Genomic DNA, 576716 nt, shown 5'->3' on the forward strand with positions numbered 1-576716 from the left:
CCCTTATGTATTATACATGGAGATCATATCCCCCCTTATGTATTATACATGGAGATCATATCCCCCCTTATGTATTATACATGGAGATCATATCCCCCCTTATGTATTATACATGGAGATCATATCCCCCCCTTATGTATTATACATGGAGATCATATCCCCCCTTATGTATTATACATGGAGATCATATCCCCCCTTATGTATTATACATGGAGATCATATCCCCCCTTATGTATTATACATGGTGATAATATCCCCCCTTATGTATTATACATGGAGATCATATCCCCCCTTATGTATTATACATGGAGATCATATCCCCCTTATGTATTATACATGGAGATCATATCCCCCCCTTATGTATTATACATGGAGATCATATCCCCCCTTATGTATTATACATGGAGATCATATCCCCCTTATGTATTATACATGGAGATCATATCCCCCCTTATGTATTATACATGGAGATCATATCCCCCTTATGTATTATACATGGAGATCATATCCCCCCTTATGTATTATACATGGTGATAATATCCCCCCTTATGTATTATACATGGTGATAATATCCCCCCTTATGTATTATACATGGAGATCATACCCCCCCTTATGTAATATACATGGAGATCATATCCCCCCCCTTATGTAATATACATGGAGATCATATCCCCCCCCCTTATGTAATATACATGGAGATCATATCCCCCCCCCTTATGTATTATACATGGAGATCATATCCCCCCCCCCCTTATGCATTATACATGGAGATCATATCCCCCTTATGTATTATACATGGAGATCATATCCCCCCTTATGTATTCTACATGAAGATCATATCCCCCCCTTATGTATTATACATGGAGATCATATCCCCCCTTATGTATTATACATGGTGATCATATCCCCCCCTTATGTATTATACATGGTGATCATATCCCCCCTTATGTATTATACATGGAGATCATATCCCCCCCTTATGTATTATACATGGAGATCATATCCCCCCTTATGTATTATACATGGAGATCATATCCCCCCTTATGTATTATACATGGAGATCATATCCCCCCTTATGTATTATACATGGTGATCATATCCCCCCTTATGTATTATACATGGAGATCATATCCCCCCTTATGTATTATACATGGAGATCATATCCCCCTTATGTATTATACATGGAGATCATATCCCCCCCCTTATGTAATATACATGGAGATCATATCCCCCCCCCTTATGTAATATACATGGAGATCATATCCCCCCCCCCTATGTAATATACATGGAGATCATATCCCCCCTTATGTATTATACATGGAGATCATATCCCCCTTAATCTCCTCTTCTCAGTAGAGAATACATTCAGTTCCTCTAATCTCTCCTCATAGCTGATCTCCTCCATGCCTCGTATCAGTTTGGTTGCCCTTCTCTGTACTTCTCCAGTTCCCCAATGTTCTTTTTGTGAATTGGAGCCCAAAACTGAACTGCATATTCCAGATGAGGTCTTACTAATGATTTTTACCGGGGGGGGGGAGGGGGGGTGTTATCTCTCTCTCTGGAGTCTATACCTCTCCTAATACAAGAGAGGATTTTGCTTGCTTTAGAACCCACAACTTTGCATTGCTGCCATTATTAAGCTTGTGATCTACTAGAACCCCCAGATCCTTCTCCACCTTTTACCTCCCCAGATCTTTCTCCCCCATTGACCCCCCAGATCCTTTTCAACCATTGACCCCTCCAGATCATTCTCCACCATTGACCCCTCCAGATCATTCTCCACCATTGACCCACCCAAATCTTTCTCTACCATTGACCCCCCCTGATCCTTCTCCACCATTGTCCTTCCAAATCCTTCTCCACCATTGTCCTTCAGATCCTTCTCCACAATTTTCCCACAGATCCTTCTTCACCATTGCCCCTAGATCCTTCACCATTGACCCCCCCAGATCCTTCTCTGCCATTGACCCCCCCCCAGATCCTTCACCATTGACCCCCCTTTTGTACCCCCCTAGTATGTATGATGCATGCATATTCTTAGCCCCCCCAAGTGCAGAACCTTACATTTATCACCATTAGCCCTCATTGGCCCCATAGCCCCCCAATTACACAGAGCATTGAGGTCGGCTTGTAAGTTGGAGACATCCTGTAAGGACGTTATTCCCCGGCACAGCTTGGTGTCATCTGCAAAGACTGGAATGGGATTTATAATCTCACACCCCATATTGTTTATATATATATTAATAAGTAAGGGGCCCAACACTGAACCCTGGGGTACCCCACTAATCACATTGAACCTTGGGGTACCCCACTAATAACACTGAACCTTGGGGTACCCCACTAATAACTCTGAACCTTGGGGTACCCCACTAATAACACTGAACCTTGGGGTACACCACTAATAATACTGAACCTTGGGGTACCCCACTAATAACACTGAACCTTGGGGTACCCCACTAATAACACTGAACCCTGGGGTACCCCACTAATAACACTGAACCCTGGGGTACCCCACTAATAACACTGAACCCTGGGGAACCCCACTAATCACACTGAACCCTGGGGTACCCCACTAATAACACTGAACCCTGGGGTACCCCACTAATAACACTGAACTTTGGGGTACCCCACTAATAACACTGAACCTTGGGGTACCCCACTAATAACACTGAACCCTGGGGTATCCCACTAATATCACTGAACCTTGGGGTACCCCACTAATAACACTGAACCCTGGGGTACCCCACTAATAACACTGAACCTTGGGGTACCCCACTAATAACACTGAACCCTGGGGTACCCCACTAATAAGACTGAACCTTGGGGTACACCACTGACACCCCCAGACCATTCAGAGTATGAATCATTAACCTCTACTCTCTGAATATGATCTTTTAGCCAGTTTTCTATCCATTTACATTCAGATTTTTCCAGCCCATAGACTTTACCTTACACATTAGCCGTGTGTAGGGAACTGTGTCCAAGTATACCACGTCCACCGCCACCCCTCTGTCCAAGTATACCACGTCCACCGCCACCCCTCTGTCTGAGTATACCACGTCCACCGCCACCCCTCTGTCCAAGTATACCACGTCCACCGCCACCCCTCTGTCCAAGTATACCACATCCACCGCCACCCCTCTGTCCAAGTATACCACATCCACCGCCACCCCTCTGTCCAAGTATACCACATCCACCACCACCCCTCTGTCCAAGTATGCCACGTCCACTGCCACCCACCTGCCGGGAGCCGGTGATGGACACCCACTGCCATGATCGGCGGGTAGGGTAGGGCGGGGACATGCGCGCCCCCTACCTGTTTTGCACAGCGACATTAAAAGACGGCATTGTGCGTACAGGTGCCGCCCTGCTGCAGTAAAAACACTGCGGCGGGTCGGCAAGCAGTTAAACCACAAATGTCCCATATTGTAGCTTACCAATCATTGGATGTGGTGGCTGCATTCCTTTTCTTTGGCTTTTTTCCCTGTTTTCACCTGGTGATCTGGCCAGTAACACACCTTCTGCATTAGAGCGCCCCCACTGTGGAGACAGCAGCATGGTCAGTCTGGGGGGAGGGGAGTGTTAGATGTACTAGCAGATTTAAAAACAGAAACTAATTGAAGCCAAACTCCAGCTCACACTTCATAATCAGTTTCATCAAACAGGTTTTTCTTTTTGGGATAAACATTTTACATGAATAAATAAAAGCTGATCATTGTAAGCCCCCTGTCAGTGGTAAATGGTCTTTATAAAACAACAGATTTACTGGCTAGATCACCAGATGAATATAGAAGAAAACTAATACTGTATAGTCCTAACTTTTGTATCCTTTATGATAAGTTGGACATTACATAGGTCTTAATTATTTTACACCATTTCCTCCCAGCTGGACATTTTATATCGGATGATGTGATTGGAGCACAGACTTTTACATGGTGATAATAATGTGATAACATCCTCCAACTTTGGACCCTTAAACAGAAAGTGATAATGAGGGAGGAGTCAATACCCCAATGATGGTGGTCTTCAGGATCAGTCCAGTCTTCATCTTGGTTGTTCTCCCCCCATCCTCACTCTCTGACCTCTGGTGGGGCTCAGCCCCGCTGTTCTTCATGACTAAATCATGGACTAAATAAGGAAGTGCAGTACTTCTTGTGTTGGGAAGATGGTGATGAGTGATAGAGGGGGTGGGGACCCTCGTCCTATAATCCCCTCATCACTGTCCCTCCTATAAAAGGCAGTTCTGGTTGTTTCCTCACTCTCTGACTAAGGTCCATGAATAAAGAAATGACCTGGTAGGAGATCAGAGGAGCCATTTCCTAGTTCCCTTGAGGGTGGAATTGTAAGTTCCTCAGAGACCAAGCTGCCTGATGTGGGCGGAGTCCTGGTTTGGGGGAACCAATCAGCTCCTGTCTAGTAATCCTCTTTGTCTTTGTGTTTTAGTCCATGGCCGGGAGATGAGGAAAACCTTCGAGGATTGTCCTGAGGAACCTCAGACTGTGCGGGACCAGGCCGGCCTTCCAACAGGGAAGAGCTTCTGCTGTCCTGAGTGTGGGAAAGGTTTCTGTTCTAAATACAAACTTAATGTGCATAAAAGATCTCACACGGGGGAGAAGCCGTATTCCTGTCCTGAGTGCGGGAAATGTTTTTCACAGAAGTCCGGTCTTTACACACATCAGAGATCTCACACGGGGGAGAAGCCGTATTCATGTCCTGAGTGCGGAAAATGTTTTTCACAGAAGTCCCATCTTTACACACATCAGATATCTCACACAGGAGAGAAACCGTATTCCTGTCCGAAGTGTGGAAAATGTTTTTCACGGAAGTCTGATCTTTACAGACATCAGAGATCTCACACAGGGGAGATGCCATATTTCTGTCCTGAGTGTGGGAAATGTTTTTCATGGAAGTCCACTCTTTCCAAACATCAGAGATGTCACACAGGAGAGAAGCCATATTGTCTAGAGTGTGGAAAATGTTTTTCAGACAAGTTCAGTCTTCACAAACATCAGAGATCTCACACAGGGGAGAAGCCGTATTCCTGTCCAGAGTGCGGAAAATGTTTTTCAAATAAGTCAATTCTTTACACACATCAAAGATCTCACACAGGTGAGAAGCCATATTCCTGTCCAGAGTGTGGGAAATATTTTTCACACAATTCCAGTCTTCACACACATCAGAGATCTCACACAGGGGAGAAGCCGTATTCCTGTCCAGAGTGTGGGAAATGTTTTTCAGACAAGTCCAATCTTCACACACATCAGAGATCTCACACGGGGGAGAAGCCTTATGTCTGTCCTGAGTGCGGGAAATGTTTTTCACAGAAGCCCCATCTTTCCAAACATCAGAGATCTCATGCAGGAGTGAAGCCACTTTCCTGTCCTGAGTGAGGGAAATGTTCCTCACTGAAGTCCTGTCTTCCTGTACATCAGGGATCCCACACAACCCTGGAGGTGTATTAGTGCCTTGAGTGCGGGAAATGTCTTCTAGATGAATGTTGCTGGACATCCCAGCTCTCATGTGGGGAAGAAGCACCCCCTGATATACACCTCAGATATACTCCATGGCTGATCTTCATCATGGAAGAAACAGTTCATAAGGAGATGAGAGGTCCCCAGAGATATGGATGAAGTGTGGGACCGGGTTGGCCATTGATAGCAGGAGAAGAATACAACTGGAGTCCTGCCCCGTGATTGGCTGAGTACATTTTGTGGTGGGAGATTTCACAAACACTTGGAGGTCTTGTCACACTTCTCTCTAACACAGGTGGTCAGACACTATATCTGGCTTCTGTGGTCCTTACCTATAGCAGCCCCTTTCCCATAAGGCAGGCAGGCCTACTGGTACTCGGTGCCCCCAGGACTGATACACAATGCTATAGTGCCTGGCTACCACACCAGGGCAGGTGCAAACTGAGCACAGCAACAGGTACTTGTGGTTGGCAGACAGGCAGAATGGTTCAATGACAGTCCAGGTACAAGGCGAGTTCATCTCCAGAAATGTCAGTTTCCCAACCGGGCAGTATTTGGGACAGGACCCCATTGTCTGGGACTGAAGATCTGGCTCTATGTCTGTTTTTATGGTCGGCCTGTGAGATTCCATTTGCGATCTTTTAATAAATTTGGTATTACGGTAATGCACCCTCTTGTGTGTTGTCTTTGTCAGTTCCCAGATTCCCCCATCTGTGGAGGGCTGCACCTCATCAAGTGACAGATACCATGTGGAATTGTGAAGCACCAAGATTTGAGCGCTGTTGTGTTTGGCAACATTTGATTGACAAGGCAGGCAATATTCAGAATAATCAGGGTCCAATCCCTGGTCCAAAGACAGGCAGAGTTCAGAGAGTAATTGATATCTGATCCAAGGTCATAAATAGAGGAATCCAAACAGCAGAGCAGGACAGACAGACAGGGAGCTTGAACACGTATTATACACGCTATCACAAGCATGAGACTGCAGGTTTGGCTGGCTTAAATCAGGTTTGGTCTGCACCCAGAGACTGGCTGAATCATAGCTAACACCAGGATGCTGTAATGAGACCATCAGTTGTGATGGATTGGGGGCACTAGATGTTCCTGACATTAACCTTCATCTGAAGAGGGGCCAATAGTCCCTTAAAGGCATGTTGGGCATCCAGCACAGGACCATCAGGCTGGGCATCCAACAAAGGACCAGCATGCTGAGCAATGGGCAGGGGTGGACTGACCATTTGGAAACTTGGGCACTGCCCAAGGGCCTGGGGTCAGTAGGGGGCCCCATGAGATGCCCCTGGTACCTTTTTCATAGGCTTTTTTGAGTATGAGCAAGGACACAGGGGCCCCATGATCCCCTATTGTCTGGGGTCCCATGAGTTGTCAGTCCACCCCTGGTCAGGGGATCAGCAAAGTCAGGTTGGTTAGCAGGCAGAGAGTTTATGGAGCCAAACTGGACAGCAGAGAACCTGTAACATCAGGTTGGATAGAAGGTGACATGGTACTGAAGTCAAGCTGAATGCAGGCTGCATGCAGAGTGGCCTGAAGACAAAGTTGTGGCCCCAAATGGCTGAATGAGGCAGTTTATCCAAAGGCTGGATGGAACTTCTTAGACAGGTTTGAGCAGATGCAGTTGCAGTAGGGTGAGGCCCGGTTACTGAAAGTCCCAAAAATGAAAAAAGGCTCAATTGGCCTGGGCTGAATCAGAACAACTGGTGCGGAGGCAGACTGGACCACATTGGCAGGTGTAGAGACAGACTAGACCACATCATCAGGTGTAGAGACAGACTAGACCGCATTGGCAGGTGTAGAGAAAGACTAGACGGCATCAGCAGGTGTAGAGACAGACTAGATGACATCAGCAGGTGTAAAGACAGACTAGATGACATCAGCAGATGTAGAGACAGACTAGACCACCTCAGCAGGTGTAGAGACAGACTAGACCGCATCAGCAGGTGTAAAGACAGACTAGACCACATCAGCAGGTGTAGAGACAGACTAGACCGCATTGGCAGGTGTAGAGAAAGACTAGACCGCATCGGCAGGTGTAGAGAAAGACTAGACCGCATCAGCAGGTGTAGAGACAGACTAGACCACATCAGCAGGTGTAGAGACAGACTAGACCGCATCAGCAGGTGTAGAGACAGACTAGACCGCATCAGCAGGTGTAAAGACAGACTAGATGACATCAGCAGGTGTAGAGACAGACTAGACTGCATCAGCAGGTGTAGAGACAGACTAGACCGCATCAGCAGGTGTAGAGACAGACTAGACCGCATCAGCAGGTGTAGAGACAGACTAGACCGCATCAGCAGGTGCAGAGACAGACTAGACCGCATCAGCAGAGACAGACTAGACCGCATCAGCAGGTGTAGAGACAGACCAGACCGCATCAGCAGGTGTAGAGACAGACCAGACCGCATCAGCAGGTGTAGAGACAGACCAGACCACATCAACAGGTGTAGAGACAGACTAGACCGCATCAGCAGGTGTAGAGACAGACTAGACCACATCAGCAGGTGTAGAGACAGACTAGACCACATCAGCAGGTGTAGAGACAGACTAGACCACATCAGCAGGTGCAGAGACAGACTAGACCGCATCAGCAGGTGCAGAGACAGACTAGACCACATCAGCAGGTGTAGAGACAGACTAGACCACATCAGCAGGTGTAGAGACAGACTAGACCGCATCAGCAGGTGTAGAGACAGACTAGACCACATCAGCAGGTGTAGAGACAGACTAGACCACATCAGCAGGTGTAGAGACAGACTAGACCACATCAGCAGGTGTAGAGACAGACTAGACCACATCAGCAGGTGTAGAGACAGACTAGACCACATCAGCAGGTGTAGAGACAGACTAGACCACATCAGCAGGTGTAAAGGCAGCAGACCTTGAGGACAAGTCAGCCTGGACATGCATCCAAGGGTGTTTATGGACAGGCAAAGGAAGGGGTAATCCAGAGTGTTGGACTTTTGAGGACCTATAGTGAGCACAGATTCTGCAAGCTCTTACACAGAAACAGGAGTCCTTATGGAGAGAGGCCACTAAAGCCCACGAGAAACCAAAGAAAAGGTTTTAGTACTCCCTGGGAGCTCGGCCGTCTTAGCTGGATATGATTCTGAAAGCACTGTAAGCCTAAGGTGGAGGGGAACAAACAGCTTTCCAGGGGGTAGAATAAGCAGAGCACTAGACGGGCCCTAAAAATAGAGTTTAAAAGTTCAGGGGAAGGGCCCTTTTCTTGGCTTATTGGAGCAGCTGGTGACAAAGTGGTCATGGTCCTCACAGTATAAGCAGAGTCCCTGAGATCTTCTAGCCTTTTCTCCAGAGGATAAAGGATAGGCCTAACCTGAACCGGCTTCTTGGATCTGGGTCCTTCCACCCCGAGTCAGGTGACCAGTGGTGGAAATCAGAACAGTATTGTTCAGCGATGAATTTATCCTGATGTAATGGCCTAGGGTTAGTTTCTGCAGAGTGGGCACGGTCAGATTTATCATTGATTAAACCCAACTGACCTTCAGGCTGGGTCATCTGTGAGGAGACTAAAAGCCCAAGACTGAGGGCCCCTGCAACCATGTAACAACAAGGTTAACCCGTGTCCTTCAGAACCAGAAGAGTGTGGTCTGAGCTTGAAGCATAGTAAACAACAGTTTTTAAAGTTGGAAAACATGTCGGGTCACCAGAAACATGATCAGGCGGGTTAACCCTGGGCTCTGATTCCTGCATTCCTGCTGGATGTGCGTTTACATGCACAGACAGTTCCTGGACTTGGAGTGTCAGTTTGCATATCTCCTCAGCAAATGCACGAGGCTGTGTAGAGTCCATCTTCACAGAAACATGTTCTTGTTAAAGACTTGTGATAATGTCACACTCACCCCTAACACAGGTGGTCACACACTACAGATGGCTTCTGTGTTCTTTACCTAAAGCCGCTCCCTTTCCCATAAGGCAAGCTCCGTTACTCTCAGGACTTATACACAATGCTATAGTGCCTGGCTACCATGCTGGGGCAGGTGTGAACTGAGCACAGAAAAAAGGGACTTGAGGTTGGCAGACAGACAGATTGGTTCAATGACAGTCCAGGTACAAGGCAGGCAAGGTTCAGGGTACTCGGGGTCAGATCCATAGTCAAAAGACAGACAGAGTTCAGAGAATAGTAGATATCTGATCCGAGGTTGTCAATGAGGGAATCCAAACTGGCAGACAAACAGGGAGATTGGAACATGTGTTAAAAACACAATAACACAAGCATGGGACTGCAGGCTTGGCTGGCTTAAATCAAGTTTGGTCTCCACCCAGAAACTGGCAACATCCATCAACTTTCAGCTGGACAGACAGACAGGGAGAATGTATCACATCCAAAACCAGGATGCTGGAATGAGACCAGCAGCAGTGATGGAGCAATAGTGCTAGATGCTCCTGACAATTGTCCAAATGTGACCATTGGCCATATTTAGTCAGTGATGTCACTGCTATCCCACCCCCTTCCTTACATGGCAGGGATTCCCAATGACATCACTGATTCCTGGGGATTTGCAGTTACAAGTATCCGTTGCTTCCTTAGGCCCCAGTGCAGGAAGCTGTTATATATAAATGTACATTTGGTTTCAATTCGTTTTTTTGTATGAAAATGTCATTTTCAGAGATTGAGATGTACAGCAATATTCTGGAAAAACCACCAACTTTATCAAATCCACCCGAACCAACGAATATACAAAACAAATGCTGGAAATACAAAACAAATCCTGAAGATGAATTGGGCCAACATAACGAAGGGGAGTAAATGAAATTCTTCAATGAACGAATGTATCCAAACTAAATGGAAATCTCCAGTATGGACACGCCTAGTTATATATAGAAGTGGTAGAAATGTCTCTTCTATATGTGATGATCGGCTCCTGCAAAACACGGGACCGGAACAGGCAAAGTTTGGTTTGTACTGTCGTCTCATCCATACTCTCCGACAACTAAACCCAGAGATCATCCCAAGTGGTCATTGTATTTGTCCCTTACATTGGTGACCAATGGGAGAAGGACCCCCTTATATCAGTGGTCAGTGTAGTGGTCCCTTACATTGGTGACCAATGGGAGAAGGACCCCTTATATCAGTGGTCAGTGTAGTGGTCCCTTACATTGGTGACCAATGGGAGAAGGACCCCTTATATCAGTGGTCAGTGTAGTGATCCCTTACATTGGTGACCAATGGGAGAAGGACCCCCTTATATCAGTGGTCAGTGTAGTGGTCCCTTACATTGGTGACCAATGGGAGAAGGACCCCCTTATATCAGTGGTCAGTGTAGTGGTCCCTTACATTGGTGACCAATGGGAGAAGGACCCCCTTATATCAGTGGTCATTGTATTTGTCCCTTACATTGGTGACCAATGGGAGAAGGACCCCTTATATCAGTGGTCAGTGTAGTGGTCCCTTACATTGGTGACCAATGGGAGAAGGACCCCTTATATCAGTGGTCAGTGTAGTGGTCCCTTACATTGGTGACCAATGGGAGAAGGACCCCTTATATCAGTGGTCAGTGTAGTGATCCCTTACATTGGTGACCAATGGGAGAAGGACCCCCTTATATCAGTGGTCAGTGTAGTGGTCCCTTACATTGGTGACCAATGGGAGAAGGACCCCCTTATATCAGTGGTCATTGTATTTGTCCCTTACATTGGTGACCAATGGGAGAAGGACCCCTTATATCAGTGGTCATTGTATTTGTCCCTTACATTGGTGACCAATGGGAGAAGGACCCCTTATATCAGTGGTCAGTGTAGTGGTCCCTTACATTGGTGACCAATGGGAGAAGGACCCCCTTATATCAGTGGTCAGTGTAGTGGTCCTTTACATTGGTGACCAATGGGAGAAGGATCCCCTTATATCAGTGGTCAGTGTAGTGGTCCTTTACATTGGTGACCAATGGGAGAAGGACCCCCTTATATCAGTGGTCAGTGTAGTGGTCCTTTACATTGGTGACCAATGGGAGAAGGACCCCTTATATCAGTGGTCAGTGTAGTGGTCCCTTACATTGGTGACCAATGGGAGAAGGACCCCTTATATCAGTGGTCAGTGTAGTGATCCCTTACATTGGTGACCAATGGGAGAAGGACCCCCTTATATCAGTGGTCAGTGTAGTGGTCCCTTACATTGGTGACCAATGGGAGAAGGACCCCCTTATATCAGTGGTCAGTGTAGTGGTCCCTTACATTGGTGACCAATGGGAGAAGGACCCCCTTATATCAGTGGTCATTGTATTTGTCCCTTACATTGGTGACCAATGGGAGAAGGACCCCTTATATCAGTGGTCAGTGTAGTGGTCCCTTACATTGGTGACCAATGGGAGAAGGACCCCTTATATCAGTGGTCAGTGTAGTGGTCCCTTACATTGGTGACCAATGGGAGAAGGACCCCTTATATCAGTGGTCAGTGTAGTGATCCCTTACATTGGTGACCAATGGGAGAAGGACCCCCTTATATCAGTGGTCAGTGTAGTGGTCCCTTACATTGGTGACCAATGGGAGAAGGACCCCCTTATATCAGTGGTCATTGTATTTGTCCCTTACATTGGTGACCAATGGGAGAAGGACCCCTTATATCAGTGGTCATTGTATTTGTCCCTTACATTGGTGACTAGAGATGAGCGAAGAAATGAAAAATTCGATTCGGCTGATTCGGCGAATTCCAGTGTGAAATTCGATTCGATGCGAATTTCTCCGCTACGAAGATGACTTATTTAAAGGGTTTCTAGGCTTCAGAGAGCCTTTAAATTAGTGCAGAACACTGTACCTTTAATTTAAATGCCCTTGGAGATGAGGAAGGAGAAGGAGAAGGAGAAGGATGAGAAGAAGGAGAAGGAGAAGGATGAGAAGAAGGAGAAGGAGAAGGGTGAGAAGAAGGAGAAGGATGAGAAGAAGGAGAAGGATGAGAAGAAGGAGAAGGAGAAGGATGAGAAGAAGGAGAAGGAGAAGGATGAGAAGAAGGAGAAGGAGAAGGATGAGAAGAAGGAGAAGGATGAGAAGAAGGAGAAGGATGAGAAGGAGAAGGATGAGAAGGAGAAGGATGAGAAGAAGAAGGCTGAGAATAAGGAGAAGGATGAGAAGAAGGAGAAGGAGAAGGATGAGAAGAAGGAGAAGGATGAGAAGAAGGAGAAGGAGAAGGATGAGAAGAAAGAGAAGGATGAGAAGGAGAAGGATGAGAAGAAGAAGGATGAGAAGAAGAAGGATGAGAAGAAGGAAAAGGATGAGAAGAAGAAGGATGAGAAGAAGGAGAAGGATGAGAAGAAGGAGAATGATGAGAAGAAGGAGAAGGATGATAAGAAGGACAAGGAAGAGAAGAAGGAGAAGGAGAAGGATGAGAAGAAGGAGAAGGATGAGAAGAAGGAGAAGGATGAGAAGAAGGAGAAGGATGAGAAGAAGGAGAAGGATGAGAAGAAGGAGAAGGAGAAGGATGAGAAGAAGGAGAAGGATGAGAAGAAGAAGGATGAGAAGAAGGATGAGAAGAAGGAGGAGAAGGATGAGAAGAAGAAGGATGAGAAGAAGGAGAAGGATGAGAAGAAGGAGAAGGAAGAGAAGAAGGAGAAGGAGAAGGATGAGAAGGAGAAGGATGAGAAGAAGGAGAAGGATGAGAAGAAGGAGAAGGAGAAGGATGAGAAGAAGGAGAAGGATGAGAAGAAGAAGGATGAGAAGAAGGATGAGAAGGATGAGAAGAAGGAGAAGGATGAGAAGAAGGAGAATGATGAGAAGAAGGAGAAGAAGGAGAAGGATGAGAAGAAGGAGAAGGATGAGAAGAAGGAGAAGGATGAGAAGAAGGAGAAGGATGAGAAGAAGGAGAAGGAGAAGGATGAGAAGAAAAAGGATGAGGAGAAGGAGAAGGATGAGAAGAAGGAGAAGGAGAAGGATGAGAAGAAGGAGAAGGATGAGAAGAAGGAGAAGGATGAGAAGAAGGAGAAGGAGAAGGATGAGAAGAAGGAGAAGGAGAAGGATGAGAAGAAGGAGAAGGAGAAGGATGAGAAGAAGGAGAAGGATGAGAAGAAGGAGAAGGATGAGAAGGAGAAGGATGAGAAGGAGAAGGATGAGAAGAAGAAGGCTGAGAATAAGGAGAAGGATGAGAAGAAGGAGAAGGATGAGAAGAAGGAGAAGGATGAGAAGAAGGAGAAGGAGAAGGATGAGAAGAAAGAGAAGGATGAGAAGGAGAAGGATGAGAAGAAGAAGGATGAGAAGAAGAAGGATGAGAAGAAGGAAAAGGATGAGAAGAAGAAGGATGAGAAGAAGAAGAAGGATGAGAAGAAGGAGAATGATGAGAAGAAGGAGAAGGATGATAAGAAGGAGAAGGAAGAGAAGAAGGAGAAGGAGAAGGATGAGAAGAAGGAGAAGGATGAGAAGAAGGAGAAGGATGAGAAGAAGGAGAAGGATGAGAAGAAGGAGAAGGAGAAGGATGAGAAGAAAAAGGATGAGGAGAAGGAGAAGGATGAGAAGAAGGAGAAGGAGAAGGATGAGAAGAAGGAGAAGGATGAGAAGAAGGAGAAGGATGAGAAGAAGGAGAAGGAGAAGGATGAGAAGAAGGAGAAGGAGAAGGATGAGAAGAAGGAGAAGGAGAAGGATGAGAAGAAGGAGAAGGATGAGAAGAAGGAGAAGGATGAGAAGGAGAAGGATGAGAAGGAGAAGGATGAGAAGAAGAAGGCTGAGAATAAGGAGAAGGATGAGAAGAAGGAGAAGGAGAAGGATGAGAAGAAGGAGAAGGATGAGAAGAAGGAGAAGGAGAAGGATGAGAAGAAAGAGAAGGATGAGAAGGAGAAGGATGAGAAGAAGAAGGATGAGAAGAAGAAGGATGAGAAGAAGGAAAAGGATGAGAAGAAGAAGGATGAGAAGAAGGAGAAGGATGAGAAGAAGGAGAATGATGAGAAGAAGGAGAAGGATGATAAGAAGGAGAAGGAAGAGAAGAAGGAGAAGGAGAAGGATGAGAAGAAGGAGAAGGATGAGAAGAAGGAGAAGGATGAGAAGAAGGAGAAGGATGAGAAGAAGGAGAAGGATGAGAAGAAGGAGAAGGAGAAGGATGAGAAGAAGGAGAAGGATGAGAAGAAGAAGGATGAGAAGAAGGATGAGAAGAAGGAGGAGAAGGATGAGAAGAAGAAGGATGAGAAGAAGGAGAAGGATGAGAAGAAGGAGAAGGAAGAGAAGAAGGAGAAGGAGAAGGATGAGAAGGAGAAGGATGAGAAGAAGGAGAAGGATGAGAAGAAGGAGAAGGATGAGAAGAAGGAGAAGGAGAAGGATGAGAAGAAGGAGAAGGATGAGAAGAAGAAGGATGAGAAGAAGGATGAGAAGGATGAGAAGAAGGAGAAGGATGAGAAGAAGGAGAATGATGAGAAGAAGGAGAAGAAGGAGAAGGATGAGAAGAAGGAGAAGGATGAGAAGAAGGAGAAGGATGAGAAGAAGGAGAAGGATGAGAAGAAGGAGAAGGAGAAGGATGAGAAGAAAAAGGATGAGGAGAAGGAGAAGGATGAGAAGAAGGAGAAGGATGAGAAGGAGAAGGAGAAGGATGAGAAGAAGGAGAAGGAGAAGGATGAGAAGAAGAAGAAGGATGAGAAGAAGGAGAAGGATGAGAAGGAGAAGGAGAAGGATGAGAAGGAGAAGGATGAGAAGAAGGAGAAGGAGAAGGATGAGAAGAAGGAGAAGGAGAAGGATGAGAAGAAGGAGAAGGATGAGAAGAAGGATGAGCAGAAGGAGAAGGATGAGAAGAAGGAGAAGGATGAGAAGAAGGAGAAGGATGAGAAGAAGGATGAGAAGAAGGATGAGAAGAAGGAGAAGGATGAGAAGAAGGACAGTTCTGTGACAGTTTCTGTCTATTTCTGACAGTTCTGGGACATTCACTCCATACAGCGGTTTCAACCGCTGTATGGAGGGAATGTCATAGAACTGTCAGAAATAGACTATTAATGACAGTTCTGGGACTGTCCTTCCATGCAGCGGTTGAAACATTGTATGTATTTGTTTCCATAAATGGATCCATTTATGGAAACAAATACATACAATGTTTCAACCGCTGCATGGAAGGACAGTCCCAGAACTGTCATTAATAGTCTATTTCTGACAGTTCCATGACATTCCCTCCATACAGCGGTTAAAACAGCTGTATGCAGTGAATGTCCCAGAACTGTCATAAATAGTCTATTTCTGATAGATCTGGGACATTCACTCCATACAGCTGTTTTAACCGCTGTATGGAGGGAATGTCATGGAACTGTCAGAAATAGACTATTAATGACAGTTCTGGGACTGTCCTTCCATGCAGCGGTTGAAACATTGTATGTATTTGTTTCCATAAATGGATCCATTTATGGAAACAAATACATACAATGTTTCAACCGCTGCATTGAAGGACAGTCCCAGAACTGTCATTAATAGTCTATTTCTGACAGTTCCATGACATTCCCTCCATACAGCGGTTAAAACAGCTGTATGCAGTGAATGTCCCAGAACTGTCATAAATAGTCTATTTCTGATAGATCTGGGACATTCACTCCATACAGCTGTTTTAACCGCTGTATGGAGGGAATGTCATGGAACTGTCAGAAATAGACTATTAATGACAGTTCTGGGACTGTCCTTCCATGCAGCGGTTGAAACATTGTATGTATTTGTTTCCATAAATGGATCCATTAGGAGAAGAGAAGGATGAGACTGAATGATGAAGAAGACTGAAGAGAAGGAGAAGAAGAAGGATGAGAAGAAGAGAAAGGAATTGAAGAAGGAAGGGATGAGAAGAGAGGAGGGAAAAAGAAGGAGAGAGGGATGAGAAGAAGGAGAAGGATGAGAAGAAAGAGGAAGGGAAGAAGAAGGATGAGAAGAAGGATGAGAAGAAGGAGGAGAAGGATGAGAAGAAGAAGGATGAGAGAAGGAGAAGGATGAGGAAGAAGGAAGAAGGAAGAGAAGAAGGAGAAGAGAGAAGGATGAGAAGGAGAAGGAGGAGAAGAAGGAGAAGGATGAGAAGAAGGAGAAGGATGAGAAGAAGGAAGGAGAGGAGAGAAGAAGGAGAAGGAGAGAAGAAGAAGGATAAGGAGAAGGATGAGAAGAAGAGAGAAAAGGATGAGAAGAAGGAGAAGGATGGAAGAAGGAAGAAGGATGAGAAGAAGGAGAAGGATGAGAAGAAGGAGAAGGAGGATGAGAAGAAAAAGGTGAGGAGAAGGAGAAGGATGGAGAAGGAGAAGGAGAGAAGGAGAAGGAGAAGGATGAGAAGAAGGAGAAGGAGAAGGATGAGAAGAAGAAGAAGGATGAGAAGAAGAAGGTGAGAAGGAGAAGGAGAAGGATGAGAAGGAGAAGGATGAGAAGAAGGAGAAGGAGAAGGATGAGAAGAAGGAGAAGGAGAGGGGAAGGATGGAAGGATGAGCAGAAAGAGGAGAAGGATAGGAAGGAAAAGATATGAGAAGAAGGAGAGGATGAGAAGAAGACAGTTCTGTGACAGTTTCTGTCTATTCTGATAGATCTGGGACATTCACTCCATACAGCTGTTTTAACCGCTGTATGGAGGGAATGTCATGGAACTGTCAGAAATAGACTATTAATGACAGTTCTGGGACTGTCCTTCCATGCAGCGGTTGAAACATTGTATGTATTTGTTTCCATAAATGGATCCATTTATGGAAACAAATACATACAATGTTTCAACCGCTGCATTGAAGGACAGTCCCAGAACTGTCATTAATAGTCTATTTCTGACAGTTCCATGACATTCCCTCCATACAGCGGTTAAAACAGCTGTATGCAGTGAATGTCCCAGAACTGTCATAAATAGTCTATTTCTGATAGATCTGGGACATTCACTCCATACAGCTGTTTTAACCGCTGTATGGAGGGAATGTCATGGAACTGTCAGAAATAGACTATTAATGACAGTTCTGGGACTGTCCTTCCATGCAGCGGTTGAAACATTGTATGTATTTGTTTCCATAAATGGATCCATTTATGGAAACAAATACATACAATGTTTCAAACCGCTGCATTGAAGGACAGTCCCAGAACTGTCATTAATAGTCTATTTCTGACAGTTCCATGACATTCCCTCCATACAGCGGTTAAAACAGCTGTATGGAGTGAATGTCCCAGATCTATCAGAAATAGACTATTTATGACAGTTCTGGGACATTCACTGCATACAGCTGTTTAACCGCTGTATGGAGGGAATGTCATGGAACTCTCAGAAATAGACTATTAATGACAGTTCTGGGACTGTCCCTTCAATGCAGCGGTTGAAACATTGTATGTATTTGTTTCCATAAATGGATCCATTTATGGAAACAAATACATACAATGTTTCAACCGCTGCATTGAAGGACAGTCCCAGAACTGTCATTAATAGTCTATTTCTGACAGTTCCATGACATTCCCTCCATACAGCGGTTAAAACAGCTGTATGCAGTGAATGTCCCAGAACTGTCATAAATAGTCTATTCTGATAGATCTGGGACATTCACTCCATACAGCTGTTTTAACCGCTGTATGGAGGGAATGTCATGGACTGTCAGAAATAGACTATTAATGACAGTTCTGGGACTGTCCTTCCATGCAGCGGTTGAAACATTGTATGTATTTGTTTCCATAAATGGATCCATTTATGGAAACAAATACATACAATGTTTCAACCGCTGCATTGAAGGACAGTCCCAGAACTGTCATTAATAGTCTATTTCTGACAGTTCCATGACATTCCCTCCATACAGCGGTTAAAACAGCTGTATGGAGTGAATGTCCCAGATCTATCAGAAATAGACTATTTATGACAGTTCTGGGACATTCACTGCATACAGCTGTTTTAACCGCTGTATGGAGGGAATGTCATGGAACTGTCAGAAATAGACTATTAATGACAGTTCTGGGACTGTCCTTCAATGCAGCGGTTGAAACATTGTATGTATTTGTTTCCATAAATGGATCCATTTATGGAAACAAATACATACAATGTTTCAACCGCTGCATTGAAGGACAGTCCCAGAACTGTCATTAATAGTCTATTTCTGACAGTTCCATGACATTCCCTCCATACAGCGGTTAAAACAGCTGTATGCAGTGAATGTCCCAGAACTGTCATAAATAGTCTATTTCTGATAGATCTGGGACATTCACTCCATACAGCTGTTTTAACCGCTGTATGGAGGGAATGTCATGGAACTGTCAGAAATAGACTATTAATGACAGTTGTGGGACTGTCCTTCCATACAGCGGTTGAAACATTGTATGTATTTGTTTCCATAAATGGATCCATTTATGGAAACAAATACATACAATGTTTCAACCGCTGCATGGAAGGACAGTCCCAGAACTGTCATTAATAGTCTATTTCTGACAGTTCCATGACATTCCCTCCATACAGCGGTTAAAACAGCTGTATGCAGTGAATGTCCCAGAACTGTCATAAATAGTCTATTTCTGATAGATCTGGGACATTCACTCCATACAGCTGTTTTAACCGCTGTATGGAGGGAATGTCATGGAACTGTCAGAAATAGACTATTAATGACAGTTCTGGGACTGTCCTTCCATGCAGCGGTTGAAACATTGTATGTATTTGTTTCCATAAATGGATCCATTTATGGAAACAAATACATACAATGTTTCAACCGCTGCATGGAAGGACAGTCCCAGAACTGTCATTAATAGTCTATTTCTGACAGTTCCATGACATTCCCTCCATACAGCGGTTAAAACAGCTGTATGCAGTGAATGTCCCAGAACTGTCATAAATAGTCTATTTCTGATAGATCTGGGACATTCACTCCATACAGCTGTTTTAACCGCTGTATGGAGGGAATGTCATGGAACTGTCAGAAATAGACTATTAATGACAGTTCTGGGACTGTCCTTCCATGCAGCGGTTGAAACATTGTATGTATTTGTTTCCATAAATGGATCCATTTATGGAAACAAATACATACAATGTTTCAACCGCTGCATTGAAGGACAGTCCCAGAACTGTCATTAATAGTCTATTTCTGACAGTTCCATGACATTCCCTCCATACAGCGGTTAAAACAGCTGTATGCAGTGAATGTCCCAGAACTGTCATAAATAGTCTATTTCTGACAGTTCTGGGACATTCACTCCATACAGCGGTTTCCGGCAAAAAGTGTATGTGCAGAGTTCCTCTATTCTGCAGATACACTTAGAGGAGCTCTGCAGATACACTTAGAGGAGCTCTGCACATACACTTTTTTCCGGTTTGGAATTATTCTTATTTTCATCCTACTTCTTCTTCTTCTTCTTCATCCTCATCCTCATCCTCTTCTTCTTCTGAGGATGAGGATGAAGAAGAAGAAGAAGAAGAAGAAGAAGTAGGATGAAAATAAGATTAATTCCAAGCCGGCAAAAAGTGTATGTGCAGAGCTCCTCTAAGTGTATCTGCAGAGCTCCTCTAAGTGTATCTGCAGAATAGAGGAACTCTGCACATACACTTTTTGCCGGCTTGGAATTATTCTTCTTTTCATCCTACTTCTTCTTCTTCTTCTTCTTCATCCTCATCCTCAGAAGAAGAGGATGAGGATGAGGATGAGGATGAGGAAGAAGAAGAAGAATGAAAAGAAGAATAATTCCAAGCCGGCAAAAAGTGTATGTGCAGAGTTCCTCTATTTCTGACAGTTCTCTCACAGCTTCTTCACATGTACAGCGGTTGAAATATCTGTATCCTAAATGGAAACTAATAGATACAAATTGTATCTATTAGTTTCCATTTAGGATACAGATGTTTCAACCGCTGTACATGTGAAGAAGCTGTGAGAGAACTGTCAGAAATAGAGGAACTCTGCACATACACTTTTTGGCGGCTTGGAATTATTCTTCTTTTCATCCTACTTCTTCTTCTTCTTCTTCTTCTTCTTCTTCTTCTTCATCCTCATCCTCATCCTCTTCTTCTGAGGATGAAGAAGAAGAAGAAGTAGGATGAAAAGAAGAATAATTCCAAGCCGGCAAAAAGTGTATGTGCAGAGTTCCTCTATTTCTGACAGTTCTCTCACAACTTCTTCACATGTACAGTGGTTGAAACATCTGTATCCTAAATGTAAACTAATAGATACAATGTTTCAACCGCTAAACATGTGTTCCTTCTGTCAGAGAACTGTCAGAAATAGCGGAGCTCACTGCAGGGACACTTTTGCCGGCTGATCGGGAAATGTTCGATTCGCGCACCCGAAGTAGGCAAAATTTCGGTTTCGACACGAATCGAATATTTCCTGAAATTCGACTCGAATTCCGGTTCGCCTAGTTCGATTCGCTCATCTCTATTGGTGACCAATGGGAGAAGGACCCCTTATATCAGTGGTCAGTGTAGTGGTCCCTTACATTGGTGACCAATGGGAGAAGGACCCCCTTATATCAGTGGTCAGTGTAGTGGTCCTTTACATTGGTGACCAATGGGAGAAGGATCCCCTTATATCAGTGGTCAGTGTAGTGGTCCCTTACATTGGTGACCAATGGGAGAAGGACCCCCTTATATCAGTGGTCAGTGTAGTGGTCCCTTACATTGGTGACCAATGGGAGAAGGACCCCCTTATATCAGTGGTCAGTGTAGTGGTCCTTTACATTGGTGACCAATGGGAGAAGGACCCCCTTATATCAGTGGTCAGTGTAGTGGTCCCCTACTTTGGTGACCAATGGGAGAAGGATCCCCCTTAAACAAGTGGTCAGTGTAGTGGTCCCTTACATTGGTGACCAATGGGAGAAGGACCCCTTATATCAGTGGTCAGTGTAGTGGTCCCTTACATTGGTGCCCAATGAGAGAAGGACCCCCTTATATCAGTGGTCAGTGTAGTGGTCCCTTACATTGGTGACCAATGGGAGAAGGACCCCCTTATATCAGTGGTCAGTGTAGTGGTCCCTTACATTGGTGAACAATGGGAGAAGGACCCCCTTATATCAGTGGTCAGTGTAGTGGCCCCTTACATTGGTGACCAATGGGAGAAGGACCCCCTTATATCAGTGGTCAGTGTAGTGGTCCTTTACATTGGTGACCAATGGGAGAAGGATCCCCTTATATCAGTGGTCAGTGTAGTGGTCCCTTACATTGGTGACCAATGGGAGAAGGACCCCCTTATATCAGTGGTCAGTGTAAGCCTACCCAAACGAATGCTATCCCCACTCCAGTCGATCCTAAACTCAGCGGCTAGACTCATCCACCTCACCAAGTGCTCCACATCTGCCTCCCCCCTCTGCCAATCCCTTCATTGGCTCCCGATTGCCCAACACATCAAATTCAAACTGCTAACTCTGACCTACAAAGCCATTCACAATGCCGCCCCAAACTACATAACTGACCTGATACCCAAATACTACCCTACCCGTGCCCTCCGCTCCTCACAGGACCTCCTGCTCTCTAGCTCCCTGGTCTCCTCCTCCCACGCCCGATTGCAGGACTTCTCCAGGCCTTCCCCCATCCTCTGGAACTCTCCACCCCAATCCATCAGACTGTCGCCTACCCTCCTCACCTTCAGGCGCACCCTGAAAACCCTCCTCTTCAGGGAAGCCTACCCCAACCTCACCTAACACCCGACCTCACCTAACATCCGACCTCACCTAACAACTAACCTCCTCCACTCCATCCCCCACAGCCATCTCCTCCTGTACCACCTTCCCCTCCCTCCTAGATTGTAAGCTCCAAGGATCAGTGTCCTCGAACCCCTCGTGTAGTGTATTGTCACTGTCCTGTCTCATGTTCTGTCCCCCCCGCTACTGTACAGCGCTGAGCATACCCTTTGGTGCTATATAAATACTGTATAATAATAATAATCCTAACAGGAATTCTGTCATTTTTCAGGATGTCAGTAAAACATGTCCTCCGTCAGTAAATGTTCATGTTGTGTCAGTAATAAAAGTCACGGAGGGTTGGGAACCCTGCAAGGGGGGCAGAGATATGTGACTGCCTAGTCCAGCCTTTCTCAGCCAGGGTTCCTCCAAAGGGTTCTAGGGCTTCCTTGTCACTTCATTGGGCTGTATATGGAAGTGTCACCGACCAGCCGTTTCTGGATACACAGCTTTGTCATCATTGCACACACACAGGATTTTGTTTTCATTCAATACATTTTTATTAGAATTTCACTTTCAACAAGATTGCAGAAAAAAAAAACCTCAGGAAACAGTAAAGGAAGGAATCCGATTGGTCAGGAAAATCCCTTGTCTGGAATGTGGGGGCGGAGTCATTATTATTGGTGTACAATACAATACACAACGTGTTCCATTATTATAACAAAGTATTGTAGAAAAGATCCCAACATAGAAAATGGGGGAAAGGAGGAAATAAAGGCGGATATGAAGGGGAATCTGTGTACGGGGAACACCTTAACAATCACCACCATTTTATTCTCCAGGGCCTCTGATGTCACAGAATAGATGTTTGGGGGTTTATCTCATCTTCAGGACCAAAATCTGCATTTTCCCATGTGTGCAAAATCATGCAGAAACAGCTCTGGCAGTGAGAGGGTTAATGTGGGCTAGATGGGATCACTCTGCTGGGGTGACATTAGAGCTCCCCCTAGCTGCAGCCTGGTAATAACATTGCCCTCCATCTATTGGACATAATGGGGGATTTTTCCTGAAATACAGCAATCAATAACAGCAGCACAATATCACATTATGGCCACTAGATGGAGCCAAAGGAATCAGAGTATGAAATAAAGTATGCCCAATATTCGTCAGGGCCGGGCGAATGTCACTCACATTCTTCAAACTTTTTTTTTTTTTCTTTTACTAAACCTCTAAGTGTTTGTGAAAGCTTCCACCATAAATATACTCAGCCAATGAAAGGTGATGACTCCATATTTATTACAGGTACTTCTATAGCACTGTCCATTTATACATAAATTGTTCATTCCCATCAGTCCCCACCCCCGAGGAGCATACAATCTAAGGTCCCTAACTCACATTCATACATACACATACTAGGGGACAATATAGACAGGAGCCAATAAACCTATCAGCATGTCTTTGGCATGTGGGAAGAAACCAGAGTACCTGGAGGAGACCCACGCAGGCACAGGGAGAACATGCAAACTCCAGGCAGGTGTTGCCATGGTTGGGATTCAAACCAATGACCCGAGTACTGCCAGGCAGAAGGGCTAACCACTGAGCTGCTATCAATAGCCAACCCCGTCCCACACTTCATCCGTGTCTTTGGGGACCTCTGATCTCCTTATGAACTGTTTCTTCCATGATGAAGATCAGCCATGGAGTATATCTGAGGTGTATATCAGGGTGTGCTTCTTCCCCACATGAGAGCTGGGATGTCCAGCAACATTCATCTAGAAGACATTTCCCGCACTCAGGGCACTAATACACCTCCAGGGTTGTGTGGGATCCCTGATGTACAGGAAGACAGGACTTCAGAGAAGAACATTTCCCTCACTCAGGACTGGAAAGTGGCTTCACACCTGTGTGAGATCTTTGATGTTTGTAAAGATTGGACTTCTGCGAAAAACATTTCCCGCACTCAGGACAGGAAAGTGGCTTCTCCCCCGTGTGAAATCTCTGATGTCTGTCAAGGTGGTACTTTTGCGAAAAGCATTTTCCGCACTCAAGACAGGAATATGGCCTCTCCCCCGTATGAGATCTCTGATGTTTGTAAAGATTGGACTTCACTGAAAAACATTTCCCACACTCACAACAGGAATATGGCTTCTCCCCCGTGTGAGATCTCTGATGTGTGTAAAGATAGGATTTCTGTGAAAAACATTTCCCACACTCAGGACAGGAATATGGCTTCTCCCCTGTGTGAGATCTCTGATGAATACAAAGACTGGACTTATCAGAAAAACATTTCCCGCACTCAGAACAGGAAAGTGGCTTCTTCCCTGTGTGAGATCTCTGATGCCTGTAAACATGGAACCTCATTGAAAAACATTTCCCGCACTCAGGACAGGCATATGGCTTCTCCCCCGTGTGAAATCTCTGATGTCTGTAAAGACTGTACTTGTCTGAAAAACATTTCCCACACTCTGCACAGAAATATGGCTTTTCCCCTGTGTGAGATCTCTGATGTCTGTAAAGATCAGACTTCTCTGAGAAACATTTTCTACACTTAGGACAGATATAAGATCTTTTCACTGTGTGAGATCTTTGATGCTTAACAAGATCTGATTTTGCTACAAAACATTTCCCACACTCAGAACAAGAAAATGTCTTCTCCCCCTTGTGAGATCTCTGATGTCTGGAAAGATTGTACTTCTGTGAAAAACATTTCCCGCACTCAGGACAGGAATGTGGCTTCTCTCCTGTGTGAGATATTTTATGCTCATTAAGACGACATTTAAAACGGAAACATTTCCCGCACTGAGGACAGGAATACGGCTTCTCCCCTGTGTGAGATCTTTTATGCACCTTAAGCTTGTATTCAGAGTGGAAACCCTTCCCGCACTCAGTACAGGAGAAGCTCTTCCCTGTTGGAAGGCCGGCCCGGTCCTGCACAGTCTGAGGTTCCTCAGGATACGAGGAATCCGATGGTCCATCTACACTGGGTGGTGCCGGATGGACATTGGAGGGAGCGGGGTTTTCTCCTGGACTATACTGTGTGATGTCCTCAGCTTCTACTTTCCAGTCTGGAGACAAAGTGAGACAATCCTCGGAGGTTTTCCTCATCTCCCGGCCATGGACTAAAATACAAAGACAAAGAGGATTACTAGACAGGAGCTGATTGGTTCCCCCAAACCAGGACTCCGCCCACATCAGGCAGCTTGGTCTCTGAGGAGCTTACAATTCCACCCTCAAGGGAACTAGGAAATGGCTCCTCTGATCTCCTACCAGGTCATTTCTTTATTCATGGACCTTAGTCAGAGAGTGAGGAAACAACCAGAACTGTCTTTTATAGGAGGGACAGTGATGAGGGGATTATAGGACGAGGGTCCCCACCCCCTCTATCACTCATCGCCATCTTCCCAACACAAGAAGTACTGCACTTCCTTATTTAGTCCATGATTTAGTCATGAAGAACAGCGGGGCTGAGCCCCACCAGAGGTCAGAGAGTGAGGATGGGGGGAGAACAACCAAGATGAAGACTGGACTGATCCTGAAGACCACCATCATTGGGGTATTGACTCCTCCCTCATTATCACTTTCTGTTTAAGGGTCCAAAGTTGGAGGATGTTATCACATTATTATCACCATGTAAAAGTCTGTGCTCCAATCACATCATCCAATATAAAATGTCCAGCTGGGAGGAAATGGGTGGAAAATAATTAAGGCCTAAAGTGAAGGAAATGCGTATTTGCTCCCCTGCTGATGCTGAATGTTCGCCCCTCACACAGAAATGATCGGTCTAACAATGGAATGTTCGTCCCTCACACAGAAATGATCGGTCTAACAATGGAATGTTCGGCGTAACACTGAGAGACAGAATACAACAACAAATTCAGCAGAAATGCGTCTAACAAATGATGACTGATCTGCATGTTCATGAGGGAAAGAAGGATTTGATCCCCTTCACAAAACATGACTCAGTACTTGGTGGCCAATCTCTTGTTGGCAATCACAGAGGTCAGACGTTTCCTGGAGTTGGCCTCCAGGTTTGCACACATCTCAGGAGGGATTTTGGCCCACTCCTCTTGGCAGATCCTCTCCAAGTCATTAAGGTTGGGTGGCTGACGTTTGACAACTCGAACTTTCAGCTCCCTCCACAGATTTTCAATCAGATTAAGGTCTGGAGATTGGCTAGGCCACTCCAGGACCTTAATGTGCTTCTTCTTGAGCCGCTCCTTTGTTGCCTTGGCCGTGTGTTTCGGGTCATTGTCATGCTGGAACACCCATCCACCACCCATTTTCAATGCCCTGGCTGAGGGAAGAAGGTTCTCACCTAAAATATGATGGTACATTGCCCCATCCATCATCCCTTTGATACGGTGCAGTTGTCCTGTCCCCTTAGCAGAAAAACACCCCCAAAGCAGAATGTTTCCACCACCATGTTTCACAGTTGGGATGGTGTTCTTGGGGTCATAGGCAGCATTCCTCCTCCTCCTCCTCCAAACACGGCAAGTTGAGTTGATGCCAAAGAGCTGGATTTTGGTCTCCTCTGACCACAACACTTTCCACCAGTCCTCCTCTGCATCATTCAGATGTTCAGTGGCAGACTTCAGACGGGCCTGGACATGTGCTTTCTTGAGCAGAGGGACCGTGCGGGCACTGTAGGATTTCAGTCCTTGTCGGCGTAGTGTGTTACCAATTGTTTTCTTGGTGACTGTGGTCCCAGCTGCCTGGAGATCATTGACAAGATCCTCACGTGTAGTTCTGGGATGATTCCTCACTGTTCTCATGATCATTGACACTCCACGAGGTGAGATCTTGCATGGTGCACCAGACCTAGGGAGACTGACACTTGTTTTGTGTTTCTTCCATTTGTGAATGATTGCACCAACTGTTGTCACCTTCTCACCAAGCTGCTTGGCCATAGTTTGGTAGCCCAGTCCAGCCTTGTGTAGGTCTACCATCTTGTCCCTGACATCCTTGGACAGCTCTTTGGTCTTTGCCAAGGTGGAGAGTTTGGAATCTGATGGTTTGATTGCTCCTGTGGACAGGTGTCTTTTATACAGGTAACACAATGAGATTAGCAGCACTCCCTTTAAGAGACTGCTTCTAATCTCAGCTTGTTACCTGTATGAAAGACACCTGGGAGCCAGAAATCCTGCTGAATGATAGGGGATCAAATCCTTCTTTCCCTCATGAACATGCAGATTAGTCATCATTTGTTAGACGCATTTCTGCTGAATTTGTTGTTGTATTCTGTCTCTCAGTGTTACACCGAACATTCCATTGTTAGACCGATCATTTCTGTGTGAGGGGCGAACATTCAGCATCAGCAGGGGAGAAAATACACATTTCCTTCACTGTACGTAATGTACAACTTACCATACGGGATACAAAAGTTAGGACTAAACAGTATTTGTTTTCTTCTATATTCATCTGGTGATCTAGTCAGTAAATCTGTTTTATAAAACTCTGCAGCAGAATGTATCAGTTCCAGGGATGAGGCAGACCATTTACCACTGACAGGGGGCTTACAATGAGCAGCTTTTATTTATTCATATAAAACTTTTATCCCAAAAGAAAAAACTGATGTAACTGATTATGAAGTGTGATCTGGAGTTTGGCTTCAATTAGTTACTGTTTTTAAATCTGCTAATACATCTAACACTCCCCTCCCCCCAGACTGACCATGCTGCTGTCTCCACAGTGGGGGCGCTCTAATACAGAAGGCATGTTACTGGCCAGATCACCAGGTGAAAATGGAAAAAGTCAAAGAAAAGGAATGCAGCCGCCACCTCATACTATGTCCAGTGATAGCAGTGACATCTACTGGCCACAGTGAGACATCACAAGACAACCTGAACTCAGGGAGAAACCAAGTGAAGAACTATACAATCAGCCTGAGCCAAGTACAGCCCAGCCACAAACTAAACCCATATAGTACCTCTATTCAGGACAAGGGGGCCACACTAATAAATAGTGTAAGGATCACATCAAATTGGTGTTTAGTAATCAGAGATCACTTACAGGGGTTGTAACCCTCAGACATGGAATATGAACAAACATATCCCTCTACAGTGTGTACTTGTCTCACTCCAGAGCAATAAGAGCCATTTCTGTCTGCTATCTCCTTCCTCTGCGATCGGCATGAATCACTTCTGACAAGTCTTCCTGACACCAGGAGAAGAAATGTGAAAGGGGAGAAGCTCCAGCACACAGCCTGTGATTGACAGCCTCAGCTCTGTTCCTGTGTGCTGTGTGAAAGGGAAGTGTACCTTCCCTCCAATCATCTTTCAGAGCTCACCTCACTGAGCTCTGCAGAATGTGACTTTAGCTCTCTGTCTCTTTTTTTCTGACTTCTCATACAAGCTGTATACATTCTGGGCTTTGAACAGTTGTAGAGAAGAGAGTACTGCAGATAAAAAGGTGCAACATATGTAGGATTTGTTTTATCTCTGTGTATCACCTGAGGCCAGTCACTGCACTGGGTATATGGAGGGTTTACAACCACTTTAAATGTCGACTGTAGACAAGTTGCAGAGATCCCACACCGCTGCCTCCCATCTCCTGAGACTGCACTCAGTGACTTGGGTCTGAGACACTACAGACATATCCCTCCACCCGGCACAGCCAGCAGATAAAGTAAGAAACCTTGTCAGAATTCCTCTCAGAAATCTTATTAGACCCGGGTATGGGGCAGAAGATCAAAAGAACACACCCCAGGGGCCTAGGTCTAGTAACAATTATGGTGAAAGTGAACATTATGCTGCCAGCTGAACCCCAGAACCTCCATAAATCCAGTCTAGATACATAAATTGTGTCTGCAGCACAGAGAAGGAAGATTATCCGAGAGAAATCCAGGAATACAGGACGGGGAACACAGCTCAGGAAAGTGACCAGGGGATTACAGGCTGATATCACCCAGTCCCCGCCCTACTCTGGACCAATCAGTGAGCAGTATGGGTGGAGGAATGGATTTAGTGTTCATGACCCACCTGTGCTGATCTCTGTAGGAGTGTCCTCCTCTATAAATGTCCCCGTTATTCCATCCTCCTCCATAGACTGCTGATCATCCCTCACATACGCCTCTTCTTCTTCTGCTTTCACCTCAAATTCTATATCGATTGGATCTCCACTCTAAATCAAGGAAATGAGAGAAAATATCATCTGTAAAATATAAGGTCACATAAAAAATCCACACATTGTCTCTATGAATCCATGTTCTAGATACTCCGTCCCACTGACCTTGCAATGGGGAGGGATGGTGTGATCTTCCTGTGTGGAATCCCGGGAATACTGAGGACGGGGACATCTCTCTGGTGTGTTCATGGTATTAGGTGGCTCCATCATATCCTTATGTCCTTCTGAAAACTCCTCCATCACTCCATACTCCTCATCCTCCTCTTTATACTCTTCTTTAACATCAATATTATCATCCCCGAGGATTCCACTCTGAAAGATATAATAAAACATTCATTGTAACAAACATGCTGTGTATAAATCACAACTACCAATAATTGTCATCATCTACCTGATGATGGTGAGGGATGGTGTGACCTTCCTGTGTGGAATCCCGGGAATACAGAGGACGGGGACATCTCTCTGGTGGGTTCCCATGACTGGATCCATCTGTAGGAAACACACACACTGACTGAATCCATTGTTTCTATGTGTTTATCAGATGATGGGGGATCTAGGTGGATCCTCCGTACTGCTCTCTCCTTTACAATAAAGTCTCCTCTTACCCGGTGATGTGAGGGGCGGCTGATTGTCCATCATGACGTCCTTGTAGAGATCCTTGTGTCCTTCTAAATATTGATGTGTGTCATCATCTGCTGGAGATAAAAGACATCACAGTGACTATGGAGGAAGAGGACGGACATGATGGAGGTTACTGGGTGTAAATAGAACATAACATCTTATTACCTCCTCTGCTGCTACTTCCAGTAATGTCTCCGATCTCCTTCACAACACAAGGCACAGCCTGTTTATATTCCATATGACTTCCTGTCTGTACCTGACATCACTTCCTGTCTGTACCTGACATCACTTCCTGTTCATATTCCATCCAGAAGTCCTGTCTGGGTACTAGAAATGAGATCACCATCTTGTGGAGTTCAGAGGAACTGCAGCCCCGAGAAATGTTCCCTAATAACCATTCCTGCATTGTATCTACCTTACAGAGATACCAGGGAAGTGCCAAAATAACAAAAAAAAGTAAGAAATAATAAACCTAACTCTTATGCAACCAACTGTTTAAAAAATGTATTTGACTACAGATAGAAAAGTCTTAAAGACACAGAACACAAGATAATAAAAACAAAGGAATACATAATAAAACAGAGACCTCCAAATTCAGATACACTACCCAGAATGTCCCGTCCTTCATATCTGAGAGAGACAGACTACCCAGAATTTCCCATCCTTCATATCAGACAGAGACAGACTACCCAGAATTTCCCATCCTTCATATCAGAGAGAGACAGACTACCCAGAATTTCCCGTCCTTCATATCAGAGAGAGACAGACTACCCAGAATGTCCCGTCCTTCATATCAGAGAGAGAGACAGACTACCCAGAATTTCCCATCCTTCATATCAGAGAGAGACAGACTACCCAGAATTTCCCATCCTTCTTATCAGAGAGAGACAGACTACCCAGAATGTCCCGTCCTTCTTATCAGAGAGAGACAGACTACCCAGAATGTCCCGTCCTTCTTATCAGAGAGAGACAGACTACCCAGAATGTCCCATCCTTCTTATCAGAGAGAGACAGACTACCCAGAATGTCCCATCCTTCATATCAGAGAGAGACAGACTACCCAGAATGTCCCATCCTTCATATCAGAGAGAGACAGACTACCCAGAATTTCCCATCCTTCATATCAGAGAGAGACAGACTACCCAGAATGTCCCATCCTTTATTCAGAGACCAAGGCTGACTACCCAGAATCTCCCATCCTTACTATCAGAGAGAGACAGACTACCCAGAATGTCCCGTCCTTCATATCAGAGAGAGACAGACTCCCCAGAATGTCCCGTCCTTCATATCAGAGAGAGACAGACTCCCCAGAATGTCCCGTCCTTCATATCAGAGAGAGACAGACTACCCAGAATGTCCCGTCCTTCATATCAGAGAGAGACAGACTACCCAGAATGTCCCGTCCTTCATATCAGAGAGAGACAGACTACCCAGAATGTCCCGTCCTTCATATCAGAGAGAGACAGACTACCCAGAATGTCCCGTCCTTCATATCAGAGAGAGACAGACTACCCAGAATGTCCCGTCCTTCATATCAGAGAGAGACAGACTACCCAGAATTTCCCGTCCTTAATATCAGAGAGAGACAGACTACCCAGAATTTCCCATCCTTCATATCAGACAGCCAGCCAGCTCTTGAAGGCTGGTAGGAAAGAACTCTAAGAGTACCTAAGGGCTTGACTAGAAGAGGAAAAAGTGCCAAGACACCTCCACAGGGGTAAGCAGAGAGAAGAAATATGGCGCAACCCATATGGTGCACAAAACACCAGCAGGTCATAAGGATGCACAGGGACCCATGTGCCTAAACACCCATCGCTGCCTCTAAGCAAAACTGCCGACATCTAATCATGGAGCATGGTCCAACAAAGCATCCTCAGCTGAGGAGAGGGGAAGGGGGAAAGGATCCTAGATTGTCTACCTGATTAGGAACAGGAGCAAGGGAAGGGGTCTGGAGGAACTGCACATCGGTCATCAAATGAGAACTTACCCTCCAGTGACCAGGTCCACAAAAGTCTCCAGGCAGACTCCCTACCTGCTGGGTGAATTAGCAGCAGGACCCAAGCATGATCTTCTTGCTGACAATGTGGAGAGCACAGGGCCATCCAGCAATTAAATCTTCCTGCCAGGTGGGAAATCAACAGCTTTCAGGTACTGAATCAGAAGAGAAGCAGACAGCAAATTCTTATCTCCAAGGAGGACAGCATAGTGAAACGTAACACTCTCAGTGCAGTACAGCATAGGGACTAGGCCACTAGACCTGCCACAGGGAAAACTCCCAGACCTTTCCATAGGGCGGGTGTCGGCAACCCGCGGCTCCGGAGCCGCATGCGGCTCTTTTTCACCTTTCCTGCGGCTCCGGAGCACACTGCCCACCAGGTGACAGGCAATAGGGTCGGCAAGCCGCGGCTCTTTTAATACAGATCTTCTGTGTGCCGGGCGCCCGCTGGCAAACATTGGCTGTCAGGATGTAGGCGGGGCAGCCCGGATGTAGGCGAGGCAGCGTGACGAACTCCTCTCCTCTCACAGTCCGCCCTGAAGACCAGAACGGCGCGGGAACCCAGCGAGAGGAACGCGCGGAGCAAAGGTAAGTGAATTCACACAATATGGGGAATGAATTACTATGGGGGATGAATTACTATAGGGGGGATGAATTACTATAGGGGGGATGAATTACTATGGGGGATGAATTACTATATGGGGGATGAATTACTATATGGGGGATGAATTACTATATGGGGGATGAATTACTATATGGGGGATGAATTACTATATGGGGGATGAATTACTATGGGGGATGAATTACTATAGGGGGGATGAATTACTATGGGGGATGAATTACTATATGGGGGATGAATTACTATATGGGGGATGAATTACTATGGGGGATGAATTACTATGGGGGATGAATTACTATGGGGGATGAATTACTATAGGGGGGATGAATTACTATAGGGGGGATGAATTACTATGGGGGATGAATTACTATAGGGGGGATGAATTACTATAGGGGGGATGAATTACTATGGGGGATGAATTACTATGGGGGATGAATTACTATATGGGGGATGAATTACTATATGGGGGATGAATTACTATGGGGGATGAATTACTATGGGGGATGAATTACTATATGAGGGATGAATTACTCTATGGGGGATGAATTACTATATGGGGGATGTATTTTCAGTTTTAAAAATGTTTCTCTCAAAATAAATTTCAATTGTGGTTTTGGCGAGATTTGGCTCAGTCGAAAAAAAAGGTTGCCCACCACTGACCTAAGGCTATGATTGTGGTTATGACGATACACTGTGGCCCTGATTAACCCTTTGCTTACTGGGCCCTTAAACCCCCTTCATGACCAGAGCGTTTTTTGCAATATATGCAGTGTCGGATTTGTTTTAAATGTTGCAATGGTTTTGCGGCTCCCAGTCTTTTTTTCCCTCTCGGAAACGGGTCCAAGTGGCTCTTTATGTCTTAAAGGTTGCAGACCCCTGCCATAGGGGAAGACTCTTCAACACGTGAGGGATTTCCAGTGGAGCTCAGGTCAGAGTACCAAGTCATGGAGGGGATGCTTGATGAGAGGGGAACTGTTCTCAGGAAACAGATTGGAGCCCCAGACATGGGGACACCCCTGCAAGTGAAGACTTTCATGGTGAAGGGAATAAACTGCCCCTTTCAGACAGAAAAGCAGACAGGTATTATCTGGAAGTACTTGGTCTAGAGAGACCATTTGGATGTTTCACCCCAAGTTCAGGCTCCCAGGCATGAGGGGTTGATGACAAGGACTGAGTTACAATTGAAAAAGGGATACTAAATTATGAGTGTAATCCCTTGGCACCCTACACACCCTGAAAGATGAGGGAGGGAGAATGATCCTGACTTACAAGGGGAGGAATTAAAACCCTAAAGCACAGGTGTCAAACTGGTGACCCTCCAACTGTTGCCAAACATCAAGTCCCATGAGGCATTGCAAGATTGACAGTTACAAGCATGACTCTCAAAGGCAGAGGCATGATGGGACTTGTAGTTTTGTAACAGCTGGAGGGCCGCCAGTTTGACACCCCTGCCCTTAAGGAAATGAGCAACCCTGCCCAACAGTGACCTTTAAAAAGCCCAAGGCCTGGAACAAGAGGCTGATTCTCCAGATGACGGGTAGTACATCTATAAGGTTTGAAACAACCCCAGTATATCTGTGTCCACTTCAGGAGACCTGCACTGACCCCAACCAGAGGTTGACTGTTGGAATTCTCAGAGACAGTGACAAGGTCAACATGGCCAGCATGAATAGAAGTTTTAGGCCAATCACAGACATAATATGCAGGGGACCATTTAGAGCCTTTGAGGGCAGAGTGCACCAATATCTGAGCACAAACAGCCAGAAAGCTCAAAGTGAAGACTGAGGTCCCTGCGGACATGGGGGATACCTTGGCCACACACGAGAGAGCTTTGGTAGACTGCAATAAAGATGATCCAGTGACAATAGGGGTCCAAGGTTCTGAATTACAGGTGTCAATTCCTTCTGGGAAGGAAGCACTCTAGGACTATAAGCCGTGTTCATCCTTGGCAGTGGGATAGTTCTGGCTGTCTTAGTGAAGACATGTTGTGTTTGCACAGTGGTAATTCAACTAGGCCCAATGTGAGGCAATGTTTTAAGTCTCATAAACCCAGGCAGCTCGGGCTGAGGGTTCCAGGTGGCCGGGGGTGACCAAGTAAGTGTAGGCATGGAGATCCATGCGATGCTTAAAAGAGCAACGGCAGAATGATACTTCCTCCAAGTTGAATAGAGAGAAAGAGAAGTCAGAGCTCTACCCAGTGAATGCCATCAGCACTCAATTCCTCAGCCTTAACTCTTACCCTGTTAAAAAGTGGCGGAAAATGTAAAATGGTGGCCATCAATGAGTTAGCTCCCAATGCTTCATCACAACTGGCTCTGCTCACTAAGTGAGTCTTCAAAGACAGGGTCACACCTGTGACCACAGGACAGCTCTGGACCCGAATGTACTCCTCAGCTAACACAGTACACCCTGGCCTGGAGAGCACCACAATGAAAAGCCCAGTGCCCAAAGGTTACATTCCAGGCTAGTCTTGCATGTACAGTCCAGGAGGATCCGGCTTCAAAAGCTGAGAAACACTGATCAGGATAGCTGATTGAGATCATCTGAGTTCACCAAAGAACCTTGATAGATTGATATCGCCAAGAAACCTTGATTTATTGATGTCACCAAGAAACCTTGATTGATTGATGTCACCAAGGAACCTTTATTGAGGTCACCAAGAAAACCTTGATTGATGTTACCAAGGAGCCTAGAGTGAGGTCACCAAGGAACCTTGATTGGTGTCACCAAGAAAACGTGATTGATGTCACCAAGGAACCTTGACTGGTGTTACCAAGAAAACTTGATTGATTGATGTCACCAAGGAACTTTGATTAAGGTCAGCAAGAAATCTTAATTGAGGCCACCAAGGAACCTTGATTGATTGATGTCACCAAGGAACCTTGATTGATGTCACCAAAGAATCTTGATTGGTTGAAGTCACCAAGGAACCTTGAGTGACTGATGTCACCAAGGAACCTTGATTGATGTAACCAAGAAACTTTGATTGATTGATGTCACCAAGGAACCTTGATTGAGGTCACCAAGGAACCTTGATTGATGTCACCAAGAAACCTTGATTGATGTCACCAAGGAACCTTGATTGGTGTCACCAAGAAAACTTGATTGATTGATGGCACCAAGGATCCTTGATTGCTGTCACCAAGAAAGAAAACCTTATTAGTGTAGCATCATTGATGTAACCAAGAAGAAAATTACACAAAGTTAGAAAGCTAGCAAAAAAAATAAGTAGACTTTTTTTCTTCAGAGCTGAAGCATGCAACCACTTAAGATAATAGCAAAAAACAGAAGCTTGCTGGGAGCAGAAGGGGTTACACAGAGACTGGCTTATAGGTTTTCTGTTTGCTCGTGTCCAATGCTATTGTAACTCAGTTCCCAGGCATTTTGGTGCAAGTTCTGCAGCCCATTGAAGACACTGGGACTTTTGGAGACATCAAGCCATGAACAACATCATGGACTCTTGCCTCATAGAGGTATGCCTGGGCAGCCACACTACTATAGTTATAGCTAGGGGAAAGATGTTGTTCATATTGAACTGTACACTGCAACCCATTCAGTGAAAGATCCTGGTCTGAAGGTATTCAAAGGGGTGAATAATGTTGGTTCTGGTGCATCTAAAGAACACGGGTGTGTATCGCACTGTGGGTTATAAAGTAACATTGTTATAAAAGGGTTAACTTGGCAAGACCAGGAGAGGAGTGTAGTTGCTATGGGTAACCAAGTGAAGGAACAAGCTACAAGCAACCAATTGTTAGGTGTGGTACCTGGTGAGGTGACATGTCCTCTGGTAGCGAGGGGGTCACTGTCTGGCTCCCTCTCTAGCGGTCAGCATCCAATGGAAAGAAGATCCAAACCCACATTACAGAGATCTATGGCCTGGTCATGAGGTACGAGAAGGAAGGAGCATGCATGAGGTCCATGCTAGGTGCATGGTGGGACTCCATTCTGTTACTAGGAGTGAGGTAACAGGTACACTAGACTGGTGGAGTGGGCACAGGCTCAGCACGTCCCTCCTAATACAACATACAAGATACAGCATGTAGTGGCATGAGACAAGTCACTTTTCAGAGGAACTCTGTGCTTTAATTACCGCACTCAGTGAAGGTTCATCTCCAAGTCGGGGAACTGCCTTAGTGTTTGACTTTTCACATGACTGCAATCTCCACCTGGTCTCCGGACATCAATGAGCATGCTCCACCCTAAAGCGAGCAGGGAAAAGATGACCCTGCCCATAGGCGGTAGTATAACCTGCCTCCTGTGTCCCACAATAGACAAGAAAGGAAAATACATTAGTAGCTTAGAAGAAAGCTAGAGCCCCTGTCAGACTTTTATCCCTATCTGCTCCTTCTTGTAGGGTTCCCCTGACTTCCTGATTGGTAAATTGTTGTCAGGAGGACAGGAAGTGTAGGAAAATTTCTCAAAGGAGCCCCAGATAGTAAAAACCTGACAGGAGTTCTAATCCTTCACCACTCCATCCAAAATTAATGTTTTGGGCTCAACTTGTAAATTAAATCTGCTTGGCCCAGCCTACCTCTATGGTTACACCCTGAGTAGTAACCTGGCCACATCCCTGGACACCCCCCCCCCCCCCACACACACACACATTCACCAGGATACAAATCATTGTCATGTATTGTGTGCTAGAAGGAACAGACACCTTTGACTGTGGACAGAAGTCTGTTCTGACCCCATTTAATAAACACAACACAACTGACTCCATGTAACTCATCTGTTCAGTCAATATCATTGATATATCTTGTCTTATATAATAAAGATTGTTTATTTTTGCTGGTGACTTTGTGCTGGGATAGCCTTGGTACTGTTGAAAAGCTAAGTGGTTTTATAATGGGGATAGCTGGATCTGTGAGGTGCATTCATAGGCTTGCCGAGCAGATGTTTATACAAGATGGCTGCCGGGCCCCTCATCCAGGAAGATGTCCCTGTGGTGGGTAAATATTTTCTTATCTTCCAGGATTGTCCTCAGACACTCACTCATTACTCTTCTGGCCCCAGATAATATTAACAACAGAAAAATTCACCATAGAGAGCTTTCGCCTTTCTTATTGTACAAAACAAATCAACAGGTTGAGTAGTTTGAGTCCCCCTAGAAGTCCACTTCCCCCTCGTACAGGCTCATCAGAATGGGACAACTTTCCGGTCACAAGGACAATGCAGACGGTGTCACCTGCACTCAGCTGTAGAAAAATATTGAAGACCCCAAGTGAGCTGGTGGTGTTCTTGTTTTCTATGAGGGGCTCCTTCTCCAGGCCTTCTGGTTGGTAGCCCTCAGAGTCCACCCTGGCAATGCCCAAGTTGGATTTGGAGAGCACAGCTTCAATCTTTTCATCTTTATAGCCAGTCAAGATGGCACTAAAGAAGTACCTGCCTTCTATTGGGGCAGTGAAGATACCTGGGAAGAAAACGAACATGGCTAGTTTGAGATGGGAGACCTAAAACATTTGTTAGAGACAGGTGACCTGAGACCTAAAACCTTTGTGAGAGACAGGAGACCTAAGACCTATAACCTGTGTTGGAGACAGGTGACCTGAGACCTAAAACCTTTGTTAGAGACAGGAGACCTGAGACCTAAAACCTTTGTGAGAGATGGGAGACCTGAGACCTAAAACTTTTGTTAGAGATGGGAGACCTATAACCTATAACCTTTGTTAGAGACATGAGACCTGAGGCCTAAAACCTTTATTAGAGACAGGAGACCTAAGACCTAAAACCTTTGTTAGACAGGAGACCTGAGCACCTGCATTTAGCCCCTACACTTACCCCCCCTTCTCCTCCAGCAAGTGCAGTGTCAGTAGGTCACTATCACTTGATACATTGCACACAAAACCACAGTGTTCGCAGAATCAGGCCTGATCTCTGTTAGCACTTGCTGGTAAATTTTGATGACTCTCATATACAGCAGAGTGCCAGTACTAGTGCCACGCTAACTTTTGGTGAACTGGCGAGCACTAGTGGCCTAGTACATCCTGGTATTTCACATACCTCTTAGATTGTAAGCTCCCAGGATCAGGCCCTCCTAACCCTCTTGTATTGAACTGTATTGTTGCTGTATTGTCTCCCGTTATATTGTAAAGTGCTGAGCAAACTGTCAGCGCTATCTAAATCCTGTATAATAATAATAATACCGGCACTGCAGTATGACTTGGTGACATGGCGAGTCCCATAAGTCCAGTACAAGCCGGTGGCGCGCACAAGTATTGTCCCGCTGCCACCAAGAATTCGCACACAGGCCTGTAGAGCACCTAGTATCCTGGATGTGCTTGCAAATCCTGATTGGCAGTCCACAAATTCTGCAGCACCCGTACTTCCCCCATTCACTGCCCAACCTGGAATTCAGGTGGAAACCCATTTACATTTTTTTGGGGCCTAACCCTCAACATGAGCATTACTAAAAGAAATGAATTGCAGTTGTATTGGTCCGCAGACCTGATTCATCATATGCGGTGTTCTCTGCTGCCATGGCCAGGCATAGATATGAGAGTATAATGTATTTTAAGCTTTTCAATGACAATACACTCTGTCATCCTCGGGGTGACCCTGAATTTGACCGGCTCCACAAAATTCAGCCCCTCGCAAATCACCTTAACCAAAAATGTGCAGATGTCTATACTCCCCAGCAAAAAATTTGCGTTGATGAGTCCCTCATTCATTTTTCTGGCCGCCTTGCATTCAAACAATTCTCCCCAGCAAGCGTGCCAGATATGGGGTCAAGATGAAGAAGACCTGTGACAGCAGGCTATACTTATAAGTTTTGTAAATTGGGAAAGCATCTGACCACCGATGTTGGTTTGATTAGATAATGTAAGGGCAGAGGAGATATCCAGAGTCTGATAGACCCCAGATTTCTCAAAAAAGAATCTATGACAATGCCCATTGAAGTTATCGGGGATATTTGTATTCCCTGTTATAGCATTAAAAGTGATAAAAAAAATTAAAGGGACAGTGTAAAAATAATTGAAAAAATCAAAATAACAAAATAATAAATAAAAACCTTGCCCCTCCCTCGCACGTGCACACCTGTGTGTACGAGTGTTGACCCTGTGCTAGTATGTAAACAGCGGTTGCACCATGCATGTGAGGTATCACCACGAACGTCATATCAAGGGCAGTAATTCTAACACCAGACCTCCTCTGTAAATCTAAAATGGTAGCTTGTAAAGTCCATTAAAATGTTGCCTATGGATATTAAAAACGTATGCAGTTTGTTGCCATTGCACGGGGCATGTGCAGTTTTAAATCATGTCATATTTGGTATCTATTTACTCGGCATACCATCATCTTTTATATTTTACCAAATAATTGGCCAACATATTGTGTTTTTGTGCATTAAAAGTAAAAAAAGTGTATTTTTTTTATTTACATTTGAAAAATCATTGTGCAAATATTATGTGACATAAAAAATTGCAGCACCCACCATTTTATTCACTAGGGTGTTTGCTTTAAACAAATATATAATGTTTGGGGGTTTAAATTAATTTCCTAGAAAAAAATATTGATTTTTTTTCATGTGAACAAAAAGTGTCAGAAAAGGCTTAATCTTCAGGTGGTTAGAAGAGTGAATGATGTGTGGCATAAACTTCTAATGCTGGGCATAAAATGCCCCCACCTCCCAAAATGACCTCTTTTTGGAACGTAGACACCCCAAACTATTTGCTGAGAGGCATGTTGAATCAATAGATGAAATTATTTTTTTACCACAAGTTTTTGGAAAATTCCAAAATTTTTTTTTTTTTTTTTTTTTTACACAAAATTGTCACTTAAATGATTTACTGCTCACACATGCCATGGGTATATGTGGAATTACTCCCCAAACTACATTTTGCTATTTCTCCTGAGTATGGGGGTACCACATGTGAGAGACGTTTTGGCAATCTAGCCAAGTACAGGACCCCAAAATCCAATAAGCACCTTCAGGCTTTTAAAGGGCTTTATTTCCTCATTACACTTCCTGACTCCCTATCACAGTTTTGGAGGCCCTGAAATGCCAGGATAGCACCTAACCCCCCAAATGACCCCTTTTTGGAAAGTAGACACCCCAAGGAATTTGATAAAAAGCATGGTAAGTATTTTGCAGATCTCATTTGTTGCCACAGGTTTTTGGAAAATGAAGAAAAAAAACAAAAACATATTTTTTCTATTCTTTTTTATATTTAAAAACCTTGTGAGAAAAAATGAGATCTGCAAAATACTCAACATGCCTCTTTGTAAATTCCTTGGGGTGTCTACTTTCCAGAAAGTGGTCATTTTGGGGGGTTTGGTGCTACCCTGGCATGTCAGGGCCTTCAAAACTGTGATAGGTAGTAAAGAAGTGAAATGAGGAAGTTACGCACCTTCAGGCTTCCAAAGTGGTCATTGGATTTCAGGCTCCTGTATGTGGCTAGGCTCACAAAAAGTCTCACACATGTGGTATCCCCATGCTTGTTAGAAGTAGCAGAATGTATTTTGGGGTGTAATTCCACATATACTCATGGGTTGTGCGAGAAATAAATCATTTAAATGACAACTTTGTGTAAAAAAAAAAAAAATGTTTTTGTCATTTTCCAGAAACTTGTGGAAAAAAATAAATCTTCCATGGACTCAATATGCCTCTCAGCAGATAGCTTAGGGTGTCTACTTTCCTAAAAAGGGGTCATTTGAGGATGTTTGTACTATCCTGGTATTTTAGCACATCAAGAAATGTGATGGGCAGTCAGAGAGTAAAAGCTGTGTAAATTCCATCATCTCTCCCATAGTTTGTAGACGCTATAACTTTCACACAAAGCAATCAATATACACTTATTGGGATTTTTTTAACCAAAAACATGTAGCAGAATACATTTTGGCCTAAATTTATGACAAAATTTTAGTTTACTGTATATTTTTTATGACAGAAATGAGAAAAAATTGTTTTTTGGCAAAAATGTTTTTTTTCTCAAAAATATTTTGTTTATAGCGACAAAAATAAAAAGCACACAGGTGATCAAATACCACCAAAAGAAAGCTCTATTTGTGTTAAAAAATGACATAAACTTAATTTATGTACCGTATTACATGACAGCGCAATTGTCAGTTAAACTAGCGCAGAGCTGTATAGCAAAAAAAATGGCGTAAATTGCAGTATCTATACCATAGTTTGTAGACGCTATAACTTTCACACAAAGCAATCAATATACACTTATTGGGATTTTTTTTACCAAAAACATGGAGCAAAATACATTTTGGTCTAAATTTATAACTAACTTTGAGTTTACTATATATTTTTTATAGTCAAAAGTAAAAAAAATTGTTTTTCTTCAAAATTTTTTGTCTTTTTTTGTTTATAGCGTGAAAAATAAAAAGCACACAGATGATCAAATACCACCGAAAGAAAGCTCTATTTGTGTGAAATAAAGGACGTAAATTTTGTTTAGGTGCAGAATTGCACGACCGCGCAATTGTCAGTTGAATTAGTGCAGCGCTGAGTAATAAAAAGAGGCGTGGTCATTAAGGGGGGTAAATCCTCTGGAGTGCGAGGGGTTAATCAGTCCATCAAAGGATCATCTTATCTATTGTTTGTAGAATGTAATGCTTTCAGGACCCGTGTACGGGCAAATACATAGAAATCTTTAACTGCTTCAAAGCACGAACCTTTCATAACAGAGGAATCCTCAAACACTTAGAAAGAAGAAGAATCTGAGCAGCAGAGAGGGTCACTTTGGAAAGGTTAATGATGTAAAAGTCACTTTCATCTATTGTTTGTCCATCCTGTGTGTATCTTCTTCTATCCCCTGTCTCTTGGGGTCTCCCTGTCCACTCTGTGCTGTGTGGTTACCCCCAATTGTGGAAAACCTCCCTCCCCCTCCCTTCCCTTCCTATTCCCCCTCCTTGACTAAGATCCCTTCCTTTACCCCCCTCTCCTCCTCAATACTCCCATTTTTTGCTAGTGATCCTAAAACACCAACTTGGTCCTTATGTGCAAAAAATAAATGATGTGACTGGAATGAAGCTCCTTTAACCATTTGCTGACAAGTGGCATATGTGTACATCACTTGACTTCAAGCGGTTGGATGGAGCCACAAGGGATTCCTTGCCACGTGTGGCAGAAAAGAGCTGTTCTTTAAAATGATTATATTGCAGTTTGGCAATTACGTCCCAAAGGGGACCATTGAATTGATGAGGTGTGAGGGCCCTGTGGACCCTGTCCATTTCCAGATGATCGGTTGCGATGGAGGGTGCCAGATCTTGAAAAGGAGCAGCTACTTTGGTCTGTACATCTGTGATGGTCATTAGTATGAGGAGGAGGTTAGAGTACTGGGCCCTAATCTTGAAGTCCTCCCGGCAAGACTGTAGGATGAGATTTTCCTCCCTGAGGGCCTCAAGCTCATCTGTATGGTTGTGAACAAGGGTGTCCAGATCATCAACCCGTATCTGGAGTTCAGCTGTGCCCTGTCCTAGCTCTCTGATTTCCCAGGATAGCCAGTCTGTAATTTGTTCTGAGGTTGGCTTCAGAGCCTTTATGAGCATCTGCTCAAGTTGCTTAAGCAAGTCAGGGTGAGTGGGATCTGATTGAAAAGCCAGGGGAGAGGTTCCCAGATCAGTATCAGACTCTTGGAATAGATCTTTGTGAGAACCTCCCAGATGGATTTCAGCTTGGGTTTCTGTGTGAAGGTGGCATACACCATCCTGGATTGTCTGACACCAGCTCTGGGGTGTCAGGAGGCCGCCGGTGAGTGTGATCACTGAGTGGTGCGGAGCCTCATGTAGACATGACTAGTCCAGAGGGCCTTGTGCATGCGCCTCCGGATAGATAGATATTTTTATGCTTTAGGATTTATTTTTGTGTTTTCGTCACCAAAAAGGTCAATTTGAGGGGTTATCTATTCTATTATGAACTAAATACCTTTGTTTGTAACTTGTATTCTGTGTCTTTAAGACTTTTCTATATGTAATAAAATATCTTTGTTAAATAGTTGGTTGCATAAGAGCTAGATTTATTTTTTCTCAGTTATTTTTTAGTTATTTTTGATCTTTCATGGAAGCCACAGGAATGGTTATTTTAATGTTTCTCAGGGATGCCGTTCCACTGAACTCCACAAGGTGGTGATCTCAATTCTACTCAGACAAGAAGTTATTATGGAACACAGACAGGAAGTGATGTCAGGTACAGACAGGAAGGGTTGTCAGGTACAGACAGGAAGAGATGTCAGGTACAGACAGGAAGTTACATACCATAGTAAGCTGTGAATAGACATTGGTGGAAGTGGCAGCAGAGGAGGTAATAAGATGTTATTTCCTATTTACACCCAGTAACCCCCCATCATGTCCATCCTCTTCCTCCATAGTCACGTCCGTCCTCTTCCTCCATGGTCATGTCCGTCCTCTTCCCCCATAGTCATTGTGACATCTTTTATCTCCAGCAGATGATGATACACACATATATAGTGTGGGAACCCAGATGAACCCCTTCAGGGGCAGAACATTCCCCCACTTCTGGGGCCGGAACATTCTCCTCATTGTGGAGATAAATTCTAGTAATATGGTCCTCTAAACAAACAGCACTGACAATAAATAGACAAGACAAGGACCATCCTGACCATACATGGCCTACAAAGGGCAATGATGACACTACACAGGCAGCCAATGGGCAATCATTACACTATGCAGCCAACACAATGATGGAGTGCCGGGGTCAGGAGTATGGAGCATAGAGCCCCTTACATTGCTGCTCAGGAGGAAGAAAACATTCCCCAGCCGGCCATGAAGAATATGTTCCATCATTGGTGTCAGAGGGAGGAAAATACTGAGGGGTCTGAGGGAAGTAGAGGAGCTGAGGGGTCTCTCATAGGTTACTTAGGATGAGAGACTTTGGGGCTCCTGAGGGGGTAGTGGAAATCAGCTTTTAGGGGGTAGAGGAAGTGGGGAGCAGAGCTCTGAAGAAAGAAAAGTTTGTCAGGCTCAGGGGGACAATAAGGTAGGGAGGGGGGCTCTTGGTCTGTGATTGTCCTCTTACCTGCACTTACTTTCCAGACCTCCTTACAGAACTCCTACCAGGAAAGGAAGACAACCTTCACCTTCTTACCATCTCACTGGTCAAATAATATATTCAAAGATACCAAGTGGAATGAAGAAGGACAATCCTTCACCCCTTGGTGGACACTTATTCTTAGAGGAGGTCTGTTGGTGCATTATCGACTAAAAGGTAGTCAGGGGTCAGTGCTGAACATCTTCAGGAGACACTCCAATACCTCCCATGACACAGGCCCTGGCAGTGCCCGGTGCTGGAATTCAGAGCCCCAGGAACCCACCACCACTCTGTACAATGTCCTGGATACTACAGTATACTTGGTAACCAAACTCCTCCCCCTGCTCTCCTCCTTCTACCCACACTAGGCTGTCATTGGAGGGAAGAGAACAGACTCCTCCCCACTGCTCTCCACTCCACCAGCATTCTCCTGCTATCTAATCCAATATCTTCTCTTACTGCATAGAGTGACAGTGACATCACTCCTGTCAGTCAGCAAGGAGATTTCTGATATGGTGGGTCAAGAGGGTCTCGGGTCCTCCTAAATGTAAGAAATATTAAACAGTTCAGACTAAATGTGTTCCCATGGGAGCAGTATTTCTTCAATGTCCAGCAACCCTCCAATTCCCCCCTCACATCCACATCCTATTATTGTGTGACCAATACCATCCAAATCATTCTTACTTTCATTTCCCAAAGTTATCCGTCTACAAGGAGACCTGTATAGATCACATGATGGCACCAATGAGGATGGAGGAGGACCGGAGTCACATGACTGAGAAGATACTAAACCTCACCCTGGAGATCATCTACCTGCTGACCGGAGAGGTGAGGAGGATTCTGGGAGGTCACATGACATCACCCTTATCTCTATTAATAAAACACAGACCTCACCGGAGAGGTGAGGAGGATTCTGGGAGGTCACATGACATCACTCTTATCTCTATTAATAAAACACAGACCTGAGCGGAGAGGTGAGGAGGATTCTGGGAGGTCAAATGACATCACTCTCATCTCTATTAATAAAGCACAGACCTGACCGGAGAGGTGAGGAGGATTCTGGGAGATCACATGACATCACTCTCATCTCTATTAATAAACCACAGACCTGACTGGAGAGGTGAGGAGGATTCTGGGAGGTCACATGACATCACTCTTATCTCTATGAATAAAACACAGACCTGACTGGAGAGGTGAGGAGGATTCTGGGGTATCACATGACATCACTTATGATGGGAGTGACTTTGGGTGGGGGGCCTATGAAACATAGCCCCCTTTGGAGAAGTGGGGAGACCTCTGTCTCAGCTCCCCATATTCCTATTATGTGTAAGTCACCCTGTGCCTGTTAGGGGTACAGGGTGATCTGTCCTGATATTGTGTAGACATCTATAGGTGGGGTGTGGGGGTTGTTCATTGTTGACTGCCATGTGGTCCCATTGTTTTATTGTGTGTCCTGCTTGGGAACAAACTATTATGGGATGTATGGGTTCGTGTATTGTCTACTGCCAAGTGGTGCATCCCATTGTTCTATTTTGTTTCTTGCTTGGGAGCAAAGGATTATGGGATATATGTGATTGTACTGGCTTGGTGAGGGGTTTTTCTGGCAGCCCTTCCCCCTGATAGGATGGCCTGCTGATGTGTTTCCTGTTACTGGGTGTATTTCCCCGCCCTGTGTATATATCTTGTATCTATGTTAAAATAAAGCAGTCCACTTCCTGTTTTAAGGCGAGTCTGGTGCTGTTTCGTCTTGTATGGCCAGTGGTGGTGTCCGTGGATCTGTGTTCAGACAGGGAAGTGGGAGTCTAACGGAAATAACCTAGTGCAGTCTGGGTCCGGTTCCGTTACATCACTCTTATCTCTATTAATAAAACACAGACCTGACCGGAGAGGTGAGGAGGATTCTGGGAGGTCACATGACATCACAAAGACCTGACCGGAGAGGTGAGGAGGATTCTGGGATTCTAACATGATATTCCTATTGGTTCCTCAATACAGAGATTTCCTCCTCTGAAGTTAGGTGATCATATGACCATCACAGTGCCTCCATGTGACTCCCTAAACCCTGAGAGACACAACATGCAGAAGATTCTAGAAGTCACCAGAGAGATCACTGAGCTGCTGACAGGAGAGGTGAGCGGTGCCGGGAATTCTGGGACATTCTCCAGTAACAGACAAGGGATGTGTCTGGATGGTGACTGTATCATTGTGTGTGTCAGGTTCCTATAAGGTGTCAGGGTGTCCCTGTCTATTTCTCCATGGAGGAGTGGGAGTATTTAGAAAGACACAAGGACCTCTACAAGGACGTCATGATGGACAATCAGCAGACTTTGGGTTTTGTGAAGATTGTAAGGAAGGAATTTCCCCGGAATGAGACGATATTGAAGCTCACCCTGGAGATCCTCAGCCTGCTGACTGGAGAGGTGAGTGTAATGAAGGGGTTAAATCTGACTGGGCTGTACACTGGGGGGTATTCAGAGTCACTTGAAGTCTTCTGATGTTCTGTAATCAATAACGACATCCACACAAGTACTATGAATACATAAAGTGTCCGGACTCTATGAGATTTGGTTATAGCACAAGATGGCGGCATTGGTTATAGAAGAGAACAATCTCAGCTTTAGTCCAATCACAGAGACCCATGATCACCAACATGCCACGCCCACTGACCACTAAATCCATTGGTGACATTTCCTGGTGGGTCAGTGAGCCTTACTAGTAAACCATTAGTGACTCTATTATATGACTTCTAGAAGGAGCTATAAATCTGACCCCATTGTCATCATATCATTGGATGGAGATGTCTGTCCTTTGCTAAGTCGGCACATTGTGGCCAATCCCTGGAGAATAAATCTAGAGCTGACCATAGAAGTGAGGGATTATGGGAGAGCAGGGCACTGCCCAGGGGCCCCTTGATAATCTTGCATTACATGATACCAATTTTCTGGGATAGTCAGTCAAGCTTTTTACCAAGCTGTCCCAGGATGGCCGTGTCCTGGGCAGTGTCCCAGAATCTGGGCTGCGGGTACTTCAGCAGCCTGTCACTAGGCTCCATCTACACTCAGAATGACATCTCCTCTCTCTTCCACTTTGCAGGAGTTAAGGAGCCCTGAAACGGAGCATCTTGCTGCTGCTGCTGCTACTTGTGTGGGTGGGATATGTACAGCTCCAGTCCCCATTGCCCTCCCCTCCTATTCATCCCATGTGATCGGAGCAGTACATATCCTGCCTACACATGCAGCAGCAGTAGTAAGATGCTCCACCTCTTCCTTAACCCCTACAAAGTGCTGGAACTGTGGGAGGAAGGTACATTTGGGGAGACGTTATTCTGATTGTAAATTTAAAGCAGAACTCAAATCAAACCGTTCAATCTCTTTGGTTTCCTGTTTTTAAGACCGATGGCTGCTCCGCCTCCTTTACTCTCAGTCACTGGTCTTGGCACATCCCTTCTGTAGTTCTTTCTGCAGGAAGCAGGGATGTCATTAAGCCCCACTTGCAGTGGTGGGCGGACCGAGACTCTCAGACACATTCAACACATACAGGCCTAGTGTAGCCACCCACATTCACCTGTAATTGATGGGAACTGTAGTTTCCTTTTACTGCAGAGAGAGAGGAGCGCATATGATGTCATCCCGGCTGTTACACCTCCTCCTTGGCACAGCAGATGATGTTATCTCTTGGGTTACAGAGATGAGGTCATAAAAATTCAATTAGACTTTTCTCCACAATGGGAGGGATTTTCAACATTTTATGAACTGTTTAGTGATTTGTGTAGGGGGGTGTACTATTGGGGGGTTTATTGCCTATCCCAGAGTTCTTTAACCCAGTGACAGGCTGTCAGAACAGGCAAGATCTGTGACAGCAGCTTCCCTGTGTTGCTGTGCTTGAGACCATCTCTTCTATATTATACATTACTGCACCTTGTAATGTACCTTGTAACCCCTCTGTACTGTACTCAGCCCTCCATCTATGGTTTCCTGCCCCCCTGTACTGTACCCTCCTGCCCCCCCTGTACTGCGACCTCCTGCTCCCTGTACTGTGACCTCCTGCTCCCTGTACTGTGACCTCCTGCTCCCTGTACTGTGACCTGCTACCTGTACTGTGACCTCCTGCTCCCTGTACTGTGATCTCCTGCCCCCCTGTACTGTACCCTCCTGCTCCCCTTGTATTGTACTGTGCCCTCCTGCTCCCTGTATTGTGACCTCCTGGTCCTTTATACTGTGCACTCCTGGCCCCCATGTACTGTGCACTACTGCCCCCCTTGTACTGTACTGTGCCCTCCTGCCCCCTGTAGGGATATACTACAGCTCCCTGTACTGTGTGCTACTTAACTACATGCCGCCCAGCCACTGTACATATACGGCAGCAGGGCGGCACTCGCAGGCAAAACCACGTTTTAAAATGTGTGTTTTGTAAACAAATAGGGGGCGCGCTCGAGGCGCGCCGCTGCCCTATCTGTCCCACGGATCACCGCCACAGATGTCAGTCGCCGGGTCACAGCCGTTCCTTAGCGGCTATGTCCCGGCGATCGGCGGCAAACAGTGACAGAGAGCACAGATGCAGTAGCTGTGCTGTCTGTCACTTCCCTCTCAGCTCAAGGATGAGCTGATCGAGAAAGAACAGTTTCTCTCTCGATCAGCCTTGTCCCACCCAGTACACACCCCGCCCCCTAGTAAAACACTCCCCTCACTCCTATAACCCTTCCCTGCTAAATAAAGTTAACCCCTTCCTCCCCAGTGCCATTAGTACAGTGTCAGTGTTTTTTTTTTTTGCACTGATCACTGTATTAGTGTTTTTGGGGATGTCAGTGACCCCAAGTCAGTACCCCCCAATGTCAGAATGTCCGCCGCAGTCCCGCAGTCCAGCCATTAGTCCCTGATCACCGCCATAAATCACTGATCGCCGCCATAATTAGTATAAAAAAAAACCTAAAAATCCCCGTATCTTTCCAGCCATTTGTAAACGCTATAACTTTCACGTAAACCAATTAATTTACACGTATTGTTTTTTTTTTTAGCAAAATGTCGCAGAATGCATTTTGGCAGAAATTTATGACTAAATTTGATTTTTGCATTTTTTTTAATGGACATGTTTTATAGCAAAAAGTCCAAAATATTGTTTTTTTTTCCTCAAAATTGTCAGCCTTTTTTTTTTATAGACCAAAAAATATAAACCGCACAGGCGATCAAATACCACCGAAAGAAAGCTCAATTTGTGGGGAAAAAAAGGATGTAAATTTAATTTATGTACCGTATTGCATGACCGCGCAATTGTCTGTTAAACTAGCACAGCGCTGCATAGCAAAAGAATGACGTAAATTGCAATATCTATCCCATAGTTTGTAGACGCTATAACTTCCACAAAAAGCAATCAATATACACTTATTGGGATTTTTTTACCAAAAACATGGAGCAGGATACATTTTGGCCTAAATTTATAACCAACTTTGAGTTTACTATATATTTTTTATAGCTGAAAGTAAAAAATATTGTTTTTCTTCAAAATTTTTTTTTTGTTTATAGCGTGAAAAATAAAAAGTGCACAGGTGATAAAATACCACCAAAAGAAAGCTCTATTTGTGTGAAAAAAAGGACGTAAATTTCATTTGGGTGCAGCATTGCATGACCGCGCAATTATCAGTTGAATTAGTGCAGCACCAAGTAGCAAAAAGAGGCGTGGTCATTAAGGGGGGTAAATCCTCTGGAGGTCAAGTGGTTAAGTAAGGGGGTGCTCTTGTACTGTACTGTGCCCTCCACCCCCCCATATGGTGCACTCCTGCTCCCTCTACTGTGCCCTCCACCCCCCATACTGTGCGCTCCTGCTCCCTGTACTATGTCCTCCTGCCCCCATGTACTTTGCACTACTTCACCCCCTTCTACTCCACCCCCCTCCTGTGCACTCCTGCCTCCCTGTACTGTGCCCTCCTTCCCCACCTTGTACTGTGCCCTCCATCCACCTGATACTGATCCCTGCACTCCTGCCCCACATATACTTTTCCCTCCTGGCCATCTCCTCTGTACTGTGCCCTCAATCCCCTCTGTACTGTGCCCTCCTGCCCCCCTGTACTGTGCCCACTTGACTCCACCTGTACTGTGCCCTCCTGCCCCCTCTGTACTGTGCCCTCCTGCCCCCCTGTACTGTGCCCACTTGACTCCACCTGTACTGTGCCCTCCTGCCCCCTCTGTACTGTGCCCTCCTGCCCCCCTGTACTGTGCCCACTTGACTCCACCTGTACTGTGCCCTCCACCCCCCTGTACTGTGTCCTCCTGCCCCCACTTCCCCTGTACTGTGTCCTCCTGCCCCCACTTCCCCTGTACTGTGCCCTCCTGCCCCCCCCTTCCCCTGTACTGTGCCCTCCTGCCCCCCCTTCCCCTGTACTGTGCCCTCCTGCCCCCCTGTACTGTGCCCTCCTGCTCCCCCTTCCCCTGTACTGTGCCCTCCTGCCCCCCCTGTACTGTGCCCTCCTGCTCCCCCTTCCCCTGTACTGTGCCCTCCTGCCCCCCCGTACTGTGCCCTCCTGCCCCCCCTGTACTGTGCCCTCCTGCCCCCCCGTACTGTGCCCTCCTGCCCCCCCATACTGTGCCCTCCTGCCCCCCCATACTGTGCCCTCCTGCCCCGCCTGTACTGTGCCCTCCTGCCCCCCCGAGCTGTGCCCTCCTGCCCCCCCCGAGCTGTGCCCTCCTGCCCCCCGTCCCCTGTACTGTGCCCTCCTGCCCCCCCTGTACTGTGCCCTCCTGCTCCCCCTTCCCCTGTACTGTGCCCTCCTGCCCCCCCTGTACTGTGCCCTCCTGCTCCCCCTTCCCCTGTACTGTGCCCTCCTGCCCCCCCGTACTGTGCCCTCCTGCCCCCCCTGTACTGTGCCCTCCTGCTCCCCCTTCCCCTGTACTGTGCCCTCCTGCCCCCCCGTACTGTGCCCTCCTGCCCCCCCTGTACTGTGCCCTCCTGCCCCCCCCGAGCTGTGCCCTCCTGCCCCCCGTACTGTGCCCTCCTGCTCCCCCTTCCCCTGTACTGTGCCCTCCTGCTCCCCCTTCCCCCGTACTGTGCCCTCCTGCTCCCCCTTCCCCCGTACTGTGCCCTCCTGCTCCCCCTTCCCCCGTACTGTGCCCTCCTGCTCCCCCTTCCCCCGTACTGTGCCCTCCTGCTCCCCCTTCCCCTGTACTCTGCCCCCCCCCCCCGTACTGTGCCCTCCTGCTCCCCCTTCCCCCGTACTGTGCCCTCCTGCTCCCCCTTCCCCTGTACTCTGCCCCCCCCCCCCGTACTGTGCCCTGTGTTTATTTAGTTTTTGGTTTATGCCATGTTTTCTTCTTGTTTAATATTGATTATATTGAAAGTCCTAATAAATATACAGTATGTTTCATTCTATCAATTATTTATACTTTAATTTTTAGAGTGTGTAAGTTTGGGCAGGTTATTAGGGGCCCCATTGAATGACTTCCTCCAGGGGCCCATGATGTTACATTCCTGTGGGAGAGTGAGATTTCTCTTTGTATCACACAGAACTGTACAGGAGTCATGAAGAAATCTACCGACAATGACACCAGAAGGAGATCTCATCGTATGACCACAAGATCCTCGAGAATCCAGAATCCCATCACCATCCCCCCACCTCCATCCCTGATCCCTACAAGACAGAAGACACAGAAGATTCTAGAAGTCACCAAGAAGATGATGGAGCTGCTGACAGGAGAGGTGAGCGGTGCCGGGAATTCTGGGACATTCTCCAGTAACAGACAAGGGATGTGTCTGGATGGTGACTGTATCATTGTGTGTGTCAGGTTCCTATAAGGTGTCAGGGTGTCACTGTCTATTTCTCCATGGAGGAGTGGGAGTATTTAGAAGGACACAAGGATCTCTACAAGGACGTCATGATGGACAATCAGCCGCCCCTCACATCACCGGGTAAGAGGAGACTTTATTGTAAAGGAGAGAGCAGTACGGAGGATCCACCTAGATCCCCCATCATCTGATAAACACATAGAAACAATGGATTCAGTCTCAGGAGATGGGAGGCAGTGATGTGGGACTAAAAAGGGGGGATGTACGAGCGCTGGATAGGAACCTGGGAGCAGCTAGCATGAAAGGTGAAACCTCAAAAACCTCCATAATATGTATATAGATGAAAACATGCAGCACTAATAAAAACTATTGGTACAAGAAATCAAAAACATACAACGCCAAACAACAAGCATGTGAAGATGAGGTTCCCTGCAGGAAGGGATGAACGGTAGTATGACAGTAAGATGGCGGGACCCAAAATCACGCTCAATAGGGAGGTAATCAGCACAAGCGTCCAGACTAAGGGTAATGAAGTGCACTATATTAATTCTCAAGGTGAAATGATGAATATATGGTGACTTCTGTAAGTGTGTTCCTGATAACGTGATGAGTAAAGATTGCACTAACCGGAAAGCACAATTTAAAGCGCATATGAATGGTCAATAGCCAAACTCCTGGTCATCCACATCCAGGAATTGGATCACAATGGGGGTCATCTGGCCAGCTAGGCAGGTGCTGTAACCTCAGGATCTCCAGGTTCCAGGAGAAGGAGCAATCTCACCAGCAGGCGGAGCCAGTCTCACCACTAGTCAGGCTGTCACCAGGACCTCACAGTATGCCTTAAAGGGGGGGGGCTCAGAAGTAACGAGTCAGAACACAAAGATACTATATAGTGTACTACTTTATTTAACACAGCGGGGGTGCAAGATACAAATTAGCACTCACATGTTGCAGCCTGGAAGCTGGCAGGGGAAATCCAAGATGGCCACCGGCCGACAGCATGGGCCATGCAGAGTGACGTCACAGGGTATAGGGCACCTCCCTAACGCGTTTCGTGCCCATGCACGTTGTCAAAGGGAGTGTGCCGCCTGTTCTGACATCTCTTAAATACCGTACTGCACGCATGTGCAGTAGCGCCGCATCACGTCATTGCGGACGGTTCGCGCATGCGCAGTGCACGCGGGCGGTGGCCATTTTACTGGAGAACAGTGTGATATACCACACTTCAAGGACATGCAAGCAAGCAGGTAAAGTTAAGCCCTATTAATGGCAGATGACGATATCATTCTAAACTAAATAGATAAAAGTCGAATGTTGAAAAGGAATTAGAAGCCATTGTGCAAAAAAACATATTTATCTGGGGGCAGATAATGTCCCACCTTCTAATGTTTTTGCAGAGAAAACTTTGTGGAACTACAAGAGCCAGATTGTGGGTCAAATTGCATGTGCTTGCAAATATCATAATAAAATCATGCAACATAAACATATAAATAAATAAATGACATATAAATAAATACATACATCGTATTATAAATAATACATATGATCCTGTGAGTGCAAACATGAAATACGAGTAAAATTATCTGAGTTTGGAATAAAATATATAAAAACATATAGACCATATAAAAAATATATATAAAAAATATACAACCACCTGTATGGGTGAAAAGATACATAACCCTGGGATGTGGGATGTGGTAATAGAGAAGAATATATAATATAAATAATGCATTAACATGAATTGGAAAAACAAACGTCACATGTAGACGTACCACCAGATGTGAAGTCTGGTACCATAAAAATTGGATAAGGTAAAAAACTAATTAAATCGACCAAAAATAATGGGATATGATCTGAGTTAGAAATGGATATAGTCATCCCTGAATTGGAAATCAGATTAATCATGTGGCCTTGGGTAAATGTTAAAGGTCTAAAATCATGGAAATACAGCGGATCAGCAGTAACGGTAGTAAACGAGTGATGTATGAATAGGCCAACAGGAATTAGTAATAGAAATAGACTTACAGTCAGTGTAAAGAACAACTAGCTGGGATCAATAAAGCAATTAATGTCTACATCAATGTTGAGGCCCTCTGGTTTAAGCGTTCTCAATAAAAGAATCCATTTTGTCTCTAACATGGAGACTGCCCGACGTTTGAACACCCCTCTCCATTGTCTCTTAACTACCTGCCGATCGCAGATAGCCAAATGACGGCTGCACTGCAGCTGGCCAGTTCTGGGTGGACGTCATATGACGTCCTCCCAGAACGCGCTCTCCTGCGCGCCCCAGGGGGCGTGCACCCGGCGATCTCCGTGATCGCTGTGTCCTATGGACACAGCTGATCACGTGATGTGGTAAAAGGCCAATCACAGCGGCCTTTTACCACCTGATCAGCGGTGTCCAATGACACGCTAATCACAGGGAAATGCAAGTGCCGGTTCTCGGCTTCACTTTCCTCACGGTGTCAGATCGTGAGGAAAGTACTGCAGAGAACCGGCAGTTGTCAGAGCGGGGATCGGCACTGATGATCAGTGCCCTGATGATCGGTGCCCAGCAGTGACACCCGCAACTTCCGCCCAGCAGTGCGCCCACTAGCTCCGCCCACCCGTGCCCAGCAGTGCACCCACCTGTGCCCAGCAGTGCCCCCACCTGTGCCCAGCAGTGCCCCGACCTGTGCCCAGCAGTGCACCCACCTGTGCCACTCTGCAGTGCCACCTACCTGTGCCCAGAAGTGCCACCTACATGTGCCCAGCAGTGCCACCCACCTGTGCCCACCCACCTGTGCCCACCAGTGCCACCCACCTGTGCCCACCCACCAGTGCTGCCCACCAGTGCCACCCACCAGTGCAGCCCAGCAGTGCTGCCAGACAGTGCCACCAGTCAGTGCCCAGGGGTTGTGCCAGTCAGTGCCGCCAGTCAGTGCCCAGCAGTGATGCCAGTCAGTGCCGTCTATCAGTACCCATAATCAGTGTCACCTATCAGTGCTGCATATCAGTGCCGCCTATCCGTGACCCCTAATTAGTGCTGTCTATCAGTGCCGCCTATCCGTGCCACCTCATTAGTACTGCCTATCAGTGCCCTTTAGTGCTGCCTATCAGTGCCCATCAGTGCCGCCTATCAGTGCCCATCAGTGCTGCCTCATCAACGCACATCAGTGAAGGAGAAAAAATACCTGTTTGAAAAATTTTATAAAAGAAACAAATAAACTTTTTTTTTTTTTCAAATTTTTTTATTTATAGCGCAAAAAGTAAAGTGCCCAGTGGCGATTAAATACCACCAAAAGAAAGCTCTATTTGTGAGAAAAAAATGACCAAAATTTCATATGGGTACAATGTTGCATGACCGCGCAATTGTCAATCAAAGTGCGGCAGCGCTGAAAGCTGAAAATTGGCCTGGTAAATAAGGGGGTATAAGTGCCTGGTAGGCGAGGGGTTAATCATGTCTATACCGACAAATTGTAGGCAATGTGGGTTTCTATTTTGTTTTTTTCCAAAAATGCATGGATACCGAATGTTCTTTAACCCTTTCTTGATATTACACAGGTGTTCCCTTAATCTGTCCCTTAATCTCCTAGTTGTTCTTCCTATATATTGTTTGCCGCATGAGCATTCAAGAAGATACACTACATGCGTACTATTACAAGTAATGACCGACTGTATGTCGTAAAATCTTCCTATCTGGTTAGAGCAAATAGATGTCACCTTTTTTGTGAATGCCATTATTGACGCAATCATGCATCTATTGCACGGAAAAACCTTTACGACTGAAGAAAAAGGATAACTGCTTGGGTGGGTCCACTACATTCGGAGCTAATGAGTTCCTCAGCGGGAGTGCTTTACGATAAATGATTTCGGGAGCATCCGGTACGGCCTCTCCTAAGATGGGGTCATTTTTACCTATAGCCCAATTGTTTTTTATCATTTTCGCAATTTGTTTAAATTGGACAGAAAAACCAGTAACAAACGGACAAACCCTGTCTTTCTTAATTAGGTTTTTGTCCTTGGTTGTCAGGAGATTACTTCCATCCAGATTACCCACTTCCTTGATTTTATCATCTAAAATCACGGGGTCATTACCTTTCTCCACGAATCTCTTTTTAAGAATATTGGTGTGGGACCTCTGCAGCTTGTCTCATGAGGACATCTAGGCCACCACTGATTGCTGATTACCAATATTATGAGTCCTGACCCTTACACTGTATAATTTATATTGTACATTACATACTCCTGACCCCTGCACTATATACTCTATGTTGTACATTACATCCTCCTGACCCCTGCACTATATACTCTGTGTTGTGCATTACATACTCCTGACCCCTGCACTATATACTCTATGTTGTACATTACATACTCCTGACCCTTGCACTATATACTCTATGTTGTACCTTACATACTCCTGACCCTTGCACTATATACTTTGTTGCACATTACATACTCCTGACTCATGCACTATATACTCTATGTTGTACATTACATCCTCCTGACCCCTGCACTATATACTCTATGTTGTACATTACATACTCCTGACCCCTGCACTATATACTCTATGTTGTACCTTACATACTCCTGACCCCTGCACTATATACTTTGTTGTACATTACATCCTCCTGACCCCTGCACTATATACTCTATGTTATACATTACATACTCCTGACCCCTGAACTATATACTCTGTTATACATTACATACTCCTGACCCCTGCACTATATACTCTATGTTATACATTACATACTCCTGACCCCTGCACTATATACTCTATGTTGTACATTACATACTCCTGACCCCTGCACTATATACTCTATGTTATACATTACATCCTCCTGACCCCTGCACTATATACTCTATGTTATACATTACATACTCCTGACACCTGCACTATATATTCTGTTGTACATTCCATACTCCTGACCCCTGCACTATATACTCTATGTTGTACATTACATCCTCCTGACCCCTGCACTATACACTCTGTTGTACATTACATACTCCTGACCCCTGCACTATATACTCCATGTTGTACATTACATACTCCTGACCCCTTCACTATATACTCTATGTTGTACATTACATCCTCCTGACCCCTGCACTATATACTCTATGTTGTACATTACATACTCCTGACCCCTGCACTATATACTCTATGTTGTACATTACATACTTCTGACCCCTGCACTATATACTCTATGTTGTACATTACATACTCCTGACCCCTGCACTATATACTCTATGTTGTACATTACATACTCCTGACCCCTGCACTATATACTCTATGTTGTACATTACATACTCCTGACCCCTGCACTATATACTCCATGTTGTACATTACATACTCCTGACCCCTGCACTATATACTCTGTGTTGTACATTCCATAGTCCTGACTTCTGCTCTCCCCCTCCCCCCCACTGCTATATATACACATAATATGGATTCTCTTTTGTTACACCCATTTCCTCTCAGCTGGACATTTTATATCGGATGATGTGATTGGAGCACAGACTTTTACATGGTGATAATAATGTGATAACATCCTCCAACTTTGGACCCTTAAACAGAAAGTGATAATGAGGGAGGAGTCAATACCCCAATGATGGTGGTCTTCAGGATCAATCCAGTCTTCATCTTGGTTGTTCTCCCCCCATCCTCACTCTCTGACCTCTGGTGGGGCTCAGCCCCGCTGTTCTTCATGACTAAATCATGGACTAAATAAGGAAGTGCAGTACTTCTTGTGTTGGGAAGATGGCGATGAGTGATAGAGGGGGTGGGGACCCTCGTCCTATAATCCCCTCATCACTGTCCCTCCTATAAAAGACAGTTCTGGTTGTTTCCTCACTCTCTGACTAAGGTCCATGAATACAGAAATGACCTGGTAGGAGATCAGAGGAGCCATTTCCTAGTTCCCTTGAGGGTGGAATTGTAAGCTCCTCAGAGACCAAGCTGCCTGATGTGGGCGGAGTCCTGGTTTGGGGGAACCAATCAGCTCCTGTCTAGTAATCCTCTTTGTCTTTGTATTTTAGTCCATGGCCGGGAGATGAGGAAAACCTCTGAGGATTGTCTCACTTTGTCTCCAGACTGGAAAGTAGAAGATGAGGACATCACACAGTATAGTCCAGGAGAAAACCCGGCTCCCTCCAATGTCCATCCGGCACCACCCAGTGTAGATGGACCATCGGATTCCTCGTATCCTGAGGAACCTCAGACTGTGCGGGACCGGGCCGGTCTTCCAACAGAGAAGAGCTTCTCCTGTACTGAGTGCGGGAAGGGTTTCCGTTATAAATCCCGTCTTAATAGGCATAAAAGATCTCACACGGGGGAGAAGCCGTATTCCTGTCCTGAGTGCGGGAAATGTTTTTCAGAGAAGTCCAGTCTTTACATACATCAGAGATCTCACACGGGGGAGAAGCCGTATTCCTGTCCTGAGTGCAAGAAATGTTTTTCAGTGAAGTCCCATCTTTACACACATCAAATATCTCACACGGGGGAGAAGCCGTATTCCTGTCCTGAGTGTGGGAAATGTTTTTCAGTGAAATCCCATCTTTCCAGTCATCAGAGATCTCACACGGGAGAGATGCCACATTCCTGTCCTGAGTGTGGGAAATGTTTTTCAATGAAGTCCAGTCTTTACACACATCAAAGATCTCACACGGGGGAGAAGCCGTATTCCTGTCCTGAGTGCGGCAAATGTTTTTCACAGAAGTCCAATCTTTACATACATCAGGTATCTCACACGGGGGAGAAGCCGTATTCTTGTCCTGAGTGCGGGAAATGTTTTTCAGTGAAGTCCAGTTTTTACACACATAAGAGATCTCACACGGGGGAGAAGCCGTATTCTTGTCTTGAGTGTGGGAAATGTTTTTCAGTGAAGTCCAGTCTTTACACACATCAAAGATCTCACACAGGGGAGAAGCCATATTCCTGTCTTGAGTGCGGGAAATGTTTTTCAGTTAAGTCCAATCTTTACATACAGTTGCAAGAAAAAGTATGTGAACCCCTTGGGATTAATTGGAGTTTTCCATGAATTGAGCATAAAATGTGCTCTGAACGTCATCTATGTCACAACAATAGAAGAACACAGTCTGCTGAACATAATACTACACAAACATTAGATGTTGCCATGGTTTAATTGCACATAACATGTAAACATTCACAGTGCAGGGAGGAAAAAGTATGTGAACCTTTGGACTTAATGACTGATGGACCCTCCTTTGGCAGCAATAACCTCAACCAAATGTTTCCTGTAGTTGCAGATCAGACCTGCACAATGATCTGGAGTAATTTTGGACCACTCCTCTTCACAAAACTGTTTCAGTGTAGCAATATTCTTGGGATGTCTGGTGTGAATCGCTCTCTTAAGGTCATGCCACAGCATTTCAATCGGGTTGAGGTCAGGACTCTGACTGGGCCACTCCAGAAGGCGTATTCTGTGCTGTTGCAGCCATTATTTTGTTGAATGACTTGTATGCTTTGGGTCATTGTCCTGTTGCATCACCCATCCTCTGCGGAGCTTCAGTTGGCGGACAGATGGTCGTACGTTTTCCTGCAAAATGTCTTGATAAACTCTGGAATTCATTTTCCCATCAATGACAACAATCCGTCCAGGCCCTGAGGCAGCAAAGCAGCCCCAAACCATGATGCTCCCTCCGACATGTTTTACAGTGGGGATGAGGTTTTGATGTTGGTGTGCTGGGCCTTTTTTTCTCCACACATAGTGTTGTGTGTTCTTCCCAAACAACTCAATCTTGGTTTCATCTGTCCACAGTATATATTGCCAGTAGTGCTGTGGAACATCCAGGTGCTCTTTTGCAAACTCCAAACGTGCTGCAATATTCTTTTTGGACAGCAATGGCTTCCTCCGTGGTGTCCTCCCATGTACTCCATTCTTGTTTAATGTTTTCCTTATTGTAGATGTGTCAACAAAAATGTTAGCATGTGCCAGAGATTTCTGTAGGTCTTTAGCTGACACTCTGGGATTCTTCTTTACCTCATGCAGCATTCTGCTCTGTGCTCTTGCAGTCATTTTTACAGGACGACCACACCTAGGGAGAGTAGCAACAGTGCTAAACTTTCTCCATTTGTAGACAGCCTGTCTTACCGTGGACACATGAACATCAAGGCTTTTGGAGATACTTTTGTAACCCTTTCCAGCTTCATGCAAGTCAACAATTCTTGATCGTAGGTCTTCTGAGAGCTCTTTTCTGCGAGGCATGGTTCACATCAGACAGTGCTTCTTGAAACCAGTAAACCCAAAACAGGTGTGTGTTTTTTAAGGGCAAGACAGCTGTCAGCAACACATCCAATATCATCACACTGATTGGAGTCAAGGTTGGCTCACTCCTGGCTCCAGTTAGCTCTTGGAGAAGTCATTAAGCTAGGGCCTCACATACTTTTTCCTCCCTGCACTGTGAATGTTTACATGTTATGTGCAATTAAACCATGCCAACATCTAATGTTTGTGTAGTATTATGTTCAGCAGATTGTGTTCTTCTATTGTTGTGACTTAGATGACGTTCAGAACACATTTTATGCCCAATTCATGCAAAACTCCACGTAATCCCAAGGGGTTCACATACTTTTTCTTGCAACTGTACATCAGAGATCTCACACAAGGGAGAAGCCATATTCCTGTCTTGAGTGCAGGAAATGTTTTTCAGTTAAGTCCAGTCTTCACAGACATGAGAGCTCACACATGAGGGAGAAGCCGTATTCCTGTCCTGAGTGTGGAAAATGTTATTCAGATAAGTCCCATCTTCACAGACATGAGAGATCACACACAAGGGAGAAGCCGCATTCCTGTCCTGAGTGTGGAAAATGTTTTTCAGATAAGTCCCATCTTCACAGGCATGAGAGATCACACACGAGGGAGAAGCCGTATTCCTGTCCTGAGTGCGGGAAATGTTTTTCACAGAAGTCCAGTCTTCACAGACATAAGAGATCACACACGAGGGAGAAGCCACTTTCCTGTCCTGAGTGAGGGAAATGTTCCTCACTGAAGTCCTGTCTTCCTGTACATCAGGGGTCACACACAACCCTGGAGGTGTATTAGTACCTTGAGTGCGAGAAATGTCTTCTAGATGAATGTTGCTGGACATCCCAGCTCTCATGTGGGGAAGAAGCACACCCTGATATACACCTCAGATATACTCCATGGCTGATATTCATCATGGAAGAAACAGTTCAAAAGGAGATCAGAGGTCCTCAAAGACATGGATGAAGTGTGGGGCCTGGTTGACCATTGATATCAGGAGAAGAATAAAAATGGAGTCCTGCCCTAGATCACTGGGTTGGCTTTTATATATTATATACTAGAGATGGTTTGCGCCTACATGGAAGGGGGTCTGCTGTGCTGGGGGAGGGGTTTATGGGAAGGCTGGAGGAGTATATAAACTAGGATGGAGGGGGAGGGAGAATTCAATTATAACGGGGTAGACAGGTCAGTACTTATTGGGGGGTGGAATGGGGAAAGATGGGGGGAGGGCTATGGCAGATGATAAGAAGGTTCCCATGTTACAAACAACCAGTGGAAATTTATGTCGCTTTTTTCACACAAATAGAGCTTTCTTTTAGTGATATTTGATCAACTGTGCGCTTTTTAATTTTGGCGTTTGAAAAAAAATATTTTCTCGTTTCTGTCATAAACAATATCTAAAAAAACTAAAATTGAATCATAAATTTAGGCCTAAATGTATTCTGCTCCATGTTTTTGGTTAATAAAATCCAAGTAAGTGAATATTGATTGCTTTGTGATAGTTATAGTGTCTATAAACTATGGGAGAGATAATGGAATTTACACAGCTTTTACTTTCTGACCGCCCATCACATTTCCTGAGGTGCTAAAATACCAGGATAGTACAAACACCCCCAAATGGCCCCTTTTCGGAAAGTAGACACCCTAAGCCAGGGGTGTCCAAACTTTTTTGGAAGAGTGCCAGATTTGATGTAGTGAACATGCGCGAGGGCCGACCATTTTGCCCGACATTCTGATGAACCATTAAAATTAAATGCAAATGAACTATTTTATGCAAAAGTTTATTGAAAACGGCATACTTTTCATTTTGTGACTTGGATGACAAATCTAAACAGGTGTTAAATCACTCTGCCTTTAATCTCTGTTTTTTTTACTTCTTTTAATATTCTGCCTTAATGGTGGCCCTTGTGGCTTTGTGTGGAGGCTCAGCACTCTCTTGCCGTTGGACTTGACGTCATCAGCCAGCACAGGGAGAAGGAAAGCCCAAATCTCGCGAGATCTCGGAGGTCGCGAGATTTGGGCTTTGTTTCTCCTTGCACTGTCTGATGACGTCAAGCGATCCTGAGCACCAATCCATTATAGCCCAAATTGATAAATGGTAGCCCCAGTAGTAATTCCCTGCGCACCACCTGGGATCCCTCGGCCCACGTTCCGGACCCCACAGATGAGCTGCCCAATATATAACTTACAGCCCTCCACTAGTGATTCTGCGAACGCCACTGAGGACTCCAGGGATCTGTCGAGCAGGAATTGATGTCATCAGCCGGCACACAGAGAAGGAAAGCCCAAATCTCACGAGATCTCGGACGTCGCGAGATTTGGGCTCTCCTTCCTGCGCCAGCTGATGATGTCAAGTGCCGCAGCTAGAGATCGCTGGAGTCCTCAGTAGCTTTCAGGGAATCACTACTATCACTATATTTGGGTAGCTCACCTGTGGGGCCGTTTCAGTCCGGAACGCGGGCCGCAATTGGTCCGCGGGCCGGACTTTGGACATGCCTGCCCTAAGCTATCTAATGATAGGCATATTGAGTCCAAGGAAGATTTTTTTTTATTTTTTACACAAAGTTGTCATTTAAAGTATATATTTCTCACACAAGCCATGGGTATATGTGGAATTACACCCCAAAATACATTCTGCTACTTCTACCGAGTATGGGGATACCACATGTTTGAGACTTTTTGGGAGCCTAGCCACATAAAGGAGCCTGAAATCCAATGACCACTTTGAAAGCCTGAAGGTGCGTAACTTCCTCATTACACTTCCTCACTACCTATCACAGTTTCGGAGGCCCTGACATGCCAGGATAGCACCAAACCCCCCCAATGACCCCTTTTTGGAAAGTAGACACCCCAAGGAATTTAAAAAGAGGCATGGGGAGTATTTTTCAGATCTCATTTTTTCTCACAAGGTTTTGAAATCGAAAAAAAAAACAAAAACATTTTTTCTTTTTTTTATATTTTCAAAAACTTGCGGCAACAAATGAGATCTACACTATCGGACGCTTCTCGGGGCTGCAGTTCCTCTGAGTTCCACAAGGTGGTGATCTCATTTCTACCCAGTCAGGAAGTCTCTATGGAAGACAGATAGGAAGTGATGTCAGGTACAGACAGGAAGTGATGTCAGGTACACACAGGAAGTGATGTCAGGTACAGACAGAAAGTGACCTGGAATAAAGACAAAGTTCCATGTGGCACAAAGAAAAAGAGACATCGGTGGAAGTGGCAGCAGAGGAGGTAATAAAATGTTATTTACTATTTACACCCAGTAACCCCCCGTCATGTCTGTCCTCTTCCTCCATAGTCATCTCCATCCTCTTCCTCCATAGTCACGTCCATCCTCTTCCTCCATAGTCACGTCCGTCATCTTCCTCCATAGTCATTTCCGTCCTCTTCCTCCATAGTCACATCTGTCCTCTTCCTCCATAGTCATGTCCGTCCTCTTCCTCCATAGTCACTGTGACATCTTTTATCTCCAGCAGATGATGATACAAACATATATAGTGTGGGGACCCAGATGAACCCCTTCAGGGGGAGGAGTTGATGATAATATATTTGCTCCCAAAGCTGGCCTACATGGTTCAGTTTTATCGTTCAGCCAGCGGGATGAGAGAAAAAAATATTATTATTATACAGGATTTATGGCGCCAACAGTTTGCTCAGCGCTACAATATAATGGGAGACAATACAGCAACAATACAGATTAATACAAGAAGTTAGGAGGGCCTGATCCTGGGAGCTTACAATCTAGGAGGGAGGGGCTAGTGGTACAAAAGGTAGTAACTGTGGGGGATGGACTGGTAGGAGGAGTAGAATATTCCATTATTAGCTGAGGGCAGGATAGGCTTCCCTGAAGAGAGAGGATATCAGAGATCGCCTAAAAGTGAGCAGAGTAGGCGATAGTATGATAAATTGGGGTAGAGAGTTCCAGAGGATGGGAGAAGTCCTGGAGATTAGCATGAGAGGAGACAAGGGAGCTAGAGAGCTAGAGGTCTTGTAGGGAGCGGAGAGGACGGTTTGGGTGATATTTAGAGATAAGATCGGTGATGTAATTTGGGGCGGAGTTATAAATGGCTTTATATGTTATTGTTAATGTTTTGAATTTTATCTGTTGGGCAATGGGAAGCCTGTGGAGGGATTGGCAGGGAGGGGTGGAGTACACTGAGTGGAATTGGGGAGAGAGGGGTGGAGGACACTGAATGGATGCCAGTGGAGGGATTGGCAGAGAGGTTTGGAGAAGACTGAGTGGAGGCCAGTGGAGTGATTGGCAGAGAGGGGTGGAGGACACTGAGTGGAGGCCAGTGGAGGGATTGGCAGAGAGGGGTGGAGAACACTGAGAGGAGGCCAGTGGAGGGATTGGCAGAGAGGGGTGAAGGACACTGAATGAAGGCCAGTGGAGGAATTGGCAGAGAGGGGTGGAGGAAACTGAATGGAGGCCAGTGGAGGGATTGGCAGAGAGGGGTGGAGGACGCTGAGTGGAGGCCAGTGGAGGGATTGGCAGAGAGGAATGGCAGATACAGAACGGTTAGTAAGGTGGATGAGTCTGGCAGCAGCATTCATGTTAGACTGAAGAGGGGATAGCCTGCGATGAGGTCGGCCAATGAGGAGGGAGTTACAATAGTCAAGGTGAGATATAACAAGGGAGGGAATAAGTTGCTTAGTGGTTTCCGAGGTTAGGAACGGGCGTATCTTGGAGATATTGCGGAGGTGAAGTCTACAAGATTTGGACAGTGATTGGATTTGGGGCTGAAAGGACAGATGGGAGTCTAGGATTACACCTAGTACCCTGGAATGAGGGGAGGGACTGATGGTTGTATTATTGATCTTGATGGAGAAGTCAGGGGAGGGGGCACGGGCTGGAGGGAATACTAAGAGCTCAGTTTTGGAAAGATTGAGTTTGAGGAAGTGGAGTTACATCCATGCCGATATGTCACTTAGTAGGTTAGTAATGTGAGAGGAGACTGAAGGGGCGAGGTAAGGGGTAGAAAGATAGATTTGTGTGTCATCAGCATAGAGATGGTACTTAAAGCCGTGGGAGTTTATCAAGTGACCAAGGGAGGAGGTGTAGATGGAGAAGAGAAGGGGTCCAAGGAAAGAACCTTGAGGGACCCCTACAGAAAGAGGGAGTGAAGAGGAGGAGGCAGCATTATAGATAACACTGAAGGAACGCTGCGATAGGTAGGAGAACCAGGAGAGAACAGAGTTTCAGAGGCCAAGAGAGTGGAGTTTTTTGAGAAGGAGGGGATGGTCAACAGTATCAAAAGCCGCAGAGAGGACAAGTAGTAAGAATATGGAGTAGTGGCCATTGGTTGGGATGAGTACGGAGTCGTGGCCATTGGTTGGGATGAGTACGGAGTAGTGGCCATTGGTTGGGATGAGTACGGTGTAGTGGCCATTGGTTGGGATGAGTATGGAGTAGTGGCCATTGGTTGGGATGAGTGCAGAGTAGTGGCCATTGGTTGGGATGAGTACGGAGTAGTGGTCATTGGTTGGGATGAGTACGGAGTAGTGGCCATTGGTTGGGATGAGTACGGAGTAGTGGCCATTGGTTGGGATGAGTACGGAGTAGTGGCCATTGGTTGGGATGAGTACGGAGTAATGGCCATTGGTTGGGATGAGTACGCAGTAGAGGCCATTGGTTGGGATGAGTACGGAGTAGTGGCCATTGGTTGGGATTAGTACGGAGTAGTGGCCATTGGTTGGGATGAGTACGGAGTAGTGGCCATTGGTTGGGATGAGTACGGAGTAGTGGCCATTGGTTGGGATGAGTACGGAGTAGTGGCCATTGGTTGGGATGAGTACGGAGTAGTGGCCATTGGTTGGGATGAGTACGGAGTAGTGGCCATTGGTTGGGATGAGTACGGAGTAATGGCCATTGGTTGGGATGAGTACGCAGTAGAGGCCATTGGTTGGGATGAGTACGGAGTAGTGGCCATTGGTTGGGATTAGTATGGAGTAGTGGCCATTGGTTGGGATGAGTACGGAGTAGTGGCCATTGGTTGGGATAAGTACGGAGTAGTGGCCATTGGTTGGGATGAGTACGGAGTAGTGGCCATTGGTTGGGATGAGTACGGAGTAGTGGCCATTGGTTGGGATGAGTACGGAGTAGTGGCCATTGGTTTTAGCAGTTAGTAGATCATTAGTGAGGTTTAGTAGGGCAGTTTCAGTGGAGTGTAGTGAGCGAAAGCCAGACTGTAAAGGGTGAAGAAGGTTGTTGTCGGTGAGGTGGGAGCTCAGGCGATTGTAGACTAAGCGTTCTAGGAGTTTAGAGGTAAATGGCAGCAGGGAGATGGGTCTTAAGTTGTTCAGGTTGGTGGGGTCCAGGGAGGGCTTGTTAAGTATGGGAGTGATGTGCGCATGCTTTAGAGGGGAGGGGAAGGCACCAGTAGAGAGGGAAAGATTGAAGATGTGAGTGAGGGAGCATAGGATGGAAGAAGAGGGTGACCGTAGTAGTTGTGAGGGGACAGGATCCAGGGGGCAGGTAGTGAGACGGGCTTCTAAGAAACCTTAGTGACCTCTTCGGCAGTAGCGAGGTCAGAAGAGGAAAGTGTTGAGGGAGGTTTAGTATACGGTATGCTAAGTGGGATGGATGTCTGTGCAGTGGTGATGCCCCTACGAATTGCATCAATCTTGTTTTTGAAATGATTTGCAATCTCATGAGCAGTGAGTGAGGTACTGGGTGGAGGTAGAGAAAGTAGAGAGTTAAAAGTAGAGAAGAGATGACGAGGAGTGGAAGGTATTAATAAGAGTGACTAAGTCTGCTTGTTTGGCAGCATGGAGGGAGGAATTGTATGTGAAAAAAACAGATTTATATCGGGTGAATGCTTGTTGAGCTTGTTCAGTCTGCCAAGGTTGTAACGGTTAGGGCCTGATGCTTCGTGTTGTTAGAGGAGCAAGTGAGTCTAATGTGGATGATAGTGAACTCTTCTAGACAGCAGTGGCCAGGTCAGGGCAGGACAGGGGAGAGATTCTGTCATAGAGTTGGTCAGTTGCAGAGTGGAAAGGAGCCGGGTTCAAGTTGTGAAGGTTTCTGCGGGTAATTGTTTGCTGCTTGGAGGGATAGGTGTTTGAAGACGAGGAGACTGTGAAGGTGATGAGATTGTGATCAGAGAGAGGAAAGGGGGTGTTTGTGAGGTTGTAGGGAGTGCAAAGATGGAAGAAAACAAGGTCTAATGTATTCCCATCAGAGTGGAGGACTGTATACATTGTGCTAATGCCCTCCCTGGACCCCAATGACCCGAACAACCTTAGACCCATCTCCCTGTTCCCATTTACATCTAAACTCCTCGAGCGCCTCGTCTACACCCGCCTATGCTCTCACCTCAATGACAACCACCTCCTCGATCCCCTACAGTCTGGCTTCCGTCCCCTACACTCCACCGAAACCGCCTTACTCAAACTCTCCAACGATCTTCTAACCGCCAAAGCTAATGGCCACTATTCAGTGCTCCAACTCTTTGACCTCTCTGCGAATTTCGACACAGTCGACCACCCCCTCCTCCTCAAAAAACTACACTCCCTCGGCCTCAGAGATTCTGCTCTCTCCTGGCTCTCATCCTACCTGTCACAATGCTTTTTCAGCGTACCTATAATGCTACCACCTCCCCCTCACTCCCCCTCTCTGTTGGGGTCCCTCAAGGCTCTGTCCTCGGGCCCCTTCTCTTCTCCATCTACACCTCCTCCCTTGGCCAACTCATACACTCTCACGGCTTCAACTACCACCTCTATGCCGACGACACACAAATCTCTCTCTCAACCCCCCACCTCACCCCCTCGGTCTCCGCCCGAATAACACACCTACTGAGCGACATATCAGATTGGATGTCGCTCCACTTCCTTAAACTGAACCTCTCCAAAACTGAGTTTCTTGTCTTCCCCCCAACCCGGACCCCACCCCCCATTGACTTCTCCATCACATCCAACAACGCCAATATCAAACCCGCCCTGCAGGCCAGAGTACTTGGTGTCATTCTGGACTCCAACCTATCCTTCCAGCCCCAAGTCCAATCTTTAACAAACTCGTGCAGACTCCACCTCCTCAACATGCAGACTCCACCTCCGCAACATGCAGACTCCACCTCCGCAACATCGCCAAAATCCGCACGTTCCTAACCCCAGAAACCACTAAACAGCTCATCCACTCCCTCATCATATCACAACTCGACTACTGCAACTCCCTCCTCACTGGCCTGCCTCGCCGCTGGCTATCCCCGCTTCAGTCCATCCTGAATACGGCTGCCAGACTCATTCACCTTTCCAACCACTCCATCTCAGCCACCCCCCTCTGCCAATCCCTCCACTGGCCTCCACTCAGTGTCCTCCACCCCCCTCTGCCAATCCCTCCACTGGCCTCCACTCAGTGTCCTCCACCCCCCTCTGCCAATCCCTCCACTGGCCTCCACCCCCCTCTGCCAATCCCTCCACTGGTTTCCGATTGCGCAACGGATCAAATTCAAAATCCTAACACTGACGTACAAAGCCATCCACCATACTGCCCCGAACTGCATCACTGACCTAATATCCAAGTACCACCCAGCACGCACACTCCGCTCCTCACAAGACCTCCTTCTCTCTAGTTCCCTGGTCTCCTCCCATGCCCGCCTCCAGGACTTCTCCAGGGTGTCACCCATCCTCTGGAACTCCCTGCCCCAACCCATTAGATTATCACCTACTCTCCTCTCCTTTAGGCGCACCCTGAAAACCCATCTCTTCAGGGAAGCCTACCCCACCCCCTGCTAACTTGCCGACCTCCTCCACTCTTCCTACCACTCCATCCCCCACAGCTATCTCCACCTGTGCCACCATCCCCTCCCACCTAGATTGTAAGCTCCAAAGAGCAGGGCCCTCAATAACCTCATGTTTTGCATTGTATTGTTATTGTTCTGTCACATGTTCTGTCCCCCTTTGTAATGTACAGCGCTGAGCGAACCATTGGCGCTTTATAAATACTGTATAATAATAATAATAATAATAATAATCATGCAAAAGATGAGGTTATGTTGAAGAGTTGGGATGTAGCCGGGTTGTTGACATTAATAGGGATGGTAAAATCTCTGAGAATGATAGCGGGTAGTTCAGAGGAGAGAAAGTAGGGTAGCCAGGCGGAGAAATCATCAAGAAAGCGGGACACGGGTCCAGGAGGCCGAGAGATCACTGCAATCCTCAGAGAAATGGGAGAAAACAGCCGGATGCAGTGAGTCTGGGAAGAAGAGAAGGATAGAGAGGGAGGGTTAGGGGGGACTTGAAAGGTGCTCAGTGGGGATAGAAGCAAACCAACCCCACCACCTTTCTGACCACTGGGTCTGGGTGAGTGGGTCCAGAGGAGGCCTCCATAGGGAAGTGCTGCGGGGGAAGCAGAATCTGCTGCTTGGAGTCAGGTTTCTGTAATTGCTAGTAGGTTAAGGGAGCCGGAGACAAAAAGGTCATGGAAGGAAATAGAAGTGATTCCCCATCCACACATTGGAGGTGGATGGGGGAATCCTCCCCGCTGCACTCTTGTATTCTGACAATGGGGGGACTCCTCCGCTCTCAGAATACACAGATCAGCACTGAAGCTATTGGCTGCAGCCGCTGGGGGAGTGGCTTTTATCCGGCAGTGGCCACACATGGATGGAAATGTGAGCGATCCCTGCTGAACCTGCTGAATTTCCATGGATCTATGGTCACCTTCAGTGACTTCCTCCCCTCCCCCTCATCTCCTTCATGATGGAAGTCATGCTGAGATCATCTCCCATTGGCTGAGCAATATTCTCATTTGTCTCTCAGCTCCTTCTTGCTATTCCTCGTCCTGCCTGTTGTTTCCTTGGATTGATTTTCTGTGTAGTGACCCCGGCTTGGTCTCTTGGATGCGCTCGTCTGTTGCTTGCCCTGACCTTTCTCCTGATTCCTGGATCTCCTCCTCATCTCTCCTCCATATCCTCTTACACAGCTTTTCTCCACACCTGCAGTGACCCTGGGGGGAGGAAACTTGGCACCAGCACGCCGCCAAATCCATCCCCACCATTAGGGGCTCTGGAGACAATTGTCTGCTATTTACACTCCGTTCCTCCGCACGTCACCTGATCACATGACAGCTTACTTCCACAGATTCCGGACAGATTTCTGGATGGTAAAGGTCAAAGTTCACTCTTCAGTTTAGGAGAGGTAGGACGCACCCAGGAACAAGGATTTGGTTTGTATGGAAGCCTAATATAGAGGACCCCTCAAATCTCCCCATCCCTGATAGAAGAGAGAAAGAAGAAGAAGATTCTAGAAGTCACCAGAGAGATCACTGAGCTGCTGACAGGAGAGGTGAGCGGTGCCGGGAATTCTGGGACATTCTCCAGTAACAGACAAGGGATGTGTCTGGATGGTGACTGTATCATTGTGTGTGTCAGGTTCCTATAAGGTGTCAGGGTGTCACTGTCTATTTCTCCATGGAGGAGTGGGAGTATTTAGAAGGACACAAGGATCTCTACAAGGACGTCATGATGGACAATCAGCCGCCCCTCACATCACCGGGTAAGAGGAGACTTTATTGTAAAGGAGAGAGCAGTACGGAGGATCCACCTAGATCCCCCATCATCTGATAAACACATAGAAACAATGGATTCAGTCAGTGTGTGTGTTTCCTACAGATGGATCCAGTCATGGGAACCCACCAGAGAGATGTCCCCGTCCTCTGTATTCCCGGGATTCCACACAGGAAGGTCACACCATCCCTCACCATCATCAGGTAGATGAGGAACAATCACTGATAGTATCATTAGGATCTGTACATTATCTGCATTGTTACCATTGATGTCATTTTTATTATATATTCAGAGTGGAAACCTGAGAGATCCTAAAGTTTATGTTAAAGAAGAGATAAAAGAGGAGGAGGATGAGGATGGGGGGATGGAGGAGTCAGAGCTTCTAAAAGAACACAAAGATCTGTACCAGGACACCATGGTGGAGTCATCCAGCTACAGGAACCCCCCAGAGAGATGTCCCCGTCCTCTGTATTCCTGGGATTCCACACAGGAAGGTCACACCATCCCTCACTGTTACAAGGTTGGTGGGATGGAGTATCTAGAACATGGACTTGTGGAGACAATGTGTGGATGTTGTGTGTGATGTCACAATCATAAATCTTACATTTTACAGATGATATTTTCTCTCATTTCCTTGATTTAGAGTGGAGATCCAATCGATATAGAATTTGAGGTGAAAGCAGAAGAAGAAGAGGCGTATGTGAGGGATGATCAGCAGTCTATGGAGGAGGATGGAATAACGGGGACATTTATAGAGGAGGACACTCCTACAGAGATCAGCACAGGTGGGTCATGAACACTAAATCCATTCCTCCACCCATACTGCTCACTGATTGGTCCAGAGTAGGGCGGGGACTGGGTGATATCAGCCTGTAATCCCCTGGTCACTTTCCTGAGCTGTGTTCCCCGTCCTGTATTCCTGGATTTCTCTCGGATAATCTTCCTTCTCTGTGCTGCAGACACAATTTATGTATCTAGACTGGATTTATGGAGGTTCTGGGGTTCAGCTGGCAGCAAAATGTGGATTTTTCCTATAAGCATTGCATAATGTAGGCACCCAGGACATGTGACTGGGGTCTCCTGCCTTGTGCCTGACTCTTCCAGGGGACCTTCTCTGTTATCTGCTGGCTGTGCCGGGTGGAGGGATATGTCTGTAGTGTCTCAGACCCAAGTCACTGAGTGCAGTCTCAGGAGATGGGAGACAAGCAACCCTTTAAGAACCTTTAATTACTGAATACCAATATTATGAGTCCTGACCATTATACTATACAGGTGAAACTCGAAAAATGAGAATATGGTGCAAAAGTTCATTTATTTCAGTGCAGCAACTTAAAAGGTGACACTAATATATGAGACTCATTACATGCAAAGCAAGATAGTTCAAGCCGTGATTTGTCATCATTGTGATGATTATGGCTTACAGCTCATGAAAACCCCAAATCCACAATCTCAGAAAATGAGAATATTCCATGCAATCAATAAAACACGGATTGTACATAGAACAATATCGGACCTCTGAAAAGTAGAAGCTGCATATGTACTCAGGACTTGGTTTGGGCCCCTTTTGCAGCAATTACTGCCTCAATGCGGCGTGGCATGGAAGCTATCAGCCTGTGGCACTGCTGAGGTGTTATGGAAGACCAGGATGCTTCAATAGCGGCCTTCAGCTCTTCTGCATTGTTCGGTCTCATGTCTCTCATCTTTCTCTTGGCAATGCCCCATAGATTCTCTATGGGATTCAGGTCAGGCGAGTTTGCTGGCCAATCAAGCACAGTAATCCCACGGTCATTGAACCAGGTTTTGGTGCTTTTGGCAGTGTGGGAGGTGCCAAGTCCTGCTGGAAAATGAAGTCAGCATCCCCATGAAGCTCGTCTGCGGAAGGAAGCATGAAGTGCTCCAAAATCTCCTGGTAGACGGCTGCGGTGACCCTGGACTTAATGAAGCACAGAGGATCAACACCAGCAGATGACATGGCTCCCCAAATCAACACAGACTGTGGAAACTTCACACTGGACTTCAGTGTGTGCCTCTCCATTCTTCCTCCATACTCGGGGTCCTTGGGCCTCTCCATTCTTCCTCCATACTCGGGGTCCTTGGGCTTCTCCATTCTTCCTCCATACTCGGGGTCCTTGGGCCTCTCCATTCTTCCTCCATACTCAGGGTCCTTGGGCCACTCCATTCTTCCTCCATACTTGGGCTCCTTGTGCCTCTCCATTCTTCCTCCATACTCCGTGTCCTTGGGCCTCTCCATTCTTCCTCCATACTCTGGGTCCTTTGGCCTCTCCATTCTTCCTCCATACTCGGGGTCCTTGGGCCTCTCCATTTTTCCTCCATACTCGGGGTCCTTGGGCCTCTCCATTCTTCCTCCTTACTTGGGGTCCTTGGGCCTCTCCATTCTTCCTCCATACTCTGGGTCCTTGGGCCTCTCCATTCTTCCTCCTTACTCTGGGTCCTTGGGCCTCTCCATTCTTCCTCCATACTCCGGGTCCTTGGGCCTCTCCATTCTTCCTCCATACTCCGGGTCCTTGGGCCTCTCCATTCTTCCTCCATACTCGGAGTCCTTGGGCCTCTCAATTCTTCCTCCATACTCGGGGTCCTTGGGCCTCTCCATTCCTCCTCCTCCATACTCAGGGTCCTTGGGCCTCTCCATTCTTCCTCCACACTCCGGGTCCTTGGGCCTCTCCATTCTTCCTCCATACTCGGGGTCCTTGGGCCTCCCCATTCTTCCTCCATACTCGGGGTCCTTGGGCCTCTCCATTCTTCCTCCATACTCGGGGTCCTTGGGCCTCTCCATTCTTCCTCCATACTCGGTGTCCTTGGGCCTCTCCATTCTTCCTCCATACTCGGGGTCCTTGTGCCTCCATTCTTCCTCCATACTCTGGGTCCTTGGTTTCCAAATGAGATGCAAAAGTTGCTCTCATCAGAAAAGAGGACTTTGGACCACTGAGCAACAGACCAATGTACACTCTGTTGTACATGACATCCTCCTGACCCCTGCACTATATACTGTACAGTGGATATAAAACATCTACACACCCCTGTTAAAATGTCAGGTTTCTGTGATGTAAAAAAATGAGACAAAGATAAATGATTTCAGAACTTTTCCACCTTTAATGTGACCTATAAACTGTACAACTCAATTGAAATACAAATTGAAATCTTTTAGGGGGGAAGTAAACAAAAAATACTAAAATAATGTGGTTGCATAAGTGTGCAATTAAGCAATCACAACCACAATCATGGTAAATAGGAGTCAGTACACACCCGCCATCATTTAAAGTGCCTCTGATTAACCCCAAATAAAGGCCATCTGTTCTAGTCAGTCTTTCCTGACATTTTCTTAGTCGCATCCTACAGCAAAAGCCATGGTATGCAGAGAGATTCCAAAGCATCAGAGGGATCTCCTTGTTAAAAGGTATCAGTCAGGAGAAGGATACAAAAGAATTCCCAAGGCATTAGATGTACAATGGAACACAGTGAAGACAGTCATCATCATGTGGAGAGAATATGCCATAACAGTGACACCACCAACAGTGACATCACCAACAGTGACATCACCAAGAACTGGACGTCCCTCCAAAATGGATGAAAAGACGAGAAGAAAACTGGTCTGGGAGGCGGCCAAGAGGCCTACAGCAACATGAAAGGAGCTGCAGGAATATGTGGCAAGTCCTGGCTGTGTGGTCCATGTGACAACAATCTCCGTGTTCTTCATATGTCTGGTCTATGGGGTAGAGTGGAAGACGGAAGTCCTTTCTTAGGAAGAAAACCATCCAAGCCCGGCTACATTCTGCAAAAACACATCTGAAGTCTCCCAGAAGCATGTGGGGAGATGTGTTCTGGTCTGATGAAACCAAGGTTGGACTTTTTGGCCATAATTCCAAAAGATATGTTTGGCACAAAAACAACACTGCACACCACCAGAAGAACAGAATACCCACTGTGAAGCATGGTGGTGGCAGCATCATGCTTTGGGGCTGTTTTTCTTCAGCTGGAACTGGGGCCTTAGTCAAGGTAGAGGGAATTATGAACAGTTCCAAATACCAGTCAATATCGGCACAAAACCTTCCGGCTTCTGCTAGAAAGCTGAACAAAGAGGAGCTTCACCTTTCAGCATTGCGACCACCCAAAGCATCCATCCAAATCCACAAAGGAATGGCTTCACCAGAAGAAGATGGAAGATTTGGAATGGCCCAGCCAGAGCCCAGACCTGAATCCGATGGACAATCTGTGAGGTGATCTGAGGAGGGCTGTGCGCAGGAGATGACACGCAATCTGACAGATTTGGAGTGTTTTTTCAAGGAAGAGCGGGCAAATATTGCCAATTCAGGATGTGCCGTGCTGATAGACTCCTCCCCAAAAAGACTGAGTGCTGGAATCACATCAAAAGGGGCTTCAACAAAGGATTAGTGTAAGGGTGTGTACACTTATGCAACCAGATTATTTTAGTTTTTTATTTTTACTTCCCCCAACTAAGTGATTTCAGTTTGTTGTTTAACTGAGTTGTACAGTTTATAGGTCACATTAAAGGTGGAAAAGGTTCTTAAATTATTTATCTTTGTCTCATTTTTTTTTACATCACAGAAACCTGACATTTTAACAGGGGTGTGCAGACTTTTTATATCCACTGTATGTTGTACATTACATACTCCTGACCCCTGCACTATATACTCTATGTTGTACATTACATACTCCTGACCCCTGCACTATATATTCTGTTGTACATTTCATACTCCTGACCCCTGCACTATATACTCTGTTATATATTACATCCTCCTGACCCCTGCACTATATACTCTATATTGTACATTACATACTCCTGACCCCTGCACTATATACTCTATGTTGTACATTACATACTCCTGACCCCTGCACTATATACTCTATGTTGTACATTACATACTCCTGACCCCTGCACTATATACTCTATGTTGTACATTACATACTCCTGACCCCTGCACTATATACTCTATGTTGTACATTACATCCTCCTGACCCCTGCACTATATACTCTATGTTGTACATTACATACTCCTGACCCCTGCACTATATACTCTATGTTGTACATTACATCCTCCTGACCCCTGCACTATATACTCTGTTGTACATTTCATACTCCTGACCCCTGCACTATATACTCTGTTGTACATTACATACTCCTGACCCCTGCACTATATACTCTATGTTGTACATTCCACAGTCCTGACTTCTGCTCTCCCCCCTCCCCCCACTGCTATATATACACATAATATGGATTCTCCTTTGTTACCCCCATTTCCTCCCAGCTGGACATTTTATATCGGATGATGTGATTGGAGCACAGATTTTTACATGGTGATAATAATGTGATAACATCCTCCAACTTTGGACCCTTAAACAGAAAGTGATAATGAGGGAGGAGTCAATAACCCAATGATGGTGGTCTTCAGGATCAGTCAAGTCTTCATCTTGGTTGTTCTCCCCCCATCCTCACTCTCTGACCTCTGGTGGGGCTCAGCCCCGCTGTTCTTCATGACTAAATCATGGAGTAAATAAGGAAGTGCAGTACTTCTTGTGTTGGGAAGATGGCGATGAGTGATAGAGGGGGTGGGGACCCTCGTCCTATAATCCCCTCATCACTGTCCCTCCTATAAAAGACAGTTCTGGTTGTTTCCTCACTCTCTGACTAAGGTCCATGAATAAAGAAATGACCTGGTAGGAGATCAGAGGAGCCATTTCCTAGTTTCCTTGAGGGTGGAATTGTAAACTCCTCAGAGACCAAGCTGCCTGATGTGGGTGGAGTCCTGGTTTGGGGGAACCAATCAGCTCCTGTCTAGTAATCCTCTTTGTCTTTGTATTTTAGTCCATGGCCGGGAGATGAGGAAAACCTCCGAGGATTGTCTCACTTTGTCTCCAGACTGGAAAGTAGAAGATGAGGACATCACACAGTATAGTCCAGGAAAAAACCCGGCTCCCTCCAATGTCCATCCGGCACCACCCAGTGTAGATGGACCATTGGATTCCTCGTATCCTGAGGAACCTCAGACTGTGCGGGACCGGGCCGACCTTCCAACAGGGAAGAGCTTCTCCTGTCCTGAGTGCGGGAAATGTTTCCATTATAAATACAATCTTAATAGGCATAAAAGATCTCACACAGGGGAGAAGCCATATTCCTGTACTGAGTGCGGGAAATGTTTCCAATCTAAATCTAGTCTTAATGTGCATAAAAGATCTCACACGGGTGAAAAGCCCTATTCCTGTTCTGAGTGTTTGAAATGTTTTTCAAAAGTGTCACATCTTTACACACATCAGAGATCTCACACAGGGGAGAAGCCTTATTCATGTCCTGAGTGCGGGAAATTTTTTTCAGTGAAGTCCAGTCTTTACAGACATCAGTTATCTCACACGGGGGAGAAGTCATATTTTTGTCCTGAGTGCGGGAAATGTTTTTCACAAAAGTCCCATCTTTACACACATCAGAAATCTCACACAGGTGAGAAGCTGTATTCTCGCCCTGAGTGTGGGAAGGGTTTCCAGCATAAATCAGAGCTTAATGTGCATGAAAGATCTCACACTGGGGAGAAGCCGTATTCCTGTCCTGAGTGCGGGAAATGTTTTTCAGTGAAGTCCAGTCTTTACAGACATCAGAGATCTCACACGGGGGAAAAGCTGTTTTTTTGTTCTGAGTGTGGAAAATGTTTTTCAGAGAAGTCCAAACTTCATAGTCATCAGAGATCTCACACGGGGGAGAAGCCGTATTGTTGTCCTGAGTGCGGGAAATGTTTTTCAGACAAGTCCCATCTTTGCAGACATCAGAGATCTCACACAGGGTTGAAACCATATTCCTGTCTTGAGTGCGGAAAATGTTTTTCACAGAACTCCAATCTTCATGAACATCAGATATCTCACACGGGAGACAAGCCGTATTCCTGTGCTGAGTGTGGGAAATGTTTTTCACAGAACTCCAATCTTTACAGACATCGGAGATCTCACACGGGGGAGAAGCCACTTTCCTGTCCTGAGTGAGGGAAATGTTCCTCACTGAAGTCCTGTCTTCCTGTACATCAGGGGTCCCCACACAACCCAGGAGGTGTATTACTACCTTGAGTGCGGGAAATGTCTTCTAGATGAATGTTGCTGGACATCCCAGCTCTCATGTGGGGAAGAAGCACACCCTGATATACACCTCAGATATACTCCATGGCTGATCTTCATCATGGAAGAAACAGTCCATAAGGAGATCAGAGGTCCCCAAAGACATGGATGAAGTGTGGGACCGGGTCGGCCATTGATGGCAGGAGAAGTTTTCAATGTATTTTCCATCAATGGAAGACATTCCAGCAGCTCAGATGTGATCCTAATAACATTGGTTCCCCCATTCACACAGGAGGAATGGACATGAACTCTCACTGAGGGAATTGCTATACAAACATTCTATGAATAGACCCCCAAATGTCAGGAGACGTTTCTATAAAGACAGGAAGTATGGAGCAGAGAAATGAATAGACCTCCCAGCAATGTTATTACCAGGCTGCAGCTAGGGGGAGCTCTAATGTCACCCCAGCAGAGGGATCCCATCTAGCCCACATTAACCCTCTCACTGCCAGAGCTGTTTCTGCATGATTTTGCACACATGGGAAAATGCAGATTTTGGTCCTGAAGATGAGATAAACCCCCAAACATCTATTCTGTGACATCAGAGGCCCTGGAGAATAAAATGGTGGTGATTGTTAAGGTGTTCCCCGTACACAGATTCCCCTTCATATCCGCCTTTATTTCCTCCTTTCCCCCATTTTCTATGTTGGGATCTTTTCTACAATACTTTGTTATAATAATGGAACACGTTGTGTATTGTATTGTACACCAATAATAATGACTCCGCCCCCACATTCCAGACAAGGGATCTTCCTGACCAATCGGATTCCTTCCTTTACTGTTTCCTGATTTTTATGCTTCAATCTTGTTAAATGTAAAATTATAATAAAACATTTATTGAACAAAAACTATTGTGTGTGTCGGTGCAATGACGGCAAACTTCAATATAGAACATTGCTCCTCGGTGACACCTCACACCCTTCAATAACGGCGCAGAGTGCGGGGGTCAGCAGTATATCATATACAGCCCACCATACAGAGTGCAGAGGGGGGCTGTAGTGTGCCCCCCTCCTGATCCATACCAGACCACATGTACACAACATGGGGGGCACCTTACCAGGAGGATTCCCCCAGGCATAGCACCCTGGCTGGTGGCTGTGGGGATCTGTGGGTGGGGGTCATATTGGATTCTGGAAACCCCCTTTAATAACAAGGGACCCCCATATAGTGTCCCCCCATGTGAATGAGTATGGGGTATATAGTACCCGACAATAGCACCAGCCCAATGACAGCTCCCTAAACTGTCATCTACATAAGTGAAGGGACAGGGATGGTGGGACCTTATTGCCCAAATGTGACCAGTGACCATATTTGGTCAGTGATGTCACTGCTATCCCCGCCCCCTTCCTTACATGGCAGGGATTCCCAATGACATCACTGATTCCTGGGGGTGTGGCCACTGTACCCATCCATGTCTTCCTCAGGCACCAGTGACAGCGGGAAGCTGTTATATATAGAAGTGGTAGAAATGTCTCTTCTATATGTGATGATCGGCTCCTGCAAAACACGGGACCGGAACAGGCAAAGTTTGGTTTGTACTGTCGTCTCATCCCTACTCTCCGACAACTAAACCCAGAGCTCATCCCAAGTGGTCATTGTATTTGTCCCTTACATTGGTGACCAATGGGAGAAGGACCCCCTTATATCAGTGGTCAGTGTAGTGGTCCCATACATTGGTGACCAATGGGAGAAGGATCCCCTTATATCAGTGGTCAGTGTAGCGGTCCCTTACATTGGTGACCAATGGGAGAAGGACCCCCTTATATCAGTGGTCCGTGTAGCGGTCCCTTACATTGGTGACCAATGGGAGAAGGACCCCCTTATATCAGTGGTCAGTGTAATGGTCCCTTACATTGGTGACCAATGGGAGAAGGACCCCCTTATATCAGTGGTCAGTGTAGTGGTCCCTTAAATTTTGTGACCAATTGGAAGATTCCCTTTTATCCGTGGTCAATGTAGTGGCCCCTTAAATTTTGTGACCAATTGGAGAAGGATTCCCCTTTTATCCGTGGTCAGAGTAGTGGTCCTTTACATTTTGTGACCAATTGGAGAATTCCCTTTTATCACTGGTCAGTGTATTGGTCCCTTACATTTTGTTACCAATTGGAGAAGGATTCCCTTTTATCAGTGGTCAGTGTAGTGGACCCTTACATTGGTGACCAATGGGAGAAGGACCCCCCTATATCAGTGGTCAGTGTATTGGTCCCTTACAAAAGACTAGAAGGTCTAAAAAAAACTAAATTTGAATGAATCACCGGGACTAGATGGCTTGCACCTGAGAGTCCTCAAAGAATGTAGCCAGGTCATTGATAGACAGTCATTCCTCATCTTTAGGAAAGCTTACTGACCGGAATGGTGGCAGCAGATTGGTGAAAATCTAACGTGGTTCCAGTATTCCAGAAAGGGCCGAGATACATATCTGGAAGCTCCAAGCCAGTCAGCCTAACATCAGTAGTTTGTAAACTATTGGAGGGATGATAAGGGACCATACCCAAGAATTTGCTGATGAACATAGTATCATTAGTAGTACCCAGCATGGATTTATGGGAAAAGATCGTTCTTGTCAGACCAACCTATTAACAATCTATGAGGAGGTGAGCTGTGATCTGGATAAAGGAACCCCCGTGGATGTAGAAGCAACGAGGATTGTGTCACTTCCAGAGTCACTCAGATGTAAACAAGCCATTTCCAGCTTGTGAAAGCATCAGAATGAACTGATCTTGGTTTGATCGGATGTTTTTATGGTCAGATTGGGATCTGGGGTCCAATCGACTGCAGATGTCTCAGTAAAGAAAACCTGTCTGATAGCAATAAAAGTAATAAATAAATTGGGACAGTGCAAAAATAGAAAAAAAGTTAAATAAAAAATGAAAGCACCCCCCCCCCCCCCCGTGTTTGCACACAAAGGCTAACACATACCGAAGTCCACCACGCATTGTAAACGATGTTCTCACCACACGTGTCTCCACACAGGTATGGCTGGAAATGTCAGAGTGAGAGCGATAATTCCGGCATCAGACCTCCTGTGTAACTCTACACTGGTAACCTGAGTGACACCTATGGGGGGTATTTAGGCCCCGTAGTTTGGCGCTGTTCCACTGGCATTTGTAATTGTAAAGCGTGACATGTTAGGTATCTATTTACTCGGCATAACATCATCTATTAACCCAAAATGGTATTATATTGTGTTTGCTGCACTAACATGAGGTAAAGTTTCTTTTCTAAAAAATGTGCATTAAAAAAAATCTGCAGAAATACGGAGCAACAAATATTGTCCATGTTCCTCTCCAGGGTCTCTGCTTATATATAATATTTGGGGGCTCTCAGTCATTTCCCAGCAAATAATGACTTTTACATGTCGGAATGTCAGAATTGGCCGGGTAGGGAAGTATTAATAATAAATACAATAAATAATCGTCTCCTGACATTTAGGAGTCTATTAATAAATGGAACAACAACTCCCCCAGGTAGAAGTGCCGGTACAGTCCATTCCTTCTGTGTGAATGGGGTGGGGGGACCAATGGTAGGAGGATCTTTGCTGAGCTGCTTGAAGGGTTTCCATCCATTTCACATGGAAAATACCACATTTGTCTATTGGATGGTGAGAATTCCTAGGATACTTAGCGCCATCTAAAGGCCAAATGCAGAATTTACCATTTTAAATCAATGGCTGGTGTCATAGTGTTGGTTTAACCCCCTGATGCCGAGCGCACACAAATTAGTGACCTCTCAGACCTGGGATTTGTTCCGTGGGGCCACTAATTTGTGTACCTGTCTTTGTGCTGGGAGCACACCGCACGGCGCATTCCCAGCACAAAGACCGGGGTGACACTGAGAGCCCCGAGTCCTGGAACTCTCAATTCCGGGTCACATGATCGCTGTGATAGCCTCTGATTGGCTATCACAGTAATCAGTCACTATAAAACCCACCCCCTTGTTTACTCTCTCTGAATGAAGGAGAGAGATACATTTCATCATTATATACATTATATTACACATTGTATCGTTATATACATTCTATTATACATTGTATCATTATATAAATCCTATTATACATTGTATTATTATATACATTCTATTACACATTGTATCATTATTACATTCTATTATACATTGTATCATTATATACATTATATTATACATTGTATCATTATATACATTCAATTACACATTGCATCATTATATACATCCTATTATACATTGTATCATTTTATATATTATACATTGTATTATGATATACATTATATTATACATTGTATTACATTGTAATATTATTATTATTATTATTATTATTATTATATACATTATATTACACATTGTCTCATTATATACATTTTATTATCCATTGTATTATTATATACATTCCATTATATGTTGTATCATTATATTATACATTGTATCATTATATACATTCTATTATACATTGTATTATTATTATTATTATTATTTACATTATATTACACATTGTCTCATTATATACATTATATTACACATTGTATCATTATATACATCATATTATACATTGTATCATTATATACATTCTATTACACATTGTATCATTATATACATTATATTAAACATTGTATCTGTCAGGGCTCCCAGGTATGACCAGAGATGTGTGACTGATGCAGGGAAACGCAGACTTCAGAAATGTGATAAACAATATAATTTATTAACACTAACCATACAAACATAAACGCAGGGCAATACTAAACATAATACAGTGCAAACAAACCAAACCAACCACCCACAGATAACAGTACATACAAGCAAGCGTCGTCAGGCAGGCCGGGTCAATATCAATTGGGCAGGTAGGTACGGGGGGAGCAAGCAGAGAATGGTCGGGGTCACAGGCCAGGTTCAGCAGGTAGCAAGCAGCGAGGTACAGAGGGTCAGACAGAGGGGTGGTCAGGGTCACAAGCCAGGATCAGAGCAGGAGAAGTCAGCAGCAGTTCAGATCAGGGTCAGCGAAGGAACAGAAACAGGATGCAGGACAGATACAGGGCCCAGGACAAACACAACACCAAGGCAGAGTCTGCAAGTCTGGCCATCCCTTAAATACCCCAGTATCATCAGTTCCAGGTGTTAGCTGGCTGAAAGGTTGAGTCTTTGATTGCTGGGAGCACCCGCTGGCCAGCCCTGGTACTGCAGATCAAAAGGCAGGTGAGTCCCACCATTGCTGGCCAGTCCATTCCTAACAGTATCATTATATACATTCTATTACACATTGTATCATTATATTAAACATTGTATCATTATATAAATTTTATTACACATTGTATCATTATATACATTATATTACACATTGTATCATTATATACATCCTATTATACAATGTATCATTATATACATTCTGTTACGCATTGTATCATTGTATACATCCTATTATACATTGTATCATTATATACATTCTATTATACATTGTATCATTATATACATTATATTATACATTGTATCATTATATACATTCAATTACACATTGCATCATTATATACATCCTATTATACATTGTATCATTATATACATTCCATTATACATTGTATCATTATATACATTATATTATACATTGCATCATTATATACATTCTATAATACATTGCATCATTATATACATTCTATTATACATTGTATCATTCTATACATCCTATTATACATTGTATCATTCTATACATCTTATTATACATTGTATCACTCTATACATCCTATTACACATTGTATCATTATATACATCCTATTATACATTGTATCATTATATACATTCTATTACACATTGTATCATTATATACATTCTATTATACATTGTATCATTATATACAATCCATTATACATTATATCATTATATACATTCTATTATACATTGTCTCATTTTATACATTATATTATACATTGTATCTCTCTCTGTTCTTTCTGAGAGAAAAAAAAGTGTGTGTTAAAAATGTATATAAATAAATATATTATCCGCTTTCCCACCACCATATAGCAGAAATAATCCTACAGGGCAGCAGGGGTGTGTATAATCATGTATATATATACCTTACTTTGCAATTCAGGGTAGGGGGCGCACGTGAGCTACATGTGCATGCCCTACCAGTGCTGCCATTGGTGGCATCAGCTGTCAATCACTGGGTCACAGATAGTGATTCCCTGCCAGCACCTGGCGATTGCTGTGTATCACTGATGGGGGAGAGATCTGTGTATAAACAATACAGATCTCTCTCATCAGCTCCTGCGCACTGCTTTGTATGGCTCTGCATAGCAGTGTGCGCACAGTGAAGCACACACACAGCCCCCATAGTGAAACAGCACACAGTTAACCCTTTGATTGCCCCAGATGTAAACCCCTTCCTGCCCAGTGCTTAGTACAGTGTCAGTGCTTTTTATTAGTACTGATCACTGTATTGGTGTCACTGGAGATGTCAGTGACACCAAGTCAGTTCCCTCCAGTGTCAGAATGCCGACTGCAGTCCCACTATAAGTCACTGACCATTACTAGTATAAAAAAAATCCCAGTATCTACACCGCCATTTGTAGACGCTATAACTTTCATGTAAACCAATTAATTTACAATTATTGGGATTATTTTTACCAAAGACATGGAGCAGAATACATATTGGTTGAAATTTAGGATGAAATTTGATTTTGTTTTAGGGAGGTAAATTTCATTAGGGTGCAGCGTTGCATGACCGCGCAATTGTCAGTTAAAGTGCAAGAAAATCTTAATGCTGACAAGTCAGAATTGCTATCTAATATTAATGACTTGTGGTCTAGTACTGGTAAACGCATGTCTGCCCCTCCCCCAACAATCTCATGAGTCATTACAACTAGAGGGCGCTATCCAGCAATTGAATGTTGCCTCTGAGAATTATAAAAGACTGTGTTACATATATTGGTCTGTTACAGCCGTACAACACTCAGGAGTCATTGGAGGATTAAGGGGTTCAGGAGATCAATCCTGAAGAGACAATTTAGTGGTGAGAACAAAGACAGAGGCAGAAGTGAGGATAACATCTCCATGAATCCAGATCTGATCGCTCTGCGTCTGCTAGACACTCCTCAACATCTTCCCAATCCATACAATCAAGGTTCTCTGCACTCAGTCAGCAACTAATAAAAGCCGTGCTGATGGTGAAGATTCTAAAATTCAGGCAGCTTTCACCCAGAAGAAAGCAGAAATGGAGGCTCAGGCCGCAGAAATGGTGGCTCAGGCCGCAGAAATGGAGGCTCAGGCCGCAGAAATGGAGGCTCAGGCCGCAGAAATGGTGGCTCAGGCCGCACATACAAAAGCAGAAATGGAGGCTCAGGCCGCAGAAATGGAGGCTCAGGCCGCAGAAATGGAGGTTCAGGCTGCAGAAATGGAGGCTCAGGCTGCAGAAATGGAGGCTCAGGCCGCACATAAGAAAGCAGGAATGGAGGCTCAGGCCGCAGAAATGGAAGCTCAGGCTGCAGAAATGGAGGCTCAGGCCGCACAAAACAAAGCAGAAATGGAAGCTTAGGCCGCACAAAAGAAAGTAGAAATGGAAGCTCAGACCTCACAAATGGAGGCTCAGGCCGCACATAAGAAAGCAGAAATGGAAGCTCAGGCCGCAGAAATGGAGGCTCAGGCCGCACATACGAAAGCAGAAATGGAAGCTCAGGCCGTAGAAATGGAGGCTCAGGCCGCACAAATGGAGGCTTAGGCCACAGAAATGGAGGCTCAGGCAGCACATACAAAAGCAGAAATGGAAGCTCAGGCCGCAGAAATGGAGGCTCAGGCCGCAGAAATGGAGGTTCAGGCTGCAGAAATGGAGGCTCAGGCTGCAGAAATGGAGGCTCAGGCCGCACATAAGAAAGCAGGAATGGAGGCTCAGGCCGCAGAAATGGAGGCTCAGGCCACAGAAATGGAAGCTCAGGCTGCAGAAATGGAGGCTCAGGCCGCACAAAAGAAAGCAGAAATGGAAGCTCAGGCCGCACAAAAGAAAGTAGAAATGGAAGCTCAGACCTCACAAATGGAGGCTCAGGCCGCACATAAGAAAGCAGAAATGGAAGCTCAGGCCGCAGAAATGGAGGCTCAGGCCGCACATACGAAAGCAGAAATGGAAGCTCAGGCTGCAGAAATGGAGGCTCAGGCCGCAGAAATGGAGGCTCAGGCCGCACATACGAAAGCAGGAATGGAGGCTCAAGCCGCAGAGAAAGAAACTAAAGCCACCCACCAAAAGGCAGAAATTGAAGTTTTGGAAAAACAATGTGAGCATGCCACAGCCATGGCAAGGTTCTGGGTCTTAGAACAAGCCGCTAGTAATAACAATGTGAGCAGCCACAGCCATGGCAAGGTTCTGGGTCTTAGAACAAGCCGCTAGTAAAAACAAGAGACAACAGTTCCAGACACTCAGTTGTATCTTATGTCTCAGATTCTTCACACATCTCTCCAGAACGTCAACTTCCTGTCACAGCAGCCAAAGTACTCCATCAAAGTGTCTTCTCTGCACCTCCTGTACCTCAGGATGATTTCCCTTATACAGTATCCTCCAATACATCAGACTGCAGCATCTCAGCCAGCCGCAGACACTGGGGTGTATTTAACAGACCGTCCATCATACTTTGACCTCCCAGCAAACGCACCACTCTACAAACTAACATGCCAATGGACTCTAAGCCAGCTGTGGCATTGAATGCCTTAGCAGCAACATATGTTCCCAAGTCACTTCACGTAAGTCCACCAACCATCACAACCAACTCTGTTCCACCTGCAGTCATGCACCCAAAATCTGAAAACACGGACATGTCACAGCTTGCTACATACATGCTCTGCAGAGGGCTTGTTAAGACCGGCCTCACCAAGTTTAATGACAAGCCTGATGTAAAATATCGTATTGTCTCGATATTTTATTAACTTGTATTGATGAGAAATGTTTAGATAGAAAGTCCTTCCACTGCTTGTATAAAACTCAAAAAGATGATTTAATAATAACGTTGCATAAAATTAGAAATAAAATATTGGCATACAGAATGTTTAAATAATGTCCAAAAAATATAGTTAAGTTCTTGATAATAAGATTGTATATATGTATATGTGTGTGTATGTGTGTGTGTATGTCTGTCGCATCAAGGCTGCTATCTAGTGAGAGAGACTCAAACCTTTGTTCTGCTACCAAAAGAGCAATCCAGCCCCCACCAACCTAAAAGTGGGTTGGTATTCTCTTGTAGTCCTACTAAGATAATTGCTTCTCTCAAAGTCTGAGTGTAACTTTATCTCTTACATAGATGGGGGAGGATGGGGGAAGGTATAGCTAATTGCTCTCATATGTGGCTTGAATGTAAAGGAAAAACCCAAAGTATATGTTCACAGACTCTGAAGTCTAATTACTCACTTTTCCCAATCTAGAACAAATATAAATATAATAACTCAATTATTCTATTAAGATCCAACTCATTCATACTTATGTTAGTACTGTTAATAAGAAGATATTAGATATTAGGTTATGGTAAGCTTCTAACATTTCCCTCTCAAAATGATCGATTTTATCGAATCTTAATCATTTTCCTTATCTTAATCCATTTATACATATTCTCGTCACTTTCGTATCCATTCATGCGTTTTTGGATCTTAAGATAATTGATCTGCACATATCTTTAATTTGATTCTATAATGGGAAAACAAATTCTTTGATAAACCTTTTGTTATGTATCACATAAAAATATTTTTACCCTTATTATTTTCCTTTCCTTTCACCAAATAATTCATCCCCTTAATAAATGTATAACTGTCACATTATAGTACAATACTTTAAAGTATGTAGGTCACTTAAAAAATAGATGTTTCATATTTTCCCTCCAAAATGTGTGTAGCACACAGTTCTATAATCCATACATTTTTCAAATTACCTTATTAACATTTAACCATAACATATGTTTCCTAGCTTCAATCCATACATGTATATCAAATGATTTTTTTTTTTTTTTAAAACATACATATAACAATGTAAAGCTTGACTAAGTTTTTCTATATGTACCTTAGAAAAACTTATCTCTAGCTTAATTAACAACAGATGTTCTGACTAATTAGCGTGACTCTGTTGTAACAAAAGTTTAACCCTTTCATTTCTGAAAATACATAGTGTGTGATTGCAAATGTTCATGTGAAAACTGATCTCATCTTAATATGATAAACATATCATGTCAAAAATAAAATGTACACACAAAAAAACCCAATATATCTGATGAATGAATTATTTCATCAGTAGTCAGAAGTCAATTGTTTTATAAGTTCTTCCTCTATGAGATGCCTTGAGATGTCTTGTCTTCTTCTAGCGCTCTGTAAAGTTAAAATAACTTTATTGAACATAAAAAGAACAGCAAAAACAATGATGAATGAAATTCTTGTTGCAAAGCTTCTTCCAGAATAAATTTCCTTCTTGGAAAATGTATTATCATCTGAAAGGTTTGTAAATATTTGAATTTTCTTCCTTTAACAGTTACTCTTAGGTCATTTCCTGTAACAGAAATGCAGTATCATTATTTTGGCATAGATAATTTTACATTGATTAATCCTCTTACATTTATCTGTTAACATTACATATCATAATCACAATCATTTCTAGTCATGACATGGAAGACATATTTTGATTACAACACTTCTTATTGACTTGTAGTGTTCTATTTTAGAATGCAGCACTTCTGCCTAACAATACTAGGGTTGCTGATGCAAATCCCAACCATGGCATCACCTGCCTGGAGTTCACATGTTCTCCCTGTGCTTGTGTGGGTTTCCTTCGGGTACTCCGGTTTCCTTCCACACTCCAAAGTCATGTTGGTAGGAGAATTGGCTCCTATCTAAATTGGCCCTAGTATGTGTATGTATGACTGTGAGTTAGGAACCTCAGATTATACACCTCCTGAGGGTTAGGGACTTATGTGAATGTACTATATATGTAAAAAGCACTACATAAATTCACAACGCTATATAAGTACCTGAAATAAACAAAAATAAATATAACAGGACGCTACATCTCCATTATTGGTCATGATTCAAAACCTTGGTTTCAAAACCAAAGAAAGGTTTTGTATCAACCCAGAGATGACAAAGGATCATGCCTTTGATCTTATCTCTATAAAATTGGAAATATGCGTAGCTGTTTTTTGTGTTGACTTACTTCTTGTAGTGTAAGACTGATCTGCAGTAATACATACTGGTTTCAAACTTTTCTCAGTTCCTATGTTGAAAACGTGAGGTACAAACTTCTCACTTACAGCTGTACAAACATGTGTTGGTATGTTTTCCTGAAAAGGTCTTTTTGTTACTTCTATCTGTATGTGTTTGGAAGACAGTGTTTTGTACCATATAGGATAATTTTCACGATAATTGTCTGTTGAACCATCTTCCTCTAGGAGTTTCAGTGATGAATCAGGTGTCTGTAATATGATCTTACTTGATCTCACAATGTATTCAGTTATTTTGACTGCAAAGAAAACACTTAACAATTTTTTCATATGTGCATCAAAGTTTTTCTCCATATTTGTCAAAGTTCTTGAGAAGAAACCTATTATTTTCTGATTACCTTCTTTTAATTGTGACAAAGTTGCTGAGATTGCATTATTGGAAACATTGGTTTCTAAAACAAAAGGAATTTTACTACAAAACTCAACAGTATTTAATGTAGTAGCATTCTGCAAATCCCATTTCAATAGTTCAAAAGCTTCTTTCTCAGTTTGATCCCATTGTTCCAATACACCATCTTTTTGTCTCAAACGATCAAATAATGATCTAGACTTCTCTGCAAAATTGGGTATAAAATCTTTACAATGATTTACTTCGCTCAAAAACTGATGCAAAGCCTTGCGATTTGTTGGAATTGGATAAGCAGAAATAGTTCTAACTTTTTCTTGCAACAACTGTCTCTGTCCATGACTAATTTGCATATAAAGGAATTCCACCTGTCTTTTCATCAACTGAACTTTCTCTGTATTCAATTTCAATCCTGCTGTTTGTAACAACGTAAATATTTCAGACAAAAGAGTGATATGTTCAGTTATATTTTGTGTAGACAAGAGAAGCTTGTCTACATGCTGGACAATACATTCTGGCCTAGAGAATTTAGATAATATTTTTCCCAAATACTCATGAACAATGCCATCACTTAAATCTAAGCCTGGGGCTAATCTTATGAATGTATATGTTTCTTTGTTGAAGCTAAAGGCAAGTTTATATTGACAACTCTTAGCTAAGGGTACTGACAAATGGCTATTGGCAATTTCAAGTACTGAGAATATTTTGGCCTTGGCATCCAGATGTGACATTATGTTACAATCAGGAACAATAGATCTGTTATTTGTGATGCATTTGTTCAATGTCCTGAAGTCAACTGATAAAGAATATGAATTATCAGCTTTGATAGGCCAAATACAATTATTCACCACTGATTGTACTTTCTTTAAAATTCCTTGCTGTAAAAACTCATCTATAATGGAAGAAATTGGATGAAGTGATTCTAATGGCAATTTGTATTGAGGTTGAGGCTTAGGGTCTCTACCTTCAATGTCAACTTCAAAATTTGTAAACAAACCTGCATCATTTTTGCTTTGACTCCAAAGTTCCGTATGTGATCTAACCAATTGTTCCAATTCAAGATTGGTTCCTGTATGTGGCCATTTATGATCTGAAGACATGTCAGCAGTTGCTGTACAAATACTTCCAACATTACAGTACATGGAAGAATCAATTGATGTTGATTTGGGCCTTCCACTTTCATCCAATAAATGTGGAGCAACATATTCCAATGGTAAAGAAGAATCTCGATTTGATCCTGATCCTAATTTCGGCAATGGCAGTAAACCATTCCTGTTAATGACAACAGCACTGTTTACCATATTGTTTAAGCTGTTGTTAACTCTCAGTGAACTGATCTTTTTAACTTCTGAGGCATAAGGCAACTCAGACAGACTATTGTTGGAACATGGAGGAGTAGATTGTTCAGAAATTATATTTTGGTCTTCTAATTCCAAAGCTTTTCTTTGTAAATCTAATTTATAATGAATACAATCTCTTTTCAAATGACCAAATCGTTTACAATAGAAACAAATAGTATTTCCTGTCTGCTCTGAGACTCTCGTCCTCCCTGTGACGTATTCATCATCATAACTGGGTGTGGCTAAGCACATGGTCTCTCTCTGTTCTCCATTTTGAACAATTAAACTTTCCTTCTTCTGATTGTTTAATTTAAGCCTTCTAAATGTATCTATAACTTTGGCTGCGTGATCTAAATCATTTTTTCCAGTAGCAATAATAACAGATGCTGGATCAAGATACTTGAATTTTTTAACAAAAGCATTTACCATAGAAGGAGTCTCATTGTCTAAATTAAATATCATTTTGTATACTTTAGAAAATCTATTTTTAAATTCAAAAGGATCATCATTAATCGTAGCTCTTAAGGAGTCTAAGATTTCCAAAGAAGGAATTTCCTGTCCAGTAGTAAATATCAATAATTGACGTAGTCGGTCTGATGCATTGCTATGCATTTCCTCATCATCCTCAATATATGGCGTTTTGATTAACCTACATGCCATAACGCTGGGGAGCCATAAACAGAATAGAAAATTTCTTTGCTCCTGATTTAAACAAAAATTATTACAAAAATTTTCATAAACCTCAATGTTATAGAAAGCATCGGCATCCATATCATAGGCTGGCATATCCTTCAAAATTTTCATGAGCTGATCAAGGATTTTAAGATTAAGTTTTGCAGCTTTATCCCTTAATTTTCTCTTACACATTTCTTCCTGATCTATAGGGTCTTCTTCTATAGACTGGATCTCTGGTACAAAAGATTTTTGTTTCTCTGCCTTAGTATTCACACAAATTCTTTTTACATCATTCTGCAGGTCAGATAACTGAATGTCTTTTGTTTGAATTGCACTTTGCAGATCATCTATTTGCTCAGTCAAAATCTGGCAATTAGCACATACACTGCTCTGATCTTGCTTCATTACACAATCAGCAGTCTTAGGAACATCAAAAATCATGGCGTTAAAAACATTAACTAACTTCATTACATTTCTAACTTGTTTGCTCAGTTTCTTAAAGGAAAACTTAGATTTTTCTATCTTAATATTAGCCTGTAAGCACTCATTATACATGTACCGCCAAAGTTCATTATCTTTAACAAATGTAGACAGATTCTTGAATTCTAACTTACTCTCTCTAGATAATTCATCAATAAAATCCATTACTTACCGATTAAGAAGGTCTTTCTTTACATAACGCGTCTTTTCTCTCTTGGCGGGAAATGACATCACCAAGGAACAGCTTTTCTTGCAATTGCGCAAAATTCTCACCAATTCTGCTTTTAGGTTCTCGATTATGCCGACGATTCATCTGTTGCAGACTTTACTTCTCCTGAAAGCTTGATTTCATATTTTGCTGAATTTGCAAACAACTTCCCTCTCATCAAGATGAAAGAGAAAAAAGTCAAAAATAAGCGATTGCGGAAACTAATCGAACTGGAGGCTCGCCACTGTAAAATATCGTATTGTCTCGATATTTTATTAACTTGTATTGATGAGAAATGTTTAGATAGAAAGTCCTTCCACTGCTTGTATAAAACTCAAAAAGATGATTTAATAATAACGTTGCATAAAATTAGAAATAAAATATTGGCATACAGAATGTTTAAATAATGTCCAAAAAATATAGTTAAGTTCTTGATAATAAGATTGTATATATGTATATGTGTGTGTATGTGTGTGTGTATGTCTGTCGCATCAAGGCTGCTATCTAGTGAGAGAGACTCAAACCTTTGTTCTGCTACCAAAAGAGCAATCCAGCCCCCACCAACCTAAAAGTGGGTTGGTATTCTCTTGTAGTCCTACTAAGATAATTGCTTCTCTCAAAGTCTGAGTGTAACTTTATCTCTTACATAGATGGGGGAGGATGGGGGAAGGTATAGCTAATTGCTCTCATATGTGGCTTGAATGTAAAGGAAAAACCCAAAATATATGTTCACAGACTCTGAAGTCTAATTACTCACTTTTCCCAATCTAGAACAAATATAAATATAATAACTCAATTATTCTATTAAGATCCAACTCATTCATACTTATGTTAGTACTGTTAATAAGAAGATATTAGATATTAGGTTATGGTAAGCTTCTAACACCTGAGAATTACAGAGGCTGGAAATCCACTTTTAAGGCCACAATGAGTGACCTAGACATCAATGCCACAGAGGAATTAGATCTACTCATCAGATGGCTAGGTCCCCAGTCCACTGAATGCATCAAGAGACTCAAAGCAGTTCATACTGACAACCCTGCTGCAGGCCTTAATGCTGCTTGGGGCAGACTTGAACATACCTTTGGCAGCCCAGAGCCCATTGAAGATGCTTTATTCAAAAGGTTGCAAAGCTTTCCAAGGATTGCTGCTAACGACAATCTAAAGTTTCAAGAAATCAGCGATGTTCTATTAGAGCTTCAACTTGTTAAGGCTGACATCAACTTACCTGGGGTCAGTTACCTTGACACCTCTCATGGCATCAAATCTATTGTTCGAAAGCTACCATATGGACTAATGTTCTACCTGCACCTGCTACAGTTCTTGAAAAGACTGATCAAAGCAAGAGAATTGAGGACCCAAATCGCCAATGTCCAATACATAACAAACCACATCCACTTAAGAAATGTATTGGCTTCAGAGAGAAAACTCTCCAAGAATGTAAGGAACTTTTGAAGAAATTTGGGTTTTGCTACAAATGCTGTGCCTCCACAGAACACTGCAAAGGACTGTAAAGCGATCATCAAATGTATAGAGTGTGTATGACAGCGATGACCATGTGCAAGATCTTCATCAATATTCGCACAACTCTACTACGCTCACAAACAATCTTCCTGAGGCAAGGCAAGGCGGGGAGCGCCCAGATCAAGCAGCACCTTCCATCCCAGTGTTCTCTACATGTACAGAGGTCTGCAGAGAAGGATTCTGTGACAACTCCTGTGCAAAGATATGCTTGGTCCGTGTATACCCTAAAGGTCAACCTGAAAAGGCCATAAGACTGTGTACTATTCTGGAGGATCAGAGTAACAGATCTCTTACAAGAACACAGTTTTTTGAACTGTTGAACATAACTGGAGATGCTCTGCCTTGTACTCTAAGCACATGTTCCGGCACTACAGAAGTCTTAGGTAGGAGAGCCAGTGGTCTTGTAGTTGCTCCTCATCATCACTAAGAAGACTACCCAGGACGGGGAGGATCGTGTGTGGAGTGATTCATAAGGCTCATTGGTCCTGTAGGGCCTGGGCAGGAAGGTGAGGGGGCACCCCAACCTGTGAGGATTGGCACTATACCAGCACAAGCACAAGAATTCCACCTGCATGTGTATGTGAAGTGATGCCATTCATGTGGACTATTTATACTACAGCATCCACATCTTCTATAGGGATGGTGTGTAGTAGTCCAGTAAAGTTTTGCATGGTTCACTGTGTCACTTGATCCCGAAGGGGATTCACACACTGTTTCTTGCACTCACATATGATCCCTCAGCTGAGGATCATGGAGGGGGAGTGTGTCCTTAGTAGCACGTACCTATTGTTTAGTGTGTGTTATTAATACTATCATTATATGTGTGACCTGTTCTCACCATTATATAGGTTTATATAGCGCCGCACTAGCTTGGTGTATATTGCAATTGCTGTTATGGCTGACATTCAGCAGATGTTCCATTGTTTCATTGTCCGTGAAGACTACAGAAACTTCCTCAGGTTCCGATGGTACCGCAATAATGATGTCAACGATGAAGTCATAGACTATCGAATGAAGGTACTATCAAGGTCCTACCTTTCCTCAGGGCTTGTGCTGCTCCATGTGCTGGCATCCATCTTAGGTCTGCAAAGCATTGTGGGATCCTTTATGCTTTCAACCCTCTGCGGCTCCTCCCAGGAGGTGGCGGCTTATCACATTTAAGTCTGCTGTTTGTAGCTGTCCATTGCATTCGTGTCCTGTCTGTTGCACAGCAGTAAGCTTCTGTTCAGTTAACTCTTTGCTCTCCTGGATACCGACTCGGCTTTGGCTAAGACTCCTCCTGGCTTCTGACCCCGGCTCTGGTGACCATTCTTCCTGGCTTCTGACCCCAGCTCTGGCGACCATTCTTCCTGGCTTCTGACCCTGGCTTTGGCTACGATTCCCGCTGGTTCTCGACTTGATTATCCTGGAAGACGACCTCGGCAGGAGAACTTCTGTCCTACCAAGTCATCCGCTGTTGCTGTTGGACTTGCATAGACTCTTGCCTTGTTTCTGTGTAAATAAACCTACCTTTAATTGCACCTCCTTGTGTGTCTGGCTCCTCGCTGCCTGACAGGTACATGTTTTTCGTAACAGTCCTTCTCCTGCAGTAGCAATTTATGGACTGAGGAAAACAGCTCAAGAGGGTGAGAAAGAATTTGGATCTCATGCAAGACAGTTAATTGAAAGGAATTTCTATGTAGAAGATGGACTCAAATCTCTGCCCAATGAAGAAGAAGCTTTTGACCTTCTTACCAGAACCTAGAACATGCTTGCCACTGCAAACCTCAGACTTCACAAAATCATCTCTAACAGCGACAAGGTCATGTTGACTTTTCCTTCTGATGACCATGTTGTCAGTGTGAAAAAATTCCAACTAGGATCTTACCTTTCTGTACAACATACATGTACAGTTATACTGTACAGTTCAATATGAACATCTTTCCCCTAGCTCTAACTATAGTAGTGTGGCTGCCCAGGCATACCTCTGTGCGGCAAGAGTCCATGGTGTTGTTCATGACTTGATGTCTCCAAAAGTCCCAGTGTCTTCAATGGGCTGCAGGGCTTGCACCAAATACCCAGGAACAGAGTTGCAATAGGATTGGACACGATCAAACAGAAAACCAGTCCCTGTGTAACCCCCTCTGCTCCCAGCAAGCTTCTGTTTTTTGCTATTAACTTAGGTGGTTGGATGCTTCAGCTCTGAAGAAAAAAGTCTATTTTTTTTTTTTGCTAGCTTTTTAACTTTGTGAAATTTTCTTTTTGGTGATGTCAGTGAAGATTTTTGCTACACTGATGGAGTTTTTTCTTGGTGACAGCAATCAAGGTTCCTTGGTGAGCTCAACCAAGGTTCCTTGGTGACATCAATCAATCAAAGTTTCTTGGTGACATCAATCAAGGTTCCTTGGTGACATCAATCAATCAAGATTCTTTGGTGACATCAATCAAGGTTCCTTGGTGACCTCAATCTATCAAGTTTTGTTGGTGACACCAATCAAGGTTCTATGGTGACCTCAATCAAGGTTCCTTGGTGACATCAATCAATCAAGGTTTCTTGGTGACCTCAATTAAGAATTCTTGCTGACCTTAATCAAGTTTCCCTGGTGACTTCAATCAATCAAGTTTTCTTGGTGACACCAATCAAGGTTCCTTGGTGACCTCACTCTAGGTTCCTTGGTAACATCAATCAAGGTTTCTTGGAGACATCAATCAAGGTTTTCTTTGCAACCTCAATCAAGGTTACTTGGTGACATCAATCAATCAAGGTTCCTTGGTGACCTCAATTAAGATTTCTTGCTCACCTTAATCAAGATTCCTTAGTGACTTCAATTAATGAGGTTTTCTTGGTGACACCAATCAAGGTTCCTTGGTGACCTCACTCTAGGTTCCTTGGTAACATCAATCAAGGTTTCTTGGTGACATCAATCAAGGATTTCTTTGTGAACTCAATCGAGGTTTCTTGGTTACTTCAATCAATCAAGGTTTCTTGGTGACATCAATCAATCTATCAAGGTTCTTTGGTGAACTCAGATGATCTTGATCAGCTATCCTGATCAGTGTTTTCTCAGCACTAGCTTTTGAGGCCGAACCCTCCTGGACTGTACATGTGAGACTAGCCTGGAATGTAACCTTTGGGCACTGGGCTTTTCATTGTGGTGCTCTCCAGGCCAGGGTGTACTGTGTTAGTTAGCTGAGGAGTGCTTTCAGGTCCAGAGTTGTGCTGCGGTCACAGGTGTGACCCTGTCTTTGAAGACTCACTTAGTGAGCAGAGCCAGTTGTAATGAAGCACTGGGAGCTACCTCATTGATGGCCACCATTTTAAATTTCCCGCCACTTTTTAACAGTGTGAGAGTTAAGGCCGAGGAATCGAGTGCTGATGGCATTCACTGGGTGGAGCTTTGACTTCTCTTTCTCTGTATTCAGCTTGGAGGAAGCATCATTCTGCCATTGATCTTTAGGCATCATGTGGATCTCCCTTCCTACACTGACTTGGTCACCCTCGGCCACCTAAAACCCTGAGCCGGAGTTGCCTGAGTTTATGAGACTTAAAACCTTGCCTCACATTGGGCCTAGTTGAATTACCACTGTGCAAACACACCATGTCTTCACTAAGACAGCCAGGACTGTCCCACTGCCAAGGATGAACACGGCTTATAGTCCTAAAGTGCTTCTGTGCGCATTTACCTTAGTTTTATCAGAAGGAATTGACACCTGTAATTCAGAACCTTGGACCCCTATTGTTATTGGATCATCTTTATTGAAGTCTACCAAAGCTCTCTCGTGTGTGGCCAAGGTATCCCCCATGTCCACAGGGACCTCAATCTATACTTTGGACTTTCTGGCTGTTTTTGCTCAGATATCGGGACACTCTACCGTCAAAGGCTCCACATGGTCCCCTGCAGATTATGTCTGTGATTGGCCTAAAACTTCTATTCATGCTGGCCATGTTGACCTTGTCACTGTCTCTGAGAGTTCCAACAATCTACCTCTGGTTGGGGTCATTACAGTCTCCTGAAGTGGACACAGATTTACCGGGGTTGTTTCAAACCTTATAGATGTACTACCCATCATCTGTAGAATCAGCCTTTTGTTCCAGGCCTTGGGGTTTTTAAGTCCCATCATGCCTCTGCCTTTGGGAGTCATGCTTGTAACTGTCAATCTTGCAATGCCTCATGGGACTTGAAGTTTGGCAACAGTTGGAGGGTCATCAGTTTGACACCTGTGCTTTAGGGTTTTAATTCCTCCCCTTATAAGTCAGGATCATTCTCCCTCCCTCATCTTTCAGGGTGTGTAGGGTGCCAAGGGATTACTCTCATAATTTAGACTCCCTTTTTCAATTGTAACTCAGTGCTTGTCATCAATCCCTCATGCCTGGGAGCCTGAACGTGGGGTGAAACATCCAAATGGTCTCTCTAGACCAAGTACTTCCAGATATTACCTGTCTGCCTTTTTGTCTGAAAGGGGCATTTTCTTCCCTTCACCATGAAGTCTTGGGGCTCCAATCTGTTTCCTGAGAACAGTTCCTGTCTCATCAAGCATCCCCTCCATGACTTGGTACTCTGACCTGAGCTCCACTGGAAATCCCTCACGTGTTGAAGAGTCTTCCCCTATGGAATGGTCTGGGAGTTTTCCTTGTGGCAGGTCTAGTGGCCTAGTCCCTATGCTGTACTACACTGAGAGTGTTACGTTTCACTATGCTGTCCTCCTTGGAGATAAGAATTTACCGTCTGGTTCTCTTCTGATTCAGTACCTGAAAGCTGTTGATTTCCCACCTGGCAGGAAGATTTAATTGCTGGATGGCCCTGTGCTCTCCACATTGTCAGCAAGAAGATCATGCTTGGGTCCTGCTGCTAGCCCCCTCAGCAGGTAGGGGGTCTGCCTGGAGACCTTTGTGGGACCTGGTCACTGGAGCTTAAGTTCTCATTTGATGACCGATGTGCAGTTCCTCCAGACTCCTTCCCTTGCTCTTGTTCCTAATCAGGTAGACAATCTAGGATCCATTCCCCCTTCCCCTCTCCTCAGCTGAGGATGCTTTGTTGGACCATGCTCCATGATTAGATGACGGCAGTTTTGCTTAGAGGCAGCGGTGGGTGTTTAGGCACATAGGTCCCTGTGCATCCTTATGACCTGCTGGTGTTTTGTGCACCATATGGGTTGCACCATATTTCTTCTCACTGCTTACCCCTGTGGAGGTGTCTTGGCACTTTTTCCACTTCTAGTCAAGCCCTTAGGTACTCTTAGGGTTCTTTCCTACCAGCTTTCAAGAGCTGGCTGGCTGTCTGATATGAAGGATGGGACATTCTGGGTAGTCTGTCTCTCTCTGATATGAAGGACGGGACATTCTGGGTAGTCTGTCTCTCTCTCTGATATGAAGGATGGGACATTATGGGTAGTCTGTCTCGGTCTCTGATATGAAGGATGGGACATTCTGGGTAGTCTGACTCTCTCTGACAGGAAGGATGGAAGATTCTGTGTAGTCTGTCTATTTCTCTGATATGAAGGACGGGACATTCTGGGTAGTCTGTCTCTCTCTGATAGGAAGGATGGGACATTCTGGGTAGTCTGTCTCTCTCTGATAGGAAGGATGGGACATTCTGGGTAGTCTGTCTCGGTCTCTGATATGAAGAACAGGACATTCTGGGTAGTCTGTCTATCTCTGATATGAAAGACGGGACATTCTGGGTAGTCTGTCTAAGTCTCTGATATGAAGGATGGGGCATTCTGGGTAGTCTGTCTTTTTCTGATATGAAGGACAGGACATGCTGGGTAGTTTGTCTCTGTCTCTGATATGAAGGGCGGGACATGCTGGGTAGTGTGTCTCGGTCTCTGATATGAAGGGTGGGACATTCTGGGTAGTCTGTCTCTCTCTGATACGAAGAACGGGACATTCTGGGTAGTCTGTCTCTCTGTCTCTTATATGAAGGATGGGACATTTTGTGTAATCTGTCTCTCTCTGATATGAAGGCCAGCACATTCTGGGTAGTCTGTCTCTCTCTGATATGAAGGACGGGACATTCTGGGTAGTCTGTCTTGGTCTTTCATATGAAGGACGGGTCATTCTGGGTAGTCTGTCTCTCTCTGATATGAAGGACGGGTCATTCTGGGTAGTCTGTCTCTCTCTGATATGAAGGACGGGACATTCTGGGTAGTCTGTCTCTCTCTGATATGAAGGACGGGATATTCTGGGTAGTATGTCTCGGTCTCTGATATGAAGGATGGGACATTCTGGGTAGTCTGTCTCGGTCTTTGATATGAAGGACGGGAAGTTCTGGGTAGTCTTTCTCTCTGTCATGAAGGACGGGACATTCTGGGTAGCCTGTCTCTCTCTGATATGAAGAACAGGATATTCTGGGTAGTCTGTCTCTCTCTGATAGGAAGCAAGGGAGATTCTTGGTAGTCTGTCTCAGTCTCTGATTTGAAGGACGGGACATTCTGGGTAGTCTGTCTCTGTGTCTGATATGACGGAGGGGACACTCTGGGTAGTCCGTCTCATTCTCTGATATGAAGGATGGGACATTCTGGGTAGTCTGTCTCTCTCTGATATGAAGGACGGGACACTCTGGGTAGTCTGTAACTCTCTGATAGGAAGGACGGGACATTCTGGGTAGTCTGTCTCTCTCTGATATGAAGGACGGGACACTCTGGGTAGTCTGTAACTCTCTGATATGAAGGACGGGACATTCTGGGTAGTCTGTATCGTTCTCTGATATGAAGGACGGGACATTCTGGGAAGTCTGTCTCTCTCTGATATGAAGGATGGGACATTCTGGGTAGTCTGTCTCTCTCTGATATGAAGGATGGGACATTCTAAGTAGTATATCTCTCTCTGATATGAAGGATGGGATATTCTGGGTAGTCTGCTCGGTCTCTGATATGAAGGATGGGATATTCTGGGTAGTCTGTCTCGGTCTCTGATATGAAGGATGGGACATTCTGGGTAGTCTGTCTCTCTCTGATAGGAAGGATGGGAGATTCTGGGTAGTCTGTCTCTCTCTGATAGGAAGGATGGGACATTCTGGGTAGTCTGTCTCTCTCTGATATGAAGGATGGGACATTCTGGGTAGTCTGTCTCGGTCTCTGATATGAAGGACAGGACATTCTGGGTAGTCTGTCTCTCTCTGATATGAAGGATGGGACATTCTGGGTAGTCTGTCTTGGTCTCTGATATAAAGGATGGGACATTCCGGGTAGTGTGTCTATCTCTGATATGAAAGACGGGACATTCTGGGTAGTCTGTCTAAGTCTCTGATATGAAGGACGGGACATTCTGGGTAGTCTGTCTTTTTCTGATATGAAGGACGGGACATGCTGGGTAGTGTGTCTCGGTCTCTGATATGAAGGGTGGGACATGCTGGGTAGTTTGTCTCTGTCTCTGATATGAAGGGCGGGACATGCTGGGTAGTGTGTCTCGGTCTCTGATATGAAGGGTGGGACATTCTGGGTAGTCTGTCTCTCTCTGATACGAAGAACGGGACATTCTGGGTAGTCTGTCTCTCTGTCTCTTATATGAAGGATGGGACATTTTGTGTAATCTGTCTCTCTCTGATATGAAGGCCAGCACATTCTGGGTAGTCTGTCTCTCTCTGATATGAAGGACGGGACATTCTGGGTAGTCTGTCTTGGTCTTTCATATGAAGGACGGGTCATTCTGGGTAGTCTGTCTCTCTCTGATATGAAGGACGGGACATTCTGGGTAGTCTGTCTCTCTCTGATATGAAGGACGGGACATTCTGGGTAGTCTGTCTCTCTGATATGAAGGACGGGATATTCTGGGTAGTCTGTCTCGGTCTCTGATATGAAGGACGGAACATTCTGGGTAGTCTGTCTCATTCTCTGATATGAAGGATGGGACATTCTGGGTAGTCTGTCTCGGTCTCTGATATGAAGGACGGAACATTCTGGGTAGTCTGTCTCTCTCTGATATGAAGGATGGGACATTCTGGGTAGTCTGTCTCTCTCTGATTATGAAGGACGGGACATTCTGGGTAGTCTGTCTCTCTCTGATATGAAGGATGGGACATTCTGGGTAGTCTGTCTTTCTCTCTGATATGAAGGACGGGACATTCTGGGTAGTCTATCTCTCTCTGATATGAAGGACGGGACATTCTGAGTAGTCTGTCTTGGTCTTTCATATGAAGGACGGGTCATTCTGGGTAGTCTGTCTCTCTCTGATATGAAGGACGGGACATTCTGGGTAGTCTGTCTCTCTCTGATATGAAGGACGGGATATTCTGGGTAGTCTGTCTTGGTCTCTGATATGAAGGACGGAACATTCTGGGTAGTCTGTCTCATTCTCTGATATGAAGGATGGGACATTCTGGGTAGTCTGTCTCGGTCTCTGATATGAAGGACGGGACATTCTGGGTAGTCTGTCTCTCTCTGATATGAAGGAAGGGACATTCTGGGTAGTCTGTCTCGGTCTCTGATATGAAGAACAGGACATTCTGGGTAGTCTGTCTCTCTGCCTCTGATATGAAGGACAGGACATTCTGGGTAGTCTGCCTCTCTGCCTCTGATATGAAGGACGGGACATTCTGGGTAGTCTCTCTCTCTCTGATATGAAGGACGGGACATTCTGGGTAGTCTGTCTCTCTCTGATATGAAGGATGGGACATTCTGGGTAGTCTGTCTCTCTCTAATATGAAGGACGGGACATTCTAAGTAGTATATCTCTCTATGATATGAAGGACGGGATATTCTGGGTAGTCTGTCTCGGTCTCTCATATGAAGGATGGGACATTCTGGGTAGTCTGTCTTGGTCTTTGATATGAAGAACAGGACATTCTGGGTAGTCTGTCTCAGTCTCTGATTTGAAGGACGGGACATTCTGGGAAGTACAGTCATGGCCGAAATTGTTGGCACCCTTGATATTTCTCCAGGAAATCATGTATTTCTCACGAAACGTATTGCATTAACACATGTTTTGCTATACACATGTTTATTCCCTTTGTGTGTATTGGGACAAAACAAAAAAAGGGAGGAAAGAAAGCAAATTCGACATAATGTCACACAAACCTCCAAAAATGGGCTGGACAAAAGTATTGGCACCCTTTCACAACTGCGGATAAATAAGAATGTTACAAGCATGTGATGCTCCTGTAAACTCACCTGGGGCAAGTAACAGGTGTGGGCAATATAGAAATCACACCTGAAAGCAGATAAAAAGGAGAGACGTTCACTTAACCTTTGCATTGTGTGTCTGTCTGTGCCACACTAAGCATGGACAACAGAAAGAGGAGACGAGAACTGTCTGAGGACCTGAGAACCAAAATTGTGGCAAAATATCAACAATCTCAAGGTTACAAGTCCATCTCCAGAGAACTAAATTTGCCTTTGTCCACAGTGCGCAACATTATCAAGAAGTTTGCAACCCATGGCACTGTAGCTAATCTCCCTGGTCGTGGACGGATGAGGAAAATTGATGAAAGATTGCAACGCAGAATAGTCCGGATGGTGGATAAGCAGCCCCAAACATGTTCCAAAGACATTCAAGCTGTCCTGCAGGCTCAGGGAGCATCAGTGTCAGCGCGAACTATCCGTCGACATTTAAATGAAATGAAACGCTATGGCAGGAGACCCAGGAGGACCCCACTGCTGACACAGAGACATAAAAAAGCAAGACTACAGTTTGCCAAAATGTACTTGAGTAAGCCAAAAGCCTTCTGGGAAAACGTCTTGTGGACAGATGAGACCAAGATAGAGCTTTTCGGTAAAGCACATCATTCTACTGTTTACCGAAAACGGAATGAGGCCTACAAAGAACAAAACACAGTACCTACGGTAAAATATGGTGGAGGTTCAATGATGTTTTGGGGTTGTTTTGCTGCCTCTGGCACTGGGTGCCTTGACTGTGTGCAAGGCATCATGAAATCTGAGGATTACCAAAGGATTTTGGGTCGCACTGTAGGGCCCAGTGTCAGAAAGCTGGGTTTGCGTCCAAGATCCTGGGTCTTCCAGCAGGACAATGACCCCAAACATACGTCAAAAAGCACTCAGAAATGGATGGCAAAGAAGCGCTGGAGAGTTCTGAAGTGGCCAGCAATGAGCCCAGATCTAAATCCCATTGAACACCTGTGGAGAGATCTTAAAATTGCTGTTGGGAAAAGGTGTCCTTCCAATAAGAGAGACCTGGAGCTGTTTGCAAAGGAAGAGTGGTCCAAAATTCCGGGTGAGAGGTGTCAGAAGCTTATTGATGGTTATAGGAAGCGACTGATTTCAGTTATGTTTTCCAAAGGGTGTGCAACCAAATATTAAGTTAAGGGTGCCAATACTTTTGTCCAGCCCATTTTTGGGGTTTTGTGTGACATTATGTCATATTTGCTTTTCTGCCTCTGTTTTATATTTGTTCCAATACATACAAAGGGAATAAACATGTGTATAGCAAAACATGTGTTAATGCAATACCTTTTTTGTGTGAAATACTTGATTTTCAGGAAAAATATCAAGGGTGCCAACAATTTCGGCCATGACTGTATGTCTCGGTCTCTGATATGAAGGACAGGACATTCTGGGTAGTATGTCTCGGTCTCTGATATGAAGGACAGGACATTCTGGGTAGTCTGTCTCGGTCTCTCATATGAAGGACGGAACATTCTGGGTAGTCTGTCTCATTCTCTGATATGAAGGATGGGACATTCTGGGTAGTCTGTCTCGGTCTCTGATATGAAGGACGGAACATTCTGGGTAGTCTGTCTCTCTCTGATATGAAAGATGGGACATTCTGGGTAGTCTGTCTCTCTCTGATATGAAGGACGGGACATTCTGGGTAGTCTGTCTCTCTGCCTCTGATATGAAGGACGGGACATTCTGGGTAGTCTGTCTCTCTGTCTCAGATATGAAGGACGGGACATTCTGGGTAGTCTGTCTCTCTGTCTCTGATATGAAGGACGGGACATTCTGGGTAGTCTGTCTCTCTCTAATATGAAGGACGGGACATTCTGGGTAGTCTGTCTCGGTCTCTCATATGAAGGACGGGACATTCTGGGTAGTCTGTCTCTCTCTCTGATATGAAGGACGGGACATTCTGGGTAGTCTGTCTCAGTCTCTGATTTGAAGGACGGGACATTCTGGGAAGTCTGTCTCTCTCTGATATGAAGGATAGGACATTCTGGGTAGCCTGTCTCGTTCTCTGATATGAAGGACAGGACATTCAGGATAGTTTGTCTCTCTCTGATAAGAAGGACGGGACATTCTGGGTAGTCTGTCTCTCTCTGATATGAAGGATGGGACATTCAGGGTAGTCTGTCTCTCTCTGATATGAAGGAAGGGACATTCTGCGTAGTCTGTCTCGGTCTCTGATATGAAGAACAGGACATTCTGGGTAGTCTGTCTCTGTGTCTGATATGACGGAGGGGACACTCTGGGTAGTCCGTCTCATTCTCTGATATGAAGGATGGGACAATCTGGGTAGTCTGTCTTGGTCTCTGATATGAAGGACGGGACATTCTGGGTAGTCTGTCTCTCTCTGATATGAAGGATGGGACATTCTGGGTAGTCTGTCTCTCTCTGATATGAAGGATGGGACATTCTAAGTAGTATATCTCTCTCTGATATGAAGGATGGGATATTCTGGGTAGTCTGTCTCGGTCTCTGATATGAAGGATGGGATATTCTGGGTAGTCTGTCTCGGTCTCTGATATGAAGGATGGGACATTCTGGGTAGTCTGTCTCTCTCTGATAGGAAGGATGGGAGATTCTGGGTTTTCTGTCTCTCTCTGATAGGAAGGATGGGACATTCTGGGTAGTCTGTCTCTCTCTGATATGAAGGATGGGACATTCTGGGTAGTCTGTTTCTCTCTGATATGAAGGACGGGACATTCTGGGTAGTCCGTCTCGGTCTCTGATATGAAGAATAGGACATTCTGGGTAGTCTGTCTCTCTCTGATATGAAGGAAGGGACATTCTGCGTAGTCTGTCTCGGTCTCTGATATGAAGAACAGGACATTCCGGGTAGTGTGTCTATCTCTGATATGAAAGACGGGACATTCTGGGTAGTCTGTCTAAGTCTCTGATATGAAGGATGGGGCATTCTGGGTAGTCTGTCTTTTTCTGATATGAAGGACGGGACATGCTGGGTAGTTTGTCTCTGTCTCTGATATGAAGGGCGGGACATGCTGGGTAGTGTGTCTCGTTCTCTGATATGAAGGGTGGGACATTCTGGGTAGTCTGTCTCTCTCTGATACGAAGAACGGGACATTCTGGGTAGTCTGTCTCTCTGTCTCTTATATGAAGGATGGGACATTTTGTGTAATCTGTCTCTATCTGATATGAAGGCCAGCACATTCTGGGTAGTCTGTCTCTCTCTGATATGAAGGACGGGACATTCTGGGTAGTCTGTCTTTGTCTTTCATATGAAGGACCGGTCATTCTGGGTAGTCTGTCTCTCTCTGATATGAAGGATGGGACATTCTGGGTAGTCTGTCTCTCTCTGATATGAAGGATGGGATATTCTGGGTAGTCTGTCTCGGTCTCTGATATGAAGGACGGAACATTCTGGGTAGTCTGTCTCATTCTCTGATATGAAGGACGGGACATTCTGGGTAGTCTGTCTCGGTCTCTGATATGAAAGACGGAACATTCTGGGTAGTCTGTCTCTCTCTCTGATATGAAGGACGGGACATTCTGGGTAGTCTGTCTCTCTCTCTGATATGAAGGACGGGACATTCCGGGTAGTCTGTCTCTCTCTGATATGAAGGACGGGACATTCCGGGTAGTCTGTCTCTCTCTGATATGAAGGATGGGACATTCTGGGTAGTCTGTCTCTCTCTGATATGAAGGACGGGACATTCTTGGTAGTCTGTCTCTCTGCCTCTGATATGAAGGATGGGACATTCTGGGTAGTCTGTCTCTCTGCCTCTGATATGAAGGACGGGACATTCTGGGTAGTCTGTCTCTCTCTGATATGAAGGACGGGACATTCTGGGTAGTCTGTCTCTCTCTAATATGAAGGACGGGACATTCTAAGTAGTATATCTCTCTCTGATATGAAGGATGGGATATTCTGGGTAGTTTGTCTCGGTCTCTCATATGAAGGATGGGACATTCTGGGTAGTCTGTCTCGGTCTTTGATATGAAGGACAGGATGTTTTGGGTAGTCTGTCTTGGTCTTTGATATGAAGAACAGGACATTCTGGGTAGTCTGTCTCAGTCTCTGATTTGAAGGACGGGACATTCTGGGAAGTATGTCTCAGTCTCTGATATGAAGGACAGGACATTCTGGGTAGTATGTCTCGGTCTCTGATATGAAGGATGGGACAATCTGGGTAGTCTGTCTCGTTCTATGATATGAAGGACAGGACATTCTGGGTAGTCTGTCTCGGTCTCTCATATGAAGGACGGAACATTCTGGGTAGTCTGTCTCATTCTCTGATATGAAGGATGGGACATTCTGGGTAGTCTGTCTCGGTCTCTGATATGAAGGACGGAACATTCTGGGTAGTCTGTCTCTCTCTGATATGAAAGATGGGACATTCTGGGTAGTCTGTCTCTCTCTGATATGAAGGACGGGACATTCTGGGTAGTCTGTCTCAGTCTCTGATTTGAAGGACGGGGCATTCTGGGAAGTCTGTCTTTCTCTTAGATGAAGGATAGGACATTCTGGGTAGCCTGTCTCGTTCTCTGATATGAAAGACGAGAAATTTTGGGTAGTCTGTCTCTGCCTCTGATATGAAGGACAGGACATTCAGGATAGTTTGTCTCTCTCTGATATGAAGGATGGGACATTCTGGGTAGTCTGTCTCTCTCTGATATGAAGGACGGGACATTCTGGGTAGTCTGTCTCTCTCTCTGATATGAAGGACGGGACATTCTGGGTAGTCTTTCTCGGTCTCTGATATGAAGAACAGGACATTCTGGGTAGTCTGTCTCTCTGCCTCTGATATGAAGGACGGGACATTCTGGGTAGTCTGTCTCTCTCTAATATGAAGGACGGGACATTCTAAGTAGTATATCTCTCTATGATATGAAGGACGGGATATTCTGGGTAGTCTGTCTCGGTCTCTCATATGAAGGATGGGACATTCTGGGTAGTCTGTCTCGGTCTTTGATATGAAGGACAGGATGTTCTGGGTAGTCTGTCTTGGTCTTTGATATGAAGAACTGGACATTCTGGGTAGTCTGTCTCAGTCTCTGATATGAAGGAAGGGACATTCTGGGTAGTCTGTCTCGGTCTCTGATATGAAGAACAGGACATTCTGGGTAGTCTGTCTCTCTGCCTCTGATATGAAGGACGGGACATTCTGGGTAGTCTGTCTCTCTCTAATATGAAGGACGGGACATTCTAAGTAGTATATCTCTCTATGATATGAAGGACGGGATATTCTGGGTAGTCTGTCTCGGTCTCTCATATGAAGGATGGGACATTCTGGGTAGTCTGTCTCGGTCTTTGATATGAAGGACAGGATGTTCTGGGTAGTCTGTCTTGGTCTTTGATATGAAGAACAGGACATTCTGGGTAGTCTGTCTCAGTCTCTGATTTGAAGGACGGGACATTCTGGGAAGTATGTCTCGGTCTCTGATATGAAGGACAGGACATTCTGGGTAGTATGTCTCGGTCTTTGATATGAAGGACAGGACATTCTGGGTAGTCTGTCTCGGTCTCTCATATGAAGGACGGAACATTCTGGGTAGTCTGTCTCATTCTCTGATATGAAGGATGGGACATTCTGGGTAGTCTGTCTCGGTCTCTGATATGAAGGACGGAACATTCTGGGTAGTCTGTCTCTCTCTGATATGAAAGATGGGACATTCTGGGTAGTCTGTCTCTCTCTGATATGAAGGACGGGACATTCTGGGTAGTCTGTCTCTCTGCCTTTGATATGAAGGACGGGACATTCTGGGTAGTCTGTCTCTCTGTCTCTGATATGAAGGATGGGACATTCTGGGTAGTCTGTCTCTCTCTAATATGAAGGACGGGACATTCTGGGTAGTCTGTCTCGGTCTCTCATATGAAGGACGGGACTTTCTGGGTAGTCTGTCTCTCTCTGATATGAAGGACGGGACATTCTGGGTAGTCTGTCTCAGTCTCTGATTTGAAGGACGGGACATTCTGGGAAGTCTGTCTCTCTCTGATATGAAGGATAGGACATTCTGGGTAGCCTGTCTCGTTCTCTGATATGAAGGACAGGACATTCAGGATAGTTTGTCTCTCTCTGATATGAAGGATGGGACATTCTGGGTAGTCTGTCTCTCTCTTATATGAAGGATGGGACATTCAGGGTAGTCTGTCTCTCTCTGATATGAAGGAAGGGACATTCTGCGTAGTCTGTCTCTGTCTCTGATATGAAGGGCGGGACATGCTGGGTAGTCTGTCTCTCTCTGATACGAAGAACGGGACATTCTGGGTTGTCTGTCTCTCTGTCTCTTATATGAAGGATGGGACATTTTGTGTAATCTGTCTCTCTCTGATATGAAGGCCAGCACATTCTGGGTAGTCTGTCTCTCTCTGATATGAAGGACGGGACATTCTGGGTAGTCTGTCTTGGCCTTTCATATGAAGGACGGGTCATTCTGGGTAGTCTGTCTCTCTCTGATATGAAGGACGGGACATTCTGGGTAGTCTGTCTTTCTCTGATATGAAGGACGGGACATTCTGGGTAGTCTGTCTCTCTCTGATATGAAGGACGGGATATTCTGGGTAGTCTGTCTCAGTCTCTGATATGAAGGATGGGACATTCTGGGTAGTCTGTCTCGGTCTTTGATATGAAGGACGGGAAGTTCTGGGTAGTCTTTCTCTCTGTCATGAAGGACGGGACATTCTGGGTAGCCTGTCTCTCTCTGATATGAAGAACAGGACATTCTGGGTAGTCTTTCTCTCTCTGATATGAAGCAAGGGAGATTCTTGGTAGCCTGTCTCTCTCTGATTTGAAGGACGGGACATTCTGGGTAGTCTGTCTCTGTGTCTGATATGACGGAGGGGACACTCTGGGTAGTCCGTCTCATTCTCTGATATGAAGGATGGGACATTCTGGGTAGTCTGTCTTGGTCTCTGATATGAAGGACGGGACATTCTGGGTAGTCTGTATCGTTCTCTGATATGAAGGACGGGACATTCTGGGAAGTCTGTCTCTCTCTGATATGAAGGATGGGACATTCTGGGTAGTCTGTCTTGGTCTTTCATATGAAGGACGGGTCATTCTGGGTAGTCTGTCTCTCTCTGATATGAAGGACGGGACATTCTGGGTAGTCTGTCTCTCTCTGATATGAAGGACGGGACATTCTGGGTAGTCTGTCTTGGTCTTTCATATGAAGGACGGGTCATTCTGGGTAGTCTGTCTCTCTCTGATATGAAGGACGGGACATTCTGGGTAGTCTGTCTCTCTCTGATCTTAAGGACGGGACATTCTGGGTAGTCTGTCTCTCTCTGATATGAAGGACGGGATATTCTGGGTAGTCTGTCTCGGTCTTTGATATAAAGGACGGGAAGTTCTGGGTAGTCTTTCTCTCTGTCATGAAGGACGGGACATTCTGGGTAGCCTGTCTCTCTCTGATATGAAGAACAGGAAATTCTGGGTAGTCTGTCTCTCTCTGATATGAAGCAAGGGAGATTCTTGGTAGCCTGTCTCTCTCTGATTTGAAGGACGGGACATTCTGGGTAGTCTTTCTCTGCGTCTGATATGACGGAGGGGATACTCTGGGTAGTCCGTCTCATTCTCTGATATGAAGGATGGGACATTCTGGGTAGTCTGTCTCTCTCTCTGATATGAAGGACGGGACATTCTGGGTAGTCTGTATCGTTCTCTGATATGAAGGACGGGACATTCTGGGAAGTCTGTCTCTCTCTGATATGAAGGATGGGACATTCTAAGTAGTATATCTCTCTCTGATATGAAGGATGGGACATTCTGGGTAGTCTGTCTTGGTCTTTGATATGAAGGATGGGACATTCAGGATAGTTTGTCTCTCTCTGATATGAAGGATGTTACATTCTGGGCAGTATGTCTCTCTGATAAGAAGGACGGGACATTCTGCGTAGTCTGTCTCTCTCTGATATGAAGGATGGGACATTCTGCGTAGTCTGTCTCTCTCTGATATGAAGGATGGGACATTCTGGGTAGTGTGTCTATCTCTGATATGAAGGACGGGACATTCTGGGTAGTGTGTCTCGGTCTCTGATATGAAGGACGGAACATTCTGGGTAGTCTGTCTCTCTCTGATATGAAAGATGGGACATTCTGGGTAGTCTGTCTCTCTGCCTCTGATATGAAGGACGGGACATTCTGGGTAGTCTGTCTCTCTGCCTCTGATATGAAGGACGGGACATTCTGGGTAGTCTGTCTCTCTGTCTCTGATATGAAGGACGGGACATTCTGGGTAGTCTGTCTCTCTGTCTCTGATATGAAGGACGGGACATTCTGGGTAGTCTGTCTCTCTGTCTCTGATATGAAGGACGGGACATTCTGGGTAGTCTGTCTCTCTGTCTCTGATATGAAGGACGGGACATTCTGGGTAGTCTGTCTCTCTGTCTCTGATATGAAGGACGGGACATTCTGGGTAGTCTGTCTCTCTGTCTCTGATATGAAGGACGGGACATTCTGGGTAGTCTGTCTCTCTGTCTCTGATATGAAGGATGGGACATTCTGGGTAGTCTGTCTCTCTCTGATATGAAGGACGGGACATTCTGGGTAGTCTGTCTCTCTGTCTCTGATATGAAGGACGGGACATTCTAAGTAGTATATCTCTCTCTGATATGAAGGACGGGATATTCTGGGTAGTCTGTCTCGGTCTCTCATATGAAGGATGGGACATTCTGGGTAGTCTGTCTCGGTCTTTGATATGAAGGACAGGATGTTCTGGGTAGTCTGTCTCGGTCTTTGATATGAAGAACTGGACATTCTGGGTAGTCTGTCTCAGTCTCTGATTTGAAGGACGGGACATTCTGGGAAGTCTGTCTCTCTCTGATATGAAGGATAGGACATTCTGGGTAGCCTGTCTCGTTCTCTGATATGAAGGACAGGACATTCAGGATAGTTTGTCTCTCTCTGATATGAAGGATGGGACATTCTGGGTAGTCTGTCTCTCTCTGATATGAAGGACGGGACATTCAGGGTAGTCTGTCCCCTCTGATATGAAGGACGGGACATTCTGGGTAGTCTGTCTCTCTCTGATATGAAGAACGGGACATTCTGGGTAGTCTGTCTCTCTCTGATATGAAGGAAGGGACATTCTGGGTAGTCTGTCTCTCTCTGATATGAAGAACAGGACATTCCGGGTAGTGTGTCTATCTCTGATATGAAAGACGGGACATTCTGGGTAGTCTGTCTAAGTCTCTGATATGAAGGATGGGGCATTCTGGGTAGTCTGTCTTTTTCTGATATGAAGGACGGGACATGCTGGGTAGTTTGTCTCTGTCTCTGATATGAAGGGCGGGACATGCTGGGTAGTGTGTCTCGGTCTCTGATACGAAGAACGGGACATTCTGGGTAGTCTGTCTCTCTGTCTCTTATATGAAGGATGGGACATTTTGTGTAATCTGTCTCTCTCTGATATGAAGGCCAGCACATTCTGGGTAGTCTGTCTCTCTCTGATATGAAGGACGGGACATTCTGGGTAGTCTGTCTTGGTCTTTCATATGAAGGACGGGTCATTTTGGGTAGTCTGTCTCTCTCTGATATGAAGAACGGGACCTTCTGGGTAGTCTGTCTCTCTCTGATATGAAGGACGGGACATTCTGGGTAGTCTGTCTCTCTCTGATATGAAGGACGGGATATTCTGGGTAGTCTGTCTCGGTCTCTGATATGAAGGATGGGACATTCTGGGTAGTCTGTCTCGGTCTTTGATATGAAGGACAGGAAGTTCTGGGTAGTCTTTCTCTCTGTCATGAAGGACGGGACATTCTGGGTAGCCTGTCTCTCTCTGATATGAAGCAAGGGAGATTCTTGGTAGCCTGTCTCTCTCTGATTTGAAGGACGGGACATTCTGGGTAGTCTGTGTCTGATATGATGGAGGGGACACTCTGGGTAGTCCGTCTCATTCTCTGATATGAAGGATGGGACATTCTGGGTAGTCTGTCTTGGTCTCTGATATGAAGGACGGGACATTCTGGGTAGTCTGTCTCTCTCTGATATGAAGGACGGGACATTCTGGGAAGTCTGTCTCTCTCTGATATGAAGGATGGGACATTCTGGGTAGTCTGTCTCTCTCTGATATGAAGGATGGGACATTCTAAGTAGTATATCTCTCTCTGATATGAAGGATGGGACATTCTGGGTAGTCTGTCTTGGTCTTTGATATGAAGGATGGGACGTTCTGGGTAGTCTGTCTCAGTCTTTGATATGAAGGATGGGACATTCAGGATAGTTTGTCTCTCTCTGATATGAAGGATGTTACATTCTGGGCAGTATGTCTCTCTGATAAGAAGGACGGGACATTCTGCGTAGTCTGTCTCTCTCTGATATGAAGGATGGGACATTCTGGGTAGTTTGTCTTGGTCTTTGATATGAAGGATGGGACGTTCTGGGTAGTCTGTCTCAGTCTTTGATATGAAGGATGGGACATTCAGGATAGTTTGTCTCTCTCTGATATGAAGGATGTTACATTCTGGGCAGTATGTCTCTCTGATAAGAAGGACGGGACATTCTGCGTAGTCTGTCTCTCTCTGATATGAAGGACGGGACATTCTGGGTAGTCTTTCTCTCTCTGATATGAAGGACGGGACATTCTGGGTAGTGTGTCTATCTCTGATATGAAGGACGGGACATTCTGGGTAATTTGTCTCTGTCTCTGATATGAAGGACTGGACATGCTGGGTAGTGTGTCTCGGTCTCTGATATGAAGGATGGGACATTCTGGGTAGTCTTTCTCTCTCTGATATGAAGAACGAGACATTCTGGGTAGTCTGTAGCTCTCTGATATGAAGGACAGGACATTCTGGGTAGTATGTCTCGGTCTCTGATATGAAGGATGGGACAATCTGGGTAGTCTGTCTCGTTCTATGATATGAAGGACAGGAAATTCTGGGTAGTCTGTCTCGGTCTCTCATATGAAGGACGGAACATTCTGGGTAGTCTGTCTCATTCTCTGATATGAAGGATGGGACATTCTGGGTAGTCTGTCTCGGTCTCTGATATGAAGGACGGAACATTCTGGGTAGTCTGTCTCTCTCTGATATGAAAGATGGGACATTCTGGGTAGTCTGTCTCTCTCTGATATGAAGGACGGGACATTCTGGGTAGTCTGTCTCTCTGCCTCTGATATGAAGGACGGGACATTCTGGGTAGTCTGTCTCTCTGCCTCTGATATGAAGGACGGGACATTCTGGGTAGTCTGTCTCTCTGCCTCTGATATGAAGGACGGGACATTCTGGGTAGTCTGTCTCTCTGCCTCTGATATGAAGGACGGGACATTCTGAGTAGTCTGTCTCTCTCTGATATGAAGGACGGGACATTCTGGGTAGTCTGTCTCTCTCTGATATGAAGGACGGGACATTCTGGGTAGTCTGTCTCTCTCTAATATGAAGGACGGGACATTCTAAGTAGTATATCTCTCTCTGATATGAAGGACGGGATATTCTGGGTAGTCTGTCTCGGTCTCTCATATGAAGGATGGGACATTCTGGGTAGTCTGTCTCGGTCTTTGATAAGAAGGACAGGATGTTCTGGGTAGTCTGTCTTGGTCTTTGATATGAAGAACAGGACATTCTGGGTAGTCTGTCTCAGTCTCTGATTTGAAGGACGGGACATTCTGGGTAGTCTGTCTCTCTCTCTGATATGAATGAGGGGACATTCTGGGTAGTCTGTCTCTCTCTGATATGAAGGATAGGACATTCTGGGTAGCCTGTCTCGTTCTCTGATATGAAAGACGAGAAATTTTGGGTAGTCTGTCTCTGCCTCTGATATGAAGGACAGGACATTCAGGATAGTTTGTCTCTCTCTGATATGAAGGTTGGGACATTCTGGGTAGTCTGTCTCTCTGATAGGAAGGATGGAAGATTCTGCGTAGTTTGTCTCTGTCTCTGATATGACGGAGGGGACATTCTGGGTAGTCTGTCTCATTCTCTGATATGAAGGATGGGACATTCTCAGTAGTCTGTCTCGTTCTCTGATATGAAGGACGGGACATTCTGGGTAGACTGTCTTGTTCTCTGATATGAAGGATGGGACTTTCTGGGTAGTCTGTCTCGTTCTCTGATATGAAGGACGGTACATTCTGGGTAGTCTGTCTCTCTCTGATATGAAGGACGGGACATTCTAGGTAGTCTGTCTCTCTCTGATATGAAGGATGGGACATTCTGGGTAGTCTGTCTCGGTCTCTGATATGAAGGACGGGACATTCTGGGTAGTCTCTCTCTCTCTTATATGAAGTATGGGACATTCTGGGTAGTCTGTCTCGGTCTCTGATATGAAGGATGGGACATTCTGGGTAGTCTGTCTCTCTCTGATATGAAGGACGGGACATTCTGGGTAGTCTGTCTCTCTCTGATATGAAGGACGGGACATTCTGGGTAGTCTCTCTCTCTCTTATATGAAGGACGGGACATTCTGGGTAGTCTCTTTCTCTCTTATATGAAGTATGGGACATTCTGGGTAGTCTGTCTCGGTCTCTGATATGAAGGATGGGACATTCTGGGTAGTCTGTCTCTCTCTGATATGAAGGATGGGACATTCTGGGTAGTCTGTCTCTCTCTGATATGAAGGACGGGACATTCTGGGTAGTCTGTCTCGTTCTCTGATATGAAGGATGGGACTTTCTGGGTAGTCTGTCTCGTTCTCTGATATGAAGGACGGTACATTCTGGGTAGTCTGTCTCTCTCTGATATGAAGGATGGGACATTCTGGGTAGTCTGTCTCGGTCTCTGATATGAAGGACGGGACATTCTGGGTAGTCTCTCTCTCTCTTATATGAAGTATGGGACATTCTGGGTAGTCTGTCTCGGTCTCTGATATGAAGGATGGGACATTCTGGGTAGTCTGTCTCTCTCTGATATGAAGGATGGGACATTCTGGGTAGTCTTTTTCTCTGTCATGAAGGAGGGACATTATGGGTAGTCTATCTCTCTCTGATATGAAGGCGGGACATTATGGGTAGTGTGTCAGATTTTAGAGGTCTCTGTTTTATTATGCATTTTGTTTTTATCTTGTGTTCTGTGTCCTTAAGACTATTCTATCTGTAGTAAAATATCTTTTTTAAACAGTTTGTTGCATAAGAGTTAGGTTTATTGTTTCTTACATTTTTTAGTTCTTTTTGAACTTCCCTGGTATCTCTGTAAGGTAGATACAATGCAGGAATGGTTATTAGGAGACATTTCTTGGGGCTGCAGTTCCTCTGAACTCCACAAGATGGTGATCTCATTTCTACTACCCAGACAGGACTTCTCTATGGAATACAGACAGGAAGTGATGTCAGGAACAGACAGGAAGTGATCTGGAATAAAGATAAGACGTTCCCTTTGGTCTGAAGGAGATCGGAGAGGTTGGTGGACGTGGCAGTAGAGGAGGTAATTATCATTATACAGGATTTATGGCACCAACAGTTTGCTCATTGCTTTACAATATAACGAGAGACAATACAGCAACAATACAGATCAATACAAGAGGGATAGGAGGGCCTGATCCTGGGAGCTTATAATTTAAGAGGGAGGGGCTAGTGGTACAAAAGGTAGTAACTGTGGGGGATGGACTGATTGGAAGAGTAGAAGATTCCAGTATTAGCTGAGGGCAGGATAGGCTTCCCTGAAGAGATAGGTTTTCAGAGATCACCTAAAAGTGAACAGAGTAGGCAATAGTCTGATAAATTGGAGTAGAGAGTTCCAGAGGATGGGGGAAGCTCTGGGGAAGTCCTGGAGATGAGCATGGGAGGAGGAGACAAGGGAGCTAGAGAGTAGGATGTCTTGCGAGGAGCGGAGAGTACGGTTTGAGTGATATTTAGAGACAAGATCAGTGATGTAATTTGGGGCAGAGTTATAAATGGCTTTATATGTTATTGTTAGTGTTTTGAATTTTATCCGTTGGGCAATGGGAAGCCAGTGGAGGGATTGGCAGAGAGGGGTGGAGGACACTGAATGGAGGCCAGTGGAGGGATTGGCATCGAGGGGTGGAGGACACTGAGTGGAGGCCAGTGGAGGGATTGGCAGAGAGGGGTGGAGGACACTGAGTGGAGGCCAGTGGAGGGATTGGCAGAGAGGGATGGAGGACACTGAATGGAGAGCAGTGGAGGGATTGGCAGAGAGGGGTGGAGGACACTGAATGGAGGCCAGTGGAGGGATTGGCAGAGAGGGATGGAGGACACTGAATGGAGAGCAGTGGAGGGATTGGCAGAGAGGGGTGGAGGACACTGAATTGAGGCCAGTGGAGGGATTGCCAGAAAGGGGTGGAGGACACTGAATGGAGGCCAGTGGAGGGATTGGCAGAGAGGGGTAGAGGACACTGAATGGAGGCCCGTGGAGGGATTGGCAGAGAGGGGTAGAGGACACTGAATTGAGGCCAGTGGAGGAATTGGCAGAAAGGGGTGGAGGACACTGAATGGAGGCCAGTGGATGGATTGACAGAGAGGGGTAGAGGACACTGAGTAGAGGCCAGTGGAGGGATTGGCAGAGAGGGGTGGCAGATACACAACGGTTAGTAAGGTGGATGAGTTTGGTAGCAGAATTCATGATAGACTGAAGAGGGGATAGCCTGCGATGAGGTCGGCCAATGAGGAGGGAGTTACAATAGTCAAGGCGAGATATAACAAGGGAGTGAAAAAGTTGCTTGATGGTTTCCGAGGTTAGGAACGGGCATATCTTGGAGATGTTGCGGAGGTAAAGTCTGAAAAATTTGGACAGTGATTGGATTTGGGGGTGAAAGGACAGATGGGAGTCTAGGATTACACCTAGTACCCTGGCATGAGGGGAGGGACTGATGATTGTGTTATTGATCTTGATGGAGAAGTCAGGGGAGGGGGCCCGGGCTGGAGGGAATACTAAGAGCTCAGTTTTGGAAAGATTGAGTTTGAGGAAGTGGAGTGACATCCATGCCGATATGTCACTTAGTAGGTTAGTAATGCGAGAGGAGACTGAAGGGGTGAGGTGAGGAGGAGACTGAAGGGGTGAGGTGAGGGGTAGAAAGATAGATTTGTGTGTAATCAGCATAGAGATGGTACTTAAAGCCATGGGAGTTTATCAAGTGACCAAGGGAGGAGGTGTAGATGGAGAAGAGAAGGGGTCCAAGGACAGAGCCTTGAGGGACCCCTACAGAGAGAGGGAGTGAAGAGGAGGAGGCAGAGTTATCGGTAACACTGAAGGAGCGCTGCGATAGGTAGGAGGAGAACCAGGAGAGAGCAGAGTCTTGGAGGCCAAGATAATGTTTTTTGAGGAGGAGGGGGTCAAGTAGTAAGAGTACGGAGTAGTGGCCATTAGCTGGGATGAGTACGAAGTAGTGGCCATTGGTTGGGATGAGTACGGAGTAGTGGCCATCGGTTGGGATGAGCACAGAGTAGTGGCCATCGGTTGGGATGAGCACAGAGTAGTGGCCATCGGTTGGGATGAGCACGGAGTAGTGGCCATCGGTTGGGATGAGCACGGAGTAGTGGCCATCGGCTGGGATGAGTACGGAGTAGTGGCCATCGGCTGGGATGAGTACGGAGTAGCGGCCATCGGTTGGGATGAGTACGGAGTAGCGGCCATCGGTTGGGATGAGTACGGAGTAGCGGCCATCGGTTGGGATGAGTACGGAGTAGCGGCCATCGGTTGGGATGAGTACGGAGTAGCGGCCATCGGTTGGGATGAGTACGGAGTAGCGGCCATCGGTTGGGATGAGTACGGAGTAGCGGCCATCGGTTGGGATGAGTGCGGAGTAGCGGCCATCGGCTGGGATGAGTGCGGAGTAGCGGCCATCGGCTGGGATGAGTGCGGAGTAGCGGCCATCGGCTGGGATGAGTGCGGAGTAGCGGCCATCGGCTGGGATGAGTGCGGAGTAGCGGCCATCGGCTGGGATGAGTGCGGAGTAGCGGCCATCGGCTGGGATGAGTGCGGAGTAGCGGCCATCGGCTGGGATGAGTGCGGAGTAGCGGCCATCGGCTGGGATGAGTGCGGAGTAGCGGCCATCGGCTGGGATGAGTGCGGAGTAGTGGCCATCGGCTGGGATGAGTGCGGAGTAGTGGCCATCGGCTGGGATGAGTGCGGAGTAGTGGCCATCGGCTGGGATGAGTGCGGAGTAGTGGCCATCGGCTGGGATGAGTGCGGAGTAGTGGCCATCGGCTGGGATGAGTACGGAGTAGTGGCCATTGGTTTTAGCAGACTGTAGATCATTAGTGAGGTTTAGTAGGGCGTTGTCAGTGGAGTGTAGTGAGTGAAAGCCAGACTGTAAAGGGTGAAGAAGGTTGTTGTCAGTGAGGTGGGAGCTCAGGTGATTGTAGACTAAGCGTTCTAGGAGTTTAGAGGTAAATGGCAGCAGGGAGATGGGTCTTAAGTTGTTCAGGTTGAAGGGGTCCAGGGAGGGCTTGTTAAGTATGGGAGTGATGTGCGCATGCTTTAGAGGGGAGGGGAAGGCACCAGTAGAGAGGGAAAGATTGAAGATGTGAGTGAGGGAGCATAGGATGGCAGAAGAGGGTGACTGTAGTAGTTGTGAGGGGACAGGATCCAGGGGGAAGGTGGTGAGACGGGCTTCTGAGAAAACCTTAGTGACCTCTTTGGTAGCGAGGTCAGAAGAGGAAAGTGTTGAGGGAGGTTTAGTATAAGGAATGCTAAGTGGGATGGATGTCTGTGCAGTGGTGATGCTGCTATGAATTGCATCAATCTTGTTTTTGAAATGATTTGCAATCTCATGAGCAGTGAGTGAGGTACTGGGTGGAGGTGGAGAAAGTAGAGAGTTAAAAGTAGAGAAGAGAAAACGAGGACTGGATGACAAGGTATTGATGAGAGTGACAAAGTCGTCTTGTTTGGCAGCATGGAGGGAGGAATTGTATGTGAAGAAAGCAGATTTATATCAGGTGAATGCTTGCTGAGATTTGGTTTTATGCCACAATCACTCCAACAATCATTTCTGGTGTGGTCAGTCTGCCACGGATGTAATGGTCGGGGCCTGATGCTTCATGTTGTTAGAGGAGCAAGTGTGTCCAGTGTGGATGATAGTGAACTGTTGTAGACAGCAGTGGCCAGGTCAGGGCAGGACAGGGGAGAGATTCTGTCATAGAGTTGGTCAGTTGCAGAGTGGAAAGGAGCCGGGTTCAAGTTGTGAAGGTTTCTGCGGGTAATTGTTTGCTGCTTGGAGGGATAGGTGTTTGAAGATGAGGAGACTGATGGTGATGAGATTGTAATCAGAGAGAGGAAAGGGGGTGTTTGTGAGGTTGTAGGGAGTGCAAAGATGGGAGAAAACAAGGTCTAATGTATTCCCATCAGAGTGAGTGGAGGACGGTATACATTGTGCTAATGCAAAAGATGAGGTTATGTAGAAGAGTTGGGATGTAGCCGGGTTGTTGACATTAATAGGAATGGTAAAATCTCCGAGAATGATAGTGGGTAGTTCAGAGGAGAGAAAGTAGGGTGTCCAGGCGGAGAAATCATCAAGAAAGCGGGACACGGGTCCAGGAGGCCGATAGATCACTGCAATCCTCAGAGAATGGGAGAAAACAGCCGGATGCAGTGAGTCTGGGAAGAAGAGAAGGATAGAGAGGGAGGGTTAGGGAGGACTTGAAAGGTGCTCAGTGGGGATAGAAGCAAACCAACCCCACCACCTTTCTGACCACTGGGTCTGGGTGAGTGGGTCCAGAGGAGGCCTCCATAGGGAAGTGCTGCGGTGGAAGCAGAATCTGCTGCTTGGAGTCAGGTTTCTGTAATTGCTAGTAGGTTAAGGGAGCCGGAGACAAAAAGGTCATGGAGAGAGGTGAGATTATTACAGACAGAGCGGGCATTCCAGAGCGCACATGAAAAAGGGAGGCTGGTTTTTGTGAGCACGGGGACTGATATTAAATTGAGGGGATTGCAGCTATTCCTGGATGAAAGAGGATGCCTGGTGTGGGGGTGAAATACTGGAGGACCAGGGTTTGGGGAGATATCCCCAGAGGTTAGGAGAAGAAGGAGGATGCCTGATGTGGGGGTGAAATACTGGAGGACCAGGGTTTGGGGAGATATCCCCAGAGGATAAGAGAAGAAGGAGGGTGCCTGGTGTGGGGGTGAGATAGTGGAGGACCAGAGTTTGGGGAGATATCCCCAGAGGTTAGGAGAAGGAGGGTGCAGAAAGTAAGATGGGAGCGGGATGTACATGAGCGCACATGCCTTCCAGTCCTGGTGTTTGGGTCAGCAGGAGAGTGAAGTATCAGCAGGAGGTGATGAGAGCAGTAGTAGGGAGATGGTAGCAGTGAGGGGGAGATGTACAAGTTCTGGGGTGGAGCAGAGGGGTGAGATTTTTGGAACACAGGAAAGTAATATGAAAAGGAGGAGTAGAGGGGACATATTAAAGGTACACGGAGTGGGACTCAGACTTGTAAGAGATGTTTCCCGGGGTGTTTGCTCCCAGTCTGTCCAGCATGCAGGAGAGTTTCTTATTGTATCTTCCTGCTGCTTGAGTTCAACTGCTTCTTAGCACTCCATCAACGCAGAACTCACTCAAAAGCAGCCCCCCATCAGTGATCTCCCCCCATCAGTGCCTGTGCCCCCCATCAGTGATCTCCCCCCATCAGTGCCTGTGCCCCCCATCAGTGATCTCCCCCCATCAGCTGATCTAAATTTATAGGGAGATGGCCAAATGAGCACTCATCTCCGCCCCAATTAGGAACTGATAAGGATCACATGAATGGGGGGGATGATTCTCAAACACAGACCAGACACAGGCCACAGTCATAAAACGGTAATAAGATGTTATGTTCTATTTACACCCAGTAACCCCCCGTCATGTACGTCCTCTTCCTCCGTAGTCCTGTCCGTCCTCTTCCTCCGTAGTCCTGTCCGTCCTCTTCCTCCGTAGTCATGTCCATCCTCTTCGTCCATAGTCATGTCCGTCCTCTTCCTCCGTAGTCATGTCCGTCCTCTTCCTCCATAGTCACTATGATGTCTTTTATCTCCAGCAGATGATGATACACATCAATATTTAGAAGGACACAAGGATCTCTACAAGGACGTCATGATGGACAATCAGCCGCCCCTCACATCACCGGGTAAGAGGAGACTTTATTGTAAAGGAGAGAGCAGTACGGAGGATCCACCTAGATCCCCCATCATCTGATAAACACATAGAAACAATGGATTCAGTCAGTGTGTGTGTTTCCTACAGATGGATCCAGTCATGGGAACCCACCAGAGAGATGTCCCCGTCCTCTGTATTCCCGGGATTCCACACAGGAAGGTCACACCATCCCTCACCATCATCAGGTAGATGAGGAACAATCACTGATAGTATCATTAGGATCTGTACATTATCTGCATTGTTACCATTGATGTCATTTTTATTATATATTCAGAGTGGAAACCTGAGAGATCCTAAAGTTGAGGTTAAAGAAGAGATAAAAGAGGAGGAGGATGAGGATGGGGGGATGGAGGAGTCAGAGCTTCTAAAGAAACACAAAGATCTGTACCAGGACACCATGGTGGAGTCATCCAGCTACAGGAACCCACCAGAGAGATGTCCCCGTCCTCTGTATTCCCGGGATTCCACACAGGAAGGTCACACCATCCCTCACCATCATCAGGTAGATGATGACAATTATTGGTAGTTGTGATTTATACACAGCATGTTTGTTACAATGAATGTTTTATTATATCTTTCAGAGTGGAATCCTCGGGGATGATAATATTGATGTTAAAGAAGAGTATAAAGAGGAGGATGAGGAGTATGGAGTGATGGAGGAGTTTTCAGAAGGACACAAGGATATGATGGAGCCACCTAATACCAGGAACCCACCAGAGAGATGTCCCCGTCCTCTGTATTCCCAGGATTCCACACAGGAAGGTCACACCATCCCTCACCATTACAAGGTTGGTGGGATGGAGAATCTAGAACATGGATTCATAGAGACAATGTGTGGATATTTTATGTGACCTTATATTTTACAGATGATATTTTCTCTCATTTCCTTGATTTAGAGTGGAGATCCAATCGATATAGAATTTGAGGTGAAAGCAGAAGAAGAAGAGGCGTATGTGAGGGATGATCAGCAGTCTATGGAGGAGGATGGAATAACGGGGACATTTATAGAGGAGGACACTCCTACAGAGATCAGCACAGGTGGGTCATGAACACTAAATCCATTCCTCCACCCATACTGCTCACTGATTGGTCCAGAGTAGGGCGGGGACTGGGTGATATCAGCCTGTAATCCCCTGGTCACTTTCCTGAGCTGTGTTCCCCGTCCTGTATTCCTGGATTTCTCTCGGATAATCTTCCTTCTCTGTGCTGCAGACACAATTTATGTATCTAGACTGGATTTATGGAGGTTCTGGGGTTCAGCTGGCAGCAAAATGTTGATGTTCACCATAGATGTCTATGAGTCCAGCAAGATCTCTGACAGAACATTTCTCCCAGGGTTCCTTGCTCTGTGGTCTGCTGGCTGTGCCGGGTGGAGGGATATGTCTGTAGTGTCTCAGACCCAAGTCACTGAGTGCAGTCTCAGGAGATGGGAGGCAGCGGTGTGGGATCTCTGCAACTTGTCTACAGTAAACATTTAAGCTTCCACTCATTACTGAATACCAATATTATGAGTCCTGACCCCTGCACTATATACTCTATGTTGTACATTACATACTCCTGACCCCTGCACTATATACTCTATGTTGTACATTACATACTCCTGACCCCTGCACTATATACTCTATGTTGTACATTACATACTCCTGACCCCTGCACTATATACTCCATGTTGTACATTCCATACTCCTGACCCCTGCACTATATCCTCTATGTTGTACATTACATACTCCTGACCCCTGCACTATATACTCTATGTTGTACATTACATACTCCTGACCTATATACTCTATGTTGTACATTACATACTCCTGACCCCTGCACTATATACACTCTATGTTGTACATTACATACTCCTGACCCCTGCACTATATACTCCATGTTGTACATTCCATACTCCTGACTTCTGCTCTCCCCCTCCCCCCACTGCTATATATACACATAATATGGATTCTCTTTTGTTACACCCATTTCCTCCCAGCTGGACATTTTATATCGGATGATGTGATTGGAGCACAGACATTTACATGGTGATAATAATGTGATAACATCCTCCAACTTTGGACCCTTAAACAGAAAGTGATAATGAGGGAGGAGTCAATACCCCAATGATGGGGGTCTTCAGGATCAGTCCAGTCTTCATCTTGGTTGTTCTCCCCCCATTCTCACTCTCTGACCTCTGGTGGGGCTCAGCCCCGCTGTTCTTCATGACTAAATCATGGACTAAATAAGGAAGTGCAGTACTTCTTGTGTTGGGAAGATGGTGATGAGTGATAGAGGGGGTGGGGACCCTCGTCCTATAATCCCCTCATCACTGTCCCTCCTATAAAAGACAGTTCTGGTTGTTTCCTCACTCTCTAACTAAGGTCCATGAATAAAGAAATGACCTGGTAGGAGATCAGAGGAGCCATTTCCTAGTTCCCTTGAGGGTGGAATTGTAAGCTCCTCAGAGACCAAGCTGCCTGATGTGGGCGGAGTCCTGGTTTGGGGGAACCAATCAGCTCCTGTCTAGTAATCCTCTTTGTCTTTGTATTTTAGTCCATGGCCGGGAGATGAGGAAAACCTCCGAGGATTGTCTCACTTTGTCTCCAGACTGGAAAGTAGAAGATGAGGACATCACACAGTATAGTCCAGGAGAAAACCCGGCTCCCTCCAATGTCTATCTGGCACCACCCAGTGTAGATGGACCATCGGATGCCTCATATCCTGAGGACCCTCAGACTGTGCGGGACCCGGCCGGCCTTCCAACAGGGAAGAGGTTCTCCTGTACTGAATGCGGGAAAGGTTTCCAGTCTAAATCTGGTCTGAAAGGGCATAAAAGATTTCATACAGGGGAGAAGCCATATTCCTGTCCTGAGTGCGGGAAATGTTTTTCAGAGAAGTCCAATCTTTCCACACATCAAAGAACTCACACAGGGGAGAAGCCATATTCCTGTCCTGAGTGCGGGAAATGTTTTTCAGAGAAGTCCAGTCTTTCCACACATCAGAGATCTCACACAGGGGAGAAGCCGTATTCCTGTCCTGAGTGTGGGAAATGTTTTTCAGTGAAGTACAATCTTTACACACATCAAAGATCTCACACAGGGGAGAAGCCGTATTCCTGTCCTGAGTGTGGGAAATGTTTTTCAGATAAGTCCAATCTTTACACACATCAGAGATCTCACATGGCAGAGAAGCCATATTCCTGTCCTGAGTGTGGGAAATGTTTTTCAGTGAAGTCCCATTTTAAAAGACATCAGAGATCTCACACAGAGGAAAAGCCGTATTCTTGTTCTGAGTGCGGGAAATGGTTTTCACTGAAGTCCAAACTTGATTATCATCAGAGATCTCACACAGGGGAGAAGCCACATTTCTGTCCTGAGTGTGGGAAATGTTTTTCATTGAAGTCCAGTCTTTACATACATCAAAGATCTCACACAGGAGAGAAGCCGTATTCCTGTCCTGAGTGTGGGAAATGTTTTTCAGTGAAGTCCAGTCTTTACACACATCAGAGATCTCACACGGGAGAGAAGCCGTATTCCTGTCCTGAGTGTGGGAAATGTTTTTCAGTTAAGTCCTATTTTAATACACATCAGAGATCTCACACTGGGGAGAAGCCATATTCTTGTCCTGAGTGTGGGAAATGTTTTTCAGTGAAGTCCAGTCTTTACACACATCAGAGATCTCACACGGGAGAGAAGCCGTATTCCTGTCCTATATGTGGGAAATGTTTTTCAGTTAAATCCCATATTAACAGACATCAGAGATCTCACACTGGGGAGAAGCCACTTTCCTGTCCTGAGGGAAATGTTCCTCACTGAAGTCCTGTTTTCCTGTACATCAGGTATTATAACGGGGTAGACAGATCAGATGGGTCAGTACTTATTGGGGGGTGGAATGGGGAAAGATGGGGGGAGGGCTATGGCAGATGATAAGAAGGTTCCCATGTTACAAACAACCAGTGCAATTGGTACCATTTGTATGCAAATAAAAAATTCATGTGAACAAGGTGTCAGCGAATGGACAAGGTGTCTGCGAATGAACAAGGTGTCAGTGAATGAAGTGTTTGTTCACCAATGCCAGAAGTCTGCCAGCACAATAGGTGAGTTGGAAGGTTTGGTGCATGAAGAGAACTAGGATTGAATTGGTATTGCTGAATCTTGGCTTCATTCCTCACATGACTGGGCCATTCATATTCCTGGCTAGGTTCTCTTTCGGAGAGACGGGGTAATAGGAAAGGTGGTGGTGTCTGTCTCTATGTGAGAAGTGATCTCAGAGCGAGTGTGAAAGAGGACCTAGTTGATGGAGAGTGTGATGAGGCTGAAGTATTATGGGTGGAACTGCACATGGGGGGCGGTACTACAAAGGTCATCATTGGAGTTTGTTATAGGCCTCCCAGTGTTAATGAGGAGGTGGAGACTCAGCTCCTCCCACAGATGGAAAGGGCTGGGACAGTGATAATAATGGGGGGATGGTAACTACCCGGAAATTGACTGGAGTAATGGTACTGCAGGAACAGTTAAAGGCCAAAAATGTATAAACCTACTACAGGACAATTTTATGGTCCAGTTCATAGAGGCCCCAACTAGGAATGATGCTCTGCTGGACCTGGTCATCTCCAACCATGCTGAGCTTATTACGAATGTCCATATAAAATAACATCTGGGTAGCAGTGACCATAACATGATTTCATTTATTGTTACCTGTAAACAGTAAGCACAGGAAAAATAAAAATGCTCAATTTTAAGAGAGCTAATTTTCCAAGGCTGAGAGCTGCTCTCCAAGACTTAGACTGGGAGGGAATATTGGCATCGATGAACACAACACAGAAATGGGAGTTCTTCAAAAAGACTGTATGTGACCACACTGCAAAATATATTCCCATGGGCAACAAGTATAAAAGGCTAAAAGTCCAACCTATGTGGCTTACAGCCAAAGTTACTAAAGCGATAGATAATAAGAAAAGAGCTTTTATTAAATATAACAATGAAGGAACGCGATCATCGTTTACACATTACAAAGAATAGAACAGAAGATGCAAAAAGGAAATAAAGGAGCAAAAACTGAAAACAAACGACAGAAAGATATCAGGACGACCCCAAAACATTCCTCCAATATATGAATAGTAGAAAGGTCCGGTCCCAGCATGTAGGCCCTTTACAGAACCATCTAGAGGGGGGGGGACAAAGAGAAGGACAATGTATGAAATCCCTTCTTCAGCTCTGTGTATACAAAGGAGCATGGGGGGGCTCTTGTCCATAATGGGGGGTGGTACTGACACCCCCCAGATGATCCACATTGGCTCACAATTGATATGATCCAGAAATATTTGTACAGAATAAAGGTGAATAAAGCCCCTGGACCGGATGGCAGACACCCACGGGGCCTTACAGAATTCAGCTCTGTCATCTCACAGCCATTGTTTCTCATTGTTAGGGACTCTTTAATGACTGGCATAGTACCACTGGATTGGTGTAAGGCCAATGTGGGGCCAATATTTATAAAGGGGACAAAATCTTTCCCAAGTAATTATAGAGCTGTTAGTGGAACTTCTATAGTTGGGAAGATACTGGAGAGTTTAACCCCTCCCCCTCCTGAGGATTTACCCCCCTTCCTGACCACGCCTCTTTTTGCTTTCAGCACTGCACTAGTTCAACTGATAATTGCGCGGTCATGCAATGCTGCACCCAAACAAAATTTATGTCCTTTTTTTCACACAAACAGAGATTTCTTTCAGAGGTATTTGATCACCTGTGCGCTTTTTATTTTTTGCGCTATAAACAAAAAAAGACCAAAAATTTTGAAAAAAAACAATATTTTTTACTTTTGGCTATAAAAAATATATAGTAAACTTAAAGTTAGTTATAAATTGAGGCCAAAATGTATTCTGCTCCATGTTTTTGGTAAAAAATCCCAATAAGTGTATATTGATTGGTTTGTGTGATAGTTATAGCGTCTACAAACGATGGGAGAGATAATGGAATTTACTCCATTGTTTTACTATACAGCACTGCGCTAGTGTTACTGACAATTGCGCGGTCATGCAATACGGTACATAAATGAACATGTAACTAAACTCCTCTTTAAACATAGATGAATCTATCCCAATATACAATAAAATAAAAAAATAAATTGTAAAATAAAATTAAAAATCCCAAAAAATGATATATCAAACTAAATGTCCCAAAAAATAAATGTCCAAAATGTCTCTGTAAAGATGTCTTTCCAAATTCCAAAGCAAACTCGTATCATCTTTAATCATCCAGTATGGAAATTCCACAATTCTTTGTGAACCTCAAAAAAATAAACTTCTGATAGTGTATTACCTTTATACTGAACATACATGTAAAATAGTGAAAGAACCGTGTATCATGCCAACTGCATACCGTGAGCTCACACGTGAAAAAACAATTCCTCTACCAATATATCAATCTCTGAATATGTAAATACACTCGTGACAAGAATCAGAAGAGTGACCATTCCAAGTCCAAACGATGAAACGTGATCACCTCCAAATAGTGAGGATGGAGAATAACCCAAATCTCTAATAGTGAGCTCTACAAACTCAGTAATAGTGAACAATAAAGTGCTCTCCTCCAACTGGTGCAACAATGGATCATTCCCCTCTGGAAATAAATCCCAGGCTTTCAGGGGATAGTCGCACTCTCCAGGCTTCCTAATGTTCCTGTTGGCACTCTTCCATATTCCTCATCAGGTGAGATAGGAGACAATCAGCGCTATATAGTAACAGAAGTCAATATTTATTGAATATCTTACATTACAATTGAAGAATATCAGCTTCCAGCATTCAGAACAGCTCAGGTGTAGTCCTATGTATAGAGAACCGCATGTTCCCACTTCCAAAATGGCCACCACCACACTTCCGGTTTTGCGTGAGTGCATCAGACGTCACGTGTCCCAACATGTTTCATCACTTCCTGGACTTTTTCACAAGGGATCAAGATGTCTGAGAGGTGGTTCCTTATATTCTGTCCCACATCAAGGGCAGGAAATCGAATCCGCCATCTTACTATATGGAAAAATGGTGGCATGTATATCTTTATTCCCATTCCCTATACGAGCACTGCAATCCCTATACGGGCACTGCAATCCCTATATGAGCACTGCAATCCCTGTACGAACACTGCAATCCCTATACGAACACTGCAATCCCTATACGAACACTGCAATCCCTATACGAGCACTGCAATCCCTATACGAACACTGCAATCCCTATACAAGCACTGCAATCCATGTACGAGCACTGCAGTCCCTGTACAAACACTGCAATCCCTATATGAACACTGCAATCCCTATACGAGCACTGCAATCCCTGTACGAACACTGCAATCCCTGTACGAGCACTACAATCCCTATACGAGCACTGCAATCCCTATACGAGCATTGCAATCCCTATACAAACACTGCAATCCCTGTATGAGCACTGCAATCCCTATACGAACACTGCAATCCCTATACGAACACTGCAATCCCTATACGAGCACTGCAATCCCTATACGAACACTGCAATCCCTATACAAGCACTGCAACCCCTATATGAGCACTGCAATCCCTATACGAACACTGCAATCCCTGTACGAGCACTGCAATCCCTATACAAGCACTGCAATCCCTATACAAACACTGCAATCCCTGTACGAGCACTACAATCCCTATACGAACACTGCAATCCCTATACAAACACTGCAATCCCTGTACGAGCATTACAATCCCTATACGAGCACTGCAATCCCTATACAAACACTGCAATCCCTATACGAACACTGCAATCCCTATACGAGCATTACAATCCCTATACAAACACTGCAATCCCTATACTAACACTGCAATCACTGTACGAGCACTGCAATCCCTATACAAACACCGCAATCGCTATACTGTGATGGATTTGGTAAAATGCCTATTCTGTTTCCTGTTTAAAATTTACATTTTATACATATTTACTTTTATACTTTTTTATATTTCTAAATATATGTGTTGTGTGTGTATATATATATATTTTGTCTGCTGGGCTTTGCAGTCCTCCTTAACTTGTTTTGCTCAGAGCGATGCTCTCAACCCCTCCCTTCGCACTGAGATGATTTCACTTAGACTTTGGGAATGTGAGGGGAGTGAAAAGATAACGGGATGAGAAGCAAGCATCAAGTTTCTACATTTCTCCTATATTTCAACCAAGCAAAATGTGCCTTTTAGAATGTGACTGTATATACGTAATAGTGACATGTACTCTATTGTTCTCTATGTATAAAAGGTTAAGCACCGCCCTGCAATAAACAGAGATGAGATGATGTGAAGGTGGTTGTACTGGACAGTTGTCCGTGTAATTATTTTCCGGCGTGCACGCAATCCATATCTCAAAATTAGGAACAGCAGCAGAAATCCTACCCTGAGCCCGATTGTGGTTCTCACAACCTTTTTAGCTGGCTGCCCAACGAGGGGCCCCAGGTTCTGATCGATGGAAGGCCGCGTGAGGGACTGAGTGGCTGGCCGAGACAAACCAAAAGGGATTTGCGCACCCCTGAGAGTACGGTAGGTACTTTTTATACTTACCACTGTATGATTTGTTTCTGTCCAGTCCTAGCAGCCAGTCTTGTCGGCTTCCGGAGGTCATCTAGAGGCAGGTAATTTTTATTCCTCGCCTGGGGCTGTTTAACGAACCTGCCATTGGATCTCTGCTGACTGTGTATTTGTTCAATGTCTGTCGTCCTGTGCGACTGTGATAACTCAGTAGACTGATAGATAAGTTGCAATGAGTGTCCTGACCAGGTGAGCTGTGGGCCCCTGGAAGACGGAACCTTGCAATATGTTGCAATTGGGTGTTCGGCCAGGTGAGCTGTGGGCCCCTGAAGAGACGGAAACTTGCAACAAGCGTCAACGGACGGTGACTCGGGGTTGACGGTGTGAGACCCCTGAGGGTTTAGTTCAGCTGCTGAAGCTTCACGGAGCGAGGGGCGGCAGGTGTAATGTCCTGTTCTGAGTGTATTTGTGAATCACTGTTTGTTCTGAGATAAGACAGAAAGCAGCGGAATATGGATATTAATCTAATAGTTGCCCACGCTGCCTCTGAAACCGTTAGCTGAGACTACGGTGAAAGAACAGAACAGAGTGAGAAGTTGGGTGACCCAGAGAGAGGGGGAAGATGGGTCAGAAGATAGTCAAGCCACAGAAAGGATTAGTATGTGATATTGTAAAGAGGAAAGAAAGAAGTGAAGCAGTTAAAAAGTTATCTAAAGTAGCGAAAGTTTGTAAGCTGAAGGTTAGGACTGGCATAAATCATTGTAGGAACAGAGAGGAATGTTATGTGATAAAGGTTTGCTGAACGTGACAGAAGTTTGGAACAGGACTGGAAAAGTGTTGCATAAAGAAGGATAGTTGGAAGAAATTCAAGAAAATGGCAATTGTATAATGTATTTGTATCACAAAATTGTAAATGGAAGTGTGCTAAAACCACCTCCCTATGTTGGAATGTGGGGTGGAGGAGGGGAAGGACAGCCCTGCCCTTCATCTAACGCCTACTTTATGCCCACCACCCCAGCCCTGCCCAGTACACTTCCTGCCAGCAGCCATCTTGCTATACCTGTGTTGTCACTTCCTGCCCTGCCCAGTACACTTCCTGCTAGCAGCCATCTTGCTACACCTGTGTTGTCACTTCCTGCCCAGCCTGGTGCACTTCCGTCCGGCAGCCATCTTGGTACACCTGGAAGGCCTAAACAAGGAGTTTATCCAGTTCTCCCTGTTCTAAACCAGGATGGTTCCTACCACACTCCCGTTTTCCCCAATATGGAAGCATCACCTTCACAAGCCGGATACATGAATGACAATGTATTCGAGCTGAATGATCAACAACCGCAAGCAGGAAGGATGCCGATAGGTATGACTCCCAAACCTATGCCAGATGTCCAATTGAATGACGATGCATCTGAATGGAGTGCTCAACAGCTGCAAGCGACAAGGGCGCCAATAGATTTGACTCCCAAACCCACGCACAGTGGAGTACAAACTAAACAGGAACAGTACACAAGACAGCCCCGACATTCAAGATTACCGGAAGGGGCACCGGTAATGTGTGTCACTTTTACCCCATCACAAGCAGCGGCCTTAGTGACGAGTCTGCCTGACCCAGAGAAACAGACAATGCCCTTTTATCGCAGGGTAGTGCAGATACAAGAAACTTACTCAGCTGCTTGGAAAGACCTGCTCAGTCTACGCCAAATTAAAGCAGGACATATTTTCTGGCCGGTTATGCAGATGGCCTTCAATGATGCCTGCCTGACAAGTGTTATTTCCTATTCTTCAGGCGTGGAGTTCTGTGCCCAGCTCCATGACTGGGCAAAGGAGAAATTGGCGGATCAGACTACCACAATTCAAGACATCACCCAAGATAAAGGGGAGTCTGTGGAGAAGTATTATGCCAGACTCATACAGGCCTTTGATGATCTGGGCTTCTCTCAATATGAAAAGGCACACACACATATGCTCTCAACTGCTTTTGTCTCAGGGCTCAAAGAGGATATCAGGAAAGGTCTGAGGGTGATGGTGGCCAGAGGTATAGAAAATCAAAAAGGAAAAAACCAGCGCCCCTCATGGTGGTCAATGACGAAGATCCCACCTAAACTCGTCCACCACCATTGCCCAATATCAGGGAAAGGATCACCTGTTATAACTGTGAAAAACGGGAACATTTTAGAAGAGAATGCAGAGCCCCAAGATATCCCAGGCAAGACAGAGACCCCCGGGAAGGGCAATGCGAATATCAACCACCACGCCCCAACTCTCGTTAGGAAATGGGCAAACCCGTGTCACCCCTTATGGGAGTATTTTCAAACAAGACTGGGGGACCGTGTAGCTGTAATCCAGGATATTCCCCAACCTAAAGCAGCTAAACAACTGCATGCCTTTCTTGGACTTATATCCTACTGCAGGGCATGGATCCCTGATGCATTGGTCCTTATGCAACCACTCTATGATGCTCTCAAGTCTGTGCCATTTACCTTGTCAAGCGAGGCCCGGGACAATTTTATTCTGCTGAAGCAAGCAATATCCACCGCTCCTGCCTTGAGACTTCCAGATTATGAGAAACCTTTCAAACTGTGTCAGAAAAGCAAGGTCAAGCCACGGGGGTCCTAGCTCAAGAACATGGAGGTCAAACCAGACCCATTGGGTACTATTCTTGCCATTTGGACCCCGTAGCTAGAGGTGGTCCTTCATGTTTAAGAGCTGTCTTCGCTGCTCAAGCACTGTTGGACAAAACTTCAGACCTCGTTTTAGCACACCCCCTACTTCTTCTGGCACCGCATGACATTGCCGCCATCCTGAATCAGGTACAACCCCGACACCTGTCCACAGCCAGACATCTACGGTTGCAAATCTCCCTCCTCATTCCTGACAATGTGACCCTCCAAAGGTGTCTTACCCTCAACCCAGCCACTCTTCTGCCATTTTTCGAGGGGGGAGAAGGTGAAGGTGAAGAAGGAGACCCCTGCACTACTCCACATGACTGCCTTGAAATGATGCGTATGGAAACACACATCTCCCTACAGTGAGTGAAATTCCTCTGGAAAACCCTGATTACACACTTTTTGTGGATGGCTCCAGATATGCAGATGAAAGAGGAAAGTACCACACAGGTTATGCTGTGACCTCGGAATTTGAAATTCTACAAGCAGGAGCATTACCACCAACTTTATCTGCCCAGGAAGCAGAGCTTCAAGCCCTCACTACAGCGTGTAAGATGGCAGAAGGTAAAAGAGCCAATATTTACACAGACTCAAGGTACGCCTTTGGAGTAGCTCATGACTTTGGTATGATCTGGAAAGCCAGAGGCTGGAACACCGGTAAAACACGGCCCAGCCATCAAGGACTTAATGGATGCACTGCTCCTGCCTGACCAAGTGGCTGTCTTGAAGGTTAAAGCACACGGTAAACTGAATTCTCAAGAGGCCAGAGGGAACCACTTGGCGGATATAGCTGCCAAAAGAAGCAGCGAAAAAACCAACAAAAAACGTCTGAGGTGGCTGAAGAGGAGAGTGAGACCTCAGTACAGATACTTTTGGCAGTACAGGTGAAATCTGACAAGCAATACCTGATCTCTATGCAAATAGCTGCTTATACAGAAGAAAGGCTGGAATGGATTGATAAAGGAGCAGACTATGATGGAGAATTGTATTCGATGAAAGGAAAAACTTGTTTACCAAAACATATGTATCCAGCAATTGTCCAATGGGCGCATGGACATGCACATCTCTCTAAGAACTTAATGAACTCGTTGATCAGCAAGTATTACTGGGCTCCAGGGATAACCACCTTAACCAGAAATTACTGCGCCTCGTGTGTAGTATGTGCAAAATGCAACCCGGGGAGGACGGAAAAGACACTGCAGAAACATCTGGCAAAACCCCTCTATCCATTACAGGGGATACAGATTGATCATATACAGATGCCAAAAAGTGGACGATATGAATATGCCCTAGTGGTGGTGGACATGTTCTCTGGTTGGCCAGAAGCCTATGCTGTTACAAACATGACAGCCAAGACCACGGCTAAGAAACTACTGAGTGAGGTAGTCTGTAGATTTGGGGTCCCAGAGGTGATAGAGAGTGTTCAGGGTCCAGCCTTCATAGCAACCCTTACAAAAGAGATTTGGACAGCACTGGGGGTTGAGTTGGCCCTACATACCCCATATCACCCTCAAAGCAGTGGGAAGGTAGAAAGGATGAATGGGACTCTAAAAAACAGGATGCTATAGATGGCCCAAGAGACTAACGTGACTTGGCCAGACAGTTTTCCCATTGCTCTGTTTAGTGTCAGACACACCCCCCGGGGGAAACATGCCCTGTCCCCTTATGAAATTTTGTTTAGCTCAGCCCCCCAGACTTGGCTGTTACTTTCCGCAACAGTTGCAATTACAATCTGATGTGTTAATTGATTATGTGACTGCATTATCACGTGAATTAACCCGTATCCATGTCCAAGTGTTTTCTCCATTCCAGATTCTGAGTCAGATACAGGAATTCACAGCCTATTACCCAGAGATTGGGTATTAGTAAAGACATTTATGAGGAAACATTCCCTTGAGCCAAGATATGATGGTCCATTCCAAGTTCTGCTGACCACAGCCACTTCTGACAAGGTGGCCGGGAAGAACACTTGGATACACGCCTCCCACTGCAAGAATGTCCCAAACCCTGAGGAAAAGGAGTCATCTACACCATGACAACTATGTTGTATATCCTTTTTCTTATAAGTCTGACAGAGGCTCAACAGGTGGATATCACCAAAATAGGTGACACCACTATATTTTGGTACAACTCATCCAACACTCATGTAGCTATTTTCACCTTTGATTTCTGTAGTATAGATCCCATGTGGTGCTATGACCATAACCTATATGATCTTGACATAATGAGCATGTTCCGATAGTAGTGACCAGGTATACATATGTGTCATGGATGATTACTGGGGACCAAAAGATTAGAACCAGATTGGAAGGGATTTGGACTGGTGAGTATGCTCTTGCAAAGGTCATTATGCCTCTCCATATCCTAACAGAAGATACCCCTGACACATACACTGACTCAGCATCTAGGCACAGGAGGAAGCGGACAGCTCCCTCCGGAAGTTTTGACCCACATGTGTATATAGATGCCATTGGAGTCCCAAGGGGGGGTGCCTAATAAATTCAAAGCCAGAGACCAAGTAAAAGCAGGCTTCGAATTTCTGATCCCCAAAATAACTGTTAATAAAAATGTAGATTGGATAGATTACATATACTACAACCAACAGAGGTTTGTGAATTACTCCAGGGATGTCCTCCAAGGAATCGTTGACCAGTTAGCCCCTACATCCTACATGACATTCCAGAATAGGATGGCTCTGGAAATGATTTTAGCGGAAAAAGGAGGTGTCTGTAAAATGATAGAAGGAACCGGAACATGTTGTACATATATTCCTGACAATACTGGCCCGAATGGTAAGGTTACTCTGGCTATAAAGAAATTAGAAGATCTGTCAGTGGAGCTGAAGAAGAACTCAGGTATCACAGACCCGGGGATCAATATTTTAGCTGGATGAGTGGGTGGCAAAAAGTGCTCGCCCAAATAGGGGTAACTGTACTAATAATTCTAGTTCTTTTAGCCCTGATTGTATGTTGTATTCTATCATTTGTAAAGAAGTTAATAAGCAAGGCTGTAGACAACAGCACACCTACATTTCTCCATCAAGAAGAGGAGGACCCCCTTGTGATGGAAGAGGATAAACCCTTCACTCCTCTACGGTCCCTCCCCCGCCAACAGCAATTTCACAATTTTGTAGGGATAGCATCTGACTTCCTTATGTACAAAGTCTGTGGCAAGGGGGGTGATGAAATAGTCATCACCTGTCTAACGTACAGCATAAAAGAGTTCCAAGGTACATAAGGACAGATGAGCGAGGTGTTATAGGGACAGAGTAAAACAGTCATTTTAAGGGGGGACTGTGATGGATTTGGTAAAATGCCTATTCTGTTTTCTGTTTAAAATATACATTTTATACATATTTACTTTTATACTTTTTTAGATTTCTAAATATATGTGTTGTGAGTATATATATATATATATATTTTGTCTGCTGGGCTTTGCAGTCCTCCTTAACTTGTTTTGCTCAGAGCGATGCTCTCAACCCCTCCCTTCGCACTGAGAGGATTTTACTTTGGGAATGTGAGGGGAGGGGTGAAAAGATAACAGGACGAGAAGCATCAAGTTTCTACATTTCTCCTATATTTCAACCAAGAAAAATGTGCCTTTTAGAACGTGACTGTATATACGTAATAGTGACGTATACTCTATTGTTTTCTATGTATAAAAGGTTAAGCACCGCCCTGCAATAAACGGAGATAAGATGATGTGAAAGTGGTTGTACTGGACAGTTGTCCGTGTAATTATTTTCCGGCACGCAATCCATATCTCAAAATTAGGAGCAGCAGCAGAAATCCTACCCTGAGCCCGATTGTGGTTCTCACAACCTTTTTAGTTACACATAGCGCGGGTTTTATCCATTAATAGTGATGACATCATTGCCCAAATCTGGGGGTCACCAGCCATTTCCACCCTTTACTCCCAGCTGGGGGGCTTTGTATCCATATACCAGATGTTCTACAGGACTAAATCTGCAATCAGTGTTACTGCAAAATCAAAGGGGCCAAAACCCCTCCCCCGAGCAGTCATATATTTCTGTCCCCATTGGTGGGAGTGGAGGTGACCCCTCTATAAGGATCTACAGTCCATACACACCCAGCACAAGGCCGGGGTCACACTACCAGATGCTTTTCAGGGCTGCAGTTCCTCTGAGCTCCACAAGGTGGGGATCTCACTTCTACCCAGACAGGAAGTCTCTATGGAAGATAGACAGGAAGTGATGTCAGGGACAGACAGGAAGTGATTTCAGGTACAGACAGGAAGTTCCATGTGGTACGAAGTACAATGGAGACATTGCTGGAAGTGGTAGCAGGGAAGGTAATAAGATGTTATTTCCTATTTATACACAGTAACCCCCATCATGTCCATCGTCTTCCTCCATAGTCATGTCCATCCTCTTCCTCCATAGTCACTGTGACGTCTTTTATCTCCAGCAGATGATGATACACACATATATAGTGTGGGAACCCAGATTAACCCCTTCATAGGGATGAGTTGATGATAATATATTTGCCCCCAAAGCTGGCCTACATGGTTCAGTTTTATCGTTCAGCCAGCGGGATGAGAGAAAAACTGAAGCGATTCCCCCATCCACACATTGGAGGTGGATGGGGGAATCCTCCCCGCTGCACTCTTGTATTCTGACAATGGGGGGACTCCTCCGCTCTCAGAATACACAGATCAGCACTGAAGCTATTGGCTGCAGCCGCTGGGGGAGTGGCTTTTATCCGGCAGTGGCCACACATGGATGGAAATGTGAGCGATCCCTGCTGAACCAGCTGAATTTCCATGGATCTATGGTCACCTTCAGTGACTTCCTCCCCTCCCCCTCATCTCCTTCATGATGGAAGTCATGCTGAGATCATCTCCCATTGGCTGAGCAATATTCTCATTTGTCTCTCAGCTCCTTCTTGCTATTCCTCGTCCTGCCTGTTGTTTCCTTGGATTGATTTTCTGTGTAGTGACCCCGGCTTGGTCTCTTGGATGCGCTCGTCTGTTGCTTGCCCTGACCTTTCTCCTGATTCCTGGATCTCCTCCTCATCTCTCCTCCATATCCTCTTACACAGCTTTTCTCCACACCTGCAGTGACCCTGGGGGGAGGAAACTTGGCACCAGCACGCCGCCAAATCCATCCCCACCATTAGGGGCTCTGGAGACAATTGTCTGCTATTTACACTCCGTTCCTCCGCACGTCACCTGATCACATGACAGCTTACTTCCACAGATTCCGGACAGATTTCTGGATGGTAAAGGTCAAAGTTCACTCTTCAGTTTAGGAGAGGCAGGACGCACATGTTGGTCATGCGTTGTATGTAATGACATCAGAATGCTGCAACAAGCCTATACCCTGCGTAGTGTGGGGGTCCTGTGGGGGGGAATTATACCTCAGCCTGAAGTGGGGCTTTAATAAAATGGAGACCTGAATGGAGAGGTGAGGAGGATTCTGGGAATATCATTTGATGTGACTATTTGTGTTCAGATGTAGAGTTTTCCTCCTGTGAAGTCTGGAGATCATATGACATCACATTGCCTCCACCTCCCTCCCTGATAGAAGAGAGAAAGAAGAAGAAGATTCTAGAAGTCACCAGAGAGATCACTGAGCTGCTGACAGGAGAGGTGAGCGGTGCCGGGAATTCTGGGACATTCTCCAGTAACAGACAAGGGATGTGTCTGGATGGTGACTGTATCATTGTGTGTGTCAGGTTCCTATAAGGTGTCAGGGTGTCACTGTCTATTTCTCCATGGAGGAGTGGGAGTATTTAGAAGGACACAAGGATCTCTACAAGGACGTCATGATGGACAATCAGCCGCCCCTCACATCACCGGGTAAGAGGAGACTTTATTGTAAAGGAGAGAGCAGTACGGAGGATCCACCTAGATCCCCCATCATCTGATAAACACATAGAAACAATGGATTCAGTCAGTGTGTGTGTTTCCTACAGATGGATCCAGTCATGGGAACCCACCAGAGAGATGTCCCCGTCCTCTGTATTCCCGGGATTCCACACAGGAAGGTCACACCATCCCTCACCATCATCAGGTAGATGAGTGACAATTATTGGTAGTTGTGATTTATACACAGCATGTTTGTTACAATGAATGTTTTATTATATCTTTCAGAGTGGAAACCTCGATGATTATATTATTGTTGTTAAAGAAGAGTATAAAGAGGAGGATGAGGAGTATGGAGTGATGGAGGAGTTTTCAGAAGGACACAAGGATATGATGGAGCCACCTAATACCAGGAACCCACCAGAGAGATGTCCCCGTCCTCTGTATTCCCGGGATTCCACACAGGAAGATCACACCATCCCTCACTATTACAAGGTTGGTGGGATGGAGCATCCAGAGCATGGACTTGTGGAGACAATGTGTGGATTTTGTATGTGATTTCACAATAATGAAACTCATATTTTACAGGTGACCTCTTCTGTCATTCTCTTGGTTTAGAGTGAAGATCTGATGTATATAAAAGTTGAGGTGAAAGCAGAAGAAGAAGAGGCGTATGTGAGGGATGATCAGCAGTCTATGGAGGAGGATGGAATAACGGGGACATTTATAGAGGAGGACACTCCTACAGAGATCAGCACAGGTGGGTCATGAACACTAAATCCATTCCTCCACCCATACTGCTCACTGATTGGTCCAGAGTAGGGCGGGGACTGGGTGATATCAGCCTGTAATCCCCTGGTCACTTTCCTGAGCTGTGTTCCCCGTCCTGTATTCCTGGATTTCTCTCGGATAATCTTCCTTCTCTGTGCTGCAGACACAATTTATGTCTCTAGACTGGATTTATGGAGGTTCTGGGGTTCAGCTGGCAGCAAAATGTTGATTTTCACCATAGACATTGCAAGGATTCATCCTATGTCTGTAGCCTTTAAATGTCTTCGGTAATTTCTAGCCTCTGAGCTCAGGAGGAATAAAGCTCCGGACACCGAAGTGTGCAAGCTGAATCTCTGAAAGTTTAATACGTGCGAGCAGGTTTTACAAATTCAGAATTACGAATGATATATTGTAATGACCAATGATATATTGCACTCTTATCAAGAGAGATAACAACCACAAATGATTGAAGACCACCACATAGGGCAGTTCCATTTCTACAGAATAGAAACTGAATTCATGAAGCAAAGAGTTGTTACAAGTGACATATAAACACGAAACTAACTTGCTCACACATCTACAATGGAGGCATTAAACACAATGGATGTCAGTTTATAAGACATGTTTCCTTACAGTTCCTCCTTTTGTCACGTAGTAACACATCAAATTTCACAGTTGTTGTTTCTAATATGCATCCTGATTGGCAAAAAACTTGTTAAAAATGCACATGCAAAATTTAGCAGCAACATAAAACATAACTATTAGAAAAAACATAATAAAATCAGCATGCCTACTTTCTTAAACCATCCAAAAAAATCTCCAAATCTTCCCAACCCTTTAAAAGGGTTCCAGACATCTTCAGCTATGGATGGAGCTGGGGCTTGTAAAGCATTTACCTGGTCTCTATGATTCTCAATGACTTCATAGTAGTCTGGGATCCCAGCAGACATGTTATGTATCCATGTACAACACTCATAGTCAGTAGTAGACTCACACAGCCCAGTCATCTTCAGCTATGGATGGAGCTGGGGCTTGTAAAGCATTTACCTGGTCTCTGTGATTCTCAATGACTTCATAGTAGTCTGGGATCCCAGCAGACGTGTTATGTATCCATGTACAACACTCATAGTCAGTAGTAGACTCACACAGCCCTGTCAATGCTGCTCCCATTTGTTCTATTCCCATTTCATTCATGAGTACCTGTTTTCTTCATGCCCGTAGTTCAACATTCACAAGACTTACTTCTAGTTGTGTTTCATTTATAATCTGATCCATAATGAGTGAATAATTATTTCACCTTCTCCTCAGTTCTATCCCCACCCAGTCCATGCAGGAACCATGGCCAGGCTTGGTCTTCTGTTTTATACAAGTCCCTCTCATGCCTACATTTCATAGGATATCAGGGATGACTACTAGCCAGTAAAGCATCACTGTGTGTCCCCCCATGACATCCATTACTGGTACCAAGGTGGCTAAGTAACACCATCCTTCCTGTCCTTGGGGGGTCCATGGATAACAATAATAACTGGGATAGCACCTGAGGACGGTGACTTTGTACAAGTAAACACTACTAAGAATGGATGGAAAATACATAGAAAACATTCCTAACAATGCATCCCACAGGAAATACTATGGAGTAGGGCGAGTTTTCATTAACCCAGATTTAGTTGGTTACCCTAACCCAAATGTAAGTCAAGTATGGAAAGATCAGTCAGTAGATTTTACCCACAACATACCTGGACTCCTTCAGTAAAATCTACTGATTGATCTTTCCATACTTGACTTACATTTGGGTTAGGGTAACCAACTAAATCTGGGTTAATGAAAACTCGCCCTACTCCATAGTATTTCCTGTGGGATGCATTGTTAGGAATGTTTTCTATGTATTTTCCATCCATTCTTAGTAGTGTTTACTTGTACAAAGTCACCGTCCTCAGGTGCTATCCCAGTGACATTAAGTTTAGACTGACTACAACATTCTTCTCCTTCATTTGATTTGCTGCCTAAATGAAAACACCATTTAGGTTCCATCATAACTCCCAACACTTCAGATTTCAGCCTTGTAGTAACATTTGTGAGGATAATACTCAGATTACCAATAAACATTGACGTCACATTTTTTGGTGCCGCATACAAAGGAATGTTCATAGTTTCGGGGTGGAGTATACTGCAAACCCAACAACTCTGGAATCCCGAGAGCTTGGCATACCTATACTTACATTTCAATAATGACATATTCTCGGTCAATGATCTTTTCTGCTGCTTTTTTATTAGTCCGCTGTCATTTACGGTCTTATTGTTGTGGCCACAGATTGGTGGCCATTCTTCTGGATGATAATAACAGTGACTAGCCCAGTATGCCACTGAAACACTTATCACTAAGAGACAACCAAAAGATAGTTCTTCCAGGCTGTCTCTGGATGAAGCAGCATTCTGGAGATTGAAGAACACTGGTAGGTCTGTCTCCTTTACCTGTTCCATCTGTTGCTCCTGGTTCCTTGGAGGTTCCTTGGAGGTTCCGGGATCCTCTTTACTCTAGAAGCATGTATCCAGACGTTGGAATCAGCAGTCAGAACTGTGGTTCTCATCACATGGTATGGTAGTTTCTTCGTATGGCGGATCTGTGGTCTTGTGTTTGTGAAGATCCTTAACCACTACCCTTCTCCTGGCTTGTACGGGTGGGTTGGATCATCTGTGGGAAGAGGGAATGAGAGAGAGACATCACCATATACATTTGAAACTCTAAAAATTAGAATATCGTGCAAAAGTTCATTTATTTCAGTGCAGCAACTTAAAAGGTGAAACTAATATATGAGATAGACTCATTCCATGCAAAGCAAGATAGTTCAAGCCGTGATTTGTCATCATTGTGATGATTATGGCTTACAGCTCATGAAAACCCCAAATCCACAATCTCAGAAAATGAGAATATTGTGAAAAGGTGGAATATTCTCAGATCAAAGTGTCCCACTCTAATCAGATAATTCAGCCATAACACCTGCAAAGGGTTCCTGAGCCTTTAAATGGTCTCTCAGTCTGGTTTAGTAGGAATCACAATCATGGGAAAGACTACTGACCTGACACCATCACTGACACCCTCCATAAGGAGGGAAAGCCTCAAAAGGTAATTGCAGAAGAAGTTGGATGTTCCCAAAGTGCTGTATCAAAGCACATTAATAGAAAGTTATGTGGAAGGGAAAAGTGTGGAAGAAAAAGGTGCACAAGCAGCAGGGATGACCGCAGCCTGGAGAGGATTGTCAGGAAAAGGCCATTCAAAAGTGTTGGGGACTTTCACAAGGAGTGGACTGAGGCTGGAGTCAGTGCATCAAGAGCCACCACACAGACAGATCCTGGACATGGGCTTCAAATGTCGTATTCCTCTTGTCAAGCCGCTCCTGAACAACAAACAACGTCAGAAACGTCTTACCTGGGCTAAAGAAAAACAGACCTGGCTGTTGCTCAGTGGTCCAAAGTCCTCTTTTCTGATGAGAACAACATCTCATTTGGAAACCAAGGACCCCGAGTATGGAGGAAGAATGGAGAGGCCCAAGGACCCCGAGTATGGAGGAAGAATGGAGAGGCACAAGGACCCCAAGTATGGAGGAAGAATGGAGAGGCCCAAGAATGGAGAGGCACAAGGACCCCGAGTATGGAGGAAGAATGGAGAGGCCCAAGGACCCCGAGTATGGAGGAAGAATGGAGAGGCACAAGGACCCCGAGTATGGAGGAAGAATGGAGAGGCCCAAGGACCCCAAGAATGGAGGAAGAATGGAGAGGCACAAGGACCCCGAGTATGGAGGAAGAATGGAGAGGCACACACTGCAAGATGTTTGAAGTCCAGTGTGAAGTTTCCACAGTCTGTGTTGATTTGGGGAGCCATGTCATCTGCTGGTGTTGGCCCATTGTGCTTCATTAAGTCCAGGGTCACCACAGCCATCTACCAGGAGATTTTGGAGCACTTCATGCTTCCTTCCGCAGGCCAGCTTTATGGGGAGGCGGACTTCATTTTCCAGCAGAACTTGGCACCGCCCACACTGCCAAAAGCACCAAAACCTGGTTCAATGACCGTGGGATTACTGTGCTTGATTGGCCAGCAAACTCGCCTGACCTGAACCCCATAGAGAATCTATGGGGCATTGCCAAGAGAAAGATGAGAGACATGAGACCGAACAATGCAGAAGAGCTGAAGGCCGCTATTGAAGCATCCTGGTCTTCCATAACACCTCAGCAGTGCCACAGGCTGATAGCTTCCATGCCACGCCGCATTGAGGCAGAAATTGCTGAAAAAGGGGCCCAAACCAAGTACTGAGTACATATGCAGCTTCTACTTTTCAGAGGTGCAATATTGTTCTATGTACAATCCGTGTTTTATTGATTGCATGAAATATTCTCATTTTCTGAGATTGTGGATTTGGGGTTTTTATGAGCTGTAAGCCATAATCATCACAATGATGACAAATCACGGCTTGAACTATCTTGCTTTGCATGGAATGAGTCTATCTCATATATTAGTTTCACCTTTTAAGTTGCTGCACTGAAATAAATGAATGAATGAATGCACCATATTCTCATTTTTCAAGTTTTACCTGTACACCATTCAGCACCCTAATCAATTCCTGGACATATCTTTCTTTAATTCTAAATCACCTGACATAACTACCAAAGGACCTCTTGTCCAGGGGGTGGGGAATGGCCTGCCCATAAGAATTTCAAAGGGGGAAAGCTTGGTGCCTTTATGTGGTGTCATCCTCATCTCAGCCAGAACAGCTGGCAAGAACGCTTCCCATCACTTCAATGTCCCCCCTGTTGCCTTCCTTAGTTTTTCCTTCAGGGTCCTATTTGCCCGTCCTACCTGACCAGAACTCTGTGTGGTAGAATATATGGAACATCCAGTCAATGCTCATCAGTTTGGCTACCTGTTGTGTAACCTTTGATGTAAATGCTGGTCCTTTGTCTGAGTCTATACTTACCAGACATCCCCATCGAGGGATGATTTCTTTGTAAAGGATTTTAGTAACGCTCCTTGCATCCTCTTTGTTACAAATGCTTCAGGCCAGCGACTAAAGCGATCCACTATCACCAGCAGAAACTCGCCTCGTCCACTATTAGGCATGTGTGTGAAATCAATTTGAAGTTCCTCAAATAGTCCACTAGGTGGCAATAGCTGATGATGTCTAACCTGATTGGGGTTTCCACCATTGTTTCTGATGCATGTAACACACGCCCTATTTGTTCTTGTGTCTGCTTAGTAAGATTTGGAACACAAAATCTTTTCTTTATTTCATCTTTCACTACCTGCCAACCCCGATGTCCTATGCCATGGAACTGCGCCATAATGAGAGGAGCGCTGTGACGTGGGAGTCCTAGGATACCTCCTTTTGACATTAGACAATTACATCTCATGTCAACTCCTTCTGTTGCCAGTATGCTACATCCTCTTCAGTTGCTGTATATTGCAGCTCCTTGAGAAGAGAATGTTCCGGTAACATAGGTGGATCTAAAATGGCCAATAGACATTTGTGAGTTTACAAGAGGTGTTGCTATAGGCGGCATTTTTAGCAGTGCAATCAGCAAATGCCTTGCCTTTAGCTACAAAATCAGAGGAAGATGTGTGTGCCTGACATCTAATTCCTGCAATGGACCTAGGTTTATGAATGGCTTCCAGAAGATTGTTTATTAGGTCCGCATGTGATACTCCTTTTCCATCTGCAGTGGAGAATCCCCTTCTCTGCCATATTTTACCAAAATCATGGACAACTCCAAAAGCATACCTAGAATCTGTGTAAACATTTACATCTTGATTCTCACAAAGTTCACAAGTCCTTGTTAGTGCAATCAATTCTGCAGCTTGGGCTGATTTGTGAGTGAGGGGTAATGCCTCCTGAACAATGTCAGGTAACTGGACCACTGCATACCCTGGTATAAAGGTATCATCAGAAGGTCTGGAACAAGAACCATCTACAAATATGTCCAGAGCTTCCGGAATGGGTGTTGTATGTCTATTCTGGGAGAGGTATCTTCATGTATGACCTGAACACAATCATGTTCCTCGGGTGGGTTGTCAGTTTCACCGTTTATCCATAGCAAACAATTTAGCATAGCTAGAGGACCTGAGTTTGAACCTGCATATTTCACTTCCAAATTTGTAGTTGATGTCAAAATCACTTGATAACCGCTTGCCCTTTGTGCTGTCATGTGCTGCGTAGTGAGGTTCTTAAGGACATGTAGTACATGATGTGTGGTGTATAGGATGGTTTTATGTCCCAGAGTGTAAGGGATTTCCGGCTAAAAGAATTGCGTTTGGGAATGTACGAAAGAGAAGATTGCTGCAGCACATGAATCTGCGCATGTGCAGGATCCCGACAAGGCATACAGGCAGGCAGGCACTAGGACCCAGGTGCACCTGTCACCAATGATTGCCATCTGATCTGTCTCTTTCCTCTCTTCCTCGGGTCTTCCATCTGATCTGTCTCCTTCCTCTCTTCCTCGGGACTGCCATCTGATCTGTCTCCTTCCTCGGGACTGCCATCTGATCTGTTTCCTTCCTCTCTTCCTCGGGACTGCCATCTGATCTGTCTCCTTCCTCTCTTCCTCGGGACTGCCATCTGATCTGTCTCCTTCCTCGGGACTGCCATCTGATCTGTTTCCTTCCTCGGGACTGCCATCTGATCTGTTTCCTTCCTCTCTTCCTCGGGACTGCCATCTGATCTGTCTCCTTCCTCTCTTCCTCGGGACTGCCATCTGATCTGTTTCCTTCCTCGGGACTGCCATCTGATCTGTTTCCTTCCTCTCTTCCTCGGGACTGCCATCTGATCTGTCTCCTTCTTCGGGACTGCCATCTGATCTGTTTCCTTCCTCGGGACTGCCATCTGATCTGTCTCCTTCCTCTTCCTCAGGACTGTCATCTGATCTGTCTCCTTCCTCTCTTCCTCAGGACTGCCATCTGATCTGTCTCCTTCCTCTTCCTCGGACTGCCATCTGATCTGTCTCCTTCCTCCCTTCCTCAGGACTGCCATCTGATCTGTCTCCTTCCTCTTCCTCGGGACTTCCATCTGATCTGTCTCCTTCCTCTCTTCCTCGGGACCGTCATCTGATCTGTCTTCTTCCTCTCTTCCTCGGGACTGCCATCTGATCTGTCTCCTTCCTCTCTTCCTCGGGACTGCCATCTGATCTGTCTCCTTCCTCTCTTCCTCGGGACTGCCATCTGATCTGTCTCCTTCCTCTCTTCCTCGGGACCGTCATCTGATCTGTCTCCTTCCTCTCTTCCTCGGGACCGCCATCTGATCTGTCTCCTTCCTCTCTTCCTCGGGACCGCCATCTGATCTGTCTCCTTCCTCTCTTCCTCGGGACCGCCATCTGATCTGTCTCCTTCCTCTCTTCCTCTGGACCGCCAACTGATCTATCTCCTTCCTCTCTTCCTCGGGACCGCCATCTGATCTGTCTCCTTCCTCTCTGCCTCGGGACTGCCATCTGATCTGTCTCCTTCCTCTCTTCCTCCTACAGCCCCTCCCTCCTCCTCCCATACTGTACTATCCGGACTCTGTATCTCCACTGCTTGTTCTACGGGAGGCTGTAGTGGTCTATCTATTCTCAAAGATTTGAGGAAATCATCATCCTCTGTCTTTGGTAATGCTGGATATATTTGTGTAGAAGTTGGCGGGGCAGATGCTGGGGGTTAAAGAGTGGAGATTAAAATTCCTTGGCTCCGGAGTGTAACCAGTCATTCTGAGCCAGTGAACACCCGCAGATTTCATGTATTTATAGTCCCAGCTCGGGCAAGTTGAAAGATGTCTTATCTCCTAAACACAGTCCCCTTATCATGTCCATATGAATCTTATCATTAGACCCATCTCTAGGAAAGGGACCACTGCTTTTCATATCCAGGGACCATTCTGCAATACTGTCTGTGAAAGGAACCACATAGTAATCATCCCATGGTGATACTCTGATCACATATTCTTTACAAGTTAGCCTAGACCATTCCGGATTCTCTTTCTTTTTCTCAGCAATATCACTTAACACTTTATGCGGAAGCCTTGGAATTTTTGGCAGAGATCCCTTACTTTGGATCTTTCCCATAGTGGAAGCAAAACAGCTGTTAGACAAAGCAATAAATGATTACAATATCAGTACTTATTCCCTGAAGCGGAGAGGTTGTCATGTCAGCAAAGCCTTCTCCACAGTTCAGGAGTTTAACACCTAAAAGTACAAATCCTTGTAATAAACCTGTTCTGAAGAAACACAAATACTACATAGCAGTTCCATAACACACAGCAAATAGGCACTTCTACTTCTAAAATGGCAGAAATAACCGAGGACTCCTGTGAATTCACAATACATCTGCCGAGGCAATTTTTCCCCAGAGGCTTCCAAAACCTCTGAATTTCCTTTGAGGACCCACCTCAAAGACTCTCCGTGAGATCCAACAATCTCACATGGAAACTTTGGCTGCTGTCCCGGGGTCTTTAAAGGGGATTTGATCCGGCAAAACTAAGACAAAATAGCTCAGCTTACCTGACCAGCCTCGCCTTTAATCCCGACTTCTGACACCAGATTGTAAGGATTCAACCTATGTCTGTAGCCCTTTAAATGTCTTCGGTAATTTCTGCCCTCTGATCTCAGGAGGAATAAAACTCCGGACACCAAAGTGTGCAAACTAAATGTCTGAATGTTTAATGCGTGCGAGCAGGTTTTACAAATGCAGAATGACCAACGAAGTATTGTAATGACCAATAATATATTGTAATGACCAATGATATATTGTAATGACCAATGAAATATTGTAATGACCAACGAAATATTGTAATGACCAACGAAATATTGTAATGACCAATGAAATATTGTAATGACCAATGAAATATTGTAATGACCAATAATATATTGTAATGACCGACGATGTATTGTAATGACCGACGATGTATTGTAATGACCGACGATGTATTGTAATGAACGATGATATATTGTAATGACCAACGATATATTGTAATGACCAACAAAATATTGTAATGACCAATGAAATATTGTAATGACCAACGATATATTGTAATGACCAACAAAATATTGTAATGACCAACGATACATTATAATGACCAACGATATATTGTAATGACCAATAAAATATTTTAATGACCAACGATACATTGTAATGACCAACGATACATTGTAATGACCAACGATACATTGTAATGACCAACGAAATATTGTAATGACCAACGAAATATTGTAATGACCAACGAAATATTGTAATGACCAATGAAATATTGTAATGACCAATAATATATTGTAATGACCGACGATGTATTGTAATGACCGACGATGTATTGTAATGAACGATGATATATTGTAATGACCAACAAAATATTGTAATGACCAACGATACATTATAATGACCAACGATATATTGTAATGACCAATAAAATATTTTAATGACCAACGATACATTGTAATGACCAACGATACATTGTAATGACCAACGAAATATTGTAATGACCAACGATATATTGTAATGACCAACGATATATTGTAATGACCAACGATATATTGTAATGACCAATGATATATTGCAATCTTATCAAGAAATATAACGACCACAAATGACTGAAGACCACCATATAAGGCAGTTCCATCTACAGAATGGGAACTGAATTCATGAAACAAACAGTTGTCACAAGTGACATATAAACACCAAACTAACTTGTTCCCACATCTACAATGGAGGCATTAAACACAATGGATGCCAGTTAATAAGACATTTTTCCTTACAGGGGTATTTGTACCATCCTGACATTTGGAGGGATCTGTCCTGTTCTGACATTTGGGGGATATCTGTACTGTCCTGACATTTGGGGGATATCTGTACTGTCCTGACATTTGGGGGTATTTGTACTGTCCTGACATTTGGGGGATATCTGTACTGTCCTGACATTTGGGGGTATTTGTACTGTCCTGACATTTGGGGGATATCTGTCCCGTCCTGACATTTGGGGTATTTGTACCGTCCTGACATTTGGAGGGATCTGTCCTGACATTTGGGGGTATTTGTACCGTCCTGACATTTGGGGGGATTTGAACCAATCAGCTCCTGTCTAGTAATCCTCTTTGTCTTTGTATTTTAGTCCATGGCCGGGAGATGAGGAAAACCTCCGAGGATTGTCTCACTTTGTCTCCAGACTGGAAAGTAGAAGATGAGGACATCACACAGTATAGTCCAGGAGAAAACCCGGCTCCCTCCAATGTCCATCCGGCACCACCCAGTGTAGATGGACCATCGGATTCCTCGTATCCTGAGGAACCTCAGACTGCGCGGGTCCAGGTCAGCGTTACAACAGGGAAAAAGTTCTCCTGTCTGGAGTGCGGGAAATGTTTCCATCATGAATACCGTCTTAATATGCATATAAGATCTCACACAGGAGAGAAGCCATATTCCTGTCCTGAGTGTGGGAAATGTTTTTCAGTGAAGTCCAGTCTTTACAGACATCAGAGATCTCACACAGGGGAGAAGCCATTTTCCTATTCTGAGTGCGGAAAATGTTTTCCAGAGAAGTCCAGTCTGCACAAACATCAGAAATCTCTCAAGGGGGAGAAGCCATTTTCCTGTCCTGAGTGCGGGAAATGTTTTTCAGTGAAGTCTCATCTTTCCAGGCATCAGACATGTCACACAGGGGAGAAGCCGTATTCTTGTCCTGAGTGTGGGAAATGTTTTTCACAAAAGTCCAGTCTGCACAAACATCAGAGATCTCACACAGGGGAGAAGCCGTATTCTTGTCCTGAGTGTGGGAAATGTTTTTCACAGAAGTCCAGTCTGCACAAACATCAGATGTCTCACACGGGGGAGAAGCCATTTTCCTGTCCTGAGTGCGGGAAATGTTTTTCACTGAAGTCCCATCTTTCGAGGCATCAGACATCTCACATGGGGGAGAAGCCGTATTCTTGTTCTGAGTGCGGGAAATGTTTTTCATTGAAGTCCTATCTTTACAGACACCAGAAATTTCACACAGGAGAGAAGCCGTATTCCTGTTCTGAGTGCGGGAAATGTTTTTCAGAGAAGTCCAGTCTGCACAAGCATCAGAGATCTCACACGGGGGAAAAACCATATTCTTGTCCTGATTGCGGGAAATGTTTTTCACAGAAGTCCAGTGTGCACAAACATCAGAGATCTCATACGGGGGAGAAGCCGTATTCTTGTCCTGAGTGTGGGAAATGTTTTTCACAGATGTCTCATCTTCACAAACATCAGAGATCTCACACAGGGGAGAAGCCGTATTCTTGTCCTGAGTGCAGGAAATTTTTTTCAGAGAAGTCAAGTCTTTACAGCCATCAGAGATCTCACACAGGGGAGAAGCCGTATTCCTGTCTTGAGTGCGGGAATTGTTTTTCACAAAAGTCCAGTCTTCACACACATCAGAGACTGCACACGGGGGAGAAGCCGTATTCCTGTCCTGAGTGCGGGAAATGTTTTTCACAGAAGTCCTATCTTTACACACATCAGAGATTGCACACAGGGAAAACGTCACTTTTCTGTTCTGAGTGCTGGAAATGTTTTGTAAATCAGGCAGATCTTGTCAAGCATCAAAGATCTCACAAAAGGGAAAAGCTGTATTCCCGTCCAGAGTGTGGGAAAAGTTTTTCAGAAAAGTCCAATCTTTACAAACATCAGAGATCTCACATGGGGGAGAAGCCACTTTCCTGTCCTGAGTGAGGGAAATGTTCCTCACTGAAGTCCTGTCTTCCTGTACATCAGGGGTCCCACACAACCATGGAGGTGTATTAGTGCCTTGATTGCGGGAAATGTCTTCTAGATGAATGTTGCTGGACATCCCAGCTCTCATGTGGGGAAGAAGCACACCCTGATATACACCTCAGATATACTCCATGGCTGATCTTCATCATGGAAGGAACAGTCCATAAGGAGATGAGAGGCCCCCAAAGACATGGATGAAGTGTGGGACCAGGTTGGCTATTGATATCAGCAGAAGAATAAAAATGGAGTCCTGCCCTGTGATTGGCTGAGTACATTTTGTGGTGGGAGATTTCACAAACACTTGGAGGTCTATGGAGAACAATGTTGGATGGATGTGACCGGCATTCTCCAGCAGGGAGGAGTTTTGGGTGTATTTTATTTCTTATGATCATTGGCTCCATCTAGTGGCCATAATATCATATTGGGCTAATTTTACTGATGGAGATATTTCAGAAAAATCACCTCATTGTGGCCACTAGATGGAGCTGGAGATCATAGGAAATCACTGTGTTACTTAACATACAGCAGGATGTTGTCACAGCTGGAGGAATGATTGTCTCATTGGTCCAATGAATGTTCTATAAATACAGCCCTTGGTTTCCTTCATCAGACACGCCCCCATACTAATCGCTGAGGTCACACTCCCGCACTCTGAGGTCACGCTCCCGCACCCTGAGGTCACGCTCCCGCACCCTGAGGTCACGCTCCCGCACCCTGAGGTCACACTCCCGCACCCTGAGGTCACACTCCCGCACCCTGAGGTCACACTCCCGCACTCTGATGTCATACTCCCACACCCTGAGGTCACACTCTGAGGTCATACTCCCGCACTCTGAGGTCATACTCCCGCACCCTGAGGTCATACTCCCGCACTCTGAGGTCATACTCCCGCACCCTGAGGTCACACTCTGAGGTCACACTCCCGCACCCTGAGGTCACACTCTGAGATCACACTCCCGTACCCTGAGGTCACACTCCCGTACCCTGAGGTCACACTCCCGCACTCTGAGACAGATAAAACTTTATTTTGGTGGTATTTATTCAACGCTGGAATTTTTATTTTTTGCTATATAAATTAAAATGTCCAAAAATTTGGAAAATAAAATGTTTTTCTTATAAAATTTTGCAAATAAATAATCTTTCTTCATAAATCGGCCAAAATGTATTCAGATATCTTTTTAGTAAAAAAAAAACAAATTAGTTTATAACCAAAAATTATAATTTTTCAAAAAAAATTTTTACATTTTTATTTTTTTTTTATATTATTATTTATGGGTTTTTTTACACCCATAAAGGCTGTAACAGCAATAATTTCACCTTCTCTCTGGCTGCATTCTTGCAGCCATTGAGAAATACTGTGAGAGCTGTGATTGGTCACAGCTTGTCACATGGTACAAGTCTGTTGGGAATAGCCCTGTACCATGTGACCTCGGTGATCATTCACAGATTTCACTAGTTGTAAACAATGATATCAGGAAGTGACATCTTGCTTACTATTGTTCATGTGATCACTTGTCTTCAGTTCACTGATCTTCCTAGTGAATGGCTGTGCAGGGAGGGGGATGTCAGGACAAGTCTGATGATTGGAGGAGAGCAGACTGAGCTCCCAGCAGTTAGAGAACTGACCACGCTGAGCTCTCATGCCTAGTGTGGTCAGTTTTAATAGGAAATCAGAGGGACTGTCAGGATCACCGGGGATCAAATATAAATAGGAGCTAATAGACGTCCCTGACTGTAAGCCCAGCACCCTATGATGATGTGCATTACACGAAACGTGTCAGAGGGGATATAGTTTCTGGACGTCTGACCACCAAGGGCTCTATTTATAGAACGTCTGACCATCACTCAGCTGGTCCAGTCTGGGGACAGATCACGCAGGCACAGGGAGAACATGCAAACTTCAGGCAGGTATGGCAGTGGTTGGGATTCAAACCAACAACGCCAGTTCTTCTAGGAGGAAGTGCTAACAATTTATATGTTTCTATAAAGGTGATCCCTCCAAGCCCACATTAACCCTCTCACTGCCAGAGCTGTTTCTGCATGATTTTGCACACATGGGAAATGCAGATTTTAGGCCTGAAGATGAGATAAACCCCCAAACATCTATTAGCAGAGGCCCTGGAAAATAAAGTTTTGGTAATTTTCGGGGAATTCCGGATCATCATATACTAAGCAGGATTTGGATCCCGATGGAGAACTTTCACCCCAAGAAAAAATGAGGGTGAGGTCAGCAGAGGAGCCCATAGTAAAGGAGGAAACTCTGAAATGTTTTCTTCAGAAGGTCGGAGTTTACTGGACAAGTGAATGTAAAATACACCATCAACGCGTTTCATGGCTTCAAAGTGTCACTTCATCAGGACAGGTGTAAGAAGACGATATAAAAATAGGGAATGAAGTAACAGTCCAGTATATGGTATTATAAAGACCCGAGTCACATACAATTCATGGACAGGACTGAGATTTATAGCATTCAGGATTTGTATGATGTTAGACAAGGTGAAGAGATATATGGAGAGGATGATCAATACATGGAGAAATCAATCTATTCTATCATAGAAGGGAATCAATAGATCAATCAATGACATCAACCAATCAATAAGATCCATTTCATGGGATAGATTTATCATTCTGTGCACTGGTTATGTTGGAGGATCAAACCGTGATCACTGGATATTGGAAACATTCCTATTGATCTGATGATTGCTGGCATGGATTCCTGATTGATTATTGCTGGGAATAAAGTCCAATAAACACGCAGATTTGATGGGATTATTGATAGAAAAATCTCTTCATATTCCATGGAAGAAATATGTGTAGAATAGTTTGGATTTGATGGAATAAATCTCTATAAAAAGACTTTGTGGGGTTTGTTGGTTCTTTTCTATTCCTCTCTAGGTCTGGATTTCAGGAAGAAGAAACAATTCCTCCAATTTCTATTGGATGGTGAGGAGGGGAGAGATTTGGGTGAGTTTTGTACATACAGGAGGTAATAGAGAGAATCCGGCTAGTAATTGATGAGAGGAGATTTCACCAGAGAGTTCCATTGGAGAGAATTCAGGGCTGGGGCACTGCTGGGGCCTGGAGGGTTCTGATTGGACCACCAGTACACGTGTTGTATTAATCCGGGGGTGTGCACTGCTGGGGCCTGGAGGGTTCTGATTGGACCATCAGTACATGTGTTATATTAATCTGGGGGTGTGCACTGCTGGGGCCTGGAGGGTTCTGATTGGACCACCAGTACACGTGTTGTAATAATCTGGGGTGTGCACTGCTGGGGCCTGGAGGGTTCTGATTGGACCACCAGTACATGTGTCGTATTAATCTGGGGGTGTGCACTGCTGGGGCCTGGAGGGTTCTGATTGGACCACCAGTAGACGTGTCATATAAATCTGGGGGTGTGCACTGCTGGGGTCTGCAGGGTTCTGATTGGCTGATTGGACCACCAGTACATGTGTCATATTAATCGGGGGTGTTTGTTTATCATTGTAATGATTCTGGAAAGATGCCCTCCAGATGTACACATGGGGGGTGTCCCGGGGGGGTTACAATGTAGAGGGCGGAGAGAGAATACTGTACAGTGTGTAATAATATATTTGGAAAGCTGCCCCTATATACAATGGTGTAAAATCTAGTTGCAGAGCGCCCCCTACATACAATGGTGTCATAGGGAGTCCTCTTTTCCTGATCCTGTTCTGGTGACACCCCAAATCTCAGGATTTTATATTACTTTTGGTAATAATTGTAAACAGGACAAATAGAGAGGCTGAATCTCCCTAAAGGAGGCCGAGGCAGCAATAAAAGCCAACAGGAGGTCTCATCCCTCTCCACTCTCCAGAAAATCAATGCCTTTAGTTCTTCTGTAAAACAACCCAGTGAAGGGATGGGGGGGGGAATATGTTTGTCTTTTCCAGAAGGTTGGATGCAGAATACTTTCATGTCCAGCATACTAAATGGGTCCAATACTGGGATCATCTGAGGAAATGTGTTCTGTATTCCTGGGAGGGAGGCACCTATGGGTTGGTGTTTGTAGAAAATGAACACAGTGAGGACAATGGCAAGTGCTGAATGGCAGAGGTGACTGCATGGAGTCTGTAGTGCCAGAAACCTACTCAAATGTATTCTGCTCCCATCCTCTCCATGGTCCTTCCCCACCCCATCCTTTCCCTCCCCAAACTCTCTAAGCTCAATTGCCTACAATTTCTCTAAGTTCCCTTCACTCTCCATCCTCTCTAGGCTTCTTCCCCTCCCCATCCTCTCTAGGCTCCTTCCCCTCCCCATCTTCTCTAGGCTCCTTCCCCTCCCCATCCTCTCTAGGCTTTTTCCCCTCCCCATCCTCTCTAGGCTTCTTCCCCTCCCCATCCTCTCTAGGCTCCTTCTCCTCCCCATCCTCTCTAGGCTTCTTCCCCTCCCCATCCTCTCTTGTCTCCTTCCCCTCCCCATCCTCTCTTGGCTCCTTCCCCTCCCCATCCTCTCTAGGTTTCTTCCACTCCTCATCCTCATTAGGCTCATTCCCCTCTCCATGCTGTCTAGGCTTCTTCCCCACTCCATCCTCTATAGGCTTCTCCTTCCCATCCTCTATAGGCTCCTCCTTCCCATCCTCTCTATGCTCCTTCTCACTATCCTCTTTAGGCTCCTTCCCATCCTCTCTAGGCTTCTTCCTTTCTAGGCTCCTTCCCCTACTGATCCTCTCTAGGCTCCGTCCTCTTTCCCATCCTCTCTAGGTTCCTTCCCCTCCCCATCCTCTCTAGGTTCCTTCCCCTCCCCATCCTCTCTAGGCTCCTTCCCCTCCCCATCCTCTCTAGGCTTCTTCTCCTCCTCATCCTCTCTAGGTTCCTTCCCCTCCCCATCCTCTCTAGGCTCCCATTCCCCCTAGGTTCCATTCCCTCCCAATCCTTTCTAGACTCCTTCCCCTCCCCATCTTCTATAGGCTCCTTCCCCTCCCCATTCTCTCTAGGCTCCATTCCCTCCCCATCCTCTCTAGGCTCTTTCCCCTCCCCATCCTCTCTAGGCTCCTTCCCCTCCCCATCCTCTCTAGGCTCCTTCCCCTCCCCATCCTCTCTAGGCTCCATTCCCTCCCAATCCTTTCTAGGTTCCTTCCTCTCCTCATCTTATCTAGACTCCTTCTCCTCCCCATCCTCTCTAACCTCCCTGGTGGTCTGATTATTTCAGATTTTTGGTGCTGAAAGCGGTACCATTATTTTGCATGGAAATATGTAGTTTTTTTATTGTAGAGGGTAATTTTTAGGAATAACTCACTGAAATCTGTCTGAACAAGAGTCTAGTAAACATCCCGGGGAGGATAAAACTTGAAACACGAAATCATAAATTATAATTTAATAAATACTCCTAAAAAATAATAATATAATAATAATAATAAATGTAATTCAATAATATAATCAAACCAAAAACACTGATATTGGAAATATAGCGCCAAGTTCGCACATCGCTGAGCAAAGTCGCAGAATCGTTTTCAGTGTCTGATGAGGAATTTCCCCCATGAATCATTATCACTCAATTCTGCAAGTGGTTCTGATTTACTATCGCTGTTCTCTAGCCGGTCTAAAGCCGCTTTTGACATAAAGGGACGCTTTTTGGACGCCATGGACGTTTCTGTTTCCAGGCAGAAAGAACAGTAAAAATGCAGGCAGGGCGCCGGACAAAGCACTCGGGACACAATGTATGTGAAATGGTTTGATACAGGAATGTTTTACTATGTAATATTTGTTTGCAAAAAAATGACATTTTTTTTAATTTGCCGCCGGTTCCGGCACCCGTACGTCCTGACGTCACAGTGACAGGAACACAGAAGCCGGCATCGGCAGGAGGAGATGGCCGGGGATGCTGAAGGGGACACATCGCGGGAGCGAAGGACAAGGTAAGCGCTGCAGCGACTCCCTGCAACACCACATGGTAAGCCGCAGTGTAGCTCAGGGTTACCTCTCTTGATACTGAAATTTTACCCCGAGCTACACTCAGGAATACCGCTGGGGAGGCTAGGCTTCTTTCACTCCTCATCCTCGTTAGGCTCCTTCCCCTTCCCATCCTTTCTAGGCTTCTTCCCCTCCCCATCCTTTCTATGCTTCTTCCCCATCCTCTATACTTTCCTTCCCTTCCTTTTCCACCCTTCTCTCCAATTCTCCTTAGGTTTCTACCCCCCTCCCATCCTCTCTAGGCTCCTTCTCCTCCCATCCTCTCTAGGCTCCTTCTCCCCCCCATTCTCTATAGGCTCCTTCTCCTCCCCATCCTCTCTAGGCTCCTTCTCCTCCCCATCCTCTCTAGGCTCCTTCCCCTCCCCATCCTCTCTTGGCTCCATCCCTTCCCCATCCTCTCTAGGCTCCATCCCCTCCCCATCCTCTCTAAGCTCCCTTCCCTCTCTAGGCTTCTTCACCTCTCCATCCTTTCTAGGCTTCTTCACCTCCCCTTCCTCTCTAGGTTCCTACTGCTCTCTATCTTCTCTTGGCTCCTTCTGCTTCCCATCCAAGTGCTGTTTACTAATACATTGTCTTCCCGCTGCATAGTGGAAGTGTAGAGGCACGCCGTGTAATCATCTGTGGATAATTAGGTCTGCAAAGAGGTCTAGTGTGTCCGGTGTGCTGTGGGCTGAAGATGCTCACATGACTCAGTGGATGAAACACGTTGACATCACAGCATCATGACGCCCGCATCCCCGGCATCCAGGCCTCTCCACACAGCCTCATCACCTGGCCGCATTGCTCTGGACACACTAGACCTCTTTGCAGATCTCCTCATCCACAGATGATTACACGGCATACCTCTACACTTCCACTATGCAGCGGGAGGACAATGCATTAGCAAACGGCACTTGGATGGGTGAGCGGACTCTGTTTTTTGGACTACGGCACTAATACACTGCGGGAGTCCCCATTCATGGAAATTGCTTGGCTGAGCTCCACCTGTCTGATGTCCTTGTTCCTATCGCTGGCACACAGGGCTCTATCAGTCTCATATTTCTGCTCACCCACTGCTTACTGCACTATCTATCCTGTCATTATAACCTGCCATCCATATACTGCCAACACTGCTATTACCACAATTATCCGTGGATGACTACGTGGATTACCCCCTATGGGATCTATATGGGTCTGCCATGTATGTATATGACCTCACTGAGGATTGAGGGACTCTCCTGTGCTGAAAGTGAATGGTGACCGCTGCCTCCTTTGACTCTACAAGTGCCCCGTTCCGTCATCTCTTTACATCCATCTACTGGCTGTCTTTGTGCCAAGTGTGAGATAGCAGCGTGTGGCTTTATCTGATATCTCAGTGACTATCATCTACATATGAGGATACCTGAGGATTGTCCTCCATGACACCACAAGGGTCTATTATACATGTATGTGACCCCCATGAGGACTGATCGGGTCTGCCTCTACTATCAAGGAGCTTGATTCTGCCTGTCCCTTCATCACCTTCCATTGACTACAATGTCCACATTATCTATCCATTCTATTCTATTTCATGTTTTGTCAGTAATAAAAGTCACGGAGGGTTGGGAACCCTGCAAGGGGGGCAGAGATATGTGACTGCCTAGTCCAGCCTTTCTCAGCCAGGGTTCCTCCAAAGGGTTCTAGGGCTTCCTTGTCACTTCATTGGGCTGTATATGGAAGTGTCACCGACCAGCCGTTTCTGGATACACAGCTTTGTCATCATTGCACACACACAGGATTTTGTTTTTCATTCAATACATTTTTATTATAATTTCACTTTCAACAGGATTGCAAAAAAAAAAAATCAGGAAATAGTAAAGGAAGAAATCCGATTGGTCAGGAAGATCCCTTGTCTGGAATGTGGGGGCGGAGTCATTATTATTGGTGTACATTACAATAACATTGCTGGGAGGTCTATTCATTTCTCTGCTCCATACTTCCCGTCTTTATAGAAACGTCTCCTGACATTTGGGGGTCTATTCATAAAGAATGTGTAGAACCATTCACCTGGTGAAAGTGCATGTCCATTCCTTAGCAGATCCGGAGAGGTAAGTGTGCATGGATGGGGTGTAGGTCAGTCCTTACCCTAGATGAAATCTCTCATACAGACACAATGGGACTCATGGGACTTTATAAAGAGGAACTCCAGAAAAACAGATCAATAAAGATCTTCCAATGTTTTCTTCCCAATCAGCGTAGAAATCATAAAACCCTCCCAGCAGGTGTACAAGGCCATGAAATCTCTCACAAAGTCCATCAATGGACAATTCCTGGACAACAATCACCGTGGGACAGAATTCTGAGCACCATAAGGAGGATCCAGCAGCGCCATCCATCTCTACGCGTTTCCTGGTGCAGCGCTCACTTCTTCAGGAGAAATGATTCCTGCTGATCAGAGTATACACCAATAATAAAACAAATGGCGGCAGGACCATCACTGGCTGGATGGAAAATGGAGCAGGAAAGTGGCCTCAGGTAAGTCTTCCCAGGAGTTCTGTGCTGGGCCAGCTCCCTTGTTTATGGCAGCTGGTGGACATGCTGGTGCTCGGGCCTAAGACACTTCCTGCCTACCATGGTAAGCCAGCCCCCCTCTGTGTTCTCACTGGATGCCCCTGGGTCTGCCCCTCCCCCCATGTGTACGCAGATTGCACAGAACACATTGGAAGATTTGATTGATGTGATTTTCTGGTGTTCCTCTTTATAAAGTCACATGACCATTCTGTCTGTATGAGAGATTTTATCTCCTGTCCATTCCTTCTCTGTGAATGGGGCTAAAACACCGATGTCATTAGGAGATTTGCTGAGCCGGGGGAATGTTTTCCATCATTACAGAGCATTTCACACTCCATTTATATTCTTCTCCTGATATCAATGGCCAGCCTGGTCCCACACTTCATCCATGTCTTTGGGGACCTCTGATCTCCTTATGAACTGTTTCTTCCATGATGAAGATCAGCCATGGAGTATATCTGAGGTGTATATCAGGGTGTGCTTCTTCCCCACATGAGAGCTGGGATGTCCAGCAACATTCATCTAGAAGACATTTCCCGCACTCAAGGCACTAATACACCTCCAGGGTTGTGTGGGACCCCTGATGTACAGGAAGACAGGACTTCAGTGAGGAACATTTCCCTCACTCAGGACAGGAAAGTTGCTTTTACCCCGTGTGAGATCTCTGATGGATGGAAAGATTGGACTTCTGTGAAAAACATTTTCCGCACGCAGGACAAGGATATGGTTTTTCCCCTGTGTGAGATCTCTGATGTATGTAAAGATTAGACATATGTGAAAAACATTTCCCGCACTCAAGACAGGAATACGGCTTCTCTCCCGTGTGAGATCTCTGATGTTTGTAAAGGTTGTACTTCACTGAAAAACATTTCCCGCACTCAGGACAGCAATATGGCTTCTTACCCGTGTGAGATCTCTGATGTATGCAAAGACTGGACTTCCATGAAAAACGCTTCCCACACTCATGACAAGAATATGGCTTCTCCCCCGTATGAGATCTCTGATGTGAAACAAGCTCTGATTTTTGAAAAAAACTTTTCCCACAATCAGAACAGGAAAATGGCTTCTCCCCTGTGTGCAGTCTTTGATGTGTGCTAAGGTGAACCTTCTGTGAAAATGTTTTCCCGCACTCAGGACAGGAATATGGTTTCTCAGCTGTGTGAAGCCTCTGATGTTTTTTAAGATTAAACTTTTTTGAAAAACATTTCCCACACTCAATACAGGAATACGGCTTCTCCCCCGTGTGAGATCTCTGATGTGTGTAAAGATTGGACTTCACTGAAAAACATTTCCCACACTCAGGACAGGAATACGGCTTCTCTCCTGTGTGAGATCTTTGATGCCTATTAAGATAGGATTTACAACGGAAACATTTCCCGCACTCAGTACAGGAGAAGCTCTTCCCTGTTGGAAGGCCGGCCCGGTCCCGCACAGTCTGAGGTTCCTCAGGATACGAGGAATCCGATGGTCCATCTACACTGGGTGGTGCCAGATGGACATTGGAGGGAGCCGGGTTTTCTCCTGGACTAGACTGTGTGATGTCCTCATCTTCTACTTTCCAGTCTGGAGACAAAGTGAGACAATCCTCGGAGGTTTTCCTCATCTCCTGGCCATGGACTAAAGTACAAAGACAAAGAGGATTACTAGACAGGAGCTGATTAGTTCCCCCAAACTAGGACTCCTCCCACATCAGGCAGCTTGGTCTCTGAGGAGCTTACAATATCCACCCTCAAGGGAACTAGGAAATGGCTCCTCTGATCTCCTACCAGGTCATTTCTTTATTCATGGACCTTAGTCAGAGAGTGAGGAAACAACCAGAACTGTCTTTTATAGGAGGGACAGTGATGAGGGGATTATAGGATGAGGGTCCCCACCCCCTCTATCACTCATCGCCATCTTCCCAACACAAGAAGTACTGCACTTCCTTATTTAGTCCATGATTTAGTCATGAAGAACAGCGGGGCTGAGCCCCACCAGAGGTCAGAGAGTGAGGATGGGGGGAGAACAACCAAGATGAAGACTGGACTGATCCTGTAGACCACCATCATTAGGGTATTGACTCCTCCCTCATTATCACTTTCTGTTTAAGGGTCCAAAGTTGGAGGATGTTATCACATTATTATCACCATGTAAAAGTCTGTGCTCCAATCACATCATCCGATATAAAACGTCCAGCTGGTAGGAAATGGGTGTAACAAAGGAGAATCCATATTATGTGTACATATAGCAGTGGGGAGAGAGCAGAAGTCAGGAGTATGTAATGTACAACATAGAGTATATAGTGCAGGGGTCAGGAGTATGTAATGTACAACATAGAGTATATAGTGCAGGGGTCAGGAGTATGTAATGTACAACATAGAGTATATAGTGCAGGGGTCAGGAGGATGTAATGTACAACATAGAGTATATAGTGCAGGGGTCAGGAGTATGTAATGTACAATATAAATTATACAGTGTAATGGTCAGGACTCATAATATTGGTATTCAGTAATCAGTGGAAGCTTAAATGTTTACTGTAGACAAGTTGCAGAGATCCCACACCGCTGCCTCCCATCTCCTGAGACTGCACTCAGTGACTTGGGTCTGAGACTATACAGACATATCCCTCCACCCGGCACAGCCAGCAGACCACAGAGCAAGGAACCCTGGGAGAAATATTCTGTCAGAGATATAACTAGATCTGGGCATGGGGAAGGACACCCAAGACACACACCCCAGGTGCCTAGTAGTATCGCTTGTGCTGAAAAACATTTTTCTGCCAGCTGAACCCCAGAACCTCCATAAATCCAGTCTAGATAAATAAATTGTGTCTGCAGCACAGAGAAGGAAGATTATCCGAGAGAAATCCAGGAATACAGGACGGGGAACACAGCTCAGGAAAGTGACCAGGGGATTACAGGCTGATATCACCCAGTCCCCACCCTACTCTGGTGTCAAGGTCCTACCTTTTCCCAGAGGTTATATTACTCCATGTGCTGGCATCCATCTTGGATTTCTGCAGAGCATGGTGGGAATCTTTTATGCCTTCAGGTCTCTGAGGTCGATCCCCCAGAGGGGTGTGGCTGAGCACATATAAGCCTGTGATCCGCACATGCTCTTTGCACTTGTGTCTTTTGTTTTTGTCTTGCTATAGCTCTGTGTATACTCTCGTGACTCTTCTGGTATCTGACTCGGCTTGTGACTAAGACCATTCTCTGTGTTTTCCTTCGATCTGACCTTCCGTTGCTGAACCCGGCCCGTGACCTGTGATTCTCTGTCTACTGTTCTGTACCGTTTTGTCCCGTTGCTGTCGACCCGGCCTGCCTGACTACGCTATTATCATTCTTACCAGCTACACGCCATTGGCGGCGGCCATTACTGCAGCCGGGGTGTCTCGGGGGCTGCAACCTGGTTCCTGGCTGCGTCAAATCCATCCCCACCATCAGGGGCCCTGGTGAAGGGCAGCCTGGGACTTAGACTCCGCGCCCTGAGGGACTTCGGTCTGTTGGTGGTGGTTGTCGTCAGCCAGTGCGTTACCCTGCCACTAGGCCTACCTGTCCGTTCCACAGCCCTGCCCTGACATCTGGACCAATCAGTGAGCAGTATGGGTGGAGGAATGGATTTAGTGTTCATGACCCACCTGTGCTGATCTCTGTAGGAGTGTCCTCCTCTATAAATGTCCCCGTTATTCCATCCTCCTCCATAGACTGCTGATCATCTCTCACATACGCCTCTTCTTCTGCTTTCACCTCAAATTCTATATCGATTGGATCTCCACTCTAAATCAAGGAAATGAGAGAAAATATCATCTGTAAAATTTAAGATTTATGATTGTGACATCACACACAAAATCTACACTTTGTCTCCACAAGCTCATGTTCTAGATGCTCCATCCCACCAACCTTGTAATAGTGAGGGATGGTGTGACCTTCCTGTGTGGAAATCCGGGAATACAGAGGACGGGGACATTTCTCTGGTGGGTTCCTGTAGGTGGATGACTCCACCATGATGTTCTGGTACAGATCTTTATGATCCTTTAGAAGTTCTGACTCCTCCATCCCCCCATCCTCATCATCTCCCTCTTTTATCTCTTCTTTAACCTCAACTTTAGGATCTCTCAGGTTTCCACTCTGAATATATAATAAAAATGCCATCAATGGTAACAATGCAGATAATGTACAGATCCTAATGATACTAGAAAGAAAATAATAACCACATATCTTTCTAATCAAACTAATAAGACATATAATATAGACAAATTCATCGGCTGTAATAGGAAATATGTAGTCTATCTATTAGAATGCCCCAAACAGTATGTGGGTCGTACCACGAGAAGGTTGAGGGACCGTCTCCGGAGCACATTTATAATATTAAAAAAGGATATAAGGAGCATTCCCTCTCCTTACATTATAGGTGATATCAGAAGAGAGATCCCTCCTCACTTATGTTCATAGGGATAGATACTATCATCCCGCACTGGAGAGGGACATATAAGACTCGGGCAGTATCCCAACTGGAGACCAAACAAATTTACGAGTTAGGTACCCTGCACCCGGCAGGACTCAATATTGAGTTAGATGTTAATTGTTTTATCGATAATAGTTAATTTCATTTGAACATTCTTTAATGTGTACTTTTAGCATAAATATTTTAATTCTTGTGTATTATTCTTACAATACGGTTATATTCATATCATATGTGATTTCAGTCTTAGTACATTCGTTAACACTCATCGGATCTTTTGCCAAATCCTTTTAAAGTCCATTTCTTGTTCTAAAAAATTTTTTTTTATATAATTATTTATAATTTTACTATAATGGACACCAGTATATATTTAAATTATTTTATTATTTGAATACAAAAGGTGTTTTAATGGTATCATTATTTGACTTTATTATTTTTTTATTATGATTTTGCTGATATTGTTATACAATTTTTTTTCTTCTTTTACTTATTAATTATTAATATCCTTTATCGATATTAATATACAACAGTTGATCAATAAAATTTAATGAACAGCAATCACTTCCAACACTCATATAAGTGCTATACCTTTGACATCTGAAATGGTTTATCTAATCATATAAAGCATTACCACACCTGCATCACCAATATATTTCAATATATTAGGAGTTTTTATTATATTCTACTCTTTTGACATTTAGAATTTAAGGTAATATACCGCATAAGCGAACAAATGTACATACTCTTTTTATCTATATAAAAAACCTCTAGTAAAATGGCGCATCAGCGTACGAGAGTAAGCAATCTGTTTAGGCTTCAGCAAAATGTCGCCGGCTTGATACGCATGCGCCATTCTGCCTATTTAAAGCCTTATGTCACGTCATGGCGCCAATGGTATCTTCCTCTGATGATGTGCGTGTGCACGTAACGTGTAAGGAGGAGCCAAGTCACGCCGTGATGTCACGCCATCAGAGCATCATGGAGCTCCGGTGGCCATCTTTATTCGGGGACGACACCCAGTACCAGTCCATTACCTCCAGAGAGGGAGCCTCCAGTTAACCCTTGTGAGCTGCACCCACCTATCCCTTAAGGGGAACTCTGGACACCCCTGGATCATCAACATTTAAAGTCCTGGGACCCATCCACCTTGAGATGAAGCCTTTTTCCACAACTGGCTCAGATGACTACCTTGATGACACCAGGATATGATATAACACGCACTAATATTGTGTGTCTGGTGAGTGCGCATTTCTTCTGTTTCCACGAGCACAAGCACCAATTGAAGCTTTTGGGACTATATGGGCTCTATCTAGTCACTGACACAAATTATTTGCCCCATATACTTATAGTTGTATATTTTCAGTCACTGATACGAACTATATGTCATATTTATTTATTTATATGATCTTTACGCATATTTAATTTTATCAATTGTGAGTACTGCACTTATATACTTTATGTTCATTTAAAGGTTTTATCTAGTTACCTTTGTGCTAATCTGATAACTAGTCTCCATTTGAATTTTTTAAGTGCGTTCACATATATTGTTTATTTACATAAAATTTTATTATTTATTGTTTATTTTTACCTCCCTTTCATCTGAATCATTATTTTAGCGCTGCACTATTTTATTTATTCTATTGTAAGGTTTATGTTGGTTACCTTCAGTGCTTAGCTGCTGACTGGATGGCACTCGCTTTGTACATTTTTTTATAATGTAAAGATCCTAATGATACTATCATTGATTGTTCCTCATCTACCTGATGATGGGGAGGGATGGTGTGACCTTCCTGTGTGGAATCCCGGGAATACAGAGGACGGGGACATCTCTCTGGTGGGTTCCTGGTATTAGGTGGCTCCATCATATCCTTGTGTCCTTCTGAAAACTCCTCCATCACTCCATACTCCTCATCCTCCTCTTTAAATTCTTCCTTAACAACAATATTATAATCCCCGAGGATTCCACTCTGAAAGATATAATAAAATGCCATCAATGGTAACAATGCAGATAATGTACAGATCCTAATGATACTATCAGTGATTGTTCCTCATCTACCTGATGATGGTGAGGGATGGTGTGACCTTCCTGTGTGGAATCCCGGGAATCCAGAGGACGGGGACATCTCTCTGGTGGGTTCCCATGACTGGATCCATCTGTAGGAAACACACACACTGACTGAATCCATTGTTTCTATGTGTTTATCAGATGATGGGGGATCTAGGTGGATCCTCCGTACTGCTCTCTCCTTTACAATAAAGTCTCCTCTTACCCGGTGATGTGAGGGGCGGCTGATTGTCCATCATGACGTCCTTGTAGAGATCCTTGTGTCCTTCTAAATATTGATGTGTATCCTCTGCTGGAGATAAAAGATGTCACAGTGACTATGGAGAAAGAGGACGGACATGACTATGGAGGAAGAGGACAGACATGACTATGGAGGAAGAGGACAGACATGACTATGGAGGAAAAGGACGGACAGGACTATGGAGGAAAAGGACGGACATGACTATAGAGGAAGAGGATGGACATGGCTATGGAGGAAGAGGACAGACATGACGGGGGGTTACTGGGTGTAAATAGAACATAACATCTTATTACCGGTTTATGACTATGGCCTGTGTCTGGTCTGTTTGAGAATAACCCCCCCCATTCATGTTATCTGTATCAGTTCCTAATTGGGGCGGAGATGAGTGCTCATTTGGCCATCTCCCTATAAATTTAGAACAGCTTATGGGGGGAGATCACTGATGGTGGGGCACAGTCACTGATGGGGGGCTGCATTTGAGTGAGTGCTGCGTTGATGAAGTGCTAAGAAGAAGTTGAACTAAAGTAGAAGGAAGATAAAACATCAAGAAACTCTCCTGCATGCTGGACAGACTGCAAGCAAACACCCCGGGAAACATCTCCTACAAGTCTGAGTGCCACTCCGTGTACCTTTCATATGTCCCCTCTACTCCTCCTTTTCATATTACTTTCCTGCGTTCTCAAAATCTCACTTCTTTACCCCTCTGCTCCACCCCAAAACTTGTACATCTCCCCCTCACTGCTACCATCTCCCTACTACTGCTCTCATCACCTCCTGCTGATACTTCACTCTCCTGCTGACCCAAATACCAGGACTGGAAGGCATGTGCGCTCGTGTACATCCTGCTCCCATCTTACTTTCTGCACCCTCCTTCTCCTAACCTCTGGGGATATCTCCCCAAACCCTGGTCCTCCACTATCTCACCCCCACACCAGGCACCCTCCTTCTCCTAACCTCTGGGGATATCTCCCCAAACCCTGGTCCTCCACTATCTCACCCCCACACCAGGCACCCTCCTTCTCCTAACCTCTGGGGATATCTCCCCAAACCCTGGTCCTCCACTATCTCACCCCCACACCGGGCACCCTCCTTCTCCTAACCTCTGGTGATATCTCCCCAAACCCTGGTCCTCCACTATCTCACCCCCACACCGGGCACCCTCCTTCTCCTAACCTCTGGGGATATCTCCCCAAACCCTGGTCCTCCACTATCTCACCCCCACACTGGGCACCCTCCTTCTCCTAACCTCTGGTGATATCTCCCCAAACCCTGGTCCTCCACTATCTCACCCCCACACCGGGCACCCTCCTTCTCCTAACCTCTGGGGATATCTCCCCAAACCCTGGACCTCCACTATCTCACAACCACACCGGGCACCCTCCTTCTCCTAACCTCTGGGGATATCTCCCCAAACCCTTGACCTCCACTATCTCACCCCCACACCGGGCACCCTCCTTCTCCTAACCTCTGGGGATATCTCCCCAAACCCTGGTCCTCCACTATCTCACCCCCACATCGGGCATCCTCCTTCTCTTAACCTCTGGTGATATCTCCCCAAACCCTGGTCCTCCACTATCTCACCCCCACACCAGGCACCATCCTTCTCCTAACCTCTGGGGATATCTCCCCAAACCCTGGTCCTCCACTATCTCACCCCCACACCAGGCATCCTCTTTCTTCCATGGAATAGCCACAATCCCCTCAATTTAATATCAGTCCCTGTGCTCCCAAAAACCAGGCTCCCTTTTTCATAAGCGCTCTGGAATGCCCGCTCGTCTGTAATAATCTCACCTCTGTCCATGACCTTTTTGACTCCCGCTCCCTTAACCTACTAGCAATTACAGAAACCTGGCTCCAAGCAGCAGATTCTGCTTCCCCCACAGCACTCTCCTATGGAGGCCTCCTCTGGACCCACTCACCCAGACCCAGTGGTCAGAAAGGTGGTTGGTTTGCTTCTATCACCACTGAGTACCTTTCAAGTCCTCCCTAACCCTCCCTCTCTATCCTTCTCTTCTTTCCAGACTCACAGCATCCGGCTGTTTTCTCCGATCTCTCTGAGGATTGCAGTGATCTATCGGCCTCCTGGACCCGTGTCCCGCTTTCTTGATGATTTCGCCGCCTGGCTACCATACTTTCTCTCCTCTGAACTACCCGCTATCATCCTCAGAGATTTTACCATCCCCATTAATGTCAACAACCCGGCTACATCCCAACTCTTCAACATAACCTCATCTTTTGCATTAGCACAATGTACACCGTCCTCCACTCACTCTGATGGGAATACATTAGACCTTGTTTTCTCCCATCTTTGCACTCCCTACAACCTCACAAACACCTCCTTTCCTCTCTCTGATCACAATCTCATCACCTTCACAGTCTCCTCGTCTTCAAACACCTATCCCTCCAAGCAGCCAACAATTACCTGCAGAAACCTTCACAACTTGAACCCGGCTCCTTTCCACTCTGCAACTGACCAACTCTATGACAGAATCTCTCCCCTGTCCTGCCCTGACCTGGCCACTGCTTTCTATAACAGTTCACTTTCATCCACATTAGACTGACTTGTTCCTCTAACAACATGAAGCATCTGGCCCCGACCGTTACAACCTTGGCAGACTGAAGACACCAGAAATCTTAAGTGACATAGTGGTGCGTTGGAGCGATTGTGGCGTAAAACCAAATCTCAGCAAGCATTCACCCGATATAAATCTGCTTTCTTCACATACAATTCCTCCCTCCATGCTGCCAAACAAGACGACTTTGTCCCTCTCATCAATACCTTCTCATTTAGTCCTCGTTGTCTCTTCTCTACCTTTAACTCTCTACTTTCTCCACCTCCACCCAGTACCTCACTCACTGCTCATGAGATTTCAAAACATTTCAAAAACAAGATTGATGCAATTCGTAGGGGCATCTCCACTGCACAGACATCCATCCCACTTAGCATTCCTTATACTAAACCTCCCTCAACACTTTCCTCTTCTGACCTCGCTACTACCGAAGAGGTCACTAAGGTTTTCTCAGAAGCCTGTCTCACCACCTGCCCCCTGGATCCTGTCCCCTCACAACTACTACAGTCACCCTCTTCTTCCATCCTATGCTCCCTCACTCACATCTTCAATCTTTCCCTCTCTCCTGGTGCCTTCCCCTCCCCTCTAAAGCATGTGCATATAACTCCCATGCTTAAAAAGCCCTCCCTGGACCCCATCAACCTGAACAACATAAGACCCATCTCCCTGCTGCCATTTACCTCTAAACTCCTAGAACGCTTAGTCTACAATCGCCTGAGCTCCCACCTCACTGACAACAACCTTCTCGACCCTTTACAGTCTGGCTGTCACTCACTACACTCCACTGAAACTGCCCTACTAAACCTCACTAATGATCTACTAACTGCTAAAACCAATGGTCACTACACCATACTCATCCCAACCAATGGCCACTACTCCATACTCATCCCAACCAATGGCCACTACTCCATACTCATCCCAACCAATGGCCACTACTCCATAATAATCCCAACCAATGGCCACTACTCCATACTAATCCAAACCGATGGCCACTAATCCGTACTCATCCAAACCGAGGGCCACTAATCCGTACTCATCCCAACCGAGGGCCACTAATCCGTACTCATCCCAACCGAGGGCCACTAATCCGTACTCATCCCAACCGAGGGCCACTAATCCGTACTCATCCCAACCGAGGGCCACTAATCCGTACTCATCCCAACCGAGGGCCACTAATCCGTACTCATCCCAACCGAGGGCCACTAATCCGTACTCATCCCAACCGAGGTCCACTAATCCGTACTCATCCCAATCGAGGGCCACTACTCCGTACTCATCCCAACCAAGGGCCACTAATCCGTACTCATCCCAACCGACGGCCACTAATCCGTACTCATCCCAACCGACGGCCACTACTCCGTACTCATCCCAACCGACGGCCACTACTCCGTACTCATCCCAACCGACGGCCACTACTCCGTACTCATCCCAACCGACGGCCACTACTCCGTACTCATCCCAACCGACGGCCACTACTCCGTACTCATCCCAACCGACGGCCACTACTCCGTACTCATCCCAACCGACGGCCACTACTCCGTACTCATCCCAACCGACGGCCACTACTCCGTACTCATCCCAACCGACGGCCACTACTCCGTACTCATCCCAACCGACGGCCACTACTCCGTACTAATCCCAACCGACGGCCACTACTCCGTACTCATCCCAACCGACGGCCACTACTCCGTACTCATCCCAACCGACGGCCACTACTCCGTACTCATCCCAACCGACGGCCACTACTCCGTACTCATCCCAACCGACGGCCACTACTCCGTACTCATCCCAACCGACGGCCACTACTCCGTACTAATCCCAACCGACGGCCACTACTCCGTACTCATCCCAACCGACGGCCACTACTCCGTACTCATCCCAACCGACGGCCACTACTCCGTACTCATCCCAACCGACGGCCACTACTCCGTACTCATCCCAACCGACGGCCACTACTCCGTACTCATCCCAACCGACGGCCACTACTCCGTACTCATCCCAACCGACGGCCACTATTCCGTACTCATCCCAACCGACGGCCACTACTCCGTACTCATCCCAGCCGACGGCCACTACTCCGTACTCATCCCAGCCGACGGCCACAACTCCGTACTCATCCCAGCCGATGGCCACTACTCCGTACTCATCCAAGCCGACGGCCACTACTCCGTACTCATCTCAGCCGACGGCCACTACTCCATACTCATCCCAACCGATGGCCACTACTCCGTACTCATCCCAATCTATGGCCACTACTCCGTACTCATCCCAACCGATGGCCACTACTCTGTACTCATCCCAACCTACGGCCACTACTCCGTACTTATCCCAACCAACGGCCACTACTCCGTACTCATCCTAACCAATGGCCACTACTCTGTACCCATCTCAACCAATGGCCACTACTCCGTACCCATCCCAACCAATGGCCACTACTCCATACTTATCCCAGCCACTGGCCACTACTCCATACTCCTCCCAACCAATGGCCACTACTCCATACTTATCCCAGCCACTGGCCACTACTCCATACTCCTCCCAACCAATGGCCACTACTCCATACTTATCCCAGCCACTGGCCACTACTCCATACTCCTCCCAACCAATGGCCACTACTCCATACTCTTACTACTTGACCTCTCTGCAGCTTTTGATATGGGTGACCATCCTCTCCTCCTCAAAAAACTCCACTCTCTGAGTCTCAGAGACTCTGCTCTCTCCTGGTTCTTCTCCTACCTATCACAGCGCTCCTTCAGCGTTACCTATAATGCTGCCTCCTCCTCTTCACTCCCTCTTTCTATAGGGGTGCCTAAAGAATCTGTCCTTGGACCACTTCTCTTCTACATCAACACCTCCTCCCTTGGTCACTTGATAAACTCCCATGGCTTAAAGTACTATCTCTATGATAATGATACACAAATCTATCTTTCTACTCCTCACCTCACCCCTTCAGTCTCCTCCTCACCTCACCCCTTCAGTCTCCTCTCACATTACTAACCTACTAAGCGACATATCGGCATGGATGTCACTCCACTTCCTCAAACTCAATCTTTCCAAAACTGAGTTTTTAGTATTCCCCCCAGCCCGTGCCCCCTCCCCTGACATCTCCATCAAGATCAATAACAAAATCATCAGTCCCTCCCCTCATGCCAGGGTACTAGGTGTAATCCTAGACTCCCATCTGTCCTTTCAACCCCAAATCCAATCACTGTCCAAATCTTGTAGACTTCACCAAGACAACATCTCCAAGATACGCCATTCCTAACCTCGGAAACCACTAAGCAACTTATTCACTCCCTTGTTATATCTTGCCTTGACTATTGTAACTCCCTCCTCATTGGCTGACCTCATCGCAGGCTATCCCATCTTTAGTCTATCATAAATGCTTCTGCCAGACTCATCCACCTTACTATCCATTCTGTATCTGCCACCCCTCTATGCCAATCCCTTCACTGGCCCCCACTCAGTGTCCTCCACCCCTCTCTGCCAATCCCTCCACTGGCCTCCATTCACTGTCCTCCACCCCTCTCTGCCAATCCCTCCACTGGCCTCCATTCAGTATCCTCCACCCCCCTCTGTATATCCCTCCACTGGCTTCCCGTTGCCCAATGGATATAATTCAAAACATTAACAATAACATGTAAAGCCATTTATAACTCTGCCCCAAATTACATCACCAATCTTGTCTCCAAATATCACCCAAACCGTCCTCTCCGCTCCTCACAAGACCTAATACACAATTTATCAGACTATCGCCTACTCTACTTTTAGGTGATCTCTGAAAACCGATCTCTTCAGGGAAGTCTATCCCGCCCTCAACTAATAATGGAATCTTCTACTCCTCCTACCAGTCCATCCCCCACAGTTACTACCTTTTGTACCCCTAGCCCCTCCCTTTTAGATTGTAAGCTCCCAAGATCAGGCCCTCCTATCCCTCTTGTATTGAACTGTATTGTTGCTGTATTGTCTCCCGTTATATTGTAAAGTGCTGAGAAAACTGTTGGCGCCATAAATCCTGTATAATAATTACCTCCTCTACTGCCAGGTCCACAAAGCTCTCCGATCTCCTTCAGACCACATAGAACTTTGTGTCTTTATTCCAGATCACTTCCTGTCTGTTCCTGACATCACTTCCTGTCTGTATTCCATAGAGGAGTCCTGTCTGGGTAGTAGAAATGAGATCACCATCTTGTGGAATTCAGAGGAACTGCAGCCCCAAGAAATGTCCCCTGATAACCATTCCTGCATTGTATTACCTTACAGGGATATCAGTAAAGTGACAAAATACCTAAAAAAAAGTAAGAAACAATAAACCTAACTCTTATGCAACCAACTGTTTAAAACAGTTACTTAATTACAGATAGAAAAGTCTTAAAGATACAGAACACAAGATAAAAACAAAGGTATACATAATAAAACAGAAACCTCCAAAATCAGACACACTACCCAGAATGTCTCGTCCTTCCTATCAGAGAAAGAGACAGACTACCCAGAATGCCCCATCCTTCCTATTAGAGAGAGACAGATTACCCAGAATGTACCGCCCTTCATATCAAAGAGAGACAGACTACCCAGAATGTCCGACCTTCATATCAGAGAGAGACAGACTACCCAGAATGTCCCATCCTTCATATCAGAGAGAAACAGACTACCCAGAATGTCCCATCCTTCCTATCAGAGAGAGACAGACTACCCAGAATGTCCCGTCCTTCATATCAGAGAGAAACAGACTACCCAGAATGTCCCATCCTTCCTATCAGAGAGAGACAGACTACCCAGAATGTCCCATCCTTCATATCAGAGACAGAAACAGACTACCCAGAATGTCCCGTCCTTCATATCAGAGAGAGAAAGACTACACAGAATGTACCGCCCTTCATATCAGAGACTGAGACAGACTAGCCAGAAAGTCTCATCCTTCCTATCAGAGAGAGACAGTCTACCCAGAATGTCCCGTCCTTCCTATCAGAGAGAGGCAGACTACCCAGAATGTCCCGTCCTTCATATCATAGAGACAGACTACCTAGAATGTCCTGTCCTTCCTATCAAAGAGAGAGACAGACTACCAAGAATGTCAAGTCCTTCCTATCAGAGAGACAGACTAACCAGAATGTCCCTTCCTTCCTATCAGAGAGAGAAAGACTACCCAGAATGTCCTGTCCTTCATATCATAGAGACAGACTACCCAGAATGTTCCGTCCTTCCTATCAGAGAGAGAGACAGACTACCCAGAATGTCCAATCTTTCATATCAGAGAGAGAGACAAATAACCCAGAATGTCCCGTCCTTCATATCCAAGAGAGACAGACTACCCAGAATGTCCCATCCTTCTTATCAGAGACCGAGACAGACTACCCAGAAAGTCCCGTCCTTCATATCAGAGAGAGACAGACTACCCAGAATGTCCCGTCCTTCATATCAGAGAGAGACAGACTACCCAGAATGTCCCGTCCTTCATATCAGAGACCGAGACAGACTACCCAGAATGTCCCATCCTTCATATCAGAGAGACAGACTACCCAGAATGTCCCATCCTTCATATCAGGGAGAGAGAAAGACTACCCTGAATGTCCTGTCCTTCCTATCAGAGAGAGACAGACTACCCAGAACGTCCCGTCCTTCCTATCAGAGAGAGACAGACTACCCAGAATGTCCCGACCTTCCTATCAGAGAGAGACAGACTACCCAGAATGTCCCCTCCTTCATAACAGAGAGAGAGAGACTATCCAGAATGTCCCGTCCTTCATATCAGAGAGAGAGACTACCCAGAATGTCCCGTCCTTCCAATCAGAGAGAGAGACAGACTACCCAGAATGTCTCGACCTTCATATCAGAGACAGACTACCCAGAATGTCCTGTCCTTCATATCAGAGACAGACTACCTAGAATGTCCCGTCCTTCAAATCAGAGAAAGACAGACTAACCAGAATGTCCCGTCCTTCATATCAGAGAGAGAGAGACAGACTACCCAGAATGTCTCATCGTTCATATCAGAGACTGAGACAGACTACCCTGAATGTCCCGTCCTTCCTATCAGAGACCGAGACAGACTACCAGAATGTCCCATCATTCATATCAGAGAGACAGACTATCCAGAATGCCCCGTCTTTCCTATCAGAGAGAGACAGACTCCCCAGAATGTCCCGTCCTTCATAACAGAGAGAGACAGACTACCTACAATATCCAATCCTCCATATCAGAGAGAGATAGACTACCCAGAATGTCTCATCCTTCCAATCAGAGAGAGACAGACTACCCAGAATGTCTCTTCCTTCATATCAGAGACAGACTACCCAGAATGTCCTGTCCTTCAAATCAGAGAGAGACAGACTAATCAAAATGTCTCATCCTTCATATCAGAGACTGAAACAGACTACCCTGAATGTCCCGTCCTTCCTATCAGACAGAGACAGACTCCCCAGAATGTCTCGACCTTCATATCAGAGACAGACTACCCAGAATGTCCTGTCCTTCATATCAGAGACAGACTACCTAGAATGTCCCGTCCTTCAAATCAGAGAAAGACAGACTAACCAGAATGTCCCGTCCTTCATATCAGAGAGAGAGAGACAGACTACCCAGAATGTCTCATCGTTCATATCAGAGACTGAGACAGACTACCCTGAATGTCCCGTCCTTCCTATCAGAGACCGAGACAGACTACCAGAATGTCCCATCATTCATATCAGAGAGACAGACTATCCAGAATGCCCCGTCCTTCCTATCAGAGAGAGACAGACTCCCCAGAATGTCCCGTCCTTCATAACAGAGAGAGACAGACTACCTACAATATCCAATCCTCCATATCAGAGAGAGATAGACTACCCAGAATGTCTCATCCTTCCAATCAGAGAGAGAGACAGACTACCCAGAATGTCTCTTCCTTCATATCAGAGACAGACTACCCAGAATGTCCTGTCCTTCAAATCAGAGAGAGACAGACTAATCAAAATGTCTCATCCTTCATATCAGAGACTGAAACAGACTACCCTGAATGTCCCGTCCTTCCTATCAGAGAGAGACAGACTACCCAGAATGTCCCATCCTTCATATCAGAGAGAGACAGACTACCCAGAATGTCCCGTTGTTAAATCTAAATTATGATTCGGCATTTATATTGATGGCAAGCTTGCAAAATATATTTGGTTTTTATGATTAGTCATAATTGATATTAATATATGTAAGTGGTCTGTGACAAATGGTAGTATTTATTATTCTTCAATTATAGCTGAGACCAAAAGATATACAAGTTAAGCTGAAATAGTATATACCAGTTGAAAGTTGAGTAGACTATATTTAGAGATAGTTGGTTAAAAGTATTTGGTAGTTATGTCAAGGTTATTAGAAGTGACTTACTATTACATTACGTATTTTCTGTGTATATTTAGTATACGTTTCTAACACTGATACATATATAGTTTAGTGATTATACATTCATATGTTCTTAAGCTATACTATCTTTTAAATATATAGCTAAGGGTTACATCATTGGTACATCAGCATACATACAGTATGTGTCTAAAAATCCAACATTTTGGCGAGCCAGCCACCGCCGAACGTTTTTTCTACGGTTTTTCCCATACCTTGTTAAGGGGGAAAAACGCACGATTCTGTGATTGTCAAGTTTTGGGAAAAACACGGTGAAAAGTACCTAGCAGAACAGGCGATTAAACAGACTTGGACGAGACTTCCAGTGATTGAGCCGGGTCAAACGAGAAAATCTTCTGATTACGGTGAGTAACAATTATGGAATTTATTGATGACTTAGTTAATGAAAGTAAGCTAGAATTTAAAGATGTTTCTTTATATCCTGAAGACAGTCAGCTATGGCATTATATGTATAACGAATGTTTACAGGCCAATATTCAGATAGATAAATCTAGATTTACTGTGCACAGACAGCGTAAAAAGATATCTAACATCTTAAATTTAGTAAGAATATTCAACAAAATGATTTTGAATGTTGATTTACCTGTTAAAAAAGCTTGTACCTTAAAACAGACAGAATGTAGCACTGTACAGCACGAAAATTTGTCTCAAGATGCTCCTAGTTGTCCAAATTGTGACATTTTCTGTAATTACGTAGAGAATCTTGAGGAACAAATTGCCTTAAAGACAAATCTTTTGTTAAGACTGCAGAATGACAGTAAACAGGTTGCCATGATTAACACAGATGACAAACAGAGTGATTCAAGATCAGAGCCACGTCTGTCCGATTTCTCTGAAAGTTCGGATATTGACTCTGATGACGAAACACAAATTAAACATAAAGAATTGTTATGTAAAACTGCAAAACTTAAGTTGCAAATACATAATCAATTAATGAAAGTTTTAAAAGACATTCCTGCTTATGATCCAGATAAAGATATCTATAGCAACATGGAAGTATATGAAATGCATGTCAAATGCCATCAGATTTCAGATCATGACATAAATTATTTATTTCCGATGTGGCTACCAATTAAATTTATGTCTCGAATTAAAAATTCTGTTGTTAACGATAAAGATCAGAAAAAACATAATGACGCGACAGACAGACTGCGACAATTGCTGTTATGTTCAACAGGTGAAGACGTACCTTCTGTAGAAATGCTCGACTTACTGCAGACTACTGCTGACGAAGACCCTTTTGAATTTAAAAGCAAGTTTTCCAAAGCATATAAAATTATATTTGGAGTAGAAAATGAGGAAGACTCAGCTATGATCAAAGCTTTTGTAAAGAAATTCACGTATTTAGACCCAGTAACCATTGTCATAGCCGAGGAAAAACAAAATTTGAATGATATAGTAAGTTTCATTGACAAAATTCGAAGAAAATTGAAAAATAGCAATATCAATTATGAGGTAGCTGCGCTTCAAAGTGACAAAAATAGTCAGATTACAGTTATGCCAGGAACTACAGGTCCCAGTAAGAATGACAACGACAGATGCAAGCAAGCGAGTCATAATGAGGATACCACATGTTTTCACTGTCATAAACAAGGTCATATCAGGCGCCATTGTTGGAAGTTTAAATTTGAAGCACAAATAAAGAATATGGAAATAAAAAGTGAAAATGCAGCTTTTGTACAACCTGCTGTGTTGTGTAATGATGAAAGTTTAACTGAATTGCCTTATGCCTCATCAGTTAAACAAATCCACACTTTGACTAGAAACAACTGTTCTGACAATAGGGTGAGAAGGGCTGTCACTGACAGAAATGGTTTATTACCAGTTCCAAAAATAGAATCACGTCCACATTCATCCCCGATATCGTTAGAATTTGTCGCTCCAATTGTATTGGATGACAATGGAAGGCCTTTTATAGACGGATTACTAAATGGTAAAAAGATCAAATTCCTAATTGACAGCGGATCTGAGATTAATCTGACCAGAGAAAACGTACCTGTGAAACCAAATTCACCCATGTGTAAAATAAAAGGTTTTAATAATACAGGTCATTCCACTGCTAGACAGGTGCCTAATGTAACATTTGAAATACCTGGGCTAGTGAAAACTAACATTGATATTTGGTATAGTAATGCCACCGAGAATATTCTTGGCATTGATTTTATCAATAAGCAAAAGTGGATTATTGATATTCCGACTAAAGTTATTTGGAGGAATCCATCTAGGCCCAAATCAATGTTAATGGATCCTTCTATATACAGTGATGTTGGTTCAACTCTAAAATGTCTACAGCACAAAAATGGCCTGATATTGATGGTAATTATGCTTTACAAGAATTGGTACAACGTTTTCCAAGTTTGTGGTCAAAATTTAAAAATGACATAGGAACTTTCAAAGATACAGAATTGAATATTGAGGGTAAAGATCCCATACCATTTACTCAATATGAATTACCACGAGAATCAATAGGACCACTTTCTGCCATTATTCAAGAGTTTGTACAACTTGGCATTTTAAAGAAAACACAATCAGTAGTAAATAACTGTATTTGGCCTATCAAAAATGCTGACAATTCATATTCTTTGTCAGTTGATTTCAGGACACTGAATAAACATATTACAAATAACAAAGCAGTTGTTCCTGATCATTCTAATATCAAGTTACATTTAAAGGCCGAATCCAAAGTGTTTTCTGTTTTGGAAATCGATAACAGTCATTTTTCGATCCCCATAGCTAAAAGTTGTCAATACAAGTTAGCTTTTAAGTTTCAGAAAGAGACCTATGCATTCACTCGATTAGTAGCTGGTTTAGACATCAGTGATGGTATAGTCCATGATTCCATAGCAAAAATTCTATCACAATTTTCAAGGCCAGAATGCATTTTTCAGCATGTAAATACAATTATGCTAAGTACGCAGAATGTTAACGAACATATTACTCTTTTGTCTGAGCTATTTATGTTGTTACAGGATGCAGGCCTAAAATTAAACCCGGAAAGAGTTCAGCTGATGAAAAGTCAGGTGAAATGCTTTCACATGCAGATTAGTCAAGGAAAGAGACAATTATTGCAGGAAACAGTCAGAGCTATCACTGCCTTTCCAGTTCCTACAACACATAAAGCATTGCAACAATTTTTGAAAAACATAAATCATTGTAAAGAGTTTATAGATGGTTTTGCAGAGAAAGTTAAGCCATTACATCATCTTTTGAAGAGTAAAAATAACTTAGTTGACCAATGGGGTCCAAATGAGAATAATGCTTTAAAAGTGTTGAAAAAGGATTTGCAGAATGCGCCAGCATTAGGTACTATGGAGGTTTGTTCCAATGCTCCTTTTGTTGTGAAAACTCATGTATCTGATAATGCAATTTCAGTAACTTTGTCTCAATTAAAAGAAGGTAATGAGAGACTAATTAGATACTTCTCCAGAAATTTATCACCATTGGAAAGAACTTTTACACCTGAGGTACTGCAACTGCTAAGTTTCTTTTATGCAATCAAAGCATCAGAAAGCACAGTGAAGTCACATAGTATCATATTACAGTCTCCTGACAGTTCACTAAGAAGAATTCTTGAGGAAGATACATTCAGAGAATGTGGTGAAAGGTATCCTCAGTGGATAAGAGCACTGTTAGCCAAACACATTGTGATAGGTACAGCTGTATCAGACAAGTCTCTACCTCACATTCACAGCAACACATGTATTACTGAAGAACACTCTAACACCAGAATAATGACATCAGCACAGAAAACAGCTACGCATATTTCTAATATTATAGGGATGAGAACAAAGGCATAATCCTGTCATCTCTGGGGTGATACAAAACCTTTCTTTGTTTAGTAAAACAGGGTTTTGAGGTCATGACCTATGATGAAATATTGCGTCCTGTCATACCTAAATATCACACTACTTTTGTATTCTAGTTTAGGTCATTTTAGACAGGATTAGGACAGTATTTTGATTGATATATAGAGGTTTTCTGTAAAAGGAAATAGGAAGTAATGTTACTTCACAATATGTGTTTCAAACTCATAAACTGATTGTTCCATAATCTTTCATATTTGTTGAAATAGGTGCAAGAATAATGTAATGTTTGTGCCAAAGTAATGATACTGCATTTCTTTACAGAAATGACATCTAAAATCAAACATGAAGCGTAACAATCTCCTACAAGCCAACGTGAAGGAATTTGGACGTTTAAGAAGAGATCTTCATATGGGCAGAAGATTGAACAAAAGCTTAATACTTCACACTTGTGACTGATTTATCGCGTTCAACAAAAATGTTTCTACTTTACAGAACTTAAAGAAGATATTGTATAGACATTGCATGAAGAAAAGATTCATCAAGAGGAAATCTATTTATTAATGATAAAACAATTTATTATTGAAAATATTGTTATAGGTCATATATACATTTTAATGATCCTTTTATTTCGATACTTACATCCATATTGGGATTGGTTAAAACTTCATAGAGTTATTCCAGTTATTAGAATATCTTTTGATAAAAGGTTAAGAAACATATTACTCTTATAGGAGCAATATAAACTTATGACACATTGTAGAATGGAAAGTATATTTCCGGAGCGTTAAAATATTATACAAATATGGAAATATACTACATTAATTATTATTACATCATTTAATTATTTTTATTATTATTATTATTACTATTATCATATATCATTTAAAATTATCATTATGATTAAGAATTTTTAGGAAGAGAAACTGAAAGATAAGGTATAGAGTTTTGAAGGAAAGTTATTTTTGATTGGTCCAGTTATGAGGAATATATACGATCATTTGGTATAAGACGGTGTGTATGGGACATGAATGAAGTGTGCATTGATTTGGCATTAATTTTGAACTAATCATAATAAGGGGGACATGTTAAATCTAAATTATGATTCGGCACTTATATTGATGGCAAGCTTGCAAAATATTTGGTTTTTATGATTAGTCATAATTAATATTAATATGTGTGAATGGTCTTTGACAAATGGTAGTATTTACTATTCTTCAATTATAGCTGAGACCAAAAGATATACAAGTTAAGCTGAAATAGTATATACCAGTTGAAGGTTGAGTATGAGTAGAGTGAGAGAGTGGACGTCCGGCGAGACGGACGTGTCTCGGCGAGCTCCTGCTCCCCCGGCCCCAATCCGCTGCCATCTGGGCGGCAGCGGACCCTGACGGGGGCCCCACGACCCTCCGGTCCCTGTTCGCCAGCCAGGGAAGGCCACTGGACCTTTCTCCCGGAGCTCCGGGACTTGCGGCCTACCCGGCACCTGAAGCCGCGGCCTCGATTTTTGGCGCGGCCGACCAGGATCGCCGGACATCAGCCCGGACTACTGCCGCTCCGCTCCTCGGTCCCCGCCGATCAGCCAGCCTCCCCAGGGCCCCCCTCACCGACTCTGGGTCCATCCCTGACCACCGGGTACCAGATCGCCCGGAGCAGCCACTGGATGGTCAGCTTAAGCACCCCTGCGCCCCTACCGCTGCCATCAGGGCCCATCCGGGCCCCTGTGCCTGCTGCCGAGAACCCCACCAACACCCACAGTCACTCCGTCCCTCCAGCGGAGCTCCGGCGGTTCGCAGCAGCTTGAGGCCTACCACGGCACCCGAAGCCGCGGTGTTTCCTGCCAGCCGTGGCTGGAATCGCGGCGGGACGCCTCCGCTCCTCCGGGAAGCTACCACCACCACCAACGGTCCTGCTAACCCAGGAGGGATCCACCTCCACCCCGACGCTCCAGGACACCAGGTACTTCACCAGGGGCGCCCATTACCCACCAGGGAGCCCAACCACCATCACACCGCCAGCCTCCAGGGACTCACTCAGGGATCCCACCATCCACCTGAAACCCCAAACCACCAGGGACCCTAAGCCACTATCCCTCCAGGGATCGCCACTACCCCACCAGGGATAGCACGGCCACCATCCCACTGGGGATCCCCTGCCCACCACCCCACCTGGGACTACCAGCCAGCCACCACACCAGGGACCGCTCGCCCAGCACCCTGCCTTCCGGCACGCTATTCCCTCTGGCGATGCCCCGGCGACTAATGGCCCACCTCGACCCTTGAAGCCGCGGTCTCTCCTGCCGGCCGCAACAGATCACGGTTGAGCACAAACCACGCAGGGCCAACGATCGCTACCGCAACGCCCCGCTCGACCCTGATGACGATCCTTCAACACCTTCAGCGCCTCACGACGCCGAGCCCTCAGCACCCGACGCCTGGCCTCAACAACCCCAGTCACCGAGCCGCCAGCATCACCAGTCGCCGTGCCTACCATCGCCCCCAGCCATCGCACCCTACGACCCCTCCACTAGCCGAACCACCGTACCCACTGAAGACATGCCACAGCACCCATGGTCGCCAGCTTACTGCACCCACAGACTGCTGCCAACCAGCTGCCGCCCTCCACCCTCACTCTACCCCTACAGAAGGACTCAAATGACTCTCCCACGGTAATACAGATTCCCCACACCACCTTGCCCTGACCTGTATCCCTTCACCTCCCCTGACCCAACTGTCACCCCACCCACCCCAACATGCCTCCTGCACTCCTCCTCCTCATTTTCCTCTCCACCATCCCAAAAATCACCTCCCTCTACCCGCCTACCCCCCCAAAACAGCTCTACATTGCCCCTTCACTTCTCCCCTCTCCCCACTACGGCACTCACCACCTCCTCCTGCTACTCCACTCCCCCGTCGACCCACGTGCCACCACTACCAGACCCACACGCTCCTACACTTCCCATCCCCATGCCACCTTCCTCACCCTTCTCCTTCTCCTATCTGCTGGGGACATCTCCCCGAACCCTGGCCCCTCGCCACCTCACCCCTCCTCTAGGGACCCCCCTGCTCCCGCCAGCTGCCGTAACCCCCTCAACCTCATATCTGTGCCCCTTCTCCCCGCATCCATCCCCCCTCTCTCGGTTGCACTCCTGAACGCCCGCTCGGTCTGCAACAAACTTACTGCCATCCATGACCTCTTCATCTCCCGCTCCCTTAACCTCCTAGCCATCACCGAAACCTGGGTACAGGCCACTGACTCCACCTCCCCTGCGGCACTCTCCTATGGAGGTCTCGTCTGGTCCCATTCACCAAGACTGAGCGGTCACAAACGTGGTGGGGTCGGCCTGCTCCTATCACCGCTGAGCACCTTCCAGGTCCTCCCTAATCCTCCCTCCCTAACCTTCTCCTCCTTCGAGGCTCACTGCATCCGGCTCTTCACCCCGACCCCCCTAAGGATCGCAGTGATCTACAGGCCGCCCGGATCCATACCCCGCTTCCTGGATGACTTCGCTGCCTGGCTTCCCTTCTTCCTCTCCTCTGAGCTACCAACCATCATCCTCGGGGACTTCAATATCCCCATCAACGACAACAGCCTGGCTACTTCCCAACTCCTCCACCTAACCTCCTCCTTCGCGCTCACACAGCACACGCACTCCTCCACCCACATCGGAGGGAACACCCTGGACCTCGTCTTCTCCCACCTCTGTACCCTCAACCAGTTCTCTAACACCCCCTTCCCTCTCTCCGACCACCACCTCCTCACGTTCTCCATCTCCCCTTCCCCTAACTCCCCCCCCCCAGAGCGCCAAACCATCACCAGCCGCAACCTCCGCAACCTGAACCCGGCCCCCCTCCACTCAGCTGCCGACCGCTTACACGACAGCATCCTTCCACTGTCATGTCCTGACCTAGCCACCACCGCGTACAACGACTCACTATCAGCTGCCCTAGACTCTCTGGCACCCCTAACCACACGCTACATCAAACCCAGACCGCTCCAACCATGGCAGAACGACCACACTAAATGCCTCAAACGTCGCAGTCGCGCGCTAGAGAGACTATGGCGCAAAACCAGGTCCCCCCGTTCATTCTCCCTCTACAAATCTGCCTTCCTCACTTACACCTCCTCCCTCCACGCCGCCAAGCAGGCTTACTTCGTAAACCTGATTAACACCCTCTCCTCCTGCCCTCGCCGACTCTTCTCCACCTTCAACTCCCTGCTCTCCCCCCCCCCTCCTCCACTCAGTACCTCACTCACCGCCCACGAAATTGCCACTCATTTCCATAACAAAATTGATGCAATCCGTCAGGACATAGTCAACTCGCAATCTACCTCCCCACCTAGCCTCCCCCCCCTATCTCCCCCTCATCTCTTCCCTCCTCTGACCTCGCAACCGCACTGCCCCCCTCCACACCCAAGACCCCGCTTACCGTAACCCCACCAGCTCTGCACTCCTTCAGCCCTACTACCACTGAGGAAGTCACCAGGGTCTTCTCAGAAGCCCGCCTCACTACCTGCCCCCTGGACCCTATCCCCTCTCGACTCCTCCAGTCACCCCCCTCTTCCCTCATCTGCTCCCTCACCCACATCTTCAATCTCTCCCTCTCTACCGGCGTATTCCCCTCCCCCCTAAAGCATGCGCACATCACCCCCATACTCAAAAAGCCCTCCCTGGACCCCTCTGACCCAAACAACCTCAGACCCATCTCCCTGCTGCCACTCACTTCCAAACTCCTGGAGCGCTTAGTCTACAACCGCCTAAGCGCCCACCTAACTGACAACAACCTCCTTGATCCACTACAGTCCGGCTTCCGTCCCCTACACTCCACTGAAACCGCCCTCCTCAAAATCACCAACGACCTACTAACCGCCAAAGCCAAAGGCGACTACTCTGTCCTCCTCCTCCTGGACCTCTCCGCGGCCTTCGACACAGTTGACCACCCCCTCCTCCTTAATAAACTACTCTCCCTTGGCATCAGAGACACCGCTCTCTCCTGGTTCTCCTCGTACCTATCCCGACGCTCCTTCAGTGTCACCTACAATGGTGCCACCTCCCCCTCACTCCCCCTCTCTGTTGGGGTCCCCCAGGGCTCTGTCCTTGGACCCCTTCTCTTCTCCATCTACACCTCCTCCCTTGGCAAACTCATACACTCCCACGGCTTCAACTACCATCTCTATGCTGATGACACTCAAATTTACCTCTCCACCCCTCACCTCACCTCCACTTTCTCCGCCCGCATCACTCACCTCCTAAACGACATCTCTGACTGGATGTCGCTCCATTTCCTCAAACTCAACCTCTCCAAAACCGAGCTTCTCGTTTTCCCTCCTGCCCGCGCCCCCCCCCCATCCTATCCATCACTACTAACATCACCACCATCAATCCCGCCCCGCAAGCCAAAGTCCTTGGAGTCATTCTGGACTCTAACCTCTCCTTCCAACCTCATGTCAAATCACTCACAAACACATGCAGGCTCCACCTCCGCAACATCGCCAAAATACGCTCCTTCCTTACCCCAGACACCACTAAACTACTTGTGCACTCCCTGATTATCTCACGCCTTGACTACTGCAACTCCCTCCTCACCGGCCTACCCCAGTGCAGGCTCTCCCCGCTTCAGACCATCCTCAACTCAGCGGCTAGACTCATCCACCTCACCACCCGCTCCACCTCTGCCACCCCCCTCTGCCTCTCCCTCCACTGGCTCCCTATCGCCCAACGCATCAAATTCAAACTACTCACTCTGACCTACAAAGCCATTCACAACACTGCCCCTAACTACCTCACCGACCTGATTCCCAAGTACCACCCTACCCGTACCCTTCGCTCTTCACAAGACCTCCTTCTATCTTGCTCCCTGGTCTCCTCCTCCCACGCACGACTGCAAGACTTCTCCAGGTCCTCCCCCATCCTCTGGAACTCACTACCCCAATCCATCAGACTGTCACCTTCCCTCCTCACCTTCAGGCGCTCCCTGAAAACCCACCTCTTTAGGGAAGCCTACCCCACCCTCACCTAACTGAACGTTCTCCTTCATTCCTCCTACCACTCCATCCCCCACAGCCACTTCCTCCTGTACCTCTACCCCCTCCCTCCTAGACTGTAAGCTCGAAAGAGTAGGGCCCTCTAACCCCTCGTGTGCTGTTTGTAGTTGCTGTAATGTTTCATGTATTGTCCCCCCTCTATTGTACAGCGCTGAGCAAACCCTTTGGCGCTATATAAACTCAATGTAATGTAATGTATGCTATATTTAGGCATAAAAGTATTTGGTAGTTATGTCAAGGTTATTAGAAGGGACTTACTATTACAGTACGTATTTTAATGGTATTTGTTTGTATTTAGTATACGTTTCTAACATTGATACATATATACATTGATATGTTCTTAAGCTATACTATACTTTAAATATAACTGAGGGTTACGTCATTAGCTTATAATATTGGTACATCAGCATACATATGTTCCTGTCCATCAAGCATCATATGTACAGTATAGCATCTTTTCCTTATATGAAATGGCTTTGCTAAGCAGTAATACTTTCCATAGAAGGTATTGAGATCACTAACTATGACGTACATTTGCCTCTTAAAAGTCCATGAGACGACGGACATGGAACATTCACTCACGCTCACACACTAATATTGACACTTTGACATACACGTACACACACGGATGAGATGCTGGAACAGGTGCTGCAAGACGAGATCATCATTAACGTCACGTCCGGCTCTTTCTTTCTCAGACTCTGAGTTGGAAAAGGACATAAGAATCGCACATGGCAAGGACAGCCATGACAGATAATGGTGACTTTGTTTTAAACCTTCGCTTGTCATTTTTACAGTAGTTGTATCTCCATGGAACTGTTCATAATACGCTTTACATTGTTTATTTGACACCATTGTGTGATAGAATAAAATCACACTTCATTTTTTTATTTCAATGGCTCTTTCATTCATAATCGCCTCAAGACACTAGAAGAAGTATTATATGTGTCTAAAAATCTAACAGCTTCTAATTGGTCATGTCCATACAAGGCAAACTTCCTTCAGGGCTCGTGGTGATCTCCTCTTAGGTGTTATCTTGGAAAGAAAATATTTTTGTTCTTCAAGTTCACTCGATGGGAGGGGTTGCCAAGCAGCCACTTTTTGAGCAAGGATTTCTTAAAGTACCACAAAGCCCAGCAGGAAAAAGATATACACACAACATATATATATTCATACAAAGCATTTAGAAAAATAAAAAGTATAAAAGTAGATATGTATAAAAAAATGTAAATATTCAACAGGAAACCAAATAGGCATTTTACCATATCCATCACAGGGGCATCCAAGCAGGCTCGAGAGCGAGCCACTGCTCTGTGTCCACAGAGTCCCCTCTCCCTCCTCCTTGGCTCACTGGATGTGATTGACAGCAGCAGGAGCCAATGGCCCCTGCTCCTGCCTCAGCCAATGAGAAGGGAGAGTCCCCAGACTGCTGAGGATCTTGAGCACATTGCTGGATCAGGATGGGGCTCAGGTGAGTATTGGGGGGGCTGCTGCACAGAGAAGGGTATTTACCTTCATATATAGAATGCATGGAGGTAACAAACCTCCTGACTTTACACCCCCTGTAATCACACTCCTCCTACTCCGTCTTATTCCACATTTCTTAGGCATAGCCCACCAATCTGGTCCTCCCGGCTGTCGCTGGATACCTGCATTCCTTACAAGGGTTTATATTCTTCACCAGTGTACTCTGTATACCGGGCTGTATACCCCAAAATCCTGACCATTGTACTATGCATGCTGGGCTGTATATGACATACTCCTGACCACTGCACTCTGTACACAAACCTAAGACATACTCCTGACCACTGCACAATATATACAGGGCAGTATATGACATGTTCCTGACCACTGCACAATATACACAGGGCAGTATATGACATGCTCCTGACCACTGCACTCTGTACAAAGGGCTGTATATGATATACTCCTGACCACTGCACTCTATACACAGGGCAGTTTATGACATGTTCCTGACCATTGCACTCTGTACACAGGGCTGTATATGACATGTTCCTGACCACTGCACTCTATACACAGGGCTGTATATGACATGTTCCTGACCACTGCACTCTGTACACAGGGCAGTTTATGACATGTTCCTGACCACTGCACTCTGTACACAGGCCTAAGATATAATCCTGACCACTGCACTCTGTACACAAGGCTGTATATGACATACTCCTGACCACTGCATTCTGTACACAGGGCTGTATAGGACATACTCCTGACCACTGCACTCTGTACACAGGGCTGTATATGACATACTCCTGACCACTGCATTCTGTACACAGGGCTGTATATGATATACTCCTGACCACTGCATTCTGTACACAGGGCTGTATATGATATACTCCTGACCACTGCACTCTGTACACAGGCCTAAGATATAACACTGACCACTGCAGTCTGTACACAGGGCTGTATATGATATACTCCTGACCACTGCACTCTACATAGGGCTGTATATGATATAGTCCTGACCACTGCACTCTGTACACAGGGCTGTATATGATATACTCCTGACCACTGCACTCTGTACACAGGGCTGTATATGATATACTCCTTACCACTGCACTCTATACACAGGGTTGTATATGACATACTCTTGACCACTGCACTCTGTACACAGAGCTGTATATGACATACTCCTGACCACTGCACTCTGTACACAGAGCTGTATATGATATACTCCTGACCACTGCACTCTGTACACAGGGCTGTATATGACATACTCCTGACCACTGCACTCTGCACAAAGGGCTGTACATGACATACTCCTGACCACTGCACTCTATACACAGGGCTGTACATGACAGGTTCCTGACCACTGCACTCTGTACACAGGGCTGCATATGATATACTTCTGACCACTGCACTCTATACACAGGGCTGTATATGACATACTCCTGACCACTGCACTCTGCACAAAGGGCTGTACATGACATACTCCTGACCACTGCACTCTATACACAGGGCTGTACATGACAGGTTCCTGGCCTCTACACTCTGTACACGGGCCTAAGATGTACTCCTGACCACTGCACTCTGTACACAGAGCTGTATATTATGTGCGCCTGACCACTGAACTCTGTATGATGGGCTGTACGTGACGTTCCTAACCACTACATTCTTTTTTTCTGAGCCGTGTATGACATGTTCCTGACCGATGACCACTTCTAAATGCTGGGCTGTATCCTCTCCCATCCTCTGGAACTCCCTACCACTGTATGTATGGTCAGCCCCTCACCCTCTCTGCCTTTAGGTGATCTTTGAAAACTCACTTATTCAGGGAAGCCTACCCCACCCCCACCTAAGAACTGTACTTGAATCACCTCCACCAGATCATCCCCCGCAGCCATCACCTTTTGTATCCCCTCCCCCTTCCTTCATATTGTAAGCTCCACGAGCCGGGCCGTCCTATTCCTTCTGTACTGAAATGTATTGTAATTGTACCGCCCCCCTTATATTGTACAGCGCTGTGCAAACTGTTGGTGCCATAAATCCTGTATAATAATAATAATAACCCCAGCTGGGAGTAAAGGGTGGAAATGGCTGTTGACCCCCAGATTTGGGCAATGATGTCATCACTATAAATGGATAAAACCTGCGCTATGTGTAACAACTCCAAACCTACAAAAACCTTCTAGCGGACTGCTGCTGTAACAAAGGGAAGGATTCCCTGTCATCTAGAAGAGCATTATGTGTCACAGCGCTGTCCTATTGTGTGTGCACAGAAATCATCACAAATACACTACAAATATGTGGAGACATTCAGAGATAAAGAGCTCGGGGCTCCAAATCCTATTCTCTGCACATCCACTGCTTTCACTTTACACCCACTTCATTGGTCTTATGGGGTTTATCAATAAATGAAGGAAACTGAACCGTGTGCAAATCCATCCACAACATAAAGTGCTTTGTGCTCAAGATGCTGCTCCCTGCACATCCACTGCTTCCACTTTACACCCACTTCATTCATCTCATCAGATTTGCTGCTATAGGAAATCATCTCAAATCCTGTGCAAATCCATGGAGACGGACAATATTGTGTGCTCAGTATAGTGTTCTCTGCAAGTCCACCGCTTCCACTTTGCATCTACTTCAATCCACTTATTTTACTCCAAATATCCACCAATCAGTGAAAAGTTGATAAGGTGTGAAAGTGCTCCGCCTTCCAAACTGTGTCAGCTGTAGTGTAGCCCCGCCTTCTTCCACCTCTTGTACACGGGATGGTGAGGGCGCCCCCTAGTAGTGCTTCCCCCTCACCACACCAATAGGACTCCCAGCTTTTCAGCTCCCAGAGTCACAAACATCCTTCACACTCTCCTCATCTCCGATGGTAAAGGAACCGGATCCTCCTCGCTCACTCCTGCAAGTCTGCTGCGGGTTCTGTCAGTGTCCCTCCTAGACTCCGCCTCCAACCGCCATTTCAGCAGGAGCTCCGCCTCTAAATACACACTCAGGGAGGAGAGAAAGGGGAACCCGACATCATGTGACACCTTTTATTACATGGAAATACGAAAATCAACGGGACTAATGCAATCACATTTACTGCAAAATCAGAGGGGCCAAAATCCCTCCCCCGAGCAGTCAGGCTGCAGGAGATCTGCTGAAACATAGAGAGGGAAATGGGAGCTAATAGGCTGCAGGAGATCTGCTGAGACGTAGAGAGGGAAATGGGTGCTAATAGGATGCAGGAGATCTGCTGAGACGTAGAGAGGGAAATGGGTGCTAATAGGCTGCAGGAGATCCACTGAGACATAGAAAGGGAAATGGGAGCTAATAGGCTGCAGGAGATCCACTGAGACGTAGAAAGGGAAATGGGAGCTAATAGGCTGCAGGAGATCCACTGAGACGTAGAAAGGGAAATGGGAGCTAATAGGCTGCAGGAGATCCACTGAGACGTAGAAAGGGAAATGGGAGCTAATAGGCTGCAGGAGATCCACTGAGACGTAGAAAGGGAAATGGGAGCTAATAGGCTGCAGGAGATCCACTGAGACGTAGAAAGGGAAATGGGAGCTAATAGGCTGCAGGAGATCCGCTGAGACGTAGAGAGGGAAATGGGTGCTAATAGGATGCAGGAGATCTGCTGAGACGTAGAGAGGGAAATGGGTGCTAATAGGCTGCAGGAGATCTGCTGAGACATAGAGAGGGAAATGGGAGCTAATAGGCTGCAGGAGATCTGCTGAGACAATGAAATGTGTATGAAATGGATGGATGTGCAGACACTCCCAGAAGATGATGTCATTATGAGTGGATTGATATATATTTTTGCATTGTCCCCCCCAGAAGGATCAGGTTTGGCGGGATCGCTCTCATTAGCTATACATTTGTATTTTGTGTTCTGTGTTTGTAAGACTTTTCTATATGTAATAAGAGATGTTTGTTGAACAGTTGGTTACATAAGAGTTACATTTATTTCTTCTTCCTTTATTCAGTAATGTTTCATCTCCCGTAGTATCCCTGTAAGGTACATATTATACAGGAAGGGGGATTATGGGATGGATCTCGGGGCTGCAGTTCCTCTGAACTCCACAAGGTGCTGATCTCACTTCTACCCAGACAGGAAGTCTCTATGGAATGCAGACAGGAAGTGATGTCAGGGACAGACAGGAAGTGATGTCAGGGACAGACAGGAAGCAGAGAGGAGACATTGGTGGACATGGCAGCAGAGGAGGTAATAAGATGTTATGTTTTATTTACACCCAGTAACCCCCCGTCATGTCAGTCTTCTTCCTCCATAGTCACGTCCGTCCTCTTCCTCCATAGTCATGTCCGTCCTCTTCCTCCACGTTTACGTCTGTCCTCTTCCTCCATAGTCACGTCCGTCCTCTTCCTCCATAGTCACGTCCATCCTCTTCCTCCATAGTCACGTCCGTCCTCTTCCTCCATAGTCACGTCCGTTCTCTTCCTCCATAGTCACGTCCGTCCTCTTCCTCCATAGTCACGTCCGTCCTCTTACTCCATAGTCACGTCCGTCCTCTTACTCCATAGTCACGTCCGTCCTCTTACTCCATAGTCACGTCCGTCCTCTTCCTCCATAGTCACGTCCGTCCTCTTCCTCCATAGTCACGTCCGTCCTCTTCCTCCATAGTCACGTCCGTCCTCTTCCTCCATAGTCACGTCCGTCCTCTTCCTCCATAGTCACGTCCGCCCTCTTCCTCCATAGTCACGTCCGCCGTCTTCCTCCATAGTCACGTCCGCCCTCTTCCTCCATAGTCACGTCCGTCCTCTTCCTCCATAGTCACGTCCGCCCTCTTCCTCCATAGTCACGTCCGTCCTCTTCCTCCATAGTCACGTCCGTCCTCTTCCTCCATAGTCACGTCCGTCCTCTTCCTCCATAGTCACGTCCGTCCTCTTCCTCCATAGTCACGTCCGTCCTCTTCCTCCATAGTCACGTCCGTCCTCTTCCTCCATAGTCACGTCCGTCCTCTTCCTCTATAGTCACGTCCGTCCTCTTCCTCCATAGTCACGTCCGTCCTCTTCCTCCATAGTCACGTCCGTCCTCTTCCTCCATAGTCATGTCCGTCCTCTTCCTCCATAGTCACTGTGACGTCTTTTATCTCCAGCAGATGATGATACACACATATATAGTGTGGGAACCCAGATGAACCCCTTCAGGGGCAGAACATTCCCCCACTTCCGGGGCCGGAACATTCTCCTCATTGTGGAGATAAATTCTAGTAATATGGTCCTCTAAACAAACAGCACTGACAATAAATAGACAAGACAAGGACCATCCTGACCATACATGGCCTACAAAGGGCAATGATGACACTACACAGGCAGCCAATGGGCAATCATTACACTATGCAGCCAACACAATGATGGAGTGCCGGGGTCAGGAGTATGGAGCATAGAGCCCCTTACATTGCTGCTCAGGAGGAAGGAAACATTCCTTTGTAACAGAAAATGTATATAAATCTGAGGCACTTTTAGGAATGTCCGGGGGTATCCAAAATGAAAGGGGCTTTATAGGGACTAAAACATTTCATATGTGTAACATTGTTCTGTTTATCTCCTCCTCCCCTCCCCCACCTGTCTCCAGCACCGCACCCGGGGACTAGCAGGGAGGGGAGAGACCTTGCAGTGTAATGAGAACCGATTGGCTGCTCCTCAGGAAAGGGGAGTGTCCTGCTTATCCTTTCTGCCTTTCACTCCCAGAGACGTTTTTGCATTTTTTGCACGTTTAAAAATCATTTTAGGCCTGAAGATGACACAAAACCCCCAATATATTGATTTTCTGAAAGTAGAGACTTTAGAGAATAAAATAGCAGCAGTTCTAATTTTTTATGTCACAAAATATTATCACAAAGTCTAGGAAATGCCAAATTTCATAAAAAAATACAGTTAAGCTGATTTCAGGGCACAAAAAGCAATAAATGACCCATTTATGTGTAATAATATAAAAGCCGAGGTTGCAGCGAGTAAATAGATATCCAACATGTCAAACCTTAAGTTGTGTGTGCTGAAATGGTGACAACCTTTAGTCCCGGTATTATCTATAGGGGACACATTTATAGCCCCTTCTAGGTCATCAGTATAGAGTACGGAGGAGGTCTGCTCCTAGAATTATCCTCTCATTCTGGTGTGACCGGCGATATGTAACGTGTATCACAATCAATGTTATCACGTGTAGGTGCTCCAGCGTGTGCTCTTACATTTGGGTGTGCATATATGTGGGGGTGGGGAGCCTCAAAAATTTTTAAGGGAAGAAGTTATGTACTTGGGTGTAACTTTCATTCTTTACAATTAAAAAAAAACACATTTTACTTAAGGGGACAAAGTCTTCTATGAGATGACTTTTGATGACAGGTTCTCTTTATTGAGACATCCAGGGTCTAAAAGACCCCCAATGTTCCCCTGTACTCCATTGGATGTAATGTAGAGCACATCGCACCGCATTACATTCTTTGCCGGCCTCGATGGTCGGGAAATCTGTCATAACGTCACTTCTGGGTCAGGACAAGAAGGGAGTGAACGTGTCCGCTCTCCTCCGTTGTCACTTACCTGGTGTGAGAGGCCAATGGAGAGAGGGCTTCCCTTGCAGCTAAGTTCCAGACTCCCCTGAGAGTGGGACAGCAGGAGTCAGGACCAGAGTGGCACAGGTCACCTGTAGGAGTGCTTGTTGGTGGTCCACTCAGGAGCACAGCTGATGCACTGAGATGCAGACAGGTGGCACCTGTGTGAGGTATGGAAGCCCTTCCGGGGAACAGAGGATTACTGGATAGCCGGTTCAAAGCCAAGGTTCCGTACCAGGTGGAGATCAGAACAGACATAGTCAGATGTGATAGCCAAGGTCATACACAGAGGAGCAAGAGAGAATATCCATTAGCCAAGCCGAGGTCAGGTCAGGGTTTAAGCAGAGAAGACAGGTCCAGGAGCAAGCCGAGTCAGTAACAGGAAATCACAGATCACAGTAGTACAGGAACAAGGTACTGGGGAGCCAGAGAGTAGTGCAGGGCTTCCTTATAAAGTCTATTTGCTGCCAAATTTGAGCCGATGTGAACTTCTGCGGCCATGCAAGGTACTGGCAGGGGTGTCAGGTCGCCTAACACCTCTGCCAAGGACAGAGCCCTGACAGTTCCCCCCCCCCATAAAGGGCAGCCTCTGGATGCCTACTTGAGCCATCTTGTCTGGATATTTGGAGTAGAACTCCTGGAGAAGTCTGGGGGCATGTACAGTGGGGATCGAAAGTTTGGGCACCCCAGCTAACAATTTGTATTAATGTGCATAAAGAAGCCAAGGAAAGATGGAAAAATCTCCAAAAGGCATCAAATTACAGATTAGACATTCTTATAATATGTCAACAAAAGTTAGATTTTATTTCCATCATTTACACTTTCAAAATAACAGAAGACAAAAAAATGGCGTCTGCAAAAGTTTGGGCCCCCTGCAGAGTTAATATCTTGTACTGCCCCCTTTGGCAAGTATCACAGCTTGTAAACACTTTTTGTAGCCAGCCAAGAGTCTTTCAGTTCTTGTTTGAGGTATCTTTGCCCATTCTTCCTTACAAAAGTCTTCCAGTTCTTTGAGATTTCTGGGCTGTCTGTCACGCACGGCTCTTTTAAGGTCTATCCATAGATTTTCAATGATGTTGAGGTCAGGAGATTGTGAAGGCCATGGCAAAACCTTCAGTTTACGCCTCTTGATGTAATCCCCCGTGGATTTCGAGGTGTGTTTAGGATCATTATCCATTTGTAGAAGCCATCCTCTCTTTAACTTCAGCTTTTTCACAGATGGCATCAAGTTACCATCCAAAATTTGCTGAAATTTTATTGAATCCATTTTTCCTTCTACTCATGAGATGTTCCCTGTGCCACTGGCTGCAACACAACCCCAAAGCATGATTGATCCAACCCCATGCTTCACAGTTGGACAGAGGTTCTTTTCATTCAATTCTGTGCCCCTTCTTCTCCAAACGTACCTTTGCTCATTCCGGCCAAAAAGTTCCATTTTAACCTCATCGTTCCACAGAACTTGTTTCCAAAATGCATCAGGCTTGTCTATATGTTCATTTGCAAAGTTCAAACGATGATGTTTGTGGTGAGGACGTAGAAGAGGTTTTCTTCTGATGACTCTTCCATGAAGACCATATTTGTACAAGTATCTCTTTATAGTGGAATAGTGTACCACAACTCCAGTGTCTGCCAGATCTTTCTGGAGGGATCGTGCAGTCAAACGTGGGTTTTGAATTGTTTTTCTCACAATCCTGCGAGCTGTTCTGTCTGATATTTTTCTTGGTCTTCCAGATCTTGCTTTAACTTCCACTGTTCCTGATGACTGCCATTTCTTAATTACATTCCGAACAGAGGATATTGACATCTGAAAATGCTTTGCTATCTTCTTATAGCCTTCTCCAGCTTTGTGAGTGTCAACTATTTTCAGTTTCAGTTTTCTAGACAACTGCTTAGAAGAACCCATGGTGCTGATTGTTGGGGCAAGGTCAGATGAGTCTGGGCATTTAAAACCTTTGAGATTGACATCACCTGGTCTTCCCAGACGATGATTGACAACAATCCATGACATTGGCAGGTATCAGCTTTGTAAAGGGGGCAGTGCATGCTATAAATTCTGCAGGGTGCCCAAACTTTTGCAGACGCCATTTTTTTGTTTTCTGTTATTTTGAAAGTGTAAATGATGGAAATAAAATCTAACTTTTTTTGACATATTATAAGAATGTCTAATCTGTAATTTGATGCCTTTTGGAGATTTTTCCATCTTTGCTTGGCTTCTTTATGCACATTAATAAAATTTTTTAGCTGGGGTGCCCAAACTTTCGATCCCCACTGTATGTTGTCTTTTGGTTCCCAGGAGCCTTCTTCAGGAGTTACCCCTTCCATTTGATCAAGTACTGGATCTGCCTTCCTCACTTCTTGCAGTCCAGGATTGATTCTATCTCATATTCTGCATCCTCCCCAACTGTTATTGGTGGCGGAGGAGGTTCCACTCTTCCCGGAAATGGATCATGAACTGCTGGCTTGAGCAGAAAAACATGGAAGACTGGGTGAATCCCATATGATTCGGAAAGAGATAGCTCATATGCCACTGGATTGATTACTTGTTTGATCCGAAAGGGCCCAATGTATCTTGGTCTTAACTTCCACGATGGGCAAGGAAGTTTTAGGTTGGCTGTTGATAACCAAGCCTGGTCTCCAACCTGCAGAGAAGGATTTCCCCTCCGTTTCTTGTCATAGTATCTTTTGTAGTCAGTTTGCAATCTTTGTACGGATTCCTGGAGAGCTCAATAGTTGTCCTGTATCCTGCTGATTCTGTCATGAACTGCAGGTACCGAGGTTTTGAGTATGGTATCCAGCAGGCAAGAAGGGTGGAATCCGTAATTGGCCCAAAATTGTGACTGATTCGTAGCGAAATGGACGGAATTATTGTATGCAAATTATGCTAATGGGAGTAGAGATGTCCAATCATCCTGGGAAAAGGCGGAGAAACATTGTAGATATTGTTCCAACGTTTGGTTAGTTTGTTCACTTTGTTTGCCCATTACTTTGAGGGTGGTAGGCCAATGATAGGCAGAGTTCAACTTTCAGAGTTTTACATAAGGCTCTCCAGAACCTGGAGGTAAATTGAACCCCTCGGTCAAACACGATATTGCTGGGCAGTTCGTGTAGCTTAACGATTTCCTTAATAAAGATATGTGCCGTCTCAGGCACCAAAGGAGTTCCTATCATTGGCAGAAAATGGGTCATCTTGGATAGCCAATATATCACTACTAGGATGGTAGCAAACCCCTCAGAAGATGGCAAGTCTACAATAAAGTCCATTGCGATCATTTCCCAGGGATGATTAGGAATGGATAGGGGCCTCAGCAACCCCCATGCCTTGGCTTTGTCTCCCTTGCTACGTAGACATACTGTGCAGGATTTTACATAGGTTCTGCAGTCCTGACTTAAGTTGGGCCACCAAAACGATTGCTGGATCAGATCCATTTTTTTTGGGCTCCAAAGTGACCAGCCAGTTGATGGTCATGGAATGTCTTGAAAACTTGGGATCTTACCTCATGGGGTGCAAAGATCTTATCCTGGTACCACAGAAAGCCATCCTGCCTTCTTAACAAGTTCTGCTCAGGTTCGGCGCACCATGCAGATGCCTGTTCAATCAAAAGCTTCAGACTGGGCTGGATCAACAAAAAATGTTGGGCCGACAGTATGGTATCAGGAGGCGGTAGGTGATGTGAAAATTGAACCTGGAGAAATATAGGGTCCATCTAGCTTGCCGTAATCTTAGGCGCTTGGCAGATCTTAAATATTCTAGATAATTATGATTTGTGAAGATCATGATTGGGTGACTAGCTCCTTCCAAAAGGTACCTCCATTCTTTGAATGCCATTTTGATCGCCAAACGTTCCCTGTTGCCTACGTTGTAGTGCCTTTCAGCTTGGCTTAGTTTATTAAAGCAAAAAGCTACCGGATGGAGCAGAGCTTTTGGGCCTTGGCTCCTGTAGCCACCTCTGATGCGTCAACCTCCAGGATGAAGGGAAGTGTTGGCTCTGGGTGTTGTAATACAGGAGCAGAAGTGAACTGCTTTTTTAGCTGCTCAAAGGCTGTCTGTGCTTCCTGGCTCCAGAGAAAACTTGCATGCTGGCGAGTGAGTTGGGAAATGGGGGCTATAATGGTTGAGAAGCCCTTGATGAACTTCCGATAAATGTTGGCAAAGCCCACAAATCTTTGGACCACTTTTTTGTCACTAGGTGCAGGCCAATCCAATATGGCTTAGATTTTCTGAGGATCCATAGAGATTCCTTCAGTAGAGATTATGAGCCCAAGGACCTGGATGGACTGCTTCTCGAATTCGCACTTTCCCGCCTTAGCATACAGACCATGCATCCTTAGTGTAGTCAGTACCCTTTTAACATGGTCTCAGTGGAGTTCCAATGAGTTGGAGAAAATCAGGATATCGTCCAGGTAGGCGATCAAGAAGAGATTGAAGTATTCCCTGAAGATATCATCCACAAAGTGTTGGAATGTTGCAAGGGTGTTGCACAATCCAAACGACATCCCTAGGTACTCAAAGTGCCCAAAGCGTGTTCTGAAACTGGTCTTCCACCCATCGCCCTCCCTAATCTGACTAAATTGTAGGCTCCTCATAAATCTAGCTTGGTGAACACTCGGGCTGTCCGAAACCTCTGAAATGACTCAGGAACAAGAGGGAGTGGGTACCAATTTTTAATGGTGGTCTTGTTGAGTTCCCTATAATCTGTACAGGGACAGAGAGACTAGTGCTTTTTTTCAATGAAAAAAATACCTGCCCTGGCAGGTGAGGAAGAGGGACGGATGAATCCTTTGGCAAGGTTCTCGTCAATATATTGCTGGAGAGCTTTCAGTTCTATTTTGGATAGTGGGAGGCTTTGCCCAAAGGGTATTTCTGCCCCTGGAAGCAGCTCAATAGGGCAATCATGGGATCGATGAGATGGTAAAGTGTCAGCTTTCCCTTTATCAAATACATCAAGGAAATGGTGGTAGGCAGGGGGAACAGATTGACTGGCATCTGATGTAGGCTGAACTGAGAGGTACACAGGGAAATTGGTGGGTGTGCAAGTGCCGCAGTGCTGAAGGCAGTAATTTGATGTGGAGGTGACTTCTTTCTTGAGCCAGTTGATTTAAGGATTGTGAGCTTGCAACCAAGGTATTCCTAGGATGGCTGGAAACATGGGAGATCTCAGGACGTTGAAGCAAATGAATTCCTGATGGACAGAGTCAGTTGTGGCTAGGATGGGAATGGTTTCTTGGGTAATGGGTCCTGAGCTAGGAGCGGTGCCATCTGCTAGGAGTACATCAAGCCTTTGTGTTTTAGGACAAAGAGGAATACCTAGGTTCTGGGCAAGGTGGATGTCCGAGAAACAACTACATGCTCCCGAATCAATGATTGCCCGCAACTTGACTTCCTTTCGAGCCACCTGTAATGACATGGGTAGAATGACATGGGTGGTTTAGGTTCTGGATAACTGGATATATGAAGGATGAGGCTGGCTGGACTTACTTGGTCGCACTGGGCAGTTGCATAAGAAATGGCCCATGGCCCTGTGACATAAATGTAAGATTTGAGTTGTTGAGATGTGATCAGTAGAAATATGTCATTGTAAATTTAGTTTCAGTCCATGTTATTAAAGATAAGTGTTCCGAATTCAGTCAGAGACATATGTTCACCAATTAGCATCTGAAAGGACAGAGCATGTCAAAAAAAACGTTGTCACCTATGTAGCCAGAGATTGCCACCTTCTTGAAATCTAAAAGAAGAGATCCAACCATTTCAGCTTCGGGAAGCAGCAGGAGAGCAGGAGAGGGCTCCACTTTGTCTGCTAGCTTTGATTTATATCCACAGATCAGAGGAATATATTTCTTCTCTCATAAAAGATACAATATTAGTTGCAGAGAGATGAAAATACTTCCTTCTGATTGGACACACTGTAAGCTACATCTGCATGTAAAACTGTATTTATAGCCTCTGTAGAATCCCAGAGAAATGCAGAAAACAGTTATATGGCACCTGATTGCAACAGCTGAACAGTGATTGGTACTGTCGCGATCAGATTGATGCGCTGGCGTCGGAAATTCTATCCCTGACTTGGTGATTAAAACTGTTCCTGGTCCAATCGACTTTGGGTACTTCAGTACCCAGAACGTCCTGTGGGCTGGTACAGGGTTGATTGGCCAAGGGCTAATGTCCAGCCTATGTCCATATTTCAATAAATTGAGGACCCTGAGATATGGACGGGGTGATTCGTACAGAGCCATTTCTATTTTACTGGCGAATCGCGGACTTTCTCTAACTTGCTCCAGTCACAGGATAACTCTTAGCAAAAGTTTTATTTCTGTTTTTATTCCCTTTTATTTTATAGTCAATAGCCAATTGTGTGTCTTTTTGTATTTTCTGTATTATTTGTAACTTTTTATACTTTGTACATATTCTATGCACAGCTCACTTTCAGGATATTAAATCATAAAGTTAATAAGTGATTTCTGAATACTTAAGCTCGGGCTCATATCTCCAGAGAGATTATTGTATTACAGTGTCTATATATGCTCGGTCTAAGTTCATTGCCAATCTGTATGCAATTGCACTGTGTGTTGGCAAATTGCATGCAGATTGTAAAGTAGCAGATCTGCCAGACAGAGATCTGTGTGTGTGGTGGCCCAGCAGACCAGTCTGCCGACAAACTGTTGGATGGTGGCAAGCTACCGTTTGTTGTGTGACTGGTGTGGGGGGGTGTGGACAGTGGAATCGTCATTCACTCCGGGGTTCTAGCTTGTAGGATAGCTGGAGGAATGCTAGAAGTGTTTGCCAATTGCTAGACTGCTCCCCAACCCTTAGATTGCACCAGATTGTGTATAAGATTTGTATCTGCCTGTGTGTGGTCAGCCAGCTGGATTGGAGTGGAGTCTCCCTCTAGTAGTGGCCAGATGCAGTGCAGGCTGTGAATGCGTATCATGGCCAGTCTTATATGCTCAAAGTAAGACCCCTCATTCCCTCTTTACCCCAAGTCATGGCCGGACGTCCACACCTCAGTTAGCTAGGCGCCGTGGGCATGTGTGTGCGGTGTGGATCCATGACAGCCCCGCAGTAAAGGCATAGGTTGCCTTGCCGTCTGCGTAATCTTTCCTCTGGAGATAAGGCAGGTCAGAGAAGGCCAATTAGCATGGGTTTTACTTCAGGAGTGCTGATAGGCGGAGAAATAGGGACAGAATCCACTGGTCTTGGAACCCTTGGCAAAACCCTTGGCAAAGGGTCTGGGTATGTTCAGAATGTCTCTCCTGTAGCCGTTGATCCAATTAGGTAGCGAGTTGAATTAGATTCTCCAAGGAGGAGGGAGACTCCACCCTAGCTAATTAGTCCTTGAGGGACTCAGACAGACCTAGATGGAACTGGTATTTTAGGGCTGCGTCATTCAACCCGGTATTGGCGGACCATTTGCGGAATTCCACAATGTAGTCCTCCACATGCCGTCGGCCTTGTTGTAGAGCATGAAGGGTGGATTCAGCAGTAGAGGTCCTCTGGGGGTCATCATAAAGAGCTGCCATGGCTTCAACGAATGTGATCACTGAGTTTAGCGCTGGTTCTTTTTGTTCCAGTAAGCTGTGTGCCCATGATTGAGGTTCGTCAGATATGACAGAAATGATGAACCCCACTGTAACTGCCTCAAGTGAGAAGGTCCTGGGTTGCAGTGCAAAATACAACTCACAAGCATTCTTGAAGGCTCGGAATTTACGTCGGTCCCCAGGAAGCGTTCCGGAATGGTAACCCTGAGTAGTACCACAGCGGGTGTAACAGTGGAAAGCGAACTGGCTGGTGCCACTGTAGGGATAGGACTAGGCAATGGATTCTGGTCTGCAGAAGTCACAGCAGTAGTGAGCGAATGAAGATGTCCCTCCAGCTGAAAATATTCCTCCTGCAGATCCTTGACCACTTGCGTAAGTGCCGTCATCTGTTGGCACAAGGCCTCTAATGCAGAAGCACCTCTCTCGGCCTCAGACATAATGGCTGATTGATACTGTCACGTACCTGGTGAGAGATGCCAATGGAGAGAGGGCTTCCCTTGCGGCTAAGTTCCAGACTCCCCTGAGAGTGGGACAGCAAGGAGTCAGGACCAAAGTGGCACAGGTCACCTGTAGGAGTGCTTATTGGTGGTCCCCCCAGGAGCACAGCTGATGCACTGAGATGAGGTCTGCAGACAGGTGGTGCCTGTGTGAGGTATGAAAGCCCTTCCGGGGAACAGGATTACTGGATAGCCGGTTGAAAGCCAAGATCTGGTACTGGGTGGAGATCAGAACAGACATAGTCAGATGGGATAGCCGAGATCATACACAGAGGAGCAGGAGAGAGAATATCCGTTAGCCAAGCCAAAGTCATACACAGAGGAGCAAGAGAGAATATCCGTTAGCCAGCAGAGGTCAAGTCAGGGTTTAAGCAGAGAAGACAGGTCCAGGAGCAAGCCGAGTCGGTAACAGGAAATCACAGTAGCACAGGAACAGGAAATAACAGTAGAACAGGAACAAGGTACTGGGGAGCCAAAGATCAACCAGCACTTGAGACTAGTGTAGGGCTTCCTTATAAAGGTAGTTTGCCACCAAATTTGAGCCAATGTGAACTTCTGCGGCCATGCAAGGTACTGGCAGGGTTGCCAGGTCTCCTAACACCTCTGCCAAGGACAGAGCCCTGACATCTGTCCCCTCTACCCTCTGGCACCCGCTGAACTGTGCCCACAGATGGGCAAGCAGAGCCAGAGAAGCATAGTAGGTACAGGGGAGGTTCACACAGATGGGGTGGCAGAGGCTGGCACCTGAAAGGAGAGCCCTGTGGCTTGCCCACAGCAGGAATAAAGAATAAAAACAATACTTGCCCGGCACCCAGAACTACATGTCCCGGGCGTCGGGTGATGTAAAGTGACCATCCCTGCATGATGAGCCGACATTGACCTCACAGCACTGCCTCAGAGCAAACTAGTCAAAGGAAGGATCAGATTTATCATTCCTTGTCTGCAGATCTAAAGCTCATCAAAACCAGTTCAGAGACCAAACAAACCCAACAGAGAAAAGGGGCCCCGGACCTCAAAATTGTAGTAAACACTAAACAGTCCAAACAAAATGTGTTCCCATGGGGGGAGTAGTTCTTCAATGTCCATCAACCCTCCTATTCCCCCCTCACATCCACATCCTATTATTGTGTGACCAATACCATCCAAATCATTCTTGCTTTCATTTCCCAAAGTTATCCGTCTACAAGGAGACCTGTATAGATCACATGATGGCACCAATGAGGATGGAGGAGGACCGGAGTCACATGACTGAGAAGATACTAAACCTCACCCTGGAGATCATCTACCTGCTGACCGGAGAGGTGAGGAGGATTCTGGGAGGTCACATGACATCTCTCTTATCTCTATTAATAATACACAGACCTGACCGGAGAGGTGAGGAGGATTCTGGGAGTCTAACATGATATTCCTATTGGTTCCTCAATACAGAGATTTCCTCTTCTGAAGTCAGGTGATCATATGACCATCACAGTGCCTCCATGTGACTCCCTAAACCCTGAGAGACACAACATGCAGAAGATTCTAGAAGTCACCAAGCAGATGATGGAGCTGCTGACAGGAGAGGTGAGCGGTGCTGGGAATTCTGGGATATTCTCCAATCACTGATCATTATCAGTATCATTAGGATCTGTACATTCTCTGCATTGTTACCATTGATGTCATTTTTATTATATATTCAGAGTGGAAACCTGAGAGATCCTAAAGTTGAGGTTAAAGAAGAGATAAAAGAGGAGGAGGATGAGGATGGGGGGATGGAGGAGTCAGAGCTTCTAAGAGAACACAAAGATCTGTACGAGGACACCATGGTGGAGTCATCCAGCTACAGGAACCCACCAGAGAGATGTCCCCATCCTCTGTATTCCCGGGATTCCACACAGGAAGGTCACACCATCCCTCACCATCATCAGGTAGATGAGGAACAATCACTGATAGTATCATTAGGATCTGTACATTATCTGCATTGTTACCATTGATGGGTTTTGTATTATGCATTTAGAGTGGAATCCTCGGGGATGATAATATTGATGTTAAAGAAGAGTATAAAGAGGAGGATGAGGAGTATGGAGTGATGGAGGAGTTTTCAGAAGGACACAAGGATATGATGGAGCCACCTAATACCAGGAACCCACCAGAGAGATGTCCCCGTCCTCTGTATTCCCAGGATTCCACACAGGAAGGTCACACCATCCCTCACTATTACAAGGTTGGTGGGATGGAGCATCTAGAACATGGACTTGTGGAGATAATATTTGGATTTTTCATGTTAGCTTATATTTATATATTATGTGAAATTTCTAATTTTCTTGGTTTAGGGTGAAGATCTGATAGATATAAAAGTTGAGATTAAAGCAGAAGAAGAAGAGGTGTATGTGAGGGATGATCAGCAGTCTATAGAGGAGGATGGAATAACGGGGACATTTATAGAGGAGGACACTCCTACAGAGATCAGCACAGGTGGGTCATGAACACTAAATACACTATATACTCCATGTTGTACATTACATACTCCTGACCCCTGCACTATATACTCTATGTTGTACATTACATACTCCTGACCCCTGCACTATATACTCTGTGTTGTACATTACATACTCCTGACCCCTGCACTATATACTCTATGTTGTACATTACATACTCCTGACCCCTGCACTATATACTCTATGTTGTACATTACATACTCCTGACCCCTGCACTATATACTCTGTGTTGTACATTACATACTCCTGACCCCTGCACTATATACTCTATGTTGTACATTACATACTCCTGACCCCTGCACTATATACTCCATGTTGTACATTACATACTCCTGACCCCTGCACTATATACTCTATGTTGTACATTCCATAGTCCTGACCCCTGCACTATATACTCTATGTAGTACATTACATACTCCTGACCCCTGCACTATATACTCCATGTTGTACATTCCATAGTCCAGACTCCTGCTTTCCCCCCTCCCCCCACTGCTATATATACACATAATATGGATTCTCTTTTGTTCCCCCCATTTCCTCCCAGCTGGACATTTTATATTGGATGATGTGATTGGAGCACAGACTTTTACATGGTGATAATAATGTGATAACATCCTCCAACTTTGGACCCTTAAACAGAAAGTGATAATGAGGGAGGAGTCAATACCCCAATGATGGTGGTCTTCAGGATCAGTCCAGTCTTCATCTTGGTTGTTCTCCCCCCATCCTCACTCTCTGACGTTTGGTGGGGCTCAGCCCCGCTGTTCTTCATGACTAAATCATGGACTAAATAAGGAAGTGCAGTACTTCTTGTGTTGGGAAGATGGCGATGAGTGATAGAGGGGGTGGGGACCCTCGTCCTATAAACCCCTCATCACTGTCCCTCCTATAAAAGACAGTTCTGATTGTTTCCTCACTCTCTGACTAAGGTCCATGAATAAAGAAATGACCTGGTAGGAGATCAGAGGAGCCATTTCCTAGTTCCCTTGAGGGTGGAATTGTAAGCTCCTCAGAGACCAAGCTGCCTGATGTGGGCGGAGTCCTGGTTTGGGGGAACCAATCAGCTCCTGTCTAGTAATCCTCTTTGTCTTTGTATTTTAGTCCATGGCCGGGAGATGAGGAAAACCTCCGAGGATTGTCTCACTTTGTCTCCAGACTGGAAAGTAGAAGATGAGGACATCACACAGTATAGTCCAGGAGAAAACCCGGCTCCCTCCAATGTCCATCCAGCACCACCCAGTGTAGATGGACCATCGGATTCCTCGTATCCTGAGGAACCTCAGACTGTGCGGGACCGGGCTGGCCTTCCAACAGGGAAGAGCTTCTCCTGTACTGAGTGCGGGAAATGTTTCCAATCTAAATCTGATCTTAATGTGCACAAAAGATCTCACACGGGGGAAAAGCCATATTCCTGTCCTGAGTGTGGGAAATGTTTTTCACGGAAGTCCAATCTTCACACACATCAGAGATCTCACACGGGGGAAAAGTCATATTCCTGTCCAGAGTGTTGGAAATGTTTTTCAGTGAAGTCCAATCTTTACACACATCAAAGATCTCACACGGGCGAGAAGCCGTATTCCTGTCCTGAGTGCGGGAAATGTTTTTCAGAGAAGTCTGGTCTTCATAAACATCAGAGATCTCACACGGGGGAGAAGCCATATTCCTGTCTTGAGTGCGGACAATGTTTTTCAGAGAAGTCCAGTCTTCATAAACATCAGAGATCTCACACGAGGGAGAAGCCGTATTTTTGTCCTGAGTGCGGGAAATGTTTTTCACAGAAGTCCAGTCTTCGTAAACATCAGAGATCTCACACGGGGGAGAAGCCATATTCCTGTCCTGAGTGTGGAAAATGTTTTTCAGATAAGTCCAATCTTCACAGACATGAGAGATTACACACGGGGGAGAAGCCATTTTCCTGTCCTGAGTGAGGGAAATGTTCCTCACTGAAGTCCTGTCTTCCTGTACATCAGGGGTCCCACAAAACCCTGGAGGTATATTAGTGCCTTGAGTGCGGGAAATGTCTTCTAGATGAATGTTGCTGGACATCCCAGCTCTCATGTGGGGAAGAAGCACACCCTGATATACACATCAGATATATTCCATTGCTGATCTTCATCATGGAAGAAACAGTTCATAAGGAGATCAGAGGCCCCAAAGACATGGATGAAGTGTGGGACCGTGTTGACCATTGATTGCAGGAGAAGAATAAAAATGTAGTCCTGACCTAGAGCACTGGGCTGACTTTTGGGGTGCAGCCTACAGTGAAGGAAATGTGTATTTTCTCCCCTGCTGATGTTGAATGTTTGCCCCTCACACAGAAATGATTGGTCTAACAATGGAATGTTCGCCCCTCACACAGAAATGATCGGTCTAACAATGGAATGTTCGGTGTAACACTGAGAGACAGAATACAACAACAAATTCAGCAGAAATGCGTCTAACAAATGATGACTGATCTGCATGTTCATGAGGGAAAGAAGGATTTGATCCCCTATCATTCAGCAGGATTTCTGGCTCCCAGGTGTCTTTCATACAGGTAACAAGCTGAGATTAGAAGCAGTCTTTTAAAGGGAGTTCTGCTAATCTCATTGTGTTACCTGTATAAAAGACACCTGTCCTCAGGAGCAATCAAACCATCAGATTCCAAACTCTCCACCATGGCAAAGACCAAAGAGCTGTCCAAGGATGTCAGGGACAAGATTGTAGACCTACACAAGGCTGGACTGGGCTACCAAACTATGTCCAAGCAGCTTGGTGAGAAGGTGACAACAGTTGGTGCAATCATTCACAAATGGAAGAAACACAAAACAAGTGTCAGTCTCCCTAGGTCTGGTGCACCATGCAAGATCTCACCTCGTGGAGTGTCAATGATAATGAGAACAGTGAGGAATCACCCCAGAACTACACGTGAGGATCTTGTCAATGATCTCCAGGCAGCTGGGACCGCAGTCACCAAGAAAACAATTGGTAACACACTACGCCGACAAGGACTGAAATCCTGCAGTGCCTGCAAGGTCCCTCTGCTCAAGAAAGCACATGTCCTGGCCCGTCTGAAGTCTGCCACTGAACATCTGAATGATGCAGAGGAGGACTGGTGGAAAGTGTTGTGGTCAGAGGAGACCAACATCCAGCTCTTTTGCATCAACTCAACTCGCCGTGTTTGGAGGAGGAGGAATGCTGCCTATGAGCCCAAGAACACCATCCCAACTGTGAAACATGGTGGTGGAAACATTCTGCTTTGGGGGTGTTTTTCTGCTAAGGGGACAGAACAACTGCACCGCATCAAAGGGACGATGGACGGGGCAATGTACCATCAAATCTTGGGTGAGAACCTTCTTCCCTCAGCCAAGGCATTGAAAATGGGTCGTGGATGGGTGTTCCAGCATGACAATGACCCAAAACACACGGCCAAGGCAACAAAGGAGCGGCTCAAGAAGAAGCACATTACGGTCCTGGAGTGGCCTAGCCAGTCCCCACACCTTCATCCGATTGAAAATCTGTGGAGGGAGCTGAAAGTTTGAGTTGCCAAACATCAGCCACCAAACCTTAATGACTTGGAGAGGATCTGCCAAGAGGAGTGGGCCAAAATCCCTTCTGAGATGTGTGCGAACCTGGGGGCCAACTCCAGGATACATCTGACCTGATTGCCAACAAGGGATTGGCCACCAAGTACTAAGTCATGTTTTGTGAAGGGGATCAAATCCTTCTTTCCCTCATGAACATGCAGATCAGTCATCATTTGTTAGACGCATTTCTGCTGAATTTGTTGTTGTATTCTGTCTCTCAGTGTTACACCGAACATTCCATTGTTAGACCGATCATTTCTGTGTGAGGGGCGAACATTCCATTGTTAGACCGATCATTTCTGTGTGAGGGGCGAACATTCAACATCAGCCGGGGAGCAAATACACATTTCCTTCACTGTATATGCTAGAGATGGTCTGCACATAAATGGAAGGGGGTCTGCTGTGCTGGGGGAGGGTTTTATGGGAAGGCTGGATGAGTATATAAACTAGGGTGGAGGGGGGAGGGAGAATTCAGTTTTAACGGGGTAGACAGATCAGACAGGGGTCAGTACTTGTTGGTGTTACAACCAGTGGAATTGGTACCATTTGTATGAAAATAAAAAATACACAAAATCCGTGTGAACAAGGTGTCAGTGAATGAACAAGGTGTCGGTGAATGGACAAGGTGGCAGTGAATGAAGAAGGTGTCGGTGAATGAACAAGGTGTCAGTGAATGAAAGTGTTTGTTCCCCAATGCCAGAAGTCTGCCCAGCACAATAGGTGAGTTGGAAGGTTTGGTGCATGAAGAGAACTAGGATTGAATTGGTATTGCTGAATCTTGGCTTCATTCCTCACATGACTGGGCCATTCATATTCCTGGCTAGGTTCTCTTTCGGAGAGACGGGGGAAATAGGAAAGGTGGTGGTGTCTGTCTCTATGTGAGAAGTGATCTCAGAGCGAGTGTGAAAGAGGACCTAGATGATGGAGAGTGTGATGAGGCTGAAGGATTATGGGTGGAACTGCACATGGGGGGCGGTACTACAAAGGTCATCATTGGAGTTTGTTATAGGCCTCCCAGTGTTAATGAGGAGGTGGAGACTCAGCTCCTCCCACAGATGGAAAGGGCTGGGACAGTGATAATAATGGGGGATGGTAACGTCCCGGAAAGTGACTGGAGTAATGGGACTGCGGGTGTAAACACAAAACAACCCCTCCTGCCCTCTATGGCCCAGAACAAGGGTGGATAGATGGACCCGGAACTTGAAGAAATTCCCCACCAAGGCATCAAAGGTTGTGCGGCTCTAAACAAGGCTGGGGAAGTCCCACCAATACTGGAAAGCGAAACAAAAAGCACACCAACCTTGTGCATTACCTCAGTAAAATGTGATTTTATTGGATGTGAAAATATCCTCACAAACAGAGAAGTATAACAAGCGTGTAAAGTCCTTAGTGAGACTTGACCAATCAGAGACCAGCGCGAGTCTAAACACGAGGGAAGGTTCTCAGAGTCAGGCTGACGCGTTTCGAAGGGAGTCCCTTCTTCATCAGAGCTGACTTGCAATGACAGCCCTCTTCAATATATACCCTGGGACAGAGGTTGGACCCTCCCACTTGGGTTGGGCAGTCCCAGGAATGGAGGCGGGACAAAGGTGACATCACAACATGCTCACACAAGCAACAATACATTACACATCAAGAAGTATAGTAAAAGACATTAGAAACATTCACCGGCATTAAAGCTGTAAGAAACGCAGGGCAGTGTAATATATACATGAGGAGGTCATATAGTCTGTGTATATATATATATCCCCATATAATAAATAATGACATATTGGGAATGCTGCATTGGGGTTCATGGGGATAATATTGTTGGATCAGCACAATGTATAAAAAGTAAAAATGAATGAACTGAATACATAATTCCTTTGGATAAAGCCTGCTGTTTCCTCAATTGTTGGCTTCTTTCCATGGAGATAAATGTGAACACAAAGTAGGTATACACATACATTTCAATGGCAGCCAGAATGTCCTTGCTTTGTGTGGGCTGTCAGTGGGGTCATTGGGCAGATCTTTGTCTTTAGATGTATGGAGTATTCATGAGTAGTGTTACTATACTGGCAGCAGAGGGAGATCAAGTGCTGCCATTGCCAAATATAGCTTCTGGAGGTGAATTGGAATGCACGCCAATAGGTGCGTGGCTGTGGGGGCGCATGTGCAATGAGGCGATGGCACGCTGGAGTAGTCATGGAGATGGGCCTCCAACAGGCTATCGCACATGCGCAGTGAGGCGACGGCACGCTGGAGTAGTCATGGAGATGGGCCTCTGATGGGCTATCGCACATGCGCAGTGAGGCGGTGGCACGCTGGAGTAGTCATGGAGATGGGCCTCCGACGGGCTATCGCACATGCGGAGTGAGGCGACGGCACGCTGGAGTAGTCATGGAGATGGGCCTCCAATGGGCTATCGTACATGTGCAGTGAGGTGACGGCACGCTGGAGTAGTCATGGAGATGGGCCTCCGATGGGCTATCGCACATGCGCAGTGAGGCGACGGCACGCTGGAGTAGTCATGGAGATGGGCCTCCGACGGGCTATCGCACATGCGCAGTAAGGCGACGGCACGCTGGAGTAGTCATGGAGATGGGCCTCCGACGGGCTATCGCACATGCACGCCAAAGTCAGCTTATCATTTACCTAGTGGAGTGCACTCCGGACATCCCGGAAGGACGGCTGTGAGATGTGTTCCAGTCGTGACTGTAAAGTTGGACCTCTACCTACAACTCTTGGGACAATTAGCCTGCATGTGACCTCGCTGTCTCCATCTACAGCATCAAGTCTGGGGTGCTCTTCCTTTATGTCTCCACCTGTTTTCCAAACCAAGAGGTCCTCCCCTAAACCTTGGGGTGTTGGTGGGATTGACCTGAGCCTTTACATAGTTAATAGGGTAGATCCGTGATGAATTTGCATCTTGCATCACGCCTGTCCCAGACTTGTGTTCTACTCCTAGCGCTCTGGGTCACACTCCTTAGAAACAGACTATTAAATTCTCACAGGTCATTCCCTTGGAGAATGTCAAAAGAAAGTCCTGCCATTACCCCAACAGAAGAAATTCCCTGTAGAATTCACCTCACAGGGATCAATGATGGTCAGGAAAGCACCTGTATCACAGAAACCAACGACTTTTTGTACATCTATGCAGAGCTCCTGTAACTGCTGCTGCCTTATCTTGGGGTAAGTGGCTGGACTCCATAAACTAGAAGGGCACCAGTTGTTGTTGGAAGCATCAATTCACTTTAAGATGGTGAAAGGCTCTTTCCTTCTGGCACCAGAAATACACTGGGATCAGGGCAGGTGTTTTGATTCTGGGGAGGGTGAAGTTCCTTGGGCATCTAGCCTGGAGATGCCTGGGTTATCCACATCTGTAGCATGGGTGGTCCAAGGGTGACCAGAGGGCTGGGGTTGGAGTGGAATTTCTTCAGAAGCTTGGTACATATCCACATAGTGCACCAGCTTGGGAGAGGTGGACCTGAGAGTCTTTTTCTAACAGGGCAGCTGGCCTGGCAGTGACCGGTTTGTCCGCAGCCAAAGCAGAGTCTCTCTGTAGAGATAATGTTAGTGGATCAAATTATCCTCCCAGCACTTCAAGTGTGTCCCTAAGCCAACCGCTTCCATACCCCAAAGTGATGTCCTGCTGGAACGAGCATTAATAACCATGTGGCCCTCAGATGAAAAGCCATCCCATGGATACTTTTGTAGTTTTGCTGCTGAACTGGGACATGTACCTTGCAGAGGCATGTTGAGGCCTCTTGCTGGTACATGTTTGGAAGGGGCAGGGGTTGTAGCGGAGGGAAGAAATATATATTTTTTTGTGTGTTGTTTGTTGAAGCACAGACAGCATTGTGTCCTGTAGCTGGATAAAGCCAGATGGGCCAGCAGCAGGTTTGGATGCTTAAGGCTTGGCTGAACTCAAAGGACAATATAATAACCCTATGCTGGCAGAAAGGGTCAGACGTTTCTGAGTTTACTTCTGTGATGGACACACAGGACTGAGGGCTGCATGTCTTCCTAGAAAGAGGTTACCTGGTGCACAGAATTGCTGAGACAGATAGCTTCCTGGACACTGGGACTCTGCTCTACTCTCTGATCTTCTGGCAGCGTCTGTCTGTGTGGCCCAGATGCTGGGGCAGGACACACAGCCTTCTGAGGACCCATGATGTGCATATGAAGAACCTCTGCCCACCAGACCTCCTGTTCCCTGCCAAGCTGCCTGGACTTCTGTTGACTGGTGAGTCCCTGAACCTATGTTGTGTCTATTGCTGCTCATCCCTCATAGTGCCTGGACTCTGGACTAAGTGGCTGCTGGATCCGATTGCTGCAGTTTGCCAGTCTATACCCTTGATGTGCCATACCATGCTGCCCTGGTCTCTGCCCTGTGCTTGAATCACCCCACTTTTCTGTCCAGTTCCCTATACTGTGCTGACTTAGCCCCTTGTCTGTCCAGATCCCTGTCCTGTGCTGGACTCAACCACATGTCTGCCCAGATCCCAGCCCTGTGCTGGACTAAACCACTTGTCTGCCCAGATCCCTGCCCTGTGCTGGACTAAACCACTTGTCTGCCCAGATCCCTGCCCTGTGCTGGACTCAACAACTTGCCTGCCCAGATCCCTGCCCTGTGCTGGACTCAACCACATGTCTGCCCAGATCCCTGCCCTGTGCTGGACTCAACCACTTGTCTGCCCAGATCCCTGCCCTGTGCTGGACTAAACCACTTGTCTGTCCAGATCCATGCCCTGTGCTGGACTCAACCACTTGTCTGCCCAGATCCCTGCCCTGTGCTGGACTCAACCACATGTCTGTCCAGATCCCTGCCCTGTGCTGGACTCAACCACTTGTCTGCCCAGATCCCTGCCCTGTGCTGGACTCAACCACATGTCTGCCCAGATCCCTGCCCTGTGCTGGACTCAACCACTTGTCTGCCCAGATCCCTGCCCTGTGCTGGACTCAACCACTTGTCTGCCCAGATCCCTGCCCTGTGCTGGACTAAACCACTTGTCTGCCCAGATCCCTGCCCTGTGCTGGACTCAACCACATGTCTGCCCAGATCCCTGCCCTGTGCTGGACTCAACCACTTGTCTGCCCAGATCCCTGCCCTGTGCTGGACTCAACCACTTGTCTGCCCAGATCCCTGCCCTGTGCTGGACTCAACCACATGTCTGCCCAGATCCCTGCCCTGTGCTGGACTCAACCACTTGTCTGCCCAGATCCCTGCCATGTGCTGGACTCAACCACTTGTCTGCCCAGATCCCTGCCCTGTGCTGGACTCAACCACTTGTTTGCCCAGATCCCTGCCTTGTGCTGGACTCAACCACTTGTCTGCCCGGATCCCTGCCCTGTGCTGGACTCAACCACTTGTCTGCCCGGATCCCTGCTGTATCAGCTGGATTTGACCCTTGCTACATCCTACCCTGGTCCGCCTAGATCCCTGCCTAGTGTGCTGGACTTAACCACTGCTACGCTGTATTCACCCTGTGGGCTGGGTACATTCCCCTTGCCATACCGTCTGGTGGCCTGGTGTACTGGTTCTCCATTTTGCTTGGCCATCCTACATGGACTATCTATGTGGTATTACATTGCTACCTGGTGGACTATTTTGTTGTGCTGTGTCTTGTTATCCATACTGTGCCCTCACATTCCCCAATATACCCCGTATGTTGGGTTTTGTGTGATCTGCTCTGTGTGCTCTCTCTCTGCACTTCTAGTGTATCACTAGTGATGGGCTGAACACCCTCCGGTTCAGTTCATGTTAGAACATTCGAACAGACCAAACGTTTGCCGCCAACATCGAACCTATGGGACTCAAACTTGAAAATTCAAAAGTGCCCATTTAGAAGGATTATATGCTAGGTGTCAGCAATAAAAGTGGTATGGGGACTCGGGTACTGCCCTGATGGACATGAATCAGTGGGAAATAAATTCTAATAGTACAGTTTTTAAAGGGGCAGTTATTTTTCATTGCTTAAAGCAGTGCTTCTCAATTATTTTCTGTCATGCCCCCCCTAGGAAGAAGAAAACATTTTGCGCCCCCCCGCGCGACTGTAAATAGTATCATTTGTCTATAAAATTGTTATAAGTAGGAATAGTGCCCCATCATTGGTGTCAGTGGGAGGAATAGTGCCCCATCATTAGTGTCAGTGGGAGGAATAGTGCCCCATCATTGGTGTCAGTGGGAGAAATAGTGCCCCATCATTAGTATCAGTGGGAGGAATAGTGCCCCATCATTGGTGTCAGTGGGAGGAATAATGCCCCATCATTGGTGTCAGTGGGAGGAATAGTGCCCCATCATTGGTGTCAGTGGGAGGAATAGTGCCCCATCATTGGTATCAGTGGGAGGAATAGTGCCCCATCATTGGTGTCAGTGGGAGGAATAGTGCCCCATCATTGGTGTCAGTGGGAGGAATAGTGCCCCATCATTGGTGTCAGTGGAATAGTGCCCCATCATTGGTGTCAGTGGGAGGAATAGTGCCCCATCATTGGTGTCAGTGGGAGGAATAGTGCCCCATCATTAGTATCAGTGGGAGGAATAGTGCCCCATCATTGGTGTCAGTGGGAGGAATAATGCCCCATCATTGGTGTCAGTGGGAGGAATAGTGCCCCATCATTGGTGTCAGTGGGAGGAATAGTGCCCCATCATTGGTATCAGTGGGAGGAATAGTGCCCCATCATTGGTGTCAGTGGGAGGAATAGTGCCCCATCATTGGTGTCAGTGGGAGGAATAGTGCCCCATCATTGGTGTCAGTGGAATAGTGCCCCATCATTGGTGTCAGTGGGAGGAATAGTGCCCCATCATTGGTGTCAGTGGGAGGAATAATGCCCCATCATTAGTATCAGTGGGAGGAATAGTGCCCCATCATTGGTATCAGTGGGAGGAATAGTGCCCCATCGTTGGTGTCAGTGGGAGGAATAATGCCCCATCATTAGTATCAGTGACACCAATGATGCGGCACTATTCCTCCCACTGACACCAATGACACTTGCTGACCCCTGTTGCAGTATGGTGCTGCTGCAGCCAGCATATGTGGTTGCAGCAGCACCTCTGCACTGCACACTTACCGGCTTTTCCCTCACTCGATTTTCGCGGGTCCGCTCAGCTCCGCCTCCTCGCCCATGATTGGCCGCCTGTGTACCTTTCCTGAGCTACAGTTCTGGCGGCCAATCACCGGTGAGGAGGCAGAGCCGAGCGGCAGGAGTGAGGGAGTGGCCGGAGTGACGGAAGGAGCAGCGCTTCCTGGATGGATCATCGTGGGAGCCAGGTAAGAGACAGCAGCCCTCTGCCCACCCCTGTACGCACCCCCCTTGATGGAGCCTCGGGGGGCGCGCCCCACTATTTGAGAAGCACTGGCTTAAAGTAAAAAAAAAAAAATATTCATTTAAATATCATGCCTGGGGGTCCCTTAAACTACCTGCAAAGTTGCACATCTGTACAATGTATAGAACCTGCTGCAGCAGGACTCACACTGTAACCCTTCAGAGTTATTCTTGACAAGTGCAGGATTGGACCCGGCTCTAAAAATTCTAATTATATGTAATGCACCTCTCATACAGGTATAGAAAAATGTGGCCTTCAGTGTTGATGGTACCTGAACACTGTGTCCCCTCACAGTTACTATTGCTGGGTGCAGTCATGGGCCCTGCAGTTGAGAACTGTTAAAAATTATAGAAAAATTATCCAGGATTGATTCATGTTGATAAATGTCAGTTGGTCAGCGGAGTCTGTGGACAGACGCACTCTTTTATCCATCACAAAACCTCCAGCAGCACTGAATGTCCGTTCGGAAAGCACGCTGGGTGCAGGACAGGCCAGTAGCTTGATGGCATATTGAGCAAGTTCTGGCCAGTGATCCATCCTCAAGACCCAGTAACCCAGTGGATGCTCAGTTGGAAAGGTCTCCAAGTCTGTTCTTGCCCCTAGATAATCCTGCACCATATGATGCAGACCCTGCCGATGGGTGCTTAAACCTAACAGCCCTGGGCGCTGAGGACTAAAGAACTGTTTAATCGGTCAGCTGGCCGCCTTCTCCACCGCTCTTCCTTTAACAGAATGAAGCCTCAGAAACACGTTGTCCAGGAAATGGTGACCTCCCAGTGTCTGGAAAGGTGTTACACAATTTCAAGGTGTCCTCAGGATGTTTCATCCTCTGCTCCCTCTGGGAAGACTGGATGAGCTCTGCACCTTGACCCTTGTAACGTGGATCAAGAAGGGTTGCCAACCAGTAAAGATCTCGCAGACACTTTGAGGAAATCTTGAAAATGAAAGATGTACACACAGTGCGCTGGTTATGCAGCAAAGTTGAGGCCTTGCGTGCTTTTCTGCAACACTGGAAGACAGTAGGGAGCCATTCTGAGCAGATATCATCTGAGGGATCATGTGAATCTGCTAAAGTTAAAGGCATCCTGAAAGACCTGAAACAGATGACGTTTGTGAAACTTTTACATTTCCTATTCGATTTTCTAGCAAGCTGAAACCTTTGTCAGAGGGTCTTCAGAACAAGGAACTTATGATCTGTCAGGTAAAAAACAAACTAGAACAAGCAGCTAAAACTCTTCAGAATCTTTCTGATGGGAAAGAAAAAAACGAACTTGAATTTCTTAGTAAGTTTACAGAAGATGGAAAACGACATGGGCTGCAGCTGACCAACCTTCAAGCTGCTGACAGAATTTCAGTCTATAGGCCAATCTGTATTGGCCAAAGCAGAAAGAGATTTCATTTTGAGGCTTTCCTCGTTCTCCTCAGATATTGTACAATCTGTCCATATATTGAACAGCGTGTCTTGGCCAGACAAAGCTCACATCCCCAACTTTGGATGGACTGAGTTGCACAGAATTGCAAAACATGTTTTTGATAATCAGTTTGAAGACAAAATTGAGCTGTTAGAAGCAGAGTGGGCTGACCTCAAACTCTCCATTCCAAATGGACTCTTTTAATGAGACTCTGAAAAGATTGAATCAGCAGAAAGAAAGATTCAGCAACATACTCCCTCTGGTCAATTTCTGTGCCGTACTTCCCCAACAACCGCCTCATGTGAACGTGGCTATAGCTACCAAATCAGAATAAAGACGGTCTATCGTTCATCACTGACACGGGAGACTTTGGATGATCTTCTGATGATTGCTGTTAATGGACCACCACTAAAAGATTACAATCCACACACAGCCATTGGAGTGGTATTTTGTATCAGAAAGGGGACGTTACACAAGTCTTGGTCCTGCTGTACAATGAAAACCATAGCAAATCTTGATGTGAAACTGGCTTCCTACTGCTTTTTGGCATCCAAAAAATCATTTTTTGGTGTTTTTTTTTTCTTAATTGAATAGATTGCAATCCACACACAGCCATTGAAGTGGTATTTTGCATCAGAAAAAGGGTATTACACAAGTCTTGGTCCTGCTGTACAACACAAACCATGGCTGCTCTATGTTACAATGGTTACTATTGTTATGCCATGTTTTTTGGCATCTAAATACGCACTTCTTTGTTTTTTCTTAATGCACTACTTCTCTAAGCTCTCTTTTAATAAGATGCTGGAGATAAAAAATGCAAAATGTTTACTATTGTTATTTATTTTATTTAATATTTTTTGGCCATCAATAGAGGCACTTTTTTCTTTTTTCTTAATGCCGCACTTCTCTAAGGTCTCTGCTGGAGATAAAAAATACAACATGTTTACAGTTATTATTCCATGTTTTTGGCATCAAAATAAGCACTTTTTCTTATGCTATACTTCTGTAAACTAAACTTACATCCTTTAAAAGAGACTTTACTGCAGTTACTAAAGATGCAGGAGATAAACAAAAGAAATACAAAATGTTCACTGCAGGTTTAAAGCTGTAAAACTTGATATTTTGATTGCACCCGATTGATATTAAGCTATTGCTGTGATGTTTAAATTGACATAATAAAGTTATAATTGCAGTTTTTTTATATTTTGGACTCTTTATTCTAAAGAAAAATGTAATTTCATAAGCTTTAAGGGGGTGTGGTTGGGGGCAGGGCTAGGGACAGGGTTGGGGGATGGGCTGGGGGTGGGGTTAGAGGTGGACCTGGGCAAGGTTGGGTGGGGCAACTGGTGAAGAGTAAGGATTGTGCCTGGCTAGTAGGTCTAGACTCAAAATGGTTTATCCGGATGTATACAGTATATATATGACAAGGCAGACTACTTCATGTAACATTACATCTTCATCTCAGATTGTAAGCGGATTGGATTGGCCTGTGTATGGGATTCCAGATCAAGTCATGGCAAGGTACACGTTGAGCGTTGAATATCTGGGTGTAGAGAGATCACGGGGGGATTTGTATATCTGTTGTCACATGTTGCTGAGTTACTGATTTCTTACACCACATTTCCAGACAGTTGGATGTAATTCATTAATATTTGGAAGTAATTGCTGGATTGTATTTCTCCCCATTATTGTGGATTAGATCATTGTACTGTTATCTTGTATTGTTTATTATTTATCATCACCTATTATATTTCATCCCCATTTTGTACTGATTTATATTATTAATAAATATATATTTTTGCACATTATTGTGTTTTATTTTGTCTTCCAATTATCACAAATACAGAACTGGGATGTCGGTTACTTTGTGAGAATTAGTAGGGAATCTCCTTCATTCCAGATCCCGCCTGTTTCCATGAATTGTAGACGGATTATTTCCTCACAGATAAAGTTCTGACAATTTGTACCGTTCTGGTGTTTTTGGTCCTCAGAAATGAGATCTGCCATCATCAGACATGATGGATTTTCAGACATCTATCCCATAGTTTGTAGACTCTATAACTCTCCTACACACTGAATCATAGACACTGATTGGGGTTATTGTACCCAAGAAATGGCGCAGAATACACCTTTGTCTACATTTATAAGGAAAGACCATTTATTTGTAAAAACAAGAAACAAGAAAAAATGGTAAAAAGTGGTGTTTAAATACCACCAAAATAAATATCTATTTGTGTGAAAAAATTACAAATATAATTTGGGTACAATGTTGCATGACTGTGTAATTGTCATTCAAAGTGTGAGAGTGCTGATAGTTACCAGTCGGCCTGGGCAGGAAGGGGGTGGAAGTGTCCGGTATACAGGAGGTAGAAATATTTATTTTTAAACAGACCTCTAAGTGTTTGTGAAATCTCCCACCACAAAATGTACTCAGCCAATCACAGGGCAGGACTCCATTTTTACTCTTCTCCTGCCATCAATGGCCAACCCGGTCCCACACTTCATCCATGTCTTTGGGGACCTCTGATCTCCTTATGAACTGTTTCTTCCATGATGAAGATCAGCCATGGAGTATATCTGAGGTGTATATCAGGGTGTGCTTCTTCCCCACATGAGAGCTGGGATGTCCAGCAACATTCATCTAGAAGACATTTCCCGCACTCAAGGCACTAATACACCTCCAGGGTTGTGTGGGACCCCTGATGTACAGGAAAACAGGACTTCAGTGAGAAACATTTCCCTCACTCAGGACAGGGAAGTGGCTTCTCCTCATGTGAGATCTCTGATGTCTTGAAAGATGGGACTTCACTGAAAAACATTGCCCACACTCAGGACAGGAATACGACTTCTCCCCTGTGTGAGATCTTTGATGTGTGTAAACACTGGACTTATGTAAAAAACATTTCCCACACTCAGGACAAAAATACGGCTTCTCTCCTGCGTGAGATCTCTGATGTCTGTAAAGATTGGACTTATGTGAAAAAGATTTTCCACACTCAGGACAGGAATATGGCCTCTCCCCTGTGTGAGATCTCTGATGTCTGTAAAGATTGGACTTATCTGAAAAACACTTTCCACACTCAGGACAGGAATACGGCTTCTCCCCCGTGTGAGATCTTTGATGTGTGTAAAGACTGGACTTATCTGAAAAACATTTGCCACACTCAGGACAGGAATGTGGCTTCTCCCCCGTGTGAGATCTCTGATGTGTGCAAAGACTGGACTTCTGTGAAAAACTTTTCCCACACTCAGGACAGGAATACGGCTTATCTCCCGTGTGAGATCTCTGATGTGTGTAAAGATTGGAATTCTGTGAAAAACTTTTCCCACACTCAGGACAGGAATACGGCTTATCTCCCGTGTGAGATCTCTGATGTGTGTAAAGATGGGTCTTCATTGAAAAACATTTCCCGCACTCAGGACAGGAATATGGCTTCTCGCCCGTATGAGATCTCTGATGTGTGTGAAGACTGAACTTCCTTGAAAAACATTTCCCACATTCAGGACAGGAATACGGCTTATCTCCCGTGTGAGATCTCTGATGTGTGTAAAGACTGGACTTCTGTGAAAAACTTTTCCCGCACTCAGGACAGGAATACAGCTTCTCCCCCATGTGAGATCTTTTATGCACATTAAGTTTGGATTTAGAACAGAAACCCTTCCCACACTCAGTATAGGAGAAGCTCTTCCCTGTTGGAAGGCCGGCCCGGTCCCGCACAATCTGAGGTCCCTCAGGATACGAGGAATCCGATGGTCCATCTACACTGGGTGGTGCCGGATGCACATTGGAGGGAGCCGGGTTTTCTCCTGGACTATACTGTGTGATATCCTCATCTTCTACTTTCCAGTCTGGAGACAAAGTGAGACATTCCTCGGAGGTTTTCCTCATCTCCCGGCCATGGACTAAAATACAAAGACAAAGAGGATTACTAGACAGGAGCTGATTGGTTCCCCCAATCCAGGACTCCGCCCACATCAGGCAGCTTGGTCTCTGAGGAGCTTACAATTCCACCCTCAAGGGAACTAGGAAATGGCTCCTCTGATCTCCTACCAGGTCATTTCTTTATTCATGGACCTTAGTCAGAGAGTGAGGAAACAACCAGAACTGTCTTTTATAGGAGGGACAGTGATGAGGGGATTATAGGACGAGGGTCCCCACCCCCTCTATCACTCATCATGACAGAGGCATGCCTGTGTTAGCAACATCACGGGAACATATGCCCAGCAATCATCTTTGCAGTCATGGATTTTCTCCTGTTGCCCCTTTACTACACTTTCCAGTTCGGAACATTTTTCTTGGTAGGCTATAGCGGCCTCCATGTTTGGGTCAGATTTTTCTGTGCTGGTCAGAGCTCAGGCTCAGAGACCAGTAGTTATAGCAGAAGACCAACCAACAGGATAGGTATACAGGCAGGTCACCCTGACAGATGACGTAGGCTCACCTGAGGTGCGGGGTCTAAGCACTAACCAGTATCACCAGAGCTCCAGATGGTGGGTATGGGTTTTACTGCGTGTTAGTACCAGGTCACAGTAGTAGTAGTCAATAAACAAGCCAAGGGTCAGTAACAAGTGGTTCCAGGTCAGTAGTGAAGGTACAGAAGGTAGCAGGAGAGACAAGGGCAAGATATTGGATGGAGAAGGAACAAATATCTGCCAACCAGGAAGTGCAGAGACATGGCTTAAATCAGGAAGTTCATGGGAGGAGCAAAGAGTTCAAGGCTCAGCAGAAAACAAAGCAATGGATTGAGCAAAGTGCCGTCCATTATATCAGGTAATTCAGTGAGAAGAGTTACTGCCAGACACAGTAGAGGTTCTGGGTTCAAGTCCAGGCTCTGACAGGTGTCTACGTTGAGCAGAGGCAATGAATTAATATTTAGCTTCCAGCTGAGCCCCAGAACCTCCATAAATCCAGTCTAGATACATAAATTGTGTCTGCAGCACAGAGAAGGAAGATTATCCGAGAGAAATCCAGGAATACAGGACGGGGAACACAGCTCAGGAAAGTGACCAGGGGATTACAGGCTGATATCACCCAGTCCCCGCCCTACTCTGGACCAATCAGTGAGCAGTATGGGTGGAGGAATGGATTTAGTGTTCATGACCCACCTGTGCTGATCTCTGTAGGAGTGTCCTCCTCTATAAATGTCCCCGTTATTCCATCCTCCTCCATAGACTGCTGATCATCCCTCACATACGCCTCTTCTTCTTCTGCTTTCACCTCAAATTCTATATCGATTGGATCTCCACTCTAAATCAAGGAAATGAGAGAAAATATCATCTGTAAAATGTAAGATTTATGATTGTGACATCACACACCAAATCCACACATTGTCTCCCTTCACAGAAGCAGATCACATGTGATATGTGGGTACATTTCCCCTAAATCCCGCATGCCATCCTGAAACTGTCCATTTCCTATCCCGTGTTGCGGTATTGACCACAAACACTGAACACGCTCAGTAAATACCGCATGAACAGGCGTTACATTCACAGAAGGGAATAAAGAATGAAATGCATGCGGTCATTAATTAGTGGTGGAGACATGCGGCATTCAGGAAATGTGTACTGCTTGGGAAAGAGTGGGCGGCCGCTGGCATCCTTAACAACCAGTAAATAACATGGTTGTTAGGGAGCGAGCGGCTGCCACATCCAAACCAACCGATAAAACTTGAAAAAAAGAATTACTGGCAATGAAATATTAAGAAAATGGTATGGGGTCCCCCCCTTTGGGGATCTAGTATGGATTTTGAGGGGGACCCCTTGACAAAATGAAAGAAATACATACCAGACCCCTATCTGAGCATGCAGCTCAGGAAAGGGGGGACAAGCAAGTGACCCCCCCTCCTGAAACATACCAGGCCATGTGCCCTTATCAAGTATCATGATTGGATCATCGATGGATCTACATCAGGGGGATATTTTTCTTTATTTTTGTTTTGTCAATAATTACTTCCAGTGTTTGTTTACACGATATGTTTTTTGGTGAATGAATAGGGGTACTATGTACTCTATACTCATTCACATTGTGGGGGGCCGGGATCTGGGGGCCTCCATGTTAAAGGTGGCTTCCAGATTCCAATAAGCCCCCCACCCAAAGACCCCACAACCACTGCCCAGGGTTGTGAAGAAGGGACCCTTGTCCCCATCGCCATGGGAACAAGGTGCTTTTGGGGGCGCAGAGTGCCCCTGTCCTGAAACACCCACCCAATGTTGAGGATATGTGGCCTGGTATGGTTCAGGAGGAAGGTGGGCACTCACTAAGGGGCTGGTATTGATTTTGGAGGGGAACCCACGCCTTTAATTTTATTTTTTTGGCATCGGGGTTCCCCTCAACATCCATACCAGACCTGTCACAGCTGTCAGCGGGGAAATTGGCGGCCGTCCGCTCCTTGTTTACTGGTTGTTGGGGACACTGGCGGCTGCCCTCTCCTTAACAACAAGCTATTTACAAGTGTTGCTATGGACACCAGTGGTAAATTCCCCGCAGGCTTCACTGCTAAAAAACAGAATGCAGCATCTTACTATATACTGGGATACGGGAATATACCGCTTTGTGATTGGAGCCCATAGTCTCTACAAGTCCATGTTCTAGATTCTCCATCCCACCAACCTTGTAATAGTGAGGGATGGTGTGACCTTCCTGTGTGGAATCCCGGGAATACAGAGGACGGGGACATCTCTCTGGGGGGTTCCTGGTATTAGGTGGCTCCATCATCTCCTTGTGTCCTTCTGAAAACTCCTCCATCACTCCATACTCCTCATCCTCCTCTTTATACTCTTCTTTAACATCAATATTATCATCCCCGAGGATTCCACTCTGAAAGATATAATAAAACATTCATTGTAACAAACATGCTGTGTATAAATCACAACTACCAATAATTGTCATCATCTACCTGATGATGGTGAGGGATGGTGTGACCTTCCTGTGTGGAATCCCGGGAATACAGAGGACGGGGACATCTCTCTGGTGGGTTCCTGTAGCTGGGTGACTCCACCATGGTGTCCTGGTACAGATCTTTGTGTTTTCTTAGAAGCTCTGACTCCTCCATCCCCCCATCCTCATCCTCCTCCTCTTTTATCTCTTTTTTAACCTCAACTTTAGGATCTCTCAGGTTTCCACTCTGAATATATAATAAAATGACATCAATGGTAACAATGCAGATAATGTACAGATCCTAATGATACTATCAGTGATTGTTCCTCATCTACCTGATGATGGTGAGGGATGGTGTGACCTTCCTGTGTGGAATCCCGGGAATACAGAGGACGGGGACATCTCTCTGGTGGGTTCCCATGACTGGATCCATCTGTAGGAAACACACACACTGACTGAATCCATTGTTTCTATGTGTTTATCAGATGATGGGGGATCTAGGTGGATCCTCCGTACTGCTCTCTCCTTTACAATAAAGTCTCCTCTTACCCGGTGATGTGAGGGGCGGCTGATTGTCCATCATGACGTCCTTGTAGAGATCCTTGTGTCCTTCTAAATACTCCCACTCCTCCATGGAGAAATAGACAGTGACACCCTGACACCTTATAGGAACCTGACACACACAATGATACAGTCACCATCCAGACACATCCCTTGTCTGTTACTGGAGAATTTCCCAGAATTCCCGGCACCGCTCACCTCTCCTGTCAGCAGCTCAGTGATCTCTCTGGTGACTTCTAGAATCTTCTTCTTCTTTCTCTCTTCTATCAGGGAGGGAGGTGGAGGCAATGTGATGTCATATGATCTCCAGACTTCACAGAAGGAAAACTCTACATCTGAACACAAATAGTCACATCAAATGATATTCCCAGAATCCTCCTCACCTCTCCATTCAGGTCTCCATTTTATTAAAGCCCCACTTCAGGCTGAGGTATAATTCCCCCCCACAGGACCCCCACACTACGCAGGGTATAGGCTTGTTGCAGCATTATGATGTCATCACATACAACACAGGACCAATAGAACAAAAGCCAGATGGAGGGACATTGGGAGGAGGAGCTGTGAGGTCAGTGTGATGTCATAGGATTCTCTGACTCTGAATGGAGGAACATTGGGAGGAGGAGCTGTGAGGTCAGTGTGATGTCATAGGATTCTCTGACTCTGGATGGAGGGACATTGGGAGGAGGAGCTGTGAGGTCAATGTGATGTCATAGGATTCTCTGACTGTGGATGGAGGGACATTGGGAGGAGGAGCTGTGAGGTCAGTGTGATGTCATAGGATTCTCTGAGTCTGGATGGAGGGACATTGGGAGGAGGGCCTGTGAGGTCAGTGTGATGTCATAGGACATATAGACTCTGGTTGGAGGGACATTTGGATGGGGAGATTTGAGGGGTCCTCTATATGAGGCTCCCATGCAAACCAAATCATTGTTCCTGGGTGTGTCCTACCTCTCCTAAACTGAAGAGTGACCTTTGACCTTTACCATCCAGAAATCTGTCCGGAATCTGTGGAAGTAAGCTGTCATGTGATCAGATGACGTGCGGAGGAACGGAGTGTAAATAGCAGACAATTGTCTCCAGAGCCCCTAATGGTGGGGATGGATTTGGCGGCGTGCTGGTGCCAAGTTTCCTCCCCCCAGGGTCACTGCAGGTGTGGAGAAAAGCTGTGTAAGAGGATATGGAGGAGAGATGAGGAGGAGATCCAGGAATCAGGAGAAAGGTCAGGGCAAGCAACAGACGAGCGCATCCAAGAGACCAAGCCGGGGTCACTACACAGAAAATCAATCCAAGGAAACAACAGGCAGGACGAGGAATAGCAAGAAGGAGCTGAGAGACCAATGAGAATATTGCTCAGCCAATGGGAGATGATCTCAGCATGACTTCCATCATGAAGGAGATGAGGGGGAGGGGAGGAAGTCACTGAAGGTGACCATAGATCCATGGAAATTCAGCTGGTTCAGCAGGGATCGCTCACATTTCCATCCATGTGTGGCCACTGCCGGATAAAAGCCACTCCCCCAGCGGCTGCAGCCAATAGCTTCAGTGCTGATCTGTGTATTCTGAGAGCGGAGGAGTCCCCCCATTGTCAGAATACAAGAGTGCAGCGGGGAGGATTCCCCCATCCACCTCCAATGTGTGGATGGGGGAATCACTTCAGTTTTTATGGTCATCCCGCTGGCTGAACGATAAAACTGAACCATGTAGGCCAGCTTTGGGAGCAAATATATTATCATCAACTCCTCCCCCTGAAGGGGTTCATCTGGGTTCCCACATTATATATGTGTGTATCATCATCTGCTGGAGATAAAAGACGTCACAGTGACTATGGAGGAAGAGGACGGACATGACTATGGAGGAAGAGGACGGACGTGACTATGGAGGAAGAGGATGGACATGACTATGGAGGAAGAGGATGGACATGACTATGGAGGAAGAGGACGGACATGACGGAGGGGTTACTGGGTGTAAATAGAACATAACATCTTATTACCTCCTGTGCTGCCACTTCCAGAAACGTCTCCTCTCAGCTTCACTTCCACACTGAAAGTCTTGTCTGTACCTGACATCACTTCCTGTCTGTACCTGACATCACCTCCTGTCTTTACCTGACATCACTTCCTGTCTGTACCTGACATCACTTCCTGTCTTCCATAGAGACTTCCTGTCTGGGTAGAAGTGAGATCCCCACCTTGTGGAGCTCAGAGGAACTGCAGCCCCGAGAAGCGTCTGGTAGTGTGACCCCGGCCTTGTGCTGGGTGTGTATGGACTGTAGATCCTTATAGAGGGGTCACCTCCACTCCCACCAAGGGGGACAGAAATATATGACTCCTCGGGGGAGGGGTTTTGGCCCCTTTGATTTTTCAGTAACATTGATTGCAGATTTAGTCCTGTAGAACATCTGGTATATGGATGCAAAGCCCCCCAGCTGGGAGTAAAGGGTGGAAATGGCTGGTGACCCCCAGATTTGGGCAATGATGTCATCACTATAAATGGATAAAACCCGCGCTATGTGTAACAACTCCAAACCTACAAAAACCTTCTAGCGGACTGCTGCTGTAACAAAGGGAAGGATTCCCTGTCATCTAGAAGAGCATTATGTGTCACAGCGCTGTCCTATTGTGTGTGCACAGAAATCATCACAAATACACTACAAATATGTGGAGACATTCAGAGATAAAGAGCTCGGGGCTCCAAATCCTATTCTCTGCACATCCACTGCTTCCACTTTACACCCACTTCATTGGTCTTATGGGGTTTATCAATAAATGAAGGAAACTGAACCGTGTGCAAATCCATCCACAACATAAAGTGCTTTGTGCTCAAGATGCTGCTCCCTGCACATCCACTGCTTCCACTCTACACCCACTTCATTCATCAGATTTGCTGCTATAGGAAATCATCTCAAATCCTGTGCAAATCCATGGAGACCGACAATATTGTGTGCTCAGTATAGTGTTCTCTGCAAGTCCACCGCTTCCACTTTGCATCTACTTCAATCCACTTATTATACTCCAAAAATCCACCTATCAGTGAAAAGTTGATAAGGTGTGAAAGTGCTCCGCCCACCAAACTGTGTCAGCTGTAGTGTAGCCACGCCTTCTTCCACCTCTTGTACACGGGATGGTGAGGGCGCCCCCTAGTAGTGCTTCCCCCTCACCACACCAATAGGACTCCCAGCTTTTCAGCTCCCAGAGTCACAAACATCCTTCACACTCTCCTCATCTCCGATGGTAAAGGAACCGGATCCTCCTCGCTCACTCCTGCAAGTCTGCTGCGGGTTCTGTCAGTCTCCCTCCTAGACTCCGCCTCCGACCGCCATTCCAGCAGGAGCTCCGCCTCTAAATATACACTCAGGGAGGAGAGAAAGGGGAACCCGACATCATGTGACACCTTTTATTACATGGAAATACGAAAATCAACGGGACTAATGCAACCACATTTACTGCAAAATCAGAGGAGCCAAAATGTGTCCCCCGAGCAGTCAGGCTGCAGGAGATCTGCTGAGACATAGAAAGGGAAATGGGAGCTAATAGGCTGCAGGAGATCCGCTGAGACATAGAGAGGGAAATGGGAGCTAATAGGCTGCAGGAGATCTGCTGAGACAATGAAATGTGTATGAAATGGATGGATGTGCAGACACTCCCAGAAGATGATGTCATTATGAGTGGATTGATATATATTTTTGCATTGTCCCCCCCAGAAGGATCAGGTTTGGCGGGATCGCTCTCATTAGCTATACATTTGTATTTTGTGTTCTGTGTTTGTAAGACTTTTCTATATGTAATAAGAGATGTTTGTTGAACAGTTGGTTACATAAGAGTTACATTTATTTCTTCTTCCTTTATTCAGTAATGTTTCATCTCCCGTAGTATCCCTGTAAGGTACATATTATACAGGAAGGGGGATTATGGGATGGATCTCGGGGCTGCAGTTCCTCTGAACTCCACAAGGTGGGGATCTCACCTATACTCACACAGGAAGTCTCTATGGAATACAGACAGGAAGTGATGTCAGACACAGACAGGAAGTGACGTTAGACACAGACAGGAAGTGATGTCAGGTACAGACAGGAAGCAGAGAGGAGACATTGGTGGAAGTGGCAGCAGAGGAGGTAATAAGATGTTATGTTTTATTTACACCCAGTAACCCCCGTCATGTCTCTCCTCTTCCTCCATAGTCACATCCGTCCTCTTCCTCCATAGTCACGTCCGTCCTCTTCCTCCTTAGTCACGTCCGTCCTCTTCCTCCATAGTCACGTCCGTCCTCTTCCTCCATAGTCAGGTCCGTCCTCTTCCTCCATAGTCACGTCCGTCCTCTTCCTCCATAGTCACGTCCGTCCTCTTCCTCCATAGTCACATCCGTCCTCTTCCTCCATAGTCACGTCCGTCCTCTTCCTCCATAGTCACATCCGTCCTCTTCCTCCATAGTCACGTCTGTCCTCTTCCTCCTTAGTCACGTCCGTCCTCTTCCCCCATAGTCACGTCTGTCCTCTTCCTCCATAGTCACGTCCGTCCTCTTCATAGTCACGTCCGTCCTCTTCCTCCATAGTCACATCTGTCCTCTTCCTCCATAGTCACGTCTGTCCTCTTCCTCCATAGTCACGTCCGTCCTCTTCCTCCATAGTCACGTCCGTCTTCTTTCTCCATTGTCACGTCCGTCCTCTTCCTCCATAGTCACGTCCGTCCTCTTCCTCCATAGTCACATCTGTCCTCTTCCTCCATAGTCACGTCCGTCCTCTTCCTCCATAGTCACGTCCGTCCTCTTCCTCCATAGTCACGTCCGTCCTCTTCCTCCATAGTCATGTCCGTCCTCTTCCTCCACAGTCACGTCCGGCCTCTTCCTCCATGGTCACGTCCGTCCTCTTCCTCCATAGTCACGTCTGCCCTCTTCCTCCACGGTCACGTCCGTTCTCTTCCTCCATAGTCATGTCCATCCTCCATAGTCACTGTGACGTCTTTTATCTCCAGCAGATGATGATACACACATATATAGTGTGGGAACCCAGATGAACCCCTTTAGGGCAGAACATTCCCCCACTTCCGGGGCCGGAACATTCTCCTCATTGTGGAGATAAATTCTAGTAATATGGTCCTCTAAACAAACAGCACTGACAATAAATAGAGAAGACAAGGACCATCCTGACCATACATGGCCTACAAAGGGCAATGATGACACTACACAGGCAGCCAATGGGCAATCATTACACTATGCAGCCAACACAATGATGGAGTGCCGGGGTCAGGAGTATGGAGCATAGAGCCCCTTACATTGCTGGGAAGGAGGAAGGAAACATTCCTTTTTAACAGAAAATGTATATAAATCTGAGACTCTTTTAGGAATGTCCGGGGGGGTTAAAGAATGAAAGGGGCTTTATAGCGACTAAAACATTTAATATGTGTAACATTGTTCTGTTTATCTCCTCCTCCCCTCCCCCGCCTGTCTCCAGCACCGCACCCGGGGACTAGCAGGGACGGGAGAGACCTTGCAGTGTAATGAGAACTGATTGGCTGCTCCTTGGGAAAGGGGAGTGTCCTGCTTATCCTTTCTCCCTTTCACTCCCAGAGCCATTTTTGCATTTTTTGCACATTTAAAAAATAATTTTAGCCCTAAAGATGACACAAAACCCCCAAAATATCGATTTTCTGAAAGTAGAGACTTTAGAGAATAAAATAGCGGTAGTTCTAATTTTTTATATCACAAAATATTATCACAAAGTCTAGGAAATGCCAAATTTCTGTAAAAAATACACTTAAGTTAATTTCAGGGCACAAAAAAAGCAATAAATGACCCATTTATGTGTAACAATATAAAAGCCGAGGTTGCAGCGAGTAAATAGATATCCAACATGTCAAACCTTAAGTTGTGTGTGCTGAAATGGTGACAACCTTTAGTCCCCGGTATTATCTATAGGGGACACATTTATAGCCCCTTCTAGGTCATCAGTATAGAGTACGGAGGAGGTCTGCTCCTAGAATTATCCTCTCATTCTGGTGTGACCGGCGATATGTAACGTGTATCACAATCAATGTTATCACGTGTAGGCGCTCCAGCGTGTGCTCTTACGTTTGGGCGTACATATATGTGGGGGTGGGAGGCCTTAAAATTTTTTAAAGGGAAGAGTTATATACTTGGGTGTAACTTTAATTGTTTACAATTAAAAAAAAAAACATTTTTACTTAAGGGGACAAAGTCCTCTATGTGATGACTTTTCATGACAGGTTCTCTTTATTGAGACATCCAGGGTCTAAAAGACCCCCAATGTCTCCCCTGTACTGCATTGGATGTAATGTAGAGCACATCGCACCGCATTACATTCTTACCGTCCTCGATGGTCGGGAAATCTGTCATAACGTCACTTCTGGGTCAGGACAAGAAGGGAGTGAACATGTCCGCTCTCCTCCATCCCCTCTACCCTCCGACACCCTCTGACCCGGGCCCACAGATGGGCAAGCAGAGCCGGGGAAGCATAGTAGGTACAGGAGAGGCTCACACACACGGGGTGGCAGAGGCTGGCACCTGAAAGGAGAGCCCTGTGGCTTGCCCTCAGCAGGGATAAAGATTAAACACAATACTTGCCCGGCCCCCAGAACTACATGTCCCGGGCGTCGGGTGATGTAAAGTGACCATCCCTGCATGATGAGCCGACATTGACCTCACAGCACTGCCTCAGAGCAAACTAGTCATAGGAAGGATCAGATTTATCATTCCTTGTCTGCAGATCTAATACTCATCAAAACCAGTTCAGAGACCAAACAAACCCAACAGAGAAAAGGGGCCCCGGACCCCAAAATTGTAGTAAACACTAAACAGTCCAAACAAAATATCTTCCCATGGGGGGAGTAGTTCTTCAATGTCCAGCAACCCTCCTATTCCCCCCTCACATCCACATCCTATTATTGTGTGACCAATACCATCCAAATCATTCTTACTTTCATTTCCCAAAGTTATCCGTCTACAAGGAGACCTGTATAGATCACATGATGGCACCAATGAGGATGGAGGAGGACCGGAGTCACATGACTGAGAAGATACTAAACCTCACCCTGGAGATCATCTACCTGCTGACCGGAGAGGTGAGGAGGATTCTGGGAGGTCACATGACATCACTCTTATCTCTATTAATAAAACACAGACCTGACCGGAGAGGTGAGGAGGATTCTGGGAGGTCACATGACATCACTCTCATCTCTATTAATAAAACACAGACCTGACCGGAGAGGTGAGGAGGATTCTGGGAGGTCACATGACATCACTCTTATCTCTATTAATAAAACACAGACCTGACCGGAGAGGTGAGGAGGATTCTGGGAGTCTAACATGATATTGCTATTGGTTTCTCAATACAGAGATTTCGTCTTCTGAAGTCAGCTGATCATATGACCATCACAGTGCCTCCATGTGACTCCCTAAACCCTGAGAGACACAACATGCAGAAGATTCTAGAAGTCACCAAGAAGATGATGGAGCTGCTGACAGGAGAGGTGAGCGGTGCCGGGAATTCTGGGATATTATCCAATCACTGATAGTATCATTAGGATCTGTACATTATCTGCATTGTTACCATTGATGTCATTTTTATTCTATATTCAGAGTGGAAACCTGAGAGATCCTAAAGTTGAGGTTAAAGAAGAGATAAAAGAGGAGGAGGATGAGGATGGGGGGATGGAGGAGTCAGAGCTTCTAAAAGAACACAAAGATCTGTACCAGGACACCATGGTGGAGTCATCCAGCTACAGGAACCCACCAGAGAGATGTCCCCGTCCTCTGTATTCCCGGGATTCCACACAGGAAGGTCACACCATCCCTCACTATTTCAAGGTTGGTGGGATGGAGCATCTAGAACATGGACTTGTGGAGATGATGTGTGGATTTTATATGTGATGTCACAATCATAAATCTTACATTTTACAGATGATATTTTCTCTCATTTTCTTGATTTAGAGTGGAGATCCAATCGATATAGAATTTGAGGTGAAAGCAGAAGAAGAAGAGGCGTATGTGAGGGATGATCAGCAGTCTATGGAGGAGGATGGAATAACGGGGACATTTATAGAGGAGGACACTCCTACAGAGATCAGCACAGGTGGGTCATGAACACTAAATCCATTCCTCCACCCATACTGCTCACTGATTGGTCCAGAGTAGGGCGGGGACTGGGTGATATCAGCCTGTAAGACACAATTTATGTAACTAGACTGGATTTTTGGAGATTCTGGGGTTCAGCTGGCTGCAAAATGTTAAGTTTTCACCATTAGCATTAACCTAGGCACCTGGGACATGTACTTTGGGTCTCCGGCCCCATATCTGGTTCTAGCAAGATCTCTGACAGAACATTTCTCCCAGGGTTCCTTGCTCTGTGGTCTGCTGGCTGTGCCGGGTGGAGGGATATGTCTGTAGTGTCTCAGACCCAAGTCACTGAGTGCAGTCTCAGGAGATGGGAGGCAGCGGTGTGGGATCTCTGCAACTTGTCTACAGTAAACATTTAATCTTCCAATGATTACTGAATACCAATATTATGAGTCCTGACCCTTACACTGTATAATTTATATTTTACATTACATACTCCTGACCCCTGCACTATATACTCTATGTTGTACATTACATACTCCTGACCCCTGCACTATATACTCTATGTTGTACATTACATACTCCTGACCTCTGCACTATATACTCTATCTTGTACATTACATACTCCTGACCCCTGCACTATATATACTATGTTGTACATTACATACTCCTGACCTCTGCACTATATACTCTATCTTGTACATTACATACTCCTGACCCCTGCACTATATACTCTATGTTGTACATTACATACTCCTGACCCCTGCACTATATACTCTATGTTGTACATTACATCCTCCTGACCCCTGCACTATATACTATATGTTGTACATTACATACTCCTGACCCCTGCACTATATACTCTATGTTGTACATTACATACTCCTGACCCCTGCACTATATACTCTGTTGTACATGACATACTCCTGACCCCTGCACTATGTACTCTATGTTGTACATTACATACTCCTGACCCCTGCACTATATACTCTATGTTGTACATTACATACTCCTGACCCCTGCACTATATACTCTATGTTGTACTTTACATACTCCTGACCCCTGCACTATATACTCTATGTTGTACATTACATACTCCTGACCCCTGCACTATATACTCTGTTGTACATTACATACTCCTGACCTCTGCACTATATACTCTATGTTGTACATTACATACTCCTGACCCCTGCACTATATACTCTATGTTGTACATTACATCCTCCTGACCCCTGCACTATATACTATATGTTGTACATTACATACTCCTGACCCCTGCACTATATACTCTATGTTGTACATTACATACTCCTGACCCCTGCACTATATACTCTGTTGTACATGACATACTCCTGACCCCTGCACTATGTACTCTATGTTGTGCATTACATACTCCTGACCCCTGCACTATATACTCTGTTGTACATTACATACTCCTGACCTCTGCACTATATACTCTGTTGTACATTACATACTCCTGACCCCTGCACTATATACTCTGTGTTGTACATTCCATAGTCCTGATTTCTGCTCCCCCCACTGCTATATATACACATAATATGGATTCTCATTGTTCCCCCCCATTTCCTACCAGCTGGACATTTTATATCGGATGATGTGATTGGAGCACAGACTTTTACATGGTGATAATAATGTGATAACATCCTCCAACTTTGGACCCTTAAACAGAAAGTGATAATGAGGGAGGAGTCAATACCCCAATGATGGTGGTCTTCAGGATCAGTCCAGTCTTCATCTTGGTTGTTCTCCCCCCATCCTCACTCTCTGACCTCTGGTGGGGCTCAGCCCCACTGTTCTTCATGACTAAATCATGGACTAAATAAGGAAGTGTAGTACTTCTTGTGTTGGGAAGATGGTGATGAGTGATAGAGGGGGTGGGGACCCTCGTCCTATAATCCCCTCATCACTGTCCCTCCTATAAAAGACAGTTCTGGTTGTTTCCTCTCTGACTAAGGTCTATGAATAAAGAAATGACCTGGTAGGAGATCAGAGGAGCCATTTCCTAGTTCCCTTGAGGGTGGAATTGTAAGCTCCTCAGAGACCAAGCTGCCTGATGTGGGCGGAGTCCTGGTTTGGGGGATCCAATCAGCTCCTGTCTAGTAATCCTCTTTGTCTTTGTATTTTAGTCCATGGCCGGGAGATGAGGAAAACCTCCGAGGATTGTCTCACTTTGTCTCCAGCCTGGAAAGTAGAAGATGAGGACATCACACAGTATAGTCCAGGAGAAAACCCGGCTCCCTCCAATGTCCATCCGGCACCACCCAGTGTAGATGGACCATCGGATTCCTCATATCCTGCGGAACCTCAGACTGTGCGGGACCGGGCCGGCCTTCCAACAGGGAATAGCTTCTCCTGCATTGAGTGTGGGAAGAGATTGCAATCTAAATCTGGTCTTAATGTGCATGAAAGATCTCACACGGGGGAGAAGCCTTATTCCTGTCCTGAGTGCGGGAAATGTTTTTCAGACAAGTCCAATCTTTACAAACATCAGAGATCTCATACGGGGGAAAAGCCATATTCCTGTTCTGAGTGTGGGAAATGTTTTTCAGTGAAGTCCAGTCTTTTCACACATCAGAGATCTCACACGGGGAACAAGCCGTATTCCTGTACTAAGTGTGGGAAATGTTTTTCAGTGAAGTCCAGTCTTTTCACACATCACAGATCTCACACAGGGGACAAGCCATATTCCTGTCTCGAGTGTGGGAAATGTTTTTCCCAGACGTCCCATCTTTACAGACATCAGAGATCTCACACGGGGGAGAAGCCGTATTCCTGTCCTGAGTGCGGGAAATGTTTTTCAGATAAGTATCATCTTTCCAGACATCAGAGGTCTCACACGGGGGAGATTCCATATCCCTGTCCTGGGTGCGGGAAATGTTTTTCACAGAAGTCTGAACTGTACATACATCAGAGATCTCACACGGGGGAGAAGTTGTATTCCTGTTCTGAGTGTGGGGAATTTTTTTCCACAGAAGTCACATCTTTACATACATCAGAGATCTCACACAGGGGAGAAGCCGTATTCCTGTCCTGAGTGCGGGAAATGTTTTTCAGTTAAGTCCCATCTTAACACACATCAGAGATCTCACACAGGGGACAAGCCACTTTCCTGTTCTGAGTGCGGGAAATGTTTTTCAGATAAGTCCAATCTTTACATACATCAGAGGTCTCACACGGGGAGAAGCCATATTCCTGCCCTGAATGTGGGAAATGTTTTTCGCAGAAGTCCCATCTTTCCAGACATCAGAGATTTTACACAGGGAGAAGCCACTTTCCTGTCCTGAGTGAGGGAAATGTACCTCACTGAAGTCCTATCTTCCTGTACATCAGAGGTCCCACACAACCCTGGAGGTGTATTAGTGCCTTGAGTGTGGGAAATGTTGCTGGACATCCCAGTTTTCATGTGGGGAAGAAGCACACCCTGATATACACCTCAGATATACTCCATGGCTGATCTTCATCATGGAAGGTACATTAGACCAGGAGATCAGAGGCCCCTAGAGATGTAGAAGAAGCAGGAGATCATAGGTCCCCAGAGAAATGGATGAAGTGGTGGAAGAAGCAGTAGACCAGAAGATCAGAGGCCCCCAGAAACATGGATAAAGTGGTGGAAGAAGCAGTAGACCAGGAGATCAAAGGTCCCCAGAGACATAGATGAAGTGGTGGAAGAAGCAGGAGATCATAGGTCTCCAGAGACATGGATGAAGTTGTGGAAGAAGCAGTAGACCAGGAGATCAGAGGCCCCCAGAGACATGGATGAAGTGGTGGAAGAAGCAGTAGACCAGGAGATCAGAGACATGGATGAAGTGGTGAAAGAAGCAGGAGATCAGAGGTCTCCAGAGACATGGATGAAGTGGTGAAAGAAGCAGGAGATCAGAGGCCTCCAGAGACATGGATGAAGTGGTGGAAGAAGCAGGAGATTAGAGGCCCCCAGAGACATGGATGAAGTGGTGGAAGAAGCAGTAGACCAGGAGATCAGAGGCCCCCAGAGACATGGATGAAGTGGTGGAAGAAGCAGTAGACCAGGAGATCAGAGGTCCCCAGAGACATGGATGAAGTGGTGAAAGAAGCAGGAGATCAGAGGCCCCCAGAGACATGGATGAAGTGGTGGAAGAAGCAGTAGACCAGGAGATCAGAGGCCCCCAGAGACATGGATGAAGTGGTGGAAGAAGCAGTAGACCAGGAGATCAGAGGCCCCCAGAGACATGGATGAAGTGGTCACAATACAATAGTACGATGGAAATCTATCAATCTCTTATGTTTCACCACAAATTGAAAAAATAAAGCAAGTGTGAAGCCAAAAACAATGAATTGTGTGGTTCTCTGATGAGGGAAATGACAGATGTGGATGCCACGACACTTCTTCATGATGAAGCACACAGCACATCAGGGTACAACACTGGGGGGCTTCCCAGAATCCTATGACCCCCAATTCAGAGGGATCACCCAGCACTTGTCTATCAATCCAAGATCTCCAGCTTTCCTCCAACCCCCATCTCAGACGATGGCAGTGCTTCGTCCCATCAGATCGCTGTGCAGATAGACTGTGATATAGTAGAAAAGACACTCTCCATGGTGTCATCAAACACCAATTAATACATTTTGACTGAAATTTATGATGAAATTTGTTTTTTTATTGTTTAATAGTAAAAAGTCCAAAATATTTTTTTTTCTCAATTGTCTCGTGACACTCAGGATCATTAATCAGGAATTAATAATTGGCCGGGGCCCCTATACCGTGATGGGGTAAATCCTCAGAAGGTGGAGGGGTTAATGTGGTAAATGGCTTGGTCAGGAAGGGGGGTACATCCTCAGAAGGGGGAGGGGTTAATATGGTAAATGACCTCGTCAGAAAAAAGGGGTACATCCTCAGAAGGGGGAGGGGTTAATATGGTAAATGGCCTGGTCAGGAAAGGGGGGTACATCCTCAGAAGGGGTTAATATGGTAAATGGCCTGGTCAGGAAAGGGGGGTACATCCTCAGAAGGGGGAGGGGTTAATATGGTAAATGGCATGGTCAGGAAGGGGGGTAAATCCTCTGGAAGGGGAGGGGTTGATGTGGTAAATGACCTGGTCAGGAAGGGGGGGGGTTAATCCTCTGGAGGGGTTAATGTGGTAAATGGCCTGGTCAGGAAGGGGGGGGGGGGTTAATCCTCTGGAGGGGTTAATGTGGTAAATGGCCTGGTCAGGAAGGGGGGGGGGTAAATCCTCTGGAGGGGGAGGGGTTAATGTGGTAAATGGACTTAAAATGAAAAGATGACAATCAAGCTATCATATAAACAACTCGCTTTCCAGAATCCAAGATGGCGGCAGTGGGATCACGTATGTGTAGGGTCATGTGTTCCATGTTTGCCCCGGAGAGGAAGAGTCGTAGTCTGTACACGGAGTCCTAGCGTGGTTTATTTCCTTCTCATGGATGAAGTGTGGGACCGGGTTGGAGTATATTTTGTGGTGGGAGATTTCACAAACACTTAGAGTTCTGTTCATAAAACAATGAGCTGAATGAATGTGAGCCGTGTTCACCCAGCTGGGACGCGTTTTGGCCATGTTTTATTTCACATCATCATTGGCTCCATCTAGTGGCCATATTATTGTATTGCACTATTTTTACATCAGGAGGTATTTCAGGGAAGATACAGCATTATGGCCACTAGATGGAGCTGACGATTATAGGAAATCACTTTAACCTCTTAAGGTGGAACTTCACTCTCCCAATCAGCATTGACTATTTCTAGTCCTTACACTGCTAGTATCGGTATATAGATAGGAAAGTAGATCATATTTACTTGTTTTGAATGTTTTTTTTACATATTGTTACTCACTTCCTGGTTTCCTGCCTAGGAAAATGATGTCATACACCCCAACAGTCTTCGGAAGGGGAGGGGGGGTTCTCCGCTCAGCCAATGCCTAAGCTAAGGGCTGATGGATTCCAGGAAGTAAATGCTACAGGAATCATCTGCCCTTACTCAAGATGGCTACTGACAAATGCTGGGGTGATGTTTTTCAAAATGATTTCTCAGCAAAGTAAATCCTGAAGACACGGATGGATGGATGGATGGGGGAGTTTGCTTTGAATATTACCAATGAATTAAATAGTATTTTTGGTTTGTAGTGTTCAGATGAAGTGCAGATCCACTTTAACCGCTTGCCAACCGCGCTATAACTGAATGACGGCTACAGCATGGTTGTCCAGTCCTGGGAGGGCAACATATGATGTGCTCACAGAGACGCACCCTTGGGGCGTGCACCCGGTGATCTCTGCATCCTACGGACACAGCTGATCATGTGATGTGGTAAAAAGCCAATCACAGCGGCCTTTTAGCACGTGATCAGCTGTGTCCAATGACAGCAGATCACCGGGAAATGCAGTTGCTGGTTATTGGCTGCACTTTCCTCACACTGTCACAGCATGAGGAAAGTACTGGCAATAACTGGCAATTGTCAGAGGAGGGATCAGCACCGATCATCAGTAGTGCCTACCAGCTGTGCCCAGCAGTGCCTAGTAGTGCCATCCACCTGTGCCCAGCAGAGCCACCCATCAGTGCTGCCCAGTAGTACCACCCATCAGTACCCATCAGTCAGTGCCGCCTATCAGTGCCCATCGTTGTTGCATATCAGTGCCGCCTATCAGTGCAGCCTCATCAACGCACATCAGTGGAGGAGAAAACTTACCTGTTTATAAAATTTTATAATAGAAACAAAGAAAACTTTTTTCAAATGTTTTGCTCTTTTTTTGTTTATATCGCAAAAAATAAAACACCCAGCAACAATTAAATACCACCAAAAGAAATCTCTATCTGTCTCAAAAAATGATAACAATGTCATATGGGTACAGTGTTGCATGACAGCGCAATTGTCATTCAAAGTGCAACAGCGCTGAAAGCTGAAAATTGGCCTGGGCAGGAAGGGGGTATAAGTGCCCAGTAGGGAGGCGTTATTTTTTGCTATTTGGCACTACGCTACTTGGTAATTGCTCAGTCATGCAACAATGTGTGCAAATGAAATATATATAGAATTTGTTTCACATAAATGGAGCTTTGTTTTGGTGTTATTTGATCCCCACTGAGGTTTTTATTTTTTATTATATAAATGAAAAAAATGAACATTTAAGAAACCCCCCAATATTTTCTGTTATAAAACATCCAAAAGGAAAAAAAATGTTTCCTTATAAATTTCAGCCAAAATGTATTCTGCTACGTCTTTGGTAAAAATAAATCCTAGTTTTTTTGAAGTTGGCAGTTTTGGTCACAATTTTTGGGAAAATAAAGAAATTAAATAAATATTTTTTCACTTTTTTTTCTACAAACTCACCAGCGCAGTACAGCGTCATCACATGACTGATGTGGTGGTGATCAGGGACCTGACTGGTGACAGTATGATAACAAACAGAACCAAAAAAACCAATAAAAACATTTTCAATTTTTTAAACTTTTTTTCTCTCAGAGTAGTGTCCATAACAGCACTGCACTACTCTAGGGGGGATCAGGGATTCTCTTTACAATGATGATCACCGTGTCAGCAATGCTTTATACAGAGTGTCATTCATGACAGCTGTGATTACTAGTGATCTGTGATTGGCTACCACTACATCAGATAGTAGAGGGTGCTATGACTGGCCCAGGTACCATGTGATAGCTGTGGGCCAATCACAGCTCACTAGTATCAGAATGAGATTCATTCATACCATGTTTGGTGACATTGTGATCCTGATATTAGCACAATGCTGTATCCAGGGTACTCTTCAGTACAGAATCATTATCATCGGATTATTATACAGGATCTATAGAGTGACAACAGTCTGCACAGCGCTTTACAACATGATGGAAGACAGTACAGCTACAATATAATTTGGTACAGGAGGAATCAGGGGGCCGGCTCATGAGAGCTTACAATCTAAGAGGGAGGGTGAAGTGATACAAAGGTCATAACTGGGCAATGGGCCGATGGAGGAACTAAAACACAGTGTATTTGTTAGAAGCAGGAGAGGCTTCTTTACAGAGAAGGATTTCAGGGATCCTCTAAAGGTGGATAAAGTAGGAGATAGTTGGACAGATTGGGGTAGGGAGTACCATAGGATGGAAGAGGCTCAGGGAAAGTCCTGGAGGTGAGCATGGGAGCCAGAGAGCAGGAGGTCTTGAGAGGACCGAAGAGACCGGTTTGGTTGGTATTTTAAGACCAGGTTGGTGATGTAGCTGGGGGCAGAGTTGTGGATGGTTTTGTAAGTTGTTAGTATTTTGAATTGGATTTATTGGGTGAGCAGAAGCCAGTGGAGATGACAATTCAGCAGAAGAGGCCATAGAGGAAGAGGAAGGGGAGGGGGTGGAGCAGACAGATGTGGCAGAATCACCACCAGGTTTTTGGAGGCATGGTGGTGGAACAAGCTCCAGAACTGAACCCTGTCCTGCATCCTTCCCAGCTGCTAGCAGAGTTACCCAGTGTGCCGTGACGGATATGTACCATCCCTGACTGTGCCTGCTGGACCACGTGTCAGTAATGTGGACCTTGCTGCTGACCGCCTTGTCCAACAAGGCCAAAACATGACCTTCCACATGATGGTACAGAGCTGGAATGGCCTTGCATGAAATGAATTGTCTTTTCGGAACCTGTCACTGTGATACAGCACATTCTGCAAATTCCCGGAAGGGGGAAGAGTCTATCAGATGGAAAGGCAGCAGTTGTAAGGCAGCAATTTGGCCAGGATAGAATGTGGATGGGTGGGACAGTCTTTTTTTCATGGTTCAGCAAATGGGGTAGTGAAATGTTCCTGCTGAAATGAACAGGTGGTGTCCTGCTGTCAGATGGGCCACCCACTGCTGTACCATCACTCCTCTCAGTGGAGGCTGTTGAGAAGACCTGACGTTTTACAGTAGAGATCCCAGATGAGGAGCAAGGAGAAGTCTGCACTTTTTCTGGGTCTTTCAGGTGCTGTTACCAGCGGGCTGCATGGCAGCTCATCATACGTCTTGTCAAGCATGTGGTGCCCAAGTGGCTGGTGTTTTGGCCACGCTTGGTCTGCTTCAGTCAAAGACTGCAAACAGCAATGCTGCACATGTGTTGAAGAAAGCCCACACCAGAGAACTTGTGGAAGTCTGCATGGAGTCAGCAGCGCCCCCCACCTGTGGAGCTCTGTCGTGTGATGCCATTGGTTGGCTGCCCTTATGCCTGTCCCTGGAGGACATCCTGCCTTGTTGGAGTTCTGCCTCCTCCTCACTGTCCTCCTCTGATCTCTCAGGCACCCAAGTATGGTCAGTGACCTCATCATCCCCATCCTCCTCATCAATGGAGCCAACTTGGCAGTGTGCTGCGGCTGGGGGAACAGGACTGACAATTTCTTTTCCCTCACTGGCGCCCCCTCTCTCTAGGCTCACGTCACTCCTTTCCTCATCCTGGGAACCAACATCACAGCATTCAGATTGCTGCACATCCTCCAGCAGCATGGAACTGACACTATGATCCAATCATTCTGGTGACTCCTCCATGCATGATGGTGGGGCTACGGAAGGAGCAGCTGTGGTGGACAAGGAGCCGGAGGAACAGGACACTTTGGCAGCTGTGGTGGAAGGCAAAATAGTATGAGCCTGGATGACAGAGGATGAGGATGACTGACTTATCCACTCCACCACCTCTTCTGCATGTTGTGGCTCAATAATACGGCCAGCACTTTGGCCAATCATGGCTCTCCCTGAGAACTCACCTGTTATTGGCCAAAGCTTTGCACCTGACCACAGGTCAGGTGCAATGTTTTGGCCAATCACAAAGCATGTTTTACATTGTTTGGGCACGCGGGCAAACTTCCTGCATAATGGTGAACACTCAAACAGTTAATGTTCGATTCAAACTTATGTTTGACTTGAACCGTCAGCCCATCCCAACTCAAAATATTATTCTCTGTGGATCTACTGCTTCCACTTTACACCTACTTCAATTGATCTTGTGTTGTTTGCCAGTAAATTAAGAATACTGAACAATATGCAAATCCATATACAACAAAGTGTTTTGTGCTCAAGATGCAGTTCCCTGCAGATCTACTGCTTCCACTTTACACCGACTTCATGTAGCACTACCTCAGAAGGAGCTGAATGTTGCCCCTGGTTCCCCTTTGCTTTGCCCCACAGCAAGGCAAACACACACACTTCTGCTCGTTGTCTCCAATGACCAGTCTAGGGGATGTTTTGTGTTTGGAGTTTATTGTAGAACTGGGGATAGGGATGGGGAATGTAGTCGGATCCTCCAGAATCAGAACTCTTCACACTGAGGACATCTAGCTGATCTCTTAGTAGAAGACTTGTGAAGTCTCGGCTGACAGGAGATAGCAGACTTCTCAGTAACAAATAGCAGCAAGTAGTTGTAGGAGAGCGAAGTCCCATTAGCAGTAGCAATACTTGGACAAGCTCTGCAGAACACTAGGCAGGGCTCCCTTTCTCAGACCCAGGCTGACTATCAAGCACCAGAGGGGTAACAAGCACACAGAGCCCCCCAGATCTCTCAGAGTTTGCACTCACAGGTCCAAGGACAGAATGGTTGCCTCCTTCCAATCTTCCAAGCCACTCTCTCCAGTGATACCAGACAGAGCTTTGGCAGACAGCTCCCCTCAGTCAGCTTACTGTAGAATCAGGGTCACTCTCTCTAACTTCAGGCCCTCAGGTCACCCACCCGAGGCCACATAACAGCAAGTGCCAGGCGAGGCAGCCTGCCTCCAGCCTGTCTGGTGCAATCCTCTCCGAGGAAAGACACTGAACCCATGTGCTCTCAGAGTATAAATACCACTCCCAGCATGCAATGGGGCCACCCTCCCCTGTAATTGGCCAGGACTGTATCCATATTCATGCTGGTCATTTGTCTAGCCAATTCCCATGTTCTGGAAGACTCTCATAGCTTCCTGAAGGCGGGCAGAACTCAGACAAACTCCAACAGAACCAGAGCAGCATGAGCAGACCTGACTAATCAATCACAGCTCTCTGTAACTCAGAATACCGACTGAATTTACCTGACAGCCTCTCTGGTGAGCAGAGAAACACAGCTATGCTTTACCTGACTCTACACATCCTAGACCTGACCAGGAGGGGGCGCTACATTCATTCATCTCATCAGATTTGCTGCTATAGGAAATCATCTCAAATCCTGTGCAAATCCATGGAGACAGACAATATTGTGTGCTCAGTATAGTGTTCTCTGCAAGTCCACCGCTTCCACTTTGCAGCTACTTCAATCCACTTATTTTACTCCAAAAATCCACCAATCAGTGAAAAGTTGATAAGGTGTGAAAGTGCTCCGCCCTCCAAACTGTGTTGGCTGTAGTGTAGCCACGCCTTCTTCCACCTCTTGTACACGGGATGGTGAGGGCGCCCCCTAGTAGTGCTTCCCCCTCACCACACCAATAGGACTCCCAGCTTTTCAGCTCCCAGAGTCAGAAACATCCTTCACACTCTCCTCATCTCCGATGGTAAAGGAACCGGATCCTCCTCGCTCACTCCTGCAAGTCTGCTGCGGGTTCTGTCAGTCTCCCTCCTAGACTCCGCCTCCAACTGCCATTCCAGCAGGAGCTCCGCCTCTAAATACACACTCAGGGAGGAGAGAAAGGGGAACCCGACATTGTGTGACACCTTTTATTACATGGAAATACGAAAATCAACGGGACTAATGCAATCACATTTACTGCAAAATCAATGGAGCCAAAATCCCTCCCCCGAGCAGTCATATATTTCTGTCCCCCTTGGTGGGAGTGGAGGTGACCCCTCTATAAGGATCTACAGTCCATACACACCCAGCACAAGGCCGGGGTCACACTAACAGACGCTTCTCGGGGCTGCAGTTCCTCTGAGCTCCACAAGGTGGGGATCTCACTTCTACCCAGACAGGAAGTCTCTATGGAAGACAGACAGGAAGTGATGTCAGGTACAGATAGGAAGTGATGTCAGACACAGACAGGAAGTGATGTTAGGTACAGGCAGGAGGGATAGAGGAGACCTTGGTGGAAGTAGCAGCAGAGGAGGTAATAAGATGTTATTTTCTATTTACACCCAGTAACCCCCGTCATGTCTGTCCTCTGACTTCTACCCAGACAGGAAGTTCCATGAATAAGGAAGCAGAAAGGAGACATTCCTGGATCTGGCAGCAGAGGAGGTAATACGTAGATGAACCCCTTCAGGGGGAGGAGTTGATGATAATATATTTGCTCCCAAAGCTGGCCTACGTGGTTCAGTTTTATCGTTCAGCCAGCGGGATGACCATAAAAACTGAAGTGATTCCCCCATCCACACATTGGAGGTGGATGGGGGAATCCTCCCCGCTGCACTCTTGTATTCTGACAATGGGGGACTCCTCCGCTCTCAGAATACACGGATCAGCACTGAAACTATTGGCTGCAGCCACTGGGGGAGTGGCTTTTATCCGGCAGGGGCCACACATGGATGGAAATGTGAGCGATCCCTGCTGAACCAGCTGAATTTCCATGGATCTATGGTCACCTTCAGTGACTTCCTCCCCTCCCCCTCATCTCCTTCATGATGGAGACTATTGTCTGCTATTTACACTCCGTTCCTCCGCACGTCACCTGATCACATGACAGCTTACTTCCACAGATTCCGGACAAGTTTCTGGATGGTAAAGGTCAAAGTTCACTCTTCAGTTTAGGAGAGGTAGGACACACCCAGGAACTAGGATTTGGTTTGTACAGGAGCCTCATATAGAGGACCCCTCAAATCTCCCCATCCAAATGTCCCTCCATCCAGAGTCTATATGTCCTATGACATCACACTGACCTCACAGCTCCTCCTCCCAATGTCCCTCCATCCAGAGTCAGAAAATCCTATGACATCACACTGACCTCACAGCTCCTCCTCCCAATGTCCCCCCATCCAGAGTCAGAGAATCCTATGACATCACACTGACCTCACAGCTCCTCCCCCAATGTCCCCCCATCCAGAGTCAGAGAATCCTATGACATCACACTGACCTCACAGCTCCTCCCCCAATGTCCCCCCATCCAGAGTCAGAGAATCCTATGACATCACACTGACCTCACAGCTCCTCCTCCCAATGTCCCTCCATCCGGAGTCAGAGAATCCTATGACATCACACTGACCTCACAGCTCCTCTCCCCAATGTCCCTCCATCTTGCTTTTTTCTGATTCTCTTAGGATGTGGGGTCGCTTGGTATCCTCACATGTAAAGTGGGACTGTTGGTCCTGCGTTGTATGTAATGACATCAGAATGCTGCAACAAGCCTATACCCTGCGTAGTGTGGGGGTCCTATGGGGGGGAATTATACCTCAGCCTGAAGTGGGGCTTTAATAAAATGGAGACCTGAATGGAGAGGTGAGGAGGATTCTGAGAATATCATTTGATGTGACTATTTGTGTTCAGATGTAGAGTTTTCCTCCTGTGAAGTCTGGAGATCATATGACATCACATTGCCTCCACCTCCCTCCCTGATAGAAGAGAGAAAGAAGAAGAAGATTCTAGAAGTCACCAGAGAGATCACTGAGCTGCTGACAGGAGAGGTGAGCGGTGCCGGGAATTCTGGGACATTCTCCAGTAACAGACAAGGGATGTGTCTGGATGGTGACTGTATCATTGTGTGTGTCAGGTTCCTATAAGGTGTCAGGGTGTCACTGTCTATTTCTCCATGGAGGAGTGGGAGTATTTAGAAGGACACAAGGATCTCTACAAGGACGTCATGATGGACAATCAGCCGCCCCTCACATCACCGGGTAAGAGGAGACTTTATTGTAAAGGAGAGAGCAGTACGGAGGATCCACCTAGATCCCCCATCATCTGATAAACACATAGAAACAATGGATTCAGTCAGTGTGTGTGTTTCCTACAGATGGATCCAGTCATGGGAACCCACCAGAGAGATGTCCCCGTCCTCTGTATTCCCGGGATTCCACACAGGAAGGTCACACCATCCCTCACCATCATCAGGTAGATGATGACAATTATTGGTAGTTGTGATTTATACACAGCATGTTTGTTACAATGAATGTTTTATTATATCTTTCAGAGTGGAATCCTCGGGGATGATAATATTGATGTTAAAGAAGAGTATAAAGAGGAGGATGAGGAGTATGGAGTGATGGAGGAGTTTTCAGAAGGACACAAGGATATGATGGAGCCACCTAATACCAGGAACCCAACAGAGAGATGTCCCCGTCCTCTGTATTCCCGGGATTCCACACAGGGAGATCACACCATCCCTCACTATTACAAGGTTGGTGGGATGGAGAATCTAGAACATGGACTTGTAGAGACTATGGGCTCCAATCACAAAGCGGTATCTTCCCGTATCCCAGTATGTAGTAAGATGCTGCATTCTGTTTTTTAGTAGTGAAGCCTGCGGGGAATTTACCACTGGTGTCCATAGCAACACTTGTAAATAGCTCGTTGTTAAGGAGAGGTCGCCAGTGTCCCCAACAACCAGTAAACAAGGAGCGGATGGCTGCCAGGTTCCACGCTGACAGCTGTGACAGGTCTGGTATGGATTTTGATGAGAATCCCCGATGCCAAAATAATAAAAAAAAAGGCGTGGGTTCCCCTTCAAAATCAAAACCAGATCCTTAGTGAGTGCCCACCTTCCTCCTGAACCATACCAGGCCACATATCCTCAACATGGGGTGGGTGCTCTGCCCCCCCAAAAGCACCTTATCCCCATGTTGATGGAGACAAGGGTCCCTTCCCCACAACCCTGGGCAGTGGTTGTGGGGGGCTGTGGGTGGAGGACTTATTGGAATCTGGAAGCCACCTTTAACAAGGAGGCCCCCACATCCCGGCCCCCCCACAATGTGAATGAGTATAGAGTACAGGTGAAACTCAAAAAATGAGAATATGGTGCAAAAGTTCATTTATTTCAGTGCAGCAACTTAAAAGGTGAAACTAATATATGAGACTCATTACATGCAAAGCAAGATAGTTCAAGCCGTGATTTGTCATCATTGTGATGATTATGGCTTACAGCTCATGAAAACCCCAAATCCACAATCTCAGAAAATGAGAATATTGTGAAAAGGTGGAATATTCTCGGCTCAAAGTGTCCCACTCTAATCAGCTCATTCAGCCATAACACCTGCAAAGGGTTCCTGAGCCTTTAAATGGTCTCTCAGTCTGGTTCAGTAGGAATCACAATCATAGGAAAGACTGCTGACCTGACACCATCACTGACACCCTCCATAAGGAGGGAAAGCCTCAAAAGGGAATTGCAGAAGAAGTTGGATGTTCTCAAAGTGCTGTATCAAAGCACATTAATAGAAAGTTATGTGGAAGGGAAAAGTGTGGAAGAAAAAGGTGCACAAGCAGCAGGGATGACCGCAGCCTGGAGAGGATTGTCAGGAAAATGCCATTCAAAAGTGTTGGGGGCTTTCACAAGGAGTGGACTGAGGCTGGAGTCAGTGCATCAAGAGCCACCACACACAGACAGATCCTGGACATGGGCTTCTAATGTCGTATTCCTCTTGTCAAGCCGCTCCTGAACAACAAACAACGTCAGAAGCGTGTTACCTGGGCTAAAGAAAAACAGACCTGGTCTGCTGCTCAGTGGTCCAAAGTCCTTTTTTTCTGGTGAGGCAACTTTTGCATCTCATTTGGAAACCAAGGACCCCGAGTATGGAGGAATAATAGAGAGGCCCAAGGACCCCGAGTATGGAGGAAGAATGGAGAGGCCCAAGGACCCCGAGTATGAAGGAAGAATGGAGATACTCAAGGACCCCGAGTATGGAGGAAGAATGGAGAGGCCCAAGGACCCCGAGTATGAAGGAAGAATGGAGATACCCAAGGACCCCGAGTATGGAGGAAGAATGGAGAGGCCCCAGGACCCCGAGTATGGAGGAAGAATGGAGAGGCCCAAGGACCCAGAGTATGGAGGAAGAATGGAGAGGCACAAGGACCCCGAGTATAGAGGAAGAATGGAGAGGCACAAGGACCCCGAGTATGGAAGAAGAATGGAGAGGCCCAAGGACCCCGAGTATGGAGGAAGAATGGAGAGGCACAAGGACCCAGAGTATGGAGGAAGAATGGAGGGGCCCAAGGACCCCGAGTATGGAGGAAGAATGGAGAGGCCCAAGGACCCCGAGTATGGAGGAAGAATGGAGAGGCCCAAGGACCCAGAGTATGGAGGAAGAATGGAGAGGCCCAAGGACCCCAAGTATGGAGGAAGAATGGAGAGGCTCAAGGAGCCCAAGTATGGAGGAAGTATGGGTAGGCACAAGGACCCCGAGTATGGAGGAAGAATGGAGAGGCCCAAGGAGCCCAAGTATGGAGGAAGAATGGAGAGGCACAAGGACCCCGAGTATGGAGGAAGAATGGAGAGGCCCAAGGACCCCGAGTATGGAGGAAGAATGGAGAGGCACAAGAAGCCTGAGTATATGACAACTAATAGAGGGTGGAGCCTGAACATGGCGGCATGGGAGAGGGTGTAGTAAGCACTCTCCGATAGCCTCCCCTCGTTTATCCTCCCTATGAATCCCTGATTGAATGGCCAGCAGCACTAATTGAGTGCAGAGACCCACCTGCAGGAGAGGATTCGTGGAAGCCCGAGGACGATCGGACCCAGGAGAGTGTCAGGAGAGAGACGGGAGGGGGATACCTCTGGGTTTTCCCCCGACGCCCAGCAGCTGTTATCGAGGAGGAGCAGGGTTGCCAGGGAGACGGTCGGGCAGCCTGGAACCTGGAGAGAGCTGAGAGAGGGAAACCTCGTGGTATCTTCTGGCGTCTCGCGGTGTCACGCGGTGGCTTCGGAGGAGCAGGGTTGCCAGGGAGACGGTCGGGCAGCCTAGAGCCAGCTGAGAGAGGGAAGCCTCGTGGTATCCTCCGGCGTCTTGCGGCGGCTTCGGAGGAGCGGGGTCGCCAGGGAGACGCTGGTGAGACGGGCAAGGTATTGGAGCGGCACCGACACGTGGGAAGCCGCGGAGGAGCTCTGGGAGCTCAGAGAAGGAGAGAGATTGCCCGATAGCAGTGCAGGTGGAGGAGAGCAAAAGACATATTGCCCCCACAATATACACCACGTATAAACATATACCTGTCTCCTCTACTTAACCTACCTCCACCCCATATCACCTCCTAACCATTCTCAACTTTACAGTCTTATAAACTTTATATCTTCATTTTCATAAAAGGGTTAAAAAGTATACCTCCTACACTACTCCTTTCTCTATTAAGTATTAACCTGTATATCAACTCCAACTTAAGAGGACTTGTGACCTAAAGATAAGCTACATGAGCTACGTGAGACCCCTAGGAATCCTTTCAAGAGGCTATAAGTGGACAAAAATACAGAGGAGATCTGCTTCTGGAGTGAGGTTCCAACGCGGTGGGTGAGTGATGACCGTGGGTTAGTCTTCAGCCTACAGGTCCCCTTTTTATACACCATTTACATTGGGTTCGTATATTAGACTTTTATATATATTGAGCTCCTGCACTACTTTCCCAAGTATCCAGAATAAGACAGTGTTTTAAAAATTCATCCTGAAAATAAAAGAATTAGGGGATTCCTAGGATAGGTCTGAAGATCGGGAGGAGTAAGAGAACCGAAGTTGCATGAAACAAGAGTAAATATTTCAATAACAACATGAAAGGTAAAAATATAAAAGGGAGCGGGCCTAAGAATACCCAAACTGGTACAATTAAGAAATATGTGTCACAAGGAAATGTTACCCCAGAAAGAACTCAGGGAATAAATGAAAAAAGTGAATTGGATATAAGTGTGGATAATAGTCCGAGACTTTCCCTGGGCCCAGTTTATAACAATCAAATGGAAGGTATTGAACCAAGAGAGTTGGAAAGAGATATGCAAATACCTAACAAAAAAGAAATGGTGGAGATGTTTAAAGGTTTGGAAAACTCAATAAAGCAAGAGATGGGGATGATCCGGGAAGATCTGGGACAACTGTTAACTAGGGTGGAGGAAGTGGAGGAGAAGGTACAAGCCCAGGCTCAGAATATCCTAAAATTAGAGAAATGGATAATTGAAGATAAAAAAGAATACAAGAGATTGCTTTATAGGATGGAAGAACAAGAAAATAGAGAAAGTAGAAATAATATCAGAGTAAGAGGAATCCCGGAACTGACAAAGGGGGAAGATTTAAAAGAATTATCTGGCAAAATCTTGAACTTCATAATGGACAACTCGGATGAGGAGATGTTCAAACTGGATGAAGTATACAGGATTGGGAAGTACCAACAAGGAAAAGGGGTAGAAAAACCGAGAGATATAATTGTTAAATTTCATAATTATGGAGATAGAGAAGAGATATGGAAAAAGATCAAAGGAAAAACAAATATTACATATGGAGGGAAAAATATCCAAATTTTTGCAGATCTGACAGCAGAGACTCTGAGAAGGAAGAGATCACTGAAACCCCTATTAGAAGAGATGAAAAAACAAAATGTGAAATACAGATGGGGTCGTGACTTAAGTTTAATTGGGTGGAGGGATGGAACTACAGCTATTTTAAAATTCCCGGAAGACATGGAGGAATTTTGTGACAAACTTGGACTGCAGAGACAAACGATACCTGGTTGGGAAGTGGAGGAGGGAGAGTTGGATTTTTGTGGGTCAGGAAAGTGGCAGCTGGTCAAAAGAGGAAATAGAGAATTAACAGATAAGGGGATATTGGGGAGGAGGGGGAGGTAAGCGGTCATGGGCAGAGTCAAACCCCCATAGAGGGATCAAAGGTGGAATATGATCCAAAGGCATGGGAAGCCTGGGGGGGGTGGGGAGGCGGGAGGGAGGGGGGGGGGGAGCTGGCAGGGGGGGAGGGTTAGGAAGGGTAGGGGTTGGGGAGAGTTGAGGGAGGGAGGGAGGGAAAAGAATAATAAAGGAAATACTCTGCAGGATAGAGAGAGGTATAAAAAGCAAGGGTAAAGAGGAGGATAGTTATGTGATCTCTAAAAAAAAAAAAAAAAAAAAAAAAAGATGGAAGATTTACAAGTTATCACTTATAATGTAAAGGGATTAAATTGTCCTGGGAAGAGATTTAGGTTATTTAAGGAATTACATCATCAAGCAGTTTCGGTGGTCTTTTTGCAGGAGACACATCTTGAGATAGAATCTAAGGTGAAGCTGAAATCTAGAGATTACCCATTATGGTATTTTGCAGATTCCCCAATTAAGAGAGCTAAAGGGGTGGCAATAGGGTTCAGAAAAAATATAAGATTTGAATTAAAGGACAGAAAAGTGGACCCAGAGGGGAGATATCTGTTTTTGAAGGGTAAAATACAAGGGGTGGAGTGCACAGTAGCTAATATATATTGTCCAAATAAAAAACCAGAGGAGTACTTGAAGGGTGTGTTAAAAAAGTTGATGGATTTTAAAGAGGGTTGTATAATAGTGGCGGGAGATTTTAATTTTTGTATGGATCCACAAATTGATACAAATTCTAAGGTACAAAGAGAGGGGAGTAGATCTCTGAGACTATTAAAGAAGGTGATCCATGGATGCCAATTGGTAGATTCATGGAGAATCTTGCATATGAAAGATAGAGACTACACATTTTTCTCAAATGCACATCAGATATACTCAAGGTTGGACTATATATTGGTAGAACATCACTTTATAGACTCAATGGTTAAAGCAGACATAGGAGTAATGACGCTCTCGGATCATGCCCCTGTTGTATTGAGGATGGGATGGGGGAGGAGAACAGAAGGGGTAGGTTGGAGGTTGAATGAAGCACTTCTCATGGACAAGGATAATGCACAGAGGATTGGGAAGGAAATTGAGAGATTCTTTAAAGAGAACGAGACAGAGGATGTGTCTAAAGCAACAGTATGGGAGGCTCATAAGGCATATATAAGAGGAGTTCTGATTGCAATTGGGGCAAGAAAAAAAAGAGAAAGAAGAGAAAAAATTAGTGGGTTCTTAAAAGATATATCGGAGTTAGAACAACTATATAAAAATAAAATGCTAATAGAAATTAAGCAGAAGATAATAAAAAAGAAAGAGGAACTGGAAACCCTGATGGAAGAGGAGAGAAGGAGAGTGTATAATAAAGTGTTAAGCGAAAACTATAAATGGGGAGATAGGCCAGGAAAATATTTAATGAGAACCTTAAGGAAAAAAAAAAATAGGAATTATATAGATAAAATAAAAAGCCCTAAGGGAGAAATGGTCCACTCAAATAAAGAAATTGCAAAGACGTTCGCGGACTATTACAGGAAGTTGTATAATATCACTCCATATGATGAAGTAAATAATATGGATAAGGAAAAAAAGAAAAAAAAAAGGAAGATTTATCTAAAAAATGCAGGATTACCAAAAATAAAAGAAGACCAACTAAACTCCCTTGAAGCAGAGATTACACAAGAAGAGATAAGGATAGTAGTAAAAAGTATGGAGATGGGGAAGAGCCCAGGCCCAGATGGCTATACAGTAGGGTATTATAAAAAATTTAGTGAAATATTAAACCCCAAATTGGAAAAATATATGAATGCCCTGGGAGGAGAGATGGACATGAGGGGAGAATCTTTGCAGGCTCATGTGGTACTGTTACATAAAGAAGGGAAAGACGTCTCGCAATGTTCAAGTTATAGGCCCATTTCACTGTTGAATTTGGACACCAAGATATATGCAAAGGTCCTAGCGAATAGGTTGAAGGAGTTTATGCCTACATGGATACATGGAGATCAGGTGGGCTTTGTCCCAGGAAGAGAGGGCAGGGACAATGGGTTGAGATCCCTGATGCTGATTCAGAGAAGTAAAAATGGGGAGGTACCAGCGGTGGCCCTTTCAATTGATGCAGAAAAGGCCTTCGATAGAGTAGACTGGGGCTTCATGATGGATACCTTAGAAGATCTAGGAATAGGAGGTAGAATGAGGGAATGGATTGGAAAACTGTATAGTAAACCCTCGGCAGTGGTAATAGTAAATGGGGAAAAAACAGAACCCATTGGGATGTCAAATGGAACGAGGCAGGGCTGCCCTTTGTCTCCCTTATTATATGTTTTGTCATTAGAGCCTCTTTTATCAACAATAAGGAAAAATGGAGACATAAAGGGAATTCAGATAGGAAGTGTAGAACATAAAGTGGCAGCTTTCGCTGATGATCTGCTGTTTTATGTGGGGAGCCCCAGGATCACACTCCCAAATCTAATGAAATTGTTGAAGGAATATGGAGAATTATCAAATTTAAAAATCAATCCAACAATAACTGAGATCTTAAACATAAATATCCCAAAAAGTGAACAGGAAAAAATACAAGAAGAGTTTCCCTTTATTTGGAAAGAAAGTGATATAAAGTACTTGGGTGTAAGGCTCAGCACGTCGTATAAAAACTTGTATAAGCTAAACTATATTTCACTATTGAATGAAGTAAAAGGGGAATTAAAAGCGTTAGAGAGAGGAACCCCATCGTGGTTAGGACGTATAAACTTGGTAAAAATGATAATCGTACCAAAAATTTTATACAGATTCCAAATGATACCAATTAAACTCCCGGAAGCTTTTTTTAAAGTGATAAAAAAAATGATAACGGGATATATCTGGAGGAAGAAAAAACCGAGGGTGTCCCATGAGGTATTAAGTAGAGATAAAGAGCAGGGTGGCCTGGGAGTTCCAGATATAAAGAGATATTATAAAGCAGTAATATTAGGAAGAATCTTTGATTGGACGTTCAATGTAGAGGGGAAAAGCTGGGTAAAAATTGAGAATACACTTAGTGGAACTAAACTGAATAGTATAATATGGTTACCGACACAATATAGAGGACTGAAGGAGGATTTAAGTTTGTACACTGTAAATGTATTAAGGGAATGGGATAAAATACACAAATATATGAAATGGGAATTTAACTCTATACTTATGCCACTAAGAAATACAGAATTTTTTCCACCAGGTAGAGAAGAAATAGCAGGTAGATGGTTTACAAAGGAGGACGTCCAACTCAGAGATATAATGGGGGATGGGAAATTGAAGACCTTTAAAGAGCTGGAAAAGGAAAAGGGAAATATTTTCACTAGGCTGGATGAGTGGCGATACTATCAATTAAAACGTTTTTGGGGAAATCTAAAAAAACCCCTGAGAATGAAAGAGGATTGGAATTTGTTTGAAAGGTTGCTGGACACACGGGGTGATGGGAAACATGGAATAGCCAAAGTATATAGAATCCTCACAGATTTAGGCACAAATATTAAACCACTGCACATAGTGAATTGGGAAAGAGACATGGGGGTGGTACTAGATGAAGGAAAACAGAAGAAAATAAATAGATTAGTTCACGGAAATGTAAGTTTGAGGGATGTGGAATTAAATTATAAATGTCTGACAAGATGGCACATTGTTCCGAGTGTGGAGGGAAAGATAAGTGCGGAGAAATCACAGTGGTGTTGGCGAGAGTGTGGGGAAGTGGGGACAGTTTATCATATTTGGTGGGAATGTCCAAAGATTCAAATATTCTGGAAAAAAATAATATATTTAATAGAGAACATCATTGAAATGAATATCGGGTTAGACCCTGGGATATGCCTGTTACATAGTTCAGAAATACCAATTAGTAAATATAAGAAATTAGGTTTAGGGTACTATTTGAACGCAGCAAAAAGCCTGATCCCCAAATATTGGAAGAAAAGAGAAATACCGAAAGAGGAGGAATGGATAGAGAGAGTAAACTGGACTAGGGAGATGGAGAGGATATTTTATATACAGGAAGATAAGATGGAGATACATCTCGCGAGATGGGAAAAATGGGAAAATTTTGTAACAAGTAGGAGAAATTGAAAAATAGAACGTCATAGAGAACAAACTAGTAGGATACGCTTGCTTTGGATACAAGACAAGGGAATGCAGAGCGGGGGGGGGGGGGGGGGTCAAGGTTTTAAGAGGGGGGGTTATTGAAAACATAAGAAATAATTGTATATTTATGAGGATAGAGTTGAAAATGTCTTTTCGTTATTTTTTTTTCTATTGTTATTTCTGTGCAAATACTAATAAATATTTAAATAAAAAAAAAAAAAAAAAAGAAGCCTGAGTATGGAGGAAGAATGGAGAGGCACAAGGACCCCGAGTATGGAGGAAGAATGGAGAGGCCAAGGACCCCGAGTATGGAGGAAGAATGGAGAGGCACAAGGACCCCGAGTATGGAGGAAGAATGGAGAGGCACAAGGACCCCGAGTATGGAGGAAGAATGGAGAGGCACAAGGACCCCGAGTATGGAGGAAGAATGGAGGGGCACACACTGCAAGATGCTTGAAGTCCAGTGTGAGGTTCCCACAGTCTGTGTTGATTTGGGGAGCCATGTCATCTGCTGGTGTTGGTCCACTGTGCTTCATTAAGTCCAGGGTCAATGCAGCCGTCTACCAGGAGATTTTGGAGCACTTCATGCTTCCTTCTGCAGACCAGCTTTATGGGGATGCTGACTTCATTTTCCAGCAGGACTTGGCTCCGCCCACACTGCCAAAAGCACCAAAACCTGGTTCAATGACCGTGGGATTACTGTGCTTGATTGGCCAGCAAACTCGCCTGACCTGAACCCCATAGAGAATCTATGGGGCATTGCCAAGAGAAAGATGAGAGACATGAGATGGAACAATGCAGAAGAGCTGAAGGCCGCTATTGAAGCATCCTGGTCTTCCATAACACCTCAGCAGTGCCACAGGCTGATAGCTTCCATGCCACGCCGCATTGAGGCAGTAATTGCTGCAAAAGGGGCCCAAACCAAGTACTGAGTACATATGCAGCTTCTACTTTTCAGAGGTCGGATATTGTTCTATGTACAATCCGTGTTTTATTGATTGCATGGAATATTCTCATTTTCTGAGATTGTGGATTTGGGGTTTTCATGAGCTGTAAGCCATAATCATCACAATGATGACAAATCACGGCTTGAACTATCTTGCTTTGCATGGAATGAGTCTCATATATTAGTTTCACCTTTTAAATTGCTGCACTGAAATAAATGAACTTTTGCACCAGATTCTCATTTTTCCAGTTACACCTGTACATAGCACCCCTATTCATTCCCCAAAAAAAGTGTCGTGTAAAAAAACTCGAAGTCATTTTTGGCAAAACACAAATAAAGAACAATATCCCCCTGATGTAGATCCATCGATGATCCAATCACAATACTCGCTGTCATTGTTGACTCGAAGAAAAAACAAAGCTCCACTCCTGCCGTCTGACAGCTCCGCCGCCTCCCACTTCTAAATAAACTAAAGAGCGCTACCACCCTGTGACATCACCAATACAACATGCCCCGGTCAGTGACGTCACCGAGTGGCACCGTCCCTTAGTATATTTAGTGGCAGGAGGCAGCAGAGCTGTCAGACAGAGGGGAGTCTTCATTGGGAGCGGAGCTTTTCTTTCCAAGTCAGCGGTGACAGCGAGCATCGTGATTGATGATGGATCTACACCGGGGGGACATTTTTGCTTTATTTTTGCTTTTTTAATAAAGGACTTATCAAAAACTGCCTGCTGTATTTAACAGAATACTTTTTTGGGGTGAATAATTAGGGGCACCATGTACTCCATACTCATTCACATGGGGTGAGGGATCTGAGGGCCCCCTTGTTAAATTTTGTAAGTCCTCTGCCTGCAAACCCCCACAGCCACTAGCCTGGGTTGTAGGGAAGAGTCCCTTGTCTCCATCAACATGGACAAGGTGCTCTGGGGGAGCAAAGCCCCCCCTTGCAACAGAACATCCACTCCATGTTAAGGACACGTGGCCTGGTATGTTTCAGGAGGGGGGGTTACTTTCTCATCCCCCTGTTTACTGACCTGCCGAGCTGCATGCTCAGATAGGGGTCTAGTATGTATTTCTTTTTTTTTGGCAAGGGGTCCCCCTCAAAATCCATACCAGACCCGGGATGGGACCCCACGCCATTTTCTTAATATTTCATTGCCGGTAATTCTTTTTTTTAGATTCATCTTTTGGTTAGGACGAAGTGGCCGCTCGCTCCCTAACAACCATGTTGTTTACTGGTTGTTAAGGATGCCAGCGGCCGCCCACTCTTTACCAAGCAGTACACATTTCCTGAATGCCGCATGTCTCCACCACTAATTAATGACCGCATGCATTTCATTCTTTATTTCCTTCTGTGAATGTAACGCCTGTTCATGCGGTATTTACTGAGCGTGTTCAGTGTTTGTGGTCAATACCGCAACACGGGATAGGAAATGGACAGTTTCAGGATGGCATGCGGTATTTAGGGGAAATGTACCGACATATCACATGTGATCTGCTTCTGTGAAGGGAGACAATGTGTGGATTTTGTGTGTGATGTCACAATCATAAATCTTACATTTTACAGATGATATTTTCTCTCATTTCCTTGATTTAGAGTGGAGATCCAATCGATATAGAATTTGAGGTGAAAGCAGAAGAAGAAGAGGCGTATGTGAGGGATGATCAGCAGTCTATGGAGGAGGATGGAATAACGGGGACATTTATAGAGGAGGACACTCCTACAGAGATCAGCACAGGTGGGTCATGAACACTAAATCCATTCCTCCACCCATACTGCTCACTGATTGGTCCAGAGTAGGGCGGGGACTGGGTGATATATCAGCCTGTAATCCCCTGGTCACTTTCCTGAGCTGTGTTCCCCGTCCTGTATTCCTGGATTTCTCTCGGATAATCTTCCTTCTCTGTGCTGCAGACACAATTTATGTATCAGTTCTGGTTGTTTCCTCACTCTCTGACTAAGGTCCATGAATAAAGAAATGACCTGGTAGGAGATCAGAGGAGCCATTTCCTAGTTCCCTTGAGGGTGGAATTGTAAGCTCCTCAGAGACCAAGCTGCCTGATGTGGGTGGAGTCCTGGTTTGGGGGAACCAATCAGCTCCTGTCTAGTAATCCTCTTTGTCTTTGTATTTTAGTCCATGGCCGGGAGATGAGGAAAACCTCCGAGGATTGTCTCACTTTGTCTCCAGACTGGAAAGTAGAAGATGAGGACATCACACAGTATAGTCCAGGAGAAAACCCGGCTCCCTCCAATGTCCATCCGGCACCACCCAGTGTAGATGGACCATCAGATTCCTCGTATGCTGAGGAACCTCAGACTGTGCGGGACCGGGCCGGCCTTCCAACAGGGAAGAGCTTCTCCTGTACTGAGTGCGGGAAGGGTTTCCGTTCTAAATCCTATCTTAATGTGCATAAAAGATCTCACACGGGGGAGAAGCCACATTTCTGTCCTGAGTGCGGGAAATGTTTTTCAGTGATGTCCAATCTTTACAGACATCAGAGATCTCATACGGGGGAAAAGCCATATTCCTGTCCTGAGTGCAGGAAATCTTTTTCTAGTAAGTCAAATCTTTACACACATCAAAGATGTCACACAGGTGAGAAGCCGTATTCCTGTCCTGAGTGCGGGAAATGTTATTTATCAAAGTTCCATCTTTTCAGACATCAGAGATCTCACACGGGAGAGAAGCCATATTCCTGCCCTGAGTGCGGGAAATGTTTTTCAGAGAAGAACAGTCTTTACACACATCAGAGATCTCACACGGGGGAGAAGCCATATTCTTGTCCTGAGTGTGGGAAATGTTTTTCTCAGAATTCCAGTCTGCACAAACATAAGAGATCTCACACAGGGGAGAAGCCATATTCCTGTCCTGAGTGCGGGAAATGTTTTTCAGAGCATTCCAGTATGTACAAACATCAGAGAACTCACACAGGGGAGAGGCCATATTCCTGTCCTGAGTGCGGGAAATGTTTTTCCGAGAAGTCCATTCTACACAAACATCAAAGATTTCACACAGGGGAGAAGCCGTATTCCTGTCCTGAGTGTGGGAAATGTTTTTCAAGGTCATCAAATCTTTACACACATCAGAGATCTCACACTGGGGAGAAGCTGTATTCCTGTTCTGAGTGCGGGAAATGTTTTATAGAAAAATCAAAACTTGTCAGACATCAAAGATCTCACACGGGGGAGAAGCCGTTTTCCTGTCCTGAGTGTGGGAAATGTTTTTCAGAGAAGTCCAGTCTGCACAAACATCAGAGATCTCACACGGGGGAGAAGTCACTTTCCTGTCCTGAGTGAGGGAAAGGTTCCTCACTGAAGTCCTGTCTTCCTGTACATCAGGGGTCCCACACAACCCTGGAGGTGTATTAGTGCCTTGAGTGCGGGAAATGTCTTCTAGATGAATGTTGCTGGACATCCCAGCTCTCATGTGGGGAAGAAGCACACCCTGATATACACCTCAGATATACTCCATGGCTGATCTTCATCATGGAAGAAACAGTTCATAAGGAGATCAGAGGCCCCCAAAGACATGGATGAAGTGTGGGACCGGGTTGGCCATTGATGGCAGGAGAAGAATAAAAATGGAGTCCTGCCCTGTGATTGGCTGAGTATATTTTGTGGTGGGAGATTTCACAAACACTTAGAGGTCTATGGAGAACAATGTTGAACGGATGTGACCGGCATTCTCCAGCTGGGAGGAGTTTTGGCCGTATTTTATTTCTTATGATCATTGGCTCCATCTAGTGGCCATAATATCATATTGGGCTAGTTTTACTGATGGAGAGATTTCAGAAAAATCACCTCATTGTGGCCTCTAGATGGAGCCGGCGATCATAGGAAATCTCTGTGTTACTTGAGGTCACACTCCTCCACCCTGAGGTCACACTCCCACACTGTGAGGTCACACTCCCGCACTGTGAGGTCACACTCCCGCACTCTGAGGTCACACTCCTGCACTGTGAGGTCACACTCCCGCACCCTGAGGTCACACTCACGCACCCTGAGGTCACACTCCCGCACTGTGAGGTCACACTTCCGTACTCTGAGGTCACACTCCCACACCCTAAGGTCACACTCCCGCACTCTGAGGTCACACTCCCGTACTCTGAGGTCACTCTCCCGCACCCTAAGGTCACACTCCCGCACCCTGAGGTCACACTCCCGCATCCTGAGGTCACACTCCCGCACCCTGAGGTCACACTCCCGCACCCTGAGGTCACACTCCCGCACTCTGAGGTCACACTCCCGCACTCTGAGGTCACACTCCCGCACTCTGAGGTCACACTCCCTCACCCTAAGGTCACACTCCCGCACCCTGAGGTCACACTCCCGCATCCTGAGGTCACACTCCCGCACCCTGAGGTCACACTCCCGCACTCTGAGGTCACACTCCCGCACTCTGAGACCCATAAAACTTTATTTTGGTGGTATTTATTCAGTGCTGAAATTTTTTTTTTTTTTTTGCTATATAAATGAAAATGTCCAAAAAGTTTGTAAAAAAAAGTGTTTCTCTTATAAAATATTGCAAATAAATAATCTTTCTTCATAAATTTTGGCCAAAATGTATTCAGATATCTTTTTAGTAAAAAAAAAAACCCAAATTAGTTTATAACCAAAAATTATAATTTAAAAAAAAAAATTACATTTTTATTTTTTTATATTATTATGTTTTTTTACACCCATAAAGGCTGTAAAAGCAATAATTTCTCCTTCTCTCCGTCTGCATTCCTGCAGCCATTAAGAAATACTGTGAGAGCTGTGATTGGTCACAGCTTGTCACATGGTACAAGTCTGTTGGGAATAGCCCTGTACCATGTGACCTCGGTGATCATTCACAGATTTCACTAGTAGTAAGCAATGATATCAGGAAGTGACATTCTCCTTACTACTGTTCATGTGATCACTTGTCTTCAGTTCACTGGTCTTCCCAGTGAATGGCTGTGCAGGGAGGGGAGATGTCAAGACAAGTCTAATAATTGGAGGAGAGCAGACTGAGCTCCCAGCACAGCTACAGAACTGACCATGCTGAGCTCTCATGCCTACTGTGGTCAGTTTGTAATAGGAAATCAGAGGGACTAGCAGGATCACCGGGGATCTCACACAAAGGAAGCAATACAGAGAGAAGAGGAGACGTCTTTATACCAGGACATGGGACAGCCGGCACAGATCAGGAATAGGACATGTTGGAGGAACATATTCTTTGAAGGAGAAGTTCAGGCAAAGCTCTTTTGTCTGTACTTCTGTGGATCAGAGGAGTGCAGTTCATTCTGATCTCCTGTGACCCGTTTTCAGGTGAAGCCCGCTGTCAGCTGACGTCACTCAGCCGGTCCAGTCTGGGGAAAGATCCCGACATCAGAGTCTGGACCAGCCGCACCCTCCCCCTCCACAGCCCAGTGAGTGTGGGGGGGAGGGCAGAGAGCGGTGACTGACAGTCACCGCTCTCTGCTCAGAACGGCTGTGAGAACTCATGGTAAGCAATCACGTGATCGCTGAGTTCTCACACTTGGAGCCGGCGGGGGATGGGTGCAGCATCCACCTAGGGGCAAGGATAATTTTACAAAGTCAATAAATAAATGCCATACTTTTCTGGCCTTTAGATGGCGCTAAGTATCATAGAAATTAGAACCATCTTATTGCCAAATGTGGTATTCTCCATTTTATCTCCATGGAAACCATTCACCCCGCCCAGCACAGAGCCTACTCCCTCTACTCCCCCCATCCCATTCACACAGAGGGAATGACAGGCACATTCACCGGGTGTATTTCTGTGCAATTGTTTTATGAACAGACTCCTAGATGATTACAGCTACTTATATAGGGCCATCAATTTACAGATTTATTACCCATCAGTCCCCGCCCCCGAGGAACCTACAGTCTAAGGTCCCTCACATTCATACATACACATACTAGGGGCCAATATAGACAGGAGCCAATTACCTTCCAGCATGTCTTTGGTGTGTGGGAGGAAACCGGAGTACCCAGAGGAAAGCCACGCAGGCACAGGGAGAACATGCATACTCCAGACAGGTAGGGAAGTGGTTGGGATTCAAATCAATGACATTAGAGCTGCTAGGAGGAAGTGCTAACCACTGAGCCACTGTGCTGCAGAATATGTTTCTATAAAGGTGGGAAGTATGTAGCAGTGAATAGACCTCCCAGCAATGTTATTACCAGGCTGCAGCTAGGGGGCGCTCTAATGTGTACAGTGTGACCCCAGCAGAGTGATCCCATCTAGCCCACATTAACCCTCTCACTGCCAGAGCTGTTTCTGCATTTTTCTTTTGCATACATATTAAACCGCAGACTTTGGGCCTGAAGATTAGTTAAACCCCCAAACATATATATCATGAAAGGAGAGGCCTGGAGAATAAAATGGTGATATTTTCGAATTTTTGAGAATACAGATACATTATTTTACCAATTTGTTAGTAAAATATAAAAGATGAGGTTGTGCCAAGTCAATAGATACCCAACATGTCCAGACCTAAAATGGGGCGTGCCACTGAGATGATGAAAAACATTTTATATATATACACTGCTCAAAAAATAAGAGGTACACTTTGAAAACCCATCAGATCTCAATGGGGAAAACTCTCTTGCTGAATATGTATACTGATATGGACAGGGCAATGTAAAGACGCCCCATCGTTTGAAGGAAATGAAAATGATCGATCTACAGAGAACTGAATTCAGACACCATGAAAATCAAAGTGAAAAAATGATGCAGCAGGCGAGTCCATTGTGCTGAAATTTAATTGCAGCAACTCAGAATGATACTCAGTAGTTTGTATGGCCCCCACGTGCTTGTATGCATGCCTGACTGACAATGTCGGGGGAGGCTCCTAATGAGACGACCGATGGTGTCCTGGGGGATTTCCTCCCAGATCTGGACCAGGGAACCACTGAGCTCCTGGACAGTCTGAGGTGCAATCTGGCAGAGTTGGAGGAACCAAAACATGACATCCCAGAGGTGTTCTATTGGATTTAGGTTTGGTGGCCATTCAATGGTGTCAATTCCTTCATTCTCCAGGAACTGCCTGCATACTCTCACCACATGAGGCCAGGCATTGTGATGCACCAGGAGGAACCCAGGACCCACTGCACCAGGAGGAACCCAGGACCCACTGCACCAGGAGGAAAACAGGACCCACTGCACCAGCGTAGGGTCTGACAATGGCCTAATAGCAGTCAGGGTGCCATTGTCTAGCCTGTAGAGGTCTGTATGTTCCTCCATGGAGATGCCTCCCCAGACCATCACTGACCCACCACCAAAATAGTTATGCTGAACAATATTATGGGCAGCATAACATTCTCCACGACCTCTCCTGACCATTGCATGTCTGTCACATGTGCTCAGGGGGAACCTGCTCTCATCTGTGAAAAGCACAGGGTGCCAGTGGTGGACCTGCCAATTCTGGTGTTCAATGGCAAATGCCAATCCAGCTCAATGGTGCTGAGCAGGGAGCATAGGACCCACTAGAGGACGTTGGGCCTTCAGTCCACCTTCATAAAGTCTGTTTCTGATTGTTTAGTCAGAGACATTCCCATCAGTGGCCTGCTGGAGGTCATTTTGTAGGGCTCTGGCAGTGCTGTTTCTCCTTCCACAAAGGAGCAGATACCAGTCCTGCTGATGGGTTAAGGACCTTCTATGGCCCTGTCCAGCTCTCCTAGAGTAACTGCCTGTCTCCTGGAATCTCCTCCATGCTCTTGAGACTGTGCTGGGAGACACAGCACTTCTGGCAATGGCACGTATTGATGTGCCATCCTGGAGGAGTTGGACTGCCTGTGCAACCTCTGTAGGGTCCAGGTATGGCCTCATGATACCAGTAGTGACACAGACCCTAGCCAAATGCAAAACTAGTGAAAAACAGTCAGAAAAGATGACTGGGAAAAAATGTCAGTGGCCTGTCAGTGACGATCACGGCGTCAGACCCCAGCCCCTCTCACCAAACTCGTGACCAAAGGACTAGCCAATCTAAAACCATGCTGTCACGTACGTAACAATACCACACCCAGCACAACGATTTTCCAGCTAATGGACTGCATATCGACGTACCGGCAGCCTGAATGCGCTTGTTACTGGGTCAGGTTAATTACGCAATTAACCCTTTACACTGCCACCACCTCCTTTTTATACAGAGAAAGAGGAAACTCAGCAATACACTAGGATGATTGGTTAATTGACAGTATACCGCTATCTCTACAGACTGGTTGTACAGAGGGTTAAACACTCATTTATTTATTTTGGTACTTATATAGCGCTGTCAATTTACACAAAGCTTTCAACATATATATATAGAACATTCACATCAGTCTCTAACCCTCAAGGGGTGTACAATCTAAGGTCCCTAACTTACATTCATGCATACACATATTACGGTCAATTTAGACAGGATCCAATTAACCTACCAGCATGCCTTTGGAGTGTGGGAGGAAACCCACGCAAGCACAGGGAGAACATGCAAACTCCATGCAGGAGGCACCATGGTCAGGAATCGAACCCATGACCCATTTACTGCAAGGCAGATGTGCTAACCACTAAGCCACTGTGCCACCCACAGCAGGGACTCGTAAATTGCAATTAAGAGCTATAGAAACAATTCAACACTTTTAGAAAGTAAGATTTATTACTAAAAGGTCAAAAGGGTGCAGTAGAAATATTTACAGGAAGAAGATGTAACATATATATATATATATATATATAAATATACAGAGCAATACAGCACAGCAAACAGATAACAGAAAGAAGTTTAGGTTAGTAAGTACTTGCCAAATAAATTCCTGGGGTTAAGCAGTTTCAAGTCTGATGAGCTAAAAAAGGGGTTTCTGGTCTCTCATTGGGTTTCGTTGTTGCCGTGAGATTCTCCTTTGCTTTCTGTCCGATAGATGTTATATTGAACGGTCCTCACTTGTCTGACTCCTCACAAGAACTAACTGCATCTTTTTCCTACACAAAACCTCTTCCCACGATGGACAAGCCAAGCCTTATTTGGCAAGAGGATTGTATAGACAGCCCCTTAGCAAGGTACGCTGAATGCGTTCCTGAGGGAGGGGGGAAATCGGAGGAGAGAGACTGATTTGGGAGTTTAAGAGAAATACCAAAATGTAGTTGTTTGGAGCAGAATGGATGACCGCGCCCATCTCTGTGTGCATGATTGTGACAGCCTCCACCTGTAAAACCATGTCTGTTTTGGGGGTCGTCTCATTTTTGCCCATCTAGTGTACCTGTTGTTCATTTTATTAACACCAAAGCAGCTGAAACTGATGAACAACCCCCTCTGCTACTTACCTGAGCAGATCAATATCCCAGGAGGTTCATTGGCTTGGTGGTAGACTCTCATTAAAAAGTCTTCCTTTCATATTTTTGAGCTATATATATATATCTATTCATATGTATGATTTGACTGTCTGAGTGTCAGCTCTTTATAATCCCATTTTTCTGACTGCTCTTCTTTATCAATGTCACACGTGAAGATCTCTTTGTATCATCTCAGCTTGAGTCTAGTAGGAACGTGTGGATTCTGTTCATTCCTTCCACCTTCCAGTGACAATGTTGCTGCATATTCTTCTCAGGAAATTGTTGGCCTCATGGATCTGTTGCTACTAGAAGGTTTGTTATGGAATGACTGAGGCTCTGTTTTCATCTAAAATATAAAATCTATAAAAGAGATAACATCAGCGCAGAGTTGGAGGAAACAGAACAGACCTCCCTGTTGGCCCCAAACTGATCCCCAAAAACTACCCATGAACCCCAATCCCTTCATCCTGGGGGGAGTAAAGATGATCAAACCTGATAAGGACACCCCGTCCTGGACTCATCTCCATCCCATCTCTTTCCTAAATGTCGATGTCTAAATCCTCATCCAATTTCTATCTAAATGGCTGAATTTATCCCCAAATCTCCTCATTTATAAAGTCTAAGTGGGCTTTGTTCCCTATAGACAAGCAGCCGACAATGTCTGACACACAATCCTCCTGAACCATCGAGTCCATCAGAGATCAGAACAGATGCTGCTTTCTTTGGATATGTACGAAGCAGATGAGACACCATCATGGTCCTATCTACCCCCCACCCTAACTCACTGGGGTCTAGGTGATGTCTTCCTGAAATGGGTCATGGCTCTATACAACCCCCATCTGTGATGAGTCAATGCCATGGAGTCCAGTCTTCCTGCTTTCTGATTTGTTATTGAACATGTCAGGGATGTCACCCCCCCTCCCCCATTCATTCCAGCACCAGAACCGCTGGCTGCGCAGATCAGATCCAACCTGTGCATTAACCCTTTCTCTGCCGGGCCCTGAGATCCCCTTTTAACCCCTTGCCTACCGTGCACTGTCACCCCTTCCTGCTCAGGACAGTTTTCAGCTTTCAGCGCTCTCACACTTTGAATGACACCAACTTTTCATCATTTTTGAGACAGATAGAGCTTTCTTTTCTTTTCTTTTGTTGGTATTTAATCACCACCGGGGGGCTTTTATTTTTTGCTAAACAAACTAAAAAATGACACAATTTTGAAAAAAGTTTCTGTTATAAAATGTAAATAAGTAATTTTTCTCCTTCACTGATGTGTGCTTATGAGGCTGCACTGATAGATGGTACTGATAGGTGACACTGATGGGTACTGACAGGCATCATTGATGGGCACTGATAGATGACACTGACTGGCACTGATAGGCAGCACCAACTGGCACTGATAAGCAGCCCTGATGGGTACTGATAGATTGCACATATGAGGAGGCATTGATGGGCAATGACAGGTATCAGTGATGGGAACTGAAAGGCAGCACTGAAAGGCAGCACTGATGGGCACTGATAGACTGCACTGATGAGGAGGCACTGATGGACATTGACAGGCATCACTAGTGGACACTGAAAGGCTGCTCTGATGGGCACTGATATTTGGCATCGATGGACACTGATTGGAGGCAAAGGTGGGCACTGAAAGGCAGCACTGATGGAGCTGCACTGATGATCATTGCCCTGATTAAAAGTGTAGAGGAGAGGACTGCCGATAGCCAGCATTTCCTGTTTACATGTGATCAGGTGTGATTGGACACAGCTGATCACATGGTAGAGCCTACATCATTGGCTCTTTACCATGATCAGTGATCCACTGTGTCCCCGGGGGTGTGCATGTGCAGATAGAGTGGGAGGATGTCATATGTCCTCCCAGAACAAGAGAGCTCCCCCCCATCCCTCATTTCTCTGTACGGTGGGCAGGAGGCGGTTAAACTCAGGTGGTCAGACCATTTTTGAAATGTTTCCATTTTTTTATTTTTTACAAACAGCCTTGAAAATTGAGAAAATCAAATCTACACAAAACTGTCAAAGAGCAATTTTGTCTAAAAATTATAATTTTTCACTTACAGTTTCCAAAATGTATAAAACCGTACATTTTATGAAAGCATAGGACGGGTAGAATGAAAAGAAGGTGACACCCCAAATCACACATTTTCTGAAAGCATAGGATTGGTAGAATGAAGAGAATTTGCCCCCCCCCCCACAAACTACATTATATGAAAGCATAGTACCGGCAGAATAAAAAGAAAGTGACCTCCCCCCCAAACTGTACATTTTCTGAAAACATAGAAGCGGGAGAATAAAAACGTGACCCACCCAAATCGTAAATTTTCTGAAAGCATGGAAGCGGGAGAATAAAAAGGTGACCCCCCCCTAAATCGTACATTTTCTGAAAGCATAGAAGCGGGAGAATAAAAAGGTGACCCCCCCTAAATCGTACATTTTCTGAAAGCATAGAAGCGGGAGAATAAAAAGGTGACCCCCCCTAAATCGTACATTTTCTGAAAGCATAGAAGCGGGAGAATAAAAACGTGACCCCCCCTAAATCATACATTTTCTGAAAGCATAGAAGCGGGAGAATAAAAAGGTGACCCCCCCTAAATTGTACATTTTCTGAAAGCATAGAAGCGGGAGAATAAAAAGGTGACCCCCCCTAAATCGTACATTTTCTGAAAGCATAGGGCAGGTAGAATAAAAAGAAGGTGACCCCCCCAAACTGTACATTTTATGACAGCTTAGGACCAGTAGAATAAAAGAAGGTGCTAGTGATTTTTCAGGTCCCGTGATATTTGTGCAAATGTTAATAAAAATATATATATATTTTCACTAAAAAAATACATAAAAGTCATTGTTAGCCGAGACAAACAACAAAACTCACAAAATTCCCGCTAACTTCCCACTAAATCTAAAACTGAACTGCGGTAATCAATAAGAAATATTTGTACATTTTAGATTGCGCCTTTTTGGGAAATGGTGAAAATCTAATAGTTGCGAAACTGTAAATGTGCAATTTAGTCTAAAAATCTGAAGATTATAATTTTTCACTTAATATTTCCAGAATTTGTAAACGACCCCCAAACCAGACATTTTCTGGAAGCATAGAACCAGTGGAATAATAAAAAGTGCTACAGATATATTAGACCCGCAATAGTTGGGAAAACGTTTATCCAATCTCTATTTTCACTAAAAATACACTAAAATCATTATTAGAGACATAAACACAACACAACGTACAACATTCCTGCTATAGTCCTACTAAGGCCTCGTTCACACAGGAAATCCTATAGTGTACGACCTGCCAGGCCTCGGTTCCCCACACGGTGATGGACACGTGCTGTGCGGTCCCATTGGTGTCATTGGGGATTCAGTGGCTGCATGGAGGACACAGCTGCTGCCCCCACCCTGACATCCATGAGGGTGCACAGCCCTGAATGCAGACAGTGTGACTTCTGGGACATGCATCCACATGGATGTCAGATTGAGATCAGCAGCTGTGTGTGTGCAGCCGCTGCGTGCCAATTGGCATCAATGGGACTGGTTGTACAGGGATACACAGAGCACCGCTGTATACACATGCGGGTGAACAAGGCCTGACATGGGCCTATGCTGTAATGTGCTCTGTAAGGATGAGGCCCCACTTTTTTATTATTTTAATTGTTTTTATAATTTTATTGTATTTATTTTTTTGTGGGGGAGGGGGATGGTTACATATCAGAGGACTAAAGAAATCCTCGGAGTCCTCAATGCAACCTCAGCTGCACTGTAGATGAATAAATAGGAGTCTACTGTACAGAAGCTTCTATTCATTCATGAAACTAAAGCACAGAAAACACTCTTTACTATGCTTCAGTGATGAATGACCACATGAGGGATTGGTACTGATCACTCATTGTGTTCATTCAGGAAGGGGCTGGTAAACATGACATGCCCACCCCCCACTCTCCATCCTGAACACGACACTGATCTCCCACTCCAGCAGCAGCTACAGCCATGGGCGGTGGTAGAGGGGAGGCTGGCCAGCAGTACTGCAGGGAAGGTGCTTCAAGGGAACAGTAAGAGGTCTAAGGACAAGGGGGGAGTCTGAGCGGCAGAGGGAAATATTTAGACATTTTGATTCCCCGTAGCTCCCCTGCAGCAGCTGAAGCTGGTGGGAGGGGAGAGGAGAATAGGCCAGCAGCAGGGAAGCTAAAGGTAGATCTGTGCTGTGGGCGAGCAATGGGTGCTGCGTGGGGGGATCAGTGCTGCGGGGGGGATGTTAGAGGTACAGGGAACCATTCTAGAGGACAGGCAGAGGGTCTGTGGAGTGGAGGGAAGCTCAGGAGACCATGAGGTTATAGCAGAAGGGGAAAGCCATGGACATATGAAGTACTGACCTGGCTAGCTGGAAGCAGTTCTATAGGTCAGTACAACACCCATCCATGGCAGCACAAGGGTTAATGATCACCTCGGGGGGGTTTTAGGGCGCCAACATTTTCCATCATTTCATCAGCACACACCATTCTAAGGATGGACATGTTGGGTGTCTATTTACTCGGCACAACCTCATATTTTACCCCACAAAAAATGAGTAAAATCTTACATTTGTGTTCTCTAATATGACATTTAGTGTATTTATTTACTGACATTTAATCTTGATAAATCATTGAGCTTAATCATGTGACATACAAAACTGGAACTACCACCATTTTATTCTCCAGGGCCTCTGATGTCACACAATAGATGTTTGGGGGTTTATCTCATCTTCAGGACCAAAATCTGCATTTTCCCATGTGTGCAAAATCATGCAGAAACAGCTCTGGCAGTGAGAGGGTTAATGTGGGCTAGATGGGATCACTCTGCTGGGGTGACATTAGAGCTCCCCCTAGCTGCAGCCTGGTAATAACATTGCTGGGAGGTCTATTCATTTCTCTGCTCCATACTTCCCGTCTTTATAGAAACGTCTCCTGACATTTGGGGGTCTATTCATAGAATGTTTGTATAGCAATTCCCTCAGTGAGAGTTCATGTCCATTCCTCCTGTGTGAATGGGGGAACCAATGTTATTAGGATCACATCTGAGCTGCTGGAATGTCTTCCATTGATGGAAAATACATTGAAAACTTCTTCTCCTGCCATCAATGGCCGACCCGGTCCCACACTTCATCCATGTCTTTGGGGGCCTCCGATATCCTTATCAACTGTTTCTTCCATGATGAAGATCAGCCATGGAGTATATCTGAGGTGTATATCAGGGTGTGCTTCTTCCCCACATGAGAGCTGGGATGTCCACCAACATTCATCTAGAAGACATTTCCCGCACTCAGGGCACTAATACACCTCCAGGGTTGTGTGGGACCCCTGATGTACCGGAAGACAGGACTTCAGAGAGGAACATTTCTCTCACTCAGGACAGGAATATGGCTTCTCCCCTGTGTGAGATCTCTGATGTTTGTGCAGACTGGACTTCACTGAAAAACATTTCCCGCACTCAGGACAGGAAAGAGGCTTCTCCCCCGTGTGAGATCTCTTATGTTTACAAAGACTGGACCTGTCTGAAAAACATTTCTCGCACTCAGGACAGGCATACGGTTTCTCCCCCGTATGAGTTCTCTGATGTATGTAAAGATTAGACTTCTGTGTAAAACATTTCCCGCACACAGTACAGGAATACGGCTTTTCACCAGTGTGAGATCTCTGATGTCTGGAAAGATCGGACTTCTGTGAAAAACGTTTCCAGCACTGAGAACAGGAATATGGCTTTTCCCCTGTGTGAGTTCTCTGATGTTTGTAAAGACTGTATTTTTGTGAAAAACATTTCCCGCATTCAGGGCAGGAATACGGCTTTTCCCCCATGTGAGAGCTCTGATGTATGTAAAGTTGGGACTTCCTTGAAAAACATTTCCCGCACTCAAGGCAGGAATAAGGCTTCTCCCCCGTGTGCAATCTCTGATGTGTGTAAAGATTAAATTTATGTGAAAAACATTTCCCGCACTCAGAACAGGAGTGTGGCTTTTCACCTGTATGAGATCTCTGATGTGTGTAAAGATTAGCCTTCCTTGAAAAAAATTTCCCACACTGAGGACAGGAATATGGCTTTTCAACCACATGAGACTTCTGATGTCCGACAAGTTTTGATTTTTCTACAAAACATTTCCCACACTTAGAACAGGAATATGGCTTCTCCCCTGTGTGAGATCTCTGATGTTTGTACAGACTAGATTTTTGTGAAAAACTTTTCCCGCATTCAGGGCAGCAATATGGCTTTTCCCCCATGTGAGAGCTCTGATGTATGTAAAGATGAGACTTCTTTGAAAAACATTTCCCACACTCAGGACAGGAATATGGCTTCTCCCCCGTGTGCAACCTCTGATGTGTGTACAGATTGGATTTATGTGAAAAACTTTTCCCGCACTCAGGACACAAAAACGGCTTTTCACCTGTGTGAGATCTCTGATGTGTATAAAGATTAGCTTTCCTTGAAAAAAATTTCCCGCACTCAGGACAGGAATATGGCTTTTCAACCGCATGAGACTTCTGATGTCCAACAAGTTTTGATTTTTCTATAAAACATTTCCCACACTGAGAACAGGAATACAGCTTCTTCCCCATGTGCAATCTCTTATGATGATAAAGGTTAGACTTATCTGAAAAACATTTCCCACATTCAGAACAGAAATATGGCTTCTCCCCCGTGTGAGATCTCAGATGTTTGTACAGACTGGACCTAGCTGAAAAACATTTCCCGCACTCAGGACAGGAATGTGGCTTCTCCCCCGTGTGAGATTTTATATGCAAATTAAGATGGGATTTATAATGGAAACCTTTCCCGCACTCAGTACAGGAGAACCTCTTCAATGTTGGAAGGCCGGCCCGGTCCCACACAGTCTGAGGTTCCTCAGGATACGAGGAGTCCGATGGTCCATCTACACTGGGTGGTGCCGGATGGACATTGGAGAGAGCCGGGTTTTCTCCTGGACTATACTGTGTGATGTCCTCATCTTCTACTTTCCAGTCTGGAGACAAAGTGAGACAATCCTCGGAGGTTTTCCTCATCTCCCGGCCATGGACTAAAATACAAAGACAAAGAGGATTACTAGACAGGAGCTGATTGGTTCCCCCAAACCAGGACTCCGCCCACATCAGGCAGCTTGGGCTCTGAGGAGCTTACAATTCCACCCTCAAGGGAACTAGGAAATGGCTCTTCTGATCTCCTACCAGGTCATTTCTTTATTCATGGACCTTAGTCAGAGAGTGAGGAAACAACCAGAACTGTCTTTTATAGGAGGGACAGTGATGAGGGGATTATAGGACGAGGGTCCCCACCCCCTCTATCACTCATCGCCATCTTCCCAACACAAGAAGTACTGCACTTCCTTATTTACTCCATGATTTAGTCATGAAGAACAGCGGGGCTGAGCCCCGCCAGAGGTCAGAGAGTGAGGATGGGGGGAGAACAACCAAGATGAAGACTGGACTGATCCTGAAGACCACCATCATTGGGGTATTGACTCCTCCCTCATTATCACTTTCTGTTTAAGGGTCCAAAGTTGGAGGATGTTATCACATTATTATCACCATGTAAAAGTCTGTGCTCCAATCACATCATCCGATATAAAATGTCCAGCTGGGAGGAAATGGGTGTAACAAAAGAGAATCCATATTATGTGTATATATAGCAGTGGGGGGAGGGGGAGAGCAGAAGTCAGGACTATGTAATGTACAACATAGAGTATATAGTGCAGGGGTCAGGAGGATGTAATGTACAGCATAGAGTATATAGTGCAGGGGTCAGGAGTATGTAATGTACAACATAGAGTATATAGTGCAGGGGTCAGGAGTATGTAATGTACAACATAGAGTATATAGTGCAGGGGGCAGGAGGATGTAATGTACAACACAGAGTATATAGTGCAGGGGTCAGGAGTATGTAATGTACAACACAGAGTATATAGTGCAGGGGTGAGGAGTATGTAATGTACAACATAGAGTATATAGTGCAGGGGTCAGGAGTATGTAATGTACAACATAGAGTATATAGTGCAGGGGTCAGGAGTATGTAATGTACAACATAGAGTATATAGTGCAGGGGTCAGGAGTATGTAATGTACAACATAGAGTATATAGTGCAGGGGTCAGGAGGATGTAATGTACAATATAAATTATACAGTGTAAGGGTCAGGACTCATAATATTGGTATTCAGTAATCAGTGGAAGATTAAATGTTTACTGTAGACAAGTTGCAGAGATCCCACACCGCTGCCTCCCATCTCCTGAGATTGCACTCAGTGACTTGGGTCTGAGACACTACAGACATATCCCTCCACCCGGCACAGGTAACAAATACTGGGAGAATTGCTATGTCACCACCATGAGGAATAAGATCAAAATCACACACCCCAGGTGCCTAGGTCTAGTGATGTCTATGGTAAAAATCAACATTTTGCTGCCAGCTGAACCCCAGAACCTCCATAAATCCAGTCTAGATACATAAATTGTGTCTGCAGCACAGAGAAGGAAGATTATCCGAGAGAAATCCAGGAATACAGGACGGGGAACACAGCTCAGGAAAGTGACCAGGGGATTACAGGCTGATATCACCCAGTCCCCGCCCTACTCTGGACCAATCAGTGAGCAGTATGGGTGGAGGAATGGATTTAGTGTTCATGACCCACCTGTGCTGATCTCTGTAGGAGTGTCCTCCTCTATAAATGTCCCCGTTATTCCATCCTCCTCCATAGACTGCTGATCATCCCTCACATACGCCTCTTCTTCTTCTGCTTTCACCTCAAATTCTATATCGATTGGATCTCCACTCTAAATCAAGGAAATGAGAGAAAATATCATCTGTAAAATGTAAGGTCACATAAAAAATCCACACATCATCTTTACAAGTCCATGTTCTAGATGCTCCATCCCACCAACCTTGTAATGGTGAGGGATGGTGTGACCTTCCTGTGTGGAATCCCGGGAATACAGAGGACGGGGACATCTCTCTGGTGGGTTCCCATGACTGGATCCATCTGTAGGAAACACACACACTGACTGAATCCATTGTTTCTATGTGTTTATCAGATGATGGGGGATCTAGGTGGATCCTCCGTACTGCTCTCTCCTTTACAATAAAGTCTCCTCTTACCCGGTGATGTGAGGGGCGGCTGATTGTCCATCATGACGTCCTTGTAGAGATCCTTGTGTCCTTCTAAATACTCCCACTCCTCCATGGAGAAATAGACAGTGACACCCTGACACCTTATAGGAACCTGACACACACAATGATACAGTCACCATCCAGACACATCCCTTGTCTGTTACTGGAGAATGTCCCAGAATTCCCGGCACCGCTCACCTCTCCTGTCAGCAGCTCCATCATCTTCTTGGTGACTTCTAGAATCTTCTGCATGTTGTGTCTCTCAGGGTTTAGGGAGTCACATGGAGGCACTGTGATGGTCATATGGTCACCTGACTTCAGAAGAGGAAATCTCTGTATTGAGGAACCAATAGGAATATCATGTTAGATTCCCAGAATCCTCCTCACCTCTCCGGTCAGGTCTGAGTTTTATTACTAGAGATAACAGTGATGTCATGTGACCTCCCAGAATCCTCCTCACCTCTCCGGTCAGGTCTGTGTTTTATTAATAGAGATAAGAGTGATGTCATGTGACCTCCCAGAATCCTCCTCACCTCTCTGGTCAGGTCTGTGTTTTATTAATAGAGATAAGAGTGATGTCATGTGACTTCCCAGAATCCTCCTCACCTCTCCGGTCAGCAGGTAGATGATCTCCAGGGTGAGGTTTAGTATCTTCTCAGTCATGTGACTCCGGTCCTCCTCCATCCTCATTGGTGCCATCATGTGATCTATACAGGTCTCCTTGTAGACGGATAACTTTGGGAAATGAAAGTAAGAATGATTTGGATGGTATTGGTCACACAAAAATAGGATGTGGATGTGAGGGGGGAATAGGAGGGTTGCTGGACATTGAAGAACTACTCCACCCTTGGGAAGATGTTTAGTTGGGACTGTTTAGTATTTGCTACACCTTGGAGGTCCCGGGACCGTCTTGTCCTTCCAGATCAAAAATCCCCTTTTCTCTGTTGGGTTTGTTTGGTCTCTGAACTGGTGTTGATGAGTTTTAGATCTGCAGACAAGGAATGATAAATATGATCCTTCCTATGACTTGTTTGCTCTGAGGCAGTGCTGTGAGGACAATGTTGGGTCATCGTGGTGTCCAGGAAGGGGAACTTGATGACTATTGGCTGGATTTACTGGCTAATCAGGATAATTGCCAGAACTCCAGCTGCAAGGCTCCAATCTCTGACAGCTTTCTAACTGACAGGAGTGATGTCACTGTCACTCTCTGCAGTATGAGAAGGGATTGGATAGAATAGAAGGATGGTGCTGGTGGAGTAGAGAGCTGTGAGGGAGGGGTCTGTTCTCTTTCCTCCAATGGTAGCCCAGTATGGGTAGGAGGAGAATGGCAGGGGGTAGGGTCTTGTTTTCATCATTGGCAAGTATACTGTAATATCCAAAACATTGTACAGAGTGGTGGTGGGTTCCTGGGGCTCTGAATTCCAGCACCGGGCACTGCCAGAGCCTGTGTCATGGGAGGTATTGGAGTGTCTCCTGAAGATGTTCAGCACTGACCCCTGACTACCTTTTAGTCAATAATACACCAACAGACCCCCTCTAAGAACAAGTACCCACCAAGGGGCAAAAGACTTCCCTTCTTCATTCCACTTGGTATCTTGGAAAATGTTACTTGACTGGTCAGATGATATGAAGGTGAAGGTTGCCTTCCTTTCCTGGCTGGAGTTCTGTAAGAAGGTCTGGAAAATAAGTGCAGGTGGGAGGACAACCAGAGACCAAGAGCCCCCCTCCCTACCTCAGAGTCCCCCTGAGCCCTACAACCTTCTCTTCCCTCAGAGACATGTTACCTGCCAACCCTATCAACCCAGATTTCACCATCTACTCTACACCCTCAGGGGTCCCAAAGTCTCTCATCCTTAGTACCTCCGTGAGTCCTCTCAGCTCCCCTTCATCCCTCAGACCCCTTATTTTTTTCCTCCCTCTGACACCAATGATTGAACATATTCTTCATGGCAGGCTGGGGAATGTTTTGTTCTGGGTAGAGAAGAAAAATCTGTTTGGCTGCACATCCAAAAAAATAAATCACCTTTATTTGGACATATTCAAACCAGACCCTCCACAATGTATAAAAGAGGGAACATAGCACTTCAGTGGTGATTACTCTTCATTCATTTGGAATGTTTCCTTCCTCCTGAGCAGCAATGTAAGGGGCTCTATGCTCCATACTCCTGACCCCGGCACTCCATCATTGTGTTGGCTGCATAGTGTAATGATTGCCCATTGGCTGCCTGTGTAGTGTCATCATTGTCCTTTGTAGGCCATGTATGGTCAGGATGGTCCTTGTCTTGTCTATTTATTGTCAGTGCTGTTTGTTTAGAGGACCATATTACTAGAATTTATCTCCACAATGAGGAGAATGTTCCGGCCCCGGAAGTGGGGGAATGTTCTGCCCCTGAAGGGGTTAATCTGGGTTCCCACACTATATATGTGTGTATCATCATCTGCTGGAGATAAAAGACGTCACAGTGACTATGGAGGAAGAGGACGGACATGACTATGGAGGAAGAGGACAGGCGTGACTATGGAGGAAGAGGACGGACGTGACTATGGAGGAAGAGGACGGACGTGACTATGGAGGAAGAGGACGGACGTGACTATGGAGGAAGAGGACAGGCGTGACTATGGAGGAAGAGGACGGACGTGACTTTGGAGGAAGAGGACGGACGTGACTATGGAGGAAGAGGACGGACATGATGGGGGTTACTGGGTGGAAATAGGAAATCTTATTACCTCCTCTGCTGCCACTTCAACCAATGTCTACTCTTCTTTGAGCCACATGAAATGTCCTGTCTTTGTTCAGATCACTTCCTGTCTGTACCTGACATCACTTCCTGTCTGTACCTGACATCACTTCCTGTCTGTATTCCATAGAGACTTCCTGTCTGGGTTTACATGAGATCACCACCTTGTGGAGTTCAGAGGAACTGCAGCCCTCAAAATATCTCATAATAGCCATTCCTGTATATTATCTACCTTTGAGGGCTACCACTGAAGATCAACAATTATTTTAAAAATAAAGAAAAATAAATCTAGATCTTTTGCAACCAACTGTTTATGTAATAAAATATCTAAAGAAAAGTCTTAAAGACACAGAACACAAGTTAAAAACAAAAGGTAAACCCAATGAAACAGATACCTCCGAAATGTATATTTTTGTTGAAGAAAATGCAAATATACATCCTAAAGTATAAGAATATCTATCAATCCACTCATAATGAAGATGTTAGACATAAATGACAAGGATGTAATGGTCACAGAGGAATGGTGGTGGAGATCTCTCAAAGTAAGAACACTTCCTTGAATGGTTCTATAAATAAAGAATGAATCCTGGAGGGAATAAAGCTGTAAAGCAATAAATAATATATAAACTGGGCCATCCACTTCATCCATAAAGACATTGTGATTGAAGATCTTCTAGATCACATAGAAGGAGGACTCATCCATGATTTTATACATTTGTTTGGAAGGATAGAACAATCCTCAGAAGGGAACATGTAGGATGACAGGAAAGGCTCCTGACTGGTGAGATCCTCCAAACATAATGATGACATCCATGAACTGGAGCGAGCTCGTTGGGGTGATAAAGCCAATCTGGAAACACTGTGTAGACGTTCTCCAAGAACTCAGCACACTCCAGGTGTGGAGAAAGTCTCCAGGTGGGTTTAGCCTGTCATTTATCATAGGTAGACATGTCCACACATGGACTTCCACAGGGACCCCCGAGACTACATATAGAACTTGTACAGTGTCCCCAGGTCTCCAGGTGGGTTTAGCCTGTCATTTATCATAGGTAGACATGTCCTCACATGGACTTCCACAGGGACCCCCGAGACTACATATAGAACTTGTACAGTGTCCCCAGGTCTCCAGGTGGGTTTAGCCTGTCATTTATCATAGGTAGACATGTCCTCACATGGACTTCCACAGGGACCCCCGAGACTACATGTAGAACCTGTACAGTGTCCCCAGGTCTCCAGGTAGAATTAGTCTGTAATTAATAATGCACAAATGTCCATATATATGGATTTCTACAGGGACCACTGATACCATCTATGCATGGCTTGGATGTCACCCAGATTACTAGGAGCCCATAAAGCAGATGACCATAAAAAGATATAAAAGTCCACTCACTGTCATGGAGCTTCAGATCAAAGGACCTTTGATCCAGGAAAGAACCAAAGTGTAACCATCATGGAGAGATATAGAGAGCACCATCATAGGATAAGATGGGAAAAGACTGACATGTGACTGGTTTGGTTGGTATCCCAAAAGGACAAACAAACTGGAACATGGGAGCCAATAAACACCAGACACTAGTGCCAAAAAAGTGTACTTTACATTAAACATACAAAACACCCCAAAGCCACCCAATACCAACACAAATACAGAGGTACCATTCTCCATATTCTGGATAGTCAAATCCAAAAGTGTAATGGTGCTAGCATGGTAGGTATACGTGGATTTCAAATTGAACTAATTTTATTCCAATAAATCTACAAAACTCTCATCTTCCTGAGGTTCACCGTGCCAGAGAATGAGAACGTCATCGATGTACCTGAACCAACCAGTGATGTTGCTCAGGTACCCTGACAAGGCCTCATCCCCAAGCACTGACTTCTCCCATTCTTCAACATAAAGATTAGCGTAGGCCGGTACACATATTTTTCCCCATTGTAGTGCCTTGTGCTTGGCAATAACATTTATATCCAACAGGAATGGATTATTTTCCAACAAAAACTTGAGTAATCCGAGAACAAAATGTCTATGTGCAAACATGATTCTAGGTCTGCTGTTGAGTGATTTTCTATAACCTTTAAATCCTTCTTATGAGGGATAGAGGAATATGTCACGGTCCCCCCTCGCTCTCCCTCATCTTCCTCCCCCCTCCTGTCACGGCTTCCCCCTCGATCCCTTTCATCCTCCCCCCTCCCTTCCCCTTACAGGTTCCGACATCCCGCACAAGCCTACATCAAAGGCTGTGCAGGAGGTCAGGAACTGTTCCCTGTGATGTGGTTAGCACCTCTCCCCAGCTCTGCCAGGGAGGAGTCTGACACCCCGCTGTGCCTGCACATGGATTCTTCATGTGCAGGCCACCGGGGTGTCTCTGCGCACGCCCCTTCCTTGTCCTGGTGGGCGCAGTGTGGCCCTAAAGCTTCCCGTGCTCTGCGCCTGCCAGAGACAAAGGCCGCACTCCCTGGGCGCAGCCAGAGTGAGTGGAGCTCACCTCATTGCCCCGGCAACCTGACACAGGGCTGGCCTTTACCAGGGCAAACAGGAAGCATCCTGCTCCGGGATAAGAGGACAGGAGCAGGACCCAGGTGTTTGTTGGTCCCCTGCTCAGAGAGAGAACAGCTGTGTGTGGTCTGAGCCAAGGCCAGACCCCATTGCCCAGACCCCGCTGAGTGCTCTGCTGATTGCTGTGTCCCTGGGGGTTACCCCTGCCTGCTGCCACTGTGTGCCTAGAAGTTACCCCTGCCTGCTGCCACTGTGTGCCTGAGGAGTTACCCGTCTGCTTCCGCTGTGTGCCTGAAGAGTTACTCCTGCCTGCTGCTGCTGTGTTCCTGAGAAGTTTCCCCTGCCTGATGACCGCTGTGTCTCTGGGGAGTTACTCCTGCCTGCTCTGCTGATCGCTGTGTGCCCAGGAAGTTACCCCTGCCTGCTGACCGCTGTGCCTGAGAAGTTACCCCTGCCTGCTGACCGCTGTGCCTCAGAAGTTACCCCTGCCTGCTGACGCTGTGTGCCTGAGAAGTTACCCCTGTCTGCTGCTGCTGTGTCTCTGGGAAGTTACCCCTGTCTGCTGCTGCTGTGCCTGAGAAGTTATCCTTGCCTACTGACCACTGTGTCTCTGGGAAGTTACCCCTGCCTGCTGCTGCTGTGTGCCTGAGAAGTTACCCCTGCCTTCTGACCGCTTTGACTCTGGGAAGTTACCCCTGCCTAAAACCATGAGTGTTCATATTTCCCCCACCTGGACTACCCCATTGAATCTCTATATTGCCCTGTCTGGACTGCCCCATTGAATGCTCATATTTTCCTTGCCTGGACTGCCCTGTTGAATCTCCATATTGCCCTTGTCTGGACTGCCCTATTGAATTCCCATATTCTCCCTGCCTGGACTTCCCCATTGTACACCCACATTCTCCCTGCCTGGACTACCCCATTGAACACTTGGATTAATACTTGCTTGGACTGCCCTATTGCATGCCTGGATTTTTATAGCTACCTGGACTGCCCCACTGAGTGTTTGGGCCATCGTTACCCAATTCACCCTATTGTGGGCCGGATTATCGCTGTTCTGACTCCTCCCCCCCTCTTCCCCCCTTTTTTGGGTACCCGGATGCTACCTTATTACCTTGATTGAGTGTCTTTCCCATTTCAATAATACTTTGTGTGTTTATCATCCTCCGTGTGTGTTCTGTCCTGCCTACGCTTCCATCACAGAATATAATGCCTCTACATCTAATGTAAGATGACATCATCAGGTACTGACAAATCATTTACAACTTTTAGGAAGTGCAAAGTGTCTCTCACATAGGAGGGTAAAGCCACCACAAAAGGTTGTAGCAATTCATCAATATACTCATTGACTTTCTTGTGAGGGACCCCCTCCCTGAGATAATAGTTCTTCCAGGAAGGGGTCAACCACTGATTTATGGACTTTTGGAAGTCTATTAAAATGGTATCTGGATTTAATACCTTAAAGAAGGTTGTGGTCTTTTTATCAGTGTTACCCTTCTCAGAAGCTTCCTCAATCACACCAGAGAGGACCTTCTGACCATTCTCCAGGTTGATGGTTGTTGTCTTAGTGTACCTTTCCTTATGTTTTATGATCTGTTGACACATCAACACATATCTTTGTTGCTCCATGATGACAAGGTTTCCCCCTTGTCAGTAGGCATGATCACAATGTCATGACAGTTCATAAACTGTTCCAAAGCAACACGTTCTTCACCCATAGGATCATCATAGGCCATCTTCCCAAAATTCACCGTTTTTACTTCTCTGATAACTGCAGCCACAAAACACTGAACTCCAGCTACTGCCGACAAGAAGGGAAAGAGAAGATTCAACACGTAAACCCTCATCATCGGATCTCATTTCATGATAACAGATGAACGATCTCTTATCAAAGTTGGGACCGTTTCTCCAACCGATTAAACACGCTGGGAATCCCCAGCTATATCTAACGTTCTGCTTTCTCATTTGTTCAAGTAATGGTTCAATATTCTCCTTCTTATTAAAGTTTCCACTGCTAGGTCAGCAAAGATCTGCAAATTTATATCTCCATATTTTATTGCTGCCCTTCCTTTTATCTCCTTCCAAAGCTCCTCTTTATCCCGGTAATAATGGAATTGTACAATCACATCTCTCAAATGTTCTCTTCTACCTTCTTGCCATAATCTTCCGATTCTATATACTTTATCAGTTTTAAGTGGCTCTGTTGCAGGTCTGTCCATTACTATTACAAGCATTTTCCCTGTTCTTTCCATTACATTTTCTCCTTGGGAGGTCTCTGGGAAACCTTGAATCCTTAAATTGCATCTTCTATCCCTGTTCTCCTGATTTTGCAGTTTATATAGCAGATTTCTCTGTTCTTTTCTCATTTCCGTCATCTTTCTCTATAAATTTAATATGTCTTGGGCATGTTTATCCAATTCTTCCTCCGTCTCTTCTACCCTCTTCAATACCTGCCCCAAATCTTTGTGCTGTTTCTCCATCTCCACTTTTATTGACTTTTCTAACCCTTTAAACATTTCTGCAATGTCTGTTTTAGTGGGTAATTGAGAGTTCTTTTTTTGTTCTTCTATGTTCTCCAAATCCGCTGTTTTTCCTGTATCTCCTTCCTCTATATCCTGACCAACGTTGGTCATGTCCAGGACAATCTAGAGCATTCTCCAGTGCTTCCATCTCTGTTCTCCATCTCTGTTCTTCCACTTATTCCTTGCTGTCTCTCGGGGGTCTGTTTCTCTTGTTGGGGTATATTTTGTAATTGAGCTTGTCTGGGAGGCCTTTGGCCCTCCTCCTTTTATCCCTTTATTTTTCATCCTGTTGACATTTTTCACCACTTCCTGCACTCCTTCACACCGGCCAGCTTCTCCTACCTCCCAGGACTCCTTTGCAGCGAGTCATGTGACCGCTCGGCATCCACGCTGGATCTCTGCTCTCCTCCTCCAGTCTCAGCTGCACTCTCACTCTCTATCACCGGCCGGCCAGTCAAACCTGGAAGGGTCCGCACTCCTCGCTCTCCTCCACAGGGGACCACTCCTGATCCCAGGTAGGTCACGGCAGCTGCTCCTAGGGGATTTCCTCCTGTGCTGTAGTGGGACATTGGAGACGCCTGGTACTGGGAGATCTCACATTGATCTCCCAATTGGCGCCATGTTCAGGCTCCTCCTCTGCAAACTAGTTTCCTTCATTTATTGATAAACCCCATAAGACCAATGAAGTGGGTGTAAAGTGGAAGCAGTGGATGTGCAGGGAGCAGCATCTTGAGCACAAAGCACTTTATGTTGTGGATGGATTTGCACACGGTTCAGTTTCCTTCATTTATTGATAAACCCCATAAGACCAATGAAGTGGGTGTAAAGTGGAAGCAGTGGATGTGCAGAGAATAGGATTTGGAGCCCCGAGCTCTTTATCTCTGAATGTCTCCACATATTTGTAGTGTATTTGTGATGATTTCTGTGCACACACAATAGGACAGCGCTGTGACACATAATGCTCTTCTAGATGACAGGGAATCCTTCCCTTTGTTACAGCAGCAGTCCGCTAGAAGGTTTTTGTAGGTTTGGAGTTGTTACACATAGCGCGGGTTTTATCCATTTATAGTGATGACATCATTGCCCAAATCTGGGGGTCACCAGCCATTTCCACCCTTTACTCCCAGCTGGGGGGCTTTGCATCCATATACCAGATGTTCTACAGGACTAAATCTGCAATCAATGTTACTGCAAAATCAAAGGGGCCAAAACCCCTCCCCCGAGGAGTCATATATTTCTGTCCCCCTTGGTGGGAGTGGAGGTGACCCCTCTATAAGGATCTACAGTCCATACACACCCAGCACAAGGCCGGGGTCACACTACCAGACGCTTCTCGGGGCTGCAGTTCCTCTGAGCTCCACAACGTGGGGATCTCACTTCTACCCAGACAGGAAGTCTCTATGGAAGACAGACAGGAAGTGATGTCAGGTACAGACAGGAAGTGATGTCAGGTACAGACAGGAAGTTCCAGGGGAAACATGAGTAAGTAGGAAGCAGAGAGGAGACATTGTTGGATCTGGCAGCAAAGTAGGTAATATGTAGATGAACCCCTTCAGGGGGAGGAGTTGATGATAATATATCTTGCTCCCAAAGCTGGCCTACATGGTTTAGAAGGACACAAGGATCTCTACAAGGACGTCATGATGGACAATCAGCCGCCCCTCACATCACCTGGTAAGAGGAGACTTTATTGTAAAGGAGAGAGCAGTACGGAGGATCCACCTAGATCCCCCATCATCTGATAAACACATAGAAACAATGGATTCAGTCAGTGTGTGTGTTTCCTACAGATGGATCCAGTCATGGGAACCCACCAGAGAGATGTCCCCGTCCTCTGTATTCCCGGGATTCCACACAGGAAGGTCACACCATCCCTCACCATCATCAGGTAGATGATGACAATTATTGGTAGTTGTGATTTATACACAGCATGTTTGTTACAATGAATGTTTTATTATATCTTTCAGAGTGGAATCCTCGGGGATGATAATATTGATGTTAAAGAAGAGTATAAAGAGGAGGATGAGGAGTATGGAGTGATGGAGGAGTTTTCAGAAGGACACAAGGATATGATGGAGCCACCTAATACCAGGAACCCACCAGAGAGATGTCCCCGTCCTCTGTATTCCCGGGATTCCACACAGGAAGGTCACACCATCCCTCACCATTGCAAGGTTGGTGGGATGGAGCATCTAGAACATGGACTTGTGGAGATGAAGTGTGGATTTTGTGTGTGAACTTTTATTTTACAGATTATATTTTCTCTACTTCTCTTGGTTTAGGGTGAAGATCTGATAGATATAAAAGTTGAGGTTAAAGCAGAAGAAGAAGAGGCGTATGTGAGGGATGATCAGCAGTCTATGGAGGAGGATGGAATAACGGGGACATTTATAGAGGAGGACACTCCTACAGAGATCAGCACAGGTGGGTCATGAACACTATCTAGATCACCTCTATGGGGGAGGCACATGCCAGGGTGGTGCATGTTGGGGTTCTCCCAATATAGTGGGTTTGTTAATTAGGTGGCACGTCTCATCTTCCACTTCAGCAATGCATGAAGCGATAATCTACAGCAAGCTACTTTGTAAAACATCAGACTGCAGATGATCTCATTTCCCCATTCGGCTCTCCTTCCTCTCTGTAACATGCACCCTCTACCTCTCCTTTTCACAGTCGTGTCCTCTCTCCTCAAACTCTGTTTCCTTCACTCCTCCACCCCACAATCTGTATATATCACCCTCACTTCTGTCCTCTCCTTATCACTGCACTCATCATCTCCTCCTCATTCTATGCCCACATGCTAATAACCCCCCAGGATGCTGAGGCATGTCTCCTCATATAAGTCGTACTCTCAGATTACTTCCCTCACCCTTCTGCTTCTCCTCTGGAGACATATCCCCAAACCCTGGACCCCTGTTACCAATGCACCCATCCCCTGCATCCTCTGGCAGTATCCACAATCCACATAATCTGGTTTCCAATCCTCTTCTTCCCAGAACCAGTCTACCCTTCTCTTGTACCCTCTGGAATGCCCGCTCTGTCTGCAACAAACTCGCCTCTGTTCAGGACCTCTGTGTCACTAATTCCATTCATGTACTTACTGTCAATGAAAATTGAATGAACATGAATCCAACACTGCTTCTCCTGCTTCCCTCTCCCATGGTGGCCTTCTCTGGACTCCCCCAGACCCAGTGGCTGCAAGGGAGGTGGAGTGGGAATCCTCCTATCCTCACAGAGCACCTTTCAGGTTCTTCACTCTCTGCCCTCTCTGTCTCGGTTATCATTTGAAGCTCACTGTGTACGTCGATTTTCTCCAACTTTAAGAATTGCTGTCATCTGCTGGCCCTCTGGACCTGTACCAACTTTCCTTGATGACGTCTCTGCCTGGCTACCCACATCCTCTCTTCTGAAATCCCCACAATCATTCTCGGTGACTTCAACATCCCTGTAATACTAACACTCCTGCTACTTCTTAGTCTACTCTCCTCATTTGACCTGAAGCAATGGGTGGATGGTCCTCACTCTGAGGGCAATGCCCTTGACCTTGTATTCTCCTACCTATGCACTCCATTCATCCTCTCCAACAATCCTTTCCTGCTCTCTGATCACTACCTTATTAGTTTGCTCTCTCCCTGTCTTCCACCTCCTCTCCTATCAACCGCCTAACCATTACCTGTAGAGACCTTCACCACTTTAACCCTTCTCTTCTCCACTCTGCTACTGACTACCTCTATGACAATATCTCACCCCTGTCCTTCCCCCAATCTAGTCACTTCTGTCTACAATAGATCCCTGTCCTCCACCCTGGATGAGCTCACTCCTCCCACTACACACAGAATCAGGCCCCGACCCCCACAACCCTGGCAAACAGATGACACCAGAAGTCTCAAAAAATGCAGCCTGGTCTACAACCAACCAAGTGACCACCTCATTCAGAATATCCTTCTTGATCCCTTTCAGTCTGGATTTTGCCCTCAACACTCCACAGAAACTGCTCTCCTAAAACTTACAAATGATTTACTAATAGCAAAAACCAATGGACACTATTCTGTACTCTTACTTCTGGACCTTTCAGCTGCCTTTGGTACAGTTGACCACCCCCTCAGCAAAAAAAAAAACTTTATTCTCTTGGTATCCATGACTGTGCTCTTGTTGGTTCTCACCCTAACTATCTCATCACACCTTCAGTGTCACTTACAACATACAATTTTAGTTCCTCCTCTTCTCTTCCTTTGAACCTCCGGGTCCCACAAGGTTCTGTTCTTGGATGCCTCCTATTCTTGATCTACATATCCTCCCTGGGTCAGCTGACAACCTCCCATGGCTTCCAATATCATTTCTACGCTAACAACACCCAAATCTGTCTCTCTAGCCCTCAGCTCACATCAGTCTCCTCACAGATCACTAATTTACTAACAGACACATCATCCTGGATGTCACACCACTTCCTCAAACTCAATCTATCCAATAACAGGTCCTACTATTCCCCCCCACATGCACCTTCCCCTGACCTCTGTCAAGACCAATGGCACAAGTCTCCACATGCCAGGGTGCTAGGGGTAACCGTGAACTCTGAACTTTCCTTTCGGCCCCAAATTCAGTCTCTTTGAAAAGCTTGCCAACTCAACCTCCGCAACATCTCCAAAAACGCCCCTTCATAACCAATGACACCACAAAGCTCCCAATTCACTCCCAGGTTATCTCTCCCCTCGACTACAGCAACTCCCTCCTCATTGGCTTACCTTTACATAGGCTATACCCCTCTAGTCCATCATGAATGCTGCTGCTAGACTCATCCACCTTACCAACTGCTCAGTGTCTGCCACCCCTCTCTGCCAATCCCAGCATTGGATGCCACTCGTCCAATGAATTAAATTCAAAATAATAACAACCACTTACAAAGCCATCCACAACTCAACCCCCAGAGACATCACCAACGTGGTCTCAAAATTCCAACCAAATTGCTCTCTTCATTTCTCCCAAGACCTTCTGTTCTCTAGCTCCCTTGTCACCTCCTCCCATGCTTGTCTGAAGAACTTCCCCTAAGCCCCTCCCATCCTATGGAATTCCCTCCCCCAATCTGTCCGACTATCTTCTACTCTGTCAACGTTTAAGCGATCCCTGAAAACTTTTCAGAGAAGCCTATCCTGCCTCCGCCAATCAACTGTACATGTATTTTCTGCATCAGTCCATCCCCCACAGTTATTACCTTTTGTGTCACGTGACCCTCCTCTTTTAGATTGTAAGCTCTAACGAGCCAGGCCCTCTGATCCCTTCTGTATACAGTTGTATTGTAACTGTATTGTTTGCCCCCACATGGTAAAGCACTATGCAAACTGTTGGTGCAATATAAATCCTGTATAATAATTACATTCCTCCACCCATACTGCTCACTGATTGGTCCAGAGTAGGGCGGGGACTGGGTGATATCAGCCTGTAATCCCCTGGTCACTTTCCTGAGCTGTGTTCCCCGTCCTGTATTCCTGGATTTCTCTCGGATAATCTTCCTTCTCTGTGCTGCAGACACAATTTATGTATCTAGACTGGATTTATGGAGATTCTGGGGTTCAGCTGGAAGCAAAATGTTGATCTCCTTCATAGGCATTCTATGACATAGGTACCTGGGGAATGTACCTGAGGTCTTCTTCCCCATATCCTGGATTTAAAAGGCTCTGTGATAGAGCAATTCTCCCAGGGTTACTTTGTTGTCTGCTGACAGTGCCGGGTGGAGGGATATGTCTGTAGTGTCTCAGACCCAAGTCACTGAGTGCAGTCTCAGGAGATGGGAGGCAGCGGTGTGGGATCTCTGCAACTTGTCTACAGTAAACATGTAAACTGCCACTGATTACTAATACCAATATTATGAGTCCTGACATACTATATAGTTTATAATGCACATTACATACTCCTGACCCCTGCACTATATACTCTATGTTGTACATTACATACTCCTGACCCCTGCACTATATACTCTATGTTGTACATTACATACTCCTGACCCCTGCACTATATACTCTATGTTGTACATTACATACTCCTGACCCCTGCACTATATACTCTATGTTGTACATTACATCCTCCTGACCCCTGCACTATATACTCTATGTTGTACATTACATACTCCTGACCCCTGCACTATATACTCTATGTTGTACATTACATACTCCTGACCCCTGCACTATATACTCTATGTTGTACATTACATCCTCCTGACCCCTGCACTATATACTCTATGTTGTACATTACATACTCCTGACCCCTGCACTATATACTCTATGTTGTACATTACATACTCCTGACCCCTGCACTATATACTCTATGTTGTACATTACATACTCCTGACCCCTGCACTATATACTCCATGTTGTACATTACATACTCCTGACCCCTGCACTATATACTCTGTTGTACATTACATACTCCTGACCCCTGCACTATATACTTTATGTTGTACATTACATACTCCTGACCCCCACACTATATACTCTGTTGTACATTACATACTCCTGACCCCCGCACTATATACTCTATGTTGTACATTACATACTCCTGACCCCTGCACTATATACTCTATGTTGTACATTACATACTCCTGACCCCTGCACTATATACTCTATGTTGTACATTACATACTCCTGACCCCTGCACTATATACTCTATGTTGTACATTACATACTCCTGACCCCTGCACTATATACTCTATGTTGTACATTACATACTCCTGACCCCTGCACTATATACTCTATGTTGTACATTACATCCTCCTGACCCCTGCACTATATACTCTATGTTGTACATTACATACTCCTGACCCCTGCACTATATACTCTATGTTGTACATTACATACTCCTGACCCCTGCACTATATACTCTATGTTGTACATTACATCCTCCTGACCCCTGCACTATATACTCTATGTTGTACATTACATACTCCTGACCCCTGCACTATATACTCTATGTTGTACATTACATACTCCTGACCCCTGCACTATATACTCCATGTTGTACATTACATACTCCTGACCCCTGCACTATATACTCTGTTGTACATTACATACTCCTGACCCCTGCACTATATACTTTATGTTGTACATTACATACTCCTGACCCCCACACTATATACTCTGTTGTACATTACATACTCCTGACCCCCGCACTATATACTCTATGTTGTACATTGCCTACTCCTGACCCCTGCACTATATACTCTATGTTGTACATTACATACTCCTGACCCCTGCACTGTATACTCTATGTTGTACATTACATACTCCTGACCCCTGCACTATATACTCTATGTTGTACATTACATACTCCTGACCCCTGCACTATATTCTCTATGTTGTACATTACATACTCCTGACCCCTGCACTATATTCTCTATGTTGTACATTACATACTCCTGACCCCTGCACTATATACTCTATGTTGTACATTACATCCTCCTGACCCCTGCACTATATACTCTATGTTGTACATTACATACTCCTGACCCCTGCAATATATACCTTATGTTGTACATTATACAGGTGAAACTCAAAAAATTAGAATATCGTACAAAAGTTCATTTATTTCAGTGCAGCAACTTAAAAGGTGAAACTAATATATGAGACTCATTCCATGCAAAGCAAGATAGTCCAAGCCGTGATTTGTCATCATTGTGACGATTATGGCTTACAGCTCATGAAAACCCCAAATCCACAATCTCAGAAAATGAGAATATTGTGAAAAGGTGGAATATTCTCGGCTCAAAGTGTCCCACTCTAATCAGCTCATTCAGCCATAACACCTGCAAAGGGTTCCTGAGCCTTTCAATGGTCTCTCAGTCTGGTTCAGTAGGAATCCCAATCATGGGAAAGACTGCTGACCTGACACCATCATTGACACCCTCCATAAGGAGGGAAAGCCTCAAAAGGTAATTGCAGAAGAAGTTGGATGTTCCCAAAGTGCTGTATCAAAGCACATTAATAGAAAGTTATGTGGAAGGGAAAAATGTGGAAGAAAAAGGTGCACAAGCAGCAGGGATGAGCGCAGCCTGGAGAGGATTGTCAGGAAAAGGCCATTCAAAAGTATTGGGGACTTTCACAAGGAGTGGACCGAGGCTGGAGTCAGTGCATCAAGAGCCACCACACACAGACAGATCCTGGACATGGGCTTCAAATGTCATATTCCTCTTGTCAAGCCGCTCCTGAACAACAAACAACATCAGAAGTGTCTTGCCTGGGCTAAAGAAAAACAGACCTGGTCTGGTGCTCAGTGGTCCAAAGTCCTCTTTTCTGGTGAGACAACTTTTGCATCTCATTTGGAAACCAAGGACCCCGAGTATGGAGGAAGAATTGAGAGGCCCAAGGACCCCGAGTATGGAGGAAGAATTGAGAGGCCCAAGGACCCCGAGTATGGAGGAAGAATGGAGAGGCCCAAGGACCCCGAGTATGGAGGAAGAAGGGAGAGGCCCAAGGACCCCGAGTATGGAGGAAGAATGGAGAGGCCCAAGGACCCCGAGTATGGAGGAAGAATGGAGAGGCCCAAGGACCCCGAGTATGGAGGAAGAATGGAGAGGCCCAAGGACCCCGAGTATGGAGGAAGAATGGAGAGGCCCAAGGACCCCGAGTATGGAGGAAGAATGGAGAGGCCCAAGGACCCCAAGTATGGAGGAAGAATTGAGAGGCCCAAGGACCCCGAGCATGGAGGAAGAATGGAGAGGCCCAAGGACCCCGAGTATGGAGGAAGAATGGAGAGGCCCAAGGACCCCGAGTATGGAGGAAGAATGGAGAGGCCCAAGGACCCCGAGCTTGGAGGAAGAATGGAGAGGCCCAAGGACCCCGAGTATGGAGGAAGAATGGAGAGGCCCAAGGACCCCGAGTATGGAGGAAGAATGGAGAGGCCCAAGGACCCCGAGTATGGAGGAAGAATGGAGAGGCCCAAGGACCCCGAGTATGGAGGAAGAATGGAGAGTCACACACTGCAAGATGCTTGAAGTCCAGTGTGAAGTTTCCACAGTCTGTGTTGATTTGGGGAGCCATGTCATCTGCTGGTGTTGGTCCACTGTGCTTCATTAAGTCCAGGGTCAACGCAGCCGTCTATCAGGAGAGTTTAGTTTCACCTGTATACTCCTGACCCCTGCACTATATACTCTATGTTGTACATTACATACTCCGGAACCATGCACTATATACTCTGTGTTATACATTACATCCTCCTGACCCCTGCACTATATACTCTATGCTGTACATTACATACTCTTGACCCCTGCACTATATACTCTGTTGTACATTACATACTCCTGACCCCTGCACTATATACTCTATGTTGTACATTACATACTCCTGACCCCTGCACTATATACTCTATGTTGTACATTACATACTCCTGACCCCTGCACTATATACTCCATGTTGTACATTACATACTCCTGACCCCTGCACTATATACTCCATGTTGTACATTACATACTCCTGACCCCTGCACTATATACTCCATGTTGTACATTACATACTCCTGACCCCTGCACTATATAGTCTATGTTGTACATTACATACTCCTGAACCCTGCACTATATACTCTATGCTGTACATTACATACTCCTGACCCCTGCACTATATACTCTATGTTGTACATTACATACTCCTGACCCCTGCACTATATACTCTATGTTGTACATTACATACTCCTGACCCCTGCACTATATATTCTATGTTGTACATTACATACTCCTGACCCCTGCACTATATATTCTATGTTGTACATTATATACTCCTGACCCCTGCACTATATACTCTATGTTGTACATTACATCCTCCTGACCCCTGCACTATATACTCTATGTTGTACATTACATACTCCTGACCCCTGCACTATATACTCTATGTTGTACATTACATACTCCTGACCCCTGCACTATATACTCTATGTTGTACATTACATACTCCTGACCCCTGCACTATATATTCTATGTTGTACATTATATACTCCTGACCCCTGCACTATATATTCTATGTTGTACATTATATACTCCTGACCCCTGCACTATATATTCTATGTTGTACATTACATACTCCTGACCCCTGCACTATATACTCTATGTTGTACATTACATACTCCTGACCCCTGCACTATATACTCTATGTTGTACATTACATACTCCTGACCCCTGCACTATATACTCTATGTTGTACATTACATACTCCTGACCCCTGCACTATATACTCCATGTTGTACATTACGTCATTCTGATACTATATAGTCATATCTGTTGTATCTTATACAATATATTGTACATTCCATAGTCCTGACTTCTTCTCTCCACCCTCTGCTACAGTATCCCCCAGAAGTGAGTCCCCCCTCACATTTGTGTCAATATTTGATTCTCTCTTTTCATGTGACAACACTGAAGAAATGACACTTTGCTACAATGTGACGTAGTCAGTGTACAGCTTGTATAACATGGAAATTTGCTGTCCCCTCAAAATAACTCAACACACCGCCATTAATATCTAAACTGCTGGCAAAAAAAGTGTGCCCACTCCTAGGTAAAAATGTCCAAATTGGGCCGAAAGTGTAAATATTTTGTGCCATTATTTTCCAGCACTGCCTTCACCCTCGTGGGCATGGAGGTCACCAGAGCGTCACAGGTTGCCATTGGAGTCCTCTTCCACTCCTCCATGACGACATCACTGAGCTGGTGGAGTTGCGCTCCTCCACCTTCCATTTGAGGATGCCCCACAGATGCTCAATAGGGTTCAGGTCTGGAGACATGCTTGTCCAGTCCATCACCTTTACCTTCAGCTTCTTTAACGAGGCAGTGGTGGTCCTGGAGGTGTGTTTGGGGTCGTTATGTTGGAATACTGCCCTGCATCCAGACTCTGAAGGGAGGGGATCATGCTCTGCTTCAGTATGTCACAGTACATGTTGGCATTCATGGTTCCCTCAATGAACTGTAGATCCCCAGTGCCGGCAGCACTCATGCAGCCCCAGACCATGACACTCCCACCACCATGCGGCCCCAGACCATGACACTCCCACCACCATGCTTGACTGTAGGCAAGACACACTTGTCTTTGTACTCCTCACCTGGTTGCCGCCACACATGCTTGGCACCATCTGAACCAAATCAGTTGATGTTGGTGTCATCAGACCCCAGGAGACGGTTCCAGTAATCCATGTCCTTAGTCTGCTTGTCTTCAGCAAACTGTTTGCAGGCTTCCTTGTGCATCATCTTTAGAAGATTCTTCCTTCAGGGATGACAGCCATGCAGACCAATGTGATGCAGTGTGCGGCATATGATCTGAGCACTGACAGGCTGACCCCCCACCCCTTCACCCTCTTCAGCAATGCTGGCAGCACTCATACGTCTATTTCCCAAAGACAACCTCTGGATATGATGCTGAGCACATGCACTCAAATTCTTTGGTCAACCATGGCGAGGCCTGTTCTGAGTGGAACCTGTCCTGTTAAACCGCTGTATGGTCTTGGTCACCGTGCTGCAGCTCAGTTTCAGGGTCTCGGCAATCTTCTTATAGCCTCGGCCATCTTTATGTAGAGCAATAATTCTTTTTTTTCAGATACTCAGAGAGTTCTTAGCCATGATGTGCCATGTTGAACTTCCAGTGACCAGTATGAGAGAGTGAGAGCGATAACACCAAATTTAACACACCTGCCCAAGAGGGTTAAGGCAGTGCTGGAAAATAATGGTGGCCATGCAAAATATTGACACTTTTGGCCCAATTTGGACATTTTTAATTAGGAGTGGGCACACTTTGTTTGCCAGTGGTTTAGACATTAATGGCTGCATTGAGTTATTTTGAGGGGACAGCAAATTTACATGTTATACAAGCTGTACACTGACTATGTCACATTGTAGCAAAGTGTTATTTCTTCAGTGTTGTCACATGAAAAGAGAAGATGGCGATGAGTGATAGAGGGGGTGGGGACCCTCGTCCTATAATCCCCTCATCACTGTCCCTCCTATAAAAGACAGTTCTGGTTGTTTCCTCACTCTCTGACTAAGGTCCATGAATAAAGAAATGACCTGGTAGGAGATCAGAGGAGCCATTTCCTAGTTCCCTTGAGGGTGGAATTGTAAGCTCCTCAGAGACCAAGCTGCCTGATGTGGGCGGAGTCCTGGTTTGGGGGAACCAATCAGCTCCTGTCTAGTAATCCTCTTTGTCTTTGTATTTTAGTCCATGGCCGGGAGATGAGGAAAACCTCCGAGGATTGTCTCACTTTGTCTCCAGACTGGAAAGTAGAAGATGAGGACATCACACAGTATAGTCCAGGAGAAAACCCGGCTCCCTCCAGTGTCCATCCGGCACCACCCAGTGTAGATGGACCATCGGATTCCTCGTATCCTGAGGAACCTCAGACTGTGCGGGACTGGGTCGGTCTTTCAACAGAGAAGAGGTTTTCCTGTACTGAGTGTGGGAAGGGTTTCTGTTTTAAATCACATCTTAACATGCACAAAAGATCTCACACAGGTGAGAAGCCATTTTCCTGTCCTGAGTGCGGGAAATGTTTTTCATTAAAGACCAATCTTCAAATACATCAGAGATCTCACACAGGAGAAAAGCCATATACCTGTCCTGAGTGCGGGAAATGTTTTTCTGGTAAGTCCAATTTTTACAGACATCAGAGATCTCACACAGGGGAGAAACCATTTTTCTGCCCTGAGTGCGGGAAATGTTTTTCATTAAAGACCAATCTTCAAATCCATCAGAGGTCTCACACAGGGGAGAAGCCATATTCCTGTCCTGAGTGCAAGAAATGCTTTTCACAGAAGTCTGATCTTTACACACATCAGAGATCTCACACGGGGGAGAAGCCTTACTCCTGTCTTGAATGTGAAAAATGTTTTTCAGAGAAGTCCAGTCTTTACAAACATCGGAGATCTTACACAGGAGAGAAGCCGTATTCTTGTTCTGAATGTGGGAATAGTTTTTCAAGAAAGTCCAATCTTTACACACATCAGAGATCTCACACAGGAGAGAAGCCGTATTCCTGTCCTGAGTGCGGGAAATGTTTTTCAAGGAAATCACATCTTCACAGACATCAGAGATTGCACACAGGGGAGAAGCCACTTTCCTGTCCTGAGTGCGGGAAATGTTTTTCTAGGAAATCGCATCTTTACAATCATCAGAGGTCTCACACGGGAGAGAAGCCACTTTCCTGTCTTGGATGAGGGAAATGTTCCTCACTGAAGTCCTGCCTTCCTGTACATCAGGGATCCCACACAACCCTGGAGGTGTATTAGTGCCTTGAGTGTGGGAAATGTCTTCTAGATGAATGTTGCTGGACATCCCAGCTCTCATGTAGGGAAGAAGCACACCCTGATATACACTTCAGATATACTCCATGGCTGATCTTCATCATGGAAGAAACAGTCCATAAGGAGATAAGTGTGGGACCGGCTTGGCCATTTTTCAGTGTAATCTTTCACAAATTCTTAGAGGTCTATATTTATAAAATGAGTGGAATAAATATGAAATGTGTTTGCTCAGCTCAGCACATATTGTCCGTATTTTATTTCATATAGTGGTTTCCTATGACCATCTAGTGCTGGGCTGTCAGACTCTGTCACTGTGGGCACACCAAAATTGTTGGTCATTGATAAGAGTAGGAAAATAAAAATGGAGTCATTGCCTTTCATTGGCTGAGTACATTTTGTGGTGAGAGATTTCATAACTATTTAGAGATCTATTTAAAAAATCTTAGTTGAATGAATGTGACGATCCTTCCCCCAGCTGTGATGCGTTTTGGCCATTGTTAGGATAGATCGGTTTCATGCCGGCACCCTCCGTCCAATCACGCCGGATACAAAGTACTCTGGGAATAATGCAATTCAGACACTGAGGTGTGAAACGCAGAATTCAAAGTCTTCATTGTTTGAGGTGAAAACCAGAGATAACAATGGAAACCCACGAGTAAAGAACTCACTGGAAGAGAAGTCCTCAAGAGAACAGAGCTGCGGCTTGAAACACAATTTGTATTGAAATTGACATGACAACAATAGAAAGCTGACAATGCCCTCCACCCAGCACAATAAAATCATGACAACGTTGCCATATAGAGAGGCACCCACCTGGGCACCCGGGTCCACGCTACACGCACACATACAGCACTAAGATTGGCCAATATAATGAGGGACTGTGAAACCCAAAGAGGGTCATTCCACATCAAACATAGAAATCAAGGGAGATCAAGAATAATTTAAAAAAAAATTGGAAGTAGAGTAATCACGGAAGTCAGTGGAGCCAAATGTAGATCGTGGCAGGATCAAAAAACTTCAACACAATAAAACAGACTCAGACAGTCCTTGTGTAGGTGTATATGAATCCCAGTATATCCATAGAAGGCAGTCCAGAACACGCCACATGTGTGAAAGATAATTGTAAGGATAGGAATACAGCCCGTTGCTCCTATAAACCAAGTAGATGGACCCCCAATAGAGGGAAATGATAAAACAACCAGAAGCAGTATATAGAAATGGGGAGACAAACGGTTATCATTTACTAGACCACATGGATCAATCCCTTGATGGTTGTTGAGGTCATAGATGCATGACAGACCCATATACTTCCCATAGAGGACAGTCCACTAAATCATCCTTGATTGGAGATGTAAATGGCCATAATCTCAGTATGTATGATTGGCAGTATACAGGATACAATAAATGGGGGGTGAGCTGTTGTACAGATCTGTAATGAATCGCTTTCCCACCATAAGGATAAATACATCCAATAAGTAACTCAACCGAGCAATTTGCTATTGTGGGGAATTTTCCAATATATTGATGCCTTACTGTGAAAACAATGTCTGCTCAGCCAACCATATACCGACATCTATGGTGATCTTGACTTGCTGCAACATGAGAGCTGCAGGAGCATGCCATGTGGTTGTCCAGGGACAGAGAGTCTGTCAGATGGTCCGGTGTGGTCAGATTGTAGAGCCGCCAAGGAGGACCCGGATGGTGAGGAAGTGAGTGTTACAATGCTGTGATGTCAATGCATTTCGCCCATTGAGTCACGTGAGCTTCAGGATGTAGCGGCCATATTGTTGAAGACATTTATAGGGGACACAGTCGTCACACAGGAAAAATGGCCACTACAGAAAAGTCATTCCAGCAATGCAAAAATGCTACAAATCATATAATTAAAACAAAATGAGGGGATTCAAATATACATAATTGGGCAAACATTCCCATACATAGGGGCAACTAGAACCCCATATAAAGTACAGTATGTGCCATAGTGAGCCAGAGTAACCAAATGGCCAAACAGGAAAGAGATAGGATTAGTCAGCATATATAACCGATTGTTAACAAATGGGAATTATAGCAGTGAGTAGGGGGCAAAAAGGACAGTTATGGGTCAAGAAAGACCTGTAAACTGAATTCAGTATTTAAGCCACTAAGTGCTGGGGATCCAATTTTAAAGAGCCATTCCTTCTCCTTACGTAAAAGAATTGTATCAAAGTCACCCCTACAATTGGGCAAATTGAGTGCATAAATGGCCTTCACACGCAAACCGACAGGAGATGAATTGTGGAATTTATCAAAATGTTCAGCTATTGGAGTTCGATCGTGTTTATTACAAAAGCGTCCTAAATGTTCACCCATTCGTATACGTGATTGCCGTTTTGTTTTTCCAATATATATTTTGTCACAAGGACACTGGAGCATATATTTCACATGTGTGGTGGCACAGTTCCTGAATTGCTTGAAATGAAAAACTTTCTGTCTGTTGACAGCAGAAAATCTGTCTGTCCGGTCAACTTACCTGCATATACTACATCGTTCACAGGGAAACATTCCTATGAGCGGAGCTAAATCTGTTAGCCAATTGTTTGTTGGTGTGAATTCAGATTTAACTAGATTGTCCCTCAGGTTCATTGCTCGCTTAGTGACCATAAGGGGTCTAGGGCCTACAATCTGAGATAATTCAGGGGACTGAGTAAGGATGTGCCAATGCTTAGTAAGAACTTCCCGTACCGCCTCCCACTGGACCCCAAACCGGGTAATAATACGCACAGAAGACAGATCATGAGAGACAGAATTGTCAGTACATGTATGTAATAACTTCCCGCTTACATTTAGAGGCTTCACTTTGGATTGTCTAAGAGTACTATGTTGATACCCATTTCCTGAAATCTGTTATAGAGGCCATCTGCTTCTTGTTCATAGTCGTCACCACAGGTACAATTTCTGCAAATACACAGACATTGTCCAGTGGGGATCCCCCGGATCAGAGAATGTGGATGGGGGCTAGAGGTGAGGAGCAAGGAATTGACAGCTGTAGATTTCCTATACGTTTTAATATGGAGGGCATCACCCTCAATCCATACTGAGAGATCAAGGAACGAGGTTCCCTATAGTTAAAGGTATAGGTGAGTTTGATATTATGATTGTTATTATTGAGTTCAGACAAAAACGCATGAAGCGTCGACTCAGTGCCTTCCCATAGCATGAGGACATCATCGATGTACAGGGGGATGAATAAACAATTTGTTCCTCCCACCAGCCAACGTGCAAGCACGCTGGCAGGGATCGCCACGGCGCTGGTCCTGGCGCAGGCGCAGTGCGCCACCTCACACAGGAATGCGGGCACTAGGTCCGGGCCAGCCGCAGCGAGCTTGCACATGCGCACTGAGTGACGCGGGCGCGCGCTGGGCACCAATGACAGCGCAGGGCGCGGTATTTAAATTGCCCTGAGCTGTCATTGAATGCCATTCGGTCTATTCTGTTCCTGTGTTACCTGATTACTGTGAGTACTTACCTGGTTCAATCTTTAACAAGCTTGTGCAGACTCCACCTCCGCAACATCGCTAAAATCTACACGTTCCTAACCCCAGAAACCACTAAACAGCTCATCCACTCCCTCATCATATCACGACTCGACTACTGCAACTCCCTCCTCACTGGCCTGCCTCACCACAGGCTATCCCCACTTCAGTCCATCCTGAATACGGCTGCCAGACACATTCACCTTTCCAACCGCTCCGTCTCCACCACCCCTCTCTGCCAATCCCTCCACTGGCTTCCGATTGCGCAACAGATCAAATTCAAAATCCTAACACTGACGTACAAAGCCGTCCACCATACTGCCCCGAACTACATCACTGACCTAATATCCAAGTACCACCCAACACGCACACTCCGCTCCTCACAAGACCTCCTTCTCTCTAGTTCCCTGGTCTCCTCCTCCCATGCCTGCCTCCAGGACTTCTCCAGGGTGTCACCCATCCTCTGGAACTCCCTGCCCCAACCCATCAGATTATCACCTACTCTCCTCTCCTTTAGGCGCACCCTGAAAACCCATCTCTTCAGGGAAGCCTACCCTACCCACTGCTAACTTGACCGACCTCCTCCACTCTCCCTACCACCCCATCCCCCACAGGTATCTCCTCCTGTGCCACCATCCCCTCCCTCCTAGATTGTAAGCTCCAAGGAACAGGGCCCTCAATCCCCTCATGTTTTGCATTGTATTGTTGTTGTTTTGTCACATGTTCTGTCCCCCTTTGTAATGTACAGCACTGAGAGAACTATTGGCGCTTTATAAATACTGTATAATAATAATAAAAAGACAGGGTTGTCTACCTATAAAATCTACTAAAATGCCCCAGATCCGGAAAAATCGATGGCTGGGAGTATTCCTTGATCTGGTTCATCGTGACTTGGCACAGCTTGATTGGAGACCAAGTGGTGTTGATAACCTTTCACAGCATGAGAGACAGGTACTCAGGGAACTTAAGGAAGCACCCAACCTTGTGACAAAGGTGGTAATGTGGTGTTCATGTCCACAGATGACTATGAATGTGAGATCAAAAGGCAGCTTCAATATACTTCTACATACAGTAAACTAGAGAGGAATCCTTTTCCCAGGGTGGTCTCGCTCCTTAATCATGAACTATCCCTGGCATGTGAGGTGGGCCTTATCACCAAGAAGGAATACAGTTATCTACATGTGGAGGATTATAACATCCCCACTATCTACATTATCCCCAAGGTACATAAGAAGTTGGTTATTTCATCAGGGAGGCCCATCATCTCAGCCATTAAAGGACCCTTGGAGTGAATTGGAAAATACATTGATGCCCTTATTAAGGATTATTAATAATAAAGTAATTATTTCTAAGGTCTCTGGGTTTCCTAAAGATCAAGCTCGGCTTCTGTGGAAGTGAGTGACCCAGGGCAGGATCATTTTTGAGAATGTTCCAACTTTTGGAAAGAATCTGTTTGATGGCCCAGGATCTATTATTAAATCTCGCACAGAACCATATTGAATCTCATACCTTAGATGTATCCTAGCTCCCAGTAGGCTACTCAAGACTACGAGCCTCCCTAAATCTGTTCCAGGCCCATGGTCTGGTCTCTTTGACCAAAAAGGGAATTATAGATGTGATGTTCCCAACTGTGGCACCTGCGAGATCACTTGGGATCATTAAATGTAGTACTTCTTTTGTTGTGTATGGACTTTAGTGCCCATGCGGCTTACTCTATATAGGCCGTACTTCCTGTCCTTTGAGAATTCACATCAGTGAAATAAAAGCAGTATCAAAAAATGGTAAAAAAAAAATGCTCTGTCCCCCATCATTTTAAAGACGTCCCCCGAGGTAGTTACTGTGGTATCAGAGTCTTTGGGGTGGAGGCCATACCGAAAGATCTGGACAATGGCAGGAGACACCAAAGACTCTGCAGGAGAGAAAACACTTGGATTTTTACACTAGATACTTTATCCCCAAAAGGTTTGAATGATGATCTTGAAACACATGCCTTGATATAGTCCATGAAAAGTCTCCATCTGTTTTAAACAGCAGTTACATCACATGAATTCTACCCATTCTTTTCATGAACAATTTATCTCCAGCCCAATGTCTTTTCTTATTTCTTTATTCATTTATCCCCAAAATTCATAGAGGCCTGGAAGGTTCTCGGTTTTTGGTCTTTTAATTATTTTTATCATTCATCATTTATTATGATTCATCATAAATTCATGAATTAATTATTTAATTAATTTATTATTATTATAGTCTTCCTGTTTTATTTTTGTCTTTATTTTTCATATTTACTGTATATACTAGTTTCTGTTTCATTCCCTTCTATTCATTCATTTTTATTTATTCAGTCATTAACTATCATTTATTCAATTTATATATATATATATATATATATATATAAAAATATATTTTTATCATTATTTTAAATATTTTCCAATATTTTTCATTATCGTTATTCATCAATTCAATTTACCAGTGTTGTGGTCCATCAATTGTTAGTTAATCATTTATTTTATTTTTTATTTTTTGAGTTATTTGCATAATTTCCCCTTTTTTTCCTTCCTCCTTTGGATCATAATCCATAAACTCTTCCATCTAGTGCAAGGTGGGCGCTGTGCCCCTCCATCCCTCCTTGTGTTGTGAGATGGAGGCGTTGGTTCCTGGGCTCTCCATCCCGCAAGTGACGACGCAGTGAGCAGTAGACTGTGGCTGTGTGCAGCCACCCTCCGTCTGTTCGGATTTACATATGGGCGGTTTCAGAGGCTTCTCGGTTGCACCTCCTGTGATATGCCCTCCAGTGACAAGTAAAGATGGCGGCTGGAATGCATTGAGCAGGCACCCATTAGTGGTTACATTCCGGCGTGCATTCCACCGCCATCTGAGCAGCCTCTGCTGTTGATTGTTTGTTTGAAGTTCCTCTCTCCACTGCCGTTGTTACAATTCTGACACATCGAACACAATACTTCCTCATAATATTCCTGTAAACCCATCTGATCACTTGGAAAGAGTTCTAAAGAGTTGCTGAAGCATTTTAAGAGCTCTAATAACATGGATTTAATGCAAATCACTCAGCAAAAGATCGATATGCTCTGATCACAATGTACAGGTAAAGCTGAATCATGGATTTATTACTACACCGTGTTCCAAATTATTCTGCAAATTCTATTTAAGTGTCACAAAGATGAAATATTTTGTTTTTCAGTGTAACTCATGGATGGCATTGTGTGTCAGGGCTCTTTTGATCACTGAAAACAATCTCGGACATCTGTGATAATTAGATTGGCCGGTGAGCCAAATTTAAGGAAAAACTCCTAAAGGACGGCGTTCCACATTATTAAGCAGAGCACCATTTTCAAGCAATATGGGGAAGAAAAAGGATCTCTCTGCTGCTGAAAAGAGTGAAATAGTTCGATGCCTTGGACGAGGGATGAAAACATTCAATATTTCAGGAAAACGTAAGCGTGATCATCGCACTATGAAGAGATTTGTGGCTGATTCAGAGCACAGACGGGTTGGTGCAGATAAAGGCACATTGAGGAAGATTTCTGCCAGATCCATGCATCGGATCAAGAGAGCAGCTGCTAAAATCCCATTACATAGCAGCAAACAGATATTTGAAGCTGCTGGTGCCTCTGGAGTCCCACGGACATCAAGGTGTAGAGTCCTCCAGAGTCTTGCAACTGTGCATAAACCTTCCATTCGGCCACCACTAACCAATGCTCACAAGCAGAAACGGCTGCATTGGGCAGAAAATACATGAAGACTCATTTTCAAACAGTCCTGTTCACTGATGAGTACTGTGCAACTCTGGGTGGTCCAGATGGATGGAGTAGTGGATGGTTGGTGGACGGCCACCCTGTTCCAACAAGGCTGTGATGTCAGCAAGGCGGTGGTGGAGTCATGTTTTGGGCCGGAATCATGGAAACAGAGCTTCTCAGCCCCTTTAGGGTCCCTGAACGTATAAAGATGACCTCTGCAAAGTATGAGGAGTTTATGACTGACCACTTTCTTCCCTGGTACAGAAGGAAGAACTATGCTTTCCGTAATAAAATCATCTTCATGCATGACAATGCACCATCTCATGCTGCAAAGAATACCTCTGCATCAATGGCTGCTATGGGGATAAAAGGAGAGAAAGTCATGGTGTGGCCTCCATGCTCCCCTGACCTCAATCCTATTGAGAACCTTTGGAGCATCCTCAAGCAAAAGATCTATGAGGGTGGGAGGCCGATTACATCCAAACAGCAGCTCTGGGAGGCTATTCTGACATCTTGCAAACAAATTCAAGCAGAAACTGTCCAAAAACTCCCAAGTTCAATGGATGCAAGACTTGTGATCTGCTATCAGATAAGGGGTCCTATGTTACAATGTAACGTGACCGCTTCAAATGTTTACAAAGTTACAATGTTGTTAAAAGTTGGATTGAAATAGCTTTTGATTTCAGTAAATTTGCTGCAAACACAACAAATGACAATTTTCAGTTCTTTACAACCTAGAAAGTGTTTTGAAACTTCCTGTGCGGAATAATCCGGAACAAAAATCCTGTTATCATTAGGAGGTTTGTTCAATTAAATGTGAATTGTCCTCTTATAGTTGTCACCTGAGAATTATGCCGACTGATATTTACATCAATTATTGAGGGAAATGAGAAAAATATCATCTGCAGAATCATTTGGAACACGGTGTATTTGTATTCATACTTTTGTTATTCATTTCAGTGATCAACATCATTATTTTATGGCAATTATGTGCTGAGCATTATATATTATATATACACACTATATACACATATACATAAACACACACACATACATATAGACATATATATATACACAGTTGTGCTCAAAAGTTTGCATACCCTGGCAGAAATTGTGACATTTTGGCATTGATATTGAAAATATGACTGATCTGCCAAAAAACTGTCTTTTATTTGGGGATAGTGATCATATGAAGCCATTTATTATCAAATAGTTGCTTGGCTCCTTTTTTAAATCATAATGATAACAGAAATCACACAAATAACCTGGATCAGAAGGCTCCGCCCCCAGGATCAGAAGTCTCCACCCCCTGGAATGTTTGGCCTTGGTACAGACACACAAGGTGACACACACGGGTTACAATGCCAATTAGAAGTTAATGTCCCACATCTGTGGCTTTTTAATTTGCAATTAGTGTCAGTGTATAAATAGTCAATGAGTTTGTTAGCTCTCAAGTGGATGCACTGACTAGGCTAGATACTGAGTCATGGGGACCAGAAAAGAACTGTTAAATGTCCTGCATAACAAGGTAATAGATCTTTATAAAGATGGAAAAGGACATAAAAAGATATCCAAAGCCTTGAATATGCCAATCAGTACTGTTAAATCACCTATTAAGAAGTGGAAAGTTCGGGGATTTCTTGATACCAAGCCAAGGTCAGGTAGACCAAGAAAGATTGCAGCCACAACTGCCAGAAGAATTGTCCGGGATACAAAGAAAAAACCTCACAGACAACCTCAAAACAAATCCAGGCTGCTCTGGAAAAAGATGGTGTGGTTGATTTTAAGGAGTACAATACGGTGATACTTGAACAAAAATGAACTGCTTGGTGGAGGTGCCAGGAAGAAGCTTTTACTGCACCAATGCCACAAAAAAGCCCGGTTATAATATGCCTGACAACACCTTGACATGCCTAACCGGGCCATCTTGTGTCATTGATGCAGTAAAGGCTTCTTTCTGGTACCTCCACCATGCAGCTCATTTTTGTTCAAGTGTCATCATATTGTGCTCCTTCAAAACAACCGCACTGTCTTTTTCCAGAGCAGCCTGGATTTTTCTTGCAGTTACCTACGGGTTTCCCTTTGTATCCCAAACAATTCTTCTGGCAGTTGTGGCTGCAATCTTTCTTGGTCTACCTGACCTTGGCTTGGTATCAAGAGATCCCCGAACTTTCCACTGCTTTAATAGGTGATTTAACAGCACTGATTGGCATATTCAAGGCTTTGGACATCTCTTTATGTCCTTTTCCATCTTTATAAAGTTCATTTACCTTGTTATGCAGGACTTTTGACAGTTCCTTTCTGATCCCCATGACTCAGTTTCTAGCCTAGTCAGTGCTTCCACGTAAGAGCTAATAAACTCATTGACTATTTATACACTGACACTAATTGCAATTTAACAAGCCACAGATGTGGGACATGAACCTCTAATTGGCATTGTAATCCGTTTGTGTCACCTTGTGTGTCTGTACCAAGGCCAAACATTCCAGGGGGCGGAGACTTCTGATCCAGGGGGCGGAGCCTTCTGATCCAGGCTATTTGTGTGATTTCTGTTATCATTATGATTTAAAAAAGGAGCCAAACAACTATTTGATAATAAATGGCTTCATATGATCATCATCCTTCAATAAAAGAGCATTTTTTGGCAGATCTGTCATATTTTCAATATCAATGCCAAAATTTCACAATTTCTGCCGGGGGAGGAAAACTTTTGAGCACAACTGTACCATGTTCACTGCCACCCCTCTGTCCAAGTATACCACGTCCACCGCCACCCCTCTGTCCAAGTATACCACGTCCACCGCCACCCCTCTGTCCAAGTATACCACGTCCACCGCCACCCCTCTGTCCAAGTATACCACGTCCACCGCCACCCCTCTGTCCAAGTATACCACGTCCACCGCCACCCCTCTGTCCAAGTATACCACGTCCACCGCCACCCCTCTGTCCAAGTATACCACGTCCACCGTCACCCCTCTGTCCAAGTATACCACGTCCACCGCCACCCCTCTGTCCAAGTATACCACGTCCACCGACACCCCTCTGTCCAAGTATACCACGTCCACCGCCAACCCTCTGTCCAAGTATACCACGTCCACCGCCACCCCTCTGTCCAAGTATACCACGTCCACCGCCACCCCTCTGTCCAAGTATACCACGTCCACCGACACCCCTCTGTCCAAGTATGCCACGTCCACCGCCACCCATCTGTCCAAGTATACCACGTCCACCGCCACCCCTCTGTCCAAGTATACCACGACCACCGTCACCCCTCTGTCCAAGTATACCACATTCACAGCCACCCCTATCCAAGTATACCACGTCCACCACCACCCCTCTGTCCAATTATACCATGTCCACCGCCACCCCTCTGTCCAATTATACCATGTCCACCGCCACCCCTCTGTCCAAGTATACCACAACCACCACCACCCCTCTGTCTAAGTATACCACGTCCACCGCCACCCCTCTGTCCAAGTATACCACGTCCACCGCCACCCCTCTGTCCAAGTATACCACATTCACGGCCACCCCTATCCAAGTATACCACGTCCACCACCACCCCTCTGTCCAAATATACCACAACCACCACCACCCCTCCGTCCAAGTATACCACCACCACCCCTCTGTCCAAGTATACCACATCCACCACCACCCCTCTGTCCAAGTATACCACATCCACCACCACCCCTCTGTCCAAGTGTACCACATCCACCACCACCCCTCTGTCCAAGTATACCATTTCCACCGCCACCCCTCTGTCCAAATATACCACATCCACCACCACCCCTCTGTCCAAGTATACCACTGCCACCCCTCTATCCAAGTATACCAAGTCCACCGCCACCCCTCTGTCCAAGTATACCATGTCCACAGCCCCCCCCTCTGTCCAAGTATACCACATCCACCACCACCCCTCTGTCCAAGTATACCATTTCCACCACCACCCCTCTGTCCAAGTATACCACAACCACCACCACCCCTCCATCCAAGTATACCACATCCACCACCACTCCTCTGTCCAAGTATACCACTGCCACCCCTCTATCCAAGTATACCAAGTCCACCGCCACCCCTCTGTCCAAGTATACCACGTCCACAGCCCCCCCCCCCTCTGTCCAAGTATACCACGTCCACTGGCACCCCTCTGTAGAAGTATACCACGTCCACCGCCACTCATCTGTCCAAGTATACCGCGTCCACCGCCACCCCTCTGTCCAAGTATGCCACAACCACCACCACCCCTCCGTCCAAGTATACCACAACCACCACCACCCCTCCGTCCAAGTATACCACAACCACCACCACCCCTGTGTCCAAGTATACCACAACCACCACCACCCCTCTGTCCAAGTATACCACAACCACCACCACCCCTCTGTCCAAGTATACCACAACCACCACCACCCCTCTGTCTAAGTATACCACGTCCACCGCCACCCCTCTGTCCAAGTATACCACATTCACAGCCACCCCTATCCAAGTATACCACGTCCACCACCACCCCTCTGTCCAATTATACCACAACCACCGCCACCCCTCTGTCCAAGTATACCATGTCCACCGACACCCCTCTGTCCAAGTATACCACGTTCACCACCACCCCTCTGTCCAATTATACCACAACCACCGCCACCCACTGTGCAAGTATACCATGTCCACCGCCACCCACTGTGCAAGTATACTATGTCCACCGCCACCCCACTGTCCAAGTATACCATGTCCACCGACACCCCTCTGTCCAAGTATGCCACAACCACCACCACCCCTCTGTCCAAGTATACCACATCCACCACCACCCCTCTGTCCAAGTATACCATTTCCACCGCCACCCCTCTGTCCAAGTATACCACAACCCCTCCATCCAAGTATACCACAACCACCACCACCCCTCTGTCCAAGTATGCCACAACCACCACCCCTCTGTCCAAATATACCACAACCACCACCACCCCTCCGTCCAAGTATACCACCACCACCCCTCTGTCCAAGTATACCACATCCACCACCACCCCTCTGTCCAAGTATACCATTTCCACCACCACCCCTCTGTCCAAGTATACCACAACCACCACCACCCCTCCATCCAAGTATACCACATCCACCACCACTCCTCTGTCCAAGTATACCACTGCCACCCCTCTATCCAAGTATACCAAGTCCACCGCCACCCCTCTGTCCAAGTATACCACGTCCACAGCCCCCCCCCCTCTGTCCAAGTATACCACGTCCACTGGCACCCCTCTGTAGAAGTATACCACGTCCACCGCCACTCATCTGTCCAAGTATACCGCGTCCACCGCCACCCCTCTGTCCAAGTATGCCACAACCACCACCACCCCTCCGTCCAAGTATACCACAACCACCACCACCCCTCCGTCCAAGTATACCACAACCACCACCACCCCTGTGTCCAAGTATACCACAACCACCACCACCCCTCTGTCCAAGTATACCACAACCACCACCACCCCTCTGTCCAAGTATACCACAACCACCACCACCCCTCTGTCTAAGTATACCACGTCCACCGCCACCCCTCTGTCCAAGTATACCACATTCACAGCCACCCCTATCCAAGTATACCACGTCCACCACCACCCCTCTGTCCAATTATACCACAACCACCGCCACCCCTCTGTCCAAGTATACCATGTCCACCGACACCCCTCTGTCCAAGTATACCACGTTCACCACCACCCCTCTGTCCAATTATACCACAACCACCGCCACCCACTGTGCAAGTATACCATGTCCACCGCCACCCACTGTGCAAGTATACTATGTCCACCGCCACCCCACTGTCCAAGTATACCATGTCCACCGACACCCCTCTGTCCAAGTATGCCACAACCAACACCACCCCTCTGTCCAAGTATACCACATCCACCACCACCCCTCTGTCCAAGTATACCATTTCCACCACCACCCCTCTGTCCAAGTATACCACTGCCACCCCTCTGTCCAAGTATACCACATCTACCACCACCCCTCTGTCCAAGTATACCATTTCCACCACCACTCCTCTGTCCAAGTATACCACTGCCACCCCTCTGTCCAAGTATACCACAACCACCACCACCCCTCCATCCAAGTATACCACATCCACCACCACCCCTCTGTCCAAGTATACCACGTCCACCACCACCCCTCTGTCCAAGTATACCACGTCCACAGCCACCCCTCTGTCCAAGTATACCACATCCACCACCACCCCTCTGTCCAAGTATACCACGTCCACCACCACCCCTCTGTCCAAGGTTTTGCTCACCTCCTCATAAAAAGAAATCAGATTTGTGTGACAACTTCTGTCTTTCATGACTCCATGCTGTCTGTGGCTTACAATATTTGTTTCCAGCAAGAACTCCTCTCTGTGGTCTTTTATTAAACTCTCCAGTATCTTCCCAACTATAGAAGTTACACTAACAGGTCTATAATTACTTGGGAAAGATTTTGTCCCCTTTATAAATATTGGCCCCACATTGGCCTTACACCAATCCAGTGGTACTATGCCAGTCATTAAAGAGTCCCTAACAATGAGAAACAATGGCTGTGAGATGACAGAGCTGAATTCTGTAAGGCCCCGTGGGTGTCTGCCATCCGGTCCAGGGGCTTTATTCACCTTTATTCTGTATAAATATTTCTGCATCATATCAATTGTGAGCCAATGTGGATCATCTGGGGGGTGTCAGTACCACCCCCCATTATGGACAAGAGCCCCCCATGCTCCTTTGTATACACAGAGCTGAAGAAGGGATTTCATACATTGTCCTTCTCTTTGTCCCCCCCCTCTAGATGGTTCTGTAAAGGGCCTACATGCTGGGACCGGACCTTTCTACTATTCATATATTGGAGGAATGTTTTGGGGTCGTCCTGATATCTTTCTGTCGTTTGTTTTCAGTTTTTGCTCCTTTATTTCCTTTTTGCATATTCTGTTCTATTCTTTGTAATGTGTAAACGATGATCGCGTTCCTTCATTGTTATATTTAATAAAGGCTCTTTTCTTATTATCTGTAGCTTTTATAACTTTGGCCGTGAGACACATAGGTTCTCTCCTCACCCCCACTATCTCCGCCCGCATCACTCACCTCCTAAACGACATCTCAGACTGGATGTCGCTACATTTCCTCAAGCTCAACCTCTCCAAAACCGAGCTCCTCGTCTTTCCCCCTGCCAACACCCCCCCCCCCCCATCCTATCCATCATCACCAACAACTCCACTATCACTCCCGCCCCGCAAGCCAAAGTCCTTGGCGTCATTCTTGACTCGAACCTCTCCTTCCAACCGCATGTCAAATCACTCACAAACACATGCAGGCTCCATCTTCGCAACATTGCCAAGATACGCTCCTTCCTCACCCCAGACACCACCAAACTTCTAGTACACTCCCTCATCATCTCACGCCTTGACTACTGTAATTCTCTTCTCACCGGCCTACCCAAGTGCAGGCTCTCCCCACTCCAGACCATCCTGAACTCAGCGGCTAGACTCATCCACCTCACCACCCGCTCCACCTCTGCCACCCCCCTCTGCCTCTCCCTCCACTGGCTCCCGATTGCCCAACGCATCAAATTTAAACTCCTAACCCTGACCTACAAAGCCGTTCACAACACTGCCCCTGACTACCTCACCAACCTGATCCCCAAGTACCGCCCTACCCGTACCCTTCGCTCCTCACAGGACCTCCTTCTATCCTGCTCCCTGGTCTCCTCCTCCCATGCACGACTGCAGGACTTCTCCAGGTCCTCCCCCATTCTCTGGAACTCACTGCCCCAATCCATCAGACTGTCGCCTTCCCTCTTCACATTCAGGCGCTCCCTCAAAACCCATCTCTTCAGGGAAGCCTACCCCACCCTCACCTAACGGCCATTCTCCCTCTTTCCTCCCACCCCTCAGCCACTTCCTATTGTACCTTTACCCCCTCCCACCTAGATTGTAAGCTCGAAAGAGTAGGGCCCTCTTACCCCTCGTACGTTGTTTGTTGTTGTTGTTGTACTGTGCCATGTATTGTCTCCCCCTCTATTGTACAGCGCTGAGCAAACCCTTTGGCGCTATATAAACTCGATGTAATAATAATAATAGGTTGGATTTTTATCCTTTTATACTTGTTGCCCATGGGAATATATTTTGCAGTGTGGTCACATACAGTCTTTTTGAAGGACTCTCATTTCTGTGTTGTGTTCATCGATACCAATATTCCCTCCTAGTATAAGTCTTGGAGAGCAGCTCTCAGCCTTGGAAAATTAGCTCTCTTAAAGTTGAGCGTTTTTATTTTCCCGTATATGCTCGCTGTTTACAGCTAACATTATATGGATATTTGTAATAAGCTCAGCATGGTTGGAGATGACCAGGTCCAGCAGATCATCATTCCTAGTTGGGGCCTCTATGAGCTGGACCATAAAATTGTCCTGTAGTAGGTTTATACATTTTTGCACCTTAACTGTTCCTGCAGTACCATTACTCCAGTCAATTTCCAGGTAGTTGCGATCCCCCATTATCACTGTCCCAGCCCTTTCCATTTGTGGGAGGAGCTGAGTCTCAACCTCCTCATTAACACTGGGAGGCCTATAACAAACTCCAATGATGACCTTTGTAGTACCGCCCCCCATGTGCAGTTCCACCCATAATACTTCAGCCTCATCACACTCTCCATCAACTAGGTCCTCTTTCACACTCGCTCTGAGATCACTTCTCACATAGAGACAGACACCACCACCCTTCCTATTTCCCCCGTCTCTCCAAAAGAGAACCTAGCCAGGAATATGAATGGCCCAGTCATGTGAGGAATGAAGCCAAGATTCAGCAATACCAATTCAATCCTAGTTCTCTTCATGCACCAAACCTTCCAACTCACCTATTGTGCTGGGCACACTTCTGGCATTGGTGAACACTTTCATTCACTGACACCTTGTTCATTCACCGACACCTTGTCCATTCACTGACACCTTGTTCACATGGATTTTGTGTATTTTTTATTTTCATACAAATAGTACCAATTCCACTGGATGTTTGTAACATGGGAACCTTCTTATCATCTGCCATAGCCCTAACCCCATCTTTCCTCATTCCACCCCCCAATAAGTACTGACCCCTGTCTGATCTGTCTACCCCATTATAATTTAATTCTTCCTCCACCCTCCATCCTAGTTTATATTCTCCTCCAGCCTTCCCATAAACCCCTCCCCCAGCACAGCAGACCCCCTTTCATTTAGGTGTAGACCATCTCTAGTATATAGGCTGCACCCCAATGAGAAGTCAGCCCAGTGCTCTAGGGTAGGACTCCATTTTTATTCTTCTCCTGCCATCAATGGCCAACCCGGTCCCACACTTCATCCATGTCTTTGGGGGCCTCTCATCTCCTTATGAACTGTTTCTTCCATGATGAAGATCAGCCATGGAGTATATCTGAGGTGTATATCAGGGTGTGCTTCTTCCCCACGAGAGCTGGGATGTCCAGCAACATTCACCTAGAAGACATTTCCCGCACTCAAGGCACTAATACCTCTCCAGGGTTGTGTGAGACCCCTGATGTACAGGAAGACAGTACTTCATTGAGGAACATTTCCCTCACTCAGGACAGGAAAGTGGCTTCTCTCCCAAGTGACATCTCTGATGTCTGTAAAGATTGGACTGAGCTGAAAAACATTTTCCACACTCAAGACAGGAATATGGCTTCTCCCCCGTGTGAGATCTCTGATGTGTGTAAAGACTGGCTTTCTGTGAAAAACTTTTCCCACACTCAGGACAGGAATACGGCATCTCTCCCGTGTGAGATCTCTGATGTGTGTAAAGTTGGGACATCTGTGAAAAACTTTTCCCACACTCAGGACAGGAATACGGCTTCTCCCCCGTGTGAGATCTCTGATGTATGTAAAGATGGGACTTCCTTGAAAAACATTTCCCGCACTCAGGACAGGAATATGGTTTCTCCCCCGTGTGAGATCTCTGATGTGTGTAAAGATGGGACTTCCTTGAAAAACATTTCCCGCACTCAGGACAGGAATATGGCTTCTCCCCCGTGTGAGATCTCTGATGTGTGTTAAGACTGGACTTCATTGAAAAACATTTTCCGCACTCAGGACAAGAATAAGGCTTCTCCCCCGTGTGAGATCTCTGATGTGTGTAAAGACTGGACTTCACAGAAAAACATTTTCCGCACTCAGGACATGAATATGGCTTCTCCCCTGTGTGAGATCTTATATGCAAATTAAGATGGTATTTATAATAGAACCACTTCCCGCACTCAGTACAGGAGAAGCTCTGAGAAGCTGTTGGAAGGCTGGCCTGGTCCCGCACAGTCTGAGGTTCCTCAGGATACGAGGAATCCGATGGTCCATCTACACTGGGTGGTGCCGGATGGACATTGGAGGGAGCCGGGTTTTCTCCTGGACTATACTGTGTGATGTCCTCATCTTCTACTTTCCAGTCTGGAGACAAAGTGAGACAATCCTCAGAGGTTTTTCTCATCTCCCGGCCATGGACTAAAATACAAAGACAAAGAGGACTACTAGACAGGAGCTGATTGGTTCGCCCAAACCAGGACTCCGCCCACATCAGGCAGCTTGGTCTCTGAGGAGCTTACAATTCCACCCTCAAGGGAACTAGGAAATGGCTCCTCTGATCTCCTACCAGGTCATTTCTTTATTCATGGACCTTAGTCAGAGAGTGAGGAAACAACCAGAACTGTCTTTTATAGGAGGGACAGTGATGAGGGGATTATAGGACGAGGGTCCCCACCCCCTCTATCACTCATCACCATCTTCCCAACACAAGAAGTACTGCACTTCCTTATTTAGTCCATGATTTAGTCATGAAGAACAGCGGGGCTGAGCCCCACCAGAGGTCAGAGAGTGAGGATGGGGGGAGAACAACCAAGATGAAGACTGGACTGATCCTGAAGACCACCATCATTGGGGTATTGACTCCTCCCTCATTATCACTTTCTTATCACATTATTATCACCATGTAAAAGTCTGTGCTCCAATCACATCATCCGATACAAAATGTCCAGCTGGGAGGAAATGGGTGTAACAAAAGAGAATCCATATTATGTGTATATATAGCAGTGGGGGGAGGGGGAGAGCAGAAGTCAGGAGTATGTAATGTACAACACAGAGTATATAGTGCAGGGGTCAGGAGTATGTAATGTACAACATAGTATATAGTGCAGGGGTCAGGAGTATGTAATGTACAACATAGAGTATATAGTGCAGGGGTCAGGAGTATGTAATGTACAACATAGAGTATATAGTGCAGGGGTCAGGAGGATGTAATGTACAACAGAGTATATAGTGCAGGGGTCAGGAGTATGTAATGTACAACATAGTGTATATAGTGCTGGGGTCAAGACTATGTAATGTACAACATAGTATATAGTGCAGGGGTCAGGAGTATGTAATGTACAACATAGAGTATATAGTGCAGGGGTCAGGAGTATGTAATGTACAACATAGAGTATATAGTGCAGGGGTCAGGAGGATGTAATGTACAACAGAGTATATAGTGCAGGGGTCAGGAGTATGTAATGTACAACATAGTGTATATAGTGCTGGGGTCAAGACTATGTAATGTACAACATAGTATATAGTGCAGGGGTCAGGAGTATGTAATGTACAACATAGAGTATATAGTGCAGGGGTCAGGAGTATGTAATGTACAACATAGAGTATATAGTGCAGGGGTCAGCAGTATGTAATGTACAAAATAAATTATACAGTGTAAGGGTCAGGACTCATAATATTGGTATTCAGTAATCAGTGGAAGATTAAATGTTTCCTGTAGACAAGTTGCAGAGATCCCACACCGCTGCCTCCCATCTCCTGAGACTGCACTCAGTGACTTGGGTCTGAGACTATACAGACATATCCCTCCACCCGGCACAGCCAGCAGACCACAGAGCAAGGAACCCTGGGAGAATTGTTCTGTCAGAGATCTTACTAGACCCGGGCATGGGGAAGGAGACCGTAGACACTTATGTCAGGTGATAAGGTCTTGTAATGCCTGTGCTGAAAATCAACATTTTGCTGCCATCTGAACCCCAGAACCTCCATAAATCCAGTCTAGATACATAAATTGTGTCTGCAGCACAGAGAAGGAAGATTATCCGAGAGAAATCCAGGAATACAGGACGGGGAACACAGCTCAGGAAAGTGACCAGGGGATTACAGGCTGATATCACCCAGTCCCCGCCCTACTCTGGACCAATCAGTGAGCAGTATGGGTGGAGGAATGGATTTAGTGTTCATGACCCACCTGTGCTGATCTCTGTAGGAGTGTCCTCCTCTATAAATGTCCCCGTTATTCCATCCTCCTCCATAGACTGCTGATCATCCCTCACATACGCCTCTTCTTCTTCTGCTTTCACCTCAAATTCTATATCGATTGGATCTCCACTCTAAATCAAGGAAATGAGAGAGAATATCATCTGTAAAATGTAAGGCCACATAAAAGAACTGCACACATTGTCTCCACAAGTTCATGTTCTAGATGCTCCATCCCACCCACCTTGTAATAGTGAGGGATGGTGTGACCTTCCTGTGTGGAATCCTGGGAATACAGAGGACGGGGACATCTCTCTGGTGGGTTCCTGGTATTAGGTGGCTCCATCATATCCTTGTGTCCTTCTGAAAACTCCTCCATCACTCCATACTCCTCATCCTCCTCTTTATACTCTTCTTTAACATCAATATTATCATCCCCGAGGATTCCACTCTGAAAGATATAATAAAACATTCATTGTAACAAACATGCTGTGTATAAATCACAACTACCAATAATTGTCATCATCTACCTGATGGTGGTGAGGGATGGTGTGACCTTCCTGTGTGGAATCCCGGGAATACAGAGGACGGGGACATCTCTCTGGTGGGTTCCCATGACTGGATCCATCTGTAGGAAACACACACACTGACTGAATCCATTGTTTCTATGTGTTTATCAGATGATGGGGGATCTAGGTGGATCCTCCGTACTGCTCTCTCCTTTACAATAAAGTCTCCTCTTACCCGGTGATGTGAGGGGCGGCTGATTGTCCATCATGACGTCCTTGTAGAGATCCTTGTGTCCTTCTAAATACTCCCACTCCTCCATGGAGAAATAGACAGTGACACCCTGACACCTTATAGGAACCTGACACACACAATGATACAGTCACCATCCAGACACATCCCTTGTCTGTTACTGGAGAATGTCCCAGAATTCCCGGCACCGCTCACCTCTCCTGTCAGCAGCTCAGTGATCTCTCTGGTGACTTCTAGAATCTTCTTCTTCTTTCTCTCTTCTATCAGGGAGGGAGGTGGAGGCAATGTGATGTCATATGATCTCCAGACTTCACAGGAGGAAAACTCTACATCTGAACACAAATAGTCACATCAAATGATATTCCCAGAATCCTCCTCACCTCTCCATTCAGGTCTCCATTTTATTAAAGCCCCACTTCAGGCTGAGGTATAATTCCCCCCCACAGGACCCCCACACTACGCAGGGTATAGGCTTGTTGCAGCATTCTGATGTCATTACATACAACGCAGGACCAACAGTCCCACTTTACATGTGAGGATACCAAGGGACCCCCACATCCTAAGAGCATCAGAAAAATGCCAGATGGAGGGACATTGGGAGGAGGAGCTGTGAGGTCAGTGTGATGTCATTGGATTCTCTGACTCTGGATGGAGGGACATTGGTGGGAGGGGCTGTGAGGTCAGTGTGATGTCATAGGATTCTCTGACTCTGGATGGAGGGACATTGGGAGGAGGAGCTGTGAGGTCAGTGTGATGTCATTGGATTCTCTGACTCTGGATGGAGGGACATTGGGAGGAAAAGCTGTGAGGTCAGTGTGATGTCATAGGACATATAGACTCTGGATGGAGGGACATTTGGATGGGGAGATTTGAGGGGTCCTCTATATGAGGCTCCCATGCAAACCAAATCCTTGTTCCTGGGTGCGTCCTACCTCTCCTAAACTGAAGAGTGAACTTTGACCTTTATCATCCAGAAATCTGTCCGGAATCTGTGGAAGTAAGCTGTCATGTGATCAGGTGACGTGCGGAGGAACGGAGTGTAAATAGCAGACAATTGTCTCCAGAGCCCCTAATGGTGGGGATGGATTTGGCGGCGTGCTGGTGCCAAGTTTCCTCCCCCCAGGGTCACTGCAGGTGTGGAGAAAAGCTGTGTAAGAGGATATGGAGGAGAGATGAGGAGGAGATCCAGGAATCAGGAGAAAGGTCAGGGCAAGCAACAGACGAGCACATCCAAGAGACCAAGCCGGGGTCACTACACAGAAAATCAATCCAAGGAAACAACAGGCAGGACGAGGAATAGCAAGAAGGAGCTGAGAGACAAATGAGAATATTGCTCAGCCAATGGGAGATGATCTCAGCATGACTTCCATCATGAAGGAGATGAGGGGGAGGGGAGGAAGTCACTGAAGGTGACCATAGATCCATGGAAATTCAGCTGGTTCAGCAGGGATCGCTCACATTTCCATCCATGTGTGGTCACTGCCGGATAAAAGCCACTCCCCCAGCGGCTGCAGCCAATAGCTTCAGTGCTGATCTGTGTATTCTGAGAGCGGAGGAGTCCCCCCATTGTCAGAATACAAGAGTGCAGCGAGGAGGATTCCCCCATTCACCTCCAATGTGTGGATGGGGGAATCACTTCAGTTTTTATGGTCATCCCGCTGGCTGAACGATAAAACTGAACCATGTAGGCCAGCTTTGGGAGCAAATATATTATCATCAACTCCTCCCCCTGAAGGGGTTCATCTACATATTACCTCCTCTGCTGCCAGATCCAGGAATGTCTCCTCTACTTCCTCATTCATGGAACTTCCTGTCTGTACTTGACATCACTTCCTATCTGTACCTGACATCACTTCCTGTCTGTGCCTGACATCACTTCCTGTCTGACATCACTTCTGTCTGTCTTCCATAGACACTTCCTGTCTGTACCTGACATAACTTCCTGTCTGCACCTGACATCACTTCCTGTCTGTACCTGACATCACTTCCTGTCTTCCATAGAGACTTCCTGTCTGGGTAGAAGTGATATCCCCACCTTGTGGAGCTCAGAGGAACTGCAGCCCCGAGAAGCGTCTGGTAGTGTGACCCCGGCCTTGTGCTGGGTGTGTATGGACTGTAGATCCTTATAGAGGGGTCACCTCCACTCCCACCAAGGGGGACAGAAATATATGACTCCTCGGGGGAGGGGTTTTGGCCCCTTTGATTTTGCAGTAACATTGATTGCAGATTTAGTCCTGTAGAACATCTGGTATATGGATACAAAGCCCCCCAGCTGGGAGTAAAGGGTGGAAATGGCTGGTGACCCCCAGATTTGGGCAATGATGTCATCACTATAAATGGATAAAACCCGCGCTATGTGTAACAACTCCAAACCTACAAAAACCTTCTAGCGGACTGCTGCTGTAACAAAGGGAAGGATTCCCTGTCATCTAGAAGAGCATTATGTGTCACAGCGCTGTCCTATTGTGTGTGCACAGAAATCATCACAAATACACTACAAATATGTGGAGACATTCAGAGATAAAGAGCTCGGGGCTCCAAATCCTATTCTCTGCACATCCACTGCTTCCACTTTACACCCACTTCATTGGTCTTATGGGGTTTATCAATAAATGAAGGAAACTGAACCGTGTGCAAATCCATCCACAACATAAAGTGCTTTGTGCTCAAGATGCTGCTCCCTGCACATCCACTGCTTCCACTTTACACCCACTTCATTGGTCTTATAGTCTTTATCAATAAATGAAGGAAACTAGTTTGCAGAGGAGGAGCCTGAACATGGCGCCAAGCGGCAGATCAATGTGAGATCTCCCAGCACCAGGCGTCTCCAATGTCCTGCTATAGCACAGGAGGAAATCCCCTAGGAGCAGCTGCCATGACCTACCTGGGATCAGGAGTGGTCCCCTGTGGAGGAGAGCGAGGAGTGCGGACCCTTCCAGGTTGGGCTGGCCGGCGATGGAGAGTGAGAGCGCGGCTGAGGCTGGAGGAGGAGGAGAGCAGAGATCCAGTGTGGATGCCGAGCGGTCACATGCAAAGGAGTCCTGGGAGTTGGGAGAAGCTGGCCGGTGTGATGGAGTGCAGGAAGTGGCAGACCTCTCTCCCCTCTCCTTACCACCCCCCCTCCTGGATACCATCAGGCTGGAGCTGTCGGGTCCCCTGTAGGGGCACCAAGGGAGCCCCCCCCCCCCCCCCCGGAAGCTGTACCAACAGCCAGGGAAGCAGACATCTCACTCATTCAGGAGAAGACCCATCTGAAGACTGAATCATCTGGTGTGGAGGAAGAAGAGATCAGGATGGTGACTGAGATGAAATGAAAAAGGAACATTTAAATGAAATAACTTATTATAATTGATTGGAACTGTGAAGTAAGTCTGAGGGGGGGGGGGGGGGGGCACCCAGGGGACAGAACCCCGGGGATCATGAAAAAGAAGAAGGGGAAGGAGGATAAACTAAAATCAATAGGACCCACAAGGGGACTGGATACTAACAGAGGTTTATAGGAGGGGAGAGAAAGGAGAAAAGGAAAAAAATGTCAACAGTATGAAAAATAAAGGGATAAAAGGAGGAGGGCCAAAGGCCTCCCAGACAAGCGCAATTAAAATATATACCCCAACAAGAGAAACAGACCCCCGAGAGACAGCAAGGAAGAAGTGGAAGAACAGAGATGGAGAACAGCACTGGAGAATGCTCTAGATCAGTGATGGCGAACCTATGGCACGCAGAGCCATCTCAGTGGGCACGCCAGGAGGAAGAGGAAGAGAACGCGCTCTCCTGCGCACCTCCGGGGGCGCGCACCGGGCGATCTCCGTGATCGCTGTGTCCTGCGGACACAGCTGATCACGTGACATGGTAAAAGACCAATCACAGCGGCCTTTTACCACGTGATCAGCCGTGTCCAATGACACGCTGATCACCGGGAAATGCAAATGCCGGTTCTCGGCTGCACTTTCCTCACGCTGTCAGATCGTGAGGAAAGTACTGCCGAAAACCGGCAGTTGTCAGAACAGGGATCGGCACCGATCATCAGGGTCACTGATCATCAGTGCCCTGATGATCGGTGCCCACCTGTGCCACACACAAGTTCCGCCCACTTGTGCCCAGCAATGCGCCCACCTGTGCCCAGCAGTGCGCCCACCTGTGCCCAGCAATGCGCCCACCTATGCCCAGCAGTGCGCCCACCTGTGCCCAGCAATGCACCCACGTGTGCCCAGCAGTGCGCCCACCTGTGCCCAGCAATGCACCCACCTGTGCCCAACAGTGCGCCCACCTGTGCCCAGCAATGCACCCACCTGTGCCCAACAGTGCACCCACCTGTGCCCAGCAATGCGCCCACCTGTGCCCACCAGTGCCCATCAGTGCAGCCCAGCAGTGCTGCCAGTCAGTGCCACCAGTCAGTGCCCAGCGGTTGTGCCAGTCAGTTCCCAGCAGTGATGTCAGTCAGTGCCACCTATCAGTGCTGTCTATCAGTGTCGCCTATCAGTGGCACCTATCTGTGACACCTCATTAGTGCTGCCCATCAGTGCCACCCATCAATGATGCGCAGCAGTGCCGCCGGTCAGTGCCGTCTGTCAGTGCCTCCAGTTGGTGCTGTCAGTGCCGCTTATCAGTGCCCATCATTTCCTGCATATCAGTGCATCATCAGAGCCTCCTCATCAATGCTCACCAGTGCCGCCTCATCAGTGCTACCTATCTGTGCCGCCTCATCAATGCCCATCAGTGCTGCCTATCAGTGCAGCCTCACCAACGCACATCAAAGAAGAAATATTACCTGTTTGCAAAATTTTAGAATAGAAGCAAAGGAAACCTTTTATGTTTTTAATTTTTTGCTCTTTTTTCATTTATAGTGCAAAAAATAAAACACCCAGTGGTGATTAAATACCACCAAAAAAAGCTCTATTTGTGTGAAAAAATGATAAAAATTGCATATGGTTACAGTGTTGCATGACCGCACAATTGTCTTTGTTAAGTGCAAGAGCACTGAAAGCTGAAAATTGTCCTGGGCAGGAAGGGGGTAGAAGTGCCCGGTAGGCAAGTGATTAATTCCAGTGTTGGCACTTTGAAATAAAAAAGTTGGTTTTGTGTTGCAGTTTGGGCACTTGGGCTCAAAAAGGTTCGCCATCACTGTTCTAGATTGTCCTGGACATGACCAACGTTAGTCAGGATATAGAGGAGATACAAGAAAAACAGGATTTGGAGAACATAGAAGTACAAAAAAAGAACTCTCAATTACCCACTAAAACAGAAATTGCAGAAATGTTTAAAGGGTTAGAAAAGTCAATAAAACTGGAGATGGTAAATCAGCACAAAGATTTGGGGCAGGTATTGAAGAGGGTAGAAGAGACGGAGGAAGAATTGGATAAACATGCCCAAGCCATAATAAATTTATAGAGACAGATGACGGAAATGAGAAAAGAACAGAGAAATCTGATATATAAACTGCAAAATCAGGAGAACAGGGAAAGAAGATGCAATTTAAGGATTTGAGGTTTCCCAGAGACTTCCCAAGGAGAAAATGTAATGGAAACAACAGGGAAAATGCTTGTAATAGTAATGGACAGACCTGCAACAGAGCCACTTAAAACTGATAAAGTATATAGAATCAGAAGATTATGACAAGAAGGTAGAAGAGAACATTTGAGAGATGTGATTGTACAATTCCATTATTACCGGGATAAAGAGGAGCTTTGGAAGGAGATAAAAGGAAGGGCAGCAATAAAATATGGAGATATACATTTGCAGATCTTTGCTGACCTAGCAGTGGAAACTTTAATAAGAAGGAGAATATTGAAACCATTACTTGAACAAATGAGAAAGCAGAACGTTAGATATAGCTGGGGATTCCCAGAGTGTTTAATCGGTTGGAGAAACGGTCCCAACTTTGATAAGAGATCATTGATCTGTTATCATAAAATGAGATCCGATGATCAGGGTTTACGTGTTAAATCTTCTCTTTCCCTTCTTGTCGGCAGTAGCTGGAGTTCAGTGTTTTGTGGCTGCAGTTACCAGAGAAGTAAAAACGGTGAATATTGATAAGATGGCCTATGATGATCCTATGGGTGAAGAACGTGTTGCTTTGGAACAGTTTATGAACTGTCATGACATTGTGATCATGCCTACTGACAAGGGGGAAACCTGGTCATCATGGAGCAACAAAGATATGTGTTGATGTGTCAACAGATCATAAAACATAAGGAAAGGTACACTAAGACAACAACCATCAACCTGGAGAATGGTCAGAAGGTCCTCTCTGGTGTGACTGAGGAAGCTTCTGAGAAGGGTAACATTGATAAAAAGACCACGACCTTCTTTAAGGTATTAAATCCAGATACCATTTTAATAGACTTTCAAAAGTCCATAAATCAGTGGTTGACCCCTTCCTGGAAGAACTATTATCTCAGGGAGGGGGTCCCTCACAAGAAAGTCAATGAGTATATTGATGAATTGCTACAACCTTTTGTGGTGGCTTTACCCTCCTATGTGAGAGACACTTTGCACCTCCTAAAGTTGATAATGATGTGTCAGTACCTGATGATGTCATCTTACATTAGATGTAGAGGCATTATATCCTGTGATGGAAGCGTAGGCAGGACAGAACGCACACGGAGGATGATAAACACACAAAGTATTATTGAAAGACACTCAAGGTAATAAGGTAGCATCGGGGTATCCAAAAAAGGGGAGAAGAAGGGGAGGAGTCAGAACAGCAATAATCCGGCCCACAATAGGGTGATTTGGGTAGCGAGGGCCCGAGCAATCAGTTGGGCAGTCCAGGTAGCTATGATAATCCAGGCATGCAATAGGACAGTCTGAGCAAGTAATAATCCAAATGCTCAATGGGGTAGTAGTCCAGGCAGGTAGAATGTGGGCATTCAATGGGGCAGTCCAGACAAGGGCAATAGGGAGATTCAATGAGGCAGTCCAGGCAGGGAGAATAGGGCATTCAATGGGGCAGTCCAGGCAGGGAAAAAATGGGCATTCAATGGGGCAGTCCAGACAAAAGCAATATGGAGATTCAATGGGGCAGTCCAGGCAAGGAAAATATCAGCATTCAATGGGGCAGTCCAGACAGGGCAATATAGAGATTCAATGGGGCAGTCCAGGCGGGGGAAATATGAACACTCACGGTTTTAGGCAGGGGTAACTCCTCAGGTACACAGCGGCAGCAGGCAGGGGTGCCTTCATAGAGACACAGTGGTCAGCAGGCAGGGGTAACTTCTCAGGCATAGCGGTCAGCAGGCAGGGGTAACTTCTCAGGCACAGAGGTCAGCAGGCAGGGGTAACTTCCTGGGCACACAGCGATCAGCAAAGCAGGCAGGAGTAACTCCCCAGAGACACAGCGGTCAGCAGGCAGGGGTAACTCCTCAGGCACACAGTGGCAGCAGGCAGGGGTAACTCCTCAGGCACTCAGCAGCAGCAGACAGGGGTAACTCCTCAGGCACTCAGCAGCAGCAGACAGGGGTAACTCCTCAGGCACACAGCAGCAGCAGACAGGGGTAACTCCTCAGGCACACAGTGGCAGCAGACAGGGGTAACTCCTCAGGCACTCAGCGGCAGCAGACAGGGGTAACTCCTCAGGCACACAGCAGCAGCAGGCAGGGGTAACTCCTCAGGCACACAGTGGCAGCAGGCAGGGGTAACTCCTCAGGCACACAGTGGCAGCAGGCAGGGGTAACTCCTCAGGCACTCAGCGGCAGCAGACAGGGGTAACTCCTCAGGCACTCAGCAGCAGCAGACAGGGGTAACTCCTCAGGCACACAGCAGCAGCAGGCAGGAGTAACTCCTCAGGCACTCAGCAGCAGCAGACAGGGGTAACTCCTCAGGCACACAGCAGCAGCAGGCAGGGGTAACTCCTCAGGCACTCAGCAGCAGCAGACAGGGGTAACTCCTCAGGCACACAGCAGCAGCAGGCAGGGGTAACTCCTCAGGCACACAGCAGCAGCAGACAGGGTAACTCCTCAGGCACACAGCAGCAGCAGACAGGGGTAACTCCTCAGGCACTCAGCAGCAGCAGGCAGGGGTAACTTCTAGGCACACAGTGACAGCATGCAGGGGTAACTCCCAGGGACACAACGATCAGCAGAGCACGCAGTGGGGTTTGGGCTGTGTGGTCTGGCCTTGGCTCAGACCTCACACAGCTGTTCTCTCTCTGAGCAGGGGACCAACAACCACCTGGGTCCTGCTCCTGTTCTCTTATCCCGGAGCAGGACACTTCCTGGTTGCCCCAGCAAAGGCCAGCCCTATGCCGGGTTGCCGGGGCAACGAGGCGAGCTACCCTCACTCCGGCCATGCCCAGGGAGCACGGCCTTTGTCTCTGGTGGGCGCAGAGCATGGGAAGCCTTGGGGCCACGCTGCACCCACCAGGACAAGGAGGGGGGCATGCAGAGACAATCTGGTGGCCTGCACGTGAAGAATCCACATGCAGGCACAGCGGGGTGTCAGACTCCTCTGTGGCATCACCAGGGAGAGGTGCTAACCACACCACAGGGGGCGGTTCTTAACATCCTGCACAGCCTTTGATGTAGGCTTGTGCCAGACCTTGGAACCTGTAAGGGGAAGGGAGGGGGAGGATGAAAGGGAGTGAGGGGAAAGCCATGACAGGAGGGGGGAGGAAGATGAGGGAGAGCGAGGGGGGACCATGACATATTCCTCTATCCCTCATAAGAAGGATTTAAATGTTATAGAAAATCACTCAACAGCAGACCTAGAATCATGTTTGCACATAGACATTTTGTTCTCGGGTTACTCAAGTTTTTGTTGGAAAATAATCCATTCCTGTTGGATATAAATGTTATTGCCAAGCACAAGGCACTACAATGGGGAATAATATGTGCACCGGCCTACGCTAATCTTTATGTTGAAGAATGGGAGAAGTCAGTGCTTGGGGATGAGGCCTTGTCAGGGTACCTGAGCAACATTGCAGGTTGGTTCAGGTACATCGATGACGTCCTCATTCTCTGGCATGGTGAACCTCAGGAAGATGAGAGGTTTGTAAATTTATTGGGATAAAATGAGTTCAATTTGAAATCCACGTATACCTACCATGCTAGGACCATTACACTTTTGGATTTGACTATCCAGAATATGGAGAATGGTACCTCTGTATTTGTGTTGATATTGGGTGGCTTTGGGGTGTTTTGTATATTTAATGTAAAGTACACTCTTTGGGCACTAGTGTCTGGTGTTTATTGGCTCCCATGTTCCAGTTTGTTTGTCCTTTTGGGATACCAACCAAACCAGTCACATGTCAGTCTTTTCCCATCTGATCCTATGATGGTGCTCTCTATACCTCTCCATAATGGATACACTTTGGTTCTTACCTGGATCAAAGGTCCTTTGATCTGAAGCTCCATGACAGTGAATGGACTTTTATATATTTTTATGGTCATCTGCTTTATGGGCTCCTAGTAATCTGGGTGCTATCCAAGCCATGCATAGATGGTATCAGTGGTCCCTGTAGAAATCCATATATATGGACATTTGTGCATTATTAATTACAGACTAAATCCACCTGGAGACCTGGGGACACAGGTTCTATATGTAGTCTCGGGGTCCCTGTGGAAGTCCATGTGTGGACATTTCTACCTATGATAAATGACAGGCTAAACCCACCTGGAGACCCGGGGACACTGTACAAGTTCTATATGTAGTCTGGGGGTCCCTGTGGAAGTCCATGTGTGGACATGTCTACCTATGATAAATGACAGGCTAAACCCACCTGGAGACTTTCTCCACATCTGGAGTGTGCTGAGTTCTTGGAGAATGTCTACACAGTGTTTCCAGATTGGCTTTATCACCCCAACGAGCTCGCTCCAGTTCATGGATGTCATCATTATGTTTGGAGGATCTCACCAGTCAGGAGCCTTTCCTGTCATCCTACATGTTCCCTTCTGAGGATTGTTCTATCCTTCCAAACAAATGTATGAAATCATGGATGAGTCCTCCTTCTATGTGATCTAGAAGATCTTCAATCACAATGTCTTTATGGATGAAGTGGATGGCCCAGTTTATATATTATTTATTGCTTTACAGCTTTATTCCCTCCAGGATTCATTCTTTATTTATAGAACCATTCAAGGAAGTGTTCTTACTTTGAGAGATCTCCACCACCATTCCTCTGTGACCATTACATCCTTGTCATTTATGTCTAACATCTTCATTATCAGTGGATTGATATATATTTTTATACTTTAGGATGTAGTTTTGCATTTTCTTCAACAAAAAGATACATTTCGGAGGGATCTGTTTCACCTTTACCTTTTTTTCTAACTTGTATTCCGTGTCTTTAAGACTTTTATTTATGTAATAAAATATCTTTATTAAACAGTTGGCTGCAAATGATCTAGATTTATTTTTTCTTCTGTTCTTCTGATCTTCTGTGGTAGACCTGTAAGGTATATATTATACAGGAATTGTTATTATGAGACATTTTGGGGGGCTGCAGTTCTACTGAACTCCACAAGGTGGTGATCTCACTTAAACCCAGACAGGAAGTCTCTATGGAATACAGACAGGAAATGATGTCAGGTACAGACAGGAAGTGATGTCAGGTACAGACAGGAAGTGATCTGCAATAAAGACAGGAAGTTACATGTTGCAGAAATAAGAGGAGACGTTGGTGGAAGTGGCAGCAGAGGAGGTAATAAGATGTTATTTCATATTTACACCCAGTAATCCCCTCCCATTATGTCTGTCCTCTTCCTCCATAGTCACGTCCGTCCTGTTCCTCCATAGTCACATCCATCCTCTTCCTCCATAGTCACGTCCATCTTCTTCCTCCATAGTCACGTCCGTCCTCTTCCTCCATAGTCACGTCCGTCCTCTTCCTCCATAGTCACGTCCGTCCTCTTCCTCCATAGTCACTGTGACATCTTTTATGTCCAGCAGATGATGATACACACATATATAGTGTGGGAACCCAGATGAACCCCTTCAGGGGCAGAACATTCCCCCACTTCCGGGACCGGAACATTCTCCTCATTGTGGAGATAAATTCTAGTAATATGGTCCTCTAAACAAACAGCACTGACAATAAATAGACAAGACAAGGACCATCCTGACCATACATGGCCTACAAAGGGCAATGATGACACTACACAGGCAGCCAATGGGCAATCATTACACTATGCAGCCAACACAATGATGGAGTGCCGGGGTCAGGAGTATGGAGCATAGAGCCCCTTACATTGCTGGGAAGGAGGAAGAATACATTCCAAATGAATGAAGAGTAATCACCACTGAAGTGCTATGTTCCCTCTTTTGTACATTGTAGAGGGTCTGGTTTGAATATGTCCAAATAAAGGTGATTTTATCAGATGTGCGGCCGGACTGATTTTTCTTCTCTACCAGGAAGAAAACATTCCCCAGCCTGCCATGAAGAATATATTCCATCATTGGTGTTAGAGGAAAAAAATGAGGGGTGTGAGGGATGAAGGGGAGTTGAGGGGCCTCCAAGGGGGTACTGAGGATGAGAGACTTTGGGACACCTGAGGGTGTAGAGTAGATGATGAAATTTGGGTGGATGGAGTTGGTAGGTAGCATGTCTCTGAGGGAAGAGAAGGTTGTTGGGCTCAGGGGGACTCTGAGGTAGGGAGGGGGGCTCTTGGTCTCTGATTGTCCTCCCACCTGCACTTACTTTCCAGACCTCCTTACAAAACTCCTAGCAGGAAAGGAAAGAAACCTTCACCTTCTTATCTCACTGGTCAAATAACATTTTCCAAGATACCAAGTGGAATGAAGAAGGGAAGTCTTTCACCCCTTGGTGGGAACTCGTTCTTAGAGGAGGTCTGTTGGTGAATTATCAACTAAAAGGTAGTCAGGGGTCAGTGCTGAACATCTTCAGGAGACACTCCAATACCTCCCATGACACAGGCTCTGGCAGTGCCCGGTGCTGGAATTCAGAGCCCCAGGAACCCACCACCACTCTGTACAATGTTCTGTGTACTACAGTATACTTGGCAATAAAAAAAAACAAGATCCTCCCCCCTGCCATCCTCCTACCTACGCTGCGCTGTCATTGGAGGGAAGAGAACAGACTCCTCCCCCACAGCTCTCTACTCCACCAGCACCATCTTCCTGCTATCCCATCCAATCCCTTCTCTTACTGCAGAGAGTGACAGTGACATCACTCCTGTCAGTCAGCAGGCTGCCAGAGATTGGAGCCTTGCAGCCGGAGTTCTGCCAATTGTCCTGATTATCCAGCAACTCCAGCCAATAGTCAGCAAGTTCCCTTCCTGGACCTCATGATGAGCCGACATTGACCTCACAGCACTGCCTCAGAGCAAACAAGTCATAGGAAGGATCGTATTTATCATTCCTTGTCTGCAGATCTAAAACTCATCAAAACCAGTTCAGAGACCAAACAAACCCAACAGATTAAAGGGGATTTCTGATCCTGCAGGTCAAGAGGGTCCCGGGACCTCCAAAATGTAGCAAATACTAAACAGTCCCAAATAAGCATCTTCCCATGGGGGGAGTAGTTCTTAAATGTCCAGCAACCCTCCTATTCCCCCCTCACATCCACATCCTACTATTGTGTGACCAATACCATCCAAATCATTCTTACTTTCATTTCCCAAAGTTATCCGTCTACAAGGAGACCTGTATAGATCACATGATGGCACCAATGAGGATGGAGGAGGACCGGAGTCACATGACTGAGAAGATACTAAACCTCACCCTGGAGATCATCTACCTGCTGACCGGAGAGGTGAGGAGGATTCTGGGAGGTCACATGACATCACTCTTATCTCTAGTAATACAACACAGACCTGACCGGAGAGGTGAGGAGGATTCTGGGATTCTAACATGATATTTCTATTGGTTCCTCAATACAGAGATTTCCTCTTCTGAAGTCAGGTGATCATATGACCATCACAGTGCCTCCATGTGACTCCCTAAACCCTGAGAGACACAACATGCAGAAGATTCTAGAAGTCACCAGAGAGATCACTGAGCTGCTGACAGGAGAGGTGAGCGGTGCCGGGAATTCTGGGACATTCTCCAGTAACAGACAAGGGATGTGTCTGGATGGTGACTGTATCATTGTGTGTGTCAGGTTCCTATAAGGTGTCAGGGTGTCACTGTCTATTTCTCCATGGAGGAGTGGGAGTATTTAGAAGGACACATCACCCCCCACCCTTCCCATCACCGATAAGAAGACACTTTAGAGGGACGGAGCTTCTAGAACATGGACTTGTGGACACAATGTGTGGATTTTTTATGTGATGCCACAATATTGAAGCTCATGTCTTACAGATGACCTCTTCTCTCATTCTCTTGGTTTAGGGTGAAGATCTGATGTATATAAAAGTTGAGGTAAAAGCAGAAGAAGAAGAGGCGTATGTGAGGGATGATCAGCAGTCTATGGAGGAGGATGGAATAACGGGGACATTTATAGAGGAGGACACTCCTACAGAGATCAGCACAGGTGGGTCATGAACACTAAATCCATTCCTCCACCCATACTGCTCACTGATTGGTCCAGAGTAGGGCGGGGACTGGGTGATATCAGCCTGTAATCCCCTGGTCACTTTCCTGAGCTGTGTTCCCCGTCCTGTATTCCTGGATTTCTCTCGGATAATCTTCCTTCTCTGTGCTGCAGACACAATTTATGTATCTAGACTGGATTTATGGAGGTTCTGGGGTTCAGCTGGCAGAAAAATGTTAATTTTCACCATAGATGTCTGTGGACATAGACATGTCCAAGATCTCTGACAGAACATTTCTCCCAGGGTTCCTTGCTCTGTGGTCTGCTGGCTGTGCCGGGTGGAGGGATATGTCTGTATAGTATCAGACCCAAGTCACTGAGTGCAGTCTCAGGAGATGGGAGGCAGCGGTGTGGTTATAAACTTTCCATATATTCAGTGAAGTGACTGGCCTCAGGTGATACACAGAGATGAAACAAATCCTCCTACATACGTTGTACCTTTTTATCTTCAGCCCTCTCTTCTCTACATCTGTTCAAAGTCCAGAATTTATACAGCTTGTCTGAGAAGTCAGAAAAAAAGGAGCAGAGAGCTGGTCACATTCTGCAGAGCTCAGTAAAGTGAGCTCTGAGAGATGATTGGAGGGAAGGGACACACCCCCTTCACACAGGAACATAGCTGAGGCTGTCAATCACAGGCTGTGAGCTGGAGTTCCTCCCTTATCATACTTTTTCTCTTGGTGTCAGGAAGACTTGTCAGAAGTGACTCATGCTGATTGTATAGGAAGGAGACAGCAGACAGAAATGACACTTCGTGCTCTGGAGTGAGACAAGTACACACTGTAGAGGGGTATGCTTTGCTCATATTCCATGTCTGAGGGTTACAACCCCTGTAAGTGATCTCTATTTACTAAACACCAATTTGATGTGATCCTTACACTATTTATTAGTGTGGCCCCTTGTCCTGAATAGAGGTACTATGTGGGTTTAGTTTGTGGCTGGGCTGTACTTGGCTCAGACTGATTGTATAGTTCTTCACTTGGTTTCTCCCTAAGTTTAGGTTGTCTTGTGATGTCTCACTGTGGCCAGTAGATGTCACTGCTATCACTGGACATAGGATGAGATTTCACCAACCAAACTAAAGGGATATTAGACCACAAATGTCCCATATTGCTGCTTACCAATCATTGGGTGTGGCGGCTGCATTCTTTTTCTTTGGCTTTTTTCCCTCTGTTTTCACCTGGTGATCTGGCCAGTAACACACCTTCTGTATTAGAGCGCCCCCACTGTGGAGACAGCAGCATGGTCAGTCTGGGGGGAGGGGAGTGTTAGATGTATTAGCAGATATAAAAACAGCAACTAATTGAAGCCAAACTCCAGATCACACTTCATAATCAGTTACATCAAACAGTTTTTTTTTCCTTTTGGGATAAAAGTTTCACATGAATAAATAAAAGCTGCTCATTGTAAGCCCCCTGTCAGTGGTAAGTGGTCTGCCTCATGGTAAGTGGTCTGCCTCATCCCTGGAACTGATACATTCTGCTGTAGAGTTTTTATAAAACAGATTTACTGGTTAGATCACCAGATGAATATAGAAGAAAACTAATGCAGCCATCACATCTCAGAATCGGTAAGCTGGAATATAATAAATGTTTTCTTTGTGTTTAATATGGATTAAGTTAATGTTTATATTTTCTTCAGCCAATCCAGTAGGAGGTTTATGCCCCTGGAGCATGCTGGGGCAGGAAATAAATATTAGGGCCAGGCCATGTGCTCTTTCCATGGGCTGAGGTCTAGGGAGGTGCTGCTGGATGGAGCTCTGCTGTTAGGCCCAATAGCCTGTTTTGGGACCTAATGTGTGAAGTGGTCCTGAAGCTGTCCTGTCTGGTCTGGAGGAAGCTGTGCCAAGGAGGAGGCCCAGGGGAGGAGAGAGCCATGAAGAAGGCTGGTCTCTCAGAAGGACCCGGTGACTCTCTTGGAGGACGCACTGACATTTGGGAATGTGTTTACAGAGTCATTCGGTCGGCTTAAAGGTTCAGATACTGTGAGGCTGGACATTGATCTGCAGAGTCTGTCAGTGATCTGTCATGATATCTGGGTCCCCTAACCCTCACCTCCCCAACCCTTCTAAATAAAACTTTAAGAAGACAATAGTGACTGGTGGCCAATATCCTTTCTCAGTTCCCGTATTTTACCCATGGACTTGGCCCTGGGGTGAGCACCCCTGACCTTTGGAGGTGCCATCCTGCCTTTGGGGTGTCAGAGGGGTTCTACATTCATATTGCACATTACATAGTACTGACCTCTATACTATACATATTTGTTGTATGTTAGAGTCCTGACCCCTGCACTATATACTCTATGTTGTACATTACATCCTCCTGACCCCTGCACTATATACTCTATGTTGTACATTACATACTCCTGACCCCTGCACTATATACTCTATGTTGTACATTACATCCTCCTGACCCCTGCACTATATACTCTATGTTGTACATTACATACTCCTGACCCCTGCACTATATACTCTATGTTGTACATTACATACTCCTGAACCCTGCACTATATACTCTATGTTGTACATTCCATAGTCCTGACCCCTGCACTATATACTCTATGTTGTACATTCCATACTCCTGACCCCTGCACTATATACTCTATGTTGTACATTACATACTCCTGACCCCTGCACTATATACTCTATGTTGTACATTACATCCTCCTGACCCCTGCACTATATACTCTATGTTGTACATTACATACTCCTGACCCCTGCACTATATACTCTATGTTGTACATTACATACTCCTGACCCCTGCACTATATACTCTGTGTTGTACATTATACTCCTGACCCCTGCACTATATACTCTATGTTGTACATTCCATAGTCCTGACCCCTGCACTATATACTCTATGTTGTACATTACATACTCCTGACCCCTGCACTATATACTCTATGTTGTACATTACATACTCCTGACCCCTGCACTATATACTCTATGTTGTACATTACATACTCCTGACCCCTGCACTATATACTCTATGTTGTACATTACATACTCCTGACCCCTGCACTATATACTCTATGTTGTACATTACATACTCCTGCCCCCTGCACTATCTATGTTGTACATTACATCCTCCTGACCCCTGCACTATATACTCTGTTGTACATTACATCCTCCTGACCCCTGCACTATATACTCTATGTTGTACATTACATCCTCCTGACCCCTGCACTATATACTCTATGTTGTACATTACATACTCCTGACCCCTGCACTATGTACTCTATGTTGTACATTACATACTCCTGACCCCTGCACTATATACTCTATGTTGTACATTACATCCTCCTGACCCCTGCACTATATACTCTGTTGTACATTACATCCTCCTGACTAGAGATGAGCGAAGTATTCAAAAATTCGATTCGGCTGATTTGGCGAATTTCAGGAAGAAATTCGATTTGATGCGAATTTATTCGCTACGAAATTAACTTATTAAAAGGGTTTCTAGGCTTCAGAGAGCCTTTATATTAGTGCAGAACACTGTACCTTTAATTTAAATGCCCTTGGAGATGAGGAAGGAGAAGGATGAGAAGAAGGAGAAGGATGAGAAGAAGGAGAAGGAGAAGGATGAGAAGAAGGAGAAGGATGAGAAGAAGGAGAAGAAGGAGAAGGATGAGAAGATGGAGAAGGAGAAGGATGAGAAGATGGAGAAGGAGAAGGATGAGAAGAAGGAGAAGGAGAAGGATGAGAAGGAGAAGGAGAAGGATGAGAAGAAGGAGAAGGAGAAGGATGAGAAGAAGGAGAAGGATGAGAAGAAGGATGAGAAGAAGGAGAAGGATGAGAAGAAGGAGAAGGATGAGAAGAAGGAGAAGGATGAGAAGAAGGATGAGAAGAAGGAGAAGGATGAGAAGAAGGATGAGAAGAAGGAGAAGGATGAGAAGAAGGATGAGAAGAAGGATGAGAAGAAGGAGAAGGATGAGAAGAAGGAGAAGGATGAGAAGAAGGAGAAGGATGAGAAGAAGGAGAAGGATGAGAAGAAGGATGAGAAGAAGGAGAAGGAGGAGAAGAAGGAGAAGGATGAGAAGAAGGAGAAGGATGAGAAGAAGGAGAAGGATGAGAAGAAGGACAGTTCTGTGACAGTTTCTGTATATTTCTGACAGTTCTGGGACATTCACTCCATACAGCGGTTGAAACATTGTATCTATTTGTTTCCATAAATGACATTCTGCAAATACACTTAGAGGAGCTCTGCAGATACACTTTTTGCCGGCTTGGAATTATTCTTATTTTCATCCTACTTCTTCTTCTTCTTCCTCTTCATCCTTATCCTCTTCTTCTTCTTCTGAGGATGAAGAAGAAGTAGGGTGAAAATAAGAATAATTCCAAGCCGGCAAAAAGTGTATCTGCAGAGCTCCTCTATTTCTGACAGTTCTCTGACAGCTCCTTCACATGTACAGCGGTTGAAACATCTGTATCCTAAATGGAAACTAATAGATACAATGTTTCAACCGCTGTACATGTGTTCCTTCTGTCAGAGAACTGTCAGAAATAGCGGAGCTCACTGCAGGGACACTTTTGCCGGCTGATCGGGAAAAATCCGATTCGCGCACCCGAAGTAGGCAAATGTTCAGATTCGCCGCAAATCGAATTTTTCCTGAAATTCGTATCGAATTCCGGTTCGCCTGGTTCGATTCGCTCATCTCTACTCCTGACCACTGCACTATATACTCTGTTGTACATTACATCCTCCTGACCACTGCACTATATACTCTTATGTACATTACATCCTCCTGACCCCTGCACTATGTACTCTATGTTGTACATTACATCCTCCTGACCCCTGCACTATGTACTCTATGTTGTACATTACATACTCCTGACCCCTGCACTATATACCCTATGTTGTACATTACATACTCCTGACCCCTGCACTATATACCCTATGTTGTACATTACATACTCCTGACCCCTGCACTATGTACTCTATGTTGTACATTACATCCTCCTGACCCCTGCACTATGTACTCTATGTTGTACATTACATCCTCCTGACCCCTGCACTATATACTCTATGTTGTACATGACATACTCCTGACTCCTGCACTATGTACTCTATGTTGTACATTATATACTCCTGACCCCTGCACTATATACTCTGTGTTATACATTACATACTCCTGACCCCTGATAGAGGGGGTGGGGACCCTCGTCCTATAATCCCCTCATCACTGTCCCTCCTATAAAAGACAGTTCTGGTTGTTTCCTCACTCTCTGACTGAGGTCCATGAATAAAGAAATGATCTGGTAGGAGATCAGAGGAACCATTTCCTAGTTCCCTTGAGGGTGGAATTGTAAGCTCCTCAGAGACCAAGCTGCCTGATGTGGGCGGAGTCCTGGTTTGAGGGAACCAATCAGCTCCTGTCTAGTAAACCTCTTTGTCTTTGTATTGTCCGAGGATTGTCTCACTTTGTCTCCAGACTGGAAAGTAGAAGATGAGGACATCACACAGTATAGTCCAGGAGAAAACCCGGCTCCCTCCAATGTCCATCCGGCACCACCCAGTGTAGATGGACCATTGTATTCCTCGTATCCTGAGGAACCTCAGACTGTGCGGGACCGGGCCGGCCTTCCAACAGGGAAGAGCTTCTCCTGTACTGAGTGTGGGAAATGTTTCCATTCAAAATTCCTTGTTAATAGGCATAAAATGTCTCACACAGAGGAAAAGCCGTATTCCTGTCCTGAGTGCGGGAAATGTTTCCGTTTTAAATTCCATCTTAATGTGCATAAAAGATCTCACACAGGGGAGAAGCTGATTTCCTGTCCTGAGTGCGGGAAATGTTTTTCATGTAAGTCTTATCTTTCCATACATCAGAGGTCTCACACGGGGGAGAAGCCGTATTCCTGTCCTGAGTGCGGGAAATGTTTTTCACAGAAGTCCCATCTTTGCACACATCAGAGATTGCACATGGGGGAGAAACCGTATCCCTGTCCTGAGTGCGGGAAATGTTTTTCAGAGAAGTCATATCTTTGCAAACATCAAAGATGTCACACGGGGGAGAAGCCATTTTCCTGTCCTGAGTACGGGAAATGTTTTTCACAGAAGTCCAGTCTTTACACACATCAGAAATGTCACACGAGGGAGAAACCTTATTCTTGTCCTGAGTGTGGGAAATGTTTTTCACGGAAGTTCAATCTTTACACACATCAAAGATCTCACACAGGTGAGAAGCCGTATTCCTGTTCTGAGTGCGGGAAATGTTTTTCACAAAAGTCTGATCTTTACAGACATCAGAGATCTCATACAGAGAGAAGCCACTTTCCTGTCCTGAGTGAGGGAGGGAAATGTTCCTCACTGAAGTCCGGTCTTCCTGTACATCAGGGGTCCCACACAACCCTGGAGGTATATTAGTGCCTTGAGTGCGGGAAATGTCTTCTAGATGAATGTTGCTGGACATCCCTGCTCTCATGTGGGGAAGAAGCACACCCTGATATACACCTCAGATAGACTCCATGGCTGATCATCATGGAAGAAACAGTTGATAAGGAGATGAGAGGCCCCCAAAGACATGGATGAAGTGCAGTAAATGTCGGTGTGCAGAGTGGTCAGTAGATCCTGGAAATGAAGGACACAACTTCAGCCCTTCTTGGGTGTCGGAGTTGCGTTTCCTGATAATGATATAGCGGGTTACAGAGCTAGAAGCCGGGAGAGCCCAGATCTCGTTATCGGGGAACTTTACACAGACAACAAGAACTTCTGAAGTTGATGTCCTTCATTTCAAGGCTCTACAGAACAGTGGTGACCCTGAAGCGTCTCTCTGTCTTCAGTCCATCCTTCTCCCATCCCCCAACAGGAGGGAAGGAGAACTCCGCCCCAAACTAGGGGGGAACTTTCCTCTCATTATTTCCCTTGGCTTCTGTGTGGGTTTGGGTGGTTGGAGGAGTGCGGCACGAGAGGGAACACAGCTTGTTGTTCTATGTCTACATATGGGGTCTGGGTAGAAGGGATCCACCGGAAAATATTTCTACTCTTTGATTTTGTGCAAATCGTTTCTGTTTTCACTTTGAAGGGCGATATTATGTGTGGTTTGTAAAAGGGATTGGCCCAATAGATACCACCCCACTTAGAGAATAGATGAACTAATATGACCAGCATTCATTCAGCCATGTCACATGTTGGGATCTTTTCTACAATACTTTGTTATAATAATGGAACACGTTGTGTATTGTATTGTACACCAATAATAATGACTCCGCCCCCACATTCCAGACAAGGGATCTTCCTGACCAATCAGATTCCTCCCTTTGTTATTTCCTGATTCTATGATTACAATCTTGTTGGAAGTAAAACTATAATAAAGAATTTATTGAGTGAAAAGAATTGTGTGTGTCGGGGCCACGATGGGGATCTTTGGGGCCAAACATTTCTCACAGGAGACACTTTACAAGCCTTTACAGGTCATCCAGTTTCTGGTTCACCATGAATAATGGCCCAGAGTGCAGGGGTCAGGAGACTACTTCATACAGCCCTGCAAACAACGTGCAGTGCTCAGCAGTAAGTGATTTACATCCCAGAGTACAGAGTGTAGTGGTCAGGAGTATGTGATTTACATCCCAGAGTGCAGTGGTCAGGAGTATGTGATTTCAATTCCAGAGTGCAGTGGTCAGGAGTAAGTGATTTACATCACAGAGTGCAGTGGTCAGGAGTATGTGATTTCCATCCCAGAGTGTAGTGGTCAGGAGTATGTGATTTCCATCCCAGAGTAGAGTGTAGTGGTCAGGAGTATGTGATTTCCATCCCAGAGTACAGAGTGTAGTGGTCAGGAGACTACTTCATACAGCCCTGCAAACAACGTGCAGTGCTCAGGAGTTACATTCCAGAGTGCAGTGGTCAGGAGTATGTGATTTACATCCCAGAATACAGAGTGTAGTGGTCAGGAGTATGTGATTTACATCCCAGAGTACAGAGTGTAGTGGTCAGGAGTTACATCCCAGAGTACAGAGTGCAGTGGTCAGGAGTATGTGATTTCAATCCCAGAGTGCAGTGGTCAGGAGTATGTGATTTCCATCCCAGAGTACAGAGTGCAGTGGTCAGGAGTATGTGATTTCCATCCCAGAGTGTAGTGGTCAGGAGTATGTGATTTCCATCCCAGAGTGTAGTGGTCAGGAGTATGTGATTTCCATCCCAGAGTACAGAGTGTAGTGGTCAGGAGACTACTTCATACAGCCCTGCAAACAACGTGCAGTGCTCAGGAGTTACATTCCAGAGTGCAGTGGTCAGGAGTATGTGATTTACATCCCAGAATACAGAGTGCAGTGGTCAGGTGTATGTGATTTCCATCCCAGAATACAGAGTGTAGTGGTCAGGAGTATGTGATTTACATCCCAGAGTACAGAGTGTAGTGGTCAGGAGTTACATCCCAGAGTACAGAGTGTAGTGGTCAGGAGTATGTGATTTACCTCCCAGAGTACAGAGTGTAGTGGTCAGGAGTATGTGATTTACATCGCAGAATACAGAGTGCAGTGGTCAGGTGTATGTGATTTCCATCCCAGAGTACAGAGTGTAGTGGTCAGGAGTATGTGATTTCCATCCCAGAGTACAGAGTGTAGTGGTCAGGAGTATGTGATTTCCATCCCAGAGTACAGAATGTAGTGGTCAGGAGTATGTGATTTCCATCCAAGAGTACAGAGTGCAGTGGTCAGGAGTATGTGATTTACATCCCAGAGTACAGAGTGTAGTGGTCAGGAGTATGTGATTTCCATCCCAGAGTACAGAGTGTAGTGGTCAGGAGTATGTGATTTCCATCCCAGCATACAGAGTGTAGTGGTCAGGAGTATGTGATATACATCCCAGAGTACAGAGTGTAGTGGTCAGGAGTATATGATATACAGTCCTTATACAGAGTGAAGTAGTCAGAAGTAGTATGTCACAGTGGGTAAGATAATGTCTTATACAGCCCAGCATTTAGAAGTGGTCATCGGTCAGGAGCATGTCATACATGGCTCAGAAAAAAAAGTGCAGTGGTTAGGAACATGTCATGTACAGCCCTTTGTACAGAGTGCAATGGTCAGGTTTATATCTTAGGTCTGTGTACAGAGTGCAATGTTCAGGAGTATATCATATACAGCCCTGTGTATAGAGTGCAGTGGTCAGGAGTATGTCATATACAGCCCTGTGTATAGAGTGCAGTGGTCAAGAGTATATCATATACAGCCCTGTGTACAGAGTGCAGTGGTCAAGAGTATATCATATACAGCCCTGTGTACAGAGTGCAGTGGTCAGTGTTATATCTTAGGCCTGTGTACAGAGTGCAGTGGTCAGGAGTATATCATATACAGCCCTGTGTACAGAGCGCAGTGGTCAGGAACATGTCATAAACTGCCCTGTGAATAGAGTGCAGTGGTCAGGAGTATATCATATGCAGCCCTGTGTACAGAGTGCAGTGGTCAGGAACATGTCATAAACTGCCCTGTGTATAGAGTGCAGTGGTCAGGAGTATATCATATACAGCCCTGTGTATAGAGTGCAGTGGTCAGGAGTATATCATATACAGCCCTGTGTACAGAGCGCAGTGGTCAGGAACATGTCATAAACTGCCCTGTGAATAGAGTGCAGTGGTCAGGAGTATATCATATGCAGCCCTGTGTACAGAGTGCAGTGGTCAGGAACATGTCATAAACTGCCCTGTGTATAGAGTGCAGTGGTCAGGAGTATATCATATACAGCCCTGTGTATAGAGTGCAGTGGTCAGGAGTATATCATATACAGCCCTGTGTATAGAGTGCAGTGGTCAGGAGTATGTCATATACAGCCCTGTGTATAGAGTGCAGTGGTCAAGAGTATATCATATACAGCCCTGTGTACAGAGTGCAGTGGTCAAGAGTATATCATATACAGCCCTGTGTACAGAGTGCAGTGGTCAGTGTTATATCTTAGGCCTGTGTACAGAGTGCAGTGGTCAGGAGTATATCATATACAGCCCTGTGTACAGAGCGCAGTGGTCAGGAACATGTCATAAACTGCCCTGTGAATAGAGTGCAGTGGTCAGGAGTATATCATATGCAGCCCTGTGTACAGAGTGCAGTGGTCAGGAACATGTCATAAACTGCCCTGTGTATAGAGTGCAGTGGTCAGGAGTATATCATATACAGCCCTGTGTATAGAGTGCAGTGGTCAGGAGTATATCATATACAGCCCTGTGTACAGAGCGCAGTGGTCAGGAACATGTCATAAACTGCCCTGTGAATAGAGTGCAGTGGTCAGGAGTATATCATATGCAGCCCTGTGTACAGAGTGCAGTGGTCAGGAACATGTCATAAACTGCCCTGTGTATAGAGTGCAGTGGTCAGGAGTATATCATATACAGCCCTGTGTATAGAGTGCAGTGGTCAGGAGTATATCATATACAGCCCTGTGTACAGAGCGCAGTGGTCAGGAACATGTCATATACTGCCCTGTATATATTGTGCAGTGGTCAGGAGTATGTCATATACTGCCCAGCATGCATAGTACAATGGTCAGGATTTTGTGGAAGAACAAAAATATTTTCTTTCCAAGATAACACCTAAGAGGAGATCACCACGAGCCCTGAAGGAAGTTTGCCTCGTATGGACATGACCAATTAGAAGCGTATACGTAGCCCGGTAACACTGCTCACCACCCTTGCATTATCTTGTATATATAAACTCACTTTTTCATTCCAATAAACTAGAAGTTTTCATAGACTACACGTGTGTCAGTGTGGCTTTCTTCATGTGTGCACTAAAGAGCTAGCATGATTAAATAGGACAGGAACAGATAATCATCGGACACTTAGTCCGGACTAAATCACTCCCATAACAAGCTGCTTGCTGTGGGGGCACTCAACAGGAGGGAGGGGCCAGGAGCACCTGTGGGGGACCCAAGAAGAGGAGGATCCAGGCTGCTCTGTGCAAACCCATCACACACAGCAGTAAGTATGACATAAACATAAAATTAGTGAAGCGCTTGTATCTCATGAATACAATCATGTGTCTCCATAAAGTATAATAGTAAATCAAAGTGACCACGATATATATTAAAAATATGTGAACTCCCTCTAGTGGATAGAAAAAATAATGTCAACCGAAATGACTATAATGGCTAAATATCACACATTAAGAACCTAAATAAGTAGCGCATTAATCAGATATACTAAACAAAGTATATATACATGAAAACAGAATAATTGGCCACATACAATGGTGTCTAAATCAAACATAACTAATATATGCCATAAGTGAAAAAGACAATATCAAAGGTGAAAAAATATTCCATGCATGTGACTGTGCTTTAAGCTGGAACACACACGTGATCTCCACTTCTAAGTGCAAGTACTCTCCTTCAAATGGCAGCAATGCCTGCTCACCTCCCTTCCTCGACCCACACAGGGCCTCAAAGCAGTTACCACCTCAGTGGTGTATTCCTCTGGCAGACTCCTTAATCCTCCTCCTCTCTTATGCAACTCATAAAAAGATAAGAAAGCCTTCCATAGTGTAGTAAGTTTTAATAGGCAAAGTAAAAAGTGACAAAGTAAACCACTCACATGCTCCTTTCCATAAACAAGCGTTTTTCCCAGCCTGTGGGTAGATATGCATGCACCTGGGGGAATCCAATATGGCCACTGTGTCCGGACATACGTCACCAGGAAGTAGACAAACCGACGCGTTGCGTCACGTGCGTCATGACTTCATCAGGGTCAACGCGTCGGTTTGTCTACTTCCTGGTGACGTATGTCCGGACACAGTGGCCATATTGGATTCCCCCAGGTGCATGCATATCTACCCACAGGCTGGGAAAAACGCTTGTTTATGGAAAGGAGCATGTGAGTGGTTTACTTTGTCACTTTTTACTTTGCCTATTAAATTTACTACACTATGGAAGGCTTTCTTATCTTTTTATGAGTTGCATAAGAGAGGAGGAGGATTAAGGAGTCTGCCAGAGGAATACACCACTGAGGTGGTAACTGCTTTGAGGCCCTGTGTGGGTCGAGGAAGGGAGGTGAGCAGGCATTGCTGCCATTTGAAGGAGAGTACTTGCACTTAGAAGTGGAGATCACCTGTGTGTTCCAGCTTAAAGCACAGTCACATGCATGGAATATTTTTTCACCTTTGATATTGTCTTTTTCACTTATGGCATATATTAGTTATGTTTGATTTAGACACCATTGTATGTGGCCAATTATTCTGTTTTCATGTATATATACTTTGTTTAGTATATCTGATTTATGCGCTACTTATTTAGGTTCTTAATGTGTGATATTTAGCCATTATAGTCATTTCGGTTGACATTATTTTTTCTATCCACTAGAGGGAGTTCACATATTTTTAATATATATCGTGGTCACTTTGATTTACTATTATACTTTATGGAGACACATGATTGTATTCATGAGATACAAGCGCTTCACTAATTTTATGTTTATTTCTTGCACTTATTGGTATTAGTTAAAGTGACAGCAGCTGTATTGTGTCAGTTATTCCCATGAGCGCAGGAGGATCCCATACTATTTAGTAAGTATGACATGTTTGTTTTAAAAGAAAAAAAAATTTGCCTTTACAATCGCTTTAAGAGGAGTTTACTAATGGACACGACACCCTCCGACACCCACAGACCATAAACAAAGCAAAAGTGACACATAAATGTGACAGCAAATAACCAACCCAACAACCTGACTATAATACATTGTGTACAATGGAGGGAAGCTGACATACACCGGGCAGACCCAGGACTAGTAATCGGGAGCAGAGATGGGGGGAACAGGATGCAGGAAACCAGAATCAGGGGAAAGTATACAAGATACAGGACACAGGATCCAGCAGGGAAGCAGCTCACAGGCAGAACACTGAGGCACTGATGAAAACTACAGGGGGGGATTATATACCTTCCCAGCAGCCAGCATCAGGTGGAGCCTCATTACTGACATCTTCTGTCTGCTGGGAGACACAGCAATGTCTCCTCTCCACTTCCTTCCAACTCACCTCTCACCCAGAGCATCCTGTCTGTACCTGACATCACATCCTGTCTGTACCTGACATCACTTCCTGTCTGTACCTGACATCACTTCCCGTCTGTACCTGACATCACTTCCCATCTATACCTGACATCACTTCCCATCTGTACCTGACATCACTTCCCGTCTGTACCTGACACCACTTCCCGTCTGTACCTGGCATCACTTCCCGTCTGTACCTGGCATAATTTCCCATCTGTACCTGACATCACTTCCCATCTGTACCTGGCATTACTTTCTGTCTGTACCTGACATCACTTCCCATCTGTACCTGACCTCCTGTATGTACCTGACATCACTTCCCATGTGTACCTGACATCACTTCCCATTTGTACCTGACATCACTTCCTGTCTATACCTGATATCACTTCCCATCTGTACCTGACATCACTTTCCATCTGTACCTGACATTACTTCCTGTCTGTACCTGACATCACTTCCCATGTGTACCTGACATCACTTCCCATTTGTACCTGACATCACTTCCTGTCTATACCTGATATCACTTCCCATCTGTACCTGACATCACTTCCTGTCTGTACCTGACATCACTTCCCATCTGTACCTGGCATCACTTCCCATCTGTACCTGACTTCCTGTATGTACCTGACATCACTTCCTGTCTGTACCTGACATCACTTCCCATCTGTACCTGGCATCACTTCCCATCTGTACCTGACATCACTTCCCATCTGTACCTGACATCACTTCCCATGTGTACCTGGCATCACTTTCCGTCTGTACCTTTCATCACTTCCCATTTGTACCTGACATCACTTCCCATCTGTACCTGACATCACTTCCCATGTGTACCTGACACCACTTCCTGCCTCTACCAGACATAATTTCCTGTCTGTACCCGACACCACTTCCCATCTGTACCCGACATTATTTCCCGTCTGTACCTGACATCACTTTCCATCTGTACCTGACATCACTTCCTGTCTGGGTAGAAGGGTGCTCACCACCTGGTGGAGCTCAGAGGAACTGCAGCTCCAAGAAATGTCTCATAGTTTGAACCTTGTTGTTGTTTCCAAGTGTTCTCCAATGTTCATGTCCATGTCTGGCAGGTTCCAGGACTCTTCAGAGTGGCAGTGAGGTGACGACTCCGGAACACTCTCTGGGTTCCATCACCAGGCACTGCAATTATACTCGACTGCTGGGAGCCACCATCTCCTTTCCTACAGTGAAAGTATAATTGTGACATCAGCAGAGAGGTAGTGGGAGGGTGGGATCAGGTAAGTACCACCACTGACCACCAATGCTGGGCTGGGGGTACACTTTGTTCTCACTGACACCAACAATGGGGCTTATTTTATCTCACTGACACCAACAATGGGGCTTATTTTATCTCACTGACACCAACAATGGAGCTTATTTTATCTCACTGACACCAACAATGGGGCTTATTTTATCTCACTGACACCAACAATGGGGCTTATTTTATCTCACTGACACCAATGATGGATGTCAAGGAAATCATGCCCACGGTGACTGGCTAACTGGAGTGAGATCCTTGATTGGTGGAGAAGGAAAGAGGGTGGAGCTTTCTCTGAATTCTCTAGAATTCTCATCTGCTGACAATTGATGGACTGATCTGAATTCTGTGTGAAATATATCTGGTTGTTAATGATTGGCTGGAAATCAGGAGGTCACACCCCTAACCGATGACTCCTCATCTGTCGGCAGGTTTCCCCACTGACAGCTGAATGTCCACAAAAGAATTGTCAGCAATTACAAAGTGTGGAAAACCCCTCAGAATGTCTCTGAGAAGAAATGATATTTTATCTTCTCTCCAACTCAGACTATATTTGTCTTAGACGTAAGAGGCCCAAAATCCCGAGTCCCTGTCAGGTCTGAGCTCCAGCCGGATACAATCACCTTCTCCACTCACATAGTTTGCTTTTGTAAATGAAGTGAGTACAGAATTGAGGAAAGCGAGGACACCCGGCAACAATGGGATTCTGTCCTATCTCCTGCACCCGGAGCAAATGAACAACATGTACCAGCCTTCACAGCCCCATCAATGTACACTGTGGAGGCATCTTGTATGTAGACTCTGGATTCAACAAACCAGCAGCCTGGCCATTCAGGAACGTACCATTGTTCAGCTCTGGGGGGGAACAAACATCTCTCATGGAAAGGAGCTCTGGGGAGTCAACAGACCAATCTTTCATCTATACATATGTTTCCATCTCTCCACATCACTCCATTCTTTTTCTGGACAAAACCATTATAAATATCAGCGACAGATTTACAAATCTAGGATTTTACAATGAGAACACAATGTCACAAGGGATCTATAAAAGATTTTATCCGGACACAAGATCCCATTGTAAGAAAGGAGTTCTGAATATGAACAGCGACTGTTATGTGGGATCCCATTATATTCAGTGCGGGGAAATGTATCTTTTATATTTTACTGAAACCTTCGATAATAAATTACATTTATGTCCCAGAAATTAACTTTACTGTATTTTTAACTGAAATTGTACTTTTCATAAATCATTGCACTAATATTGTGTAAAATAATAAAACTCATAAAACATCAGAACTACTAACAATTTATCCTCTAGTGTGTCTGCTGTTGCGAAGAAATATATATATTATTTGGGGGTTTAAGTAATTTTAAGGTATAAATGGCTTTTAAACATGTAAAAAAAAAAATTAAAAATGTCTCCAGGACTCCATGGACCCCTTCATTCCACACAGTCTCCAGGAACTGGGAAACCACAGAGAAACCAAGTGTCCCCCGACTTCCTCTCCAGGCTGGGATGTCCCCCTGGTTGGGTGCCCCCTACAGTAGAAGAAGCAGACTGCACCTGCCTACATCTTCTTTATGCTTTGTCTGATCAGGATGGCGGTCATTTCTCCCTGAACACGGAGCCCCCTAAACACGAGGTAAACGTGGTGCAGCATTGAGCCCCGTCCAGCTGTAGTGTAGACTTTGACAGGCTGCAGGCAGCGGGGCTGGACGCTGTACCTGTGCCTACCAGGTGTATTATAATGCCAGCATTGCACCCACAGGGGCTGGACCCCCCATGTACAAGGGGCCTAAGAGATACCATCAGCTGGTGTCCCATTCCACCAGACCCCTATAACTGGAAGAGGACATTTTGGGGGGGATGTGTTGTAGAAGAACCCAGACCACGGTATTGTGTGATGAAATTATAATTCAACTTTATTAATCATATATATGTGACACTTTAACAACAGAAGGAAGTAGATAGATTGTTTACATTTCAAGGATCTATTTATACCATTTATATCATCTATGCTAAGAAACTGATTAAAATATGACACACCCCTCATTAGTACCAGCCCCGCCCACTTATGTAACCCTGTAAACATCCAAATCCCTGTAAATTCCCAGAAGACACTTTCATCTTTTATCCACAACAAGCTGATTGGGTACAAGAGAACCCCGAGCCCCTCCTGCTCATTCCCACACAAGTCCATGTCACCATCTACAAGGTGAGAGGACCTGATGGAGAACAAGACCATGACCACCAGGACCATCGCCTGACTGAAGCCAAGCTCACATTTCTTTCTAATGCTGATTCTATGGTCTCCTCAGATACAGATTTGGCAGATGTACATTAGTGGAACCCTTTCTCTCCGGCCAACGTAAGGTTTCCATCAGCAGCAGCACGGCCTTATAGCTACAGCACCCGGGGGTTGTCTACATTTGTTAGGCCAACTGTCAGCTTTCTGGTGGAAGTGATTCAGCTGCACTGAAGGTCCTCCCCCCGCCATGTATACCGGGCTCAGCTGTCCTTCCTGCAAGCCCAAGACAGGCATGGTGGGTGTCAGCGGTGAGAGCAGAAGGAGATCAGCAAACATCTGATCTCTGATCTCCCCTTCAGTGAATGGATGTGGGAGGTGGAAGATTATGTCATTTCTGGGTTCAGCGCTGTCATTCTCCAGTCACTATGGTTTGGGAAGGAGCTGATTAGGCATGATCTGTGCTTGACCATCTTTCTTGGGGTACAGAGGTGACATTGGGGGTCTAATAAGGTTCTGATGTCTCTTTAAAGAGGACCTGTGACCAGAAATATGTACCAACCCCCTATCTGATATAAGCCATTTTAAGTGAAAAAGAGCTGAACAAAAATTAAAGTAACACTATAAAAATAAAAACCCACAAAACAAATTATACGACACATTTTACATATCATTGCACAAGCGAGAGTGAGAACAATCATTCTGAGGCCATCGTTCACGGGTAACTATCTGAACTGATAACCTATAAAGGCTCTTAAAGCATCATCTTTGAACAATTTTTTGTACTGAAGTTTGTCACCATTTCACAAGTACGCACAATGTGTAAAGTTTGACATGTTTGGTATCTATATACTTGATGACAACCCCATATTTTATATTTCACCAAACAAATTGGGTCATATATTGTGTTCTTTGTGCACTAACATTATCTTTATTTGTTTTTACAGAAAATATGTATTTCATAAACAGCTGTACTAATATTCTGTGACATGAAAAATGGCAACTACCACCATTATATTCTCCAGAGTCTCTGCTTTCAGAAAATAAAATAAATGTTTGGGGTTTAACTAATCATGTGGCCTAAAATGTGAATTTAACTTAAAAAAAAGCAAAATAATCTGTCAGTGAAAGAAAATACAGCAATATATAACATTTTAAAATCAAAAACTATGGTAGCAACTAATGGCTTAAGAAGCAAACCCACCATATTACTCAACCAGGTTCCAACTAAACCCACCCAAAACATTGGATCCCACCTCCCCCCACCCAGGTTCCTATTGGAACTCCTTTACCTTGTGTAGATATCCCCTTCTGAGATCCTCATGATCTAATATAAATGTACAACACTCTCTATCTGACACCATTTGTAGAGCCCACCTTGGTCTGCCAAGAGATAGTCAGCTGCCAAGCAGTTCTGTGACACCACCTTAGGTGGTGGAGCCACTTCTGCTGTCAGCTCTGCTATAACATCAATGGTGTCATTGGTTATCTGATCCATGACTCCAGTACACCTGTCCATCTTACTTATCTTAGATTCCCCATCCCATCTATGAAGGGCTCACTGCATAAAGCATCTCCAATCCAGAGAAAATGTTTCTTCTCACTGGAAGGCCAGGGGAGTATTGGGAGAAATTGAGGCTTCCCCATACAGATATGGGGGGAGGGGCAACTTAACCTCAAGTACAGCTATGGGTGGAATTGAAGGGAAGAAATTTTAAGGTGCTCCTTCCACAAAAGAAGCAAATGTTATCTGGAAGGACTAGGAATCCATTGGACCAATGGGGATTAAACATTCTGAAATTACATTGAGAAACCATGAAATGTTACTGGCCTGTGATTGGCTCTCCTATTGTTGGTGAAGTGAGACTCCCCTTGTCGGTGCCATTAATGGAAAGAAACCATGTGAAATGTTTCTTCCAAATCCAAAAAGGTGACCCCCTTGGGTAAGAACCCATCCTACTATTCCTGATATGAGGTTGTATTCCCTGCTATACAGGAAACATGTGGGCAATCATTTACACCTTTTACAGCAGGACAGTAAATATCAGAACACAATTCAAACATCAGACCAACAGCAGGAAGTCTGCTAACTGAATGTGTAATGCAATCTGTCATTAGCATTCCCAGAGTTCCCTCTGCAACATAGTTGTATCAGCTGTTGGTCCTGTCTGTAGATCTGTTATTTCCCACCTTCTGTAACAGGGTGACAACCCTGATCATTCTGCAGGAACATTACACAGCAGCGTTGTCACCCTGTACAGGGAAGTCTTAGATAGATTATAAGTAAGACACACAACAAGTAAAGTCCAACTTCAGCTAACGCTTCTACAGCAGTTACAGCACCAGGATTTCTATGAGGTTCAACCCCCCATATGAATGGAAGATGACAGTTGTAAGCACCCCCAGCAGTGTTATATGGTGTTTCCCAACCCCCCCAACTTTAATTTTTGCCAAATAGCTTGGCCTTCTACAGGAAGCAGAAAAAAACATCTACTGGGAGGGTAAACAGGTAATAAAAATGTTATGAGGGGAGACTTGGAAAAACATAAAACGTTTATGCTAATGACAGATTCCACCATTTATGTAATTATTGATTTTGCCCATTGTTACACTTTAGTGTCGATGTCTTAGCATTTCCAGGAATAATTAGTGCTCTTTGCACACTTTGCCCCAAAAAGGGACCTGTTCATTCAGAGTCATTAAGGTGAACCCCAATAAGAGGAATTTCAGTCTCCCAGAAGAAGTGGTAGGAATATGACCGCACACTTAGCACTTTGTAAGTTCAGATCTCTTGCAGTTGTACCGTGTGAATAGTTTATGGAGATGAGCAATAGCTGGACAGAAAAAAAAAGGATAACAAGGACATCCAATCATCACCTGATAGAATCCCTTTTGAGAAAACCAGATGAAACATAAGTGGCCAGCTGGTATTAGGTGATACTGTTGAATATGTCCCCTAAAACAGCATTAACTCCGTGTTGGAAGGCCTACACCAGCTTAAGAAGTTACTCTCTAACCACACAGAGACCTCTATCTGGCTGGTATCTCAGCTACAGACCTGCCTGCAAAGATGTCATCCATGAGAGGAGATGGAACATGGAAAGGAGGCATTGATCATGGGAGAGGAGGTGGTACATGTAATGGGAGGTGTGGACAAAGTGGGCTTAGCTGGAGCCCTCAAGCCAGCTTATGGTGTATCAGTTCTCAAAAGAACCTGGAATGGACTCTCCTAATGAGTTTTCAGAGGCTTGGCAAGAATCCATAGGACCCCATCCTAGACTCTGGTACTGAGGCAATGTTGGTCATGTATTGGTTGGTCAGATTCTGGCAATGAAGAAAACACATGGGAACATAGCTCAGTTAGTGAATGATGAAAATGCATTACATGTTCAGTCAATGCTCCATAAAAAAGGATAAAGATGAGAATGATGAAGAATACAGTTCAGTCATTGCTGCTTATCTGAAGAAATGTCCAAAGGTGAAATATTCACAGGCCTTCTAGGTGTGTTTCTGATGGACATAATCACTAAACCCAATGAATCTGATCATTAGAGTTCTGTTTGTTCAAAGTTTTTTTTTTAAGTAGCATCATGTCTTCCTTAGTTTGTGGGAAGACATTGGGCCTGTGAACCTAATGGGACAGCTGCAACTTTTTTAATATTGCCCCTTCTTCTGGAGTTTCCTCTATGCAGCTCAAGCTTGTGAATCCTCTGGTGACAGATTAGCCCGGCATTACCTGTAAAAGCTTTGCCACATTCTGAACATTGATATGGCTTCTCTCCAGTATGAACCCTCTCATGTATGACAAGGTTTCCTCTCCATTTAAAAGTTTTCGCACATTCAGAACAATGATATGGCTGCTCTCCAGTGTGAATCCTCTGGTGTGCTATGAGAACTGACTTCTGTGTAAAAGCTTTGTCACATTCAGAACATTGATATGGTTTCTCTCCAGTGTGGATCCTCTGGTGTGTGATAAGATCTGACTTCCATGTAAAAGCTTTGTCACATTCAGAACACTGATATGGCTTCTCTCCAGTGTGACCTCTTTTGTGTATGATAAGATATGACTCCCATGTAAAAGTTTTGTCACATTCAGAACACTGATATGGCTTCTCTCCAGTGTGCATCCTCTGGTGTGTGATAAGATATGACTTCTGTGTAAAAGCTTTGTCACATTCAGAACATTGATATGGCTTCTCTCCAGTGTGCATCCTCCGGTGTATGATAAGATGTGACTTCTGTGTAAAAGCTTTGTCACATTCAGAACACTGATATGACTTCTCTCCAGTGTGAATCCTCTGGTGTGTGATAAGATGTGACTTCCGTGTATAAGTTTTGTCACATTCAGAACATTGATATGGCTTCTCTCCAGTGTGAATCCTCTGGTGTGATATAAGATCTGACTTATGTCTAAAAGCTTTGTGACATTCAGAACACTGATATGACTTCTCTCCAGTGTGGATCCTCTGGTGTATGATAAGATGTGGCTTCCTTGTAAAAGCTTTGTCACATTCAGAACACTGATATGGCTTCTCTCCAGTGTGACTCCTCTGGTGTATGATAAGATTTGACTTCCATGTAAAAGTTTTATCACATTCAGAACACTGATATGGCTTCTCTCCAGTGTGAACCTTCTGGTGTGTGATATGTTTTGCCTCCATTGTAAAATCTTTGTCACGTTCCAAACAAGAAATCGCTTGAAATGACTCCTCTTATGTATACATGGGTTGGACTTTACTGTAAAGCAATTGTCACATCCAGAGCACTGAAATGACTTTTCTCTTGTTACCCTCTGAGGTTGGATCAGTGTTGAAGAGGACCCAAAGCACTTATGACATGTAGAACACGGATATGACTTGTGTCCTGTGTGACTCCTCCAGTGAACTGCAATAAAAACTTTCCATCAATTAAGACACCCAGATGTTTGGTTTCCCATGTGACTGAGATGTATTCACGAAGACCAGCATGACCGAAAACGTGATTCGTCAATCCACCTGTACAAAAAAAAATAAAAATCAGAATTCTATATAAAAGGGCTAAAGTTGGTTTTTATTTTTAATGATCATTAATAAATATATCATATATATCATCGCAGGCTGTGTCAGCATTATGGTTGTCCTCAAAGGGCCAGTTGTAACTGTAAGACTAGATGTCCAGAGCACCTCACCCCCCCATTACATCAGATGCCAAGAACCCCACACCCACCCTAACATCACCGTGCACCTCCTTTGGGGGCAGAACTGGAAAGAAGAAAGTGCAGGGTCTGGAGGAGGACCAGAGGAGGAGTGGAGTCAATTACCAGAGTCTGCTGAATGCTGAGACCAAGGGAGGTGAGGATGAGGGGATGATGCAGCTGCACTGAGAAGTGCAGGATTTGGCAGAGGAGTTCTTTTCTCCTCTCTGCTGCCGACTCCTGAGACAAGGTGGGGGAGGAGACAAGGGGGTACCTGCAGGAGAGGTGCAAGGGCCACATGAAATAACCTGGATGGCAGGATCCGGATACAAGTGTTTGTGGCGAACCTTTTTGAGCCCGAATGCCCAAACTGCAACACAAAACCACCTTTTTTTATTTCAAAGTGCCAACACTGGAATTAAACACTTGCCTACCGGGCACTTCTACCCCCTTCCTGCCCAGGACAATTTTCAGCTTTCAGTGCTGTTGCACTTAACAATGACAATTGTGCGGTCATGCAACACTGTAACCATATGCAATTTTTAGCATTTTTTTCACACAAATAGAGCTTTTTTTGGTGGTATTTAATCACCACTGGGTGTTTTATTTTTTGCAATATAAATGAAAAAAGAGCAAAAAATTAAAAACATAAAAGGTTTCCTTTGCTTCTATTCTAAAATTTTGCAAACAGGTAATGTTTCTTCTTTGATGTGCGTTGGTGAGGCTGCACTGATGGGCATTGATGAGGCGGCACAGATAGGTAGCACTGATGAGGCGGCACTGGTGATGCACTGATATGAAGGAAATGATGGGCACTGATAAGCGGCACTGACTGATAGCACCAACTGGAGGCACTGACAGACGGCACTGACTGGCGGAACTGCTGGGCATCATTGATGGGTGGCACTGATGGGCAGCACTGATGGGCGGCACTGATCAGTGGCACTGCTGGGCAGCACTGATAGGCGACACCGCTGGGCACTGATGGGTGACACTTCTGGAAGGCATTGCTGGGCACTGCTGAATGGCACAGATAATCAGTGCCCTGATTATTAGTGCAGATTTCCCCTGTCACATTTGCCGGTTATCTGCAGTACTTTCTTCAATCTGTGACAGCGTGCAGCCGATAACCAGCAACTCTATTTACACTGTGATCAGCTGTGTCATTGGATACAGTTGATCACGTGGTAAAAGGCTGCTGTGATTGGCCTTTTACCTTATCACGTGATCAGCTGTATCCGTAGGACACAGCGATCACTGGCAGTGCAGGGTGTGTGCCACTGGGTTTGCGTTGTGGGACGCCCTCCCAGAACTAGACAACTGTGCTGTAGCCATCTTTTGGCTATAGCATGGTTGGCAAGCAGTTAACCACTTGCCTACAGAGCACTTCTACCCCCTTCCTGCCTACCGGGCACTTCTACCCCCTTCCTGCCTACTGGGCACTTCTACCCCCTTCCTGCCTACTGGGCACTTAGACCCCCTTCCTGCCTACAGAGCACTTATACCCCCTTCCTGCCTACAGAGCACTTCTACCCCCTTCCTGCCTACAGGGCACTTCTACCCCCTTCCTGCCTACCGGGCACTTCTACCCCCTTCCTGCCTACAGGGCACTTCTACCCCCTTCCTGCCTACAGGACACTTCTACCCCCTTCCTGCCTACCGGGCACTTCTACCTCCTTCCTGCCTACAGAGCACTTATACCCACTTCCTGCCTACCGGGCACTTCTACCCCCTTCCTGCCTACCGGGCACTTCTACCCCCTTCCTGCCCTCAGGACACTTCTGCCCCCTTCCTGCCCTCAGGACACTTCTGCCCCCTTCCTGCCCACAGGACACTTCTGCCCCCTTCCTGCCCACAGGGCACTTCTGCCCCCTTCCTGCCCACAGGACACTTCTGCCCCCTTCCTGCCCACAGGGCACTTCTACCCCCTTCCTGCCCACAGGATACTTCTGCCCCCCAGGCACTTCTACCCCCTTCCTGCCTACAGGGCACTTCTGCCCCCTTCCTGCCTACCGGACACTTCTGCCCCCTTCCTGCCCACAGGACACTTCTGCCCCCTTCCTGCCCACCAGGCACTTTTGCCCCCTTCCTGCCTACAGGGCACTTCTGCCCCCTTCCTGCCCACCGGGCACTTCTGCCCCCTTCCTGCCCACAGGACACTTCTGCCCCTTCCTGCCCACAGGGCACTTCTATCCCCTTCCATCCTACAGGGCACTTCTACCCCCTTCCTGCCTACAGGGCACTTCTACCCCCTTCCTGCCTACCGGGCACTTCTACCCCCTTCCTGCCTACAGGACACTTCTACCCCCTTCCTGCCTACCGGGCACTTCTACCTCCTTCCTGCCTACAGAGCACTTATACCCACTTCCTGCCTACCGGGCACTTCTACCCCCTTCCTGCCTACCGGACACTTCTGCCCCCTTCCTGCCCTCAGGACACTTCTGCCCCCTTCCTGCCCACAGGACACTTCTGCCCCCTTCCTGCCCACAGGGCACTTCTGCCCCCTTCCTGCCCACAGGACACTTCTGCCCCCTTCCTGCCCACAGGGCACTTCTACCCCCTTCCTGCCCACAGGATACTTCTGCCCCCCAGGCACTTCTACCCCCTTCCTGCCTACAGGGCACTTCTGCCCCCTTCCTGCCTACCGGACACTTCTGCCCCCTTCCTGCCCACAGGACACTTCTGCCCCCTTCCTGCCCACCAGGCACTTTTGCCCCCTTCCTGCCTACAGGGCACTTCTGCCCCCTTCCTGCCCACCGGGCACTTCTGCCCCCTTCCTGCCCACAGGACACTTCTGCCCCTTCCTGCCCACAGGGCACTTCTATCCCCTTCCATCCTACAGGGCACTTCTACCCCCTTCCTGCCTACAGGGCACTTCTACCCCCTTCCTGCCTACCGGGCACTTCTACCCCCTTATTTACCAGGCCAATTTTCAGCTGTCAGCGCTGTCGCACTTTGATTGACAATTGCGCGGTCATGCAAGGTTGTACCCATATGAACAATTGTTTCGATTATAACATTTTTCAAACAGGTAATTTTTCTCCTTCACTGATGTGCGTTGATGAGGCAGCACTGATGGGCACTGATAGGCGGCACTGATAGGCGGCATTGATAGGCGGCACTAATGAGGTGGCACGGATAGGCGGTACTGATAGGCAGCACTAATGAGGTGTCACAAATAGGTGGCGCTGATTGGTGGCACTGATAGGCGAAACTGATAATGGGTACTGATAGACAGCACTGATAGGTGGCACTGACTGACATCACTGCTGGGCACTGACTGGCGGCACTGCTGGGCACTGACTGGCACAACCACTGGGCATTGACTGGTGGCACTGACTGGCAGCACTGCTGGGCTGCACCGATGGGCACTGGTGGGTGGCACAGGTGGGTGGCACTACTGGGCACAGGTAGGCGGCACAGGAGGGCACAGGTGGGTGCATTGCTGGGCACAGGTGGGTGCATTGCTGGGCACAGGTGGGCGGAACTTGTGTGTGGCACTGCTGGGCACCGATCATCACTGATGATCAGTGCCCTGATGATTGGTGCTGATCCCCGCTCTGACAACTGCCGATTTTCGGCAGTACTTTCCTCACGATCTGACACCGTGAGGAAAGTGCAGCCGAAAACCGGCATTTGCATTTCCCGGTGATCAGCGTGTCATTGGACACGGCTGATCACGTGGTAAAAGGCCGCTGTGATTGGCCTTTTACCACGTCACGTGATCAGCTGCGCACGGTGCGGAGCCCCTAGGGGTGCGCAGGAGAGCGCGTTCTGGGAGGACGTCATATTACGCCCTCCCAGAACTGGCCGGCCGCAGTGCAGCCGTCATTCGGCTATCTGCGGTCGGCAAGTAGTTAATCTCACCTCTGGCAGTGTCTGTGTAGCTTCCAACCCAGCAGCTCATTCCCATCCACGCTGAACACGTCGCCCCTGGCCCGGAGCAGTGTGGGAGCCTCTTCCTCTCTTCCACACCCATCCCCGCTACATCACCCCTGGTGCCAGATCCGCATAGGAGCCGTTTCCTCTCATCCATGCCCACCCTGGCCCCAGAGACATGTGGGAGATGTAGTTCGATGGGGGTCCAGTGTGGACGAGATCTGGATGGCCGGTCACTGTGCGTGGTCCGTGTGTGCTCATCTTCCTCTTCTTCCTGGCGTGCCCACTGAGATGGCTCTGCGTGCCATAGGTTCGCCATCACTGATATATATATATATATAAAATATTTTTTTTTAATTAAACTAAATTGTATTGTTTAAGTTTTTAAGTACACACAGTATATCCAACATCCAGCCCAGACAATGGAGTCATACATTCTAATGTATAAGCAGTTGTGGCAATGTTACAGATCATACAGAACAATAACTTGCTTTGTCTATGGTGTCACTTTTATTTTCTATAAACAAATGAAAAGAGAAAAAAGAAGCAACGTAGAACAATTCACCTGTACATGGCAAGTAACTCTCTCCAGTACATACATAGAGAGCTGACACCGTTCAAGTAGGCCTGTGTCTACAGGATCATACACCAAGTATCGGCCTCCAATGTAGTCACCATTTAGTAGGGTACAGTTGGCCGGGTCCATTTTTAGGGGCCTAAAAAAGTTAAACCTATAAAAAGCTATGACAAATGAAGTATGGGGAGTGAGTACCGGAGTATCCAGCCAGTTCTGCCAGAGAGACATAAGTCTCCTAGGAGAAGTTAGGTTTTCATGTATTATTATGGGGTTCACCTGCTCAATCCATGCCTGGTGGGAGTATGAGTTGATAACCAGAATGCTTGGTTTCGATTTGCAGGTTCGTTCAGAAAGTGCATCTAAGAATCCAAAAATTACAAGCTTAATCTCAGCTAGAGACTTTGTTCAATTAAAAGAAAAACTTCAAAGACAAGTGAGAAAATGTAAATGAGAAGCTGAGAGAAGAGCTAAAAACACTAAAAATACCCCTACAGATCTATCCTAGAAATTCAGTCTAAAATGTAACAATTACACCAAGAAAACCCTCAACTGAGAGAAGAGATAATGACACCAAAGATACAAATGGAGCTCAACAACCAGGAAAGAGCATCAAAGAGGATGATTTATACAAAGTACCCATCAAGGAACAACAGACCGGTGAGACCAATCAGCTTCCGAAATGTAACAAGACAAAGACCAGCAATAGCCAAGACAACTCTACTAATCCTGAGACCACAAATAGTGATGGCCGAACACCCCCCTGTTCAGGTCGCGGTCAAACATCTGAACCTACAGAATGTTCTACAGTGAATGTCGAACACGAAGGACTGAGAGGTGTCTTACCGCATCTGAGTATGAAGATCCCGCTCAGTTACTAATATCCGGCATGAGTTATGTGATGAAGTCACGCGGTATTTTAGTAGTGAGACATTCATTCATGTTCCTGGTCTCAGTGGGGTTTCCTGCCGACAGCTGAATGTCAAAAGAATTGTCAGCATTGCCCAACAATTAAAAAAAAAACAAGCCCATCGAGACTGGTATGGATTTTGAGAGGAACCTTCCATGACAATTTTTTTTTAACCATTTCCATATCGGACACTTTTACCCCCTTCCTGCCCAGGCCAATTTTCAGGTTTCAGCGCTCTCACACTTTGAATGACAATTGCGCGGTCATACAACATTGTACCCAAACTAAAATGTTATCATTTTCTTCACACAACTAGAGCTTTCTTTTGGTGGTATTTAATCACTGCTGCAGTTTTTGTTTTTTTGCTAAATTAACGAAAAAAGACCGAAAATTTTGAAAAAACACATTTTTCTTTGTTTCTGTTATAAAAGTTTGCAAAATAAATAATTGTTCTTCATACATTTAGGCCGAGATGTATTCTGCTACATGTCTTTGGTGAAAATAACCCAAATTAGGATGTATTTTTTAGTTTGTAGGAAAGTTATAGAGTTTACAAACTATGGTATAGATCTGAACATTGATCAATCCTGAAGTACTGACAGCCAATCTAATTTCTTGAGGTCCAAGAATGTCAGAATGTACAGGTATCCCCCAAATGTCAGGACAGTACAGATATCCCCCAAATGTCAGGAGAGTACAGATATCCCCCAAATGTCAGGACAGGACAGATATCCCCTAAATGTCAGGACAGTACAGATATCCCCCAAATGTCAGGAGAGTACAGATATCCCCCAAATGTCAGGACAGGACAGATATCCCCACAATGTCAGGACTAGAGATGAGCGAATTTTTCAAAAATTCGATTCGGCTGATTCGGCGAATTCCAGTATGAAATTCGATTCGATGCAAATAAATTCGCTACGAAGTTAACTTATAAAAAGGGTTTCTGGGCTTCAGAGAGCCTTTAAATTAGTGCAGAACACTGTACCTTTAATTTAAATGCCCTTGGAGATGAGGAAGGAGAAGGAGACGGATGAGGAGAAGGAGAAGGAGAAGGATGAGAAGAAGGAGAAGGATGAGAAGAAGGAGAAGGAGAAGGATGAGAAGAAGGAGAAGGATGAGAAGAAGGAGAAGGAGAAGGAGAAGGAGGAGAAGGAGAAGGATGAGAAGAAGGAGAAGGATGAGAAGAAGGAGAAGGAGAAGGATGAGAAGAAGGAGAAGGAGAAGGATGAGAAGAAGGAGAAGGATGAGAAGAAGGAGAAGGATGAGAAGAAGGAGAAGGATGAGAAGAAGGAGAAGGATGAGAAGAAGGAGAAGGATGAGAAGAAGGATGAGAAGAAGGATGAGAAGAAGGAGAAGGATGAGAAGAAGGATGAGAAGAAGGAGAAGGATGAGAAGAAGGAGAAGGATGAGAAGAAGGAGAAGGATGAGAAGAAGGAGAAGGATGAGAAGAAGGAGAAGGATGAGAAGAAGGACAGTTCTGTGACAGTTTCTGTCTATTTCTGACAGTTCTGGGACATTCCCTCCATACAGCGGTTTCAACCGCTGTATGGAGGGAATGTCCCAGAACTGTCAGAAATAGTCTATTTCTGACAGTTCTGGGACATTCCCTCCATACAGCGGTTTCAACCGCTGTATGGAGGGAATGTCCCAGAACTGTCATAAATAGTCTATTTCTGACAGTTCTGGGACATTCCCTCCATACAGCGGTTTCAACCGCTGTATGGAGGGAATGTCCAAGAACTGTCATAAATAGACTATTTCTGACAGTTCTGGGACATTCCCTCCATACAGCGGTTGAAACATTGTATCTATTTGTTTCCATAAATGACATTCTGCAGATACACTTAGAGGAGCTCTGCAGATACACTTTTTGCCGGCTTGGAATTATTCTTATTTTCATCCTACTTCTTCTTTTTCTTCTTCTTCTTCATCCTCATCCTCATCCTCTTCTTCTTCTTCTGAGGATGAAGAAGAAGAAGTAGGATGAAAATAAGATTAATTCCAAGCCGGCAAAAAGTGTATGTGCAGAGCTCCTCTAAGTGTATCAGCAGAGCTCCTCTAAGTGTATCTGCAGAATAGAGGAACTCTGCACATACACTTTTTGCCGGCTTGGAATTATTCTTATTTTCATCCTACTTCTTCTTCTTCTTCTTCTTCATCCTCATCCTCTTCTTCTTCTTCTGAGGATGAGGAAGAAGAAGAAGAAGAAGAAGTAGGATGAAAATAAGATTAATTCCAAGCCGGCAAAAAGTGTATGTGCAGAGTTCCTCTATTTCTGACAGTTCTCTGACAGCTTCTTCACATGTACAGCGGTTGAAACATCTGTATCCTAAATGGAAACTAATAGATACAATGTTTCAACCGCTGTACATGTGAAGGAACTGTCAGAGAAATGTCAGAAATAGCGGAGCTCTCTGCAGGGACACTTTTGCCGGCTGATCGGGAAAATTTCGATTCGCGCACCCGAAGTAGGCAAAATTTCGGATTCGACGCGAATCGAATATTTCCTGAAATTCGACTCGAATTCCGGTTCGCCTGGTTCGATTCGCTCATCTCTAGTCAGAACAGTACAGATATCCCCCAAATGTCAGAACGGTACAGATATCCCCCAAATGTCAGGACGGTACAGATATCCCCCAAATGTCAGAACAGTACAGATATCCCCCAAATGTCAGGACGGTACAGATATCCCCCAAATGTCAGGACAGTACAGGTATCCCCCAAATGTCAGGACGGTACAGATATCCCCCAAATGTCAGGACAGTACAGGTATCCCCCAAATGTCAGGACAGTACAGATATCCCCCAAATGTCAGGACAGTACAGATATCCCCCAAATGTCAGGACGGTACAGATATCCCCCAAATGTCAGAACGGTACAGATATCCCCCAAATGTCAGAACAGTACAGATATCCCCCAAATGTCAGGACGGTACAGATATCCCCCAAATGTCAGGACAGTACAGATATCCCCCAAATGTTAGGACGGTACAGATATCCCCCAAATGTCAGAACGGTACAGATATCCCCCAAATGTCAGAACGGTACAGATATCCCCAAATGTCAGGACGGTACAGATATCCCCCAAATGTCAGAACAGTACAGATATCCCCCAAATGTCAGGACGGTACAGATATCCCCCCAAATGTCAGGACGGTACAGATATCCCCCAAATGTAAGGACGGTACAGATATCCCCCAAATGTCAGGACGGTACAGATATCCCCCAAATGTCAGAACAGTACAGATATCCCCCAAATGTCAGGACAGTACAGATATCCCCCAAATGTCAGGACAGTACAGATATCCCCCAAATGACCCCTTTTTGCAGAGTACACAGTCCGACGTATTTCATAAGAGGCATGGCGAGTTTTTTGAAGTTGTATTTTTTTGTCAGAATTATTCAGAAAATGAAAAAATTAAAAAAAATTATTTTCACTATTTTTTTTTTACATCCTGTCACCAGTGCAGTACAGCGTCATCATATAACTGGCATGGCGGTGATCAGTGACACTGACTGGTGACAGTATGAAAAAAAAAATATATATTTTTTTTTTATTAGTTTTAATTTTTTATTACATTTTTTTCCTTTTTTAATATTTTTTTTTCTTATTTCACTATGTCCAAAGTAGTATAATGTTAGCATAGTAACATTGTACTACTTTGCGGAAGTGATCAGTATTTTGTTTTTTTTACACAATTTGCTTATAGCAAATAATTACTTCGCTATAAGCAAGCATTTACCTCAATGACATCGATTCATTCAGGGTTTTTTTTTTGTGCTTAGCTGTGATTTGGCCACAGCTAATCACATGACATGTGCATGTGATCGCTGTGACCATTCACAGCTAGACACTAGTATACAATGGATAGCACGAATGAAGCCATCCATTGTATATAACTGTCATGTGAAGTGCTGTGATTGGTCACAGCAGGTCACATGGTACCAGCAACTGGGGCTGGTACACAGATCTGTCATCGGCCATGTTCGAGGTACACGGCCAGTGACAGATAGCTCCGCTGTGCGCTCTGCAAGTGCGCAAAATGTGCATGTGTGGGAGGACGCCATATGGCTTCCACCTGGAAATCTACAGCCTTTTCCTGGCCACCAAACGGCTATTGGCCGGATGGCTATTGGTTAAAAATGGCATGGGGGTCCCCCCAAAATCCATACCAGACCCTTATCTGAGTATGCAGCCCGGCAGGTCAGGAAAGGGGTGGTGAGCGTCCCCCTTCCTGAACCATACCAGGACACATGCCCTCAGCATGGAGGGGTGCCTTGGGCCAGGAGCCCCCCAAAGCACCTTGTCCACATATTGATGGGGACAAGGGCCTCTTTCCGACATCCGTAGCCTGTGGTTGTGGGGGTCTGTAGCCTGGGGGGCTTATTGGAATCTGGAAGCCCCCTTTAACAAGGGGGCCCCAAGATCCCGGCCCCCTCCTATGTGAATGAGTAGGCAGTATATGGTACTGCTACCCATTCACAAAAAAAAGTGTAGTGTAAAAAGTGATAGGAGTCAGTCATTGACAAGTCCTTTATTAAAAAAAACATTTTAAAAAATGTCCCCCAAAGTAGATCCAACGTCAATCACGATCCTGACACCATCGCTACCCAACAAAGAGGAAAAAAGCTCTGCTTGTGATGCTGGCTCCTAGCTGTCTGACAGCTGGGGCCGTGACAACAGTTTTTATATACCCCGCCCCCTTGTGACATCACCACGCACTGTGATTGGTCAAAGTATTACACCTGACTTGTGGTTAGGTGCATTGCTTTGTCCAATCACAATGCATTGTCAGGGCGCAGTGCATTGTGGGGCATGGTGGTCAAACAGCCCACTGAATGCCCTTACTATTTGTGTTTGCTGAACACACGAACGGCCCATGTTCAAATCAAACTTAGGTTCAACTGGAACATGAAGCCCATCCCTACAAACAATCATCAAACCACAAAAACAGCCAACAATCTCCGGATTCTTTTTGTAATAATAGACTCCAATGGGAAATATCTAAACACCAAACGGCTCTTCCCAGGAACAAGAGACAACAAAATTCAAGTCCAACAACTGAACAAGCGATAGGAGTCATCAATGATCCGTATTTCACCAACCCCAAACATATCATCATACACACCGACCCAAACATATCATCATACACACCGACCCAAACATATCATCATACACACCGACCCAAACGTATCATCATACACACCGACCCAAACATATCATCATACACACCGACCCAAACATATCATCATACACACCGACCCAAACGTATCATCATACACACCGACCCAAACGTATCATCATACACACCGACCCAAACATATCATCATACACACCGACCCAAACGTATCATCATACACACCGACCCAAACGTATCATCATACACACCGACCCAAACATATCATCATACACACCGACCCAAACGTATCATCATACACACCGACCCCAAACGTATCATCATACACACCGACCCCAAACATATCATCATACACACCGACCCAAACGTATCATCATACACACCGACCCAAACGTATCATCATACACACCGACCCAAACGTATCATCATACACACAGACCCAAACGTATCATCATACACACCGACCCAAACGTATCATCATACACACCGACCCAAACGTATCATCATACACACCGACCCAAACGTATCATCATACACACCGACCCAAACATATCATCATACACACCGACCCAAACGTATCATCATACACACCGACCCAAACATATCATCATACACACCGACCCAAACGTATCATCATACACACCGACCCAAACGTATCATCATACACACCGACCCAAACGTATCATCATACACACAGACCCAAACGTATCATCATACACACCGACCCAAACGTATCATCATACACACCGACCCAAACGTATCATCATACACACCGACCCAAACATATCATCATACACACCGACCCAAACATATCATCATACACACCGACCCAAACATATCATCATACACACAGACCCAAACATATCATACACACCGACCCAAACATATCATACACACCGACCCAAACATATCATCATACACACCGACCCAAACATATCATCATACACACCGACCCAAACATATCATCATACACACAGACCCAAACATATCATCATACACACCGACCCAAACATATCATACACACCGACCCAAACATATCATCATACACACCGACCCAAACATATCATCATACACACCGACCCAAACGTATCATCATACACACCGACCCAAACATATCATCATACACACAGACCCAAACATATCATCATACACACCGACCCAAACATATCATCATACACACCGACCCAAACGTATCATCATACACACCGACCCAAACATATCATCATACACACCGACCCAAACATATCATCATACACACCGACCCAAACATATCATACACACCGACCCAAACGTATCATCATACACACCGACCCAAACATATCATCATACACACCGACCCAAACATATCATCATACACACCGACCCAAACGTATCATCATACACACCGACCCAAACGTATCATCATACACACCGACCCAAACGTATCATCATACACACCGACCCAAACGTATCATCATACACACCGACCCAAACATATCATCATACACACCGACCCAAACATATCATACACACCGACCCAAACGTATCACCATACACACCGACCCAAACGTATCATCATACACACCGACCCAAACATATCATCATACACACCGACCCAAACATATCATCATACACACCGACCCAAACATATCATCATACACACCGACCCAAACGTATCATCATACACACCGACCCAAACGTATCATCATACACACCGACCCAAACGTATCATCATACACACCGACCCAAACGTATCATCATACACACCGACCCAAACGTATCATCATACACACCGACCCAAACATATCATCATACACACCGACCCAAACATATCATACACACCGACCCAAACATATCATACACACCGACCCAAACGTATCATCATACACACCGACCCAAACGTATCATCATACACACCGACCCAAACATATCATCATACACACCGACCCAAACATATCATACACACCGACCCAAACATATCATCATACACACCGACCCAAACATATCATACACACCGACCCAAACATATCATCATACACACCGACCCAAACATATCATCATACACACCGACCCAAACGTATCATCATACACACCGACCCAAACGTATCATCATACACACCGACCCAAACGTATCATCATACACACCGACCCAAACATATCATCATACACACCGACCCAAACATATCATCATACACACCGACCCAAACATATCATCATACACACCGACCCAAACATATCATCATACACACCGATTCAAACATATCATCATACACACCGACCCAAACATATCATCATACACACCGACCCAAACATATCATACACACCGACCCAAACATATCATCATACACACCGACCCAAACATATCATCATACACACCGACCCAAACATATCATCATACATACAGACCCAAACATATCATCATACACACCGACCCAAACATATCATCATACACACCGACCCAAACATATCATCATACACACCGACCCAAACATATCATCATACACACCGACCCAAACATATCATCATACACACCGACCCAAACATATCATCATACACACCGACCCAAACATATCATCATACACACCGACCCAAACATATCATACACACCGACCCAAACATATCATCATACACACCGACCCAAACATATCATACACACCGACCCAAACATATCATCATACACACCGACCCAAACATATCATCATACACACCGACCCAAACGTATCATCATACACACCGACCCAAACATATCATCATACACACCGACCCAAACATATCATACACACCGACCCAAACATATCATCATACACACCGACCCAAACATATCATCATACACACCGACTCAAACGTATCATCATACACACCGACCCAAACATATCATCATACACACCGACCCAAACATATCATCATACACACCGACCCAAACATATCATCATACACACCGACCCAAACATATCATCATACACACCGACCCAAACATATCATCATACACACAGACCCAAACATATCATCATACACACCGACCCAAACGTATCATCATACACACCGACCCAAACATATCATCATACACACCGACCCAAACGTATCATCATACACACCGACCCAAACATATCATCATACCCACCGACCCAAACGTATCATCATACACACCGACCCAAACATATCATCATACACACCGACCCAAACATCCTCCAGGGATAAAAGGAAACCTCTGAGAATAAACTATTACAACTAACAGAGACCACACAACAAAAATGTCCTCACTCCAACATCATACTGTCCTCCCTAATTCCAAGGATGGACATAACAAACAATAGAAAACTCAGCGAATCAACACAGAGCTGGCAGATAAAACTAGGTCAGAGCCTACCATTCACCTGACACAACATCATTCCATCATGACCCAACACCTCTATGACTACAAACACCTCAACTAACAAGGGGGCAGTCAACTAGCAAGAGAACCCAAAGACATTGTACTGAATGGAACCCACAACCCGGGATCTGGCATAAACCATCTCAATGGGGCTGATTTACTAAAACTGGAGTGTGCAAAATCTGGGGCAGCTGTGCATGCGGGCCAATCAGGTTCTGACTTCAGCTTGTTCAATGAAGCTTTGACCAAAAACCTGGAAGCTGATTGGTTCCTATGCAGAGCTGCACCAGACTTTGCTCTCTCCAGTGTCTCATTGTCATCACATGCTGTGTCCATAATGACCACCCATCCCCCCTTATCAGCTGGCTTCAATGTTATATCTCCCGTTGCTGCTAATGATGGCAATGCACCTTTCTCCTCAATGGTGCCATTATTAGGATATGACCCCAGAGTTCCTGATTATAGACTGTCATACTTCACCATCTTTATCATCCAAATGAAGGAACATTTCTGCTGCTGCATATGTAGTGGGTGGTGGAAACTTCCATTTTGTCTGTAAACCTCAGACAGACCTACTCAGTGGTGTGACTACAGATGATCCCTCAATATCACCTCTCCAAGAATAATGTCCCTTCAATCTAATATTCCTGAGACATCTATACAAGTCCTGTGCCAACAAAAACTTCTTCATGATACCTTTAGGGCTAAAGCCCAAACCTTTCCCCAGAAGGTCCATCTTACCCAATGTCAGTCCAGCTGAGGAGAAGGTGACAATTCCATCTATTTCTGTTGATGATGAATCATCTGTTGGGATGGTTGGATGAGTGGGAGATCCCTTGTTGCAGCGTTGATGTTTCCTACCTCCCCTGTGGCCGGATCTCTGCTGTTTCCTTGATTCCGATGGACAAAATGAGGTCGGAGTTGTCCCTCTATAGATCCTAATAATGTGCCTCCAGCAGAGTAGGGAAGTGATGGGTCAGAGGCTGTAGAAGAAGCTCTAGTGAGCAGTCTAGATGGACGAGGTGAGTCTTGTGTAGGTGGTGCTCCAAGAGTACGCCTGATTAGTAGACGGTTAGATGTTGGACTCCTTCAGCTGCTCGGCTGACAATGCAGACTGCAGTGTAGACTCCACCTGTGTGATCTGTACAGCCAGACCAGCTTCTTCCTTCTGGAGAAAGGAAACTGGAGAACAATGGAGCTTTTGTTTAGGAATTGTGTAAACAGACCACTGGACCCCTCCCTGTAGGCAAACAAAGCCGGGGTCAGTTTACCTTGTAGCCCCTTGGAATAGGCTGTGCTTTCTAAGATTCAGCTAAAGTTCTGCCATGTCACCCCAATGACCATTGTTTTTTTAGGAACTTCTCAGGAGGATTTAGATTTGGTGTTATTTACCCAAAAAACCATTCCCCTCCTCCACTAAGAACACCCCCTCCACAGAGGACACCCCTCTTTTCCTTCTCTGAAGACACCCCTCCTTTCCTGCACTGAGGACACCCCTCCCCCTCCCCTTCTGAGTACACTCCTCTCCCCTAGTGTTGACACCCCTCCCCCGCTCAAGACCCTCTTTCCACTGATATCACCCCCTCCCCTCCTTTCCTGAACTGAGGATCCCCCTCCCCCTCTTACATGGAGCTGCAGCCAGAGACAGACAAGAAGCTAAAGGAGAAATGTCTGGGGAGGTCAGGATGTGAGGAGCCATAGAGGGAGACTACTGGGGTGACAGCAGCTATTGTAGTGAGAGAGGAGAACCATGGGGGGCAATGTGGAGTCACTCAGAGGTGAGGAGACGGGAACCATGGGGGCAATGTGGAGTCACTCAGAGGTGAGGAGACGGGAACCATGGGGGGCAATGTGGTGTCACTCAGAGGTGAGGAGACGGGAACCATGGGGGGCAATGTGGAGTCACTCAGAGGTGAGGAGACGGGAACCATGTGGGGCAATGTGGAGTCACTCAGAGGTGAGGAGAGAGGAACCATGTGGGGCAATGTGGAGTCACTCAGAGGTGAGGAGACATGATCTATGGGGGACAATGTGGTGTCACTAAAAAGGGAGGAGAGAGGAACCATGGGGGGCAATGTGGTGTCACTAAGAGAGGAGGAGAGAGGAACCATGGGGGCAATGTGGTGTCACTAAGAGAGGAACCATGGGGGGTGTTGTGCTTTTGAATAATTATTAATAATTCATCCAGCAGTGCCTCTAAAAATAGTATGTTCTGCCAGGTAATGCCTGGGCAAATAAAGTCAGCTAAAGGTGCTTGCACATATAATAATAATTTATAAAATAATTTATCTGACTTAATTAATAATTCTGAGTAATTTAGAGCCAACCACAATCATTTAAAAACACAGATTAGATCAGTGGAAATATGGCCTACGGGTTATGAAATAAATGATTATTTATTTACAATAAGGGACTGCAAGACTGTGGCAGACATTCTGACACTGGGGGGGCTGACTTGGTGTCACTGACATCCCCAGTGACACCAATACATTTAAAAGCACTGACCCTGTACTAATGGCACTAGGCAGGAAGGGGTTAACATGAGGGGTGAACAAAGGGTTAACTGTGTGCTGGGAGTGTTTTACTAGGGGGCGGGGGGGTGCATCATTGTAAGCTCACTGTTCTGGATGGCTGTGCTGTGCAGTGTGCCCGAGCTGACAGGGAGGAAGATTGTTAGTAAACAAAACAGTCCTCCTCCCCATCAGAGATACTCGGTAATCACTGGGTGCCGGCGGGTAATTACTGGCCGGGATCCGGTGATTGACAGCCACACACACTATTTCTATCATTTCTGATTGGTGGGAGATATGACATCACACACACGCTATTTCTATCGCTCCTGATTGGTGGGAGATATGACATCACACACACGCTATTTCTATCGCTCCTGATTGGTGGAGATATGACATCACACGCACGCTATTTCTATCGCTCCTGATTGGTGGGAGATATGACATCACACGCACGCTATTTCTATCATTCCTGATTGGTGGGAGATATGACATCACACGCATACTATTTCTATCGCTCCTGATTGGCGGGAGATATGACATCACACACACGCTATTTCTATCACTCCTGATTGGTGGAGATATGACATCACACGCACACTATTTCTATCACTCCTGATTGGCGGGAGATATGACATCACACACACACTATTTCTATCACTCCTGATTGGTTGGAGATATGTCATCACACACACTATTTCTATCACTCCTGATTGGCGGGAGATATGACATCACACACACACTATTTCTATCACTCCTGATTGGTTGGAGATATGACATCACACACACTATTTCTACAATCAGATACATTTCCCCGCACTGAATATAATGGGATCCCACATAACAGTCGCTGTTCATATTCAGAATTCCTTTCTTACAATGGGATCTTGTGTCCAGATAAAATCTTTTACAGATCCCTTGTGACATTGTGTTCTCATTGTAAAATCCTAGATTTGTAAATCTCTCGCTGATATTTATAATGGTTTTGTCCAGAAAAAGAATGGAGTGATGTGGATAGATGGAAACATATGTATAGATGAAAGATTGGTCTGTTGACTCCCCAGAGCTCCTTTCCATGAGAGATGTTTGTTTCCCCCCCAGAGCTGAACAATGGTACGTTCCTGAATGGCCAGGCTGCTGGTTTGTTGAATCCAGAGTCTACATACAAGATGCCTCCACAGTGTACATTGATGGGGCTGGGAAGGCTGGTACATGTTGTTCATTTGCCCCGGGTGCAGGAGATAGGACAGAATCCCATTGTTCCTGCACTGAGGTGTCCTCGCTTTCCTCAATTCTGTACTTGTCCAATAGATACTATATACATGACAATCAGAGGACAATCTCCTAGACTTCATGTGGGGAGAGATCCATTGTTCTAGATGAGCTCCATAAAATAGCTTTGTTTGCAAAAAAACAAAAACAAACAATGTAACTCTGACTATTGGGAAGGAGATTGTATCCGGCTGGAACTGACACCTGGAAGTCACTTTGGATTTTTGGGCCTCTTCAGTGTAATACAATTCTAGTTGGAGAGAAGATAAAATATCATTTCTCTCATAGAAATTCTGGCAGAATAAATGAGTTTCTGCTTTAGAAAGTTCACGCTGGAGAGTAAACTTCTGATGGTTATTATCCCATTTAAGATGGGCTCCAACAGAAATACATGGACCCCTAAAGAATGCCTTATGTGCCCCCCACAGCGTGTCCACCCTGTCCACAGTACCAGTGTTCAGTCTACACCATTCCTCCAAAGAAGCCTGCAAGTCATATTGGATTTCCGGGTGTTGAAGTAAAATGTCGATCAGCCGACAATAACATGTTCTACTAGACATATCGGGAACCAGAAAATCCAATGATGTGGCCGTGTGATCAGACCAAGGAAATGATTTCAGAGGAGATGATATTCTTTATCCATGGAGCTGAGACAAATCAATCCAGTCCAGAGTGGACCCGATGACCCCCGGAGAATAAAGAATATTGTTTGTGGGGAGGGTGTTTGGTCCTCCACCAGTCATATAGGTGATATTCCCTCGTAAGATCGGGAAAAGACATAGATAAAGCAATCAGACGTTTAGATGGTAATCCTCCAATGGCTGAAGGTCTGTCCCTATACAGGACATATGTGCATTGATGTCCCCACCAACCATAATATGTGGACTAGAAAACTGGTGGAGCTTTTCCAGGGTTGGCTATAAAACTGAATTTGTCCAGAATTGGGAGGACAGATAATCAGCAATATTATCATTTTGCCAGCGTAGGTGCAGTTCAATAGGATACAGTGGATATAAAAAGTCTGCACACCCTGCTGAAATGTCAAGTTTCTGGGATGTAAAAAAATGAGACAAAGATAAATAATTTCAGATTTTTCCACCTTTAACCCCTCCCCCTCCAGAGGATTTACCCCCCTTAATGACCACGCCTCTTTTTGCTACTTGGCGCTGCAGTAATTCCACTGATAATTGCGCGGTCATGCAATGCTGCACCCAAACAAAAGTTACGTCCTTTTTTCACAAAAATAGAGCTTTCTTTCAGATGTATTTGATCACCTGTGCGCTTTTTATTTTTTGTGCTATAAACAAAAAAAACATTTTTTTGAAGAAAAACAATTCTTTTTACTTTCAGTTATAAAAAAATATACAATAAACTCAAAGTTAGTCATAAATTTAGGCCAAAATGTATTCTGCTCCATGTTTTTGGTGAAAAATCCCAATAAGTGTATATTGATTGGTTTGTGTGATAGTTATAGCGTCTACAAACTATGGGAGAGATAATGGAATTTACACCATTTTTTTGCTATACAGCGCTGCGCTAGTTTAACTGACAATTGCGCGGTCATGCAACATGGTACATAAATGAAACTTATGCACTTTTTTCACACAAACAGAGCTTTCTTTTGGTGGTATTTGATCTCCTGTGCATTTTTAATTTGTGGCGCTATAAACAAAAAAATTTAGAAAAAAAAAAGATTTTCTCAATTCTGTCAAAAAAATATCCAAAAAACTCAAATTTCATCAAAAAATGTAGACCACAATGTATTCTGCTCCATGTTTTTGGTTAAAAAAAACCAGTAAGTGTATATTGATTGTAGATGCTATAACTTTCACACAAAGCACTCTATGGGAGAGATAATGGAATTTTACTTTCTGACTGCCCATCACATTTTTTGAGGTGCTAAAATACCAGGACAGTACAAACACCCCCAAATTACCCCTCTCCGGAAAGTAGACACCCTAAGCTATCTGCTGAGAGGCATATTGAGTCCAAAGAAGATTTATTTTTTTTCCAAAAATTTTTGGTAAATTACAAAAACCTTTTTTTTTTTTTTTTTACACAAAGTTGTCATTTAAATTATATATTTCTCACACAAGCCATTGGTATACACCGCGTTCCAAATTATTCTGCAAATTCTATTTGTGTCACAAAGATGAAATATTTTGTTTTTCAGTGTAACTCATGGATGGCATTGTGTGTCAGGGCTCTTTTGATCACTGAAAACAATCTGGGACACCTGTGATAATTAGATTGGCCGGTGAGCCCAATTTAAGGAAAAACTACTAAAGGACGGCGTTCCACATTATTAAGCAGAGCGCCATTTTCAAGCAATATGGGGAAGAAAAAGGATCTCTCTGCTGCCGAAAAGAGTGAAATAGTTCGATGCCTTGGACGAGGGATGAAAACATTCGATATTTCAGGAAAACTTGAGCGTGATCATCACACTGAAGAGATTTGTGGCTGATTCAGGGCACAGACGGGTTGGTGCAGATAAAGGCACATTGAGGAAGATTTCTGCCAGATCCATGCATCGGATCAAGAGAGCAACTGCTAAAATCCCATTACATAGCAGCAAACAGATATTTGAAGCTGCTGGTGCCTCTGGAGTCCCACGGACAAGGTGTAGAGTCCTCCAGAGTCTTGCAACTGTGCAGAAACCTTCTATTCGGCCACCACTAACCAATGCTCACAAGCAGAAACGGCTGCATTGGGCAGAAAATACATGAAGACTCATTTTCAAACAGTCCTGTTCACTGATGAGTGCCGTGCAACCCTGGATGGTCCAGATGGATAGAGTAGTGGATGGTTGGTGGACGGCCACCCTGTACCAACAAGGCTGCGACGTCAGCAAGGCGATGGTGGAGTCTTATTTTGGGCTGGAATCATGGGAACAGAGCTGGTCGGCCCCTTTTGTGTCCGTGAAGGTGTAAAGATGACCTCTGCAAAGTATGTGGAGTTTATGACTGACACTTTCTTCCCTGGTACAGAAGGAAGAACTATGCTTTCCGTAATAAAATCATCTTCATGCATGACAATGCACCATCTCATGCTGCAAAGAATACCTCTCCATCAATGGCTGCTATGGGGATAAAAGGAGAGAATGTCATGGTGTGGCCTCCATCCTCCCCTGACCTCAATCCTATTGAGAACCTTTGGAGCATCCTCAAGCAAAAGATCTATGAGGGGGGGAGGCAGTTTACATCCAAACAGCAGCTCTGGGAGGCTATTCTGACATCTCGCAAACAAATTCAAGCAGAAACTGTCCAAAAACTGACAAGTTCAATGGATGGAAGACTTGTGATCTGCTATCAGATAAGGGGTCCTATGTTACAATGTAACGTGACCGCTTCAAATGTTTACAAAGTTACAATGTTGGGAAAAGTTTGATTGAAATAACTTTTGATTTCAGTAAATCTGCTGCAAACACAACAAATGACAATTTTCAGTTCTTTACAACCTAGAAAGTGTTTTGAAACTTCCTGTGCGGAATAATTTGGAACAAAAATCTTGTTATTAGGAGGTTTGTTCAATAAAATGTGAATTGTACTCTTCTAGTTGTAACATGAGAATTATGCCGACTGTTATTTACATCAATTATTTAGGGAAATGAGAAAAATATAATTTGCATAATAATTTGGAACACGGTGTATGTGGAATTACACCCCAAAATACATTCTGCTACTTCTACTGAGTATGGGGGTACCACATGTGAGACTTTTTGGGAGCCTAGCCACATACAGGGGCCTGAAATCCAATGACCACTGTGAAAGCCTGAAGGTGTGTAACTTCCTCATTACCTATCACAGTTTCAGAGGCCTTGAAATTCCAGGATAGCCCCAAACCCCCCTCCAAATTACCCTTTTTTGGAAAGTAGACACCCCAAGGAATTTAAAAAGAGGCATGGTGAGTATTTTGCAGATCTCATTTTTTCTCACAAGGTTTTGAAATATAAAAAAATAGAAAAAATATGTTTTTGTTTTCTTCATTTTCCAAAGAATTGTTGCAATAAACGAGATCTGCAAAATACTCACCATGCTTCATTTTCCAAAAACTTTTGGTAAAAAAAATAATTCTTCTATTGACTCAACATGCCTCTCAGAAAATAGTTTGGGGGTGTCTACTTTCCAAAAATTGGTCATTTTGGGGGGGGTGGGGGCATTCTATGCCCAGCATTAGAAGCTTATGCCACACATCATTCACTCTTCTAACCACCTGAAGACCAAGCCTTCTCTGACACTTTTGGTTCACATGAACCATATTTTTTGCTTTTTTTTTGCATATTTTTTGCTAGGAAATTACTTTGAACCTCCAAACATTATACATTTTTTTAAAGCAGACAACCTAGTGAATAAAATGGTGGGAGCTGCAATTTTTTATGTCACATAGTACTCATGCAGCGATCTTTCAAATGTAATTTTTTTGAAAAAATACACTTTTTTCACTTTCAATGCACAAAACAAAATATGTTTGGTAAAATATAAAAGATGATGGTATGCCGAATAAATAGATACCAAACATGACATTATTTAAAACTGCGCATCCCCTGTGCAATGGCGACAAACTTAATATCCATAGGCAATGCTTTAAAAGCCTTTACAAGTTACCACGCTCGAGGGGGCTTTTTTAAATGTTATTTTGATTTGTTTTATTATTTTTACATTGTCCCTTTCATTTTTTTTATATCCCTTTTAATGCTATCACAGGTTCCCCTGATGGCACAGGACTACCCAAGAAGACCGTGGAAGGAAGGGGCATCTATTCCACTGCTTGTAAAAGCAATTTTGCAGCTAATTAGCCACTAGGATTGCTTTTACATGAAGGCTGATTCCCGGATGAATAAAATGATACCAGGATGATGCCTGCCACTGTAGGCATCATCCTGGTATAACCATTCAAAGTCCTCTGATGTACCAGTACGTCTCTGGTCCTTGTTGGGTATATATGATATGTTCTTTTTTATGTATGCAGCCAGTGGGCTGAATGAAAAATAGAGAAGAAATCTCTGGACGAAAAAGTGTTTGGTGTGCCCACCATTAGAATATACCACCCTGAATCCACCCACTTCTAATGGTGGGTACATATTAGGTCGCACGGTGTCACATGCGCCAATTCCAAGATTGTACAAATGTCTAAATAGTGGAACGCTTGAATAAAAATTGTCCACGTATAAGTGGTACCCCATAAGGAAAAATGATGACACCAAGTCCCAAACTATCTTGCCACTGCTCCCCATATATTCTAGGCATCCAGGGGCTCCACGTGACTATCTTTTCCCTCATAAATCTGAAACATATGTATAGCCTGTTGTCCTCTCACAGGTCTTATAGATCGTGAGCCCATATCTGGCACGCTTGCTGGGGAGAAATTATTTGAATGCAAGGCGGCCAGAAAAATGAATGAGGGATGTTTTGCTGGGGAGTATAAACATCTGCAAATTTTTGGTTAAGGTGATTTACGAGGGGCTGAATTTTGTGGAGCCGGTAAAATTAAGGGTCACCTCGAGGATGATAGTGTATTGTCATTGAAATGCATAAAACACATTATACTCTCATATCTATGCCTGGCCATGGAAGCAGAGAACACGGCATTTGATGAATCGGGTCTGCGGACCAATACAATCGCAATTCATTTTTTTAGTAATGCCCATGTTGAGGGTTAGGTCCAAAAAACTTTACATTCAGGAACTGTAATGGGTTTCCATGCAAATAGTCTGGCAAGGTTAGAATTTGGGTTGGAGGCCATAAATTGTTGTGCATATAAAGTGCTTTGATCCACAATCATTGCATACAGATATTCCGTGAAAAACAGTTCCAAAAAATCAAGGGGAGGAGTTAAATTTGCTGTTTCCACCTTAATTCCAGGTTTGGCAGTGAATGGGGGAAGTACAGATGCTGCAGAATTTGTAGGCTGCCAATTGGGATTTGCAAGCACGTCCGGAAGGATACTAGGTGCTCTACGGGCCTGTGTGCAAATTCTTGGTGGTTGCGAGACAATACTTGTGCTCGCCACCTCACCAGCTTGTACTGCACTTATGGGACTCGCCTCATCACCAAGTGATACTGCAGTGCTGGTATAAGAAAGACCAGGATGTACTAGACTGCTGGTGCTCACCAGTTTACCAAAAGGTAGTGTGGCACTAGTACTGGCACTCTGCTGCATATGAGAGTCGTCATGCAATTGTAACATCTCAGCAACCTGGGAACGGGGTTGGGTATGCCTGCCCTTAGTAGGGACCTCTTCCCCATTGTCTGAGCGATCTGTCAGGGTGCCGCAGCTGTCTACAGGTTCGTATTGTGAGACAGATTCCGTCAGTAAGTCTTCCCCTTCACTCTCATCTGACATACTAAGAATCCTGTAGGCCTCTTCACTAGTGTACCTTTTGTTGGACATATTGGACACTAAATTTATAGGTACCTAGTGTGACTCACGGATAAAAGAGCACTTGGCTTTCAGTGACTGCATGAACCCCTACAAGCAAATGTACTTGCAAGTGCTAGCAGAGATCAGGCTTGATTCTGTGAACACTGCAGTTTTGTGTGCAATGTATCAAGTGACAGTGACCTACTGACACTGCACTTGCTGGGGGAGAAGGGGGGGTAAGCGTAGGGGCTAAACACAGATGCTGGCAGGTGTCAGGGCTGATCCCACTAACGCTTCATTTTTGGGGACACTATACTAATTTGAATGCTGGTATGGTGTTGATCTGATCAAAGATATTGATCCGTTCAGACACTATACTAGCAGCGGTGATTTATTGTGTATGTGAGCATGTTCCTGGCAATCAAGGGGTTAAATGTGATGAGTGGTGTACTGACGGACAATCTGACTCTATCTGAAAGGGGCACTAATGCTATGTGAAGTCGCCGGCGTCACTAACACAGCGATCAGCAAAAAGCTGTGTACTGTACTAATGACACTGGTGACACGACAGTGAAGGGGTTAACTGGGGGGGGTCAAGGGGTTAAATGTGTCCTAAAATGTTCTAACTGTGTAAGTGTGCTGTTTTACTCACTGTCTGCTTTCTTCTCTCTCTGGGACGGAATGGGCTTCTTGTGAATCTCTTTTCACAATTTCTTTGTTGTTCTTGTGGGCCCTGGCACAATGCTGTGGTTGTTCTTGTGGGCCCTGACACAGTGATTGGGGTTGTTCTTGTGCGCCCTGGCAAACTGATGTAGTTATTGTGGCCCTGACATTTGCTGGGGTAATTTAGTAATGCTACCACTGACACCAACAATGGGGCTTATTTTACTCCCACACTCTCTTCAGTGTACCCCAAGGACAAGCTGTTCAGTGTACCCCAAGGACAATCTCTTCAGTGTACCCCAAGGACAAGCTGTTCAGTGTACCCCAAGGACAATCTCTTCAGTATACCCCAAGGACAATCTGTTCAGTGTACTCCAAGGACAATCTGTTCAGTGTACTCCAAGGACAATCTGTTCAGTGTACCTCAAGGACAATCTATTCAGTGTACCGCAAGGACAATCTATTCAGTGTACCCCAAGGACAATCTCTTCAGTGTACCCCAAGGACAATCTGTTCAGTGTACCCCAAGGACAATCTGTTCAGTGTACCCCAGAGACAATCTCTTCAGTGTACCCCAAGGACAATCTCTTCAGTGTGCCCCAAGGACAATCTCTTCAGTGTACCCCAATGACAATCTCTTCAGTGTACCCCAAGGACAATCTCTTCAGTGTACCCCAAGGACAATCTCTTCAGTATACCCCAGGGACAATCTCCTCAGTGTACCCCAAGGACAAGCTGTTCAGTGTACCTCAAGGACAATCTATTCAGTGTACCCCAAGGACAATCTCTTCAGTATACCCCAAGGACAATCTCTTCAGTGTACCTCAAGGACAATCTATTCAGTGTACCCCAAGGACAATCTCTTCAGTGTACCCCAAGGACAATCTCTTCAGTGTGCCCCAAGGACAATCTGTTCAGTGTACCCCAAGGACAATCTCTTCAGTGTACCCCAAGGACAATCTCTTCAGTGTACCCCAAGGACAATCTCTTCAGTGTACCCCAAGGTCCTATTCCGCCTCTACCATAGCAATACACCAGAAGGGAAGGTGGCACCATACACACCATACCATGTGAAGCAACACCCAGTTTACTGACTATGGCCACTTTTTCAGTCATGCCCACAAGCATGTATAGGAAGCGTGCTATGCCAGCCAAATGTTTTCTTGCTAATACCTTACAAAGCAGTGGGCAGCAGCATGCATAGGGCACCACATTTCTCTTTCAGTTCCTTCAAGGTGTTGCTCTTGCACTTGGTGACCATCAATATTAGGGATGCTTTAGACAACTGCCCTCGGCACTCACCTAACAATATTCAAGAGGGACCGTCTTCTCATTGCACTGTGAATGGTTTCTACATAACATTGCTTTGTTCATTTCTGACTAAGCCTTTCCATGTATTCTCCAAGCACCAGCATAGCACCCCCCAAAAGATGCTTGGAGCCCCCCTCACCATGCACAAGGCTCTATGCTGCAGGAATCAACTTACATCTCCTGATCTGGAAATTCCACAACAACCTGCCAAGCCCTTTCCATTGTCAGCAATGTGTACCTGTACAGTGAGCCCCTCCCCCCTTCACCAATCAAACATTTATCCCAAAGGACTCCTATATTCTGTTCACTACACACCCTGAGAGAAACATGTGACCCCCCCCAGAGAGAAACATGTGACCCCCCCAGAGAGAAACGTGTGACCCCTATAGAGAAATGTGTGACCCCCCAGAGAGAAAAAATGTGACCCCCCAGAGAGAAACGTGTGACCCCCCCAGAGAGAAACATGTGACCCCCCAGAGAGAAACATGTAACCCCCCCAGAGAGAAACATGTGACCCCCCCCAGAGAGAATCGTGTGACCCCCCAGAGAGAAACATGTAACCCCCCCAGAGAGAAACATGTGACCCCTATAGAGAAATGTGTGACCCCCCCCAGAGAGAAATGTGTGACCCTCCCAGAGAGAAATGTGTGACCCCCCAGAGAGAAACATGTGACCCCCCAGAGAGAAATGTGTGACCCCTATAGAGAAATATATGACCCCCCAGAGAGAAATGTGTGACCCCTATAGAGAAACATGTGACCCCCCCAGAGAGAAACGTGTGACCCCTATAGAGAAATGTGTGACCCCCCAGAGAGAAACGTGTGACCCCCCCAGAGAGAAATGTGTGACCCCTATAGAGAAATGTGTGACCCTGATAGAGAAATGTGTGACCCCTATAGAGAAATATGTGACCCCCCAGAGAGAAATGTGTGACCCTCCCAGAGAGAAATGTGTGACCCCTATAGAGAAACGTGTGACCCCCCAGAGAGAAACTTATGACCCCTATAGAGAAACGTGTGACCCCCCAAAGAGAAATGTGTGACCCCGATAGAGAAATGTGTGACCCCCCCAGAGAGAAAGGTGTGACCCCTATAGAGAAATGTGTGACCCCCAGAGAGAAACGTATGACCCCTATAGAGAAACGTGTGACCCCCCCAGAGAGAATTGTGTGACCCCGATAGAGAAATGTGTGACCCCCCCAGAGAGAAAGGTGTGACCCCTATAGAGAAACGTGTGACCCCCCAGAGAGAAACGTATGACCCCCTATAGAGAAATGTGTGACCCCCACCAGAGAGAAACGTGTGACCCCGATAGAGAAATGTGTGACCCCCAGAGAGAAATGTGTGACCCCTATAGAGAAACGTGTGACCCCGATAGAGAAACATGTGACCCCCCCCAGAGAGAAATGTGTGACCCCGAGAGCTTCACTACCACAAATCTTCATCTACAGAGATACTTCCAGAGATAAAGAGACTGAAAACCACAAACATTCTTCAGGTAATACTGATCTCTGAGCACAAATACAGTTATATATACATATACCAGAGCGCTGTACAGAGAACACTGAGCCAGAGGAGCTTACACTCTAATGTCCCCTCCCCTACAGTCACATCAGTCTCTGTACCAGAGGAGCTTACACTCTAATGTCCCCTCCCCACAGTCACATCAGTCTCTATACCAGAGGAGCTTACACTCTAATGTCCCCTCCCCCCACAGTCACATCAGTCTCTGCACCAGAGGAGCTTACACTCTAATGTCCCCTCCCCACAGTCACATCAGTCTCTATAACAGAGGAGCTTACACTCTAATGTCCCCTCCCCCACAGTCACATCAGTCTCTGTACCAGAGGAGCTTACACTCTAATGTCCCCTCCCCCCAAATCATATCAATTTCTGTACCAGAGGAGCTTACACTCTAATGTCCCCTCCCCCACAGTGACATTACTCTCCATACCAGAAGAGCTTAAACTCTGATGTCCCCTCCCCCACAGTCACATCGGTCTCTGTATCAGAGGAGCTTACACTCTAATGCCCCCTCCCCCACAGTCACATCAGTCTCTGTACCAGAGGAGCTTACGCTCTAATGTCCCCTCCCCCACAGTCACATCAGTCTCTGTATCAGAGGAGCTTACACTCTAATGCCCCCTCCCCCACAGTCACATCAGTCTCTGTACCAGAGGAGCTTACGCTCTAATGTCCCCTCCCCCACAGTCACATCAGTCTCTATACCAGAGGAGCTTACACTCTAATGTCCCCTCCCCCCACAGTCACATCAGTCTCTGTACCAGAGGAGCTTACACTCTAATGTCCCCTCCCCCACAGTCACATCAGTCTCTGTACCAGAGGAGCTTACACTCTAATGTCCCCTCCCCCACAGTCACATCAGTCTCTGTACCAGAGGAGCTTACACTCTAATGTCCCCTCCCCCCAAATCATATCAATCTCTGTACCAGAGGAGCTTACACTCTAATGTCCCCTCCCCCACAGTCACATCAGTCTCTGTACCAGAGGAGCTTACACTCTAATGTCCCCTCCCCCACAGTCACATCAGTCTCTGTACCAGAGGAGCTTACACTCTAATGTCCCCTCCCCCACAGTCACATCAGTCTCTGTACCAGAGGAGCTTACACTCTAATGTCCCCTCCCCCCAAATCATATCAATCTCTGTACCAGAGGAGCTTACACTCTAATGTCCCCTCCCCCCACAGTCACATCAGTCTCTGCACCAGAGGAGCTTACACTCTAATGTCCCCTCCCCACAGTCACATCAGTCTCTATACCAGAGGAGCTTACACTCTAATGTCCCCTCCCCCACAGTCACATCAGTCTCTGTACCAGAGGAGCTTACACTCTAATGTCCCCTCCCCCCAAATCTTATCAATCTCTGTACCAGAGGAGCTTACACTCTAATGTCCCCTCCCCCACAGTGACATTACTCTCCATACCAGAAGAGCTTAAACTCTGATGTTCCCTCCCCCCACAGTCACATCAGTCTATGCACCAGAGGAGCTTAGACTCTAATGTCCCCTCCCCCACAGTCACATCAGTCTCTGTACCAGAGGAGCTTACACTCTAATGTCCCCTCCCCCACAGTCACATCAGTCTCTGTACCAGAGGAGCTTACACTCTAATGTCCCCTCCCCCCAAATCATATCAATCTCTGTACCAGAGGAGCTTACACTCTAATGTCCCCTCCCCCACAGTCACATCAGTCTCTGTACCAGAGGAGCTTACACTCTAATGTCCCCTCCCCCACAGTCACATCAGTCTCTGTACCAGAGGAGCTTACACTCTAATGTCCCCTCCCCCACAGTCACATCAGTCTCTGTACCAGAGGAGCTTACACTCTAATGTCCCCTCCCCCCAAATCATATCAATCTCTGTACCAGAGGAGCTTACACTCTAATGTCCCCTCCCCCCACAGTCACATCAGTCTCTGCACCAGAGGAGCTTACACTCTAATGTCCCCTCCCCACAGTCACATCAGTCTCTATACCAGAGGAGCTTACACTCTAATGTCCCCTCCCCCACAGTCACATCAGTCTCTGTACCAGAGGAGCTTACACTCTAATGTCCCCTCCCCCCAAATCTTATCAATCTCTGTACCAGAGGAGCTTACACTCTAATGTCCCCTCCCCCACAGTGACATTACTCTCCATACCAGAAGAGCTTAAACTCTGATGTTCCCTCCCCCCACAGTCACATCAGTCTATGCACCAGAGGAGCTTAGACTCTAATGTCCCCTCCCCCACAGTCACATCAGTCTCTGTACCAGAGGAGCTTACACTCTAATGTCCCCTCCCCCACAGTCACATCAGTCTCTGTACCGGAGGAGCTTACACTCTAATGTCCCCTCCCCCACAGTCACATCAGTCTCTGTACCAGAAGAGCTTACACTCTAATGCCCCCTCCCCCACAGTCACATCAGTCTGTACCAGAGAAGCTTACACTCTAATGTCCCCTCCCCCCTCAATCACATCAGTCTCTACCAGAGCAGCTTACACTCTAATGTCCCCTCCCCCACGGTCACATCAGTCTCTGTACCAGAGGAGCTTACGCTCTAATGTTCCCTCCCCCACAGTCACATCAGTCTCTGTATCAGAAGAGCTTACACTCTAATGTCCCCTCCCCCGCAGTCACATCAGTCTCTGTACAGAGGAGCTTACACTTTCATGTCCCCTCCCCCACAGTCACATCAGTCTCTGTACCAGAGGAGCTTACACTCTAATGTCCCCTCCCCTACAGTCACATCAGTCTCTGTACCAGAGGAGCTTACACTCTAATGTCCCCTCCCCCTCCAGTCACATCAGTCTCTGTACCAGAGGAGCTTACACTCTAATGTCCCCTCCCCCCCAGTCACATCAGTCTCTGTACCAGAGGAGCTTACACTCTGCACCAGAGAGGTTGTGCTGCAGGTGCTCTCCCTCTCCAGACACTAGGGGGCCAGGCCTGCTCGCCTGGCCCCAGAAACATGGCCTCTTTTGGGCTAGGCTCAGACCATGCTCCCCCTGAGGGACCCAGCTTGCCTTCACATACTTCACCAGCACCTGAAGACCTTGGCTGTGGCCCTAAAAGTGGGGAATCCCTCCCTGTCTTTAGGGAGTGTGTTGCTGATTATCTGGTGAGAATCGCAAAGGAGGAGGAAAAGTTGGTGAGTCTGAAAACTGACTACAAGAAGAAGAAAGTTCTCCATGACAAGTCATGGAGCAGCAAGAGGCAGAGCATGAAGCCGGAGATGAAGGGTTTGGAGGACGTCATGGAGCAGAAAGAGGCAGAGCATGAAGCCGGAGATGAAGGATTTGGAGGACGTCATGGAGCAGAAAGAGGCAGAGCATGAAGCCGGAGATGAAGGGTTTGGAGGACGTCATGGAGCAGCAAGAGGCAGAGCATGAAGCCGGAGATGAAGGGTTTGGAGGACGTCATGGAGCAGCAGAATCTAGTAAAGACACTGAAGGAGAAGAGCGGAGCTTTCAGAGAAAAGTTCCGGAATGAGGAAAGATTCAGGAAGATGAAGGGAGACTCCGGTAAGGATCCAGCATTGGCGGTGGCAGTACGGGTGGAGAGTGAGGAGGGGGTCCTGGATGCTGCCCCTGCTATCCCATCCACCTCAGGATCTGCTTCCCTGGAGGAAATGTCAGCCTCTGCTTCCCTCCCTCCACAGCAAGCTGGAGGAACAGCACAGGAGGTAGAGGAATATGGCGGAGGGCTGCTAAAGTACATTGAGGAATTGGAGTCTTCCCTAATTGGAAGAACCTTCCGCTTTTCCGAGGATTCTGAGGATGAAGATGACGATGAGGACTCTGTACCTGGTCCTGTAAAGGAGAAAAAAACAGAAAAGCCGCGCTTTATTAAAAGTGACAGTTTGGACTCCAGTGTGGACAGCCATGTGCACTGCAGAGTTTTGGAGGGAAATCCTCCTGTGTGTGCACAGAGCTCTGCAGGGAAGATGGCTGCTGTGCCTGCAGGACTGCACTCTGCTGGGACTGAGGACTCTGATACCAGGAACCCTGTGACTGTGGACTCTGCTGGGGGGAAGGTAAAGGGGGGATCTGACTCACTTGCTGGACAATCCCTGCTGATGGCTGCAAATGCAGCAGAAAATGGTGGGAGGGAAATTGTCAGCAGCACTCTGAAAGGTGTTGCTGAAACTCAGGGGAGAGTGATCAGGAGTGGAAGGCTTTTGCCTAAGAGGAGTATGTTGGGGGAGGGGGAGACAGGAGCATCTGGTGTGAGTGAGTCTGCTGGGAGCAGTAGTGCCACGAGTGAAAGGAAACATATGGATGATAAGAGTGCTTGCAATGCTGGAAAGGGGAATGCCTGTGTGTTGGTGGATGGAGTGACTGCTGCTGCCTCTGATGGTGGTCTGCAGAGCGGGGGCTCTGAGGTTCCTGCAACCATTGGGCGGGGTGCAGCTTTAAGGTCCACTACATCTAATGCTGCAAATAAGACCTATGCTGGGGCTCTGGCTGGGAGGAGGGGGTCACATCATGTTGTCAGCTCTGGGGGGAGGTCTGCTGCAGGTCTGCCATCTGCACCCCTGTCCTTCAGGAGGAGGAATTTGGTGCAGCTCAGATGGGAAGGTGGGGGTGCTCCCCCGGTCAGGATGTCGGTGGTGGACAGGATTTTGGAGATGGGGTTTAGGGCGGATGACATCTTCGCCTTGATCAGCCCTGTAGGATCCTATGACTATGATCTGTCCTTTGTGCGCCCCGAGTCTCTGGATATATTCTGGGAGAAGTATGAACACATGTATAAGGGTCTGCCGGAGTGGAAGGGACTTGTCCCAAAGGTTGTCTCACGCCAACCTCTAGTGAAGACGGTCACCATTCTAGTACGGAATGAGTCCATTCCTTCGGCTGACTTGGCTGTCTGGCTGAGGAGATTTGGGGAGCTACTTGCACCCCTGAAGAAGATTGTGGATGAGAGAGGGATATGGACTGGTGGCTGGTCGGTGCAGATGAGGTTGTATGTGTGTGGGAATGTGGTCCAGCATCTGCCCTCCTCAGCCTTCATTGGGAAGGACAGGATTGTGGTATTCTACCCTGGACAGCCCAAGCTCTGCAATAAGTGCGGTTCTCGGGGTCACTTCGCCTCCTCATGTCCAGAGATGAAGTGCTCCCTATGTCAGGATCTGGGGCATCTGGTTCTCGGGGTCACTTCGCCTCCTCATGTCCAGAGATGAAGTGCTCCCTATGTCAGGATCTCGGGCACCTGGCTAAGGATTGTAATATCATCAGGTGCAATCTGTGTGATAAGGTTGGCCATTCGTACAACCGGTGCCCTGAGGCCATGCATAACCAGTCAGCTTTGGTGGAAGAGTTTTTTCGTCTGGACATGGAGGAGGCAGAGGAGAGGGAGGCTGTGCCAGGGGTCCCCAATGTCTCTGTCCCTGTGGTCCCAGTGTCTGATGGTCCCTCTAATGTGTCATCTCCTTGTGTTGTGCCCCCTGAGTCAGTGTCCGTGGATGTTGTGTCTGATCTTCCTGTGTCAGTTTCCCCAGAGGTAGTGGGGGCTGTGGAGGGAACTGGACCAATGTGTATGGTTGCACCGACCCCCCCTCCCCGGCGTCGGAGGGTCAGAGCGCGTGAGGCGCTGGGGGGTGGAGTGAATGATGGTGGGGGTATTGGGGTGAAGGTTGGGGGGACTGCTGTGGTGAGTGGAGAGAGTGGGGTGGATGATGTTGTTGGTGATGGTGAAAGGGAAGGGGAGGGGGCTTTGCGGGCCGGTTTATCAAATGATGATATGGAATGGTTGGAGGCAAAAAGGAAGTCTGGGAAGAAGAAGCGGAAGAAGGATGTGCCTGTACCTGACCCTGGGAGGGTGGAGGTGTGAAACACATTTGAAGTGTTATCTGAGGTGGAGGATGAGGGATCCTCAAGTGATGAGTCTGTGGTTTCCATGGAGGAGGAATCACAGAGGACTATGAAGCGTGTAGGGTCTCCAAGTAGGGAGGGGGGTAAGCAGGCTAAGAAACGGGTACCTCGATCATCCTGATGGCGGTTCCCACTCCTTTGAAGGTGGCGACCATTAATGTCTCCAGCATAAAATCAGTAAGCGCTCGTAACATGGCCTTATTTTTGCTCAGCAGGTTTGATGCTGACATTTTCTTTTTGCAAGAGACCAGGTTGTCCAGTTTGGGGGATGTTCATATGGCGAAGAAGGAGTGGAGGCGCGGCCCCTCCTTCTGGTCTCTTGCGGCCGAGCCTTACACTGGAGTTGCGGTACTTTTTTCTGGCATGGTAACCTGTCGGCGGATTATTGAGGTAGAAATGGGGAGATGCATGGTCTTAGACGTCTCCATGGGGGGGCAGGACCTGCGCCTGATTAACATCTATGGGCCCCAGACAAAATGGGACAGGAAATGCCTCTTCATGAAGATCAAGCCTTTCCTTTTTACAGCCCAGCAAGTTGTCTTCGGTGGTGACTTTAACACCGTCACTAGGACTAAGGACAGGAGAGGGACCGGAGTCAGGCTGGACTGTGACGGGTTTTTTTTAAACAAAATAGCTAGAGAGGCAGGTCTGGTTGATGTGCACATTCATTGCTGCCCAGACGACACGGGATTCACTTTTCAGAGAGGTTCTAGTCAGAGTAGAATAGATAGGTTTTTTTTAAAGGGGAACTCCGCCTTCTCGGCACCAGTGTGTCAGGCGGTGGAGTTTTCTGATCACTGTATTCTGTCTGTGACTCTGAGTGGCCCCGATACACCACCTAAGGGGAGGGGTACCTGGAAGCTGAATTCGGCACTCCTGGATGATGAGAAGGTGAGTCAATCCTTTGAGGATTTTTTTCAGGCAGAGGTATCAATCATGGACGTTTGCAGCAGTAAGTCCGAGTGGTGGGAGCTTACAAAACGAAGGATCGTTGGGTTTTTCAAGGCCATAGGAAGGAATAAACAGCTTGATAAGTATGTCACCTACCAGCGTCTGCGGAGGAAGCTCGATCGGCTTGTCTCGAATAATGGAGATCCAGAAGCGATCTCTGAGGTTAAACTCTTGCTCAGGCAGTGTCAATATGACAGGCATGCCTCTTTGGTTCTGGAGAGGGATTATGGGAAATATCACTCGCCCGACCCTTACCAGAACTGCAAACAAGGTAGAGCAGTTAAGTCAGTTGTAGGCCTAGTTGATAGTACGGGTTCCCTGACAAAGTCCAAGTCAGGGATCCTGGAAACCTCCAGGTCATATTATGCTGACCTCCTGGGTAGGAGGGACCTCGATCGGGCGAGCGTGTCGGGTTTTCTGGACTCTACTCCAGGACTGGGAAATGGCAGTTCTCTTGTGAGTTTGACAGAGGACATCACGGCAGATGAGGTGGTGAAAGCTATTGATCAGCTTGCCATGAAGAAGTCGCCTGGGCCAGACGGATTGACAGCCGAGTTTTATAAGCACTTTAAGGTGACTCTGGCCCCATATTTGGTGGAGGTGTTTAATGGCTGTCTGAGAGAGGGTTCGCTCTCTCCCTCCATGCGACAATCTGCAGTGATTCTTCTGTCAAAGGGTAAGGATTCCTCGAGAATTGAGAATTGGCGGCCCATTAGCCTTCTCAATGTTGATAGGAAGATATTGGCAAAAATTATTTTCTGGCGTTTATCGTCTGTTGCAGGCAATTTACTTTCTCGCCATCAGCACTGTTCGGTTCAGGGAAGAAGCACTTTTTCAGCGGTGTTAGCTGTCCGGGAGGCCCTGGAGCGGTGCAGGGCTGCAGGCTGGGGAAAGTTCCTGCTGGCATTGGATCAGGCCAAAGCTTTTGATCGAGTCAATCATGAGTACCTATGGCTGCTTCTTGGCAAGTATGGCCTGGAGGGGGGCTTTATCGATTGGCTAAAGACCTTATACAGAGGGGCTGAAAGCTTCATGCTTGTGAATGGTTGGATTGGACGACCCTTTGAGGTTGGCTCAGGTGTGCGTCAGGGGTGTCCTTTGAGTCCTCTGCTATATGCGTTTGTAATCGATCCCTTCATTCGGAGGTTAGAGAGCGGACCGTTGTGTGGAGTTCCTTTGGGCATTCCTGGGGAGCCCCCTCTGAGGGTCGTGGCCTATGCTGATGACGTGTCTGTTTTCATCTCCGGGACGCAGGAGGCGGAGGAGGTGGTCTCGGTGATGGAACAGTATGCTGAGGCATCTGGCTCAAAGATCAATCAGGATAAGAGTGAGGTTTTCTGGATGGGAGAGGAAGGCGAAGGCTTTACCCTTCCGGACGCCTTCCCAGAGCCCCAGCAGGAAATTAAAATTTTAGGCATCAGATTTGGTCCCGGTGATTACGGCCTTGCAAATTGGGTAAGCAGGCTACAAGATGCCGATGCCAAGGTGGCCAGCTGGAGGGATTGGAAACTCTCTTACAGGGAAAGGATTGACCTGATTAAAACTTACCTGATCCCGGTATTTCTGTATGTCAGCTTTGTCTGTGTTTTGCCAGTGTCTCTCTATGCGAGGATCTACAGGTGTTTCTTCCAGCTGTTATGGGGGCACAAACTGAACCTCATTAAGAGGTCTGTAACCTACCTTCCCAGGCGGATGGGTGGCCTAGGTATGGTCAACCCGGTGGTTTTCTTTTCTCTGATGTTTTTGAAATATAATTTTGGAAGCATGCTGGCAGAGGAACCGCCTGGGTGGGTTGGTATTTTTCAGTCCTGGTTTAGGCCTTTTCTATGGAGCTGGGAGAATGGTGGGCCGGTGAAAAGCCTGAGGGTCCAACATGGTAAGCTCCCGGCTTATGTTGCCCCGTGTCTGAAAATGCTTCGGCAATGGCGAGTGACGGCGGAGGAAATTAAATCTCTTCCTAGGAAGGCCCTGGAGAGGAGGGTTGTTGAATCTGCCTTTAGCGAGCCATTGGCCTTGAGGGATTGCCCAGGCCCGGTTATGAGGGAGGGTCTGCGTTTGATGAATCTGGAGAGAATCCCTTTTAAAGTTTCGGGATTTGGCCTGGCTCTCGTTCCATGGCAGACTCTATGTGAAGGGCAACCTGAAGCATCGCTCTGCGGAGAACCGTGGTTGTCCAAGAGTGGAGTGCGGTGGGGTGGAGGAGACGATGGACCATTTCTTGCTTCAGTGCCCCTTCAATATAGGAGTCTACAAGCGGGTGGGTGGGGCTCTGGGGATCCCTTTCCTTTCCCGCTTGAGTTACGCGGAGTGGTCTTACGGAGCCTTTCAGACTCACCGGGATTTTGATTTTGAGACACTTTTTCTAGTTAGCTTAGTAGTCCGTTACCACACGTGGAATGCACGGTGTCAGGTTTCCATTCGCAAAAAAGTCCTTCCTGTCGAGGTGGTGGTGAACAACATTCTGGGTGAGGTTGGGAAGATTCGGGGTCTTGAGAAGGACAGGTGGCGGCCGGGAGCCTGGACAAAGGCGTGGAGGAATGTCAGGTCCCCGTAGCTGCTGTCTGTCAGTCTCTGGGGGCGTGGCTTCTCTTTCTGTCCTTTCACGTCCCCTAGATTTTGTAACATCAGATTTTTGAAGAAAGGCTGCATGCATGGGATCGATGTGTGGGATGAATGTATGGGATGAATGTATGGGATCAGTGTGTGGGATCAATGTATGGGATCAATGTGTGGGATCAATGTGTGGGGTGAATGTGTGGGATCAATGTATGGGATCAATGTGTGGGATCAATGTGTGGGGTGAATGTGTGGGATCAATGTATGGGATCAATGTATGGGATCAATGTGTGGGGTGAATGTTTAATCGTTTCTTAGCCTGAGGGGGTGTTTAGGTGACGGTCAGGATTTGTTATTTTGCTGAAGTAAGCTGGTTTTGTTTAATTATACATATTTTATTCTGTATTTATGTAAATATGATTTTTATGATGTTTTTTGTTTGCAAGATTTTAATAAACAAAAAATTTACACTCCAATGTCCCCTCCCCCACAGTCACATCGGTCTCTGTACCAGAGGAGCTTACACTCTAATGTCCCCTCTTTCATGGTCACATCAGTCTCTGTACCAGAGGAGCTTACACTCTAATGTCCCCTCCCCCCACAGTCACATCAGTCTCTGTACCAGAGGAGCTGACACTCTAATGTCCCCTCTCCCCACAGTCACATCAGTCTCTGTATTAGAGGAGCTTACACTCTAATGTCCCCTCCCCCACAGTCCCATCAGTCTCTGCACTAGAGGAGCTTACGCTCCAATGTCCCCTCCCCCACAGTCACATCGGTCTCTGCACCAGAGGAGCTTACACTCTAATGTCCCCTCCCCCACAGTCCCATCAGTCTCTGCACCAGAGCAGCTTACACTCTAATGTCCCCTCCCCCACGGTCACATCGGTCTCTGCACCAGAGGAGCTTACACTCTAATGTCCCCTCCCCCACAGTCACATCAGTCTCTGCACCAGAGGAGCTTACACTCTAATGTCCCCTCCCCCACGGTCACATCGGTCTCTGCACCAGAGGAGCTTACACTCTAATGTCCCCTCCCCCACGGTCACCTCGGTCTCTGTACCAGAGGAGCTTACGCTCTAATGTCCCCTCCCCCACAGTCACATCAGTCTCTGTACAGAGGAGCTTACACTCTAATGTCCCCTCCCCCACAGTCACATCAGTCTCTGTACCAGAAGAGCTTACACTCTAGTTCCCCTCCCCCACAGTCACATCAGTCTCTGCACCAGAGGAGCTTACACTCGAATGCCCCCTCCCCCACAGTCACATCAGTCTCTGCACCAGAGGAGCTTACACTCTAATGTCCCCTCCCCCACAGTCACTTTAGTCTCTGTACCAGAGGAGCTTACACTCTAATGTCCCCTCCCCCGCAGTCACATCAGTCTCTGTACCAGAAGAGCTTACACTCTAATGCCCCCTCCCCCACAGTCACATCAGTCTCTGTACTGGAGGAGCTTACACTCAAATGTCCCCTCCCCCACAATCACATCAGTCTCTGCACCAAAGGAGCTTACACTCTAATGTCCCCTCCCCCACAGTCACATCAGTCTCTATATCAGAAGAGCTCACGCTCTAATGTCCCCTCCCCCACAGTCACATCAGTCTCTGTACTGGAGGAGCTTACACTCTAATGTCCCCTCCCCCACAATCACATCAGTCTGTAGTGACTTTTGGACTATTTATTAAGGAAAATGATATTATCCCAAAAAGGAAATTCTAAGCTGACTCTTATGGGTTAAAATAGTTGATGAACTTCAGGTGACCTTCCAGGAAGCCACCATAAACCATGAGTGGAGGAGATCTGTGTGACATACAATGGGGACCAAATCCACTATGTGAGGCCTGCAGATGATCAAACACAAGATACCGTACAATGACAATGGTGGACTGAACCTTAGTGACTCTGGTTCTCACAGGACCTCGCAGATGATCAAACACAAGATACCGTACAATGACAATGGTGGGACTGAACCTTAGTGACTCTGGTTCTCACAAGACCTCGCAGATGACCAAACACAAGATACCGTACAATGACAATGGTGGACTGAACCTTAGTGACTCTGGTTCTCACAAGTCCTTGCAGATGATCAAATACAAGATACCGTACAATGACAATGGTGGACTGAACCTTAGTGACTCTGGTTCTCACAGGACCTCGCAGATGATCAAACACAAGATACCATACAATGACAATGGTGGACTGAACCTTAGTGACTCTGGTTCTCACAAGTCCTTGCAGATGATCAAACACAAGATACCGTACAATGACAATGGTGGACTGAACCTTAGTGACTGGTTCTCACAGGACCTCGCAGATGATCAAACACAAGATACCGTACAATGACAATGGTGGACTGAACCTTAGTGACTGGTTCTCACAGGACCTCGCAGATGATCAAACACAAGATACCATACAATGACAATGGTGGACTGAACCTTAGTGACTCTGGTTCTCACAAGTCCTTGCAGATGATCAAACACAAGATACCGTACAATGACAATGGTGGACTGAACCTTAGTGACTGGTTCTCACAGGACCTCGCAGATGATCAAACACAAGATACCGTACAATGACAATGGTGGACTGAACCTTAGTGACTCTGGTTCTCACAAGACCTTGCAGATGACCAAACACAAGATACCGTACAATGACAATGGTGGGACTGAACCTTAGTGACTCTGGTTCTCACAAGTCCTTGCAGATGACCAAACACAAGATACCGTACAATGACAATGGTGGACTGAACCTTAGTGACTCTGGTTCTCACAAGACCTCGCAGATGATCAAACACAAGATACCGTACAATGACAATGGTGGACTGAACCTTAGTGACTTTGGTTCTCACAGGACCTCGCAGATGATCAAACACAAGATACCATACAACGACAATGGTGGGACTGAACCTTAGTGACTTTGGTTCTCACAAGACCTCGCAGATGATCAAACACAAGATACCGTACAATGACAATGGTGGACTGAACCTTAGTGACTCTGGTTCTCACAAGACCTCGCAGATGATCAAACACAAGATACCATACAATGACAATGGTGGGACTGAACCTTAGTGACTCTGGTTCTCACAAGACCTCACAGATGACCAAACACAAGATACCGTACAACGACAATGGTGGACTGAACCTTAGTGACTCTGGTTCTCACAAGTCCTTGCAGATGATCAAACACAAGATACCGTACAATGACAATGGTGGACTGAACCTTGGTGACTGGTTCTCACAGGACCTCGCAGATGACCAAACACAAAATACCATACAATGACAATGGTGGACTGAACCTTAGTGACTCCGGTTCTCACAGGACCTCGCAGATGATCAAACACAAGATACCGTACAATGACAATGGTGGACTGAACCTTACTGACTCTGGTTCTCACAGGACCTTGCAGATGATCAAACACAAGATACCGTACAACGACAATGGTGGGACTGAACCTTAGTGACTCTGGTTCTCACAAGACCTCGCAGATGATCAAACACAAGATACCGTACAATGACAATGGTGGGACTGAACCTTAGTGACTCTGGTTCTCACAAGACCTCGCAGATGATCAAACACAAGATACCGTACAATGACAATGGTGGACTGAACCTTAGTGACTGGTTCTCACAAGACCTCGCAGATGATCAAACACAAGATACCGTACAATGACAATGGTGGACTGAACCTTAGTGACTCCGGTTCTCACAAGTCCTTGCAGATGTGTGTTATCTAAACAAGCACCATTGTCTATGGGAAGCCAGGAGATATCTGGATTAAAGTCAATTGTAGGTCTCCAGGAAACACAATTATAGTGAGTCAAACTTCTCACTAATCTCCATCTGGATGTGTTCTCTAATGATCACACAAGAGTTCTAGTACCTAGAGGCTTCCTATGTCATCTCTCCTGGAACTTTGCACTCGGCTCAAAAGGAAAGACTTGCTTCATTTAATTACAAAAAAATTACAAAATAGGTGTGGCATATATCTAAACTGAAATATTATCCCAGGTATATACCCACACACCAAGATCCAGTTACCAAAGTTGGGTCCTGCATATCACTCAACTGAAGATCATGAAGTCATAGAATTGAAGTTTTTGGAAAATGACAAAATTGTTTTTTTTTTACATAAAATTGTCATTTAAATGATTTATTGCTCACACATGCCATGGATATACGTGGAATTACACCCCAAAATACATTCTGCTACTTCTCCCAAGTATGGGGGTACCACATGTGAGACATTTTGGCAGTCTAGCCAAGTACAGGACCCAGAATCCAATAAGCACCTTCAGGCTTTTAAAGGACTTTATTTCCTCATTACACTTCCTGACTACCTATCACAGTTTCGGTGGCCCTGAAATGCCAGGATAGCAGCAACCCCCCCCCCCAAATTACCCCTTTTTGGAAAGTAGACACCCCAAGGAATTTAATAAGAAGCATGGTGAGTATTTTGCAGATCTCATTTGTTGCCACAAGTTTTTATAAAATGAAGAATAAAAACAAAAACATATTTCTTTTCTTTTTGAATATTTCAATACCTTGTGAAAAACATGAGATCTGAAAAATACTCACCATGCCTCTTTTTAAATTCCTTGGGGTGTCTACTTTCCAAAAAGGGTTCATTTGGGGTTGGGGGGGGGGGGGGGTTGGTGCTATCCTGGCATTTCAGGGCCTCCAAAACTGTGATAGGTAGTGAGGAAGTGTAATGAGGAAGTTACACACCTTCAGGCTTTCAAAGTGGTCATTGGATTTCAGGCTCCTGTATGTGGCTAGGCTCCCAAAAAGTCTATATATATAATTCCACATATGCCCATGGCTCATGCCAGAAATATATCACTTAAATGACAACTTTGTGTAAAACAATATATATATTTTTGTCATTTTCCAAAAAGTAGTGGAACAAAAAAAACCTTCCATGAACTCAATATATCTCTCAGCAGATAGCTTAGGGTGTCTACTTTCCGAAAAGGGGTCATTTGGGGGTGTTTGTACTATCCTGGTATTTGGGGGTGTTTGTACTATCCTGGTATTTGGGGGTGTTTGTACTATCCTGGTATTTGGGGGTGTTTGTACTGTCCTGGTATTTGGGGGTGTTTGTACTATCCTGGTATTTGGGGGTGTTTGTACTGTCCTGGTATTTGGGGGTGTTTGTACTGTCCTGGTATTTGGGGGTGTTTGTACTATCCTGGTATTTGGGGGTGTTTGTACTGTCCTGGTATTTGGGGGTGTTTGTACTGTCCTGGTATTTGGGGGTGTTTGTACTATCCTGGTGTTTGGGGGTGTTTGTACTGTCCTGGTATTTGGGGGTGTTTGTACTGTCCTGGTATTTGGGGGTGTTTGTACTGTCCTGGTATTTGGGGGTGTTTGTACTATCCTGGTATTTGGGGGTGTTTGTACTATCCTGGTATTTGGGGGTGTTTGTACTGTCCTGGTATTTGGGGGTGTTTGTACTGTCCTGGTATTTGGGGGTGTTTATACCATCCTGGTATTTTAGCACCTCAAGAAATGTGATGGGCAGTCAGAAAGTAAAAGCTGTAAATTCCATTATCTATCCCATAGATTGTAGACGCTATAACTATCAATATACACTGATTGGGATTTTGTTTACCAAAACATGGAGCAGAATACATTTTGGCCTAAATGTATAACGAACTTTGAGTTTACTATATATTTTTTATAGCCAAAAGTAAAAAATATCCTTTTTCTTCAAAAAGTTTGGCCTTTTCTTGTTTATGGTATGAAAAATAAAAATCGCACAGGTGATCAAATACCAATGAAAGAAAGCTCTATTTGTATGAAAAAAAGGACGTAGATTTCATTTGGGTACAGCATTGCATGACCGCGCAATTGTCAGTTGAAATAGTGCAGCGCCGAACAGCAAAAACAGGAAGGGGGGTAAATCCTCAGGATGTCCAGTGGTTAAATATATTTTAAAAATATTCTTCCAAAATTTATTGAAATACTACAATTTTGGTCATATGCAATATATTTCTAAAGATATTTCAATAAATATATATACTGTATATTGTATGTTGAAATGCATTTGTATTACAAAATATAGGAAACATATTTTTAAAAATACATTTACATATATACTGTATGCCTTTGTAAATACATTTAATCTACATTTTTGGAATGCATTTACAAATATATGTAAAAATATATGTTAAAGTTACTTTTTTATATGTTAAAAAAAATCTGAAGAATATATTTTAAAAATATATATACGGCCAAAATTGTAGTATTTCAAATATATGTCAAAATATTGGGAAGAATATTTTTAGAATATATTTAAAATATATCTTCCTTCCATGTGGGTTTAAAGTCTTTAGCTGTTAATCTTCCCTTCATATACAGATTAATACCTGCTGGAGGGATTTCTGATTTTTTGACCAAACATCTAATCATGAAAATGTTAATTGCTGAAATGGACAATTGTTTCCCACCCTGGTCACCCAGGACAGCACAGTATACTATTCTCCATTGGACCCTTTACCATTTCTCTCATTACAGTCACACAGATAGTTTGCCTTTTAAATAGAATTAGCACCAGAATAGTCCCCATAGTCTATCACTCTTCAGGAATTCCCTTTTAATATGTAAATGGACTTGTCCCCAGTCTATGCATGGATATTCAGGACTGTGTGTGTATACGTTACCTTTGCATGTACTCTTTTTATTTCTTATAAAATTTGTTCCTGTTTATTCATTTTTTCCTTTTTTCTTATTTATTTCCATTACTTATATAGCGTCATCAATTTACGCAGCTCTTTACATATATCTTGTACATTCACATCAGTCCCCACCCCTCAAGGGACATACAATCTAAAGTCCTTAACTTACATTCATACAGTCAGGTCCATAAATATTGGGACATGGACACAATTCTAACATTTTTGGCTCTATACACCACCACAATGGATATGAAATGAAATGAACAAAATGTGCTTTAACTGCAGACTGTCAGCTTTAATTTGAGGGTATTTACATCCAAATCAGGTGAACGGTGTAGGAATTACAACAGTTTGCATATGTGCCTCCCACTTGTTAAGGGATCAAAAGTAATGGGACAATTAGTTTCTCAGCTGTTTCATGGCCAGGTGTGTGTTATTCCCTCATTATCTCAATTACAATGAGCAGATAAAAGGTCCAGAGTTCATTTCAAGTGTGCTATTTGCATTTGGAATCTGTTGCTGTCAACTCTCAAGATGAGATCCAAAGAGCTGTCACTATCAGTGAAGCCATCATTAGGCTGAAAAATCAAAACAAACCCATCAGAGAGATAGCAAAAACATTAGGCGTGGCCAAAACAACTGTTTGGAACATTCTTAAAAAGAAGGAACGCACCGGTGAGCTCAGCAACACCAAAAGACCCGGAAGACCACGGAAAACAACTGTGGTGGATGAGCGAAGAATTCTTTCCCTGGTGAAGAAAACACCCTTCACAACAGTTGGCCAGATCAAGAACACTCTCCAGGAGGTAGGTGTATGTGTGTCAAAGTCACCAATCAGGAGAAGACTTCACCAGAGTGAATACAGAGGGTTCACCACAAGATGGAAACCATTGGTGAGCCTCAAAAACAGGAAGGCCAGATTAGAGTTTGCCAAACGACATGTAAAAAAGCCTTCACAGTTCTGGAACAACATCCTATGGACAGATGAGACTGACATCAACTTGTACCAGAGTGATGGGAAGAGAAGAGGATGGAGAAGGAACTGCTCATGATCCGTCGCATACCACCTCATCAGTGATCATGGTGGTGGTAGTGTCATGGCGTGGGCATGTATGGCTGCCAATGGAACTGCTTCTCTTGTATTTATTGATGATGTGACTGCTGACAGAAGCAGCCGGATGAATTGTGAAGTGTTTCGGGGATATTATCTGCTCATATTCAGCCAAATGCTTCACAACTCATTGGACGCTTCACAGTGCAGATGGACAATGACCCAAAGCAGACTGCAAAAGCAGCAAAAGAAGTGGAATGTTCTGCAATGGCCAAGTCCATCACCTGACCTGAATCCGATTGAGCATTTCACTTGCTGAAGACAAAACTGAAGGGAAAATGCCCCGAGAACAAGCAGGAACTGAAGACAGTTGCAGTAGAGGCCTGGCAGAGCATCACCAGGGATGACACCCAGCGTCTGCTGATGTCTATGCGTTCCACACTTCAGGCTGTCATTGACTGCAAAGGATTTGCAACCAAGTATTAAAAAGTGAAAGTTTGATTTATGATTATTATTCTGTCCCATTACTTTTGGTCCCTTAACAAGTGGGAGGCACATATGCAAACTGTTGTAATTCCTACACTGTTCACCTGATTTAGATGTAAATACCCTCAAATTAAAGCTGACAGTCTGCAGTTAAAGCATAACTTGTTTGTTTAATTTCAAATCCATTGTGGTGGTGTATAGAGCCAAAAATGTTAGAATTGTGTCCATGTCCCAATATTTATGGACCTGACTGTATATTAGAGCCAATTTTAGACAGTATTCAATTAACTTGCCAGCATGTCTTTGGAATGTGGGAGGAAACCGGAGTCCCAGAGGAAACCCACGCAGGCACAGGGAGAACATGCAAACTCCAGGCAGGTGATGCTGTGGTTGGGATTTGAACCAATGATCCTAGTGCTGCCAGGCAGAAGTGCTAACCATTTAGCCACTGTGCAAATATTTTTATTAAATGCAAAAAAAAAAAAAAATGAAAATACCATTAAAAATTGTTCCTATTTATTCATTTTTCTTTTTTTTATTAAATGCAACAAAAATGAATTTGTATGTACTCTCTATTTTTTTTTTCAAATTCTTTATTTATATAGACAATTCCACACTCACAGAGCAGTTCAATATTTCCAGAGTACACAGATTAGAAATGGGTAACATCCCCTATGCAGAAAAGTCATCTTGCAAAATACAGTCAAAGGTATAAACTTTAACACTGTACTCTTTAGTTTTAATAAAATGTGTTCCTATTTGTTCATTTTTCTTTGTTTTTTATTGAATGCAACAAAAAATACACTGTCAGTTTTTTTTTTTTACATCTGTGCACCATTGTGCAGATTTCCCTTCACGTCTTGTGTCAGCCAAACAGGAAGTGAGAGAAAATTCTTCCAAATTAAGGAAGTTCCTTGGTGACCACCAAAACCAGCGTCCCCATTGGAAGATTTCTCTTCTATTACTTTTCTGGGAACAACCCAAAGTGTGGGATTTTTTTTATGTTCACAATGAAAATGCTAAACAGGACAAATAGAGACAGTGAATCTCCCTAATGGGGACACAGACAGTAACCGCAATTTCTATTGGGCATCTATCATATACACATGATTTTGTGCAGGGAGTCCGCCCTGTGGCAGTATTTCTATTATAGGGCGGACCTAAAGTGGTTAAGGAAAGCCGTATTTCTATTTATTGACATTTTTGCACATTTATATGAGTATGTTCAGGTGTGGGCAGCGTTGTTTTAGTTGAATTCACTGTTAAGTTGGTTTATTGATTATTGATCACCTTTTTTAGCTGCTTGTGGGAATACTTTGTATTATTTGTGCTCCTCTTCACTAGTGTACCTTTCCAGTTCCTGTGTTTATAAATATGGACACAGAATGATCTCTGATTCTGTACAGGTGATCAGCAGGTCCAGGTGATCAGCAGGTTCAGGCCAGAAATCATTGGCCTGGACCTGATAATCGGCTTGTGATGTACTGAGTGACAGCACAGTCAGGGCGGTGGGCTCACACGTGTACATGTACTGTATGTGATCTGGAACAGAGGGACTGCCCTGCCGCAGTATAAGTGTGGTGGTCGGTCCTGAACTGGGTAAAGTCAGATTGTTTGCCGATGATCTTTTACTTACTTTCTCCAACCCAACACCTCCCTGCCAGTCCTATTCTCTGTACTCCATACATTTCCCTTTCCTCTATAAAACAGAATGATAGTTTCCTTGGCCCACCTCCTACCTGGATTATTTGGGCATTCATCTCCCTCGCTCGTACAACACACTCCATGAGGCCAACTACATCCCCACTTTCAAATACTTGAGAGTCCTACTTCTGTCCTGGACTCATCTTCACCTCTCCTGGATAGGGAGGATCAGCGATATAAAATTGGCAATTTTACCAAAACTCCTTCACTTGTCCTGTACTCTTCCCCATCCCCACCCCCACCCCCACCGATCCCCATCTCCTCCTATACTCTGAAATCTTTTTTAAAATCAGGTCTTGTGATTCAACTGAGCAGACAAAGGGCCACGAATCCCAAGACATGCTATGTATATACATAAGGAACAAGGAGGTTTGGGTGTTCCAAATGTTACTAAATATTTCTTGGTGCCCAGATTACCCCACTAACCCCCCTTTACACCACAATACATGGCTCCTTATGGGCTGACTTAGAAGCATTGCTCTGTTCTCAAACTTCTCACCGTTCACTCCCATGGCGTCCTCCTAAATCCAGACCTACGTCTATCAGCCTCTTGATGGGTCACACACTCTGCACCAGGAACTCTGATAAATATTCCAGCAACTTCATATCCCCTCACTTGCCTCTCTGTCCTCTTTTGGGTGATCCTAAAACGGTTACAAACGTTACTAATCTGCGCTCCCCCGGAACCCTCGGTACTTCTTAATGCATTTGCAGCCCCCAGGCCTCACAAGTTCCCAATATAAATTGTCACACATTCCATACCCTGGACTTTGTCTGCCCTTGTACTACATAGCTGGGGGGAGATCTAGAGGAGATTGTCCAATCAGATTGTATAGGAAGGTATTATAATGAGGGAGGTGTGGTCCAGAGCGGTGAACACGCCCTGTCACACCCCCTTCTGTGATGCAACAAGGAAGTGAAGGCTTCTGGGAAGTGGCCTACAGGAAGTGAATGCTGAGAAATCATGGACAGGAAATGATGCAATCTGAAAATCCGTTCCAACGATCCAATAAACTGACAGACAAGTGATGGTCCTGTGGATGAGGGGAGAGGAAAGCCCATCGGGACGGCCGGGCCAGAGACAGCATCAGAGAACGCTTCTGTGTATTATGGGAGGGAAATTCTGCCCAAAAAGGGGAACTTCTCCTTTAAGTATGGACCAAACTGGTCACGTCTGGGTGAATGACGGTCCATTCATTCAACAATTTATAGACTCAGCCAATCACAGGGCAGGACTCCATTGTTATTCTTCTCCTGCCAGCAATGGCCAACCCAGTCCCACACTTCATCCATGTCTTTGGGGGCCTCTGATCTCCTTATGGACTGTTTCTTCCATGATGAAGATCAGCCATGGAGTATATCTGAGGTGTATATCAGGGTGTGCTTCTTCCCCACATGAGAGCTGGGATGTCCAGCAACATTCATCTAGAAGACATTTCCTGCACTCAAGGCACTAATACACCTCCAGGGTTGTGTGGGACCCCTGATGTACAGGAAGACAGGACTTCAGTGAGGAACATTTCCCTCACTCAGGACAGGAAAGTGGCTTCTCCTCCATGTGAGATTTCTTATGCCTGGAAAGATTGAAGCTCCTTGAAAAACATTTCCCAAACTCAGGATAGGAATACGGCTTCTCCCCCGTATGAGATCTCTGATGTGTAACAAGTGCTGATTTATATATGAAACATTTACTGCACACAGGACAGGAATACAGCTTTTCCCCGTGTGAGATCTCTGATGTGTGTACAGATCAGATTTCTGTGAAAAACATATCCCACACTGAGAACAGGAAAGTGGCTACTCCCCCGTGTGAGATCTCTGATGTTTAGAAAGACTGGACTTCTCTGAAAAACATTTCCCGCACTCAGGACAGGAATACGGCTTATCCCCCATGTGAGATCTCTGATGTTTGTAAAGACTAGACTTGTCTGAAAAACATTTCCCGCACTCAGGACAGGAATACGGCTTCTCCCCCGTGTGAGATCTCTGATGTCCATAAAGATTAGACTTCTGTGTAAAGCATTTCCCGCACTCAGGACAGGAAAATGGCTTTTCACCCGTGTGAGATCTCTGATGTCTGGAAAGAATGGACTTGCTTGAAAAGCATTTCCAGCACTGAGGACAGGAATACGGCTTCTCCCCCGTGTGAGATCTCTGATGTCTGTAAAGACTGGATTTTTGTGAAAAACATTTCCCACACTCAGGACAGGAATGTGGCTTCTCCTCCGTGTGAGATCTTTTATGCACATTAAGATGGGATTTAGAACTGAAACATTTCCTGCACCCAGGACAGGAATAAGGCTTCTCCCCTGTGTGAGATCTTTTATGCACATTAAGATGGTATGTAGAATGGAAACATTTCCCGCACTCAGTACAGGAGAAGCTCTTCTCTGTTGGAAGGCCGGCCCGGTGCCGCACAGTCTGAGGTTCCTCAGGATACAAGGAATCCGATGGTCCATCTACACTGGGTGGTGCCGGATGCACATTGGAGGGAGCCGGATTTTCTCCTGGACTATACTGTGTGATGTCCTCATCTTCTACTTTCCAGCCTGGAGACAAAGTGAGACAATCCTCGGAGGTTTTCCTCATCTCCCGGCCATGGACTAAAAGACAGAGAGGATTACTAGACAGGAGCTGATTGGTTCCCCCAAACCAGGACTCCGCCCACATCAGGCAGCTTGGTCTCTGAAGAGCTTACAATTCCACCCTCAAGGGAACTAGGAAATGGCTCCTCTGATCTCCTACCAGGTCATTTCTTTATTCATGGACCTTAGTCAGAGAGTGAGGAAACAACCAGAACTGATACATAAATTGTGTCTGCAGCACAGAGAAGGAAGATTATCCGAGAGAAATCCAGGAATACAGGACGGGGAACACAGCTCAGGAAAGTGACCAGGGGATTACAGGCTGATATCACCCAGTCCCCGCCCTACTCTGGACCAATCAGTGAGCAGTATGGGTGGAGGAATGGATTTAGTGTTCATGACCCACCTGTGCTGATCTCTGTAGGAGTGTCCTCCTCTATAAATGTCCCCGTTATTCCATCCTCCTCCATAGACTGCTGATCATCCCTCACATACGCCTCTTCTTCTTCTGCTTTCACCTCAAATTCTATATCGATTGGATCTCCACTCTAAATCAAGGAAATGAGAGAAAATATCATCTGTAAAATATGAGCTTTATTATTGTGACATCACCCACAAAATCCACACATTGTCTCTACAAGTCCATCTTATAGATGCTCCATCCCACCAGCCAGGCCCAGACTGGGCCAAAAAAATTGTCCCAGGCATTTTAGACTGAGCAGCCCAGTGTAATCCTCCGCACAATGTAGAAAAAGAAAACTTTCCACCCACATATCTCCATCTCTGAGGCACAACACTGCCGGGGGGTGTAGGTGAGGCAGACACAGGAGGAGAGGGAGGGAGGAGGAGGAACAGAACCAGCTCTCTCTCTCAACCCCTGTCCATGTGGGAAAAGGGGTGGAATGTCATTGATGGCTCTGGGCTGTAAGAGAGAGACTCTCTCAGCTCAGAGCCCTGCAGCCACTGGGCAGCCGCAGTCCAGCCTCCTGGGGCCACTAACAATGGAATCAGAGCAGCAAGGTTACCTTGCCCCCTGGCTCAGTCCCCCATGGCTCCAGGGCTCCAGAGCTGTCTGCCTCACTCCCTCTCCACACATCACAGGGTACTAAGGAAATGCAGCAGAGTTCCCAGAGTTCTTGCCCTGTCCAGAAGCCCCTGTCCACCAGGCAAATACCCAGTGTGCCCTATGGCCAGTCTGGACCTGACACAAACCTTGTAATGGTGAGGGATGGTGTGACCCCCCTGTGTGGAATCCCGAGAATACAGAGGACAGTGACATCTTTCTGGTAGATTTTTGTAGCTGGATGACTCCACCATGGTGTCCTGGTACAGATCTTTGTGTTTTTCTGGAATCTCTGACTCCTCCATCACCCCATCCTCATCCTCCTCTTCTTCTATTTCTTCTTTTTTCTTAACTTTAGGATCTCTCAGGTCTCCACTCTGAATATATAATAAAAATGACATCAATGGTAACAATGCAGATAATGTACAGATCCTAATGATACTATCAGTGATTGTTCCTCATCTACCTGATGATGGTGAGGGATGGTGTGACCTTCCTGTGTGGAATCCCGGGAATACAGAGGACGGGGACATCTCTCTGGTGGGTTCCCATGACTGGATCCATCTGTAGGAAACACACACACTGACTGAATCCATTGTTTCTATGTGTTTATCAGATGATGGGGGATCTAGGTGGATCCTCCGTACTGCTCTCTCCTTTACAATAAAGTCTCCTCTTACCCGGTGATGTGAGGGGCGGCTGATTGTCCATCATGACGTCCTTGTAGAGATCCTTGTGTCCTTCTAAATACTCCCACTCCTCCATGGAGAAATAGACAGTGACACCCTGACACCTTATAGGAACCTGACACACACAATGATACAGTCACCATCCAGACACATCCCTTGTCTGTTACTGGAGAATGTCCCAGAATTCCCGGCACCGCTCACCTCTCCTGTCAGCAGCTCCATCATCTTCTTGGTGACTTCTAGAATCTTCTGCATGTTGTGTCTCTCAGGGTTTAGGGAGTCACATGGAGGCACTGTGATGGTCATATGATCACCTGACTTCAGAAGAGGAAATCTCTGAGGAACCAATAGGAATATCATGTTAGAATCCCAGAATCCTCCTCACCTCTCCGGTCAGGTCTGTGTTTTATTAATAGAGATAAGAGTGATGTCATGTGACCTCCCAGAATCCTCCTCACCTCTCCGGTCAGGTCTGTGTTTTATTAATCGAGATAAGAGTGATGTCATGTGACCTCCCAGAATCCTCCTCACCTCTCCGGTCAGGTCTGTGTTTTATTAATAGAGATAAGAGTGATGTCATGTGACCTCCCAGAATCCTCCTCACCTCTCCGGTCAGGACTCTGTTTTATTAATAGAGATAATAGTGATGTCATGTGACCTCCCAGAATCCTCCTCACCTCTCCGGTCAGCAGGTAGATGATCTCCAGGGTGAGGTTTAGTATCTTCTCAGTCATGTGACTCCGGTCCTCCTCCATCCTCATTGGTGCCATCATGTGATCTATACAGGTCTCCTTGTAGACGGATAACTTTGGGAAATGAAAGTAAGAATGATTTGGATGGTATTGGTCACACAATAATAGGATGTGGATGTGAGGGGGGAATAGGAGGGTTGCTGGACATTTAAAGTGTAACTAAAGACAAACCACTTGTTTCATTTTGGATAGAGTAAGGGAGGGTTATAACCTCTGTCAGGTGTTTTTGCCATCTGTGTCCCATTGGGGAGATTTCCCTTCACTTCCTGTCTCATAACCAAAACAAGAAGTGAGAGGAAATCCCCCCAAAGTGAGGGAATTCTGGGGTGTCACCAGAACTAGTTTCCCCATTGGAGGATTTACCCTCTATTAGTGTTCTGATGTCAACCCAAAATTTGGGGCTCTCTTTCACTCTTGGTTATAATGGTCACCGGGACAAATGGGGGCACAAAGCGCAATGAAAACTGACAGATGCTCTAATTCCTCTCTAATCTAAACCTAAAAAAAAAAGTTTTACCTTTAGTTATACCTTAAGAACTACCGCCCCCCACGGGAACATGTTTACTTTAGACTGTTTAGTGTTTAGACCCCAGAACTCTCTTGGTCTGCTGGATCAGAAATCCCCTTTTCTCTGTTGGGTTTGTTTTGTCTCTGAACTGGTTTTGATGAGTTTTAGATCTGCAGACAAGGAATGATAAATGGTTACATAGTCGGTAAGGTTGACTAAAGACACCCGTCCCTCCAGTTCAGCCACATTGTGTGTATCTGCGTGTCTATGGCACCATCCTCTTCCATATCCCTTTACATTGTATTCCCTAAGAAACACATCTAAAAGGTTTGTGAATGTATCTACACTCCCCGCTGACACACCAACTGTGGAAGGGAGTTCCACATCCTTACCGCTCCAACAGTAAAGAACCTAACACACAGTTTAACCACTTGACCTCCAGAAGGTATTACCTCTTCATGACCAGGTTATATTTTGCTGTTCAGCACTGAACTACTTTAACGGCAAATTGCTCGATCATGCAACACTGAACCCAAATGCAATTGATATAATTTTTTCACACAAATGGAGCTTTCTTTTGGTGGTATTTGATCACCACTGGGGGTTTTTTATGTATGTAACACACTGCATTGTTACTAATTGCAGATTGTTAAATGGCCACAAGATGGCTGTGCTCTGCAGTTCAGCTGACACAGGAAATTGTACAGCAACGCTGAGAATGCTGGGACTTGTATGCTGCAAGCAGGATTTCTTCATTCAGTGCAGCTGACATAGAACTACAGATCCCAAGTCAGTAAGTAAAGGGGCTGGAGTGTATAAAAGGAGAAAAGCCCAGGAGGAGAGGAGAAGAGAGGCAGGGTGCGTGTGAGAACAGAGTGCCGATCCAGGAGGCCTCAGGCTGGATCAGACTGATTCAGAGGATGGAGAAGGGAATTTCCAGATTGTTGATTGTTCAGAGAGGCAAGATAGTCAATCCTGCATGTAGGTGGATCGAGTCATCTGCATTGGCACCACTATCTCCATGGGAAGACAGCCAGAAAAGGGCCCCCCAGCAACAAGGACATCATTTCACACCACTACTTTGAAGGACTGGGTGAGAGAGTTCCTAACCCACACCACACCACCATGTGATACAGGTTCCATAGTTGTTGCCGGTTACTAAAGTCCAGGATTCTTACAATGCAGACTGTCACATAGAGACACAGTCTCTGTAGCCCAATCAGTGCTGCGGCCTATCTACACCAGAAGCCCATTGAAGTATCACACACAGTATATCAGCCCTAATAGATTCTGTTGCCTGATTGGCAGGAACTGGGAAAAAGTAAAATATTACCTCCGGCCTGTTCTACACAAAGTTCCACCAGCCAAGTCTCACACTAAAGGGACATACTTCTGCTGAAGTCTGCTCTCACCCTCCTCAGTTTGAGTAACCTCCATACCCAAGTAAACTCCTAGATTGCTGCCTTTATTGAAGGGGAACTCTGCTTGCTGTGTCCTCATCACCAGGGAAGGGACATTTTCTCATGAAGAAAAGGGATGACCCCTCCACTGTACACCAACGTAAAGAGCTCCACCAAAGCCAGCAGAAGAGTCTTTCCTGCATTGGGTGATGGGGTTTATATGGGACTTTCTGCTTGTTGAAACCCTCAGAGAGTTAAGCACTGGTTCTGTTTACTGGGAGCCCACAAGGGAGCGAGCCTAACATTCCTAATCTCCCCTTTTCTGCCTGTTTGGGGAACGTTCTCTGGGTAGGAGAGAAACAATAAAACTCTGAGTCCTGGAGGACAATTCAGTCTATTTAACGTGGTATTGTGCTGTAATATGTTGTTTATTTCTCCTGAACGGTTCATAGTTTCTCACATCAGTTGATTCTTCATGTGTATATTGCTGCTAATCTGACTCTAATACAGACTGATTTACTATTCATTCAATGCTATGTGATTATTGTGTGTTATAGCCAGGGGGGGACACCTGACCAAGGTATTACAATGGTGTCAGTAGGGGTTGTGCACCAGCCAGGGCTCAGAAGTGAACAGGGAACCCAAAATACTCAGCGACTCATGAGGGGGAAGTGCTACATATAAATGAGAAAGACCAAAATAAAAAAAAACAATATTTTCTACTTTCTGTTATTAAAAATATCTGATCAAATTTCTTCATAAATTTAGGCCAAAATGTATTCCACTACTTGTCTTTGGAAAACAATCCCCAGTAAGTGTATATTAATTGTTTTTTGTGAAAGTTATAGAGTCTACAAACTACGGGATATATACTAGAATCTACGCAGCTTTTAAGCAGCTCTGACTTTCCTACTGCCTATCACATTTCAAGCTAAAATGCCAGGTCACCAAACACCTCCCAAATGACATCTTGTTTGGAAAGTAGACAGTCTAAGGTATGTGCAGGGGGGCATGTTGAATCCATGGAAGATTTTATTTTTTGCCACAAGTTTTTGAAATATGACAATTTTTTTTTTTTACAAAAGTTGTCACTTTAATGAGATATTTTGCACATATACCATTAGTATATGTGGAATTACACCCCAAAACAGGTACAGCCTATCCACATACAGGGGCCTAAAATCCAATCATCACCTGCAGGCTTTCAAGGGGCCTTAATTATGCATTGGATGTCCTGACTACCTATCACAGTTTTGGAGACTCTAAAATGCTCCGATAGAACAAGCACCCCCAAATGACCCCTTTTTTCCTTTTTGGAAAGTAGACACTCCAAGGTATTTAACCAGCGGCATGCTGAGTATTTTGCAGATCTCATTTTATTGTCACAAGGTTTTGAGGAATGAAAGATGAAAATAAAAAAATATTTTTTTTTTCTTCATTTTCCAAAAGCCTGGGAGGTGTAGACTTCAACTACTGAATGATGAAGCCATTTTTAACCACCTGCAGAGCTAGACATTGGTACAAAAAAGTGTCTATATATTTATGTCAATTGGCTCTATACAATGCTTTTGTTATTTACAAAGCTACTGGAAGAACTGGATCCTTCCTAAAATATCAGGAAGAGATCATCACGGCCTTTTAGTATCCAGAAGGCACTGTGGCCCCAAAGCCCAAATCCAGATGCAGTTAGCCGGATGCATGAGAGGCATTTTCCTGTTGTCCTCCCACCTACCTCAACACAAAAGTCACCCCAAAAATTATGTGTCTGTGGTAAACATGGAATAAGGGGAGGAAATCCAGAGTACAGCATGGCACAGTGTAGGGGTCCACACAATTCAGCACAGGACAGGTCTCTAAAGATCATAGGTAGTCAGGAAAAAAAAAAATATATTTTTTTAATTAATGTTATATTGTTACTTTGTTATTGTTAACTATTTGCTTTGCAGGAACACCAGTCAGCTGCAGCATTGATCGGTGTATTCTGATGCTGACACAGATAGGCCTTTCAACAACACCAGAGGCCATGTAAATTTGGACCGTTGTGTCTGAATGGAAGACAGGATAAATACATCACATTTGTCCTTCCATTTTACTCGAGTAGTTCTTCATGCAAAAGCAGAATTCTTCCCCTCTCTAAGTGGGGTGTTACCAAGCCACTGGGGAAAGCCTTTGTGATTAGATCACATGGTGCCATAGCAACCAATTTCTTGAAGGAACAAATGTCTAAAAAGTTGCATGCTAGCATAGAGGTTGTCCACATACAAATGGTACCCCATATTCAACAAGGGTGAAAACAAGTCCCACACTATCTAACCACTGCTCTCCATGTAGTCTGGACATCGGGGGCCATTGCAGCAGAGAACACAGGCATATGATGAATCAGGTCAGTGGACCAATATGAGTACAATTCATTCTTTGTAAGGGGAATGTCAAGGGTTAGGCCAAAAAAAGCTTTAAATTCAGAAACCGTGACAGGTTTGAACTCGAATAGGCTGGAAAACTTTGAATTTGCATTGGCAGAGATGTATTGTATTATGGTATAAAGATTGCTTTGGTGCACAATCAAATTGTAGAGATCTTCAGTGAAAAACAGCTAAAAATAATCAAGGGGCGTTGTTAAGTTTGCTGTTTCCACCTGAACCCTGGGCAGTGAATGGGGGGATGATGGATGCTGCTGAATCTGGGGGAAGCCAATTAAGGTTTGCAGGCACCTCTGGATGGACACCATGGGCTCTACAGGCCTGTGCTTGAATTCTTGGTGGATGCAGTTGCATAATGCTACGAGTGCTAGCCACCTCACCAGCTTGTACTGCACTTGGGACTCACCACTTCACCATGAAATACTGCAGTGCTGATGTATAAAAGGCTAGGAAGTACTAGGACACTGGGGCTTGTCAATCCACCAAAAGGTAGTGCAATGCTAGTACTGTCACTGTGCTGCATATGAGAATAATCCTGCATTTCTAGCACCTCAGCAACCTGGGAATGGGGTTGGGTGTGCCTGATCTTAGCAGGGACCTCTTCACCATCATCAGAGCTACCTGCTGGGGTGTCACTGCTCTCTACAGGTTCATAATCTGAGCCTGATTCTGATAGTGAGGCTTCCCCTTCACTCTCATCTGTCATGCTGGGAATCCTGTAACCCTCCCTAGGGAACCTTTTTTTGGACACTAAATTTACAGGTACTTAGTGGTGACTATGGGAAAAAGAGCTCCTGGCTAGCAATCAGGGACTGCTTGTGTGCTAGAATTAAAATGATCTGCTAGTGGTAGGAGAGATCAGGCTCAGATGTTGCTGACACTGTGTTTTGCAGACAATGTATCAGAGATGGCAGTGATCTGAAAAATTATACTGACATTGCATTTGTTGGGGGGGCTAAATGCAAGTGGTGGCAGTGATCGGGGCTGATCCTGCTAACACTGCATTTATGGGGACACATTCCATCAGGAGATCCATGTGCTCAAATCCCAACAGCTAGTGCATGCATTTATCCATCAGGTGCTAAAGGGGTGTAACCGCATATTAACACTAGAAATTCTGAAGGCCCCTCTGCACACTGCTATATACCCTTCCCAGCAGACTATGCAATAAATAGGGACATTTAGTTCACACATATTGCAATACAGGCTTAAGCTGCCAACTGCGTCAAAGTGATCCCTCTATGGCCAGTCCTACACAATGGGGAGAGCTACAAGGTTCAGGTCTGGCTACTGACCCAACAATACAACAAACAAGAGATCCCTGTGCTCATATCCCAACAGCTAGTGCATGCACTAGCTGTTGGGATTTGAGCACACACTAGCTGTTGGGATTTGAGCACATGGATCTCTTGTTTGTTGTATTGTTGGGTCAGTATCCAGACCTGAACCTTGTAGCTCTCCCCATTGTGTAGGACTGGCCATAGAGGGATCACTTTGACGCAGTTGGCAGCTTAAGCCTGTATTGTAATATGTGTGAACTAAATATCCCGATTTATTGCATAGTCTGCTTGAAGGGTATATAGCAGAGTGCAGAGGATCCTTAGAATTTCTACCATTCCATCGGGGTCACTAGTATTGGTCTGACCGTGACCAGGATACCAGTCCAGAGAAACACTATACTAGTGATCAGTGATTTATAGTGTGACTGTGATAATGTGGCAGCCAATCAGAGACTGGCAGTAACTGACACTGACTGGGGGGGACACTAACTGATGTCACTAGTGACACTAATACAGAGATCTGTGATAATACTGTACACTGTCACTGTACTAATGACTCTGGCTGGGTGATCAGGAAGGCAATCAAGGGGTTCACTGTGTGCCTAACAAGTGTATGTGTGCTGATTGTACTCCCAGACTGGATGGATTTTCTTCCTGATTGCAGCTCTGAACGGTAAGTGAGATCAGGGAGAAGAAGCAGCCAGATCTTCATGTGTGTTCACTAACACCCTGATCTCTGTGCTGTGGTTGGCCACAGTTATCAGCAGGTTCACAGCCACAATCATTGGCTGCAAGCCTGACAACAAACTCATGCTGTGTCCAACCACAGCGTGAGCAGCAAGGGGCGGCGTGCTCTCCTGTAAACCAGGAAGATGCTGGCAGGCAAATGGATAAACACTATTTCCTCTGTAAGTGTCAGCGCTGCTGCAGCCCTTTCTGTACATCACAGAGATGTCCCTTCACAGGGGGGATTAGGACACCTCCCAGGATTAGGACACCTCCCAGCAGGATTAGGACAGGACAGACGTGACTATGGAGGAAGAGGACGGACATGACTATGGAGGAAGAGGAAGGACGTGACTATGGAGGAAGAGGACAGACATGACTATGGAGGAAGAGGATGGACGTGACTATGGAGGAAGAGGACAGACGTGACTATGGAGGAAGAGGACGGATGTGACTATGGAGGAAGAGGATGGACGTGACTATGGAGGAAAAGGACGGAGATGACTATGGAGGAAGAGGATGGGTATGATGGGGGCGTTACTGGGTGTAAATAGAACATAACATCTTATTACCTCCTCTGCTGTCACTTCCACCAATGGCTCCTCTCTACTTCCTGCCTGTACCTGACATCACTTCCTGTCTGTCCCTGACATCACTTCCTGTCTGTCTTCTATAGAGACTTCCTGTGTGGGTAGGAGTGAGATCCCCACCTTGTGGAGCTCAGAGGAACTGCAGCCTCGAGAAGCATCTGGTAGTGTGACCCCAGCCTTGTGCTGGGTGTGTATGGACTGTAGATCCTTATAGAGGGGTCACCTCCACTCCCACCAAGGGGGACAGAGATATATGACTCCTCGGGGGAGGGATTTTGGACCTCTCTGAGCTCCACAAGGTGGGGATCTCACTTCTACCCAGACAGGAGGTCTCTATGGAATACAGACAGGAAGTGATATCAGGTACAGACAGGAAATGATGTCGGGTACAGACAGGAAGTGATATCAGGTACAGACAGGAAATGATGTCGGGTACAGACAGGAAGTTCCATGAATAAGGAAGTAGAGAGGAGACATTCCTGGATCTGGCAGCAGAGGAGGTAACACTGGCTTCTGATTGCCCAATGCATAAAATTCAAAATACTAACATTGACGTACAAAGCTGTTCATAATACTGCCCCAAACTACATCACCGACCTGATATCCATCTACCACCCAAAACATACTCTCCGCTCCTCACAAGACCTCCTACTCTCCAGTTCCCTGGTCTCCTCCCATGCCCGTCTCCAGGACTTCTCCAGGGCTTCCACCATCCTCTGGAACTCACTACCCCAATCCATCAGACTGTCACCAACCCTCCTCACCTTTAGGCGCACCATGAAAACCCTCCTCTTCAGGGAAGCCTACCCCACCCTCACCTAACAGCCGATCTCCTCCACTCCTCCTACCACTCCATCCCCCACAGCCACTTCCTCCTGTACCACTATCCCCTCCCAACTAGATTGTAAGCTCCAAAGATCAGGGCCCTCGAACCCCTCGTGTATTGTATTGTTACTGTACTGTCTCATGTACTATCTCCCATTGTAATGTACAGCGCTGAGTGAACTGTTGGCGCTATATAAATACTGTATAATAATAATACGTAGATGAACCCCTTCAGGGGGAGGAGTTGATGATAATATATTTTGCTCCCAAAGCTGGCTTACAGGAAAAACAAAAAGACGTCTGTAAGTGAGTGCGGAATGTGTATGACCCCTCCACAGACACGTAGGTGCCGGCCTGATCCGTGGTCACAGGGGCAGTATGGAGACTAGGCGGTTGGCCCCACAAGCAGTGATGTAGGGGATAAAATCCTTTATTGGAATCCTTTACACACAATGTAGTAATAACATGACAGCTCCAGGACAGGACAGAGGAACAGAAGACGCGTCACACCAATACAGGCTTTCATGTTCTATGTAAACAGAAGGATTTGGATTTGTCATTTGCAGACACCTCCCTCCAGGGCTGAGTGCCGGGTGGGATGTTATCATGTTTATGTAGGATTGTTTCATTTATTGTCTCATTATATTGTGGGTGACTCCACCTCCCTGCTTGGACTGAACAAATAAAAGGTGTCACTCATCCTTCCTTATCATGCTGGTTTCCATTTCATATATCTGTGACCTGTCCGAGGAACCACATATATTACAGGGATTGTTGTCACTTTATGTGTCATGATATTAATGATGTCATGTTGTTGTATACTTTGTTATCCCGGATTCCAGACAAATCCTTATCAGCTGTTACATGTTATTTAAAGCTGTTCTCCACAAATAAAAATCAGTAATGACTAAGCCTGTATTGGTGTGACACGTCTTCTGTTCCTCTGCTCTGTCCTGGAGCTGTCATGTGTTACTACATTGTGTGTAAAGGATTCCAACAAAGGATTTTATCCCCTACATCACTGCTTGTGGGGCCAACCGCCTTGTCTTCATACTTGTCTGTTGCTTGCCCTGACCTTTCTCCTGATTCCTGGATCTCCTCCTCATCTCTCCTCCATATCCTCTTACACAGCTTTTCTCCACACCTGCAGTGACCCTGGGGGGAGGAAACTTGGCACCAGCACGCCGCCAAATCCATCCCCACCATTAGGGGCTCTGGAGACAATTGTCTGCTATTTACACTCCGTTCCTCCGCACGTCACCTGATCACATGACAGCTTACTTCCACAGATTCCGGACAGATTTCTGGATGGTAAAGGTCAAAGTTCACTCTTCAGTTTAGGAGAGGTAGGACACACCCAGGAACAAGGATTTGGTTTATACAGGAGCCTCATATAGAGGACCCCTCAAATCTCCCCATCCAAATGTCCCTCCATCCAGAGTCTATATGTCCTATGACATCACACTGACCTCACAGCTCCTCCTCCCAATGTCCCTCCAACCAGAGTCTATGTCCTATGACATCACACTGACCTCACAGCTCCTCCTCCCAATGTCCCTCCATCCAGACTCAGAGAATCCTATGACATCACACTGACCTCACAGCTCCTCCTCCCAATGTCCCTCCATCCAGAGGCAGAATCCTATGACATCACACTGACCTCACAGCTCCTCCTCCCAATGTCCCTCCATCCAGAGTCAGAGAATCCTATGACATCACACTGATCTCACAGCTCCTCCTCCCAATGTCCCTCCATCCAGAGGCAGAATCCTATGACATCACACAGACCTCACAGCTCCTCCTCCCAATGTCCTTCCATCCAGAGGCAGAGAATCCTATGACATCACACTGACATCACAACTCCTCCCCAATGTCCCTCCATCCAGAGTCAGAGAATCCTATGACATCACACTGACCTCACAGCTCCTCCTCCCAATGTCCCTCCATCCAGAGTCAGAGAATCCTATGACATCACACTGACATCACAGCTCCTTCTCCCAATGTCCCTCCATCCAGAGGCAGAATCCTATGACATCACACTGACCTCACAGCTCCTCCTCCCAATGTCCCTCCATCCAGAGTCAAGTGGGGCTATAATACATGGAGACCTGAATGGAGAGGTGAGGAGGATTCTGGGAATATCATTTGATTTTACTTTGTGTTCAGATGTAGAGTTTTCCTCCTGTGAAGTCTGGAGATCATATGACATCACATTGCCTCCACCTCCCTCCCTGATAGAAGAGAGAAAGAAGAAGAAGATTCTAGAAGTCACCAGAGAGATCACTGAGCTGCTGACAGGAGAGGTGAGCGGTGCCGGGAATTCTGGGACATTATCCAGTAACAGACAAGGGATGTGTCTGGATGGTGACTGTATCATTGTGTGTGTCAGGTTCCTATAAGGTGTCAGGGTGTCACTGTCTATTTCTCCATGGAGGAGTGGGAGTATTTAGAAGGACACAAGGATCTCTACAAGGACGTCATGATGGACAATCAGCCGCCCCTCACATCACCGGGTAAGAGGAGACTTTATTGTAAAGGAGAGAGCAGTACGGAGGATCCACCTAGATCCCCCATCATCTGATAAACACATAGAAACAATGGATTCAGTCAGTGTGTGTGTTTCCTACAGATGGATCCAGTCATGGGAACCCACCAGAGAGATGTCCCCGTCCTCTGTATTCCCGGGATTCCACACAGGAAGGTCACACCATCCCTCACCATCATCAGGTAGATGATGACAATTATTGGTAGTTGTGATTTATACACAGCATGTTTGTTACAATGAATGTTTTATTATATCTTTCAGAGTGGAATCCTCGGGGATGATAATATTGATGTTAAAGAAGAGTATAAAGAGGAGGATGAGGAGTATGGAGTGATGGAGGAGTTTTCAGAAGGACACAAGGATATGATGGAGCCACCTAATACCAGGAACCCACCAGAGAGATGTCCCCGTCCTCTGTATTCCCGGGATTCCACACAGGAAGGTCACACCATCCCTCACTATTACAAGGTTGGTGGGACGGAGCATCTAGAACATGGACTTGTAGGGGTGATGTGTGAATTTTTTTATGTGATATTCTCTCTCATTTCCTTGATTTAGAGTGGAGATCCAATCGATATAGAATTTGAGGTGAAAGCAGAAGAAGAAGAGGCGTATGTGAGGGATGATCAGCAGTCTATGGAGGAGGATGGAATAACGGGGACATTTATAGAGGAGGACACTCCTACAGAGATCAGCACAGGTGGGTCATGAACACTAAATCCATTCCTCCACCCATACTGCTCACTGATTGGTCCAGAGTAGGGCGGGGACTGGGTGATATCAGCCTGTAATCCCCTGGTCACTTTCCTGAGCTGTGTTCCCCGTCCTGTATTCCTGGATTTCTCTCGGATAATCTTCCTTCTCTGTGCTGCAGACACAATTTATGTATCAGTTCTGGTTGTTTCCTCACTCTCTGACTAAGGTCCATGAATAAAGAAATGACCTGGTAGGAGATCAGAGGAGCCATTTCCTAGTTCCCTTGAGGGTGGAATTGTAAGCTCCTCAGAGACCAAGCTGCCTGATGTGGGCGGAGTCCTGGTTTGGGGGAACCAATCAGCTCCTGTCTAGTAATCCTCTTTGTCATTGTATTTTAGTCCATGGCCGGGAGATGAGGAAAACCTCCGAGGATTGTCTCACTTTGTCTCCAGACTGGAAAGTAGAAGATGAGGACATCACACAGTATAGTCCAGGAGAAAACCCGGCTCCCTCCAATGTGCATCCGGCACCACCCAGTGTAGATGGACCATCGGATTCCTCGTATCCTGAGGAACCTCAGACTGTGCGGGACTGGGCCGGCCTTCCAACAGAGAAGAGGTTTCCCTGTACTGAGTGCAGGAAAGGTTTCCATTTTAAATCCCATCTTAACGTACATATAAGATCTCACACGGGGGAAAAACCACATTCTTGTCCAGAGTGTGGGAAATGTTTCCATTTTAAATCGGGTCTTTATGTGCATAAAAGAACTCACATAGGTGAGAAGCCATTTTCGTGTCCTGAGTGCGGGAAATGTTTTTCACAAAAGTCCAATCTTGAAATACATCGGTTTCTGCATACAGGTGAGAAGCCATATTCCTGTCCTGAGTGCGGGAAATGTTTTTCCCAGATGTCCACTCTTTACAGACATCAGAGATCTCACATGGGGGAGAAGCCATATTCCTGTCTTGAGTGCGGTAAATGTTTTGCGCAGAAGTCCAATCTTCATATACATCAGAGATCTCACACGGGGGAGAAACCATATTCTTGTTATGAGTGTGGAAAATGTTTTGTACAAAAATCAGAACTTGCCAGACATCAGAGAACTCACACGGGGGAGAAGCCGTATTCCTGTCCATGTTGTGGGAAATGTTTTTCAATTAAGTCAAATCTTTACACACATCAGAGATCTCACACGGGGGAGAAGCCGTATTTATGTCCTGAGTGCGGGAAATGTTTTTCACAGAAGACCAGTCTTTCCAGACATCAGAGATCTCACACAGAGGAGACGCAAATTTCCTGTCCTGAGTGAGGGAATTATTCCTCACTGAAGTCCTGTCTTCCTGTACATCAGGGGTCCCACACAACCCTGGAGGTGTATTAGTGCCTTGAGTGTGGGAAATGTCTTCTAGATGAATGTTGCTGGACATCCCAGCTCTCATGTGGGGAAGAAGCACACCCTGATATACACCTCAGATATACTCCATGGCTGATCTTCATCATGGAAGAAACAGTTGATAAGGAGATGAGAGGCCCCCAAAGACATGGATGAAGTGTGGGACTGGGTTGGCCATTGATAGCAGGAGAAGAATAAAAATGGAGTCCTGCCCTGTGATTGGCTGAGTACATTTTGTGGTGGGAGATTTCACACTTGGAGGTGTGATTTATAAACAAATAACTGAACAGATGTGATCCGCGTTCTCCAAGTTGGGATGAATGTTGGCTGGATTTTATTTTATATTCGGATTTCCTGGGTTCCTTCTAGTGGCAATATTTGTGCATTGTACTGAATTGTGGGAAACGTTCCCCATTATGGGGTAGATGGAGGCAACCATCACAGGAAATCCCGGAGTTACATTCCCTCCAGGATCTGGATGAATGTTGGTCACATACGCTCAGTGAATTCTTGGTACATAGACCCCTCCCTTGGTCTCCTGGGCCAGGCCAGGATCTGGTCACATACGCTCAGTGAATTCTTGGTACATAGACCCCTCCCTTGGTCTCCTGGGCCAGGCCAGGACCTGGTCACATGGACTCAGTGAATTCTTGGTACATAGACCCCTCCCTTGGTCTCCTGGGCCAGGCCGGGTTCCATCCGAGATCATTCTCCCGCACTTCTTAGTCCAGCACACACTGAGCGATGTCAGTCATTAACCCCGTCACACCTCAGGGGAAAACACATGTTAATGCCTAAGCACAATTTTACAACTTTGACCTGTTAGTAAACCCGTCCGTATCATCACACCTACTTTGTACATCGGGGTGGATTATACCGCGCTGTTCTCAGGACAAATTGGGATTTCATTTGGTGGGAAATGGTAATAGATATCTCCTGATTTTTTTTTATTAACAAAGGAAAACTGACCTAAAATTGTAAACAAAACATGTTTATTTAATGTAGCTGTGTGTTTCTTGCTGCTGCCATAACCAACTACCAAAGAACAACCCAAAATCATTCCTCCAGGTCCTGCCGATGGCAGGGATCCCACACATGTATGTTAGTTGTTGTTTGTACCCGCAGTACAGCCCACACACCATACGGAGCATTTTGCTGCGACTTTTATCCTGACACTAACTGACTCTGACACTAATTTCAACATGAAAATAAAAATCCTCACAAAATAATACTGATGCTCTTGTATTTGACCTTTGACCCTGACCTTGACCCAAACACTACCCCTGACACTGCCCTACATCAAACCTTCATCTAGGTATTTTTATTTATTTATCCCCCCCCCCGCCGACCAGGCCATTTTTTGCAATACGGCACTGCGTTACTTTAACAGACAATTGCGCGGTCATGCAACGCTGCACCCAAATGAAATTTAGCTCCCTAAAAAAATCAAATTTCATCATACATTTTGGCCAAAATGTCTCCTGCTCCGTGTCTTTGCTAAAAATAATCCCAATACGTGTAAATTAATTGGCTTACATGAAAGTTATAGCGTCTACAAATGGCGGTGTAGATACTGGGATTTTTTTATTTTATTTAATACTAGTAATGGTCAGTGACTTATAGCGGGACTGCGGCAGACATTCTGGCACTGGAGAAAACTGACTTGGTGTCACTGACATCTCCAGTGACACCAATACAGTGATCAGTGCTAATAAAAACCACTGACTCTGTACTAATGGCACTGAGCAGGAAGGGGTTAATAGCTGGGACGATCAAAGGGTTAAATGTGTGCTGTTTCACTATGGGGTCTGTGTGTGTTTCACTGTGCACACACTGCTATGCAGAGCCATGCAAAGCAGTGCACAGGAGCAGACAGGGGAGAGATCTTTATTGTTTATACACAGGTCTCTCACCCATCAGTGATACACAGCAATCACCGGGTGCCAGCAGGGAATCACTGTCTGGGATCCAGTGATTGACAGCTGAGGCCACCAATGGAGGCACGAGTAGGGCATGCACGTGTGGCTCAGGCGCACCCCCTACCCAGAAGTGCAAAATCATGTATACAGTGAGGAACAGAAGTATTTTAACACCCTGCGATTTTTCAAGTTCTCCCACTTAGAAATCATGGAGGGATCTGACATTCACATTGTAGGTGCATTCCCACTCTGAGAGACAGAATTCAGGAGATCACATTGTATGATTTGTAAAGAATTTATTTGTCTTGCACTGCTGAACAGAAGTATTTGAACCCCTGAGAAACAGCAAGAATTCTGGCTCTCAAAGACCTGTTACTGTACCTTTAAAAAGTCCACCTCTACTCCACTCATTCATCTAACTTAGTAGCACCTGTCTGAGCTCTATAAAGACACCTGTCCTCCCCACAGTCAGTCAGACGCCAACTACTACCATGGGCAAGACCAAAGAGCTGTCAAAAGACACCAGAGACAAAACTGTGGACCTCTACAAGGCTGGAAAGGGCTACGGGGCAATTGCCAAGCAGCTTGGTGAAAATAGATCAACTGTTGGAGCAATTGTTAGAAAATGGAAGAGGCTAAAGACGACTGTCAGTCTCCCTCGGACTGGGGCTCCATGCAAGATGTCACCTCGTGGGGTATCACTGATGATAAGAAAGGTGAGGAATCAGCCCAGAACTACAAGGGAGGAGCTGGTCAATGACATGAAGAGAGCTGGGACCACAGTTTCAAAGGTCACTGTCGGTAGAACACTACGCCGTCATGGTTTCAAATCATGCATTGCATGGAAGGTTCCCCTGCTCAAGTCATCACATGTCCAGGCCCGTGTGAAGGTTGCCAATGACCATCTGGATGATCCAGAGGAGGCATGGGAGAAAGTCATGTGGCCAGATGAGACCAAAGTAGAAGTTTTTGGTCTAAACTTCACTCATCGTGTTTGAAAGGAAAAAGAAGGATGAGTTGCATCCCAAGAACACCATCCCTACTGTGAAGCATGGGGGTGGTAACATCATGCTTTGGGGGTGCTTTTCTGAGAAGGGGACAGGACGACTGCACTGTATTAAGGAGAGGATGAATGGGGCCATTTATTGTGAGATTTTCAGCAACAACCTCCTTCCCTCAGTCAGAGCATTGAAGATGGGTCGTGGCTGGGTCTTCCAACATGACAACGACCCGAAGCACACAGCCAGGAGAACCAAGGAGTGGCCCCGTAAGAAGCATATCAAGGTTCTGGAGTGGCCTAGCCAGTCTCCACACCTAAATCCAATAGAACATCTTTGGAGGGAGCTGAAACTCCATGTTGCTCAGCGACAGCCCCGAAACCTGACAAATCTAGAGGAGATCCGTGTGGAGGAGTCAGCCAAAATCCCTGTTGCAGTGCAAACCTGGTCAGGGAGTACAGGAAATGTCTGACCTCTGTAATTGCAAACAAAGGCTTCTGTACCAAATATTAACCCGGATCTTCTCAGGGGTTCAAATACTTCTGTTCAGCAGTGCAAGACAAATACATTCTTTACAAATCATACAATGTGATTTCCTGAATTCTGTCTCTCAGAGTGGGAATGCACCTACAATGTGAATGTCAGACCCTCCATGATGGAGAAGTGGGAGAACTTGCAAAATTGCAGGGTGTTCAAATACTTCTGTTCCTCACTGTATACATGATTTTGTGCACCCCTGCTGCCGTGTAGCAGTATTTCTGCTATAAGTGGGCGGGAAAGCGGTTATTATATTTATTTATATACCATTTTAACACAGACTTTTTTTTCTCTCAGAAAGGACAAAGAAAGATACAATGTATAATATAAAGTATATAATGATACAATGTATAATAGAATGTACAGGTGAAACTCGAAAAATTAGAATATGGTGCAATATTTCATTTATTTCAGTGTAGCAATTTAAAAGGTGAAACTAATATATGAGACTCATTCCATGCAAAGCAAGATAGTTCAAGCCGTGATTTGGCATCATTGTGATGATTATGGCTTACAGCTCATGAAAACCCCAAATCCACAATCTCAGAAAATGAGAATATTGTGAAAAGGTGGAATAATCTCGGCTCAAAGTGTCCCACTCTAATCAGATAATTCAGCCATAACACCTGCAAAGGGTTCCTGAGCCTTTAAATGGTCTCTCAGTCTGGTTCAGTAGGAATCACAATCATGGGAAAGACTGCTGACCTGACACCATCATTGACACCCTCCATAAGGAGGGAAAGCCTCAAAAGGTAATTGCAAAAGAAGTTGGATGTTCCCAAAGTGCTTATCAAAACACATTAATAGAAAGTTATGTGGAAGGGAAAAATGTGGAAGAAAAAGGTGCACAAGCAGCAGGGATGACCGCAGCTTGAGAGGATTATCAGGAAAAGGCCATTCAAAAGTGTTGGGGACTTTCACAAGGAGTGGACCGAGGCTGGAGTCAGTGCATCAAGAGCCACCACACAGAGACGGATCCTGGACATGGGCTTCAAATGTTGTATTCCTCTTGTCAAGCTGCTCCTGAACAACAAACTACGTCAGAAGTGTCTTACCTGGGCTAAAGAAAAACAGGCCTGGTCTGCTGCTCAGTGGTCCAAAGTCCTCTTTTCTGATGAGAGCAACTTTTGCATGTCATTTGGAAATCAAGAATCCCAAATATGGAGGAAGAATGGAGAGGCCCAAGGCCCCCCGATTATGAAGGAAGAATGGAGAGGCCCAAGGACCCCGAGTATGGAGGAAGAATGGAGAGGCAAAAGGACCCAGAGTATGGAGGAAGAATGGAGAGGCCCAAGGACCCCGAGTATGGAGGAAGAATGGAGAGGCCCAAGGAGCCCGAGTATGGAGGAAGAATGGAGAGGCACAAGGACCCTGAGTACGGAGGAAGAATGGAGAGGCACAAGGACCCTGAGTACGGAGGAAGAATGGAGAGGCCCAAGGACCCCAAGTATGGAGGAAGAATGGAGAGGCCCAAGGACCCCGAGTATGGAGGAAGAATGGAGAGGCCCAAGGACCCCGAGTATGGAGAAAGAATGGAGAGGCCCAAGGACCCCGAGTATGGAGGAAGAATGGTGAGGCACACACTGCAAGATGCTTGAAGTCCAGTGTGAAGTTTCCACAGTCTGTGTTGATTTGGGGAGCCATGTCATCTGCTGGTGTTGGTCCACTGTGCTTCATTAAGTCCAGGGTCACCACAGCCGTCTACCAGCAGATTTTGGAGCACTTCATGCTTCCTTCCGGAGACAAGCTTTATGGGGATGCTGACTTCATTTTCCAGCAGGACTTGGCTCCGCCCACACTGCCAAAAGCACCAAAACCTGGCTCAATGTCTGTGGGATCACTGTGCTTGATTGGCCAGCAAACTCGCCTGACCTGAACCCCACAGAAAATCTATGGGGCATTGCCAAGAGAAAGATGAGAGACATGAGACCGAACAATGCAGAAGAGCTGAAGGCCGCTATTGAAGCATCCTGGTCTTCCATAACACCTCAGCAGTGCCACAGGCTGATAGCTTCCATGCCACGCCGCATTGAGGCAGTAATTGCTGCAAAAGGGGCCCCAACCAAGTACTGAGTACATATGCAGCTTCTACTTTTCAGAGGTGCGATATTGTTCTATGTACAATCCGTGTTTTATTGATTGCATGGAATATTCTCATTTTCTGAGATTGTGGATTTGGGGTTTTCATGAGCTGTAAGCCATAATCATCACAATGATGACAAATCACGGCTTGAACTATCTTGCTTTGCATGGAATGAGTCTCATATATTAGTTTCACCTTTTAAGTTGCTGCACTGAAATAAATCAACTTTTCACCAGATTCTCATTTTTTGAATTTCACCTGTAGAAGAGACATTTCTACCACTTCTATATATAACAGCTTCCCGCTGTCACTGGTGCCTGAGGAAGACATGGATGGGTACAGCAGCCACACCCCCAGGAATCAGTGATGTCATTGGGAATCCCTGCCATGTAAGGAAGGGGGCGGGGATAGCAGTGACATCACTGACCAAATATGGTCACTGGTCACATTTGGGTAATGAGGTCCCACCATCCCTGTCCCTTCAATTATGTAGATGATGACAGTTTAGGGAGCTGTCATTGGGCTGGTGCTATTGTCGGGTACTATATACCCCATACTCATTCACATGGGGGAACGGTATTTGGGGGCCACTTGTTATTAAAGGGGGTTTCCAAAATCCAGTATGACCCCCACAGCCACCAGCCAAGGTGACAAGGTGCTATGCCTGGGGGAATCCCTCCTGGTAAGGTGACCCCCATGTTGTGGACATGTGGCCTGGTATGGATCAGGAGGGGGGGCACACTACAGCCCCCCTCTGCACTCTGTATGGTGGGCTGTATATGATATACTGCTGACCCCCGCACTCTGCGCCGTTATTGAAGGGTGTGAGGTGTCACCGAGGAGCAATGTTCTATATTGAAGTTTGCCGTCATTGCACCGACACACACAATAGTTTTTGTTCAATAAATGTTTTATTATAATTTTACATTTAACAAGATTGAAGCATAAAAATCAGGAAATAGTAAAGGAAGAAATCCGATTGGTCAGGAAGATCCCTTGTCTGGAATGTGGGGGCGGAGTCATTATTATTGGTGTACAATACAATACACAACATGTTCCATTATTATAACAAAGTATTGTAGAAAAGATCCCAACATAGAAAATGGGGGAAAGGAGGAAATAAAGGCGGATATGAAGGGGAACCTGTGTACGGGGAACACCTTAACCATCACCACCATTTTATTCTCCAGGGCCTCTGATGTCACAGAATAGATGTTTGGGGGTTTATCTCATCTTCAGGACCAAATTCTGCATTTTCCCATGTGTGCAAAATCATGCAGAAACAGCTCTGGCAGTGAGAGGGTTAATGTGGGCTAGATGGGATCACTCTGCTGGGGTGACATTAGAGCTCCCCCTAGCTGCAGCCTGGTAATAACATTGCTGGGAGGTCTCTTCATTTCTCTGCTCCATACTTCCCGTCTTTATAGAAACGTCTCCTGACATTTGGGGGTCTATTCATAGAATGTTTGTATAGCAATTCCCTCAGTGAGAGTTCATGTCCATTCCTCCTGTGTGAATGGGGGAACCAATGTTATTAGGATCACATCTGAGCTGCTGGAATGTCTTCCATTGATGGAAAATACATTGAAAACTTCTTCTCCTGATATCAATGGCCGACCCGGTCCCACACTTCATCCATGTCTTTGGGGACCTCTGATCTCCTTATGGACTGTTTCTTCCATGATGAAGATCAGCCATGGAGTATATCTGAGGTGTATATCAGGGTGTGCTTCTTCCCCACATTAGTGCCACACTCAAGGCACTAATACACCTCCAGGGTTGTGTGAGACACCTGATGTACAGGAAGACAGGACTTCAATGAGGAACATTTCCCTCACTCAGGACAGGAAAGTGGCTTCTCCCCCATGTGAGACCTCTGATGTTCATGAAGACTGGACTTCCGCGCAAAACATTTTCCGCACTCAAGACAGGAATATGGCTTCTCCCCCGTGTGAGATCTCTGATGTCTGTAAAGAATGGACATCTGTGAAAAACATTTCCTGCACTCAGGACAGGAATACGGCTTCTCACCTGTATGAGATCTCTGATGTGTGTGAAGATGGGACTTCACTGAAAAACATTTCCCGCACTCAGGACAGGAATGTGGCTTCTCCCCTGTGTGAGCTCTCTGATGTCTGTAAAGATGGGACTTCACTGAAAAACATTTCCCGCACTCAGGACAAGAATATGGCTTCTCCCCTGTGTGAGATCTCTGATGTGTGTAAAGACTGGACTTCACTGAAAAACATTTCCCGCACTCGGGACAGGAATACGGCTTCTCCCCCGTGTGACATCTCTGATGTGAGGAAAGATGGGACTTCAGTGAAAAACATTTCCCGCACTCAGGACAGGAATACGGCTTCTCCCCTGTGTGTGATCTCTGATGTCTGGAAAGACTGAACTTCACTGAAAAACATTTCCCACACTCAGGACAGGAGAAGCTTTTCCCTGTTGGAAGGCCGACCCGGTCCCGCACAGTCTGAGGTTCCTCAGGATACAAGGAATCCGATGGTCCATCTACACTGGGTGGTGCCGGATGGACATTGGAGGGAGCCGGGTTTTCTCCTGGACTATACTGTGTGATGTCCTCATCTTCTACTTTCCAGTCTGGAAACAAAGTGAGATAATCCTCGGAGGTTTTCCTCATCTCCCGGCCATGGACTAAAATACAAAGACAAAGAGGATTACTAGACAGGAGCTGATTGGTTCCCCCAAACCAGGACTACCCCCCCCATCAGGCAGCTTGGTCCCTGAGGAGCTTACAATTCCACCCTCAAGGGAACTAGGAAATGGCTCCTCTGATCTCCTACCAGGTCATTTCTTTATTCATGGACCTTAGTCAGAGAGTGAGGAAACAACCAGAACTGTCTTTTATAGGAGGGACAGTGATGAGGGGATTATAGGACGAGGGGTCAGGAGTATGTAATGTACAACAGAATATATAGTGCAGGGGTCAGGAGTATGTAATGTACAACATAGAGTATATAGTGCAGGGGTCAGGAGTATGTAATGTACAACATAGAGTATATAGTGCAGGGGTCAGGAGTATGTAATGTACAACAGAGTATATAGTGCAGGGGTCAGGAGTATGTAATGTACAACATAGAGTATATAGTGCAGGGGTCAGGAGTATGTAATGTACAACATAGAGTATATAGTGCAGGGGTCAGGAGTATGTAATGTACAACATAGAGTATATGCTTGGACAGAGGGGTGGCGGTGGACGTGTTATACTTGGAAAGAGGGGTGGCAGTGGATGTGGTATACTTGGACAGAGGGGTGGCTGTGGAATATGTGGACAGAAGGGTGGCTGTGGTATACTTGGAAAGGGAGGTGGCTGTGGTATACATGGTGTCATGGAGTGCCCGTGCCTTCCCCACCCCCCTTTGCCTGTCCCTCTGCCTGTCCCTTCAATCCTCCCTCCCCCTTGTGAATTCCTCACATCCTGCCATCCTACATCAAAGGGCTGTGCAGGACGGGAGGAAATACCCCCTGTGGTGCGGTTAGCACCTTTCCAGCAAAGGGCCACCAAGGTGTCTCTGTGTGCCCCTGGTGGGCACAGCGCAGGTATGAGGCTTTCCCGTGCTCTGCGCCCACCGGAGACAAAGGCCGCGCTCCCTCAGTGCAGGCCGAGGGGGGCGTGCCTCATTTCCTGGCAACCCGACGCTGGGCTGGCCGTTGCCGGGGCAACCCAGAAGCATCCGGCACAGCTTTAAAAAAGGCCAGCATGAGACCAGGCCACTCCCTCCCTCCTGTGCTGTCTGCCGCAGCTGTTCTGTTGGGAGGTCCGGGTGGGGACCGGGCCTCCGCAGCCATCCCCGCTGAGCACTCTGCAGGACACTCCCTCAAAGGTCAGAACTATCCCAGGCACAGACCCGCACAGCCAAGACCCTGCCAAGCCCCTGCAAGCCTGCGGTGTCCTTACTGGCTGATCGCTGGGTCCCTGGAAATCCGCCTCTGTCTGATGATTTCTGGGTCCCTGGGAAGCCGCCCTTTCTGCTGATCGCTGGGGCCCTGGGAAGCCACCCTGGCTGCTGATTGCTGGGTACCTGGGAAGCCACCCTGTCTGCTGACCGCTTTGTCCCTGGAAGCTGCCTGCTGCTGAGCCTCCGCAAGTCACCTACCTCCCTGGAAACCGCCTGCTGCTGAGCATCCACAAGTCGCCTACCCCCCTGGAAGCCGCCAGGTGCTGAGCATCTGCAAGACGCCTATCGTAAGTGTCCCTAGAAGCCATGAACTATCCCTATTGTGCACACAGACCACCCTTGTCAAGAACTGTCCCTAGTGTGCGCACAGACCACCCTTGTCATGAACTGTCCCTAGTGTGCGCACAGACCACCCTTGTCATAAACTGTCCCTAGTGTGCGCACAGACTACCTTTGTCATAAACTGTCCCTAGTGTGCGCACAGACCACCCTTGTCATGAACTGTCTTTAGTATGCGCACAGACTACCCTTTTTCATGGAAATTTTCTATTACAGGTTGAACTTTAAATGTGTCATATATTCATGTTATTCATATGTCTCTCGTGTGGCTTCGTTAAAGCTCTGAAGGCTGCAATTGGGCCATGCGCATGTACAATGTATATTTTACAGTACTCAGCTCGGTAATGGATGAGATGGCAGATCTGCGCTTATAGACCGGCGTGTATACCACCACGGCATTCCATGCGAATGCCGCCGGCGGTAGGCCGCTGGCCTGTATCCACATATCAGCAGCATAGTACCACATGGACTTCGTATGGCCAGGCGCCGGGCAGTGCGAACTCCACGTGTAGGCTCATGTATATCTCTACAAGCCGCTACCGACCTGAACTGTATCTGGATGGATGTGTTTTAATAAAGATCGTATCGGGCCCATTCAGATACAGACTGGCACTGTTTAATCTAGGGGATGCTGATCCACAACCTGTTGAAAGGTGGCGGGGGTGTTTTTCATGCCGAAGGGCATGATGAGGAATTTGTACAGGCCGAATGGGTAATAAAGGCGGAACGCTTAACGCCCTCTTTTGTGAGGGTGATTTGCCAGTAACCCTTGCTGAGGTCTAGTGTGCTAACATAGCGGGCCCCGGATAGATGGTCCAGCAGGTCGTCTATGCAGGGCATGGGGTAGACGTCACCGACAGTGTAGTCATTCAACCTCTGGTAGTCCACGAAAAAAATCGGGTGGTCCCATCCTTTGGAACCAGCACCACCGGGGAGGCCCAAGGACTGCGGGAGGGTCGGATGATACCCAGCATCTCGGAGAGTTCGGCCCGGATGGCCGACTTCACGGATTCGGGGACCCGTTATGGGGCCTGCTGGATGGGTTTCTGACTGTGGGTCTCCACGTGATGGAGGGCAAACCCAGTGCGGCCTGGGGTGGCTGAGAAGGCAACGGCCCGGTCAGCTAGCACAGTCCACATCTGGGCCATCTGGCGGGGGTTCAGCTGAGCCCCCGTGGGAATCTGATCTAGGGGAGTGGTAACCTTGGTGGCTTGCAGGAGATCGGGCAGGGCTCCCTCATCTTCTCTGCCTGTGGAGGTGGGGCAGACGGCTACCACGGGTAGAGTCCAATCGTGGTACTCTTTCAGCATGTTGATGTGGACCGTGCGCTGCTTGCGGTCATGGGCGTTGAGGCTAATGATGTAGCTAGTCTTGTCTAACTTGCAAAGGACTTTGTGGGGCCTTTCCCAGGTGTGCTGGAGCTTGTTCTGGGGGTTGGGGACGATCTTGAGCACCTGCTGTCCTTCAGTGAACTCGTGACCGCGAACCTTGCGGTCGTACCATACCTTCTGGCGTGTCTGGGCTGCCCGGAGGTGGTCATGGAGCATGGTGGCCAGGCGGGTCAGCCTCTCCCGCAGCTCACGAACGTAGGGAACAATGCGGGTACCCGTGTCTTCTATCTGCCCTTCCCAATGCTCCTGAAACAGGGATAGGGGACAACGGACCTTCCGCCCGTACAGGAGTTTGAAGGGGGAGAACCCTGTTGACTCTTGCGGTACCTCCCGATATGCAAACAGCAGGTGAGGGAGGAGCTTCTCCCAGTCCTCCTCCTTGGCAACGAAGGACCTCAGCATGCTCTTCAGTGGGCCATTGAAGCGCTCACAGAGGGATTGGATACCCCGCATGTGCGCCAGAGGGATTGGATCACCTCAGACATGAACTGGGTACCCTAGTCGGTCAAGATCTTGCTGGGGAAACCCACCTGGGAGAAAATGGTGACTAGGGCCTCGGCCGCTTTTGGGGCGGAGATGCTGGACCGGGGAACAGCCTCAGGGTAGAGGGTAGCGTAATCCACCACCGTGAGAATGTACCGCTTTCCGGACTTACTGGGTCAGGCCAGGGGTCCCAGGATATCTACAGCTACCCGCTGAAAGGGCTTGGCAATGATGGGTAAGGGGCGGAGCAGGGCCTTGGGGTGATCCCCTGGGCGTCCCTTCCTCTGACAGATGTCACAGGTCTGACAGAAGTGGGCTACGTCCTGGGTGATACCCGGCCAGTAGAAGACTTGGGTCAGCCGCAGCCCCGTTCTCCTCTTACCCAGCTGGCCGGCTACTGGAATGTTATGGGCTATCTGGAGTAGCGGGAACCTGAACCGTCAAGGCACTATCAGTTTGGAGCTATCAGAGGGTTGACCCGGGCAGCTTGGGCCTGCCTCACGGTACAACAGCCCCTGCTCCCACCAAAGCTGGCTCCACCCCCCTCCTGCCACGGCCTGGGTCCTAAAAGGTGGGGTCTGTGGCTACCTCCCGCTTGAAGGTCTCCCGGGCCCAGGTCAGGGGAAGGTCGGGGTCAGGTGGGGGTTCACTCACTGAGTCCATGCTGGGGAAAAGTCCCGTGGTGGCTCCGTCTGTAGGAGGACCTCGGCCTGCTTGGCTCCGGGTCACCGCCCCGACGTACTGGCATCGTAGCTCCCCTAGGTCATTGCCGAGCAGAACATCCACCGGGAGGCTGCCCATGACGCCGATCTGGCACTGTTGCTCCCCGAACCCATAGTCGAGGTGTATGGATGCTTTGGGGATATGATGTCTGGCTCCTCCCACCAGCGCGATGGTGAATCCAGGGCCGGGTTGGATGGCTTCTGGCCAGATCACTCGGGGGTCAGCGATGGTCAAGAAGGCCCCGTATCCTGGAAACTGGTGGTGGGTTGCCCGTCCACCCGCATGACCTGCAGGTGGTGCTGTTTCTGGGTGGGGTATGTAGCCCCACGGGGGGGTGGACACTGTAAACCCCCCCGGGAGTGGTTGTCTTCTGGGAAGCCCATCCATTCACTGGGAGGCGGGGGTAGTGGTTCTTCTGTGGGATGGAGCTCCAGGTATTAGACCTAGTGAGGGAAGAGGCGGCTTTGGGAGGTGGGGCAGTTTGCTATGGGTGCAACCAGCTGGGGCACCTCCAAGCCGAGGCACTCCATGGGGGGCCCCGTGAACTGGGCTCCGGGTGGCGGTCCTGGGCTTGGAGTTGGCAGTGGTAGGTGGGGGGCCCATTTTGGCAGAGGTGGTGAGGGGGCGGGGCCCTTGGCAGCTCAGGGGCCCCCCATTTCCAATGTGGTTTGATGGCTAGGATCTCGTCAGCCAGGGCAGCGGCCTTTGCAAGGGTGATAGGGGCTCTCTCTCTTACCCATCTGCGAACCTCCGTCGTACATTGGTAGTAGAATTCCTCCTTTAGAAATGCTTGGATGATTTCTTCTGCAGTGTGGGCCTGTTCCCCCTCTAGCCACCTCGGACAGGACTGCAATATCTTGTGCGCATACATCCTATAGGACGGCTCCGCATGGAAGGGCAAATCACGGAAGCGCACCCGCGTAATACTCCAACACAGTCTGTTTGACCCGGGCGTAATCCCGGCCATCCACATAGTCCAGAGTGCGGTAGGCAGCAGCTGCACCCCCTTCTAGCAGACCCACGAGGTGCCATATCCAATCCGTGCTTGGCATCTCAATGAGCTGGCACTGCTGCTCAAAGTCCTGAAAGAACCCCTCCATATCCCCAGCGACTTCATTGAAGGGTTTAAAGTCCTTGCGGCTTACCCGGGGAGGGGGGGTAACACGCGGCCCTGGGGCTGGAAAGACAGCTTAGCTCACGGTGGCTCCCTTGGCTCTCTCTTTTATGCGCCCTCCGGATAGCCTCTCGCTTCTCCCCTGCCGTGGCGTCTGACCCCAGGAGGGCCATCTCTTCCTCCACCCAAGTAAGCCAGGGGCTCTTGGGCCCTGGGTCATGGCATGCTGGGGAGGCTGGGGTTGGCCTGCTCTCCTCCTTTGCTGGGGCATCCTGGGGATCAGCTTCCTCAATGGCTGCGACCAGAAGCTCTTTGGCAAGGCCCCTCCAGGTAAGGGACAGTTGCTCGGCCCTCTCCTGCAGATATGCCACAGTCCACTTCTTGTATTCGCTGGGCCGGGCCTGGTCCCCCATGCGCTGGCTTTCGCTGTCTGCCATCTCCTCAGTGTCCTGATCCCACTGCTGCCACCAGTGTGACAGAGCGTAGGCAGGACAGAACACACAGAGCAGATGGCAAACGCACAAAGCTTTAATGAGGCAAACAGATGACAGTCACCGAATAGGGGAGTTCATAAGGAGGGTGAATACGCCAGTCCAGGGCGACACGGAAGGACCAACACACTTAAAGTCCAACACCGAGAGCCAAGGGAGAGTCTCTGTAGCAAGTAATCCAACAGGGGGGGTTGGTGTGAGGTCAGCACAAGAAACGTTCAAGTGAAGCAGGCAGAGAGCATGTACTCACGGATCCCTGGAGTCTAGCAGTCAGTCTTCCCCAGCTCTGGGAGAAGGGGGATCCTAGGCAGACTTGGGTCTCTGCCTCGCCTGGCCATGAAAGGTCCCGGCCGCAGCTCTCGGGCTCCTTCCGTCAGCCACCCAGTGGTGAATACCTCTGGAGCTCTGCATCAGCTTCTTAAAACTGGTTGGGCCCCCCTAGTTACCTAGGCAACCGGGGGGGCCCAAAGCAAGTGTGGCTCAAGCTTGCCTTAGGAATGTCTTTCATCTTTGCAGGAGGGGGGAGGGGCACGGATGAGAGACGGCAGAGAGAGAGCAGTGCAGTGACAGGGCTGAGAGAGGGGGGCAGCTGTGACAGGGGGATATGATCTCCATGTATAATATATAAGGGGGATATGATCTCCATGTATAATACATAAGGGGGGATATGATCTCCATGTATAATACATAAGGGGGGATATGATCTCCATGTATAATACATAAGGGGGATATGATCACCATGTATAATACATAAGGGGGATATGATCACCATGTATAATACATAAGGGGGGGATATGATCTCCATGTATAATACATAAGGGGGATATGATCTCCATGTATAATACATAAGGGGGGATATGATCTCCATGTATAATACATAAGGGGGGATATGATCTCCATGTATAATACATAAGGGGGGATATGATCTCCATGTATAATACATAAGGGGGATATGATCACCATGTATAATACATAAGGGGGATATGATCACCATGTATAATACATAAGGGGGGATATGATCTCCATGTATAATACATAAGGGGGGATATGATCTCCATGTATAAATACATAAGGGGGATATGATCTCCATGTATAAATACATAAGGGGGGATATGATCTCCATGTATAAATACATAAGGGGGGATATGATCTCCATGTATAATATATAAGGGGGGATATGATCTCCATGTATAATACATAAGGGGGGGATATGATCTCCATGTATAATACATAAGGGGGGGATATGATCTCCATGTATAATACATAAGGGGGGGATATGATCTCCATGTATAATACATAAGGGGGGATATGATCTCCATGTATAATACATAAGGGGGGGGGGAATATGATCTCCATGTATAATACATAAGGGGAGATATGATCTCCATGTATAATACATAAGGGGGGATATGATCTCCATGTATAATACATAAGGGGGGATATGATCTCCATGTATAATATATAAGGGGGGATATGATCTCCATGTATAATACATAAGGGGGGGATATGATCTCCATGTATAATACATAAGGGGGGGATATGATCTCCATGTATAATACATAAGGGGGGGATATGATCTCCATGTATAATACATAAGGGGGGATATGATCTCCATGTATAATACATAAGGGGGGGGGGAATATGATCTCCATGTATAATACATAAGGGGAGATATGATCTCCATGTATAATACATAAGGGGGGATATGATCTCCATGTATAATACATAAGGGGGGATATGATCTCCATGTATAATACATAAGGGGGGATATGATCTCCATGTATAATACATAAGGGGGGGATATGATCTCCATGTATAATACATAAGGGGGGATATGATCTCCATGTATAATACATAAGGGGGATATGATCTCCATGTATAATACATAAGGGGGGATATGATCTCCATGTATAATACATAAGGGGGATATGATCTCCATGTATAATACATAAGGGGGGATATGACCTCCATGTATAATACATAAGGGGGATATGATCTCCATGTATAATACATAAGGGGGGGAGATATGATCTCCATGTATAATACATAAGGGGGGGAGATATGATCTCCATGTATAATACATAAGGGGGGGAGATATGATCTCCATGTATAATACATAAGGGGGAGATATGATCTCCATGTATAATACATAAGGGGGAGATATGATCTCCATGTATAATACATAAGGGGGGGATAGGATCTCCATGTATAATACATAAGGGGGATATGATCTCCATGTATAATACATAAGGGGGGATAGGATCTCCATGTATAATACATAAGGGGGGGATATGATCTCCATGTATAATACATAAGGGGGGATATGATCTCCATGTATAATACATAAGGGGGGGATATGATCTCCATGTATAATACATAAGGGGGGGATATGATCTCCATGTATAATACATAAGGGGGGATATGATCTCCATGTATAATACATAAGGGGGGATATGATCTCCATGTATAATACATAAGGGGGATATGATCACCATGTATAATACATAAGGGGGATATGATCACCATGTATAATACATAAGGGGGGATATGATCTCCATGTATAATACATAGGGGGGATATGATCTCCATGTATAATATATAAGGGGGTGATATGATCTCCATGTATAATACATAAGGGGGATATGATCTCCATGTATAATACATAAGGGGGGATATGATCTCCATGTATAAATACATAAGGGGGATATGATCTCCATGTATAAATACATAAGGGGGGATATGATCTCCATGTATAATATATAAGGGGGGATATGATCTCCATGTATAATACATAAGGGGGGGATATGATCTCCATGTATACTGTAATACATAAGGGGGGGATATGATCTCCATGTATAATACATAAGGGGGGGATATGATCTCCATGTATAATACATAAGGGGGGATATGATCTCCATGTATAATACATAAGGGGAGATATGATCTCCATGTATAATACATAAGGGGGGGGGGAATATGATCTCCATGTATAATACATAAGGGGAGATATGATCTCCATGTATAATACATAAGGGGGGATATGATCTCCATGTATAATACATAAGGGGGGATATGATCTCCATGTATAATACATAAGGGGGGATATGATCTCCATGTATAATACATAAGGGGGGGATATGATCTCCATGTATAATACATAAGGGGGGATATGATCTCCATGTATAATACATAAGGGGGATATGATCTCCATGTATAATACATAAGGGGGGATATGATCTCCATGTATAATACATAAGGGGGATATGATCTCCATGTATAATACATAAGGGGGGATATGACCTCCATGTATAATACATAAGGGGGATATGATCTCCATGTATAATACATAAGGGGGGGAGATATGATCTCCATGTATAATACATAAGGGGGGGAGATATGATCTCCATGTATAATACATAAGGGGGGGAGATATGATCTCCATGTATAATACATAAGGGGGAGATATGATCTCCATGTATAATACATAAGGGGGAGATATGATCTCCATGTATAATACATAAGGGGGGGATAGGATCTCCATGTATAATACATAAGGGGGATATGATCTCCATGTATAATACATAAGGGGGGATAGGATCTCCATGTATAATACATAAGGGGGGGATATGATCTCCATGTATAATACATAAGGGGGGATATGATCTCCATGTATAATACATAAGGGGGGGATATGATCTCCATGTATAATACATAAGGGGGGGATATGATCTCCATGTATAATACATAAGGGGGGATATGATCTCCATGTATAATACATAAGGGGGGATATGATCTCCATGTATAATACATAAGGGGGATATGATCACCATGTATAATACATAAGGGGGATATGATCACCATGTATAATACATAAGGGGGGATATGATCTCCATGTATAATACATAGGGGGGATATGATCTCCATGTATAATATATAAGGGGGTGATATGATCTCCATGTATAATACATAAGGGGGATATGATCTCCATGTATAATACATAAGGGGGATATGATCTCCATGTATAATACATAAGGGGGGATATGATCACCATGTATAATACATAAGGGGGGATATGATCTCCATGTATAATACATAAGGGGGGGATATGATCTCCATGTATAATACATCACCTGAGCTCCGACCTCACTGACAACAACCTTCTTGACCCTTTACAGTCTGGATTTCACTCTCTACACTCCACTGAAACTGCCCTACTAAACTTCACTAATGATCTACTAATTGCTAAAACCAATGGCCACTTCTCCGTACTAATCCCAACCAATGGCCACTATTCCATACTAATCCCAACCAATGGCCACTATTCCATACTCCTATTACTTGACCTCTCTGCAGCTTTTGATATGGTTGACCATCCCCTCCTCCTCAAAAAACTCCACTCTCTTGGCCTTCGAGACTCTGCTCTCTCCTGGTTCTCCTCCTACCTATCGCAGCGCTCCTTCAGTGTTACCAATAACTCTGCCTCCTCCTCCTCACTCCCTCTCTCTGTAGGGGTCCCTCAAAGTTCTGTCCTTGGACCCCTTCTCTTCTCCATCTACACCTCCTCCCTTGGTCACTTGATAAACTCCCACGGCTTTAAGTACCATCTCTATGCTGATGACACACAAATCTATCTTTCTACTCCTCACCTCACCCCTTCAGTCTTCACTCCCATCACTAACCTACTAAGTGACATATCGGCATGGATGTCACTCCACTTCCTCAAACTCAATCTTTCCAAAACTGAGCTCTTAGTATTCCCTCCAGCCCGTGCCCCCTCCCCTGACTTCTCCATCAAGATCAATAACACAATCATCAGTCCCTCCCCTCATGCCAGGGTACTAGGTGTAATCCTAGACTCCCATCTGTCCTTTCAGCCCCAAATCCAATCACTGTCCAAATCTTGTAGACTTCACCTCCACAACATCTCCAAGATACGCCCGTTCCTAACCTCAGAAACCACTAAGCAACTTATACACTCCCTTGTTATATCTCACCTTGACTATTGTAACTCCCTCTTCATTGGCCGACCTCATCGCAGGCTATCCCCTCTTCAGTCTATCATGAATGCTGCTGCTAGACTCATCCACCTTACTAACCGTTCTGTATCTGCCACCCCTCTCTGCCAATCCCTCCACTGGCCTCCAATCAGTGTCCTCCACCCCTCCCTGCTAATCCCTCCACTGGCTTCCCATTGCCCAATGGATAAAATTCAAAACATTAACAATAACATATAAAGTCATTTATAACTCTGCCCCAAATTACATCAGCAATCTTGTCTCCAAATATCACCCAAGCCGTACTTTCCGCTCCTCGCAAGACCTCCTACTCTCTAGCTCCCTTGTCTCCTCCTCCCATGCTCGTCTCCAGGACTTCTCCAGAGCTTCCCCCATCCTGTGGAACTCTCTACCCCAATTTATCACACTATCACCTACTCTGCCCACTTTCAGCAATGTCCGAAAAACCTCTCTCTTCAGGGAAGCCTATCCTGCCCTCAGCTAATACTGGAATCTTCTACTCCTCCTACCAGTCCATCCCCCACAGTTACTACCTTTTGTACCACTAGCCCCTCCTTCCTAGATTGTAAGCTCCAAGGAGCAGGGCCCTCTTAACCCTCTTGTCTTGAACTGTATTGTTGCTGAATTGTCTCCCATTATATTGTAAAGCGCTGAGCAAACTGTTGGCGCCATAAATCCTGTATAATAATAATAAATGACCCACCTGTGCTGATCTCTGTAGGAGTGTCCTCCTCTATAAATGTCCCCGTTATTCCATCCTCCTCCATAGACTGCTGATCATCCCTCACATACGCCTCTTCTTCTTCTGCTTTCACCTCAAATTCTATATCGATTGGATCTCCACTCTAAATCAAGGAAATGAGAGGAAATATCATCTGTAAAATATAAGGTCACATAAAAAATATTTACACATCGTCTCTACAAGTCCATGTTCTAGATGCTCCATCCCACCAACCTTGTAATAGTGAGGGATGGTGTGACCTTCCTTTGTGGAATCCCTGGAATACAGAGGACGGGGACATCTCTCTGGTGGGTTCCTGGTATTAGGTGGCTCCATCATATCCTTGTGTCCTTCTGAAAACTCCTCCATCACTCCATACTCCTCATCCTCCTCTTTATACTCTTCTTTAACATCAATATTATCATCCCCGAGGATTCCACTCTGAAAGATATAATAAAACATTCATTGTAACAAACATGCTGTGTATAAATCACAACTACCAATAATTGTCATCATCTACCTGATGATGGTGAGGGATGGTGTGACCTTCCTGTGTGGAATCCCGGGAATACAGAGGACGGGGACATCTCTCTGGTGGGTTCCCATGACTGGATCCATCTGTAGGAAACACACACACTGACTGAATCCATTGTTTCTATGTGTTTATCAGATGATGGGGGATCTAGGTGGATCCTCCGTACTGCTCTCTCCTTTACAATAAAGTCTCCTCTTACCCGGTGATGTGAGGGGCGGCTGATTGTCCATCATGACGTCCTTGTAGAGATCCTTGTGTCCTTCTAAATATTGATGTGTATCATCAACATGTGTGTATCATCATCTGCTGGAGATAAAAAAACATCACAGTGACAATGGAGGAAGAGGACGGACATGACGGGGGGGTTACTGGGTGTAAATAGAACATAACATCTTATTACCTCCTCTGCTGCCAAATCCACCAATGTCTCCGATCTGCTTCACACCATATGGAACTTCCTGTCTTTATTCCAGATGACTTCCTGTCTGTTCCTGACATCACTTCCTGACTGTACCTGACATCACTTCCTATCTGTATTCCATAGAGAAGTCCTGTCTGGGTAGTAGAAATGAGATCCCCATCTTGTGGAGTTTAGAGGAACTGCAGCCCCGATAAACGTCCCCTAACATCTTGCCGAACAGCCACTGCATTAAAATGGTGGCAGGGTGGCACGGCTTTTTTTTTAAACGTGCTCCACACTCCCAAGGTTTTTCTCGGGCAGGGGGGGTGTACGCACGCCCCCGCCAACTCGCGGCTGTCACCATTTGATCCCCGAGGGATCAATCATTCAGCTTCAGCCAGTGATGTCCGGCTGAAATCGGATGATCGGTCCCTGTCCTATCCTGTCCTTTGTTGACAGTTACAGAGGACAGGATATGATGTCATTCTTCTCTGCCTGGACACATTCCTTCCCAGAGAGAGAAGACATACAAATTGTAAGTAAAACAGCACATACCCACAGTTAGAACACACCTAGGTCACATTTAACCCCCTGATCGGCCCCCCAGTTACCCCTTCACTGCCCTGTCACCAGTGTCATTGATTACAGTGAACAGCTTTTTACTGATCACTGTATTAGTGTCACTGGTGACTTCAGATAGCATTAGTGTCAGTTAGCGCCCCTCCCAGATAGCGTCAGATTGCCGCTAGTACACCAGTAATCACATTTGACCCCTTTATTGCCAGGAACACGCTCACTTGCACTCTAAACCTCCATTGCTAGTATAGTATCTGAGCGGATCAATATCTTTGATCAGATTAGCGCTATACCAGCGTTCACACTACTATAGTATCCCGAAAAATGCAGTGTTAGCGGGATCAGCCCCGACACCTGCCAGCACCTGCCTTTATCCCCTACGCCCCCCCCTTCTGCCCCAGCAAGTGCAGTGTCAGTAGATAACTGTCACTTGATATATTACACACAAAACCGCAGTGTTGGCAGAATCAGGCCTGATCTCTGTTAGCACTTGTCGGTAAATTTTCCGTAGCGGTTCAAGCAGTCCCTGACAGCCAGGCGCTCTTTTTCCCGTGAGTCGCACTAGGTACCTATAAATTTAGTGGCCAAAATGTCCAAGCAAAGGTACTCTAGTGACGAGGCCTACAGGATTCTGAGCATGTCAGGTGAGAGCGAAAGGGAAGAATCCCTGACAGAATCAGGCTCAGAATACGAATCTGTAGACAGCAGCGGCACCCTGACAGATCACTCAGATGACGGAGAAGAGGTCCCTGCTAAGGTCAGGTGTACCCAACCCCGTTTCTCAGGTTCTGAGGTGATACAAACGCATGATGACTCTCATATGCAGCAGAGTGCCAGTACTAGTGCCGCACTACCTTTTGGTGAAATGGCAATCACCAGCTGCCTAGTACATCCTGGTCTTTCACATACCAGCACTGCAGTATCACTTGGTGACATGGCGAGTCCCATAAGTGCAGTACAAGCTGGTGGGGTGGTGAGCACAAGTAGTGTCCCGCTGCCACCAAAAATTTGCACACAGGCCCGTAGAGCCCCTAGTATCCTTCCGGATGTGCTTGCAAATCCTGATTGGCAGCCCACAAATTCTGCAGCACCCGTACTTCCCCAATTCACTGCCCAACCCAGAATTCAGGTGGAAACAGCAAACTTAACTCCTCCCCTTGATTTTTTGGAGCTGTTTTTCACGGAAGAGCTCTATGCATTGATTGTGGATCAAAGCATTTTATATGCACAACAGTTTATCACCACCAACCCAAATTCAAACCTTGCCGGACTGTTTGCATGGAAACCTATTACAGTTTCTGAATTTAAGTTTTTTTTGGGCCTAAGCCTCCATATGGGCATTAATAAGAAAAATTAATTGCGGTTGTATTTGTCGACAGACCCGATTCATCATATGCCGTGTTCTCTGCTGCCATGGCCAGGCATAGATATGAGAATATAATGCGATTTACACATTTCAATGACAATACACTCTGTCATCCTTGGGGTGACCCTGAATTTGACCGGCTCTACAAAATTTGTCCCCTTGTAAATCACCTTAACCAAAAATGTGCAGATATCTATACTCCCCACCAAAAAAATCTGTGTTGATGAGTTCCTCATTAATTTTTTAGGCCACCTTGCATTCAAACTATTTCTCCCCAATAAGCTGGCCAGATATGGGGTCAAACCTGTATATCAGACCTGTGATTTGGGGGGTTGGTGCTATCCTGGTATTTCAGGGCCCCCGAAACTGATAGGTAGTGAGGAAGTGAAATGAGGAAGTTATGCACCTTCAGGCTTTCAAAGGGATCATTGGATTTCAGGCTCCCTGTTATGGAGTGCCTGCTCCTTGTCCAAACCCCCCCGGTGCCTGTGTCTTTCCCGTGTCCCCTCACCCTCTCCTCATCCTGTTGCAGCCTTTGAAGATGGGCTGCACAGGATGAGGGGGGTCACCTCACCCCCCTGCCCCTCGTCACCTCCTCACATCCTCACGCAGCCTGTGAAGGCAGGCTGCGCAGGATGAGAAGGAAGTGACCCCTGTGGCGGACCTCACACCTCTATGGACATATAGACAGAGAGAAGTGACACCCCACTGAGGGATTCTGGTGCGGGGCCGCTAACCCGGCGCTGCACACCCCTGGTGAGTGCAGTGCAGGGCACGAGAGTTTCCCGCGACTGCACTCTCAGACAGACAAAAGCTCTCAAGAGTGTGGCCCCTGTCAAGGGGTGTGCCTCATTGCCCGGCAACACGGCGTTGGGCTGGCCATTGCCGGGGCAACCTGGAAGCATCCCACACAGCTTTTAAAAGGCCAGCTTGAGACCAGGCTTGCTCTCTTCCTCCCGCTGCTGTCCCTGGGACCACCGTGGTCATGGGAGGTCTGGGTGGGGCCCGGGCCTCTGCAGGCATCCCCACTGTGTGCTCTGCATGAGCCCCCTCACCACAGGTCAGACCCCACGGCTATGACTCCTGCTGCTGTCCCTTGGGCCACTGCGGTTGTGGGAGGTCCGGGCGGGGCCCGGGCCTCTGCAGGCATCCCTGCTGAGCGCTCTGCATGAGCCCCCTCCTCAAAGGTCAGACCCCATGGCCATGACTCCCGCTACTGTTCCTGGCTGCTACGAGGACCCCTGCTGCTGACTGCTGGGCACTGGAGAAGCTGGCCACTGTGAGGGCCGCCGTCTGTTGCTGAGGGTCCCTGGGAAGCTGTCCTGTCTGCAGATAACTGGGTCCCTGGGAAGCCATCCCATCTGCTGATCATCGGGCCCCTGGGAAGCCATCCTGTCTGCTGATCGTTGGGCCCCTGGGAAGCTATACTGCCTGCTGACCGCTTTGTTCCCTGGAAGCTGCCTGCTGCTGAGCATCTGCAAGTCGCCTATACCTCTGCAAGCCGCCTGCTGTTGAGCACCTGCAAGACACCTATCGTAAGTGTCCCTAGAAGCCATGAACTGTCCCTGTTGTGTGCACTGACCACCCGTGTCCTGAACTGTCCCTGTTGTGCGCACAAACTACCCGTGTCCTGAACTGTCTCTGTTGTGTGCACCGACCACCCGTGTCCTAAACTGTCCCTGTTGTGCGCACTGACCACCTGTGTCCTGAACTGTCACTGTTGTGCGCACAGACACCCGGGTCATGAACTGCCCCTACTACACGCCTAGACTACCCTTACTTGAACCGTCCCATGGCGTGCCCAGAGTATAGCTAACTGTGATGCCCCTGAGTGCTTGAGCCATCGCTACCCGTTGAGTCCCCATGAGCCCGATGTCCCTAGAAAGCTGGGTGGGAACTGTGCTAGGCCAGACTCCACAGTTGGAGTCCCGTTGAGTCCCCGTGAGCCCTATGTCCATAGAAAGCTGGGTGGGAGCTGTGCTAGGCCAGACTCCACAGTTGGAGTCCTGTTGAGTCCCCGTGAGCCCGATGTCCCTAGAAAGCTGGGTGGGAGCTGTGCTACGCCAGACTCCACAGCTAAAGTCCCATTGGGTCCCCGTGAGCCTGTTGTCCCTAGTACACTGTGTTGAGGCCAGACGCCAAAGCCAAGGTCCCCTTGAGTCCCCGTGAGCCCGCTTACCGTGGGTGTCCCTACAAGCTGCATGTCACGGAGTGCCATGAACTGTCCTGATTGAGTGTCTTTCAGAGTTCAATAAAGCTTTGTGTGTTTCCCATCTTCTTCGTGGGTTCTGTCCTGCCTACGCTTCCGTTACATTCCCGTATGTAGTTAGGCTCCCAAAACATCTCACATGTGGTACCCCCATACTCGGTAGAAGTAGCAGAATGTATTTGGGGTGTAATTCCACATTTACTCATGGCTTGTGTGAGCAATATGTCATTAAAGTGACAATTTTGTGTAAAAAAAAAAACTTTTAGAAAAAAAATAAATCTTCCATGGACTCAACATGCCTCTCAGCAGATAGCTTAGGCTGTCTTCTTTCTAAAAAGGGGTCATTTGAGGGTGTTTGTATTATCCTGGTATTTTAGCACCTCAAAAAATGTGATGGCAGTCAGAAAGTAAAAGCTGTGTAAATTCCAGTATCCATCCCATAGATTGTTTGTAGATGATATAACTTTCACACAAAGCAATTAATATGCAGTAATTGGGATTTTTTTTACCAAAGACATATAGCAAAATACATGTTGGCCTAAATTTATGACAAAATTTGAGTTTATTGGATATTTTTTATAACAGAAATGAGAAAATATAGTTTTTTTTTTTTTTCAAAGGATAGAGAATTAAAGTTCCGATTTCCAGAATCCCATCATTGGGAGTTTGGTTGTATGAGTTTGTTTTTGGAGTAGGTGGTAGAAGGTAGAGAGATGGGAGCTGGAAGGTGTAGAGCTGTTGAAGAGTGTTATGAGGCCCATGGGCTGAGTGTTCTCACACCAGTGCAGGTGAGGTAGCATATGTCTAATTCTGAGGAATTTGTAGAAGTCTTTCTGGTCCGGAAAATAAGTGAGGCTGGGATCCTGAAACGTTCTTATGTAAGTGTTGTTCAGCAGATCTTTGACAGAGTAAATGCCCTTTGTGTACAAGTTTACAGGCTGATATCTTCAGATAGGAGTTCCAAGGTGAGAAGAGAAGGCATTGCAGAACTTTTTGCAGTATGTCCAAAGAGGATTACGCCAAAGAGTTCCACATTCATATGATTGGTGTTTTGGTGTCCAGGAATTCTGGTCAATTTCTATCATTGCACCATGGAGAGTATTCTTCCCATCCACACTGCAGTGTAGTATGATGGCTGTAGGATGGAGGATAGGAAGTGTCGGTCTCGGGAGGAGAAATAAAGCACAGCGGATCATAGGTACAGATCTATCGAATTTGGACACAGCTATGCCAGCAGACTAAAAAAGAGAGCAAATGGCATAGTGATCCATCCCGGTTACAGTGTGTTTGTATCTATGATAAATGACAGGCTAAACCCACCTGGAGACTTTCTCCACACCTGGAGTGTGCTGAGTTCTTGGAGAACGTCTACACAGTGTTTCCAGATTGGCTTTATCACCCCAACGAGCTCGCTCCAGTTCATGGATGTCATCATTATGTTTGGAGGATCTCACCAGTCAGGAGCCTTTCCTGTCATCCTACATGTTCCCTTCTGAGGATTGTTCTATCCTTCCAAACAAATGTATGAAATCATGGATGAGTCCTCCTTCTATGCGATCTAGAAGATCTTCAATCACAATGTCTTTATGGATGAAGTGGATGGCCCAGTTTATATATTATTTATTGCTTTACAGCTTTATTCCCTCCAGGATTCATTCTTTATTTATAGAACCATTCAAGGAAGTGTTCTTACTTTGAGAGATCTCCACCACCATTCCTCTGTGACCATTACATCCTTGTCATTTATGTCTAACATCTTCATTATGAGTGGATTGATAGATATTTTTATACTTTAGGATGTAGTTTTGCATTTTCTTCAACAAAAAGATACATTTCGGAGGGATCTGTTTCACCTTTACCTTTTTTTCTAACTTGTATTCCGTGTCTTTAAGACTTTTATTTATGTAATAAAATATCTTTATTAAACAGTTGGCTGCAAATGATCTAGATTTATTTTTTCTTCTGTTCTTCTGTGGTAGACCTGTAAGGTATATATTATACAGGAATTGTTATTATGAGACATTTTGGGGGGCTGCAGTTCTACTGAACTCCACAAGGTGGTGATCTCACTTAAACCCAGACAGGAAGTCTCTATGGAATACAGACAGGAAGTGATGTCAGGTACAGACAGGAAGTGATGTCAGGTACAGACAGGAAGTGATCTGCAATAAAGACAGGAAGTTACATGTTGCAGAAATAAGAGGAGACGTTGGTGGAAGTGGCAGCAGAGGAGGTAATAAGATGTTATTTCATATTTACACCCAGTAATCCCCTCCCATTATGTCTGTCCTCTTCCTCCATAGTCACGTCTGTCCTCTTCCTCCATAGTCACGTCCGTCCTCTTCCTCCATAGTCACATCCATCCTCTTCCTCCATAGTCATGTCCATCCTCTTCCTCCATAGTCACTGTGATGTCTTTTATCTCCAGCAGATGATGATACACACATATATAGTGTGGGAACCCAGATGAACCCCTTCAGGGGCAGAACATTCCCCCACTTCCGGGGCCGGAACATTCTCCTCATTGTGGAGATAAATTCTAGTAATATGGTCCTCTAAACAAACAGCACTGACAATAAATAGACAAGACAAGGACCATCCTGACCATACATGGCCTACAAAGGGCAATGATGACACTACACAGGCAGCCAATGGGCAATCATTACACTATGCAGCCAACACAATGATGGAGTGCCGGGGTCAGGAGTATGGAGCATAGAGCCCCTTACATTGCTGCTCAGGAGGAAGAATACATTCCAAATGAATGAAGAGTAATCACCACTGAAGTGCTATGTTCCCTCTTTTGTACATTGTAGAGGGTCTGGTTTGAATATGTCCAAATAAAGGTGATTTTATCAGATGTGCTCCCGGACTGATTTTTCTTCTCTACCAGGAAGAAAACATTCCCCAGCCTGCCATGAAAAATATATTCAATCATTGGTGTTGGAGGAAAAAAATGAGGGGTGTGAGGGATGAAGGGGAGTTGAGGGGCCTCCAAGGGGGTACTGAGGATGAGAGACTTTGGGACCCCTGAGGGTGTAGAGTAGATGATGAAATTTGGGTGGATGGAGTTGGTAGGTAGCATGTCCCTGAGGGAAGAGAAGGTTGTTGGGCTCAGGGGGACTCTGAGGTAGGGAGGGGGGCTCTTGGTCTCTGATTGTCCTCCCACCTGCACTTACTTTCCAGACCTCCTTACAAAACTCCTACCAGGAAAGGAAAGAAACCTTCACCTTCTTATCTCACTGGTCAAATAACATTTTGCAAGATACCAAGTGGAATGAAGAAGGGAAGACTTTCACCCCTTGGTGGGAACTCGTTCTTAGAGGAGGTCTGTTGGTGAATTATCAACTAAAAGGTAGTCAGGGGTCAGTGCTGAACACCTTCAGGAGACACTCCAATACCTCCCATGACACAGGCTCTGGCAGTGCCCGGTGCTGGAATTCAGAGCCCCAGGAACCCACCGCCACTCTGTACAATGTCCTGTGTACTACAGTATACTTGGCAATAAAAAAAACAAGATCCTACCCCCTGCCATCCTCCTACCTACGCTGCGCTGTCATTGGAGGGAAGAGAACAGACTCCTCCCTCACAGCTCTCTACTCCACCAGCACCATCTTCCTGCTATCCCATCCAATCCCTTCTCTTACTGCAGAGAGTGACAGTGACATCACTCCTGTCAGTCAGCAGCCTGCTGGAAATTGGAGCCTTGCAGCCGGAGTTCTGCCAATTGTCCTGATTATCCAGCAACTCCAGCCAATAGTCAGCAAGTTCCCCTTCCTGGACCTCATGATGAGCCGACATTGACCTCACAGCACTGCCTCAGAGCAAACAAGTCATAGGAAGGATCGTATTTATCATTCCTTGTCTGCAGATCTAAAACTCATCAAAACCAGTTCAGAGACCAAACAAACCCAACAGATTAAAGGGGATTTCTGATCCTGCAGGTCAAGAGGGTCCTGGGACCTCCAAAATGTAGCAAATACTAAACAGTCCCAAATAAGCATCTTCCCATGGGGGTGGTAGTTCTTCAATGTCCAGCAACCCTCCTATTCCCCCCTCACATCCACATCCTATTATTGTGTGACCAATACCATCCAAATCATTCTTACTTTCATTTCCCAAAGTTATCCGTCTACAAGGAGACCTGTATAGATCACATGATGGCACCAATGAGGATGGAGGAGGACCGGAGTCACATGACTGAGAAGATACTAAACCTCACCCTGGAGATCATCTACCTGCTGACCGGAGAGGTGAGGAGGATTCTGGGAGGTCACATGACATCACTCTTATCTCTAATAATAAAACACAGACCTGACCAGAGAGGTGAGGAGGATTCTGGGAGGTCACATGACATCACTCTTATCTCTATTAATAAAAACACTGACCTGACCGGAGAGATGAGGAGGATTCTGGGAGGTCACATGACATCACTCTGATCTCTATTAATAAAAACACTGACCTGACCGGAGAGGTGAGGAGGGTTCTGGGAGTCTAACATGATATTCCTATTGGTTCCTCAATACAGAGATTTCCTCTTCTGACGTCAGGTGATCATATGACCATCACAGTGCCTCCATGTGGCTCCCTAAACCCTGAGAGACACAACATGCAGAAGATTCTAGAAGTCACCAAGAAGATGATGGAGCTGCTGACAGGAGAGGTGAGCGGTGCCGGGAATTCTGGGACATTCTCCAGTAACAGACAAGGGATGTGTCTGGATGGTGACTGTATCATTGTGTGTGTCAGGTTCCTATAAGGTGTCAGGGTGTCACTGTCTATTTCTCCATGGAGGAGTGGGAGTATTTAGAAGGACACATCACCCCCCACCCTTCCCATCACTGATAAGAAGACACTTTAGAGGGACGGAGCTTCTAGAACATGGACTTGTGGACACAATGTGTAGATTTTTTATGTGATGCCACAATATTGAAGCTCATGTCTTACAGGTGACCTCTTCTCTCATTCTCTTGGTTTAGGGTGAAGATCTGATGTATATAAAAGTTGAGGTGAAAGCAGAAGAAGAAGAGGCGTATGTGAGGGATGATCAGCAGTCTATGGAGGAGGATGGAATAACGGGGACATTTATAGAGGAGGACACTCCTACAGAGATCAGCACAGGTGGGTCATGAACACTAAATCCATTCCTCCACCCATACTGCTCACTGATTGGTCCAGAGTAGGGCGGGGACTGGGTGATATCAGCCTGTAATCCCCTAGTCACTTTCCTGAGCTGTGTTCCCCGTCCTGTATTCCTGGATTTCTCTCGGATAATCTTCCTTCTCTGTGCTGCAGACACAATTTATGTCTCTAGACTGGATTTATGGAGGTTCTGGGGTTCAGCTGGCAGAAAAATGTTAATTTTCACCATAGATGTCTGTGGACATAGACATGTCCAAGATCTCTGACAGAACATTTCTCCCAGGGTTCCTTGCTCTGTGGTCTGCTGGCTGTGCCGGGTGGAGGGATATGTCTGTATAGTATCAGACCCAAGTCACTGAGTGCAGTATCAGGAGATGGGAGGCAGCAGTGTGGTTATAAACTTTCCATATATCCAGTGAAGTGACTGGCCTCAGGTGATACACAGAGATGAAACAAATCCTCCTACATACGTTGTACCTTTTTATCTTCAGCCCTCTCTTCTCTACATCTGTTCAAAGTCCAGAATTTATACAGCTTGTCTGAGAAGTCAGAAAAAAAGGAGCAGAGAGCTGGTCACATTCTGCAGAGCTCAGTAAAGTGAGCTCTGAGAGATGATTGGAGGGAAGGGACACACCCCCTTCACACAGGAACATAGCTGAGGCTGTCAATCACAGGCTGTGAGCTGGAGTTCCTCCCTTATCATACTTTTTCTCTTGGTGTCAGGAAGACTTGTCATAAGTGATTCATGCTGATTGTATAGGAAGGAGACAGCAGACAGAAATGGCTCTTATTGCTCTGGAGTGAGACAAGTACACACTGTAGAGGGATATGCTTTGTTCATATTCCATGTCTGAGGGTTACAACCACTGTAAGTAATCTCTGATTACTAAACACCAATTTGATGTGATCCTTACACTATTTATTAGTGTGGCCCCCCTTGTCCTGAATAGAGGTACTATGTGGGTTTAGTTTGTGGCTGGGCTGTACTTGGCTCAGGCTGATTGTATAGTTCTTCACTTGGTTTCTCCCTAAGTTTAGGTTGTCCTGTGATGTCTCACTGTGGCCAGTAGATGTCACTGCTATCACTGGACATAGGATGAGATTCCACCAACCAAACTAAAGGGATATTAGACCACAAATGTCCCATATTGCAGCTTACCAATCATTGGGTGTGACGGCTGCATTCTTTTTCTTTGGCTTTTTTCCCTCTGTTTTCACCTGGTGATCTGGCCAGTAACACACCTTCTGTATTAGAGCGCCCCCACTGTGGAGACAGCAGCATGGTCAGTCTGGGGGGAGGGGAGTGTTAGATGTATTAGCAGATATAAAAACAGTAACTAATTGAAGCCAAGCTCCAGCTCACACTTCATAATCAGTTACATCAAACAATTTTTTTTTCCTTTTGGGATAAAAATTTCACATGAATAAATAAAAGCTGCTCATTGTAAGCCCCCTGTCAGTGGTAAGTGGTCTGCCTCATGGTAAGTGGTCTGCCTCATCCCTGGAACTGATACATTCTGCTGTAGAGTTTTTATAAAACAGATTTACTGGCTAGATCACCAGATGAATATAGAAGAAAACTAATGCAGACAACACATCTCAGAATCGGTAAGCTGCAATATAATAAATGTTTTCTTTGTGTTTAATATGGATTAAGTTAATGTTTATATTTTCTTCAGCCAATCCAGTAGGAGGTTTATGCCCCTGGAGCATGCTGGGGCAGGAAATAAATATTAGGGACAGGCCATGAGCTCTTTCCATGGGCTGAGGTCTAGGGAGGTGCTGCTGGACGGCGCTCTGCTGTTAGGCCCAATACCCTGTTTTGGGACCTAATGTGTGAAGTGGTCCTGAAGCTGTCCTGTCTGGTCTGGAGGAAGCTGTGCCAAGGAGGAGACCCAGGGGAGGAGAGAGCCATGAAGAAGGCTGGTCTCTCAGAAGGACCCGGGTCTCACTTGGAGGATGCACTGACATTTGGGAACGTGTTTACAGAGTCATTCAGTCGGCTTAAAGGTTCTGACACTGTGAGGCTGGACATTGATCTGCAGAGTCTGTCGGTGATCTGCCATGGTATCTGGGTCCCCCAACCCTCACCTCCCCAACCCTTCTAAATAAAACTTTAAAAAGACAAAAGTGATTGGTGCCCAATATCCTTTCTCAGTTCCCGTATTTTACCCATGGACTTGGCCCTGGGGTGAGCACCCCTGACCTCTGGAGGTGCCATCCTGCCTTTGGGGTGTCAGAGGGGTTCTACATTCATATTGCACATTACATAGTACTGACCTCTATACTATACATATTTGTCGTATGTTAGAGTCCTGACCCCTGCACTATATACTCTATGTTGTACATTACATACTCCTGACCCCTGCACTATATACTCTGTGTTGTACATTCCATAGTCCTGACCCCTGCACTATATACTCTGTGTTGTACATTACATAATCCTGACCCCTGCACTATATACTCTGTGTTGTACATTACATACTCCTGACCCCTGCACTATATACTCTGTGTTGTACATTACATACTCCTGACCCCTGCACTATATACTCTGTGTTGTACATTACATACTCCTGACCCCTGCACTATATACTCTGTGTTGTACATTACATACTCCTGACCCCTGCACTATATACTCTGTGTTGTACATTACATACTCCTGACCCCTGCACTATATACTCCGTGTTGTACATTACATACTCCTGACCCCTGCACTATATACTCCGTGTTGTACATTACATACTCCTGACCCCTGCACTATATACTCCGTGTTGTACATTACATACTCCTGACCCCTGCACTATATACTCCGTGTTGTACATTACATACTCCTGACCCCTGCACTATATACTCCGTGTTGTACATTACATCCTCCTGACCCCTGCACTATATACTCCGTGTTGTACATTACATCCTCCTGACCCCTGCACTATATACTCCATGTTGTACATTACATCCTCCTGACCCCTGCACTATATCCTCTATGTTGTACATTACATACTCCTGACCCCTGCACTATATACTCTATGTTGTACATTACATACTCCTGACCACTGCACTATATACTCTATGTTGTACATTACATACTCCTGCCCCCTGCACTATGTTGTACATTACATCCTCCTGACCCCTGTACTATATACTCTATGTTGTACATTACATACTCCTGACCCCTGCACTATATACTCTATGTTGTACATTACATACTCCTGACTTCTGCACTATATGCTCTATGTTGTATATTACATACTCCTGACCCCTGCACTATGTACTCTATGTTGTACATTACATACTCCTGACCCCTGCACTATATACTCTATGTTGTACATTACATCCTCCTGACCACTGCACTATATACTCTTATGTACATTACATCCTCCTGACCACTGCACTATATACTCTTATGTACATTACATCCTCCTGACCCCTGCACTATGTACTCTATGTTGTACATTACATCCTCCTGACCCCTGCACTATGTACTCTATGTTGTACATGACATACTCCTGACTCCTGCACTATGTACTCTGTTGTACATTACATACTCCTGACCCCTGCACTATATACCCTATGTTGTACATTACATACTCCTGACCCCTGCACTATGTACTCTATGTTGTACATTACATCCTCCTGACCCCTGCACTATGTACTCTATGTTGTACATGACATACTCCTGACTCCTGCACTATGTACTCTATGTTGTACATTACATACTCCTGACCCCTGATAGAGGGGGTGGGGACCCTTGTCCTATAATCCCCTCATCACTGTCCCTCCTATAAAAGACAGTTCTGGTTGTTTCCTCACTCTCTGACTAAGGTCCATGAATAAAGAAATGACCTGGTAGGAGATCAGAGGAGCCATTTCCTAGTTCCCTTGAGGGTGGAATTGTAAGCTCCTCAGAGACCAAGCTGCCTGATGTGGGCGGAGTCCTGGTTTGGAGGAACCAATCAGCTCCTGTCTAGTAATCCTCTTTGTCTTTGTATTTTAGTCCATGGCCGGGAGATGAGGAAAACCTCCGAGGATTGTCTCACTTTGTCTCCAGACTGGAAAGTAGAAGATGAGGACATCACACAGTATAGTCCAGGAGAAAACCCGGCTCCCTCCAATGTCCATCCGGCACCACCCAGTGTAGATGGACCATTGTATTCCTCGTATCCTGAGGAACCTCAGACTGTGCGGGACCGGGCCAGCCTTCCAACAGGGAAAAGCTTCTCCTGTACTGAGTGTGGGAAATGTTTCCATTCAAAATTCCTTGTTAATAGGCATAAAATGTCTCACACAGAGGAAAGGCCGTATTCCTGTCCTGAGTGCGGGAAATGTTTCCGTTTTAAATTCCATCTTAATGTGCATAAAAGATCTCACACGGGAGAAGCTGATTTCCTGTCCTGAGTGCGGGAAATGTTTTTCATGTAAGTCCCATCTTTCCATACATCAGAGGTCTCACACGGGGGAGAAGCCGTATTCCTGTCCTGAGTGCGGGAAATGTTTTTCACAGAAGTCCCATCTTTGCACACATCAGAGATAGCACATGGGGGAGAAACCGTATCCCTGTCCTGAGTGCGGGAAATGTTTTTCAGAGAAGTCATATCTTTACACACATCAGAGATGTCACACGAGGGAGAAACCTTATTCTTGTCCTGAGTGTGGGAAATGTTTTTCACGGAAGTTCAATCTTTACACACATCAAAGATCTCACACAGGTGAGAAGCCGTATTCCTGTTCTGAGTGCGGGAAATGTTTTTCACAAAAGTCTGATCTTTACAGACATCAGAGATCTCATACAGAGAGAAGCCACTTTCCTGTCCTGAGTGAGGGAAATGTTCCTCACTGAAGTCCTGTCTTCCTGTACATCAGGGGTCCCACACTACCCTGGAGGTATATTAGTGCCTTGAGTGTGGGAAATGTCTTCTAGATGAATGTTGCTGGACATCCCAGCTCTCATGTGGGGAAGAAGCCCCCCCTGATATACACCTCAGATATACTCCATGGCTGATCTTCATCATGGAAGAAACAGTTGATAAGGAGATCAGAGGCCCCCAAAGACATGGATGAAGTGCAGTAAATGTCGGGGTGCAGAGTGGTCAGTAGATCCTGGAAATGAAGGACACAACTTCAGCCCTTCTTGGGTGTCGGAGTTGCGTTTCCTGATAATGATATAGCGGGTTACAGAGCTAGAAGCCGGGAGAGCCCAGATCTCGTTATCGGGGAACTTTACACAGACAACAAGAACTTCTGAAGTTGATGTCCTTCATTTCAAGGCTCTACAGAACAGTGGTGACCCCGAAGCGTCTCTCTGTCTTCACTCCATCCTTCTCCCATCCCCCAACAGGAGGGAAGGAGAACTCCGCCCCAAACTAGGGGGAACTTTCCTCTCATTATTTCCCTTGGCTTCTGTGTGGGTTTGGGTGGTTGGAGGAGTGCGGCACGAGAGAGAACACAGCTTGTTGTTCTATGTCTACATATGGGGTCTGGGTAGAGGGGATCCACCGGAAAATATTTCTACTCTTTGATTTTGTGCAAATCGTTTCTGTTTTCACTTTGAAGGGCGATATTATGTGTGGTTTGTAAAAGGGATTGGCCCAATAGATACCACCCCACTTAGAGAATAGATGAACTACTATGACCAGCATTCATTCAGCCATGTCACATGTTGGGATCTTTTCTACAATACTTTGTATAATAATGGAACACGTTGTGTATTGTACACCAATAATAATGACTCCGCCCCCACATTCCAGACAAGGGATCTTCCTGACCAATCAGATTCCTTCCTTTGTTATTTCCTGATTCTATGATTACAATCTTGTTAGAAGTAAAACTATAATAAAGAATTTATTCAGTGAAAAGAATTGTGTGTGTCGGGGCCACGATGGGGATCTTTGGGGCCCAAACATTTCTCACAGGAGACACTTTACAAGCCTTTACAGGTCATCCAGTTTCTGGTTCACCATGAATAATGGCCCAGAGTGCAGGGGTCAGGAGACTACTTCATACAGCCCTGCAAACAACGTGCAGTGGTCAGGAGTTACATCCCGGAGTACAGAGTGCAGTGGTCAGGAGTATGTGATTTACATCCCAGAGTACAGAGTGTAGTGGTCAGGAGTATGTGATTTACATCCCAGAGTACAGAGTGCAGTGGTCAGGAGTATGTGATTTACATCCCAGAGTACAGAGTGTAGTGGTCAGGAGTATGTGATTTACATCCCAGAGTACAGAGTGTAGTGGTCAGGAGTATGTGATTTACATCCCAGAGTACAGAGTGTAGTGGTCAGGAGTATGTGATTTACATCCCAGAGTACAGAGTGCAGTGGTCAGGAGTATGTGATTTACATCCCAGAGTACAGAGTGCAGTGGTCATGAGTATGTGATTTACATCCCAGAGTACAGAGTGTAGTGGTGAGGAGTATGTGATTTACATCCCAGAATACAGAGTGTAGTGTTCAGGAGTATGTGATTTACATCCCAGAGTACAGAGTGCAGTGGTCAGGAGTATGTGATTTCCATCCCAGAGTACAGAGTGTAGTGGTCAGGAGTATGTGATTTCCATCCCAGAGTACAGAGTGCAGTGGTCAGGAGTATGTGATTTACATCCCAGAGTACAGAGTGTAGTGGTCAGGAGTATGTGATTTCCATCCCAGAGTACAGAGTGTAGTGGTCAGGAGTATGTGATTTCCATCCCAGAGTACAGAGTGTAGCGGTCAGGAGTATGTGATTTCCATCCCAGAGTACAGAGTGCAGTGGTCAGGAGTATGTGATTTACATCCCAGAATACAGAGTGCAGTGGTCAGGAGTATGTGATTTACATCCCAGAGTACAGTGGTCAGGAGTATGTGATTTACATCCCAGAGTACAGAGTGTAGTGGTCAGGAGTATGTGATTTCCATCCCAGAGTACAGAGTGCAGTGGTCAGGAGTATGTGATTTACATCCCAGAGTACAGAGTGTAGTGGTCAGGAGTATGTGATTTACATCCCAGAGTACAGAGTGTAGTGGTCAGGAGTATGTGATTTCCATCCCAGAGTACAGAGTGTAGTGGTCAGGAGTATGTGATTTACATCGAGGAGTGTAGTGGTCAGGAGTATATGATATACAGTCCCTATACAGAGTGAAGTAGTCAGAAGTAGTATGTCATGTATGTCACAGTGGGTAAGATAATGTCTTATACAGCCCAGCATTTAGAAGTGGTCATCGGTCAGGAGCATGTCATACATGGCTCAGAAAAAAAAGTGCACTGGTTAGGAACATGTCATGTACAGCCCTTTGTACAGAGTGCAATGGTCAGGTTTATATCTTAGGTCTGTGTACAGAGTGCAATGTTCAGGAGTATATTATATACAGCCCTGTGTACAGAGCGCAGTGGTTAAGAGTATATCATATACAGCCCTGTGTACAGAGTGCAGTGGTCAGGAGTATATCATATACAGCCCTGTGTAAAGAGCACAGTGGCCATGAATATATCATATACAGCCTTGTGTACAGTGTGCAGTGGTCAGGATTATATCTTAGGCCTGTGTATAGAGTGCAGTGGTCAGGAACATGTCATATACTGCCCTGTATATATTGTGCAGTAGTCAGGAGTATATCATATACAGCCCTGTGTACAGAGCGCAGTGGTCAGGAACATGTCATATACTGCCCTGTGTACACAGCGCAGTGGTCAGGAACATGTCATATACTGCCCTGTATATATTGTGCAGTGGTCAGGAGTATGTCATATACTGCCCAGCATGCATAGTACAATGGTCAGGATTTTGTGGAAGAACAAAAATATTTTCTTTCCAAGATAACACCTAAGAGGAGATCACCAGGAGCCGTGAAGGAAGTTTTCCTTGTATGGACATGACCAATTAGAAGCGCATACGTAGCCCAGTAACACTGCTCACCACCCTTGCATTATCTTGCATATATAAACTCACTTTTTCATTCCAATAAACTAGACGTTTTCACAGACTAAACGTGTGTCAGTGTGGCTTTCTTCATGTGTGCACTAAAGAGCTAGCATGATTAATTAGGACAGGAACAGATAATCATCGGACACTTAGTCCGGCTAAATCACTCCCATAACAAGCTGCTTGCTGTGGGGGCACTCAACAGGAGGGAGGGGCCGGGAGCCCCTGTGGGGGACCTGAGAAGAGAAGGATCCGGGCTGCTCTGTGCAAACCATCACACACAGCAGTAAGTACCACATGTTTGTTTTAAAAGAAAAAAAAGTTGCCTTTACAATCACTTTAAGTCTCGTTTACTAATGGACACGACACCCTCCGACACCCACAGACCATAAACAAAGCAAAAGTGACACATAAATGTGACAGCAAATAACCAACCCAACAACCTGACTATAATACACTGTGTACAAATGGAGGGAAGCTGACATACACCGGGCAGACCCAGGACTAGTAATCAGGGGAGCAGAGATGGGGAACAGGATGCAGGAAACCAGAATCAGGGGAAAGTATACAAGATACAGGACGCAGGATCCAGCAGGGAAGCGGCTCACAGGCAGAACACTGAGGCACTGATGAAAACTACAGGGGGATTATATACCTTCCCAGCAGCCAGCATCAGGTGGAGCCTCATTACTGACACCCTCTGCTGGGAGACAAAGCAATGTCTCCTCTCCACTTCCTCCTGAATCACCTCTCACCCAAAGCTTCCTGTCTGTACCTGACATCACTTCCTGTCTGTACCTGACATCACTATCTGTTTATACCTATATCACTTCCCATCTGTACCTGACATCACTTCCTGTCTGTACCTGACATCACTTCCTGCCTGTACCAGACATCACTTCCTGTCTGTAACTGACATCACTTCCCATCTGTACCTGACACCACTTCCCGTATGTACCTGACACCACTTCCCATCTGTACCCAACATCACTTTTCATCTGTATCTGACACCACTTCCCGTCTGTACCTGACATAATTTCCCGTCTGTACCTGACATCACTTACCATCTATACCTGACATCACTTCCCATCTGTACCTGACATCACTTCCTCTCTGTACCTGACATCACTTACCATCTGTACCCGACATCACTTCCTGTGTGTACCTGACATCACTTCTCATGTGTACCTGACATCACTTCTCATGTGTACCTGACATCACTTCCCATCTGTACCTGTCATCACTTTCTGTCTGTACCTGACATAACTTCCTTTCTGGGTAGAAGGGCGCTCACCACCTGGTGGAGCTCAGAGGAACTGCAGCTCTAAGAAATGTCTCATAGTTTGAACCTTGTTGTTGTTTCAAAGCATTCTCCAATGATCATGTCCATGTCTGGCAGATTCCAGGACACTTCAAAGTGGCAGTGAGGTGACGTCTCCGGAACACTCTCTGGGTTCCATCACCAGGCACTGCAATTATACCCGACTGCTGGGAGCCGGCATCTCCTTTCCTACAGTGAAAGTATAATTCTGACATCAGCAGAGAGGCAGCCGGAGGGTGGGATCAGGTAAGTACCACCACTGACCACCAATGCTGGGCTGGGGGTACACTTTATTCTCACTGACACCAACAATGGCATTTGTTTTATCTAACTGACACCAACAATGGAACTTATTTTATCTCACTGACACCAATGGGGCTTATTTATCTCACTGACACCAACAATGATGGATATCAAGGAAATCATGCCCACGGTGACTGGGTAACTGGAGTGAGATCCTTGATTGGTGGAGAATGAATGAGGGTGGAGCTTTCTCTGAATTCTCATCTGCTGTATTTTTAACTGAAATTGTACCTTTCATAAATCATTGCACTAATATTGTGTAAAATAATAAAACTCATAAAACATCAGAACTACTAACAATTTATCCTCTAGTGTGTCTGCTGTTGTGAAGAAATATATATAATATTTGGGGGTTTAAGTAATTTTAAGGTATAAATGGTCTTTAAAACATGTAAACAAAAAAATGTAAAATGTCTCCAGGACTCCATGGACCCCTTCATTCCACACAGTCTCCAGGAACCGGGAAACCACAGAGAAACCAAGTGTCCCCCGACTTCCTCTCCAGGCTGGGATGTCACCCTGGTTGGGTGCCCCCTACAGTAGAAGAAGCAGACTGCACCGGCCTACATCTTCTTTATGCTTTGTCTGATCAGGATGGCGGTCATTTCTCCCTGAACACGGAGCCCCCTAAACACGAGGTAAATGTGGTGCAGCATTGAGCCCCGTCCAGCTGTAGTGTAGACTTTGACAGGCTGCAGGCAGCGGGGCTGGACGCTGTACCTGTGCCTACCAGGTGTATTATAATGCCAGCATTGCACCCACAGGGGCTGGACCCCCCATGTACAAGGGGCCTAAGAGATACCATCAGCTGGTGTCCCATTCCACCAGACCCCTATAACTGGAAGAGGACATGTTTGGGTGGATGTGTTGTAGAAGAACCCAGACCACGGTATTGTGCGGTGAAATTATAATTCAACTTTATTAAATGTGACACTTTAACAACAGAAGAAAAGAGATAAATTGTTGATTTATTTATACCATTTATATAATCTATTCTAAAAAACTGATTAACATATGACACACCCTTCATTAACACAAGCCACGCCCACTTATGTATCCCTCTAAACATCCAAATCCCTGTAAATTCCCAGAAGACACTTTCATCTTTTATCCACAACAAGCTGATTGGGTACAAGAGAACCCCGAGCCCCTCCTGCTCATTCCCACACAAGTCCATGTCACCATCTACAAGGTGAGAGGACCTGAAGGAGAACAAGACCATGACCACCAGGACCATCGCCTGACTGAAGCCATGCTCACATTTCTTTCTAATGCAGCTTCTATGGTCTCCTCAGATATAGATTTGGCAGATGTACATTAGTGGAACCCTTTCACTCCGGCCAACGTAAGGTTTCCATCAGCAGCAGCACGGCCTTATAGCTATAGCACCCGGGGGTTGTCTACATTTGTTATGCCAACTGTCAGATTTCTGGTGGAAGTGATTCAGCCGCACTGAAGGTCCTCCCCCCACCATGTATACCGGGCTCAACTGTCCTTCCTGCAAGCCCAAGACAGGCATGGTGGGTGTCAGTGGTGAGAGCAGAAGGAGATCAGCAAACATCTGATCTCTGATCTCCCCTTCAGTGAATGGATGTGGGAGGTGGGAGATTATGTCATTTCTGGTTTCAGTGCTGTCATTCTCCAGTCACTATGGTTTGGGAAGGAGCTGATTAGGCATGATCTGTGCTTGACCATCTTTTTTGGGGTACAGAGGTGACATTGGGGGTCTAATAATGTTCTGATGTCTCTTTAAAGAGGACCTGTGACCACAAATTTGTACCAACCCCCCTTCTGATAGAAGTCATGCTAAGTGCAAAAGAGTTGAAAAAAATTAAAGTAACACTATAAAAATAAAAACCCACAAAACAAATCACACGACACATTTTACATATCATTGCACAAGTGAGAGTGAGAACAATCATTCTGAGGCCATCATTCACGGATAACTATCTGAACTGATAACCTATAAAGGCTCTTAAAGCGTCATCTTTGAACAATTTTTGGTACTGAAGTTTGTCACCATTTCACAAGTACGCACAATTTGTAAAGTTTGACATGTTTGGTATCTATATACTTGATGACAACCCCATATTTTATATTTCACCAAACAAATTGGGTCATATATTGTGTTCTTTGTGCACTAACATTATCTTTAGTGTTTTTTACAGGAAATATGTATTTGATAAACAGCTGTGCTAATGTTCTGGGGCATAAAAAATGGCAACTACCACCATTATATTCTCCAGAGTCTCTGCTTTCAGAAAGTAAAATAAATGTTTGGGGTTTTATCTAATCTTAAGGCCTAAAATGTGAATTTAACTTTAAAAAAAGCAAAATAAACTCTGGCAGTGAAAGAAAATACAGCAATATATAACATTTCAAAATCAAAACTATGGTAGCAACTAATGGCTTAAGAAGCAAACCCACCATATTACTCAACCAGGTTCCAACTAAACCCACCCAAAACATTGGATCCCACCTCCTCCCACCCAGGTTCCTGTTGGAACTCCTTTACCTTGTGTAGATATCCCCTTCTGAGATCCTCATGATCTAATATAAATGTACAACACTCTCCATCTGACATCAGTTTGTAGACTCCACTTTGGTCTTCCAAGAGATAGTAAGCTGCCAAGCAGTTCTGTGACACCACCCTAGATGGTGGAGCCACTTCTGCTGTCAGCTCTGCTTATAACATCAATGGTGTCATTGGTTATCTGATCCATGACTCCAGTACACAATTTCAACTTACTTATCTTAGATTCCCCATCTATGAAGGGCTCACTGCATAAAGCATCTCCAATCCAGAGAAAATGTTTCTTCTCACTGAAAGGCCAGGGGAGTATTGGGAGAAATTGAGGCTTACCCTTACAGATATGAGGGGGAGGGGCAACATAACCTAAAGCCATTGGACCCCATCCTAGACTCCGGTACTGAGGCATTGTTGGTCATGTATTGGTTGGTCAGATTCTGGCAATGAAGAAAACACACGGGAACATAGCTCAGTTAGTGAATGATGAAAATGCATTACATGTTCAGTCAATGCTCCATAAAAAAGGATAAAGATGAGAATGATGAGGAATACAGTTCAGTCATTGCTGCTTATCTTTAAAAATGTCCAAAGGTAAAATATTCACAGGCCTTCTAGGTGTGTTTCTGATGGACATAAGCACTAAACCCAATGAATCCGATCATTAGAGTCCTGTTTGTTCAAAGTTTTTTTTTTTTTTTAAAGTAGCATCATGTCTTCCCTAGTTTGTGGGAAGACATTGGGCCTGTGAGCCCAATGGGACAGCTGCAACGTCTTTAATATTGCCCCTTCTTCTGGAGTTTCCTTTATGCAGCTCAAGCTTGTGAATCCTCTGGTGATAGCTTAGCCCGGCATTACCTGTAAAAGCTTTGCCACATTCAGAACACTGATGTGGTTTCTCTCCAGTGTGGACCCTTTGGTGTGCTATGAGATCTGACTTCTGTGTAAAAGCTTTGTCACATTCAGAACATTGATATGGTTTCTCTCCAGTGTGGATCCTCTGGTGTATGATAAGATATGACTTCCATGTAAAAGCTTTGCCACATTCAGAACATTGATATGGCTTCTCTCCAGTGTGCACCCTCTGGTGTGCTATAAGAGCTGACGTCTGTGTAAAAGCTTTGTCACATTCAGGACACTGATGTGGTTTCTCTCCAGTGTGGATCCTCTGGTGTGTGATAAGATCTGACTTATGTGTAAAAGCTTTGTCACATTCACAACACTGATATGACTTCTCTCCAGTGTGAATCCTCTGGTGTGTGATAAGATATGACTTCTGTGTGTAAGCTTTGTCACATTCAGAACACTGATATGACTTCTCTCCAGTGTGAACCCTCTGGTGTATGATAAGCTCGCGCTTAGTTAAAAAAGCTTTGTCACATTCAGAACACTGATGTGGTTTCTCTCCAGTGTGCCTCCTCTGGTGTATGATAAGGGTTGACTTCTGTGTAAAAGCTTTTTCACATTCAGAACACTGATATGACTTCTCTCCAGTGTGAATCCTCTTGTGTCTGATAAGATGTGACCTCTTTGTAAAAGCTTTGTCACATTCAGAACACTGATGTGGTTTCTCTCCAGTGTGAATCCTCTGGTGTATGATAAGATTTGACTTCCATGTAAAAGTTTTGTCACATTCAGAACATTGATATGGCTTCTCTCCAGTGTGCCTCCTCTGGTGTATGATAAGATATGACTTATGTGTAAAAGCTGTGTCACATTCAGAACATTGATATGGCTTCTCTCCAGTGTGCCTCCTCTGGTGTATGATAAGATATGACTTATGTGTAAAAGCTGTGTCACATTCAGAACATTGATATGGCTTCTCTCCAGTGTGCCTCCTCTGGTGTATGATAAGATGTGACATACATGTAAAAGCTTTTTCACATTCAGAACACTGATATGACTTCTCTCCAGTGTGAATCCTCTGGTGTATGATAAGCTGTGACTTCCATGTAAAAGCTTTGTCACATTCAGAACACTGATATGGCTTCTCTCCAGTGTGCCTCCTCTGGTGTATGATAAGATGTGACATACATGTAAAAGCTTTTTCACATTCAGAACACTGATATGACTTCTCTCCAGTGTGAATCCTCTGGTGTATGATAAGCTGTGACTTCCATGTAAAAGCTTTGTCACATTCAGAACATTGATATGACTTCTCTCCAGTGTGAATCCTCTGGTGTCTGATAAGATATGACTTCCTTGTAAAAGCTTTGTCACATTCAGAACACTGATATGGCTTCTCTCCAGTGTGCATCCTCTGGTGTCTGATAAGATGTGACATACATGTAAAAGCTTTGTCACATTCAGAACACTGATATGGCTTCTCTCCAGTGTGACCCTTCTGGTGTGTGATATGTTTTGCCTCCATTGTAAAATCTTTGTCACGTTCCAAACAAGAAATAGCTTGAAATGACTCCTCTTATGTATACATGGGTTGGACTTTACTGTAAAGCAATTGTCACTTCCAGAACACTGAAATGTCTTTTCTCTTGTTATCCTCTGAGGTTGGATCAGTGTTGAAGAGGACCCAAAGCACTTATGACATGTAGAACACGGATATGACTTGTGTCCTGTGTGACTCCTCCAGTGAACTGCAATAAAAACTTTCAGTCAATTACAACACCCAGATGTTTGGTTTCCCATGTGACTGAGTTGTATTCACAAAGACCAGCATGACCAAAAACGTGATTCGTCAATCCACCTGTACAAAAAATAAAAAATAAAAATCAGAATTCTATATAAAAGGGCTAAAGTTGTTTTTTATTTTTAATGATCATTAATAAATATATCTTATATATCATCGCAGGCTGTGTCATCATTATGGTTGTCCTCAAAAGGCCAGTTGTAACTGTAAGACTAGATCTCCAGAGCACCTCACCCCCCCATTACATCAGATGCCAAGAACCCCACACCCACCCTAACATCACCGTGCACCTCCTTTGGGGGCAGAGCTGGAAAGCAGAAAGTGCAGGGTCTGGAGGAGGACCAGAGGAGGAGTGGAGTCAATTACCAGAGTCTGCTGAATGCTGAGACCAAGGGAGGTGAAGATGAGGGGATGCTGCAGCTTCACTGAGAGGTGCAGGATTTAGCAGAGGAGTTCCATTCTCTTCTCTGCTGCCGACTGCTGAGACAAGGTGGGGGAGGAGACAAGGGGGTACCTGCAGGAGAGGTGCAAGGGCCACATGAAATAACCTAGAGAGCCAGATCCAGATATATATAGAAAGCATATGTACATCATTGTGTGTATATATACAGTATGTGTGTATTATATTTTTTTATTAAATTAAATAGTATTTAAGACATTTTTTTTTAAGTGCACACAGTATATCCAACATTCAGCCCAGACAATGGAGTCATACATTCTAATGTATAAGCAGTTGTGGCAATGTTACAGATCATACAGAACAATAACTTGCTTTGTCTCTGGTGTCACTTTTACTTTCTATAAACAAACGAAAAGAGAAAAAAGAAGCAACGTAGAACAATTCACCTGTACATGGCAAGTAACTCTCTCCAGTACAGACATAGATAGCTGACTCCGTTCAAGTAGGCCTGTGTCTACAGGATCATACACCAAGTATCGGCCTCCAATGTAGTCACCATTTAGTAGGGTACAATTGGCCGGGTCCATTTTTAGGGGCCTAAAAAAGTTAAACCTATAAAAACCTATGACAAATGAAGTATGGGGAGTGAGTACCGGAGTATCCAGCCAGTTCTGCCAGAGAGCCATAAGTCTCCTAGGAGAAGTTAGGTTTTCATGTATTATTATGGGGTTCACCTGCTCAATCCATGCCTGGTGGGAGTATGAGTTGATAACCAGAATGCTTGGATTCGATTTGCAGGTTCGTTCAGAAAGTAAATCTAAGAATCCAAAAATTACAAGCTTAATCTCTACTAGGGAGAGACTTTGTTCAATTAAAAGAAGGTGAGAAAATGTAAATGAGCAGCTGAGAGAAGAGCTAAAAACACTAAAAATACCCCCAAAGATCTATCCTAGAAATTCAGTCTAAAATGTAACAATTACACCAAGAAAACCCTCAACTGAGGGAAGAGATAATGACACCAAAGATACAAATGGAGCTCAACAATCAGGAAAGAGAATCAAAGAGGATGATTTATACAAAGTACCCATCAAGGAACAACAGACCGGTGAGACCAATCAGCTTCCGAAATGTAACAAAGACCAGCAATAGCCAAGACAACTCTACTAATCCTGAGATCACAAATAGTGATGGCCGAACACCCCCCTGTTCAGGTCGCGGTCAAACATCCGAACCTACAGAATGTTCTACAGTGAATGTCGAACACGAAGGACTGAGAGGTGTCTTACCGCATCTGAGTATGAAGATCCCGCTCAGTTACTAACATCCGGCATGAGTTCTATGATGAAGTCACGCGGTATTTTAGTAGTGAGACATTCATTCATGTTCCTGGTGTCAGTGGGGTTTCCTGCCGACAGCTGAATGTCAAAAGAATTGTCAGGATTGCCCAGCAATTAAAAAAAAAACAGCTTGTTGTCCCCCTCTCATCCACACCAAGCACTTCGAGACTGGTATGGATTTTGAGAGGAACCCTCTATGCCAATAATATTTTTATAAATGGCATGGGGGTCCCCCAAAAATCCATATCAGGAGGTGAGCACCCCCTCTCCTGAACCATACCAGGCCACATGCCCGCAACATGGTGGGATGCCTTGGGTCGGGAGCCCCCCAAAGCACCTTGTCCACATATTGATGGGGACAAGGGCCTCTTTCCCACAACCGTAGCCTGTGGTTGTGGGGGTCTGTAACCTGGGGGGCTTATTGGAATCTGGAAGTCCCCTTTAACAAGGGGGCCCAAAGATCCTGGCCCCCCCGCCTATGTAAATGAGTAGGCGGTATATGGTACTGCTACCCATTCACAAAAAAAGTGTAGAAAATGACAGGAGACAGTCTTTAACAAGTCCTTTATTGAAAATAAACATTTTAAAAAATGTCCCCCAAAGTAGATCCAACGTCAATCACGATGCCGCCACCACCGCTACCCAAAAAAGGGGAAAAAAGCTCTGCTTGCTATGCTGGCTCCTAGCTGTCTGACAGCTGCACCTGTGACAACAGTTTTTATATACCCCGCCCCCTTGTGACATCACCACGCACTGTGATTGGTCAAAGTATTACACCTGACTTGTGGTTAGGTGCATTGCTTTGTCCTATCACAATGCACTATCAGGGCGCAGTGCATTGTGGGGCATGGTGGGCAAACAGCCCACTGAATGCCCATACTGTTTGTGTTTGCTGAACACACGAACGGCCCATGTTCAAATCAAACTTAGGTTCAACTGGAACATGAAGCCCATCCCTACAAACAAACAGTCATCAAACCACAAGAACAGCCAACAGACTCCAGATTCTTATTGTTATTAATAGACTCCAATGGGAAATATCTAAACACCAAACGGCTCTTCCCAGGAACAAGAGACAACAAAATTCAAGTCCAACAACTGAACAAGCGATAGGAGTCATCAATGATCCGTATTTCACCAACCCCAAACATATCATCATACACACCGACCCAAACATATCATCATACACACCGACCCAAACATATCATCATACACACCGACCCAAACGTATCATCATACACACCGACCCAAACATATCATCATACACACCGACCCAAACGTATCATCATACACACCGACCCAAACATATCATCATACACACCGACCCAAACATATCATACACACCGACCCAAACGTATCATCATACACACCGACCCAAACGTATCATCATACACACCGACCCAAACATATCATCATACACACCGACCCAAACATATCATCATACACACCGACCCAAACATATCATCATACACACCGACCCCAACATATCATCATACACACCGACCCAAACGTATCATCATACACACCGACCCAAACATATCATCATACACACCGACCCAAACGTATCATCATACACACCGACCCAAACGTATCATCATACACACCGACCCAAACATATCATCATACACACCGACCCAAACATATCATCATACACACCGACCCAAACGTATCATCATACACACCGACCCAAACATATCATCATACACACCGACCCAAACGTATCATCATACACACCGACCCAAACATATCATCATACACACAGACCCAAACATATCATCATACACACCGACCCAAACGTATCATCATACACACCGACCCAAACATATCATCATACACACCGACCCAAACGTATCATCATACACACCGACCCAAACGTATCATCATACACACCGACCCAAACGTATCATCATACACACCGACCCAAACATATCATCATACACACCGACCCAAACATATCATCATACACACCGACCCAAACATATCATCATACACACCGACCCAAACGTATCATCATACACACCGACCCAAACGTATCATCATACACACCGACCCAAACGTATCATCATACACACCGACCCCAACATATCATCATACACACCGACCCAAACATATCATCATACACACCGACCCAAACATATCATCATACACACCGACCCAAACATATCATCATACACACCGACCCAAACATATCATCATACACACCGACCCCAACATATCATCATACACACCGACCCAAACGTATCATCATACACACCGACCCAAACATATCATCATACACACCGACCCAAACGTATCATCATACACACCGACCCAAACATATCATCATACACACCGACCCAAACATATCATCATACACACCGACCCAAACGTATCATCATACACACCGACCCAAACATATCATCATACACACAGACCCAAACATATCATCATACACACCGACCCAAACGTATCATACACACCGACCCAAACGTATCATACACACCGACACAAACATATCATCATACACACCGACCCAAACATATCATCATACACACAGACCCAAACATATCATCATACACACCGACCCAAACGTATCATACACACCGACCCAAACATATCATCATACACACCGACCCAAACATATCATCATACACACCGACCCAAACATATCATCATACACACCGACCCAAACGTATCATCATACACACCGACCCAAACATATCATCATACACACCGACCCAAACATATCATCATACACACCGACCCAAACATATCATCATACACACCGACCCAAACCTATCATCATACACACAGACCCAAACATATCATCATACACACCGACCCAAACGTATCATACACACCGACCCAAACATATCATCATACACACCGACCCAAACATATCATCATACACACCGACCCAAACATATCATCATACACACCGACCCAAACATATCATCATACACACCGACCCAAACGTATCATACACACCGACCCAAACATATCATCATACACACCGACCCAAACATATCATCATACACACCGACCCAAACATATCATCATACACACCGACCCAAACATATCATCATACACACCGACCCAAACATATCATCATACACACCGACCCCAAACATATCATCATACACACCGACCCAAACATCCTCCAGAGACAAAAGGAAGCCTCTGAGAATAAACTATTACAACTAACAGAGACCGCACAACAAAAATGTCCTCACTCCAACATCATACTGTCCTCCCTAATTCCAAGGATGGACATAACAAACAATAGAAAACTCAGCGAATCAACACAGAGCTGGCAGATAAAACCAGGTCAGAGCCTACCATTCACCTGACACAACATCATTCCATCATGACCCAACACCTCTATGACTACAAACACCTCAACTAACAAGGGGGCAGTCAACTAGCAAGAGAACCCAAAGACATTGTACTGAATGGAACCCACAACCCGGGATCTGGCACAAACCATCTCAGATGGACACAATGGGGCTGATTTACTAAAACTGGAGTGTGCAAAATCTGGGGCAGCTGTGCATGGGAGCCAATCAGGTTCTGACTTCAGCTTGTTCAATTAAGCTTTGACATAAAACCTGGAAGCTGATTGGTTCCCATGCAGAGCTGCACCAGACTTTGCACTCTCCAGTGTCTCATTGTCATCACATGCTGTGTCCATAATGACCACCCATCCCCCCTTATCAGCTGGCTTCAATGTTATATCTCCCCTTGCTGCTAATGATGGCAATGCACCTTTCTCCTCAATGGTCCCATTATTAGGATATGACCCCAGAGTTCCTGATTATAGACTGTCATTAGAGATGAGCGAATCGAAGTAGGCGAAGTGGAATTCGAGTCGAATATCGAAATTTTTCCTAAAATGGCGGCGGACATGTGCGGCGACGGAGCGGGGATGTCTGGGAAGGCGCGCAGACAAGGCGCGCTGACCCATAATGCATTTCTTAATGACATGTGATCGCATCAGCCAATCAGCAGCCAGCCAGCCAGCACTGTGTAATGGTCGAGCTATAAATAGCGGCCATTTTGGAATTCTTCATTTGCCTCCAGTCATTCAAGAGAGGCAGACCGCTCTGTACTAGGGACAGAGTTAGGGCCACAGAAACGTTACTTGGGGACAGAGAAACGTTACTTAGGGACAGAGAAGCATTACTCAGGGACACAGAATTGTTAATGAGGGCCACAGAATCGTTACTTAGGGACAAAGAAACGCTAGTTAGGGCCACAGAATTGTTACTCAGGGACAGACAGAATTGTTACTGAGTGCCAGAGAATTGTTACTTAGGGCCACAGAAACGTTAGTTAGGGCCACAGAATTGTTACTCAGGGACAGACAGAATTGTTACTGAGTGCCAGAGAATTGTTACTTAGGGCCACAGAATTGTTACTCAGGGACAGACACAGAATTGTTACTGAGGGCCACAGAACTGTTACTTAGGACCACAGAAACGTTATTAGGGCCACAGAATTGTTACTCAGGGACAGACAGAATTGTTACTGAGTGCCAGAGAATTGTTACTTAGGGCCACAGAAACGTTAGGGCCACAGAATTGTTACTCAGGGACAGACACAGAATTGTTACTGAGGGCCACAGAACTGTTACTTAGGGCCACAGAAACGTTAGTTAGGGCCACAGAATTGTTACTCAGGGACAGACACAGAATTGTTACTGAGGGCCACAGAACTGTTAGGGCCACAGAAACGTTATTAGGGCCACAGAATTGTTACTCAGGGACAGACAGAATTGTTACTGAGTGCCAGAGAATTGTTACTTAGGGCCACAGAAACGTTAGTTAGGGCCACAGAATTGTTACTCAGGGACAGACAGAATTGTTACTGAGTGCCAGAGAATTGTTATTTAGGGCCACAGAAACGTTAGTTAGGGCCACAGAATTGTTACTCAGGGACAGACACAGAATTGTTACTGAGGGCCACAGAACTGTTACTTAGGGCCACAGAAACGTTATTAGGGCCACAGAATTGTTACTCAGGGACAGACAGAATTGTTACTGAGTGCCAGAGAATTGTTACTTAGGGCCACAGAAACGTTAGTTAGGGCCACAGAATTGTTACTCAGGGACAGACAGAATTGTTACTGAGTGCCAGAGAATTGTTACTTAGGGCCACAGAATTGTTACTCAGGGACAGACACAGAATTGTTACTGAGGGCCACAGAACTGTTACTTAGGGCCACAGAAATGTTAGGGCCACAGAATTGTTACTCAGGGACAGACACAGAATTGTTACTGAGGGCCACAGAACTGTTACTTAGGGCCACAGAAACGTTAGTTAGGGCCACAGAATTGTTACTCAGGGACAGACACAGAATTGTTACTGAGGGCCACAGAACTGTTACTTAGGGCCACAGAAACGTTACTCAGGGACACAAATTTGTTACTGAGGGCCACAGAACCGTTACTTAGGGCCACAGAATTGTTACTGAGGGCCACAGAACCGTTACTTAGGGCCACATAAACGTTAATCAGGGACACAGAATTGTTACTGAGGGCCACAGAACCGTTACTTAGGGCCACAGAATTGTTACTCAGGGACAGACACAGAATTGTTACTGAGGGACACAGAATTGTTACTGAGGGCCACAGAACCGTTACTTAGGGCCACATAAACTTTAATCAGGGACACAGAATTGTTACTGAGGGCCACAGAACTGTTACTTAGGGCCACATAAACGTTAATCAGGGACACAGAATTGTTACTGAGGGACACAGAACCGTTACTTAGGGCCACAGAAACGTTAATCAGGGACACAGATATGTTACTGAGGGCCACAGAATTGTTACTCAGGGACAGACACAGAATTGTTTCTTGAGGGACACAGAATTGTTACTGAGGGCCACAGAACCGTTACTTAGGGCCACAGAATTGTTACTCAGGGACACATAATTGTTACTGAGGGCCACAGAACTGTTACTTAGGGCCACAGAATTGTTACTAGGACAGACACAGAATTGTTACTCAGGGACACAGAATTGTTACTGAGGGCCACAGAACCGTTACTTAGGGCCACAGAATTGTTACTCAGGGACACAGAATTGTTACTGAGGGCCACAGAACTGTTACTTAAGGCCACAGAATTGTTACTCGGACAGACACAGAATTGTTACTCAGGGACACAGAATTGTTACTTAGGGCCACAGAAACGTTACTCAGGGACACAGAATTGTTACTGAGGGCCACAGAACCGTTACTTAGGGCCACAGAATTGTTACTCAGGGACAGACACAGAATTGTTACTGAGGGACACAGAATTGTTACTGAGGGCCACAACCGTTACTTAGGGCCACAGAATTGTTACTCAGGGACACAGAATTGTTACTGAGGGCCACAGAACTGTTACTTAGGGCCACAGAATTGTTACTCGGACAGACACAGAATTGTTACTCAGGGACACAGAATTGTTACTGAGGGCCACAGAACCGTTACTTAGGGCCACATAAACGTTAATCAGGGACACAGAATTGTTACTGAGGGCCACAGAACCGTTACTTAGGGCCACAGAATTGTTACTCAGGGACAGACACAGAATTGTTACTGAGGGACACAGAATTCTTACTAAGGGCCACAGAACCGTTACTTAGGGCCACATAAACGTTAATCAGGGACACAGAATTGTTACTGAGGGCCACAGAACCGTTACTTAGGGCCACATAAACGTTAATCAGGGACACAGAATTGTTACTGAGGGCCACAGAACAGTTACTTAGGGCCACAGAATTGTTACTCAGGGACAGACACAGAATTGTTACTCAGGGACACAGAATTGTTACTGAGGGCCACAGAACCGTTACTTAGGGCCACATAAACGTTAATCAGGGACACAGAATTGTTACTGAGGGCCACAGAACAGTTACTTAGGGCCACAGAATTGTTACTCAGGGACAGACACAGAATTGTTACTGAGGGACACAGAATTGTTACTGAGGGCCACAGAACCATTACTTAGGGCCACATAAACGTTAATCAGGGACACAGAATTGTTACTGAGGGCCACAGAACCGTTACTTAGGGCCACAGAAACGTTAATCAGGGACACAGAATTGTTACTGAGGGCCACAGAACCGTTACTTAGGGCCACAGAATTGTTACTCAGGGACAGACACAGAATTGTTACTCAGGGACACAGAATTGTTACTCAGGGACACAGAATCGTTGAATTAAAGAGTATGTCAGACAACACGCAGAGGAGTGGCAGAGGAGGCAATGTTTTAGGAGCGAGCAGACGTGGCAGCAGAGGAAGGGGTCGAGGCAGCACTAGTCGCAGCCAGAGGCCAGTGCTCCCGGTGTCATCCAGCGGTCGTGTCTCCACCGACAACCCTGCTGTCATCGATTGGTTGGCTCGGTCGTCTTCCTCTTCCCAGGTCACCTCTGACACCTACAGCCAACGGTCGGTGGGTACGTCAGACACAACCGTTAGTTGGCATGGCCCGGGAGCAAGCCCACTGAAATCACGTGTCCTCTACCTGCCCCTGTCCTTTGCTGTTCCCTCACCAAGCGAAGTATCGCATGCTGTGGGCTCAGCCCCACTGTACAGTGAGGAAGAGCTAACAGAGGGCGGTCAGGAACGGGGGGAGACATCCGCCTTTTCAGCAGCCAGGCGAAGAAGTACTGGCGAGGAGAGTGGCTCGGTAGCCGGTCTAGAGACAGGTCTGTCTCCTGACCCAGACGCAGCCGAGGGGGCTAGTAGTGAGGCGGAGACCCTAATTGATGATGAGGAGGTTGATCGCACTTGGCTGCCTCGTCGTCATCAGGCAACTTCTTCCGCATCATCAGGAGAAGAGGGTGCCAGCTTGGCAGCGAGCGAAACAGTCGGTGGGTTGCCCAGGAGGCAGCAGGGTCGCATCAGTGTCAGTGGAGCCAAACGGCCACGGAGTAGAGCACCAGCTCCACTGCAGCCTACCACCACGGCCAGTAGTGGTGCCGGTGCGCACGAAGGAAGTAGCAGTCAGCCAGTGAGGAGTAGCGGGGGCAAAGTTTTCGACTCGGTGGTGTGGCAATTTTTCGTCAAGCCGCCCGAGGAAGTAAACGTAGCCGTATGTCGACTATGTGGCCAGAAAGTCAAGCGTGGCCAGGGGGCCCATGTTGGGACTACAGCGTTGCGTCAGCATATGCAGCGTCACCATTCGGTGTCCTGGGAAAACCGTGATAAAGATACGGCGGTTCTGCCTGCCCCAGCCCCCGCTCCATCACCCGCTCCGTTACTTGCTCCGTCACCCGACGTCGTCAATCGCCCTCTATCAGCCAGTCAAGGCTCCAACACCTCTGCTGAGGGGAGTTGTCGCTCGTTGGCATCTTCCGCTCGTTCAGATGCTCCTTCTCCTGCTACTCCTCTTCTCGGATTCCGTCAACAGTCTTTCTTGGAATCCGTTTCCAAGAGACAACAGTTTGCGAGCACGCACCCGACGGTGCAAAAGCTGAACGTCCTCCTGTCCAAGTTGCTGGTGCTGCAGTCCCTCCCTTTCCAAGTAGTGGACTCAGCACCTTTCCGAGAAATGATGGCTTGTGCCGCGCCGCGGTGGAGAGTGCCAAGCCGTCATTTCTTTGCCAAAAAGGCAGTGCCAGCCCTGCATTCACATGTAGAAGAGATGGTGGGCCAGTCTTTGAGCATGTCGGTCTCTGCCAAAGTGCACGGCAGCGCCGACGTGTGGAGCTGTAACTACGGTCAGGGACAGTACATGTCATTTACGGCCCACTGGGTGAACGTGGTGCCGTCACAGCCGCACCAGCAACTTGGACAGGTCACGCCGCTTTTGCCTCCACGTTTGCACGTCCTTGGTCCACAAAAGATGTCCGCCTCTACCACCTCTTCTTCCTTCGTGTCCTCAGCCGCCACCCCCGTGCCAAGTCCCATTACCCGACCGGCATATCACATGTGCAGGGCGAAACGGTGTCACGCTGTGCTGCACCTGGTATGCCTTGGCGAACGTAGTCACACAGGGGAGGAACTTCTGAGTGTAATGAACAGAGAAATCGACAGATGGCTGTCTCCGCGCAAACTGAAAATCGGAACCATGTTGACCGACAACGGAAAGAACATGGTGTCTGCTCTGCGTCAAGGAAGGTTGTGCCATGCGCCATGCATGGCTCACGTGTTCAATCTGGTTGTCAAGCGGTTCCTAAAATCCACCATCCCACTGCAAGACATCCTTAAAATGTCACGTAAACTTTGCATGCATTTCAGCCATTCCTACACCGCAAAGCACACCCTCCTTGAGCTGCAGCGGCAGAACGGAATTCCACAGCATCGCCTGATCTGCGACGTTGCAACAAGGTGGAATTCAACCCTACACATGTTAGACCGCCTTTACGAACAGCGAAAGGCCATCACCGATTTCCTGATGTTACAAGCGGATAAAGGTACTCCCCTGTGTAACTTCGATGTCAGCCATTGGCAGCTCATGCGTGACACCTGCCGCTTGCTCAGGCCCTTTGAGGAGGCCACGCTATTCGTGAGTCGGCAGGACTATGGGACGAACGACGTCATTCCTCTGTTGCACGTCCTGGAACAAATGCTGTTAACAATGGCTGGTCAGGGTGCGGTAGACGTGGCGCACAGATCTCAACGCCACATGACCCCTGTGGGGGCAGGACAGGAAGAAGAGGAGGAGGTAGAGGAGGACATTTGTGCTCAGGAATTATTGAGTGAAATGGGTGGTTTTTCCACTCAGCGGACAGGAGTGGAGGAGCAGGAGCATCTGGTAGAGGAGGAGGAGGAGACAGAGGACCCAGACGCACCGTGGCAGTATGCTGTGGAGATGGAGGCAGGGAGTCCCTCGCATTCCTTGGCACAAATGGCCCATAGCATGCTCGCTTGCTTGTGTAGCGACAGCTGAATAATAACCATCAGACAGAGAGATGACTTTTGGCTGTCCACCTTGTTGGACCCTCGCTACTGTTCAAAAATGGTGGCCTTTTTCACACCTCCTGAGAGGGAGGCCAAAATAACGTACTATAAAAACCACCTATGTAGTCAGTTGGTCTCTGCCTTTGTGCGCCAACGTCCATCCTCAGACACTGTGGGCCCTGTGCGCTCGCGTTCCGCTGCCATGGCAGCAGGGGAGGGGTGGGGTGGTAGGAGCAGTGGCAGCTCCACCAGCAGCGGCTGCCTCAGTCTGCAGTCGATGATGAGTAGCCTTCTTCACCAGTGCAGTGAGGAAACTACGAACCAGCCGCAGCAGCAGCAGCAGCAGCAGCATCAGGTGGACCTGGAGCAGGAGCTCAAACAACAGGCTTGGGCCTACTTGGACAGCACCCTGCCAACCGAGGTAGACAATCCCCTTGACTACTGGGCAACGAAACTTGACCTTTGGCCCCAACTAGCTGAATTTGCCCTTGAAAGGCTGTCATGCCTGGCCAGTAGCGTGGCATCGGAGCGCGAGTTTAGTGCGGCAGGAGGTATTGTAACTCCGCGGAGGACACGACTGTCCACCCAAAGTGTGGAGAGACTCACGTTTGTGAAAATGAATCAGGCGTGGATTAGTCTGGATTTCAAACCACCAGTTCCTGACACAACTGACTAAATCCGCCATGAATCATGCCCCAAACATGTGCCACTTTCAGGTCTCCTCACACTGCTGGTGTGTTCCATTTTTTGTCATAGGGTGCTGGCAGATTACGGGCCTCCCATAGCTGCTGCCAGGCCCCTAATCTGCCATGGGCCCCTATACCGCCTCCTCATGCTGCTGCCAGGTCCAGAGTCTCTCATGGGTCCCTGTACGGCCTCCCATTGCTGCTGTCTCCATCGCCACACTCTGCCATGTGCCACTTTCAGGTCTCCTCACACACTGCTGGTGTGTTCAATTTTTTGTCATAGGGTGCTGGCAGATTACAGGCCTCCTATAGCTGCTGCCAGGCCCCTAATCTGCCATGGGCCCCTATACCACATACTCATGCTGCTGCCAGGTCCACAGTCTCTCATGGGTCCCTGTACGGCCTCCCATTGCTGCTGTCTCCATCGCCACACTCTGCCATGTGCCACTTTCAGGTCTCCTCACACACTGCTGGTGTGTTCAATTTTTTGTCATAGGGTGCTGGCAGATTACGGGCCTCCTATAGCTGCTGCCAGGCCCCTAATCTGCCATGGGCCCCTATACCGCCTCCTCATGCTGCTGCCAGGTCCACAGTCTCTCATGGGTGCCTGTACGGCCTCCCATTGCTGCTGTCTCCATCGCCACACTCTGCCATGTGCCACTTTCAGGTCTCCTCACACACTGCTGCTGTGTTCAATTTTTTGTCATAGGGTGCTGGCAGATTACGGGCCTCCTAAAGCTGCTGCCAGGCCCCTAATCTGCCATGGGCCCCTATACCGCCTCCTCATGCTGCTGCCAGGTCCACAGTCTCTCATGGGTGCCTGTACGGCCTCCCATTGCTGCTGTCTCCATCGCCACACTCTGCCATGTGCCACTTTCAGGTCTCCTCACACACTGCTGGTGTGTTCAATTTTTTGACATAGGGTGCTGGCAGATTACGGGCCTCCTATAGCTGCTGCCAGGCCCCTAATCTGCCATGGGCCCCTATACCGCCTCCTCATGCTGCTGCCAGGTCCACAGTCTCTCATGGGTCCCTGTACGGCCTCCCATTGCTGCTGTCTCCATCGCCACACTCTGCCATGTGCCACTTTCAGGTCTCCTCACACACTGCTGGTGTGTTCCATTTTTTGTCATAGGGTGCTGGCAGATTACGGGCCTCCCATAGCTGCTGCCAGGCCCCTAATCTGTCATGCGCCCCTGTACCGCCTCCTCATGCTGCTGCCAGGTCCAGAGTGTGTCATGGGCCCCCGTACCGACTCCTCATGCTGCTGCCAGGCCCGTAATCTGTCATGGGCCCCTGTACCGCCTCCTCATGCTGCTGCCAGGTCCAGAGTGTGTCATGGGTCCCTGTACGGCCTCCCATTGCTGCTGTCTCCATCGCCACACTCTGCCATGTGCCACTTTCAGGTCTCCTCACACTGCTGCTGGTTTCCATTTTGTCATAGGGTGCTGTATGGCCTCCCATTGCTGCTGCCTCCACCGCCACACTGTGGCTCCACACTCTGGTTTTGGCCCCGTGACTGCCCAAATGAGTGAAGTGTGCGGTGATTCTAAGATCGACGGCACTCATCTGCATGTCATACTGACTGTCAGTATTATTTCTCTTCCCCAGCAGACTCCAAGGGCATTTAAATTAAAGGTACAGTGTTCTGCACTAATATAAAGGCTCTCTGAAGCCTAGAAACACCCTTTTATAAGTTAAATTCGCAGCGAATATATTCGACTCGAATCGAAATTTTTTCACGAATTCGCCGAATCAGTCGAATCGAATTTTTGAATACTTCGCTCATCTCTAACTATCATCTACATATGAGGATACCTGAGGATTGCCCTCCATGACACCACCAGGGTCTATTATACATGTATGTGACCCCCATGAGGACTGATCGGGTCTGCCTCTACTATCAAGGAGCTTGATTCTGCCCGTCCCTTCATCACCTTCCATTGACTACAATGTCCACATTATCTATCCATTCTATTCTATTTCATGTTGTGTCAGTAATAAAAGTCACGGAGGGTTGGGAACCCTGCAAGGGGGGCAGAGATATGTGACTGCCTAGTCCAGCCTTTCTCAGCCAGGGTTCCTCCAAAGGGTTCTAGGGCTTCCTTGTCACTTCATTGGGCTGTATATGGAAGTGTCACCGACCAGCCGTTTCTGGATACACAGCTTTGTCATCATTGCACACACACACAGGATTTTGTTTTTCATTCAATACATTTTTTATTATAATTTCACTTTCAACAGGATTACAAAAAAAATCAGGAAATAGTAAAGGAAGAAATGCAATTGGTCAGGAAGATCCCTTGTCTGGAATGTGGGGGCGGAGTCATTATTATTGGTGTACATTACAATAACATTGCTGGGAGGTCTCTTCATTTCTCTGCTCCATACTTCCCGTCTTTATAGAAACGTCTCCTGACATTTGGGGGTCTATTCATAAAGAATGTGGGGAACCATTCACCTGGTGAAAGTGCATGTCCAATCCTTAGCAGATCCGGAGAGGTAAGTGTGCATGGATGGGGTGTAGGTCAGTCCTTACCCTAGATGAAATCTCTCATACAGACACAATGGAACTCATGGGACTTTATAAAGAGGAACTCCAAAAAACATCAATAAAGATCTTCCAATGTTTTCTTCCCAATCAGCGTAGAAATCATAAAACCCTCCCAGCAGGTGTACAAGGCCATGAAATCTCTCACAAAGTCCATCAATGGACAATTCCTGGACAACAGTCACCGTGGGACAGAATTCTGAGCACCATAAGGAGGATCCAGCAGCGCCATCCATCTCTACGCGTTTCGTGGTGCAGCGCTCACTTCTTCAGGAGAAATGATTCCTGCTGATCAGAGTATACACCAATAATAAAACAAATGGCGGCAGGACCATCACTGGCTGGATGGAAAATGGAGCAGGAAAGTGGCGTCAGGTAAGTCTTCCCAGGAGTTCTGTGCTGGGCCAGCTCCCTTGTTTATGGCAGCTGGTGGACATGCTGGTGCTCGGGCCTAAGACACTTCCTGCCTACCATGGTAAGCCAGCCCCCCTCTGTGTTCTCACTGGATGCCCCTGGGTCTGCCCCTCCCCCCATGTGTACGCAGATTGCACAGAACACATTGGAAGATTTGATTGATGTGATTTTCTGGCGTTCCTCTATATAAAGTCACATGACCATTCTGTCTATATGAGAGATTTTATCTCCTGTCCATTCCTTCTCTGTGAATGGGGCTAAAACACCGATGTCATTAGATTTGCTGAGCCGGGGGAATGTTCTCCATCATTACAGAGCATTTCACACTCCATTTATATTATTCTCCTGATATCAATGGCCAACCCGGTCCCACACTTCATCCATGTCTTTGGGGGCCTCTGATCTCCTTATCCACTGTTTCTTCCATGATGAAGATCAGCCATGGAGTATATCTGAGGTGTATATCAGGGTGTGCTTCTTCCCCACATGAGAGCTGGGATGTCCAGCAACATTCATCTAGAAGACATTTCCCGCACTCAAGGCACTAATACACCTCTAGGGTTGTGTGGGACCCCTGATGTACAGGAAGACAGGACTTCAGTGAGGAACATTTCCCTCACTCAGGACAGGAAAGTTGCTTTTACCCCGTGTGACATTTCTGATGGATGGAAAGATTGGACTTCTGTAAAAAACATTTTCCGCACTCAGGACAAGGATATGGCTTTTCCCCTGTGTGAGATCTCTGATGTATGTAAAGGTTAGACATATGTGAAAAACATTTCCCGCACTCAAGACAGGAATAGGGCTTCTCTCCCGTGTGAGATCTCTGATGTTTGTAAAGGTTGTACTTCACTGAAAAACATTTCCCGCACTCAGGACAGCAATATGGCTTCTTACCCGTGTGAGATCTCTGATGTATGCAAAGACTGGACTTCCATGAAAACCGTTTCCCACACTCATGACAAGAATATGGCTTCTCCCCCGTATGAGATCTCTGATGTGAAACAAGCTCTGATTTTTGAAAAAAACCTTTCCCACAATCAGAACAGGAAAATGGCTTCTCCCCTGTGTGCAGTCTTTGATGTGTGCTAAGGTGAACCTTCTGTGAAAATGTTTTCCCGCACTCAGGACAGGAATATGGTTTCTCAGCAGTGTGAAGCCTCTGATGTTTTTTAAGATTAGACTTTTTTGAAAAACATTTCCCGCACTCAATACAGGAATACGGCTTCTCCCCCGTGTGAGATCTCTGATGTGTGTAAAGATTGGACTTGACTGAAAAACATTTCTTGCACTCAGGACAGGAATACGGCTTCTCTCCCGTGTGAGATCTTTGATGCCTATTAAGATAGGATTTACAACGGAAACATTTCCCGCACTCAGTACAGGAGAAGCTCTTCCCTGTTGGAAGGCCGGCCCGGTCCCGCACAGTCTGAGGTTCCTCAGGATACGAGGAATCCGATGGTCCATCTACACTGGGTGGTGCCGGATGGACATTGGAGGGAGCCGGGTTTTCTCCTGGACTATACTGTGTGATGTCCTCATCTTCTACTTTCCAGTCTGGAGACAAAGTGAGACAATCCTCGGAGGTTTTCCTCATCTCCTGGCCATGGACTAAAATACAAAGACAAAGAGGATTACTAGACAGGAGCTGATTGGTTCCCCCAAACCAGGACTCCGCCCACATCAGGAAGCTTGGTCTCTGAGGAGCTTACAATTCCACCCTCAAGGGAACTAGGAAATGGCTCCTCTGATCTCCTACCAGGTCATTTCTTTATTCATGGACCTTAGTCAGAGAGTGAGGAAACAACCAGAACTGTCTTTGATAGGAGGGACAGTGATGAGGGGATTATAGGACGAGGGTCCCCACCCCCTCTATCACTCATCGCCATCTTCCCAACACAAGAAGTACTGCACTTCCTTATTTAGTCCATGATTTAGTCATGAAGAACAGCGGGGCTGAGCCCCACCAGAGGTCAGAGAGAGTGAGAATGAGGGGAGAACAACCAAGATGAAGACTGGACTGATCCTGAAGACCACCATCATTGGGGTATTGACTCCTCCCTCATTATCACTTTCTGTTTAAGGGTCCAAAGTTGGAGGATGTTATCACATTATTATCACCATGTAAAAGTCTGTGCTCCAATCACATCATCCGATATAAAATGTCCAGCTGGGAGGAAATGGGGGGAACAAAAGAGAATCCATATTATGTGTATATATAGCAGTGGGGGGAGGGGGGAGAGCAGAAGTCAGGACTATGGAATGTACAACATAGAGTATATAGTGCAGGGGTCAGGAGTATGTAATGTACAACAGAGTATATAGTGCAGGGGTCAGGAGTATGTAATGTACAACATAGAGTATATAGTGCAGGGGTCAGGACTATGTGATGTACAACATAGAGTATATAGTGCAGGGGTCAGGGGTATGTAATGTACAACAGAGTATATAGTGCAGGGGTCAGGACTATGTGATGTACAACATAGAGTATATAGTGCAGGGGTCAGGGGTATGTAATGTACAACATAGAGTATATAGTGCAGGGGTCAGGAGTATGTAATGTACAACATAGAGTATATAGTGCAGGGGTCAGGACTATGTGATGTACAACATAGAGTATATAGTGCAGGGGTCAGGGGTATGTAATGTACAACATAGAGTATATAGTGCAGGGGTCAGGAGTATGTAATGTACAACATAGAGTATATAGTGCAGGGTCAGGAGTATGTAATATACAACAGAGTATATAGTGCAGGGGTCAGGAGTATGTAATTTACAATATACAGTGTAAGGGTCAGGACTCATAATATTGGTATTCAGTTATCAGTGGAAGCTTAAATGTTTACAGTAGACAAGTTGCAGAGATCCCACACCACTGCCTCCCATCTCCTGAGACTGCACTCAGTGACTTGGGTCTGAGACTATACAGACATATCCCTCCACCCGGCACAGCCAGCAGACCACAGAGCAAGGAACCCTGGGAGAAATGTTCTGTCAGAGATATAACTAGATCTGGGCATGGGGAAGGACACCCAAGACACACACCACAGGTGCCTAGGTCTAGTATCGCTTGTGCTGAAAAACATTTTTCTGCCATCTGATCCCCAGAACCTCCATAAATCCAGTCTAGATACATAAATTGTGTCTGCAGCACAGAGAAGGAAGATTATCCGAGAGAAATCCAGGAATACAGGACGGGGAACACAGCTCAGGAAAGTGACCAGGGAATTACAGGCTGATATCACCCAGTCCCCGCCCTACTCTGGTGTCAAGGTCCTACCTTTTCCCAGAGGTTATGTTACTCCATGTGCTGGCATCCATCTTGTATTTCTGCTGAGCATGGTGGGAATCTTTTATGCCTTCAGGTCTCTGAGGTCCATCCCCCAGAGGGGTGTGGCTGAGTACATATAAGCCTGTGATCCGCACATGCTCATTGCACTTGTGTCTTGTGTCTTTGTCTTGCTACAGCTCTGTGTATACTCTCGTGACTCTTCTGGTATCTGACTCGGCTTGTGAGTAAGACCATTCTCTGTGTTTTCCTTCGATCTGACCTTCCGTTTCTGAACCCGGCCCGTGACCTGTGATTCTCTGTCTACTGTTCTGTACCATTTTGTCCCGTTGTTGTCGACCCGGCCTGCTTGACTACGCTATTGTCATTCTTACCAGCTACACGCCATTGGCGGTGGCCATTACTGCAGCCGGGGTGTCTCGGGGGCCACGACCTGGTTCCTGGCTGCGTCAAGTCCATCCCCACCATCAGGGGACCTGGTGAAGGGCAGCCTGGGACTTAGACTCCGCGCACTGAGGGACTTCGGTCTGTTGGTGGTGGTTGTCGTCAGCCAGTGCATTACCCTGCCACTAGGCCTACCTGTCCGTTCCACAGCCCTGCCCTGACATTACACAAGTGCCATGAATCCTGACGGTGCAGGTACGCCTTCGCTTCCAATGTTGGTTGCCAGACTGGATCAACAGGATCTCCTGTTGGATCAGCTCGCTCAGGTGTTGCAAACTCTGCTTGCGCGCACCGCGTACCTTACTCCTGGTGCTATTAGGCCAGTTGTCACTCCGGTGGTCGCTCCCGCTGCTGTTCCGCTTGTTACGCCTACCGCCATGGCTGCTGCGGCGCCCAGAGGTATGACTGGTTCAGCCCCACAGCGCTTTGGGGGTGAGCCAAGTCAGTGTTGTGGGTTCCTCAACCAGGTGGGGATTTACTTCGAATTAATACCCCATGCTTTTCCGACTGAGAGGTCAAAGGTGGGTTTCCTAATAACGCTACTCTCAGACAAGGCCTTGGCCTGGGCAAATCCCTTATGGGAGAGGAATGACCCGGTGATTCACGAGTTTTCCGGTTTTGTCGATGCCTTCCGCAGGGTATTCGACGTACCGGCTCGCTCCACCTCGGCTGCCAAGCTGCTCATGTCTATGCATCAGGGTTCACGGACCGTTGCCGAGGCGGGTTGGAACAATGAGGCTCTGGTGGCTGCGTTTTCTCAGGGTCTTTCTGATGCATTGAAGGACGAGATCGCAGCCAAGGAATTGCCTGTGGAGCTGGAAGCACTAATTTCCTTCCTGATCCTGATTGATACCAGGCTCAGGGAGAGGCCTTCACTCAAGGAACACCTGCGGAGGCCTTCCAATCGACTGGCACCTGTGTTTTCTGTCCCACCTGTTCCTCCCTCTCCTCCCACGCCTCCTGGGGATAGATTGTCTGGTGGTGAGCCCATGCAGCTGGGGTTTGCTCGCCTTTCCGAGGGAGAGCGGGCCGCTCGGCGTCGGGAGGGTCGCTGCCTGTACTGTGGCCTTGGTGGGCACTTTCGGCAGTCCTGTCCGGTCCGTCCGGGAAACGCTCGCACCTGAGATCCTGTCGGGGACAGATCTTGGGTGGAGTCTCCTCGTCCCCGGCATTCCGCAGAGATAAACCACTGATCACCGTTGTCCTCTCTTGGGCGGAAGGCTTGGTGACGGCCCAGACGTTAGTAGATTCTGGGGCCGGCGGGTTGTTTATGGACAGCTCGTTTGCTGCCCAGCACTTCATTCCCCTGCAGGCTCGAGTTACCCCATTGGTTCTCGAGGCGATAGATGGCAGGCCCCTGCAACCACCGCAGGTTACCCACGAGACTATGCCAGTTGAAGTAGCGATTGGGGCTGTTCACAGGGAGTTGGCCTGTTTCCAGCTGATTTCTTCTCCACACTATTCGGTGGTTTTGGGGTATCCCTGGCTCCAGACGCATAATCCTACCTTTAATTGGCGAACGGCCGAGATTCTCTCGTGGTCTCCACAGTGTGGGGCTGGGTGCATCCATGGGCCAGTTAAGGTGTTGTGTGCCTCCTCGGACTCTGCGTTGCACACCGATTATGGGGAGTACCTGGACGTGTTTGATAAGGTACGCGCTGGTGCCTTACCTGCTCATCGTCCTTACGACTGCGCCATATCCTTGCAACCCGGTGCCACTCCTCCGTGTGGCAGGGTGTATCCTCTCTCAGTTGCGGAGAATAAGGCCATGGAGGAGTACAGTGCGGATGCGCTTTCCCGGGGGCACATTCGTAAGTCTACTTCCCCAGCAGAAGAAAGGTGGTGAATTGAGGCCTTGCATCGATTATAGGGGTCTCAATCGAATCACTACTAAGAATGCCTACCCAATTCCCTTGATTACTGAGTTGTTCGACTGTCTTAAGGGGACAACAGTCTTTACCAAACTTGACCTTAGGGCGGCGTACAACCTCGTACGGATCAAACAGGGGGATGAGTGGAAGACCGTGTTTAACACCAGAACCGGTCACTACGAATACCTGGTGATGCCCTTCGGGTTGTGTAACGCGCCCGCAGTTTTTCAGGAATTCATAAATGATGTCCTTCGTGACTTGTTGCAGCAGTGCGTGGTAGTTTACTTGGATGACATCCTGGTTTACTCTGCCTCCATGGAGTCCCATATCCAGGATGTCAAGCAGGTGCTGCAACGAATACGTGAGAACAAACTTTTTTGTAAACTTGAGAAGTGCGAATTCCATCGATCCCTTTTTGGGCTACATCATTTCTGCGGAGGGATTCTCCATGGACCCTCAGAAGGTTGCGACGGTTCTGCAGTGACCTCGTCCCAATGGTCTTCGGCCCATTCAGCGCTTTTTGGTTTTCGCCAACTACTATCGGAAGTTCATCAGGAACTTCTCCACACTGGCAAAGCCTCTCTCTGACCTAACCAAGAAGGGCAGTAATCCTCACGAGTGGCCATCCGAGGCCATCGTAGCTTTCGAGGCTCTGAAATCAACCTTCGCTTCGGCTCCGATACTGTCTCATCCCAATCCTGGATTGCCCTTCGTCCTTGAGGTTGATGTATCCGAGACGGGAGTAGGCGCTCTCCTGTCTCAGCGTCGGTCTCCTGATGGACCCCTACTTCCCTGTGGGTTCTACTCCAGGAAGCTTTCCTCTGCAGAGTGCAACTACCAGATTGGAGATCGGGAGTTGTTGGCAATCATTCTGGCTCTCAAGGAATGGAGGCACCTGCTCGAGGGCTCCGCGGTTCCGGTCCTCATTCTTACCGATCATAAGAACCTGACTTATCTTTCGGAGGCCAAAAGATTGACACCCCGTCAGGCCAGATGGGCCTTGTTCTTGTCACGGTTCAACTATGTGGTCTCCTATTTGCCTGGTTCCAAGAATGTCAGGGCTGATGCATTATCGCGGCAATACTCTGAGTTGTCCAGGGAGGACTCTGAGCCAACCTCGGTCATACCTCCGGATCAGATCCTGGCTGCCATTCGCACCAGTCTGACTTCTCCCCTTGGGGCGCAGATTTTGGCGTCTCAAACTGACGCTCCTCCCGAGAGACCGGAGGGTAGATGTTTTGTACTCGAGGGGTTGCGCACCCGTCTGCTGCGTACCTACCATAACTCCAAAACTGCCGGGCTGCCGGGGAGGAACCAGTTGTCTTGGGTCGTCTCTCGGTTGTTCTGGTGGCCAACTCTGCGTGCCGACATCGCCTCTTATGTAGCAGCATGTTCGATCTGTGCCCAGAATAAATCTCCACGGCATCTTCCAATGGGTCTTCTGCAACCCATTCCCAATGGGGAGCGTCCTTGGTCACACCTGGGCATGGACTTTATTGTAGACCTCCCTGTGTCTCGTGGGTCATTCTCATGGTCATCGATCGTTTTTCCAAAATGTGCCATTGTATTCCACTCAGGAGATTACCAACAGCGCAAGAACTGGCCACGGTCTTTTCCAGGGAGATTTTTCACCTGTATGGGTTGCCCAAGGTGATTGTCTCGGACCGCGGGAGTCAGTTCGTGTCCAGATTCTGGCGCAGCTTCTGCTCCCAGTTGGGTATTAGTCTCTCCTTTTCTTCAGCCTACCACCCGCAGTCCAATGGGGCTGCGGAGCGTTCCAATCAGGCCTTAGAACAATTCCTTTGATGTTATATCTTGGACCATCAGGACGATTGGGCCGATCTCCTGCCTTGGGCAGAGTTTGCCAGGAACTCAGCAGTCAACTCCTCCTCCGGGATGTCTCCCTTCATGGCCAACTATGGGTACCAACCCGCGGTATTACCTGAGAGGTTCTCACCACAGGACATTCCGGCTGTGGAGAACCATCTTCATGAGGGCAGATCCAGAGGGCCTTGAGGGACTCGGCTCAGCGTCAGAAGTTCCAGGCTGATCGCAGACGGTTGCCCGCTCCTTCATACCAGGTCGGCGATCGGGTGTGGTTGTCTACTCGTAACCTCAATCTTCAGGTGCCCACACCCAAACTAGCTCCCCGTTTTGTCGGTCCTTTTTGCATTCTCCGAAAGGTGAATCCGGTGGCCTATGCCCTTGCCCTTCCGCCTGGGATGCGGATCTGCAATATCTTTCATGTATCACTGTTGAAACCTCTGATCTGCAATCACTTCACTACCTCTCTGCCTCGACCCTGTCCCATTCGGGTTGACGGTCATGAGGAGTATAAGGTAAGCCGGATCCTGGACTCTCGATTGGTACACGCACGATTACAGTTCCTGGTTCATTGGCGCGGTTATGGTCCCGAGGAGCATTCCTGGGTTCTTTCCGCAGATGTCCATGCTCCTGCCCTCCTCCGCGCTTTTCATACCCGCTTTCCTCAGAAACCTTTTGTTGAGCCGCGGAGAGGGAGGGGCCCTTGAGGAGGAGGTACTGTCAAGGTCCTACCTTTTCCCAGAGGTTATGTTACTCCATGTGCTGGCATCCATCTTGGATTTCTGCTGAGTATGGTGGGAATCTTTTATGCCTTCAGGTCTCTGAGGTCCATCCCCCAGAGGGGTGTGGCTGAGTACATATAAGCCTGTGATCCGCACATGCTCTTTGCACTTGTGTCTTGTGTCTTTGTCTTGCTACAGCTCTGTGTATACTCTCGTGACTCTTCTGGTATCTGACTCGGCTTGTGACTAAGACCATTCTCTGTGTTTTCCTTCGATCTGACCTTCCTGGGACTTAGACTCCGCGCCCTGAGGGACTTCGGTCTGTTGGTGGTGGTTGTCGTCAGCCAGTGCGTTACCCTGCCACTAGGCCTACCTGTCCGTTCCACAGCCCTGCCCTGACATCTGGACCAATCAGTGAGCAGTATGGGTGGAGGAATGGATTTAGTGTTCATGACCCACCTGTGCTGATCTCTGTAGGAGTGTCCTCCTCTATAATTAGCCTCATTATTCCATCCTCCTCCATAGACTGCTGATCATCCCTCACATACGCCTCTTCTTCTGCTTTAACCTCAAATTCTATATCGATTGAATCTCCACTCTAAATCAAGGAAATGATAGAAAATATCATCTGTAAAATTTAAGATTTATGATTGTGACATCACATAAAAAATCCACACTTTGTCTCCACAAGTTCATGTTCTAGATGCTCCATCCCACCAACCTTGTAATAGTGAGGGATGGTGTGACCTTCCTGTGTGGAATTCTGGGAATACAGAGGACGGGGACATCTCTCTGGTGGGTTCCTGGTATTAGGTGGCTCCATCATATCCTTGTGTCCTTCTGAAAACTCCTCCATCACTCCATACTCCTCATCCTCCTCTTTATACTCTTCTTTAACATCAATATTATCATCCCCGAGGATTCCACTCTGAAAGATATAATAAAACATTCATTGTAACAAACATGCTGTGTATAAATCACAACTACCAATAATTGTCATCATCTACCTGATGATGGTGAGGGATGGTGTGACCTTCCTGTGTGGAATCCCGGGAATACAGAGGACGGGGACATCTCTCTGGTGGGTTCCTGTAGCTGGATGACTCCTCCATGGTGTCCTGGTACAGATCTTTGTGTTCTTTTAGAAGCTCTGACTCCTCCATCCCCCCATCCTCATCCTCCTCCTCTTTTATCTCTTCTTTAACCTCAACTTTAGGATCTCTCAGGTTTCCACTCTGAATATATAATAAAAATGACATCAATGGTAACAATGCATATAATGTTCAGATCCTAATGATAATAGAAAGAAAATAATAACCAGATATCTTTCTAATCAAACTAATAAGACATATAATATAGACAAATTCATCGGCTGTAATAGGAAATATGTAGTCTATCTAATAGAATGCCCCAAACAGTATGTGGGTCGTACCACGAGAAGGTTGAGGGACCGTCTCCAGAGCACATTTATAATATTAAAAAAGGATATAAGGAGCATTCCCTCTCCTTACATTATAGGTGATATCAGAAGAGAGATCCCTCCTCACTTATGTTCATAGGGATAGATACTATCATCCCGCACTGGAGAGGGACATATAAGACTCGGGCAGTATCCCAACTAGAGACCAAACAAATTTACGAGTTAGGTACCCTGCACCCGGCAGGACTCAATATTGAGTTAGATGTTAATTGTTTTATCGACAATAGTTAATTTCATTTGAACATTCTTTAATGTGTACTTTTAGCATAAATATTTTAATTCTTGTGTATTATTCTTACAATACTGTTACCGTATTTTCCGGCGTATAAGACGACTGGGCGTATAAGACGACCCCCCTACTTTTCCTGTTAAAATATAGGCTTTGGGCTATACTCGCCGTATAAGACTACCCCCCTCTACCAACCAATCACGGCAAGCGATGTACCAGTATTTTCTGTGCACACTGCATACAAAGCCTGCTTGGATTGGGTGGGTCAGCTCTCCCTGCCTGCCCAGCCCTCCCTGTCTCCAAGATGATCTGAGAACTGCCACAGTTATTAATATATAATAATTAATGTTAATTACCGTATTTCCTGCAAGGTACTGCCTAGCTGACGCTTCTGCACATGTCTTCGGCAGCAGTAGACGATCGCTGATCACCATTCCTCACAGAACTGCATGAGACGTCGGATGCAGCCGTTCAGTGCTCGATTGAGCTTGACTGAAACTGTGATATGCAGAGAAGGCAAGAAGACGCTTCTGCACATGTCACAGTTTCAGTCAAGCTCAATCGAGCACTGAACGGCTGCATCCGACGTCTCATGCAGTTCTGCGAGGAATGGTGATCAGCGATCGTCTACTGCTGCCGAAGACATGCGCAGAAGCGTCAGCTCGGAAGTACAGGTAAGGTTTCAGCACAACACCCGGCGTATAAGACGACCCCCGACTTTGTAGAAGATTTCCAGGGGTTAAAAAGTCGTATTATACGCCGGAAAATACGGTATATTCATATCATATGTGATTTCAGTCTTAGTACATTCGTTAACACTCATCGGATCTTTTGCCAAATCCTTCCGATGTCCATTTTTTGTTCTAAAAATTTTTTTTTATATAATTATTTATAATTTTACTATAATGGACACCAGTATATATTTTACTTATTTTATTATTTGAATACAATAGGTGTATTAATGGTATCATTATTTGACTTTATTATTTTTTTATTATGATTTTGCTGATATTCTTATACAACTTTTTTTCTTCTTTTACTTATTAATTATTAATATCCTTTATTGATATTAATATACAACAGTTGATCAATAAAATTTAATGTAGAGCAATCACTTCCAACACTCATATAAGTGCTATACTTTTGACATCTGAAATGGTTTATCTAATCATATAAAGCATTACCACACCTGCATCACCAATATATTTCAATATATTAGGAGTTTTTAATATATTATACTCTTTTGACATTTAGAATTTAAGGTAATATACCGCATAAGCGAACAAATGTACATACTCTTTTTATCTATATAAAAAAACCTCTAGTATAATGGCGCATCATCGCACGAGAGTAAGCAATCTGTTTAGGCTTCAGCAAAATGGTGCCGGCTTGATACGCATGCGCCATTCTGCCTATTTAAAGCCTTATGTCACGTCATGGCGCCAATGGTATCTTCGTCTGATGATGTGCGTGCGCACGTAACGTGTAAGGAGGAGCTAAGTCACGCCGTGATGTCACACCATCAGAGCATCATGGAGCTCCGGTGGCCATCTTTATTCGGGGACGACGCCCAGTACCAGTTCATTACCTCCAGAGAAGGAACCTCCAGTTAACCCTTGTGAGCTGCACCCACCTATCCCTTAAGGGGAACTCTGGACACCCCTGGATCATCAACATTTAAAGTCCCAGGACCCATCCACCTTGAGAGGAAGCCTTTTTCCACAACTGGCTCAGATGACTACCTTGATGACACCAGGATATAAGATATAACACGCACTAATATTGCGCATCTGGTGAGTGCGCATTTCTTCTGTTTCCACGAGCACAAGCACCGATTGAAGCTTTTGGGACTATATGGGCTCTATCTAGTCACTGACACAAATTATTTGCCCCATATATTTATAATTGTATATTTTCAGTCACTGATACGAACTATATATCATATTTATTTATTTAGTGTGAGCACTGCACTTATATACTTTTTCATTTAAAGGTTTTATCTAGTTACCTTTGTGCTAATCTGATAACTAGTCTCCATTTGAATTTTTTAAGTGCGTTTACATATATTGTTTATTTACATAAAATTTTATTATTTATTGTTTATTTTTACCTCCCTTTTATATGAATCATTATTTTAGCGCTGCACTATTTTATTTATTCTATTGTAAGGTTTATGTTGGTTACCTTCAGTGCTTAGCTGCTGACTGGATAGCACTCGCTTTGTAAATTTTATTCTAACGTACAGATCCTAATGATACTATCAGTGATTGTTCCTCATCTACCTGATGATGGGGAGGGGTGGTGTGATCTTCCTGTGTGGAATCCCAGGAATACAGAGGACGGGGACATCTCTCTGGTGGGTTCCTGGTATTAGGTGGCTCCATCATATCCTTGTGTCCTTCTGAAAACTCCTCCATCACTCCATACTCCTCATCCTCCTCTTTATACTCTTCTTTACCATCAATATTATCATCCCCGAGGATTCCACTCTGAAAGATATAATAAAACATTCATTGTAACAAACATGCTGTGTATAAATCACAACTACCAATAATTGTCATCAAATACCTGATGATGGTGAGGGATGGTGTGACCTTCCTGTGTGGAATCCCGGGAATACAGAGGACGGGGACATCTCTCTGGTGGGTTCCCATGACTGGATCCATCTGTAGGAAACACACACACTGACTGAATCCATTGTTTCTATGTGTTTATCAGATGATGGGGGATCTAGGTGGATCCTCCGTACTGCTCTCTCCTTTACAATAAAGTCTCCTCTTACCCGGTGATGTGAGGGGCGACTGACTGTCCATCATGACATCCTTGTAGAGATCCTTGTGTCCTTCTAAATATTGATGTGTATCCTCTGCTGGAGATAAAAGATGTCACAGTGACTATGGAGAAAGAGGACGGACATGACAATGGAGGAAGAGGACAGACATGACTATGGAGGAAAAGGACGGACAGGACTATGGAGGAAGAGGACGGACAGGACTATAGAGGAAGAGGATGGACATGGCTATGGAGGAAGAGGACAGACATGACTGGGGGGTTACTGGGTGTAAATAGAACATAACATCTTATTACTGGTTTATGACTGTAGTCTGCCTGGTCTGTATTTGAGAATCATCCCCCCTATTCATGTGATCCTTATCAGTTCCTAATTGGGGTGGAGATGAGTGCTCATTGGGCCATCCCCTTATAAATTTAGAACAGCTTATGGGGGGAGATCACTGATGGTGGGGCACAGTCACTGATGGGGTGCTGCATTTGAGTGTGTGCTGCGTTGATGAAGTGCTAAGAAGCAGTTGAACTAAAGTAGAAGGAAGATAAAACAACAAGAAACTCTCCTGCATGCTGAACAGACTGCAAGCAAACACCCCGGGAAACATCTCCTACAAGTCTGAGTGCCACTCTGTGTACCTTTCATATGTCCCCTCTACTCCTCCTTTTCATATTACTTTCCTGCGTTCCCAAAATCTCACTTCTTTACCCCTCTGCTCCACCCCAAAACTTGTACATCTCCCCCTCACTGCTACCATCTCCCTACTACTGCTCTCATCACCTCCTGCTGATACTTCACTCTCCTGCTGACCCAAACACCAGGACTGGAAGGCATGTGCGCTCGTGTACAACCCGCTCCCATCTTACTTTCCTCACCCTCCTTCTCCTAACCTCTGGGGATATCTCCCCAAACCCTGGACCTCCACTATCTCACCCCCACACCAGGCACCCTCCTTCTCCTAACCTCTGGGGGTATCTCCCCAAACCCAGGTCTCCAACTATCTCACCCCCACACCAGGCACCCTCCTTCTCCTAACCTCTGGGGAAATCTCCCCAAACCCTGGACCTCCACTATCTCACCCCCACACCAGGCACCCTCCTTCTCCTAACCTCTGGGGATATCTCCCCAAACCCTGGTCTCCAACTATCTCACCCCCACACCAGGCACCCTCCTTCTTCTCCTAACCTCTGGGGATATCTCCCCAAACCCTGGTCCTCCAGTATCTAAAACCCACACCAGGCACCCTCCTTCTCCTAACCTCTGGGGATATCTCCCCAAACCCTGGTCCTCCACTATCTCACCCCCACACCAGGCATCGTCTTTCTTCCATGGAATAGCCACAATCCCCTCAATTTAATATCAGTCCCTGTGCTCCCAAAAACCAGGCTCCCTTTTTCATAAGCGCTCTGGAATGCCCGCTCTGTCTGTAATAAGCTCACCTCTGTCCATGACCTTTTTGACTCTCCCTTAACCTACTAGCAATTACAGAAACCTGGCTCCAAGCAGCAGATTCTGCTTCCCCCACAGCACTTTCCTATGGAGGCCTCCTCTGGACCCACTCACCCAGACCCAGTGGTCAGAAAGGTGGTAGGGTTGGTTTGCTTCTGTCCCCACTGAGCACCTTTCAAGTCCTCCTCTCTATCCTTCTCTTCTTTCGAGACTCACTGCATCCAGCTGTTTTCTCCCATTTCTCTGAGGATTGCAGTGATCTATCGGCCTCCTGGACCCGTGTCCCGCTTTCTTGATGATTTCGCTGCCTGGCTACCCTACTTTCTCTCCTCTGAGCTACCCGCTATCATTCTCAGAGATTTTAACATCCTTATTAATGTCAACAACCCGGCTACATCCCAACTCTTCAACATAACCTCATCTTTTGCAATAGCACAATGTATACAGTCCTCCACTCACTCTGATGGACACGGTCCTCCACTCACTCTGATGGGAGAACATTAGACCTTGTTTTCTCCCATCTTTGCACTTTCCTCTCTCTGATCACAATCTCATCACCTTCACAGTCTCCTCGTCTTCAAACACCTATCCCTCCAAGCAGCAAACAATTACCCGCAGAAACCTCCACAACTTGAACCCGGCTCCTTTCCACTCTGCAACTGACCAACTCTATGACAGAATCTCTCCCCTGTCCTGCCCTGACCTGGCCACTGCTGTCTATAACAGTTCACTATCATCCACATTAGACTCACTTGCTCCTCTAACAACACGAAGTATCAGGCCCCAACCGTTACAACCTTGGCAGACTGAAGACACCAGAAATCTTAAGTGACATAGTCGTGCGCTGGAGCGATTGTGGCGTAAAACCAAATCTCAGCAAGCATTCACCCGATATAAATCTGTTTTCTTCACATACAATTCCTCCCTCCATGCTGCCAAACAAGACGACTTTGTCCCTCTCATTAATACCTTCTCATTTAGTCCTCGTTGTCTCTTCTCTACCTTTAACTCTCTACTTTCTCCACCTCCACCCAGTACCTCACTCACTGCTCATGAGATTGCAAATCATTTCAAAAACAAGACTGATGCAATTCGTAGGGACATCACCACTGCACAGACATCCATCCCACTTAGCATACCTTATACTAAACCTCTCTCAACACTTTCCTCTTCTGACCTCGCTACTACCGAAGAGGTCACTAAGGTTTTCTCAGAAGCCTGTCTCACCACCTGCCCCCTTGATCCTGTCCCCTCACAACTACTACGGTCACCCTCTTCTTCCATCCTATGCTCCCTCACTCACATCTTCAATCTTTCCCTCTCTCCTGGTGCCTTCCCCTCCCCTCTAAAGCATGTGCATATAACTCCCATGTTTAAAAAGCCCTCCCTGGACCCCACCAACCTGAACAACTTAAGACCCATCTCCCTGCTGCCATTTACCTCTAAACTCCTAGAACGCTTAGTCTACAATCGCCTGAGCTCCTCCCACCTCACCGACAACAACCTTCTTCACCCTTTACAGTCTGGCTTTCACTCACTACACTCCACTGACACCGCCCAACTAAACCTCACTAGTGATCCACTAACTGCTAAGACCAATGGCCACTACTCCATACTCATCCTAACCAATGGCCACTACTCCATAATAATCCCAACCAATGGCCACTACTCCATACTAATCCAAACCGATGGCCACTACTCCATACTAATCCAAACCGATGGCCACTAATCCGTACTCATCCAAACCAATGGCCACTAATCCGTACTCATCCCAACCGAAGGCCACTACTCCGTACTCATCCCAACCGATGGCCACTACTCCATACTAATCCAAACCGATGGCCACTAATCCGTACTCATCCAAACCAATGGCCACTAATCCGTACTCATCCCAACCGACGGCCACTACTCCGTACTCATCCCAACCGACGGCCACTACTCCGTACTCATCCCAACCGACGGCCACTACTCCGTACTCATCCCAACCGACGGCCACTACTCCGTACTCATCCCAACCGACGGCCACTACTCCGTACTCATCCCAACCGACGGCCACTACTCCGTACTCATCCCAACCGACGGCCACTACTCCGTACTCATCCCAACCGACGGCCACTACTCCGTACTCATCCCAACCGACGGCCACTACTCCGTACTCAACCCAACCGACGGCCACTGCTCCGTACTCAACCCAACCGACGGCCACTGCTCCGTACTCAACCCAACCGACGGCCACTGCTCCGTACTCAACCCAACCGACGGCCACTGCTCCGTACTCAACCCAACCGACGGCCACTGCTCCGTACTCATCCCAACCGACGGCCACTGCTCCGTACTCATCCCAACCGACGGCCACTGCTCCGTACTCATCCCAACCGACGGCCACTGCTCCGTACTCATCCCAACCGACGGCCACTGCTCCGTACTCATCCCAACCGACGGCCACTGCTCCGTACTCATCCCAACCGACGGCCACTGCTCCGTACTCATCCCAACCGACGGCCACTGCTCCGTACTCAACCCAACCGAGGGCCACTGCTCCGTACTCATCCCAACCGACAGCCACTACTCCGTACTCATCCCAACCTACGGCCACTACTCCGTACTCATCCCAACCTACGGCCACTACTCCGTACTCATCCCAACCTACGGCCACTACTCCGTACTCATCCCAACCTACGGCCACTACTCCGTACTCATCCCAACCTACGGCCACTACTCCGTACTCATCCCAACCTACGCCCACTACTCCGTACTCATCCCAACCTACGGCCACTACTCCGTACTCATCCCAACCTACGGCCACTACTCCGTACTCATCCCAACCTACGGCCACTACTCCGTACTCATCCCAACCAACGGCCACTACTCCGTACTCATCCCAACCAACGGCCACTACTCCGTACTCATCCCAACCAACGGCCACTACTCCGTACTCATCCCAACCAACGGCCACTACTCCGTACTCATCCCAACCAATGGCCACTACTCCATACTTATCCCAGCCACTGGCCACTACTCCATACTCCTCCCAACCAATGGCCACTAATCCATACTCTTACTACTTGACCTCTCTGCAGCTTTTGATATGGGTGACCATTCTCTCCTCCTCAAAAAACTACACTCTCTGAGTATCAGAGACTCTGCTCTCTCCTGGTTCTCCTCCTACCTATCATAGCGCTCCTTCAGCGTTACCTATAATGCTGCCTCCTCCTCTTCACTCCCTCTTTCTATAGGGGTGCCTCAAGGATCTGTCCTTGGACCACTTCTCTTCTACATCAACACCTCCTCCTTTGGTCACTTGATAAACTCCCATGGCTTAAAGTACCATCTCTATGATAATGATACATAAATCTATCTTTCTACTCCTCACCTCACCCCTTCAGTCACCTCCTCATCTCACCCCTTCAGTCTCCTCTCGCATTACTAACCTACTAAGCGAATAATCGGCATGGATGTCACTCCACTTCCTCTAACTCAATCTTTCCAAAACTGAGCTCTTAGTATTCCCTCCAGCCCATGCCCCCTCCCCTGACTTCTCCATCAAGATCAATAACACAATCATCAGTCCCTCCCCTCATGCCAGGGTACTAGGTGTGATCCTAGACTCCCATCTGTCCTTTCAACCCCAAATCCAATCGCTGTCCAAATCTTGTAGACTTCACCAAGACAACATCTCCAAGATACGCCATTCCTAAACTCGGAAACCACTAAGCAACTTATTCACTCCCTTGTTATATCTCGCCTTGACTATTGTAACTCCCTCCTCATTGTCGACCTCATCGCAGGCTATCCCATCTTCAGTCTATCATTAATGCTTCTGCCAGACTCATCCACCTTAATATCTATTCTGTATCTGCCACCCCTCTATGCCAATCCCTTCACTGGCCTCCACTCAGTGTCCTCCACCCCTCTCTGCCAATCCCTCCACTGACCTCCACTCAGTGTTCTCCACCCTTCTCTGCCAAGCCCTCCACTGGCCTCCATTCACTGTCCTCCACCCCTCTCTGCCAATCCCTCCACTGGCCTCCATTCAGTATCCTCCACCCCCTCTGTAAATCCCTCCACTGGCTTCCCGTAGCCCAATGGATATAATTCAAAACATTAACAATAACATATAAAGCCATTTATAAATCTGCCCCAAATTACATCACCAATCTTGTCTCCAAATATCACCCAAACCGTCCTCTCCGCTCCTTGCAAGACCTAATACACAATTTATCAGACTATCGCCTACTCTGCTCACTTTTAGGCGATCTCTGAAAACCGATCTCTTCAGGGAAGCCTATCCTGCCCTCAACTAATAATGGAATCTTCTACTCCTCCTACCAGTCCATCCCCCACAGTTACTACCTTTTGTACCACTAGCCCCTCCCTTTTAGATTGTAAGCTCCCAAGATCAGGCCCTCCTATCCCTCTTGTATTGAACTGTATTGTTGCTGTATTGTCTCCCGTTATATTGTAAAGTGCTGAGAAAACTGTTGGTGCCATAAATCCTGTATAATAATTACCTCCTCTACTGCCAGGTCCACAAACCTCTCCGATCTCCTTCAGACCACATAGAGCTTTGTGTCTTTATTCCAGATCACTTCTTGTCTGTTCCTGACATCACTTCCTGTCTGTATTCCATAGAGGAGTCCTGTCTGGGTAGTAGAAATGAGATCACCATCTTGTGGAATTTAGAGGAACTGCAGCCCCGAGAAATGTCCCATGATAACCATTCCTGCATTGTATTACCTTACAGGGATATCAGTAAAGTGACAAAATACCTAAAAAAAAGTAAGAAACAATAAACCTAACTCTTATGCAACCAACTGTTTAAAACAGTTACTTAATTACAGATATAAAAGTCTTAAAGATACAGAACACAAGATAAAAACAAAGGTATACATAATAAAAAAGAAACCTCCAAAATCAGACACACTACCCAGAATGTCCCGTCCTTTCTATCAGCAAAAGACACAGACTACCCAGAATGTCCCATCCTTCCTATTAGAGAGAAACAGACTACTCAGAATGTCCCATCCTTCCTATTAGAGAGAGACAGACTACCCAGAATGTCCCGTCCTTCATATCAGAGACTGAAAAAGACTACCCAGAATGTCACGTCCTTCATATCAGAGAGAGAAAGACTACCCAGAATGTCCCGTCCTTCATATCAGACACTGAGACAGACTAGCCAGAAAGTCCCATCCTTCATATCAGAGAGAGACAGACTACCCAGAATGTCCCATCCTTCCTATCAGAGAGAGACAGACTACCCAGAATGTCCCATCCTTCCTATAAGAGAGAGAGACAGAATACCCAGAATGTCCCGTCCTTCATATCATAGAAACAGACTACCCAGAATGTCCCATCCTTCCTATCAAAGAGAGAGACAGACTACCCAGAATGTCCCATCCTTCCTATCAGAGAGAGACAGACTACCCAGAATATCCAATCCTTAAAATCAGAGAGAAAAAGACTACCCACAATGTCCTGTCCTTCATATCATAGAGACAGACTACCAAGAATGTTCCATCCTTCCTATCAGAGAGAGAGACAGACTACCCAGAATGTCAAATCCTTTCTATCAGAGAGAGACAGACTACCCAGAATGTCAAGTCCTTTAATATCAGAGAGAGAGACAAATGACCCAGAATGTCCCGTCCTTCATATCCAAGAGAGACAGACTACCCAGAATGTCCAATCCTTCTTATCAGAGACCGAGACAGACTACCCTGAATGTCCCGTCTTTCATATCAAAGAGAGAGAGAGACAGACTACCCAGAATGTCCCGTCCTTTCTATCAGAGAGAGAGAGACAGACTACCCAGAATGACCCATCCTTCATATCAAAGACCAAGAAAGACTACCTAGAATGTCTCATCCTTCCTATCAGAGAGAGACAGACTACCCAGAATGTCCCGTCCTTCTTATCAGAGGCCGAGACAGACTACCCAGAATGTCCCGTCTTTCATATCAAAGAGAGAGAGAGACAGACTACCCAGAATGTCCCGTCCTTTCTATCAGAGAGAGAGAGACAGACTACCCAGAATGACCCATCCTTCATATCAGAGAGAGACAGACTACCCAGAATGTCCCATCCTTCCTACGGGAGAGGGAGAGGGAGAGGGAGAGGGAGAGGGAGAGGGAGAGGGAGAGGGAGAGGGAGAGGGAGAGGGAGAGGGAGAGGGAGAGGGAGAGGGAGAGGGAGAGGGAAACTACCCACAATGTCCCATCCTTAATATCAGAGAGACAGACCACCCAGAATGTCACGTCCTTCATATCAGAGACCGACTACCCAGAATGTCCAGTCCTTCATATCAGAGAGAGAGAGACAGACTACCCAGAATGTCCCGTCCTTTATATCAGAAAGAGACAGACTACCCAGAATGTCTCGTCTTTCATATGAGAGAGAGAGACAGACTACCCAGAATGTACCATTCTTCATATCAGAGAGAGAAAGACTACCAAAGAATGTCCAATCCTTGATATCAGAGAGAGACAGACTACGCAGAATGTCCCATCCTTCCAATCAGAGAGAGAGACAGACTACCCAGAATGTCTCTTCCTTCATATCAGAGACAGACTACCCAGAATGTCCTGTCCTTCATATCAGAGACAGACTATCCAGAATGTCTCGTCCTTCAAATCAGAGAGAGACAGACTAACCAAAATGTCACATCCTTCATATCAGAGACTGAAACAGACTACCCTGAATGTCCCGTCCTTCCTATCAAACAGAGACAGACTCCCCAGAATGTCCCATCCTTCATATCAGAGAGAGACAGACTACCCAGAATGTCCCGTCCTTCATATCAGAAGAACGAGACAGACTACCCATAATGTCCCGTCCTTCCTATCAGAGAGAGAAAGACTACCCAGAATGTCCCGTCCTTCCTATCAGAGAGAGACAGACTACCCAGAATGTCCCGACCTTCCTATCAGAGAGAGAAAGACTACCCAGAATTTCCCATCCTTCATATCAGAGAGAGAGACAGACTACCCAGAATGTCCCGACCTTCCTATCAGAGAGAGAAAGACTACCCAGAATTTCCCATCCTTCATATCAGAGAGAGAGACAGACTACCCAGAATGTCCCGTCGTTCCTATCAGAGAGAGACAGACTACCCAGAATGTCCCGTCCTTCCTATCAGAGAGAGAGACAGACTACCCAAACTGTTTCGTCCTTCCTATCAGAGAGAGACAGCCTACCCAAAATGTCCCGTCCCTCATATCAGAAACTGAGACAGACTACCCAGAATGTCCCAGCCTTCTTATCAGAGAGACAGACTACCCAGAATGTCCCGTCCTTCCTATTAGAGAGAGAAAGACTACCCAGAATGTACCACCCTTCATATCAGAGAGAGACAGACTACCCAGAATGTCCCATCCTTCCTATCAGAGAGAGACAGACTACCCAGAATGTCCCATCCTTCCTATCAGAGAGAGACAGACTACCCAGAATGTCCTGTCCTTCATATCATAGAGACAGACTACCCAGAATGTCCTGTTCTTCCTATCAGAGAGAGAGACAGACTACCCAGAATGTAAAGTCCTTCCTATCGGAGAGAGACAGACTACCCAGAATATCCCGTCCTTCAAATCAGAGAGAGACAGAATACCCAGAATGTCCCATCCTTCCTATCAGAGAGAGACAGACTACCCAGAATGTCCTGTCCTTCATATCATAGAGACAGACTACCCAGAATGTTCCGTCTTTCCTATCAGAGAGAGAGACAGAATACCCAGAATGTCCCATCTTTCATATCAGAGAGAGAGACAAACGACCCAGAATGTCCCGTCCTTCATATCCGAGAGAGACAGACTACCCAGAATGTCCCATCCTTCTTATCAGAGACCGAGACAGACTACCCCGAATGTCCCGTCCTTCATATCAGAGAGAGACAGACTACCCAGAATGTCCCGACCTTCATATCAGAGAGAGACAGACTACCCAGAATGTCCCGTCTTTCCTATCAGAGAGAGAGACAGACTACCCAGAATGTCCCGTCCTTCATATCAGAGAGTGACAAACTACCCAGAATGTCCCGTCCTTCATATCAGAGAGAGACAGACTACCCAGAATGTCCCGTCCTTCATACCAGAGAGAGACAGACTACCCAGAATGTCCCGTCCTTCATATCAGAGAGTGACAGACTACCCAGAATGTCCCGTCCTTCATATCAAAGAGAGAGACAGACTACCCAGAATGTCCTTCCCTTCATATCAAAGAGATACAGACTACCCAGAATGTCCCGTCCTTCATATCAGAGAGAGAGACTCCCCGAATGTCCCATCATTCATATCAGAGAGACAGACTATCCAGAATGCCCTGTCCTTCCTATCAGAGAGAGACAGACTCCCCAGAATGTCCCATCCTTCATAACAGAGAGAGACAGACTACCCAGAATGTCCCATCCTTCATATCAGAGAGAGAGCGCGACAGACTACCCAGAATGTCCCGTCCTTCATATCAGAGACAGACTATCCAGAATGTCTCGTCCTTCAAATCAGAGAGAGACAGACTAACCAAAATGTCTCGTCCTTCATATCAGAGACTGAAACAGACTATCCTGAATGTCCCGTCCTTCCTATCAAACAGAGACAGACTCCCCAGAATGTCCCATCCTTCATATCAGAGACCGAGACAGACTACCCAGAATGTCCCATCATTCATATCAGAGAGACAGACTATCCAGAATGCCCCATCCTTCCTATCAGAAAGAGACAGACTACCCTGAATGTCCCGTTCTTCCTATCAGAGACCGAGACAGACTACCCAGAATGTCCCATCATTCATATCAGAGAGACAGACTATCCAGAATGTCCCATCCTTCCTATCAGAGAGAGACAGACTCCCCAGAATGTCCCGTCCTTCATAACAGAGTGAGACAGACTACCCAGAATGTCTCGTCCTTCATATCAGAGAGAGACAGACTACCCAGAATGTCCCATCCTTCTTATCAGAGACCGAGACAGACTACCCAGAATATCCCATCCTTCATATCAGAGAGAGAGCGTGACAGACTACCCAGAATGTCACGTCCTTTCTATCAGAGAGAGGGAGATAGACTACCCAGAATCTCCCATCCTTCCTATAAGAAAAAGAAAGACTACCCATAATGTCCCGTCCTTCATATCAGAGAGAGAGACAGACTTCCCAGAATGTCCCGTCCTTCATATCAGAGAGTGACAGACTACCCAGAATGTCCCGTCCTTCATATCAGAGACGATACAGATTACCCAGAATGTCCCGTCCTTCATATCAGAGAGAGACAGACTACCCAGAATGTCCTTTCCTTCATATCAAAGAGAGACAGACTACCCAGAATGTCCCGTCCTTCATATCAAAGAGATACAGACTACCCAGAATGACCAGTGCTTTATATCATAGACCGAGACAGACTATCCAGAATGTCTCATCTTTCATATGAGAGAGAGAGACAGACTACCCAGAATGTCCCATCCTTGATATCAGAGCGAGACAGACTACCCAGAATGTCCAATCCTCCATATCAGAGACCAAGACAGACTACCTAGAATATCCAATCCTCCATATCAGAGAGAGACAGACTACCCAGAATGTCTCATCCTTCCTATCAGAGAGAGACAGACTACCCAGAATGTCTTGTCCTTCATATCAGAGACAGACTACCCAGAATGTCCCGTTCTTCAAATCAGAGAGAGACAGACTAACCAGAATGTCCCATCCTTCATATCAAAGAGAGAGAAACTACCCAAAATGTCTCATCCTTCATATCAGAGTCTTAGACAGACTACCCAGAATGTCCCGTCCTTCATATCAGAGAGAGACAGACTCCCCAGAATTTCCCGTCCTTTATATCAGAGACCGAGACAGACTACCTAGAATATCCAATCCTCCATATCAGAGAGAGACAGACCACCCTGAATGTCTCATCCTTCCTATCAGAGAGAGACAGACTACCCAGAATGTCTCGTCCTTCCTATCAGAGACAGACTACCCAGAATGTCCCATCCTTCATATCAGAGACAGACTCACCAGAATCTCCCGTTTTTCATATCAGAGAGAGTCAGACTATCCAGAATGTCCCGTCCTTCATATCAGAGAGAGTCAGACTATCCAGAATGTCCCGTCTTTTATATCAGAGACCGAGACAGACTACCCAGAATGTCCCATCTTTCATATCAGAGAGAGACAGACTACCCAGAATTTCCCATCCTTCATATCAGAGAGAGACAGACTCCCCAGAATGTCCCCTCCTTCATATCAGAGACGGAGACAGACTACCCAGAATGTCCCGTCCTTTCTATCAGAGAGAGAGACAGACTACCCAGAATGTCCCATCCTTCATATCAGAGAGAGAGACAGACTACCCAGAATGTCCCGTTCTTCATATCAGAGACCGAGACAGACTATCCAGAATGTCCCATCCTTGATATCAGAGAGAGACAGACTACCCAGAATGTCCAATCCTCCATATCAGAGACCGAGACAGACTACCTACAATATCCAATCCTCCATATCAGAGAGAGATAGACTCCCCAGAATGTCCCATCCTTCATATCAGAGAGAAACAGACTACCCAGAATGTCCCGTCCTTCATATCCGAGACCGAGACAGACTACCCAGAATGTCCTGTCCTTCATATCAGAGACAGACTATCCAGAATGTCTCGTCCTTCAAATCAGAGAGAGACAGACTAACCAAAATGTCTCATCCTTCATATCAGAGACTGAAACAGACTACCCTGAATGTCCCGTCCTTCCTATCAAACAGAGACAGACTCCCCAGAATGTCCCATCCTTCATATCAGAGAGAAACAGACTACCCAGAATGTCCCGTCCTTCATATCCGAGACCGAGACAGACTACCCAGAATGTCCCGTCCTTCCTATCAGGGAGAGAGAAAGACTACCCAGAATGTCCCATCCTTCCTATCAGAGAGAGACGGACTACCCAGAATGTCCCATCCTTCATTCCAGAGAGAGACAGACTACCCAGAATGTCCCGTCCTTCATATCAGAGAGTGACAGACTACCCAGAATGTCCCGTCCTTCATATCAAAGAGAGAGACAGACTACCCAGAATGTCCCATCCTTCCTATCAGAGAGAGACGGACTACCCAGAATTTCCCGTCCTTCCTATCAGAGAGAGAGAGAGAGACAAACTACCCAGAATGTCCCATCCTTCAAATCAGAGAGAGACAGACCACCCAGAATGTCCCGTCCTTCATATTATAGACCGACTACCCAGAATGTCCCGTCCTTCATATCATAGACCGAGACAGACTACCCAGAATGTCTCATCTTTCATATGAGAGAGAGAGAGACAGACCACCCAGAATGCCCCATCCTTCATACTACTATGGGATGATGATGGGATATTCTGGGTAGTCTGTCTCGGTCTCTGATAAAAAGGATGGGAAATTCTGGGTAGTCTGTCTCTCTCTGATATGAAGGATGGGACATTCTTGGGAGTCTGTCTCTCTCTGATAGGAAGGATGGGACATTCTGGGTAGTCTGTCTCTCTGATATGAATGATGGGACATTCTGGGTAGTCTGTCTCTCTGTTATGAAGGACGGGACATTCTGGGGAGTCTCTCTCTCTCTGATAGGAAGGATGGGGCATTCTGGATCCTTAATATCAGAGCGAGACAGACTACCCAGAATGTCCCATCCTTGATATCAGAGCGAGACAGACTACCCAGAATGTCCAATCCTCCATATCAGAGACCAAGACAGACTACCTAGAATATCCAATCCTCCATATCAGAGAGAGACAGACTACCCAGAATGTCTCATCCTTCCTATCAGAGAGAGAGACAGACTACCCAGAATGTCTCGTCCTTCCTATCAGAGACAGACTACCCAGAATGTCCTGTCCTTCATATCAGAGACAGACTACCCAGAATGTCCCGTTCTTCAAATCAGAGAGAGACAGACTAACCAGAATGTCCCATCCTTCATATCAGAGAGAGAGAGACTACCCAAAATGTCCCGTCCTTCCTATCAGAGAGAGACAGACTCCCCAGAATTTCCCATCCTTTATATCAGAGACCGAGACAGACTACCTAGAATATCCAATCCTCCATATCAGAGAGAGACAGACTACCCTGAATGTCTCATCCTTCCTATCAGAGAGAGACAGACTACCCAGAATGTCTCGTCCTTCCTATCAGAGACAGACTACCCAGAATGTCCTGTCCTTCATATCAGAGACAGACTCACCAGAATCTCCCGTTCTTCATATCAGAGAGAGTCAGACTATCCAGAATGTCCCGTCCTTTATATCAGAGACCGAGACAGACTACCCAGAATGTCCCGTCTTTAATATCAGAGAGAGACAGACTACCCAGAATGTCCCATCCTTCATATCAGAGAGAAACAGACTACCCAGAATGTCCCCTCCTTCATATCAGAGACGGAGACAGACTACCCAGAATGTCCCGTCCTTCATATCAGAGAGAGACAGACTACCCAGAATATCCCGTCCTTCATATCAGAGAGAGAGAGCGACAGACTACCCAGAATGTCCCGTCCTTTCTATCAGAGAGAGAGACAGACTACCCAGAATGTCCCGTCCTTCATATCAGAGAGAGACAGCCTACCCAGAATATCCCGTCCTTCATATCAGAGAGAGAGAGCGACAGACTACCCAGAATGTCCCGTCCTTTCTATCAGAGAGAGAGACAGACTACCCAGAATGTCCCGTCCTTCATATCAGAGAGAGACAGACTACCCAGAATGTCCCATCCTTCATATCAGAGAGAGACAGACTACCCAGAATGTCCCGTCCTTCATATCAAAGAGAGACAGACTACCCTTAATGTCCTTCCCTTCATATCAAAGAGATACAGACTACCCAGAATGTCCCGTCCTTCATATCAGAGAGAGACGGACTACCCAGAATGTCCCATCTTTCCTATCAGAGAGAGAGACAACTTACCCAGAATGTCCCATCCTTCAAATCAGAGAGAGACAGACCACCCAGAATGTTCCGTCCTTTATATCAGAGACCGACTACCCAGAATGTCCCGTCCTTCATATCAGAGAGAGAGACAGACTACCCAGAATGTCCCGTCCTTCATATCAGAAAGAGACAGACTACCAAGAATGTCCCGTTATTCATATCATAGACCGAGACAGACTACCCAGAATGTCTCATCTTTCGTATGAGAGAGAGAGACAGACAGACTACCCAGAATGTCCCATCCTTGATATCAAAGAGAGACAGACTACCCAGAATGTCCAATCCTCCATATCAGAGACCGAGACAGACTACCTAGAATATCCAATCCTCCATATCAGAGAGAGACAGACTACCCAGAATGTCTCGTCCTTCCTATCAGAGACAGACTACCCAGAATGTCCTGTCCTTCATATCAGAGACAGACTACCCAGAATGTCCCGTGCTTCAAATCAGAGAGAGACAGACTAACCAGAATGTCCCGTCCTTCATATCAGAGAGAGAGAGACTACCCAAAATGTCTCATCCTTCATATCAGAGTCTTAGACAGACTACCCTGAATGTCCCGTCCTTCCTATCAGAGAGAGACAGACTCCCCAGAATTTCCCGTCCTTTATATCAGAGACCGAGACAGACTACCTAGAATATCCAATCCTCCATATCAGAGAGAGACAAACTACCCTGAATGTCTCATCCTTCCTATCAGAGACCGAGACAGACTACCCAGAATGTCCCATCCTTCATATCAGAGAGAGTCAGACTACCCAGAATATCCCGTCCTTCATATCAGAGACAGACTCACCAGAATCTCCCGTTCTTCATATCAGAGAGAGTCTGACTCCCCAGAATATCCCGTCCTTCATATCAGAGAGAGTCAGACTACCCAGAATGTCCCATTCTTCATATCAGAGAGAGACAGACTACCCAGAATGTCCCGTCCTTTATATCAGAGACCGAGACAGACTACCCAGAATGTCCCATCCTTCATATCAGAGAGAGACAGACTACCCAGAATGTCCCATCCTTCATATCAGAGAGAGACAGACTACCCAGAATGTCCCATCCTTCATATCAGAGACGGAGACAGACTACCCAGAATGTCCCGTCCTTCATATCAGAGAGAGACAGACTACCCAGAATATCCCGTCCTTCATATCAGAGAGAGAGAGCGACAGACTACCCAGAATGTCCCGTCCTTTCTATCAGAGAGAGAGACAGACTACCCAGAATGTCCCGTCCTTCATATCAGAGAGAGACAGACTACCCAGAATGTCCCATCCTTCATATCAGAGATGATACAGATTACCCAGAATGTCCCATCCTTCATATCAGAGATGATACAGACTACCCAGAATGTCCTTTCCTTCATAACAGAGAGTGACAGACTACCCAGAATGTCCCGTCCTTCATATCAAAGAGAGACAGACTACCCTTAATGTCCTTCCCTTCATATCAAAGAGATACAGACTACCCAGAATGTCCCGTCCTTCATATCAGAGAGAGACGGACTACCCAGAATGTCCCATCTTTCCTATCAGAGAGAGAGACAACTTACCCAGAATGTCCCATCCTTCAAATCAGAGAGAGACAGACCACCCAGAATGTTCCGTCCTTCATATCAGAGACCGACTACCCAGAATGTCCCGTCCTTCATATCAGAGAGAGAGACAGACTACCCAGAATGTCCCGTCCTTCATATCAGAAAGAGACAGACTACCCAGAATGTCCCGTTATTCATATCATAGACCGAGACAGACTACCCAGAATGTCTCATCTTTCGTATGAGAGAGAGAGACAGACAGACTACCTAGAATGTCCCATCCTTGATATCAAAGAGAGACAGACTACCCAGAATGTCCAATCCTCCATATCAGAGACCGAGACAGACTACCTAGAATATCCAATCCTCCATATCAGAGAGAGACAGACTACCCAGAATGTCTCGTCCTTCCTATCAGAGACAGACTACCCAGAATGTCCTGTCCTTCATATCAGAGACAGACCACCCAGAATGCCCCATCCTTCATACTACTATGGGATGATGATGGGATATTCTGGGTAGTCTGTCTCGGTCTCTGATAAAAAGGATGGGAAATTCTGGGTAGTCTGTCTCTCTCTGATATGAAGGACGGGACATTCTTGGGAGTCTGTCTCTCTCTGATAGGAAGGATGGGACATTCTGGGTAGTCTGTCTCTCTGATATGAATGATGGGACATTCTGGGTAGTCTGTCTCTCTCTGTTATGAAGGACGGGACATTCTGGGGAGTCTCTCTCTCTCTGATAGGAAGAACGGGGCATTCTGGATCCTTAATATCAGAGCGAGACAGACTACCCAGAATGTCCCATCCTTGATATCAGAGCGAGACAGACTACCCAGAATGTCCAATCCTCCATATCAGAGACCAAGACAGACTACCTAGAATATCCAATCCTCCATATCAGAGAGAGACAGACTACCCAGAATGTCTCATCCTTCCTATCAGAGAGAGAGACAGACTACCCAGAATGTCTCGTCCTTCCTATCAGAGACAGACTACCCAGAATGTCCTGTCCTTCATATCAGAGACAGACTACCCAGAATGTCCCGTTCTTCAAATCAGAGAGAGACAGACTAACCAGAATGTCCCATCCTTCATATCAGAGAGAGAGAGACTACCCAAAATGTTCCGTCCTTCCTATCAGAGAGAGACAGACTCCCCAGAATTTCCCGTCCTTTATATCAGAGACCGAGACAGACTACCTAGAATATCCAATCCTCCATATCAGAGAGAGACAGACTACCCTGAATGTCTCATCCTTCCTATCAGAGAGAGACAGACTACCCAGAATGTCCCGTCCTTCATATCAGAGAGAGAGACAGACTACCCAGAATGTCCCATCCTTCATATCAGAGAGAGACAGACTACCCAGAATGTCCTGTCCTTCATATCAGAGACAGACTCACCAGAATCTCCCGTTCTTCATATCAGAGAGAGTCAGACTCCCCAGAATATCCCGTCCTTCATATCAGAGAGAGTCAGACTATCCAGAATGTCCCGTCCTTTATATCAGAGACCGAGACAGACTACCCAGAATGTCCCGTCTTTCATATCAGAGAGAGACAGACTACCCAGAATGTCCCCTCCTTCATATCAGAGACGGAGACAGACTACCCAGAATGTCCCGTCCTTCATATCAGAGAGAGACAGACTACCCAGAATATCCCGTCCTTCATATCAGAGAGAGAGAGCGACAGACTACCCAGAATGTCCCGTCCTTTCTATCAGAGAGAGAGACAGACTACCCAGAATGTCCCGTCCTTCATATCAGAGAGAGACAGACTACCCAGAATATCCCGTCCTTCATATCAGAGAGAGAGAGCGACAGACTACCCAGAATGTCCCGTCCTTTCTATCAGGGAGAGAGACAGACTACCCAGAATGTCCCGTCCTTCATATCAGAGAGAGACAGACTACCCAGAATTTCCCGTCCTTCATATCAGAGAGTGACAGACTACCCAGAATGTCCTTTCCTTCATAACAGAGAGTGACAGACTACCCAGAATGTCCCGTCCTTCATATCAAAGAGAGACAGACTACCCTTAATGTCCTTCCCTTCATATCAAAGAGATACAGACTACCCAGAATGTCCCGTCCTTCATATCAGAGAGAGACGGACTACCCAGAATGTCCCATCTTTCCTATCAGAGAGAGAGACAACTTACCCAGAATGTCCCATCCTTCAAATCAGAGAGAGACAGACCACCCAGAATGTTCCGTCCTTTATATCAGAGACCGACTACCCAGAATGTCCCGTCCTTCATATCAGAGAGAGAGACAGACTACCCAGAATGTCCCGTCCTTCATATCAGAAAGAGACAGACTACCAAGAATGTCCCGTTATTCATATCATAGACCGAGACAGACTACCCAGAATGTCTCATCTTTCGTATGAGAGAGAGAGACAGACAGACTACCCAGAATGTCCCATCCTTGATATCAAAGAGAGACAGACTACCCAGAATGTCCAATCCTCCATATCAGAGACCGAGACAGACTACCTAGAATATCCAATCCTCCATATCAGAGAGAGACAGACTACCCAGAATGTCTCGTCCTTCCTATCAGAGACAGACTACCCAGAATGTCCTGTCCTTCATATCAGAGACAGACTACCCAGAATGTCCCGTGCTTCAAATCAGAGAGAGACAGACTAACCAGAATGTCCCGTCCTTCATATCAGAGAGAGAGAGACTACCCAAAATGTCTCATCCTTCATATCAGAGTCTTAGACAGACTACCCTGAATGTCCCGTCCTTCCTATCAGAGAGAGACAGACTCCCCAGAATTTCCCGTCCTTTATATCAGAGACCGAGACAGACTACCTAGAATATCCAATCCTCCATATCAGAGAGAGACAAACTACCCTGAATGTCTCATCCTTCCTATCAGAGAGAGACAGACTACCCAGAATGTCCTGTCCTTCATATCAGAGACAGACTCACCAGAATCTCCCGTTCTTCATATCAGAGAGAGTCTGACTCCCCAGAATATCCCGTCCTTCATATCAGAGAGAGTCAGACTACCCAGAATGTCCCATTCTTCATATCAGAGAGAGACAGACTACCCAGAATGTCCCGTCCTTTATATCAGAGACCGAGACAGACTACCCAGAATGTCCCGTCTTTCATATCAGAGAGAGACAGACTACCCAGAATGTCCCATCCTTCATATCAGAGAGAAACAGACTACCCAGAATGTCCCGTCTTTCATATCAGAGAGAGACAGACTACCCAGAATATCCCATCCTTCATATCAGAGAGAAACAGACTACCCAGAATGTCCCCTCCTTCATATCAGAGACGGAGACAGACTACCCAGAATGTCCCGTCCTTCATATCAGAGAGAGACAGACTACCCAGAATGTCCCGTCCTTCATATCAGAGAGAGACAGACTACCCAGAATGTCCCGTCCTTCATATCAGAGAGAGACAGACTACCCAGAATATCCCGTCCTTCATATCAGAGAGAGAGAGCGACAGACTACCCAGAATGTCCCGTCCTTTCTATCAGAGAGAGAGACAGACTACCCAGAATGTCCCGTCCTTCATATCAGAGAGAGACAGACTACCCAGAATGTCCCATCCTTCATATCAGAGATGATACAGACTACCCAGAATGTCCTTTCCTTCATAACAGAGAGCGACAGACTACCCAGAATGTCCCGTCCTTTCTATCAGAGAGAGAGACAGACTACCCAGAATGTCCCGTCCTTCATATCAGAGAGAGACAGACTACCCAGAATATCCCGTCCTTCATATCAGAGAGAGAGAGCGACAGACTACCCAGAATGTCCCGTCCTTTCTATCAGAGAGAGAGACAGACTACCCAGAATGTCCCGTCCTTCATATCAGAGAGAGACAGACTACCCAGAATTTCCCGTCCTTCATATCAGAGAGTGACAGACTACCCAGAATGTCCTTTCCTTCATAACAGAGAGTGACAGACTACCCAGAATGTCCCGTTCTTCATATCAAAGAGAGACAGACTACCCTTAATGTCCTTCCCTTCATATCAAAGAGATACAGACTACCCAGAATGTCCCGTCCTTCATATCAGAGAGAGACGGACTACCCAGAATGTCCCATCTTTCCTATCAGAGAGAGAGACAACTTACCCAGAATGTCCCATCCTTCAAATCAGAGAGAGACAGACCACCCAGAATGTTCCGTCCTTTATATCAGAGACCGACTACCCAGAATGTCCCGTCCTTCATATCAGAGAGAGAGACAGACTACCCAGAATGTCCCGTCCTTCATATCAGAAAGAGACAGACTACCAAGAATGTCCCGTTATTCATATCATAGACCGAGACAGACTACCCAGAATGTCTCATCTTTCGTATGAGAGAGAGAGACAGACAGACTACCCAGAATGTCCCATCCTTGATATCAAAGAGAGACAGACTACCCAGAATGTCCAATCCTCCATATCAGAGACCGAGACAGACTACCTAGAATATCCAATCCTCCATATCAGAGAGAGACAGACTACCCAGAATGTCTCGTCCTTCCTATCAGAGACAGACTACCCAGAATGTCCTGTCCTTCATATCAGAGACAGACTACCCAGAATGTCCCATGCTTCAAATCAGAGAGAGACAGACTAACCAGAATGTCCCGTCCTTCATATCAGAGAGAGAGAGACTACCCAAAATGTCTCATCCTTCATATCAGAGTCTTAGACAGACTACCCTGAATGTCCCGTCCTTCCTATCAGAGAGAGACAGACTCCCCAGAATTTCCCGTCCTTTATATCAGAGACCGAGACAGACTACCTAGAATATCCAATCCTCCATATCAGAGAGAGACAAACTACCCTGAATGTCTCATCCTTCCTATCAGAGAGAGACAGACTACCCAGAATGTCCTGTCCTTCATATCAGAGACAGACTCACCAGAATCTCCCGTTCTTCATATCAGAGAGAGTCTGACTCCCCAGAATATCCCGTCCTTCATATCAGAGAGAGTCAGACTACCCAGAATGTCCCATCCTTCATATCAGAGAGAGTCAGACTACCCAGAATGTCCCATTCTTCATATCAGAGAGAAACAGACTACCCAGAATGTCCCGTCCTTTATATCAGAGACCGAGACAGACTACCCAGAATGTCCCGTCTTTCATATCAGAGAGAGACAGACTACCCAGAGTGTCCCATCCTTCATATCAGAGAGAAACAGACTACCCAGAATGTCCCGTCTTTCATATCAGAGAGAGACAGACTACCCAGAATGTCCCATCCTTCATATCAGAGAGAGACAGACTACCCAGAATGTCCCATCCTTCATATCAGAGAGAAACAGACTACCCATAATGTCCCATCCTTCATATCAGAGACGGAGACAGACTACCCAGAATGTCCCGTCCTTCATATCAGAGAGAGACAGACTACCCAGAATATCCCGTCCTTCATATCAGAGAGAGAGAGCGACAGACTACCCAGAATGTCCCGTCCTTTCTATCAGAGAGAGAGACAGACTACCCAGAATGTCCCGTCCTTCATATCAGAGAGAGACAGACTACCCAGAATGTCCCGTCCTTCATATCAGAGAGAGACAGACTACCCAGAATGTCCCATCCTTCATATCAGAGATGATACAGATTACCCAGAATGTCCCGTCCTTCATATCAGAGAGTGACAGACTACCCAGAATGTCCTTTCCTTCATAACAGAGAGTGACAGACTACCCAGAATGTCCCGTCCTTCATATCAAAGAGAGACAGACTACCCTTAATGTCCTTCCCTTCATATCAAAGAGATACAGACTACCCAGAATGTCCCGTCCTTCATATCAGAGAGAGACGGACTACCCAGAATGTCCCATCCTTCAAATCAGAGAGAGACAGACCACCCAGAATGTTCCGTCCTTCATATCAGAGACCGACTATGCAGAATGTCCCGTCCTTCATATCAGAGAGAGAGACAGACTACCCAGAATGTCCCGTCCTTCATATCAGAAAGAGACAGACTACCCAGAATGTCCCGTTATTCATATCATAGACCGAGACAGACTACCCAGAATGTCTCATCTTTCGTATGAGAGAGAGAGACAGACAGACTACCTAGAATGTCCCATCCTTGATATCAAAGAGAGACAGACTACCCAGAATGTCCAATCCTCCATATCAGAGACCGAGACAGACTACCTAGAATATCCAATCCTCCATATCAGAGAGAGACAGACTACCCAGAATGTCTCGTCCTTCCTATCAGAGACAGACTACCCAGAATGTCCTGTCCTTCATATCAGAGACAGACTACCCAGAATGTCCTGTGCTTCAAATCAGAGAGAGACAGACTAACCAGAATGTCCCATCCTTCATATCAGAGAGAGAGAGACTACCCAAAATGTCTCATCCTTCATATCAGAGTCTTAGACAGACTACCCTGAATGTCCCGTCCTTCCTATCAGAGAGAGACAGACTCCCCAGAATTTCCCGTCCTTTATATCAGAGAGAGACAGACTACCCAGAATGTCCCGTCTTTCATATCAGAGAGAGACAGACTACCCAGAATTTCCCATCCTTCATATCAGAGAGAGACAGACTACCCAGAATATCCCATCCTTCATATCAGAGAGAGACAGACTACCCAGAATGTCCCATCCTTCATATCAGAGAGAGACAGAATACCCAGAATGTCCCATCCTTCATATCAGAGATGGAGACAGACTACCCAGAATGTCCCATCCTTCATATCAGAGATGGAGACAGACTACCCAGAATGTCCCATCCTTCATAACAGAGATGGAGACAGACTACCCAGAATGTCCCGTCCTCTAATATCAGAGATGGAGACAGACTACCCAGAATGTCCCATCCTTCATATCAGAGAGAGACAGACTACCCAGAATGTCCCGTCCTTGATATCAGAGAGAGACAGACTACCCAGAATGTCCCATCCTTTATATCAGAGAGAGACAGACTACCCAGAATGTCCCGTCCTTGATATCAGAGAGAGACAGACTACCCAGAATGTCCCATCCTTCATATCAGAGAGAGACAGACTACCCAGAATGTTCCGTCCTTCATATCAGAGAGAGACAGACTACTCAGAATGTCCCGTCCTTCATATCAGAGATGGAGACAGACTACCCAGAATGTCCCATCCTTCATATCAGAGAGAGACAGACTACCCAGAATGTCCCGTCCTTCATATCAGAGAGAAACAGACTACCCAGAATGTCCCGTCCTTCATATCAGAGAGAGACAGACTACCCAGAATGTCCCGTCCTTCATATCAGAGAGAGAGACAGACTACCCAGAATGTCCCGTCCTTCATATCAGAGAGAGACAGACTACCCAGAATGTCCTGTCTGTTGGATTTTAGACACATACAATACTTCTTTAGTGTCTTGAGGCGATTATGAATGAAAGAGCCGTTGAAATAAAAAATGAAGTGTGATTTTATTCTATCACACAATGGTGTAAAATAACAATGTAAAGCGTATCATGAACAGTTCCATGGAGATACAACTACTGTAGAAATAACAATGTAAAGCGTATCATGAACAGTTCCATGTAGATACAACTACTGTAGAAATAACAATGTAAAGTGTATCATGAACAGTTCCATGGAGATACAACTACTGTAGAAATAACAATGTAAGTGTATCATGAACAGTTCCATGGAGATACAACTACTGTAGAAATAACAAGCAAAAGTTTAAAGATAAGTCACCATTATCTGTCATAGATGTCCGGCCATGTGCTGTTCTGTCCTTCATGTTCTTGTCCTTCGAGACTTTGTGAAGAAGCCGGAAATAGATGGAAGTGATGAACTTTGTCTTGCAGCATGCACCTGTTGTTTTCTCAGAACATCCTAGACATGTATGTGTGTCAGAGTGTCAGTGTCAGTGTTAGTGTGTGAGCTCTCGTCCTCTGTCCCTTATGGACGTTTTATGCAGAATGAGTGTGTCATAACGAGAGATTCTTAATACCTTGTATGGCATAGAAGGGGGGGGGACGACACTCACATAATGTTTTTGATGGACAGGAACATATGTATGCTGATGTACATAATATTATAAGCTAATGATGTAACCCTCAGCTATTTATATTTAAAGAATAATATAGCTTAAGAACATATCTTTTCAACATATCAATGTATAATCACTAATCTATATATGTATCAATGTTAGAGACGTATACTAAATACACACAGATACTATTAAAATACATTATGTAATAGTACGTCTATAATGAGTCCTCCTAATGCCTTTGACATTTTACTAGAGACTTCTAACCAGTTATGCCTAAATATAGTCTTCAGCTGGTATAGCTGTCTCAGCGAACTTATTCATATTTACTGTCTCAGCTTAACTTATATATCTTTTGGTCTCAGCTATAGCTATATCTCATCTATTTTACTGAAGAATTAAATATCATCGGTTTAAGGCGACAATTCACACATATTAATATTAATTATGATTAATCATAAAAACCAAATATTTTGCAAGCTTGCCATCAATATAAGTGCCGAATCACAATTTTGATTTCTAACAAATCCCCCTTATTATGATTAGTCCATAATTAATTTTTAACCAATGCACACTTCATTCATGGCCCATACACACAGCCTTGTACCAAATCATTGTACATATTCTTCATAACTGGACCAACCAAAAATAACTTTACTTCAAAACTCTTTACCTTATCTTCAGTTTCTGTTAATATAATAATTCTTAATCATAATGTTAATTGATATATGATTATAATAGTAATAATAATAATTAAATGATGTAATAATAATTAATGTAGTATATTTCCATATTTGTATAATATTTTAACTTTCCGGAAATATACTTTCCATAAAATATGTCATAAGTTTATATTGCTCCTATAAGAGTAATATGTTTCTTAACCTTTTAACAAAAGATATTCTATTAACTGGAATAACTCTGTGAAGTTTTAACCAAAAAACATTCAGTATATGAATATGTAAAAATAAAAAATAATAATAATATTAATATTATGCTAATATGGATGTAAGTATCAGAATAAAAGGATTATTAAAATGTTTCATCATAGGTCATGACCGCAAAACCCCGTTTTACTAAACAAAGAAAGGTTTTGTATCACCCCAGAGATGACAAAGGTTTATGCCTTTGTTCTCATCCCTATAAAATTAGAAATATGCATAACTGTTTTTTGTGCTGATGTCATTATTCTGGTGTTAGAGTGTTTTTCAGTAATACATGTGTTGCTGTGAATGTGAGGTAGAGACTTGTCTGATACAGCTGTACCTATCACAATGTGTTTGGCTAACAGTGCTCTTATCCACTGAGGATACCTTTCACCACATTCTCTGAATGTATCTTCCTGAAGAATTCTTCTTAGTGAACTGTCAGGAGACTGTAGTATGATACTATGTGACTTTACTGTGCTTTCTGATGCTTTGATTGCATAAAAGAAACTTAGCAGTTGCAGTACCTCAGGTGTAAAAGTTTTTTCCAATGGTGATAAATTTCTGGAAAAGTAACTAATTAGTCTCTCATTACCTTCTTTTAATTGAGAAAAAGTTACTGAAATTGCATTATCAGATACATGAGTTTTCACAACAAAAGGAGCTTTGGAACAAACCTCAATAGTACCTAATGCTGGCGCATTCTGCAAATCTTTTTTCAACACTTTTAAAGCATTATTCTCATTTGGACCCCATTGGTCAACTAAGTTATTTTTACTCTTCAAAAGATGATATAATGGCTTAACTTTCTCTGCGAAACCATGTATAAACTCTTTGCAATGATTTATGTTTTTCAAAAATTGTTGCAATGCTTTATGAGTTTATGAGGAACTGGAAAGGCAGTGATAACTCTGACTGTTTCCTGCAATAATTGTCTCTTTCCTTGACTAATCTGCATGTGAAAGTATTTCACCTGACTTTTCATCAGCTGAACTCTTTCCGGGTTTAATTTTAGGCCTGCATCCTGTAACAACATAAATAACTCAGAAAAAAGAGTAATATGTTCGTTAACATTCTGCGTACTTAGCATAATTGTATTTACATGCTGAAAAATGCATTCTGGCCTTGAAAATTATGATATACCGGCCTCCTGGATCCATACCCCGCTTCCTGGATGACTTCTCCTCCTGGCTACCCTTCTTCCTCTCCTCTGAGCTACCCACCATCATCCTTGGGGATTTCAACATCCCTGTCAACATCGACAACCCAGACACAGCCTGTCTCCTCCACTTAACCTCCTCCTTTGCACTTGCACAGTGCATACAATCCACCACCCACTCTGACGGTAATATCCTTGATCTTGTCTTCTCCAACCGCTGCGCTCCCCACGACCTCACTAACACCCCCTTCCCTCTCTCTGACCACAACCTGATTACCTTCTCTATCTCCTTGTCCTCCAACGCCTACCCCTCCAAATGTCACACTACTACCAGCCGTAACCTCCGCAACCTTAACCCTGCCCCCCTCCACTCTGCAGCTGATCAACTCCATGACAGCATCCTCCCCCTGTCCTGCCCCGACTTGGCTATGACCGCCTACAACAATGCGCTCTCAACAGCCCTTGACTCACTAGCGCCTTTAACCACACACAACATCAGACCCCGACCGCTCCAGCCCTGGCAGACTGATCACACCAAAACCCTCAAACGACACAGTCGTGCCCTGGAGCGACTATGGCGCAAAACCAAATCCCAACAAGCCTTCACCCACTACAAATCTGCCTTCCGCACCTACACCTCCTCCCTCCATGCTGCCAAACAAGCCTACTTCCTGACCCTAATCAAGGCCCTCTCCTCCAATCCTCACCGACTCTTCTCCACCTTCAACTCTCTACTCTCACCACCCCCACCTCCACCCAGCACCTCACTCACTGCCCTTGAGATTGCCAATCACTTCAAAAACAAGATTGACACAATTCGCAAGGACATCGCCGCAACTCACACGCCCTCTCAACCCGTCCCCTCTCACACAGCTACCCCCTCACCCCCCCTCCCCCTCGACATAACCCGCAGGGACTTCGTCGCTGCTCAAACTCCCTCCAACTCCCTTCCCCCTCACTCAGCTACCCCCTCATCACCCCTCTCCCACGGCCCCACCACTGCTCTGACCTCCTCTTCCACCCCACCCTACATTCCTCATACTGAAGCTCCCCCAACACTCCGCACCTTTAACCTTACTACCATCGAGGAAGTCTCCAAGATCCTCTCTGATGCCCAACTCACCACCTGACCCCTCGACCCTATCCCCTCACAACTCCTACGACCTCCCTCCATCCTACGCTCCTCCGGCACTTTCCCCTCCCCTCTGAAACATGCACACATCACCCCCATACTTAAAAAGCCCACCCTGGACCCCAATGACCTGAACAACCTCAGACCCATCTACCTGCTCCCATTTACATCTAAACTCCTCGAGCGCCTAGTCTACACCCGCCTATGCTCTCACCTCAACGACAACAACCTCCTCGATCCCCTACAGTCCGGCTTCCGTCCCCTACACTCCACCGAAACTGCCTTACTCAAACTCTCCAATGACCTGCTAACCACCAAAGCTAATGGCCACTATTCAGTGCTCCTACTCCTTGACCTCTCTGCGGCCTTTGACACAGTCGACCACCCCCTCCTCCTCAAAAAACTACACTCCCTCGGCCTCAGAGATTCTGCTCTCTCCTGGCTCTCATCCTACATGTCACAACGCTCTTTCAGCGTTACCTATAATGCTACCACCTCCCCCTCACTCCCCCTCTCTGTTGGGGTCCCTCAAGGCTCTGTCCTCGGGCCCCTTCTCTTCTCCATCTACACCTCCTCCCTTGGCCAACTCATACACTCACGGCTTCAACTACCACCTCTATGCCGACGACACGCAAATCTATCTCTCAACCCCCCACCTCACCCCCTCGGTCTCCGCCCGAATCACACACCTGCTGAGCGACATATCAGACTGGATGTCACTCCACTTCCTTAAACTGAACCTCTCCAAAACCGAGCTCCTAGTCTTCCCCCCAGCCCACACACCATCCCCCATTGACTTCTCTATCACATCGAATAACGCCACCATCAAACCCGCCCTGCAGGCCAGAGTACTTGGTGTCATTCTGGACTCCAACCTATCCTTCCAGCCCCAAGTCCAATCATTAAGTAACTCATGCAGACTCCACCTCCGCAACATCACCAAAATCCGCACGTTCCTAACCCCAGAAACCACTAAACAGCTCATCCACTCCCTCATCATATCACGACTCGACTACTGCAACTCCCTCCTCACTGGCCTGCCTCACCGCTGGCTATCCCCGCTTCAGTCGATCCTGAATACGGCTGCCAGACTCAGTCACCTTTCCAACCGCTCTGTCTCCGCCACCCCCCTCTGCCAATCCCTCCACTGGCTTCTGATTGCGCAACGGATCAAATTCAAAATCCTAACGCTGACGTACAAAGATGTCCACCATACTGCCCCGAACTACATCACTGACCTAATATCCAAGTACCACCCAGCACGCACACTCCGCTCCTCACAAGACCTCCTTCTCTCTAGTTCCCTGGTCTCCTCCTCCCATGCCCACCTCCAGGACTTCTCCAGGGTGTCACCCATCCTCTGGAACTCCCTGCCCCAACCCATCAGATTATCACCTACTCTCCTCTCCTTTAGGCGCACCCTGAAAACCCATCTCTTCAGGGAAGCCTACCCCACCCCCTGCTAACTTGCCGAACTCCTCCACTCTTCCTACCACTCCATCCCCCACAGCTATCTCCTCCTGTGCCACATCCCCTCCCTCCTAGATTGTAAACTCGAAAGAGCAGGGCCCTCAATCCCCTCATGTTTTGCATTGTATTGTTATTGTTCTGTCACATGTTCTGTCCCCCTTTGTAATGTACAGCGCTGAGCAAACTATTGGTGCTTTATAAATGCTGTATAATAATAATAATAATAATAAATAATAATATTTTTGCTATGGATTCATGGACTATACCATCACTGATGTCTAAACCAGCTACTAATCGAGTGAATGCATAAGTCTCTTTCTGAAACTTGAAAGCTAGCTTGTATTGACAACTTTTAGCTAAGGGGATCGAAAAATGACTGTTATCGATTTCCAAAACAGAAAACACTTTGGATTCGGCCTTTAAATGTAACTTGATATTAGAATGATCAGGAACAACTGCTTTGTTATTTGTGATATGTTTATTCAGTGTCCTGAAATCAACTGACAAAGAATATGAATTGTCAGCATTTTTGATAGGTCAAATACAGTTATTTACCACTGATTGTGTTTTCTTTAAAATGCCAAGTTGTACAAACTCTTGAATAATGGCAGAAAGTGGTCCTATTGATTCTTGTGGTAACTCATACTAATTAAGGGGTATAGGATCTTTTCCCTCAATATTCAATTCTGTATCTTTCAAAGTTCCTATGTCATTTGTAAATTTTGACCACAAACTTGGAAAACGTTGTACCAATTCTTGTAAAGCACAATTACCATCAGTATCAGGCCATTTTTGTGCTGTAGACATTTTAGAGTTGAAACCAACATCACTGTACATAGAAGGATCCATTAACATTGATTTGGGCCTAGATGGATTCCTGCAAATAACTTTGGTCATAATATCAATAATCCACTTCTGCTTATTGATAAAATCAATGCCAAGAATATTCTCGGTGGCATTACTATTCCAAATATCAATGTTAGTTTTCACTAGCCCAGGTACATGTTACATTAGGCACCTGTCTAGCAGTGGAATGACCTGTATTATTAAAACCTTTTATTTTACACATGGGTGAATGTGGTTTCACAGGTACGTTTTCTCTGGTAAGACTAATCTCAGATCCGCTGTCAATCAGAAATTTAATCTTTTTACCATTTAGTAAACCGTGTATAAATGGTCTTCCATTGTCATCCAATACAATTGGAGCGACAAATTCTAACGATATCGGGGATGAATGTGGACGTGATTCTATTTTTGGAACTGGTAATAAACCATTTGTGTCTGTGACAACCCTTCTCACCATGTTGTCAGAATAGTTGTTGCCAGGGCTGAACTAACAACTCATGGGGCCCCCAGGCAAAAGGGGATCATGGGGCCCCTGTGTCCTTGCCCAAACTCAAAAAAGTCTATGAAAAAGGTACCAGGGGCATCTCATGGGGCCCCCTACCGACCCCGAGCCCTCGGGCAGTGCCCGAGTTTCCAAATGGTCAGTCCGCCCCCTGGTTGTTTCTAGTCAAATTATGAATTTGTTTAACTGTTGAGGCATAAGGCAATTCAGTTAAACTTTTATCATTACACAACACAGCAGGTTGTACAAAAGCTGCTTTTTCACTTTTTATTTCCATTTTCTTTGTGAGTCAATTTTAAACTTCCAACAATTCCGTCTGATATGACCTTGTTTATGACAGTGAAAGCATGTGGTATACTCTTTATGACTCACTTGCATCTGTCGTTGTCATTCTTACTGGGACTTGTGGTTCCTGGCATAACTGCAGTCTGACTGTTGTTGTCACTTTGAATCACAGCTATCTCATAAGTGATATTGCTATTTTTCAATTTTCTCCGGATTTTGTCAATGAAACTTACTATGTCATTCAAATTTTGTTTTTCCTCTGCTATGACAACTGTCACTGGATCAAGATACTTGAATTTCTTTACAAAAGCTTTGATCATAGCTGAGTCTTCCTCATTTTTTACTCCAAATATAATTTTATATGCTTTGGAAAACTTATTTTAAAACTCAAAAGGGTCTTCTTCTGCAGTAGTCTGAAGTAAGTCTAGCATTTCTACAGAAGGTACGCCTTCACCTGTTGAACATAACAGCAATTGTCGCAGTCTGTCTGTCGCGTCACTATGTTTTTTCTGATCTTTATCGTTAATAACAGAATTTTTAATTCGAGACATAAATTTAATTGGCAGCCACAACGGAAATAAATAATTTATGTCATGATTTGAAATCTGATGGCATTTGACATGCATTTCATATATTTCCATGTTGCTGTAGATATCTTTATCTGGATCATAAGCAGGGATGTCTTTTAATACTTTCATTAATTGATTATGTATTTGCAACTTAGGTTTTGCAGTTTTACATAACAATTCTTTATGTTTAATTTGTGTTTCGTCATCAGAGTCAATATCCGAACTTTCAGAGATATCGGACAGCCGTGGCTCTGATCTTGGATCACTCTGTTTGTCATCTGTGTTTATCATGGCAACCTGTTTACTGTCATTCTGCAGTCTTAACAAAAGATTTGTCTTTGAGTCAATTTGTTCCTCAAGATTCTCTATGTAATTACAAAAAATGTCACAGTTTGGGCAACTAAGAGCATCTTGAGACACATTTTCATGCTTTTCTGTATTCTGTACAGTGCTACATTCTGACTGTTTTAATATACAAACTTTTTTAACAGATAAATCAACATTCAAAATCATTTTGTTGAATATTCTTACTAAATTTAAGATGTTAGATATCTTTTTGCGCTGTCTGTGCACAGTAAATCTAGATTTATCTATCTGAATATTGGCCTGTAAACATTCGTTATACATATAGTGCCATAGCTGACTGTCTTCAGGATATAAAGAAACATCTTTAACCATTAGCCGCCCAGCCAATGGCAGTTTGGCGGCTTCAGATGTGCCTCTTCATTCCGGGTGCACGCCATTTGGCGTGCTCCCGCACATGCGCCGTTTGCGGTAATGCAGAGCGGCGCAGCAGCGCGATCTGTCACGGGCCATGCACCTCGGACACGGCAGATGACAGATCCGAGTACCGGCTCCTGTTGCTGGTACCATGTGACCTGCTGTGACCAATCACAGCAGGTCACATGACAGTTGTATACAATGGATGGCTTCATTCATGATGCCATCCATTGTATACTAGTGCCTAGCTGTGAATGGTCACAGCTAATCACATGCACATGTCATGTGATTAGCTGTGACCAAATCACAGCTAAGCACAAAAAAAAAAAAAAAAAAAAAAAGCTGCATGAATCGATTTCATTCAGGTAAATGCTTGCTTATAGCGAAGTAATTCTTTGCTATAAACAAATTGAAAAAAAAAAATACTGATCACTTCCCCAAAGTAGTACAGTGTTGCTATGGTAACATTGTACTACTTTGGTCATAGTAAAATATCAAAAAAAAAAATCTTAAAAAAAAAAAATGTAATAAAAAATTAAATATAATAAAAAAATTAAAAAAAATTAAAAAAAAAAATATATATTTTTTTTTCATACTGTCACCAGTCAGTGTCCCTGTTAACCGCCATGCCAGTTATATGATGACGCTGTACTGCACTGGTGACAGTATGTAAAAAAAAAAAAATATTGAAAATAATTTTTTTAATTTTTTAATTTTCCGAAAAATTATGACAAAAAAATACAACTTCAAAAAACTCGCCATTCCTCTTATGAAGTACGTCGGACTGTCTACTCTGCAAAAAGGGGTCATTTGTGGGATATCTGTACCGTCCTGACATTTGGGGGATATCTGTACCGTTCTGACATTTGGGGGATATCTGTACCGTCCTGACATTTGGGGGATATCTGTACCGTTCTGACATTTGGGGGGTATCTGTACCGTCCTGACATTTGGGGGGTATCTGTACCGTCCTGACATTTGGGGGGTATCTGTACCGTCCTGACATTTGGGGGGTATCTGTACCGTCCTGACATTTGGGGGATATCTGTACCGTCCTGACATTTGGGGGATATCTGTACCGTCCTGACATTTGGGGGATATCTGTACCGTCCTGACATTTGGGGGATATCTGTACCGTCCTGACATTTGGGGGATATCTGTACCGTCCTGACATTTGGGGGATATCTGTACCGTTCTGACATTTGGGGGATATCTGTACCGTTCTGACATTTGGGGGATATCTGTACCGTTCTGACATTTGGGGGATATCTGTCCTCTCCTGACATTTGGGGGATATCTGTACCGTCCTGACATTTGGGGGATATCTGTACCGTCCTGACATTTGGGGGATATCTGTACCGTCCTGATATTTGGGGGATATCTGTACTGTCCTGACATTTGGGGGATATCTGTACCGTCCTGACATTTGGGGGATATCTGTACCGTCCTGACATTTGGGGGATATCTGTACCGTCCTGACATTTGGGGGATATCTGTACCGTTCTGACATTTGGGGGATATCTGTACCGTCCTGACATTCGGGGGATATCTGTACCGTTCTGACATTTGGGGGATATCTGTACTGTTCTGAAATTCTTGGACCTCAAGAAATTAGATTGGCTGTCAGTACTTCAGGATTGATCAATATTCAGATCTATACCATAGTTTGTGAACTCTATAACTTTCCTACAAACTAAAAAATACATCCTAATTTGGGTTATTTTCACCAAAGACATGTAGCAGAATACATCTCGGCCTAAATTTATGAAGAACAATTATTTGTAAACTTTTATAACAGAAACAAAGAAAAAATTTTTTCAAAAACCCCAGCGGTGATTAAATACCACCAAAAGAAAGCTCTAGTTGTGTGAAGAAAATGATAAAATTTTAGTTTGGGTACAGTGTTGTATGACCGCGCAATTGTCATTCAAAGTGTGAGAGCGCTGAGACCTGAAAAATGGTCTGGGCAGGAAGGTGTAAAATTGCACGGAATTGAATTGGTTAAACTCTAGCTTGCTTTCATTAACTAAATCATCAATAAATTCCATAATTGTTACTCACCGTAATCAGATGATTTTCTTGTTTGACCCGGCTCAGTCACTGGACCTCTCGTTCACGTCTGACGAAACACAAACGCCTTCACTTCTAGGTTCTTTTCACCGTGTTTTTCCCAGACTTGACAATCACAGAATTGTGCGTTCTCCCCCTTATCAAGGAATGGAAAACCAGAGAAAAACTGCAGCGGAGGCTGGCTCACCAAAATGTTGGATTTTAGACACATATAATACTTCTTTAGTGTCTTGAGGCGATTATGAATGAAAGAGCCATTGAAATAAAAAATGAAGTGTGATTTTATTCTATCACACAATGGTGTAAGATAACAATGTAAAGTGTATCATGAACAGTTCCATGGAGATACAACTACTGTAGAAATATCAAGCAGAAGTGTAAAGATAAGTCACCATTATTTGTCATGGCTGTCCTGGCCATGTGCAGTTCTCCATGTTCTTGTCCTTCTCATGTCTTTTGGGAAGAAGCCGGAAGTAGACAGAAGTGAGGATCTTGCAGCATGCACCTGTTGCAGCTTCTCAGACGTGGATGTGTGTGTATACAAGAGTGTCAGTGTTAGCGTTTCCAACTGTCCCTTATGGACCTTTTATATAGGAACAGCGTCATAGTTAGTGATCTTAATACCTTCTATGGAAATGATTACTGCTTGGCAAAGCCATTTCATACAAGGAAGGGGATGCTATACATATGATGTTTGATGGACAGGTACAGATGTGATGTACATAATACTATAAGCTGATGATGTCACCTCAGCTATTCATATATAAATGATAATATAACTTAAGAACATATCTTTACAACATAACAATGTATAATCACTAATCTATATATGTATCAATGTTAGAGACGTATACTAAATACACACAGATACTATTAAATACATTATGTAATAACAAGTCACTTCTAATACCTCTGACATTTTACTACCAGAGACATCTAACCAGCTACACCGAAATATAGAATACTCAGCCTTCAGCTGGATAGCTGGTCAGCTAACTCCTGTCTTATGTTACTGTCTCAGCTTAACTTATTCATATTTTTCAGTCTCAGTTATATCTGAAGAATACTAATACTGCCATTTGTCAGAAGACCATTCACACATATTAATATTAATTATGACTAATCATAAAAAACAAATATTTTGCAAGCTTGCCATCAATATAAGTGCCGAATCATAAATGTGATTTCTTACAGAGAACCCCACTAATAACACTGAACCTTGGGGTACCCCACTAATAACACTGAACCTTGGGGTACCCCACTAATAACACTGAACCTTGGGGTACCCCACTAATAACCCTGAACCCTGGGGTACCCCACTAATAACCCTGAACCTTGGGGTACCCCACTAATAACACCGAACCTTGGGGTCCCCCACTGACACCCCCAGACCATTCAGAGTATGAATCATTAACCACTACTCTCTGAATATGATATTTTAGCCAGTTTTCTATCCATTTACATTCTGATTTTTCCATCCCATAGACTTACACATTAGCCGTGTGTGGGGAACTGTGTCCAAGTATACCACGTCCACCGCCACCCCTCTGTCCAAGTATACCACGTCCACTGCCACCCCTCTGTCCGAGTATACCACATCCACCGCCACCCCTCTGTCCAAGTATACCACGTCCACCACCACCCCTCTGTCCAAGTATACCACGTCCACTGCCACCCCTCTGTCCGAGTATACCACATCCACCGCCACCCCTCTGTCCAAGTATACCACGTCCACCGCCACCCCTCTGTCCAAGTATACCACATCCACCGCCACCCCTCTGTCCAAGTGTACCACGTCCACCGCCACCGCTCTGTCCAAGTATACCACGTCCACCGCCACCCCTCTGTCCAAGTATACCACATCCACCGCCACCCCTCTGTCCAAGTATACCACATCCACAGGCACCCCTCTGTCCAAGTATACCACATCCACCGCCACCCCTCTGTCCAATTATACCACATCCACCGCCACCCCTCTGTTCAAGTATACCACATCCACCGCCACCCCTCTGTCCAAGTATACCACGTCCACAGGCACCCTTCTGTCCAAGTATACCACGTCCACCGCCACCCCTCTGTCCAATTATACCACGTCCACCGCCACCCCTCTGTTCAAGTATACCACATCCACCGCCACCCCTCTGTCCAAGTATACCACGTCCACAGGCACCCTTATGTCCAAGTATACCACGTCCACCACACTCCTCTGTCAAAGTATAATACATCCACCTCTCTGTCCAAGTATACCACGACCACAGCCACCCCTCTGTCCAAGTATACCACATCCACCTCTCTGTCTAATTATACCACGACTACAGCCACCCCTCTGTCCAAGTATACCACGTCCACTGCCACCCCTCTGTCCAAGTATACCACGTCCACCTCCACTCCTCTGTCCAAGTATACCACATCCACCACCACCCCTCTGTCCAAGTATACCACGTCCACCTCTCTGTCTAATTATACCACGACTACAGCCACCCTTCTGTCCAAGTATACCACGTTCACCGTCACTCCTCTGTCCAAGTATACCACAACCACCACCACTTCTCTCCTCTAAGGCCCAGTGGGTGTATGCCAGCCGGTCCACGGGCTTTATTCACCTTTATTCTATTCTATAATATTTCTGGATCATATCAATTGTGAGACAATGTGGATCATCTGGGGGGTGTCAGTACCACCCCCCATTATGGACAAGAGCCCCCCATGCTCCTTTGTATACACAGAGCTGAAGAAAGAAGGACAATGTATGAAATCCTCTTTGTCCCCAGTCACCCCCTCTAGATGGTTCTGTAAAGGGCCTACATGCTGGGACCGGACCTTTCTACTATTCATAGATTGGAGGAATGTTTTGGGGTCGTCCTGATATCTTTCTGTCGTTTGTTTTCAGTTTTTGTGCCTTTATTTCCTTTTTGCATATTCTGTTCTATTCTTTGTAATGTGTAAACGATGATCGCGTTCCTTCATTGTTATATGTAATAAAAGCTCTTTTCTTATTATCTATCGCTTTAGTAACTTTGGCCGTAAGCCACATAGGTTGGATTTGTAGCCTTTTATACTTGTTGCCCATGGGAATATATTTTGCAGTGTGGTCACATACAGTCTTTATGAAGAACTCCCATTTCTGTGTTGTGTTCATCGATGTCAATATTCCCTCCCAGTCTAAGTCTTGGAGAGCAGCTCTCAGCCTTGGAAAATTAGCTCTCTTAAAGTTGTTTTTATTTTTCCCTTATGTGCTAGCTACAGCTAACAATAAATGAAATCATGTTATGGTCACTGCTGCCCTTGCAGCCCTTTCCATCTGTGGGAGGAGCTGAGTCTCCACCTCCTCATTAACACTGGGAGGCCTATAACAAACTCCAATGATGACCTTTGTAGTACTGCCCCCCCATGTGCAGTTCCACCCATAATACTTCAGCCTCATCACACTCTCCATCAACTAGGTCCTCTTTCACACTCGTGTCATGGAAATTTTGTATTGTTGGTCGAACTTTAAATGTGTCATGTATTCGTGTTATTCATATGTCTCTCGTGTGGCTTAATTAAAGCTCTGAAGGCTGCAATTGGGCCATGCGCATGTACAATGTATGTATTACAGTACTCGGCTTGGTAATGGATGAGATGGCAGATCTGCGCTTATAGACCGGCGTGTATACCACCACGGCATTCCATGCGAATGCTGCTGTCAGTAGACCGTGGGCCTGTATCCACATATCAGCAGCATGGTACCACGTGGGCTTCATAACGCAATGCGCAAGCGGTGTGAACTCCACGTGTAGGCTTGTGCATATCTTACAACCCATTACCAATCTGAACTGTATCTTGGATGGATGTGTTTTAATAAAGATCGTATCGGGCCCATCCAGGTACAGACTGATATTTTTAGGGAGTGCTTGTGCAGAGAATTTTACATACCAATAGAAGCTAGTAGGACAGGAAATATGACCTCAGATGGCTCATAGGGGGGAAGGGGAGGAAGTCTGCTGACCTCAGAAGACTCATGGGGGAGGACCAGTGATAGATAATAGCAAAGGCTATGCTCCAATTGGAATGTATATCCTCTGTATAGGCAATCCCCATTGTATTGTTCGGTGGGAGGGTTTGACTTTATTCATGTGGGGGGCATGTGTGTATTCTTAATAAAAACAGAGAGCTGAGCCTAAAGCCGGCCCTTATGTGAGTTGCAACCAGCCTTAGAGTGTCGTGTGATCATTCCAGGGTAACGGAGCTCCATCACCCACAAATTCAACAGAACCAAAGTATTTGGATGGGCAGGAATCGTGTAGTTTGGCTGCAGTCGTGGTAAGCGAGATTCGCACAGCTTTATGGGGGATTTCTGCGCATCCAACTGCGAGTACTCACGGTAAGGAGAAATTCGTTAAAGCGAATTTCCAAGACACTCGCTCTGAGATCACTTCTCACATAGAGACAGACACCACCACCTTTCCTATTTCCCCCGTCTCTCCGAAAGAGAACCTAGCCAGGAATATGAATGGCCCAGTCATGTGAGGAATGAAGCCAAGATTCAGCAATACCAATTCAATCCTAGTTCTCTTCATGCACCAAACCTTCCAACTCACCTATTGTGCTGGGCACACTTCTGGCATTGGGGAACAAACACTTTCATTCACTGACAGCTTGTCCATTCACTGACACCTTGTCCATTCACTGACACCTTGTCCATTCACTGACACATTGTTCACACGGATTTTGTGTATTTTTCATTTGTATACAAATGGTACCAATTCCACTGGTTGTTTGTAACATGGGAACCTTCTTATCATCTGCCATAGCCCTCCCCCCATCTTTCCCCATTCCACCCCCCAAAAAGTACTGACCTCTGTCTGATCTGTCTACCCCGTTATAATACCTGATGTACACAAAGACAGGACTTCAGTGAGGAACATTTCCCTCACTCAGGACAGGAAAATAGCTTCTCCCCGTGTGAGATCTCTGATGTCTGAAAAGACTGGACGAATATGAAAAACATTTTCCACACTCAGGACAGGAATATGGCTTCTCCCCCGTGTGAGATCTTTGATGTCTGTAAAAATGGGACTTAAATGAAAAACGTTTCCCGCACTCAGGACAGAAATATGGCTTCTCCCCCGTGTGAGATTTCTGATGTTTGTTAAAACTGGACTTCACTGAAAAACATTTCCCGCACTCAGGACAGGAATACGGCTTCAATCCCGTGTGAGTTCTCTGATGTTCGTAAAGATGGGACTTTTCTGAAAAACATTTTCCACACTCAGGACAAGAATACGGCTTCTCCCCTGTGTGATATCTCTGATGTGTGTAAAGATGGGACTTCACTGAAAAACATTTCCAGCACTCAGAACAGGAATACGGCTTCTCACCTGTGTGAGACCTTTCATGTATGACAAGACTTGATTTTTGTGAAAAACATTTCCCGCACTCAGGACAGGAATACGGCTTCTCCCCCGTGTGAGATCTTTAATGCACATTAAGATAGGATTTAGAACGGAAACCCTTCCCGCACTCAGTACAGGAAAAGCTCTTCCCTGTTGGAAGGCCGGCCCGGTCCCGCACAGTTTGAGGTGCCTCAGGATACGAGGAATCCGATGGTCCATCTACACTGGGTGGTGCCGGATGGACATTGGAGGGAGCTGGGTTTTCTCCTGGACTAGACTGTGTGATGTCCTCATCTTCTACTTTCCAGTCTGGAGACAAAGTGAGACAATCCTCGGAGGTTTTCCTCATCTCCCGGCCATGGACTAAAATACAAAGACAAAGAGGATTACTAGACAGGAGCTGATTGGTTCCCCCAAACCAGGACTCCGCCCACATCAGGCAGCTTGGTCTCTGAGGAGCTTACAATTCCACCCTCAAGGGAACTAGGAAATGGCTCCTCTGATCTCCTACCAGGTCATTTCTTTATTCATGGACCTTAGTCAGAGAGTGAGGAAACAACCAGAACTGTCTTTTATAGGAGGGACAGTGATGAGGGGATTATAGGACGAGGGTCCCCACCCCCTCTATCACTCATCGCCATCTTCCCAACACAAGAAGTACTGCACTTCCTTATTTAGTCCATGATTTAGTCATGAAGAACAGCGGGGCTGAGCCCCACCAGAGGTCAGAGAGTGAAGATGGGGGAAGAACAACCAAGATGGAGACTGGACTGATCCTGAAGTCAGGAGTATGTAATGTACAATATAAATTATACAGTATAAGGGTCAGGACTCATAATATTGGTATTCAGTAATCAGTGGAAGTTTAAATGTTTACTGTAGACAAGTTGCAGAGATCCCACATCGCTGCCTCCCATCTCCTGAGACTGCACTCAGTGACTTGGGTCTGAGACACTACAGACATATCCCTCCACCCGGCACAGCCAGCAGAACACAGAGCAAGGAACCCTGGGAGAAATGTTCTGTCAGAGATCTTACTAGACCCGGACATGGGGAAGAACACCCAAGACACACACCCCAGGTGCCTAGGTCTAGTATCGCTTGTGCTGAAAAACATTATGCTGCCAGCTGAACCCCAGAACCTCCATAAATCCAGTCTAGATACATAAATTGTGTCTGCAGCACAGAGAAGGAAGATTATCCGAGAGAAATCCAGGAATACAGGACGGGGAACACAGCTCAGGAAAGTGACCAGGGGATTACAGGCTGATATCACCCCGCCCCCGCCCTACTCTGGACCAATCAGTGAGCAGTATGGGTGGAGGAATGGATTTAGTGTTCATGACCCACCTGTGCTGATCTCTGTAGGAGTGTCCTCCTCTATAAATGTCCCCGTTATTCCATCCTCCTCCATAGACTGCTGATCATCCCTCACATACGCCTCTTCTTCTTCTGCTTTACCCTCAAATTCTATATCGATTGGATCTCCACTCTAAATCAAGAAGCCAATTTCCTGTCCTGAGTGCGGAAAGTATTTTTCATATGAGTCCAGTTTTTACAGACATCAGAGATCTCACACGGGGGTGAAGCCATATTCCTGTCCTGAGTGTGGAAAATGTTTTTCAGATAAGTCGAATCTACAAAGACATCAGAGATGTCACAATTTGGAAAAGCCATATTCCTGTCCTGAGTGCGGGAAATGTTTTTCACAGAAGCCCCATCTATACAAACATCAGAGATCTCACACTGGGGAGAAGCCACTTTCCTGTCCTTAGTGAGGGAAATATTCTTCACTTAAGTCTTTAAGTCCTTTCTTCCTGTACATCAGGGGCCCCACACAGCCCTAGCGGAGTATTAGTGCCTGGAGTGTGGGAAATGTCTTCTAGATGAATGTTGCTGGACATCAAAGCTCTAATGTGGAGAATAAGCACCCCCTGATATACACCTCAGATATACTCCATGGCTGATCTTCATCATGGAAGAAACAGTTCATAAGGAGATCAGAGGTACCCAAAGACATGGATGAAGTGTGGGACCGGGTTGGCCATTGATGGCAGGAGAAGAATAATAATAGAGTCCTGACCTAGAGCACTGGGCTCACTTCTCATTGGGGTGCAGCCTATATACTAGAGATGGTTTGCACCTAAATGGAAGGGGGTCTGCTGTGCTGGGGGAGGGGTTTATGGGAAGGCTGGAGGAGTATATAAACTAGGATGGAGGGGGAGGGAGAATTTGATTATAACGTGGTAGACAGATCAGACAGGGGTCAGTACTTATTGGGGGGTGGAATGGAGAAAGATGGGGGGAGGGCTATGGCAGATGGTAAGAAGGTTCCCATGTTACAAACAACCAGTGGAATTGGCACCATTTGTATGAAAATAAAAAATACACAAAATCCATGTGAACAAGGCGTCGGTGAATGGACAAGGTGTCAGTGAATGAACAAGGTGTCAGTGAATGAAAGCGTTTGTTATTCAAAGCCAGAAGTGTGCCCAGCACAATAGGTGAGTTGGAAGGTTTGGTGCATGAAGAGAACTAGGATTGAATTGGTATTGCTGAATCTTGGCTTCATTCCTCACATGACTGGGCCATTCATATTCCTGGCTAGGTTCTCTTTCGGAGAGACGGGGGAAATAGGAAAGGTGGTGGTGTCTGTCTCTATGTGAGAAGTGATCTCAGAGCGAGTGTGAAAGAGGACCTAGATGATGGAGAGTGTGATGAGGCTGAAGTATTATGGGTGGAACTGCACATGGGGGGCGGTACTATAAAGGTCATCATTGGAGTTTGTTATAGGCCTCCCAGTGTTAATGAGGAGGTGGAGACTCAGCTCCTCACACAGATGGAAAGGGCTGCAAGGGCTGGGACAGTGATAATAATGGGGGATGGTAACTACCCAGAAACTGACTGGAGTAATGGTACTGCAGGAACAGTTAAAGGGCAAAAATGTATAAACCTATTGCAGGACAATTTTATGGTCCAGTTCATAGAGGCCCCAACTAGGAATGATGCTCTGCTGGACCTGGTCATCTCCACCCATGAAGAGCTTATTACGAATGTCCATATAGAAGAACATCTGGGTAGCAGTGACCATAACATGATTTCATTTATTGTTAGCTGTAAATAGAGAGCACATATGGGAAAAATAAAAATGCTGAACTTTAAGAGAGCTAATTTTCCAAGGCTGAGATCTCCTCTTCAAGACTTAGACTGGGAGGGAATATTGGCATCAATGAACACAACACAGAAATGGGAGTTCTTCAAAAAGTCTGTATGTGACCACACTGCAAAATATATTCCCATGGGCAACAAGTATAAAAGGCTACAAATCCAACCTATGTGGCTTACGGCCAAAGTTACAAAAGCTATAGATAATAAGAAAAGAGCTTTTATTAAATATAACAATGAAGGAACGCGATCATCGTTTACACATTACAAAGAATATTATTTACATGTTTCCCTCTGTACAGTGCACATCCTCTGCCATTGAAGTGTTACATTTGTTGGATTGGGATTGTGGATCCATCAATATGAGTGAGTCCCGGGGTCAAGAATGGATACATCTGATGTCTTCTTATCAGGCGGACTTTTCCCAGAAGGAACAAACTGAAACAGAAATGTATTCGCTGTTTTTGAGGTTGGGAAAGCTCTTGAAAAAGAAATTAGCAATTTTTTGGCATATTAAAACATTCGATAAGTATGCCCGAGAAAAGATCAACCCACCTGGGTGGAGGATCCAGATCTTTCCCAACATTGAAAAAATAAGCAAGGAATTCGAGAGGGAACGAGAGGAAAGCCTACAATCATGCTCACAGCAAATGATGTCCATATTGGCTCCGGAATATAATAAACAGATGTTATCATTGGAGAAGGATATTGGAGATGCAGAGAGATTGTTATCTGCATTCACAACACATTCATTGTATTCTGATTTGGAGAGGAAACTTAGGGAAGGCCTAGCAGATTTGTACAAACACTTATCAATGAAAAAGAATACATTTTAGGGAGATAAAACAGTGTTTTTGGAAGGAAAAGCATAAAGGTGGACTATCCCTCAATACATGAACTTCCAGAGGAGGCGCTATCACCACTCTACACAGGACACCTTAGAATATGAACCTCCAGAGGAGGCGCTATCACCACACTACACGGGACACCTTAGAACATGAACCTCCAGAGGAGGCGCTATCACCACACTACACAGGTCACCTTAGAACATGAACCTCCAGAGGAGGCGCTATCACCACACTACACAGGACACCTTAGAACATGATCCTCCAGAGGAGGCGCTATCACCACACTACACAGGACACCTTAGAACATGAACCTCCAGAGGAGGCGCTATCACCACACTACACAGGTCACCTTAGAACATGAACCTCCAGAGGAGGCGCTATCACCACACTACACAGGACACTTGAGAACATGAACCTCCAGAGGAGGCGCTATCACCACACTACACAGGACACCTTAGAACATGAACCTCCAGAGGAGGCGCTATCACCACACCACACAGGACACCTTAGAACATGAACCTCCAGAGGAGGCGCTATCACCACACCACACAGGACACCTGAGAACATGAACCTCCAGAGGAGGCGCTATCACCACGCTACAGAGGACACCATAGAACATGAACCTCCAGAGGAGGCGCTATCACCACACCACACAGGACACCTGAGAACATGAACCTCCAGAGGAGGCGCTATCACCACACCACACAGGACACCTGAGAACATGAACCTCCAGAGGAGGCGCTATCACCACGCTACAGAGGACACCATAGAACATGAACCTCCAGAGGAGGCGCTATCACCACACCACACAGGACACCTTAGAACATGAACCTCCAGAGGAGGCGCTATCACCACACCACACAGGACACCTGAGAACATGAACCTCCAGAGGAGGCGCTATCACCACGCTACAGAGGACACCATAGAACATGAACCTCCAGAGGAGGCGCTATCACCACACCACACAGGACACCTGAGAACATGAACCTCCAGAGGAGGCGCTATCACCACACTACACAGGTCACCTTAGAACATGAACCTCCAGAGGAGGCGCTATCACCACACTACACAGGACACCTGAGAACATGAACCTCCAGAGGAGGCGCTATCACCACACTACACAGGACACCTTAGAACATGAACCTCCAGAGGAGGCGCTATCACCACACCACACAGGACACCTTAGAACATGAACCTCCAGAGGAGGCGCTATCACCACACCACACAGGACACCTGAGAACATGAACCTCCAGAGGAGGCACTATCACCACGCTACAGAGGACACCATAGAACATGAACCTCCAGAGGAGGCGCTATCACCACACCACACAGGACACCTGAGAACATGAACCTCCAGAGGAGGCGCTATCACCACACTACACAGGTCACCTTAGAACATGAACCTCCAGAGGAGGCGCTATCACCACACTACACAGGTCACCTTAGAATTAGGATGAAATATAAAATACAAAGTGCAGCACTTGAAATAAAACTAGAGGGGTGGAATCAGTCTAAAACATATGAATAATCCAAAATCCGCCAATGTAGATAATAGCTGTCAAAATGGTAGGATTGTGCGCTCACCAGATGCGCATCGAATATGCGCATATAAAAATTCCTCCTTAGGGACTAATTGTGATGATGTGTGATGGTTATCTGTAGAACATCCGTCTAGGAATGGGCAGCTCTGCGGTCGGTGGAAGATGTCTGCTTAGCTCCAGAGGTCTCCTTTAGGGTCAGCCACCTGTTTACAGGGATTCCCTTCCTCTGGGTACTTGTTCAGACTGGTACTCCTCACAGGCTCTGCAGGCTCCATAAAGAAGCCATAAAGATTGTGCCCATAGTGTAGTAGTATTAAAATCACTTCATTTTATTCAGAAACGGTAACCAAATATAAGGGAAGACAGATACATTGACCATTCCAAAAGATGGCCGCCGGACCAGCTCGTGGCTCCGGCGGCTAGACATCACAGCTAGTTGATCTCGCCGCCATTTTGTCTAAGTGCGGCCAGTGCGCATGCGCAGGCGTGTCAGCACCTTTTCTCCGTGGATTTTTAGTGACTGCAAAATAAACCTACTCTGACACAGTCAACCTGTGACAGGCAGGACATCCGAAAATTGGCAAAAGAACATCTGAGCTGCAATGAACGATCTGGCAGCTTATACAATTAGTACTGGTGATTGAGACAGTACATAAAAATGAAATAAATAAATGTAAATTCATTGTATGAAAGGGATGGTATACATTCAAAATGTGATACCTTCAGGTAAGTAACAAATATATGAATATCACTCGTAATATATCATGTACTGTAATGGTGATTATACAAATCTCAGATGCCTAAAAAAAAAATTTAAAATATTAAAAAACCCAGTTGTCACACCAGGTCATAAAAAAGGGGGGGGGAATCCAAGGTGCAATAGGACGCTCAATAAACCACTGTCAGGGCTCCAGGTATGACCAGAGGTATGTGAACTGACGCAGGGAAATGCAGGCTTCAGATATGTTATAAACAATATAATTTATTAATACTAACAATACAAAATGCAGTGCAATACTAAAACATAAACACAGTGCAAACGAACCAAACCACCCACAGATAACAATACATACAATGCAAGCGTAGTCAGGCAGGCCGGGTCAATAACAATCGGGCAGGTAGGAACAGGAGGAGCAGGCAGAGAGTAGTCAGGTCACGAGCCGGGTACAGCAACTAACGGGCAGGTAGGTACAGGGGGTCAGGCAGAGAATGGTCGGGGTCACAAGCCAGGGATCAAACAGGAGAAGACAGCAGAGGTCAGGATCAGGCAGGGTAGGCAACGAGTAAGTCAGGCAGGAACAGGAATGCAGCCCATGAAAAAACACACACCAAGGCACAGACTGCAGGTTTGGCCATCCCTTAAATACAACTCCGTAATCAGCTTCAGGTGTTTGGCTGACTGCAGGGTTGAGTCTCTGATTGCTGAGAGCACCCGCTGGCCAGCCCTGGTACTGCAGCCCACAAGGCAGGTGAGTCCCACTATTATTGGCAAGTCCATTCCTGACAACCACATTATACAGTATATACTCAATAAAACCAATAAAATATAAAATGCTAATTAAAATCGCCATAAAGTGTAAAATTGCAAAATAAAACCTGGTCCTATAGACCAGGATAGGCATGAATCAGAAATATAGTCATAATATACTGTATGTAGTCCATATTAAAATATCATAAAACAATAAAACTACATAAGGAAAGTTATAAAATATCGACTAGTATAGTCTAAAAAGTGTATGTATAATATTATGCATAAAAATAAGTATAAAAATCTAAATTACACTAAAACTACCCGTGTTTAGAATTTAAACGCTACATAACTAATAAAAGTACATTGGAACCAGCATAACAATAAACCAACAAAAAAAAAGAATAAAAATGAATAAAAGTACAAATGTGGATCTTGATAAACATAAATTGATTAACTATTATCAATAAAACAATTGAGATCCACTTCGATGTTATGTCCGCTGGGATATAGGGTGCCTAATTCATATACCCACTTAGTTTTGTCTTGGAAATTCATTTTCATCAAATTTTTCCTTACCGTGAGTAGCTCTTTTGAGATGTGGGGAAAAATGGAGCTCCCGTTACTCAGGAATGATCACACAACACTCTCAGGTTGGAGGTTGAATTCACCCTGCCTGGCTCTAACCCCAGACTCTTGTTTTATTAAAAGCACACACGCCCCCCCACACAGGGGGTAAGGTCAATCCCCTCCCACAGAACAATGTATAGGGGGTGTCCATACATGAGAATGTACATCCTGTTTGGAGTGTAGCATTTCCTCTTATCTATACTGAAAACCAGTTAAACCATAGTAACATTGTACTACTTTGGGGAAGTGATCAGTATTTTTTTTTTGTACACAATTTGCTTATAGCAAAGAATTACTTTGCTATAAGCAAGCATTTACCTGAATGACCGATTAATTCAGGGTTTTTTTTTGTGCTTAGCTGTGATTTGGTCACAGCTAATCACATGACATGTGCATGTGATCGCTGTGACCATTCACAGCTAGGCAGTAGTATACAATGGATGGCATGAATGAAGCCATCCATTGTATACAACTGTCATGTGACCAGCAGGTCACATGGTACTGGCAACGGGGGCCGGTACTCAGATCTGTCATCGGCCGTGTCCGAGGTACATGGCCGCTGACAGATCGCACCGCTGCGCGGCTCTGCAAGTGTGAAAACCCCATTGGCGTCCAACCCAGAAATCTAGAGCGTTTTCCCAGCTTCCATTCGGCTATTGGCCGGGAGGGAAGTGGTTAATAATCCCGCTTATAGCTCTATATTGTATAGAATAGGTTGTTATGAAAGGACAGACCCGTGAAGTTGGTGTTTTCATTGTGTCAATGAGCCTTTGGTCCCTATCAGGACCAGCCACAGTTTTGAGAGTATTATCCAGCGTATTTACACTGTAACCTTTTTCTGCAAATCTATCTTTAAGGACTTTAGCCTGAGAATGGTAATCATCAATATTTGTGCAATTTCTATGAATTCTTGTGTTCTGGCCCTTGGGAATATTTTTTAACCACGTCTGGGGGGTGGCAACTAGGAATATAACTATTCCGGTCTGTTTTTTTAAAAAACTATTTCATTGTGACATTACCATTTATGTTCATTATAGTAAGGTCTAAATAGTCCATTTCTGATTTGCTGTAGGAATATGTTAGGTTAATGTTCAGGCTATTATTATTTAAGGTGCTAAAGAAATTTGTTAAGGATTGCTCGTCTCCATTCCAAAAAAGAAGGATGTCATCTATATACCTTGTGTATAGTAAAAGTTCCGGCCAATCACGAGCATGAATCAGGTCTTCCTCCCAGGAAGCCATAAACAGATTAGCCAAGCTAGGGGCAAATGTGACCCCCATGGCCACGCCTTTAATCTGTAGATAATATTCCTTATTGAACCAAAAATAATTTTTTTGCATTGCAAACTCTAAAAGGTTTAAAATGAATTCTCTTTGTGCTAAGTGTAAGGTGCTGCAGTGTGAAAGAAAGAAATCGTCTGCTTCCATGCCGTCCTTATGACTGATGTTAGAATATAGAGATGTCACATCAGAAGTGACCAATAATGTGTCTGGTGATAGAGTGACATCTCTCCCTACATTAAGGACTTGTTTTGTGTCTCGGAGATATGATGGTGTCTGTGTAACTAGTGTCTGTGTCTCGGAGATATGATGGTGTCTGTGTAACTAGTGTCTGTGTCTCGGAGATATGATGGTGTCTGTGTAACTAGTGTCTGTGTCTCGGAGATATGATGGTGTCTGTGTAACTAGTGTCTGTGTCTCGGAGATATGATGGTGTCTGTGTAACTAGTGTCTGTGTCTCGGAGATATGATGGTGTCTGTGTAACTAGTGTCTGTGTCTCGGAGATATGATGGTGTCTGTGTAACTAGTGTCTGTGTCTCGGAGATATGATGGTGTCTGTGTAACTAGTGTCTGTGTCTCGGAGATATGATGGTGTCTGTGTAACTAGTGTCTGTAGGTAATAATCAATATACTCTCCTACTTTACAACACAGCGACCCTATACCACTAACGTCTACCTGGTGCTGTAATAGGGTCCTTGTGAATTTTAGGTAGTATATAAAACACGGGTAGTTTAGGTGCTACTGGACAGAAAAAGGCTTTTTTTTTATTTAAAATCTTATAGTCAAAACCAGTTTTGATAATCTGTTTCAAAGTACGTTTAAAGCTGGGAGAGGGTCTTCTGGGAGGAGAGAGTAAGTAGTTGTATCATTTAAAATATTGTAACCTTCTGGAATGTAGTCACTTTTATTAAGGATCACCACCCCTCCCCCCTTATCAGCCGGTCTAATGACCAAATCCTTCTTCTCGAGGAGGGACTTCATGGCTTTGTTGATGCCGGCACCACCAGGCTGCTTAATGGGTATATTTGCCAAATCTTTCAGGACTTTTTCTTTAAAGAGATTGATAAAAGAGTGATTGTGGTGGGGGGTTGTAGGTGGATATTGTGGTGGGGGTGTTGTAGGTGGATATTGTGGTGGGGGGGTTGTAGGTGGATATTGTGGTGGGGGGGTTGTAGGTGGATATTGTGGTGGGGGGGTTGTAGGTGGATATTGTGGTGGGGGGGTTGTAGGTGGATATTGTGGTGGGGGGGTTGTAGGTGGATATTGTGGTGGGGGTTGTAGGTGGATATTGTGGTGGGGGGGTTGTAGGTGGATATTGTGGTGTGGGGGTTGTAGGTGGATGCGTTGCAGAGATTTCAATGTACAAAGTGACTGGAGGAAACTTCGGTAGGAATTGGATTCTTGGCAAAATGCCTCTTGAGAGATAATTGTCTGGTAAACTCCCGTATATCAATGTAAGTTGTAATTTGTGACGTTTCCTGGCTGGGGATATTTTACACCTTTGTCCAATAAGTGTAATTCCTCCTTGGTAACTTCATTCTCACTCAAATTAATAATGCCCTTGTCTATTAGAGTCTCCGTTTTTTGTTGTTGTGTCTGTTGCAGCGTCTGCCCCTCTCTTTCCCCTGTAGTGTCGCTCCTTTTTCGGACCCTTCCTTCCCCTAAAAAACGCTGTTGTGTATTAGAGTTGTAATTATACGGAGTCCTCCCTAGGAGTGGAAGGAGGTGCCCTATGGGCTTGATACTGAGGTCTATTAGGTGGGCCTCTCCTATGATGGTTGGAATAGGATTGTGGTCCCCTTCGTTCATTATTTGGGGAAGGTTGGTATTGGGTGTGAGGAGAATGGTATGATGGGGATCCAGAGTAGGTATTGTCATGGTTTGGTCTAGAACCTTTGTTTTTAGATGTGGAATTTCTATTCTGTGTGGTATTTCTGGATACCATCTATGGTCTCTAGTCCATTCCTTAGCAGATCCAGAGAGGTAAGTGTGCATGGATGGGGTGTAGGTTAGTCTTTACCCTAGATGAAATCTCTCATACAGACACAATGGGACTCATGGGACTTTATAAAGAGGAACTCCAGAAAAAACATCAATAAAGAGCTTAAAATGTTTTATTCACAATCAGTATATAAATCATAAAACCCTCCCAGCAGGTGTACAAGGCCATGAAATCTCTCACAAAGTCCATCAATGGACAATTCCTGGACAACAATCACCGTGGGACAGAATTCTGAGATGTTATCTCCTGTCCATTCCGTCTCTGTGAATGGGGCTAAAACACCGATGTCATTAGGAGATTTGCTGAGCCGGGGGAATGTTCTCCATCATTACAGAGCATTTCACACTTCATCCATGTCTTTGGGGACCTCTGATCTCCTTATCAACTGTTTCTTCCATGATGAAGATTAGCCATGGAGTATATCTGAGGTGTATATCAGGGTGTGCTTCTTCCCCACATGAGAGCTGGGATGTCCAGCAACATTCATCTAGAAGACATTTCCCGCACTCAAGGCACTAATACACCTCCAGGGTTGTGTGGGACCCCTGGTGTACAGGAAGACAGGACTTCAGTGAGGAACATTTCCCTCAGGACAGGAAAGTGGCTTATCCCCATGTGAGATCTCTGATGTTTGTAAAGATGGGACTTCTGTGAAAAACATTTCCCACACTCAGGACAGGAATATGGCTTCTCCCCCGTGTGAGATTTCTGATGCGCAGAAAGATTGCACTTCTTTGAAAAACATTTTCCACACTCAGAACAGCAATATGGCTTTTCACCTGTATGCACTCTCTGATGTGTGTAAAGACTGGACTTCTCTGAAAAACATTTCCCACACTGAAGACAGGAATACGGTTTTTCTCCTGTGTGAGATCTCTGATGTCTGACAAGTTTAAATTTTAGTACAAAACATTTCCCACACCAAGGACAGGAATACGGTTTCTCCCCTGTATGAGATCCTTTATGCCTATTAACACTGGACTTATCTGAAAAACATTTCCCACACTCAAGACAGGCATACGGTTTTTGCCCCGTGTGGGATCTCTGATGTCTGACAAGTTCAACTTTTTGTACAAAACATTTCCCACACTCAAAACAGAAACACAGTTTTTCCCCCGTGTGAGATCTTTTATGCCTATTAAGGCTGAATTTAGAATGGAAACATTTTCCACACTCAGTACAGGAGAACCTCTTCTCTGTTGGAAGGCTGGCCTTGTCCCGCACAGTATGAGGTTCCTCAGGATACGAGGAATCCGATGGTCCATCTACACTGGGTGGTGCCGGATGGACATTGGAGGGAGCCGGGTTTTCTCCTGGACTATACTGTGTGATGTCCTCATCTTCTACTTTCCAGTCTGGAGACAAAGTGAGACAATTCTCGGAGGTTTTCCTCATCTCCCGGCCATGGACTAAAATACAAAGACAAAGAGGATTACTAGACAGGAGCCGATTGGTTCCCCCAAACCAGGACTCCGCCCACATCAGGTAGCTTGGTCTCTGAGGAACTTACAATTCCACCCTCAAGGGAACTAGGAAATGGCTCCTCTGATCTCCTACCAGGTCATTTCTTTATTCATGGACCTTAGTCAGAGAGTGAGGAAACAACCAGAACTGTCTTTTATAGGAGGGACAGTGATGAGGGGATTATAGGACGAGGGTCCCCACCCCCTCTATCACTCATCGCCATCTTCCCAACACAAGAAGTACTGCACTTCCTTATTTAGTCCATGATTTAGTCATAAAGAACAGCGGGGCTGAGCCCCACCAGAGGTCAGAGAGTGAGGATGGGGGGAGAACAACCAAGATGAAGACTGGACTGATCCTGAAGACCACCATCATTTACATAGGTAGTCTTGCTGAAAAAAGACAAAAAAGTCCATCCAGTTCAACCATAGAAAAAAAAATTATAATCTTACATCCACAGTTGATCCAGAGGAAGGCAAAAAAACCCCAGCACGATCCAATTTGCTCCTGCTGGGAAAAGATTCCTTCCTGATCCCCCGAGAGGCAATCGGATATTCCCTGGATCAACTCTCCCTATAAATGTTATATCCAGTTATATTCTGTGTATCCAAGAAAGAATCCAGGACTTTCCTCCAGCAACCCCCCCTTATGTATTATACATGGAGATCATATCCCCCCCTTATGTATTATACATGGAGATCATATCCTCCCTTATGTATTATACATGGAGATCATATCCCCCCCTTATGTATTATACATGGAGATCATATCCCCCCCTTATGTATTATACATGGAGATCATATCCCCCCCTTATGTATTATACATGGAGATCATATCCCCCCCTTATGTATTATACATGGAGATCATATCCCCCCTTATGTATTATACATGGAGATCATATCCCCCCCTTATGTATTATACATGGAGATCATATCCCCCCCCTTATGTATTATACATGGAGATCATATCCCCCCTTATGTATTATACATGGAGATCATATCCCCCCCTTATGTATTATACATGGAGATCATATCCCCCCCTTATGTATTATACATGGAGATCATATCCCCCCTTATGTATTATACATGGAGATCATATCCCCCCCTTATGTATTATACATGGAGATCATATCCCCCCCTTATGTATTATACATGGAGATCATATCCCCCCCTTATGTATTATACATGGAGATCATATCCCCCCCTTATGTATTATACATGGAGATCATATCCCCCCCTTATGTATTATACATGGAGATCATATCCCCCCTTATGTATTATACATGGAGATCATATCCCCCTTATGTATTATACATGGAGATCATATCCCCCCCTTATGTATTATACATGGAGATCATATCCCCCCCTTATGTATTATACATGGAGATCATATCCCCCCCTTATGTATTATACATGGAGATCATATCCCCCCTTATGTATTATACATGGAGATCATATCCCCCCTTATGTATTATACATGGAGATCATATCCCCCCTTATGTATTATACATGCCCCCCCAGATCCTTCTCCACCATTGACCCCCCCCAGTATGTATGATGCATGCATGCATATTCTTAGTCCCCCAAGTGCAGAACCTTACATTTATCACCATTAGCCCTCATTGGCCCCATAGCCCCCAAATTACACAGAGCATTGAGGTCGGCTTGTAAGTTGGAGACATCCTGTAAGGACGTTATTCCCCGGCACAGCTTGGTGTCATCTGCAAAGACTGGAATGGGATTTATAATCTCACACCCCATATTGTTTATATATATATTAATAAGTAAGGGTCCCAACACTGAACCTTGGGGTACCCCACTAATAACACTGAACCCTGGGGTACCCCACTAATAACACTGAACCTTGGGGTACACCACTAATAACACTGAACCCTGGGGTACACCACTAACACTGAACCCTGGGGTACCCCACTAATAACACTGAACCTTGGGGTACCCCACTAACAACACTGAACCTCGGGGTACCCCATTAATAACACTGAACCTTGGGGTACCCCACTAATAACACTGAACCTTAGGGTACTCCACTAACACTGACCCTTGGGGTACCCCACTAATAACTCTGAACCCTGGGGTACCCCACTAATACTACTGACCATTGGGGTACCCCACTAATAACACTGAACCCTGGGGTTCCCCACTAATAACACTGAACCTTGGGGTAACCCACTAATACTGAACCCTGGGGTACCCCACTAACACTGAACCCTGGGGTACCCCACTAATAACACTGAACCCTGGGGTAAACCACTAATAACACTCAACCTTGGGATACCCCACTAATAGTGAACCCTGGGGTACCCCACTAACACTCAACCTTGGGCTACCACACTAATAACACTGAACCTTGGGGTACACCACTGATGACCCCAAACCATTCAAAGGATGAATCATTAATCACTACTCTCTGAATACGATCTTTTAGCCAGTTTTCTATCCATTTACATTCAGATTTTTCCAGCCCATAGACTTTACCTTACACATTAGCCGTGTGTGGGGAACTGTGTCCAAGTATACCACGTCCACCGCCACCCCTCTGTCCAATTATACCACGTCCACCGCCACCCCTCTGTCCAAGTATACCACGTCCACCACCACCCCTCTGTCCAAGTATACCACGTCCACCACCACCCCTCTGTCCAAGTATACCACGTCCACCACCACCCCTCTGTCCAAGTATACCACGTCCACCACCACCCCTCTTTCCAATTATACCACATCCACCGCCACCCCTCTGTCCAAGTATACCACGTCCACCGCCACCCCTCTGTCCAAGTATACCACGTACCCCGCCACCCCTCTGTCCAAGTATACCACGTACCCCGCCACCCCTCTGTCCAAGTATACCACGTCCACCGCCACCCCTCTGTCCAAGTATACCACGTACCCCGCCAACCCACTGTCCAAGTATACCACGTACCCCGCCACCCCACTGTCCAAGTATACCACGTACCCCGCCACCCCTCTGTCCAAGTATACCAAGTCCACCGCCACCCTTCTGTCCAAGTATACCAAGTCCACCGCCACCCTTCTGTCCAAGTATACCACATCCACTGCCACCCCTCTGTCCCAAGTATACCACGTCCACAGCCACCGCTCTGTCCAAGTATACCATGTCCACCGCCACCCCTCTGTCCAAGTATACGACGTCCACCGCTCTGTCCAAGTATACCACGTCCACTGCCTCCCCTCTGGCCAAGTATACCACGTCCACAGCCACCCCTCTGTCCAAGTATACCACATCCACCCTTCTGTCCAAGTATACCACGTCCACCCTTCTGTCCAAGTATAAAACGTCCACCGCCACCCTTCTGTCCAAGGTTTTGCTCACCTCCTCAGAAAAGAAAACAGATTTGTGTGACAACTTCTGTCTTTAATGAATCCATGCTGTCTGTGGCTTACAATATTTGTTTCCAGCAAGAACTCCTCTCTGTGGTCTTTTATTAAACTCTCCAGTATCTTCCCAACTATAGAAGTTCCACTAACAGGTCTATAATTACTTGGGAAAGATTTTGTCCACTTTATAAATATTGGCCCCACATTGGCCTTACACCAATCCAGTGGTACTATGCCAGTCATTAAAGAGTCCCTAACAATGAGAAACAATGGCTGTGAGATGACAGAGCTGAATCCTTTAAGGCCCCGTGGGTGTCTGCCATCCGGTCCAGGGGCTTTATTCACCTTTATTCTGTCTAAAGATTTCTGGATCATATCAATTGTGAGCCAATGTGGATCATCTGGGGGGTGTCAGTACCACCCCCCATTATGGACAAGAGCCCCCCATGCTCCTTTGTATACACAGAGCTGAAGAAGGGATTTCATACATTGTCCTTCTCTTTGTCCCCCCCCTCTAGATGGTTCTGTAAATGGCCTACATGCTGGGACTGGACCTTTCTACTATTCATAGATTGGAGGAATGTTTTGGGGTCGTCCTGATATGTTTGTCGTTTGTTTTCAGTTTTTGTGCCTTTATTTCCTTTTTGCATATTCTGTTCTATTCTTTGTAATGTGTAAACGATGATCGCGTTCCTTCATTGTTATATTTAATAAAAGCTCTTTTCTTATTATCTATCGCTTTTGTAACTTTGGCCGTAAGCCACATAGGTTGGATTTGTAGCCTTTTATACTTGTTGCCCATGGGAATATATTTTGCAGTGTGGTCACATACAGGCTTTTTGAAGAACTCCCATTTCTGTGTTGTGTTCATCGATGCCAATATTCCCTCCCAGTCTAAGTCTTGGAGAGCAGATCTCAGCCTTGGAAAATTAGCTCTCTTGAAATTGAGCATTTTAATTTTTCCCATATGTGCTCGCTGTTTACAGGTAACAATAAATGAAATCATGTTATGGTCACTGCTACCCAGATGTTCTTTTATATGGACATTCATAATAAGATCTGCGTGGTTGGAGATGACCAGGTCCAGCAGAACATCATTCCTAGTTGGGGCCTCTATGAACTGGATCATAAAATTGTCCTGTAGTAGGTCTATACTTTTTTTGCTCTTTAACTGTTACTCCAGTCACTTTCCGGGTAGTTACCATCCCCCATTATTATCACTGTCCCAGCCCTTGAAGCCCTTTCCATCTGTGGGAGGAGCTGAGTCTCCACCTCCTCATTAACACTGGGAGGCCTATAACAAACTCCAATGATGACCTTTGTAGTACCACCCCCCATGTGCAGTTCCACCCATATTACTTCAGCCTCATCACACTCTCCATCAACTAGGTCCTCTTTCACACTCGCTCTGAGATCACTTCTCACATAGAGACAGACTCCACCACCTTTCCTATTTCCCCCGTCTCTCCGAAAGAGAACCTAGCCAGGAATATGAATGGCCCAGTCATGTGAGGAATGAAGCCAAGATTCAGCAACACCAATTCAATCCTAGTTCTCTTCATGCACCAAACCTTCCAACTCACCTATTGTGCTGGGCACACTTCTGGTATTGGGGAACAAACACTTTCATTCTTTGACACCTTGTTCATTCACCGACACCTTGTTCATTCACCGACAACATTGGATTGTTGGATTGGGGAACTTCAGAAAGTACAGAGAAGGGCAACTAAACTGATAAGAGGCATGGAGGAGATCAGCAGAACTGAATTTATGCTCTCTTAAGAAGAGGAGATTAAGGGGGATATGATCTCCATGTATAATACATAAGGGGGGATATGATCTCCATGTATAATACATAAGGGGGGGATATGATCTCCATGTATAATACATAAGGGGGGGATATGATCTCCATGTATAATACATAAGGGGGGGATATGATCTCCATGTATAATACATAAGGGGGGGATATGATCTCCATGTATAATACATAAGGGGGGGATATGATCTCCATGTATAATACATAAGGGGGGGATATGATCTCCATGTATAATACATAAGGGGGGATATGATCTCCATGTATAATACATAAGGGGGATATATGATCTCCATGTATAATACATAAGGGGGATATATGATCTCCATGTATAATACATAAGGGGGATATGATCCCCATGTATAATACATAAGGGGGATATGATCTCCATGTATAATACATAAGGGGGGATATGATCTCCATGTATAATACATAAGGGGGGATATGATCTCCATGTATAATACATAAGGGGGGATATGATCTCCATGTATAATACATAAGGGGGGATATGATCTCCATGTATAATACATAAGGGGGGATATGATCTCCATGTATAATACATAAGGGGGGATATGATCTCCATGTATAATACATAAGGGGGATATGATCTCCATGTATAATACATAAGGGGGATATGATCTCCATGTATAATACATAAGGGGGATATGATCTCCATATATAATACATAAGGGGGGATATGTTCTCCATGTATAATACATAAGGGGGGATATGATCACCATGTATAATACATAAGGGGGGATATGATCTCCATGTACAATACATAAGGGGGGATATGATCTCCATGTACAATACATAAGGGGGGATATGATCTCCATGTATAATACATAAGGGGGGATATGATCTCCATGTATAATACATAAGGGGGGGATATGATCTCCATGTATAATACATAAGGGGGGGGGGGATATGATCTCCATGTATAATACATCAGTGATTCATATAATGAACTCGGTGTAGTTATTCCCCCTGAGGTCATCACAGAGGACAAGGAGGCACTCTTTACGTCTGGAGGAAAAGAAATTTAATCTCCAAACATGGAAAGGTTTCTTCACAGTAAGAGCTGTGAAAATAGAATAGACTCCCTCAAGAGTTGGTTGTGGCCAGCTCAGTGGATGGCTGTAGGAAAGTACTGGATTCTTTCTTGGATACACAGAATATAACTGGATATAACATTTATAGGTAAAGTTGATCCAGGGAATATCCAATTGCCTCTCGGGGGATAAGGAAGGAATCTTTTCCCAGCAGGTGCAAATTGGATTATGCTTTGCTGGGGATTTTTTTTGCCTTCCTCTGGATCAACTGTGGGTGTAGGATTAAAATTTTTTTTCCTATGATTGAACTGGATTGACTTTTGTATTTTTTCAACCAGACTAACTATGTAACTATGTTATTGACTCCTCCCTCATTATCACTTTCTGTTTAAGGGTCCAAAGTTGGAGGATGTTATCACATTATTATCACCATGTAAAAGTCTGTGCTCCAATCACATCATCCGATATAAAATGTCCAGCTGGTAGGAAATGGGTGCAAAATAATGAAGGCCAATGTAATGTACAACTTATCATATAGGATATAAAAGTTAGGACTAGACAGTATTTTTTAGTAGTTTTATTTTTTAGGATTTCTTCTATATTCATCTGGTGATCTAGCCAGTAAATCTGTTTTATAAAAACTCTGCAGCAGAATGTATCAGTTCCAGGGATGGGGCAGACCATTTACCACTGACAGGGGGCTTACAATGAGCAGCTTTTATTTATTCATGTAAAACTTTTAACCCAAAAGGAAAACCTGTTTGATGTAACTGATTATGAAGTGTGAGCTGGAGTTTGGCTTCAATAAGTTCCGTTTGGTAAACCTGCTAATACATCTAACACTCCCCTCCCCCCAGACTGACCATGCTGCTGTCTCCAGAGTTGGGGCGCTCTAATACAGAAGGTGTGTTACTGGCCAGATCACCAGGTGAAAACAGAGGGGAAAAAAGCCAAAGAAAAGGAATGCAGCCGCCACACCCAATGATTGGTGAGCTGCAATATGGGACATTTGTGGTCTAATATCCCTTTAGTTTGGTTGGTGAAATCTCATACTATGTCCAGTGATAGCAGTGACATCTACTGGCCACAGTGAGACATCACAGGACAACCTAAACTTAGGGAGAAACCAAGTGAAGAACTATACAATCAGCCTGAGCCAAGTACAGCCCAGCCACAAACTAACACCCCCTGGGGTGATTGGGTTTTGTATTGTGGTGGAAGTACAGCCCAGCCACAAACTAAACCCACATAGTAGCCTCTAGTTAGGACAAGGGGGCGACACTAATAAATAGTATAAATTGGTATTTAGTAAATAGAGATCACTTACAGTGGCTGTAAACCTCAGACATGGAATATGAACAAAGCATATCCCTCTACAGTGTGTACTTGTATCAGTCCAGAAGTGCATTAAGTGCAATTTCTTTCTACTGCCTCCTTCCTCTGCAATATCAGACAAGCTGTATAAAATTCTGGACTTTGAACAAATATAGAGAAAATATTGCTACAGATAAACCGGTTCAACGTATGTAGGAGGATTTGTTGTATCTCTGTGTATCACCTGAGGCCAGTCACTTCTCTGGGTATATGGAGGGTTTACAACCACTTTAAATGTTTACTGTAGACAAGTTGCAGAGATCCCACACCGCTGCCTCCCATCTCCTGAGACTGCACTCAGTGACTTGGGTCTGAGACATTACAAACATATCCCTCCACCCGGCACAGCCAGTAGACCACAGAGCAAGGAACCCTGGGAGAATTATACTGTCAGAGATCTTGCTGGACCCAAACATGGGGGAGAAGATCCAAATCACATGTCCCAGGAGCCTAGGTCAAATAATGCTGCCAGCTGAACCCCAGAACCTCCATAAATCCAGTCTAGATACATAAATTGTGTCTGCAGCACAGAGAAGGAAGATTATCCGAGAGAAATCCATGAATACAGGACGGGGAACACAGCTCAGGAAAGTGACCAGGGGATTACAGGCTGGGTGTAAATAGAAAATAACATCTTATTACCTCCTCTGCTGCCACTTCCAACAATGTCTTCTCTCTGCTTCATACCACATGGAACTTCCTGTCTTTATTCCAGATGACTTCCTGTTTGTACCTTACATCACTTCCTATCTGTACCTGACATCACTTCCTGTCTGTGTTCCAGAACTTCCTGTCTTGGTATAAGTGAGAACACCATCTTGTGGAGTTCAGAGGAACTGCAGCCCCAAAAAACAGCTCATAATAACCATTCCTGCATTGTATCCACCTTACAGGGATACTACAGAAGTTCAAAAATAACTAAAAAAGTAAGAAAAAATAGATATGGCCCTTATGCAACAAGCGGCTTAACAAAGATTTTTTATTACACATAGAGAAGTCTTAAAGACACAGAACAGAAGATAACAATAAAGGTATACATAATAAAACAGATCTTTTGGGTAAAGAAGATGTAGAAATAAGCCCTAAAGTATAAGAATATCTATCAATCCACTGATAATGAGGATGTTAGACATAAATGACAAGGATGTAATGGTCACAGAGGAATGGTGGTGGAGATCTCTCACAGTAAGAACACTTCCTTGAATGGTTCTATAAATAAAGAATGAATCCTGGAGGGAATAAAGCTGTAAAGCAATAAATAATATATAAACTGGGCCATCCACTTCATCCATAAAGACATTGTGATTGAAGATCTTCTAGATCACATAGAAGGAGGACTCATCCATGATTTCATACATTTGTTTGGAAGGATAGAACAATCCTCAGAAGGGAACATGTAGGATGACAGGAAAGGCTCCTGACTGGTGAGATCCTCCAAACATAATGATGACATCCATGAACTGGAGCGAGCTCGTTGGGGTGATAAAGCCAATCTGGAAACACTGTGTAGACGTTCTCCAAGAACTCAGCACACTCCAGGTGTGGAGAAAGTCTCCAGGTGGGTTTAGCCTGTCATTTATCATAGGTAGAAATGTCCACACATGGACTTCCACAGGGACCCCCAGACTACATATAGAGCCTGTACAGTGTCCTCAGGTCTCCAGGTGGGTTTAGCCTGTCATTTATCATAGGTAGAAATGTCCACACATGGACTTCCATAGGGACCCCCGAGACTACATATAGAACCTGTACAGTGTCCCCAGGTCTCCAGGTGGGTTTAGCCTGTCATTTATCATAGGTAGAAATGTCCACACATGGACTTCCACAGGGACCCCGAGATTACATATAGAACCTGTACAGTGTCCCCAGGTCTCCAGGTGGGTTTAGCCTGTTATTTATCATAGGTAGAAATGTCCACACATGGACTTCCACAGGGACCCCGAGACTACAAATAGAACTTGGAGGTACCTGTGAAATGGAATATATAACTTGTACCGCGTCCCCAGGTCTTCAGGTGGGTTTAGTCTGTAATTAATAATGCACAAATGCCCATATATATGGATTTCTACAGGGACCACCAAGACCATTCTGCATAGCTTGGATGTCACCAATATTACTAGGAGCCCATAAAGCAGATGACTATATAAAGATATAAAAGTCCAATCACTGCCATGGAACTTTAGATTAAAGGAACTTCGTTCCAGTCACACCATTCATTTTTTACAAGTAAAGACCGAGTTGGTGTTGGTGAATAACTAGCAAAAAATAGGAGCATGGGGGAGGGGAGAGGGGGAATAGAAGAAGCAGGAAAACAAAGAGATCTTAGTCAAGGAGGGGGTATAGGAAGGGAACGGGTTGGGGAGGGAGGTTCTCCACAAATGGGGCAGAAAACAATATACTAGAATAAGAGCAGGATGGATAAACAATAGAGGAAAGTGACTATAAAATCGTTAACCTTTCCAAGGTGATTCGTTTTCTTCTAAGAGTTTGAGGTTTGCTCTGTTATGAAAGGTTCGAGTGAAGCAGTTAAAGATTTATATTTATTTACCAGTAAGTTTGTCTTGAAAGCATTACATTCTAGAAACAATAGACGAGATGATCCTTTAATGGACTGATAAAAGATTGGCCCCAGCTCTCCAGAAAGGAGTACAGAGCTTTAGGAGATGTTGTTGCCCGATGACAGGAAAGTCATGTAGAGGATATTGAAGATGATTTAGCTGACATGGCTTTAGAACTGGTGGAGGAAATTCAGAGATACGAGAATGGTGAGGAACACATGGTCCTGTCCAGAGTAGATGATGAGGGGTTTTATGTTACATCTTTTTCTTTTCCCCCTTGCTGGCAGTAGCTGGAGTTCAGTGTTCTGTGGCTGCAGTTACCAGAGAATTAAAAATGGTGAATTTTGGAAAGATGGCATATGATAATCTTATGGGAGAAGAACGTGTTACTTTGGAACAGCTTAAGAACTGCCGTGACATTGTGAGCCTGCCGACAAGGGTGGAGCCTTGTCATCATGGAGCGAGAAAAACATTTATTGATGTGTCAAAAGATTTTTAGATATAAGGAATGGTACACTAAGATAACATCCATCAACATGGAGAATGGTCAGAAGATCCTCTTTGATGTGGTTGAGGAACCTGTATTTTTTATCATAAATATAATTTGGATATTTTCTCTGGCGGTGGGGGGCTGTTAGGTATGCTGTACGGGGCCCCGTGATATCTAAAAGTGGCCCTGGGTGTATGCTTGTGTCTGTGCCACCTGTATAGTTAGGAAGAACAATAACTTCTGTAGCAATTGTACATACAGAGATGGACGCGGTCATCCGTCTTGCTAAAGATCCTCCATCTTGTATCATTCTCTCTCCCTCCAATCCCCGTCCCTCAGGAATGTGGTCTGTGTGTATGCTGAGTTCACGAGGCATCAGGCCCAGCTGGATAGCTTCATGGTTATAAACCCCAATTAGCCTGGGCCCAGTATGTCTGTGAGACTCTTGCTTGGAGGTGATCGTAAAGCTATAAACCAGTCCTTCACTGGACATGAAAGACATTCTGAGATAACAGTAAAACATACATCCTATTTAAAAGCACTTTTCCCTACAATTTCATATCTTAAGATAGAAAATACTTACAATGAAACCAAGCATATATTCAGAGAGGTCACTTTAATACAAGTCACCTGATACCTTACACCTCTAGTTAAAGTCTACAGGAGAGTAGAAAGCCATATAGTTCTAGCTGAAATAGTAAGATATGGCATATTTGATGTCTGGACGTTCAGGATATCACTCTGCATATTAATCTACTAGTGGCTAGGCTGCTACATGCACCTAGGCAAGGTTATTGACCCTGATATAACTTGGGAGGGATTTTGGTTCTAACTTGGGTCTCTGCCTAGACACCCCTCCCCAAATGAGGCCATTGGCCTTTGGCTTCAGAGACACCCCCTGCTGGGGGACTATAAAATAGGCTGTCAGGCCTGAGAGAAGTAAGATGAAGAATTCTCCCTTTTTAACATCAGGAACCAACTTAGTAGAACGGTACCATTTTGCTCTGACACTTGATCTGCTTAAACCAAGGCTGACGGCAAGTCTTCTACCTCCCTAAACTTCTTTCTGTTATCTCTCTGTTGTGCTATTGCTCTCTGTATTTATATATATATAGTTGTGTTCAAAATACTAGCAGTCAGACATCACTAACCGGATCAATCACTGTTTTTGGTGGAAATGATATTTCTACATGGCAAATAATTTCCTAGCAGGTGTAGTAGAGTAATAGAAATCCAACAGACCCAACAGTCATGACATGCATGCTGCTGATTCTGTGTCATTGAATCACTAATTGAAAGGGGCGTGTTCACAATAATAGCAGTCAGACATCACTAACCGGATCAATCTCTGTTTTTGGTGGAAATGATATTTCTACATGGCAAATAATTTCCTAGCAGGTGTAGTAGAGTCATAGAAATCCAACAGACCCAACAGTCCTGACATGCATGCTGCTGATTCTGTGTCATTGAATCACTCATTGAAAGGGGCTTGTTCAAAATAATAGCAGTGTGGAGTTCTATTAGTGAGGTCATTCATTCTTTGATAAACAGGTAGCAATTATTGCCCTTATTTAAGGAAGGAAGGCAGCAAATGTTGGACATGCTGGTTACAGTGCATTTCTCTCTGAAATTCTGAGGAAAATGGGTCGTTCCAGACATTGTTCAGAAGAACAGCGTACCTTGATTAAAAAGTTGATTGGAGAGGGGAAAACATATAAAGAAGTGCAGAAAATGATCGGCTGCTCAGCTAAAATGATGGCAAATGCTTTAAAATGGCAACCAAAACCTGAAAGACGTGGAAGAAAGCGAAAAACTACCATTGGAATGGATAGAAGAATAGCCAAAATGGCGCGGACTCAGCCAACAATCAGCTCCAGGAAGATGAAAGAAGGTGTGACGTTCCCTGTGAGGACTCAGCCAACACTCAGCTCCAGGAAGATGAAAGAAGGTGTGACGTTCCCTGTGAGGACTCAGCCAACAATCAGCTCCAGGAAGATGAAAGAAGGTGTGACGTTCCCTGTGAGGACTGTTACAATTAGAAGACGCCTATGTGAAGCCAAGCTATCTGCAAGAAGCCCCCGCAAAGTCCCACTGTTGGGAAAAAGACGTGCTGAAGAGGTTACAATCTGCCAAAGAGCACATTGACTGGCCTAAAGAGAAATGGTACAACATTTTGTGGACTGATGGAAGTAAGATTGTTCTTTTTGGGTCTAGTGGGCGGAGACAGTTTGTCAGACGACCCCCAAACACTGAATTCAAGCCACAGGACACTGTGAAGACCGTGAAGCATGGTGGTGCAAGCATCATGATATGGGGATGTTTCTCATACTACGGTGTTGGGCCTATTTATCGCATACCAGGGATCATGGATCAGTTTGAATCCATCAGAATACTTGAAGAGGTCATGCTGCCTTATGCTGAAGAGGAAATGCCCTTGAAATGGGTGTTCCAACAAGACAACGACCCCAAACACACCAGTAAATGTACAACATCTTGGTTCCAGACCAACAAGATGGACGTTATGGAGTGGCCAGCCCAATCCCCGGATCTTCATCTAATAGAAAACTTGTGGGGTGACATCAAAAATGCCGTTTCTGAGGCAAAACCAAGAAATAGAGAAGAACTGTGGAATGTAGTCCAATCATCCTGGGCTGGAATACCTGATCACAGGGGCCAGAAGTTGGGTGACTCCATGCAACACAGATGTACAGCAGTTCTCAGAAACAGTGCGACTACAACCAAATATTCATGAAGTCATTCAAAGGGAAGCAAAATCTTCAAACATTTCTCAGTTTATATAGTGAATGTTTGAGTTTGTAAAGAAGAATACAAACACTGAGATTTTTTTGAACCGTCTAATATTCACTTTTCTTCCATTTTTTTAGAGGAACAACACAAATTTGATGTATTTTTCTTCATGTTGTGATTTGGAATAGAATGTGTCGTGTTCCCAATGCATTTGTGTGGATGGAAATAAAAGCTATTAGAAGGATTTTCAGCTTTATTCACTTTTTTCAACACACTGATATTATTTTGAACATAACTGTGTTCCAACACAGTTATATATATTGGCTATATCTTTTTCTGTAAATATTTTTATTGCACCATTTTGACCTTTTTATTAATAAATCCTATTTTCTGAAAAGCGTTGAACTGTTTCTAAAGCTCTTTAATGCAAACTAAGAATCCCTGTCTCTGAAGAGCGCTACTGTGTGTTTTAAACTTCTGCATACATTTGCCTGCGGTGACAGTATGTATACAGATGCTTATTCCAACATCACAGTGTTATTGCTAATATTGGCGAGTTTCCTCCTACTCTGTACAAAAGGAGGTGGTGGCAGTGTGAAGGGTTAATTGCGTAATTAACCTGACCCAGTAACAATCGCTCTGAGGTTGCGGTACATAGATTGTGGTCCATTGGCTGTAAAATCTTTGTGCAGGGTGCAGCTGAGCGTGGCATTGTTATGCACGTTACAGCGCGGTTTTAGATTGGCTAGTCCTTTGGTCACGAGTTGGGGAGAAGGGCTGGGGGTCTGACACCGTGACCGTCACAACTTCTTCTATGGATTACCTTGAACCTCTGCTATGTACCTCAATGTGTCTAGAAATTGGACATGTTTTCAACTGAAAATACAATTATTAGTAATATTTCCCCTGCAAATGAGGATCAGCTCCTCGGTGGAGAACAGCGATCTCGCCATGTCCAGATGTGGTCTGGAATTCCACAAAAGAACAATTCACAAAGCTAAAAAATAGACTTGCAAATTACCACTAAACTCTCCTAACTACACTCCCATCCACTCACACTCCCCACTACCACTTCCAGGTGTGTGCAAACATCCTTCCGCCAACATAATGACGTATTTCTGGTATGACAGCTGCTCCAGCGCCTCCTCCAACAGCCGTCTTGGCGTTTATTTGTGCACCATAGCAATTTTCCATGTGGCTCCATTGTGTATATGACATTCGCAAATATATGTTTGCGGCTCTATTGTGTATATGACATTGGTGAATGTATGCTTGCAGCTCTACTGTGTATATGACATTGGTGAATGTATGCTTGCAGCTCTACTGTGTATATAACATTGGTGAATGTATGCTTGCAGCTCTACTGTGTATATGACATTGGTGAATGTATGCTTGCAGCTCTACTGTGTATATGACATTGGTGAATGTATGCCTGCAGCTCTACTGTGTATATGACATTGGTGAATATATATTTGCCGGTAAAGGCACAAAGTCAACATAAATTGGGGGTCCAATGTATTACTGTTAAGAGGATTGTAGAACAAGAATAGCTAGATGCACATTGAACACGACCTATTCATTGGTAAATAACATGGTCTTGTGGTGCAATAGGGGGCTTTTGGTTGGTTAGTTTGGACATACGTGCACATGTGCGCTCTAACAAGCTAGATTTGGACGTATTATATCGCTCGCAAAATATAAGTGTTAGGGTTGCTAGTATATTGAACTTGAACATGGAATAACCCCCCCCAAAAAATAAATAAACATAGTCCAAATGTTTATTGATCAAATACATGGTCCACATTTATTTGGACAGCAGAAACAAGTAGGTACATTCAATTTCTTGGTGGGACAAAAAAAAAGCAGGATTGATGTTGCTAAAATAGAACGGTCCTGCTTATAAGAGCTTACAATCTAAAAGATTATACTTCTAATGAACTGTGCTTTCACAGGTTACAGCAGAAAACAAACGGTTAATATGAATCATGTAGTAGGCTTATCTATCCACAAAACAGGCTGCAGATCAAAAGATCAATATAAAAATACATACGTGCCAGAATAAAACACCTCCCACCTCCCCAAATCCCCCACACATACATTTCTCACCATGTTTGTCTGCAAACTGCATTTCAGTCTAAATAAAGCAAACTATAGCCAAGTGTAGATTTGGAAGAGCAGAGCAATGGACATGTGTTAGGATTACAATACAAAGATAATAAACACAATCATTGTACAATAACACACAAACACACCTTAGAAGGAAAAAAATGCAAAACATTTACAGCCCACATCAAAACACAGCGTGAGTGTGGCCTGGGGCAATTCACCACAATATCTCTTCCTCCCCAAACACAGCGTGAGTGTGGCCTGGGGCAATTCACCGCAATATCTCTTCCTCCCCCAAACCACCACAGACAAGGACTTGCAGAAAATAACGTGGCCTGTACAAGGAAAAATTTTGCCACTACTGCATCTTTTTACATAACATAGGCCACACCCACCACTGTCATTCATTGGGTCAGAGAAAGTGTTTGCACCTGATGAATCCTCTTCCCACCTGCGGTAACCCTTGGTATACAGGCCCCACAAATCAGAGTCAGAAAGAAAGCCACAGTGAAGTGTACCTGTGCAGCATACAACAGAACATTGAACATGGATGTGAAAGGGAACCCTATTGGCAATATTTCTTGGCCCTATGGGCACAATTCACTGCAGATTATCGCATGAGTTAAGGCAGTCACATGACCACATCTCACATGCAATACTGAAAAAGGCCTTACACCGCGGTCACATCAAAGCCGATTTAGAAATTGTGCGACATACAGTGAAGATGCCTATTTCCTTGCGATTTGCAAGACATCTGACACAGATATCTATGCAAATCGTCACAAAAGTAGTACATGTACTACTATAGAAATCAGTGTCGGAAACGCACCCATGTGACCGCTCTAATAGCAGACAATAGGGTGCAACTTGGCATATGATTTGCAAGTCGATTTGTAATGCAAATCACATGCCAATTCGCACTCAATGTGACCGCTATTAAAGAGTTCATATTGGTGTGGTTCAAACTTGGCTGGAGCCACAACAATCTCTAAAGTAATGAATACACTACTTTTCATGCGCCTATCAGTGCCGCCTAACAGTGCTAGTCAGTGCCGCCTAACGGTGCCATATATCAGTGCTGCTTTTCAGTACCCATCAGTGATGCCTGTCAATGCCCATCAGTGTCACCTACCAGTGCCTCCTCATCAGTGCCCATCAGTGCCACCTATCAGTATCCATCAGTGCAGCCTATCAGTTCCCATCAGTGCAGTCTCGTTAGTGCACATCAGTGAAGGAGAAAATTCACTTAGTTACAAAATTCGATAACAAAAACAAAGAAAAAACGTTTTTTTCCCAAAATGTTCAGTGTTTTTTGGTTTAAGAAAAATAAAAAACCGAGGTGATTAAATACCACCAAAATAAAGCTCTGTCACAAAAAAAATGATAAAAATGTCATATGGGTACAGTGTTGCATGACCGCGCAATTGTCAAAGTGTGAGAGCGCTGAAAGCTGGAAATTGGCCTGGACAGGAAGGGGGCATACGTGCCCTGTAGGCTTGTGGCTAAAGGACTTGTCAAAGACCCTGTACTGTGGTTTTTTACACACTTTTTTTTTGTGAATTAGTAGCGGTACCATGTAGCGCATACTCATTCATGTAGGGGGATGCTGGGATCTGGGGGCCCCCTTGTTAAAGGGGGCTTCCAGATTCTGATAAGCCCCCCACCCGCAGACCCCCACAACTACCGGCCAGGGTTGTGGGGAAGAGGCCCTTGTCCCCATCAACAGGGGGACAAGTGCTCTGGGGGGGAGCCCCCCTGCCCCAAAGCACCCCCCCATGTTGAGGGCATGTGGCCTGGTATGGTTCAGGAGGGTGGGGCACTCGCTAATCCCCCCTTTCCTGACCTGCCGGGCTGCATGCTCGGATAAGGGTCTGGTATGGATTTTGGGGGGACCCCACACCATTTTTTTTTTACCCCTTAATATTCATACAGACCCGAAGGGCTTGTTATGGATGGGAGGGGGGACCCCACACTGTTTTTTTTTTTTTTTTATTGCAGACGTTTATTTTTAGATTCAGCTGTGAAAATAAATATTATCTAGACCTTCTAAATAAGTAAAATCATTACAGAAATAATTATAAAGGATAAGAAACAAAAAAAGAATCAATAGAACTAAGGAAATCAAATTAGATTACATGAAGATCTGCCTGGCTACAAATGGTGCTGGTTGTCACACACAGGAGACGTGACCGAGTGCCGGCTATCAGAGGACTCCACACACAGGAGACGTGACCGAGTGCCGGCTGTCAGAGGAATCCACACACAGGAGACGTGACCGAGTGCCGGCTGTCAGAGGACTCCACACACAGGAGACGTGACCGAGTGCCGGCTGTCAGAGGACTCCACACACAGGAGACGTGACCGAGTGCCGGCTGTCAGAGGAATCCACACACAGGAGACGTGACCGAGTGCCGGCTGTCAGAGGACTCCACACACAGGAGACGCGACCGAGTGCCGGCTGTCAGAGGACTCCACACACAGGAGACATGACCGAGTGCCGGCTGTCAGAGGACTCCACACACAGGAGACGCCACCGAGTGCCGGCTGTCAGAGGAATCCACACACAGGAGACGTGACCGAGTGCCGGCTGTCAGAGGACTCCACACACAGGAGACATGACCGAGTGCCGGCTGTCAGAGGACTCCACGCACAGGAGATGCGACCAAGTGCCGGCTGTCAGAGGAATCCACACATAGGAGACGTGACCGAGTGCCGGCTGTCAGAGGACTCCACACACAGGAGACGTGACCGAGTGCCGGCTGTCAGAGGACTCCACACACAGGAGACGCCACCGAGTGCCGGCTGTCAGAGGACTCCACACACAGGAGACGTGACCGAGTGCCGGCTGTCAGAGGACTCCACACACAGGAGACGCGACCGAGTGCTGGCTGTCAGAGGACTCCACACACAGGAGACGTGACAGAGTGCCGGCTGTCAGAGGACTCCACACACAGGAGACGTGACCGAGTTCCGGCTGTCAGAGGACTCCACACACAGGAGACGCGACCGAGTGCCGACTGTCAGAGGACTCCACACTGAGATTTACTATTGAAGAGCGGCTAAAAAGCAAGCGCCCACAGAGGACGTCTAAAATGTGTTCTGCACATGCTCATTTATATCTGCCATAGACCATGGAAAAGCGTCTAGTTCTTCACTGTCACAACTTTCTTTGAAAAACTATTTTTTATACATTTTACAATTTTTTGGAAATGTCAGATATTGTTTAAAGTGAAGTCCTGATAATTGGGAAAGCAAATTTCGATGTGAACGTCTCTGCAGTGATTTTTCATGGTGTTAGACGTGCTGCTTAGCAAGTCTGCTTTGTGAGTCTGATTCCTGGTTAGTAAATTTGATTTGGCGTCTACTCGTTGATGCTTCTCTTTAGTAAATGTCTTTGCAGTCTAAAAGTAGACGGTCGCTATTAAAAGGTAGACGTTAGCACACGGAAATGTGCCTAGCACAATAGTAAATCAGGGTCTTGATGTCTCATTAAAGAGAACCCGTCACCACAAAATGCGATCATACGGGGGATATTGGTTCCTTATATGTTGGCATTACAGTAAAAAAATGAAAGGTGCACCTAAACACCTAAAACCCCGCCCCCTAATCATTGAATTCCCACATACATACTAACCAATATTCCAACTGTGCCTACATACAAGATCATGGATTGCACCACACATTACATCACGCCATACATGCCAGAGTGAGAGCAATCATTCTCCATCCATGATTCAGGGTCACCTCTATATTAAGGACCCGGAAAGGCTTTTATAGCGCCCCCTAGGGGCCATTTCTGAGGACAAAGTTTGTCCTGGTTTCATCATCACACCATTGTAGGGCTGGGCGTGTTGGGTATCTAGTTACTCAGCACAACCTCCTTTGTTTCCTGTTTTTGGGTAAAATATTACATTTGTTCACTAGATGACACTAATTCCTATAAAATGTTGTGCCATCTAATGGCGGAATGCACATTTTCAGCTGTAAATGAATGGTTGGTTTATTATTGCAGCTTGGATGACCTTCTATCCTTCAGTGTGTTCTGTACTCACAAGTGATGAGGATGACCTCAGTGATGGAGATGAATCCATACCTGATGAAGGGAACTAAGGGCTCCACTTATAGAACATTCATTGGACAGAAGAGACAAGTGTCCATCCAGACATGACAAATTCTGGACCTATGTGATTTAACACAGTGATTTCCTCTGATTGTCAGCTCCATCTAGTGGTCATAATGCAGTATGTTCCTGAAATACCTCCATCAGTAAAAGTTGCAGAATATGAAATGATGGTCCCTATTTGGAGCCAATGATCACATGAAATAAAATGTGGCCAAAAGATGTCACAGCCGGGTGAATGCCGGTCACAGTTATTAAACTTTTATTTAATAGATCTATACGTGTTTGTGAAATCTCCCACCACAAAATGTACTCAGCCAATCACAGGGCAGGACTCCATTTTTATTCTTTTCCTGCTATCAATGGCCGACCCGGTCCCACACTTCATCCATGTTTTTGGGGACCTCTGATCTCCTTATGAACTGTTTCTTCCATGACAAAGATCAGCCATGGAGTATATCTGAGGTGTATATCAGGGTGTGCTTCTTCCCCACATGAGAGCTGGGATGTCCAGCAACATTCATCTAGAAGACATTTCCCACACTCAAGGCACTAATACACCTCCAGGGTTGTGTGGGACCCCTGATGTACAGGAAGACAGGACTTCAGTGAAGAACATTTCCCTCACTCAGGACAGGAAAGTGTCTTCTTCACCGTGTGAGATCTCTGATGTCTGGAACGACTGGACTTGTCTGAAAAACATTTCCCGCACTCGGGACAGGTATAAAGCTTCTCCTCCATGTGAGATCTCTGATGCTTGTAAAGATGGGCCTTCTGTGAAAAACATTTCCCACACTCAGGACAAGAATATGGCCTCTCCCCCGTGTGAGATCGCTGATGTCTGGAAAGGTTTGACTTGTCTGAAAAACATTTCCCACACTCAGGACAGGAATACGGCTTCTCCCCCATGTGAGATCTTTGATGTGTGTAAAGAATGGACTTCTGTGAAAAACATTTCCCACACTCAGGACAAGAATATGGCCTCTCCCCTGTGTGAGATCGCTGATGTGTTTCAAGTTTTGATTTTTGTACAAAACATTTCCCACACTCAGGACAGGAATAAGGCTTCTCCCCCGTGTGAGATCTCTGATGTTTATGAAGACTGGACTTGTCTGAAAAATAGTTCTTGCACTCAGGACAAGAATAGGGCTTCTCCCCCGTGTGACATCTCTGATGGCTGGAAATATGGGACTTCTGTGAAAAACATTTCCCGCACTCAGGACAGGAATACGGCTTCTCCCCTGTGTGAGATCTCTGATGTTTGTGAAGATCGGACTTCTCTGAAAAACATTTCTCGCATTCAGGACAGGAATACGGCTTCTCCCCCGTGTGAGTTCTCTGATGTCTGTAAAAATTGGACTTCAGTGAAAAACATTTCCCGCACTCAAGACAGGAATACGGCTTCTCCCCTGTGTGAGATCTGTGATGTTTGTGAAGACTGGACTTCTGTGAAAAACATTTCCCGCACTCAGGACATGAATACAGCTTCTCCCCCGTGTGAGATCTCTGATGTATGTAAAGATCGAACTTCTGTGAAAAACATTTCCCACACTCAGGACATGAATATGACTTCTCCCCTGTGTGAGATCTTTGATGTATGTAAAGAGTGGACTTGACTGAAAAACATTTCCCGCACTCAGGACAGGAATACGGCATCTCCCCCGTGTGAGATCTTTTATGCACATTAAGTTTGGATTTACAATAGTAACATTTTCCGCACTCAGGACAGGAATACGGCTTTTCTCCCGTGTGAGATCTTTGATGCCTATTAAGATAAGATTTATAACGGAAACATTTCCCGCACTCAGTACAGGAGAAGCTCTTCCCTGTTGGAAGGGCAGCCCGGTCCTGCACCGTCCGAGGTTCCTCAGGATACGAGGAATCCGATGGTCCATCTACACTGGGTGGTGCCGGATGGACATTGGAGGGAGCCGGGTTTTCTCCTGGACTATACTGTGTGATGTCCTCATCTTCTACTTTCCAGTCTGGAGACAAAGTGAGACAATCCTCGGAGGTTTTCCTCATCTCCCGGCCATGGACTAAAATACAAAGACAAAGAGGATTACTAGACAGGAGCTGATTGGTTCCCCCAAACCAGGACTCCGCCCACATCAGGCAACTTGGTCTCTGAGGAGCTTACAAGTCCACCCTCAAGGGAACTAGGAAATGGCTCCTCTGATCTCCTACCAGGTCATTTCTTTATTCACAGACCTTAGTCAGAGAGTGAGGAAACAACCAGAACTGTCTTTTATAGGAGGGACAGTGATGAGGGGATTATAGGACGAGGGTCCCCACCCCCTCTATCACTCATCGCCATCTTCCCAACACAAGAAGTACTGCACTTCCTTATTTAGTCCATGATTTAGTCATGAAGAACAGCGGGGCTGAGCCCCACCAGAGGTCAGAGAGTGAGGATGGGGGGAGAACAACCAAGATGAAGACTGGACTGATCCTGAAGACCACCATCATTGGGGTATTGACTCCTCCCTCATTATCACTTTCTGTTTAAGGGTCCAAAGCTGGAGGATGTTATCACATTATTATCACCATGTAAAATTCTGTCCTCCAATCACATCATCCGATATAAAATGTCCAGCTGGGAGGAAATGGGGGGAACAAAAGAGAATCCATATTATGTGTATATATAGCAGTGGGGGGAGGGGGGAGAGCAGAAGCCAGGAGTATGTAATGTACAACATAGAGTATATAGTGCAGGAGTCAGGAGTATGTAATGTACAACATAGAGTATATAGTGCAGGGGTCAGGGGTATGTAATGTACAACATAGAGTATATAGTGCAGGGGTCAGGAGTATGTAATGTACAACATAGAGTATATAGTGCAGGGGTCAGGAGTATGTAATGTACAACAAGGAGTATATAGTGCAGGGGTCAGGAGTATGTAATGTACAACATGGAGTATATAGTGCAGGGGTCAGGAGTATGTAATGTACAACACAGAGTATATAGTGCAGGGGTCAGGAGTATGTAATGTACAACATGGAGTATATAGTGCAGGGGTCAGGAGTATGTAATGTACAACATGGAGTATATAGTGCAGGGGTCAGGAGTATGTAATGTACAATATAGAGTATATAGTGCAGGGGTCAGGAGTATGTAATGTACAACATAGAGTATATAGTGCAGGGGTCAGGGGTATGTAATGTACAATATAAATTATACAGTGTAAGGGTCATGACTCATAATATTGGTATTCAGTAATCAGTAGAAGATTAAATGTTTACTGTAGACAAGTTGCAGAGGTCCCACACCGCTGCCTCCCATCTCCTGAGACTGCACTCAGTGACTTGGGTCTGAGACACTACAGACATACCCCTCCACCCGGCACAGCCAGCAGATCACAGAGCAAAGAACCCTGGGAGAATTGTTCTGCCTGAGATCTTACTGGCCCAGACATGGGACAGAAGACCCAAAACACACACACCACAGGTGCCTTGGTCTAGTAACACTTATGGTGAAAATGAACATTTTGCTGCCAGCTGAACCCCAGAACCTCCATAAATCCAGATACATAAATTGTGTCTGCAGCACAGAGAAGGAAGATTATCCGACAGAAATCCAGGAATACAGGACGGGGAACACAGCTCAGGAAAGTGACCAGGGGATTACAGGCTGATATCACCCAGTCCCCGCCCTACTCTGGACCAATCAGTGAGCAGTATGGGTGGAGGAATGGATTTAGTGTTCATGACCCACCTGTGCTGATCTCTGTAGGAGTGTCCTCCTCTATAAATGTCCCCGTTATTCCATCCTCCTCCATAGACTGCTGATCATCCCTCACATACGCCTCTTCTTCTTCTGCTTTCACCTCAAATTCTATATCGATTGGATCTCCACTCTAAATCAAGGAAATGAGAGAAAATATCATCTGTAAAATGTAAGGTCACATAAAAATCCACACATCATCTCCACAAGTCCATGTTCTAGATTCCCCATCCCACCAACCTTGTAATAGTGAGGGATGGTGTGACCTTCCTGTGTGGAATCCCGGGAATACAGAGGACGGGGACATCTCTCTGGTGGGTTCCTGGTATTAGGTGGCTCCATCATATCCTTGTGTCCTTCTGAAAACTCCTCCATCACTCCATACTCCTCATCCTCCTCTTTATACTCTTCTTTAACATCAATATTATCATCCCCGAGGATTCCACTCTGAAAGATATAATAAAACATTCATTGTAACAAACATGCTGTGTATAAATCACAACTACCAATAATTGTCATCATCTACCTGATGATGGGGAGGGATGGTGTGACCTTCCTGTGTGGAATCCCGGGAATACAGAGGATGGGGACATCTCTCTGGTGGGTTCCTGTAGCTGGATGACTCCACCATGGTGTCCTGGTACAGATCTTTGTGTTCTTTTAGAAGCTCCGACTCCTCCATCCCCCATCCTCATCCTCCTCCTCTTTTATCTCTTCTTTAGGATCTCTCAGGTTTCCACTCTGAATATATAATAAAATGCCATCAATGGTAACAATGCAGATAATGTACAGATCCTAATGGTACTATCAGTGATTGTTCCTCATCTACCTGATGATGGTGAGGGATGGTGTGACCTTCCTGTGTGGAATCCCGGGAATACAGAGGACGGGGACATCTCTCTGGTGGGTTCCCATGACTGGATCCATCTGTAGGAAACACACACACTGACTGAATCCATTGTTTCTATGTGTTTATCAGATGATGGGGGATCTAGGTGGATCCTCCGTACTGCTCTCTCCTTTACAATAAAGTCTCCTCTTACCCGGTGATGTGAGGGGCGGCTGATTGTCCATCATGACGTCCTTGTAGAGGTCCTTGTGTCCTTCTAAATACTCCCACTCCTCCATGGAGAAATAGACAGTGACACCCTGACACCTTATAGGAACCTGACACACACAATGATACAGTCACCATCCAGACACATCCCTTGTCTGTTACTGGAGAATGTCCCAGAATTCCCGGCACCGCTCACCTCTCCTGTCAGCAGCTCAGTGATCTCTCTGGTGACTTCTAGAATCTTCTTCTTCTTTCTCTCTTCTATCAGGGAGGGAGGTGGAGGCAATGTGATGTCATATGATCTCCAGACTTCACAGGAGGAAAACTCTACATCTGAACACAAATAGTCACATCAAATGATATTCCCAGAATCCTCCTCACCTCTCCATTCAGGTCTCCATTTTATTAAAGCCCCACTTCAGGCTGAGGTATAATTCCCCCCACAGGACCCCCACACTACGCAGGGTATAGGCTTGTTGCAGCATTCTGATGTCATTACATACAACGCAGGACCAACAGTCCCACTTTACATGTGAGGATACCAAGGGGCCCCACATCCTAAGAGCATCAGAAAAATGTCAGATGAAGGGACATTGGGGGGAGGAGCTGTGAGGTCAGTGTGATGTCATAGGATTCTCTGACTCTGAATGGAGGGACATTGGGAGGAGGAGCTGTGAGGTCAGTGTGATGTCATAGGATTCTCTGACTCTGGATGGAGGGACAATGGGAGGAGGAGTTGTGGGGTCAGTGTGATGTCATAGGACATATAGACTCTGGATGGGGGGTCATTTGGATGGGGAGATTTGAGGGGTCCTCTATATGAGGCTCCCCTATAAACCAAATCCTTGTTCCTGGGTGCGTCCTACCTCTCCTAAACTGAGGAGTGAACTTTGACCTTTACCATCCAGAAATCTGTCCGGAATCTGTGGAAGTAAGCTGTCATGTGATCAGGTGACGTGCGGAGGAACGGAGTGTAAATAGCAGACAATTGTCTCCAGAGCCCCTAATGGTGGGGATGGATTTGGCGGCGTGCTGGTGCCAAGTTTCCTCCCCCCAGGGTCACTGCAGGTGTGGAGAAAAGCTGTGTAAGAGGATATGGAGGAGAGATGAGGAGGAGATCCAGGAATCAGGAGAAAGGTCAGGGCAAGCAACAGACGAGCGCATCCAAGAGACCAAGCCGGGGTCACTACACAGAAAATCAATCCAAGGAAACAACAGGCAGGACGAGGAATAGCAAGAAGGAGCTGAGAGACAAATGAGAATATTGCTCAGCCAATGGGAGATGATCTCAGCATGACTTCCATCATGAAGGAGATGAGGGGGAGGGGAGGAAGTCACTGAAGGTGACCATAGATCCATGGAAATTCAGCTGGTTCAGCAGGGATCGCTCACATTTCCATCCATTTGTGGCCACTGCCGGATAAAAGCCACTCCCCCAGCGGCTATAGCCAATAGCTTCAGTGCTGATCCGTGTATTCTGAGAGCGGAGGAGTCCCCCCATTGTCAGAATACAAGAGTGCAGCGGGGAGGATTCCCTCATCCACCTCCAATGTGTGGATGGGGGAATCACTTCAGCTTTTTATGGTCATCCCGCTGGCTGAACGATAAAACTGAACCATGTAGGCCAGCTTTGGGAGCAAATATATTATCATCAACTGCTCCCCTGAAGGGGTTCATCTACGTATTACCTCCTCTGCCGCCAGATCCAGGAATGTCTCCTCTCTACTTCCTCATTCATGGAACTTCCTGTCTGTACCTGACATCACTTCCTGTCTGTACCTAACCTCACTTCCTGTCTGTACATGACATCACTTCCTGTCTGTCTTCCATAGAGACTTCCTGTCTGGGTAGAGATGAGATCACCACCTTGTGGAGCTCAGAGGAACTGCAGCCCCGAGAAGCGTCTGGTAGTGTGACCCCGGAGTAGCGGCAAGCTGAGTTCCCCCATGAAGATGTGTGTCTCTGATGCATCTGCGCATGTCACGGTTTTTGGCAGCAGCAGATGATCGCCGATCACCATCCATAGCACAGAACTGCCACATCTAAGAAATTAAATATTATTAAATTTTATGATTATTATAATTATGAATTAACTAGTTAACAAAAGTAAGAAATTGCCACGAAGGGGTTAATTCAAGAAGGTCGGATGCAGCAGTTTAGTAATCGATTGATTGTGACTGAAACTGTAACATGTGCAGATGTGTCCGGGACACACATCTTCATGGGGGACTCATCTTGCCGCTACACCGGCCTTGTGCTGGGTGTGTATGGACTGTAGATCCTTATAGAGGGGTCACCTCCACTCCCACCAAGGGGGACAGAAATATATGACTGCTCGGGGGAGGGGTTTTGGCTCCTTTGATTTTGCAGTAACATTGATTGCAGATTTAGTCCTGTAGAACATCTGGTATATGGATACAAAGCCCCCCAGCTGGGAGTAAAGGGTGGAAATGGCTGGTGACCCCCAGATTTGGGCAATGATGTCATCACTATAAATGGATAAAACCCGCGCTATGTGTAACAACTCCAAACCTACAAAAACCTTCTAGCGGACTGCTGCTGTAACAAAGGGAAGGATTCCCTGTCATCTAGAAGAGCATTATGTGTCACAGCGCTGTCCTATTGTGTGTGCACAGAAATCATCACAAATACACTACAAATATGTGGAGACATTCAGAGATAAAGAGCTCGGGGCTCCAAATCCTATTCTCTGCACATCCACTGCTTCCACTTTACACCCACTTCATTGGTCTTATGGGGTTTATCAATAAATGAAGGAAACTGAACCGTGTGCAAATCATCCACAACATAAAGTGCTTTGTGCTCAAGATGCTGCTCCCTGCACATCCACTGCTTCCACTTTACACCGACTTCATTCATCTCATCAGATTTGCTGCTATAGGAAATCATTTAAAATGATCATAAAAACAATTCTGCAGCTAATTGGCCACTAGGATTACTTTTACATGAAAGCCACCCACCAGCTAATAAACCAGCACTAGAATGATGCCTGTAGCTGCAAGCATCCTCCCGGTATAACCACTCCAAGTCCAGTGACGTTCCAGTACATTGCTGGTCCATGTTGGACATATATGTACCAGCAGAGAACACGGACATACGATGAATCGGGTCTGCGGACCAATATGACTGCAATTCATTCTTTTCTGTAATGTCCATGTTGAGGGTTCAGCCCAAACAAATGTTTTAATTTCATAAACGGTGATAGAGTTCCATGTGAATTGTGTGACAAGAGCTGAATTTGGGTGTCGCCATGTATTGTGGTGTATAAATTGCCTTGGCCCACAATTGGTACAAATCTTCTGTGAAGAACAGTGGAGGGGCTGAACACTAGTGCTGGCAGTGACCGGGCCGATCCGGCTAACACTGAGTATTGGGGACACTATACAAAGCCGGCACTAGTATAGTTCTGTTCATGATCAATATATTGATCCGTACAAACACTATACTAGTAATGGCGGTGATCAGCGACCTATAGCGTGAGTGCGACAGTGTGCGGCCAATCTAACGCCAGCTGACCCTGGCTGGGAGGGGCTTACTGACCCTGACACTATGTGATGTCACTAGTGGCAGGAATACAGAGATCAGTGATACATTCTATATACTGACACTGTACTAATGGCACTGGCTGGGTGACGGGGCCATCAAAGGGTTAAATGTGCTAATCTAACATGTGTGTGTACAATGTAGTGGTGCTTTTACTCGGTGCCGTGTTCTCTCTTCTCTCCCTGGACTGACCGGGGGGGGCAGTGGGGGGGGGGCGCAGGCGCATTGACACCCCAAAACAGGAAGTGATGAAGATTATGCCACTTTACCAAGAGCTGCTGCTCGCCCACAAAATGCGGGTAAGTGGTTGGCAAGTAGTTTAAAAAAAAACCTTAAAAACATTTTAAAACAAAATTCTCAATATGGTATTTAACTTTTTTTTAATACTTGTATCAGAATAGTAGGATGTTACCATAGTAACCATTGTACTACTGTGGGGGGGAGGGGGGTGATCAGGGATTTTTTTTCCACACTTTTCTTTGCTGTAGAAATAATGGTCATTTCTCCTGCAGTGCAAAGCTTGCTGTCAGAACCGAACTCATTCATCAACTGTCATCAGTGAGTTAGATTTTTGACAGCTCAAGATAGTGATCTGTGATTGGCTCATAGGATGCTGTGATTGGCCCCATGTATCATGTGACAGCTGTGGGCCAATCACAGCTCACTAGGAGGAGAAGCAGAGCTGTTATGAATGAGATTGATTCATAACAACTGCTTACATTGTGATCACCTAGAGATCACATGATCACAGGGTCACAATCACTGGGATCTTCATTCTGCTGTATCCACCAGACACAGCAGTCGGGGGTGGGGGAGCGCTGTGTGCCGGCTCGGGTGTGTGATGTGCCTCCTGTGTTAGTACAGCCAGAGTGACTACACGTACATTGCTTTGCCTATAGCTGCCGTCTGGCCACAGTACATTGCGGGTGGGAAGCGGGTAATCTAGGACTAAGGATTCCAAGCTCACTCCTTGGGCCATGATATCATCCAGGCAAGAAATGTAAGTTCTGTGTTCCAATTATGAGGTGACAACAGCATAGAGTGCTTTCAGGATAATGGACAAAGGTAGACAAGCATTGCATGCTGTTGTTGTGTGAAGCAAGTCTGTCTCCTTTTTTATTACAGATAATACATTTTGTTTGGCTTTTTCTACATTGTTCCCCGATCCAGACATTCGTGGCCTCCTGGGCTGGATGTGCCGCTGGATCCAGGCCCTGGAGCAAGCCCTGGAGGTGGCACCAGACGAGGACCAGCCCAGCCTTGGAGCCTATTTCAGGCAGCAATTTTAGTTTAGTTACAATTTTTTATGATGTTTTATAGTTTTCTATTGATTGTTGGTAATAAATGTTCCATTTCTCTTGGACAGTGCCCTGTGTTGTGGCCTTCTTCAGCCTTTGCAGGTCGGCAATCTTCTTCATTGCAGTTGGAGCTGATCTGCATGTCCCTAAAGCATTGCAGGACTCTGCTAGCTCCAGCTGCACTGGACAATCTTGCTTACCTGGAATTTCTGGTAATGTCCAAACGAAGTGTTTTCTGGCAAGTCCAGCTTTAGGACTGTAGCAGATAGGATTGCATGTTTCCGAGAGGTAAACCAGCTCCTTCAATCCTAAGCTGGGATACATAAAGATTGAAGTTGTCTGCTTGCTGTCTGCAGCTACTCCCAATCTTGGTTTGCTTCCTCTTGTGAAATGCTGCAACAGTTTACACAGAACACTCCATTCACGTTACATTGTTCACGTTTGGAGTAGCTCTTCATTCCATCCAGGGACTTCTACATAGCTTGGTGGAGTGTAGTTGTGCAGACTGCCAAAAGGGGGTGCAGCCAAGTAGACAATGTGTGGGGGGATCCTGTGGCCCAACTCTGTCAAGATGTTTCCCATCACCTCATCTCTAGTTGGGATTGGCATTACACAGAAGTCACATGACTTGAAAGCTGCTCTTGGAAGGACTATCAGTTATGGATGAGACCAGTTACATGCAATGTCCCCCAGAAAAGAAGGGGCCCTAATGGGCAAATTGTCTATCTGCTCCACACATACCACTTGGATCCAACTTGTTCCTCATTCACATGTCAGTGTTTTGACAACAAGAGGTGGGGAGGGAATGAAGTGAGGAACAAGTGTCCACTGGGCACATAAATTCCATAGGCACACACGTCTAGAATCAGGCAGCTAAAGATCCTATGCTCCCCAACCAATCTCGGGGCAAGATGTTACACGGGGTGTAAAGCAAACTTAGTCTGGGTCCAGTTAGTCCAGCATAATGATAGTCCAAACAACAGAAGGCCTTCTTCTTATTCTCCCAACTTTTCTGTGTCTCTAGCATTCCTTGGCAGGCTTACTGTGTGTAAGTTGTGTCCTGGTGTCACGCCTGGTGTCCTGGATATTACACACTTCTTGTATAGTGTGTGTCAATGAAGTAGCACAGGGAACATATTTGGACAGCAGTGTCAGTCTCTGGGGGGGTGAGTGTTCCATGCAGGAGTCTTGGCAAAAATCAGCACCCCAAAAAGACAAAAGCTAGCCGACACTTAGAGAACAAGCTGCAATATTGTGTGTTCCCATATTGGGGAACGTTAGCCTTGCCCACAGAGTCCACTGAGAATTCTAAGCTCCCTTGGGGCAGCCAAATGGTTAGCAGATAATGGCCAACCGCTACATGTGCCAGAGAACTTGTGTGATGGGGAACAGCTAAAACTATTTGCAGGACAGACCACCAGGTGAAAGCAGCAGAAAGGCCAAAGAGTCTAACCCCCAATGCCTCTGGAAGGGTCACCTTTTAGTTTTCTTTCTGAAGTGCTGCTTTGTTAGTGTTCGCTATTTGGAATTATTGGTAGCCATACTCAGAAAAGCACCTGTGTTGGATTCCCGACATGACCAAGCCTCCATTATTACCCCAAATGCATTTCTGACAATTTGAAAGACGTTCTGCTACTTTCCAAATAATGTTTATTATAAAAAACATACAAAATGAATGGGAAGGAGGAGGCTGCTGCTGCAGAGGGGGTGGGTGTGACGGTTGGGGGGGTACAGTGTGTGGGGGGGCTGGGAAAGAGTGGTGAGGAGGGAGTGCTGGGGGAGAGGTTGAATGGGGGGAATGGAAGACAGGGAGAATGTGGGGAGGGGCATTTGAGGGCTGAGGAGAGTGGGCAGGATGTGGAAGGTAAGGGTGGAAACGGGATTGAGAGGAGGGGCATGTAGAAATAAGGGGAGGGGGTGTGAAAGTGGGGGTGTGGTCAAGGGGAGTGTGAGGAAGGTGCAGAAGAGGGATCCATGGGGAAGGAGGCATACTGGTCTTCAGGTGGGGTTTCTTGAGGGGGTTGCTCCAGAGTGGGTAGTTCCAGAATCGGCACCTCCAAAGCTTGTTCCCCTGCTGCTTCCCCGGCACTTTCTACAGGGGAACTCTGTGGCAACCTTGGCATTGGCCCCAAACTACTACTGCACAGGGGTTGGGAGCCTCTGGCTGAAGGTGCATTTTGTTCAGGACCTGCTTGACATAAGGCCCGGATATCATGACTAAGGTCCTGCAACGCTGCAGTCTGCTCCCTGACCGAGGTGAGAACTTCAAGCAGGGCTTCATGTTGGAGCCCCAGTAACCTTTCTATATTACTGGATGCATTAGAAAGCCTCCTTTGCTCCCATAATCTCTCCATGTTGAACACCAGCCTTTCCCCAAGCTTGAGAAGGGGGCCGGGTCCAGGTGGACGGGGTGCCGATCCAGCTGCATCCAATGTTGGCTACAAAGAGAAACAAACAAAAAAGAAAGAGTGTTTAACACACAGCACAAGCATACAGTAGGACAGGGGGCTCGTCTGACATCAAACACTAAATCATGTTCTTGTCCCACCCCTAGGACCAGGTATTGGTGAATGTCTTTCCCTGACACATTACACTGGATGAACATTTGACTGAAATGAATGGTTTGGCATCTTTCCCCAGACTGATACCTTCCTGCTGATTTGTCACATGCACATCACTCCCTCCAGCTCCTGACTAAGCAATAATCCGAAAAAAGTAAGTTACACATCACGTTGCCAAATCCTGCCCAGCCAGGAACGGAGTTATACTCTAAATGGGTGACTCATTAGGGAGAACATCTTTAGCATCTCTTACCGGATGTTCAGGCAACTCAGGTGGAGGTGACGGCATTTCACACAAGTTTGGAGTGCCTGAACTTCCCTGCACCACAAAACAAAAACAAATGCATGACATTTCCCAAATACACATTCAACATGCATTTGTACATCCCCACCCCATTACAGCAGTTCCCGTACCCCAACATCAGATGCAGATTCTTCTCCCACTCCAAAAGCTGGGGCCTCCAGGGGCAAAAGATGATCTGCAAATAGAGTTCAAGATGCTGATTAGCAACAGATACTAGTTAGGCTGTATGTATGATGTGACATTTGTGACCAAGGTTTGAGGGATTGCTCATTGGTATGTTCTTCACTCCAGTTTATCCAGACAAATAGGACACTGGCAGCCACAGCCCAGGAGACTGTTTGAGAGAAGAAAGCGGCATGGTAAGGCTCAGGAGCAGGGGCCACAAGAATGAGGGGCCACCTTTCCTGCCAAACAAGGAGGCAGATGTGTTAGGATGGCTCCATTATGCCCATAAGCTACTGCAGCCATTTTGACTATGGGCTTCAAACATTAAAGCAAAATATATAACATTTTTCGTTAAGGCAACATTCAAAAAAGGATTTGGACAAAATCAAAAACAAAATGGGTCAAATCAAATATAAATGTTCCCCAAAATATTTCCAAAGCCAGACAAACACATGTAAATGAATCCAAAAGAAATGAAACTCTACTGCATGCTGGACAGACTGCAAGCATACACCCTGGGAAATACCCGCTGGACTATCGACAACCAAGCCTCTCACCACTCCTATCCGCCCTCCTGGGCACCCCCCTAAAATGCCTCTTCCACTCGTCCTTCTCATTTTCCTCTCCTCCGTTCCCAAAATCCATTCACTATATCCCTCTGCTCCTCCCAAACAATTGTATATTGTGTCCTCACTGCTTCCTTCACCCCTCTACGGCACCCACCACCTCCTCCTATTACTCCACTCTCCCACTGACCCGAACACCTCCACTAGTAGTTTCTCACGCTCCTGCACATCCCGCTACCATGCCACCTTCCTCACCCTTCTCCTCCTCCTAGCCGCGGGGGACATCTCTCTGAAGCCTGGCCCTCCACCACCTCCCTTACCCACACAACACCCTCCCGCCTCCATGTCCTGCCCCAACCCCCGCAACTTAGTATCTGTCCCCCTGCTCTCTAAAATCACCCCCCCGTATTCATGTGCACTCCTGAACGCTTGATCGGTGTGCAACAAGCTTACCGCCATCCACGACCTCTTTGTTTCCCGCTCCCTCAACCTCCTAGCGATCACGGAAACCTGGATCCAGGCCACTGACTCTACCTCCCCTGCTGCACTCTCCTATAGAGGTCTCACCTGGACCCACTCACCCAGGCCCAATGGTCGTGAAGGTGGTGGGGTTGGTCTGCTCCTGTCACCGCAGAGCACCTTCCGAGTCCTCCCAAACCCCCCCTCCCTATCCTTTTCCTCCTTCGAGGCCTACTGCGTCAGACTATTCTCCCCAACCCCCCTGAAGATTGCTGTGATATACCGGCCTCCTGGATCCATATCTCGCTTCCTGGATGACTTTTCCTCCTGGCTACCCTTCTTCCTCTCCTCTGAGTTACCCACCATCATCCTTGGGGATTTCAACATCCCCGTCAACCCGGACACAGCCCGTCTCCTCCACTTAACTTCCTCCTTTACACTTGCACAGTGCATACAATCCACCACCCACTCCGAGGGAAATATCCTAGACCTTGTCTTCTCCAACCGCTGCGCTCCCCACGACCTCACTAACACCCCCTTCCCTCTCTCTGACCACAACCTGATTACCTTCTCTATCTCCTCGTCCTCCAACGCCTACCCCTCCAAATGTCATACTACTACCAGCCTTAACCTCCACAACCTTAACCCTGCCCCCCTCCACTCTGCAGCTGATCAACTCCACGACAGCATCCTCCCCCTGTCCTGCCCCGACTTGGCTATGACTGTCTACAACAACGCGCTGTCAACAGCCCTTGACTCACTAGCGCCTTTAACCACACACAACATCAAACCCTGACCGCTCCAGCAGACTGATCACACCTAAACCCTCAAACGACACAGTCATGCCCTGGAGCGACTATGACGCAAAACCAAATCCCAACAAGCCTTCACCCGCTACAAATCTGCCTTCCACACCTACACCTCCTCCCTCCACGCAGCCAAACAAGCCTACTTCCTGACCCTCATCAAGGCCCTCTCCTCCAATCCTCGCCGACTCTTCTCCACCTTCAACTCTCTACTCTCGCCACCCCCACCTCCACCCAGCACCTCACTCACCGCCCTTGAGATTGCCAATCACTTCAGAAACAAGATTGACACAATTCGCAAGGACATTGCCACAACTCACACGCCCTCTCAACCCGTCCCCTCTCACACAGCTACCCCCTCATCCCCCCTCCCCCTCGACATAACCCACAGGGACGTCATCACTGCTCAAACTCCCTCCAACCCCGTTCCCCCTCACTCAGCTACCCCCTCATCACCCCTCTCCCACGGCCCCACCACTGCTCTGACCTCCACTTCCACCCCACCCTTCATTCCTCATACTGAAGCCCCCTCAACACTCCACACCTTTGACCTTACTACCATCGAGGAAGTCTCCAAGATCCTCTCTGATGCCTGCCTCACCACCTGCCCCCTCGACCCTATCCCCTCACAATTCCTACGACCTCCCTCCCCCTCCATCCTACGCACCCTCACCCACATCTTCAATCTCTCCCTCCCCTCCGGCACTTTCCCCTCCCCTCTGAAACATGCACACATCACCCCCATACTTAAAAAGCCCTCCCTGGACCCCAATGACCAGAACAACCTCAGACCCATCTCCCTGCTCCCATTTACAGTCAACCCCTTGAGCGCCTAGTCTACACCCGCCTAGGCTCACACCTCAGCGACAACAACCTCCTCGATCCCCTACAATCTGGCTTCCGTCCCCTACACTCCACCGAAACTGCCTTACTCAAACTCTCCAACGACCTGCTAACAGCCAAAGCTAATGGCCACTATTCAGTGCTCCTACTCCTTCACCTCTCTGCGGCCTTTGACACAGTCGACCATCCCCTCCTCCTCAAAAAACTACACTCCCTCGGCCTCAGAGATTCTGCTCTCTCCTGGCTCTCATCCTGTCACAACGCTCTTTCAGCGTTACCTATAATGCTACCACCTCCCCCTCACTCCCCCTCTCTGTTGGGGTCCCTCAAGGCTCTGTCCTCGGGCCCCTTCTCTTCTCCATCTACACCTCCTCCCTTGGCCAACTCATACACTCTCATGTCTTCAACTACCACTTATATGCCGACCACACACAAATCTATCTCTCAACCCCCCACCTCATCCCCTCGGTCTCCGCCCGAATCACACACCTACTGAACGACATATCTAACTGGATGTCACTCCACTTCCTTAAACTGAACCTCTCCAAGACCGAGTTTCTTGTCTTCCCCCCAGCCCGGACACCACCCCCCATTGACTTCTCCGTCACATCCAACAACGCAAATATCAAACCAGCCCCGCAGGCCAGAGTACTTGGTGTCATTCTGGACTCCAACCTATCCTTCCAGCCCCAAGTCCAATCTTTAACAAGCTCGTGCAGACTCCACCTCCGCAACATCGCCAAAATCCGCACGTTCCTAACCCCAGAAACCACTAAACAGCTCATCCACTCCCTCATCATATCACGACTCGACTACTGCAACTCCCTCCTCACTGGCCTGCCTCGCCGCTGGCTATCCCTGCTTCAGTCGATCCTGAATATGGCTGCCAGACTCATTCACCTTTCCAACCACTCCATCTCCGCCACCCCCCTCTGCCAATCCCTCCACTGGCTTCCGATTGTGCAACGGATCAAATTCAAAATCCTAACACTGACGTACAAAGCCGTCCACCATACTGCCCCGAACTACATCACCGACCTAATATCCAAGTACCACCCAGCACGCACACTCCGCTCCTCACAAGACCTCCTTCTCTCTAGTTCCCTGGTTTCCTCCTCCCATGCCCTCCTCCAGGACTTCTCCAGGGTGTCATCCATCCCCTGGAACTCCCTGCCCCAACCCATCAGATTATCACCTACTCTCCTCTCCTTTAGGTGCACCCTGAAACCCACCTCTTCAGGGAAGCCTACCCCACCCCCTGCTAACTTGCTGACCTCCTCCACTCTTCCTACCACTCCATCCCCCACAGCTATCTCCTCCTGTACCACTATCCCCTCCCTCCTAGATTGTAAGCTTGAAAGAGCAGGGCCCTCGATCCCCTCATGTTTTGCATTGTATTGTTATTGTTCTGCCCCCCTTTGTAATGTACAGCGCTGAGCGAACTATCGGCGCTTTATAAATACTGTATAATAATAATAATATAACTGTTGATCTGAAGAGAGCAAGAGCAATGCATCCAAAACTCCTTTAATCACTTTTAAACCGCAGGTCTCCTGCAAACTCAATGTGAAAAAGAAAATTATTAACTCATGTGGCAGTCTCAGAGTATCCGAAAACATTAAACAGCCTTTCCTGATGATTGGAAGCTGTTTGAGCTACAAAGGGCAGGACTACTCAATATTGAACCCTACGGACTAAGACTGGGATGCCATTCAAGTTCATGTGTGTGGAAAGGAAGTCATCCCAGCAGTGTTGGCAATATAGTGTATTTGTCAATGAACAATAGATTAGTCTTTATGATGCCTTTTGGGCTTTAGGCGACTTCAATCCTGAGATACTCGGTGGATAAGTCTGACAAAGGAATAGATCTTCCTGCTAGTCATGCGATGTGCAAAACTCAGTCTAATTATTGGCCCCAAGTTTACATGAGAGGCCCAAAGTGACATTTTTTTTTGCTTTTATTTTTGATCTGGCTGAGTTTTTGGGCTTCGGGAAAATGGCTCCAAGAATACTCAGTCTTGGTATGTATTTTTTTTGGCCTTTACATTTGGAGCAATGAGAGAATGGTCACCGTCACTTGACAATTGGGTGAGTAGCAACATTTCTTGATGTTGACCTCAAGTTTTACGGTTTTTTTTGGTAATCTGCCGTGATCACATGGTAAAACGTTGCGGTGTTTGGCCTTTTACCACATCGCATGATCAGCTGTCTCCATAGGACACAGCAACCCCTGAGATGGCTGGGTGTGCACCCCCAGGGGCGTGCAGGAGGGCATGTTCTTGGAGGATGTCATAGGACGCCCTCCCCGGACTGTAGCCAAATGACAGCTACAGTGCGGGTGACAAGTGGTTAAACACTAC

At 45.7% G+C, this 576716-nt stretch overlaps 15 protein-coding genes across 15 annotated transcripts in view; 7 read left to right on the forward strand and 8 right to left on the reverse strand.

Annotated features, from left to right (window-relative positions):
• Positions 1-23246: 23246 nt before the first annotated feature.
• Positions 23247-25089, reverse strand: LOC149450579 (uncharacterized). The gene has a single exon (XM_089691729.1). The coding sequence runs from the start codon at positions 25077-25079 to the stop codon at positions 23847-23849; it is 1233 nt and encodes a 410-aa protein (XP_089547855.1). The 5' UTR covers positions 25080-25089; the 3' UTR covers positions 23247-23846.
• Positions 25090-58090: 33001 nt separating this feature from the next.
• On the forward strand, positions 58091-59122 carry LOC149450580 (uncharacterized). Its single transcript, XM_089691704.1, has one exon. It carries the CDS (start codon positions 58136-58138, stop codon positions 59120-59122), a length of 987 nt encoding a protein of 328 aa, XP_089547830.1. The 5' UTR covers positions 58091-58135.
• A 1668-nt stretch (positions 59123-60790) lies between these two features.
• LOC149450581 (uncharacterized) lies at positions 60791-151748 on the forward strand. The gene is made up of 7 exons (XM_089691705.1): positions 60791-60980; positions 76700-77841; positions 124373-125623; positions 131577-132805; positions 133425-133663; positions 134330-134388; positions 149796-151748. Exons 1-7 carry the CDS (start codon positions 60791-60793, stop codon positions 151299-151301), a joined length of 5616 nt encoding a protein of 1871 aa, XP_089547831.1. The 3' UTR covers positions 151302-151748.
• A 7281-nt stretch (positions 151749-159029) lies between these two features.
• On the reverse strand, positions 159030-281653 carry LOC149450582 (uncharacterized). The gene is made up of 5 exons (XM_089691706.1): positions 281483-281653; positions 271060-272493; positions 220062-220969; positions 198385-198399; positions 159030-161145 (listed from the first exon to the last, which is right to left on the reverse strand). The coding sequence occupies exons 1-5, from the start codon at positions 281651-281653 to the stop codon at positions 160449-160451; spliced, it is 3225 nt and encodes a 1074-aa protein (XP_089547832.1). The 3' UTR covers positions 159030-160448.
• On the reverse strand, positions 165910-178528 carry LOC149450583 (uncharacterized). Its single transcript, XM_089691695.1, has 3 exons — positions 178507-178528; positions 166302-166399; positions 165910-166212 (listed from the first exon to the last, which is right to left on the reverse strand). The coding sequence occupies exons 1-3, from the start codon at positions 178526-178528 to the stop codon at positions 165910-165912; spliced, it is 423 nt and encodes a 140-aa protein (XP_089547821.1).
• On the forward strand, positions 202233-217377 carry LOC149450584 (uncharacterized). Its single transcript, XM_089691696.1, has 4 exons — positions 202233-202303; positions 206274-206813; positions 216908-217044; positions 217187-217377. The coding sequence occupies exons 1-4, from the start codon at positions 202233-202235 to the stop codon at positions 217375-217377; spliced, it is 939 nt and encodes a 312-aa protein (XP_089547822.1).
• On the forward strand, positions 234830-260022 carry LOC149450585 (uncharacterized). The gene is made up of 2 exons (XM_089691739.1): positions 234830-235528; positions 259035-260022. Exons 1-2 carry the CDS (start codon positions 234840-234842, stop codon positions 259660-259662), a joined length of 1317 nt encoding a protein of 438 aa, XP_089547865.1. The 5' UTR covers positions 234830-234839; the 3' UTR covers positions 259663-260022.
• Positions 281654-284024: 2371 nt separating the features above from the next.
• Positions 284025-336010, forward strand: LOC149450586 (uncharacterized). The gene is made up of 4 exons (XM_089691707.1): positions 284025-284028; positions 294729-295717; positions 322272-322406; positions 335025-336010. The coding sequence occupies exons 1-4, from the start codon at positions 284025-284027 to the stop codon at positions 335940-335942; spliced, it is 2046 nt and encodes a 681-aa protein (XP_089547833.1). The 3' UTR covers positions 335943-336010.
• A 13564-nt stretch (positions 336011-349574) lies between these two features.
• LOC149450587 (uncharacterized) lies at positions 349575-400937 on the reverse strand. Its single transcript, XM_089691709.1, has 4 exons — positions 399805-400937; positions 356538-356542; positions 355971-356053; positions 349575-350693 (listed from the first exon to the last, which is right to left on the reverse strand). Exons 1-4 carry the CDS (start codon positions 400671-400673, stop codon positions 349665-349667), a joined length of 1986 nt encoding a protein of 661 aa, XP_089547835.1. The 5' UTR covers positions 400674-400937; the 3' UTR covers positions 349575-349664.
• An 11-nt stretch (positions 400938-400948) lies between these two features.
• On the reverse strand, positions 400949-402052 carry LOC149450588 (uncharacterized). Its single transcript, XM_089691710.1, has 2 exons — positions 401801-402052; positions 400949-401136 (listed from the first exon to the last, which is right to left on the reverse strand). The coding sequence occupies exons 1-2, from the start codon at positions 402050-402052 to the stop codon at positions 400984-400986; spliced, it is 405 nt and encodes a 134-aa protein (XP_089547836.1). The 3' UTR covers positions 400949-400983.
• Positions 402053-404621: 2569 nt separating this feature from the next.
• On the forward strand, positions 404622-414097 carry LOC149450589 (uncharacterized). Its single transcript, XM_089691711.1, has 3 exons — positions 404622-404693; positions 413648-413854; positions 413945-414097. Exons 1-3 carry the CDS (start codon positions 404622-404624, stop codon positions 414095-414097), a joined length of 432 nt encoding a protein of 143 aa, XP_089547837.1.
• Positions 414098-414484: 387 nt separating this feature from the next.
• On the forward strand, positions 414485-416701 carry LOC149450590 (uncharacterized). Its single transcript, XM_089691732.1, has one exon. The coding sequence runs from the start codon at positions 414495-414497 to the stop codon at positions 415389-415391; it is 897 nt and encodes a 298-aa protein (XP_089547858.1). The 5' UTR covers positions 414485-414494; the 3' UTR covers positions 415392-416701.
• A 5209-nt stretch (positions 416702-421910) lies between these two features.
• On the reverse strand, positions 421911-568333 carry LOC149450591 (uncharacterized). The gene is made up of 7 exons (XM_089691712.1): positions 568238-568333; positions 559781-560875; positions 538544-538741; positions 526799-527064; positions 476592-476785; positions 476292-476423; positions 421911-423379 (listed from the first exon to the last, which is right to left on the reverse strand). The coding sequence occupies exons 1-7, from the start codon at positions 568331-568333 to the stop codon at positions 422847-422849; spliced, it is 2514 nt and encodes an 837-aa protein (XP_089547838.1). The 3' UTR covers positions 421911-422846.
• LOC149450592 (uncharacterized) lies at positions 455854-460187 on the reverse strand. The gene has a single exon (XM_089691721.1). The coding sequence runs from the start codon at positions 459857-459859 to the stop codon at positions 458210-458212; it is 1650 nt and encodes a 549-aa protein (XP_089547847.1). The 5' UTR covers positions 459860-460187; the 3' UTR covers positions 455854-458209.
• A 2006-nt stretch (positions 568334-570339) lies between the features above and the next one.
• Positions 570340-576716, reverse strand: part of LOC149450593 (uncharacterized) — a 10519-nt gene continuing 4142 nt past the window's right edge. The window contains exons 8-10 of the mRNA XM_089691713.1: positions 571628-571692; positions 571467-571532; positions 570340-571090 (exon numbers count right to left, since the gene is read on the reverse strand). Coding sequence (XP_089547839.1) covers positions 570590-571090; positions 571467-571532; positions 571628-571692 — 632 coding nt within the window. The 3' untranslated portion in view covers positions 570340-570589. The remainder of the gene's footprint in view (positions 571091-571466; positions 571533-571627; positions 571693-576716) is intronic.

The sequence above is a fragment of the Staurois parvus genome, unplaced genomic scaffold (assembly GCF_062004578.1).
Source record: "Staurois parvus isolate SC_StPar_1 unplaced genomic scaffold, SC_StPar_1.0 ptg000570l, whole genome shotgun sequence".
NCBI classification, from domain to species: Eukaryota; Metazoa; Chordata; class Amphibia; order Anura; family Ranidae; genus Staurois; species Staurois parvus.

Bases quoted from the DNA above. Each gene is read 5' to 3' on its own strand.
- LOC149450589 (XM_089691711.1), top strand. From the start codon at position 404,622: ATGGGAAGACAGCCAGAAAAGGGCCCCCCAGCAACAAGGACATCATTT. The intron at 404,694-413,647 runs GTGAGAGAGTTC...TATATCTTTCAG, and splicing joins CCACTACTTTGAAGGACTGG to AGTGGAATCCTCGGGGATGA. The intron at 413,855-413,944 runs GTTGGTGGGACG...TCCTTGATTTAG, and splicing joins CCATCCCTCACTATTACAAG to AGTGGAGATCCAATCGATAT.
- LOC149450592 (XM_089691721.1), bottom strand. From the start codon at position 459,859: ATGGAGGCAAAACATATCACACACCAGAAGGGTCACACTGGAGAGAAG.
- LOC149450590 (XM_089691732.1), top strand. From the start codon at position 414,495: ATGAGGAAAACCTCCGAGGATTGTCTCACTTTGTCTCCAGACTGGAAA.
- LOC149450580 (XM_089691704.1), top strand. From the start codon at position 58,136: ATGAGGAAAACCTCTGAGGATTGTCTCACTTTGTCTCCAGACTGGAAA.
- LOC149450587 (XM_089691709.1), bottom strand. From the start codon at position 400,673: ATGTGGGCGGAGTCCTGGTTTGGGGGAACCAATCAGCTCCTGTCTAGT. The intron at 350,694-355,970 runs GTGAACCCCATA...CACCAGAAGGTT, and splicing joins ACCAGGCATGGATTGAGCAG to CACACTGGAGAGAAGCCATA.
- LOC149450582 (XM_089691706.1), bottom strand. From the start codon at position 281,653: ATGGAGCAACAAAGATATGTGTTGATGTGTCAACAGATCATAAAACAT. The intron at 272,494-281,482 runs GTATTAAATCCA...CCAACATTGAAG, and splicing joins AGACCACAACCTTCTTTAAG to AGGTTCTCCTGTACTGAGTG. The intron at 220,970-271,059 runs TCCTGTCCTGAG...GGAGAAAACCCG, and splicing joins ACACAGGGGAGAAGCCATAT to GCTCCCTCCAATGTGCATCC.
- LOC149450583 (XM_089691695.1), bottom strand. From the start codon at position 178,528: ATGGGTGAATTTGGTTTCACAG. The intron at 166,400-178,506 runs GTACGTTTTCTC...TGTTTCCTACAG, and splicing joins GGGTGAATTTGGTTTCACAG to ATGGATCCAGTCATGGGAAC. The intron at 166,213-166,301 runs GTAGATGAGGAA...TATATCTTTCAG, and splicing joins CCATCCCTCACCATCATCAG to AGTGGAATCCTCGGGGATTA.
- LOC149450584 (XM_089691696.1), top strand. From the start codon at position 202,233: ATGAAGATGTCCCTCCAGCTGAAAATATTCCTCCTGCAGATCCTTGAC. The intron at 206,814-216,907 runs GTGAGGGAAATG...TCGATTTTCTAG, and splicing joins AAGCCATTTTCCTGTCCTGA to CAAGCTGAAACCTTTGTCAG. The intron at 217,045-217,186 runs GTAAGTTTACAG...CGTTCTCCTCAG, and splicing joins AAACGAACTTGAATTTCTTA to ATATTGTACAATCTGTCCAT.
- LOC149450586 (XM_089691707.1), top strand. The intron at 295,718-322,271 runs GGATGAGGGAAA...ATGTGTCAACAG, and splicing joins AGAAGCCACTTTCCTGTCTT to ATCATAAAACATAAGGAAAG. The intron at 322,407-335,024 runs GTATTAAATCCA...TGGAAAGTAGAA, and splicing joins AGACCACGACCTTCTTTAAG to GATGAGGACATCACACAGTA.
- LOC149450591 (XM_089691712.1), bottom strand. From the start codon at position 568,333: ATGGCCCAAGGAGTGAGCTTGGAATCCTTAGTCCTAGATTACCCGCTT. The intron at 538,742-559,780 runs GCCCATCTTTAC...TTTTCAGAGAAG, and splicing joins GGAAATGTTTTTCACAGAAG to TCCAGTCTTTACACACATCA. The intron at 527,065-538,543 runs ATGGGGATAAGC...TAAAGATCTCAC, and splicing joins ACAAACATCAGAGATCTCAC to ACGGGGGAGAAGCCGTATTC.
- LOC149450588 (XM_089691710.1), bottom strand. From the start codon at position 402,052: ATGTCATTTTTATTATATATTCAGAGTGGAGACCTGAGAGATCCTAAA. The intron at 401,137-401,800 runs GTTTGTGTCAGG...TCCTTGATTTAG, and splicing joins CCATCCCTCACCATTACAAG to AGTGGAGATCCAATCGATAT.
- LOC149450579 (XM_089691729.1), bottom strand. From the start codon at position 25,079: ATGAGGAAAACCTCCGAGGATTGTCTCACTTTGTCTCCAGACTGGAAA.
- LOC149450581 (XM_089691705.1), top strand. From the start codon at position 60,791: ATGAGGGAGAAGCCGTATTCCTGTCCTGAGTGTGGAAAATGTTATTCA. The intron at 60,981-76,699 runs GTCCTGAGTGCG...TTTGTATTTTAG, and splicing joins GAGGGAGAAGCCGTATTCCT to TCCATGGCCGGGAGATGAGG. The intron at 134,389-149,795 runs GTAGTCTGTAGA...GAAGATGAGGAC, and splicing joins CTAAGAAACTACTGAGTGAG to ATCACACAGTATAGTCCAGG.
- LOC149450585 (XM_089691739.1), top strand. From the start codon at position 234,840: ATGAGGAAAACCTCCGAGGATTGTCTCACTTTGTCTCCAGCCTGGAAA. The intron at 235,529-259,034 runs GTCTCACACGGG...CAGACATCAGAG, and splicing joins CATCTTTCCAGACATCAGAG to ATCTCACACGGGAGAGAAGC.